Source organism: Mastacembelus armatus, chromosome 6 (assembly GCF_900324485.2).
Source record: "Mastacembelus armatus chromosome 6, fMasArm1.2, whole genome shotgun sequence".
Taxonomy (NCBI): domain Eukaryota; kingdom Metazoa; phylum Chordata; class Actinopteri; order Synbranchiformes; family Mastacembelidae; genus Mastacembelus; species Mastacembelus armatus.
Window position 1 is genome coordinate 5,588,127 of NC_046638.1, and position 576,716 is coordinate 6,164,842.

General features: G+C 39.4%; 18 protein-coding genes, 2 long non-coding RNA genes and 1 other non-coding gene across 43 annotated transcripts; 11 read left to right on the top strand and 10 right to left on the bottom strand.

Moving 5' to 3' along the window:
• Window positions 1-55,338: 55,338 nt before the first annotated feature.
• wnt7bb (wingless-type MMTV integration site family, member 7Bb) lies at window positions 55,339-82,377 on the bottom strand. 2 transcript variants are annotated; one of them, XM_026312269.1, is made up of 4 exons: window positions 81,727-82,377; window positions 75,057-75,283; window positions 59,625-59,896; window positions 55,339-56,529 (listed from the first exon to the last, which is right to left on the bottom strand). In XM_026312269.1, the coding sequence occupies exons 1-4, from the start codon at window positions 81,795-81,797 to the stop codon at window positions 56,050-56,052; spliced, it is 1,050 nt and encodes a 349-aa protein (XP_026168054.1). In that variant the 5' UTR covers window positions 81,798-82,377; the 3' UTR covers window positions 55,339-56,049. The 2 variants fall into 2 exon arrangements, with proteins under 2 accessions (XP_026168054.1, XP_026168053.1); XM_026312268.1 differs by lacking the exon at window positions 81,727-82,377 and adding an exon at window positions 79,355-79,671.
• A 21,347-nt stretch (window positions 82,378-103,724) lies between these two features.
• LOC113132707 (uncharacterized) lies at window positions 103,725-140,117 on the top strand. Of its 3 annotated transcripts, none has more exons than XR_003295929.1 (4): window positions 103,725-104,187; window positions 125,524-125,598; window positions 131,873-131,964; window positions 138,306-140,117. It is a non-coding gene; the product is annotated as an uncharacterized LOC113132707 (long non-coding RNA). The 3 variants fall into 3 exon arrangements; XR_003295930.1 differs by lacking the exon at window positions 103,725-104,187 and adding an exon at window positions 124,061-124,563; XR_003295928.1 differs by lacking the exon at window positions 103,725-104,187 and having other exon boundaries at window positions 124,061-125,598.
• Window positions 116,192-122,905, bottom strand: LOC113132705 (uncharacterized). Of its 2 annotated transcripts, XR_003295927.1 has the most exons (3): window positions 122,526-122,903; window positions 118,311-118,458; window positions 116,192-117,509 (listed from the first exon to the last, which is right to left on the bottom strand). It is a non-coding gene; the product is annotated as an uncharacterized LOC113132705 (long non-coding RNA). The 2 variants fall into 2 exon arrangements; XR_003295926.1 differs by lacking the exon at window positions 116,192-117,509 and having other exon boundaries at window positions 118,184-118,458; window positions 122,526-122,905.
• Window positions 140,118-145,767: 5,650 nt separating the features above from the next.
• On the top strand, window positions 145,768-167,826 carry pparab (peroxisome proliferator-activated receptor alpha b). Its single transcript, XM_026310960.1, has 8 exons — window positions 145,768-145,964; window positions 149,027-149,148; window positions 157,310-157,558; window positions 159,235-159,398; window positions 161,650-161,788; window positions 164,688-164,887; window positions 166,924-167,377; window positions 167,582-167,826. The coding sequence occupies exons 3-8, from the start codon at window positions 157,351-157,353 to the stop codon at window positions 167,824-167,826; spliced, it is 1,410 nt and encodes a 469-aa protein (XP_026166745.1). The 5' UTR covers window positions 145,768-145,964; window positions 149,027-149,148; window positions 157,310-157,350.
• A 3,960-nt stretch (window positions 167,827-171,786) lies between these two features.
• On the top strand, window positions 171,787-177,123 carry yars2 (tyrosyl-tRNA synthetase 2, mitochondrial). Of its 2 annotated transcripts, XR_003295959.1 has the most exons (6): window positions 171,787-172,574; window positions 173,648-173,815; window positions 174,067-174,222; window positions 174,467-174,637; window positions 175,223-176,304; window positions 176,991-177,123. XR_003295959.1 is itself a non-coding variant. In XM_026311779.1 (5 exons), exons 1-5 carry the CDS (start codon window positions 171,787-171,789, stop codon window positions 175,380-175,382), a joined length of 1,443 nt encoding a protein of 480 aa, XP_026167564.1. In that variant the 3' UTR covers window positions 175,383-176,703. The 2 variants fall into 2 exon arrangements, 1 of the variants encoding a protein (XP_026167564.1); XM_026311779.1 differs by lacking the exon at window positions 176,991-177,123 and having other exon boundaries at window positions 175,223-176,703.
• An 89-nt stretch (window positions 177,124-177,212) lies between these two features.
• On the top strand, window positions 177,213-180,915 carry cdkn1bb (cyclin dependent kinase inhibitor 1Bb). The gene is made up of 3 exons (XM_026311780.2): window positions 177,213-177,957; window positions 178,236-178,364; window positions 179,595-180,915. The coding sequence occupies exons 1-2, from the start codon at window positions 177,519-177,521 to the stop codon at window positions 178,349-178,351; spliced, it is 555 nt and encodes a 184-aa protein (XP_026167565.1). The 5' UTR covers window positions 177,213-177,518; the 3' UTR covers window positions 178,352-178,364; window positions 179,595-180,915.
• An 8,584-nt stretch (window positions 180,916-189,499) lies between these two features.
• On the bottom strand, window positions 189,500-320,230 carry kcnq1.2 (potassium voltage-gated channel, KQT-like subfamily, member 1.2). The gene is made up of 18 exons (XM_026311127.1): window positions 319,737-320,230; window positions 310,334-310,424; window positions 304,860-304,986; window positions 304,603-304,681; window positions 304,409-304,505; window positions 303,384-303,524; window positions 301,158-301,268; window positions 300,800-300,895; window positions 299,911-300,048; window positions 297,486-297,651; window positions 294,398-294,424; window positions 292,811-292,864; window positions 292,382-292,499; window positions 237,017-237,092; window positions 236,092-236,186; window positions 235,128-235,168; window positions 234,378-234,439; window positions 189,500-191,002 (listed from the first exon to the last, which is right to left on the bottom strand). Exons 1-18 carry the CDS (start codon window positions 320,228-320,230, stop codon window positions 190,856-190,858), a joined length of 2,160 nt encoding a protein of 719 aa, XP_026166912.1. The 3' UTR covers window positions 189,500-190,855.
• Window positions 320,231-324,118: 3,888 nt separating this feature from the next.
• On the top strand, window positions 324,119-330,447 carry mrps35 (mitochondrial ribosomal protein S35). Its single transcript, XM_026312256.1, has 8 exons — window positions 324,119-324,269; window positions 324,614-324,666; window positions 324,880-325,047; window positions 325,819-325,879; window positions 326,024-326,163; window positions 327,898-328,007; window positions 328,116-328,185; window positions 329,987-330,447. Exons 1-8 carry the CDS (start codon window positions 324,137-324,139, stop codon window positions 330,254-330,256), a joined length of 1,005 nt encoding a protein of 334 aa, XP_026168041.1. The 5' UTR covers window positions 324,119-324,136; the 3' UTR covers window positions 330,257-330,447.
• Window positions 330,448-330,493: 46 nt separating this feature from the next.
• mansc4 (MANSC domain containing 4) lies at window positions 330,494-332,877 on the bottom strand. The gene is made up of 3 exons (XM_026312255.2): window positions 332,571-332,877; window positions 332,341-332,475; window positions 330,494-332,073 (listed from the first exon to the last, which is right to left on the bottom strand). Exons 1-3 carry the CDS (start codon window positions 332,788-332,790, stop codon window positions 331,226-331,228), a joined length of 1,203 nt encoding a protein of 400 aa, XP_026168040.1. The 5' UTR covers window positions 332,791-332,877; the 3' UTR covers window positions 330,494-331,225.
• A 1,644-nt stretch (window positions 332,878-334,521) lies between these two features.
• tead4 (TEA domain transcription factor 4) lies at window positions 334,522-358,027 on the bottom strand. 4 transcript variants are annotated; one of them, XM_026310435.1, is made up of 11 exons: window positions 357,896-358,027; window positions 347,379-347,443; window positions 346,033-346,095; window positions 344,575-344,709; window positions 344,106-344,149; window positions 343,782-343,843; window positions 343,460-343,590; window positions 342,616-342,789; window positions 338,475-338,615; window positions 336,934-337,086; window positions 334,522-335,465 (listed from the first exon to the last, which is right to left on the bottom strand). In XM_026310435.1, the coding sequence occupies exons 4-11, from the start codon at window positions 344,674-344,676 to the stop codon at window positions 335,352-335,354; spliced, it is 921 nt and encodes a 306-aa protein (XP_026166220.1). In that variant the 5' UTR covers window positions 344,677-344,709; window positions 346,033-346,095; window positions 347,379-347,443; window positions 357,896-358,027; the 3' UTR covers window positions 334,522-335,351. The 4 variants fall into 4 exon arrangements, with proteins under 4 accessions (XP_026166220.1, XP_026166219.1, XP_026166216.1 ...); XM_026310434.1 differs by having other exon boundaries at window positions 346,024-346,095; XM_026310431.1 differs by lacking the exon at window positions 357,896-358,027 and adding an exon at window positions 357,021-357,039 and having other exon boundaries at window positions 346,024-346,095.
• An 8,895-nt stretch (window positions 358,028-366,922) lies between these two features.
• Window positions 366,923-393,517, bottom strand: si:dkey-82f1.1 (DENN domain-containing protein 2A). Of its 3 annotated transcripts, none has more exons than XM_026310429.1 (20): window positions 393,118-393,517; window positions 381,351-381,437; window positions 378,709-379,755; window positions 377,449-377,576; window positions 375,939-376,051; window positions 375,634-375,831; window positions 375,259-375,352; window positions 374,814-374,858; window positions 374,323-374,510; window positions 373,881-373,990; window positions 373,335-373,404; window positions 372,982-373,059; window positions 371,945-372,085; window positions 371,621-371,769; window positions 369,983-370,160; window positions 369,564-369,605; window positions 369,297-369,402; window positions 368,278-368,565; window positions 367,981-368,067; window positions 366,923-367,865 (listed from the first exon to the last, which is right to left on the bottom strand). In XM_026310429.1, the coding sequence occupies exons 2-20, from the start codon at window positions 381,434-381,436 to the stop codon at window positions 367,834-367,836; spliced, it is 3,180 nt and encodes a 1,059-aa protein (XP_026166214.1). In that variant the 5' UTR covers window position 381,437; window positions 393,118-393,517; the 3' UTR covers window positions 366,923-367,833. The 3 variants fall into 3 exon arrangements, with proteins under 3 accessions (XP_026166214.1, XP_026166213.1, XP_026166215.1); XM_026310428.1 differs by having other exon boundaries at window positions 374,814-374,864; XM_026310430.1 differs by lacking the exon at window positions 381,351-381,437 and having other exon boundaries at window positions 374,814-374,864.
• A 3,821-nt stretch (window positions 393,518-397,338) lies between these two features.
• On the top strand, window positions 397,339-401,847 carry adck2 (aarF domain containing kinase 2). The gene is made up of 8 exons (XM_026310401.1): window positions 397,339-398,576; window positions 398,680-398,826; window positions 399,057-399,185; window positions 399,426-399,521; window positions 399,684-399,962; window positions 400,200-400,328; window positions 400,540-400,593; window positions 401,018-401,847. Exons 1-8 carry the CDS (start codon window positions 397,716-397,718, stop codon window positions 401,156-401,158), a joined length of 1,836 nt encoding a protein of 611 aa, XP_026166186.1. The 5' UTR covers window positions 397,339-397,715; the 3' UTR covers window positions 401,159-401,847.
• A 341-nt stretch (window positions 401,848-402,188) lies between these two features.
• Window positions 402,189-458,189, bottom strand: srpk2 (SRSF protein kinase 2). 4 transcript variants are annotated; one of them, XM_026311208.1, is made up of 16 exons: window positions 458,054-458,189; window positions 457,747-457,813; window positions 420,302-420,453; window positions 418,462-418,570; window positions 417,340-417,427; window positions 416,897-416,984; window positions 416,609-416,715; window positions 415,086-415,251; window positions 413,800-413,825; window positions 412,475-412,796; window positions 410,184-411,071; window positions 409,308-409,408; window positions 408,649-408,756; window positions 408,458-408,527; window positions 406,549-406,641; window positions 402,189-404,211 (listed from the first exon to the last, which is right to left on the bottom strand). In XM_026311208.1, the coding sequence occupies exons 1-16, from the start codon at window positions 458,067-458,069 to the stop codon at window positions 404,027-404,029; spliced, it is 2,586 nt and encodes an 861-aa protein (XP_026166993.1). In that variant the 5' UTR covers window positions 458,070-458,189; the 3' UTR covers window positions 402,189-404,026. The 4 variants fall into 4 exon arrangements, with proteins under 4 accessions (XP_026166993.1, XP_026166992.1, XP_026166994.1 ...); XM_026311207.1 differs by having other exon boundaries at window positions 413,785-413,825; XM_026311209.2 differs by lacking the exons at window positions 457,747-457,813; window positions 458,054-458,189 and adding an exon at window positions 439,465-440,131 and having other exon boundaries at window positions 404,027-404,211; window positions 413,785-413,825.
• Window positions 458,190-458,983: 794 nt separating this feature from the next.
• On the bottom strand, window positions 458,984-459,057 carry trnat-agu (transfer RNA threonine (anticodon AGU)). Its single transcript has one exon. It is a non-coding gene; the product is annotated as a tRNA-Thr (tRNA).
• Window positions 459,058-459,843: 786 nt separating this feature from the next.
• pus7 (pseudouridine synthase 7) lies at window positions 459,844-466,508 on the top strand. Of its 2 annotated transcripts, none has more exons than XM_026312325.1 (17): window positions 459,844-460,056; window positions 460,249-460,350; window positions 460,829-461,128; window positions 461,224-461,308; window positions 461,612-461,728; window positions 461,814-461,958; window positions 462,805-462,916; window positions 463,013-463,090; window positions 463,223-463,351; window positions 463,578-463,703; window positions 463,805-463,866; window positions 463,958-464,118; window positions 464,520-464,646; window positions 464,757-464,858; window positions 465,130-465,259; window positions 465,550-465,641; window positions 466,021-466,508. In XM_026312325.1, the coding sequence occupies exons 3-17, from the start codon at window positions 460,839-460,841 to the stop codon at window positions 466,155-466,157; spliced, it is 1,893 nt and encodes a 630-aa protein (XP_026168110.1). In that variant the 5' UTR covers window positions 459,844-460,056; window positions 460,249-460,350; window positions 460,829-460,838; the 3' UTR covers window positions 466,158-466,508. The 2 variants fall into 2 exon arrangements, with proteins under 2 accessions (XP_026168110.1, XP_026168109.1); XM_026312324.1 differs by having other exon boundaries at window positions 459,845-460,056; window positions 460,249-460,346.
• Window positions 466,509-467,758: 1,250 nt separating this feature from the next.
• LOC113132793 (endonuclease domain-containing 1 protein-like) lies at window positions 467,759-468,758 on the bottom strand. Its single transcript, XM_026311135.1, has 2 exons — window positions 468,468-468,758; window positions 467,759-468,394 (listed from the first exon to the last, which is right to left on the bottom strand). The coding sequence occupies exons 1-2, from the start codon at window positions 468,756-468,758 to the stop codon at window positions 467,771-467,773; spliced, it is 915 nt and encodes a 304-aa protein (XP_026166920.1). The 3' UTR covers window positions 467,759-467,770.
• A 2,329-nt stretch (window positions 468,759-471,087) lies between these two features.
• aplnr2 (apelin receptor 2) lies at window positions 471,088-473,748 on the top strand. Of its 2 annotated transcripts, none has more exons than XM_026311860.1 (2): window positions 471,088-471,149; window positions 471,783-473,748. In XM_026311860.1, exon 2 carries the CDS (start codon window positions 471,924-471,926, stop codon window positions 473,379-473,381), a length of 1,458 nt encoding a protein of 485 aa, XP_026167645.1. In that variant the 5' UTR covers window positions 471,088-471,149; window positions 471,783-471,923; the 3' UTR covers window positions 473,382-473,748. The 2 variants fall into 2 exon arrangements, with proteins under 2 accessions (XP_026167645.1, XP_026167646.1); XM_026311861.1 differs by having other exon boundaries at window positions 471,097-471,149; window positions 471,786-473,748.
• A 936-nt stretch (window positions 473,749-474,684) lies between these two features.
• hdac10 (histone deacetylase 10) lies at window positions 474,685-483,240 on the top strand. Of its 3 annotated transcripts, none has more exons than XM_026311857.1 (20): window positions 474,685-475,466; window positions 476,307-476,441; window positions 476,532-476,628; window positions 477,048-477,145; window positions 477,672-477,776; window positions 477,878-477,946; window positions 478,040-478,166; window positions 478,664-478,729; window positions 478,816-478,875; window positions 479,069-479,158; window positions 479,342-479,448; window positions 479,546-479,613; window positions 479,712-479,946; window positions 480,094-480,184; window positions 480,312-480,397; window positions 481,219-481,275; window positions 481,350-481,431; window positions 481,920-482,108; window positions 482,241-482,400; window positions 482,504-483,240. In XM_026311857.1, the coding sequence occupies exons 1-20, from the start codon at window positions 475,402-475,404 to the stop codon at window positions 482,566-482,568; spliced, it is 2,052 nt and encodes a 683-aa protein (XP_026167642.1). In that variant the 5' UTR covers window positions 474,685-475,401; the 3' UTR covers window positions 482,569-483,240. The 3 variants fall into 3 exon arrangements, with proteins under 3 accessions (XP_026167642.1, XP_026167643.1, XP_026167644.1); XM_026311858.2 differs by lacking the exon at window positions 474,685-475,466 and adding an exon at window positions 475,514-476,207; XM_026311859.2 differs by lacking the exon at window positions 474,685-475,466 and adding an exon at window positions 475,514-476,207 and having other exon boundaries at window positions 476,532-476,608.
• Window positions 483,241-484,126: 886 nt separating this feature from the next.
• parvb (parvin, beta) lies at window positions 484,127-498,257 on the top strand. Of its 4 annotated transcripts, XM_026310416.2 has the most exons (14): window positions 486,826-486,945; window positions 488,386-488,454; window positions 489,993-490,082; window positions 490,537-490,607; window positions 490,702-490,804; window positions 492,438-492,578; window positions 493,453-493,568; window positions 493,792-493,850; window positions 494,023-494,042; window positions 494,166-494,227; window positions 494,327-494,395; window positions 494,602-494,703; window positions 494,788-494,860; window positions 496,789-498,257. In XM_026310416.2, exons 1-14 carry the CDS (start codon window positions 486,930-486,932, stop codon window positions 496,863-496,865), a joined length of 1,068 nt encoding a protein of 355 aa, XP_026166201.1. In that variant the 5' UTR covers window positions 486,826-486,929; the 3' UTR covers window positions 496,866-498,257. The 4 variants fall into 4 exon arrangements, with proteins under 4 accessions (XP_026166200.1, XP_026166203.1, XP_026166201.1 ...); XM_026310415.1 differs by lacking the exons at window positions 486,826-486,945; window positions 488,386-488,454 and adding an exon at window positions 484,127-484,380; XM_026310418.1 differs by lacking the exon at window positions 488,386-488,454 and having other exon boundaries at window positions 486,804-486,945.
• Window positions 498,258-498,389: 132 nt separating this feature from the next.
• parvg (parvin, gamma) lies at window positions 498,390-509,898 on the top strand. 2 transcript variants are annotated; one of them, XM_026310420.1, is made up of 13 exons: window positions 498,390-498,634; window positions 499,806-499,918; window positions 501,100-501,164; window positions 501,798-501,900; window positions 502,116-502,259; window positions 502,929-503,044; window positions 503,150-503,205; window positions 503,288-503,322; window positions 503,431-503,492; window positions 504,146-504,214; window positions 504,360-504,461; window positions 505,685-505,757; window positions 507,871-509,898. In XM_026310420.1, exons 2-13 carry the CDS (start codon window positions 499,855-499,857, stop codon window positions 507,942-507,944), a joined length of 963 nt encoding a protein of 320 aa, XP_026166205.1. In that variant the 5' UTR covers window positions 498,390-498,634; window positions 499,806-499,854; the 3' UTR covers window positions 507,945-509,898. The 2 variants fall into 2 exon arrangements, with proteins under 2 accessions (XP_026166205.1, XP_026166204.1); XM_026310419.1 differs by lacking the exon at window positions 498,390-498,634 and adding an exon at window positions 498,693-499,116.
• Window positions 509,899-512,020: 2,122 nt separating this feature from the next.
• Window positions 512,021-545,956, bottom strand: shisal1b (shisa like 1b). Of its 2 annotated transcripts, XM_026310965.1 has the most exons (5): window positions 545,681-545,956; window positions 528,655-528,870; window positions 524,876-525,089; window positions 521,310-521,612; window positions 512,021-515,220 (listed from the first exon to the last, which is right to left on the bottom strand). In XM_026310965.1, coding segments are annotated over exons 2-5 (585 nt in total). In that variant the 5' UTR covers window positions 528,722-528,870; window positions 545,681-545,956; the 3' UTR covers window positions 512,021-515,219. The 2 variants fall into 2 exon arrangements, with proteins under 2 accessions (XP_026166750.1, XP_026166749.1); XM_026310964.1 differs by lacking the exon at window positions 512,021-515,220 and having other exon boundaries at window positions 521,306-521,612.
• Window positions 545,957-576,716: the final 30,760 nt, after the last annotated feature.

Here is a 576,716-nt window from a genome sequence, read left to right on the forward strand (position 1 = left end):
TATTTTTGGAAAGTAAAATACATTTATTGGCATTGTAGTTATATATCTTAAGTTCCAGTTTGCTCCATCATATATATTATAAAACAAAGCATTTTAATGAGATTCTTTTCCCATAACAAACATACACCATGAAGTAGTTGTGTCCACTTTGAAAAACTCATCCAGTGGTGAGACTTAGCCCTTAAGGACTTTAGTTATCCACTCTGAGGATGACCATGATCTCACACCTCATCTGCAAAAAAGCTTCAGTGATTTAAGTGGCCTTCAGACCTCAAATGTTTCAGCTTTCATAGTATGTGAAAATGAGCTGGGACTTGCTATATCTGCCAGAGTGTTGTTTTGTCTGTGGCTGAATACACACACCCACCTGTCAGCCCTCAGTGGACACCTCACACCATCTCAGATGTCTCTGGGTCTCAGGGCACTGACCAGATAGGGACCAAATCAGGAGAAAGGAGATTTGCTCAGTAAAAACAGGGAGTTGTCAGTGGATTTTGGCCTTTTGTTACGTATTACGTACTATTTGTTTTGAGATGAGGTGTTAAGTATGTAATCATCAAACCCTTACTTTGCCTTTACGTTTTGACACTTGGAATCATCACTTTGAGTGGTCAAAATGACACTCAGTAGGTCATCTCTAAATCACTCAACACAACATGTAAGCTTTAACTGCTGAGTTGCTATTAGCAGAACTATATTGGCTAAAAACCTTTTGCATCAAATCCAAGAAACCTCTTGCCTTTGGACTTGCCACTACCATAACAGAAATATGTTAAGCATATTTAAAAAATGATGAAAAGGAGCCTGTTAACGCACTCAGTCTGAACCAGCCCTAGTCTGACAAGGGAAGCAAATAATAAATTAGCTGTTTTGAGACAATGCAAAATCTGTAATTGTTTTTGCCTGAACACAATGGGAAAAAAATGTCTATTTGATATAAATAATTTTTATGGATTTGCAACTGCAAAGCTCCATCTTCCAGAGCACATCTGTATGTCATTGCTCCTAAACCACTGTCTCTGCATACACAAACTTTGAAAACAGACATTCAGAGAATTAATTATCCATTTGTTCAGAGACATCATCATGGGGAAAAGGATTTAAGGCGTCAAAAGACCCATTTTTAATATAGTGACAGTCACAATGCGTTTGCCTGCTTTCCGATGAACATCAATGTATCTGTCTACTCAGAGCTGTATTTTACTCTGTGTATGACTACAGTATGTAGTGATTTAGATTTCCGGGAACCACAATGAGACAAAGGTCATCTTTGATATTAATAATGAGTAGAAGGCCCTTGAAACTGGCACACTGATATGAAGCTTTTCTCTGTGACTAAATGTATCTTAGCACTGCCAGTGATAAATAATATTTCACATGTTGTTTTTCAATAGGGTGTTTTCTGCCTATGTAACTTCAGAGATCTGGGAAAATCCATCAAAATGTTCTTTGTATTGGTTTTAGGTCATACAGACAAAGCAGGTCTGGTTAATGGTTACCTGCTACAGTATGGAAGCCTGAAGTGCAGGTCTGTGAAGGTAATCCTGTTCCATCACGGCAACACTGACTCTGCACACCATACATCTGTTGACTGAGCAGTCACCCTTGTGGACACACACATCTACTTCACAAAAGAGAACAGAAATGCTGACTTAATGGACATATGGCCTACATTGCTGGTAGACCGCTGTGATGGTGTTTTTTTCTGTTTCCTCTCATGTCGGGTTGAATTAAATATCCTTCTTCAGCCTGACCTATTAGAGTAAAGTTCCGAGAAGCCAGACTGGCTGTTACACACCATATCCTGTGAGTATGATGACGTTATACAAACTATGTATCACACAGCCTTGACTTGTTGTGTGGTAAGGATAAAGCAGATGCTACAGATAAGGTTAGGGGTAAAATGTATTTAAGCTGGAGGAGACTCTGGAAGCTATTGTGTCATTGATCTTAGAGCTCTTCAATCCATACTGAGCCGGGGGTTATTCTTTATCCCCTCACCCTCCTTCCTTTTTATCCTTTGTTGTGGTCACTGGGACAATCGGTTACAGCCCAACGGAATGGAAACCACTCAGTCAGGCTCCTGCTACAGCAAACTATTAACTAGAGGATCCAGTTACTTTGACCAGTCAGAGAGGGAAGGCATCTTTAGGAGAGATTTAGTTCCTCAGAGCACTTTAGTATAATTCCAGCCAACATTTTCATACACATTGTTCAAATCACTTACAACATTTTACCCAGTGGAATTCCTCAGAATGACTGTGACTACCAAGAAATGAGCTTTTACATGATGATTACTCCAACAATCGCTTCAACAGTCCTTGCTGTATTTTTTTCCGTGTAAATGTTGTGTTTAAATCAACTGTTCTACCAATATTTCTTTGAATTAGGGATTTTAGGTCAGAGTGGAAGTGGCTTCATTCCCAAAATTATCAAAGAAACAGCAGAACACAAACACAACAATGATGATGAAGTGGATAAACAAAATTCCCCCTGGAAACCTAATACAACTTGGTCCTGTGAATTGGTCTGTCTGTGTGTCTCGCTGAGGCAACAATGGTGATTTCTGTTTGAGTCTTGTGGGTTCCAACCCCAGACCCTGTCTCCCAATTGGAGCGACAGAAATGGAGGGTCGTGGTCGCCGTGGATGCTTTGTTTTCCATAGACCCTGCTCACTGCTGTCCCACCCGAGATGGGGCCATCTGCCTTCTCAATTAAAAGGCATGTTTGTGCTCCACATTGTTTGTGCTCACAGATGATTTTTGTAATAAAACTCAGACTTTCTGGTATTTCTTGGATTCCTGGGTGATGACATTGCTCTTTGCTTTTTTAGGCTTGTGGCTGTTTCCCGTGGAAAATGTAGCTTGCAGAAACTACTGTAGCTGTTTTTTGGTGTGTCTGTGGGATGAAATGAAGAATAGAATGAGTCTTGCTGATGTTCTCTCTGCCACAATTAAGAGCAGACTGGCTGTATGCTGGGGAACGCACAAGATGAAGAAGCAGCCTTTGCCATCTCCTCTGAGACATGACTATGGGGACAAAGTATTTTAGTGAAGAAAATGTTATAATTCTCTGGTTTATTGTATTATCATCATAGTCATAATTACATTTTTAAAAATTGTAAAAAATTTATTTATGTGTTACCTTAGGATATGATTTAATCATAATTAAATCCTCAAAAGTTTCTCACATTGTTGGAATGGTTCATTATTGTATTTGGGTGGCACAAAAAGCGTTCTTTATGCAGCTACAGCAACAAATACTTTTATGGGGGCACTGAGACACAAGGCAATGGCAATATTTAGAGTGAAGAGATGTCTTTTTGTATATTCTTCAAAGTATGATTTCCTAAATTTGAGGAAATGCTATTACGTTTTTACGTACATTGTGGATTTGGCATTGGCTTTTGGACAACACTGGACTGTCGTGGCAGCTCCATGGACCACACACAACCCTTAACCCAGAGCATGCTCTGGGCTGTGCCCACTCACCTAAACACCAAGTGTGGCAAGAGGGTGGTAACAACTGTGACCACTGGTTACCCTTTGTGTCAGTACTGTCCAACAGATGGATCAGCCAGGAAGCCTTTCACTTGTTGAGAGCAAAGGTTGAGGATGTGTTTTAAACTCATGAGAACAAATCTAACTTTAAGACTTTTGCTGACATTTGGTAGAGAGCACAGAGTATGTGTTTCAAGAGGATCATATTGTGATCTCATCAGTCTGTCAAGGTTCCCACTCGTGATTGACCACTTCAGCAAAAGTAGGTAGATTTAAGAGAACTCTTTATTTCAAAAGGAGCTCATTGCCAATCAGCCAATGGTTTTTACGGTTTATGAATGTTGGCTGTGATTTTAAACGGACTGGGTGTGTGGTATATGGTAATAGTAGAAGAGAGTGAAAGTGAGTAGGCCCAGTTTAAATACATTGTGGATTCTGAAGAGTTGTTGCATTTGGTTGTCCTTTCTTAAGTGGCCATGGCGGCTTCAACAGTTTAAAGTCAAGGATGTGCAAAAGGGCTGCTGGGTGAGGAAGCAAAAAAATTTCACGCAAGGGTCTCTCAACAAACCTCCCACAACACCACACAATGAGGAGCAGCATGGATAGATTTCTTGTTAAGGCATAGTTGCAGGTTCTAACAATATGGGTAAAGGGGTAAAGGGTCTTACTTTGTAATGATTTTAACATATGATTCCAGAGCTGTGGCTTTATGCTTTTTTTTCCCAAGACGGTCATGGGGGTAAGACCTCCGTCTTACACTTTGATGTCTCCTTTTCACCACTGTGAATGAAACATGGCACCATTTGACTCAAGGGATTAAAACCATAATGTGATTTGTCTGCATTGTTGTCCATTCTTTTCCCCACATTGCACACCCACCCATTAAAACTGAGATTGTCTAGTCTGTCTTTAGGGATGTCCTCAGCTGCCATCTATCAGCAGTCACTCACTGAAACCTATAAACACACTCAATACTTGGCAATTAACTTCTCCAAAGAAGTGCAAACCAGAATAGGGACTACTTCCAGACTGTGTTATGGTCCTTACACTATCTTCTCAAAATCTTGATGAAATCGTCTTTCAGTGGTCCAGTTTATCGCTGTTTTGACTTTAGTCAAACATAGAATTAATACTTTGAAAAGTTAAATTTAACAAAAGTGCTGACATTAGTGTGATTTCTGCACATCTGGGCCATTGAGGAAGGAAGACAACACTAAAGGTTAAAATTTTATCTGATCTTAAGTAAATAATGTATTAGTGATGACATGTTGTCATTTTTGTACATTAGATGTTTAACATTTACAACATAAGATGTACTACAGTTTTAGCACAGTTTATCCAATGATGGCCTTTTTTTCCCTCTGACATGTCATCCATATATTAGCTGTGTCAAACACACTGAAGCCAAGAAACATCTACCTCTGTTAGCTCTTTTGTCATCTTGACATCAGCTTTCATCCTTGCATGTAGTAAGTCTGTCCCTTGGTGGATCTGCAGTTACATAAACATGGAGTGTTTTGTGGAGTTTTATAATTGTGTTATCCATACTGTATGATACAATCAACGTTAAGCCAAGTCGGGTGCAGGGCCATAAATGGTAGAAAAAATAAATAAATACGTGAGCATTAAACATGAGAAGGTTGGCTCCATTGACAGGAATTTTACTTTCTGCTGCTGCTGTGAAACATGGCATACCTAATTGTACAGTGGTCACCCACTATGTCTAAATAGGGTTCAAGACCACACAGTATGATGCACTGTACTGCCCACTGTAGGAAACTCTCATAGACACAGGAAGAAAATGTCAGCTTTACTCATTTTAGGATGATCCATCTGTGTAAGGTCTCAAAATATACACCTCTCCATTTATATCTTTGTCATTGCCACACTTTTGTTTATGTATATTACCAAAGGGGCATTATGCCATTTACTTTTAAGTATAGATGTGAAACCTGTGAGTCTTATTTTTAAATCAATTAAAACCAATTAAACAAAGTATTTTCTTTAAACACCTATGACAATCGTCTTATAACAATAATCTGCATATTGACAATGCCAGTCTATTCATGGTGATGACCGAGAGCATCAAATGACAGAAGTCATAAAAATACCAAGAAACAATCTCTTTATGACTTAGACAAGTGAAAATGAGGTGAGGAAATTTACGAGGTGATAAGCAGTGTGCTTATTCTTGAGGCTATGGACCCTACTCTCCCCCTAAAATCACAAAAAAGGAAAACCAGTAGTGTCTTCAGTAGTATGTGGATTTTACTCCATCACTGGTCAGCCCAAGTTTAGATCACCCCCTCCTGTTAATGACACATTCAAATTAGCTGTGGTTAGGGTTTTCTTCAAATACACATCTAGATTCACACAAATTCTTCTCCCCACCTCACCTCTCTCTGGTCTGGCCTAAGAAAACCACATGCCGGGGTCACTGCGCTCTCCTCAAGCCAAACCAGACCCATAATTTTGCTTTTGTTTCAGATGTAGCCTCAAAGCCTGAAATATAAAGACCCAGGCCAGCCTGAGAAGGTCAGTATATAGAAGGAAAGAGTGAGGTTGAGAAAGAGAATAGAGAAGATTCAAAAGAAAGCAAGAATGAAAGACAGCAAAAATGACAGAGGGTGTAGAGAGAGAAAGAGGAACTTAAGAGTGCTGGTGAGAGCGGCATGGTTTCCAATGTGTTGAGGAAGTCTTTATTATACAGTATGTTTGCAGACAGGAAGAGCTCTGTAACGAGGAGCAGATCTTGCCAAACCACTGGCCATTACTGACCATTGCTGACCATTGCATTCAATGAGCTCCAGCTATTTTGGATCTGTGCTATCTCCCAGTTAACAGTATATTCACAATCGAGTGTAATTTCTTGATGTGGCATGAGATAAATTTACAACTTCTATGAATGCAATTTTACAATGGCCATTTATACACTCAATTGACTGTCCTTGTAAATGTTTATTTTTTTTTTTGTGCAAATCATGAATGCCACGATGTTTATAGTTCCTCTTCACCAAATGTAGGAGAACCCACTTTAAGATGGGCGAAACCAGAACTCCAGTCATGATGAAACAAGTTTTCTGCCATTTGCCACATGGTGTTAAAGTCAAAAAAGTCAAAATGCACACACCATAAGGCTTCCATTGTGACAAATGGAGAGGCGTGGAAGTTTTGTAGCATGGTGTGGGGGGGATAGACTGAAAACCCAAAACCTCCACCATCCTCCTTTAAGAAAAACAAGCCATTTTTGAGAGCCAGCTGGTACATTATATTCCCTGACCTCAGGACACTTTCTCATGTAGTCAAGTTCTGGACACACTGTTCTACCTTTAGGGTACCAGGCAGATCTTTGACACATGCCATGGCCAAACTGCAGTGTGGCTCTGGCCACAAATCCAGCAACATTTGGGCCCTGGAGCCTTGTTTCATGGGAAGCTGACACTCTGACCACAGATGGACAATAACATGGGTTTTGCTTGGCACACATTGGTGTTTTGTATATTATGTGACATATTGTTTGGCTTAGCATTACCTATTGTAAAACTATACATAATCATTCATTCCATGGGAAGATGTTGAGTAATGGTAGGAATTTCCACAACTATGTGAGCATATTACAATAGAATAATGTTAAAAGAAAATTCATGGAACTTAAATGAGTCACAGTAAACCACATAACATAGCAGCAGCATTGTAATACTGCCATCACCTACCCCTCATGGAACAGGTTTAAGTGAATCATATTATTATAATAAAAACACCCAGGGTTTGTAAAGCACCTCTTCCTAACAGGCAATGCAAAGATCATGCCATAATTATTTATTCACAATAAAACATAATAATAATAAAACTTGCTTTTTCTTCTTGAGTGATAGTTAAACTTTTATTTTAGTAGCAGTTTTTTTGGGCTATCCGACATTATGTTCCAGGAAGCAATGCATACCTCTCCATTAGACAATATAATGATGTTATCTCCTGCTTGAAAGAAATGCCGCAAACTAAAACATTTTTTCTCTGCCTTGTCCAGCCTTGTGCTGTTGGATTGAGTTCAGTGGAAATCTGCTTTGCAGAAAGATGACATCTGGAAGCCTTGATATCTACTGCTTTCATAGTAATTGTTTTTATTTTGACACCACTGGCGAGTCTAAACTTGTCATGTTTTATTAAGTCTGTTATTAAAGAATCTACAGTGTCTGTCCATGACAGACCTGCAAGATACCACCATGAGGAGTTTTGTAATCAAAACTGAGATGCATTGCAAAGGAATTCTCTCTGCTGTGACTTTTTGCAATCTACTCAAAGCCTCTGATATTGAGCATGAAACACAGACATGCTGGGATCTGGCTGATTGGACCTTGTGTTAGATTCAAGGTGAGTGAAACTGACAAACTGTACACATAGTACTGAAACATAATGTGCAGAAATTCACTACATATACACACATATATTCACGTTAAATGTAGCCCAAAGGGTAAAAATGCACTACTACCTCTATTGTGAACTGTACATTTCTAAGAGGAGGGTATGCTGTATGTAATTACATCTGACAGAATGCTTTGTGTCAAGAAACCACACAAAGGCATTATATGCTCATAGATTGGAAGGAAATGTACATTTGTCAGAATTATGATTTATTTTGCCTGTGTAATGTAAACAAGGTGGGACAGACAATTCCTTCCTTTCTGAAACCAAACATATCAGAGTGGATTCCATCCCTCTCCTGTTTCATTTTATATTTCATACAGCCCATTTGAAAAATTGTGTTATTATGGCAGTGTAAATAGACCCTTGCACTGGGCAAGACTTCAGGAATGCTGATGATGTGTAAGCTGACACTGTGCTGACCACAGGAAGCCAAAGGATCATTTATTGTACATTGGTGCCCCCTGTGATAGGTGGGTGGTGTTTATTGCCAGCCAACTGACTGCATAGGCTGTCACAGAATGGCTGGTGAAACTGTATCAGTGTTACAATGAATTTAATATAATGACTAATTTAGAATCGCACTTTTACTCATATATAGTTATAGATATAGGGATTTGCATTCGTGAGGCATTGAGCTTTGTTGCCCAAACCTTTATCTTACATTTGTGAACTGCTAACTACACATCAAAGCATTGACACACATTTACTTTTGTCTACAATACCTTGTGAATCTCAGCTGCTTTGTTATACTTTTCTTCTTGTAAAATAGAACAGTGTCCTATTGTTTTTCAATATTTTCATATCAGCAACTGACACAAAACTGCTTATTGTTTAAATTTAAACAAAATTTAGGGACAGTTGAATGCTTTGATTTGCAGTATGACATTACAAAGGTCTCTGCTGGTCCACTCAGGAGTGCAGTAAAGTTAATGTCCAGATTCTTGCAAATGTCAAGTTTAAAATTATGCAGCCATAATAAAACTGAATATTGCCAGAGACTGATAAGGTTTAAATATTACATAAAAAACAATGAAGACGATCATACACGTTTAAGCTAACACAATTTATTATTCTAACCAATGTTTTGACCACATTTGGTCCGTCTCTTTGCCTTGAGAAAGACTAGGTGTGGCTGAAGCATTGGTTATATTAATGATAATAAATTATATAGTAATAACTCAGTTATGAAGGTTTAAAAGCTTGCTGTCATCTTCATTAGTTTTTTGGCATTTCATTGATCCAATATCTATATTTTTGTGTGCATTCACCCGATAACTGTTCCTTATTGTGTAGACATTGTCAGGAAACTCTTCACATTGCCAAAAATTCATTGGTATATCTATTAATCATATTTTTTACTTTGTGTGTTTTGCTTATACAGCTGAGTCAAACCACAATGATAGAGGCCAAGTGAGTATTTAACCTGGATCATGTACATTGCTTGGTTTAACCCCCTCTACTGCTTCCTCCAGTGACCTGACCTTGGCTGCTCTCGTCAAACCCCTATTAACCTCCACCTAACACTCCAGTGGAGTCCGGCCAAAGAATATACAGTAACAACACTATATTGACTAAACTGCCTTTGTGAGTAATTCTTCCAGGTTTGTGTTTGTTAAAATATGTTGCAGATGACTTCATTCACTACACTATAGGTGCAAGTTTTACATTTCTGCAAAGTTTCTAATATGATTTCATACCCAAATGCAGATCTTCCATGTTTCCATTCTTTCCACTGTGTCCATTTTACTGTAAACTATGTCAAAAATCAGGGGTTTGTAAGAGCAGAGGCCTCAGTGCAGAGCTCTTATGGTGTACCTGAAGGACAACCACAGTGTAAATCTTCTCCCCTGAGGAAGGAGATTCAGGATGTGGCTTTGAAGGAAAACACAACTGTACGTGTGTAGAGGTGTGTGTGTATGTGTGTGTGTGTGAGAGAAAGAGTGTAAGAGAGGAGAGTTTTGCTCTCAGTATGCATGCATGCGTATGTGTTGATGTGAATGTGTCTGTGTGTATGTGTGTGTGGTCCCCTTAGTGAGGTGGAAAATTATTTTTAAGTTTGAGTTAAATATTTGCTTTTGCTTCAAGTTGCCAATTACGTTTTTAGATCTACAGCAGGACTTGACACTGGTGAGATGTGTGTGAAAAAAAAAAAATGTCAAGAGTGGATGTTAATATGTGATCCTGTGAATGAGCAAAAGCATTACACAAAAGGAGAGGAGCTCCTGGGGATGATTTATTACATGAGAGGACAACAAATTGCAAGCAATTAAAGCCATGTTTATTTTCATCACAAGAGTGTTTGAATCTTTTTCCCATCTAGGATTTTACATTGAAAAAATACACAGACACAGCTGCAGACATCACAAATGAGTAACTTGGCATCTGCGACACTATGGTAAAACCCAAACAAAAACCCAGGTTTGTTTAGTCAACCTATCCAATACTTTGTATTGTGGGTAACTCTGTTTAGCTGGCTTTTACTGCAGTACAAAGGATGCTAGAGTCATCCAGCCTTGTAAAGATGTTCTCAGAGTTAGCCTTATAGGAAATCACTTGTGATTTTGTTTACCAGCTGGCCTGTATTCACAAGTCATTAGGTCTAAATTCTGTAGATTGACAAAGCCTACAACTACGCAACAAACCACACATCATTTCCACCATAATTTCTTGATTTCCTAAGTTGTAGCGGCATGGAAGAAGCACAAATATTTTGGAATAAGAAGTAAATACAGTCAGAGACATTGAGTCCATTGAGTTGTGTTCAAAGGTAATAGCCAAATCCAGCCAGAACATGCAGTTGTGCATGTACCTGAACCAAAACAGAAAGATTTGTAGAATAAGCACTGCTCAGCATAGTACTGGATACCGGATATCTATTGTAGAGACATGACATCTGGACATCAGCCCCTTTCAGTTTGTAAAGTTGATCTTAAAAGTAACAGTGAGTTATCTCAGTGGTAGTTAAACTTTATCGGCTGAGGAAGACTGAGGTGATGTTGGGAGCTGCTAATAAGTTAGAGGAGTTGTAAAGATTTTTTGTCTGAAACATGGCTCCTGCTGGAATTCTGCTTTGTCAGTGGGCCAGAAATTCATTCATTCATTCATTCATTCATTTTCTATACCCACTTATTCCTTAACCAGGGTCACAGGGATCTACTGGAGCCTATCCCAGCTCTCTTTTGGGTGGAATGCAGGGGTACACCCTGGACAGGTCACCAGTCCATCACAGGGCCACATAGAGACACACAAAGACAAACAGCCTCACACACTCACACTCACTCCTATGGGCAATTTAGAGTCACCAATCAACCTGACATACATGTTTTTGGACTGTGGGAGGAAACCAGAGTACCTGGAGAAAACCCACACAAGCACAGGGAGAACATGCAAACTCCACACAGAAAGGCTGGGTTACGAACCCATGACCTTCTTGCTGTGAGGCAACAGTGCTTGGGCCAGAAATATTCAAAGATTTTATTACACCAAGCTTGCATTTCTCAAACATGATTTTGTTTGTTTGGTTGGAGTAGAGCTAGTCTGTACCCATCATCAGTAATCCAGTAAGAGATTTGTTAGATGGGCAAAGGGAATATTTGGCTATGCAGTGCTAACAAACTGGTAAGATTGCTGTTTGTAGTCTGAGTATCCTGACAAAAAATCCAGAAAGTTCCTTGGTAGGAATATACAGTTTTCATTTACCATGATGAAGTTTCCGCATGGAGAATAATGCCCCTCCTTCATTATTTTAGTCATGCACTTCACCACAGGCAAAATGTTTTTCAGCTTCCCTCAGCTCTCCCTAAAATCCCCACCTGCCAGAAGAGCTACCAACGTCTTCTCCACCTACCTATTGCCAAAAAAATCCTGGGCTCCTCATTCCAGCGCATCTCTCAGCACTGACTCCCTTAGTCTCCTCTACACTCTGCACCTGAGGGTGTGCAGTGCCCTGCAGGTATTTCTGCTGAAAGCTATAATAAATCATTTTCTTTTTGTGTCTCAGCTTTCTGCCTATTTTGCTAATGTGTTTTCTCTTTTCCATCCTGGTTTTGGAGTTGAAAGAGACCTACTTTAAATAGGTGCAGGAGTGTGCTAAGACGGAATCTGTGCTTGCAGCAATTCTTACTTCTTGTCATCACTCCAATGCCCCATTTCCTCAGGCTGAATAGCATGGCAGGCATAGTGCTGTAGACACATCTTGACAAGTAACAGGTAAAGGAGAGGAAAATAAGAGAAAAAGAATTGTCTTTTGTCAAAATATAGTAATTGAACATTTGATTTATAGTCCTCTGTTGACTTTTGTTGCTGTCCGCATGTGTTTTGACCATGGATTTGTATCAAATGCCAGGGACTTTGGTTATGGTAAAGTGACACTCCAGGGAAGAAAGCATTGTGTTTATTTAAGGGGGAGAATTTCACATTTTGACCAAATTGACTCTGTATAGAGAACAGCTCAACAGGCCATGTAAATATCAAAAAAGGTTTAATGAAACCATGTGGGATGACAGTTTCCAAAGTACATATTATCTATGGAGAGGTCACAGTGGGAAAGCGGCCCGTCATCCATCTGCATTGCTTTTGGTGGCCAGAAAGTCATGAGCGATCATTGGAATTTTTTGGTCAGAACTTCATGTTTGAACCCAAGTATTCCTGACAACCCCTTCCTCACTGTGTCATCCCCCATGCTCACATTGACACAGACACATGCACATGTATACACACACTTGCACACACAATCTTTTGTGAACACACACACACACAGTCTACCATCCAGCTCAGTGGCTTGGAGCTCTTGCAAAGTTCCTAAATCCACCTCCTGCATTCTGGGTCGGTGGGAGCGGACTTCCTGAAAACAATGGAATGGACTAATCTGCGGATTTGCCAGCGGATTTGATAAAGGCCCATGTTCTAAGCCAAAGTTTCCCTGACCTCTTCTTAAAACCTTCTCATCTCTCCCTGCCCATCCCTCCCACCCTTGTTCTTTAATGAATAGGGTGAGAGTGGATAACCAGTGGTGCTGTGTCTCTAATTAAACTCCTCTCTGTATTGCATTTCCCTTTACTTTTATCCCTACATGTTCTTCCCCATATAAATCCAGACAATCCTTAGATTCTCTTTTTCTTTTGGCATTTCAGAATAATCATTAGTTAAAATGAAAAGGCTCATGCTGAGGACTCCCAGTAAGAATTAAACGCAGCGATGTTGGGATGAAAAGTCAAAGGTCAATCCTCAGAGGTTAGGCAGAGGTTAATAAGGTGTTTTGTCACTTGAAGAAATGTCTAATCTTCCTGAGACACAAAAGGATGCATCTTTCCTTTGGCAAACTTAACAACTAGCCAGAAACCCCCTCCTCATTCTCCTTCTAACCTGTTCTTTCAAGTCCTCTCCTCTTTGTAATCCACCCTTTGTAGCCCATCTAAACAAAGCAAAACTTTACAAAGTTATAGGTTGTCCAGGATTAATTTACAGCAACATTTCTCTCTGCTTGTCATCTTCGGTGGAAGCGATACTACACCAGTTTGTCTGAATGGCTAGCTAGTTGATTCCTATGAAACAATTAAAATTCCAGGCTATGGGCCACATTCTGTGAGCTGTCTTGAAGCACAGCGCTCAGTCAGCCACAAACGCAACTTTGCTGACAGGAGCCCACTTGATGAGGGTATTATTTTAATGAAAAAGAGTTGTCTATTCATTATGTGCATACAGCCATCGCTGAGACACAAAGCACAGATAATGACAGGAACCAAGAGCTGGCAGGATGCCAGGTCTTCTGCAAGCGCAGCCCACTCGCCAATCTCCTGTGCCACTGACTCAACCAGACAGCTGCAGACAATAAAGTGGAAAACTGGCCTCCTTTATGGTCTTTACTGAACTCTCAAACATCACATTTACATATCTACTGTCACTCATTAAACTTGTCATTTATTTGACTATATAATACAATATTATTTCAATCCAAAACCAGGAGTAGATTTTTTTGTTTTTTATTCAGCAGCAATAGTGTGCTGGCTGTTTTCACAGTCTTTCCCAAAAATAAATGCTGCTGTGCTGAGAACAGACTAGAGCTGAAACTGCAAAATGCATTTGGCATTCTTATGCCCATGTTTCCTGTTTACCATGTTATTATTCTCTTATGTGGTGCTTACTTCCTTGTGGGTGGGCAGTAGTATCTTTGGATGCATTTTTGTGTGCATGTGTGCGAGTGTGTGTGCTTGGTTCAAAGCATCATCTTTAGGAATTAATCCTAATACTCTGTCAATGCTATTTCTAACAGCTGTGCTAAAATTCCAGGGAAATTGTTTACAGAAATCTATGAGCACAGCACATGTTTGTGAGAAACGCTGTAAATGTGTGTTTGTGAAATATGCTAGGCTACTCCTATAAGGAAACCCACAACATTAGGCCAAGGTCATGTGGTGTGTTGTGCCACTGATGGTGAAGAATGTGACATATTCAGGACAAACAGGCTTTTCCACAAACAAAAATATGGGGAAAGCCCACATTCGTTTTTTCCACTTGTTTGTGAAACAGCCACACTGTTATTGTTTTCCTGTCAATATGAATTACAGTAGTGTGAGAAGACTTTTTGGCCTTCTCTATAATTGTCCATTTCTCCATGTGAAAGAAATCCCTGGACATTATCAGACTTTGCTAAGGGAGTAGTTCGTTGTATGACTTATGACTGCTCTAACAAAAACAGGTTTTGCAGTTATAACCCTTGACTTTTTAATGCTGATTTTAAATGTAATTTTCTACATTGTAATACATTATACACTACCAGTCAAAGGTTTGGACACATGTGCTTATTTAATTCAATGAGAATGTGTGACCAAATTTTTAACTAGTAGTGCAAAATAATAAAAGGACACCTACGTGTTTCAAAAATACAATAGCTGCACTAAGTTTAAATCAGATACAATGGGTTTTTATTAAATATATATGTGACTCCACAGTTATTTCTATAATAAAAATAGTTTTGTTTCATTGAAATACTAATGCACTTATGAATATTAAAAACAATTTACATAAACCTTGAAGTGACAATTTATAATTTTATCTTGAATATATCAATAATAATAATGAGTTATCCAGTGACATTTAGTATTTGTGCTGCTAGAGTTTTAAACTTTATGAGTGATTCTTCCTTCAAGAGGAGGAAGCAGGAACAAACTGACAGGCCCACAGTGGCAAGGGAGAAGTCTAGGTCTTCGTAATAACACGGTAGCCATTCAAAGATCCTGAGGCATTGGGCTTGACTATCTCCAGGAATAAGTTTATACGTTTCCAGTCACATTTTGAGGCTAAAATCTGCATTAAACAGCTAGTTTCAATTGTACGTTTTACGCAGTGACAAAATGTTAATGATTAGTGTAGTACCACAGTTTCTTGCACAATACAATGTGGTTTCCTTTCTGAATGCTCTGGGGAAAAAAATACTATCAACTATTTGTAACACAGCAGTTGGTAAATTGTTTGTACATCCTCTACTGCATGTTTAAAGTGTAATGTCCATGCCCCTTGTAGCCAGGGACCAGATGACTGTTCTTCAGTGACATTTGGTCACTTATTTCAACGGTGGGTAACAGCTGCTGAGCTTTTGCTGTGGCTCCCAGGCTTCTTGGGCGTCCTGCGTTTTTGTATCACCCGAAGGTGTCTGATTCATTTGGCCATCATGCTCAAGTGGCCGCCCCGCGGTCGCCCTCTGTTTGGATTTCTGCTTCATGCTTAGATTAGCAGCTATCTCCACTGAGCTCTGGCTTTTCCTGGAAGCTGCCTCTGTTATTGAGTATTTGCTTATGTTTCAGTGTGAACTGGCACACTCCTCCATGTTCCAGCTATACTCTGTTCTGAATGGAATATAGATCCGTGCCAAGAGTCATTGGGTACCCCTCTAAATCTCCAACTATTGATTTACAGTTTCAACTACAGATACTACAGCCACTTAAACCTGCATCTGATCTCCTCTAACACAAATCAATTTCTAAATCGCATAATCAAGCGTAATAACATGTACTTGATAGAAACATTATCAATTCAACAGTGGGGGTAATCCTGTTGCCCAACATGCCCCACAGCAAGGAAGAAACTCAAATTCAATATCAATATAGGCTATTGTATATTATTGCATTAACTGTACAACCATACCCAGTAATAATGAGTAATGCCAGGCTCAGAGCTCTGAGCCTTGCATGAGATGAAGCAATATCAGTTGTTCTGCCAGACTCGTGTTAGTGATACCTCTCAGGCGGTTTCACCACCACACAATTCAAACATAATCAGTCCCAATAAAGTTGTCACATAGCACATCAAGATTTCTTTTTCACAGCCTGCTCACATCCCCAAAGCATCTTGTCAAAGATCAGTGACATCTCTCCTTATGATTTATACAGCTTCAACAGTATGCTCTGTTTGTAAGGTTACTCCTTCACTAATGACAATGTATATGGGTGCACCATGCTACATCAAACAAATTAGAGGAGCTGATTACACTGCCTTTTTTCAAACCTTATCTGCTATCTTGTTCTCTGAGTTTAATTTACCCTTAGTTCTGCTTTACCATCTCCCTGGCTACCTGCTTAGTGGGAATACATCGTCTCAGTAGCTAGTGCATTTCAGTCTCTCTTTGAGTGGTTAAGTAGAACTCCTGAGACGTGCCAAGTGCTGTTTCCCAGAGGTTTACAAAAGGACACTGAAGCACCTCTAACACTCTTATTGCTTTCATTGTGCCTATTTGCATTCATGATTAGTCTTGCTCTATTGGAAGTGTGTTCTCATCCCTGTGGCATGTGTCCAAGACCATTGAATCATAATGAGAAACATGTTTATTTCTGAGTAGGTTTTCACAAACAAAGTATTTGTTTTGGTGATGTGGTGCAAATATAAACATTCTTGAGCTTTTTATATTAAATATAAAGCCTTGCTTTCTTGATTGGCTATTTTTGTCTCATTAGTTCCCCTGTGGTCGCTTCGGTTTAGATTAGTGTGAGTTGCAGACTGAGCTCAATAGCTGTAAATGGAGATGCAGTTAATTATAGACAGGTGAGGGATCCAGTTGCAATATTGCGATTTTAATTTGAAAATAACAAGTACTGATAAGATTCTAAGATAATCTTCCAAACACTGACTGCGATTAAATTTGATTTATTTATTAAAACATTATATTTTTAATTACATCTTTTATCTTATGAAATAAAATGAGAACAGACAGAGAAAAATATATAAAAAAGAGGATGTGGGCGAGGCAGTTGCCATTCTCATGCATGGGAGTGTTGCTGGTTTAGATTTGGAAGCCGGGGCACAGTGCCAGGGGTTCTTTTAACCAGGGATGAGCCACTAATCTGAGTTTGTGTCTCACTGATGGAGCTTCCTGACTATTTGATTCGTCCTCAACGTTCATTTGAGGACGTTGTCATGATTAGTTAATGTTGAACCTGCTCATGGTGGGTGGGGGGCCTGTTACATGAGCTGCTGCCAAGCAGCCGCTGCACACTGGGGCATTGGAGAGGGGAAACTGATAATTTGCTGGTGATGCAATGGAGAGAGGTGTGCAACGCAGACACACCATTCTGATTCTCAAAGGCCTTATTTTTAAATTAATGTAAGTGTGAAATCTCATTTCTGTCCACACTTAAGAGGCCGGAGTATGCTGTATGAAGACGCATTGTGAGCATTTTGAAAATGAGAACCCTTGGCGTAAATCTCTACAAAGCAGACTTAATATTTGCAAAGACTTGTGTTTATTTGAACAGTCATAGAGAACTAGGTGGCTGGGGTTTGCCACATCAGTTCAAATCCGATAGTCTGTTAAGTTGTCATTGAAAAGCGTAATAAACTTTCTTCCAAGCACTTTCCTGTGCTTTTCTAAACAGCCTTGAATTCATTTATTGTCTCTTACAGCAATTCCTACTAATCTGGCACTTCAGTAGGCAAAAACAAACAGTGGAGCTGTGTTTTCAACACAGTTTGACCCAAGTCTGCTACAGAGGAAGAGCGACTACAGTAGAAGGGCTATATTTACTCTCCTGGTTCCAGCTGAGAGCTTCTTGAAAGGAACCAGCTCCTACACCACAGGAAAGGTGTCATGGTTTAGCAAGGTGTGGGCACAGCACATTCCTGGCATCGCATGCCAACCTGCGGGTGGAAGCCACCCTGCTACCAGCCCTCATGTGGCTGGTGAAGGGAGGCCACGGGATGGCGAATGAGGAGCTTTAGGGTTGGGTTCATGTTGAGGTAAACAGAAAGTGTGACTCATTCCTAGTCCAGACAAATACCACCCGAGACCACAGACAGATAAGTCTACCACACTGTCTGTCAGCTGCTGATGATATAACAGGACTCAGACCCCCACTCCACAGTACTACCCACCATCTTCTTCTCCATTCCCCTGTATTTGTCTCACTTGTCTGTACTGACAGCTTGGTATAAGACAGGTTAGACCAGGCCAGTCACCACAGCGTTCTCTATTCCTTCTTTTCTGTGCCTCTTAGTCACTTCCCAGACTAAACCAGCTGATTCCTGCTTGCCACTATGATGCTAAAAAAGTTGGATTATGTGATTGCCATCTGCCAAGCCAGACATGAGCTGTGTTCAATAAATTGTGTTCTTCTTTTCAGCATCCCAGACACTATGCTTTAATATGCATATGTGAATTCAGCCTGGTGTAATGCACTACTTTCCTTACGCTAGAATAGAGTAGAATGAGCAGCAGCACTGAGGTATGGCCTTGGTATGGGTCAGCAGCTCTCACATTACCTACATGCTTACCACTCATCAGTCAGGTAAAGGGGAGGAATGTGTTCATGGCAGTCTTGGCTCATTGCACTTCAGATATCACACCACCACCATGCCTACCAGAATAAACTCAGCAGAAAGGGAAAACATGCTGCTGTATTTCCCATGGGAGAAAATCAAGGAGGAAAAAAACTCTTTCTGTGGTTGTGGTGGTCGTGCTGACCTCATGGAAGACTTCATGTGATGATCATTGAAGGAAGAGTTCGAGCTTGTTCATTTTGTGGCACCTCATCAGCATGGGTGTATATTGATTGAAATGAGTGCATGAATGGAAGCAGTTCGTTGCCGGTTTACCACCAGTTGTTGGTGTAATGTAGTCAATGCAATCAATTTGACTAGTAAATCTCATATAATGAATAGGTGAGTTACCCTGCTAAAATGTTTTACAGTAAGCAAACAGAAAGAATGCCTCTGATATGTGACATTGCACCAGGAATGTTTTTCTATCCTCCCATATTTTACCTCAAGATATACAATTTAACAGAAGACATGTTATCAGGTTATCTTCTCATATGTATCGTACCTACTCAAAGATGGCTCTCCTGAAAAAGATTCATCACTCAAAAGTGGTGGGGTGGCAGTAGTTGGCACCATTGCCTCACAGAAAAAGGTTTTGGGTTTGAACTCTGTTTGACTTCAGGGCCTTCCTGTGTAGAATTTACATGTTCGCCCCATGTCTGTGTGGGTTTTATTCAGATACCGCTCCAACATTCTCCCACAGACCAAAGACATGCAGGTTAGGGCTACATTGAACTGGTCACTCTAAATTGCCCATAGGTAGCAATATCAGTGTGAGTGGTTGTCTGTATCTACGTCAGTCCTGTGACAGACTGGCAATCTGTCCAGGGTGTAGCCTGCTGTGCAGTCTACTGGAATAGCAGCACTTGACGAAATAATCTTAGATGAAGGTCGTCTTACATTTTTTTCATTGGACTGTTCAGCCGTTTCATATAGTCTCCATTGGCAACATTAGCAGTCTCCATCAACTGATGAAGACTGTGTAACCTGCTGTATGAAGAGGAGGTTAGTAAGTGGACCTTGAGTTTGGATAGTCTTAGTTGTAGAGGTTACCCAATTTGGGGAAAACACACATCTATGGGTCTTATGCCTCACCAGTGTGTGTGTTCATGTCTATGTGTGTTCCTTAGTACTATAAATGTTGAGGTCAAATACACACATCAACCTAAATGCACAACATGGACAACAGCTGGTGCTATGTATTTTACTGTACCAGCAGGGCACAGCTCTCAACACCAGGCAGCAGAGTCACTGAGAGGGGTCCTGGAATTGATGTGCATAATTATCACTGTCTGCTCTGTGGCTTTAAGAGGCTCACAGTATGTGTTTCTGTGTCTGTGAATATTTGTGTGTGTAAAGCATAGAATAGTATGTGTATTTGTCTTTGTGTGGTTTTTGGGAACAAAGTCACGTTCACTTGTATCTGCATCCCTCACATTTTCCCTAATTCATATTTTGGTTCAAACGTTCTTTCTGTTTGCTTTGACAATTCATCGTGGGAAACACAAACATACAGTAAACTGCCACCTCTCTGTTTGGACTTTTCATACCTACATGAGTCTTTTTGTGCTGTGAAGTATCACCTACAGGCCCTGCCTTGTGTTGCTGTAATACATGCTAAAGTTGATGTGAGCAGACTGTGAGGTGCTCTCTAAACTACTTATCCTAACACTAGGTGTCAGTGTTGTGTCTAGCGCTCATGGTGCAGACAACAGACTTTCCATTTTCACTTTATTACTAACTTTAAAATTCTCTCACTGAGCGACTCATTCAATGACAGAAACAGGATGGTTGTTATAGATGTTTAGTTTCAGACTTTGTTTTTGCAGATATTGTTAGAGGAAAAAACATGGTGATGACATGGCACGGCTATGGATGCATTAAATGTTCCTCATACAGCAAAAAAACATGCAATAAAGGGTTATATATGTGCTTGGTAAGAAAGTGTTTGAAGTTCAGTGCTGATTAATTAATCAGCATAACTTGCCTGACTCAGTACTTGTGTCTGTCTGAACTTTTATAAAACACCCTATAAAAAGTGAAAAATATCTTTAAGACAAAATTCCTCTATTAAAAGTAATTTATAGATTAATACAACTGGTTCATATTCTTTTCAGATTCCATAAAAATAGAACCATATTATGGCCTATTTGGTATTGTACTGTTACAAGAAGTCAATCATTAAGCTGGGAAGTGCACTGTTGACTGTACTATTTTTAAACAGCCTATTTAACACACAGTTTCATTGACTAGACAAAGCTAGCACTTCAGCCTCTCCTAGAGCCTCTCAGAAAAGACCTCAGTGTAATGACAAGAGGGCTGAGGTGAACACAACTTCGTCTCAAGACAGAAAGCAGAGGAAGATGAGTGTGCAGGATGTCAGCAACATACATAGATACATACATACATTTTCTGTCATCTTTGTTGTAGAATAACTGTGTATTTCTTGAAGGTTGAGCTCAGGTGAGGGTCTTTAGGATCTAATGGTCGACTCATGGTCGACTCATGTGACCCCTCTGATTCACCAACTGGCTGCAGAGTGTGTCCTCCCTGGCAGACATTTATTTGATGTGTTCCTTAATTTCCTGGGAATGGATGAAAGGGCAGCCTGGTAGATTGAAGACAGGTTATGTCTCCCCTAAGTCCCACTAAGTCCCCCACCCCTGTTAGGGGAGGGTTTTGAACATACTTGAACATATATAACTTCACTGACTCTTCTCTCAAACCACCTGTCTTCTCTGTCTAAAATATGTACATTACTGTCTTCAGATGTGGCCTTTAAATGGAGCTGCACAGTTGATTGTTGAGCTGAGGAGTCCTCCTGTGCTGGGCCATCCTTATAACTTGTGTAAGTGTTTATATACCATTCATTGTTGTAGTTAGGTATATCCTATTTTTTTTGGACTGGAGATAACAACCAGATACAATGTATTGTTACAGGAAAAAGGAAGAAGGTTGGCATTCCTAGTCCAACAAACTAAACAAGCCTTAAAAAAGAAGGCCAGGGATTTTCTGTGTTTTGGTTATTTTCCATATAATTCCATTCCAATCCTGCAAAACTAATAATATATTTTTTGTACTGACTATAAGGTCTATCAGTCTTCTCAGCTCTTTCTCTTAATAAATGCAGATAATGACATTAGCCTGAGAGAACACATCTTGCCCTGCTGCCATAAATTGATTGCCTGACTTGAGGTGGTGATTTGTTGAAATCTGCAGTAGTCACCTGTCAAAGCTTCTCTTCCTGCATTAGTGGCCCTAGACTAGTGAGGAGGATACAGAAGATAGGGTTAAATGGAGGCAGATGAGTCCCTGTGGCGACCCCTGAAGGGAGCAGCCGAAAGGAAAACAAGAAGACGACTTTATTGGAAAAGGGAATGAAGCAAGCAAATCAGGACAACAAAAAATGAACTCAAATAAACCATGTTTGTTTTCCAGACATACACAGATAAGGTAATGGCTAATCACAATCACAAGTATGTGTTCCAAATTTAAAAAGAACTTAGGGATCCATGTGGAGTTGGGTGCCTATATGGAGTTGCATGCTTTGCGCGTCATAGAGGAAATTGCAAGATTATGCCTTAGGACTGGCCAGTAGTAATTACTGAAGAAGTGGGCTATAATCTGTGGTTGTTCTGTGATGTGTGTGAGCATTACTGTGATTGTGTGGATGCCGGGATGGCATTGTTGCACATATTTTTGTACTCTTCTATAAAGGTTGTTTGTGGCCAGTCACATGTCTAGGATATGCATTTCACACCTCAGCATTAAGACAACAAATAATTTTGATTTAATTGATTTGAAAAAAGAGAGCTTTTGTTATAATGTGGCTAACTATAAAATAAAAATATGCACTGATAAAGTATATTACAATACATTTTAAGGTTTTTGAGAGACCTGAAAATGTTTGATGTTTGGTTTATTGCAAAAATAACATATTTGACTAACATCTATCATCTAACAGGGGGAAAATTAGCATCATATATTGAACTACAGGGACTAGTAATTACAAAGTTATACAAAATAAAATCACATTGTTCGTAAGTAGCCTGGGGACAATAAAACCCCAGTTTTTAAGGCTCACCTTTGATTTCACAAGATCATTGCTTTTTTACTTTCACTACCTTTCACCTTGGCATCTATTTACATTAGGATTAAAGTTTCTCTGAAATTATTAATAAAGAAAAAGTTACTTACTAGCCAATCATCATTTTTGTGTCATTTAGACATGATTAAAAGCCGTTGTTTGGAGGAGAGCACCTCCTCTACCTGCCATCAGCTTCTCATGTACTATGTGCAGCTGCTGCCTCGGCTGGCCCATTGCTGGTTCAGTTCCAGACCCTGAAGCTCTCTACCATCAACACTCAGTCAGAGCTACCGCATTAAGGTTGGTGACAAATGACCCCTGAGGTCATGGCAAATCATAACACCACGTTATAGCACTTCACAACAGCTCATGACAGCTCAAGGCAGCTCAGAACATTTCATTCCAGTCAGTGCTTTGATGAATGCCAGCGTTATTAACCACAAACAGAGGCTGTGTTGGTTGCATCTGTCAGTGTTGCAATTAGGGATTTCCCAGGTAGAGAACTAAGGCCATTGGGTCAAAACAGGGTTGAATGCTAAAAGCATATATGCATATAAAAATATAGAAAGCTAAATCTATAGAAACGGTTAGTCTGCCCAATGCATCCTATATGTATACACAACAGTATCTTTTTTTTTCATCTAGCTGCCTATTAAAGTGATTAAATTTTAAGTCATGGTTAAGATTACTACATGGTCAGGGAAACACCTACATTAGTAGCCAATGTCATTCACACTACATACATACACTACATACATCACCCATCGTTTTCTAACCAGGGCGATTTGGTTGTACTCAACCCCAGGCTAAAAATAATAGTGTGCCCTTGAGGTTGTCACTCTTAAACTATGGAAGTCTAGTTGCACCACTGCCTCACTTGAATATGCTAATGCTACTGTAACACTATCCTGTATTATAGAGCATTTTGTGACACCTGCTCTCTCTAAATAAACTCAGTGTACCTGCTGTTCACATAGCGTGATCCGTGTGTTACCCAGGTTTGGGTGTCATCTACACATTTTGCCTCTTCTCCAAGCTTTGTGGGGCTGGTGTGATTATTTGTTGTTCTTTGTTGAAACAGAATGGCTGCAGTGTTTGTGCCATGGAGTGAAAGGAAGAGGAAATGAGGGAAGCAAAAGCAGAGAGGGGAGTATTGTGTTTAAGAAACACTTGTACTTTGAAAAGACCTTCTCTCTGGCTTTAGTCTGTCCTGCATGGTGCTGATTTGTGGGCTTGTCTGTTGCTTGGATACGGATGGACACAGTGGTTCTTCATCCCTCTGAGTGGTCGAGATGTGCTGCCAGAGCCAAACACTAACACAAACACAAAATGACCTGCAATAACTGTAACATAACCTGACAGTGTGAGGAAAACACAAGCTTTAGCCGCATGCATCATGTCAAGATCAGCACAGACTGGATCGATAGCCTGATCACATAACAGTCACCAGCCAACAGACTATTGATGGGAGACCAGAATTTCATCAGTGTGATATGGCTTCAGACTCCGCCACTAGAATACTACTACTACTGCTCTCTTGCTACGCTACCTATCCGCTAACATGCAGGCTAATTACCGCATAATGACTTAATGAGAGCTGCGGGTTTGACTCAGCAGGAAACAACTGTTCTGTTTTACATCCAGTAGCATGCTTCTGCAGCATGACTCACCCTTGCTTGGCCCAGTCCTTGGCTGCATATGTGCTGGGAGACAGTGCGCAGGCCTGCCTGCCTGTCTGCTTGCCTGACTGACTGATTGACACAGAGTGGGATGTAGAGGGTGTATGGTTTAAGAGAAAAGGTGGAATTAAGGGTGAGATAAAGTGCAGTGTTGTTTTCGAGATTTGAGGGGCGAAGAAGACTTTATATTGCGAGCAGGGAATTGTAAGGTTACTTTCAAATGCATTTTAAATCTTGGAAATGTCTTTTTTTCTTCAATGTTATTCTCATCAAGTTTTACACTAACTGTTTTTTCCCCCAATAAATGCTTTGAAAATTCCATACAACATTTGAGGTAATTTGATTACATCATAAAATATTCACTGAGGTTTTACACAAAGCAGAGTAGTTTTAAATGTTTTTGTGTCGCTTCGTTTCTGTTTGGCTTCACTCAGAATCTGCCATAATACTGAAGTACATCTAAAACTGCAAAGTACAAATAGCCTTGTTTCACTGATTAATAACCTTGGTGACCACAATTTATTCATGCCATAAATAATAAAGTTTAATCAGTAAATCATGATTGCCTACCAGGCTAAGAATAAGAATCATTTTTTTATGTCTCATGAATGAACACTCTTCACAACATAAAGAAAAATCCTGCAACATATCAAAAAAACAGCCTATTGGTCCACCTCCTGGCAAAAAAAGGAACCGGTCAGGCAATGTTTAACCTCTGAGATTCTATAATCCTTCCTTAATGCCGGCCCACTCTTCCACTTAAATAGTCTGCATGTCTGAAGCTAAGCTGACAAGATGGAGGTATTGACATGAATCCAGCAATAGAGGGCTGCCGGCTCCAGTTTGTAATTCTCTCTGAGGCCATTTAACCTATGCAAATAGTAGACCACACATTACCACTGAAGAAGGACTAGAAATCAGCTGATGACCCTGCAGTCACTTTGAATGAATTACACGTACAATTAAAGTGTGAATCAAAATCATTTTCTCTATCAGATACAACAAATTATCTTATACACATGACAGTATCTCCTCTCTGTTTGATATTCTGTTAGATTTCTGCAGAAAGCAGTACACTCAGTCACTGCACCTGCAGTTTCCCACAAATAAGCTTGTACATTGCCTATAGAGAGACATGACAGTTTGTAAACTATAAGAGGAAACTATACTGTGGCAATATATATCCATGGACAGATGGTGTAAATGACTGATGGTAGCGCCAGTGTGTGTCCCAGGCAGGAATGTTATTGGAAAGGATAGCAGTCAGGCACAACCGCCTTCAGTGGATGAGAAGGAGCTCTGCAGACCTGCAGTCATGCCATATTTCTCTCTCATCACATGCACTGAGAGTCAATCACAAGAACAAATATAACCCTCTACCTACAATACACACTTAGATTTTGGATGATCATCTATGCACATGTAGTCACAAGTTTTGTGTAAATGTGGTCCTTTTCTCACTTTCTGCTCTTGTGAGTTTGTTTTGTTGAAAAGAAATGCCTTAAATAGACAAACTTAAGCAGTAACATTTTCATAAGATTTTTTGTCTAATTTTAATCAGTGAAAAGTCATTATGTTTTCATCAACTGCTTACTTGTAGTAAAAACGCAACAACCTGAGATTCCATCTGCATGTGTCCTTTATCCACTCCAATGACACAGATGCACTGCTTAAGTATAGACTGACTGTGTAGCCTATTTTTATTATATCTATTTTGTCTGATATCTGGTAAATGACATTCTGTTCCCATCTTGTCTCATCAAACATTAGTTTTAGCTCATCAGTTTCTAATCCTAGTAATTGAAAAAAAAAAGTTGTAATAGACATTTTTCATCATTCTTAATGAAATTGAGACAGATGGCTGTTATTAAATATAGAGAAAGATTTTCTGTGAGTGGTGAGATAGCACAAATTGCAAAAGATATAATGAATGAATATATTTTTTAGGTACTGAAGTTGATGAATTTATATACAGTAGTGACTCCATCAGAAAAACTTTTATTATAGCTTTAACTCCTCTCCTATGATTTGCTTTGAAGTGTTCATCTACATAGGCCTTTTAATAACCCATGACTGGAACATTAGAAAAGGGGTTACCACTGTTGCCTCACAGCAAGAAGGTTCCTGGTTCGAAACCCAGCAGGGCCCTTTCTGTGTGGAGTTTGCATGTTCTCCCCATGCTTACGTGGGTTTACTCCAGGTACTCTGATTTCCTCCCACTGTTTAAAAATGTATATGTCAAGTTGATTGGTGACTTGTCTAGGGTGTACCTTTGGCCCAAATAGAGCTGGGATAGGCTCCAGCAGATCCCTGTGACCCTAAATAGGAATAAGTAGGTGTAGATAGTGGATTGACTGGAAGATCAAGACTGACAAATGTGTTGTGCCATTGGACATTTAAGAATACAGTTAGCAGTGTGGTTGCACTAACCTACAGGTCTGGAGATTAAGAGACATTAGACTGCAAAGTGAGCCGATGCCACCAGAGTATTTCAGTTCAGCTTATCCAACTAGATCTAAATGTTTGAACTCTTGAGTTTGAGCTGGGTACAAAAGGTGTCCTTGTAATAATCTTTCAATTAGCAGACTGTATAAGCATATTGAGGTCATTTACAGAGCACTGGGCTGGACTTCTCTGTAAATGGTGGTGGTGATGGGGGGTGGGGGGGCTTGCACGCCATTTTATTTGCGTTTGCCTTTGCCTTGGCTTCTTGTGAGGCACATTTTATGATGCTGGGTTAATTCATGTCTTTGTCATGCCTGCGGTCAGGCCTGTGAGCTTAACATGCGCTCTGTATTTTACTTTGAACACATGATTAGCAAATAAGCAAATGTTGTGCACTTGGCAAACAAAAAGCAAAACTTCGCTTTCTGAGAAGGAAGATTTATTTCAGGAAAAAAAATATGGTGAATTCGAATTTCAGGAAATAAAAAAGAAAAAAAATCAAAAGACAATCTAACCACCTGCTCCTAATTTTACTGGAATATGATCAAAACATGGTTAGTTAATCAGGGCCAGATGATCTTAATGCGCAATCTGTGTTTTATTAAAAAGTAGAACATAAAATGGACTTAAATGCACTTCTTAAGAAACCAGTGAAGCCTTTCAACCATAACAACTAAACATGTTGTGAATTAATGCCCAAATGCCAAATAAAACCTCAAAACAGCCCAGCTGACCTTTGAACTTAACTATATCCACCAACTTGTTGTTGGCACACTTTTTTCTCTATTGTGCCATGTGTCTATTTGTGTGTGCACATACTCTGGTGGGTCATTTATCTTCCTGTGGTTTCTGTGAGGATATTAGAGGTCGTCAGACATGCATGGGAAAGATTTGTCGTGGCATTGTGCATTTGTTCATGGCAGCAAAGGGTTAGGCTGTTTTTATTTGAGTTTGTGAAGTTGCAGGACAGAGTTCATGGACCTGCAGCCAGCTTTTAATTGGTAAACACAATCATGTTTTCAAAAACACTTTTTATGGCTGTCACCAGGGCTGTGAGGAAGGAGAAATGGAAATATATGTATTTATTCGCACATTAGCTGTCACGGCACTCGCTATAAATGTGCCAGCAGTCGTAAAGGAACTCATAAATGACATTAAACGAGTATAAACAATTTTGATTAGTAACTCATACTTAAAATGATTTTATTTGGATTTGTGCTTTGATTGCTTGCTTTAAATCACAATGGTTGTAAAGCCTCCAGCTTATTTCCACACAGACATTGATATCCATGTGGAAATGTTGTCTACGCTTAAGAATACATATAATTTAGCTCCACTCCTGCCAGGTGTGTGACGCTTTCTTAGTGCACTTGCAGTGTTTAACTAGCTGTTGTGAGAGTGATTATGGGATCATGAGCCGGGAACTACACACACATATATACATTTATATATTCACACAATTGCTGGATGGTACATGCGCTCATATAATATGCACATACACTCTAACAGGCCTGCATGGATTAGTAGGGGTTTCTTGGCAGGAAGCCTGGTTTCTAGCACCACTTATCATTGGGATCCCATATTGAGGGGATTTTCACTTCACCTTGCAGTGTTTTTCTTGCACTAAATGCACGTTTTCATCCTGACAGCACATTTTAGGACATGAGTGATCACAGTAAAACATAAGAGTCCAAAAGGGACCACATGTTTTTCTAGATGTGGTTATAAATTGTGTTGTGTATTTCTGATGCATATGTCCAGAAAAAATCTGTTAATGGTTTTATAGCCAACAGTTGCCATGGCTGCACTGGAAGCCGAAAGTAGTGCACCCTGGGAAAAGAGTATGAGTTTGTTAAGTGTCTTCAGGATTAGGACCACACGGCTATTTTTCATTTCACCTTTGGGCCACCAAACAAGAGAGTAATGGGGAGCATTGCCTCTCTGAAGCGTCTAATCTCACTTCAGCACTTGAGGGAAAACAGCAGAGTGGGAGGATAGTGTGTGTGGGTCTGGGTATGAGTACGTGTGTGTATTTGTATGAGAGTGAGTAAGGACTAGATGATGCATGCTAACAAGTGCAGCCACAGAATATTAATCACAGAGGCCTTAGTCTCACCAGTGGCTTGGCTGAGGAGAGTCTCAGCATTCATGACATGTCCACACTTGAACAGCAATACACATAGTACTTTAAGTACTCTAACTCATTTCATTAGACACGTACTATCTACAAATCTTTTTTCCATTTTCTTAAAGGGAAATTACAGTATTTGTAAAGCTGGATGTTAGTGTACCGGTGACTTGAGCCAATACAAGTGATTAGTAAGGATCTAGTCATATTTTAAAGGGTCAGCATCAGCTAAAATAAGTCAGATCTTTATCTTGACTTTGTCTTCGCTGCCACCAGTCTCAGTAAGTTGGTTCCTGCTCCTCTATCACTATGTATCACTCAGTGGAGCAGCACAAAGAGGAAGTTATCACTTTTATTACTACTATAATGTTTTCCTTCTCTCAACCACAGTTCTTGTTTCATTAGGTAGAAAACAAACTTGTGGAAATGTGACATCTCTGAACTCCCTTTTTCACCCCTAAAATCAATAATCCAGTGTATTTTTACCATTATATAGTGTTCATTATGCAATTTTTACCAAATTCTTGTGAATAACCTGAAAGCAAATGCTAATTTTGTAGAATGAATGAATCTAATTAACTATGTGGCCTGTATGAAAATTGATTTTTACATTCCTGTATAATTTTCATATTTTTGTCTATTATGCCTGGACTTTTGGGGATTGTGTTCAAGCTGATGACAGTGTGTCTTAGGCCAGTCTTCCCACTGTTGTTGTATTGTATTGTTTAGATTTGGGAAATGTGGACTACAACAATAGTGAAGTCTACCAGGACAAAGGGCATAAGCTACATGGAAATCTTATTTGCTCCTGTAGTGAACTGTATAACATAGCAGATCCAGTTTTGGGCGCACTTCTGCAAATTTGATAGTGGATAGAACTTTGAGATAGTGACAATATATTTTTCATAAATAACTCATAATAAATAGCCTAGCTTATAATAATATCTGTAAAATCTAGTCATCATCAATAATAGTGAAACTGGACAGATGATAGCAATACCCACATTGACAAAGGCCAGGTTTTCCTCTTAACCTACATTCTTTTAGTTTACTGTAGCTAGCATTTTCATAACCAAAATCGAAGAGTACGTATGTTGTCACTTTCTTTACATACTGCATCACTTCTTATGATTTCATCAACGTTCTCATCTCATTAAGCCTCATCAGGCTGTTGCATAAAACGCTAAGGAAATGTATATGGAGTTCTAAGTTATTTAATCAAGGTTGTTGTGTCATTGTTAAAAGCCAACATGGATGTCTGTGCCGACGTCTTCAGTGTACAGTACTGAACAAACTCACCCCAAGGGAGGAAGACTTATGAGCCTCAGCTACCACTTTCCAGTGTGTTGTACATCCAGCCAGGGGGACTGAGTGGGTTACCTGGGAGAGAAAAGTGCGTAACACACAAAGACAAATACAAATACACCTGCACACGCACACACACACACACACACACACACACACACACACACACACACTCATGCAGCTATATACAAACACAAGTATTTAATGGTATTTGTGGAAAGCTGCCAAACTCAACCTTTCTCTTATCCTTCTCCTTATTCCAGCCACCAGTCCGCCTTTCTATTCCTTTTCCCTGCCTTTCTGACCAGCTCTCTCAAGCCCTCTGTCCCTATTTTTAACAGCATCTGCTCTTAAACCCCCACCACTATGTTCCTTATGAAAAACAACTCAACATACTGTAGATTTGTGATGATACACATTGTACCACACAGAGAATAGGGCCAGAGACATGGTACCATCCTACATCAACATCCCTGATGCCACAAAGCACTTAAAGAAAACCTCCACTTTATATCTTGAAATTTTTCATTTCTGATTTAAACATAGAGGTTCTGACTGAGGTTATTGCAACAGCCTTGAACAGAAAGCAATGGGTGGGCTGGTCAGGAATGCGGAGGAGTGTGTTAAAATTGATAAAAGTGTGTCTTAGGCCAGTCTGCCTACGCATTGGATGGATTTGTACTTTACGGTGCTACATTCTCTTTTTAGCAATGTGATGTTTTAAGATGCAGGAGATAACATACAGAAATGTAGTGGGTGGATGAGACTGATGTCATTGTGATATAGTACACCTTAAATGGATTGTTTCAACACACTGATAATGGCATCCAGTGGTGCATAATAGAGCTTAAAGCATTAGTATATGTGGCACAATATTACTATTGGCCCAAGGATTAGTGTCAGCACTACAGCTTTTGCTCCTTTAATGCACTAGTCAGTGCTTTAACAGAACATGACAAAGTAGATGCAGACCAGAAGCAACTGCAAAAAGTTTGACCTTGTACAATTGTTGACTGATGGTGCACAAAACAGACACATAATGCAGTGAGAAGAGGCAGTGTAATCTTAGCCCTTTTTGATATACAGATCATAGCAAACTGTGTTGAACCTTCTTAAAGGTAGCTTTTTGATTTCTGTTAAACTCAGAAAAAACGTCACCCCTTTGTTCATTTTACACAGCTGCCATGATCCTGATAATATAGGTGTAATGTTTATTGTGATGCCAAATGTCAAAACATTGCATACCAGTAACTCTGTCCTTTCACCTGTAATTACCAAGCACAGAAAGCAGTTTGTTGTGCATTGATTGTTCAGCTTTTAGAAATTACATTCTATACTTTGACATCCCTGGGTATCCATTCACAGTACTGAATGTGGAAGCTGCCCAGTACTTTGCAGATATAGATTATATATATTATTGGAGTAGTTCAGGACCAATGCCTTTTGCTGATATGTTGTTTGTTTGTTTTTTGTTGGTTGCATCATCATCACCGTCAGGTTAACTCTGACCAAAAAAAGAAAAGTTATTAGATCACAGCAGTTTTTCTTCCATCCAGCTTTGTCCTTAAAGCCCATTCAGTTTCCTGTATTTGCAACAGGCACTTCAACCCTGATTTTTTTTCTGTTTCAAAAGTAATTCATTTGATCTTTGAATATGATGTAGCTTATTCATTAAAAATAATGCCAAAAAAAGTTCAGTGCTGTAACACTACATTAGTGACTGAGAACAGCAGTGTTTCAGATGACAGATGTTTGTCGCTTGAGATATTTTTTCAAACACCCTATCTCCAACAATCAAAGACTGTATCTTGCATTGCAGTCAAGAATGTGAAGTTCTTGACATGCAGCACGTTTTTTTTTTTTTCATGGAGATCAATGGAATGCATAGCTGTGGATGACGCAGGCTAAACTAAATCAGATGTATGTGGTTTTGATCAGGAAACTGGAGGAAAGCGTCATTGAATGCTTCCTTTCCCCATTGTAATACATGGATCTTGACTTTCATAATACATTATACCCAGACGCAATGGAAAAGCCGGCTATGTAATAGATCCTTTGATGGCATTATTAAGAAAAAATGGCATTGTTGTTTCAGTGCTGCAACACATCTGTCTAATTCCCTTCTCCAGATGTTTCGTGTTTTGGGTTGCATAGAGTTTCTATATCATTCAACAATTCTGACCCTAAATAAAATAACTTTTGATCTCGACTCTTTGGTCTCACATCATGGCTATTAATGAATTTCATATTATGCCACATCACTTTATATACTTTATATATACATATGTTTATAGATGTAAATACCTTTAACTTGAAGGAAGTATTTCTTATGATTTGATTTACATATTTGAATCATTTAATTTTGATTTAGTCAAGTTTAACTTTAATGTTATTTCATTAATCAGAAATTGTGTTTATAAAACATTCTTGAATTCATATATATTTAGACAATATGCTCTTCCAGTTCTACCTTATAACCATTGTATTACAATACAGTGTAGTCATGAGGCAAAATAACATTAGTGACAGAAGCCTAGTTCAGTGAACTTCTGCTTTGAGTGCATGAATACATTTGTAATAACCAGAAAAAAAAAATAATTTTGAGCCAGAGTCAGTACAGTGTCTAATTTGATGCTTTAGTTATTTTTTTTCCTAATCAGTCAATTTAATCTTGAGTCTCCTTGGCCTTCAGTATAATATTTTATTTCTCCCACTGAAATGAGTGAACATCTGAAACTTTCCATGCTAAGGTTGATCTGCACTCAGCAGGTAAAGTGCAGGTTGGGTAAAAGAGAACAGCTGGGGAATGTGTCCTTGGTCAGGTCATGGATTTCCCAATCCGCACCAACTTCTGCCCCGCCATGCAAAAAAAAAAAAAATTCACAGAGCCCAGAGCTCCCAACAACATATAGGTTTAATCCATATAATAAAGCGGGTGGCTGAATGGGTTTTGTAGGGAGCAGAAAGGAGGTAATGCTCTGTGTTTTCTAAATGGGGAGGCAGAGGGCCTTTCAGAGGGAAAACATGCTGATTACTGTATTGTAAAATGGCTTTTGATTCCCCTTGCCTGCTTTAATCCCCAGGACACAACAGTGGTCCTGTCTCTCACCAATGGCAATTGAGCCTCTTAGGAGACTTGTATTACCGGCGAGCGGGGTTTAATTGTGAACTCGATCAGTTATTAAAGAAGCCAGGGCCCACTGAATTGGAGACTGGTGAGCTAGTTCTCCTCTGCTTTTGACCGTTGTGCCTCTTTCTTTCTAGAAAGTGGTTCGCAGTTTGTTGTTTGCAATGCATAGGCCCAGGATGAATACAGGCTCCCTACTATAGAGTTCTTTCTTTTCCCTCCTCCCTCTGCATTTTTTCTCCTCCTCTCCTACTGGCTTCCAAGGAACGCAATTAAAGTGGGGAATTTTATGGGAGGATAGAGCAGTGGTGGGGACTAGAGTGGAGGGGGAGCAGGCCAGTGAGGCTATTATCCATCCTGTAGGGTGAATGGCTGGACCCCCTCAGTAAACACAAAAGGAGTGGTCAGAGCTGAACTGGAGAACGGCCCCATCTGAAGAATGGTGGCCATCAGCAGTGGTTGGTCTGTGCTGGCTTTACATCTGAGGATGTTCACCTTGCAAAAACCAACCAATATTTCCTATTGCCCAAAAATTCTGAGCTGTTAGTTAGTTAGTTTATTGCTTATTTTGGAGAACTTAGCAAATAGCACAAAAGGAATTCAAGAAAAGTTGACGCACTGATGCACTGTTACACTAGTGTGTGCCATGTTACACGTAGAATAGACGTCTTTAATCAAGTTTCTTGGCTCCTATTCCCAGTTTTTCTTTTTTACAATTATGCAACATTTCAAACACACTTACATCAGAACACCCACCCAAAACTCAGTTTTACCTCTGCATTTCTTGCCATCCGTCTACCTAGTTCTCCATCACCAGACAATGGTGGATTGAGGACACCCTGGGCAGGTCAGACTCTGTGGGGCCTGTGAGCTGTGTGCCAGCATGGGTAAATAGAGGCTCTTTAATATCCGCCAGGGGCTGATGGGTGGGAGTGGGGTCAGAGTATGGAGCTCACTGAACTGGCAGCCATGCAGCCCATTGTTGCTGTTTGTTAACAGGTGTGTGTGTTTAAATGGGAGTCTTTCAGTGGAGCTGCTACACGAGCCCATGGGGCCCAAGTATCTCTCACCCCCTCACAGTTTTCTCATCAATGACAGCTTTTCAGTGGCCTGGAGAGGAGGAGGAGGAGGATGAGGCTGGCTGAGAGATTAAAAGTGAGAGGACAGCTTGCATTATAGTACACAGTGAGTGAGCAGGTACATTACAGACGGAAGCTGAATTTCGAATTGTATGGTACTGATGGAAAGGCATCTGTTTATATATACATAATACACACACAATCAATAGGTTGTTTATCACACTTATTTGGTGTCTTCCGATAAAAGAAAAGAGATCAAAGGTATATCAAATGCCTGTACAGAGCTGGAGTCAGGCCATGTTTAATGTAGTTTAGCATAAAGATGGTGGTAGGGGAATTGACTAGCCTGTCAACACATTAACCAGTGTGACCTCTTTTTCACACACATAAAAGGAAATGTAAAAATGGCAATCTGTGTTTTTAGGAGCAGGTGCGAGCCAGGTCACAGCCAGCCAATATGATTTGCAAGAGTGTGGTTGTTAGGTTTACAAAGACAAAATTCCAAATCAATGTGCACTAAATGAATCTACAACCTGCCCTACAGTATATGTTAAATCTGATGTATCGTGGCATTTAACAGCTGCTTATCACCTACAAAAGTTAATTAATGAATTTGGCTCTACTTCATGCATCCTATTGTTTTTAGTAGTTGCTGTTGTGAGGAGAGGGTATTTTGCAACAGGGGCCCCAGTCTAGGCTCAACCCAAAGATTTAAAAACATATGTGGTTTATCTCTATTGATAGCCAATTTTTCCACCTTAACCTAGCATAAAAAATACTCTTTAAAATTTCTTTAATTTTTTTGTTTGCAAACTTAATATGTGCATGAAAACTGGTGGGCTCTGAGCTGTCTATTCACAAAAGGTTTCATCTTTTTTTGCTGTCCTGTTGACATTTTGTGAAACCTTCACAGCTGGCTGGTCATCATATTTTCCTTCCCATGTCACCCCTGCCTGTGACACACTAGGGCCCATGAAAAAAAGGTCAAGTCTTACGCATTTTCACCCTGCATGCATCAGGAAAAATCGTTACCCTGTGGCTGTGGAGGTTTAAAAACAGAGGGCAGCAAGTCTTCCCTGCCATACTGGGCTATGTGTTGAGGATTACTGTACTGAGGCAAAGAGAAAAAGAGCGAGAGAGAGAGAAGGAATGAGAGAAGAAAAGCTGTGTGAACGATAACCTCGCCACACTGCTCCATGGAACCCTGCCCTGTTAATAGTTTCCACCATGGGCAAGTGAGGAGGAGACAGAGAAAAGGGAGGGAAAGGAGGAGGAGAGGTGGGAGAGTGGGAGCAGTAGAAGATGCTTCCTGTGTGGCTGGATGGGTGCTGGCCACACCACGGAAAAGGAAGCAGCCTTGGGCACCGTGGAAGAAGTGATGAAAGATGTATTTTCCTCCTCGTGCAAATAAAAAGTGGTTTATTGACTCGTCAACATGCGGCAGCTATATGCCTTCATTAGATACTATGATTTTAATAGTTTCTAAAAACACATGCTGTGTAAAAATGTAGATTAAACAAAGTTTTGCAGTAAAAGAAATTTAATATCAGCCCTTTTAAGCAACTAATATTTGTTTTTGTTTGTAACTGTTTGATGCTCAGATGTTTCACCAGGCTATATATAGTTACAGATTATTTTGTTTAGTCTAAAATTTGTGCTTTTGTTGCCCATTTTAAGCCCATAACTATGTTTGGTGATTATTTGTTCTCTTAAATGAATGAATGGTATAATAAATATTTTTTTATTTTTTTAATCTTGACAAGCCCATTAATCAGATCAGTATATATTCCAGTACAGTCAGTTTTCATACTATTATACTTTCTTTGGACACAATACATGTGAAACAAAGAAGTGTCCTTAAAAACCTACTGAAGTGATCCACCCTCTTTCCGTCTGTCTCTCACCACACTCTAGTGAATGATGATGCTGGTGGCTCTTGTCCTCTTGTCCAAGGTGGTGAGATATCATTTTGGAGCCCACGAGACCAAAGAAAACTTGAAGCCTGCGCCACCCAAGGCATCACAAGGGTTGGAACTGACAAGCCTCAGTGGTAGAAATGTAGGATGTAGTAAATGGCAGCTGTGCATTACACATTATACATTTTATACATTGCCCTGCTGATATGGTGGGTTGTGAAACCAGTTTGCTGTTCCCCCAGGGGAGATCCTGGCCCCAGGAAAAGTGGAGCATAGCAGTGTTTTCCTCTATAGAGGAGATCAAACATTACATCTTAAGCACTTCAACCAATGTCAATTTAGGGTGTGTCACCATCTCCAGAAATGAGCCCCCCATGCTTGAGTTAGCACGCCACAATGTTTTTTTAATGTCTTTATTGTAACTTATATAGAAGAGATCTATTTCCAGAGAATCCCCATTGACCAGAACTGTACATAATGCTGTGCTTTATTGAGATAAGTAGCTGTAGACATTTAAATTAGGATCATTTACCATGCATGATATTTAGCATATAATTTTATCACCTCTCTTTAGCATGGCTTCCAAATGCAGCAGAAGCAGAAGTTTAGATAAAGCCACAATACACAAGGCATCTGGTAGCTATGGTGAACATAGTAGATCCAGATTTTTCCCTGCTTTCTTAGTCTTCTGTGTTTTCACATTTCTCCTGTCAGTTTCCCTCCAGCCACCAAATGTCCCTGGATTTTCTCCCTCTTCATGATCACCTGATTCTGTCCTGCACACCTGCTCCTCATTCCCTCATTGCTTTCACAGTACATAGCCCATCTGTTTTACCTTTGTCCTCTACCAGATTGTCATAGTTTTTCTCTTCTTTGTGGGCTATCATGCAGCCATCTCTTATCTATTTACATGCCTATTTTCCTTGGCTGCTTTTGGTCTTCTGTTAACATTTTTAGACTTTGCTTTGTGTTTGTGCCCCTGGACTTCTATCATTGTTGGATTACTTGTCTTTTGGCTTTTACGCTTCAGATCTCTGTATGTTCCATGACTTTGCCACCTGTGTATCCCTAGCTGGTTTTTGTTTCATGGATTATAGGCACACCTGCTTGTTGTACTACTAAAATAGGTTATTCACTGCATCTGCTGGTCTGCACTCTCTGTTTTTTTCTGTACACAAAATGAAACGGTATTGCAGCACAATGTAAGTGAATGCGAATCTATTATCAAATGAAAGCATAAAATGTATAAAGTTAAACATTAATCAGCATTAGTGTCAGCCACATTTAACACAACATATTCGACCTCCACTGTATAATATCTCAGAATTCAATTTCTCAGGGAAGACAAGTTGTATTATTTTGAAATTGGTCACACATCATTTGTCAGTGAGCAGATCATTTGAAAACAATAATCTTGACAGCTATTGGTTGGATGGAGTAGCCACATGGAGGGGGGTCAGAGAGACCTTGTAGTGACCCCCACGACTGATCAGCATGTGGATGCCAAGCCTTCATATGGGGAAAATGTGTGTTACTATTGTGATGCTGAAAAACATCTCTTTGAACTTCCTTTTGCTCTGAAGTGCATGCTGAAAACAAGACGGGGGCTTCCAAAAAAGATGTGCACTTGAGGAATACCGGCAACACAGATTGACAGTTTTGGTTTGGTGTGTGTTTTTCTAGAGCATCTGTCTTCCTGCTCCAGCTCAAAGAAACAAGCTGAAGGAAGTGTTTTGCTCCTCTCCAAGGCCTTGAATGTGGGGAGGAAATCACCCGCACATTGCGTGAGAACCAATCGTTGTACTATGTTGTCTGTGACAGCACTCATCAGTGCAGCATTAATTAAGGATAAATAGAAAGCATAAACAATATACACATGACCACAAAAGCCACAACTACCTCCCATACCAATATCAAGCCTCGCCAAAGAAAGTAAATACAATAATCCTTTCAAGATTTGCTTCCTCCCAACCAGCCAGAGAGCCCCTGTATCTGAGGACTTAAGTAAAATGCATTATTCAACAGATAGGAGTGTAAGGATGTCATTCATTGGACTCAAGCAGACCAACATTAGATTGTATTTCACATGGCAGCTTGGCAGGATCTGTGTGCAGATGTGCAACTTGGCATATCATGTTATTTCTAAAATAACCTGTTTTTGAGTGCTGTGGGTCTGGGTCCATGTCTGACTTTTGCTGGAGCACCCGTTGGAACTGATTTGTATGTGTTTATGGAGGACTGTGTTTAAATGGTTCTGCCTGTGTGTATGTGCGTATATATGTGTATGTGTGGTTGAATTGGAGTAAGTGAGTGCGTGCAGATGGGGGATGGTTGAGGGGACAGCTGTAACGGAATCACTTCATAAGTGAAATACCACTCCCTGTACAATAGCCAGCCACAAACCAGAGCTGTGGTGCAAATGTTTTTCCACCATGGCATGGATCTATCCCTGCATACTGAGATTAAAAAAATGCATTTTTCACCTCCCTCAAATGAGAAACCAAAGAAGGTTATGACTGGTATACTCTGAGTTTGGAGTTTCAGCTGCACTTCATGCAAACAATTTCAAACAAGCTTGGCTGCTACTTTGAACTTTAAATGCAATCTCTGTCTTAAGTGTAGGAGTATCATAGGATTGCAGTGGCCTGAGTTAATGATCACATATGTCCTGCTGTTTCACAATTTCATTTTGGAGACAAGTTTACCAAGACAGGCTTGAGAATGCCTGTGTCAGTGAAGACAGTCTATTGAAAGGCAGATAAAGGGTGCTAAAATTAATTCGTTCTACATAGCTTCACATGTTAAGGGCTATTTTGCATCTCCTGAAGTGTTAAGATTCAATAGCCTCTCACCCTGAATTTGTAGAATAGCCTTATTGAGGCGGCTGAGGGGATGAACCACATTCCAGAGGCCTGCTGGGAGAAAACAAGATGGCCGTGTGTGACATGTGGCTTTGTTGGTGGGCGAGGGATGTCTCTCATGACCATCAGGGTGTCAGAACTGGTTACCTCTAATCACGCCTGAAAGGCGGAGAGGTCCCGGGCACAACCGCAGGGCCTCGTGATTCAAATCACAACTGCTTACAAAAACGCACCATGACCACACATTGACAGATTAACATTCCGCATGTTTAACTCATATCTCAAAAACTGTGCACGAGCACTGGCGAACTCCCTCACAAATTCCAGATCACATTGTTCGACCTTTTTCCTTCATACCATCCATGATGTGAACCTGAGGCAATAGCAGTACTGGAATGTCCGAGATGGAATTCCTCTGAATAGCCATTTGACCTGCATCACCACTTGTGTCAGCACAAGGAATGCAATCATGAACAACTGGACCATGGTGACCACTTACTAGATGACTGTTGTGACCCAGGCCTCATGACCTGCATGGCCACTGCCATACACAGGCCTATGGCCCTTATTCCACCATTAGCCATGACCTTTCTGTTGCAATGATGGAAAGAATGCTTGTGAGGTATTTTGTTTAAGTTTCAGCTACTGAATAAGTTATTGCCACGATGCAATGGGTTCTGGTGTTATGATTAAATGGTGATTGCTACTTACTCAATAAATTCCAAGTCTGCTTTCAATATAACAAAACACATTCATTTATTGCACTTATACCGTTTTGGGTAAAGTTTTTAACTATGGATGTACTGAAATGAATTTCCAATACTACTTTTGATACATGAATTAATGACAATGTTTCACTAATTCAAAATCTATATGACTCTTTGCATTTAACTCTTTAGGGAAGCCTTTGGTTACAGCCATCTGACCAAAATTGTGCAAATCTGCATTGTACAAATGAGAGACATAGACAAGAGCAGGTCATTCCTTTCATCTCCAGGTCTTGAAAGAGTTATTCATGCTTTTATCACCTCTAGACTGAACTATTACCATGCTCTATATTATTATTATTGCTAGGGCCCTAAAAAGCTCTTGGAGGAGTTGAAAACCTGCTGTGACTGAATTATTGTAACTGATATCAGTAACACTTACACTTTATTTATTGCATGGATCTGTAACATGTGGCTGAAACCCAGTCTTCTTAATAGCCTCAATATCACCACCAATACCAAAATTTGGATTGGATTATTGCATTCCCAGCTGTAACACCACAGTGCTTTTTAAAACTTCTTTTCCAAATCAGTGGCATACACATCCTTTCTTCTTTTGCTGTTTTTCTATGTTAGTAAGTCTGAGTTCATGTCAGCTTCATTGGATTCCTATATTGATCACTTTTCTCAGTGAAAAAAGTCCAAAGTTTTAATTTAACCCCTTTCAGTTAATTTTACATATTCATGCAGAAACTAATTATATTAATCTTTGAAGGCATTCTGTAGGCCACAAACGCTTTAGTGTAGTGGCACAAAGGCCGTCAAGTTACCTAGAGACTAATAAGATTATTGATACCTCAGTACAGTAAGCTGGAATCACAGGTTTTTCTGGATGCTTGGAGCTCACAAGCATGATCTGGCACCAAATTCTATCACTACAGTGACAACAATTAGAGCTATGCATTGGAGCAGGATGCACAATCTCGCCATTAGTTTTTACCATGGTAATGGAAATTATTAGGGCATCTAAGTGGGTTAAGTGTACAGAACTAGCTATGGGGCAGAGTAGAAGCTGGTTGTAGAGGGTTTGTTGGAAAGTCAGTCTTTTCTCTGTTGAGTGAACTGGGTATAAATGGGCGGAGCCTGAAGCAGGCAGTAAGGAATATGGCTGACAGTGCAGCAAACTCCAGTGAATGGTTCTGGAAGAGAAGGAAAGTGTGTCAGCGGAGCATGGATAGGTAAGGTCTGGTTGTTGGCATGTCTTGTTTCTGGGCTGTTGAGAGAGCTGTCTCCATCCAGCAGCAGTCTTATTTCTACCAATGTTTGGTGCATAGTACAGGCCTGAGGCCTGAGGCTTGAGGCCTCTTAGGCTGGTTTCGGCTTCTAGATTAGTTTGTTCTGCTGCAGAGAGGGCTGTCCAAACCAGTAACATTTATTATTATTTATTTATGTGCTGCATGAGCCAGGTCTGTGGCATACTGGTTTGCTGCTAGCATAGTCCTACTTATATTACATGAGGTAGATCTGCGGACCAATACTACTTGGTACTTGCTGCCACCAGCCTGTTTTTCTGTGTAGTTTTCTGCTGCCAAGCTGGGCTACCCAGCTGTAAGCCGCTTAGTTTCTTTGCCACCGCAAATATCTAAGGTAGGCTCAAGGCCTACTTGGCTAGTTCGGGGGTGTGGGTGCAGGCAAAGAGGGGCTGTTCTGGAATGCTGAAACACGCTGTTGAACCTTCTTGGTGTCATTGGCCCAACTCAATGAAACATCATTATTGAGAAGGTCTTGCCTGTGCTCTCACACCCACACTGAAGCGCAATTGGGCTTGTGTATTTTGAAGTAATGTATCTAATAGCATTAGTAGGTTAGCAGAAAGCAACTTAGATATAATTAGCAACCGGGTTTAGGACAGGAAAGGGTCTGAGAGTGATCTCATCATGGAGCCTTGAAGATTTATGACAGCATGTCCTGATAACCCCGTCTCTCGGGCCACATGACAGGGCAATCTAGACAGAGAGCTTCAATATGAAGGCTCACCTGTTTGTTGGCAGATTCCTTTGTGTACTTTGGTAACAGAAGATCTGTGTTGGCTAATACAGTTTGTTGATGTATGTCATTGTTTTTCTCACTGAGAACCAAACATTTACAAGAATGCCCTGGTCACATTCACCCATAAGAGCTGCCCAGTGTAACCAAAACCTGTTGGTTAAGGGTCTTGCTCCTGATCATCAAATTGTTTTTTTCATGCTGGTTTAGGGTTTGAATTGTAATCTTTGTTGTGCTGATGTTTAAAAAGCTTGATTGACACGGTGTATTGAAAGCCTATTGCAGTCTGGTTAGAAATGAAGCAGGTAAACACTTAAATCTCCTAATGCCTCCAGCAAATAACAGTGGAAGCAGCATCTGGTGGAGTACAGCACACGTGACTGTCAACACAGTGAGGCCTCCCCTCACCACTTTGCCCACACATGACTCTCCTATAGTCCCTCTGGCCCAGAACCCTAAAAGTATGTCTTATCACTTTTTCATGTGGTATATCCACGACTGTCCTTCTGGATAATCCACAAGATCTTTGTGTGGAATAGCTACATACATAGAGTTCTTTCCATAAATGTTGCATTGATGCACCTGTTTATCCAAAGCCCAGAAAATGTCAGAGCTACAGTAGCAGATGATGCCTTCTCTTCTTGGGTAAGCGCGAGTGTCAGAGAGTGTCTGAGACATCTCATTGCTTGGCCAAAATTGCATAGTGCAGTTTTGCTCTCCACACGAAAACATGCCACGTTGGTTTCATTTGATATCTGATCACAGATTATGTTTCCCACTCATAATTAGGAAATATCTCTTTCAAACATTTTGTGCCAGCAACATTATATTATGGTTAAAGAAAACCATTCCTGTAATGTTGAAACAGCAGGGCTGAAAAAAATACGTCACTTTTGAAAAATGTACTCAAGTGTTCATTCTCATTGGAGCCTTGTTTTTTTTCCTGTGAGCACCCAAATTAGTTTAACCAGCACTTGTCAACAGCCAAACCATCAAATAACTTACATGCAACATATTTTAAACCAAATGTGCGCGAGCTACCACAACAACTCTAACAAAACCAAGCTCTTCACAGGCAGGGGGTCACGAATGCATCCAAATAATGACACAACACCACCCAGAAACAGCTGTTGGGGAATGATGGGAAAGGAAAGTGGACTGACAGTGGGGATGCATATGGGGTCCTTTTCAGGAACGGGGAGGAGGAAACCTGTGAAAGGGCCTGCCACAGGGGAGAAAGGAGCCTCTCATGGCCCATTGTGCATGAATGCTTCAACCTCTAGACCTGGCTCTCTAACTGCAGCCATCACCCTCCCTCCTGACCCTTTCTCATTACCCAGACTGAGCTGCTGTCACCCAGTAGGAATGTTTGTGTTTGTTTGCATATCTCTCACTTTATTTCACCTATGTTGTGATCCATTTGACAATTCACAGACTTCAGACCTATAAATTCAACCCTATAATGATATATTGTTTTATGTCATTGCAAGGCAAGTAAGAAACCTGTCTCACATATTTAAAAATCCATTTATCCTATTGGATAATTCCTTTAATCTAATTTAGGATTTATTGTCCTATTTTTGGCAGCCATTATCTTTTTGGATAAATTCTAACCTACTTTTCTCTACTTATAATTGCAATACGTCATCTCAGGATATCTGCTGAGAACTGAACTGCTACCACTGCTTTCCTTTTGCTAAATGTAAATCTTTTTATATCAGCAGCATAAAACTCATTGGGATAATTTTTTTCAATGAAGGGTAACATGAATCAGATACCGTCATGTCGTTTATAAGTGACTTGGTGGCCTGGAATGATTGAATTAATATATGATAACACAGTAAAATACTGATATATATATATATTTTTTAAATATAGTGATATTGACAGAGACACTATTTAGTAAATATTTTTTAATGTCAGTATCTGCACCAAAATCAGTGTATCGGATCAGTGCACTCCTGTTTCTTTGCACAGTGAGTGATTATTTCTCAAATCATTTTTCAGATAACAGGATGTAGAGAAGTTATTTACTGAATGAATGACTGCAGTGCTTTATGCAACTTTTAGCAAGTCATATTGCACTGGTCATTACAGGATTCACATGCTAAATTAGTGTACAGCTTAACACTATGCTTATGTTCTTGTGCCATTATGTCAGCACCTTCTATTTAAATGCAAATTCTTTAGTTTGATAAATCTAAGTTCATCACCTTCACTTTCACGCAGACTCAGCTTGACTTTAATAATCGAGTCCTCCATGTCATGTCTTGAAGTTGCAGCTGTCCAGCCTTTCCATCTTAAGCAGCAATTGTTGAGTTTCAAGATTATTTTATTTATACATCCCACCTCTAATCTGGAAGATTTACAGTGGGTACGGAAAGTATTCAGACCCCCTTTAAATTTTTCACTCTTTGTGTCATTGCAGCCATTTGCCAAAATCAAAAAAGTTCATTTTATTTCTCATTAATGTACACTCAGCACCCCATCTTGACAGAAAAAAACAGAAATGTAGAAATTCTTGCAAATTTATTAAAAAAGAAAAACTGAAATATCACATGGTCATAAGTATTCAGACCCTTTGCAGTGACACTCATATTTAACTCACATGCTGTCCATTTCTTCTGATCCTCCTTGAGATGGTTCTGCTCCTTCATTGGAGTCCAGCTGTGTTTAATTAAACTGATTGGACTTGATTAGGAAAGGCACACACCTGTCTATATAAGACCTTACAGCTCACAGTGCATGTCAGAGCAAATGAGAATCATGAGGTCGAAGGAACTGCCCAAGGAGCTCAGAGACAGAATTGTGGCAAGGCACAGATCTGGCCAAGGTTACAAAAGAATTTCTGCAGCACTCAAGGTTCCTAAGAGCACAGTGGCCTCCATAATACTCAAATGGAAAAAGTTTGGGACGACCAGAACTCTTCCTAGACCTGGCCGTCCAGCCAAACTGAGCAATCGTGGGAGAAGAGCCTTGGTGAGAGGTAAAGAAGAACCCAAAGATCACTGTGGCTGAGCTCCAGAGATGCAGTAGGGAGATGGGAGAAAGTTCCATAAAGTCAACTATCACTGCAGCCCTCCACCAGTCGGGGCTTTATGGCAGAGGGGCCTGACGGAAGCCTCTCTTCAGTGCAAGACACATGAAAGCCTGCATAGAGTTTGCCAAAAAACACATGAAGGACTCCCAGACTATGAGAAATAAGATTCTCTGGTCTGATGAGACCAAGATTGAACTTTTGGCGTTAATTCTAAGCGGTATGTGTGGAGAAAACCAGGCACTGCTCATCACCTGCCCAATACAATCCCTACAGTGAAACATGGTGGTGGGATCATCATGTTGTGGGGGTGTTTTTCAGCTGCAGGGACAGGACGACTGGTTGCAACTGAAGGAAAGATGAATGCGGCCAAGTACAGAGATATCCCGGAAGAAAACCTCTTCCAGAGTGCTCAGGACCTCAGACTGGGCCCAAGGTTCACCTTTCAACAGGACAATGACCCTAAGCACACAGCTAAAATAACAAAGGAGTGGCTTCGGAACAACTCTGTGACCGTTCTTGACTGGCCCAGCCAGAGCCCTGACCTAAACCCAATTGAGCATCTCTGAAGAGACCTGAAAATGGCTGTCCACCAACGTTCACCATCCAACCTGACAGAACTGGAGAGGATCTGCAAGGAAGAATGGCAGAGGATCCCCAAATCCAGGTGTGAAAAACTTGTTGCATCATTCCCAAGAAGACTCATGGCTGTACTAGCTCAAAAGGGTGCTTCTACTCAATACTGAGCACAGGGTCTGAATACTTATGACCATGTGATATTTCAGTTTTTATTTTTTAATAAATTTGCAAAAATTTCTACATTTCTGTTTTTTTCTGTCAAGATGGGGTGCTGAGTGTACATTAATGAGAAATAAAATTAACTTTTTTGATTTTGGAAAATGGCTGCAATGACACAAAGAGTGAAAAATTTAAAGGGGTCTGAATACTTTCCATACCCACTGTATACTGTATTCCACCTCTGTAATTAAATAACTTCCTAATAACTCACCACATACATTTATAACATTTAATATTCCCAAATACTGTATCAGCACACAACAGGATGTCAGCTTTAAATTGAAAACATGAGGAGGTTTCTATAGTGACAGTCATCACTTATATTCCTCTCAAACCAACTAGGCTTCAAGCTGTTTATTCTTTGGCCAGATCTAAAAATCTCTCTGAGGGAACTTCAAGTAGCATATTTTAGGAAAGGCCCAAGAAGAGTTTATTTAGCTGTGAAGTTACTTAGACTGCTTATAGATGGCTTAGATGAATGCACATGTAAAAGAAAAGGGGGGGTGGGGGGGGGGGGGGGGTGGTGGCTCATTAGTCTGTCTAGGGTAACACATAAAGCCAAAGACCCCCACTCACATTCACACCTACAGGCAATTTAGAGTCACCAATTAACTTATCTCCAACCTGCATGTATTTGGTCTGTGGGAGAAAGTTGGAGTATCCAGAGACAACATACAAACTCCACACAGAAACACCCTGTGGTGAATAAGGATCCAAACCTGGAACCGTCTAGCTGTGAGGAAACAGTGCTATCCACTGTACCACAATGTTGCATGGCACCAATATCTTCTGTCAGATTTATCCAGTCGTGACATGAACAAACACATCCAGGAAGTCCAGGTCATTCACACCACTGAGTTTTATCCATGCAGTCATGGACCCTGACAACCAAAGCACATTAACCAGTAGGCTGAGGAAGGCTTTGGGGTCAACGTTCTGCCTGTGGCTGAGTGTGGCAGCACAAGTGTCTGGTCAAATCCACTGGTCAGGCACCACACCCTGCCAACAACCACTGTCTGACAGCTGCTTTTGCCTCAACAACCTGCACACGTTCAAAAGGTTCACTGAAAACCAAGGGGACAGTTGGGACATGAAAAGACATAAGTAGTATTTTATGTGTGCCCCATCACTTCAGCTCCGTGGAACAGGCAGTATTTTTTTAATGGCACGAGAGACGAGGTGTAACTGCAGGTCACAGGCCAACAAACTGGCATGAATCAAAATGGATTTTACTGCTGCTCCAAGACAGACCTAATAGCACTTCCCGGTGAGGTCTAATGCATTTATGTGTTTGTGGATTACATTTTATTGCAATTCAGCTCAATAAAACAGGGAAATGCAAGGGTAGAAGTTTTCTTTGGAAGGATTATATGCAAGTCCACATGTAGAAACCATGATGCTCAAAATTAGAAACACATTAATTTTTCCTGTGCTTTCTGCCCAAGCCCGCTAATTGATAGAACATATCCGAATACTGGAAAGGTGATCCTAAAATGAACATACCAAGCAACTATTCTTTTAAATTCTATTTCATTTCATATGGTTAATGCAAATCACAACTAAGTAATTTCAAAGTAAGGAACAGAACATTAAACAAATATTTTGTTTTGCTAATGTAAGAACATAAATTTGATTTGTGATGTTTACAAAACTCAAAGCAAATATTTGATTAATACTATAAAATGAACTGTTTTGCTCTTTAATCCTCTCATGAGATTTACAACACATATGGCACTTTATAGCTGTCTTATAATTTCCCACATACAGAAATTAATTGGTTAAAAAAACAATTAGTCATAGAATGGCTTGAAAATATAATTCATATGAACTATAAATCTATTATGAACACAAATTCTCACTTCGAACTATTTCTTAGAAACATTAAATTAAATTACATAATTTTTTTATAGGGGGCTTTTTTCCATTTACTAAAAATGTATTTTAAAGATTGCAAATCGTTATAACGAAATGTGTAATAGACAGATATGAGATGTCAAGCTTTTCATTAATGTTTTCCAAAATGAGTATGGTTGAATGAGCAACTGGATAGATTACTGGTTAAACTGCAGGTTTTCACATAAACTAGGGGCTGGATATCATCTCTCAATCTTCTTCCTGGTAACTCTGGTGAGCTATTAAAGAGCTTGGAAGAGGACTGTCAGTGCCAGAGCTTTTCTTTAAACAAAGACATGTGTTACCAAAGGGATGTCAGCTTGCCTGCTACCCAGCACTGTGTAACTTAATCCCCCCACATTCTCATCCACTGAGCGGGGGGGTTCCAGGAAGAAAGGGTTAAGTGAGTTGATCAAAGGCTCAAAGATGGACCAAGGGACTTCTCTAGATCATCAGTGTGACCTCGGTGCATCCATCAGCCATTAGCATGTCAGGACTGTGGTGAGGAAAAGCCCAGTTGGTGTGGAGGCAGGAGAGGTGGGGGCAGTGAGGAACTAAGGGTCTCTAGGAGCTGGGGTGCTGACGGGCCTGTGTGGTAGCTGGGGAGATGGTGGGGGAAACGGGACCCACAGAGATGAGAAGAAGAGGGGAAAAACTGGGAGGAGGGTTGGCAGATTAAAGCCCCAACCAGCCTTTAACTTCTCCCAAACCACATGGAGGTGGTGTCCAATGCCCTACATATTCAAAAGCATGTACACTAGCCCACTCTGAGCCAGTGACATAGATGGAGACAGAAATATACAAGCACTGGGCAACCGGTCTCTCTGATGTTGCCTTACGTGTGGTGCACTATGCTGACAGACTGAATTATCCATCAACTCCCTGAACATAAGATGGACAAGTTTTCGTTTGTTAAGCAAACTTTGTCACTGTGCTGCTCATCATTGTGCTGCTCATCATGTGCCAGAAGCTTCTGGAGTACCTGTTGGGAGCAGAAAAATTCTTTAAATGTAGTAAAAAGTTACAACAGGGCCCAGTGTTTCTTGCAGCACACTAATACTGCATTTTGAGCTGGAGCTGTGTGTGTGCTGTTCAGGTGACCTTCAATGCCCATGGAAAAGCAAAGGAAATAGGAGTATTTTCCATGTATATGACCCACATTATGGCACCTCCTCACTTCCACCACTGCTATTTCCACAGGCTAGACAGGGAAGGATGATACACTAAGACTGAATCTCACTGGCACTGGCTGTGTACTGGGGTTTGCTATTCATGGACTCATCTTCTGGAAGTGACTGTGGATGTGTCACTGCTGAGTGGAGTGGAGTAAACTTGTTTCTGGTGCAACAGCTTGTTGATTTACTTTCGCAGACTAACTAAAACTACTTAATCATTAGGCATGTCAGTGAGTTTAGAGGTGCAGTGAAGTTGCTTGAGATGAGCAATTTATTGAAAGAGTGACATTGAGAAGTTGTAGACAACATTTGTGTGTTGCTTAAGTTAACAACATTCATAATGCCATGATTTTCCAAATGGCAGCTGTGGAGTGTCAAGTTCTGTGGTCTCAGCTGTGTAGCATATTGATGTTATTTTATCAGAACAGATCTTTCAGAGTACAGCACTTGGACCCTTTCTGAGCTTCTATGGTTTGGACCAAGCTAAATCTTTACAGTTTTAAAAAGTTCATTGTATTTTCTGAAGCATTAAAATGAATTGATGAGTCATAGTTTAGAGAAAAGAAGAGCCATTAGCTGTTTGAATCCATGCTGTGTCCTTGGAAACACTGCATTTCAGTATATGTTAACATCAACAGTCCATGGGAAATGAATTTCCAAGATATAATTTTTTGTGTGATCATCCTTGTGAAAATTGCAATTTGCGTCTTCCAGAATGTTTGTCTTCTGCTTCATCTCACAGAGGGCAAGGGGTGTAGTAAGAAAAGGGTTATGAGGGTCTTGTAGTTTTTGCCTAGGTGGAGTCTGCTTTTAGAACCCCAACCTCACTTCACAAAAACAAAACAGGAGGAGAAAAATAACCTCAAGGAGAAGCCGTGGCCTAGCCAACCGCTGGACACTGAGCAGTACAAAAGTGCGTGTGGGCTGTCCTCAAACTCCCTCCGCCAAATGTCTCCACGTAGTGGCGTGTCTGTCTCACACACAGTTGCACATGCACAATCAGAAACATGACCAAACAACGAAATACTTGTTTTTTTTTTTGTTTTTTTTTGTTTTTTTTTTAATCTAATCTATGCACACTTAGAGACACAACAAATATAGCAATGCCAGGGGTTAGACCCATCCCATCTTCTCAGACTGCTGGTGCTGTCCTTACTGTAGCTGTGAGGCCTGAGGGCGTCACCGCATAAGTATTAACCTCACTCATATTTTATAAGCACCGCTTACTGCCCCAGGCCAACATAAACAGGTGTCCATGCCAAATTGAGCACCATTACTCCCCAGGCTAATGTCTTGTGTGCTTATATATAGTCAGGGCTTTTACTTCACAATCTAAATCTAAAGATTTTTTCAGTTTCTGTAGCTGACATTTTTAAAATGTTCAGTCAGAACTGAATGTAGAATAGAAGTTGCTGTATATAGGTGTGGGTGATTTACGTAAAAATTCTTCAGTTAAAACTCGGTTGCACCTTTCCTGTTTTCTTTAATTGTGCACACTATTTCCTAGTTTGGCATTCATTTCTGTTCAGTTTATTGTGCTTGGATGGTATCTTGATATGACTATAAAAATATTCTGAAAATGCCTCTGGATTCGATGCTGTTTTTGCAGAGGCGATAAAATGCAGTTCTGCAAAAACCCACAGCGCACACTAGAAAGAGAAACTCATGCTGGCACATCATTTGGATAGTACAGTTGCAGATGTATGGAGAGAGTCAGGTAGTGTTCAGAGTCTTCAGTCTGGGGTCCTGACGATCCCCACTTTGCCTTGTGGTCTATGATGTCACACAGGGCTTTGCCTTTGAATGGCCATGTGTTCCTCACCACTAATATCAAACAGATGATGAAAAACCTCCAAATGATGGTCTTTCACTAAGACAAGCAGTCAAAACAAAGTTAAAGGAACACAGAAAAACATCACTGCGAGCGATCGTAAAAAAAAAAAAAAAAAAAAAAAAAAGACTATACATTCTTAATTGGTGCAGGCTGTGTTGTGGGCAGGGTTAAACTGTATTGTGCTCTTCTGCTTTGATGGGACTTTTAACCTTTTAAACCTGCATTTTAATGATAAAAATAGTGAATTACTGCAAAGAGGTGTTTTTAGCACAGTAATAGGAGTTCTATGTTTTTTTATATCACCTTCACATTCTGGAATAACAAACCAGACTTAAAGGCCCAGCATAATTTGTCATCCATGGGACCATTAAACTTCCTTCTCCTCAACTTGGGAGGAATCTGTAATTGAAGTGCAGTGTCTGGAAGACAGCAGTGCTCTTCTCACTTGGCATATGCATAATATCAAGTATCAGCTCAGAAGACCTCTGACTCCTCGATTTTTACTTTTATCCCTTTTTTGTGAAGGATTTTTGTCACAAAACGGAATCAAAAATATTAGGAGAATAACTTTTCCATTAGTCTCATTTTTTTGTTGGTATACAGTAAAATTGTTCACTAACTAGCCCTAAAAATAAACCAAAAGTTTATAATCCATTCAAAGGAGTTTGTCTCTCTGGAGGATGGATCTGTTGAGATATTTTATTGGTTCAAATCATTTGAAGTCTTCAGAGAACAATGAAATCAATGTCCATCACTTGTGAGCACATGACTTTTTAAGCTTTCTGTCTTTCCTGTCCTCTTATCTTTGGATAATTGAAAACTGTTACTCTCATGAGTCACATCCTCTGGAATTATTTGAAGCTACACAGATTAACAAAGCACCACACACCCTAACATGTTTTGCCAGTAACTATTTACTACAGTAAATAGCAAGATCGTGTAAATTTGTATAAAGTTGATGCATGGCTTTGACACTATGTCCTTTCCTGTGATTTCAGTGACCATGTACCTTGCAAATGTCTTGTCTCCTAACTGGGCCCTGAGTTTGTAAAATGGGTGTATTTCTCCCAGTGTGAATTAGACCAGAAGCATTAGCTTGCAAAATATATTCCAATGAACTAATGATCCTGACACCCAAACAATAGCTGCTTTAGAAAAAGGCACACACAGCAGATTCTGTTTTTCTATCTCATATTTTTAATGACAAAATGTTTGTCAGAAACAAATGGATTTATTTTTCTCAATCCTGGGCATAGTATGAGGAGCTTATGTGATTCCGGTCCCCAGGGCTTCAGACAATTAACAAAACACATCTTACTTCTGCTCTGCTGCCTGCCTACAATGCTTTTCACATACAGGAGGACGAGCGGAGCGACCAGCAGATGAATGAAGTAGCATGACTCTCTTTCACAGAGCCACTTCATAGAAAGAGCTGAATAGAACCACTGACAGTGATCATGACTGAAATAGCAATTTGTAAAGTAGCAGTTTTCAAAATCTTTCACTACTTATCAAAGAAATAAGAATCTTACCTATATCATAGTCTATGCTTTTTCATTTTCTGCGTTTAGCAACAGTAACAATAAAGATACATAAAAATTGGAGGGTTTATTCCTAAAATGAGGACTATTTTACCTTATCTTTCACCATGCTTTGCAGAGTCAATAACGTGCTTAGACAGCTGATCTTATGTAGTGTGCCCACTCTTACTCCAAACCTCTCTCAATTAGCTCCTCTTTTAAAAACCACTCTTCTCACTTGCAGTTTCCGGCTACACATACACTCCCTTGTTTCATCCAGTCATCCAATCCATCTCAAAATCACCCTCACAAAAGAACTATGCCCTTGTTTGTGTGTCTGAAAACAGCAAACTGAGACACTTTCTATTCACATCATTTGCATGAACGTCCACTTCCTGTTTAGTGACGCCCAACAGCTCTGCCAACGCAGAAAGCAAATGTTATCCTGTGTCTTGAATCCTCGTTTAGTTTATCCTATGTGTCATGAATTGTATAACATCTTGCTTCATGAATACAATGCTGCTGTAATCTGCTGTTCCAACCACAACATAAAATAAACATGCAAAGTGATACAATGGGTGTCACAGGTGGCTGTGACCACCCACGGTAGGGAGCCCCAATTAATCATCCAAAAAACCCCAGCTTTTTAATCCTTAAACAAAAACCAGTTTGAACTTGATGAATAATCCTGTTTTGCAGGGTTATTTGGGATATTTTGTGGGGGTGCATTGCTTTTCATTTTTAATGGGAAAACTTTTCCATAATTATTGTTAAACTTTACTCCCCTCCTCCCCCTCCCTTCTGTGTTTCTGATCACATCTCAGCTTGACAGTCATAGAGAAGAAGCTACTTTCCATGCTGGGAGAGACAACAGACTTCTGTTCCATGCGTGCCACAATTAAGACAGAAGACCACAGCATTTCTGTACCAACATGCACCATCTACGAAAGGTCAGTCAGCACACTGCTTGATTTATATGCACTGTATTTGATTTGTGATATAAGCTATAGCTTATATAGGCTTCAAATCTGAACACATGGTGACCAGATTTAATGTGTGTGTTTTTCTTTAAAGGGAGAGAATCTATGAAAATAATAGCTTTGGATATTTACTGGAACAGTTGATATGGGCAACTGAACACTGAGCAGGAACATTCTTGTAGCAACAGGCATTGAGCAATAAAATGAAGAATGTAGACATCTAACTCCAGGCTCTAGGATAAGCTTTCTTGTGTGTTTCATAGTGCTGCTTAGAATTAATTTATAGACACATTGTTTTGTTTTTTTTTTGGTGAAAATGTATTTGCATTTTTTTCAAAGGCAACATGACTGAAATGCCTGAGGTTGATGTTTTTTTTTTTGTTTTTTAATCTATTTGGACGAAAGCATAAATGCCAGAATGAAGTTATGTGCTTTGTATGATATATTAATAAGTTACTTTAAGTAAATATGCAAACTATTTACATAGTGACTGGAAGTACCACCTCTATAATAAGTTAAAGACAAGTTCACTACATACTGAACAGCACTAGTCATGCAAAGTGCAAGACTAGGCCATACCAGTCTCAATATTTGCGAAATATGTGGTTATTATTAACGTGCAATTGTTATAATACATTCAATACTAATTATTTAATATGACAACAAAATGATCAACTGACCTAGAGTCTGTAAACCTCACATGACTTTGAAAAATATATTATGGATTAAAGTTGAAAAGATGACAACAGCATGAATATTCCAGGAAAAAAAAAACAAAAAGTGGTCACAACTTTACAGTGTGACGAAGCACTGCTCATTTTGAACCCAAAATGAAGTATTAGCCTATGGTGTATTTAGCCTCTCTCATTCAGCAGAAATCAAAGGAACCTTTGTGAAATGCACTTTTCCTGCCACCAGTTAGATGTGAAGATCAAGATCAGTCCTACTCTTATACCTATTGTATGCATACGAGGAAGCGACTAGCTTAGCTTAGCATAAATACCGGAAGCAGAATGACACCTTATAGATACTAATCAACCTAATCTTTCACTCTCTACACGTAAAAACAGCTTTTGTTTTCCTGAGAGAAGCAAATGCTGCAGCACCTAACAAAGCGATTCTAAATTGCAGTCTTGTTTTACAACCTTTCTTAACTCTCTCATCTTCTGACTTCTTGTGTTTTTGCCCTGTTGAGTGTAGTCATATCACAGCTCCTGATAAATAATTATCATTTCCAAAAACATTTAAGGATTTTTGGAAAAATATTAGTTCCTAAAGTCTAATTTTTAATAAACAACTAATAAAATAACTGAAACTACAGTAGCCCTAATGAAAAAGAAGAAAACAAGTGTGAATGATTATTTTACCTCGTTAGCCTTGAAATAATGTTTATTTCAGGCTAAACAATAATAATAATAGTCATCATCATCATCATTGGTTTTGTTCCATCTATGCGTTAATTATTAACCATCACATGGTCGTGTCTTTATGGATATCTTCAATTTAATTAACCACTATTGCAGAGCACAGTTAATATTTTAGCAATGAAATGCCAAAATGATTCAAATGAGAGTTTATTTAGTTCTCATGAGTTGTATCTGAATAGAAAATATCAGTGCACATCCAGCAACATATCAGTTTCATGGTTAATGAATCTGGGAAGGATCTCTGCAATTAAATGAGTCTTCCTGCTACTGTCTATTAACTGACATTGCAAAAGCATCCAACTAGATGTTACTGCTTGGGGAAAAAGGACTGCAAACAAACTATGCTACAGTAAAATAGAACCAATGTGTCTGTGTAATGATGTTTTGTTGTCAAAACACCAGTAGCAACCTTTTTCTTTCTGTTTTTGTCTTTAAGAAGCGATGGGGGTGTTTCAAAAATTGAGGGTCGTTTTCTAAGAGATACACATCTTCAGTCAGAGTTTCTAAAAAGTAATTTTTTTTTACACTTAGTACAAAAAAAAGACATCTCTACCCGTTAGTGCTTTGTTTTAAGATACTATAACATAAATAAACAATTTATTTTCAGTGTTCAGAACAGACACTTCCAGTGTGACTGGAAAACTAACATACTCCACCTTATTCCAGTTGGCAGCAGAGGGTTTAACAGAGTTCTCCACTCAGATTTTGGTGCACCCTAATGCATTTAGAAAATGTTCTTCATTTCTGCAAACCTCAAACATAAGCCCCAGCCAAATTAAAGAGGGTCAATCATGTCAAGATTCACTTTTGTTTCCCTATAGTGAAAATACAACAAAACCCTTAAAAGTTTTTAATCAAAGACTTGACAGATCTCTCCCAGTCATCCCTCATCAGCTGCTGTCATTTTCATCAACTCCCAGGTTACTGTCTTTCCTCTCCAGGCACGAGTCTGTTGGGAATTTAACAAAACCCAGAGTGCAAAGCACAGTTCCCACAGAGGGCCTCATTCGCCACCTCTAGTCCCAACTTCACTCTGGATATTTCAGTACATCAGCACATGTGACAGTAAAGTTCCTGGGTATTACCTACTGATATTTAGTATTTACTTTCTGAAAAGCAATTAGATAGATTCTGCTGTGCAAAACGATGCCATGAAGAGCTGATAGTGTAATTTCCATTCCTTTTATTTCAAAATCTTTCATTGGTCCAAGTCACACTTTCATCTTGCTTTGTCGGGTCTTTCGCATTCAGCTAGTTCTTGGCGCCTCACATCCTTATTTGCAGGTAAACACCTCCGTCCTCTCACTGCATGTGTTGCATTTCACGAAGCAGCACCACTGGAACTTACAATTACACTGCCACACTTTGGTGTACTGGTGTGTATTGTAGCCCCGGCCACAGCACATGAGGTCGCAGCCATCTGTGTGTGGAGATGTGCGGTTGCATAGGCGTCCCTGGGTGCCCACGCTCCCTGTGGCTGCGTCCTCCTCGCAGTAGTTGGGGGACCTCTCGATGTAGACAAGGTCTGTCTCCATAGGCTTGCGGTAGCCCTGAGTCTGCTTCACCTTGAGGTGGGTGGGCTGGCGTAGTCGGCTAGCCCTGACCACCTCCACATGCACTGCTTCATTGTACTTTTCTTTGAGTACGTAGCCAATCTCACGGAATTTGGGAAGTGTAGTCCAACAGGTCTTTGTGGTGCAGGAGCCCGAGACACCATGGCACTTGCACTCTAGCTTCATCCTTTCTTCTAGAACCTGAGGAGTGAAAAAGCAAAACAACTGTTGAGTAGACCTGCAACAATTGCAGACATGAGGAGATATCAATAGCCTGGATTGGATTAGTCTCTATGCAGGAAGAGCATAGCATTCTATTCTTTGTATTAAGATGGGGAAACACAGTTCTTGCGCTTTCTGTGTGGAGTTTGCATGTTCTTCCTGTGTCTGTGTGGGTTTTTACAAATAGGGCTCATGCATTTATGCCACAGACACTTAAATTTAGCAGAAAGACAATGTATTTATGGCTTGAGTGCAGAGGAACAGCCCTTTTATGAAGCAGACAAATCCAAGCCTAACTGAAACATTCAGTCATGGTTAACATGCTGTTACATGTACTGAAGGAGGGAAAATTGCACTTACTGATAATACCCTATCCTGTAATTTTGTGTGCCTTCCCTTAACCACATTAGTGACAGAGGAAAATAAACATGGATCTCATATAGATAGCAATCATCTTCGATAATTTAAAGCCACGTTTTAATAAATGTGTTGCACCTGCAGTACAACATAAAGGCAACTAATTGTTTACAGCTGGACAAGGCATATGAGTTTTGTTGTTTTTTTTTTAAATATGCAAAGGCAGAGACAATATTGTGATTTGTGATGAATAGAAGAAAGCAGAATGAATTTAATGTAAATATCACAATTCTAAATTCAGATGCTTTATTATAGTCCCTTTAAATGTAGTAATTTAGATTTAGTGACTCCTACATTCACAGGAAAAGAGGAAAAAGGGAGTGAAGTTTAAATGGGTCATATTAACATGTTCGTAATAGTACTGACATGACTCTTATAATCCAATTAGGAACTCCAACTTGCTTGAGAAAAGCATGTGTCTTTGTTGTATAAAATGTATGTTTAGTTAATGGGCCATTTTTCAAGTGCAACTTTTTCCCGGTGCCCTGCCTCACCAGCAGCATAAATCATCATTTCTATCAGACACTTACAAAATGTACACAAGAGTTGTTCAGAATGTCTGTCTCTGTTGTCCATTGACTCATGTGGTCACAGTTTCCTGGTTTAAAGACATCTGATTGAAAAAACATGAACTTCCCATACTTCATAAAAGCCAGGGTCATCTGTCAATCTTGCCTTGGATGTTGTTTCTGAATGAGGATTTCCAATAATGTAAAGCACAAAAACCACAAAGAATGCCTGGCATGAGAAGTCTGACAGATGCATGGAAACATTTACTTAAACTGTGTCCATCAAAGCCTGTGAACTGTCACTAATTAGTCCAGTATGACCAGATTCCTATCCAAAGATCACTTGTCAAACCCACACGATACCAGATGAAAGGGATCTCAGTGATTCACTGAAGGTTCTCTTATATTCGGTTTAGTCACAGAATCCACTTTAATTATAATTTTCTGTTTTAATGATGCTTCTTATCAGTGATAGGAAAACATCATTTCAAATGAGCCCTTTCCCCCCCACATCAGAATTTACATTTGTTTTACTTGAATTTTACACCTGATGGCAATTCCTCTTGATTTTCCTGCAGTACATCCAAATAAGAGGATGGTGGTAATGCACCAGAAGCTGTTTAAGAATGACCAAGAATGTTTATACCAGGAGTCTCCAACTTCAGTTTTCGATGTCTACTGTCCTGCTTGTTTATCCCTGCCCTAGCCACTGCTGATTACCTGGGTCAGGTGTGTTCAGCCAATCAGAAACTGCAAGGGTAGGGATAGTTGGAAAAGAAGCAGGACAGTCGACCTTGAGGACTGGAGTTGGAGACCACTGGTATATAATGTAGCCTTTAGTTACAACAATTAACAGTTGAGAATTGTGAACTAGCTAACAGCTTTGTATCCAGCCTAAGACAGATTTCAGCTTTCTCTCTGTCTCAGAATAGAGGGAATATGTACATCTTCATAGAAACCAAGTTTCCAAGCTAGACTGAGAACAGCAGCAGTGCCAACTCCAAGCCTGACAGTCCAAAATGCCAGTAGACTGGCATGCACTGCAGACACTGTCAGTCTGCTGCACTAACACCGGCATTGTCGGCCTGCTTTCACACCCTGAATAGATGCAGTCAAATGGCAGTGACATGTTTTGGTTTTGTGCAGAGAACTGCAATAATATCCTGTCCTGACTTTACACTTCATAATTCTATAAAAGGAACTGGAAAAAGGGGGTGGCAGTTCTCCATCTGGCAAACATTGAACGGGCTCCATTTTCCGAGTGGACACAAAAAGGCCAAGTTGTTAATTAGTTCCATTTGTCAACATAACATCATTTCTTCTCTTGTATTTACCTCTCACACTCTCTCTTTTTCTTTCCTCCATTACTACTCTGGGATAACTAATAGCAAATAAATATAGTGAAGTTTTTCAACACAGGAATAAAATAGTCTCTGGTAGAATTAGCTGAAGTAAAACAAGCTGCTGAAAGATTAACTGGGTGATCAATCAATCAACAACTTGATCAATCACACTTTCTTGCCACTCCTTCCTCTCTCCTTCACTGGAACACATTAACACAGATCTATGCACCCATGTATGCATGCACACATTTTTTGAGTAATAAGTCACAAAATATTATGTCTCTTTAGAGCAAGAGTATTCCATGTCATCCAGTTTCAAGTGACTTAAACGATAACTTCAATTTATTACAACATGGGTCTGATTTCCCTCATTTTGGCAATCATTTCTTGTACTTATGATAGCACTGAAATCATCAAAGTAACTGCCAAGATCTGGGAGCACAGCAACATCACTACAACAAAGTGGGGGCATGGAAGCATGAGTAGTAAAACAATCTGCTAAGTTGAATACAAACTAAAACAGCTGTCCCATATTAGCTAAACCAGTATATTTGGTGATGAAAGCAATCATGAACACACCAAAAATGTTGCTAATAATGCCTCATTGCACAAGTGAATCTATGGAAAGGTGAAAGCTAAACAAGTCAGTCTGTTATCTGTGATAACAGTGTTTGTCTTTTTAACAATGCCACCATATTCACCTGGTGAGTACAATGTGATTACTGAAAGCCTCAAATTACAAAAAAATAGATCCAAGTAGGTATTTCTTACAGGTAGAATGAGACAAAAAGAATTTAAAAGTTACCTTTCTCCCTGCCTCATTGTTATGCAAGTTCATCAGGCGTCGTGGGGTCTTTTTAATCTCCCGGGCATCAACGAAGCGGCGAGAGAACTCAATACCGTACTTGATGTCAGCCGAGCAGCCTCCCCACTTCCAGCCTTCTTCCTGATTGTAATACCCCTGTTTCTCGCGGTCACAGCCACATTGGCTCAGGTTGCCCTGGCTGCACGCTGCTGTGATGGCATGTGCCACCCCTGCTGCTGTGATGGCATAGGTGAACGCTGCTTCCCGACTACCTGAAAGAGGGAAAATAGATCTTTTTATGGAATATTAACGTATTGTATACTTATGCTGTAGAGACCTTCTAGGTATCTAACATGATAAAATTATAGTAGCACAAGGCATTAGGACCAATGTCTGACAACATTTACCATTATCCTTCCTACTCTGAGCCTTAAACCCAGATATTCCAGTCATACCATCTTAACATCATAGAGAATTTGATGTTGACAAACTCTAAAGTCCACACTCTTGCAATGATACACTACCAAATTTTCTTTCCCAGTTTCCCTCCTTAACCTTAATAGACGTGTTCCCGTTTCTGACCACAAAGTCCTGACAGAGTGCAGTGTTGGAATTCCAGAGAAGGGAGAGCTGGTCTAGGTGCTGTCCAAAGTGCTGAATTCCTCTACAGGAGCACCTTGTAGTGCTGCCCACAATGCAAACAGCTGGGGTCTGCAGGTCTCGCTGCATCACCCACACTGCACTGATGAGAAAGGAGGCACTCTGGAGTGCCAGAGGTAGATAGCTTCTAGACCGCACAAGATAAACCTAAACAGGTGACATTTTGGTAAATCTAGTTTTGTGCTTTCATTTAACAATATGACCCATCAAATTAAAGCATTAGATTATTGTAGTTAAGAAAACAAATAAATTATGTTATAAAATGCAAAATATGCTGTGAACAAACAAAAATAAGATACAATATTAGGGGCCTAAAAAGTCTATATTGTAAAGTGGAAAGGTTTTCACTGCATGATCAACAAATCAGATTTTGAGTATAGAATCATCAGATACTGTAACATCTCATTAAGATGAAAATGGATGTGTACAAATTTAGCCAAAATAAATGACAATAACCACACAATTCCATTCCTTCATCTCCCTAAATATCAGTCTCAGTCTTTCACTACACTCATAATGGGTACCGAGGGACCTGGCTTAAAAGACCACTCTTAGTCTAAAACAGACTGTGGGCCATTACAAACGTGGTCTCCCTTCAACTGGCAGTAATGTGCAAGGGGTAGAGCAGCAGAAACAAGACTAACCACAGAGTGTTTCAGGGGGCTTTAAGCATTTGGAAAGGAATGTTTTGTAAGTCTTTTGATGTATGTTGTGTAATGTACTCAGTTGCAATTATTGGAATCTCTCTAGGTAAAATGCATTTTTCTGCACTCCAGAAAGCCAATAGCTCCTCAGTGATTTATTATTTTTTCAAAGGCTTTCAGAGAAATGGCTGAGAAGCTCATCAGATTAGTTTGGCAACAAACTTGACTGTATTACTTAAGATCTTAGCAGATCCAGTGTTCTGGATGTTCTGTCACTGCATGTTGCAGTAGATTTGGGTGTGAAGAGCACAGGATTAATCAAATCTTCTGTGGTTAGAGATGTGGTGAATATTAACCAATTAAATTGCATTGGGCTATATTTTAGTTGTAACGTTATAAAAACATGTCAGATGTGATGGACTTGCAATATGTTTCCAAATGAATGGAGTTTAGACAAATATACAAATCTTTCTGAGTGCAGAATGAAGCTATAACAGATTGGAATCTGGTGAACTGTCAGATACTGTAAACATTCAATACTATCAATAAATACACTGTCAGATATCGCCTACCTACAGCTGTGTCCTAAACGGAAGAAATAGCGGAGCTGTTTACATCTACAGCAGCAAACTACAACACTAAAGTGGAAATTATATGGCAACAACAAAAATGCCTTGGCATAACATTTGTGCTTATTTGAACTATTTAATGGGTATAGACAATATTAAATAGAATCAAGGCTGCTAGTGTTAGCTGGAGTCTAGCATGGACATTACTGGCTCACAAATAGCCAAGTAGTAAAATTTACTTATGTACTGGGGTTTATATGTCTACTCATTTTATGGAGCTTTTTTTCTGATTATTATAAGTAATTTGCATTAAGTGCTTCTAAATAAACAGCTTCTATGTGGTTATTTGCAGCTGTTTTCCATTTCATGTTCTTTCTCCTGCGCCTCTTACTTTAGTCTCAAGAGAACTTTCAAGAGATGTTTTCACCAAACGCCACTGTTAATTTCCTATCCTGGCACTGGTGCTGCAGAACTAACACCATAGCCGCAGGTTTGCCCGACTGAGACTGACTCACAACCACTTGCTTCTCTGGTTAGCACCAGAGCTGAGCCCCACCAGCTTGTGGTAACATTCTACAGCCCCTCACACTCAGGCACAATATTTACAAGAGATACAGAACTGTAGCATATGTGCCTTCACTCATACTCGACTACTCGGTGACCGGCCACATAATGAAAATGCACAACACACTCGCACTACCCTCCACCCTCACACACATAGATTGTTAAAAACACATTTACACATATGCACACAAACAGAGCGTCACTGTAATGTTTAAAACAGGATAAAGGCAGTTTCCAGAGAAAGGGTGGTTCCTTGAGCCATAGATGCATGCCCATTTCTGGGGCCATTGAGTTGTTCTGCTCATGGGGAAAATGATGATGATGGGACTTGTACTGGTTGTCACCCCCTGGTGGGTCTGGCACTGCCAAGACTCTGCTTGGCTATAATGAAAGCCAATTACACAAGCCATGGAACTGTGGCGATCAAGACCCTCTTTTTTCTTTGTGCAGTGAACCAAAGGAGACACTGGAAATCAGATCTTCAAAGCTTAAAATATGCTATCCGCTTAGTATAAATGTGTACTCTCTCCTGCCCATCTACTGCAAAATCAAATCTTAATATTTGTGATGACCTCACATCAAAACATAAAACACAAAGTCAGTTATTCACTCCAAATAAATGCAGAGTTATTCTTTGTACTGCAGTAAAACATATGTTCAAATTTGAATGTATGTAAAATACTTGTATACAGAAAATGAATAAATACATTCAAAGTGAGAGAAACCTACTATGAAAAGTTTCTGATAGTGTACTGAAGCAAACGTACTGTTGATGAAATATGGAGGAGAAAATGCACCCATAACAGCAGCAGAAAGCCCTAAAGAAGCTGGCCCCAGAGTGCTGACAGCCCTCCAGGAGGAACCACCCTGGGATAGCCTCGCTAGCTGCCAGTGGAAAATTGGAGTGACCAGAAAAACCTCAATGAACTTGGAAACATCCAGGAGAGAAGAATGGGGGAATATTAAACCAGATGTCTAATGGAGTTTAGTGGCAAGTGTCTGCTGCACTATCCAAAAAAGCAGGGAGGAACACAATCAACCTTACTTCACTCAGAACAGGTACACGAGTTAATAAACAAGCATAAAATATCCTGTTATACTCTGTGTGAGAGACGAAAGCCTGAGATGTAATGATGGCTACTCACTCGCTCAGTATGCCTTAGCCTTCACATTAACTGACCACACCACTTTGGACAGTAGCCCCTGCTGTGATGCCTGTCGTGTCTTTTGACCCTCTGTTGAAACTGGGACACAAAAAGAAATTTCTGAATGTAGTGGCTCGCCACTAAAACTGCAATCTGTGTTTAGAGCCGAAGGCAGGCACACCACTAGACAAATTTCACATGACACAGCACAGAAGATTTACAACCAAAGACACTGCACAAGCAATGCTGTTATAGTATAGGCTAGCTGATGTAGTAACACTGCCACTGACCTCAACAGCTCTTGCTTTCTTTGCCATTCAGATGGCCAGGGTTGGGCTATGTTGCTGACAAGCGAGGACAGTTAAAAGATATACTCAAGAGAGTTGGACATGAGACTGGCTGTGGAGGCCACTGTTCTGTCCAAAACTAACCCAAGACAGTTTTGTTGTTGTCCTATCATTTGATAAAGTGTTGAAATCTAAACCGAAAGATTCTGTTTTAAAGAGATAACATCATTATATCTTATTATATTATATCATATATTTTAACTTTAACTTTTTCAAAACTGTTTTGCATTTCTTGTTACTACTTTGACTCACTTGTAAATTCACTTGTAAGGAGTAGCTTCTTTAGAAAATGTGGTAGTTACATGTGTAGTTTATAGCACAAAGACTGACACTGGCAAAATCACTGCCAGAATCAAATTTCTTGTTTCTGTCAGCATACCCAGCCACAAAACTTGATTTTGATTTTGACAATTAAGGTTGCACAAAACATAAGAAGCTCAGCAAAATAAGCAAAGCCATGAAGCATGAAGACATCTGCAGCATCAATTTAATTTAATTACTGCAGAGATAAGAAGGACTCAATGTAGTCAGAGGATAGAAAAAGCCAATCAGCAGATGGAAACAGCTGTAGAGAAGTAGTTTAGGCTGGAATACTGGTCGGGGTCTTGCCAAGCAACACACATGTAACGCACACAGACCGGCAGAGTCCTGCAGTGCAGTTGAATGGCCTCTCCACACAAGCCAAGCCTGTTGGTGGAGCAGTGAAGGGGAAAGCCTTTTAAAGGCCCTCTCATCCTGGACATGCACTCACACCCCGGGGACAGAGGACGATTGGATTGCATAAGAAATCACATCTCAACAACACAGCAATACACTGGGTTTTTGAAACTTCATATCCATTAAGCACAAGGACATTCTGTGATGGACAAATGGCACCACAGTGAACAAAGGGAAAAGTGTCACCTGCTGGTGGTCAGGGGTCTTTACACTTGTGAGGACAGTAGATTATAAGCAGGGCAGGAAACATGTATTTCATCTGGAGAACATGGCATTTGAAAATTCTCAAAAGTCACCTGTCTTATTGAGTCCGCTACCTGTCGGATATATTTCTTAAGTGGAAATGGAGATAACCAATATAGTTAAATTGCTGTTTCTGGAGTCTATTGCCTAAATCCTGTTGGAAGTTTTTCTACATTTTCTCCCTTTTCTCTCTGCCTTGCTGCACTTTCACTATTCAGATAAAGTGTAACCACCACAGGGAAGAAATGGCCCTGATCTTTATTTAAAAAGGTCAAAAACAAAACATTTTTCAATAACAAAACATATCACCAAAATGTGTAAAAAAAAAAAAATAAAAAAAAAAATTTATCTGATATACTTTTTTAAAACTAATTCTAAGTTCATGTATATCCCACTCCATTGTAAGAGTTATTTTTCCACACTGTACATATGTAATAAAATTATGATTCCAAAAATACTGAAAGCAAGCTGTAACCATAGTCGTCTCTGCACTGGAACTGTGTCTCTAGGGCCCCATGGAAGGGGAAGAAAGTTGGAGGAAAACCCCTAGCTTTGTATACCAATCACTGAACTGACTAATGCGCTCTCTACTACTGTTTTCCGTTCCGCTTTATGTACCGTTGCTATGAACATATGCTCCCAGCAAATTATAGACAAAGTTGTGGTCCGTGAGGTTTGCAGCCTGAGGAATTAGCAAAGCTGTGTTCCTGTACAATAAAATAATATTGTTTTACCAGAACTAGGCTCCATATTTTCAGTCTACTCATATAATAGAGCCGGGGAGGTGACACACTTTGGCATATCCGCTCACTGTAGGGTCTCAGGTTTGATTCATATAATAACGAGGGCTTTGAGCAGTAAAGCTAAAACAATTATGATGGTATTTAACGTTGCCAGTATTAAATGCTGAGAGTCTAAGTAAGCTGCCTCCCAGGCACAGAAAATTGGGCTGGCAGAAAACATTTCAAAAGCATCCTTTTTCTTTGCTGATCTCCCTGAGGTGGAGATAAAGCTTTTTGACTGAATACCCAGACTTGCTAAAACAAGCATAAATCCTTCTTCCCACCCTTTCATCCTAATAATGAGACCGAATCAGGACCTCACCTGCTCAGATCTGGAAATGTAGGCCTGTATGTGCTGTACATGGTAATCATCAAGTTCATGTGAGGACAGTGGTGAGGATTTTCCTCATATTCAGTCTCATTTGACTTTGTTTTATCTTCAATGGAAACATATTTACTGAGATATATATCAATCCCACATCATATCATTGAAGATATCATTGTCATCATCAGCACTATAATCAGTAAGTCAAATATGCCACTGATGACATGTTTCCTTTTTCATTACAAAAGAAACTTCCAGACCAAACTTTCCCATATTTGCTGATATTAATCAAATCCTCAACTAAAGTGCCAGGTCTCTTAACATCCATTCTCTTCTACCAGTGTCCCTTTGCCTCAAACCCACTAACTCTTCCCCTCTCTGAGCTCTCACCTAAGTGGGCCAATAGCAATGTGATTGTTGGCACATGTAAATGTCCAGTGCTGGCCCTGTGTGTAGAGAATACAGTGATCGGCCTGGGATTGTGTGGAACAAAGCTCACTGTGAGATTACAGTTGATCCTCTTGCATCCTGTTTCCTCCTGAGTCTAGCAGCACTGGCAGACACAGACAGACGTAGATCCCACCGATAACACAGTACTGGGACGAATGCTACACACACACACACACACACACACACACACACACACAGGGGCCCTAGGGCCAGGGCCCACAACAGCCCCAGGCCACATCAGCAGACAAACAGTAGGTGGGCAGAAGAAAATGTTTGAAAGAGGCGTAAGGAAATGAAGAAGGACCCCAGCTCCTGACACACCAAGCCAGTCTGTGAGAGAGACGGCGCTGTTGAATGAACAAGCTAAGGGCCCTGGCGAAGATAGTGGTGTAAGGTTGCGTAGGATGAGAGGCCCCAACCCTAGATAAAGACACATGTTGTGGGCAGGGGATATGAGGCCATACACTGGAGGAAAAACGAGGAAAAGATGACCTTTACCATGTCATGACGACCACAGCCTACACACTGTAAAACAACATAGTATAAAACCCCTCTGTGTGTGTGTGTGTGTGTGTGTACATGTACACACATGCATATGCTATTGCTGTGTTTTCTCTGGACTGACATGGAGGGGGGCAGAGGGGATTACGGCAACCCACATGATGATGGGCTGAAAAAGAGGCCTTTTATCCACCACCGTTCCACCATAACACAATGCACGCGTCATTTCCACACTGTTATCCACATGGTATCAAGTACTTGGCTGCATGGGAGTGAATCTGCAGTTTTGTTGGTAGTTTGTCACTTCAATGCATCTGAGATATTTTATACATTTATGACTAAAGCCACAATTTAGCATCTTTTTATGAGAACAATTGCTTTTATCTGTATGGGATAAGAAAATTGTGTGAATGATTATTTTAAAACCGTAATTTGCCTAAAGGGTGCACAACGAACCAGAAACTTAGCCCACAAAAGGAAAAACCTCGGCAGCAGTAAGATGATTAATGGTATTTGGGGAGAGTTCACCAGTGTCAAAGTATCCACTTGTGTGCTTTTGAAAAACCTTCCAGTTTGAAGAATGTGTTTTGTGCTTTATTAAGCTAGTCTTGGGTATAACACTACATTGGCAACTGCCCAAGCTAATATGTCAAAGAGGGTAAGAGTTTTTTCAAACAAGAATCTTCACTTCCAAATATGAGAAGCAAATTTTGAATTCCCATCAGCGTGGCAATGTATGTCAACACCGATATACCATATAACTGAGTTATTTGGTTTGAAGGAAAGATTATTTACCCTGCAGTTGATATTTTACTTGAAAGTCTATTTATAAGACTGCATCGCTGCATGATTTAAAAGGAGTTTATTTAAAATGTTCAGCTGGTCGAGATTAATATTTCAGCTAGCATTTCCTTTTACTTTGTCAAAATGAGGAAACAAAGCACGAATGGAACCACATGGTCATTTGAGTAGAATTTCTTGTCCGTTCATTATTAGCCTTAGGTTGGACTGTGATGTTATACTTGCATTCTGTGGGGATATGATTTCACCACAAATGACTATCAAGTGATTCCGAGAAGGGGAAGGAGCTCAGCCAATCTGCAAGTATTTTGTTGTCCTCCAACCAGGAGCTTATAGTGCAGTGCAGAGAAATGCCAGGTATTTGGGGAAAAGCAAATTAATGGCTACTTCAAGCCTTCAACAATCAAAAAATTGGGGGAACATAATTATTAATTATGAACCCAGTTTTTATTCCAAGTCATTCTTTCTAAAATTTGAGAAATCTGTGATTAATGTGACATTTGTATTATTCACAGCCTGTAATTATTGCTGTAAGCCCACTATCGTTGTTGCCATTCAATGTCAAGTTAAAGTCATCTGGGAGGCCACCAGATTTTTTTTCAGTAGTGCCTAGATTCCCTAAAAAAGAAGGCAAACCACTGTTTCAGGAAAACATGACTGACACCACTTAAGAGTGAAGATCTGACTCTCTCAATTTTTTTTTTCATAAGTTCTTGAGCTGATGTTTTGTTTTATTTTTTAATGTTCTTAAAAGCACATTTTTCCCTAAAAGTCATGAAAAACAAATTTCAGTGCATCCATTCTCTCTGACATGCAGCATCCAAACATAAACAGAGTCCAAAACCTTAAATCTTCAATGAATTCAAGTTTAAAAAAGGATATGGAATGTAAAACACTAAGCCAAAATTCTAAAACTTGTATCAACCACATCCTCTTTGCACTTACTTATCCTCCTCCACTGTTTAAACTAGGAGTACAAAAACCAACCTCAACACTGAGTTATGTCTGGCAGTATCTGTCTGAAATGACCTTTCCCCTGCACAGAGAGGGAGCTCTGCTTGAAGGAGTCCTGGATCTCCAGCTCCCGATCAAGTACATGCCTGTCCAGGAGTTCTTTCCACACAAGCGATTTTCATTGAACCTACTGACTTAAGAAGTCTTTATCTGACCAGATGCTGGTTTGGCCCTAGCAGCCTTACAGTCCTGGCAGGTGGATCACCCACTGCTTTCACTGCACTCTGAGATTCAGAGGGGGAATTGGCTGATGGTGATACTATAGAAGGATGGGGAGATACATACCTAAACACATCTTCTATTCTCTAACCTCTCTTCAGTCTAACCCTTGACATTTTACTTTAGTTGTTTTTGGTAACTATTTCATGTCTTTGTTTTTATCCTTTGTAGTGATGAGGCACCGCCTGGTGCATTAACTCAGAGCCTTTTAAAGGCAAAGGAAAGAAAGAGAAACACAACAAAATAGATTAAATGAAAATAAGGAAAAAGAGAGGTATCATGTAGGTCACAATGGAAAACAGACTTTTCTTTACATTGTTTCAAAAGTCTTGTTTCAAAATAACCCTTATACATAATAATAGATATTGACTGCACTTTTACCTCAGTCTATCAGACATAAATATATACAAGTTTTATCTCTACAGCAACAAGCTCACCTGCTCAAGTGCTGCTCCTATTCTTGTGCAATGAGCCAGAGGCAACATGATTGAACTTTTGTAATATTTCACTTCAGGCACAACAAGAAACCTCTTTCAAATGAAAAGCATGAATCAGGACGGTGACAAACTGGCTGGAAAGTCAAACAGAGTAACCAGAGCAGGCCATTTTATGACAAGGGGGCCAGTGTTGGCCTTTGATGCTGAGTGTAGCTGTTGAAAGGTGTCCATTTTCAAGCTTTAATCGCTGACATCAAGTGCATTGCAATTTGAACAGGGCTGTGAGGTGTTCATAAGTAGGTCTTTTAAGTGAAGGGCATCTCTATTACAGGTGTTTCACTAAAGGAATGTCTGATGGTACACAAGGTGAAGCTTCTTAAGGCTAAACATATTGTTAAAGAGGAAAAAAGTACAAATGGATGTAATAATATTCATTTCCACAGTCCCACCACAGCTGAGAAGTAGAATAAATAGAGAAACAAATTCAAATGAGTTCATATAGAATCATATGTGTGCTAAAGTTGAGGTAAGGGGCAAAGATCAGTCACTGGATCAAAAACACATCAACATATTATGTGAGATGTGTAACAGAAACCACATGGGGCTTTCAATGCACTTCACGCATGGATGAACGCTCTCAAATATGCATAATAAAACTGCATCAACAAATCACAGCCATGGGATCAGTTTTGACAGGAATATTTAAAATAGAATGATTCATCTAGAAACCAGGCCAAGGATTACTGCCATTCTTATCCTTAAACCTCCTCCTTTCCCTCTTTACTCACTGATGGATCTGTCTCTAATTTTATTACTACTTCTTAATAGACTGCAACAAGCCACTCAATAACACCCATTTCTTTTAGCACAGGATAATTCATTCCACATTTTTACAGACTGAAGGTACCAACTCTTGCCAACACCATAGCAGGGCATGGGGGAAGACTGCTAAATCTGCATTTGCAGAGGAAACGGAGACACACTTAAATTGCCAGTTTCAAATCTCACTGCGAGTTTATGGTGTTGCTCTCCAATTTGTCAGAGCATAATAAGCAAGCCAATTCTCTTTGCAAAACTGAGAAACAGTTGGGAGATACAACTGCAATAAAAAAAAGGGATGCTTTTATTTTTCCATCAATCTATCTACCCTCAAGTCCAGTGTTTAGCTGAGTGTCAGGCAGCACAGAAGAAGCCATTTCCTGAACTGAATACACTTTTCTGTTTACAGTAGAGGAGTGAAATACATAACAAAATCTCACTTTAACACGTGATCACCTCTTCTACATGAAGATATTTCAGACTGTGTAATGCCCAATCACACAACTTTTAATGTTTGCTCTCTTGGAAAGCCATTGTAGTAACATAAAGCTGCTCTGGAACAGAAAGACTGCCTCCATGAGCAGTCTGCACAGAGAGAATACATTAGACTTGTGGTCTGCTGATCTTTTGCTCTTGAAAAAACTGCCACCATCTCTTCCTGCCAGTCCAGAACTAAGACTGGATCACAGGCCGGGAAGAAAGATTTAGTGTTCATAATTTGGGGGATTTAAATTGAAGAATGATGATTGATGATGAGGGAACTTGTAGATTCAGAGGCATTGTCACTGTGGTCTCCCACGATATGACCTAGCCTGAGACTGCTAAACTGAACAAGCACTGTCAGATCAAACCTATACCTTTTCTACCTGCTGAAGTGAAGCCTTAAGGTGCAACAGACACAGCTGTATCCAACTGCATAATGCTGGGTTGCAGTGTAGCAAGAATAACAATAACAATAACAGTTCTGTATCTTCAAAGCCCATTTAACTACAGTATCTTTAGTTGACTTGAGATTTATTCTAATCTCTCTAAATAACCAGTTTCCTGTGTGCATGTAGGTTTTATGAGAGAAGAGTAAAATTAGAAAGCAGTTTATTAGAAATATAATTACAGTACAGTTACAATACTTGACCATTGTTCTATTTCACACAGGATTCACAGTTGAAGCAGCTAAATCCAGTCACTACACCCTCTTCTGCGACTTTAAGGCAGACACTTTGTAAGTATTCACAATTGCTTTATAGGGTGCACAGCTTGCCGGTTGATACAAGCCTGATTGACTGTGGGTCATTATGAAAAAGTCAAACAGAGTAACCACCACACTTCATCTGTCATGTCTAGTAATTAAAAATGGTGATAGTGGTTGGCCCAGCTGACATATAGATGATTTTAATAATGCAGTGAGTTTGTAAAACATGGGCAGCATATCTCTTATCCACATAGCCCAACATATCCACAGTTCTCTTTTTCAGTACTGAGCACAGACCAGAGAGAAATCTGTGTCACCAGGCAGTGAAGGGCACAGTAGTAAAACAACATCTGGACATGCTACCTGGTGTCAGTGCTGTTAAATGACTACACTCCAAAAAAAGAGAAAAAAACTAATTTTATAGTTATTGCAATAATTGGTCATGATAAAATCTTCAGGTTCAGTCAAATCAGTATTACTAGATATAGCTTCACAGGCAAATCTGCATGGGCAAAATGAGGAGAGACTAGTTTCAAATAAGTCCTCAGTTTAAAGAGATTATCAAAAACACTTATCTGAAGGTGTCTTGTCTCCTTGTCAGGGTCTTGAAATTAGTAATAGTTACACTATTACCTGTTTTGTTGCAGTGGTGTGTACTTGCAGGTTGGCATTGCAAATGAGCATAATGGGCATTTCAGGTACTTTCTTTCTTCCAAAAGAAAAGAATAAGCTCACAAATATAATTACACTAGTGATTTGTTTAATCGTCCGACTGCTCTTGATCAAATATAACAATCTGAAAAATGGCCAAATCATTAAAAAATGAACTAATAAAGAGCTTTGTGATTATTTGGGCTGACAGTCATAGACATAGACACTACAAACATATTAGTTAATATATCAGTCCTGATCAACAGATACGTCCATTCACACAACTTTAAATGGCATCATCAAACATCAAATCTCATAACTCAGTCATCAGGTAATGTTGACAGACAAGTGCAAGCTGAAAGGAAGCTCAGAAGAGAGATGTCATATGTCATGTGTCCAGAATGAGGCAATCCCTAGTGGTGACAGAATTTCTCAGTTCACTTCAGTTCAATCCAACATTTTGTGGAAGTAATTTTCCAGTCAGTGAATGAAGTTATTGTTCATCTCTGAACTTTTGCCTTAGTTTTTAACCACACTTTATCAATAACACATTTATTACGCAATGACATTTGTGTATGAATGCGTATATTTCAATGTGTCAATCTGTTCATCTATTGATAAAAAGAAATTAAAATGTAGTGAAGTTTTTCTTTTTTGTCAAAGTTAGTACTGTAGTCTTTGTGATTTTTTTAGCCTGAACCACTTTAGCACTGCTGTTACCTACATACCATAAAACCATGAACCCATATCCTGATCACAAAACCAATGTACCAGTCTCTGTTTAGAGTTTAGCAAGAGCACTACATATGCCAACTCTGCAACGATGCACAAATGATGCAACATTTTCTCTCTTTTGCCCTGTGGAGGAATAAATCTTTTCAGTTGAAGGCGAGAGCAAACTTCCAGGACTCCTGCATCCCTGTTATAAGGCAAAATCTTACTGCAACAAGTTGCTCAGTCAAGATAAGTTGAAATTTCTTACAGAACAGAGAATGAAAATATTTCACATTAATCTGCAGTTTAGCTTATTACTTACAGTATTGAAACAACAATTTCTGATGTTTATCCTTTAAAACCATAATAGGAAAAGAAATGGGAAAAAAATCTTCTTTCACATGTTACTGCTTTTATTCATTAAAAGCCCAAATTAAAAATATCTTTGTAAATATGCCATGGGAATCCTAAATGCAGTCAAGTTTCACATTGGTCTACAAGAAGACGTCATGTTTGGGATATTTTTTTGAGAAAGCCACCAAGTCCCATCATTATTGGACAATCATGGCAGGCCCAGTAGTCATCGCTCTCTGACCAAAACTGGACATCAACAAGGATGTGCTCAGCATGGGCACATAAAGCATTTATTTGTCAAAAGTTCTATGGAAACCAAACAAAACGACCAAAGGCAAGCACAAAATTCAAATGACGCCATTACAGAATGGGATGTAGATGTGCCATTGCACACCAAAAAGTTGAAGAGCCCCCAAAGGGCCTCAACCTGACTGAGCTCATTCAGTAGATACAAATTCAATACACAAACATGAGTGACCATGCTTACAAAGCTACATTAGAGAACAAGGACTGTGTGTATTAAACTTACTAAATGTAGGTTTTTATACTACAAAGTAGTTGAGGTAAACAGCGTAACACACAGATGCTTCCGATGAACCAGAACCCAATATCATTCCTAAATCTCTGGACCCTTTAAAAGAGCATAAAAGAATGACCAAAAGCAGAAAGAAAAAGGGATGCTGAGTGTTGAGGAAAACAACATGAGCTCCATTACAAAAGAAAGCGCCACATTCACAACAAAGGCAAAATGCTTTTGGAGAGGGAGCTGGAGCTAATTCAGCTACTCCTTAAGAGGAGTGATTGTTAACAGAGCCACTGGATTAAATGCACAGCCCAACCGCAACGTAATGGCAACAAAGCATCTTCTAAATGAAAGGAAATATATAAAAGTCCCTGTAAAACAAAAGCAATGCAAAAGAGGTTTGCGGAAAGCCAAGTTTCTCAAACAAAAGCATCGTAAATGTAAATGTTTGTCTGCTTTAGGGCTTTTTCTGCATGCATGTGCACACGCTCATGAACCAGCCAGGCATGGACACAACCAATTTAGCCCGATTAACAACAGATGTGTCCATCTATTTTAGTTCGACAAGCGTTCTCTGCAATAACACCATTAGTTGTCTCCTCATTTGCTATATCAGTTTTCAACCATACGTTTTCTCCATTAGGGCTGCAGCACCGTTCAGTAGCTTTTCCACTTTGGCATAGCCAGCAACAGTCGGCATGCTGCTCACCAACAGGCTCATTGAAGAATCTACATCACCAGAACCCAGTATGCTCTCGAGAAATGCAACATTGTCAATTGAAAGAACAACTAAGATGGACTTGAATCAGCAGTATATAAATTCTTCTTGAGCACTGCCGATGCAAATGATTATACAATAGAGGCTGTGTGTTGCTGGTTTGAGTTTTGATTGTGTGATGTGTGCAGTTTGGTTTTGGCTTGTGAAGAACTATATTTCACTGGGCTCGAAGGGTCGAGGGCTGGTACCACATTTTTGATACTCTTCTTGTACTGTTTCCTAAAACTGACGCGATAGGATGGCTCGAAACATACACTATGAAATTTCATGTTCCTTTAATGGGAAAGTCAGTGGTATTATCATTGTCAACTTCATTATCATGACTAAATGACTATTAGCAATTATAAACTGAAGGAAGTGTCTCCACCCTCAGACAACATCCATGCTGTAATTCCATTTTTGTAATATGTTTTGAGTTCAGTTGTTGATTATCCACTAGGATTGCTGCACACACACTAGAGCTAGCATATCCCTTAAGCAGTTTCAAAGTTGTAAATCATAATTCCATACTGTACAATAATGTGTCATATATATTGTGGTGTTGGCTTATCCCAGTGTGTTCTTGATTTTTGTTCATGTGCATATTCCTAAATATCGCTTATCACAATCTAGAGATAGATTGATTGGTTTATCTCGCCATGCCCAAAAGTATGCACAAAGCTCTACTTCACAGGCTTCATTTGTTATAATGCACTGACCCACTAAAACTCTACAGAGCAGAGGTTATTGCTAAGTAAAAGCATTAACTCAAAACCAACCTTGGAATGCACATAAACCTAGTTGGTCCTAGTTCTAACTATAAAAGTTTTGACACTAAATGAAATGTGCTAATGAAAGCAGTGAGCAGTGGCAGACAAGCACTTTGCAAAAAATATCCTAACTCACAGCTAAACCTCAAATGGTTCTCACAGGGACAGCCATACAGGAGTGCACATACACAAGCAAACACTGTGCCCTTTCCCTTTTGTGATAGGACCCAGACTGACCTACTCGCAGCTCCTGACCGAAGACTGTCCTTTCTCCCAGCGCCGAACAGTTCCACCGTCCGTATCGGAACTGGTACTGACACTCATTGATGCCCATCTGGGCACCTTCACCCACAACAATGATGGCGTCCGGGCGACTCTGGCAGATGGCCCGCTGGCGAGGTGCCAGCCCAGGAATCTTGTTGCAGATGATGTTGGCACCCAGAGCCACCACCGAGGACAGGGCCCTGCCAAAGTAAGAGAAACACACCACCACATGCACACGTGAGCATTCACACACACATCAATACACACACATGCACATAACATCATACATGCATGCATGCATGGTTCCACACAGAGACACACACAAACACAAACTCAGTTAGAACATTTGACTGTCAGACTGGCTCACTTGTGTGAGTCTCTCCAGAACAATATTCAATTCAACAAATTGATGCACATTCCATTGTGAAGTGAAAGCTGAGCTGTATGTAAGTATTGCTATTTAATGGATAAGTGATAAATTAAAAGTCTGAAAACTTAGTCCAGCATAAAACATAAAAAGACACAGGGGAACTTGCTGAAACAGCCCAGAGAGTGAAAACAAGATGCTTATTTGACTACTGACAAAACCATTCCGCATTGGTTTGGATGGTGGGAGTTTGAATAATGAGTTGGGGTTTAGTGTTAATTGTTAAGGTAACATAGTGGCATGAATAGCTGCCAGGCCCTTACACAAATGCTGTATATACACTTGCTCAGTATCATGTGAAGCAGATGCAAGGTTTAATTTTTAACCAAATGTCACAGAAAATATTATTCCTTATGATTTGCATAATTATGTGTTTGAAACTTATTCAGGGTGCTGCCTCACTGAGCCACATCCTAAGACTGGTTTGCATGGAAAATATGTAAGGTTTTCAACACTGGTTGCCTCAGTTCATAGAGTATTAATGTGCTTTATAGTAAATGACACATCTCAGTTCTCCTCCGGGAGAATTCATTACATCTGATTGCTCAATGTGATAATACCAAAACATATGTTAAAGATGGTTTTTCAACCGCTGAGAAAGCTTAAACAGATTACTGCTAAACAAAGTACTGACTTTCCCCATGGCTCTGTTTATAGCCCGCGAAACCATGTAGATACATACTTTTCAAACATGTGAGGGACAGGGAGCCATAACAGTGTGGAGGCAAATGCTGGCTTTGAAGTATGACGTCGACCTCCAAAGGCTTCACCACAAAGGGGGCAAAATAACGCAGGCAAGTTGTATGTCAGCGAAAAGCAATGGCAGTGTAAAAGGGGTGAAAAGTAAGAATGGGTGGAGTGGGTGACACTGTGAAACAGAAACAGAGACACGCTGATTTCTGTCAGTTCTAGTTCACAGTGATCTTAGTAGGACACCACTAAGAACAAAGACTGGATCACTGATTTAAAATCGTTCTCAGACAGCTATGTTCCCTTTGCACTGGTTGCTCAAGCTTCTCCACAAAGACAGAAAATCATAAATCTTAATTTCAAACAAATAAGTTCAAATTAATCCTAATTGCAGCAAGACACATATGCTACGCAACTGAAGGCTGCACACATTCTGTCGACAGTGCAATCAAGGAAGCGCACTACAATATGTATAAAAGGGAAATTGTCATTGTGAACTGTATATTGTAGATTTTGCAAAAGTTACCACAAATTCTAGCCAAATTAGGGCTTTTTCAATTATAGTAAACACATTAAAATGTTTATTTCCAAAAAAGTGACAATAATGTGTAGTTATTCATGACAACAATGACAGGTAGTCAAACCAAATAGCTGGGCTCATTAAGACAGTAATGTGCAACTAGAGAAATTCACTTTCTTTAAAAGTTGTTTTTTTTTTTTAATAATTTGAGTTGTATATATCACTGATCTATTAGTGCCGTGCCCAAAAATGAATACAAGATGATATTAATATTTTCAACTTTGACAAACAAAGCTCCCAATAACCTTCCCTTTTGCTGTTTCACATGCCATTCATCTGCTAATTCACAGAATCACAGTCTGCCATGGGCAACTCAAACCACCAGACAACACCAAACAGAGAATACCACAGCTAAGCTTTTAAATCCCTGCATCATCAAAGTGCACAAATGTGATTCTGTTTGCTTAGCGTATACTGTGTGTGTATGACAGTAGCTTGAGCACAGCTCGCCCACGGTCACACTGATACTCCACCAGAGACCATCAACATTTGTTTGCAAAATTTGTCTGCAGATGCTGTAATTGGACATGTCACATTCAAACATCCAGTTAATGAAAAACAATATGTGGTAATGTCTAAGCAACAGGTGGCATGATTTTTTTTTTTTTCACGGTTCGAGAAATCTCTTAAAGGACATATCTAAAAGTGTGAGATTTTTATAGCTCAGTCAATCATGAATTAATTGGAGCTTTGACATGTACAGCCTCACCGCATTATTTAGCCTAAAGGTGACATTTTTTATTCTTAATAATCTCACGTTATTTTTGACACCATGGCTTGATGTCTATTTTACTGTTGTGACTGAAGCTCATCCACCATTAATTCTCAGGCCGGTGCAGTGTGCAGTGCACAATACATTTTTAGCAAAACTTCAATCTGAACGAGGGTCAGCACTAAGGAGCTTACAGGTTTTTACTGACAGGATATTGTGGCCTAGAGGAGAATCTATAATCTACGTCATGGCATAGAGTATGTTCACAGCCACCTATTCCATCACATGGAACACTTTGAACCTAGCTGACACACTGTTAAGCTCCCAGGCATACGTCTTCTACCGAGGAATGCACTCACAAAAATGCCCGAGACACAACTTAACTAAGTCAAATGATAAATGCTCTTCTTTTTCCTGGAGCAGGACATTAACTGTTATGTTAGTGTTGAATCTGATTTTCCTCTTTTGCTGCTCATTTGCAAATAGATGTTTGAATTTAGCATTGAACAACTGATTTAATTAATAACAAAATCCTGTTTGCAACTGTTTTACACTATACCCACAGTTGCACACTAGTTATAGATTGTGATAATGACAAAACAGTGAAAATGTACAGATTATTGCCATTGGAACATTTAGTGTGAAATTCCTTGATACTGGAGTGTGAGATATGGCTGAAAAACTCTACATGGATGGATCATTTTGCTCATGGCTCATTTGCCACACAGCTCTGCATATTTTACAGTTTAACATGCCAAGATTTGTAGTTTTGATGGGGGGAGCGTTGCATTGTTTTATATCCATATTTAAATATTCTCCTCAAAACGTATTTTGTGGTTAATGTTCAGATGAAAACAAACTTAAATAATCAAAACAAACAATGGTATGTAGCTTTCATGTGCAAGCCATCACTATACTTAGTAGTGTAGCCCACTTTTAACTGAAAACCAAAAACCACATCTATTTCAGCATCAGGTTTGGGGTCTCCGGGCAGCAAAGGAAGGAGCAAGGGAGGGTAATTATTTTGGAAGCTTTAAGAAAGTCAGTATTCTGCTGCAAGAGTAATTCTCCTTTAATTCAAAGCCACAGCGCATTATAGTGTCAATCACGTGCACGATGCAGGGAGATATTTTAAGATGTGGGTTGAAATGATAACATCGAAATGCTGAGAATTAACCAGAAGTGAGGTAATGCACAGCGATGATCCCTCTCACGATCGGACAGGTTAACGGTGCTCGCATGCGTAAAAACTGCCCATATTGTGTTAAATTGGGGAAAGAAAGAATCTCAGCATCCAACTGTCTTGAACATCTCTGCCACTCTGTGGCCAAAACGAATCCGTGTAGCAGTTCGGCAGCTGTTTTATTTTTCTGATATGTCAAATGTTTGCAGTGCGATGTCTAAATACAAACACTGCTTATTCACAAAACATCCTCATTCGCCTGCATACGGAACATTAGCGCGTTCACGTCTTCACCTAATTAGTGTTTTCCCACGTGGATCGTTTTCCCGGCTACGTTTCCACTGATGAGGATTCTGTTGAATTCTACAAAAATATCATAGAAATAAATAAAATGCGCTGCCTAAGTTGCACTTTTGTGATGACTACTCCCCGTGCTGTTACTTCTGATGACACCATCTGAACAACTTCAACTTCACCTCTAATCTGTGGACGCGGAAAATTAAAGAAACTTGCTTCAGAACCGGCGATTAGATGAATAGGAAAAGGGGAAATATGGCCCGTTGTCCGTCAAAAAGGCTGCAGAGGAGCAAAACCAAAGCCGTGCGTCCTTGTGTTTTTGAGGATGAGAGCGCGCTCTCTTTGAAGTTAATTAAGGAGCCGTTAATTGGCTCAAACTTACAGGTAGCTGCCACTCGTCAGGATGAGGAAGATCTGCGGATAGTAGACTGACAGCAGTACACTGCGCGACGAGAAGATGATCATGATGACATTGAGCAAATGGCCACGTTCGGACTGACTGAGACGACTCGGGCAAAATGAGAAAAATCCCTTAAATCCCGGCGTTAAGTCCCTTTCGCACAAAAATCAAAAAATGGTGCTGTGCGTCTCCGTATCTTTGGTGTGGTGGCTCTACGCAGCTTCAAGCTCCCAAGGCCGTGTGTGCGCTGCGATTGGCTCTGTCATCTCTCAGCGGCGGAGGCTGTTACACAGTACTGTGGTTCCCGAGCCGGAATGATGATGGTTTCAGGGATTTTGCATGGCAGAAAAGTGCCTCTCTCCACTCTCATGAGAGTCGTGCCTGCCATTGGGCAGGGAGAGACACTGCTATCCGCCCACTTTGCCACAGCGGGACAATAGGGTGACACTGATACAATCCCCGTCCGACGTGCAGGAGGCTTCATTCATCGTCACCCCCCGCATACCTTCTCCCCACCCGCCACCCCACAACCCAGCCAAAAATAAACAAACATAGACGCTGGCTGCTCGTGCCTCACACCATCATCTCAGAGCCATGTGCACAAAATCAGCACGTTTCTGTTCAACGTTGTGTGGCTCTGAAGAAGTTATGCTCACATTAACACGAGTCTTTATTCCAAGAGATAACAGATATGACTCATATGGTATTATGTACGAGTGTAAATAATTGTCCTTATGTCTTGATATTCTAATAACATTGTTACATTATTGTTGAGGTATATACGGTAATGTCCATTGATAGCAAGTGTTTCTGTAATGTTTTCTTAAAGGCATAATTGCATGCTTGTGGTACTCCAATATGAGTTTCAGTGCCCTTATTATTTCCTGTAGTAACACTATAGGCTAATATTCCTACGGGGGTCTGTAATATTTCTGACTACTTGCCTGTCTGCTGCGCGCCGATGGTGTTTGATGGTCGTCATCCATATTCAAATATACATGTTGAGTCCAAGCAGTAAAATTCAATAATAATTTTCCACAGACGATAAGATTTCTATAGCCCAAGTAGAGATGAAGGTCTAAAAACAGCACTGCTTGTTGCTGGAGACTGGAACTGATCAGAGAAATAAAATCCTTGGGGAGGTTTTAGTCCGAGAGTTTAGTGAGTGTAGGGCTTTTATCGCCTCAGCATCGTGACTCTCACTCAACACCTGCAGGCCCCAGTCATTTTAAAAGAAGAGGGTGCAATGAAAGATTTAGACAGAGTTACAGGATGGAAGGAATGAGCTAACTGCTCAGGATTAGTAAACACGGAGATAAGTGGCTTCTCCCGTGCATGTGATATGAGAATATGTTGAAGTCAGTTACAGGTTTCACTCCACATGACTTTTTGACAGGGAGGGATAACACGTTTTTGTGTTTGGTGGAATGTCCAGTGTGAAATCAACACATAAGCATTTTAATTTGCTAAGGGAAATTTAGTGCATCACCCTTGAAAACTGTCTCACATGGTTACATTGTTGTGTTGTTGTATATCCGTTTAACTAGGCCCCTAGAGCGTGTCAGACTTCAATAGAAATATTTTATAGATAGAGTTTAAATTTCAGGGAATCTCCATCACAATTAAGAATTGTTTTTCTAATCAGCAAAAGCATTTAAAAAGATAATGCATGTGTACAATATTTACGGTCCCAACCATGCACAACGTGGTCAAAAATATCAGCAAAAACAAAAACTTCCTACGTGATTTTCTCTAATAATTATTCAAATGTGTGTCTGTCTGGGGACCCTACACCATGATTATACTTGACAGCCACAGCTATAGGGGCAGCACAGAAGGAAAGGATAGATGTCCTTCTGTGTTTATGCATCAAGGTGAGGTATTGCAAAACAGGTAAAAACTCCGTCTGGGCAATGGAATGTGGAAATACAACTCAGTCTGCCGCTATTAATGAAGGTATGCAGGGGTGAGCTGGATCTGGAGTAGAGACAGCGGCTCAAATTATCTTGTGCGACAAAAGAGCAGGAGTCTCATGAGGTGAACTTAATAGCCTTCTGACAGCGAACAGAATCGATCAGATTGTCTGCTGGCATGAGACCTGATCTACAACTTTTACGCACAACAGATTCCCGAGGCGCAGACATTTGGATATAATGATTAAATCGTTTTTGTAATACACCGGACAAATACTCCTTTACGTTTAAACGTCTGAGGTCAGAGGGCAACCATTACTTTCCTGTAACAAGTGCGCAAAAACATTGTAATTGTCTTAGAGTGCCGCAATGAATTTGATATTCAGGGTGTGCATGTGAATAATACAATAAAAGCATGAACCGCCGGTGATAAAAACTTACCCAAGTCTGAAGTATATGATGCCAAAACACAGGAACACGTAGAGACTCCGCTTTCGGAGGAGTTTGTGCATGATCGTTACCACTTTGTCCAGAGGCCATGCACTGTAACATAAAGTGGTTACACTTTCCGTTCACATTGGCAGGTTTCCTAACCCTTCCAGATGCACGTATACCGCCTGTTTTCCGCGACATCAAGCTGAAACGCCTTTGAAATATTGGACCGTGTGAAATCCATGGTCCAGCAGTACAGGTGAGATGCTGATAACGACCTGAAAGGTGGCTACGAACTCCAAAATGAAACTTGAGAGAGGGTCGGACTTGAAAGGTGAATGAGTTCTTGGAGGAAGTGCCTCCTATTCGTCCTTACTTTCACGGTAGAGCCTAATTAACAATTCCCATTTGCTGCGCCTTGCAGGTAGAAAAACCTACTACTGCTCCCTGACAACTATGTGTATGTCGCTTTGTTTACTCTTTTCTCAATGCTCGGTGTTGCTACACTTTGTAGACATCTTACACCCAGTCCATGTTACTAACTTACAGCAGCCAGGTAGCCTACTCTAATACAGGTAACAAAAGGGCTACCCGCCTCCTTCTCCTCCAGCGTGGATATGCAGTGAATGGGCCGGGCTTCCAGACTGAGTTCAACACGTGTAGTTGTTGTACAGAAAACTAAAAAGCAACGATGTGAAATTGCCTTTTATAGGCCTGTAGCTGAGGCAGGACTGGTGCTTGATGCTTGCAACATTGGCTATTGCCTCACAAGTGTGGGCTCCCCGGATGAGCTCCACCACAACAGTAAGCCCCATAAAGTCAAACAGAGGAGGAATGGCTTTCCAGCCGTATGAATAAAAATTAGTATTGCATGACTAATAATGACTAATAATAATGAACTGGCGTCATGATAAATAAGTGTCAGGGAGGTTCTGTCAGTCACTTTGATTAACAGTGCAATGCATGAACAAAACAACATAAACAAAACATCAATATCCCCATTATGCTGGCTTTACTCAGGATGATGTGAATTTTGAGCAGATGTTCACAATACAGAGTCAAGTCCTTTGGGAGCTGTTATTTGAATATGAAGACTCCCTCTGGTGGCAACTGGACACTGCTGAACTGATGTGATTAAACATACAAACAAACCTCTTCACTGTAGTAGGGCTGCTGCATGGCTGTTTAATTTGGATGAAGATCCAAAAAAAAAATGTGTGTGGCACTGTGAAATAACATTAATATGAAGTTTCAGGACATGATAATAGTTTTTTTTTTTCACCATGACAGTGCCATTAACAACAACAACAACAAAAATTAATAACAACAATAATAACAATAACAACAACAATAATAATGGACAAATAATGGTTATTATTAAATAATAATTATTATTATTAATAGTAGTAGTAGTAATAGTATAGCAGGGCCATTTGTATTGATTTTCATTTGAGTGCAAATATTCTAAATTTCATTGTGCTTGTGCAAAACTATGTGTGCAATAAAGAATTCTTCTTCCATGTTATGGAGTAGGCTTACTGTTATTTTTAGGTTTGAATCCACATGTTAAATAGTCATTTTAAATACAAGTTAACTAAATGTCATTTACTTCTGTCTGTAGTCATAATTCCACCAAATTTGTATAGTTACTGTGCAACAATTTGTAATATTGTGCACAGTGTAATAAGAATAATGTTATTCTGACAAGGCCATTCTGGTGAGAGCTTTTTACCTTAGGCCTTTTTTATTGATATGCCTTATTTATTTTTAATTTTTCTACAGCAAATCATGCTTATCCAGATACCTTTCTGCTTTGTTTGACTAGTCAAAAATTTAAGAAACCTCTGTCTCTTCTCAGCTTCTTATAGACCAAATAAACCAGCTATTCATTGTATTTCCAAGAAACTGCATGAAAAACAGTTAACGCGTTGTAATAATGATGGCATAAACTAAAATTACAGACATGAGCTCTCTGAGTAGAGAGACTGCCGGGCTGTTGTTGACCACGAGAAACAGACAAAACCACAGAGACCTTTGTTTCAAGTCATCCCTGCATTGTGGTTTCAAAGCCTTTTCCTTCAAAACATGCCCATCAAAATTCCAGATGGATTTTAGAAATAATGAAAGTCAACATGCAGGCTCCTGGTGAAATAAAAAAGACATGTATTTGATGTCTGCCCTGTAAAAGATGGTCTTGTTTGTCTTCAAATGTACATAGCTCATCGTCGAGGTCTGGGTGGGGATGGTCCTGTTTAGTTTAATTAAAATGTTCAAAGGACCAACAAGCTTTTATTAAAGCAAGATCAAGACCAGGGACAGTGTGCGTCAGCGTTGTTTGTCACCCACTATTGTCATTACAGACACATCGATGCTCGCTTGTTTTCGGCGAACACATTCCTCTGCACGCTAACACACATTATCTGTCACTCTGTGTTAACCCAACACAGTAAGCATGCATATAGGCTCACAAATCAAAGTGTAGACGCAAGCGTCGTCACACACACACACACAGGCTCTCGCACACATTGTACCACTTGGGTGGTATGTGGCAGATCTTGTGACACACTGTTTATTTAACTTCAAAAAGCTGAGGCAGGGATGAGAGCATTTGGCCCACAAGGACATATCAATCTGAGTAAGTCATACGCCACATCACTGCTTGTGCTTTATGCTGCATTTCAGGCCATTGTATTCGAAATATTTCCTCTTCTAGTCTCCGATCACTGTACTTACTGCCCTGTACTAGCCGTCAGCTCTATTACTTTAATAACTGCCAAACTTTTTCAAGATTACACCATTGTGTATCTGTTCCTTTTCATCTGTATGCATTCTTCTCAAACTGTAGAGGGGAAAATGCTGGGAAGTAAATTAAAAAAAAGAAGGGGCTCATATTTTGGCAAGCATGGAATGATATGTCGCACTGTCATTTTGAATATTATTAAGTGCTCTTGACCGACAACTAAATAAGAAAACCCACTGGTTGCCCATGTGTTTGCATGGGAGCTGGTTCAGCTGGAAACAGTGAGAGGGCTGAAATGCAGAGCATGCCAAACCATGGAGTGGCGTCTGGGGCTGGGTCCACCACATCTACACTGGGCCCCAGGCAAAAGGGGGAAATGGCTATTATGTACTCGCAAACTCCCCTTCTACATCTCCAGCAGCCATCTCCCTGTGACTCTCTGTTCTCCTTAATCTTAACACTTCCCTCAAAACCCTAAGTTCAGATTCATTTTGAGAACATGATGCAGTGAAAGGGAGCAGCCTCAGAGGAAGAGGATTGTCAGAGGTGCGCTGAAAGTGACCTTTTAGACTGGATGTTACATGTCTGCTCGTACATTTAAAATGAGTTCAAATGTTCAACCAACCTACCACTCCCCCCATCCGGACCTTTTCCTCTCTCCTGTTTAGTCACAGTTGTGCACGAGGAAAAAGGGTGTGGTCTTATTAATTCCTCACCATGCGTTCTGATATATCAGATCCTTAGTGGCTCATTTCTGAGTGTGTGTGTGGATACTCATGCAAGCAGATATGCCAGACGGTCTGCAGCCTGCTTCTTACAGGCTGATTAGTCCGGGCTGAAATGCTGCACCATGCCCTTTCGATGGAAAGCAGGTTTGCAGAGGGTTGGGCCCTCTCACTAGGGTCTAATACCACTTGGGGAACTTGTATAAAGTTTAAACCAGAACTCAAGGGAGAGTAGTGTTTTTTTCCCCAGTTAAAATCTTCAAACACTAATTTGCAATGTTGCTATTTTAACTATGCTTCACTTTTTAGCATGGCTCCTAGCCAAACTGTCATGGGTGTTTTCCTGATCAGGCCAGTGCTCCAAGACAGAACAGAGAGGCCAGATCAATTTACTGAAATCTGACAGTCTGGCACACCAGGCCAAAGCTGCAGCCTCCATTGAAGAGCACACTGAAATGACTTAGAGGAAAGAAAAGATTCCAGTTTCAAGTTGGAAAGGTCTCAGAATAAGTGAGATTAAGATTTGTTGCTACTGTGCCATGTATCTAGACCTGCCTCATGGGTATATACTGTTTGTGTGTGGTTGTAGCTGAATACTTTCACATAAGTAATGTTATAGATACATAATAATGTATGTGGTAGTTCAGCAGGAATAAATTCTGCTAAAGCAGATCATAGTGCAACAACATTTCGATGGTTTATTTTACTGGTTGTAAGTTTTCTGCTCAAACACTTTTGAAGCACAAGCTAAAGTTTGCTAGTGAACTAGAAGCAAAATAAAAGTACAAGCTGAAAATATGTTTTGTACGCTTCAATTCATGCCAATTTAACTATTTTGGAAGTTATGATTTTTTCTAAATTCTGTTTAGATGAATCTCCTATTTTCCTTCTCAAATGTCAGAAACAATTGAATGAAATACCAGAATAGCAAGATGATGATGATGATATAGCCACATGCATATTTTATAAATCCCTATGAGAAATTCATAAACAGTAGCAATGTTCCCATTTCATTCTCTGTTCTCTCTGAATAAATGCTTTGTATGCAGTTGCTTGAACTGAAATCACAGGCGCAAGACCCAGAAGGGACATGAGCATTGTGATTTAGGTATAGGCACGTGGTAGATGGCGAGTGCATTAAGGACTTGTTACTGTCCTATTTAAATTCTTGTGGATACAGTCCAGTTTGACTTAATAGAAAATAAGCAGAAAGCTGAGGACACATGCCTTAACGACAGAACAATGGATTTCATCACTCAAAAACAACAACAAATAACACTGATGCTACACAAGATTCCTAAACCGCAATCAGTTTCCTTGGTCAGAGAACTGAACCCAAGCATTTACATTCCCAATAAAATCTGACAGACATATGGCTTCAGTAGCAAAGGCCCCAAACCTTGTATGCAGTGGAGCGAATAGAAGCAGTACTCTCTGTTGCTTTCTAATAAGCCTGAGGATATAAGGAAAGGTCTGGGAACAGACAGAGCCCATGTCAGTTTGGCACTTTGGACAGGATTTCATCTGAAATATTAATATCATGAAATGTTCCCTATATGCAGAAGCAACAATTCAACTGGATAATTGCTGTTTTGTTTTTAAAAAGAACACCAGTCTGACCATGAAAAAAGGCATTATTACAGCATAAATGACATAAAACAGTGAGTCTGAGGTTTGCTTTATGACATTTTGAGTGCTCTTAGCACTCCAGCATAGCCTATAGTACTTTAAATAACCGTCTTGGATCACTGAGTCCAATGCGTTTTGGTCTCGTTGGCTGAAGCTATTAGTGAATGTTCTGGGCATATTTTGCCTCAATAGGCAGTACTATGGATGAGATAACATTGCAAAACTGAATTAGGTATTAACTTTCCTCCCCTTTTGGGTAAACTTTGAGGATACATCAAATGCATGCTTTGGCGTTAGAGTTTACATACCTGTGAAAGCTAAACAGAGAGCATTGACTTAAGGTGTGGCCCCATATTTGTATCTGACCGCAACTGTGGACGGGCGCAAGTGCATGGACATGTGCACATGCACACACACACACATGCAAACCTCATTCTGAACAGCTGGGAGTGTTTGCAGTGTGAGTGGGTCATTCGTTCTCCTCTCTGTCTCACACAATGACCCATGCACTGTCTCTGTTTGCACTGCACCTAGCTCAAACAGCATGTATTTCCGTCCCCTGGCCATTCAAGCACACTCTGAGACTCGCTTTTGTATAGACACACACAAACCATGAAGGCTTGGCCTCAGGTCACATTTGGAAAACAAGGGCCAAGTTCATTGAGAAATCATCTAGAATGCCAGAAATGCACCTGATACATTTGCCCTGTGTTTTCTCTTTCAGCAATTGATAATGTGGCATTCCAAACAGTGTTACAGAGATATTAGGTGTGCAGTCTTTCATTTCCTTAACAATGGCAGTCACGAAGACAAACCTGCTGTTGGGAAGAAGTTGGTACACTGAGTTCACAAAGCCAGTGGGAGGTTGTTGTCCTCTCTTTCACTCTCTGCTCAGTTATAGGGAGGTTAATAAAAAATGTGGATAAACAATGAAGTTCCAGTTGTCTTAAAAAAAGGCTTCTTCAAATGAACAATTTCTTATAAGTGTCTTAAATCACATCATCGATTAGACCTATGTGTACCATGAAATTATACTGAAGTCAGATCATCAAGAAGAGTATGGCCTGCTGTTTCTTGTTTTTAAATTTTCACAGAATTTTTATTATTCTGCTGATGAATTCAGCCTAAATCACTTTGGATGAATGTAATAGCTAAATGTCTAAAGTGTTTGAATGTTTTAAATCCACTCCATCTCTGCATATGCCATTCCCCTCAATCCATCTATGCTGTTTATCTTCAGCTTTGTGTTTGGCAAGTTTGAGGTTTCTATACCAACGGCCTGATATGTTTGGATATAAGAATGTGGTTTTCCTGTTTTGGCACTGTAACACTGTCTTTTCATATACCATCCAGACATCACACACTGGGTATGTAATATGTAAAGGCCATCTGTGGTGTTCACTCCTGCTCACTGATGGCTTGGCAGCCATATAGTGAGGCCTAATAATACCAGCCTGATAGACTGCGGTATAAAGAAATGGCAGAAAAATCTTTCCTTACAGTGCTGCCTTTTTCATGAGAGTTGATGTGAAATGATATTCAAGCTAGATTTGCTGTTGATATAAGGGAGCAATTAGCTTGACCAATCATCCTTCAAATTGTTTTGTGGTGCATGCCAAGATTTTGTGTTATGCAATGGTTATATCTTTCCCTGCAGGTTTAAAGCACATAAAATAGCTTGTGCATGTTGTTATTTTGTTTTACTTTTTACCAGTTGCACAATACAACTGAAGATTTCATTCACCTTTAATTAGAATGGAAATTTTGATACAGTGTTAGTTATTCTTTATTTTCATATTGTAGCAAACATATGGCCTGTCACATATAGGACTCCAAAACATTGCTGCATCTCAAAGAGGAATAAAGCCTGGTAATCTTACAATGTCAATAAAAACCCTTCAAAAAACATCACAAAATACTTGAATTTAGTTTCAAGGTTCACTTTGTCTGAGTGGTTAGCACTGTTGCCTCACAGCAAGAAGGTTCGCAACCCAGCCTTTCTGTGTGGAGTCTGCATGTTCTCCCTGTGCTTGTGTGGGTTTTCTCCAGGTACTCTGGTTTCCTCCCACAGTCCAAAAACATGTATGTCAGGTTGTTGGTGACTCTAAATTGCCCATAGGAGTGAGTGTGAGTGTGTGAGGTTGTTTGTCTTTGTGTGTCTCTATGTGGCCCTGTGATGTACTTGTGACATGTCCAGGGTGTATCCCTGCCTTCCACCCGAAAGAGAGCTGGGATAGGCTCCAGTAGATCCCTGTGAGCCTGGTTAGGAATAAGCGGGTATAGAGGATGGATGGATGGATGGATGGTTCACTTTGTAGTTTTTCAGGAGCTTTCAGTTGCATTTCACAGTCGTCCTCAGCAGCTGAAGCTTGCTCAGTTTTCTTCACAGAGCACAGAAATTTATTCAAGCGATAACAGATGATCTCTCTCACAGATCATAATCCCATGGGTTGCCCCACCATGTAACACTGTCCTAGCACTGTTGATTCAAAGAAAAAGGTTTATGGAATTCGAAGCCAGTTGTTCTTAAGGATAAAGTCACTTGAGATGATTGTATTGTGACAAATGATTTGAATTGAATTGAAAATTGAATAAGATAAATCCGATAAAACACAACTGTAATGTATTCATATTTTATCATCCCAAATCTACATAATTTTAATTTACTTCAAACACCATTAACCCACTTATAATATCTTTACTCTCAGCAGCCACTAGTTTTTTTTACCACCTTTTCATTATTTGAAAATTCCTCCCTAAGCTGTTTTCTTTGGCCACAGCCCAAAAAGCATTGCAGTGTCAAAGGTTACAACCTATAAGCATAATGCAAAATGTATGTCATGAGATCAGAATTAGCAAGTAAATGAATACTGGTACTAATATTCTGTACATAGTGAAATCCATATCCATGTGCTGTGCCTCTGAGCTGAACGTCCAGCTACAGGTGGGTTCAGAGTGTCCTGGGCTTCTCTGGCAGCCTCAGGTTGGGCCTGGCATGAAGCCGCTTGACGAACACAGGTTCTCTTTGTTGTGTCAGCCACACACTGAACCCTGCAGGGGCCTCATATACACAAAGGAATGTTTGGATGGATCCATTACACAGCCACACACACTGCTTGTTTGCCTGTTTGACTCCACAATAGTAATCTGACATCTAAACTGGGTCAGGGAGGTTCTTGTAGTATTTAGAAGCTGGACAGTGAATTACGAGGCAACTAGAGTAGAGGAAATGCTACAGAGACAGTTCAATTATTCTGAGACAGGAAGTTCGGGATCAGAATCATTTAAATTGTCAAGAACAATAAATGTCCAAGGCATCATCCTTGTGACAGCAGGATACAGACACTGACAGCTTATCAACTGATCAGTTTTTACAAATAACACACAACACAACATAACACAACACACTCTATGTGCAACACAAACCTTGCACATAGAGACCACATAGAGACTTGTATAGGCCTTTTTTTTAATAGAAATGAACTATTTATACATTATCTGAGTCCATTTTTTATTAATATCGTTTACTTCAACTTTATCTCTTTCCAAGCTCTTTTGAGGGTATGAATCCCACAGTTTGCATCACACACTCTGTTTCAACTCTCATCCTCATCCTGGCCTCCAGTTAACCCCACACTTTTCTCCCTGTGTGTTTGTGTCTGTAAAAGCACACTTTGTTGTGTCTGAGCAGTGAAGCATCCCAGTGAGCCATGGCTTTCTGTGAGAAGTAACTGCTATTTCAACTCCAGAGCACTGGGCTTCCTGCGGTTTGCCTGTCTGTCGGTCTGAGTGTCTGCCCTCAAACTTCCCCTCAGTGCGTAAAGGAAGACTATATTTCCACAGAGACAGAAGAGTGACAGTCAGTGTTGCCAAACCAAGAACTCCCTACCAGCAGGCTAAACTCCACTGGAAATGCGGACAGAGAGCATTCTGGGTTGTTTGACAGCAGAAGTCAAAGGGCATGTTTGGTTCCACTGGGCTTGGACTGTGGCTGCTCTGTGGGGTTCCTCCTTTCTTCTCTTTCTTCCTCAACTTCATATCCTCATTGGTTTCCCTCTCTGTCTGGTGTCAGGCTCTGGGTGAGGACAATACAGTGGCTGGTGGACACCGAAGACCTTCCTTAATTCATATGGAGGCCGAAGCCATTACCTCAGCTGCCTCCAACATTACAATGGTATTTTCAGTCACAGTGTAAACTCTGTTATAAACTAGAGCCACAGAGACATGAAAGGCTGTTTTTTATTTTATTGTGGTGCAACACTTTTTTTACTGCATGCATTCCCACAGAGAATGAAAAGCACATCTCATTCGTTTTGACTATCTTATAACAATTAGGCCAAGTCCCAAAGTAGAAGCTATCATCAGCCTCTGGTGAGAGTCTATTGTAAGTGTGGAATGGCAATTTATTGCTAGTATAAAAGTCATTTATATGGAGGACATGACTAAAAAATTCCCAGATCAAACTGACATATGTCAGTTAGTTCATGAATAAATAGAAATGCTTAAGTATCTGGACGGTGCACTGCTTATATGCTAATTAGGCAAAGTAGGCCCACATTTTTAGAGCAGCAATTTTTAGTCTTTGAATTCAGTTGTAACATAACCAAAGGTAAGAAACAAAATGACCAAAATGTTCTTCCTTTTCCCCCTTGCCATTCTTCTGAGTAGTTATTTTATTTTTCACAGAATTTTTGTTTTGTTTAGGTCAAATCGGCCACCTTCGCATCTCTTTGCGCCAATATTACACCAGGAGTGGTTGGTCTGTGATTGGATTAGGACTTTTCCATTGACCAGCGGTTTGCAGAGGTTATAATCTTGCACCCCAAAGACAGATTTCCCGTTAAGTCCAGGAAAGCTGTCTGACACCATTTACTGGAATCTAGTGGAATTTGTAGCAAATGCTTGCTGGCAGAGACACATATGCACAGAAAGTGGCAGATAGCAAATGTGGACAATGCAATTTCTCTTTTTCAACCAATAGTGCATAAGGGTAATAAATTTGTCTTTTCTTTATCATCATTTAGCTTGAACAGAATAATGGCTCCCAAACGTGCACAGTGCTGGCGCCGCATGCTGTCGGACAGATAAATCATTCATAACCAAACGATTAAATATATTGAGGGATATATTGGTGGTTAATGGGTGGTTGGATCCTGGCACTCCTGTATGAAATTCAGACTTGACCGCTGTCATCAGGAAGACATTCAAATGATGATGTCTTTGGGAATCACTGCCTATCTGTGTGTGGTATAATAAATTAGAGCAATATGTCACAGAACAAGCTCAGTACAGTTCAATCTACTGTTTATGTGTTTGATACATTCACTTCAAAATGTTTTGTAATGTGACCTGTACATGACTTCCCACCAGCAGAATTATGTACAGATTATTTCATCACACTATCAGACCTGGTGTCCAGTTATTGTAAGAAAAAGGCCTAGCTTAGCTGCTACTGAAAAACATTTCTGAAAACAATGTGACAACTGTGTCTTCCCAGTAGATGGAGACAGAGTATGCAAAACAAAATCCTACATAATGAGCTCGTGTCACCAAAGAAAGTCTGTATTCTGTCGCTCTCACTTGATTAAAAAAAAACACTCACAGGAAATGCATTAAGTTATATGTTTTGCAATTTTTTTTGTTGATTTAAATCCATTTGACCCTTTACAATTCACAGACAAAAAGACAGAGAAAAACAGAACAAGACCAAAACAGCATGCTACGAAGAGGGGCTGGTGATAGAGTTACACGCTGTTCATACATAAAACCTGTTTGGGATTTGGTTAAACTGAGCGAGTTCTTGACTCTGATCTTTGGACACTCAGCAGAGGGAGCTGTTTGACAAGCATTGAGGCAGCGGTGGGAATGAGGTCCTTACTTTAAGCAGCCTCAACAGTGGAGCCAACGGTTCTGGCCCACATGGAGCTGAGGTTTGACTGCCCCCCAGTCCCTCCGCCATCTTAATTGCTGCCATTTTTGCAGGAGTAACTTGTGCCTAAAAACAATCACTGATGCTTAAGGGCCAGCTGGTTATCAGGTGAACATTAGTATTTTATGTATTGTCCTACCATGACAATGTCAGTCAGTTATTTTTTTTAAGTATTGCTGCTATTTCTTCCTTCTATTTCTATATGTTGCTACTTCTGGAATTTCCCCTACTGTGGGACAAATAAAGGTTAATCTTATCTTAATCTCTGAGCGATATGAGGCATTTCACATTCTGCTGAAGTGACCACTTTATTTCTCTTTTTACCTGAATTTATTTGTCTGCAGTTTCTCTCTGCACCTTTTTATTTGGCAAAGTTCATAGTGAAACTCTCTTGCTTTTCCTCCCTGCTTCATTAATTACCATGAACTAAAGTTGAGACAGACCTACCAGCTGGCTAATGGAGGCCCAGTCTCTGCTTGCATGCCACTGCACACATGAATATAATTAATAACTTAATTAGCACTTCCTGACTACAGCCAAGACTACAGTGTATTGGATTGCCAGCTAGATTGTATGTGTGAGTGTGTAAAATTGAATGTGTAAGGCAGGGGGTGGGGGGTTCCTTTTGACTCTTGATTGCACACCCCTTTCTAGATTCAGAGAAACACATCTCCTCCAATTCCAGCCTTGTTGTGTGATTGAAACAGTGTCTGGCCCTGGCTGTACAGCAACACTACCCCTATTAAGATTCAAAAACAGTTTGATCAAACATAGACATTGTGGCCACTGTTCCAAGTCAAAGTGCATTATAGCAGTGGGTTCTGTGTTAGCATGTATCACAAAGTACTTAAACATCAAACATATTCAAATACTCTGTTTAATTGTACAATCTCTGGCCGATCTCTCCCAGAATGGATCATCAAATCTGTCTCCTCTCATTGTACATGCATTGACATTTAAAATCTGCAGCAAATAGTGGTATACACAACTTACACAAATGTACTCAATGATGTGATTATTCCCATGTGAGGAAATGTCCATGATTGCATAGCGGAAACTTTTAAAACCTTGCAGTGCTGCATGTTTTTTCAGTTCAATTTAGTTCCCTGCAGACCTACCCAGTAGAACCACATTCTGTTGGTTCACCAAACTCCTCCTTATAAGAACATTAGCTTTCAGGACTGTAATCTTTAGAGACAATAAGTGTTTAATTTCCCTGTTCAATTTTTTGGACACTATTAGTTAATGTAATTTAAGTGTGATAAATAAAACAATAAATGCTATATATTTCTTACTGTCAGCTATTCACATAAAAAAATATTCTCTCCATACTGCCTGTATGCCTGTCATGCATTTGTAAATATTCACTGTTGGACCAAATCTGCAGATTTAAATAGTCCACAGCAGCTACTATTTGACTTAACCTTTGCTGTGAACAATTACAAAAATGTAGTATATGGCAAGGCTTAAGGATTTAACCCAGCATGCTTCATAAAGGAATTTGTATGTATCACAGCTTGGGCTTTGTTTTTGTAGATTTATTTGCAGACCGAACAGAAAATTAGGGCAAAAGGTAAAATTGTTAAATATTCCTGTTGTAAAAATCCATCACAGTTTAAAGAACGTGGTTCAACCAGTCTGATTGCCTGACTGCTTGTCAGACCACTGTGTGAAATTCTAGTGAGACAGACATAGTAGTAATGGTCAGGAATATGACTCAAGTTGTGGTAAACCAGAATTATCCTTTGATATTCTTTAGTAGACAAATAAGAATCAAACTATTTTGAATTCATTTTATTTGCTGATTTTTGTTGTAATAGTTTACTCAAGGTTTCTCTGTCTGGTTTTGCTGCACGTGTTAGCAGGCATCCTAATTTACATGGCTAAAAAATATACTGCTACTAATGAGATTATCTTTCCCCAAAATGCTTCAAAGATTTTGAAAAAGATAAAAATCAAGATCCAATGACCCAGTAAATTATAGTAACAGAGAGTTCACCAAATTTCCTGCCAGTATACAATTTGCATCCAGACCAATTTTCATCTTTCAACAGAGCAGACCCCAGAGCCATAAACTGCTCGACTTTCGTGTGTAAACTCCGCTGCTCAAGCACCCTTCTAATCATACAGGTCAAATAGAAGTTTAACTGAATTATAGTCACGTGTGCCAATTTACACCAAGCTCCTTCTTTTGTTTTATGCTTTGTTTCCACGTAGTTAGAATGTTAGAATTAACTCTGCCATGTATTGAAAATGAGAAGAAGACCCAAAATACATTAACAGAGAAACTCCATGAGTTTGTCTTTTGTTTATTTGTTTGCTTTATTATACTGGTTTCCCTTTACAGTTCAGGGTTTTTTCTAATTGTGATAATTTCACTTGAGCCATCCTGGCCATTTCAAATTCATTTCCTGCCTACCCCCGCCTCTTCCAGCTCTGTCATTGGGGGATACAGCTCTCTGTTGGTAATGCGTAGGCCAGCTCACCAAGGCAAATTTGTAGTGATGCCATTGCAAAGCGACACTGGGGGCCCAGTGTGCTGATTCAGCCTGTGTCGAGAAGGAGGGGTGAAGGGAAAGAAGGAGTGACACAGGGAGAGGAAAAAAATCTGTATAGCAGCGGAAATATCTTCAGCACAGCTCTATGACAGAGGGAAGGCTTTGTCTGAACAGGCTCTACTGACCTGTGAGCGTTTTAGATCCAAAAAACAAAATAGAGATACACAAGTAGGCGGTCTGATTTCCATTTGTGATAGAGGGTTTACAGTAAAATGCACTGCAAATGTTTCTAGAAATAGTGTTCTGGTAAATGAGTTCTATTTTCCTTTTCACACATCTATGCATTTGGATAGACCTTCAGTTCTTAAAGAACCTTAACCTGGCCTGATCATTGAGTCCTTCACCACGAAGGAAGTTGTTATTCTGGCATTGGACAAGTACAGTACATGTTTGTCATCTCTGGGACATTTGTGTGCTGTAAGACATATACAGTAATCATATTGTACAGATACTGATATTGATAGCTTCATGTTGTAAGTTCTTTGAGGTCAGTTAGCGTAAGAGAAAAGTTGTACGTTGTTCTGTGATAAATCCAAACGTCTGACCATTAATTATACTAATGTCTTTCCTGTTGTTTTCTCAGCCTTTTTCACAGCACTGGCAAACAGTGAAAAATGTTGTGTTTCATTGACTTTGTAAATGAAACGTCCTCCTGTCTTTGAATTATTGCACTTTATGCCCACAGAACACATTTTGCAAGTGCGGTGCAGTCAACGGTGGATGCTAATGAAGGTTTGAAGTGTGCGGCCAGTATGATTGTTTCGTAAACAGAAAAGTAGCATTTGTCATGGCTGCATTTGACAGCTCATGACAACATGTGATGAATAACACATGGCGTGTTGAGTAAGAGAACCGCAGAAGTGCTGTGTGAAAGGCCCAACAGACAGTCTGAATCGACAAAGCTCTTCTGGGTCAGCTAGAGGAATAAAATTTCAAATGTAGACCATCAAAAAGCACTGACAGAGATCAATGCCAAGACAAACAACAGGGGCTCAGCCACATGAGCTAAACATTTAGATGCTACATTCAAAAATTAGTTGTTTACTGACACATGCAAACACACAGCACAGAGAACTATAAGTACATAATGAATGTAAAAGTGAATGCACATGAACACATATAAACATGAGCTAGAGCCACACTTTTATTCATGCTGCATGTATTTGTATAGATACAACAATATTCCTGTTATAGTATGACAACTGAATCAGCAGTCGACTGTTTTTCATTTGCGCTAGCAAGGGTGAGTGAGTCCATGGAGTCCCATGACCAAAAATAGACGGTTTATCTGAGTGAGTTATCAAGGCCTGCCCCAAATCTTGCTAAGGCATGTCTGCCAGCCTATCTAAGCCTATCACTGTTCTCTGAGGGAAAACAAACAAGACACACACACAGACCTACACAAACATTTGGCAGCATGGAAGCTCATCATTTCATACTTTTCCTCAGAAAGCTGGGCACAGGTAAATTGAGGGGAGTCCAATGCCATGTTTGTGTCACAGCATTTCTGGTCCTGTGTCAGTGTTAGGCTGCCTTTACTGCAGAACACAGCATAAGGGCCAGCCTTTGTCAACAGTAATAGGATAAAGTGCTAGACCTAAAGTGCCAGGGGAGCCCACGTGATCACTTTACCTGACATGACCCCTTCCACATGAACGTGACTACGCCCTATGGGTGTTGCTGTGGTTTTTACACCTCTTATAATAATGTAACATGACCTGCTGTGCACCTTAGACTAAACCACCAGCTGTATGCCTTGCACTGGTTATTCGTTGTTCTCTGTTTTTTAAATCATGCAGGATATTTGCCTGGAATACTGGAGTCAATTAGAGTCAAAGCAAAGAAGTTCAGGTTTAATTTAAAACTATTCATTTATGTGGATGGGAACATGGTAGTTAGTATATGTAATGCTTTGTGTTTTTGTGCGTAAAGCAGTGAGTTATAATAAAAGTTTCTAAGATGCTTTGTTGTAAGTGAAAAAGCATGAGATTGGTTCAGTTTACATAATGGCTCTATATTCATTGAAATTAAACAAAGTTGCTATTAACTAAATTGCCACCTTATGATTGAACATATTCAAAATTTATTGGGCAAAGCAGTGTCACAGTTGCTTAAGAATAGAAAAGAAGCTGCTGTGAGTGTTCTAATTACACAATGTTGAAGTGAACTGTTGGTTTGACTGGAAACCTTTCCCATATCCAGGTAGAACGGTAACTCTACTGTTAGCATATTTACAGAGTAGGTCTAATTGTCTTACAGTGGCTTCAAGAATGTCTTACTTATAGAGGTATCTCAGGAAAATCACACAAAAATTGTTTGTGTGTATGATACCGTGTGCTGTTCACAAATACATGTCAATGTTAATACCTTTAAGAACAGCATGTTATCTAAACACAAGGACTTGGGATTTACCCTTTATATTGAGGTAGTTTCCAGGTTTCGCCAACATTTTGTTGGTGACTTCCCATAGAAAATACATTGAAGAGACATTTGGTTGATGGGGCTCATTTCACCACCTCCTTATCCAAATGTTCTGACTGTCATTTGGATTAGTGGATCAAATAACCTGGAATTAGCGATCCCTTTCATATTATTTTTATGGACCAACGACCCTACATTTACAGTTTAACAGTCTCCTGGCATTAGACCATTATGAGTGACATATAGTATTAAAGCCAGTAGTTTCCAACATTAGCTCAAGTACTGTAAAAGCACTGAGAACTGGTTCAACAAAGTATTGTGTTCCTCTCCAAACACTCCTGTTCATTTAATACAAACCCAGTTTCACTTTCGCATGCAAGCCCCCAGAACTTGAGATTCCTGATGAAAGATAAATTATTAAAATGGTAATGTTTTTGGAGTTCTGGTAGTGGGGACTTATAACAAAATAGTCTCCTAGAGGTTTTGCAAGTCAGTATTTCCACAGAAAATGAAGACATTAACAAATATCGGCTAGAGCTGATGCCATAATAATTTTACCAGCTGATTACATGAGAAAATAGCACACTATGTATAGTGTGATATTTGCACATTTCACAATTTTCTGCGTCAGTTTGAATGATGTGATCCTTCTATACTCTCAAAAACAATGCATTGTTTCTTTACACAGTAAAAGCTGCTGCATTTGTGCACAAGTATTCTGTTTCTTCCAGTCACTGAACTGTACTTTAAAAATCCAAACTGAGCTTCTGAAAACATAGAGTAATTAACAGGCTTCTTCTTTTGTAATTTGAAACACACCTTTAAACTGTAAATGAAATGACTGTAAAGCATGCCTCTACCTTTACCTCAGGGTCTAAGGTCACTGCTGCAAAGTAACATGAGCCTTATTAGCATAAACTGTTACCTGCTTATGTCTTTTCCACATGCTATTTCTTTTTCTTCTTGATTAGGTTTTGCCTACATTTGCATTCAGATATGGAGCCATAAAGCAGTGTTAGGTATCAGTCCAGGTACCTTTTTCCTGCTTTTAATAAATAATGACATAAATAAATAACCTTGAATGTAACTATATGTTCAGTGTGATTTACAGTTCCAAGTAGAAGCACATAGCTATAAGTAAATGAAAGGATCAATATGAGCTATACATTAAACTCAAGCTACAGCACTTTGTCAAATATACTTTAAATGATTGAGAACAAATGGAGGGAGGAGTGTAGTTAATTATATGCCACAACATTTTCCAAAACGCTGACATTAAAATAAGTTGTGTAATGACATTAAAATTGTCATCCTACTGAAAAAAACAAACTTTTTGCCAAATATGTTTGAATGTGTTTTGGTATCTTTTTTAAAGCAAAATGCCAATATTAGTAAAAGCAAAACCTTTAATCTGAAATTATTCTCTTGAAGAATCAAATTTATAGATACCTTAAACTGGTTCTTCTAAGTGTAAGTCTTTTACAAATTTAACTCTTTATTTAGGAAAACTAAAGTGATACAGTCTCTTATTGACTATACTGATGTAGTGTTTATGAAAAAGCCGTGGGAAAGGTAGTGGCAGGTCTACCCAACACATCACCATGAATTGAAATAATTGAAGACTATGGTGGGGAGTATGCCATGCCTGTGCTAGCAGATAATCCCTCATCAGCTGCCGTCTGGAATGAGAATGAGGAGTGCATTTCATGAAGGGACTCCCCCCATGGAGCTGCGGAAACTGAGAGGCAGCACTATTTAATTACTGTCCCCACTAAACAGCACTCAGAGTTGGTGGAATACAGAGACTGGGGTGGGACAGCGGGCTGAGGTTCTGGTTGTTGTATGAGGTGGGGGGTCAGTGAGGGAATGCCTCACCCCCTAATGCTTGAAAACAGGAACAATGAGATTTTGTTTAAACTGAAGGCTCTGCAGCTTTGCCTCAGTTTCCATTGTCTCCCAGGCTCTTTCTTAAGCCCTTGTAGGTTACAAATCCAGACGCATATTGAGTCGTTCATGCATCTGTCATTGACAGGGTGAAGCCCACATAGGGACTCCTGCTGGGAATTTAATGAACATGTTTTCCTAAGGAGGTAGCTCTGAAAGTTAACAGACTAGCACGAAGAATGTGAGAAAGTTAGTGACAGCCAAGAGTTTTAAGGGCTGGTGCCAGTTTTGGTGTACAGTCTTTGATTTCATGCAGGATTTTTGTGGGTGTGTTGTCTGTGAGGTTGGTGGTCTGGGCACCAAAATATCCACTGAGAACAAAGATTATCTCCAAGTCATGCATTCCCAATGCCCAATGGTCATTGTATTGATTAATCCCTGCTTTATGCAAAAATGGAGTCACATCTTCTCAATCCAAAGCAAATGAAACCCTCCATTACAAATACAGAAAGTAGAAATGAGGTCCAAACACAACTGAGAATGATCTCTTTGTGAAAACTGGCCTTATTCAGGAGCTGGGGGTGAGAATGGAGAACGTCACCAGAGCATTCTGTTTACAAATAAGTATGGCTCAGAGGGCAAAGAGCCTCCAGACTGTCTGAGTTTAAGGAGCATTCAAGCAAAGCATCTCCTCACAGTCACAGGCAACCTCACAGCTTTACCCAGTGAACATGCTTATGGATGATGAAAAAACCTCAATGAATTTGAGGGGCAGCAATGAGAAACATAGTAATCCTTAATCTAAATATCAGGGGTTTTGCATTTACAAGCATGTTGTCTGGATGCTTGATCAAGCAGCAAAGAGGTCCATTGTATGAAGCAAAGTATAGAAACAGGACAAGGATGTGAACATTCAGGCTCTGTCACACAGTTGTCGGAGTGACTTTAAATAAAAAATATGCTTTTTAACTTGTGTTTTGCTGAAGTGGGTGGAGACCGAAAGCAGCTGCCCTGGGGAGAAAAAAAAAATCTTCCATTATTTCAAGGTCAGTATTGATTTGTTCAAGAACATGCATGTGCAGAATACAAATAAAAATATACCGCTTGCAAATATTACAATACGTGGTATTTTATAAATAAAAACAGTCATATTTATCGTAGCAACTTGACGAAAACAATGTCAAAGCACACAGTATTGCACATTTTGGTAACTTATTTCTGCAAGTACTGATAATGAGGATATGAAATAGCCAAATCTAGCAGTGCACATTCTTTGTGTACTCACAGGACTCAGAACATGGGCATGAAGTTTATCTTGTGTAAACACAAAACCATCTCATGTGTTTAGTGTCATAAACTGTGGCTTCTTTTTCTACTTATTACACTCCCTGGGGAAATATAGTTATGATGCAGAATGAAAGGGCTGCCTGATGAACAGAACACTGATATCCATTCCCACTGATGAAACAAAGTGAAATACAGCAGTACAATTGCTTGGATCCAGTGTTCAACATGTGTTGAGACTGACCAGAGGTTTCTCCCAAACGTTTAACATCAAGTCAGTAGAAATGATTTGATTTGACATGCAGAATCATAGTTGTGCCTTTGTCTTTGTGTCTGTGTTGGAGCTGCCAGACGGGTGGGTGTTGAGGGCAAAACCTTGTGGTGCCTTTGAGAGAATTTCTGTGTGGTGGATGCGTCAGTGGTCCATACATACTCTCCCCCACTGCTCTGAAGAAAAACCTTATCAGTTCACAATGTCAAGATACAGATTTCTTCGAGAAATCACTGTGCAATTATAAAAAAGATGAAAAATACGTGTCAACCTCGTTCACGTTATGTGGACACATATTTGTCTTCTTCTGGCATTTTTTCTTGTTCTGTGTATATGGATAAAGGTCCAAACACGGCAGATCTGCTGTCACACATACCATTTTTAGCATAACTACTGGAGCTGCAATGATAGATTCATCTGCAGATTATTTTCCTGGTTAATCATTTATCAGTTTGGACTAGAAAAAATATTTAAATACTGAACATACTTGCAGCTTTTACAGAACCCCCTGTATAGTCAGGGGGTTATATATCTTCAAAATTGGTTGTTTTGTTCAACCTACGATCCAAAGGATATCCAAAGGTTTTCAGTTCACTATTCCATAAGATGAAGACAAGCAGAAAATTCTTACAATTCAGAAGGTAGAACTACAGAATATTTAGCTTTTATGCTTGAAAAGTTGCTCTAATTATGAACTGATTTTTAAATGTTATCCTAATTGACTAATCAACTTGTTTGGGATTTAATATACTTAAGACCCAGAGTTTCGAACTACTAAAAACAACACTTACAAAATCCTTTTCTGCAATAAAGAATTAGAATCTCACTCTCAAACCTGCTATTTTATATTTATATTCATCAGCGTACATTGCCCCAGAATGGGAGACAAAGCTTCAAAAATAAACCAAAATTCTTTGCAGCCACAAGACATGTTGCATTTTAAGGAAGTGGTAGATACACTGCACTGTTTGTAAAAAGTTGGTTGGCTGTACTAATATGCCCTTATTCCTAATCTACAGAGAGAACAAGTTCATACCCCCTTATCTAGCATTCCAGGAAATGTAGAAAATCCTAAGAGGAAAAAAATAGATTAGGTAAACATCAAAACAATGTAATCAGTACTTAAGGAGATCAGTTAAGACACAACGGTGGATTACGACACAAAAAGTAGAAACAATTGTCCCAGTGCATTAACATCAAACTTACCAAATATTGTTAAGAGGCAGGGAAGTCTTAGAGAAACAGAAATCCCTGACATTCTATATCATTTCTTCAGTCATAAGTCCGTGATGCAAAACTCTTGCCCTGAGCTCACTCTATGAACCCACTCACCCCATTCACTAATCCCCACTCTCCTAACTGCGGTGATTTGTCACATGACAGTTCAGAGCCTAAAAGCTGTGCGTGCACAATCTGGAGAAGGCACGTCACAAACAACGGTCACACTCATGCACAGCTAATCTCATTACCCTTGTCTCTATGCAGTATGGGGTCAACAGGGTTGTGCTGCTTGTGCCACAGCAGTGCCCCTAAATCAAAATGACCATGAATTTCGGCAGGGTTTCACAGAAACATGAGTCACCTTAGTATTAGAGGTGGTTTGTATTAATAGTGGCTATCAAGGGGCCTAAGTGGATTGGCTTCAAAGTAAAACATGTTGCTGGGTAAAAGTTGTTTGTGTGCTGAGGATGAAAAGTCAGTGCAGCCTGTGTTTACTGTCTGTCAAGCCTGGTATTTTAGAGCAGTTCATGCAACAGGTGCAACATAAGATACAGTGAGAGTTATTCTGAGTGATGGCTCAAGTCCGCATTAAAACATCCCTAAGGCCATTGAGTCTGTTTGAAGGATTGCAGAGTAACATGACTGCTTAAGTGCAGTCTGCATAGAGGATGTATGGTGCTTGACTAGAAAGCTTACAGATGTAACTTTATTCCTAATACACTTTCAAACATTTGCAATACAACTGATCAGATTTGATTAAAAGGAATATATGTTCAGTAGTAATGCAAATGATTGGTTTGTTTAGTTTACCTACCTTCAAAGCACAGGATCTGACTAGTGACTAATAGTTGGTATTTGAAAGTTTTTTTTTTTAAAAAAGCATAAAATTGGTATTTATAATAAATATTCTATTTTTCTACACTTTGCATTTATAAAGGTCACATTTTGCATTGATCACAGGGCAGTGACAGAGATGTTTGACAACATGCATTTATTATGTGTTTATTTTATCGCAGTTCTAGAGGTGATTTTAAAATGCAGTTTTATTACTACTTTAACTTTTATGTTTTATGTTCCTGTAAACAAATGTACTCATGATTTTTCAGCTAAAGTGTGTGTTCACCAGCCAAGATGCCCATTTTTGAAGTGTTTCCACTGCACCTGCACACAAATACCTACAATAAACATGATTTATTTGCATTAACTCTAAAAATAAAAGTAAATGAGCTTCAAACCTGCACCTACATGTTGCACGGTAGATCAGCTGATGACTTCCGCACCAGAGCAGAAATGTGGTATTGATCAGTCCTGGACCATCTAATAATGTCTATCTTTCATGCGAATTTAGAGATGAACAGTATGACTGTTGGCATCATAATTCCATAATATAAACCTAAGAGGCAGTGCAGCAAAGACCTCAATCCTCCACAGAAACGACTTTCAAATCGTTAAAGACCAAATAAATATTTTCCCTCAAAACTCTTGTTGGCTGTGATAATAACTTGCAGTTCAGCCTTTATGCACAGAGAGTGAGTCAGATTCGCCATGAAGCCGTGCGGAGATATTGGGGACAGTCTGCGCAGCGGATGAAACAGATCAAAAGCTTTCGCTGGGATGTGTATAATCCTGTCCTCACGACAGTCGTCAGACCACCTCGTAGATTATTATCACAAGGACCAAAACAACACGCAGCAGCTGGAGCCGGAGCGAATACATTAATGTGTCGCTTTTTCTCGGTTTCCACTCAAGCTTGTTAACTGAGGACGCACAGCTGACAAACAGCAGGCACATGGTGCGTTGGTATTATGGTGAGTATACGGCAACTTTTCTTTGTCCTGCGACATTTATTTGACATGTTGTGACTTAACTGGGGACATTTTATAAGATGTTAATGTAGCTGTGAATATTTGTTTTATTGTTTTGCACAACAGGAACTATATATGTCACTGTTAATCGTTATATTATTCTGAGAATATTTGTAGTAGCTTTTGTAGCGTGTCTTCTGTGGACATCAGAGACTGTACATTGACTCTGCCCTGTGTTTGTACACAGTGCCCTTTGTTGGTGTCCTGAGCTGAGGCTGTCATGGGGAAAAAAACATAAATGTTTGGTTTAACTCAGCAGCTGAGGTTCGGTCTACTTTATGGTCAGAATAAAAACTAAACTGCAGAAGAATGAAATTCATACCGTACCGTTATTAGTCTGGTCTCTGTTTAAGCACAACTAGTGTTGTAGTCATATTACAAAAGATAATTAAAAGTGCGTCTATGCCAAGGAAACAGGAAATGGTTAGTTTCACTATTTCAGTCCATTATTTTGAAGAAGGATTTCCGGCTGTCATTAAAGATAAATTAATGTGTGCATGAGAAACCATATCTACTGTATTGTCAGCCAGTTAGTAGCTGGTATCTAGACTATAATTGCAAGTTAATAATTATATTTATTTCTGTAGCCTGAATTATTCTACATCACGTATATATTTGTTGTAGTTGTTATTGCTGTGAGTGATGCCTGTATTGGTCTAAAAGTTTTCCACCAGCAACATCAATCAAGCATAGTGACCTGTCGCTGCTGCCCTTGCTTAACCAGACTGCATGATTTTTATATTGTCTGTGGAAACAGACAACTAATTTTTCATTTTAACATCACAACATATTTCATATGAGAAAGTTTCAAGTCAGCTGAATATGAGTTGGGTATCATTTTCTTAAAATTCAAAGTCTGAGTAATACCACACATTAGAGCTCATAATAATAAGATCAAAGCTCTTGTGCTTCTTCATTGGGACATTTACTTAGAAAACGCCGCCCCCACCACCTTCCATAGTCATCAAATGTCACAGATGTAGAATCAAAGACCCTTCATCAGCTTTGCAGTTAAGTTTCAGTCTTTCTTGCTTTTCTTTATTTACAGTTGTAGAATAACAATGTCAGGAACATTTAAGAAAAACATCATGTGCAGCCACTGTCACCGAAACACTTGTATTTCTGTTATTATTTGAAAGCAGTCATTTAAGTCTAGTGTGGTTCTGTTCTGAGGGGTTGGCTGATTACTGTCGTCATCCATACGTATTTTGTGCAAATTAAATGTCTTCTGTTTTCTTCAGCAACATTAGAGGTTATATAATATGACACAGCCTGCTTATTCTCACTTTCATCCCTACCCTTGTCCAAACACTTTCAAGCCTCACTCCAGATGTGTGAGCACACATATCTTGATGTTGCTGCATTTTGTTTTCTACTTATTTAGTCCTTATAGAGTTCATCAGTTAAGTCTGTGTGTGTGTGTGTGTGTGTGTGTACGAAGATTGGGTGAATCAATAATAATTTTGTAGCAGCTATTAAAGATTTCTGTGTATAATTTGATGAGTATGCAAGGTCTCAACACTGACAGTGAAAGATAATGATAATATGATGGGAAGATAATGAGAGATACAGTGATAAAAGATAATGTTGAGTCTGACAACAATGTGACAACTTTCATGCGATACATTGCAGTGAACACATTTTCTGTGTTGCCTTAATCTTCTTATTTTTCATTGATCGTTCTTCTAATATTATATCTGCTGCATATCACTGATGTACTACAAAACAGCTGCAAATATTTACTATATTTAATATTAGATGCAACATAGTTATGAATGCATAAAAGCTCAAGGCAAACCCATACAGAAGGCTTTTATCCTTTCTATGTAACCTAATACTTAATGTTTGCTTAGTGCAAGATCTAATTGCAGTATGAGACCTAATAAGTGGATATTTACAAAGTGGAGCACAAGCTGTAGATATTATGTTATGCTGACACACAGAAGCAGGCTGCATTTTTAAAGATAATGTTTTATTTAGCAGCATTTATTGATAAGAGACTACAGCTGTAGTTACTCGTTTCAGCATTTTAATTTTTAGCATCTGCTTTTCTGAGGCAGGCTTTGTTGCTGTTTTGATGAACAAATTATAACAAATTACTTTGAACAGCTTGTACTTGTGCTGCGGCAAACTGTTGACTGTCATCTTTCCATGGGAAGAAGAAACAGGTGAACACTGTCAGGCGGCTGAGCCAGACAAGTCAATAAACCAGCCTCAGAACACTGCTGACTGCTGCAAAACTTGCCTTTAGTCTTTCCTCATTCCTCAGCTGTACTGCCATTGCTTAAATGCTTAAAATGCTGTTCATCATGTACTTATTATGGTTTAAACTGTTAGAATACAGTACGGAGTACATTACATGTAAAATGGCATTTTCCCAGCTGAACTGCTCTTATTTGGGTTTTTCTTGCACAGAATCCATGTACCGTGTGGTTTTCCCCTGTGACTGAAAATCTCTTTTTAAAGTAGTGCATGTTTGTATTTGTGTCTGTGTTTGGGGCTTTTGTGTGCATGACCTAATTCCACAGTGAGCAAAGAATCTGCAGTGATGGCTGTGTGGTCATGTGTATGTGTGTGTACATGTGTGTCTGTGTGTGGGTGAATGTGCACATGTCCTCCTCCCTCCCCCATTGCTTCCTTGTAAAGCTGTCAGAGAGCACACTAAGTTCATCTAAGGACAGGGAAATGCTTTTCTTTCCAGTGTGAATCATTCTGGAAAAATGAGCCTCTGGACTGAATTGCCCCAGCAATTTGGCATGTTTCTCCATTCTGCTTTATTGTCTATTTTGGCTGAACTTGCAGTTCTTCATTACACTGCCAAGAAAACTTCAGGTCCGATACAACAGGCAAAGCCAGTTTCTGAGTCGACCGCAGCCTGTAAGCAAATAAAATAAATCTCTGCAGAATGCTGCCACAGCTTCCTGTTTAGTTGTGAATTCCAAAGAGAAAAGAGCAAGCCATGTCTGTACTGTAAATCCAGTGTTCTCCACACCTAGAAACAGAGTGGACATTGTCACTTTATAGGCTTTGTACCTTCAAATAAAAATCTACAGAGAAAATGACACTAGCCTATTTTTATAGACATGTTTAATGTGTTTAGACTAAGACCCTTAGTCTTTTTTAAAGCCATTTTCTCAGCACAAGGTATCTGCTCTCACACTCATGCAGTTTGGAGAACAAAACTCTGCAGTGCAGTGAAAAGAAAGTGTGAGTGGGAGCGGTTTTGGGATGTAGACAAGGAAGAAAGGGAGGGGGTTGAAGGAAGGAGGGGGGTGGGAAGAGGGGTTTCGGAGGGGGGGGGGGGGTCAATTTTGCAGTCAGCCAACCCCCTTATAATTCTGCTGGTCCCCCATCAGAAGGAGCAGAGAGGGAGTTGCCTGTGTTGTACTTATGGCCAGCGGTGGGCTGTGGAAGCTGGCAGCTGGGCTCTCACTACCTATGTCCTCGAGCTCCAGCCTGAATTATGAAGGCTTGGGAATGGCAGCCAGCCTAATTACAATGAGTGATTGCCCATCCGTTGGCATTTCTCAGACGGTGATTGTCGCGTGTGTAGGATACAAGAGGAAGGAGGAGGACCATTTCTCATTGGCCTTCCCCTTTGTTTCTTTGCATGAGAACAGCCAGAGATTGAGATCTTATTGGTTGGAGAGAAAAGAGATGTTTCATGATTTGGTGAGGCAGAGCTGGTGGAAAGCCAGAGACAGGTGATGTTGCACTGATGGTACACAATCCTTATAAAAGCTGTGTCTTATAACACAAAAGACAAATGTTATATTTCCCGTCCTTCGGAAATGTTGCCTACAACCCAGTCAAAATGTTTTTGGATTATATTAAGAAGAAATACCAAACCTTCGTGGGTCTAAATATGAAAAATCTTTAACCTGTTGACTTTTTCTGTATTTTCTTCATCTATCCTCTAGCTTTGTAAAAATTAAAAATTAAAATGGAAAAAGAAGAGGCCCTTTGCATGTCAGCAGAGCACTCAGAGGTGTGATGTGTGTGTTAAGTGGGAGCTGGTTTGAGTTGGTTTACCCTGCTTTGTCCAGTGCTTTGGCTTTTGTTCCTCCAGTAATGAATTGTGGAAGCCTTGGCTTTGGCTGAAGTGTCTCATAGCAACTGAAAAGAGAGAAGGAGAGCTGGTAAATGGAGAAAAGGCCAGGGGAGATCATGTGTTTCTTTTAAAAAGTGCAAGACAGACCAGGCCATCGTTTGAGCATTTCATGAAGAGGAAGAATCACACTGGACGATTTGTCTTGTAACTAACACACTATTATTTATTATCATTATTTCTGACAACAGCATTTTGAACCCTGGGAGAACAGAGTGTTTCTGACTGTTATGTATGTTTATTATGTATATTTGTCATATTAACCATTCACCTGTCACTGTGACTCATTGTGTTCAGTACCTGGAGATGGTTAAAGATTTGAACATCCAGTAGCACTGGATCACCAGATCCAGATTTACTAAAACCTAGTACTGTACGATATGTGTGTCAGTTTTCAGGTCAATTGGTAACATTGTCCTGAACCAGTGTGTGTGTGCGTGTGTGTGTGTGTGCGTGCGAGTGAAAGTGTGTATGTGTTTACCTTCCATGCATTTGTGTGAATCCACACATGCATATGTTTGTACATTCACACCAGGCTAGTTTTTTATTAACCCGAGGCCAGTGCTAAAGCCTGTTTGCCCTGTGACCCAGACACTACCTGTCTGCTGCCATGGTTACAGGGACAGAGCAGGTTTAGAGACCTGACTTCAGGGATTACTTTCCCTTGTCTTAACAGTCAGGTCTATGCTCCAGTGGCAGTAAAATGGACCAAACTGCACCCTCACAGTTAAGGGAGCTCTGCAATGTGCCCTGGTGGCCTTTAAAACTGTCCTAAGTGCTGTGTAAAGGATTAGAGCTGTACAACGTAATTGCTTTGGTGTCAGTGACTCTCCCTTTGTGATCTGGTTCACTTGTAGTGATTAGCTCTCATAAATGAAAGAAGAGCTCAAACACATGTTGAAACAATTTTCTTTAAGAGCTAAAGATTTTGTCACCAGGCGCAATTTCAGACTTTTCCAATCCTCCTATGTTTTTTGTTTCTGTTTTCTCACTAGATCCATGAATAAAGAGAAAACAGGGCCCTGAGAAAATTATTATTACCATTTTTTTTATACCTGAACACCTGAAAATGATAATGGTTATGCAGCATAGTTTCTGAAACATACAAATTTCCTTTATGTGTCAGGGAGCCAATAATAATAATGATAATAATAATAATATTGTGTTCACCATTTATACACTCTGTACTCTATATTTCAAATGTGCTATATAATAAATAAAACCTGGTCTTGACTGCCTGACCAGATGTTGACATTTTTACTGCTGTTTTCTCATTGTTCATTGTTATTTAAGTTGCTTTTGATTTAGTGATCAAACACTCAGGTGCAATACACCACATAACTGCAAGTTTGAAGGTTGTGTAACTGGCTGCTGTGCTGAGGTTCACTATATGTAGGCCCAAATTTTCGGTGACTTAGCAGAATCACAAAGACGTTGTGATTCTGTGTCCAGTGACTTGCAGTCTTACAGGTGTCCACCAGATGCTGCAGGCAGCCTGCACTGTCCTCTGCATGTCATCCACTGGAGACGAAATATCCACTTATTTCCATGGTGTTAGGATTAAATGTAATTTAGTTGTGCATCATAGAAAATAGGTTCCATTTTGGGCTATTAAGTAGCTTTGATGATGCATCTGCTACAGAAATCGAACTGAGGGGAGTGTGATTGAAGACATGTCTTTAATTCCAGCCATTTAATTCTAGTATTCAGAGAAATGATGAAAGAAGTTCATTTGAAAACATTATATGTCAGCTACAGCACCTGTTTGGAGGTTTGTTATTACTTTAACAAACTATAGTAACACATAGTTTTGTGTGAGTGTTAAAATAATATTCAGTATTAGAATGTTGAAAGATGAGCTAGAAATACAGTACGCTTTCTTCTGTTATACTAGTATTTCATATATCTCATGTAAACCTGCAAAAGTCAAGCAAAGTCTGTATCTCATGTCAAGCAGAGTTACTTCACAGTTAACTTAGTGAACAAAGTCAGCCTCACCACGAGGCATGCTGGGAAGTTTGGCTGCTGGTGAAAGTGCCTGCCAGTGTCCAGAGAGCGGCTCTGAAAGTCTTTGCAAGGGCTGAAAATGAAGTTTGTAAGTAGAAATAAGAGGAGCAACAAAGAAGAGAGCTCTCCCAGATGTAGGCTCAGCCTTCTCTTAAAGAGATATTACCAAAACATTCCTCAGTCAGAGACAGAGAAATAGATTAGTACAGTGAAGTGCTGGTTAATTTGTTTTTGGAACCACAATTAACTTAAAATCAGAATTTGATTTTAAAAATTTGGCATGAACTGTCTCATTTTTGCAGCATCAATTACAGAAATTAGAAAACAGGAAATATGTTGTCACTTGACCCTGCAATGGACTGGTGACCTATCCAGGGTGCCTGTCACCCAGAGAGCTGGGATAGGCTCCAGCAGATCCCTGTGACCCTAAATAGGAACAAGAGGGCATAGATGATGGATAGATGGAGGGATGTTGTAGCTTTAATGTTCTAAAAAAAAACAGATGAAAGCTTAGGAAGAATGTTACGCTGTATCAGTTTGTTTAATCAGCTATATTTATTAAAAATTACAAATACTAATTTAATATAGCAGCTTAGGAGTTTTGGAAAGATTCATCTTTAGCAAGTTGGAGTTGGAGCAGTATTAATTACTGATGTAGTGTAAATTGGTTGTTAAATAATACAAATGCCTCTAAAGTAAAAACAACAATAATGTTTTATTCATTCCTCATAGCCACATTACATGGATGATGAATGACATTTGCTGCTGTGGGGATCAAACCCTTTCCCTCTTAGCCAAACAATCTTGCGAGAGGGAGCAGCTAAGCCTTTATAGTTTAGAGACCTGCCTTTTAAGATAATTTATAAAGCACACTCAGAATGTGATGGTTTTTCATTTTGAATTTATTCTAAAACACTGACTAAAAATGCTTGTTCTTTTCAGTGTTGCCCTGTTTCACATTATGAGCTCACTGTAGGGGGGGTGGTGGCAGACGTCTGCAGACGGTTTTTATACTAAAATTAAAAACATATATCATTTCTGATTTCAATTTTTATTTTTCTTTACATTTTGACGTTCAGCACAGGGCGACAGTGTAGTGGGATATGAGTGGGCATTGTCAGAAGACTGCAGAGGTGCTGGTCAGCTTTGTGCTGTGGAAGCTGCAAACGGGCAGGGGCCGGCAGCCTGGAAGGTCCTTCACAGCTCCCTGTTTGGCTCTCACACATTGTGCCTTTCAGAGCCCAGACCGTATATTCACCCTGCTCTGGGCAACTCACCGTTGTGAGGGTGAGCTCATTTGAAAAGTCTGCAGGATTTTTTGGTGCGAATAAGTCAGCACTATTTGCATTTGTTCCAGTCTCAAAGATTTTACAGGTCAGTTGCGAGAAGTGGTTATCGAACACACCGAAGAGAATTTTGCTCTTCATTGCCATCTTTATCTTTGCTTGTTCCTTCAGTTTCTGATTCTGTTTTCCCAAAATTTCTGTGTTTCAGTTTTCATTCAGTGAAGAAATTATCATATATTGTCATATCAAGATTAAGTGTAGACAGTAGTTTAATAAAAGAAATTTACAGCACTGTTTTTCCTTCAACAGGTAGAATTATTTTGTGAAAAGAATTCCTAATGCTTTACGCTAACAAGACTATTTATGTCCCATTGCCTTACTTTAGTTCCTAGACAAGCATGTCTCCACATTTCCCTCGTCCTCTTACTCTGTGTTGATTAGGGGCAGAAATACTTTGGTGGCATCTAGGGTAGCAACAGGGGATCACATAGACCAGAGAGGGATAAGTGCCAGCCTTTTATTCCTGACCTTTTTGCAGGCCGACTGCAAACAGGGTAGGCATGGGTTAGGTCAAAACCACCAAACCAAAACAGTGTTCAGACAAAAACGCCTAAGACAAACCTGTTGTGCTCACCATCAGGATTGTCTGTGTATGTGTGTTTATTTGTGGAAGAGACAGAGAGAGCATAGTTGAGATATGTCATAAAATGCACATTCAAGTCCAGGTTCAAGTTAGAGTCTGGTTCAAACATGACTAATTTGAGGCATTTTACATCATTATTTAATGGTAATAATTCAGAGATATTAAAGATAAAATCATAAAACCTTCCTAAATAAAATGTTAAATATCATGGTTAGATACCGGTTTTGTTTGTTTGAACTGAGCTTTGAAAGATCACAAACTGATCATAAGCAGACAGAAAGGACTCAAAACCAACTCAAAGTAATGACAGTATACTTTATAGTATCATGTCGTTATGCCAGATTTATATAACCAGCAGAACAGAACAACATGTGAATCCCTTTGAAATCCTCTTTGGCTGCTTCATAAATGTAACCCTTTAATTCTACCAGTCTCTGAGCTGTGACATTGCATCTATGATTCAGTTTTGTGCTGATTCTTCCCTGTTCCCTGTTTTTGTTGTTGTTTGTTTTTTCATTTTATTTATTTTTTAGATGTTCATTATTATTACCTATTTTGTTTTACCCTACAGAGAGTCTATAGTTCAATCTAGTCCTAAACAACCTCAGTTCAAAGATTCGTGAGTGTGTTTTAGTTGTTAAAATACCACATTCATCCTAATAAACTGATTGTTCATGAGGCCATCAGTGCCTGACTGGTTGGTTGGACTTTTTTCAGAAACATACCAGAAGCACCTTCCAATCAAAAGTTTAGCAGAGCAGAGTGGAGAGCTGCTTCAGAGATGCTTCTGAGACAGGCTGTAGTGCACCAGGTGGAATCACAAGTGCTGACTAGAGTAATTAGACCAAACTGCACCCTCACAGCAATTAGCAATTAGCTCTTTTAACCAAACACAAAGGGAATATTTTTGGTTAAAAGAGTTTAAAAGCATCACTTTTAAATACTTGTTGTACTTCTGATTTTCTCTGCTATGATAAAGTAACTGCACTACCCAGCATTATCCTTGGGAACATGATGTAGTCCTACATGTCTTACAAATAGAGCCGATGAACTGCAAAATCAAGCTGCTAAATTTGGCATATTGAGACTTAAGCATATAAGGACATTATACTCTATATGTATATAAATATTGCAATCATTTTGTGCATTTGACGTAGGAATACACAAAACACAAATTCATTTACAATTTTTGAGATAAGAACAAGGTGGAGATTTGTGGTGATATTTAATCCTGATCACCATATTTATCATATACTTGGCAAATTCTGCGCTTACCTTACACCTACCTGCATTTGAATGTTCTCAGCTCAGCTCATGGTAAGTGCATCAGCAGCTTCAGACTTACATGAAGCTTTAACATGACTGTTCATGTGGGGGGTATTGTCCATCTGTCCACTAGTGAGAAGGGCCATATGACTTAGTGCTCTGGCAGGATAACAATCTCTCTGGCTTGAGCGTTAAGATAAGCGTTAGAGTCCTAGTCAGTGGGAGGAGGCCACAAAGGATGTGACGTATTCTCAGCAGACGCGATATCAGTGGGAGTCACCTCGGATCTTGAGAAGAGGTGAGACCAGGATAGATCGGAGTCTTTCAATATTTAGCTGACACTCTTACCCAGAAATTCATAGCTTACAGGGGTAGGAGCGTGGGGTTCAAAGCTGCAGTGGATCACAGGCCCATCTCAAAGAATAAACCAGAAGTTGAACTTGACATTAGATGTTATTTATTCACATAGATCATTCAGCAGGTTCAGTTGGCTTCTTTTCAGCTGTCTAAAAGTTCATGAAGTTAAGGGATGCTTATGTTTGATTGTTAATCTGCTAGGATGCTATCACATGCTCCTTGTCTGTGCGACAAGGAGCATGTGATAGTTGGTGATTAAAAAGTAGGTTATGCTTTCTAACCCAGTAATCCTATTTTGTCCAATTTTACATGCTTTCCTGTACTTCTCTTAACTTTATGACACGATATGTAGCAAACCTTGTTTTCCCAAGCTGGTTAAAACAAACACTGGAGATTATTTGCAAATATTTGACCCTGGACCACTTGTTAGGCAGTAGATGGGGCTCTATATGTGATCCTTTCACACAGTTACCAATCTTTCAATCCTCTTAGCAAACCTTGGCCCTTCCCCCTTATGTGTGAACCTGGCAGGACCAGGAAGGCTTGGTTCTCTTCCTCAATGCCCCCTCCCCCCACCAGACACAGTGATGGCACTCAGTGCCAGAGACACCCCTCCCTTCCCTTCACCAACCCTCTTCTTTGCTCCCTCCCTTCCCTCTCTGCCGCAGGCAGACCCAGGCATGGGATCTCCATCTGTGCACAAAGGAGCCTCCTCTATCTGCATACGCTGCACATAAAAGGGCCTTTTGTCATGAGCTCTGCACACATGACCGTCTGCCTTTCACCCTGCTGGAAAAAAAGATCACTCTCTCCAGCAATCCAACCCCACCCCCAACACCAGACCCCGTCCTGCAACCCGCCATATTTTTGTTTGTGGAGAAAGAGAGGGGGGGGGGGGAGAGAGAGAGAGAGAGAGAGAGAGAGAGAGAGAGCGAGAGCGAGAGCAATCTAATCTGAACTTTGTCGAATAGAGACAACCATCAGACAGGGCTGCTTCCATCAGTATTTTTTTTCTTTTTTTCATTTCCCCCTTTTTTATGTCTGCATTCTCTATTTCTCTCTCCTGGTGTCCTTGTCTGCACTCACTGGGAGGCATAAATGCATTATAGCATCTGCCATACTGAAATATGAATGTGCTCTCATGTTTGCTGTCTCCCTTCCTTTCTGCAGTCTCTGACATTTAAGGGGCATTAGTGGTTGGTTCTGTGCCAGGTTATCATCCCCCCCCCCCCCCAATTACAGAAGCACAGGCTCAATCGACAGCAGTATGAGTGCTGATGCTTTTCTCTCCCTTTCATTTCAGTGCCTCCTGCCTTCTAACCCCTCAGCCCTGTGCCCCAAAGGTATTTGTAATGTGTAGAGATAATGACAAAAAATTGTCCATTCACATGAGAACCACATCACGACGAGACGAGGTAGAGTTCTCCGCTATTGTGAGACAAATGCCATGGCTGCATGCCATTTTGGCTACTAAAGATGACAGATATTGGTGTTTAGGGATATTGAGTCAGGGTGGGGACTGAGCAAAGACATGGAGGTAGACTAATACACACTGTCAAGTGCATGGGTGCTGCCACAAAAAATGCTTTCCTCAGCATTTCCTTTGAAACACACACAGTCCCGATGTCTTGCTCCCAGCCAAATGAGTGTGGATTTTGGAAAGCCCTCTAGCTCATCTTGCTGTCGCTGCACAGAGGCCTGTGGTGGAACGGAAGGATAAGATTGACTTCTCCCTCCATTACCATGTCCTCTGCATGACCCTGTGCCTCTCTAAGCTCACGTGAGAGGTCAGAGGCTGTCATATCGTGGTGTCCCATGTGCTGTCCACACACTTAGCCTGATGGTGGTGGTGATGATAATGATGCTGATGATGATGATGAAGGTGGGCAGACCAGAGTATATAGTATTCTATCAACTGAGGCCAGCATGAGGATGTTTAGATGGAATTTGTAGGGAAACTGTATTATAGATTATATTGTGAGAGTTTAGGCAAAAAGCAATGTCCGTCCCATGTCTGTCAGTTGTCTGTTTGTAGCCATAATCAAGAGAGACAGGGCAGATTGTTCCGCAGTTTTATAATAACATGAGAAATGACTATGATGATAATACTACTAACAATTTTAATAATTTTATTTAAATGAAATGCAGATCACACACCATTGAATAAATATAAAACAACTGTAAAACAGGTTCAATTCACTTCAATTCAATTTTATTTGTATAGCGCCAAATCACAATACAAATCATCTCAAGGCACTTTACAAAAACTAAAAACCCAACAAATCCCTTATGAGCAAGCACTTGGCGACAGTGGAGAGGAAAAAACTCCCTTTAACGGAAGAAAAAACCTCCTGCAGAATCGGGCAAAACAGGTGAAAAGTTATTTCTTAAAGTATTTAAATAAATTAAATTACATATTCATTCACTGTATGCAGTAGCTCACTATATCTAGTATATCATGTAGAAACTAACAATTGTGCTATAGTAGAAAAACATCTGCATTAAACACACCAACTAAAGAACACATGTGTACATGTAAAACTCAGTGCCTACACTTGCTCATCTAAAGGGCATAGACATAGAATAGTAATAGAACATGTTCCTGCATATATGAATTTAATTTGTTAACTTAAAGGCCCTAGTCAGTTATCGGAAACATTCATATTTACACTGTTGTCTCTATATGTACACAATATGACAAAATAAAAAAAATATATAGGTGTAATGTACATTTTTAGACATGTTAACTGTTGGCACTGCTCTAAAGCATACCATAACACATTTTATTTTATACTTCAAAATAATGTTTAACTGGAATTGAAAGAACTGCCAAATTTGTAGAAATAAACCAAAGGGTATTACAACCTCTGTTTACGCAGCTGTCCCATAAAGCACTGCTTTTCTCCCACATGGATAAATACCATTCTGCAAATAGCATTATGCACATTAATGACAGTATGTCAGCCCAAGTGGAATTCACCTAATCAGTGCTTTTATCCTTGTCACTTTCAAATCAACATTATTACTGTTTCCCCTTTTAAAGGGTGCCACAGTTTTTTTGTGCAGAAAGTTAGAAGTGATTATCAGATTCCTTAAATGGCATTACTGATTTGGGAATTGGATGAGTGAGAATATTTCCCACCCCACTTGTCTTTGATCAGAGCTGTTTTGTGGCTGATCTAACTTTACTGTGCTAATCAGAGGAGAAAAAGCCCTGTGAAGTGTTTCAGGGGCTGAAAGCTCAGTGGCTCTGTGTTGGAGAAGGCAGCAGTAGCTTAGAGCATGTTTATGACATGGATAAAGTATGTTTTGTTGTTTTCAGTGGAGTAAGGATGCTAGAGAGTGTGCGTAAGGAGAGAAAACAGCATGCGTAAAGTGTTTCTTGAAGCAGTATGTCTTGACTGTTGGACTTGCAGCCCTGCAGCGCAGACACAGGCACTGTGACGTGGCCCCTAAAATGCCAGGTCTGTGCACTTCTAGCTCAGTGTTAAAGAAGAAGAAAACAAATTGACCAATACTCTTTAAAGTAGGTATTAAAAGTCCTGAGAAGAAAGTTGAAAAGAGAGTTCCAGTATGCACAGGCCCAGTGCTGGGTAGTCTAGTGGACAGAAAAGAATAATTAACTTTTTTTTATTATGTGTCAGTGACGTCTGAAAATTTGTCCTTCAATTAACTTAGTGTCCTAGCTCAGATTATTCACAATACGGTGTATATAACAACAAATAGCCAATATACTTTTTTATGATACTGAAATTGAAACTGTTATGATTACCATAATAAGCATCAATATAACTCTGATTAGTATTTATGAATGATTACTATAAATAAAAATGACAAATTTCAACAATATATAATCCTGCATTATAATTCATCTAAATTTATACTTTAATGTAAAACAGTTTTGTGCATACTTCTGCTAGAACTTAGTCTGTACTGAAAATTTTGATTTTTAAAATTTGACACTGTGGTTTAAAAAGTGTACTGTGTTGTATCAGTGCTGAATTTTGGACTTGCATTAATACGGGCAGATAAAAGTATGTGGCGATTTTTACATAATAATATTTCAGGCTTTGCCAGATCAGCATTGTCAGAATCACCTATTTGTGTCAGGTGGATCCAGCTATGAAAATCCTTGTCTGTTTCATCTTGAGATGTTTAAAGTTTGATGAGCAAAATCTCTACAGGTTATATATATATATATATATATATATATATATATATCTCATGACTCCTTTATTTACTTTAATGCATTGTTTTCATGATTTTAATGCCATTAGTGTAGTTTTATGGAGATTTTTTGCATGAGCTGCCCTAGTTTGATGCTGCCATACGAAATCTGCCCTGATCCCAGACAACATGTTTGGTTGTTGAGGGGCTGCCAGAAGTAGTTGTTAGTTACATTTAGGGCGCGTCCCTCTTTGGATAGGTTGTCCACTCTGAGGTCTGATATCGAATAGGTCCATAATTTCCATCTTGTTCCCAGGAGAAGCTCTCCCTTGTTCTTTCCCTCTCAGTATCTCTTTTCCTCCTCTTCTTCTTTCAGAATCCTGTGAGAAACAGCGAGGTGAGTTAATTCCTGTTTTAAAAAGGTCTTTATGCCTATTTTTTTTTCCTGCAGTGGAATTCATGAAGTCTATGGTTCATGACCTTTTTAAAAAGTTAGTTTCTTCAGAATGTGTATTTAAAATTACCTGACAGCTCATATGATAACTTAAGATTTTTTGTGATTTTGCATTTTTGATTTTCAATGTGAAGGAAGCAGATTAAAAGTTACCTGATATGAGTTTGGTACTTGTAAAAATCGATGCCCTGCCTTATAGGTTTAGATTTGAAGAATATAGCAGGGCACATTGTAAAACATTTCAAACAAAGTTGGTTGGACTCAAGTCCAGTAAAACAAAACAAATCCAATAATAATAAATAATTTTAAATGAAATGGTGTAGAAATATCCTATATTTGATAATATGCCAACAGAAATATCAGATATTACATATTGTCCTAGAGGGGAAAAGTATTGCCTTCAAGTGTAAAATTTTTAATTATAATAACAAACAGTTAATTTGAATCCAAATCAGAATGCCTCTGACTGTAATGTAGATACTGTACATGATGGTAATAGTCAGAAGGATTTAGCCTATTTTTCATAATTGAACATATCGCTTGAACATGTCTGAAGCCTGTTTTCTTTAGTATTCATATAACAGCCGTTTTTAATAAAGCCTTTGTTTATTTCTTCCTAGGGAACAAAGAAATATTAGACTACAGTGTTTTTGGAGAAGTTCCACTTTCACACAGTTTACTTATGTTTTGGGGCTTGTTTTTATTTTTTTTCTCATGCAAAAACTAAATTAAATAAGAAATAAGAACTAAAGAAATTAAATGTGATGGTTTTTATTATTTTCAGCCCATCTATTTCAGGTATTATTAAATATGTGCAAAAACAACATCAGTCTATTTTAAAATGTAGTTTATATACATTATTATATAGATATACATTTAACCAAATTATTACAAAGTTTTCCAATTATATGAATATAAATTCATTAGATAAATTACATAAAATGTATTAATTGTGTAATATACTGATGTTCTGTTTTCAGGCATTGAAAAAATGCCTGAAAACAAAGAAAAAAATATAATTAAATTGTATATTTTAAAATAAGTGCTCATTTGAAATACCTACAAGACAACATGTGTGAAAACTTTTGAATTTTTATGTCCATTGCAGAAACATGAACTTGACCTTTGGGACAACACTCCACAATCAACATCTTGGTGCTCTTCTATTTCCATTAAATTAATATTGACATGACATTTTATTTTAGGAGAGACAGACACAAATTGTCTCATCGCAGACAGTGATTGTGAAGATGGTAAGAATAATTTATCTTTCATTATGAGCTATGGGTGTGTTGCACTAACTGGACACGTAGGATTAAGTAAATTTGTCAGAATATTTAAATTTTACCTCTGTGCTGATGCAAAAAGAAAGACTGTGTCCCTTTTTTGCCTTTCATCATATGATCATTTGAGACATTATCATCATCATCATATGATATATCTGCAACATCAACACTGCGCATGTCTAGTGTCCACCATTTTGTGATGAAACCTTTATTGCACATTCCCCCATTTTATGAACTTCAATAGAACACGTGTTTAAACTTGAAGGCCTCAAAATCAACTTCTTTAAGTCAGCCATGTTTAATTCGGAAGCTATGCTTATTGCAAATATTATTGAGATAAATTTGAAATGCACAGATGATGAATGACCTGCTAATGCAAGTCAAACGTTCTTCATTCCTGAACAGGAGTGTGGCAGTGCATCACCACTGCAAGTAATCTGCAGTGATATTAAATGTAGTATTTACTCTTATTTGTCCAGACAGTTATTTATTTCAAGCTGTGCAGCACTTCACTGTGATAGCTCTTTATTTCTTGTCTATGTTAGTGTGCGTATGTATCAAAGAGAGAGCAGAAAGTGGTGGTCACAAGCGGCTGCACGAGGTCTCTGGTGGGGTCAGAGGTCAGATTGTGTTAATAAGAAGTGATGTGCTGCCCTGGGACCTCAGTCCCATGAGGGATAACCCCCTAATCAGCATTAGTTAATGTGTTAGTAATCTTTACGTTCTTAAAGCAAACAGCAATGAAACATTCAATGGGACCGCTTGGCCTCCCATGTAACGCTTTTGACCTAGGGGTCATGGCCTTTGTTCCCTGCTCGATGGGAAGTGCCCTCAAAGGTCTTGGGTGTAATAGAGAAGTTGTTTAGACACGTGCAGGGCTTAAGCAAGACCACCTCATAGACTCTGCTCCTGTTCCCTGAGAGTATAAAGTCTTCCCTCATAGTCTAGGGATACTTGAGGGCTTAGCTTTTATCCCGTTGCATAAATGTCTATGTGTTTTTATGTCCAATATATCATGTCTAATATGTTGATGTAGTAGTGGTTGCTGACCAAGCACAGAACCAGCCTTATTTTACCCCCCTACCCCAAACCTCTTAATGCGTCCTTGATGTTTGCAAATGACTAAGTGCAAAAACTGTGTTTCTTTGTGGATCTCCTCCCCACGACAGTGTCATATTCCATATGTCCTTGTCCTGTCCCCTTATCTGAACTTAATTGAACCTGTAATGCAGAGTGTTTGCCTTGACGGACAAATGTCTAATCAGACACTGGATATGTGCTTAGTGTGTTGTACAGCTTTCTGCAAACCTCAGTACATACACATACACTACATCAGGCAAGGGCTTCATCAGTGTGAGTCTGATAATTTATTCAAGGTCCTGGTATTCAAATAATAATTTTGATATAAGAAATGATATTATTTTACAGAAGCTAAAAGTGTATGTGCTAAATGTGTATTGCAATTTAACTTAAACATTTAATCATTTTAAACATATTTTTTCATCTGTGCAATATTCTTAATATGTGGTTAGTGTGCTATTACTAAGGTGGAATACAAATGTAGAATTGATAGAAATTTCAGTAGTTAGCTCATGCTTTATTTCAAATAGGCAACAAGGTTTTTTGAGCAAAATGTTGAGCAGAGTCTATAACATGGTGCCGGCTGCAGCTTGAATGTGGTTCCAATTCTGTATCACACAGATGTAATAGCCCAGTACTGCAAAATAAAAAATAAAAAAAACACTCGCTTTTCTCAACAATTTTTTTAAGTATGTGAACCAAAGAGTAGTTATATTACTGTTTCACATTTGAGATTCTAAAAGATTTAGTATTTCTAAAAGATTTCTTACTTGACAAGTCAGTCTAAAAAAATATTATAATCAACTTATTTAGTCACTTTAAAAGTCTGCATTAGTTGCTAAAATGTAAACTGTAAAGTTAAACTCTGATAAGTAAAGAGGAACAATGTAGAAGAGCCCAGTGGTAAGTGCTGGCATGTGACCCAGAACCAAAACTGTATCCTCAAATGAACTTTATGTCACGCAAAGAGCTGTATGCACAATAAGCAATAAGTGTCTCTCAAACATCTACATTTAATGATTTCACTTCTAACCTTTTTCTGTTTTCTGATTCAAATTACTCCCAAAGAAGCTCTCTAACGTATACACCTGACAGATTTATACATTCAGCTGTAGGTCAGAGGTTTCTCAATTGTTTTAAATGCATAGCAAGATGTGACGTACATTGGCATTCCTAATAGGATGCTAGAGCTCATGCCAGTGAACCTAGGTTGTATCTCATTTAAGGAAAGAAAACAGAGAACAAATAAATTATAATCCAGCTATTTCTATAACAAGTTACTTTAAATAATGCTGACATTTTCCCCTAGATGTCTGCATATCATCTGTTTTTTACCATCTATGTGTTTATTGAAACCTGTCAAGCAAAGAAGAGTGCGGAGGGGAGAATAGTTTTTTGTGGAGCATCCAGTCTCTGAGCTGCCATGATGAGGAAGAGAGCCGGCGAGGAACAGGGTGTTGGCTGTGCTATGAAAGCAGCCCTCACAAACTGTGCAGCCTGAAGCAGTAGCAGCCATGTTAGACAAATCTGCATGAGCTTGAGCTCCCACTAATAACGCAGTGCCCTCCAAAACCAACAGAAAGTTTTCACAGAGTAAAAGTTAAAAAAAAAAAAGTTTAACCCCCACCTTTTTTGTCTCATTGTGTCTGCTAGGCATGTAGTCCCCTCTTGCCCTCTTTAATTCTCAGCAGTTTATAAAGGAGAAATGCAATCAAAATAGTTCCTCAGTAACAGATAAACTTTATATATCTCCTTCCTTCTTTTCTTTCCTTATAGAGCTCCTGTAGTTCAAGGCCGAGGGTAAAAAGTTAAAGCCACAAGCTCTGCCTTTGCAGTTTTTAGAATCAGAGCCAAAAGAGGCAGGAAGTTGTTGTACAATAGCGTTACAGTAATCTGCCACAAATGGAAAAAGCCAAATGCTGATCACCGAGTAGAGAAGGTGGCAGAACAGAGGCAGAAAGAGGGAGGGAGGGACAGAAGGGAGAGAAAGGGAGCTAGCATACGTGAGAGAGACAGACGTTACAGCAAAGAATAATCAATACGAGCTAAGATGGAGGCAACAGCCACGCTGTTTAGGTCTCTCCTTGTAGTCTCCTGTCAGACTTGCTTACTCTTTGTGTAAATCAGTTCATGGATTCATTTTGAAAACATTTCTAGGCCATCATATTTTATTTTTTATCCATTCTCCATTTTAAACGGGACAAATAAATGTCTCGGGGGGGGTTCGAGGGGGCGTTCGAGAAATTTTCTCTTAACTGTTGAATGTGCTTTACCAGGCAAGCTGCAGCTGTTTTTCCTCAAGGAAAGCAGCAAAATCTCACCCAAAAATGCTTATCAGCCGTTTTGACTTTGTGCCAAAATAGCTGCAAGGGTTCAGCTTCGGCGTTCAGCTTGCTTTGTGACAGAGCCAGGGCAAGGAGGAGGGTCGTAGCTGTGCGTTCTTTGCCACGTTATTGAAATAAACACTGTGCAGGCTTATCTTTTTTCCTGTGTAATGTGTGTGCCTGTGTGTGTGTGGGTGTGTGTGTCTGTGCGTGTGCATCTGGTCTATTCTGTGCAGTCCCGTTAGTCACTGTGGCATGCTAAAGAGTTAATGCACTCTGAGTGTGTGCTCTTTTCAGTGTGCAGCGACAAAAGCCCCACTACAATAAGAGATAAGGTTAATAATTCAACCAGCTCTCAGAAGTGTTGCATATTTCAGAGATCCTACAGCAGAGCAGTCCATTCTCAGTGATTGTGTGTCCCCTCTTTTTCCTTGCTTTTCTTTTTAGGAGTTGATTTAGTAGCTGAGGTACTGTATAGTGTATCCCATTATGGTGTGCGAGTGTGTGCACTGCGTCTGCGCACTGGTGGAGGAGTGGATTTCTGTGTCATTCTTCCACCTCCACCCCTCCCACAGTGCTTTCCACCCTCCCACTCTCCCTCTCTCTCTTTCCTTCTGTGTCTCTGTCTCCCACCCATCTTATGCTCCCTCCCTTCCTCCCTCCTTCTCTTCTGTCTTCAGTGCAAATACAGTTCCTTGCCGTGTTGGACATGTGATGAAAAAGTGACTGATTCGCGCGCTCTGCCGCACCTCCTATTTCATCATCAGTGGAGCCTTTCTCCCCTTGAATGTGCACTCGCTCTCTCCTCCTCTCCTCCTCTCTCTCTTCTTTTTCTCTCCCTGTTTCGGTTGCTCCCCTCTTTCTGCTCCAGCGACACGCAAGGGGGAGGCTTGGGTTCTGCGAGGGGAAAAAAGAAAAAAAGTCTGCTGCTATTTCTACAGTCAGGGCCTCCCCACAGCCCGCCCTTCCATAGACGGAGCTTTTTTTCACTCACTACTAGCTGGATTTTAACCCTCTGCCTCCAACTAGCTGCACACCGTCTCTGCATAACCTGGCATTAAGTTGCTTTTTAGGGGCCTTTTCTCACTTTTTGCGCACTGATTTTTGCACCACTTTGGACTTCAGTGAAATTTCGTGTGTTCTTTTGTATTTTTTTTTGTATTTTTTTTTTTTACTGTTCTGCAGCTTCATGTTTTTTCTGCAGTTGATAAGTGTCTAATAGTATTTATTTGGTTACTCATTTTTTGGATGGAAATTCATAAAGGTGGTGTTTCGCCACGTGATGGGCCTTGTTCCACCTGGAGTGCCGGGGCGCCATTTCTGATGGAGAACCTGCTTATGGTGGGCTTATGGTCTGGATGACCACCATGGATGACAAGCAGAGAACATGATCATTCTCTGATCGTGGTGCACGTCTGTGTTTTTAAGAAATAGCCTTGATCAGCATCAGCCACTGGAATGAAGTATCTTCATACTTCATTGTTACTATCAGTCTCTCCTGTTTCCTTCCCATGTCCTCTTTCTCTGTCTCTGTGTCTCTCACTCATTCTTGCTCTCTCTCTCTCTCGACTCGCTCTCCTAACGGGAATGAGTGGTGTGCTGAGCCGGAGCTCTTTCTGGGACAGGTGCCAACTGCAAACAAAAGACATTAAAAGGCACTGAGAGAAAACATGGAGAATTTGCAAAATTTTAAAATTGTTGCGACAAAATTTCAGAAGTAATCCTGCATGTTGTTTCACTAAATGGCCACTTTGTGCTATTACTGCATGTTGGTGTGAAGTATTAAAACTGATATAGTGACCAAGGCTGGTGTTAAAGCAGAGGGTTGAATAGTCTACCACTGTAATTCTAGTGAAGGCATTTCATTTGGGAAGAGCGAGGGAGTAATGTGGGAGAGCAGCATATAGACTGCTGAATTATTCATGTGCTCAGCCAAAGCTGTGACTGGACTGGTTGAGCTATTTGCATGCACCAGACATGCTGTTTGTCTGTTTGCTAACATTCCTCATTCAAAGACTTGTTAACTAGCAGACGGGCTTAGCTGAAGCCTTGCAGACAGCCTTATGGCCTCCTATTGTTTCAGGCCTCACCAGGCCTGGACTCAGTCGGTTGCAGGCGAGCTGTGCAGCCCTGAGCTCAGACTGTGGCTAGAAGGAGTGAGCCTAGAGTTGATATTGAGGCTGGAGCTCAGGCTGGAGTTCAGGCTGAAGCATGGCTGTGAAGGGAACAGTCTGAGGGGAATCACTTGGTCTTACAAGAACAACCAAACAGGAGCTTATGGTTTTCTCCTCTTCTTGACAGAGATGGGATCAAAGCGTGAGGAGCTGATAAATTTCGGATCCTAAATGGACATTTACCATTTGCTGTGAAATATTGGTGAGTAAGATTGGTTTTAATATTTGCATGCTTGCATCGTTTCAGGGAAAGTTTATCCATGAAGTTACATTTGAATGTTTAAACAGCATTCTGTACAAATAAACATTTGATGTACTTGAGGTTCTTTTGCAAAGTGGAGTGACCATTTAAACAAGTGAGTTTAAAAATCTACATACTCATATAGTTTAGGAACATTCAGCATCCACTAACACATAGAAGAGAAACAGATCTTATCCTTTGACTTTGAAAATGCTCTTCCATAACTTTACACAACCCTCCATAAAATCAAGTTGTAATTTAGTATTGCGAAATCAAAAGTCATTAATTGAACTTTAATTGCTGTCAATATAATCCTACTTTCCTACTAATCAATGATGGTCATGGTTGTGAAGGTATTTTGCATGAATAGTACGGACCGGGGTTAGTATGTACTCAATAAACCAAAGTATAATGTGTTTCATGTTTTACAAAGCTTGACTACTAAATATCCATGAGGATAATGTGAATTTCTTTAAATTAATAGCAGGTAGTATTTGCCAATTTGTATTTTTTAAGACGACAGAATACAGAATAAATACTTCCTATTTATTCCTTCACATGGGCTTTTTGCAGGGTATTTGCAGTATACACCTAATTTGAATGTTGATCACAACTGATGTTTTTGTTCAATGTATATCTATATCTTACTTCTTTGAACACGGAAATTCCTAGGACTTGTCATATTTATACATTAGGAAACAGTCTCTTCTTTTTATTAGGATGAAGAAAATATGAAATTTAACATTCTGCAATTAGACATAAAGCAACGCCACAAAATGCAGATATTGAATTTGACTTCGATAAGTTACTTTGGATAAAACACAATCCAATTTGGCTCATTGTGCACTACTTTGTTACTCAATACACTTATACGTTATACTTATTAATAATTGTTTTTAAATATCATGACTTAAAAGCAGTTGATTATGGAAGTCTTCCATCTACTGGCTCATGATGTGCTTTGGATTTCTGAGGTGTGCTGAGGTGATCAGGGTTTATATAACGGGGCTTTTTTGAAAGGCAATATAATAATACTTCAAGTTTTAAGGTTATTCTGTATATAGGCAATTGTGTTAATTCATAATAGCATATAAGTTCTGCTTAACGAGCTGTGGACACATGGTTTTGGCTGGCAGACACACTATTTTACCCCTAAGGTCTTTTTGGCAATGGATGGCAGGGATCCAGGGCAAGGTTGCATGTTGAGAAGCAGATGGCTTGATGGTGAGGGTTTGCAGCATTTTGTCTCTTTCTAGAAGTATACCTGGCCAACCCAACAGCCTGTTATGGCCCACAATGAAAATGTTCTTTCTGTTCACTGAAGCAAACTTTAGTTTTACTGCAGCAATACAGCAAATATAGCAAAGCCAGTAATGGGACACACGTACACACACACACACACACACACACACGCACACACACATACATACACACAAATGCAAAAGTACAAAAACACATATGTTCATACGTGCATTTTAATCATTTGCTTTGTGCAGATATCAGATGCTAACAATATATTATAACAATAGTGAACATTGTCTTCACAGTCATGTCTGTTTGCCCTTTTAGTGTGTGTTTGACGAACTTATGTTCAAAGTGATTAGACTCATAAACCCATACAACAGTCAAAGTGCTCTTTTAATACATTTTGCCACACTATATTATATTATAAATATATATATTTTTTTTTAATTAATTTTATAAAAAGTCATGCACATTTTCATGACTATAGTGTGAAAGTAGAACTAAAGGCTACAAAATGCCACAGCTAGAACAGCAAGTTCCCAAACTCCAGCTTGACTGTGGCTTTGAAGGTAAATAAGACATTTTTGATTTTTGATAAAAATTGTACTTTAAATTATTATTTTTCTTAAACTATATTAATTGCTGATGCTAAGTATTCTGTGTTTTTGTAAAAGTGATAAAAATGACTGACGCCTCACAACTCTTGGTGTGAATTGGAAAATGGAAAAAAACAAGCACTGTACTGGAAAGCACTGTAAACTTAAAAATATTTTAATTTTTTAATTTGTGATGTTTCATTTGTGTTTGATTTAGTCATATTTGAATTTTTATCTCAAATTACATACTCTATACAGAGAAAAAAATTAAATGTTGTTAAATAATGTTCTGACAGCTTTTGTTCAGTAAAGAATGAATTATTAATTTTTTTAATGTTGCAGTCCTTTCTGAAAATACACATACATCTTTACAAACATTTCACCTGAGATCACTGAATAGAATAACTGTATCTGTGTGTGTGTGCGCGCGCGTGTGTGTGTGTGTGTGTGTGTGCGTGCGTGTGTGTGTGTCTGTGTGTGTGCGTGTGTGTGTGTGCGTGCATGCGTGCGTGTGTGTGTGTATATGCATGCATGTATCTGTGTGTGTGTGTGTGTGTAAAGTATGCATGCATGTGCATGTGCCTGCATTTACTTTTTCCTAATATTTTTTATCATAGAAAAAAAATAGAAAATCTCTGTAAAACGTCTATTTAATGTAAAATGTCTATACAAAAATAAAGTAATATTTTCTCATGAACTGCTAACCTGAAGCATTATCACATTTCTGAGGTTAGCATACTTAATTTTAAGAAAGTTATTTCACACAACATTAACACATGGAATTAACAGATTGGAACAATTCGATCCAGAGATGTATATTATTGTTAAGATGTGCAATCCAAATAGAAATGAAAGCGGTTTTTTTCTCTCTAAATAAGTTTTTTATAAGATGTTTTCTGTTGTAGATTTGAATGGCTGTGTGTGTAGCACCACTGTATAGATGTGTGTAATGTATTTCTGCAAGATATTTATTAAGCTGAGTGTGTGGTTTCGGTCATGTGCCAGAGTATTCTTTTTAGTGCAACACACTATTTGTTAAGTGGATAAATTGCTATTTAAGATTATGTGATTTTGTTTCATTTATGAGCTTGCTGTGATATTGTGAATTCCATCCAATTTCCTCCTGGCAAATATGAAATATGAGTAGTGAATGGGGGCCAAATGAGCACTCACTGTAAATATATATTTTCTGCTATAACAATGAAGCCTAATTTATTTTGCCTGTTCAAACTGTTTCAGTGTGCTTTTTTAAGTACAATAAAACCCAACATAATGAAAGTTATATTTTATGTTGATGCTCTCTTGGGGGACTTTCAGCATTAAGGGCTTGATTGACAAAAAGAACTGCCTAGGCTGCCAGAACTAAAAATGCATTTAAATTGCCCTCTAAGAGGATTTTAATGCCTTCACCAAGTCTCTGTAATTTTATGTTTAATCAAGATGATGTACTGTACTGTAATCTGTATTGTAATCAACAGTGTAATGTTTCAGAATTAGACTTTTGGAAAATAATTAATTTTATGTTGATTGTATTTTTTTAAGTGATTCATTCTTCATTTCTCAGGCCCAGTTAAGTACCTTCTCAGTGCATTCGCTTGTAAAATGAAGGACATGGAAATTAAAATCCGACAGACATTTTGCAGGTTGAAAATATATTTACATAAAGTATAAATATGACATCTTGCTAGTCCAACCTTACAGGTCCAGTATTCTAACTTACAGACTATAAGCACTGGTGCAAAGTAAGTAACACTATGCAGCAGTTTAGCACAAGCAGGTTACTACTTGCACAAAATGTAGCTGGATTAGAATTTACTACTTTGGCAGCCTAGCATGTCTAAAGGTCACAGTGCATTCTGCAAAAAACCTGTGAGACTACTGCTTACATTTTACAGTACTTACATCAATCATAATAACATCTGCTTTAGGGTTTTATTTTGCAGCTGTGGGTAGACAGATCTGTAAAGATCTCCTTGAGGTGAATGGCGGACTAGTCTTATCGGGTCTGTGGTTGAAGCTGGTTAGGCTCCCTGTTGCTCTCCTGCACTGTGAGTGGGGTAGATGATGAACAGTTGTACAGTGGCCACTACAGGCTGTGGCGCACTCCTACAGGACCAGCAGTACTGTACAGTAGGAAGTAGGCCAGGCTGAAAAGACAGAAGAGAGGGTGCACATAATTATACATACATTTTTGGGTTGATGTTGTTTGTGCAAGTGCCAAAGATATTGAGCAAAAGCAAAAAATAATTACAGCCACATTTGCTGATGCACATATCCTGATTGTGCACACATCACACATGCACAGTCTCTAAACCTGCTTCTCCTCACTTCTCTCTCCCCATACATGGAAGCCATTAGTTCATTGACTACTGAGGATTGGGGGCCATTTTATTCTCCCTGTGTTAATAAGATGTCAGCTGGGAGTGTCACATGTAATTTATCCACAAAACCACAGCAACTCCACAGAGATGGTGAGCGTAGTCATAATGACATAATATTGGACTGGGGGAGAGTTTCAAGGGTGACAGATGATATAGATTTTCCTCCCCTCTTTTCCTGTAGACCCTCTCAAACAAGATCTGTGTAACTTTCACATGGTTGCTTTACATCATGGGCCCTTTGGCTAATGTCAAGGTTTTTTCTTAGTTTATTTACCCAAGGGTGATTGTCTTACACACTTGCTGCACAACCAGGGTCTATGTGTTGAAAACTGTGCATTGAACTTACTCAAGAGATTTTTAACAGGAAGATTTCTTTCACCCAACCAGATTAATATTTAGAATTATTGAAATAAAACCAAACGTTTTCTTTGCCTCTGACCGCTCAGTGCATTCAGTATATGCTTTAGAGACCCTTTAGTCTGCAGCATCACATGTGAGTGTCTCAGCACACATCATCAGAACAGATACTTGTTTTATGTACCTGCCAGGCAAAATGATATTCCAGATTACACTGAGCTGCGCCCACTCAACATTTCTTTTCCAGCGCTCATATATTTCTTCAGCTTTTGGCCTGTGCTGTCGCCAAGGCAGTTTAGTGAGTGAAAAACTGCAGAATCGGCAAAATTGTTCCACTTGGAGGTAAAGTTAGAAGTGTTGAAAGGCCTTGCCTGCAACTCTCAGACTATCAACATACTGCAAATCCCTTCCCTCACCTCACCCGCACTTCATCACTTTCTTACTGTTCATCAGCACTGAGCTGAATTATATTGGGTACATTTAGGGGGAAAAAAACAAATACAGCTTTCTTTGTGTTATTCATTTCAGCGCAGACAGTGAATTGTAGTGCTGTTTTCTACAGTGCTATTCAGAACTCTAGTAATGTGTGTATGTTCAAGTTTTACTTACTTGTTGTGTCTTCTTACAATACTTGCAGTCATTCATGTGGTGAAGGCTTCATGAGTCATCAATATGCATAAACACACAAACAACACACTCGTGCAGAATGCAGTGAGTGCACAGCTCTGACATGAATCTCTTTCCATGGGCTGGAGGAGTTGGATTACTCATGGGCCCATAAACATGTGCTGGCTGTAGTCCAAGGCACTGCACTGTAATTACAAATGTTAGAAACAATATATAAAAGACCCTTTCCCAGCAAGGCCATGTCCTGCACTGCAATTAGCGTCCTTGTACAGAATTATCACCCTTCAGCAGCCGCTGTCGTGCTGAGTGGTGGCTTTTAATTAGCAGTGTCCTCCTTGGTCTGCTAGAGGACAATGCTCACGTTTTTATCTCTCGCACTCTTTATTTTTCTGTGAGTTGAGATTTAATTAATAATGACTAACTACGTCTGTTGTTTGTCCCATGTTATGGTTCTTGGGTTGCACAGACTGTATTATGTATGCACATGATAACACCAGCACGTCTCCGAAGATGCCTGAGACAATACTGCACACTCCGTACATGCACTGCTGTGTAAACACAAACATACTTTGCCGAATATGCCGAAAATGTCTTATTATACTCACAAGTGCACGATTATGTGCCACCTCACCCACACACGACACTGCAGGCCTTCAGTAATACAGCATGCCAAAGTGCATGTACATCTGCAGTGAGTGGGTGCTACTGGGCAAGGCCAAGGCCACGGCAGAGCTTGTGTGTTGGTGTTGGGTGAGAGTACAGGCCAGCAGAGAGGGTGGGGTATGTTACATGTTCTACTAATGAGTTTCCTTGGTCATGCAAGACTGTGGGGCAAGCTTATTAGTAACAGGCTACAGAGAGGAGCACATACAGCTCTCTGCTGCTGCTGTTACTGGCTTTTCAACTCTGTTTCTACTTCTCTCTGTTGTCTTTTCTTCGTCTCTGTTACTACTGCTGTAAATTGTCTCTCCCTGTACAATCCCCACTCTCATGACTGTTTTCATCTCTGTCTCCCTCTCCTTCTTGTAGGCAGTAAGATGGGTTTTGACTTCAACCAAAGAGAAACAATTTGACCAACAAGTAAAATCACTGACAGACAGATTGCCGATCACAGCAGCATTGTGAGTACCGTAATGTATTGTAAGTTGAATATGTTATTTAATGATGCATTGTGAAGCTGTTGTATTGTCTTGAATTTCATTTAATGAGATGAAGTCTGTAATTAGATGCTGTGCAAGTTTCATTTTTTATATGTGTGGCATGTTACTATTTTCAGTCTCTTTTTGATAGAACATGAGCCAGCACCTGATTAAATCATAATTTTTGCTTTTATTCCATTTGAAAGGCCAAGTGGTCCCAATGGCCTTAGTGTGGTGAATTTAAAAAAAAGTCTCTAGTACACATGCACAGAAAACATTCAGAGTGTAATCTTCATTGTCTACTAGCCATGGGAAGTCTTGACACTCTCTGTGCCGGGGACCTGGATTTCTGAGAAAATGGCTTCCACTCTCTGCCTTCCAGCTCTCAGCTCCCTGCCGCCATTTTGTGTATCACTGCCAAAATAGTCAGGTAGCAGGATGAAAGGGGCAGAGTAAAGTGGTGGAGAAAAAGTGGGTGCAACTAGATGCTGGGTTCAGGATCACAGTGAGGAGTGGTAGGAACTGGAGAAAAAGGGCTGTCAATATAAATGATAGAATCCTTAATATGTCTTATCTGAGGGAGAGAATTTTTTAATTGTTGCAGACTGGCTGCATACAAACAAACAGCATCCCCTCTGGGACCTATAAGCTCATCTTCTGACCCTGGGTGGGTGCACTTAACATTTAACATTTCTTTTCCACTGGGGCAAACATGCTGGCACGGCCCACAGCTGTATAACCACTGTTCACCCTCCACCTTCCGTCTCTCATTCACACCACCAACACTCCCCAGCATCCTGGCCCCTGTCAAAATACAGCCTGTCTGCTTATCATAGCCAATGCCAGAGTGCAAGGGTGAAGTTGTACCCTGTGCGTATTTACCTGTCTCCACTCTAACCACAGTGAACTGTTAGCTGTAGCATCAAACCCTACTGCGCCTGTATCATATGGACTCAATAACCTCAGGCCGCACCCTACAACCTCCAGAAGCACTAGCTAGCTGCCCACAACTGTGGAATTCTGGCATTTGTCTGTAGGCATTTGATTACATGTGCAGATGTTATTAAAATCCTCTCATCTGACCCTAAGACCACAGATACTATATACAACAGTAGGTGTGTGACGCTGCTTTCCTCATGACCGGCCAATTGATAAACTAACTTGACAGCATCACACAAATACCAGGGTTTTAGCATTCATTATGTTATGAGATAGTGGAAGATTAGTGGAGCTGATGTTTTAGGAATTGTTCTTGTCATTTGTGGTATTTGTCATTTGACCCGCAGTTCCATAAAAATGAAATAATTTGCTTAATAGATTAGATGGAGTTTTATAACCCAGAATTAATTTGTCATTTTCTTCTAGTACATAGTACATTCACAGTTTACGTAATTAGCCTCTAAATGTAAAAATAAAAAAAATATTATCTTTATAGAAAGTGGCTAATTTTCCTGTGTTTGAAGTCATTTTCTTTTTCATTCAACTTAACGTTAAGTCATTATAGCGCCAGAATAATCAGCTTAATGTGGATACTTAGAGTATTTGAGTGTCTTTTTTCATAACTTAGCAGTTAAACTGACCAGTGTGCCAACACCTAAAGCATTTGGTGCTTTCCACTGTAGAAGACATCAATATGTGAGTGTTATAAATATTAAAAAAAAAAAAATTTTGTTGTCAGCTCGCAGTACACCAAAACAGCACAAATGTAGGCTACTGTCGATCTGAATGCTATATTTTTTATGGCCTGAAGCGTTGCTGTAAAAACTTACTGTATCAGTGTGTGTCTTTGTTGTCATGTAATTTAAACTTTAGGTGCAAAATATAGTGGATGTCCCTCCAGCAGTAAAACTTGGCCTATTTAGGTCTGTCACGGAGAAGCTCTGATTCAGGCAGTCAGTGGCTTTTTAACAGTTCAGAATGCACTCTGCTCCTAACTCCTTAATCTGGCCATGTGTTCGATATGGGACAGGGTGGCCTCCATATTGTGTTTGTGGAATGAATTATGAACGCTATTACATAAATGTGGTCTGTTTCTAGGACATATCTCTACAGCATCTACCCAGAGACCAAAGTATGAATACATTTACCCGGCATAGACTTCTTGGAAATGATACTGTGAAACTGGCCTGCCTGCATTTGTTTATGGTTATACTGTATAGAGCAGATGGCCATGCAACATGGTTACATATCACACACTGACTGCCTTGCTGGCACTGCCACACATACCAATGCAGAAATGCAGGACTATTTGAAGGGAGTTAAAATAAACAGAAATTCACTCATTATTCTTTAATTCACAGAATGAAAAGTATTAAGTATCTTTATCATTGTACATTACTGTATATACCACCTTATGTTGCACCAGTCCTGGAACTATAGGCAGTTACACTAGCATCTTGCTGCCAAATCAAGCTTTTCAGTGCTAACTGTGGTTAACTATGTTATATTTACAGCCTAAAATTTTAGCTGTAATGGCTAACCACTGTAGTGTGACTGACTACAGCTAACTGTACCCTGGGAGTAACAAGCTCTTCAAGGTTATAAACTGTACAGATTCCTGTCTGCCTACTCTGGCCCTCTGTCTATTAACTGATGTTCATATCGAGGGAGAAAGGTATTTGTCCTACCCTCTAAATATAGCCCGTGACAGATGCAGCTCAATGGGGCACTGCCCAAGCTGAAAGGGGCCCTGCAGGCAGGCCAGAGCATAGCTGGGCATGCGGCCGTGTTGGGACACCCCTAATAGACAAAGGTTCACCAGCAGCCACATGGCAATGCATGTTTCAATAGCCTCCAATAGCACATATATATATATATATATTTAGTTATATATATATATATATACATATATATATATATATATATATAGAACATACCTACTCCATAGTTGTAATAGACACCAGTCAAGCTTTCATAAATAAGCAGCTCCTACATAGACCTATGTACATAGACATATGTACATGTGCATGCAAGTGTGTGTATATTTTCTCTGTGCATGTGAATCTGTACAGTGTGTGAGAGAGATAAATGGTCTGGCCGACCCATGCTGTGTGCCCTGTCATTACAATGATTGGGGTCGTTTTTTAACTCTAAAGATGGGGCTGGGGGGGCCGCACTGGGATCTGCTAACTCTGCCTGATCCAGCTATCTTCACCTGGCATGTTTATGGCTCTGCTGGGGAAGTGAAGGGTGGAGAGCTTGTATGTGTGCATGTGTGAGGGGAGGGGAGTTAGGGCTTTTGGTTGTTTCATCTCACAGCATGACAGGCAGAAACATATTAAGCACGTAGGCATGAGTATTTTTTATACTCATACCATACATGTATATACATGTACATGTTGTTCTGCACACAAACACCACACAGACACCAAGTACATATATTAATACGTGTGGATTCATACACGTATCTCCACAAACACATGGACACATACACTCAAACATCTTCACATGGACACATAAGTTCCCTCTTTTTTCATTCTCCTAGGGCACATTCATGCACTGTTTGTGAGCTCAATATCTGCCTCATGCAGAGGTGACGAGGAGGTCAGCCTGTCTGACTTTGAGCAGAATCCCCCTGTGGCTTGCCCCAGCCATCCCCCCTGGCATGTGTAACAGGACCTGCCCATGCAACCTCTCCACTTCCCTGACTCCTGTCCTCCCTCTGCCTCCCCCTGTTTCCCCCTGGCCTTGGTATAAATAGATGGGTCATGCCTGCTGTGCTACCCTGGGGGACTGGGGGGGGGGGGGGGGGGGGGGGGGGCTCCTTGCCTTTATAAATGTTCCACCATGTTTGTCTGGATTCCTTCTGTTTGTGCCAAACACCACTTCACTAGTAGCTGAACAATGAAGAATTACATGCACACAAGCACAAGCATGTGTGACCATATCCCTTATTTGAATATGTACTGTACATGTATTAATAATAGAACTGATGCATGCATTTACTGTGAATATTTGCAAAGATCAACCATATTCATATAAGCCCTCTGATAGCAAAATTGTCTAATTTTGGTGAAATTATATGATAGAAATTCGATGACTGTTTATGGAACACACCCTTGAGCCTAAGTAGGTACTTGGTGGCAACTTTCTGTTCTTGAAATTTTGCAGTAGTTCATCTCCTCTGTCTGCCTAAGTGGTCCTGCATGTCTAGGATGGCATTGGATGTACATTGTGGCTTTATTTGTGAGCTGTTAACTGTGTATCCATGTTGGACGTTATTGACAGGAATATACCTTAAAAAAGATATCCAGATCTATTCAGATACAGTAAACATTAACAAAATATTAAATGGGCACTCGGCCACAGCCTTAAAATACAGGTCTAGAATCTAAAATCTGGACTTACTGGACTGCATACACTAATCAAATAATTTAATGATTTTATCTATGGTGTGGTGGATGAATAGAAATATACAGAAAATAATGTAATTTACAGGTGCATTGTGTAAAACTTAGGCTGATAAAAAATGACCAAATCCAAATGACCTCTGATGCTGACTGACCACAGACCACCACAGCCCCAAAGATCAGGTTACAAGGCTACAGTACTCCACTCCATCATACTTTCACTGATGAAACTAAGCTTCAGTATTGATTGATAGGCACTGTAGCACTTAGACTGAAGTGTGATGAAATTAAAGTGGCTTTTTAAACAGTATGTGCTTTCATTGTAAATGCTGTGTGAAAATGTGATGAGGTAAATGAATATCATGTTTTAGCTTAAGGATGTTTTCCATGTTTGTGTGAACGTGTGTGCACATGTGCATGCATTTAAAACTGTGCCCTTGGCTACGTGCATGTTTTTGTTTATACATCATGTGTGCATGCCTAACAGTGAGTATGTGTTAGTGACATTATGAGACGATGAGGTGTAGAAAGAAGGACTTTGCACCTTGGCACCGCTAAACAGCTAGCTAATGGAGGTGTAAGGCTAAAGCAGTGTATCAGTTACAGAGTGAAGGAGTGCTTGCTGAGCTTGCACACTTTTAAGAAGGCTGAATCTCCAGATGGACAAGTGCTTAGTAAAAGAAGTGTTTTTAGACTGTATTGCATAACTGTTTAAAGAGCCCTAAACAAGTATGCACAAGGGTACATGCCTGTGTGCGCGTGTATGTGTGCTTATGTTGCATATTGGTTCTCTGGAATACGTTTGTGTGTGTGTGTGTGTGTGTGTGTGTGTGGTGTTGTGTCCGCGTGTGTGTGTGTGTGTGTGTGAATATTTTCCTGTCACTAGATGATAGCCACTGGCTTCACTTGAAAGCAATAGCTTTCTTGGACATGAACTCTGTTGGTCAGGACCCCAGAGCCATCCACTATATTAGATTGAAGTATGTCCAGTCAGCAGACTAAGAAGGTAGTGTGCCTTGACCTTACCTTATGAAGTCTGGGCCCCACACCGTTGAGCTTTTTGCAGACCTGCACAATGAGAATAGACTGTGAGATGAATGCTGATTAGCTTTATGCAGACATTAGTTTCCTATATATATACTGAGGTAAATGTAGAAACATGAAAAATAATGTTTAAAAAGTGTTTGTTATGAATATGATAAAGTTTTCTGTAATGTTCAACTTCATTTGAAGTTTTCTGCAGAACAGTACTCTAATGCTTCCAGTCCTTGTTACTGTTGTTTTTCATTTCAACAGTATTAACTTTAAATGAAATCTATATGGAAATTAGTTTTCTGTATAGCATCCTCACTGCATGTCTCACTTCCTTCTGTCACTACCATAGGTGTATGTGCATATACTGTAACTTTCCTTCTGTCAGGTTGTCTGTCTGCAAAGTGTGTGTGTGCTCCTTGTGTATGTATGTTATGCTGTGAGGGTGTGTGTCTGTGCATACTTAAAATTCACTCATCCAGTGCTATGGTGTAAGTAAGGCAGTGCTGAATAATGCAGAGTGCCTCAGACTCACCACTGAGCAGACAGAATGGGGCCTCTCAGCTTAAGACATTCCGTTCTGTATTGTGCTGTTCTGTATTTGTGCCTGCACAGATAAAATAATATTCTGAAGAGGGTTCATGGTGGCAAAAATGACCCTGATATAAGTTTGTTTCAGTAGATTGTGACAGTTAAAGCATGCAAGATGATGTGGTTTTCTCAAGGAACACACAAGTATGGGCCATACATAATTTCAGACAATCATACTATAAATACACTTAACCACATAAACAAATTGTGAGAAAACCCAGACAATATGTCTTCATTTAGGAATCAAAAAGACTCATGTACAGTCTGTCAGCCACTGGGGTGTTTGCAATTGATCACAGAAGTCAAATCTAGTCACTGTGATGAAGTATTTCTCCATTTTCATTGTTGCAGGAATAACAGATTTCCCCCTTCGGCACTTTTCACATGGAGGCAACCTGACATGCTGCTGAAACCATGATGGAGGGAGGAGATGATAGGCCAGTGTTACCTCCCTTCACTGCGTGTTATGGACCAGGTGAGAAACATTAACAGCAACAGCAGCTGCAGCCCTTTGCTCTGCACATATGGACCAGGATTGAGCTAGCTCAAGCTTACATACTCTCAACACTGGTCACTAATGTTAACACTCTCCTCTCTGAAGCACAGAAACAGCACTAAGAAATAAGAAGAAACAGAAAACATAGACATTACATATGTTACACAATATTGTACATGTATTTCTGTGTTTTTAAATGTTACTTTCAGCACTGATCATGAGCCTACTGAAGTAGACCAAAAATATTGTCGGTTTTTTTTTAATGGACAGTATTTTATGGAGCATTGCATACTGACAGTTTTGAGCTCCAACTATTTTCTGCAAAATTGTCAAAGTGCACTTTAATTATATACTGGTTGCATTTGAATATGGAAATATACTAGCTATACACTCTGTTTGGGACATATGAACCTTGCTGGATCATTTGAATACCCACTCAGCTCGAGGCATGAACTGGTTCACCCAGTTCATGTGTTGAGCGCAGACTCCGGTCTCACTGTTGATGTGTCCCAGAGAAGAGCAGCTTGTGTATTTGTGTTTCTGTGAATCTTAAGCACTGTTTTGTACAAAGCAGGATGTGTCAAAGCGGATTACCTGCATGAACAGGGACCTGAATGGATTTTATTTTTTAAGACTGTCCTTTGGGGTGAGGTAGTAGGTTGTATAGTTTTAGGGTCATACCCTTCCTGTGAGATAACTATACAACTTACTGTCTTTCCTGAAGTGGCTGTAATGTCATCAAATGCCATTGCTGGAGCTTTTGGATCTGGATCAGCACTGGAATATGCATGTTTACCCACGGACTGCTAATAACACAACTCATTTGGTGCATTTGATGGTGATAGGTAATTTAAGATTGTACTTACTTTAATTTCATGATTTTTTTCATGTGATTTTTGTGGTTGCATTTTAAGACACTGTGGTAAATAAAACTCTCATAAGTGTTATGTTTTGTTGATTCTCTTCGTACCAATGGACAAACTCGTTCTATCACTATTGTCACATTTGTAACTTTTAATAACTTATGCTCTTGATTCATGATCTCTTGATTATCACATTATTTAAGATTTAGATAATCAAACTTTGTGACTCTTCACTTCAAACTAATAATTCTGGTTGCGTGAAATCAAAAGTCAACTTCAGCAATCAGTCATAAGATGTTTTTTATAAGAAGTGTGTTTCTTGTAAAAATCTGAACACCATATCTCACAGTGTTTCTTGACTATATTTATAATATACAGTGTTTAGATGCCACACTACCATAGTGTTTTCTAATACAAGTTTACAGCAAAGCTTGTCAACCTCTAGGACCTTTCTGATGTTCGTACGGGGTGAGGTAGTAGGTTGTGTGGTTTCAGGGTAGTGATTTTGCCCAATCAGGAGATAACTATACAACCTACTGCCTTCCCTGAAGGGCAGCAATACTTCACCATGCAGACAACAAATGGTGTCATGTGTGCAGTATCAAAAACCTCCCAGAATCAAAAAAACAAACCAGCTCAACTCTCTAGAGCCTGAGTCGTCAGGTTGTCTCTTAGATAGGAATCCACTGCCATATCCACGTATCGTAGCAGCAGAGAGCACCAGCAGGTAAAGTCTGTTCATTGTGGGATTTGTCTTTATTTGTATTTTGTGCTTCAAACATTAATAAAAAACATAGTGATTAATCAGTTTCTCATTCATGTGTTCTTTTAATCCATAAGTCGCAATTTAAATATTGAAAAATTGGCAACTCTTTGCAGTTGTCCCAATACATTGGTGTCAAATCATTTCCTAGGCAAAGTCATTCTTATTATGAAGTTTCTATACACTAATAGAGTGCAGTAGTGCTTGCTCTCAACATGTGTAACTGCCTAAACAACAAAGCACTCATCACCTACTAAATTCTGTTAGATCTTCTAATCTGTTTAACCATAAAAAAAGCATAACCAGACATCCATTGTCTGTTGAATGGTTCAGAAAATATCTAAAATATCTCTGAAAAACCATGACTGAACTGTCGCTATTAATTGCTGGAATCAGCCAGCAGCTCAGATATGTCCTAAAGCCTCAAAGCAGAGCAGAAGGAAAGAAGATCCATGGCACAATCTCATCTCTTTGGCTACAGCATGATTCATATGGCAACAGATGATGGTTACAGTATTCTATCTCTGGCCAACAGCACACATAAATACACACATGCAAATAGATGACGAGGTGACTGCCAGCCAGTATCAGGCCAACTTGGGCATCAGACATTCCTCACTGTCTGAGATTGCAGCCCTGTATCACATATCAAGGTCAGACTTGGGATTGTCATTCACAGTGAAAGCCCTCGCTCAACCCTAGTTCTTCTCTCTGGAGTCATATAACCAGCGATCAACTGTTTTTTAAAAACTGTTAATAATTACATACAAAAGCTAAAATCTCTACTGTACCCTTCCACTGTCTCAGTTTGAACATATATTTTTTCAATTAGCATGTCAGAGTTTTGCTAATATCACTAATACCAGACACGCTAAGCTAGTTACACAGTCACCAAATGTCTCTGACACAATGAGAAGTATTATCTGACAGTACATCATTAGAGTAGCACAGCACAGGGCTGTAACATTGCGGCATGGGAAACATTTACCACTGTACTGAATCCCGTGTGTGTAGACCAGTGTTTTTTGTGGGTTGCACCCAATTGTATAGCTGTCCTCTGCCAGCCACCATATTGAACTGACTTGAACCTTGGCCTTAGCGATGAAACAAAGTGAGCTGAATGCTAAGCCTGATGAGACAATGGCTCTGTGTGCATTGTGTCTCTGGAGTTGCATCTCTGAAAGCCATCCTTCATCTCCTGCCTCGCTGCTTCACGGAAAAGCAATTGGGATCCTGAAACATGTGAATCAGAATTCAGTTGTATACTGTTGCTTTATCCAAAGTTCCCAGAAATTCAAAACGAATACCACTCACAACAGGGCTTTTCTAAGCTTTAGTATGATGTCATAGGTGTATAAGTGGAATAATGTTATTGATCGACTGTAAGCGGATAGAATTGAAGGCTGTGTGTGGGCAGGTTCCTTATTTAAACCACTGAGCAATGTGCATTTGCTGAAACAAACACTAAGCTTGTATAAAAATATATTCAGTCACATTATTCTGTACCATGGTGATTATAAAATGTAATATTAAGTCTGAAATGTAAGGCAACCAAATGAAATCCATCCATCCATTATCTATAGGGGAAGGCAGGGGTCCACCCTGGACAGGTCACCAGTCCATCACAGGGTCACATAGAGTCAAACAACCTCACACACTCACACTCACGCCTATGGGCAATTTAGAGTCACCAATCAACCTGACATACATGTTTTTGGACTGTGGGAGGAAACCAGAGTACCTGGAGAAAACCCACACAAGCGTGGGGAGAACAAATGAAATCACTTGTTTATATATAAATGACATTTTTTCTACATTTATATTTAGATTGTCTAACAGTTTAATCATTTAACCTCAGTAACAGCAGTTTGCAGTCAGTATATGATCTGTTTTACATGTGGCAAAAGCATCACCTAGTGGAATCATTTTATATTTCATTTTCTTTATGATTGTGCCTTATTTGCCTAATATTGTAGTTTTGTTTTTTTCATATTATAATTTTATGGCTTGCAGTACTGCCTAATTTTAGACCTGCAGACAATGATCATTTTCATTATTATTATGACATTATTATTTTATTTTACTATAATAAAGCTATGTGTTAGCTCATTTTACTTTTTTTATAATTAACAGCCCCTCAACAATTCACAAGCTGGAGCTAATTTTGGCACCTGATTTGATTTACGCCTAGTTTAGTTTTTTGTTTAAATAAAATTTGTATAAATTTATATTAGTTTTAGTTCAAATGTAATCTTTTGATATTTGTGATTTTTTTCCCCAATCTCATATTCTCCATATTTCTTCTAATCTCTACCAAATTTGGTCTATGCCATATTTGGATGATCCTGAATTCTATGCCTACTAAGGCTTTAACTGGTTAACAAACTTTTGTGGGCATGGCATGGAGTCTATATAGTTTCACTGTCTTACCTCTAGGTGGCACTACAGTAAAACCCATCCATCCATCCATCCATTATCTATACCCGCTTATTCCTTAACCAGAGTCACAGGGATCTACTGGAGCCTATCCCAGCCCTCTTTGGGTGAAAGCCAGGGGTACACCCTGGACAGGTCACCAGTCCATCACAGGGCCACATAGAGACACACAAAGACAAACAACCTCACACACTCACACTCACTCCTATGGGCAATTTAGAGTCACCAATCAATCTGACATACATGTTTTTGGACTGTGGGAAGAAACCAGAGTACCTGGAGAAAACCCACACAAGCACAGGGAGAACATGCAAACTCCACACGGAAAGGCCGGGTTGCGAACCCACAACCTTCTTGCTGTGAGGCAACAGTGCTGCATACAGTAAAACACAACTACAACTACAACTACATTGATGATGACAACTCCCTCATTTTCACTTGTGACATGCTGAGCATACAGTATGCAGAACATGATAATATCTATTTAGCTTGATCATATGAAGTATAATGAATTAGTTATTGTTTTATTTGTTTGAATGATGGCCTGTGAGAGAGTGCATGTAACCATCAGATTCTTATAGAGTATACCTGCTAAAGAAATATTACTTGGCACACACTTGACCCTTGAGGAAGTGCTTAATATGTTGTAATATGTTATCACTGGCAAATGAACTGTTCTTTGAGTCGATAAATAAAATGGACTTGATGTGACAGAAGAATACAATATTAATTGATTAATCAAATATCTATTTTGCTTTATGCATTAAATTGAATTACAGTGTGACTGGACTGCTTTCTGACTGAAAATGTAAAATTACACTATGTTAAAAGTTTAGACTGTGCACATGTAATATCCACAATCTGAAGTTTCTCAGCAGTAGGTGGCAGCAGAGAACAACTTTCCATATGCATCCACTTTGACCAGAGGCTATTATGCATAAGTAACAGTGGATTACCCATTGTAGCATTCTTATTAATTAATTTCATTAAAGCAAAAAAAAAAAAAAAAATTATTATTTGATTCAGTTTGAAGCAACAATTTCAAAACCAACCCATGAAGTCAAGGCAGTCTTCTCCAAAGCTATAATTCTTCGGATGGGTGACCTTTCATAACTACAAATTACTTAATCAAGTTGCTGCTTCTTCATAGTCTGTTTTATTGCAGTCTTACTGAGTTCAGGGACAGACATTTTGTAAGCAAATGGGACTGTGTTCATTATATTATCTCGATGTGGAAAGCATGGTCTCCCAGCTGTTGTCCAGACAGAAAGTCTTGACCATAGCCTGTTACTGTGGACATGTGAGTCATGTTGCAATGAGCCATAACTTCTGAAACTAATGTTTCTCTATGGAGAAACAGCAATGGACATGGAGAATCTCAGTGCAATGGATACATGATGAGACATCATTTAAAGCATAGGCAGAATGTCAAATAACTGTTCTTTAAATTGTGGGACTTCTACTTCTACTTAAGTAAAGAATATTCCACCACTGTACATGTACGTGCTGAATGTGCATGGAGGTCGTGAGGTTCCACTGTGGTCCCAGGACTCAAACAGAACAGCCAGTATCTGCTTCCAGGCCTTGAGCCAAGCTGCAGAGCGACTCACACATTGCTTTGCCAGAAACGTGGGCAGCGGGTGATGGGTAGCTGGGACAGGGAATGGGATGAGGAAACAAGAGAGCAGAGAGATGCAATCTGCAGACAGAGTTGCACACTCAGCATGAATTGGAAAAACAGAACTGCTTCATTAATGGATAGCTTATTGCAACAGCTTGACTGGAAACCCTCACAACTTGGCCATGTGTCAGAACCAGCTCCCATGTCCAGTGGTTTTCAAGTGACAGGGAATGTATACAAGAAAAAATATGGTAAAGTCCTTCTATATTCAAATGTGTTTTCTGTTTAATTGAATGTTTGAGCTTCACTCTGCAGAACAATGTATGTGCAGAGTTTGACACTAAAGGCACATTTATCTGCTGAAAGGAGCACATACTCATCTTATATCTCAGTTTAAGATGTAAGCATACAAGTGTTTATCTGTCATCACCACTGGTTTGGAGGCCAGTCATAGTCTCATCAATATAGAAAGTTCCATTACACATAAACTGAATAAGGACCATGAACTTTTGGAACAAAAGCATGTGCATATTCTGTCTGCACTGCAAAGTGAGGCAGAAGAAGTAAATGTGCAGGCTAACAGAAATGTTTCTGGGAACATTTTTATCTGACTAATTATTACAATTACAGGAAAATATTTTTATGCATCTTAAGCCATGTGAGAAGTGACAAATAAATCAATTGTCAATGGTTTTCATTTGTGCAGGCAGGTTTGTGGAAACACAGGGATCAATTTACTGACTTGAAGTTTTCCCCAATAAATTTCCAGTGATTATGCCCATTCAGACTCTCTGGTGAAACTGTTCATGTGGAAGAACTGGCCCCAGAATATAGTGTATGACTTTACACATTATGTTTTTATTGATAAAAAGTTAATATATAAGTGGACTGGAGATATGCTACTGTGCCTGTACTCTCTGTATAAAGACTATTTACATTATATGTTCACACCATATAGAGAAGTTACAGCAACAGGAAAGTGCATTAAGTCAAACACCATACAGACCCACTTCCTACAAATATAAAGAGCTTCTTTCGTCCTGCATTTTACATTTATTTTGTGAACGGATCCATCAAGACACAGGTTGTAAAGTTTCTGTTCATGCAGCACATAATTGTCTGCATTAATTATTGTTCTGTTTGTAAATGATCTGTGTAATTATCAATTAGTTTATGATGAATGTCTGTTAGGGAAAGTATCCATCCATCCATTATCTATACCCGTTTATTCCTTAACCAGGGTCACGGGGATCTGCTGGAGCCTATCCCAGCTCTCTTTGGGTGGAAGGCAGGGAAAGTATCTCATATCAAATTATTCTTTTTACCTGACAGAAAACCGATATTTATTTTAATTGCTCATCCACTAACATTATCCATGACCGCTTCAAATGAAGACCAATTGTAGAATCCATTTCCTTCGCTTATTAATCGGGACTAGGATGACCGTAAGGATTTGCAGCTCAACCGCAGAGCAAGGCGCAAGGAGCCGCGACGTGAAGCAGGGTTAGGGGTCGCCCTTCTCTGCTGAAGCGTCTGCGCTCTTTCTATTCGCTGAAACCATAGGTGTGTCAGGGGGGTGTGCGTCTTTTCCCCACCAGCTGTCAGTCATGACGTCACTTCCCGCGGGTGTGAGCTCATGGTTGTGCTTTGTATGGAGGTGGTGGGGAATTTTTGACAGCGGGAGCGCTGTTGGGAAACAAACAAGGACGTGGTCAGGGTCGGGGATTATTTTTTCCCTCTTCGTTCTTCTATCGATCTTGCACCGTCCACTTCTCAACCCTGCGAGATTTCTGAAGATATGGCGGTTTCGGTTTGGGCTGTTTATTGCGAGGTAGGTGTCTTCACTTGGCCTTTTATTCAAGAAGTGCACCCTCATGTAGCAGCTGAGAGACTCTAAGGGAATTTTGCTGCAGCTACGCATGTTTTTCAGTTTTATCCAGTTTGAGAATCGGTCCAGTTTGCAGCCTGCACACGCTTCTTTAGCGACAACTGTGGCACATTAATGACATTTTCAAGAAGCGTACAACAGTTGCTATTGAATGGAGGCAGGCTAATCTGATTTCAGTTTGCACGCCTGCGCAGCCAAGTGCAGCATCTCCCTGTGATGTAAGATATTTAATAATGAGCCATGCACTCTGTACTAAACATAGTATGTCCCTACACCCTGTTACTCTAATAGCGCTTATCAAGAAGGTGCCATTTGCATTGTATCGTTGTTTGTTATGGAAGCCTCGTGTGATGCACAAGTGACAAGTGTTAAATGACAAACTGACAAATTAAACAGAAAACGTCAAAAACCTGTGCAAACAGCGTTTACATGTGGGCTGAAGCAACCAGGACAGTGTGTCTAATTCCTAAAAATACCTACACAACACCTGCATATGGTCTTGAGTGTAAATATTCTTTCTGAAGTGTAAACAGGAGCCTCATGTTCAAGGTGAAGGTTGAGAGGATTGCCTAAACCAGGATTTCTAATTTATAATGTTTTCTATTATGTGGATTATATTATTTTGGTGTCATTGGCCTTTAACAGAAATGAGTCAGGAAATACAATAGGCCTATGCATGGTGTCCAGATGACTTGTGCTTATGTTCTCATGGTCCTACAGGGCATATAATATTGCCTGGCAATCATGCATTTTTAGTATTGATCCCGACTGGTGTTCGGTGTAGCTGAAACACTTTGCTGCACTGAAGTGATGGCTGAATGGGTGAAGCAGTGCTCAATATGTAGCGCAAGTACGGTGAAGTAACGGTTGTTTTACAAACTGCCTGATGACTTAAATGTTTAGGCAAATTCAAAGCTAAAAGAAGTGTGATACCACACCACAGCTGGAGTGTCTAATTATTTATTAATACATTTCTATAGTTTATCATCAGCTGAATTTCTGAGCTTATCAAGCACTTTACTGCTACACTGCTGCATGAAGTCAGTTCACTTAGACAGAAATCCATCCTCATATACAGATGACTTCATTTGAAAAGGTTCTAAATACAGTGAGCTTGACATTGACCACCCTGCAGTGCTCGTTTCTTAATCACATTCTTTTCTGTGAAAGTGAAATTTGACCCAAATCCTGGTGTATCTGCCTCATTCCCCAAAGCAGCATAGGAATGCCACCTTTTTTCTTTTTTTTACCAGTTTCAGTTGTTTACCTTTGTCACTTGCTCATATTGTTTTAGTTTAAAATGCCTTCAGTAGGTTTATGAATGTTTAGAGGTAGATAAAGCAGTTAGCTTTTTTAGTTGACATTCAGATTGACTGTATAACACAGTTAACGGATAAGTACACTTTTAGTTATGATTCTGAAGTTTGATTTAGTGATCAAGCTCTTTGCTGACATGTTTCCCAAATGAGAGTTTGTATGTGATGTGATGGCTGATGCTCTATTCTGCATCCCTGTTTTGAATGCACTGATATACAGTTCAGTCTTGGGTCTCCTAACCTGGGCCTTGACATAACCCCACCTCTATTTGCTAAACCTTAAAGCCAGTCTCCACATTGATGTGGCATTGTGACCAAAGGTCTTTAGTCAAAACCATTCTGACAGATAATTCTGGTATGAGTAGTTAATAATTGTGACCAAACCTCAAAGTGACTGTGTTCTTTATCTGTGTTGATGAAATAAAGCAAAATCATGTTAGAAATTTTTCCCCATAGACTGAAAAGTAAAACATGTCACAGACTAAAAATATTCCAAACAATAACATCAAAATATGTATAGCAAACCCTGATCCAATTAGAAATGCAAATAAGATCTTTTTTACCTTACTGCATCTGCAGCCAGGTAGCGTCTCCAAGACACCATCCCATAACTTCTGCCTGTGCTTTATCGAACCCATGCAAACTTTACCGGACACTCAGGAAGATGTGGAGCTCAGTTAGGCTGGATTCACATAGACATTTGGCCTGTGTAAAACATGGCAGGGGTGTGTTGTGTCAGGATTTATTTCTGTATTTGTGTTTAGAGCTAATTAGGTGCCACAACACCACAGTGGTTTGTAATACTCTCAGACAGAATTTAGCAACAGTGGAAATTTATCATGGCAACACCTGTTTTACCTTTGTGATGATTTTAAGGTAAACAGCATAGCAGATAGCTTTGTTACAAAGCTATCAAGCCGATGAAATTAAGCTGAAACACGTCTAAGGTTTTCCCAAATTATTTGAGTGAATCAAGCTTCACTCCATCTGTAAAGGTATTTGCATATTTGCATATTGCATCGGAAGTTGCCGTGTTTTCTTTTTTTCTTTCTTTTTCTTTTTCTTTCAGGTTTTATCAGCTCTGCTCAGACAAGTATTTATCCTTCTTGAATTTTCCCATAGCTAGTTTAGGTAGCAGGTTTGTCTTTAGGAACATAGGACCTGTGATCAGCTTGTGCCATCTTGCATTCACCTCTTGAAGAGACAGACTTTCACGCACAGAAACAAGAAAAGAACGAGAGGTAGAAATTTCTCCTCTTTGCTCCTCAAACAGGACTTTCAGGTTTTCTTCCTATCATTTGTCCCTGTTGTGAGCCCATTAACAGACATGGTGTAAGTATGTTTAGCAACAAGAACCAAGTTCCACTGACTTGTTTTTCAAGTCTTACATCTCTGATAGTGAAAGAGCAGTGGAAAATCTTATCAGTGGGAGAGCACTCACAGCACAAGTCATGGTCTTAGACCCTAACATCCAGTATTTGAGTTGTGGACATTAACGTTAGTTGTACAAACTATAATTCCAGGAGGCTCTTCCTGGATTGTATTTTACCACGCTTGTAGCTGTAGCAACACATCTGCACTAATGCAGAATTTTAACTCCATGCTGTTTTCACTCCATTAAACATGGGCTTAATGTAGCAAGGGATGTTCTCAGAGCTTCTGGTCAATTGTAGTCTGTTTGTTTTGCAGGTTGTGTCTTCGGTCGGCCAGGTTTGACCTTCATCTGGGTCAGGTCTTCCTCCCTTTGAGCCTCCTTTATGTTAACGTTCTTCTGGGTTGAATAGGATTGGGGCCTGCCAGCCAGACTTACGGTAAGCAGCTCTGGACAGGAGATTGTCTGTGCTAATGATAGGGGAGGGATGCTGAATTTGGTTGGGGTTTGTCTGGTCACTTGAAGAAATGCTTTTCTCACCACAACCTCTTTGTATTTTCCAATGTCATGTTTCTATTCAGTTTTTTTAGTGTATCATCTCTGCCATCCCCATGTTGGAATATTTTCTCTTCCTTGTCAACTTGAAGTTGATACGCAGAGTCTGATCCTTATCCATGTGAGGCCTGAAAAAATCCTCATCACTGGTCTTATCCCCTCTCCTGTTCTAATTCTATTACTGACAGAACCTGCTCTCTTCCAGCTCTAGTATCTTTGAGACCACTATGGAATTGACATCACTTACTAGTGTGACAGACACTAAAGGTTCAGGGAGGAAGCTGAGGAGATTATTTTGGATTAATGTTTCCATTTCTGCCAAACTGAGTTAGACTGACTCTTTCTGCTTTTGAGATACTTACTGAGAAGCAAACATACAACAGTATTTGATGGTTTTCAATCAAATACTGTTATGTTTTATAGTGCGATGGCTCTTGGCCTACAAACAAGAATTTTGGATTGCAACTGTTTACTTTCTAACTGCATGTTGGAAGCCAAAAGAACATTTTGATCTTTGTTATGTGCAGTGGTCCTACAACAGTAGCAAATTTGTGTTGTTCTGTCACCAGGCCTGTGTGCTGCATGCTTCGCCACAACCATGTAGGCTGGTTTGGCAGCCAGAAGGGGGGAACTCGGGACTCCAGTGTCATGCTGTAAAATGAAATAAGATACACACAGCTGTCAGAGCAGAAATAAATGATTCCAGCTTCATGTTGTTTTCATCTCACTTTTGGTGATTTCTGCACACTGGCACTCCCCGCTCTATTGTTTTTCAGTAATGCAAAAACTCCCTTAAAACTAACATGGTTTTAGGTAAAGTAAAGGTAACACAAGAGTAGAGTGAACCCTGCCATTTCAGGAAATGCCTGTTACAACAGTGCCAGACCCATAGATATTCATTTGATCATACTAAGAAGCTGGAACCAGCAAATGTTTGTCATATTTGCTTCATAAACACCTTGAATGACCAGTCAGTTGTACTAATTGTTATCTGACCAACCACAGTGTGTTCAGAATTCTCTCAGAGTGATTGTTGTACATCAAACATAGTGCTATGTATTTAAATCCAGGGGGCTGTTTAAATCCCCCCTGTAATGTTGCAGCACATGTACTGTCCCATTTCTAAATCAAGACACAGGGTGTGAAATCTTTTATAGCAGCATTTCTCTTAAGATGCTCAATCAAAGTTCAGTGTCATTGTGTCCCTGTGCTGCCAGAGGATGAAGGTAGTGTATCCTGGCTGAGCTTCATGGCACAGAGCATCTGCTAGAGCAGGACAGACTCATTTGAACATTCCCTTCTGTTTGGAGTTATCCATGATTCCACATTATCCACATTCATCGTACTGCTCACACACAGTGTTTTTATTTCTGGACAGGAATGTGCATCAGACCACTTCTAAATACAGTGTGTTTTTGAACTATTTTGTAAGGTACACTTGCATTGTATATAATATTTATACTTGTGTGTCTCTGAATTCTAAAATTCAGAAAACTATTTACAAGCACTGCATACAATAGAAACAAAGCTATATCCAGAAATATTGCATTTCATTGTCAGCAAAAAATGCTATTTTAATGCTACAAGCTTTTTATATATTAACAATATTGTACAGTTCTGTTACCCAGCACTGGTGCTGTATATTTATTTATTAGTATGTAACCAGAGAAAAATAAGTAAACTTCAGTCTTGAACCTGATGAACCTGACTCAATGATCTCAGAAATCATAAAAGGTGTAAGTTACGGTGTCTTGTACAGGTGACTCATAAATGCACTTTATGGTGTAAGTGTTGCTTGCTGTATTGTTGCCCTAGCCCTACATCTGTCAAATGATAAATGCAGCTGGAAATGATTGCTGCAGTTTCCTCACTCTGAAATTTACAGTTTGGATCGATGGCTGAGAGGTTTTGTAATGGTGGCTTGCTTGATCCTTGTGACTGATTTGGAAATAAGTATCAAGTGGTAGCTAGGAGCCAGCATTTGGCACAAAATGGAGCTGTTGCTTAAGGACGTGGTAGTGATCTATTGGTGATTCTAGCAGGCAGAAATAGTGAGGGCCATTGCCATTGGTTCAGCTGTATGTATATCTGACACACTGGGGTAGCTACTGTAGTTGGGGATATACTGGAGGGTTAGGCACCCAACATGTACAGGGAGCAAAAGTAAGGCTGGATGTGTTTGACTTTAGGACTTCAGTTGTGTTATTTTGTCAGTTTGCTGTCCATAGTGTATCCAACCAAAGTAAGTGATGCATGCTGCTCTTTCTGTTCCTTCTGTTGGATATAATGTTTAGAGAAAGTTACTCATATGTAACACAATGAGTATATTGCTACGCAACACACACACACACATAGGTACATTTTCCATGAAGTACTGTTGTGCTATGAAGAGCTAGAGTGGAGGGTCAGGGCACCACAGACTTGGGAGGGAGCGTGATACCCTGTCACACTGCACCTCCTCAGGTGTTTTATGGTCCGATTTGATGGTCTCTTTTTAACGTCTGTGAACATTTAATTATTTTGACAGTGAAGATGCTGGAATTGCAGAGGTCAGCATCCACTGAGGTTTATGTAAGTTGCTCTTTTATTTCTCAACTCAGTGCAGCAGTGGGTGTTGAATATACTGATGGCCAAAGCAACAGCTTATCTTGAGCAACACTTGTCCTCATAAAAACCAAGACTTGTCCATTAGGAAACAGAATAATTGAGAAACCTGCAAGAGTCCTGCATAAGTGGAATGGATGACCCCAATAGTTGAAAAATATGTCCTATATTTAGTAAAATAGCTCTTACAGTGTCTTTGAGGTGTCCCAGTGGCATATTTCAATCAGCAATTCATGGACATCTGTGGAAACTCACTTCTCTCCTGATGATGATGATATATGATTAAAAGTTCTAGCACTTTAGCATTGATCTTAACTTTAAAACTGAAAGTTAAAGACTATATGTCACAGCTAACTATTTTGGAACAGTACTGCTTTTCTGAGATGAATGAAAGAAAGATTATTGTATTTTTATATGTTTTCAGAATTGCAGGAGCCATTGTTTTATTTATATCCATGCAAAATGGCAATTAATTTTGCAAACTTTTGAAAGTTGTGTAATCAATTCTGCATTATTTTTGTTCTATTGTTATTATGAGATATTGTCCTAAAATGCATCACCCACCACAATAATGTACTTTAATGTTGACAAACTATAAAACATGTTCCTGGTGAAGTGTAAGACAAAAAGAATATTCTCATAGATTTTTGTCCATCATTACTGTCTATACTGATCCTGTGAAGGGTCCCAGCTAGAGCCAATCCCAGCTGACACTGAGTGAGAGATGGGATACACCTTGAAACAGCTCACCATATGGCAACACAGAGACAATCATTAATATCCAGATTTTACAGATCTTATATAACAATTAATGTAGATCTTATATAAAAAGATGTAGAAACCAATGAATATCTGGAAGGTAGGGCTGGGTGATTAAAATGTCCTTGATAGTTTAGCATTAGGTCACAGCAAATCTGTAAATAAATAAACTATAAATGTGATCTATAGTTGGCAAGCTGAAATTTGCAAACTGGTATGGTCCACAAAGACTAAAAATAGCAGCCAAAAGATTTGCAATCTGTTGCACATTCACTGACCACAATGTGATGAGGTAAGTGGCCTGATAGCAGGATGATCAAAGAGTTGGTTATTGTATGGCTCATCTAAAGCTAAAGTCCAATGTCAGTCACTTTGCTGGTCTGTACTTTGGTCAGTCTCCATAACGATAAGGGGGTGACGGCCACCATATCAGCTCTGAGTGATAAGAGTTCACTGAGTGTTTACACTGTGGGCACGGTCCAGGCGGAGCTCATACAGTGAACTCTTCAAACAAATGCACAGGCAGAACAGCAGGCAGGACAGCCCCATCAGCCCATATTTCTGCTCTATCACCACCGTTATGTCCCCTGGGCCCTTCTTCTTACAGGTGCTAACATCACAGGTTGGGTGGATTGAACATTAACCCGTGGCCTGCTCTCTCTCTCACATACATCTATAGAAGCTGTTTTGCATTACATTACATTGATGAATTATCACATCTTATTAAAAAATGGTCCTTATCAAATAATGAACACAGAGGTTAAATAATGAAATGTGGTCATTCATTAGTCAGTGTGTTCATTTGTCATTAGATGTATTCATTTGTTATTGAAGTGATTATTCATGTGTTCATTAATTGTTAGACAATTGTGGTGTCTGACCTGTAAGGCAAACCTGTTAACAGGTGTTTGGCTTTGTTTTATTAGATATGGCTCTTTAGCAGCTGATGTTGATGATTCTTCTTTAGATGTGACAATTCATTACTATAATCTGATACAAAAAAGCTTCCATACACATGAGCACAAACACATTATCTACTCATTATCTCTTACGCATAACATAAAGAGCTGGATATTATGTTGTCAGGGATCATAGCTACATGGTTGACTTCAGGCTTTTGGATGAGGAAGGTAGAGCAGAAGTGTTTTGTTTACTCAAGTCATTATCTATTATTAACTTTAACTGTGCTTAAAAGCAATATTTGTTTTCAGTAATGTTTTTATTTTCATACCTTGACGCAACAAGTCCATACTCCTCTAGTGTCTTGGGCATCATACAATATGTTTTTTTGTGGTCAGGCTCTTTTTAATGTCCTTATACTTATTTCTGGAAAACATAAAACATTATTGGATTCCCAGAGGCAATACTTATGTTATATAGGCTGAGTGTCTACACCCCCCATCACAGCTCAGTAAACTACGTTCAGGTTGTTCTGTCTTTCCATTAGGGACAGTAGAAGGATGTCTGCCTGCCTGAGTCACATTGTGAACATTTTAATCTACCTCAATTGGAACTTACTAGATGCTTCATGGCCTGTCGGTCCAATGTAGAACTTGGAAGTGATTAGTTAGTGTAACATGGGGAGCTGCTCTGCAGAAATCCACCAGACTATGGATACATTATGATCTACTTGCATATCCAGCCCTGTGATCAGTGATACACACCTGGTAATACATATTCAACGCATATTTGTAGGAACCTATAATGGGAATTACTGATTTTAATGAGAGATGGAATTCCACTGGTTGTAGGTTGTAGCTGTGTACACATGCTATTGCCTGCTCTCCACTGCTGATTAAAGCGTGATCATAGGTGTTGGTATTGCCACAGCATCATCATGATGACCTCGTGGCTCTTGGTTACTAATCTTTTGTCAGTTTAAAGCCCCTCCTCCTATTTTGGACCCTAACCCCAACTCCAACACACACACAAACATGTATGACCTTGCCCGTCTTCCACTCAGTGTGCATCGCCTTCAGCAGGCTTGGTTGACTGAGCACGAGAGAGGTCTTCACCTATTGCACAAAGGCCTGCTGTTACCGTAGGAGCTGCAGTTTTCTTTGTCTCACTGCCTCGTTTCTCATGTCGTCTTACCGATAAAGAGCCTGTAATGTAGCTTAACTAACATTCCTCCCCACCCCCATGTCTGTCTCTGTCTTTCTGTCTCAGGCCACTGAACCTCTTCACTCTGCAGCTATGCAGGTCTGTGTTTACATTCTCATGTTGAATGCTGGTGCCAACACAAGGTTAGCTTGGTCCACCACTTATACCTGCTGGTAGGGGGGTCATGGGTTCAGCAAAGGACTTGTGTAATGTGTGTTATTTAAAGGCATGCATGCTGTGGATGTGTGTTAAATATACATAGTCCACTTTATGTTGAACCATATCTGGGCCATGCCTGCCAATAATTTGTTTCCAACTGACTTTAGGAAACTGAAGTCTGCACTGGTTTAATATCAGAACTAATCTAATCTTACCAGTAAAGAATAAATGAGTTGGGTTAATGTAGAGTTATCTGAATAGATGGCATGGATGCTAGTGAAGCTATAGCCAAGAAACTTCCCATTCAACCAGTATTATAATGAGACAGTGTAGAGTGAAGTGAGTGTATCGAACAGGACGTCCTCTAAAAGAAGACCCAAGGGTCAGGAGCTAGAGGCTGAATGCTAAAGAGGTTTGCTTTATCCTAGCGGAGCCAACACTGCTGCTATTCAGAATTACAAATCCATTGTTGGGTGAATAGCTCAGTAAAGCTGCTGGCTCACATGCCAGGCTTCTTTTCACATGGTATAGAGCTTCAAGGGCTTTACTATTAGACTCAGTCTAGTCCTCGTGGATGTGAATCCTGATAACATCTAGTTCCTTGCATTGTCATGTTTCTTCTGTGCCTCTTGACCCCATATTAAACCGGACTACTCATATAGAAATTTCTGTCTAATGTATAAGCATAAATGTGTTAACACATTTGTTTTCTGTGCCAGAGAGGCAAGGATGATTATTTTATTTCCAGCTCGGCCATGTAATTCTGAACTGACCAACAAACGAGAGATGTAAATTTACTCAGCGTTTTGCAAGTCTGTCCATTATTTGCTTGATTTAAAAAAATATCCCTGCTTGTCCATATTCATACCAAGTATTCCACTTATTTGGACACAAATCCACAATTGTTATGTTGCTGCTGTTGTTGCTGCCTCCTAGTTGAAAGGTTAAAGGCCCTCAATGGAGTGATGATTTTCTTATAACTGACACATGGAATCACAGTTTGCTTTATTTGGCTCTTGGACTAAAGGCAAAACTATATGCAAATCATTTCCGTCACTAGACCCTGTAAATAGTCACAGGAAGCACCAAAGGCAAAACTGTTTTGAGCATGTAGTTTCTAAAATAGCTCGTTACATAGTACAGGGCAAGTTTCGGTTTAACTGAAAGTAAGATGCTATCTTATAGCCATTTAGCCACATTAAGCCCACCCCATCCCCAACTCCCTTCTCCTGATGTTCTTAGCTGGGCCTGAAGATTGACCCAGTTTACATGTGGATATATGAAGCCTGATTATGCAGTGTAATGTGCATACTGTTTGTGAGTCTTAAGATAAACCAACAGGGCAGACTCAAACTTAGTGCACCTCATGTCTCCACCCACCGTGCAACTCAGCAAAATATCATGTCATCTACTGTACAAGCCAGTCTGTCATGTCTCTCCTAGCCAACCCCAGCTGTACTATCACAGTACAGCCTAAGCCAGCACACTGACCTACACTGAACCCCCCCACATGCCTCAGTGCCCCACTCTGTTTCTCTCTTAATCTTTCTGCAGGACCATGAGGTTTGTGAGGATAAAGTTACTGTATTTAGAGTGAATACCTCAGAGGAGTGAGGGGCCTGTGTTGTGTTATAAGATACTCCATGTCCTTCATTCCTCCATTGCCTGCTGACCCACTATAGCGTTGTGTATCAGTGTGAATGGCCACATGTTGCATCGCCATTACCCACTGGGCCTAAGAGTATTAGTCAGTCCTGTGTTTAATTATGTGCACTGAAAAATAAAATAATTAATTTATTATATATGTTGATGTAGATAATGTTAAATTTGAAAATTTGAGCATCTGCTCATTGTGCCCACAGGATGGTTCCTAACAGGACCTACAATCCGCTAAACTTTGTAGTTTTGGGTGAATATGAGATGGTCTGTAATTACATGCTTGCAGGAAAAACATCTGGGTAATATCTGGACCATGTTATGACAAATGTTGTCTGTCTGTCTGTCTGAAAGCATGTCGCTTAGTTACAGTCATCAAGCATAAGGATAATTCAACTTTTAAAAAGATTTTTATTTGATGTGGTATAGTTAAGGCAAACTGGTGGTTTAGGGTTTGCATTTTGACATTAAAATGTTCAAAGCAGACTTGCAAAAGTCTGATTAATCAATTAATTAATGAAAACATAATTGACTGAGTATGTAAACATACCAGTGTCATTGTGAGCATGGTATCAAGCTGATGTTAGCATTTAGTACAAAATGAGAGTAGCAAAGCTGTTTCTAAATGCAGCTTAGAAAGTGCTTGGATGTAGATGCAGAAGTGACTTTAGAAATGAATTATTGTCTTGTCTTCTGTTTGTCTGTCTATGACCTCTTTGCCACCTGATTTTTGTCTTCATCCTTCCTCTTTCCTGTGTCTCCAGTCTGATGAGTGAGAGTGCTGGTAGCCCGCTCCTCCACCACGATGGTCGACATGGAGAGCCACTACCATCCCCCTTCTCCCCTGGAGGACTCAGTGCTGAGCAGTCCCCTGTGCGGTGATGATGACTTCATGGGTGGCATTGAGGAGCTCCAGGATATCTCTCAGTCCATAGAGAACGATGCCCTTAGCTCCTTTGATGTCCCTGAATACCCATCATCCAGCAATGGCTCTGAAGGATCCACTGTGTTAGGTAAAAAAAAAAAGGTCTCACTGGCTTTAAATTGAAAAATCTCTTTAGGTCATTAATGATTAATGACCTATGGTGAGATGATAATGAGCGGTTTGCTCCCACAGTCATTTCACAGTTTCAGAGTGCTCCTACTAGCTCAATGTAATCTCCTTGTCATGTTGTTTCAGAGCAGGGATTCCTCATTTTAGACCTTAATCTCTAATTTGCTCCAACTGAATATTCAGAGAGAGCATACACTTTGGCTTCTTTAAGCTCTTGCCTCAAGGAGACATTAAAGACTGTGCTATAATTCTTTGACAGGCCTTATTTACTCACAGGCCTACTGGCCTACATTTTCGTGCCTTTTGGTCTGTTAATCTTGATCGGTCTTTAACTTACTGTGTGTCCTGAGTCATTCTCCTGCTTGTTTCTTTCTATGTTTCCTCATTGTTTTTTTTCCCTGCCATGTCTTGTTTTCTGTACTCTCGTTTTGCCTCTCTGTCCTCCACTAGCCCTTGTTCTTACCCCATATCCAATGAGGAATTCACGCATTCCTCAGCTACCATGCACCACCTCTCAGGAAACATCCGCTTTGCTCAATAAAAGTCACATGGACATCAGGGAAATTTATGCTACTGCCAAATTATGCATTAAGGGAAGAAGCCATGAGTAGTGACAAAGATAAACATTTTAATGGAAGAATGGAGGGTTTCAGTGAGGGAAATAGAAGGAAAGGACAAAAGAGAGGATGTGTGGGCCAAAAGCATCATGGAAACATTTGAGGATAGCATGGGAAAGGCATGATGGCATTAGATACCAACATGCTTTTCCTGTCCTCACTCAGTTGAAGCACGTGCACTTGTACAAAGCAGCAAATGGTGGAAATAAACATGGCTCTGAGGGAAATGGTTCTGAGGGCTGGTACTTTCTGTCACAGTGAGGTCACAGGCACAAAGGTAGCGAGGGGTTGAAATGAAGTCACAGTGGCATTTTTTTTTATCTGTTTAGAGGGTAGCAAGATAGAGATTCTGACCATCTTTTTCAGAGTACCATCAACCATGTTGTGTTGTTCTTCTCACAGTTCTTATATAAAGATGAATTTCTGCAACACAGCACAGCAGATCTGGTGCCAAATGCTACTTATCCACATTCTGGCATCTCTCAGCTAACTCATGTGGCCTTACTTAGTGTCACGGTTTACTGTTGCGCTAGTTCTTCTGTGCTATTTGTGTACCAAGCAGGTTCTACCAGCAATGTTCCCTCTACAAGGTGGAAATGGAAAACTGCTGGCAAACCCATAGTAAACCACATGACTTTTCTTCCATGGGGAAGATCAGTAATACTACTCCAACTCGGTTATGCTTGTGACAGGCAACACACCACAGATGGCATGCCAATCTCTCTACATAAACAGACATGGGACAGACCATTTTGTGGGGGCAAATAAGTACTTAAATTTTACCAGTTCTTTGCTAAAGGAAGATGAGACTTCCCAGTAGATATGCATTCATAAAGGCAGCCATGTTTGCATGTTTTATGTGACGTTAATTGCCTTAAAATAATAATCTGATTTGTTAACTGACTGAGGTGTTAGTCATACATCAACAGTAGCTGTCTATACTTAAAAACAAATGCTAGGGTGCTCAGGAGCAAGATTTTTATGGTCTTTTTCAAGGCCTTATGCTTGTGTTTTGTAGATGCCCTGACACCAGCATCCAGCCCCTCGTCAGTTGTATATGGGCCAGCAGCGGGCCAGGAGGAGTTCTTATCTTCCTCCTCATCCCTCAGTCTGGAATGTCGAGTGTGTGCTGACCGTGCCTCTGGTTACCACTATGGAGTCCATGCCTGTGAGGGTTGCAAGGTGAGACAAAGATTACATGCATAAATTATTAAGTCCATCAAGTGGTTCTGTTAATGGATTACACATTAGATCATGGATAATAATAAAGAAGTGTACAGATTAGTTTATGGCCAATTAGATGTACACTTGTTGAAGGACATTAGTATGAGGGTTGATTAGTTACTACTCTCCTTGCCTTAGTTATTATTTCTGTCAAGATGCATCATTTGTCATCCACACTCCACTACAGAGAAGCCAGGAATCACAAACAGTGTACTGAATACACATTAACTAATTTCAAGAAATCATGATTTGATATATGACACTTAGGAAAGTAGGACATACCAGGCCAGAAATCCAGAGGCAGTATATCTTGTGACCCATGATAACTCTTCTAAAAACATCAGAACAACCAAGATCAGCCTTCCCACGTGATCTCCCAATAATCTTTTGGTTAATTGTTTACCAGTCATGTTGAAGAACAACCCAAGGCTGTTTTTAAGAGGCAGCAAGGGACAAAGCTAGTGTAACTTGAGGTGTTTGCACATGTGTTTTGAATAGTCTTCATCCTTTCACTGAAGGAAAAACATAGAAGGAAAAAGCACCTAGGGAATCTTTTCTGTTATGTGACCTATGAAGGGTAAAATGGTAAGGCGGTAAAACAACAAGTTATCAAGAAAGTCAAGGTTAATGCCTACCTATAGGAAGGAGTCATTTAATGTACATGTATCACAAGTGACATATGAATCAGAAGCCTTTTTTTCATTTTCCAAGTTCAAGAACTTCAGCCATCTTTTTCCCGTATTTGTTTATGTTGCCATTGTGTCCAGTCCTCAGTATTTCATAAACTATTGTTTTACTACTACTGTTGATTTGGTATAATGGAGTGTTCATTTGATTGGTGTCTCACAAAATTGGAAAATACTGTCAACCACATCACATTTCCCAGATATTTTAAAGAATCTAAAACCTGATATCTGGGTGTATGATGGCTATGTACAGGGTGAGTTGGAATGATGGAAGAATAAAGAGGAGGTTTTTTAGATTATTGGTACAAATTGTGAAATCATCCTTGTGAAAATGTGCTTATTTCTCTACAACATTGAATATGTTTGACTAAATAAGAAACAATCAAAGAAAAAGTCAGGAAAACACAGTCTTTATTATTAACTAACCTAATATGAAACAGATTAAACAGTTAATCAACTTCATGAGGATTGCAATGACATTTGTGATTTTATTTTGCTCAATTCTAAATGTTATGCAACAGGGGTAGCAAATCCTGGTCCTCAAAAGTTTCTGCAGGGCAGGGATAGATGGAAAAGAAGCAGGGTAGGACTTATTGAGGACCAAGGTTGGTTACCCCTGCTGTACACTAATGTAGATCCCTACCTACTTCAAGCCACTGATAACAGCACAGACAAGTTATAAATCTCACATGTGAGATGACCAAAATTTAGAGAGAGAGAGAGAGAGAGAGAGAGGAAGAGATTGAGAGAGATTGATTTATATTATATTTATATTATTATATTTATATTTTTATATATATAGATTTATATATATATATATATATATATATATATATATATATGCCATGTCACAGTAATAGGAGGCTGATTCGTTACAACAGTGGACACAGCCATTCCTGGCTCAAAGCCTATTTGGCCTGAACTCCATTTCTGTGCTGGCTTTATGCCACCCTTGTGTATATATGTACTGTATATGTGCACATGTCAAATTGGGGTTAGTGGGTGAAAGCCAGAGTTACTTAACATGAACTCATGTGGTAATAATATGTCTGATGATTGCATGAACATTTATGTGTGGGTTCATATGTATTTGGGTGATGGATTTGCATATATTTGCAATTTGCTAATTATGCTATTAATTGTTTCCCCGGGGCATTTTTTAATCTTCTTGCTATCTACAACCATTCGTCTTAGTCTGTCTGTTAGTCTAGCCACACCAAGGTTCATTTTTCTTTTAAGAGGGACGACTGAAACTATGAATCTGACATTGTCACGTAGTAGTCATATGGGAATAAATAATTGCTTTTCTAAAGACTTCTTTCTTCTGTTACATTTCATGTTTTATTAGCCTGTGTTTTATCTAAAATGTTTTATTTATTGCCTGAATAATCCCTCTAGCAATGTCTCATTTACACAATTGAAAATGTTTGACAAAATATTAACTTTTAACTGTAAAAAAAAAAAAAATAGCTTCATGTCAGCAGCATTCACATTTTTCATGCTTTTTTCCTTCATTACTCCAGGGGTTTTTTCGCCGGACTATCCGTCTGAAGCTGGAGTACGACAAGTGTGAGCGTCGCTGTAAGATCCAAAAGAAGAACCGCAACAAGTGCCAATACTGCCGTTTCCAGAAGTGCCTGACAGTGGGCATGTCCCACAATGGTGAGTCCTACAAGGCATGGCAGGTCTGAGCAGTGCTTCAAGCTCAGCAGTAGACACACACACACACATACACGTATGCATGCATGGCTCTTGTTACTTAGAAACACACAGTGTAATAGAGTACCACAGTTGTGCAGAGGCCAAGTAAGACTGAACATGCACGTATGCACATGATTAGCACAAATAAGCAATCTAACACCACACATTCAAGTGTAAGTTGCTTGTTAAGGCAAGTTATTGAGGACATAACTGAGGACATAATCAGACTACTACACTAAACAACTTATGACTATTTCATGGTTTATTAAAAAACAGAAATCAGAATAACATTGTAATAGTTTAAGAAAATATTAAATCACCACTATAATATTGACAGAAATACAGTCATTAATTTATATGAATAAGATAAATAAAATAAATACATAAAAATAATATAAGAGAAATAATACAAAGATAATGTAATTTCTTTCATTCTAACAGGTGAAAATGCAAACACTATGAAAATACAACTGAGAATGCAGTTACATCTTTACTCTCCTACATTGACTATTCTCTTAATGGCTTTTTACTTTTAAATTACAGCCATAGTTTGATAACAGTGCGGGTCAAAATCTCTCAAATGAGGAAGACTCTTAATAACATGAAAATTCACTTCATTTAAATTTCTATAAGTATATTACCAATATATACTACTATATCAATACTTTGTGCGACTGTGTCACACATCAGATTTAATCTTCGGTGCTGCTTATCTTTGTTTGGGATGTAGGAATACTGAAAACGAAGTATGAGATTCTGGTGAATGTTGCTGCTGTGTGTGCTGTGTAAACATACAACATGGCATACTGACCATTGGCCAAGGTCAATGTCCTGATTGCAAAAAATGCTTTGAAAAAGATTTTGGAGGTGACGTGTGTGTTTGTTTGAGCATGCACGCACTTGCTGGTTTGTCAGTGTGTTTCGACTAAAAAAGGTCAATGGATTTACATATAGACTCTGCATGCTTTGCAAAAATTCCATACTGGTGGCAGTGACCTTGTGGATCTAAAAGACTGGACTGTCTTTACTTTGTCCCCTGGACTTACTGACATAAGCCCGCCCACTGCTGTCTTAAAGCATAGCCTATGTTTTGATGATGATAGCGCCTTAAAGCTCAGCAGAAGTAGAATTGAGCTGCACTTCCCCTTACATTGTATATGTATAAAGTGTCATGGGCTTAAATGTAACTGTAGAGAGAGAGGAAGGAGATTTGAGATGCAAGTGCAATCTGATCTTGTGGGGACTGGTCTAAGACACTACACTATCACAGCACTTTGTATTGATCACTTAACTGTTAAATCTGATGATGTCTGGATGATACAAATTATATCCTTGACATAAATTTCTCTATTTCCTTCAAACAAATTAGCTGACAAGCACCAATCAAAACATAAATGTAGAAATTATTCTTTCTCAATATGAGAAAATATGTATTTATTGCTGGGTTCAGTAATTTATAGGTTATGTAATATTTTTTGGACATTGTTTGACTTTGTTCTGAAGTGGAAAGTAAAGAGATGAGTTTTTATTTTGAAACGGACTTATGAAAGAGGTAACTTACTCTTTTTAAGTATTAAATTTGAAAGGCAGGGGTACAGCCTGGACAGGTCACCAGTCCATCACAACCTCACACACTCACACTCACTCCTATGGGTAATTTAGAGTCACCAAATCAACCTGACATACATGTTTTTGGACTGTGAGAGGAAACCGGAGTACCTGGAGAAAACCCACGCAAGCACAGGGAGAACATGCAAACTCCACACAGAACGGTCCCTGCTGGGTTTCGAACCAGAAACCCAGGACTGCTGTGAGGAAACAGTGCTAACCACCAATCCTCCGTACTGCCCATAGACACATCATTTGAGAAAATAATAGCAATAGTAAGTCTGGCTGTAGAGGATGAGGTGTTTATTGTATGGAATTTCCTCCCACAAGGAAACACTGAAACAGATGATTCGTCCCCCTCCCATCTTTGGATTGCTCCCTACATGTATCACAGACTCATCCTGTCACACCAGGTCTTAGGAAGCCTTAAACTCAGACTTACGCTCAGCTTAACATAACTCATCTCAACCTTTCATCTCAATTAGACTTGGCTGCAGCCCAGTTGCCGGAGCTTTACCAGCTTCAAATGATCTATCTACTTTGTGAGCGCTAATCTAATAGGCCCTTGTGCCGTCTGCTAGGTTGGTATCTCATCTCTGCTCAGTCCTGCCCTATATGCCTGATTTTGTTTCAGCAGTGGGTGGCTGCTTGTTGTAACACAGGGAAATCAGATCTCCTTTCATGCCTTTATAGTACGAAACATGCAGGGTGTCATTAAACCTGAATGTTGGGTTCTCTGAGGAAGGTGTGTGTGTGTGTGTGTATTTCTATGTATATGTACATGCACACAACAGCGTTTGCCCATTTGAAATGGTGAAAAGAGGTTAAAAACAGTTCACCTCTAATCTTATTAGTTAAGTGGGATCAGGGCATCTGAGAGATGCTGTCCCACAGAAAAACAATTCTCATAGTATTGAAGTTTAGCACACCATCACACAACTGATGCCCACTTTCAACACACCTGAATCAAATCAATAAGTGAAAAAAAAGTACAATTCATGCTATTTTGTTGTTAAACATCTTTTTAAATTAGTCTGTGGTCTGTTGTGGGATATATATTGTGGGTTTGTTGTGCTCAGGCTGTTTTACATTTTCCAAAACTAAGTTTATACATATTCTGCATTCTGATGCAGTTTGCAGTTTAAAAAAAATGAAAATTGCATTGTACATTATATATTTTTTATGTGACTGTATTTCACTACAAAATTCTGATCTATACTGGCCATTTCACTCTGGCATTCTGTCTTCACAGCCATCCGTTTTGGCCGGATGCCCCAGTCCGAGAAGCTAAAGCTGAAGGCAGAGATGGTGACAGGGGACAGGGAGGTGGAAGATCCTCACCTAGCTGACCAGAAGACACTGGCCAGGCAGATTTATGAGGCCTACCTCAAGAATTTCAACATGAACAAAGCCAAGGCTCGGACCATTCTCACCGGCAAGACCAGCACTACTGTATGTTAAGAGTAATGGGTTAGAGAGTGAAAGGTGTGGTGTGTGTGCATGTGGATAGGGTTCATGACTCCTCTCATTACTAGTTTCTTCATTGGCCATGGTCATGATTTCTTGCAACTTTTAATTTATTTCTTCCCCACTGGAATTTTTTCATCTCATTTGGAGCATAGTGAAAATTTGCAATCAAACTCGTGTCTCAATATGACCTGGCAGCCAGCCAGTGACAGAAATAGCTTGCTCAATCGGTAGTGCAATCCAGCACTGAGCTGGACAGGAAAAGTCTGTTTGCACAAAAAGGACATAAAGAGCCAGTGTTGGAGCCCATCACTTCTCCCAGCACCTCCATCACTCTTTTCATCACCCATCCCCAGTCTCATGAAAAAACATCCCTTCACTGCCTTCTTTCACTTTTGTAAAAAGAAAACACATAAAATAGGTGTCAACAAAAAGGGGTGGTTCAGAAACTGCAGCCAAGATTTGCTCTGAGTGGATGGATGTGCGTAGGTATGAAGTAGGTCGAGAGGGACAGGTCACATCCACGTTCAAACACAGACTCTTCCCTCTGCTGTTGGGGATCAAAGCATCCAAAAGGATGGAAATATCCATTTAGAGTTCTGATGGAGTCATTGGGATCTGCAGGTGTTGGAAAGCAGTTAGCTAAAAATACACATATTGTTTGATCAACCTTTGATTTTAAAGTTCATTCATGGTTAATTTGTTCACAGCACTATATTATATATATAAAATATAAAATGATTTATAATGTTCAAGATACTGTTACAAAAAGACAGTTGATATACACTACCAGTCAAAAGTTTACTTTACCGTTGGATTGAATGAGAAAGTGTGTCCAAACTTTTGACTGATACTGTAGAAGACAACAACTTAATAAAAACTATCAGATAGGTATTGACCCTTGTGGAGCGGATCCTCTATGAAAAACTTGTTTGGAGCCAGGTAATTCTTAACTGAGCTAGAACATTTCTGTCTGGATGGGATCATCAGTCTTGACATTTGGGTGGAATGCTGAAGCATAATTGTGTCAGTATTGGCTGTGATTTGGCTAATAATCAGTTTTATCGTCTGACTTATCTGATTTACCTTACAGATGTTCCATGATCTGCATTGTGCACAAAATCTGTCTCATGGGTTTTGGTGCAGCAGCATTTCAAGATATTCTGAAACAGAGATCAACACTATACAGCAACAAAATGTAGATGATATAATGTAACATTTGCTTGTTCAAAAATATATTTGAGTTGCTTGGTTGTGATAACTATCTGTTCATCTCATGATCAAGTGTGACGTAGGAGTATCACAAACTTAAACAGCTAGGTGAATGTCCCTCATACCTTTCCTTCTTACTCTGTCCCACATTTAGCAGAGCATTTGTGAGTCACAGTGGTGATATGATGTGCAGCAGCAGGTGTAACTGGTCATCACAGGCTGTAGCTTCTCTGCTGTGGAAAAAGTGACACAGCTAAAAACTTCTATTAGCTATGATTAGTCACTGCTAGCCAAAGCTTACATAACTGCTTATATTTACGTACCTATGTATCTCCAATGACCTTATTAGGATTCTGCATACATCTTTTTTTTTTTTTTTTTATATTAAGTATCTGAAAATTGGGTCATGGTTTCAAAAAAAAATTCCCCTCTTATTTTTACATTTGAGGTTTTCCATGGTAAGCCCTCTCAGCCCTCTCACAGTGCATTATTGCCAAGATTTATGGGGCTTATATTTCTAGAGAAGAGTGTGACATCTATAATTACCGATCTGCAGGAACAATTATGGAAATGGTGCAAATTGTCTTTTCAGTAAAGATTATATCTGAAGACCACAGTCACTATAGTTTTTTTATGTAAAGAGGTTTGCTGACTCAGCTTTTTCCATACTTGCAGTCAGGTTTGATTTATTTATCTGTGCCAAAATCTCAGTAAGCATTGAACTCATGTGTCATTTAAACTGGAAATCCATTTTAACTCTATTTCACACGTACAGCTCATAAGAGTGTTTATTTCTCAAACATTCACAGCCTTTCGTCATCCACGACATGGAGACCCTCCAGCTGGCAGAGCAGACGCTGGTGGCCAAGATGGTCAGCTCCGCAGGGGCACTGAGGGACAAGGAGGCAGAAGTTAGGATTTTCCACTGCTGCCAGTGCACTTCAGTGGAAACCGTCACAGAGCTCACAGAATTTGCAAAGTCTGTCCCTGGGTTCTCTAGCCTGGATCTCAATGATCAGGTTACTCTCTTGAAATATGGAGTGTATGAGGCCCTGTTTGCCATGCTCGCCTCCAGTATGAATAAGGACGGGCTTCTTGTAGCTTATGGCTCAGGCTTCATCACCCGGGAATTCCTCAAGAGCCTGCGGCGACCATTCAGTGATATGATGGAGCCAAAGTTTCAATTTGCCATGAAGTTTAATGCACTTGAGCTGGATGACAGTGACCTGGCTCTGTTTGTGGCCACTATCATCTGCTGTGGAGGTGAGAGTGCTGGAAAAATTACATTCTTTAAACCTAATATGTCTTATTATGATATTATCTTATGTATCTTTTCTACTCAAACAAATGGTTCATTTCACACAAATAAGATAAATGTAAAGGATTTCTGGTACTACCCTGTAATTAAATATGTTTATGGATGTGAAGTCTCACTTTATTTCTTTAATTCTCTTCCTCTGTGATTAGACCGACCAGGCCTGGTAAATGTGGGGCACATTGAGCGAATGCAGGAGAGCATTGTGCAGGTGCTACAGCTCCACCTGTTGGCCAATCACCCTGACGACACTTTCCTTTTCCCCAAGCTGCTGCAGAAACTGGCTGACCTCCGGCAGCTAGTCACAGAGCATGCACAGCTGGTGCAGGAGATCAAAAAGACAGAGGACACCTCGCTGCACCCACTCCTGCAGGAGATCTACAGAGACATGTACTGAGGATTGTAGAGGAATAATCATGAGAGACACTACCAACCATCTCCTTTTTGTCAGGGACAAAAAAGAAGAGGAGTCCTGTGTAAGCTAGGATTGAACCACTTAAAACCCCCTAATGCAACAAGAGTGAGCTTTGGCTTTTGGTCAGAATGAAAGGGTCTTTTTTTAGACCAAAGGAAAAAGCTAGTGATTTTCTTGCTTTGACACAGTGCTCTTCAGTGGACCTGTGTTGTAAAGCCAATTGATACCCTGTTTAGACACCTGTATATGCAACCTCTGACAAAACTCTTGGATAAAAACCACTTAATGCTAATTTCAAGTCTTTGACATGACCTCCATGGTTATTCCTATCCTGACTTTTTAATAACCCTTAAAATGAGGAAACACAGTGAACTTGATAGTCACCACTCCAGCAGTATGTTTTAAAGCAGATTTTTATACTGATGTCAAAGAACAAAGAGCCATAATCTTCACGGTTAACAACACCCAAATGACTGCCAAGGATGGCAGCAGCAACATTAAGACAGTAATTATGCAGTTTTCAAGCAGGCCAGCTTCTGCCAAATTGGCTATCCATAAAGGGTGGTTATGAGCTGTGCATGCTCAGGTTATGGTGATTCAGGCAGCAGCCCTCCAGCACATTTCTTCACCTCTTTATACACACACTTCTAAGCCATACCTTGTTCGTAATGATACTGGAAAGTAATCAATGTCTTTCATATATTTTCTTTTCTAAACAAGACAGCAGCAGACCTGGTGTACATTGTTATCACTTATTACACAACATGTACACAAACTTTACTGGGAATAGTATTTTTACTCAACAGAATAAGATAGCAAAATCTTCAAGTTTATAGGATTTTGTTTTTTTTTTTATTTTCCTATATACACAAACATTTTTAAAGACTGAAATGATCACAGGCACAGATTCACTGTGTACATGCACATTGCACACCTAAAACACAAACATGCCTGTGATATGGTAATCTGACTCTGTTTTATACTGGAACTCTGTCCAATGCCTTTTTCACAAACACATGCACAGATGTTTGGCACTCCATCCTGTGTCCTGGTTTTTAAGGGCTAACCCTGAAAAAAAAAAATACAATACAACCTAAATATGGTCAGATTTAAAATGGATTTGCCAGAAATGAATTAATCTGTTTCTTTATCTGAGTGAAGCCCTATTCCTGAAAAGGACATCTTATTATTTTCTCTTCTGTCAATCTCCTGTCACTCTTTCTGCCTTCTGTTTTATTTCACTGCCTGTGTTTGGTCCTCATCACACATGCAGTTGATTAAGATTCAGGGGACATATGCACATTTTTATATGGTAGCAAATGGAAAGCATCATAGGAGAAAATCATAATGGTAGGGCCTCATAGATTAAACCACTACTTTGACAAGCTTCATCATTAGAAACCTTTTGGGTGGAAAGGATTAGATTTTGATAAAAAGAAAGAAAAACACAAACATGTGGGCACCTGCACTTGATTCAAGGCATAAAACAAGGCCAGACATGTTTTACACAGCAACAAGATGAATATGTAGACTTTTTACAGAGAGAGGTATCTGGTGATGGATGAAGACTAAATACATTTTCATATGGTATCATTTAGATGTTTTTGTCTTCTATCTGTAATGGAAAATGTGCATGAGAAAAGGCCACTCCTGTCCTTTGTAGTCATACTGCAGAGAAGACCTACAGTAAGGGAAAGTTGATAAGGAAATGATGAAAACATGCATGTCTTATAGTTTGGATAATATATATGTGAAGCCTCATATGTTTATCCAACCAGAACCCATCTAAAATCATCATGAGTTTATTTAAATTCAGTCACCAGAAATGGACCTTGGGTTTATAATTACAACACACTATATAAACAATGTACTGTACATAGCTGAAATGATCACATTGACTGCTCGCCCCTTTTGTTTTTTTAATCTTAAGGTATACAAGGTAAAAATGATAATCAACGTTTTTCCTCTGTTTAGCAAATACTTTTAAATGTTTGAAATTTTACAGTAGCTGTAGTAAGTGGGTGTTCTTTTTGCTTAAATGACACGTAATTGTTTAAATTGACTTGGGTTATATTTTTATACTAAAGTATATCTGTATGATTAAAGCAGATAACTGTTTATTTGTAATAGCACAATTAAAGAGTGCAGTGTAAATAAACGGTAACAGGGCAACTGGAAATCAGAATATCTATAGATCTGAATCCCATTGAGGACATTCCTTGCTATTTTTAGATAGAGAACCATCTTATGCATTTAGTTATTTTCAGATGCACTTAATTAGTTAAATGAAGCTCTTATTATTTAAAACATGTATGCTGGAGAACAACGCATACATGAGCCATGCAAGGTTGTACTAGTTCACAACTTTGGGTAGTTGATTACAACTTGACCTCTAAATACAGTAAAAACTACATTTGTCATCTGAAAGGTCAAACCAGCTCAGCACTGATCATACAGTATTCTCAACTTATACTCTGCTCTCAGGTTGCACATTAAAAAAACACATGGAGTAATAAATATATGCACAGAATTTCATCAATATTATTGGAGATGCTCCATAGTTGCCTCTTTATGAAAAACCCACATGTATTTTTGATTCACACATCTCTGTTAGTCAAATAGAGAAACTGAGTACACTCATAATTTGCCATTGAATCACATGGTATTACAGTGAAGAATATGCTGTGAGAGAATGCAGTGTATATTGTTTTCTAATCATGTTTTCGTCATGCTTTTCATCTGTAATTTCTCTCCTCACTTGCTGCTTTGTTGAACTAATTCACCAAACATTTTTAATGCCACATGTAGATTACTGACCTTCAAGCTGCCTCCTACTTATCTTCTCACAGAGTCTCAGTCCCACGTGCAGAACTCATTTAACACAGCATGGTTTTTTTCCTCTTGCAGATTCCTGGGGGTTCCCAGGATTGCTTGGGATTTAACCACAATCAATCTGTGCCTTAGCGTGTGCCCATGCCATTAAACACTTAAGATTCAGAAAAATACTTGACTTATGCACACATCCACTTTTAGAATTGTAAACTGTTGGTGTCGTCAGCTTTTGGTGACACAATAGGGCCACGCAAACAGGAGATGAGAGCAGATTTTAAAAAAAAACATCCTCTTTAAACTGCAGTAAGATAGTGGTTAAGAAGTGCTATTGAAGATTCAGTGACAGTAACAATGAAGGATTTATTATAGAGAAAGGACTAAACACACAATGTACTACAGACAGGCCTTTGAGGAGAAGTCATGTCAATTTGTGATGTCTACTTTCTCTTAGGAATGTCTTTTTGTGTTGAATTGTCAAGGGACTTTTTAACTTGTATCAGGGAAACTTAGTCTTCCTTTGTTGAACTAGCTCAGGACACAGAAAGGTACAGTTCTTCCTTTACTCTGGATCTGTCTCACCTGAGTGTGCCGTGCTCTGCCTTACAGCACACAAATACCGTCAATTAATAACCATTAATATTATCTTTATTTTCCAAAACTGACATAAAAATGTTACCAGGGGGCAGCAGTCATAGGAATTAGATATTTGATTTTTTTTTTTTTCTTTCTGGAAATCTTGGAGTTTGTTTTTGTGGCTATAGCGTCATGCAAAAAGACAACAGACTGTGTTTGGATGTGCTGTTAATGTGTACTGTGGCTTGGTAGCAATACTGTAAATGTTTGATGAATGTATATCTAGTCATTTAAACAATGGAACAAGTTGACATTGAATGGATTTCAAAATAAAAGCTGTGTTAAAAAATATCCAGCATGTTTTCTATGAAGATTTGTATCATTGATTAGGTTTACTCTGTTTTCCTGTAACACCTTATTATTGGCTCCAGGCTCTGAGCCAAAGACCCTCTAAGTTCAGAACCACTGCACTAGAGGGCGCTGTATCCGTGACAAACCATCCGTGCCGACTTTAAGCTCCTCCTCACATTGTCCAACATGGCTGCGTCCATGGTGTGCTTGTGCCGTTTTGTATGGCGGCATGGATCGCGTATTCTGCCTCGGCGAACGGGTCTGTGCCCCTCATTCAGGTCTAGACTTCACTGTTCCTCCCCTGCGCACAACGGGCTGCTCTTGTCTCTAAATAAACGCGGTATTCTGAAGGACTCTTTCCCACAAAACGCAGCTCAGGACGAGCTCCCACGGTTGCTCCAGTCCGGTGCTCAGACTGTGTACTGCGGCTTTGACCCCACAGCCGACAGCCTCCATGTGGGCAACTTGCTCGCTGTCATCGGCCTGCTCCACTTCCGAAGCGCCGGGCACCACGTCCTCGCTATGCTCGGAGGGGCCACGGCGCAAATCGGAGACCCCAGCGGGAAGTCGAGCGAAAGGGAGCGCCTGTCCGCTGACGCCGTGGAGACAAACACCCGCAGCATCCGGGAGAGCATCCAGAGGATTTTCACCAACCACGAACTCTACTTTCACGACAGTCCCCGGCAGCTTGGGACCGTGACCGTGTTAAACAACCTGAGCTGGTACAAGGACTGGAGCGTGGTGGGGTTTCTGTCGGAAATGGGCAGGCACTTCAGGATGGGCACCATGCTGAGCCGCCACAGCGTACAGTCCAGGCTGAGGAGCGCAGACGGTATGAGCCTGACAGAGTTCACCTACCAGATGTTCCAAGCCTATGACTTCTACCATCTCAACCAAACACATGGCTGCAGGATTCAGCTGGGGGGCACCGACCAGCTGGGAAACCTGATGTCTGGCCATGAGTTGATTCACAGGTAAATGCCTGTCCTGTTTAAAAACAACACGTGTAGCGGTGATAGTGTGTAGAGAGAGCTTTGTTCCAAATGTCAGGACAGTATTTATAGTTTAGGGGACTTGGTTTTATTATAAATATGCATTGTTAGTCCCCTATGATCCTAGGAGCTATGTTGTCCAGGGCTATATGCCCCTGGCAGGATTTCCCAAGGCAAACAGGTCCTAGGTGACGGACCAGACCAGACTATGTTTTGGATGTTTTTCATTTAGCTTTAGTCACCAAGTATTAAGAATGTTTAATCTAGCTTTCATTAGTGACATTTAGTCTGATTTCTCTTCAATTTGTAATATGTGCAGCAGTGTACAAAAGGTTTAGGCACTAAAAAAATCACAATTTCTTTAATATAAAATACATAAATTGTTTTTTAATTTGCAAAATTAACTTCATACCCAATGAATGGAACAAAGCCTAACTCTACTCAGTATTTGCAGCTCTCCTCTTTGCTCTTAAACCAGCAGCAGTTCTCTGGTTTGACCTGCACACAGTTTCTCCTGGTACTTTGTAGCCCCTTAGAGAAACTGCTGTAGTTCCTCTGTAGATTCAGGCTGTCCCAGTGTTTCTGTCTCTTCATGTGACCCCAGACTGACTCCACAATGCTGAATCAGACCATCTGCTGCAGGACTCCTGGTTCTTCTTGCCTCTGAAAATAGTTGTTCATGAACTCTAGTGGGTTCATTATGGGCTTGTTGTCCTGCACAGTGGGATGCACTGGTGGTGTGTGATAAGAATCCAAAACATCAAGTGCCTAAAACTTCTGCACTGTACTGTACATATTTTAAGGCTACAACTGTCTGCATCTTTATTGTGTATAGTTACCATGGTTACAGATGTTGCAACATACACTGTCACTCTGCAGGACAGCAAGTAAGTCTGTAGTTGGGCTTAAGAGGAGAAAAACACTGGATGACATTAAAAGAGGCTTGCCTGCTCACATGGAATTTATTAAGGCTGCTTAACACAATAACTTATACAGTCACACAGCTGATGGATAGATATAATACCACTTTAAAACTAATTCTGATCTCTTTCCAGAGTTAACGGTGAGGAGGTGTACGGGCTGACAATTCCCCTGGTGACCAGCTCTGTTGGGGACAAGCTGGGGAAGACGGCAGGCAACGCAGTGTGGCTCAACAGAGACAAGACCTCTCCCTTTGAACTTTACCAGTTCTTTCTCAGGCAGCCTGATGCCAGTGTAGAAGGGTAAGTGAAGATAAAAGCTGATGTCAGCATTTCTTTAGAAAACTAAGTGAACAGGCAAAATCTGAAGTCATCTCATAAATTGGGGCTTTTGGTTTAGTTTTTATGAAATAATGACACTGTGAAATATGCCATGTGTTGATGGTAATCTGAGGTTGTGTTTGCCTCATTTTAATAAGATCATTTTATTATGCTTTGATACATAAAACCATCGAACCTTTTCACCACTGTTTATAGTGTGGTATTTCCACAAGGTACCTGAAGCTGTTTACCTTCCTGCCTCTGGCAGAGGTGGAGAATCTGATGGAACAGCAGAGGGAAGATCCAGGTAAACGCCTAGCACATAAACGTCTGGCTGCAGAGGTGACAAAACTTGTCCATGGAAAGGAGGGCCTCGAGAGTGCCAAGAGGTCAGAACAGGCTGTGTGTGTGTGTGCATGTGTGGTATTTAATGGTGCTTATAGCATCAGTTTAATTTAACATTTCTAATTGTTTTATGCATTTTTTTAAAGCAATAGGAACTTACTCAGTTGGAGAATAAATAGACCTCACATCCTTAACTCCACCGGCATCAATGTTATGTAGCTATGTCTGGTCTACTTGGAATTTACCCATTGAGAGAAGAAAAGTCATGATTCAGTTTTGTCATTGCAGATGTACCAATGCACTGTACCACTGCAGTGTGCAAGCTTTAGAGGAAATGAGTGATGAGGAACTTCAGGAGCTCTTCAGGGAGGCTCCTTTCCATGAGCTGCTGTTGGAACCGGGGACCACGGTGATAGATACCTGCCGCAGGATCAACGCCATACCAGAAGGACCCAGAGGGTAAGCACCCCCCAGTTCCACTTTCCTTCAATCCAATTGCAACAGTCATTGTAAAGAATTTATTTAAAAACTACCTTAAACATATTCACATATGTATGATTAAAAAAGGTCACACCACTCAAATCACAAAACCAGACTTTCTCACATGCTTTGTTTTGTCAAGCGATGATCAGTTTTCATAATGATTGTGTATTTAAAGGAAAGATGATCCATATAAAACTGTTAGTTGGTTTATTCCATGTCTGTGGTCAGCATTTATGAACTACAAATGAAGCTGTGAAGTCACCAACACCTCGGTACAGAGTTTAGATTTTGTTGATATAAAACTGTTTATTTTTCATATTAATTATTGTGTCCATAAGGCCTAAAATATTAAAACAACTGTGCAAAAAGGTTTTAGTCTACAGTAAAATGAACACAAAGAAGCAAATCTGCTTAAGAAGCTGGAAGCAGTGAATGTTTGCTTTTTTTGTACTGAAAGTGTAAATGTGGATGGCAATTTCATATGTTTGCATGTTTATGTGTTTTGTAGCAATGTAGGATGGATTCCTGAAACTGACTGACAGTGTAAATGTTTGCTTCCAGGTATCAGTTGGTTTCCGATGGTGCGGTCTGGATCAACCACAGTCGGACATACAAACCAGAGCAGGTACTGATCCCCAAGCTCCACATCCTGTCTAATGGACTTACCTTGCTTAGAGTGGGCAAGAAGAACTTCTACATCATCAAATGGCTCAGTCTTTGAGGCAACGTGCTTTGGCAAAGGACCATTTTACTTACTGGACTGACTGGGAAGGTAAGAGATCAGTAGGGTCTGTAAGGAGATTCTGACGGACTTGTATTTTGGAGGATACTGGGAATTTGGCATTGCTTGACCCATTACTGATTGCCTGTGGTCGTCATATAAACATGTATATGTCCAGATGTAATATTTATCAAAAGCTAAGGTATTAAAGAGCATTTCCTATAAAGGTTATTTTCTGCTTACTTTGTACGGATACATACATCTTGCAAAGTGAACACTAGGTGGCAGTATTGTTCCAGGCCCAATGTTGGTACAGCCGACAGCCACAGCTGCACTACTAACTGATGTGACCCCATATGTAGATAATTGCTCACAGTAAAATAAAATTGCATAATTTATTGCAAACAGGTTATTGGTTCTATTTTAAGCAAATCATGTTTCTTTCAATTTTTTCTGAACTGAGATCAACATCTGTTTTAACGTCACTATTTGTCTCTCTGTGGTGGGTAGTGTAAAGTGTACCAGAGGGACAGATTTTAGATAAATACAAAATCAAACAAATTTTGTGTGTAGGTGATTTTTAGGTTGCACAACTTTGATATTTCCATTAGTATAATATTCTTTTAAGATTTGCAGCTCGTTTTCGTTTGAAGAACAAAGTTTTCATTGTGGTGTAAATAACTATTTAAGAGTTTACATTCACAGACTTATCTTTAGTATTATTATTATTATTAATGTTGCTGTTATTATCATTATTATTATTATTATTTATGTTGAAATGTTCATGGTGGCCTCTTGACCGTAGTACATATGTTCTTCTCTTTTTCCTCCTCGGGGTTGGTGGAGATGAGGACAGGGTCTGGTGTGTGCTGACCTTGACTTACCCCACTCAGCTCCAGATAACTGTTGGAAATCCCATGCTGTAAAGATATATAATTCTTTAATTTGTGTCAATTCCCCCCCCCTTTTTTAACAATTATTGGATCGTTTTGACACTGGGGTTTTACCTTTTTTTGCAGAAGGCTCACACCTTGAAGCTTCAGCCTATGTATTTTCAGAAATGTCATCTTTTTAAGGTGGAATGTTTGGAAGCCATTGATTTTATACAATTTTTTAACGAATATATTTGCATAACTTACTTTTAAAACGTTAGTTTTGTTAGTTGTTAGATTTTAATTTTTGTTTACAAATATGTATTTTCTGAATTGTGTCCTTAAATTATTTTTGGTTCAGGTTTAAAAAACAAAAAACAAAAACAAAACAAAAAAACATGGCATGCAGATGTAGGAATGGTAGTGGGGGAATCTAAATTTAATAAGTAATTTCTCTCTCTACTCTGAAGGTTAGGCTTTTTTTTTTTTTTTTTTTTTTTAACAGCATCATACAAACCAGTTAATATTTAAATTTGTCAGCAACTGTCATAACTGCCCATATAATCACTTTGGTTACTGACATACAAAATGCATTTAAAATCCTGAGAAGATATTTTCTCGGTAAAAAAAAATAATATGCATTGTTTATTTTTAAAACAGTCAGACAATATTAGATACAATATTTTTTTAGGCATGCTAAAGGCTTCCATTTTCATTTTCAACAATGTTTTCGTAGCAGTCTGAAGTTTGAAGAATAACTTGGATGCAAGACAAGCATGCAGACGTGCTGGATGCTGTAGCCTGTCGCAACTAGCTGGTCCACCTTAAGAGAAGTGGGTGGGCTTAAGCGCCTCGACCAATGAGCGGCCTTCTTTGCGTTTAAATAGCTCCGAGTGTCAATCATCCAGCCCCCCCTCCCCTCCCCCAAGCCGAGCTCCACTCTCAATCCCAAGTACATCTCTCAATCGCCATATTGGGTACTGAGCAGGTTTGTCTACAGTTTCTCTCACTACAGGACCGAATTGACAGAGCGGCTTCAGTTCCTGTGCACTTTGTTTTGATGATCCGCGGAGACTCGTCGCAGCTTCCAAACACCGCGGCCGTTACCGTGTCCACCTCGACGCATGGCATAAGTCGCTTTGCGCTTGTTTTGGATCTTGCTCAGCGACGAAGAGAGACCCGTTGTTTTTGAGCGGTGTGTTTTTCTTCTGAAAACTGGACGCTCCCGGCTTTTTACATTTTTTTGCCTTTCTTTTGGGGGAAAATGTCAGATGTTCGACTTTCCAACGGGAGCCCGACGTTGGAGCGGACTGACCCGCGGGTGTCGGATCACCCGAAGCCGTCAGCCTGCAGAAACCTCTTCGGCCCGGTGGATCACGAAGAGTTAAAGGGGGATTTAAAGAGACATTTGCGGGAGATGGAAGAGGCAGCCTCCGCCAAGTGGGGCTTCGACTTCGCCAATCACACACCGATGGCGAATGGCAGGTTCCAGTGGGAATTAGTGGATTGCAGAAATATCCCGTCTTTCTACAGCGGGGAGCCGTGGAGCAAGAAGGGCGTCTGCTCCGCTGGGAATAACAATGTGGATCTAAATGGGAATCATAACTGTGTTGTGGCTCCGAGCGAAGACAGCGACAGGTCTGACGGGCAGATGGAGTGCACGGAGCAGTGCACCGGAATGAGGAAAAGAGCTGCATGTCACGGTACTAAATCTGCAACAAATACTTTATTTATTTTCACCCGACTGCATTTCTGTGTAACACGGAGCCAGGTTGTGGGCTTAACATACCGCCCGCTGCGATGGCATTTCGCTCATCAGAAAATAATCTTTAGCAGGTTTAAAATAAAAACAAAAATATGTCGAAATAAAAATCCGCAGCTCGCACATGTTGCAGTTAAATATCACACGATGTATCCATTTTATTTTTTAGCTTTTTTTTTTTTCTTCTCTTTTAACTGACGGCAAACTTTGCTTTTGCAGAGCCCCCGGCCCAAAGTAAGAGGTCACACACCAGCTCAGAGGAAGTTAGTTGTCCCAGTCTGAGCCAGCCTGCAGAACACACACCCAGAAAGACCAGTCCCAAGACGCAAACGTGAGGACGATAAAACGGTAAGGACCTAATCCGCCTTTTATGCTACTTTTTCTAATAGAAGTGAGCTTCTCCATTTGTTAAAGGTTAAAAAGTGACCTCCTTCACGCTGTCGTTTGCCAACCGTGTATTGGACAATTTTATAATTAATTTATATATATATATATATATATATATATATGCTCATTGCATAATATCAGTTCGATCAGCTGGTCACATTAATGCAGTTCAGGTAAAGTAATAAGTTAATTCTGGGTTTTGAACAAACTATGTGACCTATTTGAAGGTGCTGTCAGTTGGGCCCATTCATGTAATAATGTAGTAAATAGTGGGTGTAGGAGTGTGGTGCCTGTAGCAGGTGGAGTTTACCACAGTTTTCACTCTTATATTTGTTTCGAGGCGAAATGAGTCAGGGTGAAAAAGATGAAGAAACGTGGCTGCGCATTTACTCTGTAGGTCCAGACGCTGTCTGATTCTTCGACGTGCCCGAGTTTCCGACTAAAACTGTAAACAAGTGCTGAACAACAGTGTAGTAGTAACACGTCAGCAGCCACTGCCTTCAGCACGGAGCAGAGCAGGGACGGGAAGGGGCTGGTCTGTGTGTGTCTGTGTGTGTGTACTGCACATACACACCACACGCTGATGTTACAACACACACACACACAAACATATCTGTCTCTGCCGGTGGAGAATGTGCAGAGAGTCTGTAATGAAGTGTGCTCGTTGGAGGGGAATAGGCATGAAATCTGGATTGTCGTGGCAGGATGTGAACTGTCAAGGCTACAGCATAGGATAAACGCCAACTTATACTCTTTACTGCGTTTTTTTTTTTTTTTTTTTTTTTTTTTTTTTTTTGGTGTGATCTTTTTTAGGAAGGGTTAAATATTTTTACTGCACTGAACATGTAGGTGTCTTTGATGCAGAAGAAAGGGTTTATAATTATCTGAAAAACACACATTTTTGTTACATACATGCTGGTTGTTTGGACCAAAAGGTAACCACCTTCTAAAAAATATAAATTATTGTTAGTATAACATTCAAGACAGTGCACATGTAGCTGTATCATTAAAATAATTCCTGTAAGTGGAGAACAACACTCTTGCTGCTTTCATTTGTCAGAAAGTACTAGAGCATCACAGTGAAACTGCACAAATGATTCTGTCCATTCTCATCTGCATGTTGTTCAGAACAGTGTCAAAAATTAGTGTTAACCTTGTTTTTCTTTTTCTTCTGTCTGATTTGTCCCACAGAGCCGAAGATATATCTCCCCTTTTGCGTGGGAACACTCAGTGTTGGCTACTTTTTGTTTGTTTTTGTTTTTCTTTTCTTTTTTTTATTGGAAGAGGAACTATACAGCATCAGAAACATATCAGCTCTCCTGAAGACGGGGGAGGACGCTGTTGAAGCACTGAATAGAAACACTAAAGTTGTGGCACTCAATTAAAAGTTACTGCCTCTAAAAGCAGTCAATGTAGCAGTGTGCAATTAGGTTTGATTTCCTTTTTTGCTCCATTTTTACTACCTGTGTGTAAATAAATATATTATATTATTTCTTTCCATATGTAGCACATAAGAAAACATTATGATTTAAAAATCCTTTATGTAAAAAAGGTGTGAATTTTGATTTGACTTGAAGAATTGCAGTGTAGTTTGATACATGTTTCCAAAATGCTGTTTTGTTTTTGTTATTTTCTGAAAAGCAGTGTGACTTGGACCCTAATTGCTACATTCAAAACAAAATCATGGCTTCTTACAGTTTCTTAACAGTGTATCTTCACTTCGTCATCTTCCTAACTCAGCAGTGAAGAATGGTACAAATGTAGCTCAGCTGTTATTTTCCCCTCCTTCTGGTCATTTCTGTGTCACCAAGTGCTGGTTGTCCTATAAGATCTTTTCCCCCAGGAAATCAACACAGTAAAACATAATGTAATATTTATTTTGTGATCAGTGGAATCCTGGAAAAAAATTTAATTTTTTTTTTTTTTTTTTTACTCAAATTGTCCTGCCACATTGTAATGGTGTGTTTGATTTCCTCTGGAGTTGTGAGGTACTCGGATATTGAAGGACAAAGACCACACAAACTACACAGGTTAAGTTATCCTCTCTGACCCTTTTTCTATTGTTTCAGCCTTAATGCTTTTCAGAGAGGAGGTTGTGTGAAAAGGGTTGAATGTCCTACAATACCAAATATATGGTTGCTTCAGTATGGTTGCCAGATCTGCCTGGGCTTTTTAGTTGACTTCACACTGTATTGCATTGTGATAACGTAGATCTAATTTTTCCAATTTGTTTGTACTTCTTTTCACCAATGTTGTTAGCCTGCTGAGGATGCAAATGTGTGCATCTAAAAGCTTCCCCTTATTTGCCTAAGGTGTGGTTTATATTCAAAGAGACCAGTGTACACCTGGATGGACAGAGAGCTCTTCTTAAAAATGCAGTCACCATGCCTGTGTATTTGTGTAAATCTTTGCAATGTACCTATGTACATAATTTTGTAAAAACACTGAGAAATTATACTAACTTATTTATGTCAAGCTTTTTTTATGTAGAATAAAAATGGGTTTTTGATTACGGTTATCCAAAGTGGCATTTACTTTATTATTGTCTTTTGTAAAAGCATATTTTTGGTAGTTTTTTTTTTTTTTTTTTTTTCATATCAATAAGGTTGCAAACTGAGCCTGATAAAATATTTGATGTGCATTTTGTAATGTGTGGTTATAAAATGTGTTGCAATCAATTAAAAGAGAAAATTAAATCTGACTGCTGTTTACACTTGTGAATTCATAGCACACACAGACACACACAGCTGTATACACATTGTTTGGTTTTATCTATTTGTTGAACTAACCCTAAGAAAATAATTACAGAAAATATTGTATCAACTTTTTTTTATCACTAGTAATGGCCAAAACACACTTTGGAAGTATGTTTGCACTAACTGAGTGGAGCATCCTGGTACAAGTGACACTCCCAATATGAATCCACCAGCGTTTTTGAGCGGGCTGATGATTGACACTTTGGTTATCCAATGAAAAGGACAGTGAAGAAAGCAGGCCACTTGTTGCAGCCAGTAACGTTCAATAACATATCATGGGAATGGCTTTCATGGAAAAACATAAGTACTTTGAGCTTAAAATACGACCCTCAACTGCAAGGTAAAATACTGCAACTTAAATTATTCTTCCACTATTTTACTGGCTGCAGAATATCGGTTTTTCTACAGCTGTGTGTGTGTGTGTGTGTGTGTGTCTACTTAAAAGTAAGTGTGTTTGCACTTGTGTGATGTGTTTTAAATTCTGTTTCCATCTTAAATTTGTTCCTGCCATTAATAGGATTTTACAATATTTTTAGTAATTGAAAAATAAAAAATTAAATGTTATATGCATAGTAGTGAAATTACATTCGGCTGTTGTATTTTTTTATTTACTTTTAAAATATATTTACATTTTCAAATTAACATGTTTATTGTAGTTTATTTGTATTTTATATACATTAATATAATTTTTGATTTTGTTCTTACACTGACAAAAGCCTAAAATTATAATTTTTAAAAATGACAGAAGCACATCCTAGCAGTTGCATAATTACTTCAGTGGTGCTAGTTTTGCTCTAATGGAACCTGACATACTGTTTTAATTCTATTTAAACATAAAAAAAAATCTAGTCATTGTGATATGTCTGGTCATATGTGTACCAAACACAGTGCCCTAATCTGTGACCTGCAAAAACTTTTCTACATGTATGTCTGTCTTTATTACTGCTGTTAAACCCAAATTAAAGCTTTGACTACACAGCATCTTTCTACATCCTCTCCATCCCACCTACACATAAAGACACCTGCAGCAACTCTTTATAGCTAGGATTGGGTGGGGGCTGTGTGTGTGTAAGGGGAGGTGGAGGGGCAAGGGGCTCCAGTCCTGAAGTGTGCAGGTGGGTAACCTCAGCTAAGCCGTCCACCCCTACTCTGAGCCTGAACCATTGTCCCAGTGTGTGGGCCTTTGTGTTGAGGGCCATTGTGAGGGGCCAGGGCTGGCCACTGTTGTGTCTGGGGTCCTCTGCTCAGACAATGGGCCTGTCTACGAGCCTCCACCCTGCCTAAACAGCAGCCTGACTGACTGACTAGGTGGCTTGCTGGCTGACTGACTGACTAAATGGCTGACTGAGTGTCTGTTTGGTTGACTGATTGATTAGATGGAAGCAGAAGAGAAGGGAGTATGAATTTCAGCCAGTCTGTACTGCACAACAGTGTTAAGTCCTTTAAACAAAAAGCTTTGAGTTCTCCTTACAAATTATTGTTTATAATCATAAAAATGTACATATAACTTTGCTTTTAAATGTACTGCTTTTCATGCAATTATGACAGCTACAGTATTTATTTTTAAATTATTAATGCCTAAAACTTTTTGAGAAAAAAATAAAATTAGAATTATGATTGGTGTGTGAAAATATATATTAAATATATATATATATATATATATGTCTGACAACAAAGAACAGTCTTTCAGACATTAGCATTTCTAAACAAGTGAAATAATTTTAGACATAAATGTTGACGCTGGTGTGTGTGTGTGTGTGTGTGTGAGAGAGAGAGAGAGAGAGAACATTGCATGGCTGCAAAGGGCAAACCACTGCAATAGAAGGGCCATTTTAAATAAACAATAGTTTATGTCTACTCAGCAGCCTTTTCCTATTTCTTCAAGCAATGCAAGTTACAGTGAGTTACACTGATGTAATAAATCTACAAAAGTGTGCCTGACATTATTTTAAATAAATATATTTTCTAGTTTAACAATGGAAACTCCGAGTGGCCTTGTTAATAGATTTTTATCATCTTCTTTTCACTCTAGCATTTGACCTTCAAATAACCCCTGACAGATAAATCCTTATCAGTACATGTTATTTCTCTGGAAATGGCTCATCAGCACTGTATTTGCTAAAAACTCTTTTTTACATAATTATCTGCTTAGATCAAACTGTTTATTTACGAGCACCACACATATGACCACAAATAACATGCTTATTAAGTCATTGATAAGACTATGTCACTACGATGCAACTCCATTGCTCCTCACATAAGAAACACCTTTTCAGTTACAGCAGGAATGTCCCTGAAAGCATTCCTGTAACAGTCCAACACTCCATCACAGTCACCCAAACAAAACCACAGCGAACTCGAGGAAATTCCAGTAAGCCAGTCAGTCAGAGACATGGAAGGCATCATCGGCCTGTTCCTCTCTGCAACATTTCACGCGCCAAGAACTCACACTTCCCTGCTATATTAACAGAAACAGGTTATCTTTTCCTGTTAACCACCCCAGCACTTAATATAAAGCCACAAGTTCCTCCCCATGTTTCCTGCCCAGGCCACAACCAACGTCATCAAGCTATTCCCTTGGCACCTCAGGTTCTGAATGAAGGGAAAGCAAGTGCCCACAAACAAACACCTAACATCCCTCTTTCTCTCTCTCCCTCTCTCTTTCTGTCTCACTCCCTTTGTTTTTTTCTCCAGTGTGCCTCCAACAAGCAGTAAGCAGGCCAAATTGCAGCTGAATTACAGTAATTTTTTTTCCATTTCTCAGAGCATTTGTTTTAGCCTGCCTGGAATGCCCTAAATGGGTGGGGTTTGGAGGGTTTTTTGGACAGCTCAGTTGGATTCAGTGAGCTAAGCAAGCTGTATCAATACAGGCAAACTATTTCATTGAATAGTAGATGCACTGACATTGCTTTGGTTCCTCAAATGTTGCGGTGGATGATGTGTGGAGCGTGTGAGATGAGTGTGTATGTGAGAGAGCCTGGGGATGAGTGACAGGCGAGGGGGAGGAGAGGTTAGCGAGATGCTGCAGAGCATCGAATGACAGCTGTGCAGATGTGCATCTGTGGTGCGTTTTTTCAGGGAAGAAAGGGGGTGGTGGTAATGCTCATTAAAGCAGCGCACCTGCAGCCTATCAAAGAGCCTTTATCTTTTATCAAGGCAAATCTGCTCAAGCATGCAGTGCAAGACGTGAAAGCAAGCAGGCTTGTATTGCCCACGCTGACTTATTCTCTTTTTATCTCTCTCCCTCTGCCTCTCTCTCTCTCTCCTGACCAGTGGATGCTACCTGGCCCAGTAATCCCATCAGGAATGCTCAAGGATGAGTCTAGATGCATTTGGCTGAGAAGACGAGGCAAAGCTTCCAGCTTAAATGTGTGCAGTGCAGATAGACATGTTTTTGTTTTTGGCAAGGATTGCTTTACTGTTGATCTCACTATGATAGCCATTTTTAATAAATGTAATTCATAAATAATTAACACTTGAAGTTGAACTGTACATAGCTCTACTGCAAAAACTGCCGAACTATCTCTGCTATCCACTTACACCTAAATATAGTCGCTATATTAGGTCACAGGATATTTTAACTATATCTGAACCGCATTTTCAAACACACCAGGGGACAACTGACTTTAAATACCATGTTGCTTACAAATGAAATGAGCTATGAAAAGATTTGAAATTAAAACCACTAATTGAACATTTAAAATTTTCCTCGAAAATAGTTACGTCTAACTGCTTGTATTGTACGAAGTCCAAAATGAAAGCTATTCTATTTCCAACAATATAAAACAGAGAGAGTGCATCTGGAGGCTGGAAATAGCAAATGTTTCTGGTATTTTTGCACTGACAAATCACCTAATTTGTTTAATCAATTCTCACACTTGCTGTAAACCTCCTGTCGACTGATTAATAGTTAATCACCAAACCATTTCAGCCATAAAATAAATCAACACACAACGTGAACTCTTCTGACCTCTCAGCATCAGGCTCACTTCAACAAATAAACTGTAAGGGTGGAAGAAGTGACTGGATAAATAATTTCAGTGGCAGGGTGCATGTTGTGAGTGTAACTGTAGTAATATGTACCAATACACTGTGGTAGAGACAATGCTTCATTGAAAGTCAAATTGTGTGTGCAAATGCATTGGATTATTAAATCCTCTACATATCCCACATATGGAGTTTAACTAATTTCTATAAGCAAGTTTAGCTTTTCCTTGAAATAATTTGTGGAACAACTTGGATAATGTACAACAATCATGTGTAAGCTGGTGGACAAGCTTTTCCACACAGAGGAGTGATATGGGTGTGTTAGGATATGAGGCGAATGTGATGCAAAATATTTCCATATGATGCAACTCTTTGTATCGTTTGCAAAACTGTATGTGGCAATAATTCCAGTCAGTCAAAATATATCTTACAACACTGACCGCAGTATACATTAAATTACATCCCATCCACCGAGCCAGTCAGCTATAATGTCTAAAGCAATGACAGGGGAACGCCACTGGATAAAACGATACGGAATGGAAAATTGTCTTCAGCATTGTTTTGGATCGGTACCAGAAATGCATCAACTTTCCACTTTTCATGAGCAATAAAGCAGTCCACATTTCACAAGAATATACCCAGACTTCTTTCTGCCTTTTTTTCTTTGGCCTGCTTCTGCTGCCCTCATCAGGAGGCTCATGGGGCCTCAGCTCTGCACAGTCCTCAGTTCTGGTGTTGAAAAGATTCCTGCCATAAGAATGAGTGAACATGTTCTCCAACACGGGCCTTGATGAGAAAAGCAGACTCTTTACCATATGAAACCTAGCTCTGCTTGTGGACAGCCATGGATGTGGTCCATTGGCTTCACAATATTCAATTTTCGCTCATTGCAAATTATGGTGTTGCTGTTTTGGGGATATTGAGCTGCTTTGCTGTGCAAATTTAACTGAGAGAAGTCAGGTATAAAATCTAAAGATATTTAATTTGCTCTTACTAATTCTGTCAACTACAAAAAATGCTGTAAATAACAAATGTAAATCTCTGTCTATTGTATCTCCTCATCATTCCTGTCACTTTGTGTGTAATAATGTGTGTACGTTTTTTAAGAACTCTTTATGCTTTGTTCTCATGTTCCATTTTCACTTCTCTTTTCTCTTTAAAAATAAAAAAAAATCTAAACATAACACCAGATTGACCTTCAGAGCTTGTTCAGTATATCACTTCTGTGTTACTTTACAATAACAGCCCCCCTTTCTCTCTAACAGTAGATCCGCGGTGCAGCTGTCCACCATGCCTGACATTCTGCCTTGGCTGGCCAAACCCCAGTACACCACTGAAGTCCTTCCAGTTTCTAGCCAGGAATTCTCTCTCTGTCTGGGGGAAAAGTCCCCAATAATATGACCTATATAGACAGCCCTCACCCAGTTATTCCTTGCCTCTTCTATCGCACCTCGTACTGCCACCCTGCTCACAAAAGTGTGCCAAGACTTCTGCTTAAATCTACAGCAGCCGTAAAAACACATAACCAGCAGTAACACTTAGCATGAGTACAGTTTCTATGGCTGGCTGGACCCAGGATGTGAAACTTAGAAGCTCAGATGGATCTTTGGATCTAAACGGGGCTGGTTTATGCTGCTGTTCTTGGCTGCTGAGCTTTCCTCTGGTCATGGGGAGGGGTGGGGCAAGTTGAACCACAGACATATGGCTGAGGGAAATCTCGTAAGGCTAAAGGTTACAGGGGGTCAATCTAACCTCCTGGCCTCTGGTTGATTTATTATCCCATGGGGTGATGTCACTCTACTCGGACGAAACAGAGAAGGGGTCAAAGGGCGTACTGTATCTGTTGCTGCTGTGAAAAGCTGCACAGAAAACCAGTTTTGTGAGTTGGGGATAAGGGAAAACAGAGGGCACTGCAAACCGAGCCCAAAGTACTGTGGGGCCATTTAAGATGAGGAACTTTACCACTGCTGCATTTCCCACAAGGCAACCTTGGAAACCAAGTCAATACTTAAGTAATAAGAGGGCTTAACAGTGATTTTGCCATCTCAGAGAACCTGAATAGCTCTGTCTCATGTCTTCTTGCTCAAGCTTGACCTTGGTAGACTTACTATTTGAAAACTGCCTACACATGCCTGCCTAATCATGAAATTATGTAAAATCATTTTCCATTAGTCAATGATAATTCAACACAAGCTGAATTTAATTCAAAGTAATTCCCTTTCAGTCCCTGCATGAACCGGGATATGTTTGGTACTCGATTCTAACAGGATCACAGGTGTGTCTTTTATGACAGTTTTGAGCCAGACTAACACAATACAAATAAAGTAGAACAGTCTAGTTTATGATCAAAGACCAAAAATGGGAATGTTAAATAATCCATGGTAAAGAGAGGTGGGTGAGGACAAGGAGCTGTGGCAACTGTCCTCCAGGCAACTGCTGGCCTCAGCTATTTAGGGACAGAGTAACTGGTATCAGCTGCTCCTGACATTGTTTGTCACAATCTTGGTTGATACAGTGCAAGCAAACACACACACACGCACACACACACACAAACGTGCACACACACACACCTGTTTACTCATATCTGTTTCATATAGCGCTGCTGGGCCTCTACATGCCTGGGCCTCTCTAGACAGGTGGCCTCCAAGCACCCCCACGGTGGGCAGGCAAGGCTGCTCACCAGTCATGGCCTCACAGCTTTGCTGCATTAGACATTTTTCTAGGCCCAGGCCATAGTTGGTATGAGCCACAGACTGCTTGGTGTTCTCAATGATGTAGCCCAACACTGACTTGTATCCAAATAACATTCAGATCAGATTTAGGACACTTTCATTTACACTTAACCAAGTATGGACAACTCCATCTTGAGTAATAACTGCCAAAAACACCAGTAATAATATCCCAGTTCAGAATTCAGAAACAAATTCCAGGTCATATAAAACTATGGGTCTGCAGTCTACAAACACAAAATAAGTTCTGTTCCATTCTGAGTGGCTAAGGTGGCAGGATCAAAGACAGCATGAAGGGCAGAGTTCCTCCTCTGCTCAGACTCTGGGATTGCTAGATTTCATTGTCCAGCAGCTGTAACAGTGTGCCCCTTATATTCTCTCTTTAACTGCTTCCTCGATCCTCTTTTAGGTTGCTCTCCTGTGTACTTCTGAGATCAAACTGTCTTTTGAAGTAAGACTCTCTCTTCTTTCTGTCTAGTCCTGAGATGAAAGAGGGGCACGGGCGACACAGAGTGGCCTCTGCAGATGGAGGTAGCCATGGGGTCTCTCTTTCATTCTCTTTGCTCAATCTCTCCCTGCCAAAATTCCCCAGCAGTGATAGAAACCAGAAGAGGACAAAAGGTAGTGAAGCACTGTGGCCCTCCGGCCCATATAGTCTCTATGGCTAATTGAAAATGGCTTTGCTCTCCTGTTTGCTCTCTTCTCCAGCTAAGGAAGCTCTTCTCCAGGCTCACTTATGCCCCTGCTGTCCTCTTCCTGCCTCTCCTCCTTCTCTCTCTTTCTTCCCCATTTGTCCACTCCTCCCCTGGGATAACCCTCCATCCTTCCTCCCCTCTCTCTCACAGCACTGGACCATGCTGATCTTGGGACATCCCCAGTAGTTTTTGGCCTTTGAAGGCAAATATAATTGAGTGGTAATATGAGATGTATTCTCTTTCTCTGCATGCCTCACTCAATGGGTTATGGAATTTTGGAGTTCAAAGTAAGCGCAGTGAATGTGTTATTTTTTCTTCCTCTTCCCTCTTCAGTGGTGATTACAGTGTGAAAGAAATTTAGTGAAATGAGGAGTGGAGGAGATTTTATTTGGATGGAAACTCCAGCCCATGGCTTACCTTGACCTAGCTCAGCTCAAGATTTGAACAAACCGCTCTGAAAAACTGTAAGACAAGTTTCACCCTCCAACGAAAGCAAATTATGGAATCGATGAGCCAGTAATCAAATTCCACCTAAGCCATGATAGCAAGCCAGAGTGTAATGAAATTAACTTTTATTATTTACAGCAGTGCTACAATGCAGAGGGTGTGCAAGAATATAATTTACAATCATTTTCATCCATATGTACAACAGCAGCCTCACCCTCCCCTTCTCTATGTTTCTCATCACTCCAACAAACAGACATGTTCCAGATTGATCTTTCCATATGATAATAAATACAGTACGATAAGGCAATGTTTCTATTTACTCTTATAAAACTGTACAGGAGAACAGATAGGCGGATATGTATCAAGGTCTGTCACAAAAGTAGAGCGCCTTTAAAATATAACCACTTTTTTAAAATAGAAGAAAACTAATTTTTAACCACTGCAAAAATATGAAAATATATACTAGTACAGAGAGAAAGCATTTCCCTCTTTTCCCTTCCCTTGTTCACCCCACTTTAGTGCGCGCATCTGCCTTTTCAGGAATGCACATGCTATAATTATGGGCAGCTTTTCGTACAGTAGCTACATAGTTTTATTTTCTACTTCCTATATGTCTCAGTGTCCTGTCAGATAAACACTAAGCAAACAAAGAGCATTGTCGATTTTATTTCAAACATGAGCTCTTAGTGCTAGTCTGACACTTCCCAACCTATCATACAGAACTAGTGTGCTTGCTCCTCAGAGCTTACTGTTTAAAATCTACATATTTTTTCTACACAGTGTTTCTTTTATTACTGACTCACAGTGACTAATCTCCCTTTTCCAGGAATTCAGCACTTAATAAGCTCAGGACAGAAAAATAATCGGAGCTGTAATAGGGCAATTTTTTTTTTCAAATTGTACACAGGAGTGTGAGCTCCCTGAAGACGTTTATGGAGGATATTAAGTGGGGTTCCATAGTGCTGTAAGTAAAAAAAAGCTTGAGATCAATCTACATATGAAATTTCCTAGTGAAAGCCTCAAGAAACTGAGCCAAGATTTCCTACTGTATTCCTACAGCACGGCACCACATATTGCCATGGGAGTTTGGCTATTTTTATTAGTTCTAATGTAACTGTAAAAAAGCATGTAGGCCACCCAACCCACCCAATACACATTTCATTAGTTGCATTTCTTTTACCTCAGCCTTCCGGGCCCTAACACTGGGCAAAGTCAACAGATAATCTGCCTTCCCTCCTCGTGTTATTCGATCACTACTAACAAACATGCTCTGCAGCCTCAGTACAGCTAGGCTAGATGGATATGTGGCTATGGAAATAACAGTGTTGTGTACTGGGTGTCGATGGTGCCAAGATAATCAGAAGGTTTTGAGGAATGCCTCTGCCATGGCTAGATTCTCAGTTTTTCTCTGTCTTTGGGGAACATGAGTAGTTTGAATGCATTGTGACTTAATTACTGGGTTAGTTAGCTTTGGAATAATATTTGGAATAGAGATATGCAGCTCAGTGACAGGCCACACATAAATTAGCATCATTTGAGTAGTGCGATTATGAGGCTAATGTAGCGAAATGAATTCATGCAGCATGTCATTGCTTGAACATGCTGCAGGGGAAGACTGAGGGCTCATAATATTATTGTAAGAGAGAAAGCTACATGTAGACAACAAAAAAGACCCAACCAGGGCCAACAATCTTCAGAAGGAAAAGTCACCTGAATGGTTTGGAAGACTGACCCCTCATAATGTGCGGGCTGGTCGTGTGTTAGGTGCTAGGCTGTTTTTGTGATGTGCTGTGCCTTAAATTGTCACTATCATACCGATTGTGACTAGCTCTGCGACATCAAGGCCCCTCGTCGATGCTGGCACCCATGCGTTTCTGGATGGTCACCTTGCGGATAGAGAGCTTGGGCGTCAGCTCCAGCTTGGGCGGGAACTGCTCCATCAGGATCCGCAGGACTGAGTCCATTTTCTGATCCATCTGATGAACCTAGATTTAACACAACCACAAAAGTCAAACAGGTTAGGTCAGCTGAATACCTTTGGAATAAATACTCTGAGCATAAATGCAGCATAGACCTGTGTTATGAAACAAAAAATGAATGTGTGTTCGTGCTTTTGTTTTGTATCCATCTGCCTCTTTAATACAGCTGCCATTTGAATGACAGAGCAGCTTGCAATATAATGACATGTTGGTCTGCCAGTCGCCGTCTACCTGCTCAAGCCACTCATTACAAAAGCTGCTGAGCTATATGATCCCTCAGTGGGTGGAGACACACACACAAACGCAGGGCACTGTTGTTTACATGCTTTACCAACAGTAAATACAGGTGTGTCACTTAATAGACACATCTCTGACAGCGTGCAGCCAGCCAGACAGCCAGAACACAAATTAATGGCTCCACCTGAGTGATGAAGTAAACTGACAACAGACCGCCTGGTGAAGGCAGAGAGGACGTTGCATACATACACACCCAGACACACTCACATGGAGTACTCACTCACAACCACAAAAAAGAAGGCACTGAACCTTACTGCACACAGCTTTGCAACTTCAAAGGGATTTTCTACATCTTCACAGCCTTGGCCTTGGTTTTACCTCTGTACTTATCTAGTTATCCCTTCAGCAGTACTTACACAGCACACACACAAACCAATATCTGTCTGATGGCTCCAATGGCTTCAAGAAACCAAGGAAAATGATAAAGATGGTGCTTCGTAAATCAAAGCCTGAACAGCAAAGCACATCAAAGAGCCATAACGTCTCACACACCAGGCAGAACAGACAGATTCAGACTCCCGTCTCTACTAGGCCCTGATAGTGAACAACTCCGGCACAACTGCGGTATTTCTGGCAGGGCATAGCCAGATAGTTAACATCAATGGCATTTTCATAGGCTTAAGGGTATCACCCCTCTTTCTCCCCATCTTTTAGTGTCTGTGCCTGATGACTTGGACATTTTTATGGTAGACTGGGACATTTAGCAGCTATTATTGTTGCTGAAATATGTGCCATAATACCAAACACAAATCTAAAATATCAGTGTGGCACAGAAAAGGATGAAGTCACATCAGAGCATGCCATTTATCACAATTTAAAAACAACTGAGCATTGTCAAATGTCTGACAAAGTCCAGACAAATTAATATTTTTTTTTTTTCCAGCAAACATCCTTGTTTCAAGTTTTCCAATAAATCAAGTTTCTACAGTTTATTACTACAAACTTTATGTTGTAAAGTTGTGTACATGTACTGGTAAAGACAGCACACATAATAATAATAACACTCATCATAATAATTTCCTTGTAAATGTTAGATTCCTCTCAAATCGACTTTTCTTCTGACGTTTGCATCAGTGCTTTCCTCTCTTTCTGTTGTACCATGACCTAAATAGTTGTACTAAGTAGACGAAGCACGCGCTGGGTCCGGATGAAGCTTAGAGATTAATAGGCTATCATAAACATGTTGGGCAGTAATCTACAGACTTATCAACATTCTCGTTGGGGCTTAAAGTGGATCAGGAATTCGTCTTGCTGTGAGTCTGAAAGAAATGGCTCAGAAGACCCACAGAGAGACATTAAATAAACATAATCAGACTGGCGTGTTGCAAACACACAAGTCTTATTTATTGCCACTGACTGTGTATGTGTGTGTGTGCTTTCTGGGCATGGATGTGGGTGAGAGACACAAGAGTGAGAGGGGGAATTGTGCAAGTGTATGTGTATGAATGTGTCACTGGTGGTACATCAAGTACATCTTGCATTTAAAAAAAAGAGATGATGTTCGATTACAAATGGGGAAAAGTCAGTACGAGTGGAGCTTTCAGAGGTGATGACTCAACACCTGGTTCATTACCGATACTGCAGTTTTGTACTGTTATGCAAATATCCTGTTAAATGAGCATAACTCTCAATGTTGGTAAGGCTACTAATTCCCTTTGCTTTTAAATTTCCTCTTTCTGACATACAGTACTTTATGTTGTCATAATTTGTGAGATATTTCCTTGTGGCACATTACATAATTTTGCAGTGATTATGACAAATACTGTATTTATATTTTATAATTTGACTGTGATTTACAGGAGATTCTCTAAATCGGTATTTACTGTAGGGCTATTGTATAAAGAAGGAATTTTTGTTATTTTGTCCACCTTGTGTATTGTTTGAATGCTGGGGGTCACCACTGCTGTGTCATATAAACACAAGTGAGCCAGTGACAGGTGATGCTCCAGCTGTCCCCGAGCCTCCCTCTCACCACAGACAACACATACAGTAAGACAGTCACAAACACGCCCGACACTTCAGCAGGGGGGATTTCCCCCAAGCTCTGATAAGATCCCTTTTACTGCTGCCGCGTAAACTCGGAGAAAAAGATGTGTCTCTCCAAGTGTCAGGTGCTGTTAAGAACAGTCACTTTACTTTATTTTTTGAAGATGTATGTAGATTTTGATTTGACAGTTTGTGTGGGACATATCTTTCTTTCTACTTTTATCAAATTTTTGAGTAAACTGATCTGAATCCCTACAATTTCCTAAAGCTGTACATGACATCTTCAGATCACTTGTTTTGTCTAACCAACAATCCAAAATCCCAAGATATAAAATTGACAATATTACAAAACAGAGAAATTTGACATGCTAAAAAATAGATGATCTAAAAGCATTATAATGAGATTTGCTGTAGGAGCAGAGGGGGATATTAAATAAAAATGTAATTCACCAACCAGTCTTTATCAAGCAACATAGATACATTATCTACAGTATCCTTGATCTTTGAGCAAGTGCTGGAGACATGAAATATGGAGACAACAGCAGGGAGGACACAAAGCTCCTGTTCACACAGGAACACCCTTCCTGAACGACCTTCCTGTCCTCCCCTGACACTGTTATCTGGTAAACTACAACAACAAGAATGGAAAACGAATGAAGTATAATTAACTGAATGACAGCCCTGGGTCATGAGCCTAACTGTCAGCTTTAACAGACGGTTTATCCAACAATCGCAACTAAATGACTCATGTTATAGTTGGTGTAGTTAAATGCTGACGCTCAGAGCACTTCCAGTGGGGCAATATTAGGTATCAGGACTTAAAATAAATCCATAATAAGATGAACTAACACAGCTAGAGTCTGATTTACTATCCTGTAGGATGCTTTTTTCCTCAGACACTGAAGCTTCATATATAAAAATTACTTCAATCATGCAGATTTGAAATTGGTTTGTTGTATGAACTGGATAAACTGGATATTGATGCTAGCTACAAAAGCTGTGCAGCCAAGCATTTAAAAAGAGAAAACTGTATTTCTTATTCCACTCAAAATGATACGCAACTAGAGCATAGTGACTTAGGTTTGAATGTTTCACCTATGAACAACCAAAAATCTGTAGTAGCCTACAGTAAGGTGTTTCAGCATAGATACAGAATATATTTGACTACACACTGTCACACAGCTTGAATGTTTTCATCTTTAGAACTAAGTAAAAATGTCACACCCTGTCTGAACAGGAGGAGGGGAGGGGAGGAGAGGAGAGTTATCTGCTTTACAATGAATGTCATGTAGAACAGGGAGTCCACATAGTCCTTACAACCTGGCCTGGGTCGAAGTGCGATTCACACTGACATCTGTTGGGGAGTTTTAAAGCCTGCAGACAGGGATGTGTCCTCTGATCTTTGCCAAACTTTACCATTGCATGATTACAAATGGAGACAAAACATGCAAGAGGGATACGAGATACTGGATGATGTAGAATGAAAGAGCATGATTACTGCATGAGAGTCTTGACATGTAGTTAATGGTAATTAGGTGTTTGAAAGGAGAGTGGCTTATTCAGCAGGGAAAATAAGGCCAGTGCATATACTGCAGTACAGTGCTGGATGGATTACCCAACCAAAGCGCTTTTTTTTTTGAAAATTCAGCACAGACATGCAAGCACATAAGCAAACAAAAGCACAGGGAAAATGAGGAAAGAAGAGGGAAAATAGATAAACTACAAGGAGAACAGGGTAGAGGAGACAGAGGTGCACTGCTGCCAGAATGAAAGACTACCAGCTCCAGGAATGTCTTGGCTTCTGTGTTCGACCAGGCTGTGCTATTCAACAAAACAAGGTTCCTGTCATTGAAATGCTCTCAATCACACAAAACAATGGAGACAGAGCGGGGACAGAAAGAGAGATAAAACGAAAGGAAAATGCACAGGTCACCGTCTGTGCATGCTGTAATGAATGTGTAATGTGTTTTCCCACCACTTTGACCTCTAAATGCCTGCTGCCTGTGTAACACACAATTTTACAGCATCATTTTTTTGTACCTTATGACTGTGCCTACTCACACATCTCTAGCATGACTCACATAACATTCATTCCATTTACAAAGGAATGATTTATTATCCCACTGGGTCCCTTTGAATTACAAAGCAAGGTTTTAACATGCTGTTTTAGTTATAACAGAAAATATCGAATGTCCTTCACTTTTACATTGTGGTGTTTTTGTTGCAGTTAACTTTCTGAAGTCAATTTAAACTCTGTTAAATTATTATTAGTCAGAGAAATCATTTTTATGCCACTACTGCCATACTCAAGGGATAAAAAGCTTGCCACATTTAAAGCAATGTTGCTCATTTTTTATTTTTTAAAATGTTTAACATATATAGATACAGGTGAAGAATAGTCCACACAACCATGAGATGTTTCCTTTTATTAAGTTCAACACGTGAACCAGCCTGATCGGCACAGGAAACACTCAGATGTCTCAGTGTAACAGAAAATGCACCGAGATGTCACCGCTGCCCTCAGTCAGTACTAAACACAACCAGCAGAATCCCAAGAGGGCTGAGAATCCTAAAAGGGGACCTTCTACTGGGAAAGATGATGCCGAGTTTCACAGAAGAAACTGTGTAATCAGGATCCTGAAGTCTATCACAGATAGACACAGAGATTTGGCATTGAATTCCTTGAAGTTGAAGTCGCAGAAGTGTTTACACGCAGCTGAATGAAAAACCACAATGACACAAACAGAAAACTCCAGGGCCGTGTCTCCTTTACTGTAACAACTTGTAGAACATGTTTCTAAACACTCAACACCTTTTTTTAGTTTCGCCTTAGATTACAATTACTGATGACATTTGATCTGACGTTTTCACTGTAGTATATCACAGAAGGTTATCATGTGAGTATGTATTTTTTAGTAGTCTATAGATTGATAGTTACATTGTTTTGTATTGTGCATTTGAGCCATTAATTGTTAAACTTGCATAAGCTGTAATTCTGTTTGTAAAATCTAAAGTGCAGGGGATTTGAATGTTCATCACTGGTTAAGTGCTACTACTTTTGCCTCACATTTTCCAAGTAAACTTTGTGAAGTGATCACGTCATTGTCGTGTGGGCACCTTGGTCTCCTGCCCTTGAGTTAAAACTGCTCCATTTAAGTAATGACATTGCATTTAAACTCAGAAGTTGTAAATATTTCCCATATTTCCCATTAGTCAGCCTCTGTCTCAAAGAGATTACAGGCTTAATTTATTGTTGTGTTTGTAAATGAATCTAATAATCCAATTAGACATTTATATGTAAATACCCAGTAAAACAAGGAAATGTTTCCAGTTATGTTTCACCCCAGTTAAGCTTACAATACTAACAGCAATGGTATAGGGTCAATTCAGGTGAATTCTTCTGGCATGCCATAGATCCCCTGTGCAGCGCACCCAGACTGCCTGTCTACTTTTTGTGTTTCACCTACGCACACACACATACACACGTACACACAAAATATCCAGCATTTCTCTCTTAACACAATGGACAATACAAAAAAGAGGTGTACACACTGGCCTCACTGGTGGGCCAGTAACAAGCTAGCATTATACAGAGGTCATCATTATTAGCACAGTGACAGGGCTGCATGAATGGAGAATAGAGACCAGGGGTGATGGCAGGCAAGCAAGGGAGGGAGGGAGAGGCCAGAAAAATAAAAAAGAGAAAAAAACAGAAGAAAAGGAAAACACATTAGAAGCTAGGGCTTAACACACACACACGCACACACACACGCACACACACACACACACACACACACACAGACGGCTAGAGAAAGAGACCTATAACTACACAGGCCACAATAAACCAGCAAGTTCAGCAGGTCACTATTGTCAAAAGAATAAAGGAAGGTGCTTAGACAAAAGCTACTACGTGGAGTGATAGCACACAACCAGCTATATTTCAAGAGCATCATCAAGAACACAAAAGTGCAACTGCACAACTGTAATAACTGAACGTAAAGAGCAGCATTCTTACCCCCTGACATGGTATGCCATAGAATGACACATTTACTCTATGCAAAAAGTTGTAAGTCTGTAGTTTTTCTACACTGTACCTCTCTGATCTGCTGTGAGAGGCAGCTGGATAGGAATTTGCTAGGGATGGACATCATTTCAGCTAAACTGCACATTAGCTGGGCTCTCTCCTCACTGGAACATCAGTGCTTCCCACAGCTGATGGGACATTTCTCCACTTCACTGGCCTTTGCTTCTGATTTTCAAGAGTACATTCAAGTACATTATTAAAGTATATTTTACAAATTAAGGTCTTGTGCCAGGACACAGAATGTTAATTGATCATCCTACAGTTTCTTAATCTACCAGATTTTGCTGCATGTGAAGCTTTTGTTTTTCACAATTTAACTTGATGTTGCAAGTTCTCTATTTCTAAGTTTTGAGGTTGTGCACGGAGCGTTTAAACAAAAGGCCTGGGAAATGTGGTGTCACACTGTAGTGTCTGTAGTGTTTGCACAACACACAAACTGACCCACTTCTCACGTCATCGCTTTTTCTGTTTTCTCCTTGGCTTTGAAAGTGAAGTCACCTCATTTATAAAGCACATTTTAAAAACATCACAAGGCTGACTAAATTGCTTTAAAATGTTCAAAGAAACCTTGGAAAAATAATAAAATATATAACAACAGACCACAGTTATACAAAGTAGAAGAGAAATACAAACAGAAGAGGAGACATGTGTGCAGTGGTTCAGCGAGGCCAGAAGAGGATGGATGAGTTTATGGATGGATGGATGAAAGATGGAAAAGAGAAAGAAGAGGGGGACAGTCAAACTTCAAAAGGCTCTGGTGGCCTTCATTCAACAGTTTGTTTTTGCTGCCTTGTGAGCATGTTGACTCATCTTCTGGGCTCTTTCATATTTGAGGGGAGGGAAGGAGTGTTGTGTTCAGTTTCTGGGCCTGTACCATGATTATGAAACGTGATAGCATCTCATTAGTAGTGTGTTTGTGTCACTGTGCATTTTATATTTGCTTTCATGAAAGAGTGTGTATCTCTAGTCTTGTGCTCAGGGTTATATGTGCATATGTGTCTGAGCTTAGATGAATGTGACGGGGGCTTTTTTTTTTTTTTTTTTTTTTAGGTGTGACTAGTCATGTTTGTGTATATGTACTAATTTCAAGCTTTATGTGCACAGTACAGTAGAGTTTGTGTTTGTGCTTTAGGTGTATGATTTCTGGCTTCCTGCTGTGGCCCTGATACATGCCATGACTTCTGCAATAAATGTGTGAAAATGTCAGACACTTCTATTATTGTGATCGATTTGGAAAACTTTCCCAGAGAATTTAATGACACAGAATTTCCTCTCAGAAGCTTGTGATATTACAGAAATCGTTGTATATAGTAAAACCTTCTGTGCAAGTAAAACTGTAAGACACCATCCTCACCTCATAGTCATATTTAGTATGTTGACGGAGAACAAAAAAGATGGAGAGTGAGATTGACAGACTGCGTGAATGAATACTAAAGCAATGTGTCAGCTGGACTCAAATTCACCAACCCAACGAGCACCCAACCCGCTCCACCAGCAGCGTCGGTGCCAACTGGAAGACAGAGCTAGCACGGCTCAGATTCACCATGGGCCAGGCCACTGCCAAGGAGAATGGATTCACTTTAACGCTGGCAGATACAATATGTTCTTTGTATTTGCAAAAGCAGAAGAAAAAGATGGACAGAGCAAGTGGGAAAGAGAGAAAAAGGAAATGAGGGTACGGCTAGATAGAAGCAGTGTGGATAGATAGGTTCTAGACTGAGCTAAGTGGAAGGAGGGAGTGAAAAGAGGGAAATGGTGGTTATAGTTTAAAAAACAGGAAACCAAGGAGAGCACCTGATGCACATGATAAGTATCAAGGGTTGTGCCACGTGCCGCTACACTGCAGCCAAAGCTCTTTTCTGCAGGGGTGGTGATGGTGGTGTGCTACGCCTAATCTCTCTTCTGAGTGGGTCCACACTCAAAGCTGCTTTTGTTTCTGTAGGCTACTTTCACAAGGACGTACAATCCCTTGCGTCCACTCCTCCCCTCCTCTTCTGCTTCTCTTTTTTCCCTTTTTATTTCTCCCTTGTCGGAGTGCACGCCTTCTCTCTGAAACACTGTGGGTGTTTTATTTGATTTACTATTCATTCTGTTTAGACATGACTGTGAGCCTGTGAGAGAAAATGTGTGTGCATACAGTATGTGCATGTGTGCATCCCCATGCAACAGTGTATGTCCATGTGAGGCCCATACACATATGTACATGCGGGAAACAGTGACGGCCTTTCATGTTGTAAGAAGGTTAAAAAAAAAAAGCCAGAAATCAAAACAGCCAGTGAGCGTGTTGGGTGAGGGAGAGGCTTTGATGTCATGTTGAAGGCGCATTAGCGTTTTTCACGTTGAGAGATGTGAGGGCTGGGGAAATTTTACCACAAACAAAATAAATGTGCAGCATAAACAAGCCAGAAGAGATGAATTATGAGAAGGCTTCGGAGAAATGGAGCTGCTGTCAGCTCAGAGGACTATGGGTGCAAGACCACTTTTTGCTTTTACTCAGCCATGTATAGGAAAAAAAAACATTTTTAACATAGTCAGAAAAACAGGTACACTGAAAACATATAGTATAAATACCAAAAATTAAATGTTTATATAGACCTGGAGCAAAATTGTTTTTTGAAGAATTATATGTTTAAATTGAACAGAAAAAATAAAATATCACATATATAAAATTCTAGGTGTTATTTTGATTGATTGTGTCCTATTATTGTGCTCATTCAGTTCTCCCCAAGGATTTGCCAAAAGTCTGAATAAATGGGAAAATACAAAAACATCCCTCTATTACATGTGAATCCTATAAAACAACATGCCATCTATCCGTAAACACTTCAATGTGTTCCAGCCTATTTCCAGGAATCTCTTGCCACACACAGCTCTTCTAGTCCTCTGTCCAAACTGATAAAAGCACTCAAAATGGTTTTTACCATGTAAAATCAAGTACCCTGGGGGGTGGGGTGGGGTGGGGTGGGGTGGGCGTGGGGGGGGGGCAGGGAGGTAGGAGGGAAGGAGACAGGGTGGAGGGGTGACAGGAGAGGGCACTAAGGAATAAGCAGTTGCCTGATGAAGCATTTGTCCTCAGACAGCTGGACATGATCTGCTCTTGTCCCCAGTGTGGTAAGAACAGAACGTTGCTGCAAACACATTTGTGCTTTAGTGTATGTCCAGTAAGTGACACAAAAAATCTGTCACTTACACATAAATATAATATGGATATATACACAAACAGAGAAAAACTGTGCTTCTACACACACAGAGTTTCTAGGCCTCTCCTGTTCCAGAAACCATGTCAACACATCCACTGAAGCAAACACTAATATTTCTTCATTGTGGACTCTAATGTGGGAAGATGAATAGTCATCACATGACTCAGTCAGGACAGTTTGATTACATTCTCTTGTCTCCTAAGGGCTAATAAACAGCACAGAGACATGACACCACTCTATGTTTCATCAGCACAGCAGCAATGACCCAGCAGGACAAATCCGCGGAGTGCTGCGCCTTTGAATCACTCATAACTATCCCCTGAAACAACAAAAACACAGACACATACTGATGTGCAACTCCACAGACATGAAATGACAGTGACACAAGTAGTACCACAGCAGGTTTGTGGGGGTTTGGTGTTTAAAGGTAATCTATCTGTCATCTGGTCCACACTACTGCACATTTGTGTATATACTGTTGTACCACAGTATGTGTGTGGCTGTGAATGTGTCAGCATGTGTACGTGCACCTCAGCAAGCGATTTTTAGTTTGTATCCAGGGTGTGGCTTCACATTGGGTTCACACAGGGGAGTCTTTATAAAAGAGGAACCCCCTGCCCCCATTAGTCGTCTCACTGCCAGCTGCCACAACCACCAAATGCCGCCCAACCCTCCAAAACACACACATACACTCACACGCACCTCCCCCCTCTTGTGCCAGGCTGTGGTGGCAGCCAGCGTGGCATCGTCAGTCACCAGGGGCCATGTTACTACGGCCACTGCTGTAGGTCAACCACACTGTGGCTTTGTTCTTCTCGTCAATAGGCCAGTCACCCTGATATTATAAATGACAAGGGGCGTGCCAGCACTTTGGTTTAGGTTGAGGGCAACTATTGAAATGGATACTAATGGCATCATGGCTTAGGCAAAGAAAAGAACAACACAGATGCTACTGTTTACTGAGGAACTAAAATACTTGCAAATAGATCTGCAGACTAATAACTTTCATTATGATTACTCAAATTTGTTTTGTTTTTTTTTCAGATTATAATTTAGTCAGGATTGGAAAATACCATTCACAAGTTAACTGAGGTCTTTTTTCAATGTTCTCCAATCCAAGATGTATTGATTATCTTCAGTAAGTATATAACAGACATCCACTCACGTATTATTCTAACACGAGAGAGACTCAAAACAACACAAGAGTTGGCTGGTTACAGTGGGAGGAATCAATATAGCGTGTGTGTGTGTGGGTGTGTATCCCAGACAGAGAGAATCCCCCATACCACACACCCCTGCCAGCTGTCTGCCCTGCCCAGACAGTGGCCCCGTGCCTGGTGCCATGGTCTCGAAGGCATGCCAGCTGATCCTTGGTTGCAGAAGTCAGCCTGACCCCAACCAAGTGTCTTTCCTCTTTTAACCAGCATTAAAGCCATTATTTCTGATAGACAGGCTTATTATACTATATAACCACAGCTGGCCTTACACACACACGCACGCACGCACACACACGCACACACACACACACACACACACAAAGAGGAGGAGACAGTATAGTAAAGTGAGAGAGCAAGAAAGAGAATAGACAGCTTGTCGCCCATTTGTCTGTTTCCAAATATATCATCATTCCCTGTCCCACTGGTGGCATTTCTCCCCATCAGAGATGGAGACATGACAAGCATTGTTAGCTGGAAGCCTCACTCAGCAGATACGTTTGTTTGGCTTTTTGATGAGTTATGTTTTGATCATCTCTGCAAATGTTGGAGGGAAGCTGAGGAGGATGATTACACTGACTGGAGATGCCGAGTTGGTCAATGACAGTGGCTCGATACATGTGATTCGTCAGAGTATCTGGGTAAACAAAAAAGAGGTCTACAGGGTCTCAGGAGTGTGGAGAGCAGAACATTAAAAAATCTGAATGAAACAGTTTCCTTGTGGCATTACCAAATACAGCTGGAATGAAATCTGGACAGGCTATTTCCCATTTACTGTGGACAGTGATGTCTGGTATTATTCCAAAGCCAAATTTCATCAATGTTTGATGACCCTACATTCTTTCCTCAAGCCTAACACTGGGCCTGCCAGACACAGCAGACAAAACAAGACATGAAACTGATAAGACCAGATGAAACTATTCCACTCATTTGGCCAGTCTCTGTGGCCTGCCTAATGTCTTCTGGTCACTACCTCGGCCTTAAAGCTGCTACTGTATTGGAGAGTGTACATGGATATATTGAAACTACAATAACAGTTTTGTGTGTTCATGTGTGTATATGATTTGGTTTCACGGGATTAAAATGAGATAATGCAGTAAAACTGAGACAAAAAATAAGCAGTTTGAACCACCTTTTGTTTTAAAGTGAAACTGTAAGAGTGAGGCAGTGAATACATTTAGTTTAGCTTAATTTTTATGGGTTGTATTCCTTCCTTTTCAGAAATCTGCACCATGAAAAGTCAAGCTGCCAGTTATGGCCCAGGGAAGTGTGCTGGCCACCACATTTACCTTCTTTTTAGCCCTCACATTCCCTACATGGTAACCCTTATCTGATCGCCCTTGCACATACAGGAAGGTATTTAATCACAGACTCAACAACTACTTTCATTTTAGATTTGTGAAAATGATTGCGGGAGGGAGAGAGGGAGAGTGAGAGAGCACAGCTGCCTGGGTACAATCATCCTCACAATACCTAGTCACTGTCATTTGAGAAGACCAATTGCCTCTTGTCATCAGTTTAGGAGCGAGTAGTGGGGAAAGACACACATACTAGCCCAGCTACACACTTGCACATGCTTAAAAATAGGTGCCTAGTGAGCAGGCTGCTGCCGTGAATGGCCAATACAGTACTCATACCAGAACTTTAACACCAGCATCAACAATGCAGTCATTAATTTTGATTCATAGCACTGCCTCAAGTTGGGATTTAAATAGATTAGGAAGCATGAATAAGATAATGCAGACCTGGGTTTAGCCAGAGTCAAGCTGCGGGTGAGTCTGGGCTGTTTGCAGGAGCTACTAATGTGTACATGCTACACTTCTAAGCGTGAATTTTTGTCTGTACACACAAATACACTTAAGCAAGCGCACACACCAAGACATATGTACAGTAAAAACACAGCGACATGCCTTTTGGTCCACCTGTTTTATTCACCACACAGTGATGTGGAACACACTCTCAGCCCTCTATCCTCCAGCTGTTGCATTTGGGGCGACAGACGCACATATGTACGCAGCCCACCCTCCTCATGCCTGCTGCAAGCCAGGCTGGGTAATATTTTTAGCTTGTAGTAAACAGAGAAGCAGGCTTTCATCAAACACTACCCCCTGCCCTTCACGCTCTCGTTCTGTTTTCCTTGCTTCTCCATCTTGCACGATCTCCTCCGTCACTGTGCTTCCCCCTCAAAGGAAGCAGTCAGGACGGATAACAGCATTCATTCAGATGACTGTTGATCTAAAAGAGGGGAGGAAATGCGTTCCTGCTCAGGAAATGTCTGCAGGTAGCTCAGTCTTTTCAAGTGCAGAGCTGAATTAACTCTTTCCATTTCTAACAACCACACCACCTTGGCACACTGTGCTTATTATTTTTCAGAAAGAGTGAAAGTCAAAGAGACATGATCTGCTGTTGGCTCAGTTACTACAGGACAAGGTGGAAACATACAGCGTGTTTGCCATTAGTTACACCTCTTTCCCCCCACCTGAGTCTATTTTGGGTTCAGTAAATAAAGAAAAAAGAGGTTTGTGGGTAAATGTGAGAAAAAGAGCAAAAGGAAAATTAAACTTACACAAGTACAGTTGAGCGTTCACCATTTAGTGTGGAAAAAAAAGAAGGCTTGGCTAATTTAATGTTGTGCAATTTTCTCCCGGGTGAGCACATGTGATGCGAAAGAAAGGGAAGCCACCCAAGTTGGGCAACAGTGGCTGAATGCCACTCCTCTTACCATAGAGTGTGGTTTGTAATAAAGAGAATAGTCGTGTGTCACACAACATGCAACTGAGGTCACATTATCCTGCCACCACAGGCAAGATGATTCAGAACCAGTAATGTGAGTTCAAAATTTTTTGCAGTGATATTTGCCAGATCAGACCCATTGCTTTAGCGCAAACGTGAAATCAGTTTGTTGAGCAGTGGTCACAATTCGTCTGCACGTCAAAAGATCATTTGTTCTAGTTCAATTGTAGATAACAGTGGTTGGTCACAATTATAACCAAGGTAAGTCCACAATGACAATAAAATGCAGAAAAACATGCCTCTTTCACTGCAGTATGTTTGACAACAATTATGACTAGTGTTATGTTTTGTCAAGGAGAAGGCAAGAAATGAAAGACCCTCGCTTCCTGACTCCAAACAAGAGGAGAAAACTACAAATGAATGCAATATATGAAAACAGAGCAACTCTTTGCTGACAGGTCAAATATAGCATTCTTCCACCAAAGCTGTGTGATGCCCTGAACAACCACAATCAGTTAAATGGAACAAGAAAGGAAGCAAATGAACAAAAGCTTTTATTGTAAGTATGAGTAGGCAAGTGACATTTAGTAACTTCCAGCGATGAGTAAGCAGGGGTCCACAGGCCTGACTTCCTACCTCAAAATATACCTCATCACAGACAAAGCTAATGAGACTCACCCTTACCAAATGTGCGCGTGGGTGAATTCATGTGAATGAATACATAACTGTGTAGGTGTGTATGCAGGATCTTGACTCCTGAAACTTCTCTTTCTCTGCAACACACACACACACGCACGTGCGCACACACACACATACGGCCTTCACTGGTGACACAGCACTAACGGCAGGGAAGCTGTATTGTGAAAACACAGACCTGAATGGTTTGCTGGCTCTGAACAAGGCCAGAGGCTTTGAGCACTGATCCTGAGTAACCTCTGTGTAGCCAACATCCGGACCACTCCTACCAGCATACTACCATCAACTACATACCCCGGGAGGATGCTACAACCAATGGTGGTCAAGAATATGGACATGTAAGACTTCAGTTACTTACTATGTCAATGAATGTATGAATGACAGTTAAAAAATACTGTAAAAGAACTAAAATCAATCACAGTGTTATCTACAAAAGACAAGGCAAAGTTCTAAACCACAAGTCCATCAATACTGTATGAAAATCACCTAATATTTCTGTGTGCTTAAAATTTAAATTCCTAATCTTTAACTAAAACAAAAATTGGATTATTTGTGATATATGAAGAGTGGAGAACAAAACAGAGGACAGAGTAACTAAGTAAAAGCTTAACTACATAGGTGTTTCTTTATTTGCATTTTCAGGAATTACACTTATCCATGGACGGATGTAAGTGAAGTATTAACAGAAACATTTTCTTAAAGGCCTGAAAGACAAATACGCCACGCAAATAGTGCATGGGTAAAGACACCACTGACATGAACAAATTTATACAACTGATAACTGACAAATCAAAAATGGCAAACATTCACTGGATTCACAGCTTATGTCTGTGCTCACTGGCTGTTAGACTGTTGATCAGATAAATGGATGAAGAGATATGAAGGCCTCACCTTAGGAATGGAGAACTTGACTAAGAGTTTTTTTCACAAGACTAAATGTACAATCCATTAATTTGAAAAAGAATGAACAAATGAATTAATGAAACGTCTGTTAGTGGCAGTTTTTAATTACACCTCAATTATGTTTGGAAACTAAACATCATACAGGAAAACTGAGTTGGAAGGGACGTTTATTAAATCAAGATGCAAGCATATGAATACACTGGGAAATTATGGAAAGCCCACACTATTTTTCTTAACTGTTAAATGGCTCAGAAAATCTTCGAAGTAGTATTAGTAGGAATTAATTAGTAGATCAGTCAGTTTCTATGAAAATATAAGTGGCTGTAAATTTTTTTACAATTTTGCCCAGTGAGGTCAGACATTAAACCACAGCTTTAGCAAAAGAAACATGGTTAAGATGCAAATAAAAACACCCTCTGGAGCAATGGCTTCCTTAAGCTAATTGCTTGACCTCCAATAATTGGAAGGATGTTTATCCGGCTGCCCGTCCAGAATTATTTATAGTTTAAGAAACAAACCAGCATCGTTTGAACAAGATGAAGCTAAAAACAGCCACATTTTTTGGAAAATATAATAGAAACAATTCAAACAAATGCTGAAATGAATGAAGTGCTGGTGGGACCCCAAACACAAATAAACACCTCAGGAAGGAAGACAAAGTGAAGGCCTTTCCGGAACAAATCCTTGTCCAAACAGAAAGACAGACAAGGGTTTGTTTGTCTCAGTGGCCTCTTGACCTGGGCTTTGTGGTGGCAAACTCTAAGATTTGTTGTGGAGTTAGTCAGTTAGTTCAGCAATTAGTAGAAACCAGTAATGGAGAGATAGTTGATAACAGGCTTTAACCTTTCTACCTGTTGTGGTTACTGTAGGATCATATTTATGATTCCTCCATCCACTTCCCTCTACAATCTCCTACTTTTGCTTGCATTCCACCACTGCTTGAGCACTAACAGGAGAGTGCTTCCAGAAAATTCAGACTCAGGACTTGGGCCTAAACCAATAATCACAAGTTGTTGCACAAGGACAAGTTTGGCATGCTCACTGCAGGACTCTACCTAATTTGAGAGCACTGAACAATCTTTTTTAAAACCTGCGATAAGGAGATAACGGTTCACTTTAGGTCATTACTCAAGGGAGATATATCACATATTCATATTTACATATTTACAGGGAAAGGGTATTCAGGACAAATACTTTAAACCCTTTAAACTTTTTATAACAACAAATATTCATTTAACCCTTAACAGAACCCTGGTATGGTCAAAAGACTTGGTTGAACTATGACACAGCCAAAATGGATCGAATGGATAGAAATCACCCAAGGTTGCAACCAAACAAAGAAAAGACTGATGTTCTACTTCAGTAAAATATATAAAAGTACTTCAAACAGTACCTTCACCATTTAATATCCAATAAATAACTTCAACAAGCTACAGAGACATATAATAGTTCCACTTGTGTGTGTAAGCAAGGCTTAGGAAGTGAACTACGTTGTTGTAAACCAGCATGGTGGCAACAGGATAAAAATCAGAGCATGTATGTTGGTTCCTCATAGTGAATGCACTAACAGAGTACATGCTGTGTAAGAAAAAAAACAAAAAACAAAATACACTGGGTAGTGAGTATTGTTTATGCTGGCTCTTGTTTTACTACAGTGCAGAGCAGTGACATTCAGCTACACACCAGATTGACAATTCATTTACCTGTACACACCGATAAGTTCAATACCTTGTAACATTGCAGCTGTGTACTAGTTCTACTATTACAAGTACTTTGACTACAATTGAAATGTTCATCCAAAGTCTTCAAAATACTGTTATGAAAAATGGGATAGCACTGGGCAGCTCCTTCCCCTTTCATGCTGTCCTGTATTTTATGCCATCCGCTTGCACTGACTTATTCAAATTTCCACACATTAGATACATATTCTGAGTAAAAAAAAAAATTCAAGAATACCACAATCCAAATGGCATGCAGGTAAAGTGAGCATTGTTATAAAGGTGAAGGATTATTAGCCATTTTCAACAACTTCAGGGATGTGCTGACTTTATGTGTGTGTTAAAAGGCCCAGTACCAGATTTAGGCCTGGTCCCCTTGGACTATAAAGCAAGCTCAGTATACAGGGGAGAGGGAGGGATAATAGTAAAAGTGTTTTTTACTTCCTTTTCACCTCTGTGTATATAGCGAACTTATTTTTCTCTTCACCAAAAGGCCTATTAACAGTTTTCCTCAACTTCTGAATTCCTTACCCAACCAGTCTCTTTAGATCAGTATTCCTTTCCTGTCTGAAACCACATTATTACTTAAATTCAATGTTCAAATTAAAATTTGCTACAGTGATGTGAAGTTTAATACTGGGTTAATACAATAACAAAACTCTGTTCTGAATTTGGGAAAATGTAGTTGTACAAATCACACCCAGAATATAACTAATGCACATACACTGGAAGAAATCTCCATAATACTGAATAATTTGTTTCCATTATGAAGCTCTGCAAGTCATTTTCTTCAAAGAATTCAAAGAAGTGAAGCAGTTCCTCTCTTTCAGCAAGCCTGTCTCCAATATCAATCCACTTCAATGAAGGAAACTGGTCAAAAATTATCTAAAGATTTTCCCATCTGTTAAAAAATATAGAAGGAAAAAAAAAAACAAAAAAAAAAAAACTTCATGAGATTTTAAAAATTACCTCCAATCCCCATAACCACCCTGTCCCCCAGCTTGGGAAGAAATCAGGGAAGGTTTCTGGCTATTGAAATGCATGTAGACTGACACACAGGTGGTGTTTCATTTTCACTCTGGGGAGAGAGTGACTGGGCACTCTCTGCCCTTGCACATCTGGAGTAGGCTGAATGGAGTGATGGGAGGGGTGTACAGAGTGGCGAATGGAAAAAATGCAAAAATAAAACATGTGTGTCTGTGTTGAGGGTGGCATGATGTGTGTGTTGTTTTGATCTGTTTTTGAGGAGCTAAAAACAGCCACATTGAGATGAGATGGGTGCTTGTGTATGTGTGAATAGTGCTGATGGAAAAACCTACCGAGAATGTCTTACTTTTTTGCTCAGAAACATGTTTGTGATTCTATTATTAAGTAATCAAATGCTCACAGATACAAGTATATGCAGTCAGTTCCAACCTATTGCAATGCATTTTTGCTGTGTATTTGTTTAAGCTGTTGCATATTTTAAGTAACTGTATCTAATTCTTCAGTATATGCTCTTGTTTTGTTTTGTTGTTTTGTTAGTTTCAGCTAATGCACTATGGTTCTAAAGAAACTGAATTTTAATGGCACCACAACTTTTGCAGCACTGTTTTTATTTCAACAGCAGCTGAACTGAAAAATGGCAAAGGAAAGTGAGAGTGGTAGAAAAATAGAGTTAGTTAAGCCAACAGAGGCTAAACTGAAAAAGAGTCAAAAATACCAGAAGAAGCAAATGAAGCAAAAAAAGAGATAGCGTGCAGGGAGTGTGAAGGAGAGAGAAAGAGACAGAAATAGAGAGACAGATGTTCCAGTGCTGCTACTCTGTCCAGTGAGCAGCAGTGATGCATGCAACTGTAGCTCACAATGACGAATCATTTCCCAGATAATGTTCCAGTTAAAAACAGGCAGCAAATTTCTTTTTTCATGTGTTTCAAGCTGATTATTTGCACAAGGAGACTCCTACACTGCCCCAACTTCAAGAGGATCTATTCATTGTCATATTCACCTCATAGGAATATTGCACAAACACATTTTTAATCACTATAGAACTACCCAGGCGTATCCAGAAATCATCCTAAACCACAAAAGAGAAGAAAACAAGCAAGACTAAAACAAACAAGATCTATCTGGAGATTTGTTTTTATTGTGTGTTGAATAAACAAATAAAAGTAATTAATGCAATTGAAGAGCGAGCCAGGCCCTTTTTCCTCTGCCGGAGAGGATAAGCCTCTCTTCATCTGTGTGTATTGGAGTGTGCTTCACAGAGGACTGCTGCACACAGCTGTGCAAATTTTCCTCTCTCTGTGTGTGTGTGTTCCTTTAGGCACCAGCACCTGTACAAAATTTTACCTTCTCATTTTGGAGGCCCCTTGAAAAACCTGACACTGGGTCCGGCTCAATAGTAGCCCAACACCGCCACATCATCCAAAAGCAACAGTGGGGCCTGGGGGGCCTCCAGTGCTCCTGTGGCACGTGCCTGCCACTCCCCAATCATGACCCAAGAAGGAGTTTCTGGTTTTAGAACAGTAATGGCTGCATGCTGGCCCCTAAGCACGTCTCAGTTTTTTTGGCTCCCCTCTCACTTGCTACCCCCTGGCCCCATCAAAGGCTCTGCTGGGTAGAAAGGGGAACATGGTCGGACCTGTGGCTCATTGTTTTTCTCTCGCACTAGTAGCCTAGAGTATTATAGTGGGTGAGGCCACACGTTAAAGGTGAGATTGAAAGGGGAGAAGCAAAAGGAGTGAGAAAAGTTAGTGTAAAATTATGAGTGCTTAATTTTATGCCTAGGCAAGTGCACGTAATACATGTTTGGAAACATGTGGATTGCATTAAATTAAACATTTACAGACCTCATCTAAAAATGATTCAGGCACGTAAAGTTTGATGAATGCACTGTTCTCTGCCTAATAATCAAATTTCGGCACAGCTCATTGTTTTTCACACAAGAATCTTGTCTCTTTCCATACAAAACATAGTAGGAGGGATGAGCTCAGTGATAAGCTGATTTAATGAAACTGTTATTTGGAGGAATATTTGACCGACTGCATGGTGGGGCTACATGGGAATGTTCTATTTCAGTGTCAGCCCTATTCTGGGAATAGAAATAACTCTAGTCATAACAACGGCAAGCTCACAAGATGGCTGATAAGATGCCTATTAGATGAGCTCAGTCTGGGGAATGTGTGTGTGTTTACGTGAGCACGGGAAGAACGTAGAGAGACAAATGGGCAGAGGAGGAAAAGCTGTGGGGTATGACTGACTCTCAGAAGAAAAATAAAAAAAATGCTGTGTTAGGATGAACGTGACTGTGAGCAAAGAAAGAACAAGTGGTGATGACTTCAGTTTGGTGAAAGACGGGATGTGTAACGTGTAACTGAGAGCCCCGTTAATATTTGGTGCGAGCTTCCTATTGGAGTGGTTTCCACACTAAGGGAAAGACAGGAAGGAGTCTTGTTTGTCACAGTTTGTGTGGCTCCTTCTATCACACAAAAACATTAAAAATCAGTAAAGAGATGATAGACATTTTTAGGCATTTTGGGGATACCAGACAGATGATTATTTTGGAATTTGACTAATTTTTTGTTTATAATTTCTGTGGTTCAAATGAGGTTAAAATTTAGCTGATTCTGATATAAATAGGCTAAAAATGCCCTCCTGATGTCAAGCTGGGAATCTCTCCTTCACAAAACTGGAGGTAATTTAATCTCAAAGTGCTCTGGCATGCCGTGCCACTGACATCTTCATTACCACTGCACAACTAAATACTAATGCTAAGCCCTGCCTGAAATAGGGAAGAAATAGAGGAAGGGAAGTAAAAAAGAGAAGTGCTGTGGAAATTTATGAACAGACTCGCTTAAGGCAAACCCAAGTTTTCATATTGTCATTTTTAATGTTGCTGGTCTGATTTAATTTCACCTTTTTGCTTTACTGCTAAAACATAATATTCTAATAATTTTATGAGGCCTTTCTGAAAATGTCAACATATATTTTCAGACTCTAAGAGGCTTCAGTGACACATCCACAGGTGTGTGACATTAAAGAAACAGCAAGGAGGGAAAACTCCACCCTGGAGTTAGGTCAGTGTTTATGGCTGATGTGAAGTCACCACATCATCGTATAAATTTACATGGAGGAAATGACATGGCTTAATAGAGTGACCAGCCACCTGACATCATGCTCTATTGTCACACACTTTCACATGACAAGCCCTCCTCAGCTGAATCACCAGCACACACTTGGTGCTCGGTAGTGGCTAAGCCCTCACAGCTTACAGCAAAGAGGTGTCTGAACACTCAAAGCCACAAAAGAGCCCAGAGTGGCCTTAAGCCCCATTTACACCTGCCAACCAGAGGAATGATTTATTACAAATATATGTCAAGAAAGAGACTTGTATGTTATGTATGTCAGAAAATATAATAATTACAACAAAATTTAGAATTAATTATCCCCCTCCCAACATATCACAATAATATACTATCATGTATGGGAATATAATAATTCCAGTAAATTTCAACATCTCCAGAAACACCATTTCAGGTTGACTGTCTCTGCCATTTTACCCCTCCATCTTGCACAGTTATGATAAAGACATTACCAGCTACCATAACACAATTTGAGGAACGACACATATGTAGGAGCATTGTCTCCCTGCTACCTTGAACGCTACCCTGTGGTGAACTAGAGAAGAGTGCTGGTCATTTATAACAGGGGCTGTCTTCTGCTGCTGCATTTTCATGCCTTCAGTTCTCATTAAAGACACAAAAAGAGAACTGCAAAGGCCCCTCGGAGCCCAGGCCTTGGAAATTTCGCTACGGTAAACCACCATAATATGCACCTTGGTCCCACAAACATACTCAAGCGGGGCTCTTTGGTTGCCGTGTAATAAGTCCTGGCGTGCTAGCCTTGTAATTGGCAATAATTAAAAAGGAGGCAGAAAGAGACGAGGATCCTCCTCTCAGCTTCAGCTGCCAGGCAGCAGGAAGTAGTAAATACATGCTGTCTCTTCCTTTACTAGGTGCCACTCTGTCTTTCTCCTTGAGCCTCTTTTCTTCCTTTCTTCCTGTCATTCAGCATCTTTGTGAGGAGTATCTTTCAGATTTGAAACTGCCATGGAAAGGGAGGGGCTTGAGCGTGTAAAGTCTATCCCTCTTTATCCCTAAAACCTCCACCATCCTCACTGTACAGTGTGTGTGCGCGTGCTTTTGTCTCTTTACCATCTTTGTCTCTGTTCAGTCTGTAATTATTCAGTCTGTAGATGTTCTGCACGTTTGTTGTCGTCTGTTTTTTCCTCGAAGGTTCATCAATATCATGAAACAATACTACACCGAATCCTTCCGGCCTGTTTTCACTTAGCAGACCCATCTACATGTCAGAGGGTGCTGGGCCTACTCTTGGATAATGGTCGTACCCATATGTAACACATATAACAATGTTAAATGTTTTCTTTTGAACACTGCCAGTTTCACGTTTTGGCACATAAAACTGTTCCTATATGATTCAGAACCAAAAGGTAAAATAGTTGTCTCTGAGGACCCCAGACGGTTCAAATGAATGCTTCCTTAACAGGCTGTCAAAACATCACTGTTGAACCATGAACCCTCTTCAGACATGGATTAATTTCAGCATCTTTGTGAGGATAGATTAAACTGGTTCTAAAACAGTAGATGCAATGTTTCCATAATCACTATAGAACAATACGTTTTATGTATAATGCAATAATGATGCTCAACTTTAAGGTTTTTATTTTATTTCATTTTTAATTCATGACCATTGTATCATTCACAACGTGATCATTTCTAATTTATAAAGTCATCAGTGCTGTCTGTATGTTCCAAGCATCATGTTGGCAATCAGTCTCAACTAGCATCTGCTTCAGCACACTGCTGACAGAAGGGAGAGCACTGATGGGGCAGCGTTAAGCTTTTGTTACCTGAGCGTCACTCACAGTAACCCAAAACAAGGCAGCTGCTTGACTTAGCATCAGGCTGAAAGGAAACACTGACAAGGCAGGGATGGAGGCAAGCAGGGGCGGAGGGAAAGAGGGTAAATTCAAAGCAGAGGTGGGGGAGGAGAATAATGTCATTTGCATGGCAAATTCACATGTGATACTCAATGTGGGAAGGCTTGTGCTGAACAAATAAAGTTTTGACAGAAAAGTGTATTTTGAGTTAGGGTGGAAAAAATGCAAATCTTGCCTAGTCAATGATATAGGGTGCACTCAAAACCACAAACTAATGAGACTACACCACTTAACTGGATCAAAACAAAATCAGTGAGAAACTGATGTACAAACATCAAAAGACCCTAAATAAACCCTTTTTCACTTCAAGCATGATATTATCAGAATAGTCTGTCTCCCAACCCTTTATGAACATTTCTACCTAAACATCTGAACTCAACTTTGCAGACCTTATCATCTCCTTATTCCTTCTCTTCTCTGTTGTCTAACAGTGAAAAAATTACAAGGGGTCAGACAGGGCATAGTGGCAGCCATATTTCCTGAGGCTTTGCCTGTGGTCTTTACAGCCAAAAACACACATGGACAGACAGTGGGAGGATTCTGCCTTGACCTTTCACCCCAGCGAGGTTCCCATGGGGTCAGCAGTCGCTATGTTGCCATCTCTGCTGAGGCCAGCACCTGGATCACTGGAGCCATCCACAAGGGCAAGGGTGTGTGTGTCAGTGTATGAGCTTGGGGGAAGAGTGTCTTTGGGGAAATGAATCAGTCACTTAGTTCAGCCACCCGCCCCCTCACTTACAGAGCTCGTTTCAGCAAGACCTAAAGGTCAACTCTCACCCTTTTCTTCCATTTCTGTCCTTTTTTGCTACTTTTTGGTACCTCCCCCACCACTCTAATCAGAGGTGAACAAGGGGCTACTTCAGAGTGATATAAGAAACAAAGACTGGTGCTGGGTGTGTGGGTGTGTGTATGTGTGTGTGTGTGTGAGAGAGAGAGAGAAAGAGAAAGAGAAAAATGTGTAGATCACTTTGTCACATCAGAACATAATGTGACTTCCTGCCCTACCAGTGAGACTTAATTTAAGCAATACCACATAAAAAGGTAAATTTCAGAGTATATCACTGACAGTGAAATTTTAATTCATTTCTTTGCTTCATTCAAGTTGAAATAACAGATGATTCTTTACGCAGTATTCCATCACTTTGTTGGTGGGTGCAAAAAGACAAAAAGCACTCAGCTGTAATTGCACGTCTGAGAGAAAGCAGTAATTATTTTACATCTTATGAAGGTGTGGAGAGGAACGAGCCTGCAGCAGACAATCAAAAAGCCCACACGTACACCATCTAAGAAGAAAAACCTCTTCCAAGAGTACATAAGCACACTATAAGCCTGTTTAAAAGGCCACAGAGATAGCATATAAGAAGATGGATTATGTGGCGTTGCACAGGAGGTGGCAAATAGCTAACTTCACAAGGAATGTTTTGTCAAATTACAGCTCAGTGGAATGACTGTAAAATATTACTAAGCAGCATGATAGCCATTCTACAATCATTCTTTAATCAGGGGACATACTTCCATACTCCAAGGCTCCCCCTTTGAAAGCCTGATACAGCATATAGCCTAATGTAAAATGTAAAACTGCGTAAAATGAGCCAAATATAAGTGTCTGGGTATGTGTGTCGTTGCATGCAGTCATTTTTGCAGTTAGCTTTTCCTGTGAGTAGTGTAAATGTACGAACAGAAAACTGTGTTTGTGCATGTACTGCCCATACTGTACCCACTGAGGCTATCCCTTACCCTGTCACCCTATACAAGACCAGTATGTGCCAAAGGCAAGAAAAGGACAGTCAGATTTGTGCACTGCATGACACACATGCCCTCGTATACCCCTGAACCACCATGTTCAAAACATCCACTAATGGAAAGTTGGCATCGGCCCGAACATGCCCTCACTGGGCATATCAACACAACCTGATATACACCCTCAAATGCACAACCACAGAGACACAACCACAGGCAACAGAAACTAGATGCACACACCCACACGACACACCTACGGGCAGATAGTAGAGAGCGGATACTGTTAATTTGTGAGTGAGAGTGTTTGGTGTGGCTGACATCTGGCTGTAAGAGAAACTGTGGCTACACAGATAGCCGGGGGCCTGGGGATGTTGACAGTTTCCCCTCCTTCTGCCTGATGGCAGAGACTGATAGTGAAAAGACAATGTGGCTTTTCACCAACTGTGACTAAACAAGACAAAAAAATTCTTATATACAAAAAAACATACAAAAATGCACTCAAATGGTCTTTTCTGTCAATGTGTCCCCAGGGACTTGTGCAACATATATAAATGATGTCTTAAAAATGTGATGCTGTCCTTGAAACTTGACATCAAAATTTATCATAAACATCAACAATGGTCCATTTCCACCATGAGACAGAGAAGCCGATCTTTATGATGAGCAAGGAAATTATTTCACCGGCTGGATAGATTATATTTGCCCATAACATATATATTAAGAACAGAGTACACTTTTCACTGCATTTTCTGAAAACTGAAGGTAAAAGGACAGAAGATTAAGGGAAGAAGAAAAACTGTGTTAATAAGTAATAGCACATTTGTCACAAACAAACTGACATACATTCTCATCAAAAACTAAAATAATATGTGCAACCATCTCTATTCTTGATCTTTGTAATATCACTATTCTAGAAATATAATACATTTGCAACACAAATACAGACAAAAGAAAGAAAAACCATGAACAAAATACAGTAAATTGACTCACTAACCTACATGTTTTGCAGTACACACCCCTAGAGGGAACAGGGAGTCACATTCACACCATCACACAGCAGAGGACCAGAATTGGAGATATCATTGTGTTGCTCATTGGCGTCCAGTTTCCACCCCCTTCCACTACCTCAGAGCAGCAGGCCAGTGCAACTGGATCTGTCAACCAAGTTCATCAGATAGGTACCATGGCTGTGTCTAGCTCTGTCTACCTGTCAAAGGTGTGTGGCTGTCATCCAGCCAGTCAGGCAGCCATTGCCTGGCCACCGCCCCTGCCTTATCAGGATAATGAGCTGCATTTAGGCCCATTATGAGCTGACCCCGAGGACTTTCTCTGCTGTTAAGCAGGGGCCTTGTGCCAGTGATGGACAGGCCAGTGGGAATCTGATACAGAGTTGGGTTGTGCTGCAAGAGCAGGACTGCAAAGGATAGGAATGAGGAAACAATGCACGTAATGGCCAGCTGCCTCAGGACAGTGAAAGCATAATATGGGATGGGAAAGACAACAGTAAGTTCACATTCACTAATGGTACACAAACAAGAAACTGCAGAAAAGATTTGAAGCTTCTTCTGGCCTCTCGACTCAACTTTAAATTCCATACTGGCTGACTGGTTTTGTAGACCACAATGGTTTACTGGCACAAAAGAGTCCAAAAGCAGTGTTGAGATAGAGAAGGTGTTCAAAGTCAATATAGTGACAAGGGGGGAGCAGAAACATTTTACCTGTGAATTCATATTTTAATTAAAATTTTAAGAGAAACTTTAGATTATGAAAAATTCTCTACCATGTCTCCATCATGCTGCAATTTCATCACAATAATGACACCAAAGAGAGGGGTCTGCTGTAAAACTTGGGTCCATTGGTTTTGAGGGTCAGGAACATATTACATTACATATTGCAGTCACAAGAGAAGGACGACATACTAAGTAAGAGCCCATACAGTCTACACAACATATGGATTCAACATACAAGGTAAAAACACTACGCCAAATCTTGAGCATCTGGCCTGCATGAGTAAGGCCGACTCAGCCTTGAAACAGGGTTTGATCCCCACAACAAGAGTAATACAGTACCAAGCTCATGCACACACACACAAATGGCACAAATACCCATTCATGCACAGAAATACAGAGATGGCAAACCACACGGACATAATTTTACTTCCCGCTAGCTCTCTTGTTATCTCTCATTCTCTTGCCCTCTTTCTTTCTCAGTCAGTCAACAGGGTTATAATCTATTGATTGTGGGCTCCTAACAAGCACCTCTTTGTTTTTGCACCCAACTGAGGGAGTGGGAAAAACCTACAAAGCTTTGCCCTGAAGTGATGCACACTCATTACCATCATCACAAGGGATAATTAGTACAAGAGGGTAAAAATAATGTTGCCATCAATCAAAACAAAAACTCGGGGGAGGACGTGGTTAGTGAAAGGAAGAAGGGGAGCAAAAGTGGCGGGAAGATGAGTCAGCAGAATAAAGCCTATGGGAACTTAAGAGTCAGGCGCAGTCATCAGTGAGAGTGCTGGCAAAAAGTGTGGGAATAGCGGGCCCAGCGTGCACGCACACATGCACACATGCGCACACGTGCACAATATATATACAAAGACACGTTTACAATGGCTTACAATGACCGAATAACACAATTAAACCCACCTGTGCACATGCCCAAGTATACACGCACAGACATTTACAGTAGCCCAAAATCACTATCAAATAAAGGTACTGCCAATGCTGCAAAACACCATATTTTCCATGTTCCATGGTCTATTTAGCTTGATGTGATTCGTCCAGACATCTGTCATCAAACTTCTCCAGTTTTAATGACATTGCTTAAATTTACTGTTCAACAAACAAGGATGGGGAAAGTTCAGTGAAAATGGGCCTGAAGCTATGTTGGGTCTATTGTGACCTCATCACTAATTCAATTCAGCAGTGACATTGGATATTTCTCTATTGTGCCAAAACAATTCTGCAGAGATCCTGTACAGAGATTAATGATTTATGGGTCATCAAATAGTTAATAGCTTGCAGTGTTTGTCCGCACAACTTTATCTGCCATGACTGTAGCATTCTGGGTTAATTGCTCTACATGAGTCTGACAAAATCTCCATAGATTCAGACTCTGTCTTTGGGGTCATGATGACTTACAGCAGAAGAAATAATTCGTTCAGTATTAAAAAGTTTCTAATGCAATAAAATTAATAATGAAAGCCCTACTCTGTCACATCAGATTTATAGTTATGAACAATTCTTCCTGTTGTGGTGGCTCTCTAAATTTGTTTGAATACAATGGGGCATAGTTTAGCTTTAAATAAATGACAAAACAAACAGCAGTTTGGACTGATCGCTACTTGTTTGTTAGTCAGAAGCCTGATGACTTGAAGAGTGCACTGCATGGAGTGTTTTCCTGGCTTTGTGTGTTGGAAAGAGTAATTGTACCAGTTTAAGTGTCCTGTTTTTTATGAGCTGCATTAGTGTTTTCCATCAAGCTGCAATTAACAGGCTATTCATACACAGGGCAGTCCCTCCTCAGACTAGAGTGAATGGGCTCAGCTAGCTAGCTCTGCTTGGTGCTTTCTGGGAACGTCTAGCAGACACAGTCTATCTATTGATATGCAAAGCATATACACATTGGTATGCAAACATACATGAACTGTAGAACTATAGATGGTAGTTAAAACACAGCAGATCTCATGCAACTATGGCCTTGGACTGTTTGAGCAACCATGAGTGAGGCTCCATGCAAATATGTATGGCTTAATAATCTTTTGGTATAGTTGTTTAAAGTGGTTAAGTAAAGCAATATTTTTGTATGAGCCCCTTATGTACTGGAGTAGGAACTATTTTATTAACTGCTAGACATTTGTCTCCGTTGCACATGAAAATGAACTCACTCCTAAATTTCATCCTTAATCCAAAAACCAGTCCTAATACAAATATGCCAATGATTTAACCATATACTACAGATTCTGAGCAGTAGACACAGCCATGTACTTATAAACCACACCCTGGTACCACAAAATGCTTACATCTATGGGAAAAGCATCCCATCTGGTACATCTCAGCACTCCAGACTCTTCTCCTCTCAAAACCACAGTGGGACTAGGAATTTCAGCCATTCCTACAAGGCCCAAATGAGCTTTCCATCCTGAGGAGAATGGGTGATCACAGCACGTTGTAATTTAGACATTAACACATGTAATGACATTCGCTGACAATTTAAGGACAACTAACGTGTCTGTGAAGAAAAATATTTAAAATGAAATACCATAATTTTGTTGTTCTAGTTATTCCAAGTGTTACTGCTCTAACATTATATACATTTGTTATATATTTATCACATTTATGATTGATGTGCTTTAACAGGACTAAGTTCACTAGATACTTTATACTATCACATTTGTTTTATGTTTTCTCATTAACAGTAAGTGTGTGTTTGTGTGTGTGTGTTTTTAATGGCTCTAGAACTTATATTTGGCCACAGACAGACTGGTGGCAGCTGTTCCTTAACTGCAGGATTGTAATGTTCCATTCCTTCATACCTCCAATTATACCTTGGACCATTCCTGAATGACTCCTAATGCAAGTTTTTTTTTTTTTTTTTTTTTTTTTTTTAATATATGTTTCCTTTGAGTAGTGTTTTTTTCTAGTAATTACCTCATGACCTGCTTTCATTACACTGTTGTGTGCTCTATGGAATGAAAATGCCTGGTTAGGATGCCCTGCACCAGTCAATGAATAACAGTTGTTAAAGTACAGTAAAAGCTATACCACTATAGACACTAGATAAGATAGGGATAGCTCTTTTGCTCTGACGGACTATATTTTATGTGCCTTAGTTTTTTGTTGAGCTATTTTTTATGTATGTTCAAATACGTTATTCCCTGTTTTTCATTGGTTAGATACATACAATACAATGGTTAGATACATATAACTTGCAGCTGTATTAGCCGCTTCAGCACTGTGTTTAATATGTTACCTAAGGCACTGAAATTATAATATTTTAAACCTTCCTCCATTACAATTCCACCTTGTAGTGAGTTTTTATGCTACAATAAATACTTCTCATGACAGCAGAGAAGCAGGGCTTGGTGTTACCAACCAAGTGTTCATGTGGCTGGTAAATGTGTAGGCTGTTCAGAGTGCTGTAGGGACAGGTGATAATCTGCTTTGAGTCCAGAGCTTTTGTTTGACAACACTAATACATCACGCAAACCTCAAAGAAAGTGCTGGCAACAAAAGCTGGATGATCAAATTCTTCGTGTCACTTTAAAAAGCTGCATTTCAACACACAGTAACGATCAGCTGAACATCAACAAGAACACATGTTCTATAAGTGGATCCTATAACAGCCTTGTGCTCCCATTGGTCGCTGGTTGAGGACAATGGAAAGAATATACAGATGTTAAAAGTAGGAAGAAACCAAACTAAGTGGGTGAAGTCACTGAGGTATTCTGTGAGGTGCAATAGGTCAAAGACGCGTAACATACGGTATAAATGCAACATCTCTGGCTCGAATCTCTGCTGCATGTTTTCTGTCCTCTCTCCCCACACCTCAGACCCAAAGCAGTCAAGCCTTAATACGATGCAAGGTTAGATGCAGCTGTTTTCATTCAGACACAGATGAGGCAATAAAATATGATTAGGTAAGTCAGTTTAAGTAGTAGATCCATAGGTTTAAATACATATCAGATGCTAAAACTCAGCACAACAAATCTATACTATCAGGAAAGAATTTACTGCTCCGGAAAGTTATCATTGTGACAACCATTTCATGTTCTGACCCAGTCACTGAGAGGTAAACAGTAAAAAAAGTAATCATATAACAGTCTAATCTAGCCGGAGTGTATTTTATCAGTTAACACAAAAGACCCATGTTTAATGATAGCATTGGGCTGTGTACTGGTAAAGGCAAGAAAACTTTGTTTTCCAGCTACAGCCATCTGTACTGACACCCCTGCTGAATTAATTGTAGTAAACACTAAAAAGGGGCAGCTAGTGACAACACTCAGCTGGACAGCTGACTGTAGGCTTGCTGTGTCAGGGATTCCCATAACCATAAACCTGAAGAGCAAGCTTTTTTCTCCCACACCAGGTTTGGGACATTTGGATGGGAAAAGATGGGCAGAAGTATGGGAAAATGTTGACATAAAACTGCTAAAGCGTGGGAAAATGCTATCCTACGTTACCACACCATTCACACTCAATTTCATGGCAGTTGCTCTAAAATGTCACAAAGTGTGATCAACCCTTCTGAAACATTTAGGTCTATCATTAAAGACTACTGTCAGTATAGTGCTCATTGAAACAACATGGGGAGTGTTGTAGTAAATAAATAGTATATTGAGGCTTATACCTTCACACAGTCACTCTTATTTACATTGTTTAAGATGCTTGTAGAGATGCCTGTGGTTTTTTTATTAAAGAAGTCTACTTCCTCAAAAGCTTCTTTCAACGGACTGTTGTGATGTCAGCTGTGCCCGACTCTGTGCTGGCGTGACAGAGTGAATATGTGTCTGTCAGCTTTTCTCCTTGAGGTCTGTCACACTGCATCTTGTGCTACAGCAACCACACACATGTGATTACATGTCCCTTACATGCATGACTCAGCCACCTTTTAAAAGAGATGTAGCAGATCTGCTTGAATTGAGTTGCATGTGTTTTTACTTTAAAGCAAGCAACACTGTGAACTGGATGAGTGGATTTATGTTAAGGTGTGTGTGGTAAATCTGATGCAAAGCCACTGGTGTTTTTATATGTGTGTGTGTGAGTCTCCTCCAGTAGAGGTGACCACTAATGAGTGACTACAGCATAGTGACCCTGTGGTCTGTGGAGAGAACCAGTGTGCTGTGAAAACACATACACATATACAGGAGTGTATGACTATTCAACTTATACTGTGGGTCAGTTTATGTGTGTGTGTGTTTCTGTGCGCATGTCTCTATGTAAATGTCTATCATGATGACCACCACCCCTTCATTACCTCCATCATGGCTGGAAACAGTCAGCCACTCCGCCCCATTTCTAGGCCAGTCTCAGGCATTGCAGACCTACAGACCTAGCATTAGAGAAGCCTCGGTCACCACAGCCTGACTGGCCTCAGATTGGAACCAGCTTTCTAAACTATGGGCATTATAATCTCTGAACTTCAAATCAAAATAGCATTTTCCCCAATTTCAACCATATTTGATGTATGAGTAGACAAAATTTATTAATTTCTATGTACTGTCAACATATTGTTCAGGCTGGTTACAGTAGGAAAAAATGAGTTCAATCAACATGATCACATAATTCATATGTTTTCTGAATTCTACAAAAGCATGGGTGGGTAAAGTGCACAGTATTGCTTAGTTGTAGATATCTCTATTTTGCCATGTATGTTTTTTTTAGCCTGTTCAATGTTCAACTATCCATCCATCCATTCTCTATACTGCTTAGTCCAATTCAGGGTCACGTGTTGGGACAGTCTCAGAGAAGGTAAGTTGCACAGAGCTGCCTGTGCACACACAAACACACATATACACTGGGCAGGGGACAATGAGAGCAGGCCAGGCTGTTATTCTAGTGCATGCTGGCCGGTTTGACCGTGTAATCTCCAGGGTGGAGTCCATATTGGGTTTCCAGGCAATTCACTTTTTTGTGATTTAGCTAAAGAGAGAAAAAGCCACATTGAGAGAGAGAGGACAACAAATGTGGGCTGTTTTTCTTTCTGCACAACATATTGTGTGTGGATGACTTGTAATGCAGTGTAATACAAGTGGTGGTTAACCTCAACAGCTAAGAGAATAAAGGGAGCAGGAGGGATCAAGAAAAAGAAAGACAATTGAAAGTATGAAAACAGAAAGAAAGAATAAATAAAAGGATATGAAACAAAGGAGGAGGGAGTAGATATATAGGAAGCTCAAGGTGGAGATGGGTTGTTCTCAAGAAACGTGTGCCAAGAAAAGTTTTCTGTAAGTTTGGCTGCAGTGCATTTTGTTTACAGGGTGGGGACATAGTATAGGGAAGAAGCACTTATTGTACGCAATTTGTTACTGTGCACAGTGATATGACTTGCAACAGATACCATCTGTCATTGTTGGGGCAGGACAGATAAAGCTACAGAGAAGGTCAAGGCTGTTTTTGTCAAATACCTACACTGGAAAAGAGTGCCTTATCACACTTAAAGGAACAGTACACTCAAGATTTCAAAACATTGTATCTCTATATTTCACTGCACAAATATTACACACTACTATTTAGTTCATTTAAGTGTGCATATTCCTCAAAGAAAATGCACACTTCATTTTTAATGATTAATATTATTGTTATATTTGATACTTCTCCTGTATTCGGGAGTTCTATAATTTTACTAATGCGTAAAATCTACATAAAAACAGAATGCAATGACATGCAACAATAGAACATAAAAAACATAATAAATGTCTAAACAGAAAATGTACAATTTTAAGAAAAAAAGGTAATTTTGAAATTGGTGACAGTAACACATCTCAAAAAAGTTGGGACAGGCCCCTGTTTACCACAGTGTAGCATCCCCTCTTCTTTTAACAACATTCTCTGCAACTTCAATACCTGAATTTAAAGTGTTAATATAATCTAATATAATCACTTTTTCTCTCATACCCTTCAGTATAAAGCATCCACAAAATCTGAAAAAATAATTATAAAGAAATTATGGGTAATATGGGTAACCAATGAATAGAGAAAATCTTCAAAACTCAAAACAATTATTATTATTATTAAAATATACAAAAATTAAAAAAGTAAAATAAACAAAAAACAGAAACTTATTAACATATGACTAAAACCTCCGTTTCTTGAGCATTAAGAAGAGATTGTTTTGATATTTTGGCAGCAATCATGTCATAACGTGCTATCATTACTGCGACAGTACAGCCTGAACAGCTGATGCGACAGATGACAAACACCGAGCTGATTGACAAACTCAGTGAGGGGATTCTAAAACAGGCGCACACATACACGTGGCACCTGCATTCCCACAGTAGTCCAATTCAACAGTCACCGCCCATTCCCCTCCTCAGCACTATCAGGGGGAGACGACGGCATAACGTTAGTGGGAAGGAAACCCTCTAAGAGCCAGAGTGCTTTAAGCTCTTCCCTCCCGGTTGGGCAGCCTGAAAAGATGGGAGTAAAACAAGATTGGAGGAGTGAGTGAATTGGGGTAGCAAGGGTGCAGTCAGGAAAAAGGGAGGAGAGCGATTCAGCTGAGGCAGCAGATCTCCACAGTGGCACATTGCCAATGTCAAGGTGCTGAGTGAGCTGAGAAGGGGAGCTCCAAACACACACAGAGGCTTATTCTCAACAGACACAGACAAACATACCACTCACTTGCCCTCCTGCAAAATTCAGTAGTGAACAAGCGCACATATGCACACTCCAGACAGAGATGCATGCGATCACACACATTGCAATGCACACAATCTCTTTGCTCACAGGTGCTTTTCTCGCCCTCATCCCTCCAAAGGAAACTCTTGCAGCTTTCCTCTTCAGCTCCCTCTCAAACTGTGCACAACCCCCTGTCAGCTCAGACAAACTGACAAGACAAAACACACAGTTGCACAGGAGTCCAGAATAGGCTCCATTGTGCACTAATGACCAGCCCTGCTGAGATGACCTCTGACCTCCAGACACAGGCTGTTTAGCCAGTGGTGGACTGGTGGGAATGACCTCTTGACCGACATTGACCCGGGGATGTTCACTTCTCACAAACTGCCCGTGTGTGCACTTGATGTGTCTGCGTGTGCTAGCCTGCTGAGCTTTGGAGCCGTGTGAGCATTGGTGATGCTACAACAAAAGCTGATTGGACTTGGTTTATGAAAATTAATATGAACCAAAGAGGTGCACAGATTTTGGATATTGTGAATAATTTAAAATATGTCAAACTGAACAAAAAACAAGTCATTTGACCATCCAACTCTGGTTTCTACAGATAACGTTTAGCACAACTCCTGTGCTGGACAGTTGATGAATAGATCACATTCTAGATCACATTCCTTCTTTCCAAAATCTGGGAGAATATAAGACATAGCAGAATATCTTATCTGTTCCTTATCACACTGATGCTCCAGTCATCTCTGTTTTTTCTAAATACTCCTCCTTGTGGGTAAAGGAAGAGATATAGGCCAGTCAGCTCGCCCTTCTGTTTCGTTCTTGTCTAAGGTTCATTGCAAGCTTTTATCTACTCAGCTTATCAGACTTCAGCTCAGGCACTCCTGGCCTCCCTCTTCCTTAGGAGACATACAGTATCAATCTAGACTAATGTCTGTCTCCATCTCTTTCTGCTTGTCTGCCTGTCTCATGTGCTAAGTACCACTGGAATGAGGATAAATATCTGAAGGTTTGTTGCCTTGTTTATATGTTGAAAAACATGTCTGTGAATACTACTGAAACTGTTCTGTTGATGCAAAATATTATCATGAATTACTTTCACAAAGGTACATTCATATCCTCATATTAACCTGAAGACCATAGACAGTAAAAGTGCCATACATGCCATACAAAATAAAAGCAGAACTGAAAAAAGTACAGTGCGTTTTTTGTTCCCACATGTCATGATCATTCTGTTTATATTAAGCAAAGCTTGCACATGACTACTCTTGTGAGTACCATTCTGTCTCTATTCCAAACCTTCGATGTATTTAAAACTGTGAATGTTGGCGCTTTTGTTCCCACTTCATCCATATAAAAAGACTCCTGGAAGGAAGGTCCACAGCAAGCAAATGGGCCAAGTGTCATATGCATAAAATCAAATCTAACACAACAAAGGGCTTATCTGTTTCACTCAGTGACAATGGAAATGACCCTGTATCACTCTTTAATCGTACTTTTTGCAAATCCCCAGATCCCTGGCAAGAGCAGAGGCTCTGAACCGCTGGAAGAGCTGTCTGCATTGAATCAGGATTTTATCACTGAACTGGTAACTTCTACTTTTTTTTGCTACAGCTTTGCAGTCACAAAATGCAGTAAAACACTAAAAATGAGTTTCTGGTTAAAAGAAAGCATGAGTGAGATTTCTGGTTAAAAAAGTGAGAGTTGGCAGGTTTGTGAGTTTTGAAATGATTGTTCCACTCTGTAACATTCGAGACAGTATCAACTGCTTTTTTAAGGTGATCATTCAAAGTGTAAATATGCAGTTCCCATTCAGGATCCCATTGACTGATTCAGCCTTAAATAACAACTTCCTGATTTTATCCATTGTACCGTGCAGGACTAGGCGAGGCCTGTATCCTGTGTGGCCTACAAAGTTAATTACACACAATTGAAAGGTGTGTCACATTAATTGTTCAACAGAAAAACATAGAGCCTACAGGCACAGAAACACCCACCACTATACTCCCATAAAATCATTAGTCGTTTAGCAAGAAAAAACTCACTATGGAATACAGATAGGCTTGTTAAGTGTTTTGCAAAAAGCTGATGCCATTAAAGCAAATAGGAGATGACAGGAGACTTGGCATAGCCTGACTTGGTCCATCCAGTCTAACGCATAGATGTGCACATACACACACACACATACACCATAATTTACTATGGGTTACTACTATGGGATGCGTCTGGGCACAGAGTACCATAGGACCACTTTCTGAAGTGGCCAGTCAACTATTTACACAGTCATAAACACGCCTGCATTAGTAGCAGCTAGTTAAAATCATTCCATGAACCTAAGGTGCTAGCCTGCCATGGTACCATACCCTGATACAAATAATAATTTTTAAAAATTGATCTGTTCCTATATAGCAGTATGGCAATGTCTGTCACCACTTCGGCGCAGTCTAAAATATCTCAACTACTACTACAGGGATGTTCCATTTGTGTGCAGTATAGTAGGTAAAGGCAGTTTTATCCTACTCTGACCAAGGTTCTTTCAGCTGAAACCTAAAGCTAAAGCCTTAGGTTTATTTCCCAAGTAGATAGAAATGTATGTTGGTCCTACATTATCAAGTTACTTATTAACTAGTAGTAGCATTTTTGAATCTATTCTTTAACTAGAAGTCAGCATAAAGACTTAACAAGAGTAATCTGCTCAGTTCTGCTCGTTCTTGTTAGAACTCTGGCACCAGCGTTCTTTGGCTAGCAGACTGATTTAATAGCACTCAAAAGTAGGGTGGCATCAGGGGTATTTAGTACTGCGTGTTAGTAAGACCACAGGCCTCAGCAGAACAAAGAGCCCTGTTTCGTGAATTGTATATTGACCCCTTCATGACTTTCTTAAATAATCTCACACCTCCCCGCTGATAATGAACTGGTCCATGTAGTATATTAGTGGTCAGGTTCAACTGAAAGTAGTAGAGGCATTTGGCCAAAACAATAAAATATATGTGCAAAAAATATATCCCAGGGCCCTGCGAAACTTGGGCAATTAAAATGGAAATGTAGCATGGGTATTTACGGCCAAGAAGTAAACCCACAGCGGGTGTTATAGAGATGCAGAGAGAGAGAGAGGGGAGAGAGCTGACTAGAGACAGCGGCAGTGTACAACATGATTTAGATGCTGTGAGTGTGACTGCAGACCTATAATCCTGAAGGCACAGAACCAAACAGAGACAGAGAAAAGGCAAAGGGGCAAGTTCTGGGAATGAGAGACCATGAGCCACAGAAAAAGAGTCTGTGACAGCAGGCAAAAAACAGGGAGTGAGAGCAAAAGAGTGATAGAGAGACATAAAATCAGAGATAGAGCAAAAGAGAGACACTGTACGATAGAGAGCAAGAAGCCAGACTTGCAGGCAGACTGTCCGTCTCTGGTTTGTGGGAATGCGGTAGAAACACAGTAGTAGGCAGCGTCCCCAGCTCTTAAATTAGAGAGTGGCGCTAAGAGAAGGGAGCCAGAGCCAAAGGCCGTCTGGGAGCTGCCAGGGGCTGCATCCCCAGCACACTGCCGAGACATGATTTACTGCTGGGCTGCACTACAAAACGGCACACTGTTTCTGGTGCCCTATCTAACTCACAGCAGCACACCACTCATGCATGCTATCAAGTTCACAACACTATAAAAGATACCACATCAACGGTGGGAAGTGTCGATGTGAGAAACACCAGTTTAGCTTGGTGCAATAAGGTGGTGTCCTGAGTCAGAGGAAAGGTTACTGGATCAGGAGTACAGCTGAAAATAGCCACAAGGGGAAGCACTGGTGTGGGCATGTAGCAACACGTACCAGTAAAAAGCTGAAATACAATACTGGATGTTTGGAGGGTTATCAGAATGTTCTGCGACTGTAATTTTTCTCTATGCCTTGATGACTGCAAAGTAAACAGAGGAATAGCCCTATTCTTGGAAATTTGCCTGGATTCTCTGGTTGGACATATTGGTGGTGCAGTTTGTTACCAGAACATAATGCATTGCAGTGTAATGTCAGTCCAAACCATGGACTGCAACTGAAATGTTAGCAGGCAAAGTACTGAAAGCCTTGCAGATCCAGGGTGTGCTAGAAAATGACTATTCACCTTACTGTGGAAGGGTGACTTTGAAAAGAAAATTTCCCTTTTAGGATGAATACATTTTTCCCCCTGGTTTCATCTTGCACTGTGAACAAATTGCTGCACAAACAGATTTTTGCCAGTCTTCAACATTTATCCAGACATGCACATTCAGTGGCAATGCAAAAAAAGCCTACAGGATTTAGAAAACTAGATTTAATCAAAAAAGGGAAATAGAGGGAACTGCTAAGTTGTTGTGTGCTGCAACTATCACATGGCATGTCCAGACATGCAGATAGACTCTGTGCTTGTTCACAGCATGCAGCAGCTAGAGTATGACCAATGCAGCGAAAGATTTGAGTGTGTGGGTGCATGCACTTCCTTTGCCAAGTTTCCTCTCTTTGTTTAGACCGGACCGGTCAGTCCGGCTCCCTGCTGAGCACACTGTGGCCAATACACACATATATCAAAGCACAGCACAGCAACAGACAGGGTGCTCTGGGGGCAGTGAGGTGCTGGGAATAGGAGCAAATGGGAGTTTAGAGAGAAACAGTGTGGTGTCCATATGGGAAAACAGAAAGAGAGGGGGGAGGCAGAGAAAGATTGAGGCTGTTGGACAGCAGGAGGTAGGATGGCAGCAGACTCCTTCTTTGATGGGCAGGAAAAGCACAGACAGAAGGTCACTGACCATCACTCAATTACAAAAGAAAAGGAAGAGCTAAGGAACATTTAAAGAAGTGACAAAGAGCAACAACGACTCAGAGGAAGGGAAGAAGAAGGGGTTTGGCAAATCTAGTGTGACCACTATATACATTTAATAACTGTAAGGTTTTATAATTGACTAATTTTGAAGTATGCACAGATGATTAGAAAGTGTTTGCAGAGGAATGTTTAATTCTCCCCTAATGTATTGCTCTTAACTTGCACTGAATATCCGCACACACTGACAATTTGATACTTAAAGCAAAGCAAAAAATCCTTTTCTATAAAAACAAGTTAATTTCTTTGTGCTTTTGAGTCTTTAATTCTTTTATAAAACACGTTTGGTAGAATGCTGCCCACAATATCAACATAATGTGGTATTATGATAATACTACAAATCATAATAATAGTGGCAGTTCATTTACAGTTCATTTTATTCAATATATCCAAACATAGGAAACATAGTTGGACACAACACATGAACTGATGTAACTGGTTAATAGTATTAAGGTTTGAAATATATTTTCCTCCACTGCTTCAGTCTCAGTCATTGTGCGCCAGTTGAAGAGATGACGAAGCTGTTCCTGTTTGAGTGAGTGTGTGTGTATGCGCTGGGGGCTGAGCTGAGGCACTGGTGGACTGAGCGAGACAACAGAGTGTGTGTGCCTGTGACAGCATTTGTATATTTATGTGTGCCTGGATATTCACTTGAATGTTTGTATATGGTCTTATGTATAAATATGTATATATGTGCGTGTGGGTGTTTACCAGGCCCTCTTCTCTAAAGCCTTGCACTGGGTCTGGATCGGACCAGTCTAAACACACATACACACACACAGACACAGACACACACACACACACACACACACACACACACACAGACACACACACACACACACACACTCCTGCCCCCCTCAAAGCCATGCTTTTAGAGACGAGGGGCCCTAAATGCCTTACAGATGGACTCCTAACAAACACAACACTCTGTCCCGGCCCTCAAGTATTCCAGTATTTGGCCTTGCTGTAATTTATAGCATACTTACCTAATTGAGATGCTATTAAGGTCAGGCCATGCATTCTTGTGCTTATGCCTAGTGCTAATGCACATGATATAAGCGTGACATACATGGCACAGAATATTTGCCCAAATATAGCAGAGTGAAGTTAACCACAAAGCAAGTGTGATCCATGTGGTGTGCTTAGAGCAACACAAATGATGTGTCGAGCAGAGACATGTCTGTGCAGGTCTGGAGGGCACATTAGAGGGTGTTTTCCTCACTACATATTGCTGATGGTTTTATATCCATCAATGTAATTTCCAAATACAACTTAATACTTTTTTTGATGACTAAATTATGATGGACTACATATTGAATGTTGCTGAACCATGAGTTCTGTCTGACAGCGAAATGTTTTTTTTTATGCTATTATAAATTTAGCTCATATCTAACATATTCTTTTTTATGTATTGCCATGTCATGTGCAAATAATTTCTAATGCAAGAAGCAGCATTTAAAATACAGACATGTCTAAATTAACACAGATTTAAATTAGACTAAATTAAAACAGAGAAACCCACAATTAAATATTAAAACTGCACCATATTTTTATGCTTTTTCATATTTTAATAGATTAGCAATAAAATGAATGTACTATATTTGGAGAGTTTTTTCACAAATTCACTTCATATCTTCTATTTTAAAAACCTATTTTGAAAAAATATACTTCAAGTGCCAAAATTAATTTCAACTTGTTTATGATTGAATGGCACAGTACTTCACAATATTGTTCAATCTGAAAAAACGAAAACAAACAAAAAAAAAACAATAAAAACACATATGCTGTTTTTTTCAGGCAGACATTTAAATGCCATGTAAATAAATATCATATGAATTCTCATGCCCTGTCTGTCTATTGCTACGAGAAAAAAAATCCAGTTCCTATTAAAACTGGGGGAGTTTTACCACAAACAGTGGACTAACTTTATCCTGCATGAAGCCAGCTCCTTTCAGAAAGGCAACGCTGAAGCCCAGAGACACAGTCCACTGTTTAAGCTTGCTGTTTGGGTATTTTTCATTGAGTGTGTCTGACAGAAAGATAACACACTGTCACAGAGTGCCATCCATCTTCGTTTCCAAGTTGCTCCTGGAGAATTCAATCTTGAGAGAGTGGAGTTAGACAGAATAGTGATTAATCAACTCTATGCTCATGTGTGTCTGAGTGTATGTGTAGACCTATATGTGTCTTTGTCTTTGTGTGATAAATCACTGTCTAACCCTGTACAGGACAAACAATGACTAAGTCTCCTTCAGTCCACTGAAGATAAATTCATCTACAAGTGATGTGCTGACAATAGGTGGACAAGAAAATGATTCTTACTCACTCATCTGCAGCATAAAGCGCAGTCACAGTGGTCAATGGCTGGTGTTTTACAGGGGAAAGGGCAGCAAAAAGTGGGAATTTGTCAAAAGAAAAATGTAGCCAGAGGCTGACCAAGAGTGAGTATTGAGGAAGGCATGGGAACATGCTCTTGTGCATACACAAACCCACAGACACAAACATCAGGGCACAGAGTTGATGAATAATTCTTCAGTGCTATTGGGAAAGATCCTATTCAGAAGTTATTCGACTATGACACCAGGCTTTTGCTTTGTTTGTCATTAGGTTTACTATTGTGAGCGACATGGCAGAGGTGACGCAACTCTGGAATTACACAATGTTATGAAATACAGGCAGTGATGCGAGACAAACAAAAATGACAGCACTGGAAATTCAGTTGCAAACAACTTGCAACTTTCAACTGAACTCTATGGTACAAACTGCAAACACTGTGGTGCCATTTTTTTCTAGCTTTGGGACTATATTGCTACTGTAACACAGTATTCTAACTCATTTTGTTAGATGCCGATATCGTACTTTTATGGGAAAATTCAGATTTAAAATGCAAAAATTAAAAAAAAATTGAATTTGCCATGAAACCTCAGCAAATCAGAAGAATTAAGGTGAATTCTAGGTCAATATTATTATGCCATAATTATAAATTCACTTTTATCTGCTAGAAACATAAATACAAAGTTTACCTAGAATGGACAACAATGTCTCTGCTACTGGAGCTTGTAGGCCAATATTTGGAGGAGGTCCAGGGAATGTACCAATTAACAAGGGTTGATGGGTTCATCCACCTGCTGCCTGGGGGAAAAATGACTCTTTCTGTACCATGTAACAGGTGTGCTGTCCTGTCAGAACCATCAAAGCAAGAAATTCACACAACCAGCAAAGAGATGCAGGAAGAGGGAGGGTTCCAAGGTTTGGAAAAACAGTAATTATGAAGAAGCTCTGTGTATCTGTGTATTGCTCTTGGATCTCCTCCACTTCATTTTGAGAGAATGCTTGTTGTAGGAAAGCATGTGAGTGCAACGTTACTAAGATAAATAGCAATTGGTTCCACATTGTTCAGTAGGGAAAGCAACTTGCATCAGTTCTACTGATTTAATTACCAGTTATCCATCTTTGCCTATATGTCAAGTCAGAATGGGGAAAGACAAGTGAAAGAGGATAAAGAGAAAGCTGAAAGCAATAGGTGGAGGAGGCACTGCTGAATGCACGTTTATGTTTCCAATCAAGAGATTATGATCACAACATGTTGCCCAGAGCAAATGGGCCAGAACTCAATCATTGAGGGAGGTCTTCAGGCTTGGAGCGTACATTGGTTCAAGATCATTACTCCTCTGTCTGTAACAAAAGGGACTGAGAACAACTAATGCATGCAAACATTAGAGAATATCACAGCTGATGAGCGTACAGAGACGGGAAGGTAAATGTTAAGGCAAAGTGGGGGAAAATCCTGAGCTAGCTGACTTAAATAGAGTAGAAATGGCTGTTGTTTTATTGTAAATGAGTTGTTTTCACTTACTGTGAGATGTTACAACAACTTCACTATAAGGTCAGTATTCAATTTTAAACATCAGTTCTATAAAAACTTGTTTGAGCACACAAACGCATGTCCCAACCCTTCCAAATCCACAAAAAATAATTTCACTTTCTAGTGATGCCACCAGTCAGACAAACAGACAAGAGATGTAACCACACACTAAAACAAACAAACACATTTCAAACCCGATGATTTTCACATGGAAAGCACAGAAACAGATACACATGAAGGCAGACATATTCACACACCAGTCCAACTGGTTCAACCATGCCCAAAGGGGAGATGTCTATCTCAACATCATACTGGCATCAGGGTCGGTATCACGCCGGCATCATGCCCATGAGAGAGGACACGCCTAGTTATACCCATGGGCTTCATAACACAGCTGTTGCCTTTTGGCTATGACTCACTGCAGGACTTCTATTCAGTTAATGCTTCCACTATTCTGATATTCTGTTGCAGAAACATCCAAGAATTGTCACCAACCGACCTAGTGAGGATGAACAAATGCTGATAGGGCAGAGCATGGAGGAAGTGTATGTTTGATGTTGTTAAGAGATTGACTGAACCCAGCCACAACATTCTTATATCAAAAGATTCTACCACATATATTCATCTGATAAGAGAGACAGTTCTGCAGACACACACACAGTTATGCATTATGAACTCGAAGGTTAACCTAATCAGATCATCTCTGTTACTCGTACAGACAAAACACACATACATAGGAACAGGAGTGTGCCTACCTTATCTTCCAGCCTGATCAGTCGAGCTCCAACAGTTGGGTATTCTTTATCTTCGCCTTTTCCTGGGGAATGAAAAATGAAGAAAAAAAAAATCTAACAAACTGAATATATACACAGATATTCACTGCATTCATTGCCTTGACAGCAAGTATTGTATTACTTGAATTCTTGGTGGTGACAGTTACAAAAACACATTCAGAAAAGTGAATTTCATTACACTTAGATTAATGTATATTCATATGCACATTGAAAACATGGCATTGTAAGTAAGAGCCTCATGATTCTTTGTGAAACCATTCATTCATTTTCAAGCAGTTTCTAAAAAAAAAAAAAACCCACATAATGTTTACAAATGTTATAAATATTATTTCAGTGTAGAGTGGGCACAAGTAGAACAGGCAGGTCGGCCATCCAATGGTTTTGTTCATGTCAATGACGAAAACGCTTTTGAGGGATCACTAATCCTACCTTTAACAAATGGACAATCTAACCTGCTAAAAAAATTACTTATTATATTACACATTCTGAAATACATCCACATACGTGGTAATGCATGTATACATGCACATTCAAAAATAAAATCACATATTCACAAAGGTAACAACACAAGCATAAACATACCCACATCCAAACAGATGTGCGCACACATATCAGGGACGTCTCTGTCATATTTAGTCTGGCACAGCTTTTATATGGTTGAGTTACAAACACAGACACAGATGTAGACTGTTGTGTTTGATGTGTATTTACCTGGAAGAAACATTCCAGGCTTCCCTAGTGTGCCGTCCAGCCTGGGGGAGAGGACAGAAGAAATTAGAAGGTGCAAAACACTGACCAGATACAGAGAGATAGAGTTGATTGAATATAGCTTTACTCCAGCTCATAAACAAAACAGTAAAAGAAGACAATTTAATGTTCTGCCAAAAAGACTAAAAAGCAATGATGTCCATATGAACAGCACCGCTATACAACAACCTTCAGAAAAGATCCAGATGCTAATTTCAAAAAGGGTGACCAAATTAATGTAATTTTCTTATTGAGACGTCAAGTGTTCAAAACGTGCACTGACAGTTTGAGAGGTTTCACTCGCACATGTGGACTGTTGGCTATCAATAAACTTACTGATGCAGGCAAAGTTTTTCAATAAGCACTGAAAACATTTTCTTCTTTTCAGCAACTTAAAACTAAGGTTGGATGTTGATCACAGTAATCGTATGTCCTTAATTAGCTTTCATTTATGTCTGATATGGCCAATGCTGTGATGTCGTCTTTTTCCTACATTCTTATAGAAAATTTTTGATTTCAGTCTCTTTTGATCTTTATTAAAAAAAAAAAGATCTGTCAACAGCTGGGATTTTATAAAAAACAGCACAATTTACTAGAATTGTTACTATAAATGTCCTTGAACCTATGACTGATTCTTTGTGTCAAACAACAATCAAATCTGTCTTACGTTTATTTACACACGTGGTTTAATATTTTGAGGTCCAGGTGATACAGTTACATAGGTTCATAAATTTATTATGTAACTGACCTCCTTCATGGGAGAGTGTTGTGTTATTTGAAGTAAGAAAATCACCCTAAACAAGCAGAAACACTTACGGGGAGATTGACAAAAGGTTTTACTCTAGTCAGGACTGGACTTCATTAGAGCCCAACAAGGACCATCAAGGTGGAAACAAGTACGAGCATGAAACAAGAGCAAAGACACTACCTTCTCTGTAGCTCCTTGATGCGAACCATCATGTTGAGGTGACCCTGTGAGTACTGCTCGATCACATCTCGTACATCATAAGGCTTCCTCGCTTCCTGCAGATCAGTGAGTATACACGTAGGCAAAAACAAAAACACACACACGGACACAAAAGTCATTGTCAGCCATAGTCTCTGTTGCTCGGTCCCTGAAAATATCCCCAAGCCCCTTGAGTGTACAGAGTTCAATGCGTTTGTGTTTGGATGCGTGCATACTGACAAGTGCATGAGTTTGTTAAGGCCCTTTCACAGATCTGTTTAGTCTGACGCTGAAGGAACATAACAGTATACACTCTGCCTCTCTCCAGGTGATATCACTTGAACTATTATTTAAAATATGTAGAACACTTAAAAAAAAGTGAGAATATTGGAATCAATCAACAATAACATGTTGCAGAAAAATGATAACCAACACGTGCCACACATGATGTTTTTTAACTCAAGTATTTTATTGCAGATTTTTGCTTCATCACTATGTAAGGTCTGGTCCTGGTATGTTTGTGAGTGGGTGTATTTTGCAAGTGAGTGCATACAAACAGCATGTGTGCAATACTGCAAGTGAAGCCCTACTGTAGCCGCAGAGTCAGATTAATAGATTTCCCATGATACTATGCCTGAGATGAAGTGAGCACAAGACATGCAGGTGCAAGCTTCAATTACACATAAACAGGCACATACACACACATACATGCTGATATATACCCTTGAGGCACCCCTTCCTCTTCCTGTGTAACAGCACACACACTACCGGCACAGCTTACTTATATCACTCCTTGTCTTGCTCTGTCTCTGTCAATGTGCATGTGTTCCCTCTTTATCTCTGTCTGCCTCTTTCTTGTGCTCTTTAAAAAGATTCTCTTTCCTCCTCTGGATTTTCTTTTACTCACCTGAAATTTCCTCCTGGCCACAAAGTACTGCATTCTACGTAGAACTTTTACTGCTGATCTCTGGGCATGGGACAACCTGTAACAGAAAGGGACACTCATTTATTCTAAAAGAATAACAGTAATGGTTATGTCTACAGTTTTTTTCTTGAAGTAATATCTGAGGTTGGTTTGTTTGGCACCAAAAAATTTTTAAAAATATATATAAAAAAAACAAAAAAAACAATGACAACCTCCAGCCCTGCTGCAATCAGGGACTAATGTGGACTGTGTCCACTGTACTGTACCTTACAACCACAAAACATACTGACATATAAGCACACACACTTTGACAGCTATATGTTTATGTAAACAAAAAAATATGCATTTAATCTACGTGAATAATAAATGCTAACACAGATTAACCCCAATGCTCTATATGTGCCAGCCTCATCAGTCACAACTGTGAATCTAAAAACCAGTACAAAGTGAAACAGAAGAAAACCAGACTCAGCTTGCATTAAGAGGAGTCCCAGAACACACGTCCCTTGGCTCAAAGCAGCACATCTGTGTCAACACAAAGGAGCTAAACACTGAAACAGAAACCACTTGATACAAGCAACACACACAAACTCATACTTGCATACCATAGTGACTGCATGGCATGCACTTGTATTTGTTTTTTCAAGGCGGTAATGTGTGTGCTGTGCACTGGTGCTCATTTGGTTTATTTGTCAAAAAATGCTAAAACATGTTTGTGGATGTTTCTCGTGTGACAGCAGCATGTTTGGATGATGTGCAGTATGAGTGAAAATTGATAATGAGAAAACAAAGATGGAACTTTTGTTGAGTGACTGCATTCAAATGGTCTAAGTGATTGAAAACACAAGCAGAGTGTGCAGACACAGATGGACACAACCACACATGTATACAAAGTGCAACATATCAAGTGAAATCATGTAAGAGGGTTTTTTTTCAACCCTGTCCAGGCAGTGACCCTGTTTTTAGGTCCCTAAATTCTCAGGACCTCAGCAGTTAGAGCTGTCGCAGGAATTGTCATGTGAATTTGAGAAAGGCATAGAGAAGAGAAAGGAGGAAACTCCAAAGACAACATAGACTAACAATTAATAGTCTGATTAATGGACTCAATTTTTTTTTTTTTAAATTACATATCAATATACGAATTTTAGAAATTTAAAGTAGCCTTCTGTACGCCAAACAACTTATTGTCCACCGAGAGGAAGCATAAAACATCTTTGATTTTTCTCACCATACTCTTGCTAATATAAATCATGAATAATGATTTCTTTTTTTAAATAAATGTCTTTCAACTTTACTGCACTACTTTTTTTTTTTTGACTGAAGATAATCTTCAAAGTGTCTACAGTAAGTTTCAGAGACAGGTGATATTTCAGCCATCTGTCGGCATCAGAAACATCAAAGTTAATCTAGTAAACCACGAGAGAGTGTGTGTGTGTGTGCAGTGTATCTACCTCTTAAATTTAAAGTGATCTAGAAGATGATGGTAAAAAAGGGAATGGAAAGCAATCAGGTGCTAAAATGATTGTTGCCGACTTCTGAAGACACTTATCTGGAGCGCATGACTTGTATGTAGTGACGTGCACACAAATTCAGAATGCACTGGAAGTTTGTGAATGTGCGTGTGTGTGTGTGTGTGTGTGTGTGTGTGTGAGTAAGTGCTGTTACTTAATGTGTGGAAGAACTTATCTGTTGCTTCATTCACACTTAAATGATTCTCAAACAAAAAAAAAAAAACAAATGACTCCATTGTTATGTCACAGACTATGCTTTTGTATGCACATGATTTGAACATTTAGGTCAAGCTATGTCTGAGTCAAAGCAGACACGTCCACATGCGTACACACACTCGACACAGAAATACAAAAGCATACACACACACCACCCTCCCTCTTCCCAAACAAGGGTCTTTGTGCAGTCAACAAGTCGCTCTGAGGTCTTAATTAGGCAGAGGGGCAACAAAAGGACTTAACAGACAATGCATTGACATGGGACCATAAAACATGAACATCAAAGGCTGTCGGGCTGCTGTCTTTTTTCCTGCCCTTCATGAAAGGCCTGCCCATGCTATAGGAGGAAATGCTCACAAACAATGCCAAGCATAAAGAGCATGAGGCCCTATTTTGGAAAAAAACTATACCCGTCTCCCACCCCACCTCCTTGTTTTCATTTATCGATGAGAAGGAGGATATGTTTTTTTCTCTTCTTTTCTGTGTGACTCTGAGGTTCGAGAGTAATTGGGAAAGAAAACACATGTAGGAAACAAAAAACATGTGCGGTTTTGATCGTTGTACAACTGTACCCTGCTCCCTCCTTGCCCTCCTCTTATTTCCTGCGTTTGACACAAATGTGCACACATGTTCAGTGTGTAAGTGTGATAAAAGAATAACACCATCCCCCCTTTTCCATTAAACATTTGGCAAACAGAAATTCTCACATCGCTCTGCTCATGCTGCTCTTCACACACTTGGCAGCTCTGACTTTGCTTCTTATGCATCTTCTGAATTCCCTTCTGTCTTTTTTCGGTTTATTTCTCATTTGTGTATAAGATTTGAGGCATACTGTATCCTGTGGACTCCTTTTGAGTCAGCAAAGCTCAGACAAGTTCAGAATACTTGCCATTGTTTTGAGCTGTATGACTGTATGTTGTGTGTATTTGCTCTTCTACAGATTAAACCACAGCTTCTCTATTTTTCATTAGCTCAAGTGCAGAAGTCATAGACAAGCTGGTGTCATGAACTGGCCTTGTCCTTTCCTTGAAAAGCTGTGGCAGATTTAGCCCCCTGGCCTCCCTTGGACCCTTCTCTCTTAATAAGTTTTCGCTTTTTTCAAATTTCAAATGGTCACATTGGAGGTCTTCGAGTTGTCAGTGGCAACTCCACCTCCTCCCCTACCCCCTCGGCTTTTTCTTTGGCAGGGGACCGTCAAATATCCTGTGCTTCCATGGTGCGCTGCAATAACCTCAAAGTCAATTAGTTGAAGGCAGCCTTAGACATCAATGTGCTATGGTCAGGGGCCAGAAAGACTGCAGGCCTGTTTGTGAGTTTGTTTTGGTGTGTGTGTGAGTGTGTGTGCGCATTTGTGTGTGAGATAAGCTTTATGACTGGTGCTTTGGTCCATCAAAGAGATGTGCCCATCTTCTATTCCAAAAAAACAGACATCCCTTTATCACATCTTGGAAGGATAAGATGACTCTATTCTTTCAGGCGTGTTTGATGTAAAAATGATGGCATGCTAGAGGGTGTCATGGTAAGAATTATAAGTGTGCACTGCTGAGACAGCAGCCAAGTTTCATCATTCAGTGAGGATTTTAAAAGAAAAGACTTCAATGCAGTTCCAATGCAAGAAATGCCCCAGTGTGGCTCCACTTATAAGTGTACTCTGTGTGATGGGAAATTGAACCAGATCTTGGAGAGGTTTGCATGTAGGAGAAAGAACAAGTTTAACCCAATTATGTCTTTCTCAAAATATATTTGTGTTTAGCTGGCTAAATACCTGTTGTGTGTGCTAAATGGACGCATGCCTACATTATAGGTGTGTTTGGTAATTATGTGTGTCTACTGTGAAAGAACAATAATGTATGTAATGTATCCTTTAAATATATAAAGCATACAGTTTTGCTCCTCCATTATTCTGTCTTGTTTTGTGAGAATTTCTCGGGATGTTGCTATTTACCTTGCGACTGAACATAAGTTCTTCACGTGAACCTGAAAGACTCTCAGGCCACACAGCAGGACGCAGCTGGTTAAATAGGGCTCCTGATACAATAGTTTCCCCCAGTCCTTACGTGTCTGCTGCAGTTGTTTTCATGTCCCTCATTCCCAGATCAATAGACACTGATCAAGACACGCTGAAAACAATAGCAGCAACCAAGCCACATCAAAGTCCAGTGCCCATTAAGGGCTAATGACAAAGAGAGAACAGAGAGACCAAGCCATGTTTGATGTGTGTTGACACAAACACTACAGATTCACTAATACCATCATATCCTGTATTTCTGAAAACACAGTCAAATGAATGTAAACTGTGAAAGAAGGATGTTTGTGTATATGTGTACATGCAGGAACATATAAAGCGAATGCTGACAAATACAGGGCGGCGCCCTCAATGAGCATAACTCCTCAGGATGGTCAACATCCTGGTGACCTCAACAAAGACCCACCCATGTTAAATGTTAATGCTGTCAAATCTCCCAAACTGTCATTGTTTGAAGAGAACAGACACAGACACAGACACAGCTCATTCCCGCCACACAGAGAAAAGATTGGAGGACTGCACTTCCAACCAATAGAATAATGACTGGTCAACCCTTCTAAGACATAAGTCTAACTGCCAAGTTAACTAAAGATTTGGGCGAGGAGGTTTGTATTTAGATGGAAGATTAAAAAAAAGCAGCCATGGGTGAAATATTTTTACTAGAGCATGAAGACCTAAAAGTTATTAGTTTCCAAGGGCTCTTAAAATTGTAGAAAATAGTTTTTCTGTATACTGCCATGCACAAAAAAAGTTGTCATAATTGTAGCAAGATTTTCTTCACAGTAAGCCTAATTAGAGAGTGGGACAGAGCCCTTCTGTGGTACCAAACTTTCTCCCAGTCTAAATGTTTGGCCTAATATGTGTCTGCATGCATGTTAATGAGTGTATTAAGAGATTTCTTATCCCAATTAATATTTTAATACATGTGTTTTTAGCTTATGATGTGGTTCTTCTGTTAGCTGAAACAGTTTACATTGAACAATGGAGAGTGTATAGAGAGTTGGCCAGTGTACAGATTCTTTAGGGGCCAGTGAACTCTACTTGTCAGATCACTCTAATACCTTTCCAAATTCAGAGGGGTGGGTTCTAATCATTTTGCAATTTTCCAAAATATTCACCTTGCTCTTTTTGTTCATTCTTAACACAACTGGTTTTGTAAATGTTCACACAAACAACAGGGTGCAACACAGAGAAAAATGTGTACTGTTTTTAAACTAAAACACATATACAATACTGGCCTAGAACAACCCATACCCATTGCTTTCTCTATAGGCCCAGCACACTGGTGGTCTTTCATGGCACAATGTGACTGGCTGTCATGCATCAGTTGGTATGCGTCACTTATTTCCCAGCATTGTCACTTGTCAAAAGCAGTAATACAGCATGTTCTCCCTGGTTTAACATATTCAAGCTACTGTCACTTGCTTGCTTTCTTGATGGTCCATCCAGTGAATGCCACTGGGATGAACTAAATTCCTCCATGACTGAGCTCTTTTATTATTACATGTGGGTTATAATTACAGTAAACTGATGTTTTCCTATAGCTCTATGTGCTGCCAACATATTCTGCTTTTCCAGACTGTCAGTTATAAGCTCAACCAAATCAATGACAGTCCAGAGTCCGAATATTTAATTCAAGTATCTGGGCCTGGACTTGTTATGCATTAAAGTATCTCTGCCTGCACATACTTCTGTATTTCTGTGAACATATTACAGCTGACTAATTGGAGGTAGGATGACAAGTGGAGAGTAGCATGCTTTGCTAGGGGTCAGCATCCAATATACAGTGACATATATAGACATATATCCCAACCCTTGGAAATTCAAGAAAATCACCATACCTTAGTGATAAGTCCAATATTGTAGAGACCTGGACTGTATTTATGTGTGGGTGTAGGTATACACATACATGTTATGAACACAGGAAGGCGATTGGGTTACTCTAGTGGGGGAGGGGAGGGTGAGGTGGTGAAGAAGGATTTATAATTCATGGCCTAATAGGATTTGTTGCTGTTTAGCAGGATTAGGCATGTTAGAGAAAGAATCTATTTATTGCAGCCAGTCAGGGGGTCCCCTCGCCTGGGTAGGGTGGGAAGGTTTTGAGTGGGTGGGGGTGGGGGGTCAGCATACTAGACGCTTGGATTTTTCCCGAATCATTTTCTGAGATAACCCCTAGTACCGAGGCCTCTGAGCACCCAACTGCAATCCCTCTTTTCCAATGTTGGTCCCACTACAGGCTTTTGGATTAAGTTGCTTGTTTCTCTTTCATAGCGCTCTAATAATCCAAGCACATGAGCCCAGTGATTGGAACATGCCAGTACACATGGTGTTTCCTATCTGTGTGTTTGTATGTGCGGGGGACAATTAGCACCACCACACCCTCACGGGAGCAAGGACCTGCGGGATATGGTGGTCACAGACCAGCCCACGTTCAGCCTGACTTAACTCTGGCTATGAACCCAGCAGGAGGACAGAGAGAGAGAGAGACCAAGAAAGAGAGAGAAAGGAAGAGATCGAGGGTGACCTCTGGGCCTTCTTAGCTAGAGGGGCTACTCTTTCATAAACCAATGGGTTTAGATTATGAAACCATGGTCCTTTTCAAAAGATCATTATTTGTTCATTCATGTGTGTTTGGAGCTACAGTGGGGGGCTTTCTGACATTAAAGAATGCCATTTAATTAGGCCTTTCTACAGTGGTCAGCCTTTTTGTTCCTGCTTTCAGCTATGGGAGGCTTGGTTGGCCTCTCTAATGGTGGATGGTGCTCACTGCTTGTCTTTTTGTGTATTACAGAAAGAGAGAAAGCAGAAGAAAGATGTGGAGAGGCCATCCATCCTCCATTAATTAATGCAGCTTCTCAGTCAATACCCCAAGCAAGCATATATTCCTGTTACACTTGTTCAGTCCAGCTTATTGTGTTTAGTGATTTAGCCATTAGTGAAAGGAAAGAATGATGGCTTTGCAGGGTGAAACAGAGGAAGGGAGAGATAATAGATATGACTGAGAGGTCTGGCCAAACATAATGCTGCAAAGCTTCTTTTAGAACATGGAGAGGAAATTAGTGGGAACAGCCTGGCTAATGAAGAATCTTAGTCTGTTTGTTTTTTCGTACAGTAATAAAAGATAAGAGGCGAGCTAATAAAAACAGATAAACTGAATAATGTGGGGACCAGTAAATACACTGCTGTAGCTCCCATTCTCATTTTATTCCATACTTAAACTCGCTCAAATGATAGTTTATTCAGTGTCTGCACACCAGACGTTTTGGTCAAGAATAAAACAACATAATGGTGAAACTGGGAGTACTGAAAGAGACAAAGAGAAAGTGGAAGAGCAATAAGCAGAATGAGAATCACAGAGTGAGAAGTGGTGGAGGGAGTGGTAGTTGTAACAGTAGTAAGTCATAGTGGAGAGCAGGGATTTATGGCAGCAGATGAGGCTGAGAATGTCTTGGCAGACTTTCTTTAATAGCTTCCATTCCTGGTCCACCATGCAATTAGCACACTGCCTCTGTCTCCAGATAACTACAGCAGCAGCCCAAATATGCAAGTCGAGAGATGCACACGCAGGTGGGCAAACAGGAGGCACAGTCCTATATGTTTATGTTTATATCACCTGATTTTTGAGAATATGTTTTGAGACTTCACTTCCCAAAGACTTGAGATTTGACATTAGACTTATTTTGACTTGTCTAGAAAGTCAGCTCTGGATCTGGACTGGAATTTGTGCACTTTTTTCATTCCTTTACTATATTATTGTCACTATTGTTATAGTGGCCAAATTCACCACAGTGATTGTTGAGGAACACTTACATTTAAACATCTGACTACAGGCTAGGATAGCACCTCTCTAAGAGTGAAAGCAGTCCAGGTCAGGAAATGCGTCTTGCTTGGTGTTATAGTGGGATCAGATGACTGTACACTGAAAGTTCAAAAGCCCAGGAGGAGGTGAAAGATGATCGGAGGGCTCGGTGGGTGCAGCAAGGTCTATGATTGGTCAAATTGACCCTGCTAATGTTCTCTGGTGAGATGAGACGTGAGAAGGGAGTGTGTGAGGGTGAATTATGGGCCTTTATTACTGCTCTTAGACGGCTCTAGAAAATATACAATTTTGGTTCAAAGCACAGTTTTAAGTGTTATCTAAATGCTATGGGACAGCTGTTTCAACAACATTTGAATACTGCTTGAGGCCCAGGGGTGGCACTGCTTTCTAAAATGTTATCATACAGTAAATCCTGGCATCCTGGTTTTTTCAGCATTATAAGTCAAACTGTTTCATTTCAGTGTTGAGTGGATGTGATCTAAACAGATAATAGACTATATCACCACTTTTAACATCAGTTAAAAACATTTGACAACATCACTTGCACATGTTATTTTTCCAACAACAGCACTTTTGGCATTACTTGAATATGTGTGAATGTTTGAATATAGATCCAGCATGATTTAAAATAAATTTTAGTAATATTTATGTTATTTTTCCAAGTTCTAAAACATTGCCCAGCCAGATCCGCTGATCTTGAGACTGTGCTCCAAAAGACATGAAATCTAATTTGTGTGGGAGAACAAACAATAACCAGAACATTTGGGACAATGTTGAAAACAGGAGCAGCTGCCAAACTTCAGAACAGAGCACAGTGAACTGAGTGTCCAATTCATAATCCCAGAAGATAAGAGTAACCTCCAAATCCAAACAAAACACTGAAGAATGTATATGTATATATACATATATATATATATATATATATATATATATGTATCACACAAATATGAGACAGATACAGAGAATTGAGCAAGGACATGCACAATTTGTTGTAAGTGATGTAATACTACATACTATAACAACACTAACCAAATAAAACACAGTCCACATTACACAGGGCAATAAATATGATGAAAAATGACTTCCAACACTACTCCACACTGACAGACAGGAAAAACAGACATGCTGGCTCAAGGCCCAGAGCATTAAATGACAGACTGAAGTTCTGAGGCATTTATTTGTCATAATACTAAATTAACTAAAGATCAGCTGACATCTTTCAACAAGCTTTAGCATTGGTGTGATATACTGAACAACTGTTCAGAAATATTTACATCAAAGGGAAAAACTTGGAGACCATAAAGGGTGGGGTACCAGCTCAAATAAGAAAATGAAGAAAAAGACGTAGTGCAGGATTTATCCTGTTTTCAAAAAGTTTGGTTATGAGAGCAGGTATCTGAAACAGGGCGAGACGAACGAGACGTAAAGCCATAATTGGATGCTGGTCCCCAGCCATTTTTTCAGGGCAAATTATCAACGCATGGGTTGGATTGCTGGAACCACATTGTGAAGGTGGGAACAGTGGGAGCTTTGAGGGGCCAGCGTGACACGCTAATAGAATCATTTAACACACTGGGATAATGACAGCATGTGATGGATAGAGCAAAGGTTCTTCATCTGCTGCTGCCTCCACATTAGCCTGCTGACTCACACAGAGGTAGGTTAGTATTGCTTAAGGTGTGAGCTCTGAGGTTATGGGTGTCTGCATGTGTGTGTGCTGATACTGAGATGTGTGTATAAGCATTGGCAAATTGCACAAAACCCTGTCTATCTCTGACCATGTCAGTAAAATGATGACTGGACATCATGCTTTTGGAAAGCTCACTATACTGTGTAGTCTCAGTTTAGGACTACCTTGTGTGTCCTCCCTTCCTCCCAAAAACAAACTGTCACTCACGGCTTGCCACTGCCTGCCAAATTTCCACAACTCAAACAGGCAAAAGAAAACTGCTTTGGATAACAATTATTTCAGAAATGTAATCATTTCAGAAATGATCAGAAATTTCACCACTTCAACATTGTGGAGAAAATTGGAATAATTGATATGCAGTACAGTATCATTACTTCTGCACATTAAGCATCTACAATTTACATTGTACAAGTGAGCACATGCCCACACCTGTAGAGTGGTGAAATAGGAAAAGTTAGGCCAGCCAGCCAGACCACAGCAAAAGCCAGTAAGACCAGTGTTGTCACATGCAAAGTCATGGCAAAGGGACTGAGAAAAATGTTGAATGTTTAAAACTGATGAACATAACATGTTAATTTATTCAGGAGCCTTCCATGTTATATTTTGGAGGAACACTTATGTGAAATGTGTGCAATGTGGGAAACACTTGAAGAACTTTAATACTTCTCTGTATAACTACAGAAAATCATAAACTAATCATGTTCACAGGCAAATGCGAAAGCTCAGTAGCTAACTCAGGATGCAAGTTAGTGTGTAGGACCATGTACAGTATATGCTATAGTTGGACTCAGGCCAATCCCAGAATGAGGACATTTCATAGACATAATGCAGGAGTTGAGGTAGCCTAGAGCTGTCAATAGTGGTGCTTATCCATCGCTGCATGGTGCACACTGCTGCACTCTGGGAAACACAACCTCACATACGACACACACAAAGCTCATATGTGTATTCAGTGCTCCTCTCACAGATAAAGATACACATACTCTCACAAAGATGGCCTCAAACGCATCCACGTAGAAACAACAGAGAAAGAACGGGGTGGGGGTGAGTAGTGCAAAAAAAAAAAAAGGAAAGAGCGAGAGAAAGGGCAGTGGGAGAAAGAGTGTAAGATAATGGGAGTGAAAGAAGGGCTTTACAAACAAAAGAAAAGTCAGTTACACACAGGGAGCAAGGAGGGCAGGGAAAAAAAAAACCTTAAAAACGAAAATCAGCAAAAAAAAAAAAGAAAAAAAAAAAGAAAAAAGCTTGCCTTCAGCCTTGGAGTGGGAGGAGTGAGGGGGAAAGGCAGCAGAGGAGGAGGAGGACAGAGAGAAAGAAACAAGACATATGGAGAGAAAGAGAGCAAAAGCAGAGGAGGAGAGAGTGTCAAGGCTAGGGGTGATTAAGCCTGGGGTCTCCTCTCTGCAGAGACACGTGCGCAGACTTAATCAAGTCGACGCCAGCCAGCCACATTTCCACATTACTCCCTGGCCGCCTGCCTGACAGGTCCGAAAGAGGGGAGGAAAGAGGAGCTAAAGGAGTCCAAACGACACACACACTAACCCTCACTCTCACCTTCCCTCTCATCGTCCTCCTGCTCTTCCTCCTCCCCATCTTCACAACCCCCACGCCCCAGAGCGATGCCAGAACACATGTGAGCAGCAGTAGAGGGAGTAGATGGGTGTAACTTAGCAAGCCAAGAGCAAGCATACTACTGACTCCACTAAATGAAATGCTATTAGCTGGGAGGAACCACTACTCCTGCTGAAACTTCTACCTTTCTCCTGTTGCTGGTGCAAAGGATGTCTGCATGATACGTTGTACGTTCTAGGAAACCATCTGAATCTCCACAAGCTATTTCTGTTAAGACATATTTAAAAATGTCATGCACAATTTATACAGTTATATCACCTGAATCATTAATTCAGAAAAATCTCATCTTCATTCAAGTCCCTTGTGGTGAAATCTTCTAGCAGGTTATTACTCATTTTTGAATTGTCGTCCAAATATTTCACAATTATTTCTGAGAAGAGTTTTTAAACAGTCATATTAAACCATGCCATGAATGACTGTGTTGATGTTTCTGTTTTAGTCACAAAAAACCTGCATACAGAGAGTAGGTTCATACTGAAAGTTCCCACCCTGAACCACACTATCTCAGTTATACACCCATTTATGTTTATTTTTTATTCTTGACATCCTCTCTCTGCAAAAAATACTCTACATTTTTTCTTGCCTATCTTTGGTCTCATGTTCCTCTTTCAATTTAATGCTCTTTCTTCTCCCCTGAGTCGAGGCCAAGTGGGTCCAGGCACAAAGTGAGGTATAGCAGTGTCATTTAATAAGCAGCTTAACTCCAGCGCACACACATTTAGGAATGACTTATACAAGCATCTACATGAAAAGAAAGTGCCCAACCAAGATCATTTTAGTATGAATCTGAATTGCTTATGCTTGTATATGATTCTGCCTCTAAATTAGTGAAATACATAAAAGTGAAGTACAAGAAACATTAAACATACAATTGTCAGTGATGAAAAATACTACACATTGTTCTTCAGGTACAGTATATATTCAGCCTCTTGCAAATGCTTTTGTCTTACAAAGTTTTCCAGAGTTCTAAGTAGACACTTTGTTGCAGTAGAGCTCAGTGTCATTTCACAACAACGAGTCCTACTAACAGCATTTCCAGTAATCATTCGACCTCTAATCTCCTCGAGTGAAAGTCCCTGATAGAGATGGAAACAGAGAGCCATTTGGTTCTATGCCACTGTTTCTGGACAACTGCTGAGGTGTAATTTCAACATATCACAGAAACAAGGCCCAGCCTGTGGCAATCTAATCTGTCTTAAAATTATGCACAGGTGGTTTGGTGATAAGGTTAGGAGGTGTAGCTACACGGTGGATGGCTGAGAATGTGTGTATGTGCATGCAAACTTGTATATCCCCTGGCACCATATCAAGCAAAAAGCTCAGTCTTAAACATATGCACATGTGCATGCACTGACGCACAACAGAGCCTTCAGTGGTCTTCTCTGACCTGAGTGAGAGCTAATTAAGTGAAGGGAGATGACAATGAACAAGTGCCTCCCCATAGGCCAAGCCATCACTCAGGCCTGCTGTAATGAACACCCACCTACAGGTGCTGATCCTTCCACAACACACACACAAACACTCACACACACAGTTTCTTGAACACAAATGGGTACATATTCAATCATGCTTCCATATGTACACTACATTATATATGCACACACCCATATGTTTGCAATGGCTCCGAAAAAAGAGTTTGCATGCAGACATACTATATACTTGATAAGTAAAGCAACAACACACTTAGACATGCAAACATGGACACACACCCTGGTCCTGTTTTGCTGAGGGCTGTCACAACTGCAGCACTGACAGTTCATTAATGAAGAGTCCACCATCATAGAAAGGCATAAACTCATAATATTGATATATAATATAATATAACAATCTGTCGTGTGGTCCACTGGACATCAAGCTCCATCAAACAACAATCACACATGACTGGTACAGTTTGTAAATGTAAGTAAAAATCTTGTTGCACTAGAAAAGCAACAAAGTCTCATGAGATACTTTCTCATGAGATCCATTTACTTATGAGACTCTTAATGGCAAAATAACTTTAACTAAATAACTTTTTTTTCTGAAGTGGCAAAGTGGTGTTATTTATCATATTGCACTTCACTTGATTAAGGCTGTCAGGATGCAGTAACCAAAGGTACCTATACACTGTGATGATTCTATTTCACATTCCAATTTAGAAAAATGTTCAGAGAATAATGTTACCAAGCCAGACTTTCTTTATGGAAAAGCACAACCTAAATATATTTTCCTTGCAGATTAAGACCAGGTGTCGCCACTTTTAATAAATGATTAAACAACCTTTTTATTTCCTAGAAACTTGCCAATTTAAGTAACATGGCTATGCTTGGAGCACAATTTCTGCCTGAATTTTATGGGCTTAATTAATGGATCCTAATTGCTTCTGAAAAGAAATAAATAAGGCAGCCAGTGAAGCGCATCCCAGTGTTAATGGATTATTTCCTCTCAGAAAACAATAGCAGAATGTTCTGGTTGCTCCCAGGGGGCCAAGATTCTTGGCTTCAATATTTGTTACAGCCAAGTCTTAAATGTAGATGTAAGTCTTCCATGAATCTTCAGGAGATGCATATCTAACATATGACACTGAAAGAGACTGAAAGAGCGGAATGAACGTTCATTTGTTCTGAAACACAATATTTTCCCATGTCACAACAGTCATCCATAAAATCAGCTTTGGATAAACATTACTATAACCTGATGAGCTCATACAATCCCAATTGGCTCAATGACTATTCACCATGTAATGAGAAAGTTCTCTAGCCAAAACAAAGGCAGACTGCTCAAAAGAACATGCCCCCCCACCCTGGTCCAGTACTGTGACGAGAAGGAAATGAGTCTGGACATCAGAGTCTGAAGAGGAAGTGACTCTTTTCACCTCCTCGGTGTGGACTAGTCCACTACACCTGACGCATGACGAAAACACACATGAACATGTACAATTTTGTTTGCACCCTCTCACATAATTCCCTAAGCATCACATCAACCAGTGGTGTAATGGCAGGATGGGAGCCATGAACGCCTCAAGATTTGTCAGGGGGTGAGGAGAAGAGTCAGTGAAAGTTTTATATGGTGGGAGAGTTTGTATTTTGTGGTGGAGGCTCGTCCTGCGGTGGAATGCAAATATTTAGCTTGCCCCTGGTATAAAATGAAAATTACACAGTACGACAGGAATACCTGCGTAGCTACCCAGGTGACCGCCAGCCTGGCTCCATCCACCAAGACATAAATATAGTAATTACCGACAAGACTCATGGGGCACAGAGGGAAGTCAGTAAATGAGTCTCAGTTCATACTGGACGATGGTTCTCGACTAAAAATGAACTTGTGCTGGTACATCAGGGCTGTGAATGACATAACTAATCAAGAAGGCCATGAGAATGTTTCTCTGTGATTTTGGGTAGACGTAAATATTTGTTGCTCTGTGATAACGAGCTAGGGATTTATTTGAGTGGAAGACACAACAGCTAAGCGTCGAGTCAACAACACAAGTACGGGAAAGTAGTCTTGGGTGTACACTCATAAAAAAAAAACAACATGGGTGTGTGTGTGTGTTCAGTGAATGGAAAAAGAGTTTCAGGCCACCCCTTTGACCCTAACGTCACTGAGACATGCTCATACACCCCCGTGTCTGCTAATGCAACCTAGCTATAGCTACTGAGGGAAAAAAAGGCCTCTGGCCATGAGGACACAAACACCTCCACTGTTTACATAGTGTAGTCTGACACTGTGTACAGTGACTGCACACTGTGTGCATTGCGTGCACTGTATGAGTGAATGACAGAGAGGAAGGGAAGAAGAGGGAGAGTGCCCCCTACAGAGGACAGAAAACTAACTGCATTGACCTTGACACTGAATGAAAGACGCACAGGGAAATAAGAGAAAAAGGAAAGAACTTCTGTGTCTGATGAAATGACTAGTGGACATTATTATATGCACATAGAAACAACAGTGTATATGTGTGTACAGTTTTAATTTATTACCTAAATGCAGGGTCATTTTGTATTTACATTAAATGATGGTACAGTAAGGAACTAAGTTATTCTATATTTAAACAAATAAATAAAAGTGACTTTCACCATCTTTCATGCAAGACAAAATATGGCATTCAGTCTGTGTGTGCATCTGTGTATTTATGTTTCTCCTGTGCACGTCTTCGGTCTCAGTGAGGCTGTGTGAGTGTTTAAATGGATTTTCCAGAGGCCCACAATGCCAGTGCCATGTGTGAGAGGCTTTTTCCCTTGTATATTGGCCATGACACCCTTCCTCCCTGGCTGTACGGTATGGCAGCCAGCAGCACCTGCTGTACCATAAACACACCTGCAACACAACAAAACTATGGAAACACAGCATGGAAAAACTTCACAATAGAACACAATACAAGACAATAGAGGCAGCTACACGACAAAACACAGACTATACACACTAGGTTCTTGGCCTGCTTCCACCACATTCAGACTCTACAACATACAATACTTCTGAGTTTTTAAAAAAAAAATCGAAACGGTCTAAAAATGGAAACACAAATCTAAACCTAATTAACAGACTAGAAGTTTTTAGGGGAACATGAAAAAGAAGATGAGAATGTTCAGTTTGAAACACACCACAGCCTATAATAAACTATGTTGCAGAGAAAAGTAACTTTGTTTTCATTTGCAATGACTAAAACCAACAAATTGGCCTACAAATTATATGTATAGCCTGCATCTAGTCAACACACAGCAGTGCTCTACGGCCTCACTACTTCTGCCAGCACAAATCCTGACCTCAGAGTTTTGTTTTGTTTTGTTTTTTTAATTCAGGAAACCTTGTAAATTTTGGGCTGGTTTTTCATCTTCATAGTGGACTAATCTAATACACTACAGGTGGAATAGTGACTTTGCTTTCTCTCTGTTTCTTGTGTGAGAATTGTTTGCTATCACTCACAGTTAAGAAAGATCCAAGAACTAGATCAGCCAGAATATGGTCAGAGGTGTAGAGTGTTCAGTCACTTCGTCATACTCAGCAGTTCTCAGAACAAAGCGTCTCCCAGCATTGCACTCATATCAGCAGAGCTGGTTTAGAGCACAGTAGTATGTCTTCCAACATCCCTCTCACTGTCAAGGCTGTCACTGATCGTAACTGGCCATGGCTGTTAAGTTTTAGAGATAAGTTTTCACTGTTAAGGTCATCAAAATTAATAAACATAGACGGAGGCAAGAGCTATCAAACCATTCTAATAAGACTAACACGTCTAACATGAATACACAGGAGTCATAGCGTCAGTAATACATTACTGGATTAATAACAGCAGCTTTTGTGCTCCATCTGTGTACACACAGGCTGCACAACACTGAGTGTAGGTCATTAGTGTTTTGGCAGCACTAAGTAGCTACTCCACATACAATCACTGTAGTTATATATGTAAAATAGAGTCAAAGCAAAAAAAAAAAAAAAACACACATTGACTCACAATTAGTGAGATGAGTCTGGTGGAAAGTAACCAAGTACATTTAGTCACATACTGTAGTTATGTACAGTTCTGAGGTTTTTGTATTTTAGTTGAATATTTCAAATTTCTGCCACTTCCTACTTTGACTTTATTAGGTAAATTTTTTTTTTACTCCACTACAGTTTATTGAATAACTTTTAGTTACTAGATGTTTCCCAAAATCAGATGGATGAAACAAAATACATACATGCATATAATCAATAAACCTTTTTGATCTTCAGTGGGAATTTCACAACCTACCTAGCAGTATGTAAAGTACTTCATCATAAAAACATATAAGGTATCTAATATTAGCTAATAATGTGTCAGTGAAATATGAAATGTGCCATTGTTCATATTTAATATTTTTACTTTTATATTTTAAGTATAATTTGATATAATATTTTTGTACTTTAACTTAAGTCAAATTTAGATGCAACACTTGTAACAGAGTATTTCTACACTGTGGCATTTCTTCTTTTACTTAAGCGCATTGTTTGAGTACTTCTTCCAACACTGTCAGTGACAAACAAGCCATTACATGTCCTGTGCAGACAGCTGGATTGAAGGAGTGTATCTGTTCCATCAGACACATGACAGGGACAACTGAAAAACAAAGGTAAAATACTCAGTGGAGACTCACAATAACAGTCTAGATGGTGAAAATGTTAAGATGCTAATGTTTACTACATTCACAACCGAATATCCAGTAAAGACAAAGTACAGCTGATGGAACTGACATTAGATTTTTCAGGAATTTGTTTGTAAGTACTGGAGAAAAGTTACATTGATAACTTATGATAGATAATAATCCTTTGGCAGCAGATGAACAATGACTTCCCTAGAGCCACACTGCCAATCTTTAATGTTTGTGAAATTTAATATCCAATCAAAAATATTCACACACAGTTTGTTACAAAACAATAACATTTATCTTTTGCATAACATGTTAATAATAATAAGAAAGAAATATAAAAGAGCTGTTGGAAATAATTATCAATTCCACATGATACAGATAAGCATCAGGTTCTCTTAACGTAGCTTCTGAATATGTTCAGGTTGTGTAATTTTTTATTAGGTCTGCACACTGAGCTTGGAGGTACTTTAACACCTCAATAAGTGTGTTATCAATTATTCAATTCACATTCACACTGTGCAATATGTTGGCCACATTCTGTGCTTATTACAGAGGCCCAGTCGTGGCTATATCAACAACTGTCTACTTTTGTTAATTCTATATAGATCTTGTAGCATGTCTAAACCCAAAGACAGTGTCAACAAAGGGGATGAGTAAATGGATAAAGTGCATCACAGTGTAAAAAGCCTTGGGGGAAACCCAGCGCTGAAACGACCAACTGCGCTGCCCTCCGTCACTGCTCCATGACTAAATAGCTTATAAACCACACCCAAACTTGTGACAGCTTTGCATATGAAAACACACAAAGGCCTCGTAACAATTAAATATATATGAAGGAATGGAAGAAGCAGAAAGCAGAAAAGAGGTGAAAAGAATCCCACAGTTGCTGTGTTGGGGAAGATTTTTTTTTTTTGGTTCTTCATAGAAATTAAAGCAAAAGCAGGCTTGGTAGTAATGGTGTGAATAATTTTGAATGTTTATTTGAGTGTGTCGCACTGACAGGATAGGTGACAGGTGCTGAAAGTCAGTCCAAGTGTGGACACTGGATGATGGTTTGCAGATGATGGCTTCTTTTTCCAGAAACCCTAGCAACTGGATCGAGCCCAGCTGGCTGACTAACGACAGTAACGGGACTGTTTCTCTTGCTCTTGCAGTTTATTTCTTTCTCCCTTTTCCTCCCTCTTCCTTCCCACTCCTCCCCACCCCTGCCTCACTCTCCAACTTCTGTAGAAATGCCTAATAGGAGTCAGAGCTGGAAAATATAAAAAAAAAAAAAAAAAAAAAAAAAAAAAAAAAAAAGATGTTTGTTGCTGTTCACTTTGACTGATCTGATTAAGGATAAAATTCAAAGTCTTCAAACATCACTTGCTTTGGCAAGTGCAATATGATACAATCAAACCTTGTGTGAGTGATAAATAGGCAGATCTTGTGTTGTATGTTTCTTTCAGAGACAAATTAAAAAAAACAAAACAAAAAAAAAAAAACTATATTCCCACCCTTAAAGTACTGCTAATGTGTACCATAAGAGTTTGTGTTTCTGTATGTGTCCTTCACTTAATGCACGGATGTGTGTCACAAATAACGCATGTTGCATGTGTGTATGCCTTCCCAGACCCTTCCAGTTCCTCCAATGAGGCCAGTCAGTCAGCCAGTTAGTCATTAGGAGCTGAGTTGTCACTAGTAGACCTGAAAGTCGTTCATCACCCAACAAGCCCACAGGACAGGGACAGGGGGGAGCCAAACACCATAAGCACAGGCCCCAGGAAGTACAGGGCAAGCAGCTTGAGGTGTATGCATGATTAAGAAATGAGACACACAAAAACACAGAAACAAATGTCAACACAAATGTTTCAGCCACTAATACTACACACACTTTGCAATACTTTGCACACTTCATCATCAGCGCACACATTCGGGTTTACGGGCTCTCTCGCTTAAGTGTACTAATGTGCTGCAGGTTTCTGTTCTTTCACTGTGATCGGTATTGTACATATGACAATATTTACCATATTAAATAAAAGGGCTTTTTATAAGACCCAGGCCCTAATAAGTTGAGGTAGTCAGTGCAAAGAACAATGTTGATATCCAATATCATTACACCACACAGGGCCCTTTTTCGTGATAATTCATCACACGTGTGGCATAATTCCACTTTAAAAATAATTAAACAATGTCACGTCCATGCAAGTAAACCATAACAACCCTTAGAACCTAGGAAAAAACAAGCTGTTGTCAAAGATAGTAAGCTACATTGAAAGGAGGATATCTGCATTTTCAAACTGTTTTGAGGGGGAAAAAAAACAACATGTGTGTATTGTGTGCCCTATGAGTGAATGCCATTGGAAAGGCTCTATCTCCAGGCTCATGGTCCTTTTAACTAGAGTTTCAAAAGGTTTAACACTATCAACAAAATCTTCTGTCTGAGCTACAATTCAAGACAAAACACCTTTATTCACTTCCTTTTCATTGTGGTTGATTGTGAGGTTTTGGCAGAAACTGAACATAATATCAGTTTAAAAGTTCCCTCTGCGTGACTGGGATTGGTGGGAGCTGAGATTTGAACCAAATATCACAAGTCCCTGATTTAATCTTATAATAGTCTGCTTTAATGTCCAAATGCAAGACATATGTGGCTTTGCTTTGGTTCGCTCACTCAGGCCATGTACAATCTCCCAGGGCAAGACCCAGGAAAGGGAATTTGCATTGGAACTGAAGCGTTCATGCTAGTTTAGTTTGATGCTAATTAGCCAAGACATTATAAGCACCCTTTGGTTAGCAGATTTAGAAGCAAGGTTATAGAAGATGTGCAGTTGGAGAACTGTCTCTTGAAAATGAGATGACAAACATGGAAAGAGTCAAGGAAAACATGAGATTAAATAATTTAGAAACATTTTACCTCAATATAGTGCAACGGATATAAACAGTACGGCTTCATCCAAGTGAACTTTGGACTGTTCTAAATCAGTCTGACATTGATAAGTGCATCTCTCCAACTTTGTCTCTCCCAGTCACTAAAAACATATTTTGCACACAAACAGCTGACATGTCATCCCACACACACAGGGCTTTAGTGCTACAGCGGTGGGTGTGTTGAGACAGAGTGGAAGAGTAGGGATTGGTTTAAAGCAACAAGCCCAGAAGAGCCTCAGTTCATACATACAACAATACGGATCCTTGTCTGACACTATGGGGCTCATTACCTCTCCTACTGCCACTTTTTAGTAAAGCTATGTTATTTCTAGCCACCTTAATACCAACACAACATAATGAATATGCTTTTGTATAAATGTGTGCAACAAATGTTCATATTTTCAATAGTATTTCTTATACTACATCTGTAATTCATTGTGCACTTTCATTTGCAATTTTATGTGAAATTGGTTGGACTACATGTTGCTGGCCTACACTGTGGATAAAGTCTGTGTGTGAATTATTAATTTAATGTTGTAACTAGCCTCAAATTATATATCTCACAGTAGTGTCACATGATAACAGATTCAGTGTGTTATCATCTCTTCTCATAAAGGATTATCCAGTGATAACAAGCTACCAATGCAGCAGCAATCCCTGTGACCTTACTGCATGGGTCTGCACAGCGTGTGACCGGATGGATTCCTTTTTTGTCCCCACAACAGGAATCATGGGGACAAATGGATAGCGGTATGGGAATGAGGAGGGGAAGCAGGGATTTCAGGTCCACATCCAGTGCTTCCAGCTCAATGACTGTGGGAGAGTTATTGTAGCTACTTAGTGCAGCAGCTATCAGCTCTGGCTGGGACTGGTTGGGAGCTGTCAAGAATAACAATGGAAACACTGGTGGCAATATTGACAGTTGAGATACTTTTGAGAATGATCATAATTAAGGATTAAGGACCATTAGGTTGACTTGCATACTATATGACTAAATGGTTTGATTTGCTTTAACTCCTTCAGAAGATTTAAACTGAATCTTGAGTCCATGTATACTAAAAGATAAGGTGCTGACTGTCCAGTGATCAGACAGTCCACAACACTGAAAATCAGCCTTCATTGCAAAACTGAGATTTAAATATGCCAACAGGACTGCAGAAAAAAACAAAAACAAAAACAAAAAAAAAAAAAAAAAAAAAAAAACATGAAGGACTGACTTATACTTTTCAAGAAAACAGAAAAGAATGAATATCTTGTTCAGGAAGTCTAATTCAGCAGGGGCCAGAAAACCACAACAAAATCACACCATCAACTCTTCATGAACTGACGAGCCAAAAGCACTTTTGGGGCTAGTAAAATAAAATGTAATGAACTAAAAAAATATTAGAGGAGAAGCATTCAGGTGCAAGATCTGAGAAAACTATTAACAATGCTCATTGAGAACTTTGGAGAAAAGGTATGTCCTGGATTAAACTTTACAGGTACATACAAACAGTGGGCAGCCTATCTGTACACACTACAGCCCCTGAATTGCTGGAAGGGCATTCATAAAAGATCTGATCTCACGATGAACGGGAGAGGTTTGAATTGGCAGCGAAAATCCACTGACTGCACATCCTGCCTCTGTACATGTGTTTTGTTAGGTGCTTTTTCTGACAATAAGGTGTAAAACTTCTTTAGGTTATTGTTTAGTGCAAGTGGTTTTGTTAATGGACACATGTCTGTCTGTGCAATCAGATTTTGAAGGAGGGTTCACATAAGGTTGGCAGGGCCCTCCAATGCCACTGTGTCTGAATGGAAAACCTCAGCACAATGGGACCAGGGCAGGGACTTCAGACTGGCCATCCGCCATCACTAACAGAGCACTGAGTGGGTGTGCGAGAGAGAGAGGAAGAGAGAGAAGAAAAAATATTTTACTGTCAATCAGTGGTAGAAGACACAAATCTGTTTACCATATATAATCCTCTTTGATAAACATATGCACAGCCTCATAGCCTATGTGTATTTAGGGGGTCAGCGTACTGTGACTGTGAGCGCATGTGTGTGTTTCAGCTTATCTCCTCTCCTGTCACATATAAACGAGGCTTGCGGGCGTACTTTTAAATGCTGTAGACTGGCAGTTGAAAAAATAAAATAACCGGTACATGTGATCGTGTGATTTGATTGGTACTGAGTGACAACTGCTGGCTGAGATTCACATCATATTGTATAATGGTGGTTAATTTTTAAGAGGTACTTAAGTGCATGCAAATAACTGACACATGCATTTAATGTTTAACAATCCCTCCATCTTTATTGAAGATATTAATTGCTGGAGTTATGAAAATCTTGCCAAAATGGCAGTGATTTGCATGTCATAATGTTGTGTGTTATACAAAGAATTCCCTCTGAGCAACAGATGGTGCCAATATGGGCTGGTCACAGTATCACAATACCAACTGTGCATGAGATGGGGTACATGCTTTTTGAGCTTTAACGTCACTGGTGTATACTGTATGTATGTGTGTGGTCTGGTCATGTGTTGTCGGTGTGTGCCTATCACAAGACACCTGCAGTGAATAGGATAGTATCAGAACCCTTGTTGGGGCCCTGCTGAGTGCATGAGTGAGTATTTGCATGTGCATGCATGTATGTGTGTGTTTGTGAGTGCACTTACGCTAAGCTTAGCAGATGTTCCCTGTCTATCTGTCCATCTCATCAGATTGTGAGACAGCAAAAATGTGCTAGTCTTAACTTCTCCCCACTTGGGTTGTTATGCTCCCTGTTACTGTTACTGTAAGTCAGTTTTAGCTAAAGTAAACAGCAGGGCCCTGTCCTGCCTCAAGCATTCATAGCCCAGGGCCTGAGAGAATGAAAGAGCGTATTGCACACTTCACACTACAGCTACCTAAGTGTTGCTATACATACATATATATATATATATATATATATATATATGAAAAACAGAACATACACTCTATGGAATACCTTCTAGATGAACATTTTTAGTAAAAAGATGTATTTTTAATGTTACAGTGAAGTGAAGCACAAAAACACATATAACAAGCACTACAACAAAATAGTAAAACCAAGTAAATTACATAAAATCATTGTCTTTGGCAAGAAGGTGTGTCCTGGATTCAACCTTACAGATAAATACAAACACTATCAACTACTGCTGGGAAATGAATGGAAACACTGGCTTTCCAAAGTCACAGCATGCCAACAAAAAGCATATACTTGTGTACTGTGTTAATACCACTATGGTAGCCTAGAGGTTACAGAGCCTGGTTTTTGATAAGTAGGTCTGTGGTTTAAATCCCAAGAAAGGCATTATTTGAGTTGGAGAAAGTGAATGAGTAACACTTTCCCTCCTTTAGGCAAGGTGCTTTGCCCACAGCTGCTCCAGTGGTATAAGGCACAGTGGCAAAATGCTTAACTGCTGTGGTTGTACTGGGTAGTTTTAAGTGTGAATGTGTGTTACTGAATGAATGAGAAGAACATATGTTCCCAGTAAAAGTGCCTTGGGTAGAGCTTTAAAAATGAAAACAACACTTTATCGGGAATTAAAGACTACATCCAACTATTAAAAGAAACTTGAGAGAGTAGTGGACATACATTCCTAAGTTACAAATGGGTCCCAAACTAGTTAGAGTTGAGTTGTCTTTATTATTATAACCAGACCCTCTGTCCAAAAGACTTTGATACATTATTAATAAGGGCTGTGACTCACATGGATCACTGTCTCTGGTTCCCGGCTATTTGTGCGTACACGTATGTGTATTAGTGTGTGTAAATAGGTGTGCCTATTCTAGTTGGTACCACTCACCTCCCTGTTTTCCTCCCTTTCAAAAGATTAATCACCCAGATGTTTCCTTGTTTTGCTGTTGGCTCTTTCTCACTTTATATATCACACAGAAACATCTCTCTCCCTCTCTCTGTCTGTCTGTCTGTTTCTCTCTCTCTCTCTCTCTCTCTCTCTCTCCCTCTCTCTCGCCTTTGCTCCATCCCCCCACCCATAAGGCAATCTGTTTTTTGTTAATGGGTATGTAGTGAGTGAAGGCAGACCAGCAAGAGTAGGATTTCTTTTCCACTTGCAGTTTGATTTCAAACAGACATGTCTAATTAAATTCCACTGCATGAGAAGATTTGTCCTCTTCAAGAAGCTGAGGTGCAGAACAGAAAGACAGCTTCACTGACACTTCTATACTGAGATATAGTAAAGACTATTCTCCGGTGTCTGGGTCACAGGTGACTGGTCATTAACTTTCAGGTGAAGAAAATGGCTCTGTCGTCTTGACACTAAAGGTGAGCAGGGGTCTAAATCTCTACATGATTACAGTCTAAAACAATACAAGTCAAAATCCAGCAGCACTTATTGTGTGCAAAAATGGACTCAGTCAAAAGTAAAATGAGGTTTCAGCAGTGAGTCAAATGAAGCCAAAACCAAAACCTCATCCTAGCAGCAGTGTGTCTGTTTACTGCCAGTATTGTTTCACAACAGCAAACCTACACGTGACTCCCCTGGGGCTCTGCAAGGAAACATTGTCCCTGGGGAGCACATAGACGGAAGTCGTACCAAAAGAGTGTAATTTTGGAACACACTCAAGCTTAAGGCTCTGGCCAACTGCATGTTTCTCGCACAGTTATTTCCAATCTCATGCTCACACCTGCAAACCTTTTAACTGCACCAGTTATGAAACTGCGACAGTTATGTACAAAAGAAAAACCCTGAAACATTATGGTTTGCAGCTAAGCTACCACCACAGCTTCTTGTTGATGACTGCCTCATACTAACAACACACTGCTATACAATAGTGACATGCAGCCCCATATAATAGTTTCAACAGGCATCATGCTTACTCTTTCCAGCATTCACATTAGACTTCCCATGAGTTTGATGATACAAGGATAAGAAAGCAATTTGCACAAATTCTGCACAGATTAATTGCTGCTAACAGTATGCTCAAAACAACAAAGGCAGCATGCAGTCATAAGCGTATAGAGACTGGTGAACTTCATGAGACGTATTAGTTTCATCTGAGCTTTAAAATGTAGTTTTGCAAGAAATATGGGTTAGGGATTTAGCCTTTCAATTTCTTACAATGTAGGTGTGTCCTATGCTACACTGACCTAAACCTAATTCTATCATTTATCCTAAAATTGTATCTGAACCCTCAAACAATCCTCTGAACAATTAAAGATCCACATTTTAAAAAGCATTCATTGAGTTTTGTATGGTCCCCACACAAACACACACAGGCAGACACAGGTATAACACAATCCCGCAACTCAATCCTGACCCCTTGACACTTAGGCTGCCCTGTAACACTAGCCAAACCTATGCCAGTGTAGCACACACACACATACGAGGACACGCACATTGTGTACAGCTTCTCAACTAGTTGGTTTGCAACATATGCAGGGCTGGTGAAGTGAACAGGCTGCTTTCCTATACAGCCACTGGCCATATGGTGGCCAGGGGCTGGTCTTGGTAATTGATGGTATCTGTCGGTCTGCCCATGGAGAGGGGCCCTAGGGCCTTGAGATTGCTGACCTAAACATACAGAGATCCAGTATTGGAGGGGGTGGGTGTAGTGGGGGGATGCTAGTGTTTCAGCCCTCCTCTTCTATTCATCCATTCATCTATACAAAGAGTTAACTCCCCCATCTCCCACACTGCACACCACAATTGTGCTCAGGCTTTCTGATAAAGGCTCTTCTCTCACTCTTTTGGTCTCTCGCTCTCTGGCTTTGGCTGGTTGGCCCAGACCCCCTTTCTATGGACTAGGGTGAGGGGCTTCAAAGCCCCCTGGCCTGGGTCTGGTCTGGCTGCCCCTCACATCCTCCCCCTGCTGCACTGCTGCTGCTGAGTTAACCCTAGAATGAGCTCTTTGATTGGGGCACAGCCAGCCAGATGGCACCCACTGGATCAGGATCACTGGGTACTGGCAGATTGAGACTAGGAGAAAAATACACCACTGGCAAAGCTTCATGGGGCCAGGGTGCCACACTAGTTTAGATGCCCTGGCTAGGTTTTATTGTTGATATATATTAATATATATTCTGTGTTTATGATATGACCATATTTATGTAAATTGATAATTGTTATACATTCTAAACTGTAATCTAACCAAATTATAAAGATAAATGTAAGTGGCCCTCAGCACTTACAGGTAATTGAGAAGACTGGGTCCCTCCATAGCTGTCAGAGTTTGGAATTAACACCACACTAACACCACAAATATTAAAATACAATAACAACTATATAAACTAAACACTAACTACTCATCTGTAGCGTAACAAAGTCAACAGGAAAATGTATATATGTATATATAAACAATGGTTATATCCGTATATATACACTTTTTCTCAGGGGTCTGATGGCCCTGCTGACATGACACACCATCTCCTAATCACCAGGGGGGAAACAGAGGTACACAGGATGGGATGAGTGTTAAAGCGTGGGAGAGAGAGGAGAGAAGCTGGGCTTGTTCCCACAGGCCTCACTCACGGCTCTACGCTCACAACAAAGACCTCAGCACCAAGACATGGCACCCTAGCACACACATGCACAGACATAAATACAAATACATGAATCACATGTGGTCAAACATAATCCAACATACTTGCTGTATAATAAATCAAGATATAGATGTAATATGCAAATGAATGTATGACTTTACAAAATAAAAATAAAATAGTTTAACAGCAAAACACACACAACCTATGAATTTCTTTGCAATTTGTATAGATACCTTGGTAAAAAAAAACACAGCCATATAAATGTGTCTCAGTTGTCTCATTTAAATGCTGTTAGCGTTTTATGACTGCGAGAACATCATTATGTTTTGTGCACTTGGACATGAACTTCCAGGCGCCTGGTAATGAACTTGAACTTCAAAAGCACTGAGTGTGGATAACCAAAGGAAAAGACAGGCACATATGACACAATGTCTCAAGCCATCTAGGAAAACAAACACCAATGAATGAGGCATAGGATGAGAACCTTAAATCTACAATGCGGTAAGCTGAAAGCCAGATGACTCTCATTTTAATGTCTAAGCCGTTTGTTCCAGCACCATTGTACCAGCTAGATTACTTAATAATTTCCTCTGACTCCCTCTCTGCTCAAACTCTGAAATACTAACAAGAAGACGAGAATGGGGTTTGACACAAATATTAAAATAAAGGGACCATAGTAGAATTAGGACATCATCTTACTTTACTATGGATCTTTCAAAAACAATGGCACTCCTTTTGCACTGATGAGGGCAATAGAATAAAACAGCAGTCACCGTGAAACTGCACCATGGTGACTCAGTTTCAGTTGCCCTGAAGCATAAATATTACTAGACATCTGTAACTGATAGTTACTGGTAAAGCGGTCTGTATCATACCACCCACTACTGAGCTGCTAAGCTGCTAATTGCAGCACTACTGAGAGCAGTCTAATTTGCTGCCTATTTATGCTACACATTTTTAAAACATTGAACATTTTAATTGTGTTTAAGAAATTGCTATTCATTTGAACTTTTTCTATTTTATTTTTAAAAAGCTGTGTGTATGAACAAACAGATGTATAATACTTACTTAACTTTAAACTATGTTTGCTATGACACCAAGTAAGCAAAAAAATATATATATTACTTTGAAAACTGTGCTTGACATTAGATGCCTGTTACACAGGCTGTGGATTTTTACCACAGCCCAAAAGATTAAGGCAACAATGTGATACTATAAAACTAGAACATAAAATAAAATCAAAGCAAAGATCCCCTTTAGACAAGACGAGAATCTACAAAGAACTCGCCAGCAACAGCATGGTCTTACAAAATTCTGGACCAACTTCAAGTCTAATTCTAATTTTGCATTAATGTGATATGGAGCGACGTGCAGCGCAGACAAACAGTCTCCTGTTAGCTTTGATTACATATGGCACCACAACGCTCTTTCATTTTGTGTTACCTTCATTCTGTCATTCTTCCTTGTATTTTGTTCTGCCTGCTCCTGCCCCCTCCCATGTCTTTCTCTGTATGTTACAGGTCTGTCTGTGCTCTGGGCAAACAAAGATGACTATAGTGAATGAGTAGCTGCTTGGCTGAATAGCTGCACTTATCTTCACTATGCAGACAGAGGGATGGCAGCAGCATATGTGCTGATGACAGCCTCACATTGGACAGACTGTGGTGCCATATAATATCTCCCACTGTACACCTGTCCCCTTCTTAGAAATCTACTGTAATAATCCACAACAAACCCACAATGTTCTCTTCTTGGTCACTTTTAGGAAAGCTGAAGATGTGGACATCATAAGCTAAGTTCATCACATCTGCCACAGTGAGATCTATGGGCACTCACCTTAGAGGTGTCAATGCCACCTGCCTACATCCCCAAGAGACCCACTGCCTTTGTAGAGTCAGTGTTTGCCCTGAACTGGCCTGTTTGCTCTCAGGGATAGAGAGAGTGATAAAGGGATGGAAGGATGGAGAGAAATGAAGAGACGAGGAGGCTCTTCATTTGTGTAAGGTCTCTGCCACAATTCAGGCCTGCAGGCTTTGACAAATGGAGGCAATAAAGGGGCGAGGCCTGGCAGGGGCTCAATTAACCACTAGTGGGGCAGGAGAAGAGGGGGACATGGACCAGGACCCTCGCCTCTATAGAGAAAGAACAAGTGAACTGCAGGGAGGGGGAGGTCTGGCAATTTGTTCAGCTGTATGACTGTCTGTCAGAGCAGGATTGGCCACTCAGTCTTTTTATCTTTCTTTTGGATGTAATTGATATTTGCAGTTAAGGAGCAACTTGAACTTACAGTAGCCTAGAAAACACAGATGAAGAGACAAGCAACCAGCCTTCATATAAAAGTATGAAGATCAAGTGAAAAAGGTTTTGGCTACTAATTATTTTTCGACTTCTCTCTTTGTGCCTGCGTCTTACGATGTAATGTGAAACTCCCCATCAAAGCCAAAACAGAAATCCTCTTTACAAAATGGCCACGCCAAAAAACTCCCATTCAATCCCTATATTACTTCAGCCAAGCGTACATCAATATGGCGCTTATGCTAGTGCAAACACACCATAACTTATGCAGAGCCAAAAAGCCAACAGTGCTTATTTAGGGGACAAGTTCACAATCCCTGTAGCGCTGCTATCCATTCCCAGTGACAGTCATTTGTGTACCTTACACTCTTAGCACCAGCTAGCTACCTCCTTTCAAATTCAAATTGAAATCCAGTGGGGGACAATGGTTGGGGATTCACTGAGAGCAATTAGTAGTGGACTCCTTCAGTGTCTGGCCCAAAGACTTTTAGCCCTGTGGTTCCATCATGCAGAGGCATTGACCCCTTTCAGATGCACGAAAGGAAGAAGAGAAAGAGAGTGCTGAAAAAAAAAGAGGGCTGCCTAGCGACGCCGTAACTAAAGGAGGGGAGTAGATTGGCAGAGTCACGGCCGTATGTTGGTTTTCCTCTCCCGACTTTACACTAAGAGACAAGAGCTGGAGTGTGATGGAGGGGTGCATGGCTCTTGTGTCAACAGTGAATGCAATGAAGACAATATTATTGTCAAGCCAAGACATATTGAGTCACACTTACAGTGAACTAAAGGACAAATAAGTGAGAAACACAATCTTTAAAAACGCTCTAGACACGTACAACTTCAATTTTTTAACTTTTATTTAGTTACTTTAATTAGGTTTGAAGATTTTATGAATCTGAGGTCAGAAATTCTAAGAACAAAATAGATTATATATATGTCACGATAAAAAGCTTCAGTAAATTCTAGAAATGCTGACAGATTAAAATGTACAACTGGCAGAACAAAGGTTCTTTCATGTGGGAAATTGTTTCTCATACTGTTACTCAGCCCCACCACAGTTATCCACTTCCTGTATAAGAGCAGTCTAACCTGGTGCAATCTGCTTATCTCCACAGCTGGCTGACATATATACTGCATGCACACAAAAAAAACCACACACATGTAGAAACACACAAACACATCACAGCACACAGATTATGAGCATGTGCACACCCGAGAATTAACAGCTAGCACACGAACAGAAACCCACACACAACCACATCCAACACACAGCTGTCTTTTTCACATATAGTGTGAAGTAAGGTCAAAACAAGAGGAAGAAAGAAAGGACCAAAGAAAGAGAACAAGATAGTGAGTTGAAGTCAGAAAATGATATAAAATAGACAAGGACAGACAAGGTAGACTGTAGAGCATATAAATAAGAATAAATATACAGCACAATGAGAGCATTGAAGTAAAATGCGTGGACGCAGTGAGAAACAGAAAGACTGAAGAGGTATGAATTTTAAATCTAAAACAGCTGCAAACAGCCACCTGCTGGGTACAGTTTATCTCACTGATTCACCATCACCTGACAGCTCAGTCTGGACAGTAGCAGATCAAAGGAGTGATACAGCTCGCTGAACATCAAACAATACACTGAGCACTAACCTACCTGTTCACTAAAATGATTATTTTATGTTATGGGATTAGGACATAAACACCAAAGATTATCCATGTGCCCTCTTCAAATCCAGAAGCCCTGCAAACGTATGTGTGTGCTTGAGGGTGAAGCTGACGTGTGTGTGTCCATAAGCTCCTGCTGTGCATCCAAACAATGTGACTGTGAATGTTTTCCACCTTCTCTGACTGACAGCAGGTCCACCCTGCCCTAAGACGGATGTGGAATGTTTGTACAGTATGAGCATCGGTGCTGACCCGAGCTGAGCATGGTGTTCAATCCGTTCCAAAACCACTGGAAATGAAACAGGAGTGTTTTTGTATGTCTCTGTGTATGTATGTTTGTGTGGGAGAGAGCTGGGTGGGATGGGGCTCTTGCCTATAGAGGAATAACACATCATAATGCTGGGGTTAGGTTGAGATTTGGGTGAGTCGCATTGAAATTTTTTTTTTAAAAACGTGGTTCAAATAATGACAGTTCAAATGATGACAGTGATGAGGACGGTAAGGCCTGTGTTGGTTATGAATGAGGAATTAAATACTAAATAACTAGTTATTGATTATCTTCTGGCTACTTTGTAGCAATGGAACAAATTAAAAGCACAACATTGTGGCTGCTCAATACTCTAAGCAGCACACTAAGAGATTAATTTCATACACCGGAAAAACAAAACAATGTGCTAAAGGAAAGAAAAAACAACAAAAAAGGTACAATGAGCTTAGAGAAACTGCAAAATCAGGTTCATCATACAGATAACACCTTTTAGTCATTTGACTCATTGTTAACATAGACAAATTGCTTTGGATCAAAATCTTGACAGCATTGGACAATAGTATCTATAATCAAGCCACATCAATGGATGCAAATAGATCCAAATCAAATCAAACAGTTTTTTAGCTTCATCCGTGAAATAAAATGAGTTACAAAACAAGTTGTTAAATATAACACTAGTCTACATATCACAACGATTCCACTGAAAGTCAATCAACCCAAATATTGAGTTACAGCCTTGTGCATGTGAGCAGATGTTTGTCTACTCAGATGACAGTCACTTGATCCTGAACTCCAGTAACATCCAGTTTAACCTTCTCTACAGCTGCAGATGTGGTGGAAACCCTGTCATCCATAACTTGTCTCCCCTCTTGTTCCTCTGCTTCACTCCTTGACTCTACAGAAAACAATAAACATTGGTGCCTGAAACACTACACATCACTATGTAGCTGTTGATTTTAATTTAAACTCTGCCTGCTTTTCAGCATAGGGAGGGTTGACATGTTTTGGATATTTTTTCATAATATTCAGTCACTGATCTGTGATATTTATATGCATGTGCATTTAGGTATATGTGTGTGCAATATGTATCAGTGTTTTGCTCCCTCCTCCTGTGTGATAAGCCTAATAAAAGCACCCAGGGGTGCGTTTCTGTCTCCACAGCTTCACCGAAGCCTCTTCAGCTGCATCTCTATGCCCCTATGAGGTCAAACACAGGTCGTGGTGATAAAGGCTGAACTCCTGACACCCATCCCAAAGAATGAGACAGCTCATTGTGTAGCAACAGATAGTAGACACAATGAGCCCTAGTCTGAGCCCTGTTTTTGCCCAACGCGGTGCTTCTTTTCTTGGTCATGGTGGCGGCAGCTTCCAGGGATTCTCCTTTATGGTTGGGTGACCCCATAATCACCCAGGGGTGTCCCCCTTTATCAGATTTTTGTCCAAATTTCATATCGATGCAAATGAGACTGGAGTTCACCCTAGAAGACTTCAGCAGTTGACAGATTTTCTGAAGATCTGAGCTGTATACAGGCTACATAAAAACAGGCTGATTATGTCTCTGCTGAATGCATCAATACAGCATGGAGCGGGACTCTACTTTTCTCTCTGTGTGCACTTTTTCCAAAACAGCACTAAGCCCACTTGAGAATACTTGAGGTTTGGAAGAGTCAAATGTTGGCAGTTGATATGAGAAAATTTGAATGTCACCCAAAGACAATATTTTTCACAAAAAGAGGGAAGAGGGCAGACCATATATAATCCCAGCATTCTAGAAAACAAATTAAAACATATATGGATATCAAGTTATAGTTACTGTATTGTTTTACTTAATGATTGAAAAAAAGAAAACTTGAATTTCTACTTTTTCAGACAGTTACAATGGCCTGTATGATGGAACCACATTTCTTTGTAAGTAGCTCAAGCTCAACAAGATCATTAGTCAAATGTAATAAGTTTCATTTCTGTGATGCATTATCCAACTGTCATTAAGATACACAAGTACCTCTTTATGTTTATGAAGTGTAACATTATTTAAGAGTTATTTGTGAAGTTTGATCTGATGTTCAATAAGTCTCTTAGCATAATATGGTTAGTTTAATAAACTACATGCCTTATCCTGGACCACATTGCATTGTTTGCTTCTCCTAAGTTAAATAAATATTGGTATAACTGTTAATGGTATTTTGAACAATGACAGCTATAAGCTGTTGTAAGGTATGATGACATTTGTTTTATTTGCACAGCTTTATTTCACTGTGTTGTCAGGGAAAATGATTTTAGCTGGTTCTTGTGGACTTAAATTTCAACTGAGCCCTTAATTTTACTGGAGCTTGCAGATCTGCAGGCTTGGTTTTAGTTATATTAGCCACCAACAGAGGAATAAAGCTACCATCTCATCAAAAAGGGATTGAAATGTGTGCATGTCTCCATGTGTCACAGCTGAGCTCTTGCAACCACAGAAGGGCAAATATAGCTGAAGAAGCAGCAGGTGTGAATGTGTCTGGGGCTGTCAGATGAGCTCAAACATACACACAAACACACACCACTTGGACAGGATTTCAACTTGTTGGCTTACTCATAATCACCACTCCTTATCACTCACACCTCACACTTTATCATAAGACCTTTAGGCTTTCCCTCACCAAACCAGGTGGCCATAAGGGAAGAAAAGAAAAAAGCTCTGTCAAATACGAGCCCCCTCCAGTGCACACAACTCATCACTTTTGCCAGAGAGGAGGCCTGCCCAGCCCAGCTGTGGCTCTTGTCTTTACCATCTAATAACCATGACCTTCACGCTCTGCCTGTCAGACCTTTATTGCTGCCTGCCACAGGGAGGGGGGCAGACAGAGAGAGAGACTCAGAAAGAGAGAGAGAGAGAGAGAAAAGTAATAAAAAGGCCACAGATGGGTGTGGGACAACACAGCTGACGGACAGAAACAGAATGCTTTTCACATACCGTCACTGCTGACGATGTCTTCAGTGAGCTGAGATTGGCTGAGATGTGCCTTCAGAGAAGTTAATTTTCAGTAGATGATTTTGCAGTAGTATAGTACTCAGATGCTTGGTATTGTCAGCTCTGTAGGTCTGTGATTTTGTGTGTTTGTGTGTGCACGCACATGGAGAGGCAGTCAGCTCAAATCCTAAATCAACATACACTGGGCCTTTGCTGACAGACTAAAAATAATATCTAGGTTACAATGCCCTGCCAAGGCCCAAACACAACAAAGTCTCAGGAAGCTGTCTTTTCAGCATGTTGCCATAGTGACTGACCACATGTGCAAGTCAGATAGGGGTGAGTGGTCAAACTAGCAGTCAGACCACGTTGTCTACTTGACTATAATAGGCCTAAAATACAACCATCATTTAACAAGGCACAGATGTGTAGAAGATAGCGGGTTTGCACTCACAGGTCATACTGAGGACACCTGATGAGACCAGCATTAAAGGAATAGAGTTTTCACCAACATTAGTGAAGAGCTGTGTCCATATTTCATATTTTGCCCTTAGCCTGAAATGAATCTGGGCAGTTCCAAAACCCCTTTGTAAAATTTGAACTAATCTTAGATGGAAGATAGTTGGGTCTGTTAAGCATATGTTATACTAAACCTAAGATGATCAGGAAGTTTTCAGTGGTTCTGTTCTGAATGAGGGAGTTGTGTGAATATCTCAAACCTCACTGTTACATCGAGGAGTGAGACTGTGCAGCCCAACACGGCCAAACACAAACAACTGATATACAATATAAACGTTATCAAAAAATTAGGATTTTTCAACCCAATATTAATTAATGCAATGAAGCTATTCATTTCAAAATAATTAACTTTCTCAAAACACACACACACATTTTAAGCACATGATATCTCCAGTCAATTCTACAAACTCAAAGATTGGGGCAAAAATGACTGACTCACTACTAAGTCCCCCTGAGTAGTGTCTGTCTGCCCTGTATAGTGGATTGGTGCTAGAGGTGAAAGGAGTAGCCATAAATTTAACTGATGTTCAGTGATGCTGAGGTTGAGAATGATCCATCATGCAGAGGAGGTAAAGATCCAGAGGTAATGTCAACAAACAAACTGCCACTGGAGAACCATTCACCATTGTCATTTTTCTTTGCAGTCAAGTTAATCTTTCAGGCATTAACTCTCACAGGGCTATGGGTTTGTATTAGTCTCCCATCGTTTATCTACCCTTTTGCCAGTTTTCCTTTTACTATCACAGTAGTGATCACTAAAAGTATTGACACAGGAGGCAGTTAGTCATAATATGTGTGTATATATATATATATATATATATATATATATACAAATATGAATTGATAAATGAGAAGCGGGGTGCTGCTAAGTAAAAGCTATATATGCTCAGACATCATTTATGGGCTAAACAAATATGCTTGCACTTCATAGGTGTTTGAGAAAGGGATAACCGTGATGAGTGACAATATGCAGATGCTAATAAAAATGTATTATAAAGTCCAAGTTTACAGGTACAGTTAGAAAATTTAGTGCTTCTGCTAGATGAATGTGCTGCCTTATATTACATATAATACTATGCACTTAAAATATTAGTATGCATCACTAAATCAACAACCACATAACTTGGCACTTAAAAAGTTGCTCTATCTGAGCAATAAAGGTTAAAAAAATATATTGTGAAACTGAATGTGTGCCCATGATATAAATATTGTTCATGCACCTTATTAATCTATTCTGGCTGTATTATTGAACTTGAAAACATAGGAAAGAAATTCGAATTTCCCTCAGCGTTTCTGAGAGACTAAAGGAGGAGTCTGCATCCTTTAACTACAAGCCACATTAAACTCTATAAACTGTTATTATAATGCTGTAGAAAGATTCACTACAATGTAACTTTATTGTATGCAATAATATGTAATACTGGAAAAAACACAAAGAGATATGGAATTGTAATGTATATAATAGAAATATCTGCACTGTTGATTAATGTCTCTGTTACAGTTATACAATGAATGCACCCTACAGAGGAGAGAAAATCTGTGCAGTGAGCTAAGTGTCAATAGCTTCGACCTTGGAAACTACTCCCCTCTCCAGGTGGAGAGTTGAGCCAAGGTTGAGCTCGACTGAAACCTAACAGGTTAGAACACATGGTCTCTTTTTAATGGTTTCGTGCAGCTGCAGAGAGAACAGATTCCATTTGGCAATAGTCAAACTAGAAAAATTCCCAATGGCACATTTACATAGACTTTAGGCACAAAACAGCCGTCGACTAAGTGTTTTTCTCTGTGAGCAGCTTGACAGAAAATAAAAGAAATAGCAAGAGAAGCAAAGAAAAAAAATGAAACAACGCTGTGCAGCAGGACTTGGAGTCATATGAACTCTGGGGATAAATTCATTCAAAATAACATATTCATAAATGCTTATACAGTGCAGTTATATTGTTTGTATGAAGTCAACCCACGGTGTCATCAGACAAAGGCCACTTCACCTTCTGGAAGAACTTCTACTAAAGTTAACCTTTTTAGTGCTGGCACTTATTTCTACAGATACATAGTGTATACAGTCAATTAAGTGAGTAAGCCAACTAGTCAGGGTTGGAGGCAGTGGCTCCCCAGCACACAGCACAGCTGTGCTACTGACAGATCCATGCAGGGCAGGGTGCAGCCAGCCACTACAGGCCCTGGCACATCAAAGCTCCTGGGCCCATAGATGGCCCCCCTATAGCTCCCCAGTCGGCCACTTCAAAAGATCTTTGGGTGCATCGCAGATTCCCATCAAAGGGCCTGGACATAACGCTCACCCACGCAGGCGAGCCAGCCAGATATGATTAAAAGCACATTATTGGAGGAAGGATGGAGGACAGAGACGTTTAGCAGGGAGAGTGGATGGAAAAGAGGATGGGATATCAGGCAAAAGGGATCATTCTTTACCTTTCTCTCATATTCTCACTCTGTCTCTTCTTTTCTTTTCCAAATAATGCAGCTCTTGCCAGGTTTCATAAGACCATCAAAGCAAAAAGATGACAGAACTTGACAGGATTGTGGGCAAAACCTATTTCACATGATCTCAGTCTTTTCCAAGTGCTTACTCTGTTTCTGCCCTTCTTTCCCCTCCCTCTATATCCTCTTCGACCCTTTGAGGTCATGTCTCAGGTCATTTAATATAAGCCACTGGCTACACAGCCAATTCACACCTGAAATTGGCTGTCGGTAGCAACCAGTGGCCTTGAATGGTGGCATTGTTGTCTCTGTGGGGGGCTCAACTAGCAGCACACCAGCCAACGACCACAATGGGAGCCTTAAGGTCTGGAATAATTTGACTAAACGCATGGGATTTACGAGTGCGGATTATCACTGGTCAGCCACTCAACTAACCGAGCAACCAACCCCCCACCAATCTGACCAGTTAAAGCAGCATTGTTTCTGGGTAAAACTGCGACCACATAATCCATGCTGAGTTTACTGTTCTACTTTGGTACAGTGGCAACAATTAAACACCAGCTGGAGAACACACTTCCATGCTCACATGCAACATCCTTGAATGGTTTTCAGTCTAGCCTTTTGTGTCATAACATGGGTATTTTTGCGGTTTGAGCTGTACATGTGATGTTGTCAATATGCCTCTCCTTAGCCATCCCAGACATCCATCTCCATTTCCATTCATTCCATGCCTTGCCCCACGGCTTCAAACGACTTTCATATTGTTGTTTAAAAGTGTCTGCTGGTAAGGCTGGTGCTGCTGGGCCTTTTTTGCTGCGCATGATAGCAGTATTCCCATTATCCCGCCTCATTAGATTGGATGTCCAAAATGTCAGAAGAATATTTTATGGACTGTTGAGAAATCACTCCACAGCACAAGTCACCCAGTGTTCTGCCATGCAAGAAAGAGAGGAGATAAGGAGTTTATATTCTTAAATGTGGGGTGGAGGGAATGAAGGGCGGCAGCTTGCCTTTAGAAGAGCTTAGGGCCTAGTGTGGCGAATTAAATAGAATGCCCAGACAGAATTAGTTCCAAAGCAGACTGGGTCCCATTCTATGAAACTCAACAATTAGACGGATTAAACGTAATAACTCAGCCTGCACCGCTGCAGCTGCGTTATGGTTATCCCAGCACCCAGGGGGTTGGTCTGCATGTGCATGTGTCTATGTGTGTATGCACACTATAGGGGGATTTATGCTTACATATGAAAAGTGACAACTTGGAGAGAGAATATAATAAACTTTGGAAACAAGAAGTAAACACAGTCACAAGCATGAGGAAACTTTTCATTCCATAAATGCAGTCAGTTAACATGCTGTTGTGATTTCAGTTGTGCATTGTCATCTGGCAGAATGAACTGCATGTATGAAGGCTAAGCTTGTTAATATTCTGTTCTTGCAATCAACAAGGAGAAGATTAGTGGCAACGGTCCAAGATGTTCCAAAAAGATGATGGTGGTAGTAAGACACCCACAGACAACTTTAAGCATTCTTTTGGGACAGCTATGCAAGTACAAGGAAACGCTGTCATGTCACACAACACTGGTCCAAATGTCACACATGGTCCAGCTGAAGTCTTTGCTGTCTGAGTGGCAGGTTGACTGATTAACTTACTGACTGGCTGGTTTGCTGGCTGCATTGACTCCAACCCCCACTCCCCCATCATCCACCTGTGTGTAAAAGGCCCTTTGTCAACAAGGCCTAATTTGATCTGACGCACCCTACACATGTGGAACAGCTCAGCAGCTCCACACACTTCTAGTCATTACACTGTGTGTGTGTGTGTGTGTGTGTGTGTGTGTGTGTGCGCGCATGTGTCAGGAGGAGAAGAGACGACATAGAGAGGGAGTTAGAGATGTTTGCTGAGAAAGAGGTGAAGCAAAGCAAAGTGCAAATGTTTTGGCTCACCTCACACAAACTCTGGCCTTCACCACTTCTTCATTCTCTCACAGATCTAACACTCAACAATTGTTCTCTTGTGGTGCTATCCCCACACTAGAGACTGTATAGAAACCTTCGCTCACAATATGGACACTTAGAATGAAAACTACTCCTCCCTGAATTAAGTTAAAGGAAAATTCTGGTTTTATAACACATTTTTTATAACATTTTTATGTGTGTCATTTATTTAACTAAATAAAGCCCATGGGGTCAAAGCCAAACTCATAAATTGGTCTGAAAACTTTTGCGATATTTGCAGCTGACAATTTCTGAAATAATTTCACCATTTGTTTTTGTTGTCCCTTCACAATAAGCTTGGCTAATATTAAGTTTGTTTAAAACTGTTCTGTCTGTGTTTCTTCTTACTGACCTCACCTTTTCTGATGTTGCCATATCCTCAGATGTCAACACTGTGTAGAATATAATTTTACTGACAAAAATGAGAGCCCACAATCAGCAATAGAGACAATAGAGAATTTCCCTTTACAGTCAGTATTTCCTTGTATTACTCTGTTCAGCTTTGGTGTGCAAGCACAACAGCTGCATTTCTAAAGAAAATGTTGACATAATAATACAAGTATAAAACATGATTTCACTATTTTCCCCCATGGTTTTTTGTCAAGTTTATAACCACAACCTGGTGGGCTGCTGTCATTCGATGGTGAAAGCAGAAGAATGCCAGCCAGCTAACGTCACAAACTACGCTTTCCAAATCTGATTTTTTTTATACTGTTACGTTAAGTGGAGGGACTAGAGCATATTGATGTGGTTGCGGTCAGCTATGTTTTTCAGTTTGAAAAAGTCTCAACTTACCCAGAATTCATTGCAAATTTGCTCTACATAAAGCACCCAAAGCACCACGACACCTAGACCTTCTCCTTCATATGCATTGCAGACTATATCTTAATTTAAAAAATGAACTCTTTGCACTTGGTGTGCCCAGGCAGTGTCTGAGGACCCTCCCTGATTGTAGGTGAAACAGGAGAAATCACAGAAGCAGCAGGGGAAAGGTAATAACAGAGCTAGTCCAGATCTGATTGAGACCTGATTGACAGAAGACTTGGAGTGATCAGGACTGCTGTCAGCTGTACCACCATCAAGCAGGTTAATCTACCATAACTGTAGCAATGAGCAGGCACATGGATGGATTTCAGCAACAAGTAGTAAGAACTACAGGGGAGACAGATTCAGTTAGAGATGTGAATGCTGACTGATTACATATGACAGCTGAAGATTTGATAGATACTTCACAGAACTAAATACCATTTAAAAAGAGTGAAAAAATAATTTCTTCCACTTTCAGTACTAATATTTTTCACTCGTCACACTCAAAGTATGTTTAAGTGTTTCAAAACAAAACACAGATTTTTACTGAATCTAGAATTAGTGGTGGGCTGTTTCTTTTTCTTCCTATTTCACCTCTGTCTAAATGCCTCTGCCGCTCTCTACCTCTCACCCTCCCCACAGGTCAGCCCAGCTCTGGCCCACTCCTGTGTATTTAAAGTAATTGCTCATGACAGTTGAGGTGTCTGCATAAGGGCCTGTCATAAGCAATCCCCTGGTATGAGTAGGGGCCTTGTGCATGAACCTAATCCAGTCAGTGAAGCCAAATGGACAAATGAAGGGGGTTAAGAAGTTGTTCAACAGCAACCTGTGAAAAAGTAGGTTGTATGGGCTTTTAATCCTCTCAGTGTAATGTAAAAAGAAGGCTAAGTCATTTTTCTAGTGCTGCAAATGAATATTTCTGAATGGCTGCTCTTCATGTTTTTGCATAGGTGCTTTGTTTTTGTTTTTCTAAGGGTCCCCACATGCCCCAGAGTTCAAAGGAAAAAAAACGTAGCTGTTCTCATTTCTTTGGCATTTTGCCTTGAGTCTCTTCTGTGACAAATTTACTGCACATTTAAAAGTAACTGTGTTTGAAACATTTTTTTCTGGTTATCACTATTTTTAATCTTGATCCTTTTTGTGTCTCATAGTCAGACATGGTGCATGACAGAGAAATTCCTCTCACTTACCCCACCACTGCCCCAAGTTCTATAGCATATCTACAGGCTGACACACAGACAGAGAGACAGACAGAAACAGGGGCCAAGACAAGATGTCGACCCTCTCTGGGGCATGGCGACACTGGTCAGAGACAGCAATAAGAAGTGAAGCCCCGGCCCCTCCAGCCAGACTAGAGAGGAGACGACTTAAGGTCCTAAGTGTTTGGGAAACAGGCCCATCAATGTCAAAGCCTTTTATTGCTTTGGCTTCCTATTGCTTTCCCCTGCTTGGGGGGTTAGTATGAATCTACTCGTTGCAAAGGCAGTGGGATGGGTTCCTCTTTCATCAGTCATAACCTTGCCAATTAAGTAAGCACACATGACAAATGACCCAAGATTAAAAGAAAAAGGTCATGGGTTGTTTATAGTGGGTTGTAAATGGGGGCTTATTTTTTGTTTTTTGTGTGTGTGTGTGTGTTTTTGTGGTATTAAAAATGTATGTGTATAGAAGGTGAAATGTTTTCAACTCCTTTCCACTTCGAAAGGAACAAAATCCAATCAAAACAACTAATTAAGATGTCAGTATAATTTCTACCATTTTGACAACTCTGAATTTACATTATGGACATAATGAATTTTAATCTAGGTGGCCATGGTATGTACATATTTCTTTTGTTTGTTTTTGGTTTTTTTTGTGATCAAAAACTCCTTCCAGATTTCCTTGGAACACACCGATAGTCTTTACTGATTGTTTTATAAACAATTTTGTTGGAAACACAAAATTAATAACCTTATGGCTATTTTGTTTCAATACAAAATTGTTTGTATTTAATAACAACTGAGGACTTGATTTAAATTTCAAAGCATACAATGACCAAATGCAAATGGCTCAAAAATGATGGAAACTCATAAAGTCATATTTATCAAAAAAGGTAAAAAACAATGTCTGCTTTCTTGTCTAAACAAGGTTTTATAGAGGTACCAAGAAACAGGGCAAACACAGAGGAATGGAGGAAAAAGGGAGTTATTGGTCTTAACCCAAAACCAATAGTTTAGTTAGCATTGAATCACATTCTGCCCAAAATGTTTCAGTGTTTATATAGAAAATCTGGAGTTTCTGCACAGAAATATCACTCTCTTTCTTGCTCTTCATCTTTCCAACTATCCATCTACTCATCTGGCATTCCTTGTATTTACTGACAGACTCAGATACTCAAAAATCCATGATTACACCCACACTCAGTGTTACAAATGAAGCAGCCAGGATGGAGCAAGTAGCTGGTTTCTGCTGGCTTTGGCATTTGTCAAATATCTTGTTTTATATACTACTGATAACCCTGCTTACATCAAAACACGTACTGCACTCTACTCTCATATTTTCTCTCTAATTGTCAAAGCATGAGGAGAATCCATTACTCCCTTCCTTTTACTCACTCACATTTTCCTTGGCCTTCCCCCTCAATGCCAATCAAATGTTTGTGCACAAAAATATCTTAAAATGAAAACCTAGTGATGCAAAATTATTTCCTTCATTAGAATAAATGTGAAAAATGCAGCCCAGAGTCAGCTGAATCAAACAGCCCTAAGAGCTGACTGCTGCAAGGTTACTGGAGTACACTGCCCTGAATTTATTCTTTAAATTACAAATAAACAGTTTTTTTTCCCCTCAAGTGTTACTTTTTTTCTGACAAATGGTTTCTACAGAGCTGACTGATTGATCAGACTGAATCCAGTCCACTGTGTTGTGATTTGCAGGAAGCAAAATGTTTTCAATGAAAAGCCCATGGCAAACTTATTTACTCCAAGCCAAGGGCTAAAGTAAACAGGTTAAATGTCTGAGGGAGCAAATTATCTCCAAAATTTTTAAATTGCATTTGTCAAGTTATTCGAGTATCTACATTTAAAATGTGTAACTTGTGAGGTGTTGAGTGTGTATTCACGTGATTATTTTCCTCATGGTTGCCCAAAACTATATCTGAAACTGAGTGGTTGTTTTTATTCTGTTTCCATAGACCTTACTCCCTTCTTCAGGAAACTGTCAGTGAGTCCAATAATATTGTTTTCCTCATAGAAAGGGAGGCTGGCTATTGAGTTGGTTATCTGATAGGAGGTGTGTGTGTGTGTGTGTGTGTCTCTGTGTGTTTGTCTGCATGTGTGTGTGGGCCCTGCCTGCTTGCTGTTGAAGCTGTCCTGAACCAACAGAGCCAAAATGCCACAGGAAGAATCTGTGCTCCTGTGTACTACAATATCCTGTTTGGACTCACACTGCCCCCCACCCACACTTTTATTCCTCGTGGGGACTTTTTGCATACATTCATTTCCTAGAGACATAACCTAACCTTAACCATAACCACTACTTCCTTAACCCTAACCTTAACCTAACCAAGACCTTTTTCTAACCTTACACCAAGTCGTCACCATAAAATTCTGTGATTTACATGGTGGGTGTCAGCATCTGATCCCCACAAAGCAGGTTTTAGTTCCCACAATGGTGCACACATACACGCACGCACGCGCACACTGACGCACACGTGCGCGCGCACACACGCGCACGCACACACACACACACACACACACACACACAGTGCTTTTACTGTATTTTTGAGAACATTTATTGGCATAACACATTCCCTAGCTAGTTACCCTAAATAAAACCATCACAACTGAGTACCTAACCCTAATCTAAAACTAAACCTAACCTTAACATTAAAACCAGCTCTTCATTATCATGCAGCCCATTTTAAGGTGTGAGGACTGGCCAAAATACCCTTACAATCCTGAAATGATGGCAACAATGGTGGTATTGAAATAGAAACACAGAAAGACTGCTTTTTATAGTGTGCTATGTTCAACCAGTCTCATGATGCGCAGAGCAACACTGCTGAAAAAAAAGCTACATATTTTTTGGGTATGGTGGGCTTGAAGATAGATGATGAGATGAATCTACAGGCTGAGTCATAGCCATGACTAGTACTCACAAGTCAAAGTATAAACTGCAGTGCTTGGTCTGAGTGTTCCTCTGTGCAAGCACACAAGTACAGTAAATGTTTAAATGTCTTAAATGCATGTAAACATACCATCCCCATATACACACACTTGCAAGGTATCAATGCAGCCAACTCTCTATCCAGTTATCCATTTAATTAAATACTTCTCTATGCTTCCAGACAGTATATGTATCAGTCTCCATGCAATCATAACAAGACAGGAGTGGGCTGAGGGAACGGTCCTGTTTGCACGGAGGAGCTTTGCTTCCCGTAAGCAGCCGATAAAAATTACCAAAAAAAAAAAAAAAAAAAAAAATGGCTGGCCCAGAGGCAGATACCTCACTTCCCCACAGAGCACAGTGCATTTCCTGAAACTGACAACTGCTAGGACTTGTACTCAGGCCAGGCCAAACGTGAAAGAAAGAGAGAGAGCAGGCGGGAAAAAGAGAGGGAGAGTGTGTGACTTGACCTACAGTCAGGAAAAATTCTGTAAATACTGGAGCTTGCAAATTCAGAGGAACACACACATACACACAGTTTTTCATCAGTTCTTTGCCTTGACCAAGAGAGCTCTGTATTAAGTGCTTGCTCAGATTCTCCATCTTAAACTGTTATCAACTGTTGTGGAACAGGCACACCAGAGCTATAGTTTACAGTTAGACCAAAGCAGAACATTTGACACAAAAAAGCAGAACCCTGTTGGACTGCAAAAAGAAAAACAGAGGAAAATGTGGTTTGGTCAGTTATCGTCATGCATCTCTTCTTCTTTCTCCAGAACAGAAAAGTGGGATAGAAACATAATCCTTGTAGACAGGTTGCCCAGTGGTGATGCTGGGTGGTGGTGCTGATGGTTTTGATAAGGGGCACACCCGACAGTAGACACCAAGCTCGTAAAAACAACACAAGGACATTTCCATTTGAGCTCAACCCTGCACTTACTATTTCCTCCTTAATCTCTGGAAATTTAGCAAAGGCCAAATTAAATCTACACTTGAAAATCCAGAAAAAGAAAAGAGCTCAGTGACTGGACTGCCTGTGAGTGCAAAGAAATGGAGTGGGAGTGGTGTCGCTACAGCACAGCCTGCTGGTCAGAAAGGGGAATTTTTTTACTCTTTAAACTCAGCTCCTCTACTCTCTATTACTGCTGACGTTTGGCTTTTTTTTTACGCTGCTGTACTGTTTCATGGCTTTGAAATATCTGCATTCTGAAAAATATAAGCACAAACAAAAAACATCTGCATTTGACAACACTTAGCCACATATGAGCACTGGAGTCTTATTTCTTATAGATACAGTTTGCTCAGAACTATTAAACACACACTGCTCAAGAAATCAAAATATTAAATCTCTTAAAATAATATTATTTATTGTTACAGTGATGTTTCTTTGTTTTTTTTTAGACTTACGTTGTACTTTATTTTCTTTTTTAAAATGATCTGTTTTACCTTAAAATACAAGTAGCCCTTTTAAAATTCTCGCTAAAAATAAAACTAATTATGATCATTACTATAAGGCTGTAGGTATAATGGAGAATTTCTATTTTTTCAGAGCCAGAGTTAAGTTTTCATTTCCACAGTTAAACGTTACACATGCTGTTTTTATTAAAAATTCTTTAGGTTCAATACATGTCTTAAATATTCTTTGACTAAAAATTAGAAATTTTGATTCATTATTTCATCATATCAGACATGTTTTCTGAGCATTTTTGGTGAATGCACCAAAATTTTATTTTATTAAATGTATGGAAAATCTAGGACACTGCTGGTTATGAACAAAAAATGAAAAACCTGAAAAATAATGCATATTTAATACATATTTATTGAAATTATTAGAACTATTATAAAATACTATTTGCAAATTTGAGTTTTTGGTACATTAATATTTAGATGGTGTACTACTATTGAAAGTTTAGAAAACAAATATAGATATAAAAAAAGGAAAAAAACAATATAAAACAGAAGTATAAACAGAAGCTGTAAAAGAGCAATTAACTTAAATAAGAAAGCCATATATCTACGCTTTAGCACTTGCAGCCAGAGTTGCACTTATTACTGCAGTAGCATACAGTCACTTGAGATGTGTTAATAGCAGCATCATTAGTATCACCTATGCTAACATAATGATAGTTGGTGTTGTATTCATTTAGAAATACCAAATAACATATAATATAATATCATACAACACAGTACCATACTGAATAATATAGTATGGAATTTAAAACAAAAGTGAGGTGAGGTAATATACTATATACCACAATCTAGTGTACAATACAGCAATATGGAAAATTAATACATGATTGTAAAATCCAGGCTACAACTTTCATTTCTGAAAAACTGTCTTGTAGATCTTTTCAGTGTAAATCAAGCTGTCTGATGTTTCACTGGCTGTTCCACCCCCACACTCTGAGTTTATGTGATGCGTGTTGTAGATACAGTATTTATAGCTGACTGGCAAACACCTTTATGATCTACGTAACCATCAAAATATCTGCGTTAAGTCACAGTTCCTTATTTAATGTTGCCCTTTTTCACAAACACACGTTTGTTTTTTGGTCCTCTTTGCATTGTATTCTCTGTTTGTTTGACCCTGTTATCTCAATGCATGGTGGTATTACACCACAAACACAAGGATACTACATAACGTTAAATTATTTGTCAGTTTTGATTTTACATTATTCAATTAAGACTTCTACCCTCTCTTCATCAAACAGCCAGCAAAGGCCTTCAGCACCCAGTCATGTTTATTCAAACACAGAGAACACAGATGCATATAAATTTTCATTCAAAGCAGAAGAATCCAGAATTAAGCTGTGTTATGTCACTCTGATTTCATTGCATGACTTTGCTGACAATTCTATTTTGACAGATCACTCATGAATTACAATTACTCAACCTTTAAAAATAACTTTAAAAGATAAAAACATGACACATATTTAACATAATTGTATACATTTTTCAGTCTTAAACTGGGAGGACCCACAGCACTTTGATCTACAGAAACTCTCTGTCTTCCCTCCCAATCACTCTGCCAGGCTTTGAAGGAAAAGGATATAACACACTCATAAAATTACAGTAGTAGACTGGAAACGACTTTACAGCACATATACACATGTAGAATAAAGAGGCCAGCCTTTCAGCACTATAAGAGACTTATTTAGAAGGTTATTAGTCCCATTTACTGCCATGGTCTCAGGGGGGTCTTTCATTATAAACTGGGCTCTATATGGCTCCTATTAACTGCAGTGGAAAAAATACATTAGGGGAGAAGAAAAATGTGCGAGTGACTTTGGGCAGTAGAGGTGGCAGATGCATGGCCAAGACTACCTGTTCTCTTTCCATGATTTACAGGTTTTTTTTCTCTGCTTTAAAACTTCTGACTTCAGAGGTATTTAAGGTCTAATAACTTGCGGACTGCGTCTTCAATTCCAGTTACCATGCACATATGATACAGAGAAACAAAATGTATCTTTCACTTCTTACTAACTTTCTATATTACTCTTCTTTTTCTTTGTACTACCAAGATGTCACTTGTATGATAAACTTTCAATGCCACATCTAGTCAGAGACTCAACCACTCACTTCCTGTGGCTGGTTTTCTCTGCACAGAGCAGGCTAAATTCCAGTGTGGTTGAGCTGTGAATGTGTGGGCTAAAGCCTGTGCAAAGCCTGATGGCACTATGATAGAGGAAGGTGATTCTAGCACCCTGCTGTTTTTCACAGTGGTCAGAGTGATAAAAGTTCTGAGGTTGGGATTTCAATTGAAAACACAGTCATAATTCAGAGAAATTACATTAAACTAACCAAGAAGTTTAAATGATGTTTCTCTGAACTGTAATGCTGATAACATGGTTAGGTTAGTGTTGCTCTCATTTAATGTGTGGCTTTAACTTGAAAGTCAGTTTTAGGAGTTTTTTTGTTTGTTTTTTTTTTTTTTTTTTTTAAAAAGGAGTTTTTACAATGTTTACCAAATTAAAATTAACATTTTTAATATCACATATAAGCTTTAATGTATTTTTCAATTAATTTGTAGTCAATTTGTATAATACTGTTATTATTCTAAGATGACTATATATATTTATATATATCATTTACATTAGCACAAAGAATCAATTAATGTGGCATTGACCCAGATCTAAGACTAAACAGCCAAACACATACATAAAAATAATAATCCTTAATGCTACTCATTAACAAATACTTATTAAAATATTCAGAGCCTTTTTAAATAAAAGTTTTAAATACTTTCTATTGTCATTTTTGAGTGAACCTAGTTTATTTGCAATAGGTCCTTGAAGACCTATAGATATAAGTATGTTTGAAAAGTAAAAGGTGCTTTGTGGCAGGCCTTATATAAGCTTACACTGAAGTTATTCAACAGTGAAGGGTTTACCTTAAAAAACAGTTTCTATTTCACTTCTAAAGTTGTGCGTTACATACATATTTTAATGCAATTTTAGATGACTAAAATACCTTAAAGTCAGTGTTATATAAATAACCTACCTCTCTCCATCTAAAACAAAGGAAGGGATATTTTGGAACAATTGCACCTCCAAAGAAAACACAAGCAAACCCTCCTTATAATGTAACAGGAGGCTGTATCCTTGATGCAATGCCAGGCAGCCCATTTTAGCCGATTCAACCTCTGCTGACCTGGCCACCAGCATTAGTTTAAACACAGAGAGGGATTCATTCAGACAGGTGGGCACTTAACCAGTGTGGGAGTGCACACACTTTAAAACGTGTACAAATGGGGACACATGGAGACACACAAATACGTGGAGCATATTATAAGTTCCCCAGTGGTCAAAGCATGGGCAACAGTGTTGCAGTTCCCCTTTAATCAACTCCTCTCCTCACCAGCAGGTATACGCCCTGGCCCACACCATATATCCCAGCTTCTGTGCGAAAGAGGGGAGAAACCACAGGGCCCCACAGACGAGCTCCATCAACAGACCCTCTGTTCATTTCCAGGGCCAGAACACTGGGCTCTCTGATGGAGCTCCAGCACCTGACTGCTGATGGATGCAACATCAGAGGCTGGGTGGCGGTGGCATTGGTTGCCACACCTGAATAACCCAACACCCTCCACCCTCCACCCTCCACCCCACCCCCACCCCATTCCACATCAAATGGCATGGCTGGCCTATTTCAAAACCTGAGAGCTTGAAAGCTTAGAGAGCTGAGCAAAGAGGGCAGCCAAGAGAGTTGTGGAAGGCTACAGCATCGGCTGTACAAACAGGCCACTCAGGTGCTGCAGCAGACTAAGGTTTTCATTAATGGGAGTGAAGAACATGGGGAGAAACACACACAGAGACAGACGATGGTAGAGTGTACATGTATTTACACAGGTGCCTTGAAAAGGAGCCACAGGAAAGCATCAGTACCAAGTCAGTGATCTTCCAAAGGAGGACTAGGTTGCATTTACTTCTCAACGGGAGGAGCCATGATTAGGGTAATGGCTACTGTGAAGTCTGCTGGGCCATATACAGTAAATATAGAGTGGCATACTTTTACCTGTCAGTAAAAGATGCTTCAAACCTACATAAAACAAGGCGGCCAACACTTCCAAATTACCATTTAACCATTGCATGGCCTGGTTCCTTATACCACCGTTATTCAAAACTAACATGAATATAAAATCTTCATTCCAGACATAACATTCTTTTTGGTCTCCTCTTTTTTAATTAATATAATGTCACTGCTTCCACTGCAGTCATAAATATGATTTTGCTGTGATAAATGAAAATTAATAAGAAAACATCATCTGGAGTTTATCATCAATCTGCATAGTGCTGTGTTTGTGTGGGGAAAAATATCTCCAGGCTACAGTGACTCCCATTACTGGGTTCCTAATAATTTAATTTGGGCTAATTATGCTGCTTCATTGGTTTAATTTGTATGTTTAGCCTCAGTGTTATCAAGCTACAACCCATTAGGACAAGCATTATTAAATTAAAAGATCCAAAAGTGCATGGAAACAATTAGGTTGTGAAGGCAGCAAACAAAAACATTAATTTTGTCCTCTGTGTGTAATTAATAACAGTACTAAAGTCTAATAAAAACACATTTTTCAGTTGTTCTAAATGTGACTTTGCCCCTAAACAAAAGAAAAGAGCAGTTATGAGATTGTTTAGCTGCTCAGTGACTGCTGTGAAAACAACAATTTCCTGAGTTAATCTTCCTCTTATATTATCTGTTTTTTACTTCTTTTTTTTTTTTAAATTTGTGGTGGTACAGGCGATGGCTGATATTTGCACTCCTGTGACCACTCACACATTTCACATATAGTACATTTCTGCTCCAGACAGTTTTTTGCTAACATTTTTACTGTGCTTTTTGAATCAGACCATATTTGGGTGGCAAACTGTACATGAGTGTGGCAAGTCAAGATTTGTGAGCAGCATACAAACACAAGTAATACAAACAAAAATAAAATAACCCTCATTATTAGAGTTGGTGTAAGCTCTAACTGTGAGTTTACCATTAAAAATCAGAGGAACTGACTATGAACCCAATAGTAAAATCTGAATGAATTGCTACTGTAAAATGGCAGCGTCCCAAGCAAGCAGTTCTCCCAGTCTCCCAGTTCACCACAACACACCAGGATACTTATCTAACTAGCATGTCATGACAGGTTCACTTCAATCAACCACTGTGTGCACTCTAGGCAGATTTTATTCCCTTTTATTCCCACTCCATTTATTTCCAGCCACTGCACCCATAGCAGGCAATAATCTGGATAAATCAGTTAGAGATCATGTGGTGAAAGTACCTTTTTATTCGGTCTGGATGGTTTCTTTATGCAATACTTACTTGCTGAGTATCTGAATTTTCCAACATGCGGTAAGAGGTCATAAAGCAGACCGTTTCTCCAGTCACTGATGGTCTCTTGCAATAAAACCCTCCCAGAACCACGACCACTGAGGGGGGAGTAAACACTCTCACCCCTTAGAGCAGCATGAGGGCCTTCATTAATGCAAGATGGTCAGTGTCAAACATAACTAAACACGCTCTTTAATTATTTCATGAAAATGCCTTTTACTGCCGTAAGTGTGATATATATGCCCGGAAAAGATGGCTTGCTGATTCTCTGTTGGGCCCTGGTAGGAGATTTCACTTTAGTAGCCAATGATCTCTCTGTCTCTCTCTGTGGAGGAACAGTAAAACTGTAGTATACAGCATGTGATTTATATTAGTGTGACCTGATCCAGTCAGGGACCTGTTTTACAGGGAATATAACATTTTAGTTCTGTTTTTCTCTTGTAGCTAAATATCCCAAAAGTCAAGTTGGCACATAAAGACATTTATGGCTAAAATAGACTTCAAGCTGTAAGTGAACACATCCAGTACTCACATAACTCTCATTTAAATTTTGAACCTGCAGCTCTTTTTGGTGTTGCCCCATAACTGACTAGTCACATTTCAGTGCAAACAATGTAACACAGAAAAAAACAAAACAAAAAAAAAAAAAACAGAACATTCTTTTTAAGCAACTCAACTCAAAAGCAACTACCAGGCATGTTCTTGAATTGTTGCCACTAATCACATCATTCACTAAATGCAGACCAAGCACAATGGGAGAAATGAAAGTGTATGGTGAAATTTTGACTAAAGGTCTGTACACACTGCAGCAATCTTACCTCAATTACTGCCTCTAAGGACAAGCCAGTTATAGCTTTAATTGTACTTTACTACCAGTTTAACTGTAGCATTTATTCCGACTGTATTTTGGCCAAGTGAGAGAAATGAAACTATTTCTAATATGTCCAATTGAGTAAAGGTAGAGTGGAGGTCAGCAACCACATAAAAAGTCAGTCAGTAATTAGATTAACTACTGAATCCTTCCATGCACAGCTCTCCTGTCCAGAGAACGTGAATCATTGTTTGGCTGTTTTACTGCACCCAAACTATTTTCAGTCTTGTTTATGGTGCAGAAATTGGCTGAAAGTCAAGAAACTGGGGCACAATTTGTTCTTTTCTTTCTTAGTTCCCGTCTCTATCTTTTCATAAAGCAGCAGCCCCCAGGCAGCTTTTCTTGATGGAGGGCAGGAGGCCACCAATCTTACCCCATCCAGCTGTCTGTGTGCATATGTGTGTGTATTTCTATCTTGTGCACTTGGCCCAAGTGGGGCCCTTGCCTAGTCTGGTTTGTCATTCTAATACTTGGCAGTAAAGCCAAAAATATTAAGAGGATTTATTAGATATTTTCACATTAGATTCAGACTTGAATCTTGCATGAAACTCTATAAAATAACTTCTTCGTCAGCAAATGTTTTGAAGAACAAAACTGGGGAGAGGAGGGTAACTCTGGGGTGGGGAGGGGCTTCACAAACATTTGTCAAAGTGACAACAGTCAAGGTTTAAAAAGACTCCTGCGACAAAAACCATGAATGCATTTTAGATTTTTCCTCTTGACTAAACACCATATGTTTGAAACACCCCTCTGTGCCATCAATATCAGATTACAGTGTACAAGACAGGCATACAGAGGCCACACAGACAAAAAGTCAATTTGTTCAGAGTTCTGCACAAAAGACACGGTTGCTCAGGAGAGGGAGGCCCCTACTTGAGGAGGACAGGCTATGATGCATGTGTCTCTGCCTGCTTTCCGTCCTGCAGTGCTGCAGTGGGCTTTCATTGTTTATCTCCAGCTAGCTTGTAAGAGGGGAACTAATTAAGAGGTGCCTGCAGGTGGCCCATGCAGGCTTTTATAGGTCTGAGAGAAGACGAGGAGGAGGAGGAGGACAGAGAACCTGACCATACCCAGCAGGACGAAGGGGCAACTGTCTCAGGTCACAATATGATACAAAACATTACTGATCTGGTGCGGCTACATAGACTACATAAGCAAGGGAAAGATTTGGGGCAAATGGAGAAGCTGAGAGATGAGCTAAAGAATAAAGAATACAGGAAAAAAAAGGGAATCACAGCAAAGAGCAGAGACAGAGAGAGTGAGAGATAGGACACAATCACTGCAATCAGCTAAACAAGGCTTTCCTCTGTTTTGAGTCTAAGACGTGTGCTTGGAAACATTTACTTATTCTCAGAGGGTAAAAGTCAATCTGCTATGGGATGAATTTAAAATCAGGTGCCCTGTTTGAGTTTGTTATGATTTTAGGCAAAGGGTAACCAGCAAATTTAAGGAATTTACATCCTCAAAGAGTTCAGCTGTATACACAAACAGCATCATATCAAACCACTGCGCCACTAGGTTCTCACACATTCTGATGCATGTACACAATCAACGGAAATCAGTGTTTGTCTGAATCTTAACACAATCAAGCTTCATTTACACAGGCTGAAGTAAACAAATAATGATGTGTTTATGGTAAAAAAGGGAAGAACTATGTTGACTGTTGTGGAAGATGAAGTGTTTTTTTTTTCTTTAAGATATTTCAAAGTCCAACAAATAACCATAAGCTGGTGTTAAACAAACAGCTAAGGCAATAATAAGAATTTATCTTTGTGGATGGGAAAAAGAGTTATTGTGTGTGTTTGTGTAGGTGTGGTAGTGTGCGTACTGTATGTTTTGGGTTCACAGAAGCAAAAGACATGATTGCATGTGGACACTGCCCTGCACCACTTCCTCTTCAGAAGCCAAGGCACATCACAGTCAACTGTATTGATGTCTCACTCACATGTGAACAAACACAAACACTCATTTTGGGGGTAGTCTCACTTGAGCAATGCCAGTACTGTCACACAGGAAAAACTAAATAACAGATATAACAAAAATGTAGGAAAAATGCTTTTTGAATAAGTCATTTAAACTGAGGAGAAATCCAGACCTTATAAAACTTACATTAAGTCTAGAAAGTGCACCGATTCCTTAATATGAATTAACAGAACACTGATACAGTGAGGGTGCATGCAAGTTACCTCAGGCAGTATGGGTGGGTCTGGTAGCTGTCTGCAGTAATCCAGATAAGGATGCAAAATGACAGTGCTGTCCTTGGTGGCGTGACACCAGGGACAAAACAAACCAGATGTTATGGGAGTGCCCAGCATGGCCCAAATCTGAGCCTGGCTGTTATAGCTTAGTTATAGGCATGGTAGCCTTATAGTGGATACAAATAGACAAAGTTTATTCCTACAGCTGGAAGACCTGCTCTCACAGACCCTGGTATTAACACTCAGCAGCCTCAGGCATTAACACTAAATCTCACACCCAGATGCAGAAGTAAGCGGTCAGATACACACAAGTTGTAGACATATATAAATCTTTTTAACTTATGATTTAAAGGAACTTGACTTTGAAAAAATAACTATTCTTTTCAACAGCCAAAAAAAAAACATCTGAGAAAATGTAACCACATCACTTTTCTCAGGATCAGCACACATATCAAATTTTCAATGACTAATAGGAGCTTGGGAAGTGGTTAGTTATAGTTTCTATGCCATGTTAAAGTTGACATTTTCCATGGTGTCCCTTGGATCATGCGATAAGATCAGGGCGGATGGAGAGCGGAGAAAAGAAAAACAGAAGAATAGCAGGAGGGCCGCTACAGTACTTGCGGAATTCAAGTACGTTATGAAGGAAGCTATATGGTAACGAGAGACAGAGGTGATGGATAGAGCTGACTGCAGATTGCAGGTCCAGCAAAAGGAGACGAATGCACTTAGAATGCAGTATACAGTTAAAAACATCCATGAACAAACAACAGCCTAAAGACATTTGCACACACACACACACACACACACACACACACAAAGAGCTAGTCTCATTTCCTCTGCTTCAAAAGCACTGACAAGTTACAATAATGTAATAATGAGTGAACGCTGCTTGTTTTTGACATGCAGTTATTGCACATTTAATGTTCTGTGGTTATTGTTTACCTTTTCTGCTTATAACATTATCCCCTCTGATTCTAAGCATGTAGAAAGGAACAAATACAACACAGTATATACAACTGCATATACTGCATGTCCAAACTGCATCTTATAGCAGGCGACTGTTGATGGTGACAACCATCATGTTAATAATGAGAGGAGCAACCATATATGCAACATCAACTACACTGTATGTAACCTACAAAGTCTTTTTTAATCCAATAATCTATTGCAACCTCACACCAGTTTATGGTTTTAGTTCTATGAGGCTTGGTATTATCTGAATGCTCAGCATTTAATCACCTAATCTAATGCTGCATGACTCGGCCGCAGTGGGAAATATACTCAAGCAGTCTCCCACTACTGGGATTTAGCCAAAGGAAAGTGTTGACATGTTGTCTGTGCAAAGTCTTCCCGCTTTGCCTCTATGTGAATGCTTGTAGTAACTAAAACCCATCATTTGTGAGTACTGGCTTCTTGATACTCGTGAAAACAAAATATGAATTAGTAGAGGGAAAAAAAGGTTTCAGCAGTCATAAACAGGCTTTGCTTCTACATGACATCATAGGAAGCAAAGAATCAGAATTACATTTTCACTCACATTAATGAATCTCAGCAAGGACAGAGGACCATCAAAAAACATTTGCAATTCACACAGCAACCAACAGCAGAGATTTCTCAATCCTATGAGGGCATGTGGCGACAAGCTTTAGGTACCTTAACATGTTCTACAGCCTACCGAGAAGGATTTAATTGACATTTCCCCCAAGACTAAAGGGATAATCCCTTTTATAATTCTGTACCTGATATGGCCTTGGCCCTTGAGAGTCTCTTTAACCCTCAAGAGAGTTGAACAAAACAACTTCATTTAGAGAGCAGCTAGATGGGCTCTCTGGTCTCACAAAAGGCCTTTAGGCAATATAACATGCAGGGAAATCAGTATAATATGGATCAGAGAATGGGGGTCAGTGCAGGGTGATGGATGGGAGGGAGATGGGGATTCCAAGACAAGCAAAGGAAAATTATTTTGGGACTTACTGAGTTTTCTCATTCACCACAGGCAGTGGAATGTCCTCACTCATGTAGTCCAGCTCATCGGTCAGGCTGTTGGCACGGGAGATGTCGATGGAGGTGCTACTATCATGATTCTTCTTCACTGCAAAGCACAAAAATAAGAGGTAATATTCCAGATCAGTCTGGAAGTTAAAATTAATGCTGATGTATTAGTTTTCAATTGACTCATTTTGATTGAAAAAAATGTGATCTCTGCAATGTAGAGCGCTAAAGCGACACTATATGCTAAATATTTATACACATATTTTAGCTATGAACTATTTTATATCATAGGTGACAGAATTTTTTGTGTTGAGTAAGTGTTTGAAATTTTATTACAAATGAAAATAAGCTGAGATATATATTTGAGTAAGAGTGAGTAATATAAAAGCAGACAAAGGAACAGAAAGATACCTGGAGAGCTAGGGCAGCTCAGAGTGAAGGATGACCAAGAATGATGAGGAGGGCCTTATGCAAAAATAATTAAAACACGAGAAGAGAAAGAACAGAGAAAGAAAAATGAATAAAGGAAAATTTTTAAATATACACACTATATCAGTGGGTTTGTTCAGTGTGAAACTATTTGATTTCAAAACTCTTAATTAGCATAGATGTTTTAGAAAGGACACACAACAAACCTTCACTTAGCAGAAATTTGTAATTTTATGGTGGAATTATTTTACAGGAAAAAGTATTTAAGTTAAAAAAAAAAAAATTAAAAAAAATCAATCTACATAAGGAAACAGCATAAGTAAGAAGCATACACTGCAGTGCTCCAGTGGCACTGGCTGCAGCTTAAAACAGCAAAAAACAACATGTGATGCAGGGCCTTGACCTGCAGTCAGACTGTCAGAGTTTGACAAGTCTCTCCTCCAAACCACCAGGGCTCCATTGTGATAAAGAATGGTGAGGCAAATCTGTGTCCAAGAACAGAATGCCCATTCCAATTCAAGTAAAAGCCATTCAAACTCTAGTTTTCCATCAAGTTTGTTTAACATCATGCATCCGGAAGCAGAGACAGTGACTAAGAGAGTAACAATGAAGGAGAGAGAGAGAAAGAGAGGTGGAGGGAGAGTGAGGGGTTATCCAAAAAAAATAAAATAAAATACAGAGCCACCTTTAGTTCCAACTTCAGCTCACTGAAGGAGATGTGAACTGGCTTATCGACCATACAAACAGGATAAGGGTTTACTAACAATATGTAGTTTATCTGGCCCATCAGTGCAAACGTGTTTGGACTGAAGAGTATGAGCCAAGGGCAAAGGAAAAAAAAAAAAAAGAGAGAGGTAGAGATACAGATGGAGAGAGAGAGAGGGTGCTGCGATGAGAGACTCTTACAGGCAGTAGTTGTGGCCAGACAGATAAGTGGAGCAGTAAGCCGGACATTGCCTAAACTAAACAATGACTAGTTTATTTCTGACCATTGGAGCTCCTACAATGGCCACTTATCAACTTCACATCCCTCTCCCTTTATTTAGTGTCCTAGTCTAGGTCCTTGTGGTCCCCTGGGCTCCTGACCATTCCTAGCTAGGGCAGCCCTGTCCCTCAGCCAGAGTGTTGGCAGGGCACCCAGGAAAGAAAACAGACCAGCGCAGGACTAGTGTCTGAGTCTCTCTTACTTGGCTCTGGTTTGGTCCGGTTGGGGACAAAGGCCCAGCCAGCCAGCGAGTCTAATTAAAATACTGTCTGAGCCACATTAAAAAGACAGGCTAGCTAATGATTAACACAGAGGAGTTTTTAATAGGAGAAAAAGAAGCACTTAACTAGTATTAGTGGCTGCTGGTTAGACAGCACAGTAATCACACATGCATGTGTTTGTCCTTTTGACAAAGACTTAAGAGTCTGTTTTCTTTCCGCTTGGATATTAGTACAGTATATGTCTTAAAATACAAGATTATGCAATGGAAGGTTGACGGAGCTATCATGAGACCAGAGTGCACCCAGTCCATAGAATCACATTTAATGCACCTCAGTTATAATGGGGAAGGTAAATGGACTCACCTGTTTGTCTGAGCATTCTGGTGATTCCTGCAAAGAAAGGCACAAATATTACTGGGACTGTAACCATGTCTGGAGTATAACCAGTTAGAGCAGATATGACACAGCCTTACAACTACTCAATCGCACTGATTTCTGCTGCTCAATGGAACTGCCTTTTTGCAAAAAACACTTTTTTGTTCATTAGAATATGAGTGAGGTTAATTTGACTAGATACAGCATAAAAAGTATCCAACACAATCAGGGAAGCACAGATAACACTATTATGTCAGATTTTCTGTTAATCCAGCAGTATAGCTAATTTGCAAACTCCATAAATAATCTAACTGCATTACAAAGCAATAGATGATGCAGTTACAGTTAGTCAGCAGGAGCAACAGGATCAATGAGCTGTGGTAACAGCATTTGCTTATCTGTTTGGATTTCTTTAAAGAAATGCAGGAGTTCTTTGTTGAAGCAGCACCGGTTAAAATGAAAATAAAGCAGCAGTGCCTATGTAGACAGTTTGCATTGCAGAGGCCTGTTTTACGGCTTGTTCTAAAGCAAAGATCATACAGTCCCGTGTTGTTTCAACTCAACACATTATCATTAGCAACAGCAGGCTGCAGACATTGGCTTCTTTACATGGTTTTATACTATTCACAGTTTGTCCAACTCTTTTTTCCACTCCACAGTCTCTACCTGCCTGACCTTAGGCAAATAACAAAAACATAAAGGATGATTGGCCTGTTTTAAGCTTTTTATCTTGCTGGTTATCACATAAATGTTACAGATACTAGATCAAATATAATAACAATACATTTTATTTCAAGGCGCCTTTCAAAGTCTCAAGGTCACCTTACAGAGAGAAAAGGGAAGCATACAGCATGAAATACATAAAGTGCATTAAAACAACGATAACAGCAATACATAAACAGAGGGTCAAAATGTAACGGCAAAAGTGTAGAGTATCTAAGAAGTGGGCGATGTACAGTAAAAGTAAATTGAAACACAGAAACCCAGATGACAGAACAACAAATATGAAACAATATGAAACAGGCGGAGGGTAGTAGAACATCACGGGCTGTGTCATAGAACATCATCGGGTGTGTACCATGGCGCAAATATGATTTCTAACTTTCTGGTATCAAAAATTGATTCCCCCCACCCCTAATCTCTGACACACACACATACACACACACACACATTTTCCACTAGAGATATGTTCTCCCTCACTACATAAGATTCACCCAATTAAGTAGGAAACTAAACAGCTTTTCCCCTCATAAGTGGTTGATCTTCCAGTGATGGTCTGCCTTTATATCACTCCAGCTCCTTTTATGACTGCATGCTTTGACAGGAAAAGCTCATAAAGTGCATTTATTAACCTGGAGTCTGGGTCAATTCATTTAATGAGGTTGGCTTTTAACACAGGAAGTCAAACCACCAACCCCTTAACTAATCAGCCATTGATCATAAGCTGTTTGTATAGAACTGCATTTAAAAACATTGCTGCTTTCATTAGGTACATGGGCTGGCAACAATTAGAAAACACAAAAGTCAACTTTTATAATTACTTGGTGACTGGTCAGAAATCAGCACAATCATTCTGGCTCATTTTTATTTCAGCCTCATGGTAAGAACATACAACCTGGCATCAATATTACTAAACTGCAGGAGCGATAAGAAATTTGTATGCGTAACCTTCATAAGCACATATTTGAAAGTTTTTTTTTTACTTAAGCACAGAGCGAGTGTCTGTGGCCAGCAAAGGGGACAAGTGAAGCCGTAAAGAGCTTGTAACCATGACCTCTAATCACCACTGAGACTGAAATGGCTTCCATCTGGCCTTCTGGAGACAACTGGCTGCCATCTTGGCTCTAAGGGGATCAGGATAGAGCCGTTGTTTACTGCGTGAAAAGCCCATAACAATTCCTCCAGTAATGTGCAGTGTCTCCACTGTTTGTATTAACTGAGAGAAGTATGATAATGGCAAAACTAAGAGTCTATGCTAGTAGTCCTGTGAGGTTGTATGTAAACACAGAGATCCTTCAATCTATTCTACATGCTGTCAACATGGTTATATGCTTACAATGTTAACACATGGATGTTTGGTAGCTCCACCATGTTCACTGTGATAAAACCTCTAATTAGCAGTTTAAAAAACATACAGCTTTGGCTATATAAATTAGTTTTGCATGTCTTCAAGCATTAGACAGAAAAATTGTGCCCTCATGATGGCACTACATTAAAGCTTAAGGCATGACTAGTGTTACAATACAATTTTTCATGAGGGTGACATGACTGTCAACACTACAATCAACAGACTGATCTAATGAGAAGACTGAGTTATTATGATTTCCCATTATTTCCTGCCTTGCAGCAGCAGTCACAGTGGTTATTCTAGTTATTGCTTCTATAGAATTAAATTTCACAGAAATTCAAAATAAGGACAACAAGCACTGGCCAAAGGACAAACACAGATGACAGCTAACATGGCAAAATGTGCAATTTATCATGGGTGCATTTGCCCTTTAAATACCCTGAACACAAAAACACAAGACTTTTACTGGAATAATGGATTTCCGAGGCTGTAGCAGCAGCATGAAATCATCTCACAGCCCTCAACACACATTATTTCATCAAACAAAACTGTATTAATAGGAACAGAAAAAAAATGGTTTCATTACTGTAGTAATTCACTTTGTCAGATGTCCACCACAACATGGCCTTCATTGCCAGCTGGCCCTGTTCTGCAAAAATAGCCAACATATCCAAGGTGATTCAATAACACCTTGTTCAAAAACACCTTCATAGAACATGGCACTCTGAGGTGTCAGGTTTTGAATAAAAAATCTGTTATAAAGACGTGAAAAAGGAATTCAGTTTGATCAAGTAGTAATCAAACAAGCCTTTTATATTTCATGACCTCAGCAAGTTGATTTCTCTGGGAGTGAGTTGAAATGAGGCAAAAGATTTTATAGATGTTCACTGGGTTTCTTTGAAACACATGCACAGAACAAAAAATTAGTGAGTGAATGCAAACACTGATATAAGAATTTTTATGCATCACTATACATTACAGTAACACTAGAGCTTTCCAGTGCTTTACCTTCCACTGCCCCCCTTGGCTCTTCCAGGAAAAATGAAACATCTTTCTTCTCACTAGAGTCATCGATGTGATCGTAGGTGATCTGGGGGATTGATAAAGCCCTCTCTGAAGCCACACCCATGGAGCCATTACCTCTGGACTTTGGCCTCCTCTTTGTCCCCTTTTTCTGACAGAAGAAATATCAAACCCATTAATAAACAAAAAGTGTAGCAGGCCTATTATCAGTGATAAATTGTAATCAGAGTCATTGTGATTTACTAAGATGAACCAACTCTTCTATCCATTTTGGAACCAGCTAAAATGATTTAAAAGATTTACAGCTGTTCAGCATATACATCAAATTAATAAATATACATCTAGCATCACCTCAGACATGAAATTTCAGAATCTCATTCCAGTCAAGCATTATTATGCAATTCAACCTAGGTCCTGGCTTTATTATAGTGAGGTAATTTTGTGTAATCAATCTAGTACCTGTCATGTTGTTACAGTACATATCATTTTATTGCCTCTCCAAGGGATTTTTATGTATACATGTATACTGAGCTTTAGGTGTCCATGTTAGGTGGTAAGGATTTTGTCACTAATATTTAAAACAATTATTTGTTTCTTTTTTTTGACTGCCCCTAGTGGTCTAATACAGCCTAACATGTGTATACAAGGTCCATTCAACACATGTGTTTATGTATTTTTTTAATGTATTAGCCAATATTTATTAAAGACTGTTTTTTAACCATCCACTCTAGCGCCTGGAAATGGATTTCTTATGCCACACCACACCCATGGATGAGGGCATATGTTTTCGTTTTTAAATTATACACTTCTGACTTATTGACTTATCTGCCATGGCCAAGCCACCTCCATTATAGAAGCTTTAAAAATGGGTTGCTCTGTATTATAAACTAGTTTTACAATTAGGCTTAGCATAAATCATTTTTACCCCATTTACCACAGTTCCATGTTTTTAATAGGTTTAAGATTTTAACACTATACTTTAGCTGCTGACATAAGCATCAACTATTTAACCCCAGTTTCTCTGAGTGAGCTCATAGATGCACATTATGGAGGTCAATGAGTCACTGGGCCTAAATGGTGCCTTCAGTCCAATTCTTAGACCAACTCAACCACACCAATGTCATGGACGTGGCCTTTATAGAAACTCAATTATTCAGTGGATTAGACTTTGGCATTGACAAGTGGCCAGCAGTTCAATCCAAATACCCAAGGTTTGAATGAGTCATTATGAGAGAGAGAGAGGTGGTGGTGGTGTGTTGTAAAGCTAAAAGTGAAAAGAGAGAAAGATGGATGGGCAGGAGGAAATTGTAACATACACTGAGTTTAAGAGAGAAGATGATACAGGAACAGACTGAAAGAGAAAAACCAAGGCTTGTAGTAATGAGTAAAAGGAAAAAAAGGGTAGAGAGGAAAATTTGCAGAAAGAGAGGAGACAAAAAGAGCAGAAAAGAAAAATAATGAAATAAAGACTGTTAAACAGAGAAGAAACAGGGGAGGAATCGTGAAAGACAGAGAAAGGGGGAGAGAGGAAAATCAGAGAAAGTCACATGCTGAAACAGAAAAGAGCGGAAGCAGGCTTCATTCTCCCCAATACATGTGGGTTCAATGCTACACAAAGATTTTTTTGTTGTTGTTCTACTAGACAAAGGTTTACTCCCATGAGAAAGGCGGTGGTGACATCATCTCAACTGACTGAGTCTTTGTCCAGCAGAGACAAAGACCTCGAGTCATCCCGGCGGAGTCAAGCCTTGTGGGGTGGGGGGATGCTGTGTGTGCAAGTATTTGTGTGTTTTGTGTGCGTTGTGTATCCTTCCACATGCGTGTATGTTTGTGGGAACTTAACTTGCCCTTTTATGTGGTATTGCCAAGGCACAACATAGCTAATATTGTTGTGAAAGGTGAACTGCACAAGGAGACAATACGGTGTGGGCCTGACATATGCAAATCTTCCCTGCAGCAGCGAAGTCTGATGACTTTTTCTGACATTTTTTTTGCAGAGTTCTCAGTGTTCTGTACCTCAGGTTGAAAGAATTGTTTTAAATGTTTAATCAAAAATAAACGAAAAAATCGTCTTATGTGAGAAATACTGTAAGGGCACTGTCATTTCAAAAGGAAGTATCTAAAACAAAGACTGAACAGATAAACTCTCATTTGACTTAGGTCAGAGACTGGGTTTTTCAGAGTGGGGATCACCTTATTGACCGGATCATAGCAAAGAAACAGAAATAGTGGAAGAGAGAGAGTCAAAGAGTAGTCTGGTTGAATTTAAATGAAGGTGTGAATCTTAATTGCACCATATACCTAATATTTAAGGGGTATAGATTAGTGTAAAAAGGAAATAATTAGCCAATATTTAGAGAAAGTTAAACCAATCACAACAATATTAGCCACACAATTCTGATATAATTACCGATATGTTCAGTTTCCGGACATTAGGGCTGGTGGTGTAAGGTTCCAGTGTGGTGACAGCCTCTGGAGTTAAGACGTACATTTTCCATGTAGTAGCAGAGCCATCTGGTTTTTCTGCTGCATAGCATCTCCATAGTGTCTGAGGAGGACAAGTTAAAGCATAGATTTAGTGAACTGCTGTTTGGACTACAGAACTAACTCAGTGATGCAACACTCTCAGAAATAAATTCAGCAATATATGCAAATATCTTTAACAGTTATTGATCATTTTGGGCTTAACATTTCTATATTTATGTGCTATATAAATTTAGTTTTGATTGATGAATAAAATCCATCATTACTTTTTTTTTTATAAAAAGCTTATTCTATTCATGGTAATATTAAGCCAAAACTTGTGACCAACAATTTTGGAATGGGTATTGTCATTGTTTCACCGGTGTCCTGCAGACATTAAGGTGCCTTTGTGTCACAGGAATCTTAACTTTATGTGGTTGTGTCTCTGTGTTTTCAGGGTCACTGTCCTTGTAGTGGTTAGCTTTTGGCACAATGCAGCTTAGCTACTTGTTCCTTCTAGTGATATGACGCTTGGTGTTTCCATGGCTCAAGAGGAATTTCCAGTCAACAAATACTGTTACTTTTTCCTCTGTTCAGTTTTCAATGGTTGATGAAACTTACATTGGCAAAATATGAAAAGCTCAAGTTTTTGCACCTTTCAAAAAATAAAGAATCAGACTAAATAGATTTTGTAGCTATGTTCATGGTCCAAAACCAATTGTGGAATACAGAACATGTGTCTACTGTTAAATTATTGATGGACTGTGAAAACAAGAGATGGACTGTGATGCTATTTCCTGACAGCCAAAATTATTCCATTACATGCTAAAATGTACCTGGATGAGGGAGGCTGCAGCAGGAATCTGCCTGTTAAAGTGTTTTTGTCTCTGCTTCTGTTGAACCTTCAGAGCAAAACCTGAGCCCAGGATACCCTGATCAGGGAGAAATTGGCTGTAATGTACAGTATACTGTAAGAAAATGTATCACATCACAGATGAAACAGTTCAGGTATAGGTTAGGAATGTAGATGCAGAATATCACAAAAACGTTTTATTACATACGTAAACAAGTTCTAAAATTGATTAAGACAAATTGTGCTTCATCACAGAGAGCCTAGACTAAAATGAAAAACAGAAAAAACAGATTTCGATATTGGTTATAAATTAAATTGACTCAGATTAAAATTATATTTACAGCAGGCAGAGCGAAGAAGGAGATGGCGAAGACACTAAAACAGGAGGCAATGGCCTTGCCTATCCACGTTTGAGGAATTTTGTCCCCATAGCCGATGGTGGTGACAGTCACCTAGGGACAGAGAGTGGATGATGTTTCTCTTACTTCCTGTAAGATTTTCATAAGCAGGTTGTAGTGATGTGTGACAGCATGTGACACATGATTTCAGCAAAACTAAAGCGATACTATTTCAGGTTAAAATTGTGTCTGCAGTCAAAACTGGGCACAAGAGTCAGTGTTAGATAGAACCCGCCCGTGCAAATGTTATATTTATGTACAATTTCAATATGTAACAGTTCCCTTACATGTTAAATGTTACAGGTTCAAAAAAAAAAAAAAAAAGTAACTTTATTCTGATATTCCCTTTCATTTTTAATGAAGTGCTGATGAAATGTAAATGTCAGTCATTGCAGTGCTTTCATGCCTAAGCACAGCAGTCTATAAGGGGAGTTAGACAATGAAGAAAAAGTTTATCAGCCGTTCTCCCTTGTTCCACAACAGTCAGCGCTTGCCCAAGGCATTAGATGTTTGTACTCCTCAAAGGGAATAAGATTCCCAACTACTAATCCGCAATAAGAGTAAGAAATTGCCAGGGTGAGGGGGAGAAAACAAATACCTCTTGCATTTGCATGTACACCCAATCTGAAAGGCGAGCCAATTCTGACAAATTCAGAATGCACTTGGCTTACTGTGGGTGTCTATGGTGTATCGCCGCATGAGTCGCCACTGTGAACTAACACAAAGCGGCTGATGTAAGGTGAGATAGTTAAAGGGGCTTTGGGAGTAAAAAAGAAGTAGCGGGAAGAGTGGGTGGGTGGGTGCTGTAGGGCAGGGGGAGTGGTGGGGGATTTAATCCCTCATCCACAAATCCTATGACTAAACAATGTCTCCTGACCATCAGAGAGGAATGGTCTACTAAAAAACACCCTCTCATTTAAACTGTAGGGTGTGTGGCAAAAACCTCTTCATGTCTGAATATGTGCATGAATACAGACATAAATGTAAATCCACATGCCATATGCACTGTGTGATTATTTCAATTTCCATTGTATGTGATACCAACTGTAAAACGGCAGATTTGGAACCATCAGCTTTAATTTTCCTGATCTTCTGATCTCCTGTAGTTAAGGTTGTTAGTATCAAACAACCATCAACAAGTGGGAAGAATAAGAGAAGCAGAAAAGCAGGGGAGGCGGGTGTGAGAGAAGGGGATATGAATCATAGCTCTGGCTCGTCCTCCAGCTGTGCCCCGCACCTGTACATCCGAATGTGGAAGTCATGCAAAGAAAAGGAATACACACTGGGAGAACTAAGCAGTCTCCAATCAGTGAAATCTCATTTCGAGTGCACACACAAACGCTCACAAACCTGAACAAACCAATTGTAATCGCATATCATGACTCTCAAGTTTATATTCTGAGAAAAACAAAAAGGTGCAAATCGCCAACCGCAATTCTTTTCTTGGCTTTGTGAACAGAGCAACACAAATAACAGCTTTTCTTCAGCTTTCCATAGAGCAGTAAGGAGTACTGTGACCCCTCTAACCCTCGTTACATAAAAGGTAGTAATCCCACAATTAAAGTTTTAATTAAGGGAACTGACACTTTATATTGGTGCTCTAAAAGTTCTTTGAGCCAAAGAGCCCAGAGGTGAATGGTTTATTACCGTGTCTTTGTAGCTCGCTGATCCCCTACACAAGGCTGCCATAGGTTTCTCATTACGCTGCACTTTCAATTCAAATGTTTAATTAACTGCTCTGGAAACCTGAGCCTCCGCACAGGCATAGGCAAAACCAGCTCTACGCACGAAAAGCATCAACACACTCGCCTCTGTGTTAAGTGTTGCAGCAACACATAACACATAAGAATCAGTGAGAAGAATTAATAATTGGTGTAACTAGGGTGGTCCATCATCTCCATTTTTCCAGTTACAACTCCACTTTAGAGTGCATTGTACAGATATGTTGTTACAGCTCTTCAGTAATGAGATTTTTTTTTATATGCATGTGATGTGGCCTTTCAAATATGCAAGTTATATAATGGAATTCAAGCATCATGAAAGAATCCCACTATGTGCATTTAAAAATGTGAAAAAACACAAACATAGATAAAATGCTTATAAAATATGAGTAACGGGCTTATATTTGCCACAATAGAAGTACTTCTTTTCCTAGTTTAGCTGCCTTACCACGCCCCACCATAGGGCATCGGCATAGCTGGAAAAGCCTGTCTTGCCCTCTTCATCAACAGCATCCTTCTCCGCCAAGTAGACAAAATAGGAGGAAAAGATCAGGCCCAGGAAGCCAATATACAGGGTAGTGATCAGCTCCTGAAAAACACACCACAATTAGCCAAATATGACAGTATAAAAATGTTGGATGAAAGATTATGCACATACTATATGAAGATTACAGACATTTGTATCTGTGCATAAACCCCACGTAAAATGGGACAAATATGTATTATGAATACAGATGGGGACTTCCAACAAGTCACCAGGAGAATCTCCCAACTGCTAGAGATGGAGATTATGAGCAATGTGATGCAAGTTATTGTCTTTTACAGGGTCAGATGCTATAATGTTGAATGGGATCATCAATGGGTTAAGCATCTAAATACAAAAGTAAATGCAAAAAGTGCCAGAGAGCCCTGTTAGAAGGACCTATTATATATGTCAATTATATTAATAAAAGTAGATGCAGTGAAATGCTTGACCTCTTGACTATGTTTTTGACCAGCATTTCTAAAGCTTATTTTATTATCAAATATAAAAACTGCTAAATGAAACCCAAGCATGAAAGCAAATTGTAATGTAATGCTATTCTGAGCACACATTCTAACATGCTTAGTCTTTTCCACTCCATCGGCTTATTGACACTGCTAAAGGCAAAATATATTTCCACTAAACAGAGCAGATCATTTGATAAAGCAGTCACCTGACAACAAAGATGATGACAAACCACATTAGGCTTATGTTGGATTCATGTTAACATTTATTTTCTTGAACCTTGCACAGATGATCAGTCCTATTTTTCTTACACAGAAACACGAATGTCAGGTTTGACTAAAACCAAAGAGTTCTAGTTTAGGGATTAAGAGGAGAACACTACATCCTATGACTTCATTGTGTAATAGTGCAAAAAAAGAAGAAACAATGAAAAGGGAGAGATGGACAGCAGTCTGGCAGCATCAGCTTTAAGACTTTTAACCCACCTGTCTATGAATAAAGACTACAGATCCCAGCAGCCGCCACGTTCCTCCTTGTCGATCCACATGTAGCATGCGCAGGATTTGGAGGAAACGGATACCCCTGCAACACACACAACCACCTTATCTATCTCATTATCTTTTGATCAGGCTCCTGCTATGAGTAAATAATAACATGCAGCAGGAAATACTCAGTGTACCTGATGGCAGAGGTGGCAAACACTTGGCCATTGGACCCTACACCAAGCACAATGATTGAGGCGATGACCACTATCAAATCTGTGAGAAGGGAAAAACATGATACAGACAGACCAAAGAAAGGATAATTCAGTTACTTGCCATCAAAACATCGTTGGAACCAGTTCAGTTTCAATGAAACACTGTAGCTGTTGATTTACAACAAAAACTCATGACATCCGTTGTATTAAATGGAAACAAAGGAAAATGCCAGGTGCACCTATGATTGATATGGGCTTCCTGATAAAGCGGAGACGTCCTTTGATGCCTGCATATTTGCTGCGACAGCCAGCCGACCACAGCCGGACCACATACTCTGTGCCAAAGAACAACACCAGCACAATCTCCTGTAGAGCACAATGCAAAACACATAGCAAGGGTTAGCTTAACCTTAATACAGGATGAGAGAATTTGGAAGTAGATAAGGTATCATTTCTAAAAGCAGTGATATCACAGTGCCATGCATTAACACTAATCTAAAAGCATTAAGGCTTTTATAATCAATCACCAAGATTTATGATGTGATTACGAGTAGGTAATGACAGGTGTGTGAGATAAAGAGACACTGAGGTGGTCTAGTAGAACCAAGACCACCCAACCACAGACGAGGAAAGACGGAGGTTGATAACGTGACTGATGACAGCTCCCACTGACACACAGTCAATGGCTAAGTGATTGAAGCCAGAAGATGAAATGCCATCACACTGCCATCTAACAGATAAGAAGGCTAAATAGTCAACAGGGGTGTTTGAGAGCTTGTTTGAAATGTAACTCTTTCCACAGTACTCAAAGAATAGTTATCTACACATATCATTTAAAAAATAACAAATGAAAGTTAATTTCGAGTTCCAGTCATGAATCTATACATCTACTGAGATTAATGCTTTTAAAATCTGTTTCACTACGTGCCATTGTGCATTTTTGGCTCTGTCCGTGTGAATTCATTAAGCCTGTTTTACGGAGATCATTTTCTTGGCCACCGTGCATCCATAATATTTAGCCACCATACTGTCTGTTAAAACCTGAGGCCATGTGGGTGGCCATCTCCTTGATTGCTTGAACTGACTGCTCCCTGACCACCCTTTCTATGAAACCTAATACCATGAGCCCTGCTGCAATAACACAGCACCACAGAGCCCCAAAACAATGACCTGTCAATCACACCAGACACTATTCTGGCTGGCTAAAGTCTAATATAAGTGCAAAATGCAGAGAGTCACACATGTAGTGATACTTAGAGAAAAACAAATTTATTTGAAATACTGACCTAAGACCATAATAACAGGGCAAGTGGACAGATCCATTTTTCTGCCTCCTAATTTTTCAGTTTGCCTATATTTATTATAATTAACCATGTTTACAACTTAAGATTTTTCTCCTGATTTGTCTAGCATGTGATTCCTACACCCTTAAACTGAATTCCTCATTTTCTGTCACTTAAAGTTAAAGCCAGAAAGGCAGGAAAGAAAAGAGGCAGAACAAATGTAAGATGTGGGCAGCGATTCAGAGGTCTGGAACCAGGCTCACTGTGACATCCAACTGAGATGAACTCAACCAGCCAGCAATGAAAGTAACACACTATGTTTCATGTTCCTGTTGTATCTATATAAACACTATAATCTGTCAACAGTGCTGACTAAAAGACTGATTGTGCTGATTGGTGAGATTATATCTGCACAAATATTTAAACAGTTCATTAAATTCAGGAGTAGAGAAAGTTGGATTTATTACAAACAAACAAGGTGGGAACTTTTTTATAGTTCTAACCCTTTATAAAAAATCTCTGGTATTAGTTTATAATTAGGGATAATAAGTGGGTATAGGTTTTCTAGAAGAGAGAACATAAACTTTCATTAAAATTGCCACACAGTCTAACCAAAAAAATCCTCACCAGCATAAAACGCCTGCAGAAAGCTTAGTACTTATGACATCTGGGTAATATTTGAAAGTCAAAGTTACACATGAATTTTGGGAATTTGAAAGGATTTATCATCATAATTCCATAAAATGGGTCACCCAGATGTCAGGGTGTTTTTTGTATGTATATCAGAACTGACAACTCCGTGTTTACTGAAAACAGCTGCCTGTTCGCACAGAGATAATCTCGTTGCATGGAGCTCATTGAAAGTGCTGCTTGGGAATAACACCATCAGATGAGAGTATGATTAGATTATTCTGTGTCCCACAACAATGGAGGTGCATGTATGCCCACAAACAAAGCCATTCATTACATCTATAGTTACCTGAACTTTGCAAAGCTTTTGCATGGATGCGACACAATCCAAAACAACTATCCTTATTAATGTTGGACTCCATAAAATGTGGATGCTCCTTTTTTTTGTTGTTCCTGGTGGGTCCATTTTGTGTGGATTTGTTAAGGATATGATTTTACTGTGATGGCATGAAAACATCAGGCCACTGCTGCTAATATTCTTATTAAATATGCATTTGTATAATAACTGAAAAATCATTTAAGAGATTTAATCTCATGTTACACCATTTAGAACTGACGGGTGCATGATGGGTACAATGCTGTCATAAGGGATAATCTAAAAACCACAATTATCCTCATTAATTAAATGAAAATATTATAGCAATCTGGTGAGTAGGTTTTTCTGTAACGTCCCTAATGTGTGAGTTAGATGGACTGATGAAGAAACACTGCTTAGATTAGATGGTGCTATTTGATTCACGAAGAGGTATCAAAGGTAAAACACTGCAAATCGTTGTAGGTTATTCTGCCTCCAGCATTAATTTGAGTCGGGTCACTACAGAAACATAACTGACACCGTTACATTCACCATTTTGTCAGATTTGTGTAGAGGCAAATATTGACAGGCATGGCATATCTACACGTCAATTTATAAACACTATGACCTGTCCAATGCCGTTTCACAGCTTCAATATTGCTTCCAGTAAAAGCCTCAAAGTGAATCCACACTTTGAAATTAAATTGACTGCGTTTAAGACCATCTTAAGATCTTGATAATGGAAATTGAAAAATATAATGCATGTTAGATATATATATATATCTTAAAAGAATCAATCACAAAATTAATGGATATTTTTCAAATATCAAAATAAAATACACAGATGCAAACTCACATATTGACTATGTAATCAGAGTGATCAAAATGTTTTCTACTGAAACCAAAAACTTGACTCGCCAGTAGCTTTTAATAATAATTTGTTTGAAACTCTTAATTTCGACAATAAAAGCCAAACAAAGACAAAGGCTATTTCCTGTAGACCCCTGCAGTCTAAATCATATTATCGATATGAAAATTCACAAGAGCAGAGGGCAGTTGGTGGAAATCCAAGCTAAACTTGGATAGACCACAATAAAATCAAGAATAACTGTTTTTACTGTTAACAAAATCTTCTGCATTGATGTGTATTACACTTTTAAAATAGTGACACAATGACCAAGATCTGGGCAGAAAGTCAACAAAGAAGATAGCATGTGATTTGTGAGTGAGTGAGTGAGTGAGTGTGAGTGTGAGTGTGAGTGTGAGTGTGAGTGTGTGTGTGTGTGTGTGTGTGTGTGTGTGTGTGTGTGTGTGTGTGTGTGTGTGTGTGTGTGTGTGTATATGTGTTTCTGTGCCTCCTGTCTAGCCCTGTCAGCTTAGCAGCTGCCCTGAAGGCCAATATCCTCAAGGACTAACGTCCCCTCTGCCATCAAAAGCAAGCACCCTGTGATTCACAGATGTCAGCTAACCCTGAGCTTTCTAAATATAGTTACTACCACCAGTATACAGCACCATGTATACACTGCTCCACCCTTCACACACACACGATAAGGCATTATCTTATCTCACAACTGGTATCGAACCAAAACCCTGCATTTTACATAAACACTCAAACACATTGCCAGGTGTGCAAATAAACAGTGTAATATCTGCAGAAAATCTCCATAATTTCTGTGGAAATCTTTTTCATTTCTATTTACTTACTAAGGAGTGTTCTTCAAGTTATGAAGAAATCAAGGGGGAAAAAAAGTGGAAGGACAACGGTGGGAAGAGAGGGAGATGAAAACAGGGAGATAGAGAAAAAGAGAGAGATAATCATGGATTATTTGGTTCTTCCTGGATATAAATAAATGAATAATCATGATAGCAGGTCTTCAAAAGCCACTGGCAAAAAGTTTACAGAACACAGTGTCCATTCTGTCCTTTGATTGCCCCTGGGACTCAGGAGGGGGCAAATGTGTGTTTCTGTGGGTGTGTGCGTCCCGTCACGTCCGTGTATGTACTGTCTTTGTGTAAGTGTGTGTGTGAGTGTGCAGTAACTACATGTGTATTTTTATTCACAGTGTGCTTTCAGGAGACAGATGATGCAAGCTCTTTGTAGTGTTTCCAAACAGCAGCCATAATTTTCTCTACCTGTTGTAAGCCTGGGATTTATTGCATCACTTTGCAGCTTTAATAGCCTAATAAGCCACAAAAAGTCAATTTAGCAGCAAGTATCCACAAGTACAGCCTGTGTGGAGCCAAGTGATTCTAAACTAATGTTTTCACAACAGGCTCCTGACAATGGCTCCTGAATGTTCCCATGGTAATATTGTATGTACACATGCTACTTAATGTAAAGAGCTGGCAGGTGTTGTGTCGTGGTATTTGCAATGATAAAAAGGAATTAGTCTTTTGAGCTATGTGACATCTTGGGGGTGAGGTGTAAGATGGCGGGTAGCCTCCTTTCCAGCCAAGATCTTGTGTCTCCATCATGTGGATATAGGTGGGTACTGCAGTAAAGCTGAAACATACAGTAGTTAGGTTTGTATTGGGACAATAAGTTTTTGCTGTTTGGATTTTGTGCACCACCACAATGAATTTAAATTTTAAAAACTCAAGATGTAAGTGAACTGAGGACTTTTCAACTTTAATTCAAGCAGTTGGATAAAAGTGTGGCATTAACTGGAATTAACAGCCATTTTCACACATCCACCCCCATTTTCTAGGGCTCATGAATGATTTGACAAAGTAACATAATTACAAATATAAGGATTATTTTTAAACATGGGTGAAAATCCTTTGCCTGAAGTCTGGAACCCATGGGCACGACCAAATGCTGAGTTTTCTCAGCTCAGCCTGGTGGGATTTTACAGCTGCCTTCAGCTATTGGTTGTCTGTGGGTCTTTCTACCTTCAGTTTTGTGAATATATACACATCCATGCAATAACATGCCTCAACCATGTTTGACATGAGGTATGCTTCAGTTCAGATCAGACTTTTTTTTCTCTTTTCTCTCGTTTTTCTCTTCCCATCATTCTGATACACATTAATCTTGATTTAAACTCCAAAGAATCTTATTCCAGAACTGGATAGGCTTTTTAGGTGTTTTTTGGTAAAGTCCAATCTGACCTGTCTGTTCTTGAGCGTTACCAGTGGTTTGCACCTTGTTGTGAAGCCTGTGTATTGACCTTCATTAAGCTGTCTCTTTGACTGTTGACTTTGACAATGATATGCCTACTTCTTCAGGAGTGTTCTTGACTTGGCTAAAGTTTTTCTTCACCAGTGACAGAATTCTGCAGTCATCCACTTTAGTTGTCTTCTGTGGTCTTCTTAGGTTACCAGTTAATTCCTTCTTTTTAGGAATGCTTGGTACTTGTTTTGGCCAATACCTGTTTTTGCCTACAGCCCACATGAAGCCCACATTTTTTATGCTTGGTTTAATTGCTTGAATGAAACTACTCACCATCCAGAAGAGGGTTCCAGTAGCAAAATCTGCATATTGCTCTATAGTTGACAAAACACTGAAGATTAGACACACCAGGACCATGAGGAAGCTGTAGAGAGGGACAGAGGGTATCCAGTTAGTAATCACTACATATCACAGTTCCAGCAACAAAATGTAACCAAATACTTCATTGTGTATGTATGTGTTGGTTTATCATACTCTTTGGAGTATTAGTCTTTCTAATTACTTTCAATTATATTAAGAGGCAGTAGGTAGGTTTTTTGTAAAGTCATAACTATGACATTCACAAAAATGATTAATTCACTATTTTTTCAGTTATATAGGTAACCAAATATAGCAGGGAGGAAGAGAAATAAAATTCCATACAAAAAAAATTAGTGGATTATCAGTAAATGGATTATTTAGTTATGTATTTTATTTCTTCATTAAAATATATTAGACATTTCTTAAGAAAAATTTCTGACTGAAGTTCTTGACATTTTCATTTTTAAATTATGCATTACACACATTGTTTATTTATTGTTGCTTTTTTGGTACACTATGACCAAACTTTTAAATGAGTATCTATAACTTTCAGTTGAAACATTTAACCAGCTTAGTTAAAAACTGTATTTATTTCTTATCCTGTTGCAATGTTCATTTACTTCTTCATTCTAAATGTTTTGAGACATCATGAGGGGCTTTGCATCGTCTTTCCCTACCCTACAGGATTAAGAACAGAATCACTTGTGTTGGTTTTCACCATGCCAGAAATAATCCGTGGACCACATCTTTTAAGTGCTTTTATATGACATACACTGACATGCACCATCAGCATGATCAAAATAGCACGCAGTACTTGCTGCTGCATTATGATGCTGTGCAACGAGATGCTGGATTACACTCCATATGCTCTAAAGTGTCTGTTTATTATTATTCATATGTGCACAAAATAATACAGAAATGTATACAATCCAGTAGAACGTAAAAGCTGGCAAATGAATTCAGTGAGGTACCCAAAGTGAAGCCTATTACTACATCAGAAACACAAAATGATCCAGGTAATTTATCGAGAAGTGAAAGATCATGTTCATTTTTAGTTTGTCAAGTGGTAGGATGAGTAAATGACAAAGAGTGGTGATGGGGGGGTTAGAACTCCTAAAGGATATTTACACACATTGGCCAGATGGGACAGTGATTTTATTTTATAAGGATTACTAGTGGCCACCATACATAAACACACAAATCTCTTCCTCCCTCACTTGGATCCTGTTCAAAAAACAAATGCAAGCAAAATACAAAAGCACTGGAACATAAGTGTATTCCTACATTAAACCTCTAAACTGACTGACTCAACACATAATGCTAAAGTAGAGTCAAACAGGAACAGGCCAAACTAGGAATAACTGCTGCAGTAGATAGTTTAACAGGTCTAATTTCAGTCACCTGACAAGTGTCTCTTTTCCTCTGTTGCTTTTAATTCAGTGCTTGCTGCAGAACCCCCTTCCCCAAGTTAACATCTTTTATGTAATTTGTTTATATATCTCTGGTATTATTTACATTATAATGATCTAATGTTGATGTGTGTCTACATCCACCTCTGTGAATGTTTTAAAGTACATAACTTTTGCAAAAAGAAAAAAGTTGGCATTTTTCTACATTAATATTGGGCATTGTGTATTCACTGATCTGATGTGTGGTGACTGGCCAATCAGAACAGCCATTTTTGCAATGTTGGCTGGATCCAAAGCACTGGTGTTTTTGGAGGAAAGATAAAAGACAGTAAGGGCCGGTTAAGCCGAGGGCAGGTAGAGTCAACTCTAAACCCATTTCATTTGTGTTAAAATAAGATGATCTTATTAGGATATGCATAAATATGATGTTACAGTTACATGGGTCATGGATAAGGTCATGTAATCTGTGCGTTTACCTTCAGCACACTGGACAATATTTTTGTTTTGGAGGGATAACAAGCGCACTGCAATATCCCTTAGATTCGACATGGGGTAAAGGTGATAATTCACCAGACAGTTCATCCTGTACAGCGCTTATATGTAGTCAATTTTAACAATAAATGGATTTAAAGGAAAACTCAAAGATTAAAAACATACCATATTTAGAAAAGGAAGAGCAACATACATTTCTCAACCAAAAATGATGGCGTCTGAAAAGCCTATGGTTCATATTAGAGATGACCCAAACAGATCAGGATGATCAAGGATTTTTTTAATGGATCATACTGACTTCAAATCCCAATCCATATCTATTGCTACAGTGTCTTAACTGTAACCATTTGAGTTCTGGGCACGCTTGCAAAAACGCCTCACTGTGCTCTGATAGATGCTGATACACAAACATAATGTATACAATATCCACAATAGTGACATTTCACCTAAATCTCGTATTACACCTTTTTTGCTAGTGGTTGAATACTGCAATTTCTTAACTCTGGAACCTGCAACAAAAAAAATCATCCATCCTTACATTTCTCTCTGTCTAGAAAATTAGAAGGCAATAGACTATACATAAATAAATATATATATATATATATATATATATATATATACAGAAAACCATTAATGGCAAGTTGCAGGTGTAGATTTGATGGAAGAAATTACTGATATAAATTCCACATTTAGTCACATAAGTAATGGTGTTCACTGACTGGTCACAATCAACCATTAATCAACCATATTTAGCCAGGCCAAAACCCCTGGGATCTGATTAAAACAAAACAGCTGGGGCTTTAGCAAGTATTATTGACTGCAGATCTGGCCAGCATCATTAAAATAAGCACAGTGCAGGCCACACCAAACCCCCTCTTCAATCAACTCTGAAACTAAGGCAATACAAGCTTAGGGAACGTCACCTAAAACAGACAGCAGGGACAATTTGGTTTTAATAGTGTGGGTGACAAGAATGGGGACATATGCATACTTTGCAATTAATGCAAGCACATTAAGAAAGAGAGTATGCAAACCCACACTACAGACTGTACTGCTTGCACACATGCAAAACATACACCCTAGCAACTAAAAAACTAAACAGCAGAAAAACCTTTTCAACATTGGGCTGGCGGCCTGCTAATCACTGTGGTCCATTAAGTTTACTGTATTTGACCAGCACCTACAGCTAAACAGAGCTGAAAATGTTTTAACAAACATCTGAAGAAATTTTATATAATTAATAAATGACCTACACTGATTATCTGACGTGTCATACATTTTCTGTTGAATATCTAATGCAGGGTTCAGTAATTCCTGACCTTGTGGGTTACTGCCCTGTTTGTTCTCCAGCTATCCCTGCCCTACCCACTACTGATTATCTGGATCAGGTGTGTTCAGTCAGTTTGCCAGAAGCTGGAAGATACCAATTCACTTTGTCTTTCCCCACTCAACCCTCATCTGAGATGGCATCTTTTAGCTTTTAGCCTTTTTAGCTTTTTTGACTGAGGACTCGCTCTGAGGCATCTGAAATCAGCTGTTGTGGCTTCAGGACAAGACTTTTGTTATGTGATAAATAAGGCTAGTTCACCAAGGAGAAGAACTAACTTAGCATGCTAATATTAAACTTTTAACCTATTGACAAACATTGGCTGAGTACAGATAGTGCTACAATATGTGCCAAATGTTGGATAAGCATTGCCTCCATACAGAAGTCCAGTCTAAATCATAACTGCTGCCTTAACCTTAACCTCTCAATCTTATTCCACTGAAGAGTGGATATTAGGCTGCACCATCATAAATGTCTGTCTGGACTGTCTGAACCACCATTGTCTGGCTCTGTCCTAAACTACTTTTGACCTACTGATCTAACCTCCACACTGCTTCTTCCATTCAACAGGCCTCAGGCAAATTGTAGCTGCTTAAGGGAAGCTATATGCTACAGCTAGCTCAGGTGTCCAACCACCAGTTTGTGTAGATTCACTCCAAAATGTAACTGCACATAGAGCTGATGCCTAATGTTTTCTAGAATGGAGAGACGAAACACATTAAGTGGTATAATTTCACTTCATTTGTCTTAAGCTCCTCTATCAATATATGAATAAAGTCAAAGTATTTAGGTGAGCACCTTGTGCTTTAAGTTAAACCTGTCTAGTGAACCAGAACCTTCTCTCAGTGCTTTTAATCTGCACCCACACATTCATCATTGGCCTCTAGAGCAAAAAGGAGCAAACTGTGTAGCTAACAAATCACCAAGCATATGTAAAAAAACAAGGCCTCAGAGACCACTAGCATGCTAACACTGCTCAGGAAACAATGCTACTTACACTTCCTGGTCATCCTTTTGCTAATATAACACCATAATATAAATATAAACAACACTCTCAAACCAATGCTACTAGAAACAAATAGGTTATACTACAAGGTTATACTATTCAAAACCAGAACATGTGTTTGTTTTTAGTGCTAGGAGGGCTTATTATCATAACAGTAGATTTCCAATGTAGCAACAGCCTATCTCTACAACATCTCTTTGGAGCACCAGCCTTAAGACCTTACATTTCCTTACCTCTAGCCAAAACAATCACTTTCTTCATTTATATCCACTAAGTAGCATTAGCTGTGTTGGTTACAGCCTCCTCAAGGCCCTACATTCAAATAGAAAGGCAAAAGCCAGGACCCACTTTTTTGGCATCAACCCCACCCACTTTTTTGGCATTGACCCTACCCACTTTTTTGGGATCCACCTGCAGGAGCCAGGTTGAAATCTAATTAAGCTTTGTGCATATTGTCTGCATATTCCTTTAATACATTTGTTACATGTATGTTGGGTGACTTAACTGCCATTATGTTTACATATATCTAAACACTGAAATGTTCTGTTCTAAGGCTGCTTCTTAAAGATGACATGAAAACAAGAACTATGATATTAACAAGCACAATCTCCAAACCAAAAGCACACAAAATGCCCTGGTCATCACTGCTAGTGAGTGTGGTCAGAGACAGAGCAGCCCTCCACAACCCTCATTACTGACACCCCTCCCCAGCCCATATATGGAAGAGCTTAGGATGGATTACACCACAGCAGCCACCGGCCACAAACATGGATATTCCATCCTGGCTTAGTTATCATCTTGTACACCAAATACTTGGAAAATAAAAGTAAATCTCCTTACAGGTTTAAGAGCAAGATGAATGAAAAGAGAAATGTTTAGGAGAAGTATCACACAATAGCAAGAATATAATTCATAAAGACTGACTCCAACACACACGTCACACTCAGTATCACGCAAAGCCAAAGGGCAGTACCCTCAGCTTCCTCGATGAAGTCAGCTGTAGACTGTAAAGAACACATAGCTATGATATAAATACAGAGCAGCCCTCTTTAAAACCTGCTCCAGCAGCAAAGGGACAATCAAAGGGCAACACAATGTGCTGCAGTAACATTAATCAGGCTCAGTTTTCCTCTGAACTGGCTGAGTCTTTAAAACCGACATACTGGTAGATCAGTTAGACTTGTTAGACAGGATTAAAATAAAATGAATACTTGTAAAACTATGTAAAACATGTAAAACTAAAGCTAACTACTGTTTCTCTTTTCTGTGCTTAAAACATAACTGTATTGGAAGAAAGATAAACATACAAAATGAACCTCCAGAGTATTAGCTTTTCAATGATAACATGAACATGCATTTGTAATTTAAAAACACTTTAATAGAAAATAGAAGTGGAAATGCAATGAACTCCAAAGGGGTAAAACAAGCCTGTTATTATATATTATTTTTGTGTGCACAAAATAAATACAAAATGTATTTCTGTAGTCAAAAATAATATGATTGCATGTTCATAAACTAATGTTTATGTGCAGCTTTGGGTGGCATGACAGATGACAGACATGCTTCTGGGGGCAAACCATTAGACTGGACTGAGTAAAAATATTGCTTTTGTAAATGTTGGACCTGTCATGTTTGAGTTGAAGTATTCACCTGAAGAAGAAAAGCATTACAATGTATTTTACCATTTTGCATAACATATTACAGAGAAATTAAGTGATGCATCTAATTCATTCATTTCATTCAGTATATAATCTCTTGTAAGCAGATATTCAACAAGAGGTTTCCTTACTTTTTACATAGCTAGACGGGAAAGCCTGGAAGCTGAGGATTCACTATAACCATTTCAATAATCTGGTCAGATAAAAAAAAATACACAACAAAACCAAGTATTCTAGACAGCATTTGGTCCGCTGCATTTTCAGGAGGCGAAACAGGTGCAAGGCTTCTGCTACAGCAAACCGTTATCTCACAGCATCCTGCAAGAAACTGTGAAAGCATTAGACTTGGTGAATGAAAGGACCAAAAGGGTATTGTTGTAATCTGCTTGCAGTGTGAGAAGGGCATTTAGAAATCATGAGGTCATACATGTTTGTTCCCTTTAGTTATGTAAAAGACTCAGAGGGAGTGGCCCAAACATGAAGGGGATCATTGCCCCAGGTCGCCCATGTGCTGGTGAGTCTGCATACCATTGCATAAGACTCTTTTTGGACACATGTACACATATGCTGTCCCAGGGATTTCTAGCCACTCTGATTGACTCTGTCGCCATTAGCGTTGCAAGTGTATGTATATATGTATTTTTGTATTTTGCTTAGAGGCTGGACAGATATGACAGATATGATATAGATTTGTATGACTTATATTAACTGTTCAGTCCCTTGTTTAGTTGTATGATTAATTCATCATTAAATATGATGTTTTTGCACAGCCTTTAACGAAAAACACTGTTTACAGTTAGTTACAAAAGGCTTTATATTTTCTTTCTCTGCAGCAGCTGGAATTTTCACCATGTCACAGTCCCTGCAAAAACAAATAATAGAGTCACTGAAATATTATTTGAACAACTTAAAAATTATATATTGTTTAAATCTATAAACTGTTACAAAAAAGACATGTATTTGTACAACACACGATATTTACAGTGGAAATGTGTATTGTGCTCTTTGAGTGTTGTATTTGTTGGCAGTTGTGCAGATGTTGTTGATCCTGGCTTCAGCATAATAAAGGCAGTGATGAATAAAGCAACCACCTGTGTGTGTGTGCGTATCCTTGTGTGTGATCCTAATGTAGAGCAGGCCTATTAGAGCAGGCCTATTAGGACTGTCATGAGTGCTGCATACAGCCTCTTATGCATCCATTTTCTGGTGCCACTCTCTGAAGAGGCCAGCACAATAAATGGTCACCAGCAACAGTAATCAACCAGTAAAAGTTACTTAAAGAAGTGTCAGTGGAGATCAGTCTAAATGGTTTAATGTTTAATGAAGGAAATATTAACCCATGCCAACAATATCAGCAAAGCAGGGCACACCAAGCACACAGAGTAGAAGAAGTCTTTCCATTTAGGTTTGACTTTTAAAGAGCCTAATAATTGTTATCTCCAATTTCAAGTTAAAAAGTGGCAGGTGTGTTTGCTATTTCAAATGACTAAATATGACTCAATCATTTGAAGGAAAGAGAGTTAAAACACTGTAGTGTGGGATAAATGTGTTCAGTTATGTATGACTGGGGTGGAATGGGACCTCTCAGAGACTGAAAACAAATTGTTTCTTGAAGTTGCATAACAGCCCAAATAAAATGATCATACACAGACCTGTGTAACTGAGTGTGGATATGTTGCAAACATACCGGCAGAAAAACTGATTATGACCATATGGCACAAATGGGCAAAAATAACTCTACTTATCATTACAATATTATTTGGAAAAGGATATGCTGTTGAGTTGCTTCTATAATTAGAATGACCACTTACTACAAGAGGTTCTGAATTTCTTGATTTTAAAATGTTTAGCTTAAAGGTTCAGCAGTTTGTTCATTAACATCATCAACACATCACAGAGTGATATTTCTGAATGTCACTTGACCAAATATATTAGAGTCCTAAATACTAAAAGATGATTATTTACTGCACTATCCTTGACCCAGATCTACTTACAAGTGGACACAACATGGCACACTATATGATGGATGCCTTTTAGCCAGTTAATGATCCGGTTTAGGGTCCATGTATAACTACAGCTGCAGCAGCAGTAACTCACATGCTTTCAAAGTGCAATGGTATCAGGCAGATCAGAATGCTGTATTAGCATATTTTACTGTGCCCAACCAAAACACAACCAAAGTAAAACTAATGCAATCCACTGTGGCTGTAGGTATGAAGTACATATTAATGATAAAACACTAAACTTGCAGCATACACATGTATACACACGTAGCATACATTAACCCTTTTTTCTGAAAAAGATGTATGATTGAGCTAAATGTAAACAGGGGTCAGGGGAGGACTTTCAACTGCACATCTATTATTATCATTCATAGTTTCTAATCTGATGTAAATCCATGGGCTCAAGGCTTACTATGACATCTGGAGCTAAATTGTGGGATACTTCAGAGATCATAGATGATTCTTTAGTCATATTTTAGTGGATTTTCTTTGCCACAAAACTGATTTCTAAAAGTTTTCTTTCTATTTTGAAAGCTCTGTGCTTTCTCCTATTATTATTAAAATATCCTAAACAAGCAGACATATATTTAGATACTTGACACATTTACCAGACAAAAGTACACTATGTATTTAGGACACAATTTATAAGCTAAATGTTTTATAGAGTTTGTTTATCTAGGATATTTGAACAGAGTAAGATGAAACACGAGATGAAAATTGATGGTTTGTAACTGTATATATATACAATATAGTACATGCTAAATCCTTTGTATTAAACACTGCACCATGCTACAGTAAAACACCCCAGCTTCATTGCAGCTAAAGAATTTTTACACCAACAAAGAAGAGATTACATTCTTTAGTGGCAATTAATTAAATGATTGAGGTAGGCTGTGTTTTAACTATAGATCAGGGTGTTTCCCCTGGCAAGTCAGTGTGGCACCAGGTCAATGTTTTATGCATGAGGATGCTGATTTGTTGACAGCAAGGGAGGATGGAAAAAACCAAGTTTATGAGGACCAGAGGTGTGGTTGCCCAGATCACACTGACCTGTTTCTACTGAGCTATCTTAAAACAATAGCAGAAGATAGCCAACACACTTGCACAATCATCTCTCCTTTTGTTACTTAGACCCACTGCCTTACACCGCACTAGTTAAAATTAATGAGAGAGGAACTGGAGCTGATGAAGTGGCAACAGACAGAAACCTTATGTAAAGCCTGATCTTAGATTTAGAGTAGTTTGTGTAAGCCAGATCTAGCTCACAAATGCTTTTGCTTCTCTTTTAAATAAGCGCTGAAGACATTGTTTATTAGGTTCAGAGAGACATTTCTCCACCAGTGCTTCTAGTGATATTTATTTATTATTATTTGGCCTTTTATGGTCATGTGTGAGCATGTCTTTTCATTCAACACTTCCACCAAACTAACCTAAGTCAACTGAACTGAAATCAGTATACACAGAACCAGCCGGGTACTCACACAAGGAAGTGGTACAGGAAGCATTTCAATCCAGCAGGTCTCTCTAGGAAGTTGTAAACATCCCCCTGCATACTAGTCTTTATGTAAGGACTCTGGAAATCCTTTTGATGGTGATGCAGCCAGCTTGAACGAGGAAGAGGTGGTGGGATGGGGGTGACACCGGGCTGGCTGTGTGTGATCTGGATCGCTGGGTCCTTTGTGTCCATTGGTGGACAGCAGGGAATGCCTGATCCATTATTCACTGCTGTGGCGTCCAGTTCCAGTGAAACAGGAGAGTAGTGACTTCTGTCAAGTGCAGAAGCCTGCAGGGTAGTACTACCAGTAGTTCCCGTAGAGGCTGCAAGGTCAGCATCCATCTCCTGATCCAGGCTGAGGCTGAGGCTTGTGCTGGCATATCCATTGGGATTGCAACTTATGAAGGAACTACCCATCCTACTGCCAAAGTCACGTTGCACATGGCACGTCGTGTGGAAGGAGCGCACCCGTCTATCCATATTGGTTCCTGCAAGATGGTGCGGTTCCAAGAGGGCCAAGGGGGGACTTGAAAGTCCTGGAAGGTCCTTGAGGTTGTGACCAATGTCCACGTTGAAGAGAAAAGCCCAGCAGGATAAGACACCTAGCTAGGCATACCTAGCTTCCTGCTTCAGACAAGCGCTTTCTCTGCTGGGCTACATGTGTGTCCATTCCTGCAGTGAAAGAAGTGACATGAATCTTGGAGATAATAAGACTGAAAATACATCTTGTTCTCTAACAAAGAGATGAAGTTTTGACATTTTCAGTTGTCTCACTGTGCATGGTCCTAAAACAGAAGAAAGTAATACTTTGCAGCTACTAAAGAAATATCTGCTAATGTTACATAGCAGAAAAAAGTATTCATTAGAGCCATCACACTCAGAATACTAAAGATATTAAAGCACAGGCCTGTGAACATAGTCAAACATAACAGACACCTAATATTCTGAGAACACAATCATGTGCAAGTGAATGTGGCAGCAACAGGTCAGCAGTGACTTTCTCTGAGTGTTTTCTACCATTATACAGCATCCTGCTGCATCATCCTTGATGGATATCAAAAACTGCCTAGTTTCTATCTGGAAAGGCAAAACAAATGTACAGCATGTACTCTGCTAACATTCAGAGAAAATAATCCAGTACATTTACCAGCCAACAACAAATTTTAAACCACCACAACAACATGACCTTCCCTAACAGTTACACAAAACAGCGTAATTAACATGCACATATAAAAATTAAACTGACAAAAGCCGTGGACAGTTGCGGCCATGTGGATGATTGCTTTACAGGTTGTCTTTTGCCTTTTGCTCAATTTGTTCTTTTTACAGTCACAATCAGGTCAAACTGAAAATCAGCCACATCAAAAATACTGCACATTGATATTATGAGCCTCAGTTCACAAAACCTATATTCTTTGCCCTTCAGTATATGTAAACGTACTGATTACCTTTGAGTTCACTAAGTAAAAGCATTCAAACAGTAGCAAAAAGATGTATATTGAGAAGCAAGTGAAGTATTTTACTGTGTGCAATTATGAAAAGGAGTCAAATCAAAACTGGCCATACACACTAAATATTGTGTGTAATACACAGTTGAAAAAAGTACTGAGATTGTTTTCTTAAGTAAAAGTATAAATACCACAGTGTGAGTATGCTGTTACAAATAAACAGTAACAAATAAAAGCATGCTTAGGTAAAAGTACAAAGATACTCAATATATAATCTCACATAAATGTATTTTATATTGTTGGATCATATTTACTGATGCTGCAGGTGAAGGTGGAGCTGATGTTAACTAAAGTCTCTATATAATTTGAGTTACTTTATATACTGCTGCGTGGGTTGTGAAATTCAGTAAAGTTTAATGACTATACTGTATTTTGCTTTATATATATCTGATTCCAAAATTAACTAGTAAATAAAGTTATAAAATAAGTTAAGGAGTAAAAGTACAATAGTTTCCTCTGAAATGTAGTGCAGTCAAAGTGTGAAGTATATTTCTTATGTCTGCAAATGGAACTGAACTTGAAACTAAGTGTGGGCAGCAGGACAAATCGAGACATGCATTTTCCATCTGCCACGTCCAAGCCACTTTCCCCCCTTAGAGACTAACGATTAATTAGATCATCAAAGGTTCAGTAATACATTATTCTCTGGATAGACAGTGAACCAGATAGTATGATAGATGGCCGGATGTTGCTTAAAGGGATCGGAAAAAGGCTCATGGGACAGGAGAGGTAGGCTAATTGGAGGCAGCCACCACGTCCATATCTGTCCTCAACTATGGATGAACTGATGACAAGAGCCCCACACGCTGCTGCTGTCTCTCTGTAGATTGAGTTTCTGCCTTTAAATCTAGTCATGAGACAAACAATGAACTGTCAGACATGCATAGGCAGCCGTGGGACTCTACAGTTACAGAGTATTGTGTGACTTTCCGTTAAACTGAACTGACCCTGACGTGAAACCTATAACACAATTTCAATGACAGCAATGTAGGTTAGAATAAACGCTTTTTAAAAAAAAAATTCTCGCCCCACCTGCTGAACTTCACCTCTCAAAGCTGCGAAAAATACGCAGGTGAGTGTTTGTGCAATGAAGCTGCAGAATCAAGCAAATGTTATGTCAATATGTGCATCAATTAATGCTACACGCTGCTCTTCGTGGCTGGGACCTTAAAGAATGAACATCATATTATCAAATCTTACCTTTAACTGCAAAAACACACTTCTAGATGTAGTAATCGGCGTCAAATAATATGGTGAATTCTGAAAAACCAGGCAACAAGTTAGTTTTTCTTTTTATGAAAAAAAAAGGATCCAGTTGTAAATGAACGTAATTATAAGTTAGACATGGTCCCAACGCTAAAACACACAGGTAACACTGTAAATACGGTGAAAGCCCGTCTCCAATCGGCTGCTGCCCACAGCACTTGCCCCTTTCAAGAGCATCTTGTGCCTGCTCAAATGACGTGTTCATGGGACAAGGGAAATTTGTAATCACACGATGAGCAAAGGTTTTTCCTATAGCCTACCTTAATCTATTACTAACCAAAGAGCCGAGATGCACGATTTGGTAGCAGATAATTGACGAAGTGAATTGTTTTACACTTACATTTTGTTTTACAGGCCTATAATAGGATGATAATTTGTGATAGTGTGTTGGTGAAGTTAGCAGTTATTTTAGTCATTAATCAATCTAGTATGTTTTAAATGGGGGAGAAGTGTACTGGTTCCCATCTTTAAGAACAAGGAAGACATGCAGATGAGGTTAGACAGGAATCTCCGTGGACCATGATGTTTGCAGATGACATTTTCATCTGTAGTGAGAGCAGGGAGCAGGTGGAGGAAAATCTAGAGAGGTGGAGGTTTGCTCTGGAAAGGAGAGGAATGAAGGTTAGCCGCAGTAAAACAGAGTACATGTGTGTAAATGAGAGGTACTCAAGTAGAACAGTGAGGTTACAGGGAGTAGAGGTGAAGAAGGTGGAGTACATCAGAGGGACAGCTGATGTTAGATGTTTTGGAGAAAAAGCCAGGGAAGCCAGATTGAGATGGTTTGGACATGTTCAGAGGAGGGACAGTGAATACATTGGTAAAAGGATGCTGAGGTTAGAGCTGCCAGGAAGGAGGCCTAGAGGAAGACCAAAGAGGAGGTTCTTGGATGTAGTGAAGGAGGACATGAGGATAGTTGGTGTGGGTGACACCAACTATCCCAACTATTAACATTTTAATATTTTCATGACAGTTCTCATTTAATCTTGTCTAATATTGACAGCTATCATTTAAATAATGTTGTGTTTATTCATATTACCACACAGTCCAGCGATAACCTGCTGGGAAACCGGATTTTTGGAGCTCCTGTGAACGCAGCACAATATTCGAAAAGCAGCAGCTGGCTTGGGAGGGAGGGGAGGAGGGAGGTGTCAGCAGCTGGATACAAATAATGCACTAGTTTAAACACAAATTATTTGTTATTTCCTTCTCACGAACATGTTTTTTTCTCTGGCTCTTTATTAAAGCAGGCCAATTAGGCCCCTAGCTCGGCCTGAATGACGTGACATCATAAATCATCAGGTGCATGTCTGGACTAACCAGTGTGGTTAGTTGAAATAATTTGTTTACAGGAAATTAATTGGCAACAAATGTAATAATTAAAACATAAACTAAATATGTAATACAAAATAAAATAGGTCAGGTGTTAAAAACTAGATTTTGATGCAAAACCAGTGGTGCCAGCAAATTTTCGATTGATCTCATTATGCTTTGCCCTGTGTCTGCACCTGTGTTCACCTGTAGAGGGCACTACACACTCACTCCGCTCTAAACTAAACGGGTCTCAAACGCACATCGTTTGAACTTCGCTGGCTTCCGTAGTCAGTAGAACAACATGGCTTCACATACGAGCAAGGCATTTCTGTGCCTAGGTCAAATAAATGTTCTTGGCTACGGATTTCAGAAATCAGTGAACAGAGTCACATACGCAACGGCGTTGTCTGTCAATTCTTCTTTGAGAAATAACGGTGAGTTTCGCTGTCGCTATAAAATAGTTGACATTTATTCAGAGCCATAGCAACATGCTAAGCTAACTAACTAACGTTACTTAAGTAAGATGCTGTCATGATGTTTTAAAGACAAGAAGCATTATGGATATCAGACAATATTTTGAAAAATGAAGAACCCAATACAAATAAGATATGTAGCCAGTGTTGTGAGTTAAAAGTTCGATTAGTTAAAAGTTCGTTTAGTTAGTTAGTACCTGATTGTTTTTTCTGCTAACTGGTTTTTATGCTGTTAAGATGTCAAAGCAGTGAAAAATCAGTGTGTTTGTGAAAAACACCTGTCTAAGCTGAAATATCAATTTTAGGTCTTCCTGAAGGAAACAGCAGAGGATCCCGTGGCAGAAAAACCAGGAGAGATGTAAGTGTGCAGCTTTTAAATCGGAATGTGACAAGAAATGCATATTTCAAGAGACATGATGTTCAATAAGGAATCATGGGATGCTTTTTATGGAATAGACTCCTAATGATTATTTTTTTTTAAATTTATGAAAGTAGTCATACCTCTCCAATTACACGTCATTGAATTTCTCACAGTTAAAGTTTCTGTTGTCGTCTCCATTTGGGGAATCAGGTAGGGGCACCCAGGACAGAAAAAATGCCATTGGATCAGGACTGGACTGCAGTTTACCCAGCTGCAACACCCTTCAGAGCGAATGCAGTCCCCCTTCCTGTGAGGATGGGCTACCCTGTCAAGAGAGGCGTCCCTGCAGAGAAGAAGGGTAACTTGGAGCTGATAAAGGTCAGGCTTCATTACATACAGAAATGACTAAAGAATAAACAAGACAACAGGTAATTACATCATATAAAGGACTACAGATTCAATTAAGTTGCAGGACTGTTTTCACACAGTTCAAAAAAAGAACTTCCAGAGAGTAAGTTTGTCCACACACAGTGGACTCTAGATGGGAAGTGTCTGTCTTAACAGTATATTTACCTGCTAGTATTCATCACAACTAGCAGAGTTAATTGTAGCAGGCTGGCTCTTCTGCAGCACTGACAGAGCTCTTTTGCTCTGCTGCATGTCTCTGATGGCTCTGTCACTGTGCCCGGATTACTGAGCTTGCTCTGTCCAGACACCAGCTGCTCCATCTGGACTCAAGCCACTTGCAGATCCGCTACTTTCACCCCTCACAGCTGGAACTCTGCCGTGCAGCTGAGCTATATTCTCTCCCTCTGCCATGAACAGCTAAACAGTTGTGTATCCCTGAGTCCTTTATGGTTCATTTGTAAATCTTTCATGAATTTTTAATTAAAATTCATTAATGATGTGCTTGTATCGATAATCCAATGATGTGAACCTTGGGACATTCATTTTGAGGTATAGAATGTATATAAATGTGTTGTGTAATTACATATATAATATTCTTATCTCAAAGGATGAAGACGATAGGTTTTTGGCACCTGAATTCTAAATTTTGAAAATTTACTATAAATATTAAAATGCTGCATATTTGTATGTATTTTTTCTACATCAGCAGTTGTAAACTTAAACCTTAGTCATCTCTTTCAGATACCAAACTTTTTGCATTTGACTCCAGCAGCCATCAAGAAACACTGTAAAGCTCTGAAACGTAAGTTCTTCATTAAACTGTAAATGGAAAAGATGCTTAGTTTTTGTGTCATTTAGCAGCATTTTAATATCAGTGTATTAGTTTATTTGAAACAAATATATAGGCTTATGAGATTTATGAAATATTGTCTCCACGTGCCATCAGCATTCTGTACGGAGTGGCCCGCTGCCCTGGAGACTGATGCCAAATGTGATGAGCACTTCCCCATCAAAGTAGAAAGCAGAGACTACGTGTCTGCTGGCCTGTCTCTGCGAAACCCTCTCGCTCGTATTGTTCATCTAACAGTGAGTTTTCCTACTCCTTCTTTAATTACAGTTGCCATAAAAAGGGATCTCGGTTTTAAGTGTTTTTTGTTTATGTTTTGTGGACTTATAGAAAATCACATAAAGAACATCTTAACATGTGAAATGAGATAAGAGAATACAGGGATCACCAGATTTCTCCATCACTCATATCTAAACATTCATTGTGCAGTGTCTTCAAAGTATTAGAAACTGTCATTGGGTCTACACATATAGTGAGGGTTTCACGTTATTCCTGTCATTGAGTTTGAAAACACATTTCCAAAAACACAGAAATTTTTGGAAATGTGTTTATAATGGTTTTATTTTTTCAAAAAAGTAACAGTTTGTCATTGACATATTTGTTGATGTTTTCATATTCCTCTTAATCCTCCCCGTACTGTTAATCCACAGATATGCTATCCTCCCCCCAGTGCAGAGTATACATGTGCAGTAAAGGCAAAAAACTAAAGCAGCTCATAAAGAAAATATGTGCTTTAGGTCCTTTTGAAGAGATTTGAAAAATTTATTAAAGACAGCAGAAAACTGGTCAGTGAAAAAAGAACAATATAAAAGCCTTAGTCAATTAAATTCAGGGTCCCCACATAGATCATAAACAAAAAAAGGTCATTTTCTCAATGTAACTTTATGTTCTAGTTGTACCAAACATGATTTTTTGGTAAAGGTGGTGTTTTCCAGCAGCACAGAATGATTATAAAAGGCATGACCAAGAGAAGTATTTGTCATTTGAACTACATTTGGTGGCTGAAGTCTTTCATTTGGCTGAACTACACAAAGATTGCCATGCTTATTGAGTTTTATATTGTTTTGTACAGCTTATATTGATTTCTACATGTGAACAATGATACGATTCTGCTCTGCAAAAACTTTGTCACTTTGACCAGTAATCACTAGCCATTTGCTCCACTGACACTTTGCCTTAGATTATATCAGCAAGGTAGGAATTAGACATTAATCCCAGTGGATTAGGAAAGAAGACAGATTGGAAAGCAAATCTCACACAGTCAGTCCATTACCCATTTCACCTCCTGTTGTCAGCATATAAAATTTAGATCTTTATGGCAGAGAGATGGACAGAAGCTGCATTTAGTAAAAGGCAGATGACAGGCTACTTTGCTAAATTGCATCTAAAGGAGAGACAAAAATGAAACTCCGTGGAGAGTCTCACCATAGAAGATGTGGAAGTGGAATTGCCTCTGTAAAGTACTGTAGAAAGGGTCTAAATACTTATTGAAATGACATACTTCTGTTTTTGATTGTAATAATAAATAAAAAAAAAAAAAAACTCATTCAGAATTATTCAGTGTAAACTGGTGGGCAAAATGGCAGCCTTCTCCATTTAGAGTCAAATCTTCCAGAGGGGAGTGCAAAAAGTCGTGGGGTCCCAATACTTTTTAAAGCCATTGTTAAGTCATAGCCATGAAAAATTGTGTAACCACAGAATAATCTGTTTCCCTTCTGTAATTTCCACAAGGGGCTTAGAGGTTATTGTTGGGCACAGTATAAAGGTTATGATTTCATCTGTAAAAAGTATAGTATTTTAATCAACATGGTCGAAGTACTGTATAGGCTAAAAAACACTATTTTAGTGCGTATTTTAAATACTGGCAAGACCTTTCAGACTGAAATCACTTCTCTCCTAATCTGCAAAAGGTCATTGAAAGATTATTGCTTAAAAACCTTCAGATTTCTACTCTTTGGTCCCACTGCCCTCAGGTAAAGTTGTCCTCTTTGAATCTGGATGACCATGCACGCAAGAAAATACTCAAACTTGTTGGGGAGAGATACAACAAAGATACTGATATCCTCACCATCACAACTGACAGGTAAACACTGTTCCTTAAGGTCCACTTCACTTAATAGTAAAGTGAAGAATAAGCAACACCTGCCCTTAAATCTCATCTTGTTTGTCTTTTCCTGTCTGCCTCTACCAGCTGCCCACTGAGACAGCAAAATTACGACTATGCCATGTACCTGCTAACTATCCTTTACCACGAGTCCTGGGTGAGTTGAAAATACTTTGGTTTCTCTTCACTCACGTATGTCTTAATGGTAAATACATCTCTCAGTGATGGCATAGGGATAAATATCCCCCTTCCAACACATACAACTAGTAAGAAATATTTGTGATTAACAAAATGCCGAATACCTTTCAAAAGATTGTTTTTACACCTAAACAACTCTGCTAGGGCTTAGCTGAAGCACAGGCCCCTTTTCTCTGTTCACTCTTACTGTAAGTAGTGTAAGTCACTTAGTTATACCTAATCTTACAGCATAAGCCCCATCAAAGAGATGAGGGGAAATTATGTTTTCTTTATATGATTGGTGTTACCGCATTACAGGAAAAATATTCTACATAAAGCTGCAAAAACAAAGATTTTATTCTATCATCAAAGATGTAGATGACATATACACTTTGGGACAGTATCTTTCTTACCAGAGGAATTCCTGCCAGTCTTGCTCTATGATCTGAGAGACTAAGCCCATTAAGGAGGTATCAGACTTGAATAGGCAGAAGGATGGCAAACAGCAGCATTGTCCAGCTGACATTTCCTCACAGATGAGGGAAAAACAGACTCCCCTATCAGGTGTTGACCCTGATACTCATTCACATTAAGCCAACCATGCCTGCATTAGAGTAGTCTGCCACATATTCATTAGCCCAGGTGCTGTTCATATGACTTTGCAGTCAGCCACATACAAGAAAATCACTCTCCCTATTGTGCATCTGCTGCCTTTAATAGCTTTTCCCGTCATGGGTTTGGCACATAAAAAAAATGTCATTCTGCTGGGAAAGGTGTCCGAGCCAGGAAGCAAAACACTGTCCACTGCCTTTTTGGACAAACAGTGGAAGGTACAGTGCTTGTCCAGCAGGCTTCTGGAAGCTGTGAGCGCAGTGTAGCGTTCAAGTTGCAACACTAGCTGACAAAGAGGCCAATTGTTAGCAGACATTGAGGTGATTTTATCTTCCCACTCAGGGACACAGACCTTTCTCGCTAATTCCAGTGTGTGCTTATCCAGGCCAGTGTTGGGGCTGACTGCTCAAAGCTGCTTCCAGCATGGGGAGACATGTACCCCTAAAAGTGCTCCCTAATATTAAAAGTACACATACATATACACATATAAGTCACTTTGCTGTATAAGTTACAGGACAAGCCAGAGGAGTTTAAAAAAGTGCAACCTATAGTCCGGTAAATACGGTATACTCACTTTAATAGGTCTTGATTATATCAAGGGAAGCTACTGATCTGTTTTAAAAGCTCTTCTCACTCATGAGGCCCTGGACTTGATCCAGATAGGATGTTATGCGGATCAGATATGTATAGTGGTAATGATGGTCATTAACCTCAGACACCTGCAGAGCAGCAGAGATGAGGCTTTGTCATTGCCCTGCTTTAAGCTGCTGCACAATGGAGCATATTGTTCTTCAGGGAATGGGATGACAGCCAGACAGGCAGCGGACAGAGAACTACATATGGAGAAATCGCTGTAAGAGGAGCATCAAATAAGGGTTAGGGGTGACCACGAATCACCATATTTTCCATCTGTTGTCGAAACTGAGTTCCAAACCAAGAGGCATAGCCACGACCTTAAAAGATTAATGTAAACATAGCCCTTGATGTCCTTAGTTGCTACCCTGGGAAAAAAGAAACCTCTCCTGCAGTTACCACTTGGTGCAATATAACTGCTGTACAATATGTAAGCAAATGTGCAGTGCAACTCTAATGCTGAAGACAGCCTAGTTTTCAATCAGGTCTGGTACATTTTCCATTTGAAAGTAAAATCTGTTTTTCTCATTCTTCAGAAAACAGAAGCCTGGGAGGCTGAGAAGACTGTGGCAGACATGGAGGAGTATAGCTGGGAGAACAGCCCATCCCAAAAGAATATCCTGGATATGCTATTGCGCATGACAGTGGTCGGGGAAGGAGAAGGCAAGGAAGTGCAAGAGCAGCTGCTGGGAAGAAGAGAGGTGCAGGAATATAAGGACTCGGTCACGAGGCTCAAGAATGAAGGGGAGAGTGAGAGCACCATACTGCAGTACAAAGAGGCTGTCAAGAAAGTACTCAACCTGTAATACAGCTGATTACATATATTTACATGACCAAGATGACCAAGAGCAGAAAGGACCTGTGGTGAGGTCCACACAAGCATTTAATACATTTTGGATCCATCTACATACCAGTAACTCAAGAGATTACTGAAGATCATCATTACTCATCTAATACACATCAGAATATCACAACATCATGGGTAACAACTAATGTATTTATTTTCTAAAAAATTCATTGTCATGTCAGATGTATAAGGCTGTCTTTAATAAAAAAAAAAATAATAAAAATGCTGTTGTTGGAAGTTATTTGAAGTTTGTGTACATGACAAAATCTGTTATATAATCAAAGCTCTTTTCAGCTTCCAGCACAACTTAAGCTCCCATTGCACTCTCATCACTACCAGGTCAAGGACCAGCAGGCTTGCTGAAAGGGTGCTTTCTGCAGCATACTGTTGCAAAGTTTTTCACCCTTCTTAAAAAGTTTTGATTCATGGTCTTCAGTTTTAGGTCAGGTGAAATCCAGTACACAGAGAAGATGTGCTGGCCTGCAACAGGGTAAAACGCTGCAGGCGACAAAGCAAAAAGGCCATCTTCAGCCCGACAAAGGACAAGTTGATGAGTCAACCTTAGAATTGTAGGTTTTTTGCTTGGATGCACCCAAGTCACACTTAAAACCAGTGTAGGTAACAGGCAAATGTCCTTGAGGTTTGGCATTAACATCAGTTTAAACTGACTGAAGCACATCTAACTGGAGGTTAGTCATAAGGACATCATAATGACTTTTTGAGACGGATTGCTGTGGTCACTACCTTGGCTGAATTTGGGATTTTTTGCCAGAAGCCTCTAGTCAAATAAGTAAATATGTGAAAACATTTTACAGAAATATTACAGTGAAATTTCTAATTTAACTTAAATGTCTTTTTATCCTAGATTCTTACATTAAACACACTGCTGTTCAACAAGTACCAGTTTGAGGCCTTTTAGGCTCCTCTTTCAGGAACTGTCTCTAACCAGCACATACTTTATCAGACGCATGGAGCCTCCTTTCCCTCTCCACGATGTCCGATAGCGTCCCACCCTTTTCTTCTGACCCCTCCAACTCAAGACCAGCAGAATTGAGCAACAGCAGCTCAGCAGCACTGTGATACAGATGGACACTGCAATCAGTAATGTATGTGCGGTTACATGCCACTCAGGCTCCAGCCCCCCTGAGATGTCCTCTCCACCGCCTGCTGTGTGGTTCCTCCCCAGGCTGCCTTTAGTATCATTGTGGTGTTGATTGCTGCTCTCTGTGTTGCCAATAAAGGCTGTGGAATTTGGAAGGTCGGTGGCTAACTTAGAAAAGGCGGTGGTGTGAAGATAGGTAGAGGTGGATGTGACGGGCTGTGTAGTTGTGGAAGAAAAGGTAGGAGTCATATGGGCATTGTAATGGCCAGGGGTGGTGGAGGCTGTGGTGGATGCAGTCGCTGTTGCAATGCTGGCTGTGGGAGAAGTGGAGGAGGGGGTTGTGGTTATTGTTCGTCCATGGTTCCCAAGGACTGTTGGTGGAGCAGTTAAAGTAGAAGACAACACCGCAGTAGTTTTGGAAAATGCTGCAGGCTGACTGGTGCTCTGTGTTGTGGTGACGGTGGTGGTGGTGGTGAACACTCTGCTTACTATGATGGGGGGTTTTACTTTGGGTGCTGAAGTCAGAGGCAGGGTAGCGGGTGGAGGTGGATGAATGAACTGGCGCTTGTCAGAGGGCAGAGGCTCTGAGACATTGACTCGACTGTAGTGGTGGGGTAACACTCGCACATTGGATGTGAAGTATTTTCCAAACACTAACAGGTCAGGATCCACACCTGGGACATCATAACATCATCAGTGGGTAAATACATTATGTATGTTTTTTAAATTCAAAATAAACAGTATTTTCTTCCAATTTAATACAAATATAATCAGTAGTAGTAGTACAAAATATTCAGATTCTTAAGTGCATGTAGCAATACTACACTGAAGAAATACTGTTACACGTAAAAGACGTAGCCACAATCTTAGACAAGTATTAGTAAGTACTTAGAGTAGGTTACTAGAAGAAAAGTACTTATAAATGTACTTTCAGTACTTACCCTTTGTGATATTGTACAGAACAACGTTGCCTCTGTGAGTTAGAATACAGCTCTCCAGTGTTGGGCAGTGCAGGTGGAAGCAGTTCACGTTTTCTTGAGCGGTATCATAGTGAAATATGGCCAGATTACAGGAAACTGTGAGGAAAGAAGAAAGATCAGGACAAAGGAACAAAAATAAGAGAATAACAAGACATCGTTCAGTATTTGTGTGGACCAGAAACAGCACTCACAGTTTCTCGTAAGGCAACAGGTCCGGCTGCATTGCAGCGCAGTCTCCTCCTGATAATACTTCAGAATCTGCGCTCCTCTCCTCTGAGACTCCTCGATGTCGATAAAAATACCTGGAAAGCGTCGAATCCAGCAGTTTTTATAATAGGAGGTCGGTGAGCACTTGGACTCAGCGTGGCACACCAGACTCAAAGCCGTGAGCAAACCCCATGCGGTATTCATTGCGGGCAATATAATTCAGACCATGTTAAATTACAATCCAGACAAAGCATCAACATATCTGGGAAGCGGAACACCTGGGGATCATGTCATGCAGTGGAGCCAGTGGTCTGGTTTTACTGGTGCCAGTCCCTCACCAGGTGTGTCACTGCCACGCACCTGGAGGAGGTGGAGACCGAGACGTGGTGCGTACTGATCCATGGTGTGCACTGATGTGCGACAGACTGCATTTCAGGCAAGTGGCACCAACTGCTCGAACTAATTATGAAATTTTGCCTTAAAAACAACCATCTACGCAGCCAGAATACAGATGAGATTAATATTATTTATGATGATATAAAGTTAAAATTGCTCAGAGTTCTCTCTCTGGAAAAACAGATTGTTTTGTAATAGGTCATACATCTGAGTGGATTGTAACTGTAGCAATCTGTCTGAATTCTTATAAATGGGATTATCAGAATAAACCTTGTGCTGCTTGGATTTGCTACACCTGTTAGGCTGTTCTTTTCCCCTTTGTGAGCTTGTCTCTCCATCACAATGCTGCCTTCTCGGTTTACAGCTGGGAGTTGAAAGAAACTATTTGGATGAAGAGTTCACCGACTCTGGGAAAACATTTCTGCAGAAACAGAAATGAAGCGTAATGAGAAAACACCATATACAGTTTAATCAGCATTTCATCACACACACAAAAACTACTTATGTCATACCCACCTCGTCTATGTTGCCCAGTTTACTAAGTCATGCCTGTAAAGATATGAGTAGCTTTACAGACCGGATGAACATGGCATGTTGATGTGGGTGCAGTTACAGCCAGAACATCAGGCCGTTTAATCACTTTATTAAAGTGCCATGTTGATGTGGCTAAGAAAAGTGCAACGATATCCCCACACCACCAGATGGCAGTGCTTCCTTCCATTAAACACAGTTTCAAATAGGTAAGATATTTTTGCAGTGCAATCAATAATGTAGTTCTGTACCAACATTAACACAAAGTTTAGTTGGCTTTTTGTTATTTTTAGTTGCATCATTGTCAGTCAGACAAAACAAGAGGTCTGAAGATGTCACAGTCAGTGGTGGGGACTTGCACTGGATATTTTTCAGTTTTAATATTATGTAGTCATTTTTTTCTATCCAGGAAACAGAATAATCAAAAAAACTAATCAATACTGAAAGTAATTATGAGCTGCATATTTACTTACCCATTTGTTTCCTCACGTCCTCTTGAAACTTTATCTCCACCAAACACAATTAGTTGTAATTCTTTTCACCTGCAAGCAGCTCCTCGAGTTCCTTTGTGCATTGCATTGTGGGGAATGTATGCACATCGACAGCAAACTCAAAAATCAAACATTTAACATGCATAATGATATTCTTTGTGTATTTACTTTTTCCAATGTGGAGTACAACAAAGGCAAATGTAAAACCTGCTTACAGTTAGTATGTAGGATGGAATTTAAAGGAAGCTTCCTGCTCTGAATCGACTGCCTTAATAATAATATACATGCCATAACTAACACATTAACATGTGCCTCTTCATAACTCTCTCTATGTAACCTGTAATGTGCATTATGTAACCTGGAGATTGCCACACTTAGTTCTGAGATGTATATAGAATGTACATGTATATAGTTAGGTATAAAACCTACATATTTGATTTTATATGTCATTGAAATTACTCGTAGCAGTGAGTGACAAGAGTTTTTACAGAATTGAGAACTCAGCAACAAAGGGGAGTTATGTAAGAAAACACTTGTATTTTCATTTGACACCTCAGGCTAAGTAACAGTTACAGACAACCTCTGTAATGAGCATACAGATCCATATCTGGTTCAAGTTAGCAGTGTTATGTGCCTTTTGTTTGTAGTCAGATAATTTTCAATCAAAAACAGTAAGACAATACAAGAAATATATAACATTAACATCAAACAAGGTTTATACAATAGCTCTTAAATCATTTTAGCCTCTTACTTTCATAACTGTTTAGAGGAGATGGGTGTGGCACTGTACATCATTACTCAATTTCTAAAATAGCACAAATGATTGGCACCAAAACAGTGATATTTTATGGATGTGCAAAGGAGAGAATCTACTTTCAATTACTTTTCCCCATTGTTGTTCATACTTAAGTCACAAGGTGGCACCTTGTGGTAGCCAGACCCATTTGTAGCAAACATCCCCTGCACATGCACATGTGTAAAAGAATCAAAATCAAAATCAAACACTAGCAAAATGAGATGAAAAACACCACCAAATGATAACTCTCTCATGCAGGTCTTCTTGGCTTAGTTTGGCTCCTTTGGTATCGAGACCACAGTGTATCATGGTCCTCTTCCTTCTTTTCTTGTCACAAATACTGTTTCAGCTTCAGCAGTCCCAAATCCCCCTCTTCCTCAGCAGTAGACGGGTTCCTGGCCACTGACAAAGCCAGTGTTTCTATGGGCTTCTGACTGAGTTGTGTGGTTTCAGCTTTAAGCTCATGGAGGAAGCAGTCCATTGTTTGTTGTTCACTGAAGTGCTACACTGGGCCTAGAACAAGTACTGTAAGTTCCAACTGTTTGACTGTGTCAGTCTTTGACTAGCCTGTAAATATGATGCTGTGCGCCGTGTTCGCTAGTGGACACTTCGAAGACGTAGGCTATGCACAGCAGGGTCTCCAGTGTGTCTCTGTTAGTAACCACCTGTAGAAACACAGACAGTCCTGTTCAGTCATACCAACATAAAAACCTACTTAAACTAATTATCCAGCAAGATAAACAAATTCATGCATAAGGAATTGACAATAGCAATAAATAATTTCACACTTCACTTCCACCGAAATGGTAGTTAAAATATGATGACTATATATTATACCATACTAGGCTGATTAGTTTCTAAAACACAGCATAATGAGTGTGACAATGCAACAAGCATAAAACATGAACACAGCTTCCTTGTTCATTATGCTCAGTTGCATTGCATTGAATACAGCACTTCACTACTACAGCAGCCATATTGATCATTGTGCTCTGCCTAAAAATGTGGAATATGTGTGTGTATGTATCTGTATGTGTGTGCAAGCCTATGTCTGTGTATGTGTATCTGTTTATGAGCTGTTCATGGTTAATATGAGCTAAATCAGCCCACTGACAAACCTAATTACATGCTGCCATGTAGTCGTCAGTGTGGGCTCAATATGGTCATTGTCCCTTGGCCAGTAGGAATGCAGCCGCCAATGGAAGGGACACTAATGTGTTTGAACCCTGGTATTGAGGAGCACTCTGTTACTATGGTGATACAGTGCACCCTATTCACTTCCCCAAGTCTGATTTCTCAGGAGCACACCAACTCATTCAGAAAAGTCCAACTGACAACAATTAAAATGAAAAAAAATAATGCTTTAATTCTGCAAGAAACCTTTACTGAACATTTACTGTCCATAGGCAGTGAAGAAGTACTGTCTGTCATGGTTATCCATTAGAAATATTACAGCATCGCCATAGTTATTTAAAAACCAGAGAATTTTTCAGTTTTATAAAACAGTGGGATATGTGCAAAAAAGCACTTTGTATTTGAAGAAAGGTTTTTGCACATATATCAAACATCAACATGGCCCTGTTATCACCTCAGAATGGCATGAAATGAACTACATGAATGATGAAGGACAATCATATCCAAAATTCCTTTTTTGCCCATCCATCCATTATCTACCGCCTGTACTGGTACATCCAGGGTCACAGGGGAGCTGGAGTCAATCCTAGATGACAGTGACAGTTTAGAGTCACCAGTTAGACCAACCCCAAACTGCATGTCTTTGGACTATGGGAGGAAGTAGTCTCCAGAGTATCTGGAGAAAACCCACGCAGACACAGGGAGAACATGCAAATTTCCCAGGTTAAAATGGGATTTGGACCTGGAACTGATTTGACTATGCAAACCACCAAACCACTGTTCCACCTCTTTTTCAATCATGATAAGCTATCTATGCTGCTAAGCTTTTGTTTTACCTTCAGAGAGAGCTAGGCAACTTATTTGCCCTGCTCCCAGTCTTTATGCTAAGCTAAGCTAAATGGTTTTTCATCTGGACCTGCTTTGATAACTTGAATAGGACAAAAACAGAAACATCTTCTATACACACACATAATGTATATCCCTGTTTCCTGTGTGTACCTGTAGGATAGTGAAGTTCTCCAGTACGCTGTTCATCATGTACTTCTCTGGCAGGTGTTTAAGTTTGTGGATGAAGTTGATCATATATTCACATAATGGGGAACGGTGGATCCGAAACACATAGCGGCCATTTTCAAAACGTGCATACTCCGTCTAGAAAAACAGATTCAAAGTGTGCAATATATGAGAACATGCAGTATACAACAAAACTTACTAAACCTTAAATGTAAATCACTAAAATGTTAAATCCTGTGCATTTATTACATTTTCAGCCAATTAAAAAATTAAATAAATTAATTTTAAAAAGAGAAATGTTTGACTTATTAAACTAAAATGGAAAGGCAATATTTAAGAATCCACTGCAATAAAAATCAGCCCACCCTTCACTAATGAGTCTCCATTCCTTTTTATTTTTTTTAAATTTAAATGTCCACCTTTAGTTTTGATGACACAGTGGACGACGCAATTTACAGACAGTAGAGATTGTACTTTGAAACCTACACTTTCCATGTTCATATTTATATTATATACTATTAGACACCTCACTTTAAAATAGTTACAATTATTGTTAAAATAAATAATTTGCTGATATTCTATTTGTTGTATTCATTTTTGCTGTATGATATAAGTCATATCATAAAAATAAAATAAAGGCTAAAATGTTAAATCTGTAAAAAATACAGGAGTGACTAATACACTGAAAGTCAGTTGGATGGATTGGATATGAACATCCACGTGCTAAGATATAAAATGCGTAATGTAATATACATAAAGCAGCATATGGCATGCCAGATACGAAAATAAATGTATTTACTGTGACAACTGTAATCAAATGATGAAGTATCATCATGTGGTCTACTGAGGCACAAGGCTCTACCTCGGAATAGGGACGTGTGTGAATGTGTTTATATTGTACAATCCATCAGCAGTGGGGGTTGGAGGGTAGGGTAACTATTGTGTCTAGTTAACAGGAAGCATAACAGTTAGTCATGCCAGGGAGATTTGTGAATCACATCAGTTTCCTGACCACAGGTCAGTGGTAATTGACTGGAATCCATCTCTACAAGAAGTAGTTAATCACTCCTCTGGATGATAATAGTTTTTGACATGGCCATGACTGCTTCATGTTGAAATATAACTACTCTATCAAGCAATCAGTGATGCAAACTTGTTGAATTGCATCCACTTATACTATATATGCTGATAACTGTGGGAACTCTCAACTCTCCAGTGTTGTTTTTCACAGAATGTACACAGATATTTGTTACATATATATATATGTGTATATAACAAAGAATAAACTCAAACTCTGAATACCATTTAATGCATTTAGAGAAAATTAAGATACAATGATGATAAAATTAAAATAAACAGAGCAAAATAATTACATCAGTCACCAAAGCTTTAGTTATAATGTTCTAGCTAGTTAATTAGAAATGCTGTGTGAATTTCTATATTAATAATGTTAGATCCACTAAAAATTAAATTCATTGCTGATGTTCAGTTTTACTATTTTTAACCCCCAAGTATCTTTAAATTACCTCCACTTTCTCCACCACCTGCTTGCCAAAGGAGCAGACTTTGGTAGATGAGGTGATAATCATGTTCTCAGAGCTCTCATACTGACTGGAAACACCATAGAAGAAGCTGCTATCATCTTGCAGGTTTACACTAAGGTCCGCCTAAAAGGCAAAAACAGATAACCTGTCAGGATCAACATGAGTACACACCTGTGAGTCTGACCCAAAAGGAAACACATTAGTGACTATAGTAGCCTGGAGACACATGGATGAGGATTGCTGCTTTTCTCATTAACACATAACCCCCTTTAAGTGGAGACATGTGCTACAGTACACTGCTCCATACAGGGCATTTGCAGTCTCACACATATACACCAGCAGCTCCATATTTCAACAAAATATCGGTTTTTTCTACTCAAGAAACGTGGGTCAGTCTGACAAAGACGCATCACCAAGTGTGATGGATCAACAAAGCTCGACTGTGAATTGTTGTAAAGCCAAGAGGCATCCAAAGGCCAGTTCACTGCGGACCTAGTGTAACACTGTCAAATATGGCCTCAAGATTCACAAGATGCCCTGTACCTCTTTGTGTGTGTGTGTGTGTGCTTTATTTCACAACAGTAGCACTGAACATGTTTTCAAGCTGTGACGTATTTGCACATATTAAAAAATGTCTCTCCTTGACTTCCTATAGTATGTTGAAAATATGGAATCAGAAGTTCCATTTAAAGGCAGTCAAGCTTCAAGTTTCTTCATCCTCAGGTGGACGGAGACTCACCTATGTCTGATCCTCTGACTAGTTCAAGTTTGAATTGAAGTATAATCTAATTTTGAATCAGACTGAGGTGCTGTCTCCTCCATCAGACAGCTGGACTGTTTTACCTTTTCCCCTGTCGGGCTCTATCTCCTAATGGGCCATTGAGACAGCTCAGCCTCCTCTCATCTCTTCATCACCCCGTTCATCTTCATCCCTGGCTCATGTAATTCCTCTATTTGTCTTCATCCCTGGGGCCTAGTGACCCTCTCCAAACTGCCATTCCCTGCTTCCCTAACAGCCTGCGAGGGAATTCATCCAATTACAATCAGCAGTGTGCAATTGGCTGATTAGATCATGGTGGGCAGGCTGGCTGTGTAACAATTTAGCAGAGCCAGCTCAAATCGGATTCCCTCGGCACTTAAAAGGCGTGAGACAATCCGTTAGGACAGGGCCACAGGCGCAGAGGGGCTGAAGAGGATGGCGGGGAGAGGGGCAAAGCAGCCGGTGGCCGACAGGGGGGTTTGCTGGAAATTCAATCTAGAATGCCATAGCTTTGGAGGTAAGCCAGCCGCCTGTCACCGTCACCATGCCAACCTGCACCTCAGCACACCCCCGAGTCATGACCTGCCACGTGGCTATGTCACTGCAGCAACATCAGCTAGGCTCTTCCCATCTTTTACAATACTATAAATTAGGTTACTGTATTTACAGATATGGGGAGGATTTCATTTTGCTTATTTTCATGGCCAAGAGCATCTCTTGCTGTTTTTTCCAGTATGGGTGTTGAAATGCCCAGCTGTTTTGCAGCATTTCTGTGTTTTGTCATGGATGCCTTGAGAATTGGAGGACCCCCTTGGGATACAATAAAATGAACAGACTGAGAGGGGACAGTGTTATGAGCTTGTTTTCCTCTAGCTCGGAGTTGCATATGTCATAAGTGTTGACTCCACCAGTCTCTGACATGAATCAAGAGAGCAATATTTAACTGATGAATGAGTTGTTGATTACATGCTACCCACCAATTCTCCTGTCATCCCTATCTCGTTCATAATGTCTGTGTCCCTATTTTTATTTCTTGCTCTTCATTGCCATCTTGCTCTCTTTCTCTGTGTTATATAGCAGGGCTGCCCATCCCCTCTTTCAACCTCACCCCTGAATAAAATGCCATGGCTCATCCAGCTGCTCTTTCTAAGGTCTGGAGAAGTCAACTTTCAATACGTGTCACTCACCAATGTCTTCTATCTCCCCACAGTAAATAATGTGGCAGTCAAACATGTGAGAAGGGTAATGCCGTACATACATTGCCATCTGGTAGACTGAGATTGCCAAGCAGCACTTTGTACTTGACATTCACAGTCTGGCACTCTAAACCACAGCAGTCAAAGCTATATTATATATCTGCTTTGCAAGTCACCAACAACCTCCACCTAGTGGCTAAAATGTGATTTTTAGTATTAAACATCCATCCATCATCTATACCCACTTATTCCTTAACCAGGGTCACGGGGATCTGCTGGAGCCTATCCCAGCTCTCTTTGGGTGGAAGGAAGGGGTACACCCTGTACAGGTCATCAGTACATCACAGGGCCACATAGAGACACACAAAGACAAACAACCACACACACTCACACTCACTCCTATGGGCAATTTAGAGTCAACCTGACATACATGTTTTTGGACTGTGGGACTGTGTATCCCAAGGGGGTCCTCCAATTCTCAAGGCATCCATGACAAAACACAGAGTAAACCCACACAAGCACAGGGAGAACATGCAAACTCCACACAGAAAGGCCAGGTTGCGAACCCAGGACCTTCTTGCTGTGAGGCAACAGTGCTAACCACTCAGCCACCATACTGCCCTAGTACTAAACTGCCCTAAATTATTTCAGATATGCAATTATTTAAACCTAAAGGTGATCTTCCTGGATGTTTTTGGTACACCTTGTATGCACAACTAGGCTGTCATAGATGAATGACTTAGGTATGACTGGAACAGCCTCACCAGTCCCACAAACTGCAGATGAAAATTATAGTATACGAAGAACATGATAAGCATGATGTCTACCCCAAGACAACTTATCAAACCTTTCGAGGCTTTCATGGCACTGAGATGGTGCACACAGTCAGCCTGCATATGTTCTATGTGCTTAAAAACAAGTATTTATTAAGGTCTATTAAGGTCCCGACTTGACAGCTAGACTGTCTCTTTGACTCTAGACTGAAAAGCCAGTTTCTTTCAATTTATTGATTCTACTCTATTTTGAATCCCTGGACAATAAGAAATATGGTTGGTGATTAAGAGGTCTGGAGTTTCTGAGAAAATATCTTTCACTAACTCTACTCATTCATAAACCTGATGCCATCCATCCAAATACTGCAATGTCAGTTTGCCAAAAATAACAAATAGCAGAAAATCATGTTGAATAATTTGTGACATATTATTACTAAAGGTCAGGCCACAGATGATTTGAAGAGGCATTTATGTTTTATATGTGTAGATGAAGGTACCCTGAGGTAAAGAAGAGGGTTGGGTTTGTAACTGCATACAGTATGTGTTATGCATGATACAAATACCAAAGGTCTTGTGCTGAGGTAAAGTAAGGTGACCAGATCAGAGAAATTAACAAAGTGGATGTGTCAAATTACATAATCATACGCCCTGTTTCTCTCTCTCTCCCTCCCATTCACTTTTTTGTGCCCATTTTCATGTTTACAATAAACATTTTCCCAATTCTTTCAATGATATAACACACTACTCAGTCTGTCTGCATCTTAAGTTGACTTTGTCATTGTGCTTCACTTCATGCTTCATATTTCTCAATGTGTAATGGTAAGTTGGGTGTTTCTCTCTGCATGTGTTTTGGGAGGGCTTATCTATAAATAAGTATATTGGAGGGGGCATGAGGGTTGGACTCAGTCTAATAGCACAAAAACAGGTGCTGGAGCTCACATTTCCCCTAGTGAAAGATCAGGCCTGCCACTCTCTGTAAGGTTGCTGTCACAGATGATCTTACCCACACCACATACATGCTGTACATCAGTGTCTTCTTTTCTGACATATAAACCACAAATCCAATCATGGGAGCAATGAACTTACATTTAATCTAGGCCTAAAGACACATGTAAGGTCCTTTAACTCCATTGCTTAAGCCATATCAATACAGTTAAGACCACTAGGCCTTTAACAACTAGCAGGTGCTACAAAACATTAACAAGACCATTCACTGAACTATCATTTCACCTTCTCGCTTGCAGAGGATTATATGGTCTGATGATGTATGAAACATACTGTACCACACACATTGTCACATACATTTGTAATTTAGAATTGAAATGAGGATCTATTGATCTATTGATGTATCAGTTGAAATTAATTAAAAAGAATTCAACTAAGCGCAGCTTTACCCAGAACTTGACGAGAAAGAAAGCGTTGTGTGGCCCTTTCTCAAACAGTTCCTTCAGGCCACCTTTCTTCTCTGGGAACTTGTCATAGATCTGCCTGATGTCCACCGACTCCAGATAGGGGTCACTGTAGCTCGGGTTGGACTGGCCAATATGCACAAACAGGTGCTTGTTGAACTGGAGAGACAAAAGTGCATATCAGGAGATGAACTGAGCCAAAAATGTCAAATGCCCAGATTACTAGATTGTCATTAACACCAAGTGCACGGTTAGGCACTTCAGGACATCTGTCACACTGGGCCTGCTGTTCCATTGCATCACATTTACAGTACTATCCTGTCACCTGTCTCAAGGGTCCTACACTTTTGTCCCCACTTGCACTATTTATGATCATGTGATGCGCTGTTGTGTACATTCTTATTGTGTTAATACAGTTCATTCTGTGATCCTTGAGGAAATATTTTTACTCCATATCAATTTATTGTTTAGTACAACTTGCTCTCTGTGCATAAGACAGTAATGCTTTGGATTTATGAGAGCATTATATAAAAGATTTTCTTATTTAGCAACCAACTAATTTACCATTGAGTTATATTAATAAGAAATACACAACTGAAAAATAGTAATTTAATGTTATGACACTAACTGATTGCCACAAGCTGACATTGTGTCTTGTGTTATATTAAATTGTTCTTGCAGATAACAACTAATGTGATACAATTGTCAGTAAAGATTTCTGGTGCATAATAGCTTTGTAATAAAAAAACTTATGTGTGGAGGGTAAAAACCCTTTTGGATCATGGGTAAAACAGACTAATCTCTATTCTTGTATCTTTAATCTACTCACAGTCTCTGGGTCCTGAGGTTGCTCTAGGAAGGCAGAGAACTCCAGCATTCGCAACTTGGAGCTAGCAATACTTCTACCCTGCCAGGGGGGGGCACCAGGAGACATGGACAGGCTTGCTGCGCTTTCATAACCTGCAGATGAGAGGACACTGAGCATATAAACATTTGATTTGAGTGTGACAATTAAAATTTGAAAATGCAGTGATCCTGCTGCTCTTTCTTTGAGCTTTGTGCAAGCTCCATATAATGAGCCTAGTTGTCTCATCACTTTGCCAGAATGACAGCCGTCTGTCAACACTGCAGAGGGGAGAAAGAGCACCCACCTGTTATGGGGGCTGGGCCAGATGCTTGCATGGCGTAACTCTGCTGGGAGAAGGGCTTAATGCTGGAGAGACGAGACAGACAAGAGGTATGTTATGCACAGTCTCAGCCTCATGACCCCATATCACATACTAATTGGACTTTCTGACCTCTAAAGACACAGGGGGCAGAGTCGTATGGTGAATGTCAGACAGCTGAAGACTTTTATTTATAATTGCACTGAGATTTTTTAATTTGTAATGTCTGATATAGATCAGATGGTTAGTAAGATGTTCACATGAAAAGTTACTGCTTTATATTGCGGAGTTTAAAGAATGGCTACTCACTCTTCATGGCCACCTGGTTGACCTGGAAGTGCTCCATGCCAAAACTGGGAAAAACAAAGGAGTAGAAACTGTTATTAAGCTCCACCTTGGCAATAATTTTCACAACTGTGTGTATTATGCACTTGAAAATAAAAGCACATAACTCAGAGTTGTTAAAAATTCCACTTTAAATGTGCATCCCAAAGAAACAATTCTCTGAGGTCCAAATTATCTCTACAAACTAAAACTAAATATAAAATGTTCAGGGAAGCTTCTTCAAATCTTTAAACATCAGACAAACTGAATTACAAAGAGGATCAACAGTCGCAACATAAAAATAAACCAACATCCAGGGAAACAATAAACATGTAAGGGTATGCTAACTGGCATTAAAATCACATACATTGGGATGATCTCAAAGGTATTTCTTTTAGAAATGTGGCTACTGTCATTCATCTGATGCAGTAGGGGCCAGTGGCCAGGGACTCACCCCACCAGTAGTGGGATATGCTGGCCTAGACAGGCCCTGCAGAGCCATCTTGTTCTGGAAGGCTGTGGGTGAAATAATCTGGGCTGAGGACATGGTGGCCATACTCTGCAATGCCTTGTCTTTGGCCGCCTGGTCCTGTAGAAAGGGACAGAGAGCAAGAATGAAACAAAGAGACAGGCACAGGAGGGAGTGCGCTCATCAGACTCCATTTAAGTCAGTGCTGCACTTCACTGGTAACACAAGGAGAGCCCTAAAAGGGGAAATGAAAGTCTGAGGCCAGCTTGCATCATTGGTGAATCCCTGCCAGGCACAGAGCTGAAGAGAAGGTGATATTACATTCAAGTTTATTGCTTTGGCAGAGGCAACCTAGTGATGACAACTAGCTTCTGTTGGAGGTCATACTGACTGCATGGAAGGCAACTGAGTTATATGTTAAATAGTGGTATCAAAATTGTTAAATGCTGATGCAATTAGAGTTTAAAATACAAAAAAGTCCGAACATTGTCTATACTGTGCTACATTTTGAAGTGATAGAGCTTTTGTTTTGAATCCACTTCTTGAGTAGTTTCCATACCACAGAGGACTACAAGGACTTGGCGCCCAGCCCTCATGGGCAAGGCCACACGGTGCATTCTTTTTCCCAGAACTGGCGAACACAAGGGCATAGCTGAAATATGGGGGTACATGTGGTAGGGATCTCAGTTACACTAAAGACGTATTTAAAAAGGCCTGTGACAGGGGCCAACCCTGTGACCAATACTGGGACCTGCCAGCTAAACTCTCATGGCTACTTTCCAAAGGTGAGGAAGAGTCCTCTCTGCTGCCTACTGTGAGTGCAGGTATGTGAGTATATGTGGTTGAGATATGTAAACTGAAAAAGTACTCAGGGTGACAGGGATGTGTGAGGTTTCAACATACCAAACACGAAAACTTTATTGAGGTATTTACCAAATGTAATACCTGGAAGGAATAAGGCAGGGATTAATCTGTTTCCTGACAATTGCATTTGGTTCATCCTGTTCATAATTGTGCACAGTAAGCCTCAGGCTTCAGAAGTAAGTTCACATTTCATGGAAATGTGTCAGCATCCCATTTTAAACTAGCATCAATTAGAGGGCGCAATTAAAATAGCCAGTGCTTTGTGCCTTTGTGTTAATGGAATGTGAAAACGTCAGTCCAGGAAGTAGGAATCACAAAATACGTTTTAACAAAACATGACACTTCAATGTAAGAGGAAAGAATAAAGGGTAATAATGTTTTCATCCTCTTTCCATATGGTGCTGCTCAACTATATTAGAATTACGACAACCTCAGCTGAACATAAGCACCATGAACTAAAAGTCTGTAGGAGTCGATTTTAAATACAGTATATATATTTCTTCTTCAAAAGTTTCAATTACAATCGTCAATCTTTCAAATTTAGGTAATATAAAGAAGAAGTTGACTCACGTAGCGTACCTTCAGCTTCACCTGGATCTCTCTGGCCTTCCGTCGGGCTAGAACCTGGATGTGACTGGACACCTAAAAGGCACAGACAACAGACATCACATCAGAGTTAAGCATTGCATTAATGTGACCCATTTTCAGCTGGGTGCCAGTGCATTGTGGTCAGCACTGTTATTTCACAGTATGAACATCCAGGGTTTCAAACCTGACAGGCACTGATTCCTTTAAGCCTTTAGTTATTGATCTGGGTTTCTCTACATCATTAGGTATTCTGTATCATTGTAAATGAGCAGCCACTTCTAGAGAGAATACCTCGATTCATAGACACTTTATCTATAAATTGTGGACTGACAAATATCCAGACTGAGATTACTTTATAAATCTTTCTGCTTTATGCACATCAGCAATTCTTGACCAAAAGTCTTTCGATATCTCTTTGTTGCAAGACATGATTCAGACTGTAAATAGCAAACTACAAACATTAGACTGTTCTTTTGTAAGTCAAAGTAGCTGTAACTCACACCTCCAATCTTGTTTCAGTCACTGGACTCCAATTCTGCTAACTCTTGACTTCAATTCACTTTTGTTTACAATATTAGGCTTGTGGTTTATAAGTTTATTCAACTTCCACTGTGAATGTTTGAGTAATATATTTAACATGGACAAGAACAATTCAGTGAAAGTACCTGTACACTGAAATCTGTACAAATTATGTGGCTTATTTTAAAAGTCAAGGTAAAGGTGAAACATTATTGAACCATCACTCAACAATCAGAATTGAATTTACATTTTTAAAAATGCTTCGTTCCTACTTAACATTTTCTGTCTATCTGAACATCCTTAAGAAGCAACACCACAGTGTGAACCAGCAGCTCTCCCTTCCACCTGTCCCACTGTCCATCTTCTGATCTGTTACTGCTTCACTTCTCTCATCTGCACTTGTCTCTTTTGATTCCCACACCGACTCTGCCAGACAACTTAGTAGGGACCCTTTCTCTCCACATCCATCACTGCCCATACATCAGTTCATATCAGGTACCGTAGTGAGGATAAAGTTCCAAATCCCTTGCCCATCCCGCCTCAGTCTCTCATTTAGATCAAGATATTCCCCAACTTCTTTACCCTTCTAACAAGCACCAGGCCCATAAGGTGATGAAGAAATAACACCGACATTTGATCCTATAGCCTCTGCGCATTGGGTCCAGGGCCTAATTCAATCATCAGTCACCCAGGAAAGAAAGATGGGTCTGGGGGGGGGGGGGGGGTACCAGGGTGCTGAGGTATCACTCAGCAAGACAAGGCTTTCTTAAGGGGTTCAAAATAGTAGCTGCTTCAAATAGCATTTCCAGAGAACTCACCTGTTTCCTGGTCCGAGTCTTCCCTGTGCGAAGTTTGATGTACCGTGCAATCAACTCATTTCGTCCTGTAAAGGGCCAGAGAACATTAGTTTAGTTTAGTTTTAGGTTGTGTTTCCTTCAGATTCAGTGAAAACCATAAAACATAAATTGGAAAGGCATGAAAGAGATTAAATACACAAGGCAACAAATATTTAACCAAAATCTTTTAAAGCTTTACGTGTTTTTCTTACTCTGCTGTTAAATTACATGGAGAAAAAAATTATACGAAAAAGCAAAACCTTTATTTTGGCCATGTTTTATTTGAATTGAAAGAGGAGGCTTGATGAGGAGCATGTTTAATGTGTGAAGGAATTAAATGTTTACCAAAGCTAACTATTAACCCATCATCAGTGAGCCTGCTCTGCATGCCTGGCCAACCTGAAGGCATGAGCCAGAGGAATGAGGAAATGCATATGCACTTTATATCTCTGTCCATATATTTATACAAATGGCTGCAGGCTGCTGTCATTGAAGTCACTGTATAATTAACTTATATATATATATATATATATATATACATACATACATAAGTGTTTGCATGCATGCACATACAGATGACTGTGCAAACAAGGGTGCCCAAACCCAGAGTCAAGGCTATTAACTGGGTCAATGCCGAAAATTGTGTATGTATTCTAAGTATATACATCAGTCTGTCTGTGAGCTTGCATCAATATCAGCCTGAGCCCTCAAGTGTACACAGGAACTCATATTCTCCATAGTGAGTATGTGTGCGCTGCCACTGCTGACAGACAGGTCACATTGGCAGAGCAGGTGGAGGCTGCAGCCATGCGATCCTCAGACCGGACTCAGGACAGACACAGCCAGTGACCAAAGGGGGCCCAGTCTGGTGAGGCTGCCAGGCAGCTGGTGTGTGTGTCAATGTTTATGGAATACGCCTTTATGCCTGCAGTAAATCTTGGTCTTGTTCCCCCCACCCCCACCCAGGGTCTCCAGTTACTGTGGAGGGCAATGGTGATGTGGCTTCTTTCACCTTCTTTTCAAAAACTAAACCACTAATTTAATGGCTAAAATGGATGACACAAACTGCTAAACCACTGCCATTTGCTGGTTGAAGCTTCTTAAATGTGAGAATTTGTTGTATTCTTTTGTTTTATAGCAACATTAACTGAATATCTACGTTTTGGACTGCTGGTTGGTCAAAACAAGATAAATAAATAAGCTACACTATGCTTTGAGAGGATACTCTCAAAGACACAACTGACATTTGATAAATAAAAAAAATTAAAAGTTTCACCTAAAAATAATAAATAGGGTAATTAGAAATTAAAATAGCCATTAATAGGAGCTCTTCATTAGAAATTACATTTACAAAGAGCCAAAGAGTTTTTAATAAAAGGGAGGACAGACAAAAAAGACCAACACATTCTCATTATCAGGTAGAATGAATCACACAGCCCTTGCACTATAAAGGAGATCTCAGGCACCCACAGAGGCCACACACACACACACACACACAGAATCATGCAAAAGTGTGTTAGACTTTGCATCACCTCTTAAACAAGGTCATTTTTCCCTTGGCACCACATGTCCGTGTGAATTAACACATAGATCAGTCAGGACACACAATCTGGTACAAACCCGTCAGATTTTCCCTCACATAGTGACGCTTGGGTCAGATCCTACAACGCTCTACAGACGGGCCAATCAGATGACTCCAAATGGTGACAAGAAAAAACCTGATACCCTGCTGGCCCCCATTAGATATTTCTTCAGCCAATAAAAGTGATCAGATTTTGCAAAAACAGCTTCGTCCACGTGCTCATATGAACTGATTTTTTTTTGGTGTTGGTGTTCAAAGTGACAGCATTTCAGTCAGGTATCTCCCTCTATAAAGTGTGGATTGCAACATTTTTGAAGAGTGAAAAGAAACCTAGCAAAGGATTTGCTTAAGAAAATCAAAGTTTTGGTTTGGGTTTCCCAGTTGGACCACCCTTTGCCTTTGTATTCAGTAAAGTAATTGCTGAGATCGAGAAATACAGCAACAGAGTACAATGTAGTCAGACAGAGCATAAAACACAAGCAGTCAGATGATAATACAGTTTAGTCAGACCCTTTATTCCAAGGTCCTGGAAATACCATGTTCAAGGACTGCCTGCAGTACTATGGGGCCACTGTGTGGAACCATGATCATGATATGTTTTATATTTGCTGTTTTGTTATTATCAATGCATGTACAACTCCTTGTAAAGTAATACTGACACTGAGTGGATTATCCTGGTTAAATAAAGTAAACACTGGTGTGAACTTAAACCTTAATGATTTGATAAGTAAAAAAATGATTTCAAAGCAACATAAAAGCCCAAAAAGTGGAGCAAGTACTAAAAATCTTCACATTACACAACACAGTGATATTATCCTGGAATCAGTGAATAAATCAGTCTTGGTTTAGAGTGCAAAAGAAAAAAAAGTGGTTGATATTAGTCTTTGTAAAGTTCCAGGCGCCTGAAACACACATACTCACACATTACCCAGCTGAACTGCTTTTGTGTGAGGCTTTTGTGGACTAAACCCCTCTCTCAAATTCTGTCTACTTCAGTTTATACACACAGTTGCACACGCAGATATAGACATAAACTGACACACACTCACACACTTCAGCCTGCAGCATTTCTTCCATCTCAATCTTATTTTCCTTTCAGGGCTGTAACTCCTCAACCGTTTAGTCTTTATCGGGAGGTACACTCGCCAGCCGATTGTTTGAGGCCCTGAATGCATATTTCTTTAATTCCCCAGGGATTAAGAAAGTGTTCCACATTTCCTCGCAATCAAACTCTTGAAAAGACGAACAGAGAGCTTTGTCAAACTCCTCATAGTACCTGACCTCAAATGAACATTAAGTTGCTTGTATCGAGTTCTTCACATTACAGCAGCAAGTTCATCCAGTTTCCAGCAATTTATCTTCTGCAAGCTTCACTCAGTGTACAGTAAGATATACATTGTGTTTCCAATCCAACAGGGATTTTCAAAGTGGTAGACAAAGATGTGTGAGCGTGTCTCCACAGATGAATAAAAAGTTTGGTGAATACAGAAAAGTAGCTCCACTTTTCATTTCAGTAAGCCCACATTTCTGAAACTATGGTATGGATTTGCAAGTCTCTCCAGGGCTCAGGTTGCTGTCAAATTAACTCTAAAGTATTGTGTCAAGTATAAACATGTAAGCTCCAGGAAATTAGGGTTGTAAAGCTTCTCTTTAAAAATGCTAAACAGAATGCATATAAAACATTTATTTTGCCAGTGTTTTCTATATTTAGTTAAAATGCTTGGGAATAATGTTGTATAAAGGTGTGCTACCACAGTTAACAGAGGGGGACAAAGTTTTTTATCTATATAATGGTGTCTCTATTCAAATTGATTCAGGTACGTATGTGTTGCAAACATTAAACGACTTCATTAATAGTCTGTCAAAGGGCCTTCGCTTCATGTTCTCATATCAGATGCCCTGCCACTCCTAGAGTGAGTGCTCGGGGAAGGGCCCATCAAAAATACCACCCAACACACCCATGAGATCAGAGAGGGGACTCAGTCACACAGCAATGAGATCATGATATCCAATGGGAGTAACACAGACACAGAACTTTTGCCAGCCAAGGCTGCGTGAAAGTCAGTAGGAACATTATACCATCAAACACTAGTCCACAGTTTGATGTTGTTTATCACACTGCCTGCAGTCACGGACTTGTCTGGGGGAAATCTGATTCTGGAAAAAATTCTTAAGGGCATGACAGTGACCAAACACAGCAGAAGCAAAGTTGTGTGTTGCAGAGTTCAGGGGATCCCACTGGACTGAACTTAGCAAACAATTTCATTTGTGAGTTTATAGAGAAAATTTCTGACTGGTGCATGTTGGTTAAGTTTCCAGTCTCTGCTTCTGATTTATTTGTTACATACCATTAAATATTTATTTCCACACTGCCACGTATAGCCTGTCTGTGGCTGTCTTTCTCATTTTACACATATGTCTGAACAGAAACTGAAAGCATATTTCTCACAGACTGCCAATATAAAAGAGGCATCTGTTCACATTGCTAAGTTACAAAATATAAAATCTCTATACGTCAGTGGAACTGTTTTGGTAAGGTAACATGAGGATATATAATCGGTCACATCACAGCCAATACTTGCCTGCTTTAGGTTATATTGATGCCAAAAACTATACCATTCAAAAAGCTGAGGTCATAAGTTTAATAATATTACACATCTGTATAAAAAACAGTTGTGCAAACATAAATCAGCATCAAGTCTGTGCACATTTCTTTACATTCCGACCAAAAGGCATGTTTAGGCCAAGATTGTGCTGGTACTTAAAATGAATGGGCTTGTTTTATCACAAATTTAGTATCCTAAAGTCAATTAAAAACCTCAAAACATTTTAATCCTGGAGCTGAGGTAATACTAAGTGATCTTACAGTTTTTTTAAAATCAGTTGGCCTTCTCCTCTCCTCCACCTCAGGCCTGTTGTTAGAGGTCATGGAGAAGTGGACAGGGTTAGGGAAGGCAGCCTGCAGTTTCCCTTCCAAAATCAACCCTTGAGCCTGGTTGTAAATCTGCTGTTGCCCAATACGGCTGCAGTCATCACTGTTCTGGCCTGGTCTGATCTCTTTTTCCTTCTCAGTGTCTCTCTCACCACTCAGTGCATTCCTGAAATTCCGATATACTGACTGGTCCACACTGGGTTCTGCATCTGCTGCTTCAATGGGTAATCCATTGCGTCCATGTCCTGTATGTCTTTGCATGTGTTTAAACAACACCACCATGTAAATATCTGCCCTATTGCACAGTATTTAAAAATGATGATGACGACACATCAGCCAGCCATACGTTTTTACTCCACAGCCCATATGTGCAGAGTGTCTGCTCAGGAAAACAAAGGTCACATTTAGGCTGCAGGAATGTCTTGGCTGGGTGTGATTTCCCCTACTATAGAGCCTGATGCAGCATATTGAGCTCTGAAAAGCGCTCTATCAAGCCTCAATACCAGCAACAAGTCAACACTCAACAAGTATTACAGAGTCAGACACCAAAAAAATAAATAAATAAAACATACAACCGGCATCAGTGTGGAAAGTGTTTCTGACAAATCATTTGTGTAATGATATGAATTGTGATGTGATGGAATTGCTTTTCCCCATCAGGACAAGACATGTGGAGACATGACAATATGATAGAAGAGCCTTAAATCCTAGTAATTCTTCAAATAAATCACAAATAAAGAAGGAAATCATAGACCTAGAAATCAGCACAGTTTTAAAGTTAAGTAAACACCAGGTCCAAGAACTTTGAAACAAGAAAATAAATGGCATTGTTCTTCCCAGGGCATTATTGAGAAATTATAAGAAAGTTCTGCATAAATAGTAGATCTATAAAGTTAAGGGTTTTCTCATGTCATTCTCTTATTACCTTAGCTTCTGTCAGCTGGTCTCTGATAGTCACTCACTGGTGTCATTCATGCTTGCAAAAACCGCAGCTTCCTCTGGGTGACTCTCAGAGTCGTGCAATCATCAGTATGGTAACCAGTTGCACTGGTGTCCAAGCCAAGCTTGCACTTAATTTCTGGCAAAGTATAGTGTTTCTAGCAGAGGGGTAAATTTAACAGATGTTATGTTATATTAACACAAACTGCCATGAGTGTTTTCACAATTACCAAGATTTATGCCAAGTTAGGTTGTGTGAACCTCGACGTATGTGAATTTTATATTTAGATCAACACATCTCTAACCTGTTTGGATCCTTGTGTCTTCAAGTTTGCTCATCTGAGATGTCTCGATAATGTGATAGCTCTGTCACTCTCAGTCTCACTGCTCAAGATATCTTATGCTTATGATGTGAGGTAAAGAGGAGTCAGAAAGAGATAGAAATGGAGGGAGCAGTACCTAGATTGCAGAGGTTCATCATCAGCAGAGGGTTTCCTCAAAAACTCTCTAGAGCATTTAATCCCACGAGAGCCTGGAGGGCTGTCAGGACTAAATTGTAGGGGGTTCAGCTTTATCCTCCTGATTGTGTGAGCCCTGATCCAGGAACACTCCCCACAAAACAACATATGATAGAGACTGTGGTGTCCCTCATCAGCATTACCAAAATCCCTCAAATGTAATGCTAATAAAAAAATTTAAAAAAAATGCGGGAAATAACCAGTTAGATTAACTATACAAGGCACTGCAATTAAGGCAACTTTTCCTTCCCAAAAATCACTTGGCCACTGGGTTGTGGCTTGGAATTTTTGATGCTACATAAATTTTAGTGCTAATGCCAAAATGAAAATTTTTATTACAAAAAGAAAAGAAAAAAAGCCAAATCAACTGTTAACGCCCAGTGAAAAAAGCAATTACTCAGGGGGATCCAAGTAAAGAATAAAATCGTACATGTCTGAACTCAGGCTTTGCCCATATAAAATAGTGATACTATTAACACTGTTGATCAAGAAATATCTGATCAAAGAATAAGTTAACAACATTACAGACACTAAGAGCCACATGTCCTGTCAAAACGTGCTTTAGTAACAGTAAAGCCTTTCATATTCTGTCATAGCGCTCCGCCAGGGTGCTCATTCATTCAGTGTTAGCACTCTGACTACTGACACTTAATGAATACACACATAGTGAAGCGAAAACCAGTGTGAGGTTCAGCACAAGTCTATTATCAAAATTAAACAAATTCATGCATCCCCTTGACCTGGTAGTTTAGATGCTGACCATGTAACTGCAACACTCTTGTTTGAGTAGAGCCAGAGACTTTGCATGCTTTTCCCCTCCCCATCAAATAAAAAGACAATATGTAGGAAAAATGCATTGCACAACACTTCTCCAGCATCACAATTCACTTTTTACATTGTGGTATAGTTTTTGTTTTAAAAATGTCAATGCATCAAGGCATTAATTTGATCATTTTGCCTTAATTTGATTTAATGTACATCCACATCAGAAAAATGTCTCTCCAATTTCTCTGCCTATTAATTTCAGCCACATTGACCAGGTAAACTTATGAAAAGTAGACATGCACATCTTCCAGCAGAAGATGGTTATGAAAGATCACCACTTGAAAAACACAGGGGTCTGAACGCTTCTTCAAAGGTCAACAGGCCAAGGTCAAATCTCTCACTTTACTGCCAAAGTTTGGACCTGGGTGAGAACTCACTCTTGCTTTCCGCTGACCTTTATATCACATTTCTAATGGGGATCACTTGAGGCGAAAACATATTTGCATCGCCTGACAAAAACAAACAATAGGCTGACATGTTGCATAAGCGAAGTTCAGCGGGAGCATGATTCATTGTGTGGGTATTCTTTCTTCTGAAATGACAGAAAAACATGCCACTACGGAGGGAAGCTGTGTTGATTTTGTCCAGTTTACTAACACAAGCAATATATTTTTTCTATAGGAAGTAAGAGCAAAGACCTCATGATGTGAGAAAAGTGATTGTCTCACAGATGTTAGGAAATCTACTTTGTGGCAAACAGACAGCTGCATAAATGTGATTTACTGCTAAATAAAAACGATTAAAAAAACATCATTAAATAAAACAATTACGGTTGCAAAAGTGGCACATAAATTAATATGACAGTTATGTGGCAGCAAATAAACAGGGAAGATAATCATATTTCCAGTGCCACATTCTTCTAGGGAGAGCTGTCAGCACATTGCTTTCCACTGCACTACAAGTTTGGGACTGTTTTTCCATTATTGCAGCATGAGGCCTTCAGTCAGACCACAGGGCAAATCTCTTGCTGAGAGCCACACAAGGGAGGAAATGTTTTCCTTGGCAGATGCATGTCGAATTACCACTGGAGCGCATAACCGCCACAATATCCGTGACACCATCCCTAATAAGCAAGCTAATAGGTCTGTTGAGTAATGGATGTAATGGAGTGCTATGCCCAGCACTGTGGAAAAAAATGTCGAATGTACGCAGAATATGGGGTAAAAACATTCCATTCAATTCAGGGATTCACAATGGAGAAGGCGACCTGAACACATTCCTTGTGTTTCGCTGCTCGGAGACTCAATATCATATTGTTGAGCAAAGAATGGCATTCATTCCTCAGAGGAGAATTCAACCTAAAATTTTGAGTATGTTGCTCTTGGCCAAGAGACACACGATTATTTTGCTAGGAGTTTGTTTTGTCTATGTGTCCATATTTAGCCTGGGCAAGGAGACTAAATAACATTTCTATAACCATAAAGTCATTGCTTCACCATTTCATATGTGCCTTTAAAGATATTCTCAGCTGATATTTGATTTGGCTACCTGATTTAAGACCACCCATCAGTGCTTTAACAACATTAACAACACTAAAAGACCTTCAAAGCAGCTTTGCATTGATTGTGGTTACTTGAATAACTTGAGCTCTTGGCCATATGTGACCCCAGGAATGGTGTTAAAAGGGGAAGACTGTGGAGCTACCGGGACTGTAAGGGGAGGGCTGCTGGGGCTGCTTTGGGGCGATGGGGGCAAATCAGGCCATGCACGGGCTCAGTCTTCCCTTAGTTCTTAAGTCATAAATCTTGGCTGTGCAGCAAAGCTGTCAGGTTGAACTCAGAGAGCAGCTGGAGGTGAACTGAAAGGCAGACAGACTAACTGACAGGGCGAGAATAGGTCATTCACAAAGGATAAAGCAAGCCAGGCAGTCAGGGACAAAGATGTGAGGAAGGTAAATCACAGAAATGCAGGGAGTAGAAGATACATACTCCACCATTTTCACTCTGAAACTCACATATAAGCACATAGGGGACAGTTGTGAGAGAGTTCTGCTGGGCCCCGAGGCCACGCAAGACACCACTGCCCACCTTGGTGTTTATTTGTCCACCCCCCTCCTCCCCTCCAGGCGCTCAAAGGGTAAACGTCTATTCTGGTTTAGGGTTACAGCCGAGCTGCCTTGAACCCTTAGGCTCCCAAGCACACATGCCATTCCTGGCGGGCCAACGCACTCCCTGGCTCACATCACCTGCCCCTGACCCCCAGAGGGAGGAAGGGACACCTCAGTGCCTGGCTTGCCAATCCCCAGTCACCACCACCTTTGCCCAACCAGCCCCCAATCCCCGTGACACAGACTGAGCCACCTGCCCCTCTCTTCTCTGCCCCCATCCAACTATTATTACAGGCTTTATAAGGGTTTAAGTTCAGATCAGAGGATGGCCATGACCGCAAAAGGTGACTAAGCTAGGCTAGGCAGAGCTAACAGGTTAAAGGAGATGTCTGGCAGTGTTACAAAACAAGGTGATGACAGAGGCTGTCTGATAGCACCACTACCTCTGTGCGCCGTATTTTCCACTGGCCAGGTCCATTCTCAAACAACTAGGCAGGAGAACATACCATGGACAAGCCATCTGTTACCAAAAATCTCTCAGCAAGATGTCTCACCTTCGCTACACCTGTTTGGCAATAACATTACCAAAAGACTTACAAAGGAAAGACCTGAAGTACAATTATTTTGTTGCCCCTTTACCCCAAATAACTGATGAATTAAAGGTAATACATTTTAATAAGGGCACAACAATTAACAAGTCTGTAGCCAGATAACCCAAATAATGTGATATCTGATCAAGAAAGAATCAGTGTCAAAATGCCAGCACAAACAACATACTCACGATTGGAAGTGAGACTTATCCCTGCTCTTCTAAATCTGTTTGGGGTAAGCAATTTATAACTCATTTTGGTAACAAGATCACTGTGTGTCCTCCACTATTACAGCCAGAGGCACAATGGGGAAAATATCTGGTCAAAACAAGTCACTGAATAATAATCAGGGTGAAAATCATATATTAAGTATATATGTATATTTCTTTTCCTCCCCCTACTTTCACTGTCATGCAGACATTTTTCTGAACATGCCAGTCAATTCTTTTTATTCTCAGCTAAATATTATAGCTGAGGTGAATAGACTGAAGTCTGCATGAGAAGCATATTAGAGGTTTTGTGTATGAAGAATGAGTGATTAGAGAGTGTGCGCCTGTTTCTGACACATCATGTCATCATACTGTACATTACGGGACCAAGTGGAGCTGACAGCTGTGCAGGAAACAGGAGTGATGTGAAACATGAACACGAGGAATGGTGGTGAATGGGTGTGTGTGGTGGGGAGAGAGAGTATGTGAAAGAAATTGTCTGACCATATGAAGTACAGTTTATGGTGGGGAGTGTGCAAAACAAAACAAAAAAAACTGCATGGCATAACTTGCGTTATGTAGTTTCCAAAAACTGCATGTTGACTTGCTGTTGATTCATTTATTTGTCTACATATTGAAATATTGAAAATATTCATTTGTTCATGTTGGGTTACTGGATAAAATGTTAATTTGACATTTATGTTTTGAAAAAAATCTGAATTTCACACACTACAGAGAAAATTAACTTCCTGACTTGCTTGAATTTAAGGAGAACTATCCCCAACCTTGGTCTTGTGCTTATCATCCCAATTTGAGAAGAAAAAGGTACACAGATGACAGAGTTGGGCGTACCGTACATCTTGCCCTCATCAGAGAGGATGATCTTCCTGCGGCCACAGGGAGGATAGATGGCCAGGGCCTCCTGGAAGCTCTGCTCGATGTCGGGGCTCCACACGCCCTCTGCATCATTCTCCAGGGGTTTGTCGAGCCCGTCCCCTAGCTCCTCACTCCCACCCCTGGGGGAGGGAGCCGGCACCCACTCCGCAGACGTGGTGGGACGACAAAAAGCGGACCACAGAGCAGAGGGGTGTAGAAGCAGGGATAGAAAAAGACGAGGGTGAAGGGCAGAGAGAGGAAGCTGCAAGGAGTGGACCTGCCTGTATGAAATCCAAAGTTGATGATGCTGGGTATGGGTGAGGCAGGACAGTCCTGGGGAGAGCAAAAAATGTTAAAATTAATATGGTGCTGTGCAATGAAGACGTTTCACAGACATAATTATTAGTTATCACAGTTTCCTTTCTCACAAGTGTGAAATATCAGAATTAAATGAGCTGGAATCCGCAAATATATGACGATACTCAAACAACTTATTGATCATATAAACTGTTGATTAATTTTCTTTCTGCTGACTAAACATTCATTGACAAACATTCCTAATAATTCATTCATGTCAGTACTTATTAGGACTACGCAGGTTGCTTTAGATCAAAACTTTACCCTTAAACATTTTGACTTGCAAAATGTCAAATAGTCAGGAATGCATAAATATTGTATATGTGTATTTGAGACTGTGCACATTCAGTGGACTGTTTTGAGTCTCATCAGATTAAAGGCTTCACAATTTGCAGACCATATAATTCTACATATTAAATTAAAACATGAAAGCCACTAAAAATCAAACTAACAAGATAACGTTTGTAAGATAAATGTTATTGAGACCAGCTAAGCTATTCTGATTAGCAACCTAGCTGCTACATTAAGGCAGTCACCTGAAGGTGAATGGCAGACTGCAAGATCACATCAGCCCTGCAGCTGCTAATCCTGCCTTGGAAAAAGCACCTCAGATCATTTATTAAATTAGTGCCACCATGAAAACAAATAAAGTGCCACCTAGCTTTGAGACAACAGCAGGAGGCGCATAAAGTCAACTAATACGAAGACACATTAAAGTGGGATCACCATCCTCAGACACACATGCCAAGGAGGATCATACTAGGATATTAAAGCCAGAGGGCTTTCTGGGTTGCCCGTTTCTTAATCTGCAGTATAACTGACTGTGTTATTATTAAACTTATAGGTTCACAGCTAAGATTCAAATCAATGTGCTTGTTCATTGTTTTGGGTGAGGGAGTATTACAATAACCAGATGTCTAATAGAAAGTATTAACTTTATATTCAATTGGCTGTTTATGACAGCTTTGAGATACACATGCAACTAACAGCACGGGGATGTTTTACTTGCAAAATGCCAACAGACAAATCAATATCCTGTTTTCTACAGACACCGGTTTGTTTAGCATGGGCACACAGTGCGTATACGTGTGTCTGGAGAATCTAAAAGCAATATTGACTCCACCTCTTCCGCTCAGCGGATGTGTATGAGAAAAATGGAAACGGGCACTGATGGTAAGACATGGTGAAGAAACAGCTCACCAACTCATGAGTCAATACAAACAGACCTTTGTGTTTTTCATTGACGATTTTCCTGCCGCTATGACATGAAAACACATCCATGTCCATTTAGGGCAACAAAATGAACAGCATCAACCATTACGTCAGTTATAATCCCAAACATCAGTGAGTGTGTGTTACATGTAGAGACAGTACACAGGTCTAAATTGAAACACGACAGTAAGGTTTAACTCTCCAGTCAGTCCCCCACCCTCGCTCTTCCTTTGAGCCCCCTGATGTTTCACAGTGCTTCCTGCAAAGCGTCCGGCCAGGCCATTTCTTTCCACTCTCACACACGTGTATGCACAGATGTGCACATAAAGTCACACACTGATAAAATAAGATCAGGTCCACCCAAAAAAAAAAAAAAAAAGAAAAAACACCCTGACATACTAATACACAAACACTTGGAGAGAAGACTACACCATCACATCTTCACTGCACAGTCAAACAAAAATGCCACATATTCACTAGCTCCAGCTTTTAAAATGTGAACATTTGTTGATTATTCTGAACTGAATATGTTTGGGTTTCTAACTTGGTAGAACAACTAATCAAAAGGTTTTGTTTGGCTGTTTGTCCTAAACAAGACCAGCTCACTCTACATGTTGGAAATATGTTACAGTGAGATGATACAAAAGCTGACATTGTTTTTTCTGGCAAAAAAGTCTTTAGGCAGTCACAATATGTAAAAAAGTCAAATTAATAACTAATAACTGTAATTAATAAATAACAGCCTAACCAAAAGTAACACCTGGCCTGACCCCAGGAGAAGCGTGACATTTTTCATAAACAACTAGTTAACAGGTCTTCTCTTGTGAGGCTGTGAAGGCTTTAGTAACTGATTGCTATTACAGCTCATGGCAAAGGTTCATTAACAAAAATCTTTTAAACTCTAGAACAAGAGCATGTCAGTGCAGTTTGAACTATTCATCTTCATCTTCACCCTAAGTGAAAGAGCTTAATTACTCTAAATACATACTTCACTTAATTAAAGCACATAAAAACTCTAATTACTTAAAATCAAAAACTTAAGTTCTAATACTCATTATGATCAGCTACTGGACAGTGAGACCATGGCTTTGCTTAATTCACAAAAAACAAAGTTTTGTTACATAAATCGCAACATGTGAATCAAATTTGACATATCTATGGTTTGTGTAACTGATTTTAATCAAACTACAACTCCAGCTCAGGGTCACTGTCGGTCATTCAGGAGGCCATAAACCATTTAGTGGGCTGCTGAGAGCCTCACTCAAAGTGTCCACAAAGTTAATTAACAAAGCTATGCCTTAAAACAACCCCCCTCACTCGTACAGCCCAGTCCCTAATTCACCCCCAGAGAGGCCCCTCTTTACTGGAGCTGTTCAGCAGGATAATCCCTGAGTTGATGCTGTGGTCAGGAGGCCATGTAACCCCCGAACTGCCCCCGACCCCTTAAGACTGACAACTGGTAACAGGTAACAAAGACACCTGAACAAAGATGGACCTACATGTATACACACACCTAGTCACAGAATTCATCCAAGCAGATTGATGTGCAAGGCTGAAAAATACATCAACATACACATAAACACAGAGGTGAAACAATAAAGCTTTCCCGTCTATACACACTGTTCTGTATGCACCAAAGCACCACAAAAAAGCAATGGGTAGCTGAGCACCTTTTCACCTCCGTGCTGGACCAGTGCCAGTTAGCCCTGCTAGCCACTGTCTTTCACATCCCACTGAATTTGGTAATTTTCTGGATTTTCCTTTAGCACCAACAGCAGGTTGACATTTGTTGGTTTTAGTGTTGAAACTAACAATTATTTTCATTATCAATAATCAATCTATTAGTTTCAGGATTAATTGTTTGGTCTATAAAACATCACAGTCTTCTAGAAACCAAGGACCGTCTTATCAACAGTCCAAAACTCAGAGATTCAGTGAACTGAAATTTAAGATGAAGGAAAGGTCACAAATTCTCACATTTAAAAACATGTATAATTGAAATGTGACTGATACAATAATAAAGTTGGTAATTATTTTCTGTTGTAAGTTGACCAATTGTTGGAGCTCTGATTGGTTAATGTGAACAAATAGAAAAACATACTGTATATAAAAACTAACAAAAAAACAAACCTGAAAAAAAAAAAAATCACAAAAACTGGGTCAGAAAAACTCAAGACAAGTAGACTACCTGCTTCCACTCATGGACTGTGAGTATGTGTGTGTAGTGAAGTAGTCACAACCTCCACTAATCAGGTCAGGAATGTAAAGGCAAGAAACACAGTGTGAAAATAAATCAGCAGTATAGGATCAGGCTATGCAATAGATGCCATGAGCGAACAGGTTTGTTTCATGGGATTTTTGCTCAGACCGCATGTTCCCTGGCACTGAGTCCCACCAGGCTGCCTCCAAGCTGCCTCATACTTATTAGTTATGAAAACACTCACTGATGTAATGTATTGTCTAGCTTCTTACCCTAACCTCAACCATCATGCCTAACTCCAACCTAAATCTTATTCTAACCCTAAACAAAGTCTTAACCCTCAAGCAGACCTTTAGAGGACTGGCCAAAATGTCCTCATGTCATCACAACAATGGTATTGAACTTACCTATGTCGCCACAACCATAGAAATACATTTACACAACACTTTCCTCAAACACACATGCTAATATGAAAGCACACACAAATAGAACTATAGAACTGCAAACAACATTATTTTTATTTGCATTTATTATTTTTTGTATTAATATGCTAATTATTTTATCAATTTTTATCAAGGTCACACACATGTAACTTTACCTAGAGAGAAAAATAACCTGTAACCACATGTTCTGTACCTGCTAACAACTGTTTTCTGTTTCCCACATCAACTTCACAATATGATAATAGAACATGTCAGCGTTATGCTTACAGTTTGTTTCTGGTGCCTTCAAGAGGCCCAAAAACACTCAACTGGTATGTCAGGATTAAAATTTAAAAAAAAAAACAGGATGTTAATATACAAATGTAGCTTCTAAAAATTATATAATTTGCATTTTGTACAACTGTATATTTTATATTGTATATTTTTTACTAGTCCGTTAACAAAGGACATGCAAAGAGGACAAAGGGTCAGGACTCTTGGCCCTTTGTCCTCTCTGGATGTCATTAACTAGAGGTGGAGCCAAAGAGGACAGTGGGTCTATCAGATGGGTCCTAGATAATCCAAATAGAAAGATCCATCAGAGTGGCTGGAATCAATGGACAACACAGTCACAGACGGCGCACAGAGCTGTGGGTGCAGAACGCTGTCGGCAGAAAATACGGAGAGTGGGGGGGGGGTGCAGAAAGTCTTTGTTCTACAAGGCTCATATCTGAGGCATTATTCGTTTCTCTCATTCGAGCGGAGGAGGAATGATCACTATGTAGGATGAGGAGAACAGCAAAAAAAAGCAAAAAAAAAAAACTCCTCCGCTTTGGAGAGGACCTGTCTCAGGGCAGCACACTGTCTCTAAAACAAGGTTGAAACACACAAATTTCCCTGCTTGCTCACATGCCTTCTCATCGTTTTTTAAACCTCAGTTCTTACTTGCTCCACTCATTCACCCCCACACACACATCCAGCTCTAGGCCCAGTCCCATCCACCCACACACACACACATCAGTTACCATATACAGACGCACAAACACTACTGCAGTGCAAACAATACAACCATAGAGTTCATATTACAATATAATTCATCTGTCTCAGACAATAGTGAACCCAGAGCCTTGAAAACAAAAGGGTCAAGGTGTATAAAAAACCCAAACTCCTGTGGCTGTCACACACTTCAGCAGAGGCTTTGACAGGTGTGTTTTTTAACCCTCTGCCCCCACATGCTCACACTGTCACCCTGCTCCATTTCACCTGTTGCCCCTCTGGAAAACACACTGCTCTCAGCTGCCGTGCGGGACACCATAACACACACACACGTACACTCAGCCTGGCACACTACACATTACCTTTTGAACCCTGACCAAAAATATTCACTCATTTGCTCTCTTTTAAGCCCTGCAGAGACAACTTAGTGAAATATACACTCTGTTGGATGTTAATTTGGTACCTCAAGTCATAACTAATGCCTTCTGCAACAGATTCTCCCTTCACGAAGGTGATAATAAATACGTTTTTGTTTAAAGTGTGTGGTACAGAGGTGATACTGTCTCATTAATACAACTGTCATGCACACAGTATTAGCAAGTTGAAGCACAGTACACACACAGTGGTTATACTTATATTATAGTACTGCATATCTCCAAACAGCCCTAAGCATTTGAGCTGCAGCTACGAACACACTGTTTTGTTTTGTTTAATTGGGAGCGATATAAGTTTTGATAGCTCTTACTCCTACGGAATTTGAATGCACTTATTGCACATGGCCTTGGATGGATGTTTCTGATAAATTCATTTTTAATTGTACTAGACAATGACTGATTAGTAGTAGACACACATGCTCAGTATGAACTGCACATTTAAAACAAGTGTAATCTAATAGGCCAGCAAACCATTTACCATCAACACCTTTACTACTGTTGCTGGTGTAAACTGTGGTATTTTTATTATTTTATATTCAGTATTTTAATTTTCTGCTATTCCGCACAAACATCGCACGTGTTACTGTTTCCAGCTATATGACAGCTATAGTTAACTTTGCAGGTTCAAATTTTAAAAACAAATCAAATAATCAGCCCATTTTATATGATGTGTTAAACTACAAATCAACTACAGTTAAAATGAACTCCACCCTATTTGGCTGAACTATAGCAATACTGCCTACAGCTTTTTTTTTTATATTATTTTGCTTGTACACAGTGGTGGAAAAGAACATTACATACATTTACCTGAGTTATGTACTTAACGTACCTGCACTTGTTTAGTTTCATTTGATTTTTTTATTTTCATAAAATATTGCAATAATAGCAATTGCATAGCATCCTATTATAATATAACTGCCAGAGCCAATTTACCTCCACTAAGCTGTTACATATTAATTGAATTCTGCTGATAGTATTTTATTTGAGTGAAATTCCCCAGGTTATTTTTTTTTTTACACTGTAACACTGCTATTTTTCCTAAGGATCAGAAAACTTCTTCCACCGTCACTGTATCTAGTTTTTTTCTATCTTAATTACATGTTTGAAAGCAGAACAACAACAACAACAACAAGGTGTTTACATCGTGGTATTTTAGTTTTTTAGTACTTCCTCCACCACCGGTGAGGTCATGCGTAAAACACATGCGTTAATGATGCCAAAGACACTGAAATCACTGAGTGCTAAATGTAAAAGTAGCTGTCAGACCGCTGCTCGTTGACAGAAGAGGAAACACCAGCGCTGGATTCAGCAGGCGAGTTAAACACACTTTGAATGAGCGGAGTTTCCCGGTGTAAAACTTTACCCGGACTGGCGCTAATGTTTGACCGTATCCACAGTAGTGACGCTATTTTTTTTTTCGGGAAAACCCAAAAAGTTCCGGCTGAAGCACAGGAAGTCAAACCACACGCGCACACACACAGACACACACACACACACTCCACTACAGGAATTAAAGAAAAAAAATGTGGGAATTTGAGTGAAGAAATGTGAGATATTTGAGGAATGTCATCTCCGACAGTGAGTGAGAAAGACTGAGAGAGAAAAAGTGACTTCACATCCACAACATTCAACAGACTGAAAGTTTACGCGCAGCTCCAAGCCGAGCAGGAGTGCAGCACTGAGACAAATGCAGAAACGCTTCTGGGAGCTTACCTGGTGAAGCTGTTAGCGCGGAGACAGGCAGGCAGGTAGAGCAATATCTCTTTATTTATTTACTTTTTTAATTGAAATAAAGAGTGACTCTATTAAGATTTTTTTTGTCTTTGTTTGTTTTCTGCTCCCGCGTCTCCTTCCTGAAGCCGTTTGTTTGAAGCGAGAGGAGGGCAGGAATTTCAGGAATTAGCCGTGGTATGACATGAAGCCTGGAAAAAGCCTGAGAAAAAGACCAAGGGAGAGAAGGAGGGAGGGGAAGGAGGGAGGGAGGCAGGTCTGACCGGTCAACACGTAACGACGAAGGGGAGGAGGGCTCTGAAAAGGAAAGGGTGTTGAGGAGGAAATCTCATCAAGAATAATAATAGAGAAAAAACACAAGCCTCGGGAAACTGTCACTGCCTTTAAGAGGGAGGGACAAACGAATACATGACAATAAAATGATGAGAAATCACTCAACTTTTTGGTAATGACTTCTAATGGGCGTCTGTATTGTAAGGATGTGCGCTAAAGTGTTAAAATCACTTTAATGACTTTAAGATGAAAAGAGAAACTCAACTGTGATGAGAACTTTGTCTTTTGTGAGGGTCAAGATTTATTGGTTTCTTTTGATTTCACAAACTTCCAAACCTTCCCACTTTATTCATTTTGTTTTTAAAACCATTGTTGTATTGTTTTCATTGCTTGGTGAACCGGGGCAGTTTTCCACAATGTGGTCAAATACAATTCTTCACTGACTCTTTTTATTGATTCAAATGTGGTTGCAGTGAGTTGATATTTCATAATGACCCATGTGGTTCCACTTTAGTTTATTTATATGACATTTAGTTATATTTATATACATATAATATATTTATTTATTTATATCACTTTACCCCAGCATCTATTTAATATTAATTCACTCATGTCCTATACTGCACTATATTAAATGTTAGAATGTATTTACATTGATCTCAATATCTCTTTAACGTACATGCCTGTTGAAGCCTGTCATAGAGGGGTTTTTTTTTTGTGCTAAAAATAACTTAAATAAAATTTAGAAATTGAGCATTTTTTGAAGATGCACTTGGAATCTGTTATTTTCCAGGTCCATATGCTCACACAAGTAGACAAAAGCCATAATATTGTTGGACTTTGGCATGTTGTGCAAGTCATTAGCGGCCCAGAGGCCTAATTGTCTCAGATGATTTTGAACTTTGGACTCTGTGAGGCAACATGTGCAGCATAACATGAACTGGGTGACAGAGTCTTCTAGTGGGTATTATGGGTATTACATGGTGCTGGTTCATGGTGCCAAACATCAAGAGACATTTATTTTCCGCTCATGTGTCCTGGAATTGCACAGTGGTATACATATATGGTAGTTAATCTGAATAATAGAATGTGTGGTAGAATGGGAGACAGGGTCTTTAGCTATCGAGCTCCTCTCCTATGGAACCAGCTCCCAGCCGGGGCTCAGGAGGCCGACACCCTCTCTGCTTTTAAGATCCGGCTTAGCACTTCCTTCTCACATTTAACTCAGAACAATATGTTAAAGTAAGACTGTGCAACTTTGGGAAAAAGAAAAAACATATTCTTCCACTTACTAATGAAATGAGGCATTTCTCCAAATATTTGAATTTTCTCAACATGTGTGTCACATATGTCACAAACATTTTGCAGAATACAGAAGTGTACAATTCAATTCAAATCACTTTATTAATAAAGGTTCATGGTATTCTCAATCAGTGCTTTTTGAAACACATTGATACAGATTGGCCTAAGAGATTCTTTGAAAATAAATCTATCCACATCCCAAAGAGATTCATTCACATTGATTTTGATCGTTCCATTTTCCTCTGTCTTCCTTGTGGTGTGTGTTATTTTTCAAATAAAAGTTAATTTACTTAAAACAGTGGTGCATATACCCAACAACCCAAAGTGGTCAACAAACAATCTGGACTAGACTCTGTCACACAAAGTCAAACTACAATTACAAACTACAGGAGATTTCTTTGCACTCATTTTGAAGGAAACTTTAAAAAGATAGTCAGTTTGTCTAAAAAGAATATAAATTAACTTAAAAGCCTCCTGTTCAAGAAGAAGTTGTACTATTGCAATTATAAAAAGCTTCTATAGAAAATACTTGGAATGTATAAGAAAATATACAAAACTGGATGTTCAGTAACGCTCCTCCTTACATTTTTGTAGGCGAAGACACTGACCGAAAAAGGGAGAACACTGTTCCTAAAAACATTTACACTGTGCTGTGCTAAACAGTAACACACTGATTGTTCTCTGTCAAACATCAAAACCTTGGGAACTATGAAACCAGACATTGTTAGACAGTGTTTCATCATGTTGGAAGGGAGTTTTGGTCTAAGCTGAGCAAACCTTTCACAACACTACTGGAATGACTGGCTACAGATAAACTGTAACTTTCCCCAGATTTCTTCATGTTAACAAACAATGAGTCCTGTTCACTTCAAGGGTTTTCCTTTGTTCCTGACCTACAGACATATCTCCATCTCTATGTGCTTCATGTCCGGGGAGCGCACACTTCCTCAGGATTCTTTTTCCTACTTTCACATCCCAATTGATCCCAAACATCATTTCTTCGAAAGGAATTTCATCTTATTTCCTGAAAAAAGCAACAAATGTAAATCAAATTTAAAAGGAATTAACAGACAATATTGCAGATATTCTAGTTAATTAACTGACAGGCTGATTGATCAAAGAGGTATAGTAAATCCCACCTAGGCCTTTGAGGAATTTGTTGACTCCTCGCTGCTCACTTCCAGGCAGCGAGTCCAGATATTCTTGTGCTCTCACTTCAAACAGACCTGAAAACAAAAAAAGACATATTTCACTTCACAGCTTAACTTCATTATTCAGGCAGGTCCCATTTCTTGATCTCATAGTTAATTAAGACCAAAGTAAATAAAAACTACGTAACTGATCTTTACAGTTCATTATTTAACTTGGAAATTGCAGTCTTAGTTGAAATCTCAACTAAATCGTTATAAACTGTGCTAGAAATCATATCTCAGTACCTCTGAGGCCCTGCCTACGCAGCTCCCTCTCCTGGATGAAGCCAGTGAACATCTGGGTCTCCATGAACACCTCCAGAAAGCGTCTCAGACTCTTCGAAGTAACCGCTTTGCGAAAGGCTTCACGTTGCAAGGATGATGAGGAGGAAGAGGAGGGGCTGGGCAAGGTGGGGGACGAGACAGACTCATCATCCCTGTCTGCACCACCCATGAAGAGGGAGTAGTGACCAACCATCTCCACAAAAAAACGCACAAAGGCCTCGGACACCACTGTGCTGAGAGAGCTGGAGTCTAGGTGACGGAGACAGAGGACAAAGAACCAGAAACATGAAACATTTTTTTATGTCATTTTACTTTTCACACATTGAAAACATTTTCAAACTATGAATTGTTTCTAGCAACTTAAACTGTTTTTCAGTGTGATAGTGCATATCCAGATGAATTATGTAAAAAATGTGATACATTTCACATCTACTTTATTATTATTTTACTTTATTATATAAGCAGAAACAAACAGAATTCTGGTAATTGAGTGGTATCAAGGTTAAAAAAAATCTTTCATGGCTTAAATGTACAATGGTCTTGCACTGACCTCTATTGGTTAAACCTTTTAGGTCTGTTCTTGTGGCCATGCATTGATGGTGTGCATCTTACTGTACTGCTAATCTACTTCTTGTGACACAGCAGCAGAAGGTGCAGTTCTAATTTGTAATGAGAGTGTCATCATAAATGTCTCTCGGATGCTTGAATGTAGCTAACCAGTAATGTATAAAAGGCCTGTATAGTAATAAATCTGCTCAGGAAAACCCAGAATTCCTCTGAACAATGCTTTAATGTAATACAATACTGTGTCTCAAATGGCCTGGATATTTTTTTATTGAAATGATGAAAATGAAAAACATATCTATACCATTCCTTACCAGTGATCATTTTTGCCCTCTGGCTTTAGTATTGCTAATAAAAACATTAATGTTCTATATAAATGCATCTAAACAGAACCAACAATTAGTGTGCTGAGTCACCATTGGGCAGGTCTCCCTTCTCACAGGCCAGCTCCTTCCTCTTGTCCAGTACATGCTCAAGAGCTGCCTGCAACTTGTGAGGAAGAATGGAGTCCTCATCATCCAGCTGTGGATGCAAAAATACAGATGCAAATACATTGAACTTATTACAGAATTATCATATTCTATACACACAGAGTAAGTATATCCATCATGGAGTTAAAGGATGATAGAATGTCTATGACTATAGACAGACATTACACATTTTCTGTGTAATATGGTTCCTACCTGTCGCAGGAAGCGGCTGTTGCCAAGGTCGACAACGAGGACCTGAGAGAAGAGCAGATGGAGAGTGATGTCATTTCCTGGTGCTATTGTTCAGTGGTAGAAAATCCTGGAGTCAAGTGTATAGAAAATGCTGGGTAATCCCACATCCACTACTTAGTCCCACCCACATAAAATGCAAGGAAAAGTAGCAAGCACAGAGGAGCTGGGAAACATGTCCTTTTATGTGCAGTGTCCAATCACAAACTGATTTCCAATAAAGGGGTGTGTCAACTTCCACAAAGGATGCACTTGTGTATCCTCAGTTATAAGTTCTTCAGGCAGTCTCCTCAGAGCAGAAATAAGCAATTTAGGAAGTCCATCATCATGACTGGGACAGAGGAGTGATCAAAAATGGAATTGACATTCAGCCATTGTCTTACCTCTTCTATTGGCAGGTCCTTGAGACGAGGCAGAGAGCTGGAGAGAAGGCCAACTATAAAAGGTGTGGGAGTGCAGACAATATCCAACATGGAGGGTGGGAGCACAGGGATGTATGTATGCTGCCAGGTGAAGGGGTACAGAAGAGCCACTACTGCATGACAACACTGGGACAATGTGCTGCAGAAATAGAGAAAGACATGATGACAACTAATTTATATTTAGGATGAAACAACGTGTAGGAAAAACACTACTTTTAAGGGAAATGCTTTTAAAAATGACATTCAACATTTTACAGGAGACCCCTATAATTATAGATATGAAAAGAGTCTATGTTTGTGCTTTGATGGCTACCAAAATTCAGATTATAATTATTTCTTTGGAGAGCAGCACAAGTGCAGAGAAAAAATGTGCCTTGAGAAAAAAAATAATAATTCAAAATCTAAATATCAAAAAGGTTTTGCTGGTCTGAAATTTACTGTCAATATAACACAGGACTCTTGTGAATTATGCATGTTATAAGTGGCATTTTTCATAAATGTCTAATAATATTAGTTAGCAATAGTTATTTATAATTCCATACACATGCATTCAATTATATACTAATAAAGTAGGAAATAAGCAAACCTCCAACAAAGAAGGTAACCCCCTAATAAAGTGCAGCATTAAGTCTTTAAGAATAAGTATCTCTACCACAAGATGGCAGTAAAACACTCCACAAATAACCTCTCCTACCACTCAAATAATGATGAAAGTTAATTTCTGTTGTTCCAGCAGAACCTATTGTTAGGCTGAGTAGAATGATTAAACACATCTTTGCGTGATGTAACACTAACTATAAAGTGTTACAAACTCACACACCCTATGTGGTAAACTTAAGTCTCACAGCCTATACATCCGCTCACAGTAACATCATTCAAGAAACAAAATGATGAGTCAAAATTTCCCTTCTGTGGTAGAGAATGTGAAGTAACTGTGCAAGATCTGCTTATGAACCTTGGTGACAAAAGCCTGTAATGTCAAACGAGTACACGAGTAACAAGAAATACATACAGTGTTCAGCATTTATACTGCCTGAACACTGAGGGTGTTTTTTGAATTAAAATTCTTTACAATGACTGTTCCTGCTGAAGCCACAGATTGTACCAGGTGTACCACAAAAATTAAAACAACCCCTTTAACTCTGATCCCAGTGATAACAGCTTCAGAGTTAAAGGGTGTAAATGAACTGTATGGGTGTGCTTATGTCCTTATGCACACATGTTAGCTCTGGAGTTATGCTCTAAAGCCTCTAATAACTCCTTCTATTTGGCATCCATGACAGTTTTCCAGAGAAGTAATTGTTCCCCAGGCGACCATATAACACAACAGCATTCCTTCCTCTCGCACTTGGTTTGGATCCTCTGAATGCTTGTCAAGTCAAGGTCTCCTTGTCATACCCTTCAAGTCCTTTACTCCTGACCATCATAGCATCATGACCCTTCCTTCACTGACCTGAGCACAATGGATTAATTAAAGGGATTAACTAAAATACTAATTAATCCCAGTGACTCATTGCAAAAATTGAACGTGTTCTTTGGGCTTAGAAGCAGACTAAACCACCACGCTCTGTAACAACAGCATATGTTATTGGAGTCAACCTGAGTTTGTCAGCAGTGAAGATGACCCTGCGCTCCAGCAGCAGAGAGGCAAACACTCGCAGAAGGAGACGTAGACTTAGAGAGGAGAAGAGACATTCGAAGTCCACATGTTCCAGACGGGAATCTGATGGTCTGCACAACTCTATCACCTGCAGGACAGATAGATTGTGCGATTTTACACAATAAAAAAGACATAATAATGTGTATATTGCATGCATTCCCCTACCAACATGCAAGTAGTTATATAACTGATTAAAGTGTTTGGAGTTTGCTTCCAATAATATTGTTTTCTTTAATAACTTAATAACACCAACATCATTTTACCTCTGTCCCAGCGCCAGGTAGAAAGTTTTTGACAGTGATGGTCCTTCCTGGAGCAGGAAAGGGAGCTTCCATGATGCCTCTCATAAAAGGCTGGACCAGGGCAGGTGAGATTGCTCTCCTCTTTTCCACTTCATCCAGGATCTGGAAAAGGCAGCGAGGGAAACTCTGGATGGCACTCCATATTTCATACCATATTGACTTGTCAAAATCAGTGTAAATGTTTTTTACGTTATTATGGAATGCATTTTCTCCTTCCCTTTTCTGGTACAAGTTGTGCCATGGTTACAATCTCATCCTCTTGCAAACTGAAACTTAAAATGGCACTGTATTCAGGTGCCATAATAAAAAAAATCGAATTAATAAATCAAGACCACTGAGAGTCTTTTGGGAGACTTATATTTTGGTCAACCACACTGGCAATTATTATCACAAAAGTATTCATCTGCCCCCCGATAATGCAGTAAGGACAGCCAAACAATGTCATACTCAATTCAACAGATGGCTAACAGCTTGAATCCATTATGTGTACCCCTCTACACACATACTGTACACATCTGTATGCTATTACATTTTTCTGTAGCTGGGCTGATAGATATGAAACACATTCACAATATCATCAGCACAGACTACTTCCAATGCAGAAGCAGCTATCAGTCTATTTGCCATCTTCTATAACAGCAGATACAACATACTGTCCATATCCATGCACATGTACACTGCACAGACATATAAGTCCACAGGTCAACATGTATATAAATCTGAGGCTCATTACTGGGAACCTTTGCCACAGCAGTAACCGCATCATCTGAAGTTCACATGCGTCTCTGTACTGCAGCTGATCTACGAGGCTCTGTGAGAAAGTACAGGGGCAGAGGGCGGGTGGGGCTCTGTGGGGCACTGATGATACTGCTCTATACTCTCTCATGAGGGTCGGGCTGTATCTATGTGTCTGTGTAACACATGTGATAGTAGTAGTTTAGTTTGATGCATGACATGAATTTGTAGTATATGAACTGCGTGTTTGTGCTTAAGTCTACCTTGGAGAAGAGGTCAAAGCAGCCCAGGCGGCTAACAATGCAATAGACCTCAGGGAGCCTTCGGCCTTTACCACTGGGCTGTGAACAGCCAGAAAGAAAAAGACAGCTTCAAAACCCTGGAATGTCACAAGACTGCTCACTAAATACAAACATAAGGTAAAACAAATGGAGCAAAGCCATGTCTTTGAAGGCACATTCAAGAACACAAGCTCAATCAACAAAATTCAAGAAACATGTACATTAAAATGAAGCAGGTAAAAGGAGAAGAGAACATTTTTAATGAGGGATTATCTATATTAAAATCAAACAAGGTGAAGCTAATGACTAGAGGCAGAAGTGTTTTTTAAGCATACCAATAATCGCCGACAGTAGCCAAACCGTCTGCTTCCATCTTCACCGGTGAGGACAAATGAAAATGTCTCACTGGGAGAGAAAAAAACATATAATTCTGACATGCTGCAAACTATTTGGAGCTGTAAATATCACACAGACAAGATTGCTGTGGGAATAGAAAACTACAGTCTGGACTGGACTTTGGCAAACAAAAGCCTGACTTTGTTTTTGAAAGGAAGACCCTTAAACTTCCTAAGCTCTTCCTGACCAATAACACAGCTGACAGCTTTCTTGACAGGTGAGAATGTCAGCCAGTTCAATGACTCAGTCTGCAGGTGTGGCCCATCAACCACTGAATAAATATCTGAATTTGCCAGGTTATTAATAACGAGTCGTTGCTACAAGCCACAAAGTCATTTCCATTTGGGGCTTTCACCTACTTCACTAACACGTCATTATTAGCAAGAAAAACAGATAAACTATTATCACTCTAATAGGACATTCTTGTGTCCTGGTCACTTTTTTATGTTCTTAGTGTCATGGTGGCTGTGAAGACTGTGACTGACCTGGGGAAGTTGTCAACCGGCACCCAGTCTTTGGCATCAGGGAAACAGAACTGAGGAATGACCTTCAGCTGGTCCTCAGCCTCTCGCATGAACTTAAAGCTCCTCTCAAGCTGAATAACAAAAGATGGAATATAGGAAAATGTATATATTTAATAATGGATCATTACAGATCATCAAGCAAATAGCCTCCATATGATAACTGTAAATTGATATATATATTTTACACTGCTGAGGAGTTTTGCACCTACAAAATGAAATCATCTAATCATGTTCCCTGTGTTTTTATCCTGAAAATACTCATCAAGTGCTCATAGACCGGTGTATGTGGGTTGAATTTTTACTATTGGACCTGAAGGAAAATTTAAAAAGTTCCTGTCCAATATTTTAACAAATAATTTCAAGGGCCTCATTTTTATTCAGTAACATTTCCATCCTATTTTACCTTGAGAGGAAACTGCTGTGTGACTTCTGGCAGGTATGGTATTCCAGCCTTGGTCTTGTGAAGTGCAACGACTATGAAATACTCAAAAAGTTTCCTCTCCTGTAACTCCATCAGATCCCTTTCCAAGGTCCGGTACCGCCCCGTCTGCCTCAGCATGGACTGGACTGACACCAGCCGCTGACTGTGGGCTGACGAACAGAGAGTCAGATACCTTGCAAATGCATCTATGTCAAGTATGCACATATATACATGCAAAGTGGGTCAGCGTGAGACCGCAATGTAAGACAATCTGTAGCTCCATCTGTGTACTTTTTTTTTTTTATGTTAGCGACACAGTGGAACAATGGAAAGAAAGAATACTGATTGGAATCAACACACATCTTCCTACTGCGATAATTTTATGCAGTGAAATAGCATTAACACAAAAGCATTATGTATTTCTCCTGAGCATGTAGCTACTGGATGTATAAGCATTTATTTTCTGTTCTCACCTTTTAGTTTCTCCTCTGTGTCACTTTCTGACTCACTGTTTTCATCTGTCACTACATTAAACAGAAGAAAATCCATGTGAGGAGAACAGCAAATAACAATCACAGGAAACTCAGATCACATAGAACTTGCTCTCCTTTCATTCCTGACACTATCAAACAAAACCAACCAGTCCTCTGATACAAAATATGACACTGTCCATGAAATACAATGGACATATGTTGCCTATTTTTGCTGGTACTGCTTGGGTGCATCAGTTGGGATTGGTCTTTGATTTACTGATTTATTTAACTTGGGCTGGGCAGAGCATCTGAAACATAAAAACACAAAAGACCTAAACATGTATTGCTTGGTAGAGAACGAATATAGATATAGTTGATAGGAATAAGATAAAGGGTACCAACAAAGTAATGTCCTTTCTTCGGCCTCCTGTAATTAAATTCTTACCTCTCCCTGAGCTGGACTCAGTAGCCTGAGAAACCTTCTTCATGCGTTTCTTCCCTCTTCGAGCTTCAAAAATGCCATTGATTTTAAGCACCATCTGTAGAAGGTATAAGGTAAAAAATGCCCTTCATTATGTCATTAAGTAAATAAACATTCTCCCAGGTTACTACCAAAGTCATTTCAATATTGCTTCTGGGAGGCCTTCCTCTAAACACGCTTCTCACAGGAAACATGTATCAGAACATTTTTCCCCGCCTTGCTCATCCCCAGACAGTAGCATGAGTAGACCAGTTCTGAACCTCCCTGAGAAGTACAGTGGACCATAAATCACAGATGGAGCAGAAAAGGATTTGTGAGAGGCCTCTTAGACCAACATACCTTGGGGATTTTCCTCCGTCTGCGATTGTATGGGTCTCCAGAGAGACAGGGGGTGTCGTCAGGGCTGCTGGGTGTGGACGGAGGACTGACACGTGAGGGTGAGGAGATGCCAGTGTCCCTGCTTCCCTTGCGTAGCTCCAAGAGCTTGAAGCTTCGCCGTTCTGAGTTCTGCCTAAAAAAGCCAGGCTTGGAGGAAAGCTGATGGGGGTCGATTGAGCAAAACAGACTCATTAGAAAGTGTTTTTTTTTTTGTATAGAACTGCTTCAGTTAAATCTATTGTGTTTATATGGTGATGTACTGGCACCTGTTTTGTCATATCGGGGGCAGGAGATGAGGAGGCAGGTGAAACACATTTGCTTCCCAAACAACTTCTCTCCAGCTCTATATCTTCATAGGGGTTCTCCTTCGATGGAGGATCTTAAAAATAAAAAATTAAAAACTAAGAAATCAGTGACATCTGGATTACACAACAGCCTCACATAAACTTTCAAAACAGCAAATAAACTATTATTTCCATATCAGTTATGGTGGTTTTGCTAGATGATTGATTTCTAGTCCAGATGTGTGGAGAGCTACCCGAGGCAGCTCATATTTTACTGTGATAAGATGCTTGCATGGCTAAAACTAAATGCAATTCTAGCCATTAGTCCTCCCTCCTGCAGATAAGGAGTGAGGTAGTTTCATTTTCCAAAACCTTTGTCTCTGTCTGTATCTCTCCTCTATCAATCCATTCACCAGATGGTGCCTGTTGGAGTAGGAGGATGAAGAGGGACGTTCAGTTCCCTGCTCTTTCTCCCTCTGAGGAAAAGAAGCAATCAGTATACTGTTTTTCACATTGCTGGCTATTTAGAGCATCACACTATCCTTTACACATGTGTGTGCTTTCAGCTGTTCACATTAGTTTGCAACAGTAATAAAGGTGTGCATCTGCATACATGCGTGGGTGGCAGTTGCTTCCCAATCGGACTTAAAACACTATCAGACATGTAGATTGTGTGTTTAATGTGCTGATGAGAACCTGGTTGGCATGTGGAGACTGATGACAAGACCAGGAGGACATCACAGCCATTGATTGCTGTCTAAACTATCATTATCCCAGCTTTACTGAACTGTTTTTTGAGTAGACAGCTGCAATATGGTGAGTCTGAGTTATGTTACCCATGAGAAACTGCTGTCTGGCGAACAGTGCAATACTACTGTATGAACTATACTGAGAATTAGAAAAGGACCCAAGACCAGCTGTGGCATTACTCAAATATAATCATACCTAATTTCATTGTTGCCTGCAGGCAGCACTCATTACATACAAGTCTTGGGGATGAAAACCAAAGACACACTGAAACCAACTGTAGCCAACCTCAGCTACAGTACAACCTCAGACAACACCACTATTGTATGTTCTAAATTAAATAGGCTCTAGGTGGGGTTGGCATAACACTACAGACAATAAGACAGGAACTTAGGTCAGGTTTCTGCATATAATTTTTAATAAAAGTGAAGGAGATTGGCCTAACTAAGGAAGGAAAAAACAGAGCATAGTAAAGATAGCTTGGCCTCCACATCACCTCTGTTAATGAATCCTGTGACACACTTACAGGAAATGAAACCTAAGGGTTCATGCAGTATATGAAGGCCATAGAACATACAGCCTATTTACTGTCAAACACTGTGAAAATAGATTTTCAATAAAGGTGAAATTCTACTTAGTTGAGAAAAAATAAAGCAATAAAAAAATTATATATATATATATATATATATATATATATATATATATATATATATATATATATATTTTTTTTTTTTTTTTTTCTTACCTATTATGTCCTCGTAGACATTCTCTTCAGATAAAGTGCGTGTTAAGCCCAGTCTGGACTGAGCATACCAGTCCACCCTGCAGCTTTCTGTAGAAGACTGAAGCAGATCTTCAAATTCATAGGACTTCCTGGTAGACAGAGCAACACAAAATTTAGGATAGTTGCATGCCAAAGAAGAGGAGGGGAAGATTTTTGACTGACGTCTCTGAGTGAATGTGTGTTCAAGTTGACGTTTGCTACAGTATGTCAAACAGCATAACTGATTTTACCATTTGGTAATTTCCACATCTGAATGACCACATCTGTGTTTCATCACTGCTGAAGATTAAAGCTCAGTAGAAAAAAGTGCACCCATGGTTGCATGTGTGGCCACATTTAACTCTTTGTATTTCTGCACAGACAGGCACAAACAGAAAAACACACTCACAGATAGACAGCCTGACTAAACAAATGGCTTGCACTTGAATAAAGTGAAGCCTCCACATGTGGTGTGAAATGTTACTGATCCAAGCCAAAGAAAAAATCAGACCACTGGAGAGCATGCACAATAGATGTACTCCTATACTGCAGGGTTCACATTTTTTGGTTTCCCTACAGAGTTTTGCTTGTTTGATTGTAACCACGTGAATTCAAGCACTACTTATGAGAGTCTTGCAATTAAAATGTACACTTTACAAGAAACACATATTTTTTAGAAATTCATACTCTGTAATAATGAAAGCCTGACAGCTCATTTGTAACAGCAAAGAGCCTTGCACAATCATTTTTTCTGTCAAGGATAAAACTCCTGAAAAAGCATGGGGCCTCTTTGACATGACTCACACTATTCTGCATGTTGTTTTCGCTTTCCACTAAGGTTCTGGAAGGAGGAATGAGCTGAGCTGATATGTGCATTCCTCAGATCCAACCAATGAGTTCATTTTGTGGTATATTTACAAAAACCATGATGTCACTGGCGGTTTTGATTTACAGCAGATGTGGGAAATGTTATTACCTAAGTATATGGTCGGTGGGAACACGGGAAGGTTAGAGTGTACAGAGGGCCCTTACTTGTTACATGTTATTTCAGGAGAACACATTATAAACAATTTGTTTCTGTAAATGTAGCTTTAGGCTTGAGAAAAGACAACATGGCTTGACTGGGTGAAGCTTGATTGAACTTCAGTGGAAGTCTTTATGTCTAAACTGGGTGTCTGCTGCATAACAGATGGTCAAAACTAAATATGGATTCCATTACTGTTGCTCTTCTTAGTCTTTTACCTGTTACTGCTGTCCCGAGGTTTGGCAGCCCACGGTCTCCTGCAAACTCCAGGTGGTGGGCATGTGGGCAAAGGTGGTGGAGGAATGGAGGGCAAAGGGGGTAAGTTCCTCTTTCCCTTCCGTGAGCCAGGCCCTGAAGCTGGGGTGGTGGGTGGTGTATGGTGCTGGAAGGTTCTCTGAGGTTTAGGTACAGGGTTTATGGAAGGAGCACCTGGCTCACTGTATACATTCTCTGCATCTCCCTCCTTTCTCCTCCGTGACCCACCAGACCGAGCCACATCAAAAGTCCCAAAAATGGGCTCATTGGCCTTCTTTTCTGTTTCCTCCACCTCCTCCTTTGAAGGAGGACAAAAGTAATTCCCTGGAAATGCCAGTGAAGGTTTGTCGGGAACTTCTTTTGTTACCTTCTCCAGTTTCTTAACATGAGTTAAAACATTTTTCTTCTCTTGGGGTTGTTCTGTTGGCTTAGAAGCCCAAAACCCTCTTTCTAATATCAATTCTCTGTCTTTGTTTGTTGGGCCTTCTGAAGATTTAGTCCTTAAATCCCCTAGTTTCCCAAAATTCTCTGTCCCTGAGTCTTGTCTGTCCCAGCTGACAAACCTCTTGCTGTCTGTCCTTTGGACCTCTGAAGGTTTGGATTCCTTTTTCCTCACTGTCTCAACTTCCTTTTGTGAAGTACTCAATAGACACGTCCCTGTAGATGTTACTTGGCCAGGCTCCTTTTTACCCTCCCACTGAGAGATCTTATCACGGATGCTGGCAGTCTTGACTCCTGCTGGGCTCTTGTTGTGGTTTAGTTTGCCACACAGTCCATTCTCCATGTTGGAAGTCTGCTGGTCTGTGGGGGTGGTGGTGGCTCTCCTTTGAGCCAGCATTGTGTCGGGAAGATCTGGGCTGTCACTCAGGGTGAGCAGGGAGGAGAGCGAATGCTTGGAAGGTACAGCAGTGTCCCTACTGTCTCGGTCTCTCTGTGACCCACACACCACTTGGGGCTGGGGCACTGCAGATGGTGTAGCGTCCCCAACCTTCAAGCCACAGCACTGGAGCCTGGAAAAGATACACAGACAGGAAATGTAACAGACATGTCTTGCATTTCTTAATCCTAAACATGCTTCAAATTAACCAAAAACAAGGAAAACAGTCTGTAATCTAGACATATAGGATAATAATGTGAGCTGCACCCAAATAGATCGTTGTTTTATTGGATAAACAAAAATTCTTGTATAAAGAGCTCAGACATCTGTTTGGTACCTCAGCTTTATCTGTGAGTCACTCCAGGAAGATTACTTGGTCATGACTGTTTGAACTCTGGGTTTTGGGGTCAGAGTTTACAAGCTACACACACACAGCTATTTCTGGAGACGAGATGAAAGCATACACAGAAGAGTGAAGAGGCCGAAGTGCAGACATGGATTTTTTTTTTTCTACTCTGACCCACAAAGCTCTGTTATGGCCCAAAGCCTATTCATCAAATGATTGAATTTTCAACAAACAGAGGAAATGCAGCCGTGCTGGGTGACTTATGACGACATGGCTGGATGTAAAAACTAACAGTCATGCAATCTTGAGGAAATCTCTGGGGGAAATGACTGATTCAAGTTTCCTCCCTATCCATGTTACTACAATCAATGAAGCAAACCAATAATTCTCCTTCAAATTGCTCTGACATTATTAGTTTGGACTTTGAAACAAAAGTGTTAATTAAAGAATGAAGCAACAGAGGGGAAAAGCTTGATCAAATAAAAAGGCCAAGTAAAGGAGAACAGGACAAAATAGGCAGAGGATTGACTGAATGAGTTATAGAAAAAAAGTGGGGCAGTTGGAGAATGAAGTTCCTCCCAACTCTGAAAAAACACCTTTTGTGATGAAGGGATACAAAGAGTAATCGAGAAGCATTTATTAAAAAAATAAATAAATAAAAATCAGACAACTGAAAGCTTATCTATTACCAGTGGTCATGAATGATTGGAGGGTAGAACTGAGGGTCATTGAGGACCGACAGAGGGAAGGGCACAAGGTCACAAAAGCATCTCTGACCAGCTGAGTTAGCATATTACAAGCAGATAAGGGAAAAGGTCTGAAATGGGTGAGGGGGGAGAACAGAACTAACTTCACTTAATTCCAACTTTTGACAGTTACCCGAGGGAAAACATGGATCTATTAAGCAACAACAACTACACCAGCACGAGTAACCCTCAAAACAACAGACATTTAAATCTTCCTCAGGCCTTTATTGGAAGAACCTAAACTTTCATATCTCTTATTTCACATGAAATTGCTGAATTGCTTTTTGGCACAGGATAAGTTGTGTTTAGAATGAATGAGGAGAAGCTGTTGCTGTTGTTCCAATATACAGCCAAAGTTTTAAAATAAGAAGCAACGCTTTTATGGGATTTGTATAATATAATATACAACAACTGGAAGCAATACTAAAGGCAAGATGCCCTAATCATGGTCTCATCATTAATCACAGTTCACTAATGATACATCAGTGTTTAAAAATGCCATTATATTGATGAACTGCTGTCTTGCTCAGTGTTTCTTGCTCAAAAGGACAGTAGCATATTTGGCACTGACCAGCACTAACAAGTCAGAATCAAATTATTAGTGTAAGTTAAGCGAATCTCCTTTGCAGCACCTACCCGTTGACTGATTGGTAGATACAGTTGTCAGTGTTTGTACAGAGCAGCAGAGCTCTCCCACCGGTCATGGTGCTAGCAGCTGGCATCCTGCATAGTCACACAAAGACAGACACAGTCATTTAGCATAATATAATGGGGTGAGTGCACTGTGTGGACAGAAACTTTGTTGAAACGTGTATGAAAGGGCAAAACAGATATATTTCATCTTATAGGTGAGATTAGATATAGATTACAAGTCAAACTGTTTCAGAATATAAATTTTGTTAAAATATTCAGGTTTGTGGATATGATGCACAAAAAGAAGAGAAGTGGCATCTCTGGGTCTCCCTTAAAACCGCTGGTGGCTGGAAGCCAGAAAAAGACACTTCATAAGTTATCACTTTGCACTTGGTATAACAACTTCTTAATAGTAATTTCAGGGCAGGTACTGCACACATGTTTTGTTTTAGCACTCTGCAAACTCACCTTTTTATTCCACGATGTAACTCTGCTAATGTGTGTTTTCTAGCACTGCACATTTCTCTCTGCTCTTTATTACAGGCAAGTAGTGCCAAGGCAAGTGTGATGGGACTCGCTCAGCCAGTTTGAAATTATTACTTGATCCATGTGTCAGAGTATAATGAAACCAGATCTACTTGGAACATAGCAAGACCAATCCATATATATAACACTGAATTAGAGCTGGTGGTGCGCAGTGCTGCTGACTGAGCCTATAAATGCTGGTGGTGGAGTTGAATGCAGCAGAAGTGCCTGGTCACTGCATGGCACAGATGCAGTTAACATAAGAGAGGCAGAATGGTCGAGGCTAATTCCTGCTGGCAGATATTCACACTTTTAGTCTTTTTCACAGGAACTCATATATACTGGCTGCATACTCACACATAAAACCTCATACAAAAACACGAAACACTCCTCCATAGATCTACACATCCTGCCAAACAGTCCATGCTCCAGATCCACACATGGATGTGTGCACAAGTGTGACTTCTACCAGATGTGCTGGGATACTTTAGGGTATTCGTAGGCCGTTAAACATTTCCTGTGCACTGCATGGCCCAAACTCCATCTATCTTCCAGCCTATAAATGAGCATGAGCTACCCATGACACTTCTCACACTTGGAATGAGCCATTTTCAGCTGAATTCCACAAATTGTTGTCCCAACTGGCACTGAAAAAAAAAGCAACAATTTTGATATATTACATAAAAATTACTGCCAAATAGCTGAACTCGTTCCTACGCTAACAACATAATTGTCCCTCTGGGTCCAGTGTTTTGGAATGATTCTGGCCGTGTATGCTTTTTCTGGACACTACAGAAAGAACAATGTGTCATTTTCTAGCTTCTAGTTTTGTTTACAGCTCAACTTATAGTCATCCATTGCTTTGTCTTTATCCCCCTCCATCAGTCTGAGGCCATATCCCTCAGAGACAGGAGAAAAAAGGAAGAAGGTTTACATCAGCTATCCACTGGCCTGTAGGCCCAAATTATTTTCAGCTGTAAACTGAACACAGGTCACATGTTTGAAGGGAAGCATCAACGATTTTTTCCTTCCTCCCCCTCTTGATTCTTTTCTACTTACTAAACCTCAGCACAGAAATGAAGAACAGAAATCCTGCATGACAACGGGAGATGGGATGGGTAGGCAAGAAGAACTGTAAAGAATGTTTAAAGCCTCCTAGTTTTATTTTATTTTTTTCTGATTTGACAAAAAAGAGTTGGATATCATATGGGGGAGTGAAAAGATGAGAGGTATGAAGATACAAAGGGAGCAAATCGAAGTGTACTGTAATGTGTGTGTTGATGTGTGTTGAGGGGGAGGGGTTGTCATAACTAAAGAAGGAAAGTGGATATGGCAAAGAATAATATAAGTATACTGTTGCGCTGTAAAAACAGTGCGGGCTTTTAAGCTACACTGTTAGGAACCTACAGACCGTCAGAGAAAGTGCTGTTCAGTGAAGACTGTAGTGCCTTAAAAGGTCTTTTTTTGTTACACAGTTCTAAGTTACTGGGTTTGAACAGATCTCAAACTTCACTCACATGTGAAATGCTTCCCAGCACTTGCATTAACCTGATAGTCAGCAATGTTTTTGCATCTCATAAAGGCAGTAAATTTGACAGCACCGGCAGTTTTACAGCATTCAGTTACTGAGGAAACTCTTCGTGCGCAGCTATTGGCAACTATTGTTAACCCTGACCCCCATATCAAGATGGCCAAAATAACAATGGAGAGCTGAGGGAAGCCATCTGCTGGGGCCAATAAAAACACCATGGGAAACCATGACCCAAAAGACCTCTACCTGTCCCGCCCCCTTCAGTCTTAGCCCTGTGAGTTCTAACAAGCCGTACACACCACAGCAGAGGAAGTAGAAGTGGTATTGTTCACTAGCAGCTTGGTGAACGAGTGCTGGGTTGTGGCAGAAAGGGTGTTAGAATAGAAACGCCTCAATATTTCTGTTAAATATTCAAATATTTATATCATCCAATTTTGAAAGGCTTGTTTTTGTTACTGATCTTAACTGATCGAAACCCAAGCAAAACCACTGAAATCAAAACCAAATCAAAAATAGTATAGAAATACATTTCATGAAGGATAACCTCCAGTTCTGGCCTCAAAACCTGCACACAATCCTAAATGAGATACCACCAGTCAAGGTCAGAGGGAGGGCATCTGAGCCCAGCATCACTTACATAACAAACCCTGCAGGACATTTCAATGGACACTGGGTATCTTAACATTGTTGACGTCTCTCCCACTGTCTAGGAGATTGACCTGGCCAACCTCAACAGGATAGCTGACTTGAGAGGCTTGTCAGCTGATTTAGTTCACCTGGGCCTTTCTGCCTATAAACACTCACTTGGCTCACAGCCCACACACAACATTGACTCCAAACCCAGGACATTTGGCACCCTTAATGGCACTTAATGTACACTAAATGAGTCCCTGATTCAGACTTAGCACTTTTGCAAAGTGTGCTAGGCTTTTAAAGCTGACAGCCTCATTCAATGGCAGTGCAATGACACACACATACACCATATTCTATTATGCAAATTAAGCATTTTATTTTGCTCTAATATGCTTCCTAGTACAGTTCTTTGTCTTTGTTGAGGTCCAAATATTATCTTTGAATATAAATGTTTGGTGATATTCAGACAATGCTTTACTATCCTAGTTGAATTAGCTTTATCACACTATATGTCGATGCTGTTTGGTAGCTAGCTTTATCTGGCCCCTGAGTTATCAGTATGCTGGCTGCTGCTACAGTAAAATGGAAGCCTGCCTGCCCCTCTCCAACAGCTGCTTCTCATAAAGATTTCATCCTCCCCTCAATCCCTCCATCCCTCTGTCCAACCCTGCAGAAACAGCTATCATCATGACATCATCATCCCTCGCTTGTTCTTCCCAAAGCTGCTCTCTTTTTCTCCCTGTCATTTTAAAATACCTAAAAAGGGCAAAGTCGCTCACAACCCACACTGTGTTTTATCAGGACATGGAGTCATACAGAAAGCAACCAAAAAGTGGTAGAGCCTAAACAATTTAACATACTTGTGAGCGTGGTTTTACATAAAACTGGGACATGGAAAGAACACAATAGCTCAAAGTGGGAATTATATAGTGCAAAGGTAAAATATTATTTATTTTCTTCTTTTCTTTCTGCACTCAGGCTGAGTTGAGGACCCTAATCCCTACAAGATGTGGCTTATAACATGTGCCAAAGCCTTGTCTGCAATTAATTTAATGCACCACTGCATATTTAGTCAGTTCTTTCTGGAATGGCAAACAGAGCTGATTTTCTTCTCCACGTTCTTCATACTTTTATTTCTCTCTTCCATTCTTTCGTTTATTCCCACTTTCACTCACAAGGACAAAAATAGGATTGAGGATAAGGTAAAAGACAGGAAGAAAGGACAGTGGGGCACTGGTTTTTAATCCTCTTTAGCCCCACATTTTTTCATATTGAACTGTATCACGTCTTATACTCTACAGACCTGAAGCAGGGCTTAGTCATGTACAGCCAATTTGTTCCCAGCACTGCAGTGTTGCCAGATCTGATGTGCAATGTTTGGTTTGAGTAATAGGCGGACTTTACAATGACTGACATGCTGCCTTAACCTGGTAGGCTTTGGAAGAGTTTTGCCTGGTTCCGAGAGATGGTAGTAAAGGAAGGGACATATGGAAAGGAGAAGGGAAAGAGAGGGTCGGGCAAATAAACAATGGAATTTTATCTGGCTTGGCAGTCCCCCTATGTCATTTTTTCTCTCTCTGTTTCAAGCTCTGTGTCCTGTTCAGGGGGCCTGCTGATTTCCCAAGCTGATTTCATAGCAAGGCCTTGGACATGAGCCAAGTAGGCCAAGTATATGTGTGCTCCCGTATCCATACATGTACACTTAATGAATTTATGAATTGAAATGATCAATGTGTCAATTATGCCATGTTTACCTCTCTCTCATGTGAATCTTTTTGCCTCTCTGTTCTCATTTTATCGCACACTTTGCTCTTATGTCAGCTGCATAAATTGTAAAGACAAACAAATGTGCACATACACTGTGCATGTACAAGCCTTTCCAAAGCTGATGATAGTTCTACCCTGCTGAGCTATGTTCTCTTACCCCTACACTTCTCCCACTGTTTAAACCATTGTTAGGAGAGGATGGATGTGAGACAGCACTGAAACTGGGTTAGCCACACAACCAGACAGGAACTGAAGGTGGATACCAAAAACAATTAATTTCTGTATCTATCTTTGCTTATCAATCCACTCTAAATATAACAAGTATCCATTGTTGTATTACCATCGCCACAAATATAGCATTTCTTGTTATTGTGGTTGGAGGCTATATCTAAGACTTCTGACGCCCTTGGTGTCTACAGACTATCCTGCTGGGAGCTGGAAGAATGGGCCATAATATTACCCCAGAAATATATACACAATCTTAATTATAATTGGGGCCACAGAGAAAGCCATGGTGGATGTAATTATGGTGCACAGCACAAACAAGGGACACACCATTTAAGAGGTTTTCTTATGCATGAAATGAATAGTTAACTTGTTTGTGCTTGTAAACACAGAAAGAGATAGGAAGTGTGATGTGACTAAGGGAAGTGAGAGGCAGACCTGTGTCTCGTGAAATAAAGTCACCAGGGTTTTGTACAGTAATTTTCTTGCTTACAAATTCACCTCATACAGTAAGGATTTCAGTTCATTGTTGTTAAATGAGTCAGCTCTACCACAAGGTCAAAATGGCAGCAAGCGGAAGGAAAACTCTAGACAAATTAAAAATCTTTCTCGCTCACTTCACCTGTCAAACTTTACTTAACCATCCTGTAACAGTTTAACAGCAGGATTTTAATAGGGATGGTCTCCTTTTCTCTTTGGAGTTTGTGGCTTCCGTTTCTGACTGCAAATGGGACAATTTCCAGGCTAATAATGCACTTACAGCTTCAGTGTGGCTTTTAGAAATGACCTGGGAGGATAAATGGATTATAAATAAATTCTTCCCATCTCCAACTGCTTTCACTTATCAGCAACAAATATAAAAAACACTTATCTAGCTAGCTTAATGAAGAGAAGTATGTCTATTGAAGAAGACGATAATCTCAATGAGAAGAGAAAATGAAGTGGAGAAGGAGGATGATAAATCTGTCTGAGAGGCTCTCACTATCCCCCCATCTGGGAAAGGGTATTAGGTTTCATCTCCGTGCAGAGGTGGAGCATCCGTCCTTCAACTCCCTCCCACAACAAGTCAGGCCCTCCTCCCCACCGACAGAAAGCTCCCATCCACAGAGCTCTTGACTCATCTGCAGTCTGTTACCAATTACCTCACTGGCTGCACAGACCAGGAGTCCATGCCAGCTAATCTCAGGAACCTGCTTTAAACAACACTCACTTTGGCCTATATAACCCCATCCAAAAAGTCCACATTTGGTCCATTTGCAGCAGAAACACTACTCCACCTTCAGACATCCTTTACAGATTTGATGTTGCTGAAGGCTTCAATACAATTAAGTTCAAAACAATCCATCTATTTGTTCTGAGTAATAAATTCACTTTGAGTCTTAAAAATCTGCTAACCATTGAAACCATTTTCTTTATTCAGCTCCTTTCCTTCCAAAAAGAAATTGCTGCACACCAAGGACTCATCTGGCAGTGACAAACAAGACATTGCTGTAGATACACCTGTGGTTGGAGTACTGTGGCTGCAGCAAGCATAAATCACCCCTGACAAAGTAAGTAAGGCCACTGACAGGAATGCAATGGAGCTCTTCCTGGCAATAGGACCTGCTGTTTGGCAGGCAGCAATGAATTTCAGTGGATAAGATAATTTATAAAGAGTCACAGGTGATAGGTGATAGACACACATGCTGTCTGCAACCACAGATGTATTCTGTTTCACCATGCCATTAAACACAGGAGACACACATGGCATATCTAGCTCTGCTATTAACAACACTCAAAGGGCCTGGATTTACAGACCAATGCAGAAGTGTCATTGAATACACCATCATTCACAAGGGAAAAACAGACTTTCTACAGTGAGAAGTATTTACAGCTATCTGATATTACAATGTGGGATTTCTGACTCTAATGGTAAAACCTCTCCTCTCTAAAACAGGCTGAGACACAGTGAATGTGCAGCAGTGAGTGGACCTACAGATCTTTCAACAATAACCTGGCTTCTTCAGCACACTAACATTATTCTCTGAGACCCAGCTCAAATTTCTCTTCCAAGCCTTAGTCTCTGAGCTGAGCTCCAGTGCCAAAATTCTCTCCTATCCTTTTCTTTCCTGTTTTTGTCCCCCTTCGCATTTTAAGGCATCCACTTGAGAATTCCCATCAGAGCTCCCCTGTCCCATCCCTGCTCCTCTGCATGCCTGCACAGAAACATATTTTTAAAATTCACCCGCTGATCCCCAAGGGAGCTAAACAAGGCGAGAGCTTGGGAAAGTCTTCTTCCGGAGTGTAAACTCCAGAGTCAGAATCAGAGCTGATGTTTTTGACCTCCACACACCCTGTGACCAGCAACTGTGAGCCTGGGCCAAGACCACCGGTGGACATAACACTGGATTAAAATGGAGAGGGGTGTTTAGCACATCTGAAGCAAGCCAAACTAAACATATCTAAAGATGAACGTTTCCATCGTCATCTCCTCATGAACGCCAGGACAAATTGTGCTCAACACATGAAAAATACTGTATGCTTTTTTTTAGGCAGTTAGCAAAGTCTGAGTCAGAGCAACTGCTGGAGGTTGTGCACCAATCTGCAACATGCACCACTTTTTTTTTTAATTCTTAAATTGAAATTCCATTTTATTGTATGTTTGTCACTTTGCATTTTAATGTATAGCACTTTGTGACATCTGACCCAGTGCTTTAAAAAATCCACCATTCATGAGGTGCTAAACTTTTCAAACAACAAATGGTTCTAACAAGCTGCTAGAGTGAGATTTTCAACTAATTCACTTACACCATAATGACATAAAACAAAAAAGTAAATGAGCCCTTCCCCATCCAAACTAGATCTTAGCTGTATACATCATTCCACTGGAGACAGAGGGAAAACTAATACCTTCCCAGCTATAGAACTTAACAAGACTGTGTTTAAATATGATTTGGTATGATCAAAGCAGTGTGTGTGGAGTATCTAATCCTAAAGTTGTTACACTTGGATGAACCTCTAGACATAATTCTAATTCTCATTATAACGTGGATCCCTAAATTAACATGTACACAGCATTCTTGTCATTCTTAGTGATGACCCTGCCAAATTAACAAAGAATGCAGTAACCTTTTCCTATTTTGATTGGAATGCTAATTATAACATGGCAAACAGAACCTAAATCAACCAGCTGTACAGCCACATTAGAGTTACACTTTGAATCCAGATGGGAAGATTCTTTTCCAGACAACAGCCTTACTCACATATGAGTTATTTTTCCATGTGGGGGATGTTAAGCAAATGCTAAATGCATGTTGGCATTCAAGTATACATTACATCAGTGGATGTTCAAGTGTGTGTGGTCAAGTGTTTGTATTCATGTCCCTGTGCACCTTCTGGTCTGTGTTTCCATGTCTGTGTTTGAGTTTGTCCATGTTTTCTTGTATCTTTTATGGACAGTATATATCCAGTGGGTGTGTGACCAGATGTGTGCCACTGTTACATGCTGCCAATGGGAACAAGCTGCAAAGTCACACCAATCTGGCAACTCTGGTGTCTCTGGTGTATTCTGAGGGCCTGCATCAGCATCAGATGATCCTCTAAGTCCACATATAGCACCATGCCATCAAACTGTAGCCCACTACATATCTGCCTCTCTTTCCAGAGTGAACCCTGCTAGAGATGTAAATTCTGGACTTTAGTCCATGCAAGCAATGCACGAGGACAGGGACTGAGCCTGCTACATTCAGATAAATGACGCAGTTAGATTTGCAGCAGACATTTTCTACCAAACCATGGTCCTATGTCTTCTTCATACAATGCAGACAGAGTAAAACTGTCATAGAGCAACAGCTTGCTAGCGACAGGCTCTGAATAAAGAGTGTGTGCATGTATGTGTCTGTTGGGGTTAAAGGTGCAACTAATGAAAAATCCTTGGCCAGCTGCCAAGTACTTGAATGCCTCCAGTATCCAGTGCAATGGTATGCATTATCCATGCATGCATATATGAATGTGTGACGCTTTGACTCTCGAAAAGACAGAGTTACGGGTGTCTAAGATGGTATATATTACCATGTGTGTTTGTGTGTGAGGAGAGGGATTTGGGTGTTTTTGATCATGACTAAACCCATGGCCATCAACCAACAACACAAACACCCCCAGCTCCTCATATCTTCAAAACATGAGAAATTCTTTCACCATCACCACAGGATACATTTTTTCTGAGCAAGTCACCAGGGTAACAACAGCAATTCTGGGAGGGCAGGAGTGTGACCTGATGAGGTCCTGAAGTTGCCCTGCAGAGTGCCTGTCAAAAGCCAGTTCCTGTAAGAGGAGGGGTGGATGGGCTATAACCTCCTAAAGCCCTGCTGTCACTTTTCTAAGCAGAAAAGAATAGAGAAGACAGATGTCATTGGTTGTATACACACACACACACACACACACACACACACACACACACACACACACACACACACACACAAAGAGGCCATGCCAGGCTGAACTGATGATTAAACATCAAGTCACTGTGGAAAACAAGCAGTAATCAACTGCAGTTAAATCACACACACAAAAAAATTTTTTTAAAAATCACTGTTTAAAAACACACTAACATATAAAAACTACTGGAAATTAATAATAAAGAGACACACTCATCAACATGTCTCTAAATGCAACCAAACACTCACTTATTGTACAAGCTTTTTAGAAGTGAATGTAAACATGTCTACATGTAAAACACACTTCTAACTCTTAACTATCTTGTAAATTGAGTCCATAGTGTCAGTGTGAAGTTAAACATGTTTTCCTGGATGAAAGTGGAATCTAGTACATGACCAATTTCTTCACTTCAACATGCTTCCAAGGCAAAATATAACAAGCTGATTCAGTTGTGAGAGATGACAGACTCGTCATGATACTTTACATCTGGTTGAGTTTTCAGCAGCTTTCCTCCTTACAAAGTATGCTAAAGCACAATGATGGAACATTCTCTTAACTTCCACTGTGTGGAGTTAAGACCTCATGTCTTGCATTTAAGAGTGTGTTTATGTCACTGTGTAGGATAGAAATCATGAGTCACAGAGAATGAAAGGATAGATGGGCATTGAGTATGAACACCACAAATGAGTGTTTTAACATTTTGCCGTGGGACAGAAAATGAGTCAGTAAAACAGAGAAACATATTCAATTAGAGAAAATGCTCTGAGAGTGTGAGTCTTGAGAGTGAAATGAATCACTGAATGAAAAAGACATTGAGAATGTGAATATTCTGACTGATGAATTAAATGTCACTAATACCCACTTTTCCACCACAGTGTATTGTCTTGCATAGCAGTCAGACAGTTAGCCTCTGCCCCTGTCAGAATGTAAACAACTTCCCAAAATGTGACAGACCACTGTGCGTGATGGTAACACACACACACACACACACACACACACACACACACACAGACATACGATGGCTCCACACCAGACCCTCTTTACAAGATTACAGCCCACTTATTACAGCTTTACTGACTAGCAGACAAACAATCCCTGTTTCTTTATCTTCAACTCTATAAAGCCTCTCCACTGAGCTTGTTGGAGTGCCAGCCAGTCTCAATTCAATAAACTCTCAACCTTACCCAGTTAACTATGGACAGACAGAACAGGAGACAGAGCAGAGGAATGTTGATTTGTGCTCAGTAAAACTGCTGACCTGCAGAAATTGTTTATGCCAATATTTAAATAAAACTGAATTTAGGAAGCCAAAACAAAAAGTTGTTCCAAAACGAAAGAACCCTTCAGGTGTTATTACAATATTAAATCAAATGTTTCAAATGTTCTTGAAGTTAACTACTACCCAAAGCAGACTAAACTAAAGTGCTTGAGGAAGCTGTTGAGATGGATTATGGTGGCTGACTGATAACCATCTCTTATAGGACATTGTGGACATTCCTATTGCATTGTGGTATGACATGCAACAGAACATCCTTTTTTATTCAAGGAGAGACAGTGATAGATTTTTACACACACATGACACATGTACACAGATGCATAGATGTGTATTGAAATTAAAAGTGTCTTGTGAAGAATTTGAAGAGCAACATTATGATGAACAGGTCCCCATATTGTTTTTATAAGGAGCTTGATCAACTTGTGCAAGACCAGCTTGCATGCTTGAAGTAAGTGCATGTCAACTTCTTACACTAAGTTACATTTAAAGCACAATGTAGCCTAATATAATTCAAACCTAACTGCAGAGTTTCAACAATGCCTGGTCGTGAGTCAGCAAACTAATATTATTTCTAATCACTGGCAAACTGACTTTTTGGAGCTACCTGAAGCTGAACTTCCCTCTTCGGGGATGTTTCCACTCCTGCCTGCCTCCTCATAACAATACATGCACTGGGACCCTGCAGAAAGAGGTGCTTTTGTTCACTTTAAAGAAAGTCCATCTCACTTATCCTCCCCTCTCTTTTCTCTCTCTCTCCCCCCAACAAGCTGGTGAGGAATGTAAAGGTTTTAGTGTGCACTCTAATTGTTATCCTATTGGCCTCCACAACATCTATCTTCAATTTGTTTTCATTTACAGTAATAGGCTGAAGAAAGCTGACAATCATTCAGTGCCCATGTGTGTGCATACATGCTCATGCGTGCTCAGATTCTCAGAGAGCTAGATGAGTCTCTTGTGAGAAGCTGTAATGGCTTTGGTTTGAGACTGGCTATTTGAGCAACTCTGAAGCATATTTTACTGGAGCCAAAGTATTCCAGAATCAACTTCAATACAAATAAACACGGACAAAACCACAATCTAACATTTATCACCCATGTTGCTTTAAACAGGGATAAATAAATATTTTGTACATAGATGCTGGCAGACTCATTCAAGGTCACATGCATGTGTAGGCTGGGAAAATGGATACACAAATCCTCAAGCAATATACATTAGTTGATTTTCAGACACACAGGGCACTTTAGGTTCACTCTTGCTTGACTATCAATGATCTAAATAAATATCAAAACAATTCCCATGTGTCCACAATATTCACTACAACTTTACTGACAGCTTTTGAAAAAATAAGAGAAAACATATGAACACAATGTCACTAACAATGTCACTTTTCACTTTACCTTCCTGAGCTGGGTGAGCCCTGATGAAGGGCTCTTGGAGTAGTTTCTCATTTTGTGTAACCTGACCCCACAGAGGACAGCATCCACTTGCTTGGTTCCTTTCCTTTGGATTAGTCTTTTTTTTCCTCTCTCTCTTTCTTGGTTTGTACACCCTCTAAACCTGTCTTCTCTTCCTCTGAATAGTCTTTGCCTGTACCGCCCACATATACACACAGAGAAACATGCAGAGTATAGCTCCAAGTGTACAAAACATTTGAAAAAGGCACAAAGTCAGGGAAATCCCTCTTCCCGTCCAGCCTCCAGGCTAAAATCTTTAGAGCACTTTTTCCTCTCAGCTCTCAAACAAACACTCACTCACTCACTCAAACTCCTATCTCTCAGTGACGCTGGCTCCTTCTCTTTCCCCTTCTCAAACTTTTCCCACCCCTCCTTCCCTCTGGCTACAACCCCCTTTCCTTGTCCCTTCCTCCCCTTTTCTCCCTTCTCTCTCTCCTCCCTCTCCATTTTCCATCACTTCCCACCCACCACCACCCCCCACCCCCTGTTGAACTGATCTGCAGCTGGCCGGGCGATTGGAGCCCTAGTTGCCTGGGAAACCAAGTGTCCTGCTCAAAAAAAGAAGCGGAATGGAGCAGGAAGGGGCAAAGCTGAGCACAACTGAACACATAAATAAAAGCCTCCTCTGGGAGCCAATTAAAGAAGCCTGAGGGCTGCTCTTCCTATCTCAATGAAGGGACAAGATGTTCATCTACTTTATCTCTTCTGGATATTGTTTACTGATTCACATGTGCCACTGAACAACAAAAACAAACTACTACTACAAGTAGTGCAAAGGTATAAGTGGTGCTCACTGAATGCTGTGTCTGGTGAGACTGAGTGTTCCCAGAAAGAAAGTGGTTTGGCAATGTTTGGGTTGATTACCACTGACCTCTTCTCAGTGAGAGAATAGAAACTGGGGAGTTGAGCTTACATTCAGGCCCAGGGCTGTTGTATAACTCAATGGTCCTGTGGAAAGAGCAGAAAGTGAGAAAGTGAGACAGCAGGAAACAAGGCTGGGCATGCATCATACTGATGTCAGTGTGATTAATAATTAACCTGTTCAACCACAGGGTCTTTGGTGTGTTCAGCACTATGAACATATTCTGTGCAAACAATGTTCAAAGCCGGAAATCTGCCTGACAGTATGTCAGTTTTTGGGTATCAAATGACAGACATCTAGAACTTAAATAATATCAAGTAATATTACATGTAAAATAATAAAATCTAATATAATTACAATTGCCATTAAAATACTACAAAGCGACCTATGTGTGAATTATATTCTGTTTCAGAAAGGATGTTTAAGCTCTATGGTAGTTTTTAAGCCCTATAGTTTAGGCATGCATCATGCATTGTTCAAGCTATATAAAGTATTTGTTAATGGCAGGTTGCATTAGATTTTACCGATTCTAAAGATGTTCATGATTGTGTTGCTATTATGAAATGGACAACAGTTGATGTTCACTTGGAACCTCTATAGTATGATATGCAGATGCACAAATACTGTACATATGATTAGGTGTCCAGGTATCCGTATGACTAAGTGTCTCTAATGTATATAAAAATATGTGAACAGAATTGAGGTGCATTCCTACTGTTGTTTCACTGAGCAGCCTTCATAAAGTACCTCACAACATCACCACTATCCTGCTGACCTCTGAGCCCAAACCCTGACTTCCCTTGTGAAATGCAAGAGAGATCTAAAAGCCCGGCTTTTCCATCAATAGCAGTGAGGGGAAAAGGGTAGGAGGTGGAGGCTAGTAACATCTGTTTGGTGTTTATCCCACCTTATTGTGTTGCTGACTCTTCTGTGAGGCCAACAGATGGGATCCTGGGAGCCCACTGTCCAGGGGACACACACCGTGACTGGGAACATGGCTAGGACAAATTCTCAGTCCTTGATGATGCATGTTAGGCTGTTCGCAAGTCCTCGGGTTTAAGCAGAGGAAATGACAGTGAAATCAAACCCAGGGTGTATTTTGTTCCCTGCCTTCTTCTTTCCATTATGGCTCAGAAACAAATTTGGCCAGCCTTACCAAAAGTGAAGAAAAATCATAAAGCAGCTTTTAAGTAATCTCTCAGGAACATTGTTCAGGAAAACACAGAGTATCCTAACAGGAAGCATGTTTTAATGCTACTTCCATTAATTCCCAGACCATGTACTGTAAACTCTTCTTTAACTTATATAAAAGTTCCTGGACTTTTACACTTGACATATGCCCCATATTTCTTTGTTGATGTTTTACTGTACTTGTTAGAGCTCAAAGCATTCCTAATTAATCAGTTTAGTCAATTAGATGGAAAAATAAAAAATCCCAAACATTGCTCAAGTTACAGACATAGCAAAAAAAAACTTAAGCTTTAGTTTGTGAGCAGTCTTCATTTGTATTTAATATAATTAAAGAAAACTTGATTCCATGTAAATGAGCCAGATAACAGCTTCTAGAGCTACACAATGTGTTAATTCATTAGTGGATTGATAGAAAAATGTTTTTAAAAAAATCAATTACTTTAATAATTCAATAATTGTTTTAGTCATTTTTAAAAGAGAAAGATACTAAAGTATTTGTAGCTTCTAACTTCTCAAATATAAGAAATGGGTGCTTTTCTTTGACACACACCTGAGTTGCTAACTGCAGCCCTACCACCTCGAATGTGAATATTTGTTAGTAAATAAATACATAAATAAATAAACTGAACAGTGAACTGCTTATTTAGGAAAATAAAAATGTGTAAAACAGTTGTGTTTGAACAAAACATTGTGGTAGGAGGCGAGGGGGGAACGAGCACCCAACATAATGCGTGAAATGTCTCCACCTGTGGGCCTTAACGTCTCTAAACAGTGTGCATGTATTCAGATCTACAGTAACCTCATGCAGTATGGCAGGAAAACAGTATTATCATGGTACAGGTTTGATATTTAATAATTAGAAAATGTTTGCACGTACCCTGAAGAAAATGACTCCGCGTGCTCCGTCAGTTGGCGACGTTAAATTAAGGAAGTGGTTCTCAAACAGCCCCTCAGCCTCCCTTTGGAGAAAGAAATCCCCCTCCCTGCCCCCAAGCTCCAACAAAATTGCAACAATAGGTCAAATCTAACTTTTATTGAAAGAAACATCAAAATTATAATCAGTATTTTCACTTTTCAGTCAATAATTTGTTGTGCAAATTAGAAATAATTTAAATTTTTGCCTCAACAATGTAAAATAAAAACTCGATTGCTTCCTAAGTCATTTACAAATACAAATATACAAATATGAAAAGTGGAATTATCTTGTTATAATCATAACAATAAAGTTACATATTTTCAAAAATAAAACTAAAGATAAAATAAAGATGAATATTCTAAAAGTATCAGTGGCTGCGATGAGCCCCTTATACATTGCACATATTTTTAGAACAATAAAGTGCAAACTGTACAAAACAAGAACAGGTAATGCAAATATGGAAATAAAGGTTCAAGTCACTGTGTGACTGTGTGGGTATTAGTGGCTGCAGTGAGCCTGTTGTTTATTGCACAAAACCCCAGTGGTTTACCGACGTGACCGGGGTGTAAGGTGTCTATGTGTCTCTTCAAAATATTAGTTTTCACACTGTCCGCTGCCAGACGTGTCGTCATATTTCCTCGTCTTGGATTGTGTGTGTGGTAGCGACTCATCCATCACATTGGCCGTCCTTGTGTTGTTAGTTTGTTTTTCTTTTCACCCCAGTGAGATATTTGTCGCTTGTCCAAACCTACACGTGTCTAGTCAGTTGAGGCCGATGAGAAATCACCATGGCGTTGGATTTGTTGTTGTACGTCCCTAAAATGAGTTCGGGTTGCTCCGACAACAAAACAATATTTCCGCCTGCTACATGTTGAAAGGAAAAAAACACCCAAGCGCGATTTCGTGCCCCCCTAGGGCCCGCACCCCACAGTTGAATTAAACCATTGAATTAAGCTAACGTTATCTTGAAAAAGTCAGTTGCTCCTATATTTTTGTACAGAAACTCCAACAAATGACTGATATATACATGGATAAGCTGAAACAACGTACGCAGTAACGGCCATCACTAGCGTCATTAGTATTAATCAATAAACAACTTTAAACGTTTGTAGTTTCTCTGGTCTTGTTTGTTTTTTTGTTTTTGGATGTGCGACTTTAATACGAAACCACGTGATTTGGTCATCGTGACGTCACACCCGGAGGTAAAGAAGGCTATCAATGAATGTTTTTTATCATGGAGCTATAGATTTCATGAATGTTCTGTTTTCAATTTATGATATTGTTGGCTTGTAAAGAAAACGTTATTCCCGTATAAAGGAAACTGCCGTGGCCGTGAGTTAAAGTAGTGGAATTAGCGTTAAAATATGACTGATATTGTTATAGCTGGTTTACTATAGCTTTAATCCATGTTAAGGGGGAATCCAAGCCATAAACTGTGGATGTTTACATGGACAACACTGAGTCTGGCGTCATCCTTCACTAATGACTCTGTAAGAACAAAACAGGCACACGTGAACCACGTGAACCAGTTCACCTCCTGGACTAAGCTAACAGTCGTTTACCCTGGTGACTATGTTGGGTTTTGGAGCAAGAACACTTCTCAGCCTGAGGTTCACCTTCCAGAGAGCAGGCTCATTTGCCAGAGTCAGATTTCCCTGGAACTCCAGGACCTACTTTGTAAGAAGAGAGAACATTTTAAAACAGATACCCAAGGTCACACTGCTGTGTTGGGGTGCAGTCAGTATATCATGCTCTGTAGCAAGATGCCAGGAAACAGTCCTTACATCGCAGACCACTGACAAAAAGTCTCTGGCCAGAGTCCAGGTGCACAAAGTTGTATTTCTTCTCCGCTTGAGCGTGCGTGCATTGGTACTACTCTTCAAATTTGGCCCCCTTCTTCTCCTCTACCCTTTGGCTCTGGTGTCTACCCGTTGGGCCTGTCACTGGCTGGATGCTCTGCTTTGGATGACTGAGACCTCGGGACCTACTTTCATCAAGCTGGGGCAGTGGGCCAGCACCAGACGGGACATCTTCTCTCCGGAGTTCTGTGAGCGCTTCTCCAGGCTCCATGTCAAGGTTCGACCTCACTCCTGGGCCCACACCAAGCAGTGTCTCCGTAGGGCCTTTGGGGAAAGCTGGAAGAGGGTTTTATTGTTTGACAGCAAAGAGCCGGTGGGTTCAGGATGTGTGGCCCAGGTTTACAGAGGCTGGGCCAGGGTGGACCAAGTGGAGGACCCATCCTTCCAGTCGCTGATAGATGAGATGGAGAAAGAAGACCTACTAGAAGCCTGGGAAATCCCTGGTTTTAGAGGAGTAGCTAGCTCCCTGTGGCAGCTGTGGAAGGGGAGTAAGGAAGAGGAGGGCTATGAGGAGAGGAGTCAGCAAGAGGAAAGCAGCACAGAGAAGGAGCGACTGATACCTGTGGCTATCAAGGTCAGTCTGACAATAGCAAGATATCCTGTTTCATCATAGAACATGCAGTACATTTGTTCACACATTGCAGCAAATGTGTATTTATTGTTTCTATTGCTTTAAGGTCATCCACCCAGGCGTCAGGAGGCAGGTGGAGATAGACTTGTTGTTGATGAAAGCAGGCAGTTGGCTCCTGCACTGTCTGCCTGGACTTAAGTGGCTCAGTCTATATGAGATCGTAGAGGAGTTTGAGAATCTCATGACCAAACAGGTGGGAATATTTACACCCAAATGTTTTCAAACGTTTGTGCTCATTTTACTATTAACTAACACATATTGATTATCCTTTTGTGATCAGTAATGACAACTCTAAATATATTTGCAAATCACAATGTAGCAATTACAGCATGTTACATTTGCATTTTGAAAATAAAAAACCTCATAAAAGAGGGGTGGAAGAGTCTAAATAATTTCACTGATCTAACTGAGCTTTTATTTCAGATTGATCTCCGTTTTGAGGCCAGGAACATTGAGCATTTCCGGAATAATTTCCGTGACGTGGAATATGTCAAGTTCCCAACTCCATTACGACCCTTTGTCACCAGGACCATTCTAGTTGAAACTTTTGAAGTGAGTACAGAAGTATTTAAAATTTACTGAAGACACTGACTGAATGACTGACTGACAGTTTACACTCCAAACAATAGAAGCAATTCACATTAATATCAAATCATTACTTCTATAACTATTGAACTATTAAACCTATTTAATAAGCTATGTGTCTATATTTAGTTTTGTCTGATTTAATTTTGTTTTATTCTCTTTAAATGAGGCCAATATTCTTCAATTCATATTTAACTCTTTTTTTAGGAGAGTGAGCCCATTTCTAACTTTCTGAGCTCTGAGATTTCTCAAGATGTCAAGCAGAGAATAGCCAAGATGGGTGTAGACACCCTGCTGAAAATGGTAAGATACATAATGCATTGGCTATCATTGATATTAATCATAACCATTACCACTATATCATACCTTTCTTTATTTGTTTATGAGACTGTTCTACATCTGTGGAAGTAACTGGAATTGTTCAAACATTGCCCGGTTCTCTCCATGTATCCATCTGCATGCCAGATTTTTGTGGACAACTTTGTCCACGGGGACCTTCATCCTGGGAACATCCTGGTCCAGTGTCAGGACCCTCTTCCTGGTTCCAGTGCCAGTACTGGTATCACAGGGGAGCCCCAGGGAAAGACCACCCTCACTGACTTGTGGGACACAGTGGTGGTTAGTGTCAGGCCAGACCCATGTCCTTTCCAGTTGGTGCTGCTGGACGCTGGAATCGTAGCCCAGCTCAGTGACCACGACCTTGCCAACTTAAAGGCAGTCTTCACAGCTGTGGTTCTGCGACAGGTAAAGACAGAAAGAGCACATACAGTAAATTGTGCTGTAGACAATACAAAGATTTTCCTTCTTATCGAAGACTGTTAATGATATTTAAATAATTATTTTCACACAAAATCAGCCTTACTCTCATTTCCGTGGAAAGAAACAAATCATATATATGGAATGAAATCTGTGGGTCAAAGAAACGGTCTGGCTTGGACTAACTGTGCCTTCCTTTGAAATTTCTTTCATAACTTTCATCAGGGTGAGCGAGTGGCAGAGTTGATTTTGCATCATGCTCGAGCTAATGAGTGCCAAGATGTGCCACATTTTAAGAAGGAGATGGCCCAGCTTGTGGACCATGCCGTCAGTAACACACTCTCTCTAGGAAAGGTAGTAATGCAGAGTTATTTTATAAACTACCGGTATAACACTGACACATTTCTCTTCTCCAGTAGCCAACTGCCAAATAATGATCTCTCCATTTTAAGTATTTGTCAACACATCATATTGACTTGTAAAGTGGTCATTGATTTTAGGTAATAACAGTCGCTGAATACTATTGATGTGCTTTTGTTTACTGGGATTTTGCTGTTTTTTTTAGATCCAAGTGGCTGACTTACTCTCCAGAGTCTTTGGTCTACTCATCAAACACAAGGTAGAAATACCAGCAGATTATCTTCATTATGGCCATCACACACTTTGGTTCTGCATGGTCTAAAAGTTCATAACAACTGCAATAGTTCTGACTGAGCTGATGGTCCTAATATGTTTTTCTCAAGTAAAAGCAGTTTCTGTGCAGTCAGCTACCCAGTCCCACGTTTTGCTTGTTACTATAAGCAACACTATTTGTCATAGAATCTAGTAAGTAATTACATGTGAAGATCCTCTAGGTCTCCTCTAGAAGGAGATCCTCTAGAAGGCCTCTAGGTTGTTTAATGGACGCCACATTTCTGTATCGGAGATGTTGTACCGGTACAAGCTGCCTGTCTTGTATAGTTATAACTACCAGCAGACTAAAGCAATGTGAAGAGCCATGATGCTTACTGTTTACTAATGTTATTACTGATTGTTTTTTGTAGGTGAAGTTGGAGAGTAATTTTGCCTCTGTTGTGTTTGCCATCATGGTGCTAGAGGGGCTGGGCAGGTCACTTGATCCAAACTTGGACATCCTGGATTTGGCCAAACCCCTTCTGCTAAAGAACTCTGCCTCACTGCTCTGACCCACAAATACACATAGGCAGCAGAAGCACAACAGATCAGACAAGCACTTTGAAGTGGACATACATTTAGACTAATTCCTGTTTTTCACAGTACATCCATAGATACACTTGCATGTGTACACTATGATGGTACACATGCATACAAGATTCCACTGTGGCTCACAGTCTCATTACTACATGCTGTAAATACCTCACTGAGTTCTACACTGGTGGGTATTTCCACCTTAATTACTGTTACTCTTCAATTTTATCATCTATTGACTGGCCAAAGTATGAACATTTTAGCCACATATCAATCTAAAAACACATCTAACATGGTTAGATCAATAAAAACGTACGCTTTGAGGTACTACTTGTTGTTTGAGTGCTAATGGTGCTAATGGCTGAGTCAGAAACATTGACTGAAAATCCCAAGTGGATACTCGATGGCATATTTTTACTTTTTGATGACTAATATTGATCTCAGGATGTCCTTTATCACTCTTTTATTATATCTTAGATAATGTTGTCCAGTGGACTGTATATGTTTTAGTGTGAATCACCATGTACTGTAACATTTGTTCTATATATTGACAATGTGAAGACTTACGATACGTTAAATGTACTCACAACTGACCAATTACATTAAGGTAGTGCAAACACATACATCAGATATGTATGTCAATAAAAGGGAATCTATGCTAATTGATCTTTTCTTTCCTTTGTTGCCTTTAATGACCATTTCTGGGTTTTCTAAACCTTTTAGTGATTCAACTTCAAAGCTGAGAATTCACTCCATCAAGGGCACAGGATCCAATAACTTATAATTTTATTAAATCTGTCAATGAAAAACACAGACAAGAAATGCGATTCTGTCATCAGGAAGAACAGTCAGCATGGCTGAAAGTGAGATCAGGAGGTTGTGGTGCAAAAAAAAAAACATACGCATACCCTTTATTGCAAAACTGTTGATTTTTTTTTTTTTCTTCATCACCATCAAGAGTTGAGACAGAGCAGCACTGTTCAAGTAAGGAGGGAGGGGAGAGGTGACAACTGTGTAAAAAATATTTTAATAATTATAATTAATAATAATGACAAGAAATAAAACATTTCTAATAGACAAACACAATCACCTCAGTATAAGACAAGATTCTGTCACTGTCACAACAACCAGAGAAAAGTTGTTTTCTTTTTTTTTTAATGAATTAAATAGTTTTTAAAAATATCTCACCATTTACTTATACTCATCTTTTTTCATTTATTGCGAAAAATAGGCAACTGGACTAATTGTGATGCGAGCTTTTGTTTGTGTCTGTGTTCGTGTGTGACAAAGAGATATAGTGGAGAGATACAGTGGAACGTTTTGGACCATTGGCACGAGAGCAGCAGCAGTGTGTGGCGATGCAATACTCTCATTCAGCCACTGAGTGGCACAGTTAAGTCTGAACATTACTCCAGGGCCAGAGCTATGGTGGCCCATCTCTCCCACTGTTTCAAAGGAAGTCGTGTTCTGCCAACACCAGCCTCTGGTTTTTGGAATGATGCTTGTGTGTTGAAACTTTGTCCAAGGTCGCTTATCGGCATTGCCAGATCTCAGTTCTATGTACAAAGATTTCAAATCCCTGAAGGACATCTACAAAGACAAGTGCAACCTCCTTTGACCATCCCCTTTCTGGAGAAGCTCAGGGAACAAAATGTCCCTCTACTGGGGAAAAAGAGGGGAATAGTACCAATCATTTCACGTAAACGTGCCACAGCAGGACTCAACAGAACTGTTCGTCTGGAATAATTTAGGAATGTCAAAAGCTGAAGGAGAAGGGCTTGTAACATACAGACCTTCCTCAGAGGGGGCACCAAAAAATCCCAATGCAATTCTTTCTAACTGAATGTCCAAGAGATGTGATGAAACAGGAAAAAGAAAGTGAAATGCACAAAGGAAGTAATTCATCCATGGTCCATTGGTCATATTCGTTCATGCTGATCCATCAGTCTCTCCATGCATTTTAAAAATAGTCTTTAATGACCTAGCTGTCCTCCTCCATATTAAACTGACATTGTTTGCAAAGTTTTTTCCTTTTTTTGTTTTTGTTTTTTTCTTGCTCATCCTGCACTTTTTCCGTCTCTGTCACAATGGAAGCAGTCCGTGTGGTGGTGCCCCCTGGAGGACAGGCTGCCCTCCAGTTCTCAGTGATGCCCCCCTAGCTGGAGCATGCAGCTCATTTAGGAGGGAAGGAAATGGGGGACCAAACAGGTAGACAGAGGACTGGATTCTTGAAGGAAATCAGGGTGTAAACTTTTAGTCCAATGTGGGTTCCACATTCAGGCTGAGGGAGAGAAGGCAGGGCTATGTAGGCAGATCTTGAGCGCAGGCACATACGTTCGTTCTCACATACAATAACGCACACACACGTCTGTCTTTGAGGCCCTTGCTGTGTAAAGGTCATGACAGATGATGCAGAGCTCCAGCCTTTGGGGCTTCTTATTGACTTTTCTTTCACATCATTGAAAAGATCAGCCACTGTATCCAAACAAATTAAACTGAGAATTTGGAGGTGACAGGCAGATAGATACAAGGGACTGGCTGACATCTTGACGGCAGAAGTGAAGAAGAAACCACATCTTATTCAGGCAGAGTCTGACTTCTCCCGTTTACGGTGAGAACAGCATCCATCCTCTAATGATCCAATTCTATTTATGAGATGTTCAGGATGACACAGCTACTATGTCACGTTATCTCCATAAGTTTGTTTTTACATTCCTTTTGGGAAAACATGGCGGGAGCTGTGTAGGAGGTAAGCCTAGTCTGATAAGCATGTAAGGGTGCATGTCTGGGAAATAAGTCTTTGTTGGGGGAACAAGGGGAGGAGGATGTCTGATCAGAGTTTGTGGCTACGAGTTGAGCCAGGGGTGGTTCAGGCATTCACCGGCTGAAGCCCTCTTCTCAGGCACCATCTCCAGCATGGGCAGAAGGAAATCAGTGAAGTGGCCAGCGTCTTCATGCAACCAGCCGTACTTCTCCACCAGCACATCAAACAGGGACCACGGCTTCAGCTTAGTGATGTGCCGCAGCTCACCTGCAGGGGGCAATAGGGAGCAGAGTCAATGAGGGCAACAAAGGGTGTGGGGAGAAAATAGTGGGGAAGTTTAAAGGGCTGATTCACACAAAGTACAAGAAGCATATTTTCTTACTCAAAGGATAGCGTACTGATGTGGACTTTTCTTGTCAACAAATCCCCAAGAAAAGACCAAAATCAGTAATGAACTGACCCTACAATGAAGCTCCATTATACAAATACTTGTAAAAACACATCAGTTAGCCAAACTGTTGCACAGGCGACATCTTATTTCATTACAATAACTGGGTACAGTCATTTATTTTGAGAACATTCCACATAGACTCGTTGCTGCTGTAATTATTAACAATAGCACAAACAATAGAAGCTGGAGTGATCATCGGTTGCACAAAAATAATTTAGGTTTCAGTTAAACAAAAGACAACGTATTTGTGAGATTTTTTTTTTTTTTTTTTACATATTTTTAAACTTACATACTGCTGGTTTTCAGTGTTTCGTGGCATTTGTTGGCAGTAAGAAAAAATATAAAATAACAGCTTTATACATTAAATCTAAATCAACAGTGATGATTAGAATTGAAACTTTTCTTCCCACAGTACTGTAAAAACTACATAAAATTACAAATCACAGGAGCAACATGATTTTCTCAAAACACAAAAGTGACTGTGGTAAAACTTGTGCTTATTAAAAACAAAACCATTCACTTTCACTTTGTTAGAGCAGGTTCCAACCAATCACTACAGGAGCTGATTTCCCTGATTAGTTCATGTCTTTATGCTGTGCTAATCAGTGGGGTGCTGTACCCATGGAGTGAAACCCTGCAGTCTTGGTTGAAAACCACTGAAGCACAGACAGAAAGATGCAGAAGGGGCAAGGTAATGGAAATAGAGAAGGAGAAGAAGGTGTTCATTATTAAAGAGAGGGCAAAAATGATTTGCTGTGAGCATTGACAGAGAAGAAAAAAGTATGAGAGAAAGATTAATGATTGGACCAAGACTGAAAATCCAGTTTAAACCATGGCTGCAATGGTCACCTTTCCTTTCTATGCAATAATTTTAGAGGGAAATTTGGGGGTAATTAAAGACTTTTCAAGGCTTCTCTTGTACTGCAAAGTAACATCATTGAAATGTAATTTCTGACAGCAACATAAAGTTTTATGGCTGTTTTTTCTTCATCAACAGAAACTACTGCCTGTTTCTAATCTTTCAGTTTGCATTTTTATGAAAGTCAAACCAGTGTATCTACTTTCCCCTGAGGTCAATAAAAATCAGTATATGGAGGAAACAAGGCAACAAGTCCACTTGATTGCATTGCACAGCTGCAGGCAACATGGCAGACAGGAGAAGCCCAGAGAGACAGAGCAAGAAAGTCAAAGCAGATTAACAGAGCGCCAAGAGATAAAAGGAACATTGAGACATCAAGTGCAAGCTCCGACCTCAGATAGAGACAACATCAAAGCCAGAATATTCAGGTCTCATGACACATTATGAAGAATACATGAGCAGAAAGGGAAGGAGATCGAGAGAAAGAAAAAAGAGAATAAACAAGAAAGTATAAGGGTTATCAGCTGTATCAAATATCAAATATTTACCGTATACACTTACCAGGCTCAAAGATGAGAACCAGTGAGGTGTATCACAGGATGAAGCCTTACTGTTCAGTTCCTGAACTAGAACTATGACTTCCCTGTCACTGTTACTTCTGCCAGTGTTATTGTCAGAATAGATCAACAGAATAAATCTTCTCTTTTGAAGTGTTTTCCTTTGCTCACCAAAAAATTAACAACATTCAATCTGAGGCTTCTAGTTCTACTACAAGTGGGTTTGTTCAAGTCTATATTAAGATAACACATTACAACTAATTATTTCTACTGTATTAAATTAAAGTGAACATTCTGCTGTATTTCAGTGCTAGATGATTAAAACAATTACAACAATGTTGATTTAGTAGGAATGGCCAATTCATTTGAAAGCAACATTACAATATTTTTCAGATGCTTATCCCAGTATGTAACAACATACAATTACATTTATCAAAGTAGTGAACTGGCTTATGCATAAAATCTCCAGCTATATGAGTTTAGGTCAGTGTTTTCTGAAATACCTTTTTATGACAATACAGAAATACCACCCAGCCCTATAACTTACAATTTATAATTGACTTTTGCTGTGACTGACAACTTCAAACTATCTGAACCTGCCCTTTGCAGAATACTGCTTGCAAATTTTATTGCACACTAACCGTGACTATTATGAAGATGCCCATATACTACAGCTGTTCCAACAGGGGTAGGACCTGTGTCACACCTAACCAACCACTAACCACAGTGTCGTTTACCTTTCTTGGAGAAAAACTCGCGGCTGTACTTCCCGGCAGCGACCACTTTGCGTGGGACCTTCCCAAGGAGCTCCATGATCAGAGCGATGTGGTCTGCCCACCACCACATATATCACAGAGGGAACAAGCACTGTTCAGCATTACAGCATGCACACACACATCAACACGACAGGCTGTACAGGACTGAAACACACTGCTGCCTCAGGGTCCTGCATGGACACAGACTATGGATTAGTGCAACATCTCCTAGTGTGAGGATTTTATAAAATTGTTCTCACTGTTTTCAGCCACAATTTAATTTTATTCATTAGTTTTTTTTAACCAAACTGAAATCATCAAATATTAATGGTGTCCCAACTGTCTATTAAGTGTCCATTTTTGCCCATTTTAGACATTTGTGTGTCTTAGTCCCACCAGCTCTCTGGCAGAGCTACCTCGTCTGTTGAAGAACTCCCGGGAATATTTTCCAGAGAGTGCAAAGTGCCTCGGAATACAGCCCAGCAGCTCTATGATGTGGGCTATGTGGTCTAGGGAGGAAAGAGGGAGGTGGGATGGCAGGACAAGAAGAGGAAAGAAAAAGAAGGATGCCAGAAAAGAGAGGCACACAAAGAAAAGACAGGGAAAGAAAGATAAAGACAAGGAAAAGGAGAATAAATTTAAAGAGGAGAGATTAAATTAAAGTGTAAGGAAAATGTAAAACAAAGGTGGATTGTGGGTAGGAAACAGGGAGGGGATGTGATAGAGGAAGATGGTAGAGAAAAGAGGGGAAAGAAAAAACGAGAGTCACAGACAGTAAAGGAGAAAACCTTGGTTAGTGAGCTGTGCCTCCACAGAAAATGTGATGAAATGTCCACCCTTGGCCTGGATGGCAGAAAATCCAGTGAATCAGGATGTCATGTCAAAACTGATACTGGGTTAGTGTCTGTGCTAAACATGCTAAATGAGTTAATTGTTTGTTACATACAATGAGTGAGAAATATTAACACAATGAGCTGACTGACATTTAAGATCTGTTGCACTGATGTGATTCAGGACTGAGGTGAAGATGAGGGATTGGAAATGTGTTGTATTTTGACAGAATTAGGGTTAATGGAGTTCACATACAAATACGGTGATTATAATGCTTTAGCAATAGGAGCAGAATATAGATACACATATACTCTCAGGATAATGGCTAATGCTTCTCTTAAACTTAAGTTACTAATATTATTTTTACAGTACAGTTTTTGGAAATTGATCGGTTTTGGACCATAAAGAGTTATCTGTGTATCTATAACATTTAAACAGTTCAGGTTTAGGGTGAACATGAGTGGAGGCAAAGCAGCAGAATTAAAGGACAGGATTTACAGTTGACAGTGGATAGTGGGATTCTGGGGAGAGGACTGGCTAGTTTTATCTATCAATCGTCTCACTTTTTGACACTTGCAAGTCAACGAATACATGGTTAAAAATATGTGACATTCTAAACACTTCATTTAATTTGCAAAATGACATACTGGTCTCTAAACATGATGCAGCAAAAAACTACTTGCTCAAAATAATAATTATTATGTTTTTCATTTTTCTCAATTCCCCATTAGCTTCCACAAAATGGTGAATCATATTATTGGTACCAACAAAGAAAAATTTAAAAACTTATCAATTTTTACAATAAAATACATTCAATCTATTAAGAATTTAAATTTTATTTATAAAAGATTTAAGACAGTTTGCTTTTGCATTTGTATTATTGTGTTATACTATAATATATTGTAAGTTAAAGCCTAGAATAAAGATCAGCCTATAGTGCTGAGATACAATATTCATCCACAAATACCCAGTGGAAAACTTTCCAGTTACAAGGTTCTTTAGTTTCTATATTTGGAAACTTAATTTTGTGTGTATATGTCATTAAGATTAAAATACTCACCCTCATCACGAGAGTAGTCCTCTCCAGAGTGGGGCTCAAACAGGTAATCTCCAGTAGCCAGTTCAAATGCCTGTAACAGAAAGCCAAGTATTCAAGTCTCTGCTGAAAATGTGTTTCAAAATGATTTGTATATATAAATATGTAATGTACTAATGACTACTAATGTATATACAGCATGTATGTGTCCTCACCATGCAGGCAGTGCTCCAGATGTCTGCCGGAGTGCTGTAACCAGCTCCTATCAGGACTTCAATGGAACGATACTGTCTCGTCTGGATGTCCTCTGTAAAGTGCTTGTGCTGTGGAAAGCAGAGGGGAGCTCACATTAAGTTTGGATATTTGTTTCTGTACAAATATACAAGTAAAGGTCAAGAAACCAAATTCCCTGTGTCTAATAATGTTTTGTCTAGTTAAATCCCATTTATCATCAGCCTTTGAAAATGTAAGCTAGTGCAAAATGATGCTACATTGTGTTGTTACTCTCTGCTTTTCTTCTCTTCCCCATCCTCTTTCTTACTTTCCCCTTAAAATATCTGGAAACTGTGAGAGCCACAGCAACCAAACCTTCCATGTATCTCATTTTCAATCTCAACTTCATCTTCTAGAACCTCTGACACAAAACATAGCTTTATTCAGATGAAGAGATTTATACAAAGTATGCAAAACCAAGACCTACAAAGTACTACAACCATTTTCCCAACTGGATTTAGTGAAGTTTCAATGTTTATGAAAAAACGACTACATTGAACCAGTGACATACTGATACTTCATGTACTTGTCTTTATAAAGTGAATGGAGAATTGTAAAAATACGTGTATTTTAAATCATCCATATTATATTTGTGTCTTACCACCCAGCAGGCATTTCCAAGATCTGCAATTTTGACTCGAATAGACTCTGCGTTGCGCGGGTCTAATGGGTTGATCAGGAGATCTGCAGCTCTGGCCCTGACTGGGAAGCAGCAAAGTAGGAGAGGACAAGAGGCACACAAGTAGATATAAGACAAACAGACACACTCCAAAGTATTAACAGACTTCAGCTTCTTCAACAAGGAATCCAAACAAGAGAAATCCAGTCTTGTCTACAGGTATGACAACATAAATTTAGAGTGTTAGCTAAAATATTAACTGAGTTGGCAAAACTACTTAAACTTAATGTACAACTCCCCGACAATGTCGTGTTTGCACTATCTTTGTTAAAAATCTTCTTAGGCTTTGGAGATATAATCCTTGAAGTGACCCCAGAGTTAGAAAGTTCAAGTCCAAGGTAATGATAATAAAATGAACTCTGTAGGAGGATGATTAATGGCAGTCGTAAGTCAGTAATAACACATCGGACACTAAAACATAATAATGAGCAACTAGATTATCTTAAAAGCCAGCTCTAATGTGTAAAATCATAAAATCTAACTGAACAGTAATGACTTGTTGCCTTAAACAAGGTCCAAATGAATTTTTTTAAAAATAAGACTATACATATAATCCATGTTAAATAATTCAAACTTTATTAAAATATATGAAATTTTAATATTATTTTAGTTAGTCTCATTTCTATATAAAATAAAAATAAAAGTGAAATCAAGTGTTATATAGGAAAATTCCATTACTGAATAAAAAAAAAAAAAAAAGTGATTTGTAAAAATAAAAATGTAGCAGCTAAAACAACTGCAAATAAAAGCAAATACATTAAACACTGAAGTAGCAGATGCTAATTGATCAGGTCTAACCTTTGGGTGTGTCACCCGTGCTCGAGGACGACACAGTGCGACTGCGGTCGGCGGTGGGACTGTTGGGTGATGGTTCTGCTCCGATGTCGGCCGTCCCAACAGAAATGGGGTCTCCTGGCTCGGGATCCAGGGGCAAGTCAGGGAAGAGGGGCATCATGCTCAGATGGCGCTCACTGGAGCCGTTGATCAGCCCCGGTTCGCCCAGCTCGCCATTATACATCTCATAACCAGAGCTCAGAGAGTTGTCTCTGTCCGTGTAGCTGAGCTCGGACTCCACCAGGGGGCAGAGGAGAGGCTCGGGGGTGGGTGAGGGGGGTGGAGGAGTGCCAGGGTTTGGTTTCAGTCCTTCAGATCCCAACAAAACATGACCGTTGGTTTTAGCTGAATTGGTTTTGTTTGTGTGGGGTTTGATGGGAGAGGTGCTGTCTGTGAGAAGATCAGCAGTTGTGTCATCATCGTCATCTTCCTCCTCATCCTCCTCCTCGTCCTCCTCATCATCCCCCTCCTGCTCCTTTGGTTCCTCTTCTTCCACCACTTCCTCTTCCTCTTTTTTGCTCTCACTCTTTGGCTCCTCAGGCTCATTCTCTTCTCTTCCAGTCTCTTTCTCCTCCTCATTATCTTCATCCTCCACCTCTTCCTCCTCCTCCTCCTCCTCTACCTTCTTCTTCACCTCCACTTCCTCATTCTCATCCTCTGCCCCTTTCAATTCCCCCTCCTCTTCCACTACCTCTGCTTGTGTTGGATTGCCATTACCTTCCTCTGACGTGGGGGGAATAGGGGCATCTTTTTCAGCAATAGGCGTGGGCTCTTCGTCTTCCTCTACCTCCTGATCAGGGTCATCATCAGTGATGTGTAGTGCCTCGCTCTGCTCCTGTGGAGATGATGCGCCTAAGATGGACAGAGGAGAGGACAAAGACTTAAGGAAGAAAGTGGGTGGGAAGGAGATACAGTATATGCACATTCAAAGACACTGTAGGCAGATAGGAAAAGAGAGGAGAATAAAGACTGAAGAGGAGAGAGAATGAAAGAGACAGAAGGTGGAGGAGGAAAACAGAAACAGTGATGTTTTTCTTTTTGTGTGTGAATCAGTCGAGCCCCAATATTTCATGGGTCTAGTGTGGGCTGAGTTGTTGGAGCTGATCCACCTTCTTTTCATTCACAGACAGACTGCACAAACCTGCACACACATCTTGATACACGAAGCCACTGCTGTGGTTTAGAAATGTCAAGTTTCAGAGCACAGTATAAATTTACAGATTAACCAAAATATATTGTTCACTTTTCCTTCACTATGTATTTTACAACCAACATCCTATGAGGAAGTGATCAGATCGAGCCAGTGTATAAGATTTGTACTGTACATCACAGTGTAACTAAACTAAACTAAACACATGGCTGAGCATAGAATATAGTATATGAAATAAAATTAACAAGCTAGTGATAATGAATGCAAAGCCGAATACACACAAATTCCTACATAGTCAAAGTCAGTCAAGCCAAAGATGAACCAGGATGGGCTTTCTGTAATGACTGAACTGAAGCTCTCTACACAAAGTTTATTAACCTTACCCTGATAATTAAACTAAAGTGCCAATTTGTCGCACTTAAAATGAGTCAAAGTGGCAAACAGGCTTAGACTAGTTCTGCTTCTAAAACCAGAGTGTGACAAGGTAATGTAGGAAAAAATCAAATAAATAAATAAAACAAATGTGACAGGAAATATCAAAACATCAGTTTGTTCTGACTGAATACTGACTACACAAATATTAAACAAATCCACATGCCTTAATTAAAAATTTTGTTTAAACAGTTTGTTTAAACATGCCGAATATGCCAAGTTCCCTCTTGGTGAATATGTATAAAGTAGTGGCCTGAAATTTTAGAAGACATTTTGCAGCACAACCATATTGAATTACATTTGATCTGAGTCATTTTAATGATCCTTTGGGGGGGTGGGAACCCATAAAGTGCCAAGATAAATTTGAGAGGTCATCAAATAACTGAAGTAATAGTAAAACAGTCATACAAAGTTGTATTTTATTTCTTTCCTTGTGGATTAGTGCATCATTTTTCAAGCTGAGGCTGAATTATCATTTTATTTGCACTTCATTATGTATTTGAATTCAGGAAAATTATGTATATCTGAGTTTTACTTCTTCAGGCTTCATGGTAATGCCATGACGTTAAATCTGGGGGCAGTATTGTAAGCGGTCCTAACCCTCAGTGGTTGGAAAAATGCCTAACTAGTCTGAACCACATCACTGCACCTGAGGAAAGCTCACATCACTCACCAGTATGATTAGTCAACCTGATGGGCTTCTCCCTCTCTCCCCCGTCCTCCTCTTCATCTTCCCCGTCCTCCTCCTCGTCATCATCCTCATCACTGTCTCCCAGAGCCATGCTGGGGCCCAGTGATGCTGGTGGTGGCTGCAGTGGTGATGGCAGGTTCTGCTCGATCACTCCTTTCTCTCCCCCTTCTCTGGCTCTCTCCTCCCTCCTCTCGGCCTCTCTCTCCAGGGCTTCGATCTCCAGCATCCGCCTCTCCAGCAGCTCTGCCTGTCGCTTCTGTTTCTTCTTCAGCTTCTTCTTTTTGTTCTTGGAGATTTTCCCAACCTAGGAGGAAAAAAGATAGAAGAGCAGGAGAGAGAGAGAGAGTCACAGGGGAGGCAAAAAACAAGCATAAATACGAGGCATTTAAGGAAAGCAATTTTAAATTGTGTCATACGTAAATGGTGGATTATGATTTATATGTAATATCCACTAACACGTCCTCTGTATGTAGATAATACATATTATTACATTTAGCGTTTCCTGCTATTCAATGAAAACCATGTAACAAAATTTGGTGAGTTTGAATTTTTAAGGTAAATTGAAGGATGAAGTGTTAGTCTTAGAAACTTGAGCTGTGGGGCTATTTGGTCGTGTTGCAAACTACTGTCAATCAAATTTGATCAAACCACAGCCACACAGTCCTGATGGCACAGATTAGCTGGGATGGAAATGATAAACTCTTGATAAACATAACAAGGGACTCTATGTTTGATCATAAATATTTAATGTTGAAAAGCACTACTTTCAATTTGAAACAAAGTTTTCTAGGGTTTAAAGTTAAAATAAACCATGAGAAAGCTGCCAGATAATATGAAAATGCACTGTCACAAAATTTCTTCTCTCTCCTTAATTTATAAAAACCTGACTTTTGGAAATCCATGTTTTCATAGGACAACAGTTTATGTTGATTTTCATTAAATTTCTCTAATGTTACTGCATGTAATACACCAGTACTCATTTGTACTAATTAGTACTAATTCCTGCAATTCAATTTATTGAAGATTCATTAAACAAAGTGAGCATCTATCCTGCCTACAGTGATTGGAAAACTGACAAAAACAATTCAAAAAAATACTAATAAGACCAAAAGCCATGGTTTCAATTCTTTTTAATAGTGCAGTGCACTCAGTACCTAACCTGTCTCTAGTAGTTGTGACAATCAAATCGAATAATATGAAATGCCCTACATTTTCACATTTGTGTTTCTATGTTTGTGTGGTGTTTGTGTTTGTGTGTGTGTGTGTGTGCATTCGTCTCATTTCATACTCACATCTGTTGTACTCACCGGTTTGAGCTGGGGGGCTGTGCTAACTGACAGACAGAAAGAAAAACAACACCAATCAGAGGCTTCAAAGTTTCACTAACATCAATCCGTCACACAACTGAGGTCAAACAAGGTTCAACATTCTGCTCCTCTGGAAATAAATCAATAGGGTATTGTGCGTTATATATGCGCTCCTATGCTCTAAGCTCTCTACAGACTTGATACATACAGAATCTGTAGGTGAGGTGAAAAAAAATAGCAAAGAAATAAAGAGAACAATCTTTCACACTCCCACTGCCTTATTCATTTGTCCTAGATCCATAATACTAATGTTTTATTCTTCTTAAGCCGGAGAATGCAGCATATTTTCTAATTTAAAAATATCACCAACTTTCCTTTTTAACATATAGAGTCTCTTCCGCATGACCACAGATGAAGCTATGTGAATATACATTCATTTTAAAATTGACCAACTGATTTTAGTGCCATCTACTCGAGCCTGCCAAGTTATAACTTCAGCAAATAAAGTAATGCAAACTGCATTTTTTGTTCACTGAAAATATTATTAAATATACATTTAGAACACAATCTAATATGTTTACATTTTGTTCTATGTAGCTTCAGTTTTCTCTGATATTTATTCTGAACCTAAACAATAAAACGCCATTTATTTTCTCTCTTTCACAGACACATTTGGTTACAGAGCTCTTCTCTTTTAACAGTTGATGGTTTTCTGCCTGACTTTAATTGCTTAGAAATGTAAGCAGTATAATTGCTAACCCTAAGGCCCCAAAAGACTCCAATGGCTGATGCAAGCAACTGACAGCTTATGTGGGGAATTCTCCGAGGGGACAGGGTCCGTGTTGAGTTTGTCAAGACTGTATTTTAAGAACCTGACTTTTTTTTTTTTGAACTTGCCAACAGGAGATAAAAAAGCAAAAAATATCTGTACATACAAAACGCAGGCAGCCAAGGAGGCACAAAAGTCCTCTCTGTGAATTCAAGCATATCATTCAGCATGTTAGTCATTCAGTGCTAATGTGAAGCATCTCCCCTGCTTTGTTGGATTAGACCCTTTTGCACTCCTGACCCTCATCCATAAATTGCAAAATAAAGAAAAAGTTCAAAACTCTGTCCAGTCTTTATGCTACGGCAAGTGAACTGGCAACCTTATGTTTACTGTATAAGCAAGAGAATCAAATCAATTCTTCTATCTAATGTTCAGCAAGAAGAAATAAGCCTACTTTCCTGAAGTTTAAGGTTTAATCCTATGTGATATATTAAAATAAGTGTTTGTGTGTCCTTACCTGCTGATCCGGATGGTGGGGGTGCTCCAGCTTTCTGCCATTCCGTTGCTTCCATGGCCATGCGCCTCACAAATGCATCGTCTACACACATCAGGATGTTCTCGGGCTTTATGTCTGTGTGGATGATTTTACATTTTGTGTGGAGGTAGTCCAGACCCTGCAAGACCTACAAACACATTTGTGCAAACAAACACACATTTTTTTAACTGAAGAACATTCTGATACTTCTTTAGCCGTGTACTACTCAAAAAAAGCAGACACAACCTCTTTCCCCATTCAAATTGCTCCCTCTGTCTCTCTTCCTTTCATTCCTTCTCTTTTTCTCAGAGCCAAATTAGCCATTGATCTAATGCTTGTCATTCTCTGGGGACAGAGAGAAGAAGCTGTTGATGTTTTTGTTGCACAGTTTCTTTCATTTGCTTCTGTCCAGCGGCTCTGAGATTGAAGCAAATAACGGTCTCATAAAATTTCTGCTTGGCTTTAGACATACAAGAGGCTGGCAGCGGTTGAACAACTTCACATGCTCATCAGGTGGCTGAGTGGAAAATGCCTGAAAGTCTGGTATCTTAGAAAGACAGTGATGCTGCTGAAGTATGAAGTTCACAATACCCTGTATTGTATTAGATAAGCTAAGCACTGGGTGCACTGTACTATGCTCTCCTCTCAAGTCTGTTCCTTACTCTTATAGACACAGTCTTTCACAAACCATCTCTAAGAAGCAACGTTTGAATGTTGAAGCAATGACAATGGCACACTGCCAATCTGTAGATCACGGTGGATGCTGAGGACCATTCAAGCTATTATTGTGTTTTATTTGAAATATGTATGTTTGTATTTGTGTGTGCCCTGCTGCATATACACTCAGCCTATTAGTTACACTGAGCTAAAATGAATGGAGTCCAATACAACAGTCTAGCAATAAATCCTCCTGTCATGAAGGCAATAATGTTGTTTTTGTTGGTGTTGATTCAACTATGCACTCACTTTAGAAGATGTGTGGAGTTTGTGGTGCTATTGAACTGTATTACACTATACAGAGAGGTTTTTCATGTTCACACCATTTATATCAATCAGACTAGACTAAAAATCGAGTGCCATGTACAAATCAAAGCTGAATTTTTTTATAGAAAGGAGTATGGATTTGTTATTATACATTTATCACTCAGCATGATACCCAAATTTGTTTTTTTATTGTTTCTGTCCATAATGAACTCCTAATGTTTCTATAGTTACTGTACAATAATCTAGTTGTAAACGTTAAGGTGTTGCTAAAAAAGCAAAGGCAACTTCATGGATAAATGTGGGGTAAGTCGAGTCAATAGCAAAATATTTTCCCAAATAGGGATTTATTTCCATTCATGAGGCTGCAATAAATCTGTCACCTTGTTTGTACCATATTGCACTGGCACTCTGTGTGACAATAACTCTATGTATTTAAAATTTGCAGAAAATAGTCACATGTCTGTAGTATTGTCAATAAATTGATGTGGTTTGTGTATGTGTGTGCTTATGTGTGTCCTTACCTGTCTGATAATGCTCTTAACACATGGCAGCGGCAGACCTTGGTAGTTGGATTTAATAATCCACTTCAGCAGGTGGTGACCCAGCACCTCAAACACCATACACACATCTGGGGCAAAGAGTCAAGCTTTCATGTTGTCATATTGCTGTCTCTCACACACTCACGCACACACACGCGCACGCACACACACACACACACACACACACACACACACACACACACACCCACACGCACACACACCCACGCACACGCACAAACACGCACACACACACTCTGCTGATCAGGATACGTATGCCGTTGACTCCAGAGATCTTGAAGTCATCTATCAGCTGAACCACCATGTCCTTGTTGGGGTCGTTCGGGTCGCTCTCTCTTACCTGGAGGACAAGAGGACAAGGACTTGAAGCAAAGAGCAAAGACGGGGATGGATTTATTCTAACCTGACTGCCCACTGCTCCATGCAAAATAAATGATCAATGTAGCTTTAGTGTAAAGGGTAAAGACAAAGAAAGCAAAGGAGGGTGGACAGTAGGAAGGAAAGGATATAAGCAGAAAAGAAAAAAAGGAGAAGGATCGAAATGGAAGGAAAGAAATAACTACAAAAGGAAAGAGGAAGGAAAGAAGAAAATCACAAAGGAAATACTGAAAAATGAAACAAATAAAAAATGAAAAAGTAAGATAAAAAGAATAAGACTCTTAAACACCAAAATGCAAAATGAATCAGATTCTCACACATCGCAGTAGTTTGATCTCATCCAGGGCCGTCTCTGTGTAATGCTGGGCACTTTTCACCACCTTCATTGCCACAAAGTTCTTCACTCTATAATTACACAGACACAATTCACTTTTATAGTTACCCACAAAGCATTAGGTTATCAAAATCAGTAGGGTTAATTAAAATGTCCAGGTAAGAGATGTGAAAATAGCAGCTGCACCAATACTGGCTTGCAATCTTTGCTCGGGCTGTTGTTGCTCATTCACACTGCCCACACTAACACTGCAAATGCAAATGTATGAGCTATGTGGCATTTTATTCCAAAGAAGATTTACATTATATCATTTACACAACTGACACACCTCTTTATCCTTGTATAATCCAAATATACATGTTTTGTAATGAACAAAAGTCACAAATCAAGCAAAAAAGTGGAACATTACTTTGATTCCAGCTAAATATGAGAACTAAGCAGCTTGCCTTGAAAAAAGAAAACAGGTTTCTGAACAATTATCATTATTATATTGTGAATTAGGCTTCATGCATGCGCATTAGTGTGTATGAGGTAACAAAACATACACCTTGATACTGACACACTGAATATATCCACTGTGACTATCTGTAGAGTGTGTCTAGAGTAATTCAATTCCAACTCACTAGTTTATTACCACCATTAGTGTAATTAACACCAGTGACAGGAGTGAATGAGTTTGTGTGTGTGTGCGCGTGTGTGTGTGCGCGTGTGTATGTGCAAGTCACTGAAAGGTGACACTCAGTTGATGATACCCTCATCCATCCACCCTGGTTGCCACGTGAACGCAGAAACAACATTATAGTGCAAATGAATGTCTTCGGTGTAAGGCGGTGTTGGTTGCAGCTGTCTTCATGGTGATGTGCCAGATCTTGTCAACAGGTGCATGTGCAGTGTGTGTGTGTATGTGTGTGTGTGTCTGATGTTGTGTGCACTTATGAGGGCAAAGTGAAGTGACGAACTGAAAGACGCCCTCTGTGAGCCCTTGAGTGCTTTATCTGGGTCATGATGTGCTTGCGGTGAATGTCTGTATGCATGAGAGCAACATGAAGCAGAATTTAAAAGCCTGTACTGTAATACAACATGTATGTGTTTGTGTGTGACTCACTGTATATCCCAGCATAGCCATACAGTGGAAAAGTGGCCCCATCCCAACTTCCTGATCACATGGTACCTCCCGTTGAACAAATCTCCGATCTTCACCGGATGATACCCTCCTGAGAGAGAGAAAAGATGAATGTTACAGGTGACTACCAGTTAACCAGGCAATGACATGAAATCCATTAGTAAATAAGAAGTGGAGAGAGGGAGGAAGGTCAAACAGACAGAAAATTAGAAGTGTTTTATAACAAAAAAGGACAGTACAGCACAAACATTTCTAGCAGCATCTAGTGATGCTATGATAGGGACCAATTGTCTTTTAAATTCGTGACTGCCCTAGAAACATTTTTGAAGAGAATTCTGGGAAATTGTAACATTTGTCTAAAACAGTTGTGAACACTGGTGGTCCTGTAATGCCAGAATTTCCCCTTAGGAGTTAAAAAAATACTCTATCTAGAATGAGTTGAACAGAAGGAAAACACTGTTACTGATTTAAAAGAAAACGTTCAGTGAAACAAGTACATTAAAAAAAAACCCTACCTTCATGAAACTCCTGTTTTTGATAAACCTCTTTTAAAGATGTCTTTATGATCTTTGGAGGATGCCGTCTGCTAACTACATTACTTTACACTGACAGGTGTTTCTTTTTTTACTCTACGCTCATCATATAAATAATCAGGGAGGGCAAATTAATAAAAACAACAAACACTTCTCAATATGACATAACAGCCTGCCTTTTAGCAGAAACCTGTCGTCTAATTAAATGGATTCAACAATAGTAACCATTTTATTTTGTCTTTGTATCATTTTGAGGGCTGCGCACAAAAAACATCATTAAATACTAAAGGCCATAGTGTAAGTTCACACCATGACACTTATACATACAATTTATAGTGCGCCAATGGGAATGTACAATGTGTGTTTCTTCCTCATACACTTAGTCAATATTGCCACTATTCTTCCCACTGAACTACACAGGTCCATTATATGTAATGCTTCAACCTTAAGCTGAATGTGTTTACCAAAAAGAGGCATCAAAACCCCCTTTGCTGTGGCTACAGTGACTACTGTACCATCTGGCAGAGTGAGAACTCTAGCTTGCCAGGGTTACATTTCCTGTAGGTGTGTTTTATTGAACACAAACTTGAAGAATTGTGTACTTTCAAGTACAATAGGTGGGTGGGCCAAGAAATACAAACACAAAACTACAAGGATTGCTACTACTACTGGTACTATTATTCATAATAATTATACTATACTATGAATTAGATGCACTTCTCCTGGTAGGGTTAAAAACTGTATTTAAAAGGTTTGTAAAATTTTCTGAAATTTATGATGAGAATCACTTTCTTTGATAGAAAGCCAATGAGACAGAAATCTAAGGTTTTCCTCCAAAAACTGATAAAATCCATCTGAAACAAATGTTAGATCACACAGATAGATGCATACAGCAAAATGTTGTACAGTGTTTGCAGAAGAGCTGTTGCATCATGAAACAGCTGTGCAATTACAATGTACTGTTAGACAGTGTAATCTTCGGCATTGTGAGCCAGTGCAGGAAACTAGACTGCTGCTTCTTTCTGGGAACAACCAAGTAACCTTTGAAACACTGGTGTCACAGCTGCCGTGCATCTCGCACTGATGGCTAAAAGGAGTGTTCTGTTAATCCCGTCAGCACCGCGGAAGACGTGAGAGCAGAAACACATTTACACAGAGGCAAAATGAGGACATATTGTGAGACAGCACAGCCATTGTTGAGCTCCTGACGATGAATGTAGACAGTGGAGGTAATGGGCTGGGACAGACTGAAGACAGTATATGAGCATCTGTTTGTGTGTAGCTCTGACCTTTGCAGTAGTCTGCAGGATCCTCTTGCTCCTCATCGTCAGAGCCCAGGATCTCCTCCTCTGGCTCCGGGGGACCTGCTGGCTCAGGGGGAGGCGGAGGGGGTGGCGGGGGAGGAGGGGCGCTCACCGGGGCTTTCTGCTGGGTCTCAGGCCTGTAAATACAACAGTGAGATCAAAGTTAAGTAACTTTTCACTGGAAAATTCGCCTCAGAGCAACTTTGACATATTTTAGTATTTCCAGCTGTGACAGTAAGTGCAACTATAGACTGGGTTTTGACAGCAGATGATTAATATCAAAATTATGTGTAGCATTTTTATACACACAGATGTAGAAGAAGAAAAGCTCAGGAAATAACACACTCTACGTCTGTGTTTGGAACAAATAAAGGATCGACTATAGCTGCCATGAACATGAACAGCTGGTGTTGCTGAACAAATAAAGAATAGCGCTTCTATTTAAGAAACAGAATAAACACAGACATTCTCAGAAGAGCAATATAATGTGAAATCAATATGAAGAGAATAGAATAATAGAAGAAGATTATTTCTACAGACCAATAAAGCCCAACTAACTGCTATTTAATCAAGAAGTTTCTGCCAGTATAAATATATGTATTCATTTGAAGTCGCAGGGGTAACCAACTACGGTCCTCAAGGACCACTGTCCTCCTTGTTTTCCAAAGATCCCTGCCCTTCCAGTTTCTGATTGGCTGAACACACCTGATCCAGGTAATGAGAAGTGGGTAGGGATAGTTGGGAAACAGGACCGGAGTTGGCTACCTCTGGTATAGAATGACAGAAAGATGAATACATTTAGACTTGATGAGCCTTTCAGGGTTTGTCTCTGTGGTCAGTCCTTGCAGCCTTGTTCTGCTTTCTTTGCCTTGTCTAAAATGGAACTGAGCCCATGAGAGGGAACACACGAAATAGGCTGCCTCTTCCTCCAGACCTGGGTACATTTTGAGGATTTAGCTCACACTCTTTTCCAGGGCGACTTACAATGACTGATCAGGTCAGGCTGAGGATTTAGTGTTTTTCTTTTGGATGCTACCACAGCACACATACCTATTTTGAAGACATTGGGTACAATTTGATGTCTATCTATCTATCTATCTATCTAGAACAGTGATTTCCAATCTGGGGTCACAACATAAATAACTAATTTTGTCAGATTTCCCTTTAATCTTTGCTTTTTCACTGTTTTCCACTAAATTACTGAATATATTTAACTCAGAGCTAGGCTGATTTTACAATTCAAATTCTGTTCACAGTACTTTTTGACATATCTCACTTACATCATATAAGTTGTAAATTACCTAGAATAACCAGACCAGTCTAGAGGTTCAAAGGTACTCTAGGTGCCACTAGCATAACTGTCAGCATCTGAGTTGCATTACAGCTAAAATAGACACCTGGTTTAAAAACAAGCTGCTGATTTTTTTTTAACCATTTTTAAAAAAAACAATCACGAGTGTGACATAGTTACAGAAGTAGAAAGAAGTAGTGGCGTACTCTTTAGAGTTTCATAAAAAAAGCCTAAACTGTTTTGTTGATGACTTTATCATAGGACAGATACAACTTGTGACATAAATACTGCTTTGTTTTAAAGAAGTACAAGCAAAAAGAAGCAGGAATTCCCTGCTTTAGAGTAGTAAATCATTCTCCACCTACAATAATAACTGCAGTACCCACAGTATAGATGTAGTAATGTCATCCAGCAAATTAGCACACATTTATTATGACAGATGAGCTTTCCTTGCACATCTGGAGTCTGTGAACTCAGAGCTCTGTAAAACAACATGTGATGTGTGTAGAAGGGAGAACATAGCTCATTCATCAGTGCCGGGAAAATGCTGATATGTTGAGTCAATCTAATATTTCCCTGTCTTGGCCTAATCCAATCCAATGAAGTCTCTGTAAGACTAAATGAGACAATTGCCCATGAAAGCAGAGCCCAACAGAGTTTGGTAAACTCTTTTCATTCAGTGTCATCTCACAGTACCGGCAACGTGATCAATTGCTAAATTAAACCAGAAACAATATAAACAAACACACACACACAAAGCCAGCACTCGTGAGCTGTTATAAAATTGCGGTCACAGGCGCAGATACAGCCTCCTGGTGCGTTGCCATGGCAACAGCAGAGCAAATGGGGGAGGGTCTGGGGGTCCAGGACACAAAGCGTTAACATGGTGGCAAGGCCAACACACACACACACACACACACACACACACACACACACACACACACACACACACACACACACACACACACACACACACAGAGACAGACATACAACAGCAATAGTGCTTCAATGTAGCAGCAAAGGACAGAAGACTATTTGGCACTAACATTTCATTGGTATTTTACAACACACACACAGACAGCAGAGGGCTGTGTCCTTGCAGTAAGATGCCGCTTCTTTACCAAAGCAGTCACGTAGGGTGTCATACATCACGTCTATAGGCTTGGTGCTTTTATATGGCTCATCTTGCAAATGGCTGTACGAACACTTAGACCCCCATAACTTTCTGGACCTGAGCCGAGCAGCAAAAACATTAAGGCAGCAAAGACGCCACAGCCTGAAAGACAGGCAGAGGAGAGACGGTGATAGAACAAAGAGGAATCGAGCGAACAGACAGAAAACAGAAAGAAAGAGGTAATGATAAAGAGAAACACAGCAGAGGAAGAGTCAAAATCAGAGAAGTGGGCAAAAAAATTAAAAAGGAAGCCTGATATAGTGACAAGCATATTAAAACTGACAGCTAAAACGAGAGGCATAAACAGAAGGAGGTAGACAGACAGAAGGACAAAAAAAAAAAAAAGCAGGAAGAGACAGGGTGATACAGAGAGACAGGCAGTAGACATACAGAAAAATAAAGAGTTCAGTGGACAGACAGAAAAAAAGAGATGGATAAGCAGCCAAACATGAGCAGAGAAAGGGAAAATAGAGAGGCGGAAAGGAGGAAATAGAACCGCAAGCTGACAAGCAGTGAGACCAGTCAGAACAAAACTGAGACACAAGCAGAGAAAACCAGGCAGCAGACATAGAGAAACAGAAGGAGGAGAAAGAGGTCACCTCAAAGAGAGACACAGACCGAAAAAATAAAAGAATCGACAACAGTCAAGGAGGAAAACATGCAAAGAGTGCCCATGCACAATATTCCACGAGACTGTTACACTGTACACAGACTGCATGTGGGAAGATGTTTTATCAACACAGATCGATCCACACTGAAGCACACTGCACACCACTCCACCTTAAATTACACTAAAAAACAGGTGGAGGCGGAGAAAGCACTAGTGCTGAGCTAGTGAAAAACAACAGCATAAACAAACAGGAAGCTGACAACAAGCTCGCCAAAACATAACAGTGAACTACACCCATTCAAACATACAGTAGTGTCGCATTTGTGTAAAAAAGGTTCATTTGTTTTCATAGTGCTGTGTTCCTTATTTTGTTCCTAGAGTATGAGAGATGTTACAACTCCAATTCCAAAAAATTTGCGACGCTATGTAAAATCTACATAAAGACAGACAATGTAAAATTGCAAAGACTTTAAATATATCATCATCTACAGTATATAATATCATCAAAAGATTCAGAGAATCTGGGGAAATCTCTCTGCACAAGGGCAAGGCCAAAAATCAATGCTGGATGCCCCTGGTCTTCAGGCCCTCAGACAGCACTGCATTAAATTACACATTTGCTATGATGTCTTTGTGCATGTGCGTGTGATCACCATGCCTCAGGGCTAATAGTGACATGCAAATATGGATGATCAGCAATGTCCAGTGTTTAATGTATAAGAATGTATTTCGTATAAAACCAGCTGAGAGTGTTTGCTTTTGTGAGCATATGTAGTATTGCACACTGAAAATTTAACATTAAATACATATTTTAATAGACATTTCTCTTATGCACATTATGTACTGGCAAAACACTGTTTTGAAACTAGCGGTGCTGTTACAGTACATGTGAAAGTCCTTCAGCTAACAGCTTTATACTGTGGTAGTGGAGAACTGCAGAACTGCAGAATGTTCCTTCCATCCCTCAACATCTTGCTAAATGTGTGGACATGCCCAGACTCTTTCTTACATCTGAACCCAACCATAAGATCGCACAGATCTGAACACACACAATGCCTTCCACTCAGTCCTTCCACTCTCACACCCTGCAATGGCATCTGTGGCCCCTATGTTAAACTTTAAAGAGAACATTCTCTGGGGTGGCTTATTTGAAAACTTGCACACATAAGAACCACTAAGGACATTTTTTTCTCCTACATACAATATGATCAGTTCGACTTTGCTGTGTCCTTAAACCTACAGTATTTGAACAGTTTGTCTGGTTGCTTATAAGCTTGGGGGCAAAGTCCAGGCTCCATCATTCACACCTGAAAACCACTTCTGTCATGCAATTACCAGGAGCTCATCATCACAGCAGTGGGGGTGCTATGTTGTGCTGAGGAAAGCAGAGAATACTGAACAAAAAGACATGTAAAATGAGTTCATTTAACAAAATCCACAGGGAGCAGAACCCTGGATCGTAAAGCAGTTCTTCCTATCGGTAAATTCCAGCTCATCACATGCTGTGTGATCATGTCTAAACAGCTTTCTTTCTGAAAAATGCTGCCTTGACAGGTCAGCAGTGGAAATGTCAACAACATAGAAGTAAAGAAAACAACATCATCCAGTGTCAACAACATACCTGGCCCTGTAAAAATGGACGAACAAGAAGTAGAAGAAATGTAATATTCCTCAATATTATAATTATGAATGCAGAAAAAGGCTTTAGTCTTTCAGTATTTTTGGACTTCTGCACCCTGTTCTTAGAACTTAAATACATACACTGTAAACCTTATCACAAATTGTTTCATTAATAAAACTATATTGCTAAAACAGATGGAAGCTGTAGTTTTTAATCAAACGTGAACATGCTTAATAGACATAATAAACAGTTAATAAACAGTTACAGCACCTTTGTTTGAGACTAGGTTCAGCCATTAATTGGTTGTCTTTTGTGGGTACAGCAGCAGGACAGTGCCTGCGTTCATTCCAATGTCTATACAACTAGTGGCCTCTACAAAAGCAGTGTCAAAAGTATAATGGCATTAATATGTACATCTATGTAAATGATACTAAGACATAATCAGACTACTCTGGTGGAAACAGACCATATTGCAAAACTTTAGTTACTGTGCTTCAGACGTCATTTCTGTAGATCCCATCTCAGTTTTCTAGTCTGCTGAGGTGCTGGTTTAAGCTCCTTCATCTGTCCATGTGACTGCATGTTTAGGCATCTTGCCTACACAGAATTTCTTGAGCTTTTCACGGACAGATTAACTTCTTCGAGGATTTTAGTCCATGCACATTTCTCTTGAATTTTTTTTTACTTTTTTTGTTTTTGTTGCAGCATGCGTGGTGAGTCCACTGTGGTATTCCTTCTTAATCTGAGTACGTCTGCCACCACTGTAAAAATGTGATTATAAGAAGTATGTAACTTTCTTGAGTATATTCCTCCTTGTGAATAAATTACTGGAATACCTATTTTTACTCAGTAACTCAATGCATATTTTCCCTGCAATCAAACTTAAAATCAATTGCATTTTCTTTTCCAATTCTTATGGAAAAGGTTTGATTGAATGGGCCTACTATCACAGACCTTCACCCACATGCCTTCACAGACCTCCTGCTGATACTGACAAAGGAAGTCACAGAGCGTTGCTACAGAAACGTATCCTGACAAGCGAGACGCCTTATAGGACAGTTGACCACTCTCGAGTTTAAATCTAATGACTCATCCTTAGACATGCCTCATTATCACCAAGGTAACAGGTATTCCTTAGCAACAAGAGCATCATCCTCCACTCTCAATGTTAAGGCGTGGGATTGAGACTGCGGGTGTCCTTCAGCTTTACTTATTCATTCCAACAGTGGTGCCTCTGCTTCTGATTGTTTCATCTTTAATCTCTCTGTCTCTGCACCTTGGCCTGTATCGGCAGGACAGCTGACTCATTCTCGCCTCTCCTCCGGAGTATCTGTCTGTGCGGAGAACTGAGATCTCACCGCTATTTTCAGGATGCAGCCTGACGTCACTTGCTGCACTGCCCCCACATAACCTCTAGTTGCACATTACAGCTCTGCGGGATCCTGTTTCATGCCACCAGACCTCGATTCAACACTAGATTCCCATACAGTGTACAGTATGAATGTGCATTATGACGACTGCCATAATCGTGAAATTCTTTTTTTACCTCACAGGGATTTTCTCTGGCTAACTTGGAGTTGGTTTTATTTCCATTGTGCAGGCCACCACTTTTTTTTTCTTCTTTGGTATGATAACTTCACAAAAGTTTGTCCTTACATCAGTGCATTGCTTTGTGTTAAAGTTACACTATCTTTCTATGGACAAATTATCATCGGTTCTTGCCATGTTCAATGTTAATGTTATAATATTAAAAGTATTTGAATATTAGTTTCTTGTCAAGAAGTGAGGAAAACAGCCACTAACCAATAAGGAAGTCGTGAATCATCCACTTCATACATTACTTAAAGGAATTATTTGTATTTTGGCTGCAAAGCGTGATTTATTTTTCATGTATGTCTTAATGTTTTATTTTCTACTAATATGTTGAGGTGTGTATGTACTGTTTGCATGTAACTGTTCTTCCTTCAGCTGCTGTAACAACTGAACCTCCGTCACAGGGAAAAATAACCAAAGCACTCCAGCTACTGTGGCTGTGAGGAAATACAAAATGCATACAATGCAACTTAATGAATCTATGCATTTTACAGAAATCAATGTGTGTGTCATTAACAGCCCCATATCTTGTCCCGATGTTGTTGGACAAGACCCTGAACTGCTGGCCCTTCTCTCACTGTACTGTATGTCACTCTGGTTAAATGCATCAGCTAAATGGCCATAACTTGAAATGTAAGCCATAATTTGATTCCAACAATTACAGCGGGTTTACGATGTTTTCTGTGGTTCTCCATGTGCCAAACTATAAATAAATACAGAAAAATATAAATAGTCTCACTCTTCATTTGTTGCAGGGTTCAGGCCACACTAATCTATAGAGACTGAATTGACTACCACTGCAATCCCCACAGGCAGACAATATTTACCAGACCACATGCTATGCTGCATTGACTGAACTCTACAATAGATATATAATGGATAGCGCACCAATATACACGCAAGCACAAATGCACTCAGTAAAAACTATTAAGCAAAATTTCTACAAAATCTCTATAGCCTACCCTGCAGAAATGTAGTGATGTTAGTGTACTGAAATACACTTGCCACAGTCAGACAAATCTGTGACTAAGTGGAAAATCCTGATAAAACCAGTTGACTTGGATTAAAATTTGCATTGGAAACACGAGTACTGCTTTACATGGCTGATGGGGGGGCACATGTGTACACACACGTGCACACAAACACAATCCCTAAAGGCAATGGATGTCAAGTGACAAAGCTGCAGACCTAACAAAAGCACAATTCTATCTACATATTCATCCTCAAATACATAAAGTGCATTCATATGTCTGAAAATCAGATTCATTTTAGATGTCTACGTTTTTCTGTGCATCCACGTGTGCGTCGTGGCCATTAGTCTGAGGTTTATGGCCTACTCCACTCAGTACAGGTACATCTACCATACATAAAGCTGGTGGGTGTTTGCTGTTCATTTCACTGTGCTATACGCTTTACAATCTGCACTCCTTTTTCTGTAGAGCACTCATTCACTGTATTCTGTATTTATACACTTCAATGACATCGGACGGCCACAAAGCTTGGTACTGTGTAAGTTTCATCCTCCCACATTCGTTGCAGCAAGTGCATGTTGACAAACATGTGCATGTATGTAATACGCTAACAGAAACATACGGCAGGCACAACAACAAATGTACAGTTAAATGCCATCAATTCTCTCCTTTTACTTATCACGCGATATAAGCATATTCGCCACCTGCATCTACATAGATGAGTAATTAGTCAAGTAATTAGTCAAGGTGCAATTGGTAGTCAAGCAGTCAATCATCAGAAAAATTAAGTGGTACACATCGTGATCAAGTAAATAATTATTTTAGTTATTTCTAAAGCAACGTTAATTTCCCCTCAGCTTGAGGATTTTGTGCTTTTTTTGTAAACTAAGACATATTTTGTTTTTTAACTTATTAATTACCTGAGGAAACAATTTGCAGATTCCATAGTCATTGGTCACTGTTAAAAATATTTTAAATCATAGTGTGCAATTCTTAATTTATTTGATAACAACAGTCTCACTGCAAGGTCCATTTAGTAGCTGTTCTGGGGATTCTGACTGTATCAAACAATCTGTCTCAGCAGATGTAGTTTACCCAGAGGCAACATCTTAAGACAAGAGCTTAAGGCGGTCTAAAAATTGCTCAACTTTAAACAACTATTACAAAAGCTAGGCAAACATAATCTATCAAGGACATTGTGATACGACTGTAGGCTCCAGAACAGCCCACAGTCCCTGTGGTGAGATTATTTTGTCATCTGCTATTTCCAAGGTCAAGCTGTCTAAATTTTCCATTATGTTTTTTTTTTACATTGCAGTTTCTAGGTAAATCATGTCTATGAAACGTTGCAAAGCAAGAAGCCAGATGATGTTAAAAAAACTTTCACACCTCAAGAAAATACCTAGACCTTTCTCAGTGCACTCATTTTGATGCCAATGCAACACTGCACAGGTGCAATAAAGAATATTGATGAAGATGTACCGGCATGACTTAAACAAATTGACTATAAACATATATGGAATGTTAATATTATTAATTACAGCTTTTCATACTGAGAAGTCAAAATGTCTCCCTGATTCTCATATACAAAGTCCTGGGATTATAATGTGAAGAACATGATAATAATAAATCATAATAATACATTTTATACAGTTTGAGAATTAGCATATTATTTTTTATTCTCCTGAGATCTGTAAATGCTATGTACTTTCCTATTAGAGTGATAAACAAGATATTCTAAAAGTTCAAATGTCTGCTGTGAAAAAGGAAAACTTGAGTACTATGTCAAAGCCAATTTCCAGTTGCACTGTCACCCTGTTTTTCATAATCAATGGCTAATTAAGAAGACTAATATAATGAACCTACTGCAGTCTGCTCACTGGTCCCATGGGACCTCAGGGATACCAAAAGCCCGATCTTGAGCTATGTAATAATAATTCTCCTGAAAAGTAACATAGCCTTATGAGTTTTCAGAGGCAGGCTCTAAATAATTTATATATATATATGATTAGATGTGTCTTTTAATCTGTTTCAATGATAGAAATATTATATCTTTATGAGAATCACATATTAACATAACCCAAAAAGGATGTGTCAGAAATGATTACACCTCCTTTGGCACAACATATCTGGGCCTAGGATTGCACAGAGAAACATGACTGGACTGGAGTTAACTACAATCCTGTAGTGGGTGTGGTTTCCTCTAAAGAAAAATGAGTGGGGCATATGTTGAAAAAAATATATTTCTAAGCAAGGTTATTAATATTGTTTTAAGATGTTTATCCAATGCTGGGAAATAATTCCAGAAATGATTTTAATATGCTACAGAACTTACATGAAAGTCATTTATTCAATACTGCCAATGATCTTTTGTTTGTTAATGGTTCCAACTCTAAAAAAATTATCAGAAGAAAAAAAAATAGTGCCATTGCTCTTGACATTATTTAATCCTACCAGTTGAAGATGAATGATCTGTTTTCTCTGGATTTAGTCCCTTTCAGCATATTAGTCTTCATCTACAGTTTGTATTGGAAAGACTATTTAGCATTTTTTGTCTTCATGATAGAAAATGGAAATGCTAAAACAAAATCACTCCAGCCCTGGAGACAGTGTGTAGATAACAATCATTTACTGCTACAAGTCCTGTCTTCATTTGCCACCTTCTCTTGTTCACTGCTTCCTCCACTACATGAGTCTTCCAGAGGAGCAAACTCAAAGTCTACATTATAAAATTAAATATTAAGACAAAACGCATCATAGTACTGAAGTTTAGTTTTACCAGATGAGAAGTCACACTATACCTCAAACCCTTCTCATTAGCTTTGTAAATCCAGCACTCCTTCAACAATTTAATCTGTTTATGTAAATCTTTTCTCCGCTACCTGTTTCGGAGGGCCCTGTGGCGCAGGCGGAGCACACACAAAGCCAAACCCCATTTCTTCTTAGTGGCCAGGTACGAACTTAGCTCCATAGAGAAGGAATCAGTGCAGTACGCATGAAAACACAGTAACTCCCATTCTCTACCTGCTGATTCTCAGATATGGCAACGGCGAGGCAAGACAAACCCATCCTCCAATTACAGTAGATGTCAAATGGGACTGTGACACCCACTTGCTAAGGATCCTCTAAGGGCCCATACAGGGACAATACACACACACACACACACACACACACACACACACACACACACACACACACACACACACACACACACACACACACACACACACACACACACACACACACACACAGCTATCCATTTTATACACAGAAGAGCACAGACACACATGCAACTTGTCACAAACAGATCAGAAATGCAACACCCACACCACATTAGCACCTCTCCATCCGCATGAACACTAAAACAATCTTGCTGCCTAAAATACACCCTGAATATTCTGAAAAACATCCAATGTCAAATAAACTGTTCCCAAAATCTTATATAGGCCTACTATATCAGCTAGGCTACAGAAGATCCCCATGAACATAAATAGGAATAAGCAGGTATAGATAATAGATGGATGGATGGATGGATGGATGGATGGATGGATGAGCTCATTAGCATATCAGCATGCATAAGGGTAAAAGCTTTACTTATTATAATTTCCACCTGGAAACTGAGATGAGGTGGGAAAGTCCTATGAGATGCCAGAAGATAAAAACAAGCTAGAATGTGAAATTCCTTATTAGTTATGGCTACAATAAGGTAGTTCAAGAAGGCAGGAGAACAGAGCTAAAAATTGATTAGTAGAGAAAGTTTATCTGCAACTCTTTTGATAATCAGTAACCAGTGTTTGAGCCTGGTACAGTTTATTTTTCTACATATGACGTGCTTTTATGGTTCCTAATTCCAATGATGCTATAACATTGTAAAGTATTGTATTTCTCATTATCAGCATTGAACAATAATTTTCATTATTGATGAATCTCATGACTATTTTCATGATTAATCAATTAATTGTTTAGTCTTAGTTTGTAAAATATTGGGAAAATTGTGAAAGTATCAGTATCGTTCATGAGAAGCCAAAGTTTACATATTGGAATTGATTGTTTCGTTTTTATCTTCATTTTAATAGCTTCTGTGGTTTTAGTTTACATGAGTTTATTAGATCTTTTTCTCTTTTAGAAGCCAGAGTATTTCTAAAATATTATGTGGCCTATGCCTCCTATCTAGATTCTCTCCAGAAAACAGGGGACACTATTCATAACACACACACAGACACACACACACACACACACACACACACACCAGTATTGCCACTCCTAGACCTGCAAGTGTGTGATAGTGCCAACAGGAAAACACACACCACTGTAGCATTAGTGGCCTTTACCACCAGTTTACACCTGTGAAACTAGAGGCCTGGGTGTGCTGAGTGTGCTGAATGTACTGAGCTGGCATGGTTGAAGACTTTCACTAGTCCAGTGCTCAGTGAACCCCACCCACTCAGGCCTGATGTGGAGTAAAAAAATTCACCCATGGCCATGGTTCAGGAAGAGCAACAACAGTTAGACAGCATTCCCGGACACAATACATGAATACTGTTCTAAGTTATGCAGCAGACAAGTGACTCAGTCCTACAGGGCATAACACATAGATGAGGGTTTTTGCGCATGAGCATGTACACGTTTGTGCATTTGTGTGTTTGTTTGTATGTTTGTTTCTGTGTGACTGTAGCAGGAGACAAAAAAAATGTACCTTCAAATGCAAACATATAATCTTTTCACACACATTCATATGCAAAGCCGCACAAACACATGCCCCCCCCAAACACACACACACACACACACACACACACACACACACACACACACACACAAATACAAACAGGACATTATCATTCCACTGCTTCAATGCTGCAGTACAGATTAGTCCCCCAGTGACCTATCATAAGCCAATATACTGCACAAATCTGCAAAGAGCCATCTATCTTCACCCTCCATCTTCCTCACTTTCCCTTCTTCTGCTTTTTATCATTGTCTATCTTAGGCTTGCAGATGTCTCTATCAGTTCTCTCATGAGGTTTCTGCTGTCCTTTCCTGTTCTTTGCTCTCTATTTCTAAAGTATATCTCTATCTTGTTCTCACTCTTTCTCTCTTTAATGGAGCCTGGCTTTATCGTCTCTTTTCTGGCTCCTCTGAAGGATCATCTCTTTGCCTGCTGTTGTATTTCTGCCTCTCTCCTTAAAAAATGTCAGATTTTTCACATTTCCCCCTTTTCCTTACTTTCTCCTTTTACCTGTTTCTGCTAAATATAACTTAGTGCTTTAAGAGTAAATTCAACTGCAGAAAGGCTAATATGGTGATAGCAGATATCTGTAAAGTAATGAGAGAGAAAGGCACAGGCTGCATTCTAACTATTCACAATGCAACTGTTATAGCTTACAGGCAAACAAAAAAAACAGGAAAATTAAAGCAACAAGCTCCTGTTGCATAATGGGAATTCAAGCTATTATTAGCATGGTTAGAATTGCTTATAAAAACAATTAGTACCTCTGGGAACACAGCTGACAGAAAACAATTTACTGTCAATGAAAAATGCAAATTTTAGAATACAGAAAAGTGCAAAAGTGTGTAGCAAAGACTCATAACGTAAATGAATTGGTTTAACGTGGATTATAATGAAGTTCCAAATTACAGTTTCAGTATTGCACAAATGATGCTAGCTGTTCATATTTTCAAATCAAGATTCACTTGATAACACGGGTACAATGACTTCACAGCAACCGTCATAACAAACATGACTAATGCAGCTACTTAATGCTGCATGAGATTTGGCTCCCACAAAGAAAATAAAAACCTCCCGAGTGGAACCCACACCAGATGACAGAGAGGGATATGCAGGTAAGAAATAGATGCAGATAAAAGGAGAGAATAAGGACAAAAAGGGAGGGAGATTGTGAAGAGTTTAAAAGACAGATAAGAGAGAGATAAGAGAGGGAGTAAACAATCTAAAATGACCGGAGCAGCACAGGAAAGACTGGAATGTTGACTGGGACGTTGAATATATAAACACAGAGTCAACAGGGACAGTGAGTAGTGGACACAAACAGAAGTAAAATGATAAGCTTTCACGTTGCTTGTCATGTGGATCCAGTGGCAAAATTCTAGTCTTTTTTTTTGTACAAAGAAACATAATTTTAGTGGCAATTTGCTCAAAGCATTTGCCAAAAACAGATGATTATTTTCAGAGTGGAATGCAGTAGTGCTGGGAAAGGGAAGAATTGCTGTTACATTACGAGTCAAGACAAAAAAATGTGCAAATGTTTGTGCTTTTGAAGCTTGTCTACCATTTTGGTCCAGACAGAACGCAACAACTGCTCGAAGGATTGACATAAAAATGGGTTTAGACACCCAGGGTCCCAAGAGAATGAATCCTAATGACTTTGGTGACTCCCTCCATTTTCTGTAGCAAGAAAATCTTGTGAAATAATACAGCATCAACTGGATGGACTGGCTTATAAAGTTGCATATATATTAATGGTTGCTTGATGAGGAATTCTAATGACTTTGGTGATCACATGAACACTCCTTGAAGATATCGCCTTGGCGATCGCCTTCGACACAGTACTTGTGAGGTGTCTTGTTCCTTGTTGCTGGACGTTTGACTCAGTGATTCCTATTACTGATTAAGCCCATGAGCAGAGTGGAAATTCCCACCATTACTATGTGGAAACAAAGAATAAACAAGAATATTGTGCTATGCAGTCATTTTAAACTTGTCTGCAAGGCATGAAAATTTAAGACCAGTTCGACTACACATATACCCACAGACAGTTTTATTTACCATTGCTATATCACTGAAAGCCCATGGAGGAAGAGGAGGGATGAAAACATGTATGAGGATCTCTCTCTCTCCATCTGTCCCAGATGGTGCCTTGAGCCCAAATAAAAGTAAAAAGAGGTACCAGGGTAAAAATGAAAGCCAATCTGTTTCTTCTAGACATAAGAGGTGGGCTGGTGGCAAGATGAGGATAATGAAGGTCAAAAAGCCAAACAGGCAAGGCAGTTAGTTAGCTAGCTCCCCATCATGCTTCATTAGCTATTGTCATGTCATGGCATCATCAAGGATGCTTATTATGTGTTTGTTTGCCCTGTGCATCTGTGGTGATGTTGGCTGGATCAGCAAAGATGTTAGAGGCCGTGTAGGCCTACGAAGCAAAATATACTGTGAATGTGATGGCTGGTTGATGTGATGTTGTCTTCTGCATTGGCCTGGATTACTGGCCAACAGGCCACATTCAAACACACACACCTCTGCTGCTCTCTGTCCTGTACCTTTCTCCTATCTTTTTCTTTTAATTTTGTTCAACCTTTTTCAGTGTTCTGGTGCCTTTTCTGGAGGCCTTCAATGCTAAAGGATGTAGCTAACTGCTTAAATTTCATTATCGATTAACTTAACTGACCTGTCCAGGGTGTACCCCTGCCTTCCACCCGAGAGAGAGCTGGGATAGGCTCCAGCAGATCCCCGTGACCCTGAACCAGGAAAAAGCGGGTATAGAAGATGGATGGATGGATGGATGGATTAACTTAACTCTATATACACCCTGCCCACCACTAGAAAGCATGATGCTGCAGATTGCTCCATGTTCGAAAATAATCCTGTCCCTCCCCTGAGTTACTGCTCAGCTTTTGCACAAAGTAACCACCACCATTGATTTACAGTAATTGCACCCTTTAAAAATAACAACAGTCCAAAAGTCAAAGACATTCAGAAAATACAAATGAAGCAACAAATATTCACATTTGAGAAGCCAAAACCAAAAAAATGTCAACATTTCAAGACATCTGCAAAAGTCACCTTGGACTACTGTGATGAATGTTCAGTGTTCCATCCTTAACATTTCATGGACCACACCAATCAGGAAAATAACTGGAAGACTGGCAGGGAATAATATACTTGTCAGTTGCAGAGATTTGGTTTAATTTCTCTGAGCAGCTATTCATACTTATGGGGGCAGGAATGCGGCGGCATAGGTTTATCTTCATGTATCCAGTAGCCCGGTTTTCAACGGGTGTCAAGTAGATGAAAGAGGAGATGAGATGGAAATTTTTAGGTAAGCTGATAATGACTGTGTGCATGTGCATCAGTGTCTGCATTGCTCATTCTAACCTCCCGTTTCTATAATCAGTCCATCTTCTGGTTTTTGTATATAATGATACCTTTTACCAATTATCTCTATCTCAGTTTCTTTACCTGTCTATTATTTTCCCTTTCACTTGTCTTATTTCTTCTCCTCTTTTTTTATCATTGTCTTTCTTTGCCCCTTCTGCCTCTTCCGTTTCTCTGTCCATGAAGATTGACAGCTCCAGCAAAAGTCATGCATCAACCAATCACACTTGACATGGTACAGATACACACTCACACCCACAGAACCACGAGCACAGGCATACAGGAATGCCCAAATCAGGTATATGGATTATGTGCTAATTTAAGACATTAAACTCACCTGTCATCTTTTGCTGAAGATACGCATTTATCTTAATCTCAAGTACTGAAGATTGATGTGGCGTTTTCAGCAGCTCATCTAAACACATACATACATTTATTTAAATACACAGAGGCATCGCCTCACAGACTGAGTGTAGAGGTGAAGGCAGAGAGATTTATCTCTCAGTACTCTTGCCTCTTAACAGCTACAACCCAGTTTTATAACGAAGCCAGTAAACTCCTGACCTCTATGTGTTTATTTAAATTTTCTTTAATCCCTAAAGAAAGTCTCTTCAAAAGGGCATAAGCTCTCCACCCAACAGCATTGGTGATGACCTAAACTGATGTGCCGTCACCACACAGAGAGGGGCTTTAAGCTTAGGGGACCAAGGATGTCAAAACACTTACATGTCCACGTGCACACACTCCTTGTCCTCCATCCATCTCCATCTCCTCCGTGCCTCAAGTGCCAAGTTACACAACAAGGATCGTCTTTCCTAATGCAAGTGCTCCAAGAGAAATTTGTCACATTGCCACCTCTTGCTCTTTTCAGGCCTGAGTCTTTCATCCATTTGGTTTAACACACGCACGCACAGACTTAAATTTTCCAATCCACTGTGCCTTATCAGCACACAACCCAAAAGCAACACTCAAGAGCTGTGTGTGTGTTTGCACGGTGCCCCAGGCCCAGATGGACTTTGAAGTCCAATCCAAATTAAAATGCGAACCATTAATAAAACAAAAAAACATACCCATCTGTCAAATCAGTTAATGATGCTTTATGTACAACAAATAATGACAATTATAGACAATATAATAATTATCTGCATTAAGGATGCAACACAGACTTTTTAGAGTATATTACTAAATAATTCATTTTACATTAACTGGTTTGTCTGTGAGCTGCTTCTGTCCAACCAACAGACCAAAAATCAGATTCCATTTACAGCTGAGAAAAGCAGCAAGTCCTTACATGTATTGAACTGAATCATTTTACTGTGTATTGATCTATGTATGTTCCAGCTCTATTTTGCGTACTACTACTGATACACTACCATAGATTTATACTGTCATCCAATAAATTTCAATAGGTTTGATCAATATATACCTTTCCATATGACTCTCTTTCCTGAACTATCAAGTAAATAACTGAGTGTAAACATGCTCCTCGTTGTTATTAAGGCAAGAAATGCTGTGTCTGGTATTTGCATGTATCCAGTCTAAAAGGCCACCCAGATGTCCACATCACACTCACAAAGCTGCAGATTCCTCTCTGATCCTCGGCCCAGCTTGTGGCCTTCAGTTTTGATCTCAGGGGTATTAGCAGCTACTTTACTCTTGAGGTTCATATTTCAAAACATTATTAGGTATTTAAAAATAAACTGATAGATTCTGAGATAAAATATAATGACTGGTTATAATAGCAGATTTGCTGAGCTGCTCCCACACCGGTCAAACTGAGATGATTAACTATTCTGGTCTATTGTTGCTGGTGTCATCTGAGCTGTTGCAGCGGTTACAGCATGCAGTAGTGTTTCTATGAGTCTAGATCTTTGTTGTTACCTGCCAAGCAACATGGGACTGCTGCATTAATCTTAATTACAGTCAGACGGCTGTGACCCACACAATAGAGGAAGAGAAAAACTTCACAAATCCACAAACCTCGACACACCAATGGTACCTGACAATAATCTACATTTACTGTGCCCGTTTATGTTTCTGAGATCAAGAATCCTATTTTCCTTGTTTCTAGATGCAATACATACTTTATGAGCATCAGTTTTCATCCATATTTGCACTCACTTGCTTGTCTAAAAGTGTATTCCGTACATAGGCCTATTTCTCCATATTAACTTGACTTCTTGTTCATCTGCAACTGCCAATAATAACACTGATCTCCTCTGTGCCCAAATGTCCATGTGCTAATGCCTGATATTGTTAGTGCCCATTTACTTCTGCCTATTTATGCCCACTGTGCTGCGTGTTTGAGTGTGCCAGTCTGGGGCCTGGCACTAGGTTGTGTAGATGACAGCAGCTTTGCACGATTGTACTTGGCACAGCATCAGTGGATACCTGAGTCATCCAGTCTGCCTGCTCCTCACCGCCCCAGCACCCGTCAAAACAAGCTCCTTCCGCTTTTGCACATTGAAAGAGGAATGTGGGCTTGGTCCGAAAGATGTGAATGGATCTGGGGTCTTATGCATGCAGCATGAAATTTGGAATGGACACATACGGTACCTTTTATGGATTCCCTATATATACACTGCTTTAAAACAGAGATAGAAACTACAAATGGGCCTCTGTCCTCACATGTTTCTCCAACTTTTTCCTGTTTTTCAATAACAAATAAACAAACTGTCCGTTCTTAATTAATTAAATTACAACTGCAGAGTGTCACAGAACTTAAAGCACCACAACAACAAAGATTCTCGAAATCCGGATATTCTAAGCAACCCTGTAAGACATAAAATACTCTATTCACTTTGATCTTAAAGCCTGCATGGGAGGGTCTGATTATGTAAAAATAGGCATTAAAGATGGCATTCATCTTTACTGAATAACATGGACTGGATGAGTTTAAAATGGCTTCTGAACTGAACCATGGCTGGCCTTGATACACGTGTTCGTCATGTATTGTACTCTGTCAAGACAATTTGAAAATGATGCCAGTGTATTTGTGTGTGATTTCAAGCAGCTACAATCCATCTGATTAATAATTCTGAAAATTGGATGTTTCACAAAATGTAAATCCATAATGCACTGAAGTCTTACAGCGGGTCAAAATATGTGCCTGTATGTTTTGTGCAGAAGTTGTGTATAGCGATCAGGGGTGCCATTGTTCAGTAATGCTATGCGCTGAGGTGCGTCATGTAGTGAGCTGCTGTCTTGCATTGCTGCTAAGAGGCACTGCTGCTGCTGCTTCTGGCTGGTACTAATGTTGATGTGTGTTGACACTCTTGCTGTATAAGCTCTGTACACCACTGTCATAAAGAGTCAGTGCATGTGTGCATGTGAATGTGGTCTTTTTATTGTTGTTACAGGAGATGTTTTCGCCTCAGATGGCAGCAGCAGTGTGTATCTGTGTAGAAGTGTGTGAAAGAGATCATGTTTTAAAGATGGTGTTTAAGAATATGTACTGTATATGCTGTCATGTGTATGTATTTAAGAATGTTCTGTTTTAGTAGCCAACTTAAGGTTTACAGCACCATGCAACAATAAACTGCTGCGATCTTTTCCTTGTCTCAGCAGACTGCTGTGACCCAGACAATAGAAGAAACCAGCGAAGGATACACAGAGAGAAACAGAAAGAGACACAAAAAACATGGAGGTGCTGAGGAGGCTGGTGGTCAGAGACATTTGGTGGTTAGAGAAGACAAAATATCAGACAGACAGAAGGACATGCACAGAGACATATGAGAATGAAATGACAAGGAGTGAGGGAAGGAGGAAGAGGTGTTACCTTTCGGGGGACGAGGATTTCTCCGAGTTCACGGACATGAGCGGTGCCTGTTAGCCGCTCGCTGGCCGAGGGACCACAGGAGACGGCGAAATAGAACAGAAAGCTGCTTTCTCTCTCTCTCTCTCTTTTTAACTCTTCTTTCCCTATCTCGTTCTGCTGTGTCTTTGAGTAAAGGAGAGGAGAGGGTTAGTGCCTCCCCTCCTCTTCCTTCTCCTTGTCCCTTTTCCTCCTCCTCTTCCTCCTCTCCCTGTGTCTCTCTTGTCCTCCTGCTCAGAGGAGAAGAAAGGATAAAAAAGAGCAGCAACTGTGCAGTGCTCAATCTGGCTGAGTGTGCATGTGTGTCTGTGTGTGAGTGTGTGTGTGTGTGTGTGTAAGATAGCAAGAGCAGCAATGTCAGTCAAGCGCCCCTCCTCATGCCCCAGCCTCCTTCCTCCCTCCCTTTCCTTCCTTCCTTCCTTCTCCTCCTTCACCTTGTCTCTCTTTTACTTTCCCTGCTGTCACTGAAGCACCTTTTAGACTTCCTCTTTCCTTTGTCTCCTTCCTCACTGAAGTCACTAGTTGAACTCGGTGATGAAATGAAAACAGTGCGTCTGTCTCTGTCTATGTATCTCCCTTCCTTCTCTCTCTGTCTAGCTGGATCTATCAGGCCTTCTGCAGCTCTGCACAACAACAGAGCCCAGAGCGAACAGGAGCATTCCACTTTCTTTGCAGGCAGGGGGGTGTTGGCTTGTCACAGCAACAGGAAAATTAAAGCCTTTCTCCTTGAAGCGCACTTTCCTCCCCCTTTTTTCCCCCTTTGAATTAGTCCTGCCTTCTCTCTCTCTCTCTTTCTCTTTCTCTTTCTCTCTCTCTCTCTTGCTCTCTCGCCCAACTGCTTTATTACGACATCCTGTATCTCGGGGCAACGCTGCACAGATCTGCCTTGCTCTCCCCTTCTCTTCTTGTCACTCTCTGGCCTCCTTCCTCCTCCTCTCTAAACCCCACATTTCTACCTCTGTCTTTTTCAGATGCCCCTGCTCATGTATGTGCGTCTTATCCTTTTCTGCCTCCATCTCCATCCATCTCTATTCTCTTGCCATCTCTCTGGGCAGATGGGTCTGCTTCTACATGAGTGAACAGCTCACAGAGAAGTAGCCAGAGGGTGTGCCATAATGGGGGGTGGGTGTGGGGGGTTGTGTATCTCTCAATCTGACCTCAATATTGACGGGGGATGGGGGGGCTGATGTATGAGTACGCATGGCTATGTAAGTGAGCACGTGTGTGACAATGCTCTGCGGGGGCTGAAAGGGGAATCCTGAGGTTAATGTAACTGACTAATCATCCTAGGAACATACAGTAGAAAAAGGTGCAGTACAAATGGTTTACAGTAGGTGCAGATTATTCTCTAAAATACCTGCGATGCACAAGGCTGTTTCATAATGAAAGAGTTAAACGGCAGGCACATGGGTTAATAGACGCAGGTTCATTTGTGTGATGTCTACTATCATAACATAGAATTTGTCTACCAGTAGAAGTTTCAGTTTCTAGAGAGGTAACTATTTAATATCTCTGTGTGTTTCTTATTGTTGCAGGGTATGCCAGGGATTTTAATAAGCATGGCTGCTTTATGGCAAGATTGGATTTGCTGGATTTTTCAGAGTGAAGAGATATTTTTTGTCACTTATTCCGCAATCAGGTCAGAATTTGAATCTGTCCACTACTTAGTGGTTTAACTTGCACACCAAAACTAAGCTAACATCAGCATTATCACATACTGAAGTCTCATTTTTTATATAATTTATTTCTTAACTGAAATTCCAAAAAAAATATTACAATTACAATACTTATTACAAGTCACCTAAAAACATACATATAATACAGGGGTGTGAAAAAGTGTTGGCCCCCTTCCTCATTTCTTTGCATGTTTGTCACACTTTAATGTTTCAGATCATCAAACAAATTTAAATATTAGTCAAAGATAACACAAGTAAACATATCATGTAGTTTTTAAATGAAGGTTTTTATTATTAAGGGAAAACAAAATCCAAAACTACATGTCCTGTGTGAAAAAGTGTTTGCCCCCCCTGTTAAAACATAACTTAACAGTGGTTTATCACACCTGAGTTAAATTCCTTTAGCCACACCCAGGCCTGATTACTACCACACCTGTTCGCAATCAAGAAATCACTTAAATAGGACCTGCCTGACAAAGTGAAGTAGACCAAAGGATCCTCAAAAGCTAGACATCATGTTGAGATCCAAAGAAATTTAAAAACAAATGAGAAAGAAAGTAATTGAGATCTGTCAGTCTGGAAAAGGTTATAAAGCCATTTCTAAAGCTTTGGGACTACAGCGAACCACAGTGAGAGCCATTATCTACATTAGGTAAATTCTTTTTAACAAATAGACTCAGAGGACGAACTTTGGTAAGATTATATAGAAGTTTTACTTGCAAGGAGTAACAGTCACATAGCACCTTAGTACAGCATGAGAGTCACTGGCTGCTTGCAGCCCAACACACCAGTTTTCATGGTAACACAAAAGGGAGGTGATTTCCCACAGGAAGACATCTGGGCCCTTATCAAATAGTCAAGGTTAGTGCAAACTTCTCACTGAGAGCGAAAATTATATTTCAACAATACACAATAGGTCCTATTCAGAAGTGTTTCAGTTATACTAAAGTAAGATGGATTAGGTCACTTGAGGGTAAACATTTTAATTTCTCTAACAATCTACAAATGGAGAAAACATGGAACAGTGGAGAACCTTCCCAGGAGTGGTCGGCCGACCAAAATTACCCCGAGAGTGCAGCGACGACACGTCACAAAAGACCCTACAGAAACATCCAAAGAACTGCGGGCCTCACTTGCCTCAGTTAAGGTCACTGTTCATGACTACACCATAAGAAAGAGACTTGGCAAAAATGGTCTGCATGGCAGAGTTCCAAGACAAAAACCGCTGCTGAGCAAAAAGAACATAAAGGCTCGTCTCAGTTTTGCCAGAAAACATCTTGATGATCCCCAAGACTTTTGGGAAAATACTCTGTGGACTGATGAGACAAAAGTTGAACTTTTTGGAAGGTTCCATTACATCTGGCGTACAAGTAACATAGCATTTCAGAAAAAGAACATCATACCAACAGTAAAATATGGTGGTGGTAGTGTGATGGTCTGGGGCTGTTTTGCCAAAATTCCTCCACAGCGCTGTAACAGACTCATTGCAAGTTATTGCAAACGCTTGATTGCAGTTGTTGCTGCTAAGGGTGCCCCAACCAGTTATTAGGTTTAGGGGGCAAACATTTTTTCACACAGGACCATGTAGTTTTGGATTTTGTTTTCCCTTAATAATAAAAACCATTTAAAAACTGCATGATGTGTTTACTTGTGTTATGTTTGACTAATATTTAAATTTGTTTGATATGAAACAAAGTGTGACAAACATGCAAAAAAATAATAAATCAGGTAGGGGGCCAACACTTTTTCACACCACTGTAGATAATTTTGTTCACATCAAAAGAGTCAGAAAAATATCTGCAACATGCAACATTCCTGTAACCTAGCTATCACCCAACCCTAAAACAAGACCTGTGATTTTGAACAAACTACTGCATGTCCTTCATAAATAAAATGTCAGTCCAATTTGTGTTAATAGCACTAACAACGCAGCTATTTCTGAAAACTATAAGGAGCATGAGAAACAGAGACAAAAAGAAAACAGGAATACAGTGATCGCCTTTCTCTCGGATCTCCACACAGTTCCACTTTCCCACATAAAAGGACTACATTAGGCACACATGTCTCTGAGCCAAACTATTGTCCTCATTCTCAGTGGATGTGGGCCAGTGGGGGGTAAAGTACACACTGGCACTCAGCTCATCCAGACAGCGGGAAGAATATTGAGCTAATATGGGAGGGTACACCGTATTCATTTATTTTCTACACCCAGATTTTTGAGGTCAGACGGGGTACGGGAAGGGACTGCAGCATATCACAAAATAAACAGCAAAGAAAAATCATCAGTTCATCAGTAAGACAAACACATCTACAGCCACTGAACAGACAATGAGCATTCTGCTGGGAAAATGAATCCCCTGAAAAATGTGCACATGAACAAATCTGACACACCTTAGCACATAAAGAGAATGATGGAGTGACAGAATGAGCTGTGGCAGGCTGTAATTAACGGCCAAACTGTTCACCTCAAGTGAAGAGCTAAATTCTTGCTTTTTGTACAAAGATGTACTACAGATTATGGTAGTCCTTAAAGTGGTGAAAAATAAGTGGCTTGTTGTCATACTTCAAGTAAACTATTGTCTTCAATATTCAGGTGTCATCAATTAGTAAGTGCATTTAAATGGAGAAAGGCATTCATTGCTATTAGTTTGTGTGCTACATGAAGGTTGTCTGAGGAGATAGGAATCCATCTCCAAGAAACCAGATGTTCCTATAAGCCCTTTGCCAATATTATTGAGAAGTTTAAGGTCCATGGGACTGTAGTCAGTACACTCAGGCACGGCCACAAGGTGTAAATTGACCTCAGACTGAACAGATACCTCAAACGGTGGTAAAAGAAACAAGGGAAAGTATGAAAAAATTAAAAGCTGACATCCAAGATCAAGCAAGTAAGGGGGGTGAGAGATGATGACTCTCATGAGCAGATATATTTTGGGAGCCGGTATTGAGGCTGCCGGGAGCTATCTTTAAGCGGCCTACTTCTCGTCTGGTGGATGCTGGCGAGAGAGAAGGGGTTTATGAAGGCAAACACACACACACAACATGTCTACATCTATCTGTGTGTGAGGACACTTACTGACAATGCATTCTGTAGTCCCTTACCATAAATCAAACATTAACCTTAAAAGAAAGATTTAACCCTGCCTAAATGTCCTCACTTTCATGGCATACAACTGACGTTGGTCCTTAGAATATATACAAAGGACAATACTGCAGATTACTCCTGGTGATAAAATACACACAAGCAAGGACAGACAGAAGTCACAGCATAGCACAAACATAGAGACAAATGGACACATATGTACACCATACAATACATGGTGTGTGTCTGTAAGATGTTGCTACTTTGCTGCGGCAGTGTGAAGCCCACAGTCAGAGTCCAAGAAAGTACTGCCCCCAAGTGGAAACACGCACATGCACACATGGTCATATGCATAGAAACTGGATTGTCTTATAGGATGTTGTCTATGAGAGTGTGAGCTTATCTAGAGCAGTCAGTGTCCAGAGTGGCTGACATACCAATAGCCTCAGGTCTGCCTTTGAGCAGCCCAGCTTCTCTGCCACAAACTACCATATGGAGCATACTCAGCATACAAGAAGCAAAAATAAGAAATAATAAGGGTTACAATGCAATGTCTCAATGCATAATGTACATTTCCTGCTCTTAAAATGCATAGCCAGCAGGAAAATTAAATAGTTACAAAGATCTAAACATTACCTAAACTGGTACAAGCCATTTCTATTTTTGGTTTTAGCAGCAAATGTGTTTTCCTCCACACCTGCAGAACTGATCATGACAGGACTGAAAAATGTGTAAGTGCTATCACAGGGAACTGTTTGGGACTGCACTTCTCATCTTAAAGAGGCATTCACCCAATTTCACATTTCAAAGCCAATTGCTAGTCAGCCTATGAAAACAGCTCTGTGGCTCTGATCATTCAGCATAAGATGGTTATCTTAGTTGATGCTGTACTCATGTCATATGGGTCTGATGATGGGAAACCTGTAACTTGAAGGTAAAAGTGCACTTGACTTGTAAACGACAGCCGCTGAACTCAAGTTCTGCAGAATGATTGTAGAGTTGGTCATAGGAGGATTGCAAATATTTAAAGTGATAATGTAGCACTATGTCACTACATAGATTTGTGCTATAATTACCTTTAATTAACATGAATTGTCCATGTTTGTATTATGACTTGGATATTGATGGGAATGCCAAGTCAAAAACTGTATGTATGGTAACTCCGTTATGATGTAGCATTAGTATTTTTCATTATGGAAAGTGTAGCACCCAATGTTTTTGGATCTGGATCTACAAGGGAATATTCCTCAATCTCTGCTTTGACCATTAATTTTTTAATGCCTTCAGGTCCAATGTACTTTTTACAATTATATGACTATATACAGTTAATCTAGTAATAGAGAGTACAACTTAGCTTGTGAAAACAATAGATAACATGTCTACCTCATCTCAGTTCTGCAAACTGAAAAGAAGTGCAATCAGTATTAAACCAGTAAAATAGAGTTTTCAGGGTTAACATTGGTTTCCTTGGAAATAGCAGAGAAATACATTTTTAAACTATTATCTTTAGGTCATCTGATTTTGTGGAAAACTCATTTTAGGGGAAAACAACTGGCTCCCACAACCAGCTTATTTATACAATTGCTCAGTGTCCCAGTAAGCCATGAAAGTGACCTACCATGCACAAAAACCAATGCCCTGGAGCTGACGCACCTCAATTGAGTAGCCATTAATAATGTTATTAATTAGACCACTGCTTACCATGCTATTACCATTCAAAAAGGTCTTTTACCAAACAACTCTGACTAGTCACAGTCTAGTGAATCTTGCTCATGGCCTTGCCATTCAACCATTACAGTCTCTTCCTCTTACTCATGTCCCATCACTCTACATTCTTCCGCTTAAGTGGAAAAAGGCACAACCCTTCCCACCACACAGACACAGCCCAGTTACTGGTTAGTGTTGAGTGCTCGTAATTCATTCAGACACACACAGGTAAGCAGCTTGCACTTTCTGTGCCTCATTACCCTGGGGAACACACTCTACAGCAGTATGTTTGCTGCTTTGTGCTTTGCAAGTTAAAGCAAGTGTGTGCATGTGTAGAAAGTGGATGAGGAGAGTAGAGCAGTAGACAAAGCAGGAGAAAATATTCAGTTTACCCCAAGCTCATACTAAAAACCAGTGAGATTATAACACAGCAGTAGCTCCACCTGGTCCTCTGTGAATGTGAATACGAGCTTATTAGCTAAGTGGTGTGTCTTTAATTAAATGACTAACCTCCGTCTGCACTCTGACCTCAGCTGCCAGGCAGACATGTTTAAATGATTTCTGTCACACAGGAGGTGGGGTAACTTAGCACCTACCCACAAGATGGCTGACTTCACATTTATTACTGTCCATTCACCTCTCAAATGAGGATGGGACAGGACCAACAATCAACTGTGATAAATGTGTTTGTATGATCAATTTACTGATGCACACCTTTAAAAGTAATTCATCTGATTTAACACTATTTTCACAAACTTGTCAACATTTAATCATGTCGAAAAACACTTTTATAGACATTGTGGTCCAACTTGAGACACTAAAGTGGTATGATGAGATCTTGGATCCAACACCAATAAATGTGTCTTTCTAAAACCTGAAACAGTCTTTTGTGTTGTGACTTCTTCCTGTCTCAAATGTCCTCCAAGTTCATTTGAATTTAGGGGCTCTTTACAACAACCTGTATCTCATTAGCTGTTGCTATATGTAAAACCATTCAGTGTGGCCCTGACTTTATGAAGTAATATGCATATGAAAAATAACTACATGATACTGCAGTGAACAAGGACAGTTCATTAGCTCCACATGAGTTTATGTCTTTACTCTAGAGCAAGTAAATATAAAATTACCAACTAGCAAACTAGTTTTATTTATTTGAGTTTTGTGTATTTCATTCTGTGACTCCTAAACTATTTAAAAAATTAATAATAACATAGCTTCAGTTTGGCAATTCAAAGATCATATTTCAGTAAAACCTCTGAAGAAGTATTGGGACAAGCAACTATCACTTTCAGGGTTTTGCTGTAATTGATCCTTTAACCTTTGTCCTTCTGGTTACAGAGAGATTTACTTAACCACCACACATTAAATCGTTTGGTTCTCAACCAGTTACCTGTAAAAATAGTTAACATTTAAAAGCAACAAAAAGAATGTAACAAGTGAAATGTAGTAGCAGGATTTGCATTAACCGTATAACACACAGAGACTATGAAAACTATTGATTTCAACATGTAAACACGCTAAAGCATTCATTCAGTCATTTCCAGCATGACATAAACATGAATGGGATGAGCAGTACCTACAAAGAATCCTTTCACCAACAACCAAAAACTGGAACATGTCCACCCTCTATTGGACACAACAAGAATTACACTCAGAGACAACTTGCGCACAATGTATTCTTCACTTCATTCAAAATGGGATACAGGGCACTCGAGATAAGTTAAAAACAACACTTTGGGAGGCCAAACTAGGATAAACATAAAAATACTGAAGTGTTATTTGCCCACTGTCAGACAGCATGGAGAGCACAGAAAACAGTCCTGACCACAAGCTGAGGGGGCGACAACAATGAGTGCCCTGTGTTTCCAGCTACAACATACTGTGATAACAGCCCTGCTGCAGCGGAGAGAGGGGGCAGGCCTGTGGCTGTCAACTCAAAGAATGTGATAATTTGCTTAGCAGTACTATTGCTGTAATGGGACTGAAATAGTCTAAAACTGGTGGTTAACTGTCTCTCTGAGACTAATCTGAGATTACAGCCTTGAAGTTCAAGCTAAATGGGTAAAACAGAAGTCACACCAAAAAGGCAGCCAAACAAGAAATGCAGGCTGGAAAAATATGCCTCATATCTGGAAAAACATGCTACAGTGTTCCAATGTAACATTAAAGACTAACTATGAAACAAAAACCCACTTTTTAATAAGCCAGAACATCTTTAAGACAGATGTGAATAGCACTGATTTAACATTAGATATGTGAAAATGGCTTATGAGACTTCCTGTTGTCAGCCATGTTCCAATGGCAGCCTGGAAGCTCTGTGCTATCATGCTGACAATTAGCATGTATGGAACTGTCTTAGCATCTTAGTAGAACATGTGGTAATTTGCATTTAAAAATCCAATATACCTGAGGCTGATAAAAATGTCATGTCACACAAAAGTACAGAACAACTTCATAATGAAACTGTAACTGAAGCTATATCAGATCATCCTGGGGGGAACATGAATGTCTGCACTGAATTTTATAGATATTTAATTTGGTGGTTGGCAAACTCACCAACATTGCCATCTGTACAGTCTTGCTGCTAGTGAGTCCAAAAATCAAGATGAACGTAAAGCTGTAACAAAGCATATTTAACAAAATACTAAGCTTTACAGTGTTAAACTGATCTGAATGGAAAATATCCCTAACATGGAAGCTAATGGAGCACTAATGCAGAAAACACATCATGTTTAACTGCATAATAATGCTCGCAAAACTGAATAAATCCAACAAGACAGCAGCACTCCAGGTAATGCTATTTTTAACCTTTTATCCTGACATTTAGACCATATCCTATCATAAATATAATTTAAGGTAAGACCATATCGCATTTTGCAAACAAAAGCCACAAAGAGGTCTGAGCCAAACTGAGGAATGCGGATGTTACCATAAATTTTGTATTCACTGTCTGGTTTATTTACCCTAACCCACCGTTTTACTCATGACTGCAGCACATTGCTAGAGGTCATAAATTCAGAGGCTTCTAAAGCTAGCAATTTCCAACCAGGTTTTTGAGACAGACCTAATGAGGAGACCAGATTGTTCAGTGTAGTCAATTACTCAGTGTTTACAATGGCAGCAGCAGCCTTGATAGAAAGGAGCTGATGCACAGACCGAAGGACCCACATATACACGGGGAATATGTACACACACTCTCCAGAGATTTGGGTTGTGTGCTACAGAGATACGGAGACAAACAAATACAGCATACTGCAAACATGAGGAGCAGTGATCACATTTGATGCATGTAATTCAATACCAGTGGAATGAGTATTGCTTCTGTCCTTTTGTACCTGTGTCTGCATCCATCATTTTATCAGTGTGGGGGTAAAAGGGGTATGCGTAAATGTATAAAACCAATCAATTAAAACACACTGACATCATGAGCAGTATCTTTGTATCTCATCATTATAGGCTTTCTACAGTTTCTTTTAAGTTGAATCTATCTACATTTTCCATGGGGCTTTGGGTTTTATTTTTAACACCTTTAAAAGGGGACAGTTACTTTAAATCAATGCTGAGAGGTCACTTAATGCAAAAGCTATTAACCCAACAGCAAGACGTCATTGAAAGAACTGGATTGTTTTTAAAAACTGTGCTTTCCAGAGGTACACAAAGAGGTGAAAGCAGAGAGAAGCTGATAAAATAAACGTTATCACACTTAACAGTCACATTTTAATTAGAACCATATGAGCTAGCAGCAGTGAGGGATCTGCAGACCTTGTTGCTCTAAGCTTCAAATCTCATGCTATATAAAAGTTCTAATTTATTGGAGCTGCTGGGGTAATATGCGGGGGGGGCAGATTTGCAAACACAAGGCTGAAAAACGTCCCACCAGTCGTTAGATGTTCTTCTGTCTGCATGTTTGTCTCATGTGTGATTACTTTAAGAAGAAATGTTTATCATAAGGGGATTTATAGTACTTGACTTTACATTGAGATATTCAGTGAAACTTGTTGACATTGTTCTTCTGTTTATTTTGCAAGCATAAATGCAGCCAGATTTAAAAACTGAGAATATTTACAGTAAAATTATAATTTAAGACAGAAAATGTTGAAACAAATGAAAACCTGACAAAAACAACCATCAAAATTCCTCCTTCCCAATTGACCAGAAGGTGGCAGTGTAGAGGGACTGTGCAGACGCCAACTGTGATAAGCTCCTGCCCTCACAGAATTACATGCCCTATTAATGGCCTGAAAATGCAGAACTGGCCCACACTGTAAGTTTTACATGAGAGGGACAAATCCTTGTTTCTTGTCCTCACTGAGCAAATCCCATCTGGACTCCAAAGATGGGATCTCCTTATTCAGTGTTATTGACTCAGTAGAATTGCTGGCATCTTATGCTTTCCTGGCTAATGCTTTGGGAAAGCAGGAGGAAAATAAGCTCAATCTCTCCTGGTCAGACAATAATACTGTTTGAAAGGGAGAACCAAATCCAGTGGAAAAATCCACCATGTGAGCCCCAAAATGTAGCCACTAGAATAGATTTACAGAGCAGTTCAAGTAATGGCAGCAGATTATGGTACTGGCAGGGTTGATAAGTGTTCAAAGTCAGAAGTGAAACTAAGAACCACTCACCTTTAACTTACTGACCAGAGACAACCTGGTGGCTCAGGTAACCAGCACACCACACTAACTAATGGGTGTTCAATTAGCCAGTCAGCCAGGATTAATACTGGCACTGTGGCCACCAGGGAGAATATCATTCCCACTCAGACACCCACTCAGACTAAGCAGCTAATATCATATTACAATTCCACATATAACAATGAGTGATTTGAGAAGGGGCATAGCCAATCTCAGTATGAGTCTATATTCATAAATCTCACTTCCATTTCTATTTGGGATATTTATCATAAGATAAGATTTTTTATTAATTGACAAACAGATTGAAAACATCTCTATTCAACAAGACGTGTATGTTAAGAATTTATATACATCATAATACAATGACACTGTACATAAATGTCTGTCCTTCTGGTGAAAGCTCCGCTAATGAGTGCTTTTATTATTTACAATGGATCAAATCACTATGTATAATCTGAAGCCAACTCTGTTCTCTTTGACTCCAAAAGGCATCTTAACATTTATAGGGTAATTGTTTTGGTTTTATGGCCCACAAATGTTTGGTTCAAAATTGGTTCACATTGTATATTGCATATTTACCATCTAAGCAGCCAGACATGGCATCGTGTTACAGTGGTTAGCACTGTTGCCTCACAGCAGAAAAGTTCCTGATGTGAATCCTATTCAAAACTGGGATCTTCTGCATGGGATTTGCATGTTCTCCTTGTTTCTGGGTGGATTTTTTCAATCCAATGAAGTTTGGGGTGAGGCTAATTGGTGACTCTAAATGTGAGTGTGAGTGTCTGTCTGTGTGTGTCAGCCCTATGATGGACTGGAAATCTGTCCAGGGTGTACCCTGTCTCTCACTAATGTCTGCTCCACCAACCCCATGATCCTACATGGAATATGTGGTAGATAAAGAATGGATGGAGAACCAGATATTTCCCTCAGGAGATGAGTACCAAAAATCTTTGTTCATGAGTTTAAATATGATTATTAACAAGTTAGCTGTGTCACATTTAAAAATAAGCCAATGTGGCTTGCTATATTGCCCCAAATGACCAAAAAAAAAAACATAAATCAAAAAGAGCAGTCTATATTTGGATGTTAACTATTGAAGTCTGAAGCATAGTATTTGACATGCACATAAACCTTGAGTGAGTAATTCACTCTGCTGTCACTGTAAAATCTAGCACTGCAGGCTGACGTAAAATTACTTTCACAACAGAATCCAGACATGAGAGACGGTGGGAGTGAATGGCTCCTCCATCGCTTTAACGAGGAGCTCAAAAAACACAAACATGACTCTTTGTTTTGCTATTGTTTAAGGAAATTGTATAGATTGTTGTTATTCAGGTCTGACTTGTAATGACACATTTCAAAGGATGTGACTCCAAGTCTGTATGAATATCATAACAAAACCAAACTAATCCCTTACAGCCTGTATGGGTCATATATGTGTGTGGACATTTTGAGCTCTCCAGTCTGCTTTCAGCTGCTCACCATTCAGCAGCCTATGTGCTTTCCCCCATGTGTCCAACACAGCAGTTTTTGCAAACCCTCATTTCCTCCCTTCAGCTGCCCCGTGGCATCCTCTAATTCCCTCCCTGCACTTTCCTTGCTCACTCTCTCCATCCAGTTGGCCAGACACATGCTCATACATGCAAACTCTCCTTTTCACCCTGTCTGTCCTCATCCTCCTCCCTTCCTCTTAGTCGCTCTCTTTATCTTTTGCTCCACCTCTCTAGCTTTTAGAGATCAAGAATAAATGAACCCCCCCCTCCTGCCTTCCTCATTTCAACAGTATACAATATATTTCATACTAGTCAACACACCAAATCCACAGATAGCTGGACTCCTCCGTTCTCCTGGGAATCAATTCAATATCTTACTAGGGGAGTAATTACTTACCATGCAGTAATCAATACAGAATCATTCATCACAACAAGAGGCTGACCATACATATGACCAAAAATCAAATATTAATTTGTACCTGGCAAACAAAATCACAGTGTGTCTTAAACAAAATGTCAAAGTTTTGGAAAGCGCTTCCAGTTTTCACGCTAAATTAACCAGCTCTGGCTCCACCTCATATTTAATCAGACGACATAAATAATATCTGTCTTCTCATCAAAAGCTTTCCAAAATTATGAACAACAGTTCACACATTCAGAATATGTATTTTGTACAGCAAACAAAACTAAACAATTTAACTTTAAATGGATTTCAATGTGGATATTAAAAAAAGCCCCAAAAAATTCAAGGGAATATAGAGAATCTATGAAGGGGCTAAGATGGAGTCTCTAGATGTTATATAGCACTGTAAATGTTAATCATGTATAGCAAGTGAAGGCTATTTTTGAAAATCCTATGTATTCTGTAGGCTATGTTAACAAACCAAAACGTAATACTTCTGTGGGATGTTTTTACCTGCTCTAGCTTTGAATTCATATAAATTCATTAAAGTAAATATGTCAAAATTACTATTTCAATCTTCACACAGTCCAGCTTCAGCTTGTTGACTGATTGCAGTGAATAAACTCTTGTCTCTGCACAGTGCTCCAGCTGGCTGCCTGCTCTCATCATCAGTTAAAGACTAGCTGGGTAAAAGCTGCAAAGAAAATCAATGCAGTTTACAGTGCGATGTGTGGGAACATTAGTCAGGTTAGAGTCAGCTCATTCCATGCAGTAAGGTCCACAGCACTATAACAGGCACTACAAGCTGACAGATATATATCCTGAGAAGAAAATTAGCATTTAGACTCACTGGGGCTCTGTCTGGATAAGTTATGACTAATGAATGCTATTATGCTGGCATCGCTTTATATCCCTTTCACCCCAGCATATTTTGGTATGCTGATGCAGAGCCATTTAATCAAGGAGACGATTCACACCAAATCCTCAGCCTCGGAAATTCACAAGGAACTTTAATCTTCTGATATGAAAAACAGGTACATTGTGTATTCAACACAGATCAGACATTTGACCTGCTTGAATCCTGGGGTGACTTACACCAGTTCAAAGTTCATTAAGAGGGCTGCTGGTCAGTACACATGTAGTAACACCCTTCAATCACATCTATCTGTACGATGACCTGCCATTTTGAAAAGGCCCTGGTAGAAAACTTAAGTCTTGGGATATTATCACAAAAAGTCACTGTCACCATGCCTTCAAACTACTGCGTCATTGTTGTGCCTGTAAACGCTGACTATAACTCGATTTGCTATTATTGCTACTGGTCTAGTGGAGTTGAATAACCAGTGTTTCTATGGCAACATGCACAACAAAGGGCACAGTGGTCCATTTATTCTAGCTGATAGCCCAAACTCAATAAAGTGAGAAATGAAAAAGTGAGAGAAATAAATGTGAAGGTGTGAAAGCTATGACCCAGCACCAAATGAATTTTCTCAGAGAAAAGAGTACAATTGTATGTCCAAGAGTTTCTCCCATTTTACTTTTAGCTGTATAAAAGACTTTTGTATGTGTGTGTGTGTGTGAAGTTCTTCAAACTGTTGTATGTTGTAAAAATTGTAAGACCTTTCAAACAAATTTAAAATATTGGGATAATAATAACTCTGTTTCTATATTACCTCAAACCTGTTTTGTCATTTCTTCATTGCAGCTTATTGTACTTATTGATCAGCATGTGATGTTGATATAAACTAAACCACAAAGTAGGTTAGCTATGCATAATACATAAAGGAAATAGCTTAAATTATACAATGATTAATTTATTATTTTATTAACATAAAAAACCGTCATTGGCTATTTTGAAAACTAATTTATTAAAAATAATTTTCATGCAAAAATACCCACAATTACCAACTCCAGCCTTTAACTGTGAGGATTTACTATTGGGATTCTTGTTGATAGTAAATTCAATAGGTTTGTTCTGATTGCCCTTAGACTGAAACCATGTGAGTAAGAAAAGGTTTACTGAAGAGTCAATGGCAGTAATTTTTCTATGCCTCAAATCCAATCCAGTGTCTCTTTCTCACACACACAGACTGACTCACCCATACACAGCAGAACAATAGGCAAATCAACAAGACAGACCAAAAGAACAACAAATCTGTGATGAAATAAAGAAATAAGATCAGGTTACTATCTGCAGGCGATTAGGACAAAAGCAAAAGTTGAATGAAGAAAAGAGATGATGTATCAAAGTGAACTTGGTGTGAACTTTTCTTTTGTGCCACAACTAAGTCCAAACTATCCCCTACTACACCACCTACAGATCCAGCACATCTACACTTTCAGACTCACACATACAGAGTACTGTGTTATTTTAAGACACAAATCCAAAGTACAACTATGCTTACATATCACGAGTAGTGTCTTTGAATGCTGTTTGCTTTACCACAGCTAGGTACATGGTGTGTGTTCAACATATTGAACAGTTAAAGCCAAACTAACAAACACACTCCTCTCCAAATTACTGTACTAAATACTATTGTATATAAGACAATAATGAAGACAGAAAAAAACAGTATGTATACATCTTGTGTGTTGTTGAATAAAAGTCACTACACATCCTTGGTACACCTGTAAACCTTGGTACATGGACTGTACTGGTCAATAAGATGTGGTGAGTATAACCTAATAGTATAATATATATGTGTATTGCTGCACCAGATGGTGAAGGGTATCGTGTATCTTCACTTGTCTGATTAGCACTGGCTTTGGTGGTTTCATGTAAGCCCCAAAATTACTCTGCCAAACTTCAGCCTAAGGGAAGAAATGACCTATGTGGATGTGCTATATAATACTAACATGAAGGCAATAATGGATATGCATGTATTCACAATCATCAATATCACACAAAATCTCCTATGTATTTCTTGTATGGGCATCATGATCTGTTCTTGCAAGGTTTAGTTAAATCTTCCCGTACGCATGTTGGCCAGACTGAGTGAGGTCGTATCAAATGTCACACACTCAGACACTGTTCCACAGATAGGCACGGTTTTTTTATGTGTATGCATGTAATCAAGTGTTTGTTTGCCTGAATGAATTACTTCAAACATGGGAACATGTATCAGCTTAAATCAGCTGACCTAACCTGACCACAGTCTATACAGTGCTATTCACCTGAGTACATAAGGTTCTGAATTTGAAGGTTTCTTTGTAGTGGAAATGTGTGTGAGTCCATGTCTCTGTGTGTTGTGGTTTCTGAACACAAAGCCCGTCTCAGCCGTGTGAAGCCCTTAAGCACAGGCCAGGCATGACTCTGGATCAAAGTTGATCACAGCCTTTTAAACTGAGCTCTGCAATTGAAAGTGAGAATGACTGAAAAAGCAGTCAGCCATCAACGAGAGCGAGATGGCTTGTATGTGTGTGCTTGAGAGTTTGTGTGTGACTCTGCTTGCCCTCATGCCACCAACGTGACATGACTTGGATAAGCATCACAAAACAAGGGTGAATGAATGGATGGCTAGATGAGCATCTGAACCAGAGACTCCATCACTGTGAGAAACCAACCATGATTCCTCTGCATAATATATTCAAAAGTCGCATCTTGATATATATAAATATATACAGACCAGGGTCCACATTTACAAATAAAAAGAATCAGCCCTTCTCTAAAATACTTTCAACAAAAACTGAACATTGTAATCATCATGAAGAGGAGATTTACTGTAGAACTCTTGTATGGTAGGGAGCTGAGTCAAAGGATGACGACAGGCCACTTGGAATTTGCCAAATTGAATTTAAAGGATTCAGAAAGTACGCGGGAAAAGATTATCTGGTCTGATGAGAGAAAAATAAAACTTCTTGGTCAGTAGACCACGCACTGCTCATCACCTGCGTTTTCCCAGTGAAGCACATCAGACGCAGTGACAGGGGGACTGGTCAGCAATGAGGGTAAAATAACCATAGCCAAATACAGAGATGTGCTTAAAGAAAACCTATCCCAGATTTCACCTTTAACCATGAAAGATGAATAAAGCCAAGAAAATGTGGGACTGGCTCCATGCAGGACAAGTCAGACTCTTTGAATGGCTCAGCCAAAGCCCAGACCTAATCGCCACAGGTCATATGTGGAGAGACCTGAGAATGGCAGGTCACAGACTTTTCCATTCAATCAGATGAAGCTTGAAAGGATGTGAGGTGTGCAAACCTTGTAGAGACACAGCCAAGACTTAAAGCTGCATCAACATAGTAAAATGGGTCTGAATACTTCCTGAAGCCACTGTATAGCCCAGAACACAGTGGGCAGAAGGCAAACGCCACATGCAAAACAGGACACCACGGGTCTCCCACTGGAGTCATTTTTTTAAAACACAAGATAGTTGCTTCTGGGAGAATGGTTTCTTTTTATAAGCCATGAATTTATGAGTTTACACCTTCTTGGTATATTACAATGTGCAGGTGATTGGAAATTCCAGTACATTCCAGCAACTGACACCTAGCAGCACCCTGGAGTGGTCGCAGCATTGGTATCACCTAATTGATGCCTTCTTCGGCTGCTGGTGACGTCGCTCCAATAGCATGATGCCATGAAGTAAGCCCCCACTCTCTGCACTCCAATTCGCATGCACTTTACAGAGCCACTGCGCTGCTCACACGCCAGCCTGAACCCATTCACGCTGAGGAGATCACGCTGAACTAGCCCTGCATCTTTCCTGAGACTAGTACAACTAAGGCACAGACACACACACACACACACACACAATCATTACTGTGACAGACTCAGGAAAAGTTACATAATCCAACAGCATGTGAGAAATTGTCAAGGTGTTTTTTTTTATTCCTCATCCATCGCGTGTTTCTGTCACTACCGCAAAGGGGGAAAGCGAATGAGTTGCCAAACCTTATTTTGATATTTTTGCAACACCCAGTCCAAAATAGGTAAACTCACAAAGCTATGGAGCTGAGAGGCTGTAAATGCTGCTGGAAACTATTGTCTGTGGATAATCGTGCGGAGCTGTGTGGACCTCAACCCAGTCTAAGTGCCCCAACGTAAACGCAACTTCCCATACTCCACAGTAGCCCGTCTGTGAGGCGAAAAACACGCCTAATGTGTGCGCATCTATAGGCGCCCACCGACGCACCGGGAGCAGCGCCCGGTGTCACACGGAGCGGGACGCGCTGTCAACAAACCAGACCCCGGCAAACAAACACTACACATCCACTATCACTCTCACCGCGTCGTGCAGCGCCTTACCTCCGATGGTGACCCGTTTTGTCTTTCTTCCCCTTCGGCCTCCTTTTTCTGGCCTGGATGGCCATCACTGCCGGGGCGAGGTTGCGTTTATCCACGGGCATGACCGACGTCCGAGTCCGGGGAAGGGTGTAGCAGGAACGGGGAGAGAGAACAAACACATCATCAATTCTCTGAAGCTTGGCTGGCATTTAGCGTCGTTTAGCACGTCTTGGTAGGCTTTCTACGGACGTAACTTCCGCCACATTTCATTTAAATTACAACCAGAAGTGGGGTTGCATAGCCGAGGTGGAGGCTGAGGGATACGTACCTTTCCTGGAGCTCATGGTTCCTCCTCTTCCCCTCAGCAGGAGCGGGCAGCTCGGCGACAGCAGCCGGAATCTCCCCTGTCTCTCCCTCTCTCTCTCTGACTTACTCACTCACTCACACGCGCACATACACACACACATACACACGCTAACATCTCTGCCTTTGGATGACACGCGCTCCCTCTGTTGTTCGAACCGGGAGTCGCGTGCAATCGTGCGTGGACCTGCGCCACTTTGCACAAAACACATTTCTGTTTTAGGGACTCTAAACTGTTATTGTTGACCCATCAGTGGTGTTGTAAACTAAACATACACAAATTTGTAAATATATCTACTGTGTCAGCCAAGGATGTTGCTTCTACGCTATCTGTAGTGGTAGTGGTGTGCTTTTTGTATTGCTGTCTGCAGCCCAGTTTCTGCTTTAGGCTATTTCATTAAGATTCGCTGGATGGTTGACTTATATTTTGATGTCAGCTATATTTTAATAGTTATATCTGTTTTCATGTGTAATATGTTAAAGTGCTCAAGAGCTCCGTTACTCTTGGGTACTAAAGAAACAGCATCTAAGGTCATAAATATGGGAAATTATTATTCCAGTCCTCACTGCTCTTTGTACAAGGATGTTTATAGTCCCCCAAACAGAAAAGTGAAAATAAGTCTTACTTCAAATATATATATATATATACACACACACACACACACACACACACACACACACACACACACACACACACACACACACATACATATACATATACATTTTTAAAAATAGGAACACCCACTGAGTAGCCCCAGAGACTCAAAATACAATGCACACTAGTAAAGCTAGTGTGCCAGTTTTCTTTACCACGTAGGCGTGCAGATAATGTATATTTGTATATGTCCTCAGGCCACCGAATAATACCCCAGTAGGTGAGTCCTTTAGAGTGAAAAGGCACCGCTGGGATTCGAACCCAGGATCTCCTGTTTACTAGACAGGCGCTTTAACCAACTAAGCCACGGCGCCCCTGATTAGTCGAAAATTATTACTCTTTATTACCCACGTGATATAATAAGCCAATACATTACAGTTTACAGCCACAATTAGAAATTTTCACCACCGAAGAACAATAGCCTATATCAATAAAACCATGACCTCCGTCTGAAATTATGTGTCAAATTCTGGTTTTAGGACCTTTATTTTTTTTAATTAAGCTCAGTCAATTAATTAATGTTGTGCTCTATCAATTTCTTTTCTTACTGTGTGTGAAATCATTTCACACAGAAAACCTCAGGCAAGCTAGTACTGCAAAGCTGCAACTAACAATTATTTTATTTATTAGTACGAAAGTGGATTTTTTTAAATAATTGATTGAATGTTCAAATGCCTATTGATATATAAAATTGATAGGAAACTAAGGTTTATGTACTCAAATAATCCCAACCACCACCATTTGATACACCACAACTATGATTTCTTGCTTAAAAACTGCTTAAATGATCAACCAAAATAAAAATCTTACAAATTAATGACAGCAGACTAATAAATAAACTAATCATTTCATATGTTGGTTGTTTTCTGTGTTCCTAAAGAAATAATGTATCTGTCACTTATAATAGAAGTGGGGTCCAACAACAGATTTTCTTTTTTTTTTTTTTTTTTTTTGCCCCGGTCCCTGGGGGAGATTAATCCGCCTGTGGTTGCTACAACAACTTTCTACTGAAGAAGGGGCGCGCATGCGTGAAGACCAAACTTTACAGACATTTATTGACGTGGTGGTAATGTACCATTACGCTGCCAAGGACCATAAAACGCCAGGAAAGAAGAAGAAGAGAGGACAGTTTACTTTCTTAAAATTGTGATTGTCTTTTACGGGACAGAGGACTCTAGCTTGCTGCGTGTCTGAGCTCTTTAACCAGACGTTTGCAGTGGGAGGGTTTTAACATAGCTACCGTAGATCTGTTTCCGGCGGACACACGCACACGTGTGGGAAAAGCTGCTCTTCTGAGTGTCATCAAACGCTAGGTAAGTGTAAAACGTGTTTTTGGTGACAACAATGATGTTTTTCGCTTTGTTTACTACGGCGGTTTAGCTTAGCTTCGCGGCTAGCGCACGTTAACGCTAGCCAGCGATGTTGGCTAGCTAAATGATGACATTGCGAATGCGCTAGCGGCTTTGCTAACTCTTGATATTGATATTGATCAATGTGTCTTTTAGGGCTTGCATCACTCTCGGGTCCGTTACGAAGTTTCTGCAGGTGTCTGGCAGCTGGGAGACTGAACGTGTTTCCTTTTGCTGCCATATCTCCACAAACAGTAGGTCAGACACATTAGCAGCAGTACCTTAAGTGTTTTTAGGCCATTAAGTCCAGAACAGCTGGCTCATACAAGAAGATGCCCCACTGATTTACTTATGTATGTACTAATATGGACAAAAATAAACTGCCATGTAAAGATTAATACAGTCACATTTCTGAGTTAGGCCGTGTAAAGTAGTTGTGTTTAATGTAGTTACACAAGTAACTTAATGCGGTTTCTGTTTTTTAAAGGTCATGTCCCTAGTTTTTAGTGCATGTTTTCTCAAAATCAGATGATTTACAGTAAGGGTATTGACTGACTGAAAGGCAAAAATATGTATTATAAATTAATAACATTGATGCCATTACCAAGGTTAGTTTCTGAGAAGATTTTATACAATTTTTGAATTCAGAGTAGATTTATTTCCCAGGACAAATACATTTAATGTGAAAAATTGGTGGTACATCTCTTATGACATGATTTTTGTGATCCTGCGCCAGGTTGACTCTGATGGCTGAACCAGAGCCTGTGCCAGTCTCTGTACAAGTCGGAGAAAAGAGAGGCTGCCCGGAGGATGAAGAGGAAGACACACCATCAAAGAAACCAAGAGTTGAGTGTGATCACGGGAATGGACGTCCACCTCAGCAAGATGAAGAGGAGCAAGAAGGGGAAGCAAGTGATGAAGAGGAGGATGGTGAGACCTTTGCTGATATGATGAAGCATGGCCTCACTGAGTTGGATGTGGGCATCCTGAAGTATGTCAGTGACCATGAGGGCTTCTCAGGAATCCTCAAGGAAAGGTTAGTCTTTGAGTCACTAAAGAATTTTCATAACTTACCTCAAAATAGTGCTGTTTGAATCAGCTATCAGATTATTTCTTTTGGTTTCTTCTCAGATATTCTGATTTTGTGGTGCATGAAATAAACAAGCAAGGAAAAATAGTGCATTTAGATGACCTCTCTATCCCTACAGAGGCTGAGGTAAGACACAATCACAAGTGTTTATTTTTACTTTTAGGTAACACTAACATGGCTAGTTCTATAAATTAACTGCATTTAGAATATGGTGTCCTGTCTTGTTGAAATGAGTGAGAGATTAAACATTTTAAAAACTTATTAGCAGGTTTCAGATGTAATATACATTTGTTGATTTTTTTTTTTTTTTTTTTTTAATTTATTTAAATATAATATAGTGTGCAAAACTGATTTTAAAGGTGACTATTTTCTGACCCTGGGTCAGGTCAGAAAACACTTTCTTAGAGTTTTGTTTTGATTTTATGTTAGGAACCACCAGAGGCTCAGCAGCAGCCAGATGAGTCTGATGTACTGACAGAAGAGCAGAAAAAGCAGCTTGGGGAGCTACAGCTTTTCAAGAATAAAGAGGGCAATGTCGCCATTGAAGTGAGTTTAAAGTTACTGCACCACTTTGTCATCACTTAAACAATGATGAGAGTAATATCCTTACTCCTTACTTTAACATTTGTAGGTGATAGATGATACAAAAGAGAAACGGACACTGGTCCACAAAGCCATCAAAACTCAGTTTCCTGGTCTGGAGACCAAGACAGAAGAGAAAGACGGCTGCAAGTTCATTGTGGCGTATCACGCTGCTGGGAAGAAAGCTTTAGCAGGTGTGTTAACTGTCTGAGCAATATTTTTAACCAATAAAAACATGTAATTATCAATAGAAGACATTATTGCATGTACTTGTTAGGGCTATAGATTCTGCTTTTTGTGCTGCAATGCATGTGGGTACAACTGAGCAGAAAAATAAGATGCATGCATGTGTGCATATGCATGATCAATACACTTGCATGATTCTACTTAGAGCTATACTCGAGTATATAACATTTTGTGATTAAAAAGTGACCTTTTTTATTCTGAGCAAGATTATAATCATGTGGACTAAACATTATAAAAGACAATAAGAAAAGCAGAGACCCAGCATCATGGCCTTGATATAAAAACACTCATGTTGCATAAACCACACTCCACACTCAGGCCCATGCATGAGATCTCACCCCTGACACCACCATCCTTAAGAATCTCTTTCTTAGTAACTTTATTCTATCCTCCTTTTGCTTTTCTCTGGTGGATAGAGGTCAAAACAACTGCAGGTAAGTACCTGTTCTCAACACAGCACAAAGGAAGTGGTAAAAGTTCACTTCAAGGTGATCGTACTACTGCTGCTACGAAACTACTGCTTTTTAGTAGTGCAATTACATTTTAAATCTATTTCCATTCTTTCTTGCAATGCAAAGATTGAATGTGTGAGTCAAAATTAGCTTGATTTTAAAAAGTTAAATCCAAACCTTTTCGTACAAGGTTTTCTTTACAGGTAGCCATGTAGGCGTACAAAATTTGGAAATCTGTAACTGGAATCTTTGAAGTGGTTTGTATATTTTGTATATGAATTATTTAGTTTAACATTTCTTATTCCATGTTTCAGTCCAACCCTTTTTCTGTGTCCATAAAAGCTCCAAGGAAACACTTTTGGCCCAAAAACCGTGGCAGTTTCTGCCACTTTGTCCTGTACAAGGAGAACAAGGACACCATGGACGCCATCAATGTGCTTTCCAAGTTCCTCAGGTCAGAATTTTTCATTAGCTTTGTAAAAAGCTGTTATCATTTAATAATAAAACATATAGTGTACAGTCACATGTATAATGATACACCTGATTGTAGGCTCAGACCCAACATGTTTTCCTACATGGGAACCAAGGACAAGAGGGCCATCACTGTGCAGGAGATTGCTGTGCATAAGTAAAAAATTCACTGAGTTGGTTTTCAAATTTTCGATGGAATATTGTAGATAAGTGGTGCTGAACATGTTTCTGTTGTCTTTGGAGTTTGAGCACTGATTCAGTAATTAAACTGTTTCCTCTGCCCACTCAGGATCACAGCAGAGCGGTTGGCTCACCTCAACAAGTGCCTCATGAACCTCAAGCTGGGAAACTTTTGCTACAAAAAACATCCTCTAAAGCTTGGGGAGCTGCAGGGAAATCACTTCACTGTGGTCATCAGGTCAGCAGATGTGAACAGATGTTTCATATGACATTTAATTTTATTCTTTTTCTTTTTTTTAACTAAATGTTGATTAGCTGTAAACTCAAGGCAGTATCAGAACAGTGTATAGGTGTTCTTGGGAAACACTGTCTTCTGAAAGTGCTGCAGGCACGCTGTGTCTAAAGTGAACTTTACTGTTACAGGACTTCTTATTGTTTTATTTGTTGATATATTTATGTATCAGAAACATCTCAGGAACGGATGAGCAAGTCCATCAGGCCATGACGTCCCTCAGGCAGACAGGCTTCATCAACTACTATGGCATGCAGCGTTTTGGCACCACAGCTGTGCCTACACACCAGGTTGGCAGGTAAAGGTACAATATGGAGAAACTGGAACAATTTGTGACAGGATAGTATAAATTATGACAGGAATTGTAAAATGCAAATGTCTTCTTTTTGTTTTGTGCAGAGCCATCTTGAAAAATGACTGGAATGAAGTGGTGGATTTGATTCTGAAACCACGCCCTGGAGGTAAATTACTGTGTTGAAACTTGTTTCTTCCACCCGTGAAGTGATTTAACAGTATTTCATATTTTATCTCCATCTTTATTGCTTTCTACAGCAGAGAAAGAATTTCTGGTCCGCTGCAGAGAGGAGTGGGCAAAGACTCAGGACCCAGAGGCAGCACTGAAAAAGCTGCCCAACAAGCGCTGTGTTGAGGGGCAGCTGCTGCGAGGCCTGTCCATGTACGGCAAGAAGAACATTGTCACTGCCTTTGGACTGGTTGGTTTTTAATTAATAATCTTACTAAGAAAAACGAGTAAGAAAGACAAGAACATAAGAAACAATGTTCTTTTCCTCTGCAAGCCAGTCTTTCTGCTCAGTGACCAAAAGTATGATTATTGTACTGAGCAGATTCAGGCATGAGCTGGTTCCAGTTCCACTTGATGAGTGATATCACTTGAGGGAGTTTATTAGACTACACAGCTCAGATGGAGCCACAGAAGACCTCTACAAGTTGTTCCACTTAGGCATCAGCCTATTACTCCCAAACACTCTTTGATTAAAAGCAGAATATAACTTGCAAAAGGCCTGTCTATTTACTAAACCCTCAGAGGATTATTGTATGGTTTATTTGCATCCAGCGAAACAAGTTTCTAATCACTCACGGCTTCTTTTTCCAGATTCCTCGTAACAACCGTCTGATGTACATCCACAGTTACCAGAGCATGGTGTGGAACACCATGGTGAGCCGCAGAATCGAAGCCTTTGGCCTGAAGGCTGTGGAGGGGGACCTGGTGCTCAAAGGAAGTTAGTAGTTCTCCTTTTCTTTTACAACATTTTAAGAAACATACTTATTTTGCCTTCTTTTCATATACATTGTTTCTGCCTACTGACATTGTTTTTATGTATTTATGAAGCCACAGCACACGTACTGTCTGCAGAGGATGCTGAGAGTCACTCCATTCATGACATTGTAATGCCGCTGCCTGGGTTTGATGTCATCTACCCTACTCACCATGGTAAGTGGTGGCTCATGTTACACAAAAGGATGACTGTGAAAAAAAAAAAGTGTGGTTTTTAACACTAATGTATGTGAAAACAGTCACATCTGTTTCTCTTAGGTAGACAAGGGGCTTTTTAAATGACAGTGTGAACAGATATCTATTAAAATCGAAGTAAAATTAATACACTAACAGAGTCTAATTGAAATGTCTGAATGAACAAGAGAAATGGCTTTATCAGAGAATGTCACTGTTGCATTATTAGTAATTCATGTGTGTTTTCTGTCAGTGGGTAAAGGTTACAGAGAGCTGCTCTCTGCAGATGGGCTGGACATCGACAACATGAGACACAAAGTGAAGGATTACTCTCTGGCTGGAGCCTACAGACGCATCATCATCAGGCCCAGTGATGTCAGCTGGTGAGCAGACCTTTTAACACAATTTTTAATGATGATGCATGAAATCCTAGAACAGTATATTTCCCTTTTTTACCTGCAATTTTACTAGGACATTTATAGTCTTAGCACCAATCAATATTTAACTCATTATTGTTATATTTGTTGATATATTTGTGTGTCAGAAACACCTCAGGAACAGATTCATTTGATTTTGTTTGTGTGGTACTGTTATTTCAGTGCTGTAATTGAGCATTTCACAGCTGGTGGTCTGTGACCTGGAGTGTTGTGGTGTTTTTGTTTATCATGTGCAGGAAGGTGATTCAGTATGATGACCCCAGGATCTCTCTGGTGCATACTGATTTTGAGAAACTGGAGAACAAACCTGCCCCTGTCTTCAACAATGGTAGGTTCATTTTTGACCTGCTAATACACTGGAGTTAAAAATAATCTTGGTGCATTTTATGTGCTCATTACAGGTAGTTGAGGAAATGCAAAAAAAGTGATTCAAAAAAGGTCACCCAAATTTTGTTTTTTGTTTAGTCTTGTTTAAATATAAGTGTTAATAGCATTACCCTGGTAACAATCCAAACCCCAAAGACATTAATTTTATAGTCATAGTAGATTAATAAAACCAGAAATTTGAGAAGCTAAAACCAGATTTTCTATTGATTATAGTTTTTTTTTCTGCTCTTTAATTTAACAGTTCATAAGATAATTGCCATAGTTGTTGTTTGATAATTTACTTCTGTACATAGTCTAACATGTTTTTTTTTAACCAACAGAAGGGAAGCATCGTGCTCTGCGGATGGAGTTTTCTCTGCCTCCTTCAACGTATGCTACTATGGCAATCCGAGAGGTGCTCAAGTTGGACACAAGCATCAAGAAGCAGACGCAGCTGAACACCACCTGGTTCAACTAAGACCTAATCAAACTGGCATAAACTGGACTGCTGCTACAGGCTGTCTACTGTGGCTGCCTACTGTTGTGAGTGTGCATTAGCATGTGTTTGTGTCAGAGCGCTTGGTTTCTGTGTGAACCCAATTCTTATTTCTTTGAAGTACAAAGAGCTACAGTTATTATTCAGTTATTCCTCTTTTTTAAAGATGTTTTTACTTGCTCTTAAACTTTTCTGTGCTGTAATGATTCAGCATATTTTCATCATTTCTGCTCTCACAGTAATCCATGGTGTACATGGTGCTTAGCATTCAGCACTCCCAGTATGAGTGTCGAATCTTGGAGAGAAAATAAAAATGTTTAAAGTCTGAGTTTACACTGTATAGTCTTTCTTTGGCTGTCAATTATAAAGCCACAATCATTGTTAATGTGGTTTCCTCCTGTTATGCCCATTTTGGACATTGTTTTATGTAGCAATAATGCTATTATTGTGTTTCTATATAGAAAGACAGGAGTGTACCTCCCATACAGAAAGGTTTTTCACTACTAATATGGCAAACACTGTCTCCCTCTAATGGCCATCTGAACAAGGTGTCCTTCTAGTGAAGGATCTGAATGTATTTTGGGCTCAGCCTGCTACTGATCCAAACAGGCACTGTGCAGCTGACCATCTGGCACTGTGGCATATGCCAGCTGGCAGGATACAGCCACCCTCTTAACCTATGTGTGGTTACTAATCATATCATTCACCCTGGGGCTATGTCTGCCCTTCTAGGTTTGGATCATTCCTCTGTTTTTATGTTTTAATGTTATTAGTAGCAGCTACTGTATGACATACTGCCTGCCTGCAGGTTATAATGAACACTATCACAAGAAGTATTATTGGGAGAAAGATTTTCAGTTTTATGTTTAAATCTCAAATTTAATTTAGTTCATATTTCATGGCACAGCTTGTCACCCAAGTGTAAACAAAAGGTCTACTGCAAAAAGATCACAAAACTCTGAACCCAAGTTTGTTACTGTTTTCTCTTCTGATCAGCTGGGTGATCCATATTCATGTTTTTGTATAGAGCACTGTTCCATTCTATGCATGAATATCCTTGTCTGTTATCAGATCAAAAACTCCAACAATCGGAATGTCTATATTGGCCATGTCATTGTGGATAAGTGTGTATCAGGTTTAGAAAGAAATGCACAGCAGCTCTACAGTTGAGTGCATATGTGAAAATGTAGAACTGTTGGTCTGATCTGTCTGTGTTGGACAAAAGGCCTACAGAGACAGGTGCATTTCCCAGCCATAAAGAGGATAAGTTGAGAGAGATAAAATGAAGGTCAATGAAGAGTATAACAATGTAGTCTATGGGTTTACCATGTTGAGTTTATGCACAACAAAAGCTTGTTATTGCACTTTTGCAAACATGATTAAAATAATACTACTGGAAACATGTTTTCAAATGAACTTGATTAACAGCAGAAGTTAAACATTTCATTCTTTACTTTTTAGTCTTTTGGAGCTTTAAAACATCAGTTATGTATGTGAAAATTAAAATGTATACCAAATTTAATGATTCCTTCTTGATCCACAGCAAAGTATTGTGTGGTATTGACATTGCTGTAAATATTAAGCTATACTGAAAATCATGGCACATTTTCTTTTCCAGGCAGATGTGAGGCACTGTTAGCACTATTAGGATGCCCACAGTTGCCATAGAACACCTGGAAAAGGCTGCTGGCATAAGATCCCCTCTTTAGAAATTCCTCCAGCTGCTGCACTGTCATCTCTTTAACATTGTTATTCTCCCTGTCATTGAGCCCATACGCTGCAAATGCAGGAAACTTTGAGCGCTCTGAATATGGTGCATTGTGGTCAAAATCAACACAACAGTAGGCTGACCAGAGGTAGGAGGGGATGCCCAGTCGATTGATGTTATAGCGTCGAATTGTTTGCCCCGAGGTGGTGGCCCCGGTGACCATGTAGGCTGTGCCACGGCAGTAGTTGTTTAGTCGCCTGCGGATAGTGTGCTCATGGTTTTTCCAGGGACCAATGTTGAACTCTCGGACCTGGGGAACCACATTTGTCAGGGTATAAGTGGCTGCTTTGTCCTCAGGGTAGTCCTGGTGCTCATCAGGATTTAGCTGACCGCGTTCAAAGATCACAGTGTTTGAGTAGTCATCAAGGACAGCCTGAACATCTTCAAAATTAGTAAGAGCATTTTCAGAAGGGAACTGCTGCATCTCTCGGTAGCCAGACACTGTGGACAGCTGTCGGGATAAACATTATCATTATGAAAAATAATGTTCATGCAGTAAAGTCCCCTTAAATACCCATCCCTACCTGTGGTTCATACATCCAAGGAACATCAGCCTTCTTTGAGCCATCCGAGCGCTTGAAGGTGTATGCAGAATAAACAGGGATGTGACTGAAGGTGTCGTACAGTGTCACAAACCGTGGTTTTCCTTGATAATACTGGCAAATCTTTTTAAAAGGCTTTTCCTCAAGTCCTCGAGGTTCTGTGCCCATGTACAGGAACTGTTTACACTCGGGTGAGAAATTTTCCTGCACCTCAGCTTTTGTGAACACGATAAGTAGACAGGTGACCACTTCAGTTGCCCTGAGGAGAAACATGTTGAAACGTAGTATGTCTCCACAGTGCAATGCAGTACCTTTGGAGGAGTTAAATTTGCCTCTGCTGTGGCTCCTTATCAGGCATATAATGCAAATTCTTCTTTTTTCTCCCTTTCACAGGTAGCAGACTATTCCCATAAACTCTTAACACTAGAGTCAGGCATACAGCACAGCAAAACAGAGATATTAATTTAATAGTACTGCACACCCACACAGCTGTTTGGAGTAAAATATTTTTCACAGCAAATATTTTGGCTTGTTTCAGGATATTTCATTGAGTTGATCTCAGAACAGGCTGATGATATAGTAGATGTGTGTTTGGAAACCCTGGATCCCACATTAGGAAAGCTTCAGCTAATGAGTTCTTATATATATATATATGGGGGAGATGATATGACACGCAGTTTTGAAGACCACCACTGATATGATCACTTTAACCCTGTGGAGTCTGTTTGTCACTGAATACACTGAACATGTATTATTTACAGCAAAACAAATGTATTTATATATCATGTAGAAACAAGCTGAGAACATTAGTTGATAGCCTTATAAAATGCTTTACACGTTCATTTTCTGTCCAGTCATGACGTGCAGCTGTGTTGGTCAAACACTGCAGGGGATCAAACCCCCACCCCCCCGTTGTTTCTCGCTGTGATGCTCAGTCTACATGTTTCTCCTTTAATGACTCTTATGTTTACTCTCCTCCCTTTCCTGGTTAAGTAAACGTACGTGTGTGTGTGTGTGTGTGTGTGTGTGTGTGTGTGTATTCAACAGAGTGCATTTTAGTGAGAAAAATACTGGAATGTTTGGAAATGTGTTTCCATAGCTACAGGCTAATGGTGGTGTGACCTCTGCCCCTGTGGAAACAAGCACTTCCTGTTTACTATTGGAGTATCTATTTCACTGTAACCTAAACTGATTTACACATCTATCTATTCATCCTTCCAATATTTAGTCTTAGATACAACAATTCCTGCTGCTGAAAGACAATAAGGAAGAACTCAGGAGAACAAAAGCTATAAAGTGAAGTCAGGGAGACGTACATTGCATGGAGATGTTTTATTCTTAAGCTATTATTCTTAAATTATTCTCATTTACTAATACTTTCTCTTATCTAATGTAGCAACATAATATTTTGTATAATGATATACATGTTCAGTGTTTGGTTTGAAACTGCCTTGAATAATTGGAATGTGTAGATTTTTTTTTAACTAAATCGATTTTAATTTGGATGACCATCTGGACAAGGTCAACACATCATAGTCTGTTTTTTTTTTTTTTCTTTTTTAAAAATCAATTGCTTTGTATAAATATCAAAACAATTACGTTGCTCCAGTAACTTAAATGGTACCTTTAGCCCCTTTGCATTTTGCAGTATCACATATGGTTTAAATGTGTGAAAATGTTACTAAGTAAAGAAAAAGATTTTACCCTAACACAACTGGACGTATTATTCTGTCAATGGTGTTAGATGTATTTAGACATTTTATTACAATATATTGCTACTAAGTAATGGTAACATTAGTACTACTGTAATTTAAACAGACTGTTACAAATCCTGCATTCCAAAACTTACTTTAGTAATAGGGATACATGTTACCAGTGAAATGTACTTCGAAATGTACTTAACAAATAACTCATGGCTACAGCTTTCAGGTAAATGTAGTACAATAATCACCATGACATACTGTATATAGGAGTGCAAGTATAAGAAAATTGCAGGAAATAGCATAGACAACACAATAGTATACAACAAGAGTTTTTAGTGTGCTTCCTTAAGGCTGGGGTTAACAGGTATACAAAGATTTACAGGTCCTTTAAATGCATTCAGGAAATTTGCCTCATATACATTCTGACTACAAATGTGTGTGCTGTTGGCTATTTGTCTTCTTTGTGGTTGTTACATTTGAAGAGTGTATACACTGTGTGTTTAAACATGTCAGACATGAAGAACACATCTGTGTGCATTTGGATCTGTTGGTGTCTGTTCAGAAAGAATATGAGCAGCCCAGAGAATCAGGGGCATTTGTTTGTGTGTCTCGGGTTTGTGTGTGTTTTGGGGGCAGTTATTGTGTCTTTGGGTGGTGTGTGTGTCTTCGGTAAAGGGGAGTGTTTGCAGGTCTCGTAACTTTGTGCTGGGGTGGTCTGGTTTGAAAACAAGAGAAAGAAGGTTTCTGGTTTTGTGCATATGCATGTATGTGTAGAGTGCACTGCAATATAAGGAGAGGACCCACCTTCTTCAGCTGACACAGTCCAAATGTAGAGACTGAAGGAGAGACGGGAGGAGAAGTTCCTGAGAGAAGACAGAGGCTGATGTTTACTCCACAATGACTGTCACACATTACTGGCATCTCATAAAAGATTTCATCCAAATAGATGAAGTAGCCTGAGGTAAGTGTCATCACAATTCCTCTTATTCATACTTATATGCAAAACACCAGCAGTGGAAAGCACTGTACTTAAATATAAGTAAGAGTTACTAATTACTTTACAGAAAAGCTTATATGATACTTTTTACATCAAGCTACCTAGTGTATACAATAAGAACAGAAGTGATTGATTGGCTGAAATAACTGGAAAATATGCATTTTTTCATGCGAAAATCTAAAAAATTTTGTGGTTACAACTTTTGCAATGTTGAAACTTTCTGCACTGAATACTTTGACTTTGAAGATGTTAGCATTTTCCCTGCCACTACAAAAATACAGTTCCATCAAGTCTTTAAGTCAAACCAGGAAAACTAAACTTTTCTGAAAGAAATGTCTGTATCCCTGTTGTTGAAATATTGCACCTGAAACACTGACATTGTGAGTGAAGTTGAAATCCAAATAGTGATAGAAACTGAATTTGACATTAAAATCAAAATGATATTATGACAGTTTGGTGTTTCTTGTCCAGAATTCCAAGGCTACATTCCTGACCTGTGTGTAGCATAACTTTCACTTGGTTTTAAAAGTTGTGGATGTACAGTATTTTTTTTCTATTAAAATGTATAAATCTCACAGCATTTCACTTTGTTTTCAGAAGTTCTGAGACAAGACTGAAAGAGAAGTGAAAGAGAAGAGGGGGCATCAAATCCGTGACTGGAACGGTATCCAAAATCTTGGCAGAAACAATTGTACGAGTGCAGGAAAAATCATTCATGGCAAATCATTTTATTTAGAAATGAAAGACATGGATGGACAGACGTCAGACACAGACTTCCTTGCCTCTCCCCCTCCTTCTCCCCCTCCCCTCTTCCACTGTGACTACACTGACTGGTCTCCTTCCTTTGCCATCATCCCGTCTGTCTACCTGCTGGCCTTTCTGGTCGGTTGTCTTGGCAACGGGCTGGTGCTCTGGGTCTACCTGGACCGAGCTGAGGGGAGAAGAATGAGAACTGGGAGCGTGAAACAAACTGGATTTGGAAAGTTTTGTTGCACCAGCATTTTTAGAACCAATCAGCAAAACATTAACTGTGAGTCTTTTCCTCAGAAACACAAAAAAACCAGTGGATATTCCTCGAGACAAAGCTGCAGACCCTCCTCTCAATCCTCAATGTCCTATCCTCCCTCCATCCCCCGTCCCTCTCGCTCACTGACAGACTCCCTAATAGCCAGCTTAGCATTGGCTGATCTTTGCTTCCTTGTGACTCTCCCTTTGTGGGCGGTCTACACAGCCATGGGCTACCACTGGCCTTTTGGGCAACCCCTCTGCCAAATCAGCAGCTTTCTCACTGCTCTTAACATGTATGCCAGCGTGTTCAGTCTGAGCATGCTCAGTGTGGAGAGGTACTGGGTTTTGACTGGACGCCGCCACTCTAGCCACAATGCCCCACAGAGCTGCCCCAGCAAGGCTTTCTGGATACTTGGGGGAATGTGGGTGCTGGCGGGGGTCCTAGCACTTCCGGGTTTGCTGCTGCGCTCTGTTCAGGAGGTGGAACCAGATTCTGAAGCCAGTGATGATTGGCAGCTAGACCCTGGACTTGACTCTGGATCAGTCTTCCTCTCCTGCCAGATGGACTACTCCATGCTGATAGGGACAGAGCTGGAGGAGACAGAAAGAGAGAGGGCTGAGATGTGGTGGGCAGCTGCCTTAAGTCTTAAATCAACTATAATTGGTTTCCTGCTTCCACTTGTCATCTTACTGGTCTGCTACTGCTCATTGGCCCAGCTCCTCAGCAGACACTTTGGACAGGGCCCTCATCCTGACCGCAAGCGCCAACGCAGACTCCTCAGGGTCATTGTCACTTTAGTGATGGCATTCTTCTTGTGCTGGCTGCCTCTACATGTAAATAAGACGGTGTCCATGCTGCTGGAGTTTGGTTTTGTTCCATACTCCTGCTCTTTAGATCAGATTTTACTCACTGCTCACCCTTATGTCACCTGTTTAGCTTACATCAACTCCTGCCTTAATCCTCTCCTGTACGCTGCCTGTGATCCATCATTTAGGAAGCGATGCAGAGGGGCTCTTCTCTTGTTGTGCAGGATGAGAAGAAGAGGAGAGGATGAAAAGAAGGATGAAGCAGAGGAAGAGAAAGACGACAGGGGCCTAGCTTTTCCCACAGGAACTCAGGAGGACACAGCAGATAGAACAGAGGAGGAGATGGTGGGGGAAGTGGGAGGCATGGTGACTGAATCATGAGCTGCCACAGGAACAATAGCTCAACATCAAAATAACATTTTAAAATAATAACTTTAACCCACATAAATCTAATCGACATCAAGTCATTTTGTTTGATGACGGTTAATTACCATCTTCTACAGTTGACTGACTCCAAAATAAGACTGAAAAAACTGTGTCAAATGTCAAATATTTTCAAAATAAACATCTTTACCAAATAGAGGCATCCATGATGTCAAAGACATAATGTTCTTCTCCCAGTCCACACATTTCCCACAGGAAAGATGCCACCACTCCCCAGAGATGGTGGAGCCTGGAGATGGTCATATGATCTGTTTATTACTCTTGCTTGTAGTGTACCCTGATTTGTTTATTGATTTGTATTGCATTTTTTTATTAAAATAAGATCACTATAAACCAATGCTTGCTTTTTAAAAAAATGTTTTTAATGTTCTATACTGCAAAAAAGGAGGTATATGGACAGTTAAAAAAACTGAAACTCCGCCATGAGCTATGTGCAATAGAGCCAGATAGAGGTGTAGTAGTAGATACATTCTTGCAAGTGATACACATATAGAGTAACAGACCACCTGTGGCTTTTTTACTGCAGAGCTGCTGGAAATACTGTTGGCCCTGCAGTGGTAGAGGAGAAAGAAACACACAGCCCAATCTGAGAAGTGCAGAGTTACATTCGGGTAACTGGAGTAAGACACTCAACATGCCTATTGATTAAGAAATGTTACGTTCTGTTTAGCAAAACTGAAGCTAAGATCTTCAATAAGACCTATGCATAAACAGGAATAGCACGAGCACTGAGATACCAATAAAACATGGAGGACATTTTTATAGTAAACAAAGATCTGTTGGTGCAGGGAAGATGAATTTCATCAGAGAATAGTTCATACATTACTCAACCATACATTAGACAAAACAGTCTAGCACCCTAGTGGAAAATGCAAACATTGTAATAAACCTGAAACATGTATTATTGCATTGTGCAGAAAACAATAGGACTAAGGAAGGTACAACACCTTTGTTTCTGCATCCAGTTCATTGACAGGTTTCATCAGGCAGAATATATGGAGACATTATTTAGTATAAAATTTAAAAATAAAGTAGTGGGAGTTTTTTCTGCTCAATTTCCTGGTCCACACTCCAGTCCAGTAGGTAGCAGTAGTGCAACTAAGTTGTTTTGCCAATCACCAATAAACATCAAGGAAGAAGACGAACACAAAGATGAAGGGAAAAAAGAAGAAGAAGAGGAGGAGGAGGAGGAGGAGAAAGAGAAAGAAGAAGAGGAAGAGGAGGAGGAGGAGGAGAAAGAGAAAGAAGAAGAGGAAGAGGAGGAGGAGGAGGAGAAAGAGAAAGAAGAAGAGGAAGAGGAGGAAGAAGAAGAAGATGATATCTGCAGAAGTTTTGTCAGACGAGCTGGAGATTTCCAGTCATCCGACTTGTTGCGCACTTTATATTAGAGATGGCCAAACGAAGCTTTTCTAAAGCAGTGAGGCTCGAAGCCTCTTATAACACTATGTTTACTAGTCACACCTGCTGGCAAAAGTAATGAAGTGCAGTCTGGTGATAATCAAGTCGCTTCCATACAGTGCCAATATTACTGATATGCTGATATGCTGCTGCTCGTTGTGCTTATGCTGAATTCATTGAAGATTCTTGCATGTTTTTATATTTTTGGTAGATAGATAGAAAAAACAATCTTGGTGTGTTTTAAGTAGGTATTATATAATTGTGATAATAGAAGTATGGAACAACAGCAAAGAAAGTATATTACTTTCCCTGTTGTCAGGATAAAATATAATATAATATATTTGTACATCCACAAACTGTCCACAGTTACGTGGTTCTGGAGGAAAAAAGAAACGAGGCCTCGCGTGGCACTGATCACGTGGCTCAGATAAATCCTCTCTGGCAGCGGAAGCTGCGGTTATTGCTCTACACACGTTTCGGCTCCCGGTGTCACGTTAAACGTCACGGCACGGCACTGCTCGTATGTGCTGTTATACACATATAACAGCACAGAGAAAGGATGGCAGCGGGCACAGCGCTGATTTATGATGAGGAGATGACCAAGTACAAACTGCTCTGGGTTGAGTAAGTAACGTTAGTTAACGGGGTTTTTACCGACCCTCATTTCTTCCCGTTATATTCACAAACTGACGTTGAGCGAAGTTACTGTCGGTCTAACAAGATGAAGCCCAACGTTACGAGCTACCTGACGTGATCATATTAGGCTATAGGGCATGAACATGTTTCCATTTAGCACGATTAGTAAACAGTTCCTTCTAATTTGTAATGGATGAATGAGTGTTGTCTAAAAACACTGCAGGAAGTGGGCTTAGTACAGTTTGTTGTTGTTAGACCGGTCTCTCCTGGCTCAGTCTGGCTGTTCTGGCCAGTAGAAATAACTTGCACTAGTAAAGGAGGTCAAAATCAGCATTAGATTTTAGTGCCATACTGTTAGTAATACAATAAAACACAAAAACAGCTTAGTAGGTGTTATAAAGGTGTTACAAAGGTGTTAAACATGACTTATAAGAAAATTAATTAGACCATAAAGTGACTTTTGATATGGCTGACAGTATGAGTTTTTGTGTTAAGGAGCCTTGAAGTGTTTTTGAACAGTTCCCAGCCAGTGTTTGTTTTTGCTAGTTAATGTTACTTTAAGAGCTCCAGACATTTGAAACTTTTCTGTTTAATTTGGCAAAGACAGTGATGTGTGCTCCTCATGTGGATTTGCAGTTTCACTGCTGACTGAGCTCACAAAAAGGGTTTTGTGCGATGGTCACATATTAACTCTGAAACTGCTTTTCAGCATGGATTATAAAAGGAAATGTACTTTAAGTCTTTTTTATTTGGATGATATATATACTTCTTTTCACGCAAAATATAACACATTATTCAAACTTGAACTCCATGTTCATCTTTCTCCAGCCCAGCATGTAAGATTGAAGCACCCGAGCGTCTCACGGTGAGTCATGAAGCTCTGGTCAGGAGTGGTCTGGCTGATCGTTGTGTCTCCATACCTGTCCGCGAGGCCACAGATGAAGACATTCTGCTGGTTCACAGGTCAGTCCTGATTTTTAATAATTTCTTCCACCTGGTTCAGTTAATTCTTCTAACTGTGGTCACTCAGCTACACCTTGCTCCTCCTAACAGTGAGGAATACCTGGAGGCAGTGAAGAAGACCCCTTACATGACTCTAGAGGACCTGAAGGAGTTCACCCTGCATTATGGTGACGTCTACTTCCACCCTGTTAGTCCTATTCTTAAGTGACTTTGTTTTGCAGCTGCAGTTCATCTGTATCTCATATTTGTGGTGGTTAGAGGGACAATTTTCTCAGGTTGTGGTGATGAAAGAAGGTGTTTTTCACTCGTATTTTGTCCTAGAATGTGTCTAATATATATAATAAATAGAATGTTGGGAATGTGTCCACGGCCATAATGCCACAATATAAACAATAGCACGCACGCACGCACACACACACACACAAACCCCCAAAAATAAATTACTTTATTACTTTTCTACATACAAGTTAATTACTTTATCAATTACTATTAATTAATATAATTTGAACAATATTAAATTTAATAACTTTAAATTAGAATAACTTCTGTAACAATTGAATTTCCCCATGGGGATTAATAAAGTGCTTCTTCTTCTTCTTCTTCTAGAACATTTATCACTGTGCCAAGCTGGCTGCAGGAGCCACACTACAACTAGTGGACAGCGTTATGATGGCGAAAGTGAGGAATGGCATGGCTCTGGTCAGGTGAGCCTGTCAACCAATGAGAGACCGAAGTCCTGATTTGTACCCGATGGTGTGCTAAGTGTGTATTCAAATACTTTATATGAGGAAGAAAATATTTATTTGAAAAGCAAATGAATTGAGTTTTTTATCTCTATAATAAACGGTGTGTGTACAATGGTCTAGAGATATTAGTCAGATGGGAATCTATTAATGAAGAAATACACAAAAATATTTGAGTCAGTTTTTTAAGAAAATTGCTAGGGAAACAAAAAATTAACTAGAAAAAAAAGTAAAAGTGGTCAGAAAGTAACTGACCAACATAACAGGCTAAAAGGGTTGTCTACTACTGAATTTTAATATTGGTGAACTAATAATATAAACCTCTATACAAATAAAATCGTGCTTAACAAATTACTAGATATCACTTTTTTTTTTAACTTCACATATTCTGCATTTGGTAACGTCATTAAGAAGCTATAAGATGTTACTTTGTTACTGACAAAGTGACAAAACAGCTGATAGATAAACTTACATTTCTCTGTCATAGACCACCAGGACACCACAGTATGCGCAGTGCGGCAAATGGTTTCTGTGTGTTCAACAATGTGGCCATAGCAGCTCAATATGCCAAGCAAAAGTATGGACTTAAGAGGTAATATGACTTTTATGTTTCTTTACTTTATTCCAGCAAAACACACTGTAATGTTCTGTTTCCATGTGTTTAATTATGTCTTTATGGGTTTTTTTTTCCAGAGTGTTGATAGTTGACTGGGATGTTCACCATGGTCAAGGGGTGCAGTATTGTTTTGAAGATGATCCAAGGTGAGTGTTTGCTAATGGAAGGATGCTGGATTTTATGTTGCTGTTGTCCACAGACATAAAAAAACTTTAACATCATTAACATTTTGTCACCAGCGTGCTCTACTTCTCATGGCACCGCTATGAGCACCAGAAGTTCTGGCCTAATCTTAGAGAGTCCGACTTTGACAGTGTTGGCAAAGAGAAAGGAGCTGGATTTACTATAAATGTGCCATGGAACGACGTAAGTATCCACAAATACTGTTCAGTTAAAATTATAAATGATTTGCTAAAAATGTTTAAAAATGTTTGTTTGAATTTTAGAATGTAGTGGAAAGAAAGTAAATATTTAATAGAGTTTGTGGTTTGAAGCAGACTTAAAAAAATAAAAGAAAAAAATGGCACAAAGTTCATTTCAATAAATTACATATAAAGCTACAACTAACAATATGTTTTCCATTCATGATGATTATTCATTAATCAATGAATAATTTTGTGTGAAGAATTGTCAAATTATCGTACGTTAACAGAGCTCAGAAGTGTTTGATGTGCTTTCTTAGCGTGAGCAAGAGGTAAAGTGCTATCTTTATACTGGCTCAAAATAAAATACAGTGATTAAAATCAGCACTGGTTCACTGCTGTTGATCAGCTAAATGTTATCAGCTAGTCTGTTTAGCTCTGGTAGTTGTGTACACAAGGTTGTGTGTGTGAATATGTTAATTAATGAGGTCTCTTGTTCAGGTGAGAATGCAGAACAGCGACTATCTTTCAGTTTTCTGTCACGTCCTTCTGCCTGTTGCATATGAGGTGAGACTGAAAGTTTGCATTTTGTCTAATAGATCATGTGATGTGTTAACTGAATGTTTTTTTTTGTTTGGTTTTTTTGGGCACAGTTTTCCCCAGACTTGGTGTTGGTGAGTGCGGGCTTTGACTCAGCCATTGGCGACCCAGAGGTACTGAATGTAAAGTAGCATAATGAAGCCTTAAATTTATCTGCAGTATCATTGCAGAACTACATTTTTGTAGTATCATCTGCATGCACTGTTGCAGCATTTCTTGACGTCTGCGTAGTATAAGACTCCCATGCTTTTACCATATGTTCCACTGTGACTTTATATGGACTTGAGCGGCTGCCTCTGATTTCAGGGTGAAATGTGTGCCACTCCAGACATATTTGCCCACCTCACTCACCTCCTAATGAACCTTGCAGGAGGCAAAGTGTGTGCTGTGCTTGAGGTCTGTTTGTTGTTTACACACACACACACACACACACACACACACACACACACACACACACATTCTTATAACAATCAAGATGAACATATCAAAATAGGCCACTCATTTCATTTTGGGAAATTAGTACAAAGTGCTAGTGACCTGTGGATCTTTTTAAAGGTTACATTTTGTGACTGTTTTCAGGGAGGGTACAATTTGACATCTCTTGCACAGTCAGTGTGTCAGACAGTTCAAACACTGCTTGGTGAACCTGCGCCACGACCTGCCAACCTTGAGGGTCCCTGCAAAAGGTCTGTCTCACCATCTATCACATTATATATAGTTAGGTGTCAAACAGTACCATGTGTGTTTATGTCTGACTGTAGTGCATTTATTTTTCTCTTTCAGTGCACTGGAGTCCCTTCACTGTGTACGTTCAGCTCATAGACAATACTGGTCTTGCCTCAAACACGCAGGTATAACATTCTGATGATTCTGTTTTTATTGTTTTAACCTCCCTTTTAGTTCTGTAGTCACTACTTCAGAAAGAAAGTTTTATTACTCTTTTCTCCAGCTGATCTACCTGCCTGTGATATAAGCACCAAGCGCATTAAGTTAGCAGAAGAAGAAGAAAATATGGATAAGCAAGAAGAAAAGAAAAGCACAGAGGAAAATGTGTGGTCACAGCCTCCAAAACGAATCAGTCCCCTTATCCGTACTGCTGTACTGCTCCCTGATGATGTGCCTTGCCCGGATGGATGTCAACATTTCAGTTCATCACAGGATCCTGACCCACACAACAAACAGAGGTATGGAACTGTGGTTGGAAATGCTTCATTTTATTTACCAGTATCCACACTAATCAAGTTTATTTCTTATTTATTCAGGAAGAGGTTTTGCCTAAATCAAAACTGTCTTCTACATTAATCAAAAATGTGTTTTTTCCCCTCGATAAGGGAGAATTTCCTCAAAAATGGAGATGACAGTGATGCTCTCACAACAGTCTCCAGTCTTATTGGCCTTGTAAAGAAAATGGAGAAGAATGAGGTACAGTCAAAATCTGTTTTGTCAGGGATCTTGTTTGTGCTGTGACGTGAGCTGCTCTACATTTTTGTATTGCTAATCTGCTAACAGCTGCAGGCTGATGTCACTATGTCTAATTACTGCTTCTCAGATCTGCAGTGGCTTGGCACTGGTCCATGACGTGTCCATGGCGATGATGTGTGTTGTCCAGCATGCTGCAGCTGCTCTCAGTAACCGGTATAGCAATGTGGAACCAAACCTTGTGTACTAACTGTATGTCTTAGTATGACTAGTGTGCTGTGATGCAAGTCCTGGTGTGCTGAGGGCGTTTGTGACAATCACATGTCATTTTTATGAAGTTTTAGAATCATCTCTCCTTTTCAGTTTAATATGTTGTGACTTGTCTGGTTTAAATGGGTGTGGGTGTGATTTGAAGTTTCAGATTAATTCTTTTAATTGTTTTGTTAAAGGTTTCATGATTAATATTGCCTACAACACAAAAAGTTTAAAAAGCACTGACCTAGACTATGTTGCTGAAATATTTTTGCAGAAAAATCCTTAAAGGAATAGTTGAAACATTTTGGGAAATGTGGTTATTCACTTTCTTGCCAGTAATTAGATGATAAGATTGATACCACTCGTTTAACTTTAGAGTAAATATGAAGCTACAGTCAGATGGTTAGCTTAGCTTATCAAAAACACTGGAAATGGGGAAAGAACCAGTCTGGCTCTGTCCAGTGGTAAAATCTGCCTGTAAAGCTCCTACAAATGTTCAGCTGTTCTATTAAATGTTAAGCTGTATATGTTTAGGTTTTCTTGGATTTTTAGGCTTATTTGTTTTTCTTATTTGTGCTGTCGCTAAATTAGATGATTTCTATGCATCTATGTTTTTTTCTTTTTATGAGCAATTTAACGTCACTGAAGATAGTAACTATAAAAAATCCTGTGGTGTCCAGGGTGTACCCCTGCTTTTCACATGAATTTTACATGTTTATTAAAGGGTTTGTTATTGTAAAGAGCACAGTATAATTTAATACCCCTTCTTCTCTTTATTGCAGGGTTTTAGTTGTGTGTCTCGGAGACGGGAGGGTACCAAGTCCTGGCACAGATGATGGGTGAGGATCATCTTTAAATGAATTTTAAAAGAAATTTATTTGCTCTAAGATAATACAAATGTTTCCATCTTTAGGAAAACACTTGTGATGCAAATAAGCAACAAGAAGTCTGATGAACAGAAATGCAAATATCACATTCCTGTGTGTCTGAAACAGGTAATTCATGTACTTGTTAAATCCTGTCACAGCATGAGGTCTTAAATATTGTAGAAAATAAATATATTTTAAGTTTATGTCCACTACAATACAATTGATGCATTTGATGAACAATATTCTTGAATACTGCAGTAGTTATTTACTGCAGTTGTGGCCTAATGGATAGGGAGTTGGACTTGCAACTCAAAAAAGTTGTGGGTTCGAATCTCAGGTCCAGCAGGAATTGTCGGTGGGCAGACAGCACCCTGTCCACCCTCAATACCATGACTGAGGTGAGCAAGGCACCGGACCCCCAACTGCTCCCCGGGTGCCGCAGCGCTGGCTGCCCACTGCTCCGGGTGTGTGTGCACGGTGTGTTTGTGTGTTCACTCACTGTGTGTGTGCTTTAGGTGGTCATAGAATTTCCCCATTGTGGGATTAGTAAGGGAATTAAGTTAAGTTTAATGAATTAATATATCAATACATCAAGTGTGTTTGTCCTCCCACAGGGCTGTGGGGACATGTCAGGGTTCATGCATGCTGTGTTGGGCCTCCTCCTGCCTCTGGGTTATGAGTATGACCCCAGCCTGGTTCTGTTGGTTCAAATGCCAGACAGTGGGCTTAGTGACAGTGTGTGGCAGCATCTAATAGGTTTGTTGCAAGGCCTAGCCCAAGGGCACACACTGGTACTCATGCAGGTAAGAAGGCTGTGACAAGTTTCAGGAAATCCATCTCATTTTTTGATAATGTGGAAGTACAAGTGTTTATTTTTGGTTCATTTTTGAGGCACCATGTTTTACATTAGTGCTCAGTCATTATTTTCATTTCAGGAGGTTGAGGGGGCATGCGTCAGGCCCACCGCCTCCTCTCTGCTTGGAGAAGCTGCGCCCTCTCTGGGGCAACTTCATGCTCCTCTACCAGAAGATGTGGAGGCCATCGAGAGCCTGAGACACAAACTAAAGGCTGACTGGAAACTACTGCAGACTACAGGTGAATTTGCATAAGTGGCCTCACAAACATTACATATGATATCTACAAAGCTGTTAAAATGATTTGTACAATATTAATTTGAATTTTTGTTTTCTGAAAATAGCACCAGAAACTGAAGACTGTGATGAGCACAGAAGCCGGCCCTGGCCTGTCAGTCAGGTGTTTTGATACATTTCTTGTCAGGTTTTAATGTGTAGCCTGAACTTCTATCATACACACTGTGCCCTAACATCCCCTGGAATTAGACTCCCACACATTAACACACTCAACACAGAGTTGTTTGTCTTTTATGATACTGTAAACATTTTTTTATATCAGGAATGTTTGGGTCAGCTGAACTAATACCATGACTCAGATTCTAGTGTGCGAATATACTTTATCTTAAATTTATTAACAACAAACTGTTGACTAAATAGTAAAAAAATGTTAGTGATTGAAATACTAGAGCTGCACATTTACTAGATACTAGATCCAGCAAGTATATGCTTCAGCCTTAATGCAAAAAAGGTAAAGATGAAACTGTGAAAAAATCATGAAGGATTAAGCAGATGCATCAGAATCTTTCATCACTACACACAAACACACTTGACAGATGTGCATCAGATCAGTGGAGATACACTAATATTTAACATTTTCTATTTAATTTTTAATTTTTTTATCTTTGAATTTTTTTTTTTTGGTATCTAATTCACATTGAATTGATTAAACTTGTATTACAGGTCGTATTAAATAGTTTGATTTGATTTTGCTTTGTGCTTTTCAACCACATGTAAATGATCTTAGATTCTTAAGAAGCTTAGTAGGAAGATTTGAGATTAAATTTCCTCCACGAGATGGTTACCCATATGCACAGTGAAATCTGTATATTGGTAATAATTGCCTTTTACATTTCATCACCTAGCCCAGAGGTTTGTACATTGAGGAATGACATTTTATTTTGTTTTTGTGGCAAATTATCAGCATAGTTCTCAGTCTTTATTAAGTCTTAGTTAACAGTACATAAATAAAACACTATGTTTACTTAACGGAAGTAGAATAAACTTTAGGTTAAGATCTTTTACTGAAGTGAAAGTGTCCAAACTACAGCAAAACACCAAAAATACTCCATTGTAAGTAAATGCCCCGAATTCAGAAGATCATTTAATCAGAAGTACATAAGTATTATGAGAACAATGTACTCATGATGCAGTTATAAATACAGTATATCAGAATTGTAAATACTATAATTTTAAAGGTAAAACTCTTGAATATTTTCTAAAGCAGGGCCTCTAATGGCTTCATAAAAGAATGAAGAAATATTCAGAATGATTAATATTAAATATCTTTAATGCTACTAGTATTTGTTAATACTGCAGTTTGATACCTGTTTCAATTGCAAAAGTATAAAAATAATATAAATGAATGAACACAAGCAGCGATAAGAATAGCTAGAACCAAGTGGCTGAATTATTATTTGCATGGTCATGTTAAAATGAATGAGTAAATTAAATTATTAGATTTTCCATTAGAAATATGTGAATTTCACACAAGGTCAAAACATTTTTTCCGCTAAATTGTTTAGAAAAACATAAATTGTTGCCATACAGTATGTACCATTGTACATCCCATTCCTTGTCCTGCCTATGGATGGCGCTGTGAGGTAAAGCAGATGAAGCTTTTACACGCACATGCGAGTCATTGGTGCGTAATGATGCGCAGCTGGCGCTTCTCTCTCCAGCGTGTTGGGTTTGTTGTCGGCCTGTGGGTTTGTCCGTTTTCGCTGTGATTGGATCGCATACCGGTCCCTGAATGCATCATAGGGAGGAGTGACATTATTCACGGCCCAGACAGAGGACAGAGGCTACAGGCTGCCCAGATAATGAAAGATGTCTTTGACTCGCAACACGTCTGCGACCTCGCACTCCGCCAAAATGAAAAAGGACGAATCTTTCCTCGGGAGATTAGGAGGAACCCTGGCGCGGAAGAAAAAGGCTAAAGAAGGTCAGTGGTTTAGAGGATTGTTTGTTTGTTATCAGAGATAGTTTAACATTAAAACGGCCTACATTTGTTTCCTCTGATGTTTCTGTCCATGGTGCTGCAATCACATGATCACCTGTTAAAACATTCCCTCTATGGCAGTGGCAGCTTCGTACATGACATTTAAACAGATTTAAAACGCTTCCCTGATAGGAATTTATAGTCTTGTCCTTCTTTGGTCTAATATTATCTAAACTGACAGTTTGTGTCAGTTGTAGGACCTCACAATGTATAAGTGGTTCATTTTTGAGCTCTGGTATTGTTCAGTATTGTTCTGCGACTCTGTGAAATACTTCTAGAGGAGTGAAAGACGAGACAAAGCTAAAGGACAATTCCACGGGCATTTGCCATGAAGTAATCAACATAAATAGACCTTATGGTCTCAGTGGTGACAGGAATGTAAGGTTATGAAGATAAAGGTGTGAGAGGATTACGTGCTTACTGTATTTTGGACACCAAATAACTTATTGTCACAGTTTTCCCAGTTTACCAAACTATTGTCTGCCCCCCACCCCCCCACAGGCCAGTCAGTGGGACAGCTGAAGGTTTTAACACCTCAGTGTGTGTGTGTGTGTGTGTGTGTGTGTGTGTGTGTGTATGTGTTTGTGCGTGTGCACACGCTCTCAGGCATGTGTTTATAGTCTCTATTAAAGGAGGGACCTTGGCAGGAGAAGAGAAATTTTAATTGTTTAATTCCATAGTTTACCTCCAAAGGTCAGGGGGTGTTATCTCGTTGTTAATCAGGATCACTTCAAAATCATTAAAATGTTGGTTCTTGTGTAGCTGGAGAGACAGTCTCTCTGTGCAGCCAAACACAGGAGAGGAAAAACTCCCACGAAGATGCCAAACATGGCAGGTTGGGAAATGTGTGTACAATGATGCACATCTAACACATCTAAAATATCTTCTGTCAGGACCTGACATGTTGACTGAGAGGAGTTTATTTTAGTGCAGTCTAAAGGAGGATTTTCCAAAAATGCTAGCCTGAATTTTTTGGGAAAATGATCCATTGTATATCTTCAGTGACGATGATATGGATTATACATTAGAGCAATTTATTGATTAATCAAAAACTAAATCAATACATTAGTTGATAATGAAGATATTTGTTAGTTGTTGTCCTTACCTAATATTGGCCTATGGAGTGGAATAAGATGATTTTGATCAAATGAAGACAGAAATGTGAGGAGGTTCAAAGAGAAACTCCCCAGGCAGCAACTTAATTATCTGATAACTGAAGGGTGGAGCTGTAGTATAATGAGCAAGTTAGAATAATTGTCTTCCTGCTTTAACTCTTAATACTCACCAGAATTTACTTCAAGCTAGATCTGCTATTTATAAAGGTAACTTACAGAATACAAGTAGAGAATAAATGTTAACCAGTGTTTTCCCAAAGTTTCCCGAAATGTGAGCTTGAAGGCATGAACACTATGACGAAATCCATCTATGTCAATTTAACACAGCAAACAATCCAGAATTAAACATAATAATAATAATAAGATGAATTAGCAATGAAAAGATTAGTTAACATTAATATAATGCTTCATAACATTAATATATCAATCTTATTAACCTCACATGACCCCGTGTAAGGACGGAATATGGGGCCTGAGTGCTAAGGGTGAGAGAGTTTAAGCCAGATGTTAGTGCGGGTAAGGCTTTATTGAATGACACCAAAATAAAATCTGAGTTGTTCCCTCAACCTACTGTTAGAGACCCCTGTAGTCTTCATTTTTGCTTTAAGTCAGTGCTTTAGCTGCTAAATTCTGCATAGCCACAGTGCCAGTGTTGGCGAGCTGTGATGCTTTTTAATGCAGCTTGTGTAAGAGCAGTGCCGCTGTGTGGTCAAACTGGATTAATGCTCAGATGATACACAGGTTATTGTAAAGGCAGAAGAGTGTTGTGATGCTAGAAATAGAAATCAATATGACAAAACAAAGGGCTGGCAGCTCTAATGTTGCCAAGCTGCTGCTGCTGTTGTAGTGTCTGTTAGTTTTGGGTGTGGTGGTGCTCCGTGTTTTTTCCAGGGAACAGCCGACACAGATGAGTTGCTTCACTTCTGCTGACTTATGTTCTTAAATTATTGTTAGCTTGTTAGCAACGACATACATGTTTTGGTACAGCAATAAACACATAAACCACATAAACCCCTTTTCCCTTAACTGTATCAAAAATGATAGAAAATGTTGCGTAAGTATTGAAAAACATATAAAAGAGAATTTATCTGGGCTACTTTTTTTTTTTTTTTTTTTTTTTAAAAGATACTGTTATGTGCCTGGTTTTGCATTTCCTGATAAACTGAAAGGAAGTCTGCATTTCACTGACAAGGCACAAATCCCTTTGTCAGCAACAGGCAGTGCAGTAATAATAATAGTTTGGTCAGAGCAAAAAAACATTTAGCTACATAAGGACTCAGGATGAGTGTCAGGGCACATCCTTACTCTATTAACCTGATGTGAAGAGTATTTACAGCCTAAAAATACGAATAATAATTTAAAAACACAGTACGACAAATGGACACTGATAAAAGTAAGTCATCTTGACTTTACCTATTCATTTTATATTTGTAGCTTATATCTATATTTATAACTAAGAGAGAAATTCAGAAGATTATGCAATAATTAATGTATATATGCATACATCAAAGTATGACACAAACCAATATTAAAAAGTACAATTTCACATTATTTTTTTACTGTTGCTCTGTATCTTTTGCTCTTTGGTATGCAACACTGGGGATTTTCAAATATATCCTGATGTGAAAGCAGAATAAATTAAGTGGAACAGCTCAGGAAAAGGAACACAGGTGGACAGACAGATTCTCATGCAATAGATTCTATATGCACAGAGTAGAGAGAGGTTGCAGTGGTAGATTTACAAGTAAAGTAAGTAAACATTGAGTTTATGACAACAAATAAATATTAGGCTTAATGAATTCAGTCTGCTGAAGGCTCCATGTGGAACATACTCACTCATGTTACTCACTGGTTCCTGTGTTGTTGTAAATAACTAGAGCTATATTTAAGGTCTTACCCCTCTATACTGCAGCATTATTTATATCTTTTGCTGTGCCACGGTGAACCACCTCCCCCCTCAGTAGCGGTGGAACCAAATGAGATGAGGTCGATTTCAATCTGCTTTATGCTGTTGTTTATGATGATTATAATTCATAGATTTTTCCCTCTAAAGCCAAAGAAATGTGTGTGTATGTTGTTACTGTTGTCTCGAGTAGTCGCCATGTTCTCTTACATATCACTTTGCAGTGCCCCTGAAGAGCTTTTTACATGAGTCTGTGTAATGGAGGCTGCATAAGTTAAATCTTCTTGACAGCAAGCTTTGTTTTTTTTTTTTTTTTTTTTATAGAATTAGTAATTCGGTTAGCAGGAATACAGCCGCTGTCTGCTTGATCATCGGCTGCAGCAAAACATATTAAAGGCCAGATGCACAGTGCGAGGGCTGAGTTATTCTCTGAAACAAGAGTATTTCTCATACAGCTGTATTATTACTACACTACACCTAATTTAAATGGTCATACTGTTAAAACAACAAAATATTTTTGAACATGCTCCTGAGGGTTAAATCAAAATGCTTCATTCATAATACATGTTGTACAGTATATTAGTCGATATCTAGTTGATACTGTACCTGTCATAGGTCAGTGAAGTCTGTCATATATCCACTGTTTACTAGCCCAGAGGTTATTAGGTTATTAGTGAAGTACAGTAGGTTTGACTTGGTCACTTATGTCCAGTGTGAGGACTCCTTTCTGTTACACACACACACACACACACAAACACACACACACACAGCCCTCGGTGTCTCCGGTAACTGGATCGCTGTGGTGGGGTGGAGGGTTGTGACAGAAATAAACACGTGATGATGCCCCTGCCACTGCTCAGCACCACTGCCTGCATTTCACACACACAACATATGCGCACTTCATTTTCTACCTTCGCTCGCTGCCATTAGGGGGAATCCGGACCTTTAATAGTAGCGATATGGCGGGGCTGCTGTGTGGGACAAAGAAGAAGAAACAAGGTAATCTGGTTTCTGCTTTTAATGTTTGGCTTTGAGGAACTTGACAGTGGAAATGGGGAAACAGGACTTGTTACCTTTGAGTTGTGTGGGTAATGATGTGTTGTGTTGGTTGTTGTGAGAGATCAACAAAATGTAAGTATGAAATTGTAATTAAACTGAGTATGTGCACATATATGTACGTTTTATGAGGATTGGTCTTATATTTCTGAACTAGAGAGTCAACTACATGTTTTGTTTTTTTTTCTCATTTATCTTTCTGGATGAATGTGCTGCAGTGAGTGAGTTGTATTGTACAGTGTTAGTACTGTTTATTTGCCTGTGTGAAGTGCCAACAGTTCTGTCCGGCCCAGTATCAAGCAGCAGCAATGCAGTCAGATGGAACCAGAAGGAAAAAGCAGCTCAGTTATGATGAAATGCTACAAGCCTGCTTTCTAATTACTAAGCAAATTGCCGATCTGTAGTTAGATTCAGCTCATATGAGAATGCAGAATCAGATAGGAAACCTGTGGGAACTCTTCTTCCTGAGGTAATTCTTCATTTCCTTTGGAAACACTTTGAAGTTGTGGTTTTGGTCAGTTTGTACACTAAACACCCTGCTCTGGTCTTTTTGTCATTATTTTCTTAATTAGAACATTTTATTTCACACACTTTTAATGAGAAAAAGCTAAAGTGCACCCTTTTACTGTTCACATTTTTCTTTTTCAGCTTGGTCCACCTCAGAGGCTTTTGAAATAGCAAGCAAGTCAGTGAAATGATAGATTTGAGGCAGTTGATTGTGCTCCAGCCTGTTGCAGACCTCACAAATTGAAAAAGCAGGATGATAAAAGCAACATGGCCATTAAGAGAAGAAAGCCTTTAAATCCCTAGAGTGTCTCTCTAGTCAGAAGGAAAGCATTTTCAGCAGAAATTGATTTTGTTTCAAAGCTAGACTCAAAGTGTGTGTGTGTGTGTGTGTTTTAATGTACTTTCTGTGTGTCATGCCACCTTTTAATTAACTTTAATATCCCCAGTTTAAAACTAAATTGTAATTATAACCATGAGTATTTTGTCTATTTACAATGGAAAATGAATAAACAAATACTGGAAAGTGCCAATATCCATGAGGAAAAATGACTTGATTTTTTTTAAATACGCTGTTGATGGACACTCCTGCCTTATAAGGCAGTTTATTGTTGAAAGCAAGGTGACACAGTTTCCGAGAGAAAAATTGAGGATGTGACAGAAGCAGCTCAAATTTTCTAGAAAGATACTTCTTTTATGTTGTTTGCAAAGTTTTTGCAACAAACACAATCAGTTCATCCGTCACACACGATTCTGCGTGAAATGTTTTAAAAAGTGTTTAAATTCAGTCAGTACTTTATACAATACTTAATTCAAGCTTGGATTCTGAAGCCAAAGCAAGTTGACATTTTGAGTCTATTGATTCTTTAAAAGCTCTAAATCATCACTTGATTGAATCTTCATTTATTTGTGTTTATTGACAGGACTGGGCCTTGGGCCTTATGTTTTTTTTACATGGGTTGTCTTTGTATTTCTAGTGAGTGATCTCCATGAGGAGGGGAAGAATGCCATCAATGCTCCCATGCTTCCTACAGGGACTGGCATCCATCCAGAGGACACGTTGCTGGGTATATGCACACATAAAAACATATGCGCATGTAAAAAACAGCTTATTTGGAACTCACACTGTGCTAAAATGCTATTGTTGCCTGAATGTCTAAAAACCTTGTCTTCATGTATGACTAGAGGTTGTAGATTTATATATTCAGAGCTGTTTTGCAGCTAGTTGACAGGTTACTAAGGTCAGTGAATAGGAATATGAATATAACACATGTTGACTAATGGGGACTTTGACAATGGAGCAGCAGGAAATGAAAGTGGGTGTAGTCTTTCTTGTCTTCAGTCACATGTGAATCACTGTTGAAATGGGGGTGATATGAACATTGTGCCTTTGTTTTTGTGGTTATATATTTGTGTTTATGTGAGACAAAAGAATATGGCTGTATGCAACATTGGAGATAAACATATAAGAAATGCCCTCATGTGTTCACTGACTTACTTTATTTCTTCCACATTCACCAGAGGAAAATGCCGAGAGGATCATGTTAGACCCAACGTCACGGGAAAATCTTAAATTTAAAGATCTTCTGAAGGTAGCTTGGCAATATCCCTCTAGCATAACCAGAGCAGCAAAAATATGAAATTGGTAAAAGGAAAAAGTTTAATTATATTTTGATGTGTGTCCAGGTCCTGATCGACTGGATCAACAGTGAGTTGGAAGAGGACAGGATCATAGTCAAAGACCTGGAGGAGGATTGTTATGATGGGCAAGTGCTCCAAAAGCTGTTTGGTGAGAATCTGACCTCTTCAGCAGCTCTCACAGCATCGAATTGCCATGTACACATATAAAAATTGATAGTACTATTAGTTAAAGAAAGTTTTGAATTCCTTCTATCAGTCAACATTAAGATTATTTTAAATCTAGTGTTTTGGTTACAGACCCTCATCAGATATCGAGCTCAGAATATGAAACAGCACATTAATGCAAGACACTGTAGCAACCAATGGGAAAAAATCACCAATGTCTGAGACAGTTGTGCCATCAATAATTTATGGTGCAGTCTAAAGTGGTTGGTGGAGCTCGTGGCTCTAATATAAAGATGTTGTTTCGTAAGTGAGTTTGGTGCCTGACAAAGATCTGTGACAGAAATATTGCATTTTCAGTAAAGCTGACTGTTTCTTTTTCCTGCTAATTTGTCTACCAGCTGTGCATTAGACAGTCCTTGAACTGGAGTATTATTAGTATATTGGCAGTGGGCTGTTGTATCTTGAATTAGTAGTAAAACACTTTGATAATGACAACTGGTGCAAGCAGTTTAAACCAACATTTCTTTCAAAATGTTAACATTAACAGTGTTGCTGTTGTGTGTATTGGGTGCTTCCCCCTTGTGTTTGTTATTCGTTATAGCAGGCTGAAAAATGACGTTCAGATTCCTCCTTAGTAACACGTACTAATGAATTACAAATGTGCTCCTCTTCCATTTCTTACATAAAGCATAGATTTTCTTGTATGTAGCTTTTTAATTCAGCATCATGATTTACTCTGTGTTTTTTGTATAATCAAAGGGAGAAATCTTGTGCTCAAACTGTGACTGGTTTTATCTTTGCTGCCACTTATTGCCCCCATTGTAGACACCAGCTAATTATTCCAGCCTGACAAAAATTTTCATCGCATATCAAAAACACATAAGAATAAAATAATAAAGCGTGAGTTAATGCAAAATAGGAGAGATGACTACATATGCTGTTAAAGTGTCAAGAACAGCACTTAAAACACATAGCAGGAAACATTTTGAAAATTAAGGTGTGATCTTTTTCTTTCTGTTAAAGCCCACTTTATTGTTCACACTCCTTTATCACTTTTGCACCTTATGTAATCACACTCTTTTATTGCATCAGTGCCCATTTTGGATTTCTTTTTTTATCAGTGTTGCTGGTACCTTGTTTTATAATATTTGAACCCACGCACTTGAGATGAGTCTTCTAAATCCTTTTTTTTCTTAGTTTCCCTTAGAGCAAAAAAAAAAAAAGTCATCCTCTCCAAGTCATCTTTGTTGTCGGCAGCCACCACATTTGCACATTTTCAAGATCACCGTGTCCTTGTTTTCCAGAGAACATAATCCACACTGACACAGGCATACAAACATTTCATTGCACACTTTTTTGATTTCAAGTACTTTTTCTAACTTTTGGAAATAAAAGTAAGTTTTCATTGAATTTCTTGACTTTAAAATTCGGTGTATGAGTTCTTCTGATTTACACCCACACACTAAGCCCCTAATTCAGAGTGCTCTTTGAAGCACAGACTTTGCTCGCTTATACTGTACCACTGCTCGATTCTCTAAGTAAGTTTTTCCTGATTCTCTCCCTTATATGGGTTGTGGTTTCCTGTGTGTTTAATCTGACATTCCTGCTGTTGACAGAAAAGTTGTCGGGCAGGAAGCTGAATGTGGCCGAGGTCACCCAGTCGGAGATTGGCCAGAAGCAGAAGCTCCAGACGGTTTTGGAAGCCGTTAACGACCTGCTGAGGCCTCATGGCTGGAGCATCGAGTGGAGTGTAGACTGTGAGTTTTACATCCATTTCAGTGACTTGCTGTTTGGATATATCAGTGTGGTACTTCCAGAAAGTGGGACAAAAAAGGTCAAAACTGAAGAGGCCAGAATATTGTGAGTTTAAACTCCTAGTGTACAAATACTGAATTCTGCATTTCCCATAATGCATCTCCTCCGTTTCCTAAACATCAGCTTCATTTAAACACCATACTTCCAGTTTGTAACAGGCTCTCTCGGATTCACAGCCGACACATCTGTTTTAAGAGCTGCCAAGTATTGTTCTAGAAGTGTTTTTCCCCTTCCTGTATTCTCATTTGTATCTCCCAACACGGAAACTCCTTGATGATGATGATGATGTTGTTATGGCATGGCAGGTGGGGCCAAATACCCATGAGTCCCAGGTGTTGTTGCTGTGCAAAGGAAACCAGTAAGAAGCATGAATTGGATCATCATGTAATTGAAAATGCTTCAGTTAACGAAGTCTGGCTCCACAGGTGCTGAATTCTGTCAAAACTGCCACAGAATTTAAAGGGAACTAATTCAAGCAGTAGATTGTGCTTTTAGTTTTCACTGTACACTGTAATCTTTAACTCTCTCTTGTCATTAGTGATTCATGACAGACATTCAGGCTCAGTGACCATTGACAGATAAATTACTTTTTTAAATTTGCATTACAAATGGTGGTTGTTTAATTCTGTGCAGAGTTTGGAGAAACTCTGAGGATTTCCCTCTGGAGCTAAAGCCAGAGCTGCATTAATTCATGCTTCATTAATTGTTCACTTGCAACTTTTTCCCTCTTTTGTCTCAGAAAAAACACCAACTATTGACTTTCGTCTTTAGAAAATGGCTCATATCATTATGTCCTTTTTTTGGTATCTCTTGCAGCTATCCATTCAAAGAACCTGGTGGCTATTGTCTATCTGCTGGTTGCTCTGGCTATGCACTTCCAGGCTCCCATCAGACTGCCTGAGCACGTGTCTGTACAGGTGGTGGTGGTGAAGGTAAAGAGTTATCATGCTCACATAAAGTGGTCATTGATTATCCTTATATGCATTAATATATCTTCAAAATGGAAACTTAATTAGATTAACACGCTGCATACAATTTCTGTCATCTTTCATTATTCGTCATCAACCCTATCTGTATAATTAAGTAGCATAGTGTAGCATGTGTAATATAGAGTAGTGAATGTAGTTTTTTGTTATGTTGATTTTGTTTGAGCAGAAACGAGAGGGAATCCTGCAGACCGCTGTCGTAACCAAGGAGCTGACTAGCACCACAGAGTAAGAGCTGATAGTTTCCTTATTAAAAGTTGTCCCTTTTGATTCAGTTATTTAACGTTAATCATATTTCACTGTTGTATAAAGTATTTGGTGGCTACAAAATTCTACACACTGAAGGGACAAATGAATAGTTTTTGAAAATCTTTTTATTTTTGCTGCTGCTCTTTTTCAGAATGATGATGGGACGATTTGGTAAGTCCAAGTCACAGATCTGTTTCATGTTACAGTATTGTGGAAATGTTTCTTTACTTTTTTGTTTGTTTATTTGCTAAAAGGAAGTATTCATATGCAATGAAATCATTCTTCTTTAAACAGAGAGGGATGCATTTGACACATTGCTGGATCATGCACCTGATAAGCTCAACGTGGTAAAAACGGTAAAAAAAGACCTGTTTTGCCTGGTAATAGAGTAATCACGTGTTTCAAATTCTATTTTAAACAATTATGTGATAATATTCTCTCTGTTCTCTTGCCAGTCTCTCATCACCTTTGTAAACAAACACCTGAACAAACTGAACCTGGAGGTTACTGAGCTGGAATCTCAGGTATGAGATTTAGTAGTTTTCTATGGATTCATATTATCATCCTAATTAGTAGTATATGTGTTATGCAACATATAATCTCATCGTTGCTCTGTTTGCACGCACTACTTGGAATTCAATTTTCAGATAGATATAATCCAATCTGATCTGCTTATGCAGTTTTAGCTATATATCTGAATGCATTCTGCTATCTGTGTATGTGTGTCCAGTTTGCTGATGGAGTTTATCTGATTTTGCTGATGGGGCTGCTGGAAGACTACTTTGTCCCTCTGTACAACTTCTTCCTCACACCTGAGAGCTTTGAACAGAAGGTGATTTTGCCTTCAGAATGTGAAATTTGCAGATCAAATTGGAATATTTGAAGCATATGAAGTTTCCATTTTGCTTCCCTTTAGGTCCACAATGTGGCATTTGCCTTTGAGTTAATGCAGGATGGAGGCCTGAGGAAACCCAAAGCCAGACCAGAAGGTATTTTATAGACAATGCATTGCATTATTATGAGATTAGAAAAAAGACAGAAAACATGAATTTTCTGAAGTAGGTTTTGTGGAGGCTGGCTGATATTATGAGTCTGTTGTACACAACAGCGAAACACTTCCTGTAAAAAGCCATTGAATAACTGATGTCAAAGAGCAGCAGTCATGTTAAAGATTGTCCAGTAGATGGAAACCTTGCCTTACCTTTAAATTCTAACACTGGACACAGTATTGAGTTCATTTATCCTTGAGCTGCACTTTATTGTCCAGTTTGAATGAACAATCATGTTCTTTTTTAGGGTAAAACAATCAAAACAAGACCTATTATCTTTATGTAGTTATGATGAAGTTTTCACTTTTTAGGATTTTTATGCATCTTAGAGTTGCACTCTTGTGTTCTCATACCCCCTGCAAAACATATTCATGATCACATACATATATGATCTAAGTATGATCTAATACAACTGAGTTGACTTTTGTCTTGACTTGAGTTGTTTAGTCATGTCCATATTTTATATGACATTGAAAGAGCAACACACTTTTTAATGTATTTGCAACAAAAATATTAACATTCTGTACATTCAGTGTCATTGAAGGTGAGAATGATCAGTACCCACTCAAATATCTCCACACGCAGCTGAACTCTTCAGTGAATTACTCTGATGTGCTTCCATAATTATTAGAGCCACTTTATATTACAACTGACCTCTCTGTGTATTTGTCATCTAAGATGTCCACATTTTATTCAAGTTTGCATTTTGTTCGGTATTTTGTTGTCACACATTTAGTATCCGATATTCTATATCACATTTTAATCACATGTACTGAATTATACATACCTATTAAATAGCTCTTTTGTTTTAAATTGACTTATTATTGTTTTATATTGATAGTAATTAATCTGATATCTAATATAATTAATAAGTCATATTCCTAAACTATTTCTGCATATCTATCTTTATTCCTTTATTTCTATGTACAGCCTAGGGAAATGGCAACCAAACATTTCACTGCACAATGCACTGTTTAATTATGTAACAAATGAATATTTATATGTTGAACTAATATAATCTAAAGTAGATTCTATGTAAAATTGGTTTCACTCTGAATGTAATAATACAAATGCTTTTTTCCTGACTAAGCCAAAATGGAACACCCTTTTTTTTTTTTCTCCAAAACTACTTGCAATAACTAATTGCATTTTTTTCAGCAATTGAAATCATTACAGCTATTATCCTCATAGCTGCATAGCTTTACCTCTATTACAGTACACAGTATGTGTTCCCAATTAGTACACGGTTTGCTCAGGTTTGTGCACATCTGCAGCTTAGCTGTAATTACAAAATAAAAGTAGAAAACCTAAAGCCATTAATGGTATCAACACTGTCACCCCAGCTAACAGGGAAATGCAGGTGATAAGCAGCTTAAGCAATGCTAGTTTAAACTGTGATGCAATGACAGGGCTGTAACAAATGGTGTCTCTCTGGAATATTAAAAACATATTTCATAGTTGTGCTGACTAATTACAAAAACAAATAAGCACTTAGGTAGAACGGCATGGTTCTGGGACAGAACAGAAACAAATTTTCTGTCTTTGTATCTCCCCTTATGAAGTAATACATCATACACTGATCATTTGCAAATTCATGCGAGCTATTTTGAGCTGTATTTTGTTTCCAAAATTACAAATAACATTTAGATGGGAAGTACTCCCCCAGCAAACATTGAAGGGGCTTCTTTGCATTGTAAATATAATTTTATGGTTACACAGACCATTTATTTTGTGCCTCAGTGTTCCAGTAATCCATTTTTGTCCATGTTAAAAGCCTAAATGCAGTGTTCTTCCTGAAATCTGTCAAAGAAGTTCCAGTTTGGCAAATTCTAATGATCTCTGCTTTGTCTCAACGTTTTGTTTTACAGATGTTGTCAACCTGAACCTCAAGTCCACCCTCAGAGTCCTCTACAACCTGTTCACCAACTACAAAAACTCTGAGTGATCAGTTTCACTAATAATATTGCTTTGAACACTGCCCTGTGCCTACAATGATGTTATGCATTACCAGTCTGGACACTGTAGGAGACCCGCTAGGACTGAAAGTCATTGTGTGGTACTTAAAAAGACCCAGGGGAAGCCTGAAAAGGCTCTGAATGCTAGTATTTAATCTTCCCCAAATGTCAGTATTTATTCCTTTCTTGAATGTTAACTGCAACCCAGGAAACTCTGCAATCTTTCTGCTTCATTTGAATACACAAGCAAAAAAATGGGAGGGCAGAATGTTAACTGATTACCCTCCACCACAGATTATTTTAGAAAGTTCAAAATAATGTTAGAATATCTACAATGGTTTATATAAATGTTAAGAATAAGAAGAACATTTTTCTGCTAATAGTTTAATATTACTAAGCAGTATATATGATATTATATGTATATGTTATTAACGGTACATCTGCCAATGAACTTAACTTTAAAGCCTAAATGACATTAGAAGTTGCCTGTGTCAAGTAATGGACGCATTGTGAGCCAGTGGGTTCACAAAATATGTTTTCAGCTTTCTTGTTTGTTTAATTGCTTAGTTTAGAAAAAAAGTGATTTCGATTGTTTATGATCGACATATCATAGAGAAATTACATTAATTTATAATTTACGCCTGCTAGCTTTCAGTTGATAATCCTAATTCAGAGTGCAGCCACTGCCATTTGGTTTTAACGCTGTTACTTAACAGCACCAATTTCTGTTCACAGAAATTAGTCGTGTATGGTTTAGAATATTTGTATGCTGATTTGGCCAAGTTACTGTGTTTTGCCGCGGCGGTGTTGTTTACCATTGCTGCATTCTTTATGCGTTAAAGTTGAGATATTTAGCTGTCACTTCCTGTTTAAATGAATAGTTTGACACTTTGGGTAATATGCCTGTTCAGTAAAGTGTATTTCACAACATGGCATTACTTTAAGAAACTTGAATATTTTATTACACAGTACTGTACATGAAAATGCAGCTAGCTAGGCTTATGTTAAAATCATTTTTCTCAACAGCAGAAGGAGCTGTGAGCAGTTCTTACATATGCACACTCTATTTCAAGCCATAAAGCTGATGCTGTTTCCTGCCTTAAGTGCAGCATGCCTTTATCATCCCAGGAGACCCCCAGTCAGAACACCTTCGTATTGACTGGCCTTTCAGATGAGTCCCCGAGGAGGCCTGGCCTTCTCACTGCTCTCCTAAAGCCAGCAGTGCCACCTGGAAACCTGATGAGATGTACAGTGTGTGCATTTTAGAGTCAGGCTGTATTATTGAGAGTTGATGAGTTAATCTTGACCGTGCTCACGCTGGATGGCTAACCCCTGTGCATTTTTTTATCTTGACTATCAAGAAATAAATGCTTGGAATCAAACTGAATGAGAATTTCATTTTATCTTTTACTTGTGTGATAGGTTAGATTTACTTTGGCTTTTGAGCGAGATTGGCTTTGGAACAGCCAATTCCTGCCATTTGGATTTATCTAAAGAAATTATGGGTTTATTTTAGGCCTTTATTTTCTTGTCGTATTTCTTTGTTGCTATGGTAACCTTCTACATCCCCCAAATTGCCCCTTCGTCTGGCTGATGGGTGGTCCTTTTCTTCAATAAGGCCGATGCACATACAGAGCATGTTGTTTTGTTGTCTCTATCTCTTTCTCTCTTATTTTTGGCATGTCTGTTGAATGGAAAATAGATAAGGCTGCAGACCAGATGACAGCAAATTGATCCGGCTGGTCACAGATGGAGATGTGTGAGTTGAGCTTGAGTGGTTCAGGCCTCTGAGTCTCACATTTCTTTCTGCCCTCCTGGAGTGTGGTTTTCCAAACAATACATTTGTACACAAGAGTCCTCCCTGTTCTCTCCCCCTTTGGCACATACTTATTATTAAGTCTCAAACACGGTCCGTGACACAGAACATAAACGCCCTGATCAGAAAGTGCTCTGCTGCAAGCCAGTATGAAAAAGAGGAAATGCTGCCTTCTTCTCTGCCACATCCTCTCATTGGTGCTTATCTTCCCTTTCGACCCGGTGACATGTGATTTTCTTTTAAAGCAGCAGTTTGAAATTGAGTGCAGTAAGGCCATTTGCATTGATAGAATTCACAAGAGCCTCCTTTCAGATTGAGCGCAGCCCTCCACTTCTGATATTGCTGTTTTGACAGTTTGTGGAGTTAAGGAACTTAATTTAACTGAAGTTACCCAATTCTGACAAGTTGCTCTCAGGGTGCTGAAGGTAAGTTTATTCAAAAAGATTTTTGTTTATGACCTTGTTTGAAACTCACTGTCAACCTCAGGAAAAGGAAGCCACACACACATGAAACACGAAGAAAGAAAAGTTGCTCACTGAAACATTTCACTTCTCCAGATCCAGGAAACAACAGTTTAACACGCTCCAGGTCACGTCTGTTTACTTGATGTGTTTGCTGTGCTTTGTCTCAGACCATATGATTGAAAATGTTCAGAGGAGAGGTGCAGCCTTGCAAATCTTTGGATCTATAGTACTTGGTGTGTTGAGTGCTGAGCATGCCAACAAAAGAGATAGGAAGTAAGAAAGCAAAACATCTTCCTTCCTCAGTTGAACAACCATTTCAGTTATAGTCTGTGCGCCTCTGTGTTTTTAGATGCGTCTAACACCCTCAGACATTACCAAAACCCGTTCAAAGCACTCTTTGTACTCAAAAAGCAGAAATTTGTAGTGCAGTCAGTGTAGTCAGTATCTTTCACTTGCTGGTCAGTGACTGCAGTAACTCGCCTGCAGCTCTTCAAAGCTGAGCAATATTGTCATGAAAACTTACAGAGCCCTTGTTGAGTGAGAGACTTTCTGCCAAATATGTTGATGGGAAAACTCTTTATTCTTTCTGTTGTGGTGTATATTTAAACACTTTGTCTCGGTGTGTTAAAGCACAATTGACTCTTCTGCAGGTGTTTTGACAGGCTAGCAGAAGTGAATACACTGCATTGAGGAAGAGTGATGGAGGCTAGTGTCTTTGAATATCACAAAGAGGAAGACACTGTGGACATTCAGTCTTTCCAAGGTATGTGTGATCATTTAGTGATCTGGTGATTATCTTGTCATAATCTTCATTTAGTGATTCTTGATTTGGGTAGCACATGTACAGTAATCTAACATGTTTCAGCTTTTTTACTTAAATCTTATACAGTATGCTTGATATCAAAGTGAGCCATTTTGTAAACCATGTACCTGTCACATTTGTGCTCACGTATTTAGTCTACCCAAACTGATACAAATAGGACAGACTAAATATTAGAAACACCTTTCACTTCAACGCACTACATTTTAAAAGCAACATGAATTGAATCAAAGTCTCCAAAATAATATCAAAGTTATTACAACTACATTTATAAATGTATGACTTATAGCAGGAGTGCTTTTTTAAACATTAGTTTTAGTGTGGTAGATGTACTTGGTGAATTGGAGACTATTATTAAACAGATAAACTAGTGTAGAAATCCTTTTGCAGACCAGACCAGAACTGACTGAGCTGTGAAAGTCCTTAAAATGAAAATGAAGACTGCTTCGTAAATGTCTTTTTTTGGCTGGTTTTTAAAATCTGACATTATCATAATGAGGTGATATGGTGGTGACATTTCAAGTCAGTCTGTACTCAAGGGGAAGCTGTTAACGCAAGACATGGACTCCTTTCAGCTCGGTTTTTGGTCTCCACCATGTCCTCCAGAAAATATCTGGTTCTTTAGATGCTAAATCCTACTAAGTTTACCAGCTGCTTTCTATTGTTGTGCCACTTGGTGAGTTTTTGTGCTGAACATAGCTGATCCCGAAACAACTCTGTGGAGAGTGTTGTGATTGGACAATCAAAGCAAATCATTAATCTAAGAGACTATTAAACACTGTGCTGCAGAATTGTGTGATATTTCTCTATGAATTTATCCCTGTGAGTGATGCCCTTCACATAGTCACTTGAGCTGCAATTAATATAAAAATGTTTTTAGAGCATAATTTGCACACCAAAATATTAGAAGATTGTAATTTTCACATTTTATAGCGAAATGAAAACCAGTGGCTGCTTAGAAAAATATGTGATGTCATGCTAGGAATGCAGTTGAACATGCTGAGTGTAATGTAGCTCCAGTGTCATTAAGGGTCTTGTATTCGGCAATAACAAAATCAATAAAACATTAAAAGCTGTGTTAAAAAATGCTAACTGACAGATGCAGTTTGTTTATATTTAAACAGGAGATAAGCAGAAACTTATACAGCCAACATTTTTAAATGACCCCAGATTTGAAAAGCTAAAGCAGGTAAGTGATTCATTTCTGCCATCTACATATAGACTTTTGTCTGAATTTCTGTCTTCCATTCATCATTTACAGTAACATCAAAGTCCAGCCTAGAAGGACCAAAGATACTACATCCCCCATGTGCCTTTAGTAGGTTGAAGTTAAATGCTACATGCTACATTGCAGAGCCTGCACATATGTGTGCAGTGAAGCGCATGAATAATATCTGATACAGGGAGAGAGGTGGAAGGATCAGTGAAAATTTAATGAGCATAATATTCTGAGGTGATGTGAGCTAGATCAGAGAGGAGCGAGGAGCTGACAGAGTCTGCTGGATCAGACTTTAAAACACATTTTGATTGGATAAGATGAGATCTCAAGTTCTTTATGCAAGTGGCAATGAATGAATAAATGACTAAACAAGCCTAGCATTTCTAATATGGAGAACTGGGAGAAAAAAACAAGTTAAATATATATATATATATTTTAAAATTACATCAATTTCCATCTACTTCAAGACCATATTATCTCTGAAAAATGATTACAAGAATTTTAAAAATCAAGGTCTCACACTGTTTTTCATCTACCACATTGAAACAGAAAAATGTATGAAAGCAAATGTTGCTGACTGTGTGATGAATTATGTCGTGGTAGACACTGGTTGATTGGATCAATAAAACATTGAAACCGGAGCACATAGTGGTTCAGAGTCTGGAGGAGGATCTGTACGATGGACTGGTGCTTCATCACCTGATGTGTGAGTTAATACCCATTAGTATGATTGCACTGTCATCCCTGATATTTCATTTGTCATTACCATGCTTCTATTTAATCATTACTGAAATTAGAAAATGACAACTAACAAATGTTTTCCTTTCAGGTTCTCCTAAAAGGTGTCAACTTTAATACCCAGAACAGAGTTCATGCCAGTAAGACTTTAACCTCAAAGTAATTATTCCCTGATTTCTCCAGCCAGGTTGGCCGGTGTGAACTTGTCTGTGGAGGAGATGGCACTGAGCAGCACTGCTCAGATCCGCAAGCTGAACATGATCCTGGAGGAGTTGGACAAGAGACTGGGTCTGCAGGACAGCAGCCAGATCAAGTGGAACGTCAAACGTGAGTCATGGAGCTGACTGGGCTTCAACAATGAAGCAACAAGGGAACAAATGTTCTGTCCTGGCATCACATTACAACAGGATTTGGTGCTAGCTCAAGGGTGCCATGTTAGCTTGCAACGGCTGTGAGGGATTGCTGAGATAAAATTTTCTGACATTATGGGAGTTCTATTTTAGTTACCTGTCAGTAGATTGTTTGCTCATCCTGGTTTATGGGATCAAAGATGATAAGATGAATGAGTAGGGGCCAATGAACATTTAATTGTGAAATTCAAGTGATCAGGGTCTTCAGTCACTTATCTAAAGTCAAAACGTCAACAATCCTCTAGTTTATAGTTTTCACCTTGTCAAATAAATCAGAAAATTTATGCTACAAGTGTTGGTGAAGCTTAAACTTCAGATTCTGTTAGTAACAATGAAGAATATTATCAATGTATTATTATCATGTCTGTGTTTGTACAATGTAAATACATGCATGATACATGTATAAAACACTCAAGGACTAAATAAAGTCGTCAGTAGTAATTAAATAACACTGTCAGCTGTTCCTTTGTTTATAAGATGTATTGGTTTCTTTGCTACTTTCCTTGGTGGTGATGAATTCTGTCATATCGTGCAAGTTGATTTTTTTTTTTTGTGTGTGTTTTGTTCTCCACTCTTTGTCTGTCAGTCATCCACAACAAAGACCTTCTGGCCACTATTCATCTGCTTGTTGCCATGGTGAGATGTTTCCAGCCTGAACTGGATTTGCCACCGAATGTGAAGATTGAAGTTTTGGCTTTGGAAGTGAGTTTCAGCACTACCTTCAGTATTTTTACAGCTCCGCATTGTTCCCGAACACACGTTTGTGGAACTGCTGCTCAATTTTGGTTCATTCTCATTTACATCTAGGTCACCAGAAGTGGAATCAAATCAGAGGTTCTGATTGAGGTTCTGACAGAGGATAGGTGAGTAAATATCTTTTCTGTGTTATTCTGCGAATGTGAGAAAAACATGGGTTCACCTTTTTTTTTTTCTTTTTTCCAACAGTGACACAGACTCAGACTCCCTCAGCAATACTGAAAGTGAGTATGAGCAGTTGGAGGTCAAACCAGTGTGACATCTTGGATGTAATCCAAACACTACAGAGCCTGTGATGACTTAACACACTTTTCTGCTGTCTTGTCACCCAGAGGACGATCCCATTCAGCAACTTCTTAAGCTCGAGGCTCACAAGGTCAACATGGTGAAGAAGGTATAACCAGGAGAGGAGAAGTGTGGTGGTAGTCCAAGGTGTTAAAACTTTTTATCTCCACTGGCAAAGAGAGATTTTTATTCATCAAAATGCAAGAAAATAGGGAAATATTTCTTACATCTTTAACGTTCTTGTTTTGTGTGCCTAGCACAGATGGTGGTCCAGACTAAAACATCTCAACAACTATTGGATGTATTATTTGTATTGATTTGTATTAATCCTATACTTTATGACCAAAAAATCTGCAAAACATCCCATCAGCCTTTGCTGTATTTTTTTTAGTGCTGATAACCAAAAATAAGCTTTAAGCTATTATTTTAAAATGCTGGATATGGAACATGATAAACCTGCTAAACATCAGCATGTTAGCATTTAGCTCAGACCACCAAAGCACCACATGCTAGAGAACTGCTTAGCCTCATACAACCGCCACAGAGGATGTAGATTCCTGTTTCTTGAGATGTGACTTATTGATTACACTTTTGCTGACAAATTTGCTTCAAAACTAAATTGAAAGCAGAATCAAAGAGTGATCTGATGCTTTTTCCTGCTGAACACAACAAACTAAAGCATTTTCCAGGTTTTGATGAAGAACAGAACATGATTGATGCTTTAAGATATAAACTAAATCACCTTATGTTTCAACCTTTCAGGCCATCTTACACTTTGTCAACCAGACTTTGTCAACCTTGGGGGTGCAGGTGGTTGATATGGACAAACAGGTAAAAATAGAAACACACTGAACATTGTTTCAGAGAACTTAGAGGTTTTCTTGTAGAAAAGAAGATTAATTGATTCGTCTCCCAGAGATTAGCTCATCCTCCTTGGATTGGATGGTCTCCAACATCCTGTGTGTTTTCTGTCTAGTTTTCTGATGGTGTGATTCTCCTGCTGCTGATTGGACAGTTGGAAGGCTTCTTCATCCCGCTTTGTGACTTCAACCTGACCCCCGTCAATCAAGCTGAGATGGTATAGTGTGGGTTCTCTATAGATTCACAACACACCAATAAGGAAAGTCTTTCCTCAACCAGATGATTAGATAATACTAGACAGAGGTACATATAATCAGAACACTTCATTTCTATGTAACTGTGGCTGTTCAAAGATGATGGGAGCTTCATTTGTGATAGATTTATTTATTCAAAATCAACAAGTCAAGATATTTATTGTTTGCCTGGCATTTGGTAAAAGTGTAGATATACCAACTGCAGTATTCAAAAAAAAAAAAAAAAAAAAAAAAATATCTAAGGCCATAATATGCTTTTTTCCACTTTTCTACTTTGAGATAATGTAATTTCCCAAAAGTGTAAAGTGAATAATGAACTACAGGACTGGAATCTGTTCAAAAATCAAGTCTATTACAATATATGATATGATAAAATTAATATTTTACAATTCTCATAATCAAAGTAGATGCATAATTACCACTGTCATGGCTCATTTTAGAATTATATCTGTGATCTCATTTTACTTGAAGCAATAGTATGAGTGTATGAAAAAATTATGACTTTTTTTTAACATAGATATGAGTTCATGAATTACTTATTGCGTAAAGACACTGTGACATGCCATAAGACTTTTTTGATACCTTAAGAAATTAAAATCTACTAATGATAAACACATAGTATACAGCATAATTATAACCAGTGATACATTATAGTGGATTCTTACCTGTTTTAGAACCAAATATATTAAATCTGACTATAATAATACCATGGACACCAAACAGAAATGTAAAGTAGAGATGAAGATTTGAGTTATCTTTAAATTAAACATACCAACATAAAGTGCCAAGATGGTTCCAGCTGTTAAATGTTCTTCTAAAACTCATGGCAACTACATGTTAGTACATTCAGTTAAAAATCCACTTTCAGCAAGCCAGGCTTTGTGCAACGGTCATAATTTTATTATCAACAATAATGTATATATTTAAACTGCAAAAATATAATATGTAATGTATAAGTATAATAAATAGTTAGCTATAACTTTAGGAGCTAAAAGATAGAGTATAACCACACAGATTAATAAAAGGTTTGTATTTGTAAATACTGTATATGGATTGAGTGGGAATTCCAAAAGTGAATGTTTACGTCTTAATTAGATTTCACAACATAATTTTATATTCAATTAATCAGAAGAAAAAATGTGTGCTAATTCTGTGTTTGATGTTTTTTTGTTTCTTGCACCTGTAGCTTCAGAATGTGACCTTAGCCTTGGACCTCTTGAATGATATGGACCTGCACATGTCCAGTGTTAGCCCACAAGGTGAGGAAATACGCATGATACACACTGTCTTGTTGACAACGTGGTTTCCTCAAACTTAAACGCCAGGCACAGATTATGCAAAAGCAAAAAACATAAGGCCTGTAAGTGAAATAGTTGTAACCAAAAAACAGTAGAGATGCTAGAAGGAAATGTCAAACTAATTCCAATGATATTATCTATCAGGAGCATTTACTAGGATGACAGGGAAATGCCAAATTCTATTTGTATGTGAGGCAATAGGGGGAATTACTCCAGTAGTTGGAGTTCATCTCCACTGTATGGGTTTGACAGCGCTGAATATAAATGAGTGCAACTCGTGCCTCAATGAGTATCACTGTGGATGATTGGCTCAGTCCAAGGTCATCATCATTCATTTAGGGAGAAATGGTGACGGAGACGGTCTCAAGGGGATGATGTCACTCTGGTGCCTGCTGATATAGGGATTTAACTTCACTACTATGGCTATAGCTAAAGTGTGTCTGTGTGTGTGTGTGTGTGTGTGTGTGTGTGTGTCTGGAGGAAGATAGGTTATCTGTATTCATGAGCACTGCTGCTGTATAATACAGAGTTATCACAGAGATTCCAGAAATATTCTGATTGTATCTGTGCACCATTATCAGATTTCCAACCATAAAATCACAAGTGCATGATTTGTGGCATTATGAGTCTGAGCATTCATCCAAAACATCATGCAACAGTAACAGCATTGAATTATTTCTTAGATTATAGAAGTTATTATTTTCTACTTTGCATTTTACGTACAGTATGTAATGTCTTCAGACATACTACTGTCAGCTTAATAAGGTTAGCATAGGTTCACTTTAGGCAGGGCCCATCCTCAAATTGTCAAATTGATTTATTTATGGTGCACATTTAAAAACAGTAAGTGTTTACCAATGTGCCTTACAGAAAATTTTAACATGAAGCTAAATTATAAACATGGACATACACTGTTAAATACCTGTTCCACACAAAATTAAAACAATCATGTAGTCATCTTTATCAGTGCAGGGACTTAAACACGGTGGTAAATACATATGTCTAAAGATGGGCAAGACTCTGAGAAGTGATTAAAAAAAAAAAAAAAGGCCTGATCAACTTGAATTTGACTAGGAATCTGATAATGGGAAGAGTAACTGATCCAATTATCTGCAGTCTGGGCACAGAGTATGGACAGAGGAGGTTAGAGATGTAAGATGGTAGTCTTTGCAGTGCTTCTGGACATCGACCGTGAGCCAGGCTAGATCTCAGAGTTTTTGAGTTTTTTTTTTTTTTTTTTTGGCTGAATGGAAGCAAATCTCCACAACAAAATATTCTGTATAAAAGAAGAGTTACAGAAGGCTGTTAAACCAGGACATAAATGCAGCTGGTTTTGGAGTGAAAGGTGTAATGTTTGGATGTCCATTTTTGGTCATGTCCAGTAAATCACTCCATGAAGAGAAGACTGAAATTGAATGATGGACTTAGTGAGTTTCTGACTTGTCTAAGTGTGTGAATCAGTCAACAGCAAATGGATCTAATTCACTTCGCTGTAGGTCTGTTATTGACAAGATGCTCTGTAATCCTTCTTCGGCTGAACCTTCCCTTCACAATCACTAAAATCCCACAATAAATCCTGCCAGCCATATAGCCTGTAATTGTAAAATAAATCCTCAACTGTTAATGTAAGGACCAGCACAATTAATCTAAGCCAGGAGGAAGGGGCTAATTTAATTATTTTGTAGTGTCTTTTTAATTACGATCATAATTGCTTTGATAGAAAGAAGAATTTCAGCACTAAGGGTCTAAAAGGGAGCATGCTGTGTGCATTAATTAGGTTCGCCAGTGGTGGAGTCGATCTTTATGTCACAGTTATTCAGTTAGTGCATCTTACAACAGAGAGCAATTTTGCTGGGATCTCATCTCACCAAGGACATATTGATTCAATTTCCTTTTGAAGTATGTTTTGTCTTCCTGATCTATGACCTGTAAGAACAGGCTGTGAGAGTAGTTACATAGTTATTAGCTAATGCTGGTAAAAGCATTCTCATATTCTCACTGCTTCAGTGGCTTAGTGGATGGTCATGGGGCACTATAAATATGCACTAATTGTTTCCTGTGGGTTATGTGACAGATATTGTCTCTCAGGACATCACTGCCACCTTGAAGGTCCTGTACGCCCTGTTCAAGAAGCATAAAGAAAAATGAGAGAGGACATTCACATGAAGAGGAGCCTAGCAACCAGAAATGCAAACAGAACTGAGTACTGCAAATCTAATTATTTAATGGGTGAAGTTGACTCTTTTTCAATATTTTGTTGGTGCTCTAAAGCTAATTTGTGTAAGGACTTTAAGTAGCTTAAACCACTCATGCATAATAAACATAGCTGTGTCTAGGATTTAAGACAAAAATATGAAGTGGAATCTGTCAAATCAAGCATATTCAGATAATGAATACACAATTCCCCATTGAAAAGCTACTACAGAAACACCAAGTTTGTTGTTCCATCCACTCTTATTTAAGGTTGAAACATTGCTCTGGTCCATAAAAGGCAGATCATTTGGTCAGGAACCCAAGCATGTTAGTGATTAGATGACCAAGTAGTCACTGTGTCACCTGCCCTGAGTACCATCTATTTTGTGAGGACAGGAAAATGGACAAGGAGGACAAAGTGGCCAACTGCTCCAAGTGTCCAGAAAGCCTCAGGTTTATTGTCTGTCACTTGCTTTTGCACCATTTTTATGTTTTAAACTCATTTTGTAATCTGTCAAAATATATGTTGATTCGAGTGTTAGTGTTGCTCAGTGTGTCCTGGTATTTTACTATTTTTCTCCCACTGTATTTCCTTTTTAATCTGACACTTCTGGAACATGCTGTCTTTTATTTATACTATTCATTTATACTATAGCACACCCCCGTTCTTGCCGGCCACATCTCAGTAAAGAAGGTAATTTTCTTTGTCTGCTTTATCTGTGGTGTGTGTTCCTGCTGACAGTTTGTGACCTCAAGTGTGTAGTGTGTGAATGTAATTGTCATTTTAAGAAAAATTGTGATATGCATGTTTTTTTGCCATTGAACTGCTCAGAATTTACTCTCATACAAGTGTAGAAGCTGAGAATGAGAGGCAGACAATTGATGTGGTTCAAAGCATATTCAACTATAACCTGAGAAATCCACTTAATTATTCTCTGTGTTGCAAAGAAGTGTTTTGGAAATCATTATTGACTCAAATTTATTTTTGTTAAATAATATCAATCTACCACCGTCTAGTCTTGTGGATTTAGTTTATGTATTGGCAAACAGTGTTTTTGTCCTGAGTGACGATCAACACTAATAACTACTTTTACACTTTCTGATTCAAATATGTTTCTTGAAATTCAGACAAACTACTTCATGCCAAGTTGATGGGAAACGCATCTTAATTCACATTTTATTTCTCTTGACATTTCAAAAAGTTTGCATAGAATTTACTGGGCAGTCAGACGACAACAATAGAAAGAGAGACAAAAAGACAATGAGAAGGTTTTTTTTTTTATATCAGCAACCGTCAACGTAACAGTATCATGGGAATCGAGAGATTTAACACCAGTCTTTAAATCAAGAAAATGATTATACAGGTAAAAGAACAACATAAAAATGTATTATTAAAAATAATAATTACAGAAAAAGGATAGATTAAGACAACTTGAGGGTTGCGACCCCAAGTCTAAAGGGTTGTACGATGATTAACAGAATAGAATTTTAGAGCTATGAAGTCATTACTTCTAATCTAATGTGGTGACTGCCTGCAACTAAGGGTATTATTCAAGTATCAGACATCTACTACATTAGACTATTGCATACTTTCCTTGTTCATAATGAGTCTTGCATCATTATTAAAGAATAACAAGCATTTTATATGTGTTGCTTTGCTCAAGAATCAGAGCTGGAGGCAGAGGAAGAGGTGTGTGTGAGAACTGCAGTGAGGGAAATCTCTGTGATGTGTAATTTCAATGAATACATGCACTCCTGTGGCTTTGTAAGTGTGCTTGCAAATAAATTATGCATGTGCTGCAAAAAATGGTAATTTATCATCAGGCGTGATGCATTTCATTAGATTTTAGAAGATGCAACAAAAGTTTAAATTAATTTGTATCTAGAAAATAAAGAATGTTCAAAGTTAGTTTGATTTCTATGTAGCTTTAAATATATCGGAGATATATCATTATTCAATTTTATAGCCAATCTCTTAAGAAAAAACACTACTACCATTAAAATAGAAGAACATTGGTGACATTTGAATTATGTAAAAAAAAAAAAAAAAAAAACAGAGCCTATTATTTTCTCCCAAGAGTGAGCTTGTTATTTTGCTGAAAATAAATTATACTGAATATCCACATTCCCTCATTGGTGCGGTGACCTAGGAGGATATAATGAAGAGTGATTTAAACTAAGTTCTGTTTACCTTAATGTTTTATGCTACAAACTACTGATCCTCACAAGGGAATCATGTCCTCTGTCGTATGTGACACACCCTCAGTGTTTACAGTGAGCTGGGGCTTTGGCAGCTGGAACCAAACATTGGTGTCTTTTCAAGTGGGATGTCATTAATGACAGACTCTCATGAATATAGGAGAGATTATAAAAGCCACATGGAGAAAAGAATCAGTAGTGAGAGTCAAACCCAATACCTTCTTTTGCTAAGTCATAGCCAACGTGATGATGGAATGATCGAGATGGTCAACCTTTACAGATTTTTAAAGGTTTCTCAACCCTTGTAAGTTGTACTGGAGTCAGAAGATAATGGCATTCTGGGAAATATTAAGGCTTAACCACCTGCAAGATGCAGTATTGAACATCTGAACAAACTGTACAGTAGGAAACCCAAAATGAAAACAGACAATCGATCCCAACAACATACTGATGCAAAGCAGGAGCTGTTGTAGCAATCATCTCAACCTAACATGTATGTTTTTAGACTGTACGAGGAAACCGGAGTACCTGGAGTAAACCCACACTAGCTCAGGGAGAACATGCAGACTCTACACAGAGAGGTCCCTGACTGGTTGCAAACCTGGGCCCTTCTTGCTGTGAGGCGACAGTGCTAACCACTAATCCACCATGCTGCCCTGATTGTTGCTTTTTATTGTAAAATTGTTCAGGCTCTTAATGATACTAAATTGTACTTCTGTGTTATACCTTCCTATACTGCTTATCCAGTTTCTTTGATTCTTTGCAGTGATTCTCAGGCACTCACTTTAGCTAGTTTAAATGAATGGTAACATTAATATCTACCTCAGATGGATCTTAATGTGGTGTCAGTTCCACAGAAGATCCAGCATGACCAGACAGGGCATCGGAGAAACCAGGCCTAATGGGATTTTAATAGATAAATGTTGGCAGGATGTATCTCAGGCTTCATGATAACAGCAGGATGTGGAAATCCAGACAATGGTTTTTAAATGGTGATGGATGGCATAAATTTGGTTTCATTAGATGGGTAGAGTGTTACTGGAATACAGGAAGTAGGAGGACATAGGAGTGATTGGTGAAAAGGTGGCAAAATAAAGAGGAGCAGTTTGATGAGCAGGACCTGGGCAGGATGATCCACAGAGGTGGATGTGGATTGGGTTAAAGTTGAAGTCAGAACTCATTATGTCAAAAGGACCTGGACAACATGGTAACAAACTTCCCAGTTGCCAGAGGATGCATGTGAGCAGACATCACATTTGAAGCAAGGTGTTGAGGTTTGACACATCCTGCAACTGTCTTTCGCCCTAGTTTTTCACCCCCATGTTTTTGCTTTAGTGATGTTTTTGTGTTGGCCAGCTTTGGATGTGGCTCTGTCAGCTCCAAAAGGTCATTTCTTTGAGGCTGGGTTAATCATCTCATAGTGTATTGATTAACTAAAAAAAAAATACACAGTTAATTCAGAGGCTTATGAAGACGTCAGACTGACAAAATGGAAGATACGATTTTCATTGAAATTAAAAACACTACTCAGTACATCAATAACACAAAGATGTATATGCATTTGTAATCTCCAATCAATTTGTATCACAGTTCTGATGCACAGAGACAGACAAACACTCAGACTCGCATTCATACCTGTGGACAGCTTAGAGTCACGTCACGTCATGTCAAAGGAAAAACAATCTTAATATCACTTTTTTGGGAAGTATTGCAATTTAATGAGCAATAACGGAAGTTCACTGGAGGAAAAAATCTGACCCTACAATTATCGGTTACCTTGTGGACTTCACTGACAACCTTTGAGGATTCAAAAAGCACTTGACACCAAGAGATTTAAACACACTGGAAAAGATAAAACTTTATTTCTCCCTGTCGTGACAATACAAAGTCAACAAGTGCAATAACAATCCAACTGAAAACAGTACTTGACATTCTATCTAGTAGTAAATACATAGACAGAACGTGGTGCACATTATCATCACTACCACACCCAAAAAGTGAGGTATCGACCATTACAAAGCTTCTGTGTACAGGTGGGTGTTCAACTGTAAGGCAACTGTTACCATGACAACCTGGAGAGACTGAAACAGATGTGTGCTCCCTTCTTCCTGTCATTTGTTTTGTTTTTTTTTGTTTTTTTTTTTTGTTTTGTTTTTCTTTTTTGGTTATTAAGGAAGAAGGTTGAGCTGATACAATTTACAGTACCACGTCACATCAGGCCAGAGTCAAGACTGTTTTCAACAAAACGGAAAACATCACAAAACCAAGTTTTAACATTTTAAGAAATGGGGGAAGGATTGCTCGTACAGTGTCTCTTGAGGGAATCACTTTTTACCCTGCTACTGCTTATCAGAGGCATAATTATGCTAATAGCCCTGGATGTGGCTGTTACTTTATTAATTATAATAACAGACCTCTCACACAGCAGAGAACCCTGAAAGGCGACATCTTCTCTACCATATCAGATTTTTGCCACTTATCCAGTTTTTGGGACTAATGAAATCCCTTTTGTCCTTCTGCACTTGTTAAAAACTTCTTTTCCCTGTTTGCTGCTGCTGGGAATAGGGAGGCAGCTAAAGTGAGAGTGCAAGAGTAAAATTTTGCACAACTGCTGATCTCTGGGGCCAATTATTTCACTTGAACACATCCAGTTTCTCTGCTGCTGAAAGTGATTGCATGAGCCTGCTGGGGTGCTCACGCAATTAAACTTTAGCCATTGAAATTGGAATTAGCTTGCTCTAACAACTCAGCAAATCTGAATATTATTGCTGATAACTGAGGATGACACTAGTGGGTCCCGTTTACAGCACTTGAACAGAGTTCTGTTAGGGTCCACTTAAACTTTGTTTAACAGAGCGGATATATGATGGCCAGACCCATCTCATGACTGGCTTATTTCTGTCTGCACATTTTTGTGTTGAGTCAGAGGGCTTACAGCCAGCTTTGAATGATTAATGCTTTATAATATTAGATGTCAGTGAGGACATGGCAATGTATGCATGAATCAGAAATTCTGTGCAGGTCCAGGCCCAACAGCTGCCAGGTGATTAGTTGCAGATGATTGGGGTAGACACCTTTCTTCCCTCTCTTACTGTACCTACCTTGTGACCACCTGGTGTTCACACTCCTATACAGTCTGATATCTACAGCATTTTTTTTGGTGATAATTACAGATTCATCCCAGCAGTTGAATTGGATTTGTGCATTTTTTTGCATTTATTTCCACTTGTTTGCATTTGAAGATTTGCTGCGTTTGTCTGACATTATAGTTCATTGAATATTTTCAGATTTGGACAGTTGATAATAGACCAAATGACAATTGAGAAAATAACTTGTGGGGCTCTATAGGATTTTATATTCATTATTTATCTATTTTGCATTTTTCTTCCTAATTCCAAATTCATTCTTTTGTTATATAATTATACATAGATTGAAAATCCTTTGGTTTTGGACCTTTGGTTTAATGAAACAAACAATTTTACCTCGTCTTTGGACTGTTATAAATTATAATGGGCTGTGGTTTTCTGATATTTTAGAGATCAAATGGTTCACTGATTAATTGGAAAAATAATTGGCAGTTGAATCAAGAATAAAAGTAATCATTATTTGCAGCATTGTAGCAAAAACTTTTTACATTTCTCCTTACAAATCTGCCAAAAATCGTTGGAAATCTTTATTGATACGTCTTGTTTATTCAGACATACTGTGTCCATTTCATAGACTTCACCTTCTTTTTAAATGTGAACCAAGTGGAAAACGATACGCCTCAGTGGTTACTCAGTGCTCATTTGGCTGGCCCCTCTGACTTTTACATACTTTGTCATCTTCTGATTACGCTACTCTATGTTATTGCTGACAGTGAATGCAGGGTCTAATGGATTTTTTACAATTTATATTATGGCTAATCACTTATAATTGTTGTTACCAGTGTGGGATGCAGAGTGCTCCATATGTAGGAACTTAATGGATATTCATTCGCATCATATTGCTAATGGAGCTGTTTTTCAGGCAGCTCTGGTAATGAGGGCAAACATGCCATTGGATGAGGTTACAGAGGAAATTGTCGCACGCTAACATTTAATGTAATCATCTCAAATGGGCTTATAGGCTCATAGCTGAGGGTTAAGGTTATATTTAACTTAGCTTAAAGCTCTTCGCTGCTGTGAAGGCATCCCTGATCCTCACCAATGTTTTGGGTAAAATAATGCAAGAGTCAAGATCATCATCACAGTCACTAAATCAGAGAGAAGTCTCAATGACCTAATGTCAAACCTTTAAATCTACAGCAGTTTAATTGTATGGCATTGTGTCTTTTTCAGACACATTACAATATAGAGAAATCACTTGTTTTGCAGAAAGGAGATTTAACACATTTCTTTGAAGGTATTGTTTTCAGCATGGCTGCAGAGACATTTTGTGTCTGGTTTCAGTAAAAAATAAAAACATTCTACTCTAAGTGAGATGCTCAGCATCAACCTAAGCTGGTACATGTTCTGAATGTTAACCACTCATGTTTTTCTCTGACTAGTTCACATAAATAAGTCACCAAATAGCTAACCCACAACTGTGTCTAACTGCTACTGAACACAAACTGACACAGCAGTGTAATAATAAACATTTTATATCCAGAAAGCTGAGCTTTTTTTTTAAAAACAGGCAAGCCTCCTTGCTTGCAAGTGCAGTTTATTGAGTACAGTTCAGCCAGACAATGGCAGAGAACTACGAAATACCTATAGGCAGTTGAATTTGTCCATCAGTCCTCTGCTATGGCAGCAGCAGTACGGTCCTCTGTGTCTCCTTACAGCCTTTATGCAGGTTGGATTCTGAATGCCATATCGCCCTGCTTTTCATTCCATGGGTGTTTTGTGCTCATTGGAAAGAGGCAGTAGTCACCTCTAACTACTACAGTATGGCTAGCCCAGTGGTGTTTGTGTTTGTAATCCAGAGAGGGGTGTCTGTGAATTGTCTCCTCTGTACCATGTAAGGGAACGAGGTGCTGCTACTCTTCAGTCTGTCCATTTGCAGCATCATTCTGGCCAAAAAAAAAAGGAAATAAATTGAGCATCATCAAGGTTCATTCATTCATTCAGATACATGGAGCAACATGTCTGCCTCTGTGAAAGGAGACCCGCTCCCTATGTAGATTTAAAAGGCTCATTTTAAGGTTAAGGATTATATTTTCTGGTGATTACACACTAATGACAACATATTTATGAATGCTATATTCCATTTCAGCTAAGAGATCTTTTGTGAGATGGAAGTAAAACACAAAGATGAGTAATAAACCTATTTGATCTTCCATATTATAGCAAACTAGCAGACGAGGCATTGCATTAACTTGGAAGAAGTCTTAGAGTCAAAATGAGTCATTTTGAATTTTGAAGTGTTGATTTAATATAAAAAATGTGGTTGAAAACTTTGGTAACAAAGGCAATTCAAGAATAAACATGTTAGGGTTGCACGTACGTGGATGTTTGAAGGATCCCATGCTAATTAGTCACAATGACTATAGTGAAGAAATGGAGGTTATATTATTGTTTCATTATCTCTAATAGGTGTTTTATGTCCAAAGTGCATGTGTTTGTGTCATTAAATTCTGTTAAGTTGGCACAGAACTTATTTGGAAAAGATCTCTTGTCTATTGACCAACTTTTAGCTGCATGGTTGAATTGTGTCAGAGCATGATGTGTGTGCTGTACTCTTCATCATCCACATGAATCTTTATATAACAACATGTTAGTTTCAAGATCAGCTCAAGGCCTGAAAACACAAATACTAATAAAATGGGGCAGCTTTGTTTTTCAAAAAGAGATTAGATTTACTGGAATATTTTACACCTCTGTAATTCTTGTAAAGACTTAAAGTCTACCCCACCTCTATGAATCACATCTACCGCAACCATTTCTGCTGCCCAAAATAATATAACTACATTGTTAATGGGAAAATAAAAGTTCCCATCTCCTCACCATATTCGTTTTCCTTGAATTCTTGTTTTGATCAGTGCAGTGATGCTTTTGCATTAATGTTTGTTCTCATTAACACAGGATGTTTTTAGGACTTGAAAGTTGTTCTATAAGTAAATGTGTGGCAGCAGATCTAATAAAAGATCACAAACACAGCCCAACAATAAAAAATAAATAAATAAATCTGTAACCCCTTTTGCTCCTGGCATTGCCAAAAGTCATTCTACAACTTGCAGAGAGCAAAACCTATCCTGCTCTTTGCCTTCAGCCTGCAGCAGAACTCCTGCGCCTGGCTGCCTTTGTAAGCGTCTATGAATTTAATTAACTCACACCACATGGAGAGTGTTGCTTTAATTGGACAAGGTCTTGGCATGCCACTCTGTGGACAGACAGGCCAGGAATAATTTTATGACGTGCAATTCTATTATTACAAAAGAAAGCCAGCCAGTGATTTCAAAGATGGATATCCAGCAGACAGAGCTAGGTTTTGATCTTTGACAAAAATAAATTAATAACAGAAAGACAAGATGTAGTTTCAGCTTCCTGAGTAATGCAGAATGTCATTTCTTTGGCATACAGACCGGCAGGTGCTGCCATTACGGATGGTTGTCTCTGACCACACTGACGCAACAGACAGACTGAGCAAGTGACAGAGACGGCATTTACTAGACTGAGTGATAACACTGAGTCAATAAGGCCTGACTGTAAGAGGCAGTGTTACGGTTGCTGATGAGTCAGGTATACGCTGAATGCCACCTCACACAGACCACTCCATCTATAGCTAAGCTCAGCTGTCCCAGTGAGCTACCAGCCTTAAGTGTGTGGGTGGTCACTGGCATGAGGTGCTACTGCAGCCTTGTGCCAAGCAATTTATGAATTGCCAAAGGACTCTGTGACGTGTTCTGGTTGATATGCAGTGGTGTCATTTGATGTTGCCCAACATCTTATTTCTCCTACTTTTATCTATGACACTTCTGGCTTGAACTCAGCACACATTAAACCAACACTCAGTCATGTATTTTTAAATCTGCCACCAAAAACGAAAAAGGAACAGAGTTTTTTGTCCAGATTTCACAGCTTTTTATGCACAGTAAGTCTTGATCAGTGCTGACTAAAGACAAACTCAAGTCATTCAAAATATGCAGTCAAGCCAGGCTGAAATGACAGCAACAGATCAAATGATGGGGAGATGGGGAGTGTCTACACAAGGAATGTCAAGTTAGTGATCATATAAAAGATTCTTACTGCCAGCTCCTTTGAGTTTTCCTCCTGACTTCAAGATATTCAGAAGATGCTGCTGTTTCCCAGTAGTACTAATTGCAAGGGGAGAACTAATGGGCAAAGTGTTTAGGGCAAACTGAGATTCTAGCCAAGCTTTTAATGCCCTAATAGCCGCAAGTGGACAACCCATGAGCACTTCAATGCTGCTGGGTACTTCATGGTTATAGAGCAGGAGCTTCCAGGAACAGCTGAGTTTATTACTGTTTAAGAGAGCACTGGGAAGATTTGAGATGCCAAAAGGTTTGTCTGTGGCAGTGTGTATCTTAGTGCAGGGATTCCCAGTAGTTTTTGTCCAACATGCCATCACAGCCCTGTCAGATGAGTTCAAATGCCGATTCATTGGCACCATCTATCGCGTTAATTTGTATGCATTTTAAACTGATGAATAAACGAATATTCAGACTTATTTGCTTTCTTACTGAGAGGTAGAGTAGATGAGATCAGTACCACTCTCATTGTAAATATATAACTTGTGCTAGCAGCTAGTTAGCTTAGCTTAAAGACTGGAAACAGGGAACTGGCTAGCAATGTCAAATTAACATGTTAATTATATAAAAGTGTATACCTTTTTACCTGCAACACATAATCATCCTGGACTTAATGATCTCTATGCTTAATTTATTTTTTCTTTTTTTTTCCAGAAGATTCAATTTTTCATTTGTATTCCCACTTAAAGTGACAGGTGGGCATCTTTGACCATTCATAAATTACTGTTTTGATAAATCTGCTCATTTAATAATGCAAAAGTGTGGTGTCCAGGCTTTACAACAGACTACTTTGGTTAGAGATGTGTTGATGTGTGTGATATGCAATTGTTGCTGGTAGTTCATTGGTTATTCTGACAATAAATGTGGTAAAGATTACTCTCACATCTGTTATTCTGTTTTTGGATGCTTATGCTCTACACACATAGGTATAATGTTTTTACCAAAGTATTGTATTTATTTTTCCCAGTTAGAACTGAGCTACTTCAATAGTTGCTTTGGTTCCATTCATGATGAATGGCTTTCATTGGATAACTTCTCCTGGGAAGAAAGGTTTTTGGTAACCTTGGATAGGGTTAGTAGTTGAATATCTAATTGTTTACATTTTTCATTATAGGCTTATTTGAAAAGTACTACAGTATTTGCTAGTTATAAAGCCATTAACCAAGGATTTATTTTCTTTTTGCGTGATAGTTATGCAAAACAGCTAGAAACTGAAAGCACTACTCAACTGTGTAAAACAGTTGAGCAAGAGTATTAAAATTACCTACACTACTTACCCATTGTGTAATTATTATGCATATTTAAAAACAAACAACACCATGTTTAATACCCTCTTTGATAAAACATCAAATTTGTAAATGTCTTTTTTTGTCTTTGGCCCAACTTTCAGTTACCAAAGAACCTAAATGAAAGATTGGATAAGGGATTTGTTGGCTGTAGAGCTTAACAAATTGGAGTATTTCTCCAAGTTGGAACTGGATCTAAAATGGAACCAGCTATTGGAGGTCATCCCTAACATACAATACATACAATACATACCATACGTACCATACATACCATACATACCATACATACCAGCTAGCTCACCTAGTAATCTGGTGGAAATTTGTGCTTGTGGAAAAATGATTTGATACTTTGACTTGCTGAAAGATTGCGCTACTAGACTGGTAACCATTTGTGATGTATTCCTGAGTTGCTGTGCGATTGGTTTTTTTTTAGCTACTGCTGCCCCAGTTGTGGGACTTGACCCCATCTCTGTTTATTTACATTTGGCCAACAGATGTTCAACTAGGAGGTCCCAGTTTTCTGAGCCATTACCCTCCATCTTCTCTGGGGATAAAGATCTACCCCTGCAGATAAACCATAGGCCATCGGATGATGCATTGTGTGGGCAGCATTAACTACAACTGTGCTATAATACAATAAAGTCCATTATGGTTACTTAACACTTTTAAGAAAAATGTAAGTATTATCTGGATTGTGAGAACTGCTTCAATGTGTGAAATCACAAATAAGTTCTAATTTTCCCACTATAAAGTACTTGTGATTGTATACAGCTCCCAGCATCTGTCATGATTATCCAATAATATGTTTAGCTCTTTGTAAGTATCCTGTTTATTAAAAAGCAGTTGCATTTTATAGAAAACTTTATAGAAGCAGTTCCCATTACACATTAACATCACCAAAGACTTAGCATGTTGTTTTCTAGGTCTACTTTTTCAGTGAACATTTTGCTGAACTTTAAAACAACTTTGTATAGACCTCTTCTATTTTAAAGCTGGAGAGTTGCCAGTACAGGTCAACCTTGTGAGTCTAGAACTGATGAGTGCTGTCATACTGAACTGACTTCATGTCTAATGAGGAGGCTCCATGGATATGTCCAGTCTTAGTTAACTACATTTGCACCAGCAGTGCAGCCCCAGGATCCCTCTGCAGCATCCCAGCTCCTCTATCTCTGACTCCCACAGTCTACACTGCTTCTTAAAGCCATTTGTCAAACCTCTGCACACATTAAATTATCATGACCCGAGAGAGATGTCTACTGCTAGGAAGAGACTCTGAATCCCAGTCAAACAGATATGGTGTACAATGTCTGAGACTGAGAACTGAATGAAATTTGACTGCCCAAAAAAGTAGGTTTGTTCAAATTGCATGTCATCTCATCTCATGTTGTACCATGGTCACACACAGCCTAACACACCTTGAGATTCCTGCGACTGAAACCACAGCAGATGGTGTTTTGCTACAGAAAGTCCATGAAGTTTTCTAATGTGACTCAGAATCGAATAATTCAGGATAAATATGTGTAAGAGGCCCCTGGCGGCAAGTGAAGCTTTCACATTGTTCTTTTCTCTTCATTAGCAATGACTGCTCCCTAATGAGCTGGTCAGACTTAAAACTAAGAATATTTCTTGTATAAAAAGAGGTTAATGTTCAGATGTAGTGCAACTGTTTTGAGATGAATGACAAATACAGATGAGATGCATTTCAAAATATTATCCATTAGTAATTGGAAGAGCTATCAACAATTGATCAAGTCTGTATTCTTAATAGTCAAAAGGAAACAACATATTAGATTATTTCCTGGTTAGTTGCTAGGATTTTAAAAGGAACATGCCTAGCATTACTCTAATGGAGTGGTGGCATTTTGATTTTTCAGACTCTTATTTGAGGGCTAAGACTTTGTTTTACGTTTAAGGTCTGGTGTCTTTAGGGTCAGGGTCTGGGTATGCATTATGTCAATGACTGTCCACACAAAGACAGAAGTACAGGTATGTATGTATATATGTGTGTCTGTGTGCACACTACATACTCAGTAAGTGAAACAGTGTTAATTGTGTTCATCTCTTAAAGGGGCCACTGAATTTGTTTCTGCGTATGTTTCATACATTGCTTATCCAAACAACAGTAACAGCCTCTGAACTGTAATATGTTTATCAGAGTTGAATAACACATATTATGCAATAATAACTATAAGGTTGCATAATACATCTAGCTATATGTAAATTTCAGTTTTTGTGCTCTAAATGACATTCAACACACATTAACATGTTTGGTATTTTTGGTTGGAAAAAGGTAATACGTGATATAAACACTACATGTAGCAGGTTTTGTGTAGTGGTCAAAAGTACATTAATTTAAAGGTACCAGTTACTCTGCAGATACAAATGAATTGTAAAAATATAATATAAAACAGCTAACTAACTGTGGTTAACTTATTATTTAACTTATGACTATTGTTTGCTATAAATATCAGTGTTCATGCTGCAAACTTCACCAGGGGGAGGTTTCCATGAAGACAGCAAGAAGTCAGCTGATTCCTGCAGCTTTACAGCAGACGTTTTCCAAACTGCAGGTTGGCAGTCGTCATGTTACAGACAGTGACTCACCATGCGGTGGATGTGTTGTAGGGGAGGAGTGTGGGGCTGTGGCTTTCCCCTCGCAGGCTGTGTCGGGGCTGGTAGTGGCTGGGTACCATGGGCTGGGCCTGAGCTGGGGTTTCGCTCTCCTCTGGCATGGACTTGTGCCACTGACTCCGAGCCTTCTTCAGCCATCTTCCTCCGAGGCCCCATTTCTCCAAATAGACTCGGCACAGCTCATAGTTTATGGCTGAGTAGTAGAGGAAGTCAAGGGCCAGCAGTATCATGACAAAGAAGCCATAGATCCACACACCAACCAAGGCTGTATAATTACTGGAGGAGATGGAATGATGGAGTGTTAGCAGCCTATAATGTGGGAAAGACAATGATAAACACTTCACATGCTCAGAGTTATCATCCAGCTACCCTTAAGCTGGGTCCTTAATTCCCATGTGGTAAGAAGAAGATGTTCATCATATCCTCACTCAATAAAACTATAAATATATTTAAAAAATGCCCATCTGTTCATTTTCCAAAAGAATTTCATTAGCACACAAGACCGTTTAATCCATCTAACTGGATCTAGTTTTGCTGCTGGTATTCACCTCTTAAATTTTTCCATGTATTAAATCATCCAGCTCAATTTGAGTCCTCCCTTAAGTACAAGGTAAATGAGCAGCAATATATTCCAGAGCAGCTTGAAAAGCAGCATTTATAAATATTAATTAATAAATAATCCTTGAATTTGATGTCTGTTTATATGACAGAGCTCTCGCTCTGAGAGCAAGCAATGTATTTGGATGGAAATTCATCTTTCTTCATTCAGTAATGAATCAGTAACCTGATTCATTTAATCAGGTGCATCCACTATCTGTCTGAAAACGATGTATCCTTGGGTATATTTATCTAAATGCTTTTGAAATGAACATCTGATCTGCTTTACTTTTGCTCACCTCTGTCTGCGACATTTACTGTAATTTATTGTGAATGTCTCCTAAGGTGATCTGAGGGTGCAACAGGCTTTACATGTGGGACTTTATTTGAGTCAGTCTAAGGGTAAGCAAACAATCTGTGCACAGTCCTTGGAGGGCTTGATCATGTTCATAAAACTGAAACAAATGTTATTCAGTATTTTATTTTCTTAGAGAAGGAAAGTAGATGCAATTGATTATCTGTCAAAAGCTTGTAGCTTAAAAAAGTATTCTCAGATGACTCTTGCATTCCAAATCTATTTCCCTTCTGCACCAGCCCAGCTACTCTCTAACTATATGCTACGATGCATTAACCTGTGAAACCGCACAGGACACATGCCCTTGGCTTAATGCAGTAAATCTCAGATTGTAATGCAATTTTCACCTCACAGTGTTAGTAAGGAGCAGAATTATGGCCAGTTAACTCAATTGGCCAGTGGTAAATATCAACCCGCAGTCCTATCGCCCACTGAGCCAGGATGAAAGAGTGCCCCAACAGCCCATCTGACACTAAAATGAAATATCATGACCGGCTGCAGGGCAATGTGAACTGTCTAGACAGAGGCATGCTGAGAGGGCATTAGTAAAGAGAGCTGTGGTTTTGTCACTGAGAGCTTCCACAGAACATTCTCCTGTGTTCTTTATTCAGTTTAAACCAATGATAGATGTCTTCAAGTTTATGTTCTCTGTAAAAATATATGATCCTTTCTTTGCATATGCAGCATAGTTTATTAGTAGTAATACTAGAAGGGCACGCTATAATTTATAGTGTGAATTTCTATGATATAGTCAAGGACCACTGCAGTGAGACTTGATATAATAGCAAACACTTAACACCTGCCTTAGTGTGCTATCATGTGGAAGAGTCCTACTCACAACATAACAACTGCTTTCTGCATCTGCTCTTCTCTGCAATGGTTTTCCATATCTCTGTAGGTGTAGATCAATGTCAACCAACCCTCTGAGCAAGAGCCAAATGGTGTCAATGAGTGCATTACTGTCAGGGCACGAATAGTTTGTGAGTGTACAGACTGAAACTGGCTGCTTTGATCTGATCTGAGGAAATGTCACATCTTAGAAATAATTTGTTCCATCATAGCTGCTCACATGTAATTTAATTCTACATTCAGAACATGCTTTTTTTTTTTTTTACTTGTTCCCTTTGCTGAGGTTGTTTTCCCTTTATATTTGGTATCTGAAAAGCTACACATTTAGTGTAATTTAATGGAAAGTTCCATAGTGACCTAGAAGAAATTAATAGCTTTTGGTGTGAATAGCACTACACCAGCACTTAACATTTTTGACATTTTACTCAGGGCTGCAACGAATTCTCGAGGAACACGGACCGTAATCACTGTCGCACAACGCATTTCGTTATGAAAAGTTGGCGCTCCGGTAAAAACCGGCCGTAAAAGGCAGAAAATGTCCAAAGTTTGATTGGTTTCATTTCAAACTTAAATAAGATGACAACACGGTGCAATGCGTGTGTTGTAAAGTAGAACTGGCGAACAACAACAACACTTCGTCACTGCTTCAACATCTGAACAGAAAACATCCGGTTGTGAATCAGACAGAGCCGACACAAGGTAAAGTCATTTTAAGGTAACATGTCGTTTCTGTCACGTATTACACAATAGTATTATTGTTTCAAAATGCAAAAGTCTGTTTTATCCAGCTACTCGAGTAATCCCTCAAATATTCGGTAGAATACTCTACACCAAAAATAATCAGTAGCTTCAGTCCTATTCCTTTCTGACTTATTTCTGCATTGATTAACTGAATAGTCGTTCAACAGACAAATAATTTGCAACTATTTTATGATTGATTACTTGTTTTTCAAACAAAAATTATGAAAAATGCCTTTGTGTCAATTCTCCAGTTCATCACACTAAAATGTCAGGATTGTCTGCTTTTCTCTGACCAGTTGGCAGGTCAATCACTTAAGTGATTAAGTGAATCACTTAAGTGCATAAAGGAAATACAGCAAGTAGCTGTATTTTTTAAGCAAATGTTGATATTAATTTGATATTAATAAAAGTTCTATTAAAGTACTTAGAATGAGATCATGAGCTAAAAATACATAAAGGGAACATCTCTACTTACTGGATCCTGTGTTTTTCCAACAAACGTGTAACATTTATATAAAACAGAGGCTCTGGTGAAGGGCCCGTTTCCTGGTAGTCTAATTTAGTAATCCTGCCATGGATTTATTTGCTCTCCAAAATCAACATAACTGACTGTCGCTCATTGTGTGTACTTTGATTTAGATCCTGATTTAGATTGAAAACTTTACAGCAGTTTTCATTATTGAAATAATTTAGTGGAATATGTAGCCTTGGCAGAGTTACAAACATCTTTTCTAGGATTTCTGGGTCTGAAATAACAGAGGGATCATAAAACATAACTTCATTTTGCTAGTGCAATATATTTATTAAACTCACCACGATAGAACTGGCACCCCTGGAGTGGGGAGGTTTTTCTATTTATGTATTTTGTATTTATTAATGTTTTCAATAGTTTTACAAAACTCAACTGAAGTTAAAATAAACAAATAAAAAAAAAGACGACAATACTTGACAGGGCAGTCAGTGTAATGAAGGTAAATGGCAGTGAATTGTTACTCACTTATGTGCGTATCCATCCGAGGTGGTGGTAAGGTTTATCTGCATGACCATCTGGAACTCAGTCTCGTTGCAGCAGTATTTGAAGGCGGTGTTGTTGTGGTGGCAGCAGAACATGTAGGTTTTGTTGTCTGAGAGGCGTGGGCAGTGAAAGCCGAAGTGGTAACGCCCCTTGTGGTCTGAGTAGGGTTCACACACCCGGTAATGAGCTGAGAGGGCTGCAGGGTTCAGGAAGACAAGGCCAAGAAGAAAAAAAATCAAAATCAAATCAGAAATGGTCAGGAACAATGTATTGTGGAAAATCAAGATATTAAGACAAACACTTGTAACCTTTTAGTCTTTGTTTATTTACCAACTCTGAAAAATAACAACCCCATATTAGAGCCACTGATGGCGAGGGTCTGTTGAAATAACACTGTTCAACCTGTAGCAGCCAAATTACAAAAACAAAGTATGAATGTTTCTTTGTTGTTGTCTGTGGAAGCATCAGAAAATGCATCAATAAAGCGAATGTGTGTAATTATAACAATAGTGTAGGACAAGAAAGCAAACAGTGTCACAACAGAAATAATCAGGAGACATTATGCATACAGACCCTGATGGCAAAAGCTCAGTCACCTTTGTTGTTGAAGGAACACAGCAACCCAAGTGAGTGCTACTAATTTATCAGGTCTATGCAGACATCAGAGTTACAGTGCAATGTAAATACCAAGTATGCTTAGGTATTTGTTTATTCTTCAAATGGGTTATAGAATGTAATTTCAGAATTGCATTACAAATTCCTACATGGTGGTTTTGGATAAAGCCAGGAAAGAAGCAACAAGGAATGAAATATTTTTTCCTCCACATTACCAGATGAAAACTGAACTCAAATGAAAGATGCTGGACTGTTCATCACCCTAAAATTTACTACTGCTGCTTTTTGGAAGCTGGAAACACATGGGATGACAGAATCCCAAATGCAAAGATATGTGGAACGAATACTTCTCTGGCTTGTTTGTCTTCATCTGTAACTGTGCTTTCAAGTCCCTGCAGCTTTGAGAGAAGAAAAACAATATTGTTTTTGTTATGGAATCTGGCAACGAATAAGGTTTTGCTTGGAAATGAAATCACAGGAATTTATTTCAGCAGCAGCCGAGACTCCATCTGGTAATAATAAATTGCTGATCTGTCGGAGAAATGAACCAGATATAAGAAATGTCAGTTTATGGGGGCTAATGAGAGTTAACACACATCACAGTGGACCAGGACATACTCATACTGCAAAAGCCTTGCTTAGTTTAAAAGTTTCTTCTGTCGTATCCTGGCCAAGTTCAGGCAATAACAGAGAGGAACAACATCGAACTATCAAACACATCACACAAAAAATATGGTACAAAACTGAATAGAAATTTGTGTACATTATGCCAGTAGTGACTAATTTAGTCAAGATTTTATAATTGCAAGTTCTTGAAGGTAATGGTGCAGGTGTGGAAATGCACATGCCTCTTTTTGCTAAGGAAGATAAATGTGAATGTTAACAGAACTGTAGAGATATATTTTACTCATGCATTCAATACTTACTATAACTGTATAATGCCAGCATTGTTTCTAAATTACCTTAAACATTTTGTGGCTATGATTTACTGCAATATCTTGCTACTTACTGGCTGACATAATATGGCAATATATAATATTTTAGTGATTTTGGCCATGCTGATGAGATCACTTTGAAACTGTGTCATAGGTGCTACTTGGTGAATCTATTCTGAACCTTATTGAATTCATTTTTCTTAATCATTCAATGTGTATGTTAAATGATGGCACTTTAAGTAAAATACACTTTTTTATTGTATCTGATTTGTCTTTGATTGGGGATTTTCTTTCAATAATGGAGCCATAAATCTGGCAGTGTTATCAGTAAAATGATTTTACCCTTGATTTAGCCCAAGGTCCACTTACTGCAGGTTGATAAAAGTCTTTCAGTAATCTCCGACAGGGACACATCAGCATTTGAAAGGCAAGAGCTCTTTCAGGGAATAATGAGCTTGGCGTGGACACCATGCCTCATCTCAACAGTAATATTTTAGCAGAAGAGGGCAGAAAATAAAAGATGGCTTATAAAAAAAATTCTTCATTTGACCTTTGCATCTACTGTACACATTAGTGAATCAGTGAAATGATTCAGTAGGTTATATTTGTAGTCCTTAAATTGGTTCACAAAAAGTAGAGGTCAAAGGTAGGTACCGTTTGACCTGGCAACAAAGAAACCAATGCTCTTGGCGTCTGAAGTGGGCCATAAAATCCTGTAATGATGCGCGACTTGCAAGACTTGTCTCATGAGAGTTCAGGGGAAGTCTCTGGCTTCTCAAGTGAACACCAGCTGGTTCTTGAGGTGGTACAGCTGTAAACACACCCATCTGCTAAATTTCATTAACACCTCTTGAAATTTAGGATACAGTTAACAGCTTGGCTCGAGCTGCACAGTTTGTTTATAACCTGTGGTCTGAAAACCACTATGTCTCTCTCTCTTTCTCTGTGTAACAAGTACAAGCAGCATCTGAACACCAGTCAGTGCTCACACATCTTTACACATATTTATTTATTTGTGGTTGCAATCACACCTACAATTTGTTGATTTTCTTCTGAAGCACAGAGGAAGAGTTGGCTTTGTTGCATTTGTGTTTCAAGAGATGCTACAGTAGCTATCATCGTCGTCTTTATCGAAGTATGATGACATTTGTGTACCATGTTGGTGTCATGAATACATAAAAAACCCATCTATGTCCTTTATTCAGTTTGTTATAGAAGCAGGAGGAAAATGAGTTACTTTTCATGAAATCATCTTACCGGTGGATCAACAACAATTTTGGCACTTCATCATTTATTAAGCAAAAATGCCAAATATGTGCTGGTTCTAGCCTTTTAAATGTGATGGTTTGTTGTTTTTCTCTTTGGTAGTGAATTGTAAATTTGAATTGTTGGATAGAAAAAAACAGTTTAAACATCTCACATGACACAAATCTTAATGTCCATTTTTACTATTACTGCAAATAATTAGTTTTCTGGCTGAGTCCAAAGATGATTTCATACCTTGTATGTGGAGGAGGTAAATGAAAAGAGACTGAGGGTGTCTAGGGTTTGAATGCACACTTGTGTTGTGAACGGGGAACTTTCACGTTAACGGAAAATGAAGTTGCTCTTTAACAAGGTGGTCATTACCATCATTCACACTCTCACTCTCCTGATTATTAAAGAGTTTGCTGCTTTTCAGCTGTTTTCTCGCCTTTAATTCTCCAACCACCTTTTGTCCTATTTCGTCATTTTCAAACTTGAGTTGGTATCCTTTGCATAATGTATGCTCCCCGTTTCAGAACTATGTATTGGCTGGGTTTTTATTTTTGTACCTTTTGTTGTTATAACATGCTCTTTTCAGTTTTACATTGCAACGCCTTATTTAGAGAGCACCTGCAGGTTCAGAGCTTTTCCTGCCTACTGCACTTTTAAGTTCTGTTAAGTGTGTCTATCTTAACTTCTGGCTATCAGATGTTAATGTCTATCTCTTTCCAGCCATAAAATTGTGTCTTATTTTCTGCGTATTTGTTCATGGCGCTAGTGGTTCACTCAGTAAATGAACGAAACACACAATTTGAGGCATCCTAAATTTGTAGATCTGGCACCTAGAGTATCACGCCTAATATGAGCACAGCCTGAGTATCCTGGTGCTCCTGTAATGGGAAAAAATATGAACTTTTGAGACAGACAGGCAGAGTCACTGATAAGAACACGCTAAAATTTACACACCTGCAGTGGACAGTAGGAGGAAAATGACTGTCAGGACATTGAAGGACTGCCGGTTGGTGATAGACATCTTCTCGTCCTCATGTGGGAAAGGAGGGAGGGTGCAGGTTGGAGGGAAGGAGATGGGGAGGTGGGGTTGCTTGGTTTTAGCTGGATGTGTGCATCCTCTGCCTGCTGATATCTCCTCTCACATGGCTGCTGCTGCTGGGAGTCAGCACTCTTGATGGAAACAAGACAAGCAGGAAGAGAAAAAAATTGTTAGGTTGTTTATTGTTAAGTTATTTCATTTAGATTTCTGAAAGTTCCACTCTACTGTGTGGACAGCTTGTCTGGCACCTATGATGCCTTCTGAAATTTATCTTTAGGTTTACGCGATGTTGAATTAGGCATTCATTGAAATTGGCAATCTGGCAACACAGAGGCTAAAGGTTGAGCTGTTTCTATTAAACAATTAAATGATTTCTTGCCCTCTCATTTTTCTTTGATAGTAAAAATATCTTTGAATTTGATACTGTTAGAAAGACATGAGTAGCAATTCAAAAAGGTAATCTTTGGTTTCAGGAAATGAGCAAATGTATATGCATTATATGTTTAATCTAAAACTGCACTTGTTTTAGCTTTTGCAGCTTCTTCTAAGTGAACATACTGCTTACAGTTGCATGATATCAGCACACCAAAACATTAAATACTATTTTGTTTTTAACTGAAGAAAAATGCTACAACTGCACTATAAATATTGTGTTCCTGCAGAAAATGTTGTTTTTACTCAGTATTTAATGAATTGCACAGAAGGTGCTTTTTTAGTAAAGTTAGTTTTGAGTCCAGAACTGCACAGTGCACATGGTGCATCATGGGACTTCGTAAATTCCTCCTCTACAAGAGCATCAATGTACAGTTAGCATTTGAAGCTGTGTCACAGTTACTCGTCTGCTGATGGTAAGTGAGATTAATGATGTGGCAGCACATATTGCTTAGCCATGCTAGTTCCTAGACGTTTACTTCTTTAACATTACCAGAGAATAGTACACGAACAGTCTGTGTCCCTGCATTACTTAAAGGTAATGTTTATGGTAATTTATTGCATACTATGTCAATAAACCATTTGCATTTGGCAGTGGTTCCACAAAGTTAATGTGAGAAGCACAGTGTGGTGGAATGAGACTTTGGAACTGTTATCAGTGGTTGTTTATCAAGCACGATGTTAAAATGCTTCAGAAAATATTTTCACATCAAAACCATAACATTTCCACCACCCATATTTCTAACATATCTTGAGCTACACAACCAGTATTGGCCTTAGAAATTTACCCTAAAGCCATGAAGGACTGGGGTGTTGTGTATGTGCAAAGAAACAAATAGCAGTATGTAAGGTCCTAAGTTATTCAAAAGCTGACAGAAAAATAGAAACTGCATGTAAAGAGTAAGAACTGGGTTGTTATAATGAGGAGGCGATGATAAAGATAAAATTTTGGTATAAGAGATCAGCAACAAAAAAATGTGTATCATTTAATTCAATTCTCAAGTATAAAATGTCAGGCTTGAACTGTTGGTCTGACAAAACAAGACATATGCTAACGGCGTTACTTTCTGCTTTAGGACTCTGATGTGAGTTTTTCATTTTTTCGGGTATTTTATAGATCAAACAATTAATCAAGAAAGTAAACTGATCAATAATCTTTGCATAATAAAATATAATGTGAAATAATCAGCTCACTAACAGCTGACATTATCCACTGACAAAAGAAGTGAAAATATTCTCTCCTTACTGATTCTACTATAGAGGTGATTGGACAGTATGATGACCCACTGTGAGAGTAGATATCAGTTTTCACTGCAGTTCACAGATTATACTGGTCCTTCACAATGCAAAAAAAACTTCTTTTTTTCTTGTGGTTATTAAGCTGCATCATGTGAACAGAGCTGAGTCTTGCATCTTTTGGGTATTACATATATTTTGATCACAGACCTGAGACCTACAACACAATGACACTGTACCTGCCAAAATTAGACTGAATGTATTTTGAAGCCTGTCTCTAGGAACCCAGTGGACATGTGAAGATCTCATTTGTTTTATCTGGTTGAGACACAGACCGTAGCTGATTATAAATATGTTGCCATGTGAATGCAGTCAAGCATCAGTTCTGGGAGTAAACATATGTATTTGAAGTTGTGCAAACACCTTGGAGAATCACATTCTCATTGGTCAGCTGCTGTGTTAGTTGCTCTATGTGTTTCAGTTCCGATGTGTTTCCATGTTTCTAATGCTGTCTAGACAGCTAGTGCTAATGGTTTCAGCCCAATATACAAAGCCATTTTTATGGAGTGTATGGACAGAATGTGTATGTGGAGTACAGCAGGCTGAGTCTTTTAAAGCAATTTAGATCAGACAGGCTGTTCCCTCTTCAGAAAGCCAGGCAGCTGAGGTCCCAGGAGGCTTGTTAGAGTGGCGTTTTATATATTTTTTTCCACTCTTTTTACTTCTGGTGAGAGCTCCAGTACACTACCAAATGACAAGTTCTGCAGTACTATGAGGGATTCCCATCCTCCTTAAATCCCAACAAATGGCCCTTCTTTTGTTTCTGCAGGTCTGGTCTTTTACACAGGTTTTAAATATGTTATTTCTTTGTTTCCCAGTATTTTCACATGAAGTCACATCAGTGTCACATTACTCTCTGTGCTCTAGAGGCTGTAAAAGGGCAGGGTCCGCTTTATCACAGCGCTTGGCTTGTTTGAGAAGTGAATGCAAAGGTTTTGTGTAATGAGCCTGATGGTAGGGAAGCAGAGCATGTACTGTAAATACACAGACGTGCATGCAGACAGGCACACACAGCAGAGTACACAGTGCCTGTGAGACTGACAATAGAACATACTGCCTTGGTTGAACAGGCATACAACACAGATGGAGGGTCTTGCTACTTGCTGTTTATGCCTGAGATCAAAGTACAATATACTTAAAGACCATGACAACAGAGTGTTACCACTGAGTAAATGTAAAGACTAATGAGAGGAAGTATCTAAACAGTTAACAGACTCCTGGGCTAAGTAAACCACACAGAGCTTGTTTATTTGTCCACGTTAATCACTGTTGCCTGAGAGAAGAGGAAATATTAAGTGTCCAATTACTGCAGCAAACCCCTAAGAATCTAACAGCACCCTTTTCATCAAAATGCAGCAGGAGACCTAAATCTGTCAGAGGTTTGATGCGGGAAAAGAGCAGCGGACAATTTTGAGCTATTTGGAGATAACAAATAGTGAAACGCTGCGCCTGTCTCATGAACATTCTTGTCCAAGTCTTATTTTTGTTCAGACATTAACTTCTAAAGTTTGTGATGAGTTAGTATGCTTTCGAAAAATCATTATTTAATTTTTGCCTTGTCTTTAATCTGACAAGCTTTCAAGTTTGTAAAGGCATGAACCTGGCCTTACATCTCTGCCTTTCTCCAGTTTGACTTTACTTTTCACAAAAAAAGTCCATTTGAGTATCACATAATCTTTTTCTCAGATGGATGACGGTTGGTTATTTATGCACCCTCTGGGCCTCGTTGTTTGTATTTTCCTCGGAGCCCACAGACTCCTGTTGCTATCCTGGCCCTTAATTCATGTTAATGTGCATTATCACAAAGTCTCATTTCTGAGCATCCGAACTGAAGTACAGTTTAGAGATGAGATTCCCACTTCACATGAGGGATGAGTGCACATTAGCTGAGTGACTGCATCTCATATCTGGGTCTGCTGATAGGTTTGCATCCAAATACTGATCAGTGCACTGCTGCAACAAGCCTTGTGCTTAATTGAGGCTTCCTTTGAATGTCATAATAAATCAGGCCTCATTCACTTTTGATGGAATACAGCCCCACTCAGAAGCCCTACAGTGCTCCATTAGGATATACAGTGGGTACGGAAAGTATTCAGACCCCTTTAAATTTTTCACTCTTTGTGTCATTGCAGCCATTTGCCAAAATCAAAAAAGTTCATTTTATTTCTCATTAATGTACACTCAGCACCCCATCTTGACAGAAAAAAACAGAAATGTAGAAATTTTTGCACATTTATTAAAAAAGAAAAACTGAAATATCACATGGTCATAAGTATTCAGACCCTTTGCAGTGACACTCATATTTAACTCACATGCTGTCCATTTCTTCTGATCCTCCTTGAGATGGTTCTGCTCCTTCATTGGAGTCCAGCTATGTTTAATTAAACTGATTGGACTTGATTAGGAAAGGCACACACCTGTCTATATAAGACCTTACAGCTCACAGTGCATGTCAGAGCAAATGAGAATCATGAGGTCGAAGGAACTGCCCAAGGAGCTCAGAGACAGAATTGTGGCAAGGCACAGATCTGGCCAAGGTTACAAAAGAATTTCTGCAGCACTCAAGGTTCCTAAGAGCACAGTGGCCTCCATAATACTCAAATGGAAAAAGTTTGGGACGACCAGAACTCTTCCTAGACCTGGCCGTCCAGCCAAACTGAGCAATCGTGGGAGAAGAGCCTTGGTGAGAGGTAGAGAAGAACCCAAAGATCACTGTGGCTGAGCTCCAGAGATGCAGTAGGGAGATGGGAGAAAGTTCCACAAAGTCAACTATCACTGCAGCCCTCCACCAGTCGGGGCTTTATGGCAGAGTGGCCCGACGGAAGCCTCTCCTCAGTGCAAGACACATGAAAGCCTGCATAGAGTTTGCCAAAAAACACATGAAGGACTCCCAGACTATGAGAAATAAGATTCTCTGGTCTGATGAGACCAAGATTGAACTTTTTGGCGTTAATTCTAAGCGGTATGTGTGGAGAAAACCAGGCACTGCTCATCACCTGCCCAATACAATCCCTACAGTGAAACATGGTGGTGGGATCATCATGTTGTGGGGGTGTTTTTCAGCTGCAGGGACAGGACGACTGGTTGCAACTGAAGGAAAGATGATTGCGGCCAAGTACAGAGATATCCTGGAAGAAAACCTCTTCCAGAGTGCTCAGGACCTCAGACTGGGCCGAAGGTTCACCTTTCAACAGGACAATGACCCTAAGCACACAGCTAAAATAACAAAGGAGTGGCTTCGGAACAACTCTGTGACCGTTCTTGACTGGCCCAGCCAGAGCCCTGACCTAAACCCAATTGAGCATCTGTGGAGAGACCTGAAAATGGCTGTCCACCAACGTTCACCATCCAACCTGACAGAACTGGAGAGGATCTGCAAGGAAGAATGGCAGAGGATCCCCAAATCCAGGTGTGAAAAACTTGTTCCATCATTCCCAAGAAGACTCATGGCTGTACTAGCTCAAAAGGGTGCTTCTACTCAATACTGAGCACAGGGTCTGAATACTTATGACCATGTGATATTTCAGTTTTTCTTTTTTAATAAATTTGCAAAAATTTCTACATTTCTGGTTTTTTCTGTCAAGATGGGGTGCTGAGTGTACATTAATGAGAAATAAGATGAACTTTTATGATTTTGGCAAATGGCTGCAATGACACAAAGTGTGAAAAATTTAAAGGGGTCTGAATACTTTCCGTACCCACTGTAGGCCCGTTTTGGGAGACACTATAGTAGTACAGTATATGTCATTGGTTGAGTTGTGGATACCAAGACAAAGTTTCTGTCAAAGCCCAACTGAGATGACAGTTTTTTATATCTTGTGTGTCCTATTTTATTCTTAACCAAAAAAAAAGAAAAAAAAAGAAAAGAAAACCACTTACCAACACTTTCTGCTCATGACTTGAAGCTACAACTTTGTTTACTTAGGTTCTCATTCTCTTGCTGCCAGCTGCTGTCAATCAAACACCAATGTGCCGTTCCAGCCAGCTGAGGTTAAAAGGAGCTTTTCTTATATTTCCCCCAAAGAAGGGAGATTCCTAAAAGACAGTGGACCTGCGAGCCACACCCTCACTGCAAATACAAAATGTTGCTTTCAATTGCTATTCACCTGCTTCCTTTCAATATTTTCAGTTTCTCAACATTTTCTGCTATTATGCCTTGGTGAGTAAATGCTGGATGTATTGGAGGAGAACTGAGCGATGTGTTTTGATCAGCTTTGAAACCCAGACTGTGTGCGCTCTCAAAACAAAAGAACATTTATCAGTTTGTACCGTTCCTGTGGTGAATATGCAGTCTGTGAACACTATTATGGACTTTCAGTGCCAGCTATGACCTCAGGCCCAAATTTAATGCAGGGTTGCTTGATGCTGATTTAAATTTGATTTGAATTTGTTGTATTTAATACTGACAAGCTGTAAGAAGGTACCATAATATTTTTTTTGAATGTTTTTAAATGTATCTCTTAGCATATCTTGAAATACCTTAAGACAAGCAAAACATAAATACACAAAACATTACACTGTTAAAGTAACTATAAGCGAAAGTTAAATGAATCACTGAAGTAACATATCACTACTTGTACAAAAATTGTGGACTAATATTTAGTACAAAACAAAGGAGGCACAGCTGAGGGAGCTTCTCTTTCTGAACTGATGAAGCAGTGTTTATTCATTTGTGCTGTATCACTGTGAGCTCAAAGCTGCAGGACTGAACATAAATTTGATTGATTAACAGAGGATTTATATGATCAATCACCTGAATAAATATTCCAGATCAAATATTCTGAATAAAGCTCAGAGGCAACAGCAACGTGTTTTGGTCTGGCAGCTTGATGTCGTCTGGGAAACCTTTACGTCACAGAAAATATGCGGAAGAATCTAACATCTAATAATTAACAACGTGTAGTGCAGTGTAGTGCACAGGAAATGAATAGAGTTTTCTAAAAAAAAAAAAAAAAAAGCCAAAGGAAAAATAACACAGCAGGGTTGCTATAGAGCTTGTTGTGGAGAGTTTGGCAAATACGGCACCATAATAGGCTCAGCTGTTGTGCACTGCAGCCACCGTGCAGCATGGGTGGCCTGTTTCTGTTTGTGACTTAGTAATGCTTTGTTAGCTTAACACAAGCACAAGATGAGAGATAGCTGTAATCAAACTTACATCTGCTGCAGGCCTGTTGTGTCCTACCTGCTGAGAGCTGTCATGTTGATGGAAACCATTCTGTCTCCTTCCTCTCTTTGTCTCACACCCTTAATTCATCACCAATTGGGATCCCAAAGACAGATTGGAAAATAATAGAGCTCTGTGTCTTAAAGCACCCCCACCTCGGAGCTAACCAGTATAATTAGTTTGTTTTGTCATATACAGCTTTCTTAAGGCTTAGTTGATATGGCAGCACAGTATCACCATAGTTTCCTGCAGGGTTGGTACACCAAGTCAAATATATGACTTTTAAATACCACACAGAATGCAAAATAATGCTTCAAAAACTAAACTAACCTAATTAAAACCAACCCAGCTCAGTTAAATATGTGAACTTTGCATTCTGGAAAATTTTTCAGGCAACAAATCAGTGGTTTTTAAGACTTTCCAAGACCTGCAGATGTCATGATCACATCCCTAGAGACAGTCTGCTGTAGGCAGACTTCTGCAGAGGAATATACACTGTAACTTATACGGGGAAGTGACTTAGTTGTGTATATTTACAGTCAATTTGTCCAGTAGTCACTAGCATTAGAATGCACTCTTGACTTAACTTGAGTTTTAACCACATATAGAAACAGTGAAGTGGGTAATGTTAACACATTAAAACACTCCAGAGATTTGTATCATACAGCAGCTGATAGGAGAAGGTCTATTCTTGGCCAAATGAGAATTTAACATTGCAATCTTTTCATCAGTAATTTTTGCTTGGCAATAAATATATGCATGCAGCAATGGAGAGACAGCTAATGAGACAGCTACTGGAGTCTAATAAGTTGAATTCATTATACAATCAAGGTCTCAAAGTCATCTGGGGGATGAACATTTTTGGAACCCCATCTAATGTAATGCAGATCTTGTTTCCAAGTGATGCTGTGTGAATGAGTTCATAGAACAGGATCCATGCACGATCTGAATGTACATGCTATACTGAAGCTTATGAATCTGTTGCTAGAGCCCTTGTTAAATAACAGGAAAGTGTAGAGTGTTTAATTTCTCTGTCTTTTAACTAACACGGAAACTATTAGCTCATTTTTTGAGTAGTTGACTGCAAATTAGGCAACAATTTTGATGATTGCTTAATTGTTTAATCTGTATTTACAATTTTCTAAGCACCTCTGCTCCATTTTGAAATGGAAGTTGTGACTGAAAGGTAATCCTTGGCCTTGGAAACAGTACGTTCAAAGTTCTTTTAGTAGCTGCTCTGGAATTTCTGTTTTCTGGATGTATGCCTTTTGGATTGCTGCACAGACTAAAAAGAAGATTGTGAGATTTCTCCTTATATTCTGTTATTCTAGGTACTACATAATGAGGTGATTAATTAACAATATAAATACAGAAATGATTTGTTGCAGCCCTGCTTTTTATTTCAGTTTGCTGTCCTTGACCAACTTCTTTATATTAAAGAGGGTTTCTTTGATGAAGCAACTCACTGGACTGGGTGTTGTTGAGTTTGACTGTGAAATGTCACAGAGATACAGTAGCTGCTGCAGTTAAGTCACTTTTAAGGCCACAAAAAGCCTCCCAGGAATTGTTCCAAAGCAGCTCCCAACACATTCAAGGTTTGAGCTGCCTGCAGGCTACACAGAGACCTCATCTGTCAACACATCAGTGCTTTGGCGCTCAAATTCAGTTTTCTTTGGTGGTGGGACTGTGAGTCATGCAGAATAACTGGACTTGTTTTGGCTCCAGGCTTTGGGAGACATATCCCATGGACTTTTTGGTGTCTGTGATGCAGACAGACACGACAGTATCTCCCAGACACAAGCCACCGTTGTTTGTTTGAATTTGCTTTACACCCCACAATGGGCTCTCACCATAGTTTCTCTTGGAAATGTTCCCTGTCATCATCCGCCTGACCCTGGATTTAAAATAACTTCAACCCGCAGACAAATACTCTTGTGGGAATTTCAAAAATGAAGAAAGAGAAAATCATGACATGGGATGATAATGTATGACAAAATGCCAGCTTAAACAGAGCAGTTTGATCCTATTTGCTCTGTCCCAAACAACCTGGGTTTTACCCAGACCTCTGTTGTAATAAGGCACCAAACACTGCACCAAAAAAAACAAAAAAAGAAAAATTATGGTTCTGTGTGGTCCAACAGCTCATATAATGTTATTGAATACTAATAAACCAACAGTAAACATTCCTGAAATAGAAAAGGTATTAATCTGAGTAGGCATAAAGATTGTTAGATGCAGAATTTGCAATAAGAAATCATTCTGCTTGTAGGCCAACTCCTGTATTGACATACAAAATGAATGCTATATAGTACTATAGCACTGGGAAAAAAATGACTGTATCCCAAAGGTGTAACCCATTACATGTCAGTGAAAGATCCTGTGGTACGTTGCCCATGTCAACCTACGGTCCCTGAAAATAACAACAGAAACTCCTAATCCATGGTAACTTTCATGAGTGTTAGATCCAAAAGTAGCACACTAAACATAGTGAGTTTATCCTGAGATAACCCCCATGAACAAAGTCTGCCTTAAGAGGCTTAACACTCAGACCACACCCTGTTCAAAATAGCAATGACAGATACACTGTGGACACCTGGAGAGCTCTCATAACTGTGAGGAGCCAAAGGACCTCAAGGGCAGTGGTCACAGACAACCTCATACTGTATGTACAGCCAAAAATACCTCAGAAGAGAATGGATAATATTCCACAGTTCCACATCCAAATGCTAATGGTGTTTTGGCAGCCAGTTTACATAGCCTGTGAGAAAGGCCTTAACATGCAAGAAACCAGATTTTGAGGGAATGAGGAGAGTGTTACATTGATCATTATTGGAAGTGTTGCTTGATTGGCCATCGTCGTGGGACTACACCTCAATAATGAGGTTGTTTTGAACGATGAAGAGTGAAGTCACCTCAGTTTGCAGTTTGACAAACCATATGTTCTGTGAAAAAGTTCCTGCTATGTCCTTAAATTCTCCTTGAATTGAATGTTGCTCTAAGCTCTAAAATGCTCTGAAGTCTACTAAAAAGGTTCTATTGAGCTGATTTCAGTAAATGTTGAATGATTTTTTTTTGTATCAAAATGAACATTAGCAGTGTTAGTTGCTGTTATTGCCTAATATGTGGACATGATTATTGTGTCTATACAAATCATTATCCATTATTGGAAATATGGATTATAATGAACCATTATATTACATTCTGAATAAAAAAAAAAAAGTTAATTGAGCCTACAATGACTCATGGATTACAGTGAAGATTATATGACACATTATCTCCATCAGCACAGTGAATACATACATTGATGGGACAAAATGTCATGAGTGTCCCTGCCTAAAATTGCATTGTACTTTTTTGTGCCAAAACCAAAAAATAAAAGGTTTATAATTTATTTGTATTATTTACAAAGAAACTAAAAGAAAAATAACAAAATCGATTGATTAATAAAATGGCAGAAAATTCAATGTGATATCTTCAAACATTATTTAGCCAATAAACTGTCCAAAATCATTAAAATCATAATAATATCAAGGAATAAAAAATCAGATAATGTTCACATCTGAGAGTCTAAAGCTAGAGAATTGTTGACATAATATATGTCAACTAATCATCAATGGATCAACTAATCATGTCAGCTCTAGGAAATATGACTAAAATTAGTGTCATTAGTTAATAATGACAAAATAATCACAACTCAAAGGCCTTTTTCCAATTTTTTAAACTGTATCTCACAATCTTCTACAGCAGATGGAGTAGGCTCAAGTGTCAGCAATGAAATTTCAGGTTGAGGTTTTTTATTTCAGGACTTTTAAAATCAACTACTGTGACAAGGTTGAAAATTCAGAAAGCTTATCAGGGGGGCTTAAGTGTAGATTACTTTATTAAACGATAATATTGTTATTAAGCTGTTTATTTAAAAAACAAAAAAAGCTATTATTAAAGCACATGTCATTAAATATTCATCCAGTAAATAACCGACCAGCACAAAATTCTAATAAAGATCAATTTTGAGAGAAATTGCAGAAATAGTGTGCCCAGCTGTTCCTTCAGTTCCTCAACTTCTTGTTGACACTCAAGATGCATTTAAGCTCTTTCTTTGACATGTTTCTTTTATCTGGTGATAAAAGCTTTTTCTCCCCCTTACAAGGCTGAGCCGCAGTGACAGGCTCTACTGCACCCATGGCTGTGTAATCAACAGCCAGTGTCTGACATAGATGTTTAACCCTTTGTCCACTCTCTGCACGTCTCAGCTGTCAGTCACATCTGCTCTGTCCCTACAATACCTCAGTAACGAACGTCAGCCACACGTATGCTTTTATATGGACGTTGTTAGGAACAGCTAATTTCAGTTGGTCTGCTTTGAGTACAGCAGCATAAGAGCTCTCTACTCTCTACTCTTTCTCCAGTCAGTTTTTGTAATTCCTGTTGTGATGTTACAAAATGATACAAATTTTTTCCTGTGTAAGCTGCGTTTCATATGTGTTCCTCTTTCTGCTGCTCATTTACAAGAGAAATCGGTTTCAAAAGCATTTTCTCTGAGAAAACATGCTTATATATGACAACACAAATGGCCTGAAAAGGCAAGGACCCACTGTTGATAACATATAGATAACTCTGCATATTGACAGCTGCCATGTCTGGGGTACAGTGACTTTAAACCATAAAATGTGAAATGAAAGTAAGTGTTGTTCAAAAGGTTATGCTCTGGTCAGATTACAGGAGGTTTGAGTTCATTTGTTTTACATAGTATCTCATTAGGCCATATTTCCTGTGTTGTGTAAGAAAATATTTCCACATGTTGACAAAGTGCTTGCTGGTCATGGATCAGATGTTCATACATCAAATATTATTAACTTATAAAATTGGAGAAAGATTTAAATGTCATTATTGAGTCTTTTGTTTTACAAAGAAAGGAAAGGAAAAGAAAATATCCCTGAGCTTTTAGCATGAAATCAGCATTTGATCATGTGTTAATAAATTGAGTACAATGAAATAAGTAAAAAGATACAGCTTATTATTTATAGATGGAAATGAGCATCAAGCATCATTCCTAATATGCATAATAGGTGTATTCTAGTAAATGTTTTTCCAACCTCTGATTTCTCCCGGTGTGAATTTAGTCCAGCCTCTCTCGTGGACCATCATTCACATATTAACTGTTTCAGCTAGGTCAATACTACAAAAGCGTTAAAGTCTAGATCAGTTTTCTGGATCTGTGTAATTTTTCTTTCCTTTTGTTTTGGCCAGAGACTCACACACATGCACAGAGAAAACAATGCATTAATATTCAGAACAGCCACTTGGTGAACCTGTGTTTGAATTTCAACAGCTTGTTTGTTATTTGTTTATTCCTTCTGCGTCTCATTTCAGTAGCTGCACAAAAAGAGGAAATGCTCCAGACGCCAATAGAAAACCCCCACTACTCAAAAAAATACAGCATTCAAACTCAAACCAGTGCAGATACACGACACATTGACATATAGATATAACAAAAACATTTAATTTGTTGTTTTACCAGTTGAGAGCAAAATGTTCAGCCGTGTTTGTGTTTTAACTTGTGTGCTGTTGAGAACAGAAGTGTTACAACAATGCCCAAAGGGGTCAGGATGCAAAGAGTTACCCCAGTCAGCAAGCTGCTGATATTAGCATTGCCAGTGTAATGGGATAAAGTGCGAGCTGGCTTTCTGCCTGTGGCATGTAATGGTTACAGCACTGAAGTACAACAGGGGCTACATGGAGGGAGCATGAGCAGTTACAGCTGATGAGTTGAGCTGTGGTGTGTTTTTGTGTTTATGTAATTCACAAGCCTCCACTAAATTATCATCTATTTGGTGGAATATGAGGGGGAAGCCGGCATCAAAGAAAACGTCAGGGCTTCATCAACAACCTGTTTCTCAGTCTCCCTCTTCCACTTTCTTACTCCCTCGCTTATGCACACATAAACTTATAGACATGGACACAAACACGTTCTCACCTACAAGGCTATAAACACACACACACACACACATACTGTACACATACACTCTCTTCCTCACGAACACACATGTATGTGGAAATTAATGTAAATTGAAGCACACACACACAAAGTCAAGCCCATGGCAGGGGAACTTGGTGTGAACCCTGTGGAGAGAGATGTCACAGTGACAGACCAGATAAACCAAATGAATGCCGAGTTTTCCGCACCACCTATCGGAAAACAAGACACTTCTGCGCGCACTGGGTGACTACATGCTGCTGTTTATTTTGGGCTGAAGAATGTAATCATTTGGCTGCCACTGTGTTAATAATCCGTTATATTCTCAGTTGGAAACTGTTCAATATGATTTTTCAGGAGAGTGTATTGGAGATGAGGGGTCAGACGGTAGCCTTTGTCCTTTCACATTGGCCTTTGAATGTAGGAGCTTTTGGCATAAAGATTTGTTCAATCTACAGTGTTTTCAAGCTGTACATGAAGTAGGCCGTCTGAAGTTAGTTGTGCTTGGTCAACAGTCCCAAGTGTAAGTCATACACATTTTTTTGTTCATATCTAACTATCATATCATAGCACTAACTTGCAGTGCAAGAATGCTGGCCTTATACTTGTATTGTTATGAGGCAGGCAAAATCCCTGTAGTAGAACATAAGCTTCAAGCCAAAGTTATTGCAATATGACATGAATCTATTGCTATATATTGCTACCTCTTGCTATACTTACATGAATCTTAAAATTAAGCCTACAGTAACTGTTTTTTGGCAACTTGATGGCAGCAGAAATATGTGAATGCAGTTAGACAACATGCATATTTACCCATGCAACAATTACACAGGGACTTTCATTCATTTGGATTCATGTCCAAAATTCTTTCTCTTTTAGTTCTGTTTTTTTGTCTCTGACAACTCTTGAGAAAATATAGTCTCTAGCTGATAAATGTTCCACTGTATTCAGCAGCTTTTCACTCACTGTCTGTCTGCTGTTTGGGCTTAGCAGGTAATATAAAGTGGGCTTTCAGAGTGGGTTTGCTGACAACTGGTGTCTCCTACAGCTCAAATGTCATTAGAGCAGTGAAAGTGGATCAAAACAGCCAGTAAAGTTGCAATCTAATAAATTGTAACTCATTGTAACACTGCAAACCCAACGGGAGGTGCAGATTCACATGATTATTGGTTTAAAAGGAGAGAGCGCTGTAAAATTGTAAGTGTAATTAATATAACAAGAATATTGAACTTTTGTCCGATAGTCTTAAAATGAGTGACACGTTATTGTTTTTATATGCGTAAAGGTGCAGTAGGGTTTGCAGCTGCATTTTGATGAGAAATGCTTTACACCAACAAACCTGAGGTCAGAACAGCAGTAAAAGTACAAACAAGCTTATTAAAAGGTTAGAGGGAGGGAAGCCCATCAGACTCAGCATGTTCAAACAAACTCGGTGTGAAAATATTAGAATATTAGTTGGTTTGTTTCTTTCAAACGCGGTTATCCTGTCTGCCCCATCAACCTATTAAGGGTTACGGCAGAAGTGACACATGTAACCAGAGCCATTCACGTACAGCCAGTCTCTTCCAACTTGCATGGGGCTTTTGCAAATTCAGGATATATGTGTCTGTTTTAGATTTCAGTGGGTGGAAGGTAGAAAAAATGTTTATATAAGTGTTATTACTAAGTTAAAAATAATAGTGTGCTATGGAATATTTACCCATGTGATGATAAAGAACTAGTAAATTGCTACCTTCCTTAAAACAGTCTATCAGTATATTAGTCTTTTACATTAATGAGATTTGGTAGAAACAGATAGAGCAAGACTCGCAAAATGTCCAATTTCCGGTCAGAAATTGTATTCTATTTCTATGTGATAACAGAGGACACACTTCAATCTTGCCATGACCAAAAATAGGCTGTGAAAACAGTTTTACTTGTACTTACTCCTAAATAACCTAGTCTGTCTGCACTCTGATGCGTCTAGATATAAGGCTGGATTAGGTGTGCGAGGATGATAGTTGAACAGAAAATGCTGCTCTGTAGTTTCTTTATTTTTTTTTTTGCCTCATGCGGGCCGAGATAAGAACCACCATCCGTGAGATGATGATAACCACAGTTGTATTAATTTCAGCTCAGTGCCCGTGACTTTTAAGTTTGAGATTCAGGCACCAAAAACTCTTCCTCTGCCAAAAAGATCTGCATCTGTTGCCGCCAGATACGCTGCAGCTTCAACGGCAGTTTGATCATCTGTTCTGAATTTGAAATGCTCCTCACTCAAATTTTCACCTTGGGGGTTTCTGCCAAGACACTGGTCACGACGCCTCTCCGTGCTCCGCCTCTCCTGGTGTGAGAGTATTTGGGTGTGCAGGCTGTAGTTTAGCTGAATGTACTATTCAGTCTTTGTGCACACTCATGTGTTTGTCCATATGCTTGGAAAGAATGTGAGTGAATATACTGTTTGTGAGTTAATGTGTTCACCAAGCAGACATAAACACCCTCTCAATGTCAGCAACGACTCCTCCTCGTCAGGGAGCCTCTGATGGAGTCACTATAACTGTGTGAGGCAGCACTGTGGCTGTCTGTGTGCCTGACACGAGGTGACATAGGAAACAGTCCTCTGCTGGTGGCTGATAGTCACAACCAACTGTCCTGACTTTGCTTAAGTTTGGTCCCCCTGTGGCGGATTGGTGACAAAACACACTGAGGGCCAGCACTGCACTATACTGATGCTAAGTGACTTTATTTAAAAGATAATTCTTCACTTTAGAACTTTCGGTATAAACACATCCTGCTGAATGTAGAGCAACACTTCACACTCACTGAAATGAATGAACACACAGTCCAAAATAATTGCCCTACCATCTGCCCACCTTCCAGAACACAGTATTCTCTGTTTTCTGTTTTTTTCTTTAAAACACCCTAGCCATTAGTGAATCTTAAAAAAAAAAAAAAAACTTTGTTGATCAGTTTGCTGCGTCAGAGGCCTTTGTCTTCAGGAGGCAGAGGACAGCCTTGGCATCTCCTGGCACACATATCTTGTCTGTGCTGAAAAATGGCTGAGAAGTGACAAATACTGAGCAGAATAGTTCTTTACTAGTTCAAGGAGAATTTTCTGATTCCTATACTGTAAAAAAAAATATGGCCTGAACAAAGACAGATTCCTTAGAGAGCTTGTTTATTGTGTAAATTACACAGTTATCCAGTTATTACAGGTATTGGACAATGGTTCATCTAGGACTCACAATATTTGTAAGGGAGCCAATTGTGCATGTTTTTTTCTTCACATTCTCTTGGTGTTTAGCTAAATTTAAGTGTAGGTAATTTCTTCTACATGTAATGAAATGTGCGAGATCAACAAGAGACTCATCTTTAACACACCAGAGAGACTTTGAACCATCCATGTGCACACGTGAATTCACAAATACACTCAAACAACGTTCACTGCCATGCAAAACCATAAAAGCTCCCAACTGCTGTTCCTGGGCCAGTTTTCGCACAGACACACAGTCGAGAACAGGATTTTTCACAGAGGAACAGGCTTTTGTGTGAATGAACAAAGGGAATCTCCTTCCTCCTCTGCTCCCCTCTGCCTAAATCCTATCATGTGCCACCATGCCTCTCCCACATGCCTGTTTCCAAGTTACCGGCAGCGTCGGCTGCCAATCCTGCTTAATTGCCTGCTGTGTAAAGTGACGGCTGAGGAGCGGCAATGAGAGCGAGCTGTCCTCGCCTTTTCCTGCAGCTCACTCTCTGATACCTTGCCAAAGGAGAGGCTCCACCTGAGAACCATAGTGTATACCTTCGGTAAATTACACAGTAGTGTTGATCAGGAGTAAAACTTCAGTAATCAACCTGCAGACTTACTGTATGAGAAATAAATCTCTGTAAAATGTAACTAGGGGACTTTTAATTTTGAATAACTGTTCTCCCCATGAGGACATCTAAATTAAACCTTACTATGCACTAAGGGATGGAAAGCATATGAATATGAAACGCTTTGAATAGGAAATGTCTTAGCACAGGACAAACCAGAGGGGAAAACCATAGCAGCAGACAGTGTTTGTTTTACCAATAATCAGCTTTTCTCACTAACCTTGCTCGAGCCTGAAGAAAAAGAAAAGATCTTCTCTCTTACTCCCTCTTGCAGAATTTACCACCCTGTTGCTCCTTGTTCTTTCCTCCTTTTGTTGCGTCTTCACAAATAGATCCTCCTCATCCCCGGGACCGGGGCTGGAATTAACAGCTCTTGAGGGAAGCCAGGCGGAAGTGAAAGAAAACACACAAGAGAAGAAAAGAAACACACTCTTCTTGCCCCTAAGTCGTCCTTGGCAGTGTATCCCCATCCGTCAGAGCACAGCGACTGTGTGTGTGTGTGAGATAGGGAGAGAGTGAGTGAGAGAGAGGGGGAGAGAGAGAGAGAGCGATGAAACGATACTAAGTGGGCGAGTGAGAAAGTGAGAGGGGGTGGGAGAGAGAGATTGTCTGTATAGAGGGTGATCCTCTATACTGTATGAGCGTCTGTTTATCTGTCTGTCTGTCTCATCTGCATACATTGAATCCCGGCAGAAGCCATGAGTTTTTACAGTAACGCTTTTCTGTTGAGGGAAAAGACTTCCTGCTCAACTTCCCCCATAAGTGAAATCATCATGGATTTTATGCTTTTGTTTAATGCTTTCTCTCTTGCATTCTATCTCCCTCTTGCATACACACACAGTCTCACTCTCTATTCCTGTCTGTAAATTTATTAGCGCTCTATTGAGAGTTAATCTAATCTCCTCTCTGGCAGCACTGCCTGTCCAGAGGTTATTCCACCAACAAGAATTGTGCTTTTGTTTAATTTTGGATAGGCGCTGTACAAATATACAAACAAACAAACAGGAGCGGTCATCTGTATATCCAGTAGATACTGCTGCAATTTGCATGTATAAAGAATACAAATGCAAAATTAACCGATACAAACATGCAGCAAGAATTTCTTAGCTTGGACACTCAGTGGTTAAACAAATGAAAAGTGCAGCGATGGCCATCTAATACTTGAGTTTATCAACATTATGTTGATTGACAGTGGCTCAGAAATAAAATCATCCAAAATGCTGTTAAAACTAACATATATTGTGTGAAACTTTGGCTGTATGTCACTCAGCGTTCAACAATAAACGAGACAGCTGTTGGTTTTGTAACAGTTACAGGTGTGAACAAAGTGTCTCTTGAGTATGGTACATACAAGGGTCAGTATTCACATGATGTGGTGGATCAATCAGGTCACACACAGTGAAAGGTCATTCAGGAGCCAACCTGACAGTTTCCTCAATTATGCTGATTAAGTGTCCAAATTGCAGGACCCTTGGAGATACACATAGTACAGGCTAAGTGGAACCTTCAGTCACAACACAGTTGAAGTGATAGAGAATCTCTCAGTAGTGGGGAAATGAAGGATATGAGCATATGGCCTTGTCATCTTGACACTGCATGTTCGCCCACTGACCGAGTGAGCAAGAAGTGCTCCCATGGAGCACAGTGGGTATTGTGCTGTCTCAGCTGGTGAGTTATGCTCTTGGACACATGGCCACATGTAGCAGAAGGAAGGAGCATGGTAGCAGCCATTTTCTGTCAAAAGGAGAGTGGATTGACAGGGATACCTCAGGCAGGTAATGTTGGGATTGGGCTTTATGTTGCTCAGTCAGAAGAAAATATGCATAGGAGAGACATAATGCATCCTCTGAATGTGCACTGTATTTATTTTGCCACATGCCACACAAACAAATAAGTGAAATAGCCTACCTAAATCAAGTTTTTAAAGTCATATTGCATTTGCCCTGCATGGGCATCACAAGCCATAAACATGAAACCATCACAAAGACATAAAAAATTGTCTGTCACAATCTGTCACAGAAAAGAGCTGTGATGGAATTATTGCTGGGATTATAGAACGCTCACACGTAGTCCCAGACAGTAAATATTACACGTTTACCTTACAAATAATAAATATTGAGAAGCTTGAATTGTATTTTGGAAATGAGGTCATGATGAATGAATGTGAAGCAGGGAAACTGGATTATTCACTGGCAGCACATAGTCACAAGATAATGCATCCGATGACTGTATATCAGACGATCATCTCTTTCACGCTGTAAGTAGATCAGTTATTTTTTGTAGTGTCTGAGGAAAGATGCGAGTCTCACCTCTTGGCATGGCCTGTAGACTGGAGGGTGCCCAGGTTTATTCTGGGATCATGCTAAGGTGTAGGGTTGCATTCCTGACAAAACCCTTGCTTGAATTGCCTTCAATGCAGATGAGCTTATTAATGACACAAATGGCTGTCAGCATCTAGCTGTCCATCACCTCGATCATACCTGTACTTTTCTTCAGATGGAACTAAAGTGATCGACTCCAGTTCCCTTTTCTTTCCTGGTAACTGTTTCTCACTTCTCAGAGAAATCGGATGATAGGAGTTATTTGTCTAGCTTGGCCTTTGCTCCTTTTTAGCCAAGCTCCAGGAGGTTTCTTTGAATCTCTTTAGAAGTCTCCGTAAATGTAGAGGATCAGCTTACACGGTCCACCGTTAAACCTGCAGGGTATTTGATACAGATGTGACTTTCAATCTTCAAAAAAATGAGATTTCAGCTTAGCTTTATAATATATGGTCCAAGTGCAAGGAAATGACTTTTCGAAAAGGCATGTCTGTATTTTTTCATTTTCTTCTTTAAAATCTTTTCGCCCTCTTCCAGCCTCTGGAACCATATTACGTTCTATTGTAGAAAATTTGTAGTGGTGGTTTTAAAATGAATTTAGGTTCTTATGCAAAATGTAGCTCAGCTATAAATTAGTGTCTTGCAGCAGACGCTGTGTAGTCCCATGGCAATAAAGTGAGTGAATGTTGTTGTCAGGCTTTTCTCAGAGGCCCTGCTCAGGCTCATGAGATAGAGGTCAGAGGAGGCATGGGGAATTGTGCAAATCCCTGCAAGTCAGTGCATGTCCTCTGGTCTGAAGACTGACTCTACTAATAGATATGTACTTCATGCTGCTCTCTAATGACTCAACCAGTCATTAAGTGACACATTTAGACATTTTTTGTCGCGTTTTTTGCTTTTGTTTTGGGTTAATTCAAAAAGAAAACCTAAATAAATATAAGTGAATGTTTAATTTCCCACGAGTGCTTACTTGTTACAGTCCATTGTGGTTCTTTAAATGTAAGATCGAAAATGTCATTGAGACACAATTGTTACAAAACATATGAGACACAACATCAGCTCTGTGTTAACCAGTCAACCTGCTGCTGGCTGCCTGTGTACTTTCCCTCCTTGAGGGAACTGTGTCCTCCTAATTGCCTCAAAAGTAGTGTTGCTTGTTGCAGAGCTGTAAACTCCATCTTGAAAGCAATGGGGTGTCACTTAACATAAGCAATTACAAGATTCAATCATAAACTGCTCAGCCATCTGAAAAATATTAGGGTACTCATTTTTTCCTCCTCCAAAAACAAACAAACCCAGTGAATACACTAATATGCTGCTGAACAGATGATCGCTTTTATGGCCCACTGTTATTCTGAGCTGATCAGTGGCATTTCTCAACACCACCAGCCTCTGGATGGAATTACACACTAAGGTTATATGCATATTTACACACAGAGCAATCCATTTTCATAACATCAAATGGCATTGTTAGATCAAGGTACTGGATAGATTATATGAGATTTTGTTGTAGTCAGGAGTAAGTCCTACATGTCAGTTTTTCCTACTTTTAGGTTTTTTGTCTTAGTGAAGGCCGTCCAACAGGTTTTGAGCCATACCTCTATTGTGTTTTGTTTTCTGGGAATCAGTCTTACATCGAATCAATGTCATCTCCTGCTGCATGTGAAGTGACAAATCTGTCTTGGCATCGCACCGAAATAGCTTTGTTCTCTGAGTAACTCTGTCCAAACACTGAACATTTGCAACTATCATGTATCCAAGACTCAGGTCTGGTATGGTATAACTTTTTCTATTCTACTGTCATCATAAAACTTCATTTATACATTTGGGCTGTCAAAACATGAAACAACAAAAACTACTATATATCTTCTGTCTGTGTTTGCATTGTTGTTCCAACTAGAGTGTCATTTAGAAATAAGATGTTTGCCCACTAGAGATAAAGATACTTAAACCGTTAGGAGAGTAAGCAATTAGTTCATTTAAAGAATATTAATCCTCATTTTTGTTATAATCATTTGTCTGTTATCAACGAAAATACCAAATGTTCACTGAGACCAGGATTTGCTATTTTCCCCAGTTTCATATTATAGATGAATTATCTTTTGGGTTTGGGATTGTTGGTTGGACAAAATAAGCTGAAGTTAAATGTAAAACTAATTGACAGATTAATTAATGATATATATATATGTAAAACTAATTGACAGATTAATTAATGATAATGATATATATATATATATATATATATATGTTTTTTTTAAACAATGATTTAGAAAAAAAGAAAAATGCCTTATCTAATGTAAACAACTTAAACAATGTCCTCAAAAGTAACTGCTTTTATTGCCAAAGTAATATATCAATAGACAGCTCCTAAATCACAATGTGCAAGCAGCTGGTTACAGGGAGTTGGTATCCACTTGTTTTTAAATGGTAGATAAAACATTTGCTCTTGAAATCCTTTTTTGTACATGTTCAGAGAAGATGAAGAGGCCAAGTGAAATGTCAGAAGGCACAGAACAGCCCCATAAAATATTTACCAGCTGTCAATAGTGTAGCTCTTTTTTCATCCCTAAACAACAAAGAGTACTGTCACTTCTCATGTCACTTGACTCTGAAGCCTCAATGAGAAGAGCACCCACTGCCAAATCAATGGTCCATGTAAATTTTGGATGAAATTTTGGGGAAAAGCTTTTCAGACTACGGTACCCACTTTGCTCTGAATGTAAAAACCCACTTTTGAATTTAAAAAAAAAACATTTCTGCCAGTCAGGATATTGTTGTTGCTATCATAAAGCACTGGAATTACCTGTGAGGTAGGTTATGTATTATTACAACAATCCTCCTGAGGGATTAACTTGTTTTGTCTTTTAAACTTTAATAGCTTTTCACCTCAAGAACAACTGTGTCGTTCACTGATTGATGCCTGTGCTGCTGATTGGACCCAGGATAATTAGTGAGAAAACAATGCAGGGATTCTCTGCACCTAGATCAATTCCACTCTACACCAGGCTCACTGGCAGTGAGGAGTTTTTGTCCTTGTCTGCATTAATGCTAAAATAAAATAGCTCTTCAAGACAGCAGGCTATAAAGATATTGGTGAGCAGTGAGGATGTAAATTAGCAGCTTTTAAGGATCTTATGACATGTTTTAATTTGGCTTATGGCAGGAACAGAGAATCAAAGTTTGAAAACAAACAGGAGATAAATGGAAAGAACTAGCTGCATTCAACATAGAAATTATGTGTTCAAGTTTGGTGCCTCTTATGCTGATTTCAACTTTATGCCACTCATAAAATTAAAGAAATAAAAAAAAAAACCTTCATTAGCACCATGAATGGGTGCTCTTAAAAGTAAAGATTAATTAAGAAGAGAAATTTGGTGTTGCTTTAATTGAAGTTAGATGTTATGATTTCAATCAATGTTTAATTATTTATCCTTTTAAGGCTTCTGTTATAGTTCAAGAAAGGAAACAAACTAAAACTCATTCAGTTGCCATTTTTTACACCGAGTAGTACTTGAAGAACTTTCTGTTTCACCTCTAATAATCCTTTTATAGCTCAGGCTTCTGTACCATGCCAACCCTTCTGATTGCTTCAGCAATGTGTTGCTGCAAATTAAAACCAGAAAGTGAAGCGTGGGAGAGACCATCCAAGACAATAAGCTGAAGTACAACTCATTCTGGCATTAATGTAAAAAATGTTTAACAGCAACATTAAGCTGCAAGTTTCTGTTGCAAGAGGCTTTTTTTTATGTCCATCCAAGTCAAATCTAATACACCTGGAAGTCTGGCTTCTCGCGACTCAGATGGTGATTCATAGCTTTCTGACTTGTTGACCCAGTGTGCTCTGAGAAAAAGGATAGGTCTAACATTTGATGAAATTACCCCTTTAATAAAGGATTGATCACGGTGAGGCTTTCTGGAGCAGATTCAGGCAGTGCACTGTAAAATTTAACAGTGATTGGTAGGAATGATGCTCATTTATGTCTTTTTATATCTATGTACTTTTTTAATTTAGAGTAGAGAACATTTTTCTTCACTTCTAAGAAATCTAGTTTTTCCTCAGTTAATAATTGCTTCTGAAGAAATAAATGGGTTTCAAGAAGTCTCATAAATACCACAATGGGATGATATATTCACAGAAACATTTGTGAGGGAGTAGATGGAATTCGTTTACAGTTTCAGGGAAAAAAAACAGGTCAGTGACATTAAAAACAATATAATTGATTTTCCTACTATCTCAGGTTTTTATTTGAAAAATCCAATATGAATTCTGAAATCATCTTTGCATTTGTGCCTTTTCTCAGTAATTGTGTTACATCTGCATTAAATCTTACATGTATGCAGAAGTTACTTGTTTTAAGTGATTTGTAATGTGGCTCCTATGTGCACAAGAAAAGGCTATTTTAAATTAAAAAGTAACATGGAGCCATATGAGTCATTATAAGTCACAACAGCCCTATAAACTGTGTGGTAACTAGTCAGGCTACGTTCTATTTTATAAATATGAAGTACTGCACGTTTAAAATTTAGCCAATAATGTGCACTCAGCACAACTTTATAAATCAATAATAAATTTAGGTTCCCAATATTCTGAGATGTGTAGTGTGCAACAGTGGGAGGCTTAAGGTAATTTCATTATTTTTGAGTTTTACAGGTATTTGATCAAAAACCAAAGTGAAATTTTGACCTGTTGATGGCAGTAGATAAAAAGATAAGGGAATACCAAAGTGATTATGAGTTATCACATGAGAGAACAATTTTTGTGAAAATCCATCCAGAAGTAATTTAAGATATTTCTCTCAAAGCACACGTTAACTTGGTGCTGGAGGAAAAGTCAGAGGATCACCAAAGCCTGTAGGATTTATCCTCTGGGGAAGATACGTTTCTGCATAAACTCTTATGTTATTCAGTCTGGGTCTAACTGATGAATGGATTAACCACCATTGCCTTCCATATATTCTGATAACATGACTAAAATGGCTACAACTCATACACATTTTTCTAAAGTTGCAACTTACTTAAATAAACCTGACAACTACTGTATATAAAAGTGAACATTTATCAAAATATTCTGGTAGTATTTGTTCCAGCACTGGTAATTCTACACTGTCATCTGCATTTGTGATTGTGGGAATACTGAGTCCCATTATGAATCTTCCTATGACTTTTCCATAATGTGTTACAGCCGATTGTGTCTGATTCGGAGAGGAGCAGTTGAGATGTTAGGTATTCATTTCTTTGACACAAACATTAACATCCACTGAGGCTTTAAGACTAGTTCTCCAGGCCTTGTACAGAAAGGGCACAAAAAGGCTGTCAGCACAGAACAGGGCTATTTATATTATGTTTACATTTGAGGCTTTTAGAGACATACTTATCCAAGGAGCTTTAAATGAGTCAGTTTTAGCAGCTCAGGGACACAGTCACAGGGTAATCAGTTGCTGTGGGGACTGAATCTCCCAAACTTCTTCTGTAACTACAACACTGCCAAGACAATGCTTTCTTGGGCAGATTTATGGATTAAAGTAACTTGTAAAACACACACTGGGTGCAGCCTCCTCACACCGTGATCCCTTACCTCTGTCTGAAGACTCAAAGTGGATCATGTTTTGAATTTAAAATAAGAAAGAGCTTGCCTTGTTTTCTGTGAAACCGTGAGCATCTCATTTGGTTTTTATTTCATTTTGTTTCAATTTTTTTTTTTTTTTTTATAAATAATGCAACAGTCACTCAAAATGTTCTATTGATTGTTCACAAAACCTCAACACCTGAACAGCAAATTATACCCTTTGGACATCAGACTATCAAATGATATTTCTAACTCTTTACTAAACAATAAATACCCACAAGAATGTAAAAAATAAAGTTATCAGCTTTAACATATCAAGGCCGAAACAACCAGTTTTAAAATATAAAGATAAAGTCTGCAAGCAACAGATGTCATTTCATTTCCATTGTTTCAAACATTAACAATATCAATCAATTTCAAATTGTAAACCATTCATCCTTATTACCTTTGTATGGACGTACATGTGGTTCTTTAAAGTAATATAAGTACCATGAATATAAGGAAGCAGATAAAAAGGATGCATCTGTGCCAAAGTTCTTGTTTCTGAAATTGTTCCTGATTAAAGAAAAAATAATGATCAACACTTTAATTTTTAATCAGCACAAGAGCCATTTCATGTGACTGTAAAAAATGGATAAACACATTCAAGAGGCCTCTTGTGTGTGTGTTTGACCGTGTATCTGTGTGTGAGTGCATCCTAATGCACAAAATCAGGTGACCTGGGGGATTTGAGTGGAGATCTTTGGTGCACACTCATCATGACTGATGAGCTCAACTGTGACCTCAGTGTGTGCGAAGACACTGAAAGAGCCTCCAGCTTTATAGAGGCTGCACTGAAGCTCAATGCACCAATTTCCTTAAAGATATTAAACAATTAAAATGATCCAACAAATATGAAATCCAGATCTTATTCCCCAGGTTCTAGTTAGGTAAACTATAGTCATGTTTGTTCTGGTTGTTCAAGACATTCTGCCGTATTTATAATAAGCAAAAATGTAAAGTTGTCTCTGAACAAATACTCTTTGCTCTGATTTATTTAGAGTGAGTAGAAAAAAAGCTGTACACTAAAATTGGCAAAATTAAGAAATCTCAAAACAGCTTTTATAGCACCTGATTAAAAGCTGCAGATCTAAGATCAGTGAATGTGCCAGGTTACTTTTAGCAATATGCAGCTCCACTGATATCCAGTCCTTTTGTATAAATGCACATTAGACTGCAGGGACTGGAGATGAAAGCAACTCATTAGCCTAAGTCTATACATAATCAGTGAGTGACTATAAGTGACTGAACTATTGATTCAATAGACCTTCCTTTACTTTATTGATATACAGTATTTCAAGGTGGCATAAAAGGTGGATTGAATGAGCAGGTGTAAACATGGGGTGCTTTGTGAAATCATTATTTTTTTGTCCTATTAAATAATATGTTTTAGTGCAACTTAGTCTTATTAAATGATGTGGTGATTGGTCATATCGAAACTATTACACAACAGCTGCAGAACGTACTATTTTCAGGGTGACAGAAACAGGAAATCCTCAAACATCATGTGGGTCACAGTTTAACCACTCTTCTAATTTACTACACCAGGTAGATTAAACTATGAATTACCATAGCAACAGTACTTCTGCTTCATACTACATTAGCATTTTATTTCCACTGGGGACACTGCCAAACTAAATATGAAAAAAAAACTGATGAAAATGTAAAGCTAAAAAAAAAACCAAAAGAAAACACAATGTAAAAATAAGTTCCTATTAAAACTCCAGCATTTAAAATAATACTCATGTATCATCAACAAAACACACCAGAGGTATCAAGAAATATCATATCATATCATAGAAATAAAGTTGTACCCAAGAACTGTTTTATTTTTTACTACTGCCAGGTATATGGTATTAGAATTCATGCAGTACAACCAATATAAGTATAAAGCAGCAAAACTTGGCAATACCTATTTGAAGTACTTCAGCTGGAAAGGGTAACGGTAACACACTAAGTGGAGGTTGTAGTATTTACTTGAACCTTTTGCCAGATTTATAGTATTTTTTAAAGTATTATGGGTTATATAAATCTGTTTATTTTTGCTTTACCCAAAATGTGCTGTAAAAAACTGTCATTTGGAAACTTGATCTTAAGTTTACCAAAAAAACTTCTGTACTGAAGCGTCCTGGAGGAACACATTATACTCCTACCAGTACAATATCTTTGACTCCCACAGGAGAATAAAAACAAGGGACTTTCTTCTCTTGGGATCAATATGTTATCATAAAGCATTAAATACTATTCGTCCTCCCAGCTCATTCCTGGATTACTTCAAAATGGTGTCCTGGGTAGCTGGCCCAATATCGTGCAGTAAAAAGAAGCAGGCTCCCCTCATACATAAGCCTTTGTTACTCTATCCAGCACTTGGATTTGGCTTCACAAGGCAATGCTGTCAAATCTTCCAAGAATGAATCATCAACTAAACGATTATTTGTCAACCCAACAATATAAATTATTAGCTCCCAGGAAAGAACTCCGAGTACAGGAAAAAGAATTAAGCTTTGATGAAATGACATGATGATAAGTCTGCATACTGAAAGAGAGTTACTGGAACAACTAGATATGCAATAAATAAACACTTTGTACTTTGAACAGATCTTATTTGGAAAGTTTTTGTTTAAAGCTTGCTGTCTTGAGCGGTCATTTCAGGAATCCTGTGGTCAGTGTTTCTTGTACTAAGTTATGTCTTCATCCCCTATTTTATTGCTTTTAGGAATTCACCCTAAATTAAGGCCTGCATCTCCCTGGTCCCCAATGAGGAACACAGATGGTTGAGACCTTTATTAGCAGTATAGATCTAACCCTAGCGGACCTGCAACATGTCATTTATTGAGAAATGTCACGAACTGAGACCTGATGATATAGGTCCTGTGCAAAATCTCTGCAAAGATCAGTTATCTTTGTTCTCTCTCGTGCTGTGACAATATTTGAGTTATCAACATTTATGTGAACAAGGTAGAGTTCACGGATCCTGAACCTCTGTACTGAATCACCTGTGAGTTTCCACTAAAGAGTTGAGCGGTGGATAAACAAGTAATCATAAATGATTAATGCTTTGTAACCGCTGTAACGTGATGTGGAGAAATATTACACCTAGTTGACATCAGCACTTATCTCCTGATTCAGTTTGGATTCACAGAACCCAGAATTAATTTATTTCAATTTGGTTCAGTTCTTGATGGTAAAACTATGAACCAAAGATTTTCAATCATAGGAAATGCTAAATGTCTAAACCATAACATATTTGTATATATTTTTAGGCCTACTTGTACAAGCCAGTAAAAAAATAATAATAATAAAATCTGCATAATTTACATAGGCACTAACATGATTATTTTAGAAATTCAATCAAAAATGAAGCAATTTATAACTAAAAATAACAAAATCCAAAGGAGTGTATTAAATTACAGTAAGGAAGTGAGTGAAACTTGAGTGAATGGGCTGTCAGTTGAAGATTCAACTACCCTGTGTACAGACATCCACTTTAATGATCACCGAGAACAGGCAGGACAGAAACTGAAAGTCTGCTCACTAATTCATCTGCACTGTTTGTGCTGACAAGACATCAGCCTGATATCTGCAGACAGCTGCTAGCTGGCATTAGTTCCCTTCAGGGACAGACTGAATAAAGCACAGTCCCCACACTGTTCACTTGACTTCCATAGCCTCACATCTTGTAGCCAGAGATACTTTTTCCTCAATGCACACAAACAGATCTCAGTTTTTTTTTTCCTCTCCATCCCTCTTTTAAATGTGACTGTGCAATAAGGTCAGCTAAACCACCTTGAGTCGTGACACCCTGTGAACTGCAGCCAGTCCTCATAGACTGTAACAGTTTACACCCATTTATGAGACTGTTTTGACTCAAGGGAACTCATATAACCAGTGTAATCTGTGTAAAGTTTTGACTTCAATAAGGCACGAACTCAGAGATCAATCCTGGGTTTTTAAAAAGAGATAAAATTAATCAAAAAATCTGTTTTGTGTCTTTGTCCATCCCCTTTTACCACTACAAGGCTTCCACCAAATAAGACAAAACTATTTTTTTGTTTGTTCAGATTTGAAACACTAAATTGCATGAATCACATCTAAAAGGTAAAATGTGAAAGATTTAGCAACATCTAGTGGTGACATTGCAGAATACGACCTTATGAGCACCAAACCACCACTCCTTTCACACCCCAAGGCACGAAGGAGGGTATGTGGCAGTGAGGTGTGGTGTCAAAATGCTATTCCCTGTCCTTAGCTAGTGTTTGATTTGTCCATTCTGGGCTACTGTAGAAACGTCAGTGCAACATGGCTTCTGCTGTGAAGGTGGACCTGCTCCCAATGTAGATTTAATAGGCTTATTTTCTGATGATTACACACAAATGACAACATATTTCTTAATACTATATATTCTGTTTCTGCTAATAGATCCCTCTAAATATTACATATTGGACCTTTATAATGATCTTAGTACTGATTATTGACTTTTTCATTTTATGTTTAGAGTAATATGTAGTGTTTTAGTGTATCTGAAATCTGAAGAATAGTACATTTCTAATCATAACAATGTATTCACACTCTGCCGACCAAATGGTGACACTGTTTTTTGAGATCGCCTCAAGGAAAGGCAAGATTAGCTTTGATCGTACACACACATGCGGGAAGAGACATATTGTGCCTTGTCTTTCATCTGTTCTCACTGTTTGATTCCATCTGTCAATTCTTCAGACTTAATGCACCTCAGGGTCTGTGTTTTGTCTTCGTGTGTGTGTGTCTCTTTGAGACTGGTGGGAGGATGAAGAGAAAGACAGAATTCCCTGCCCTCTCCAAGGCCTTGTAAAAAGCATATAAGGTGATTTCAATTTGATTTGTCAGGAATCACAAAACATTAACTCAACATGACACACGACAGACCCTGCACACAGGCTCTGACCAAGCACTGGGAAACCTTCTGCATTCAGAGCAGTATTCATACAGTAGCTCCCTTTGCCTCGACTGAGGTAAATAAAGGCTCTTGCCATCATTTAACAATTAAATAGTAATTTAAGTCATTCTAATTTTATAGCATCTGACTCGTTTGAGACATAAGTGATGTTTCAACGGGTTGTTTATAGTAAATTATGATTATTCTTTACTGTGCTCATCTGTCCTCATGCTATCTGCTTGCATTGTTGGGATGGGAAAATGGGAGTAATAACAAAAATATCCGATATTTCATCTTACCAGTGTTTATGCATCATTCCTAAGTAGTCAGCTTTAACCCTCTAGTCATAGCACAAATAGGCTTATCACAATTTTTACGCTGCTCGTCTTTACGGTTTAAACAATATGACATGAACGCAACATTAATCCTGGTGTTGCAGTGTGCTCTCCTTTACCACAGATATGCTCTACACTGCAAGCATTGCCCTCAATGGCTAAGGGAGAATTTGCCTGACCAAGTAAAATTACTTGGGTTCACTGGTGTGATTATGAGGTCAGAAACAGCAGTTGGTAAAAAATATGGTTTCATTAAAACACTAACAAATTGATTCTCTCTCCACCTTTTTTCTTACTAGGGAAGCAAACTTTACAAAACATTTCAGTCACTTCTCATTTTAATCAACACTAGCATTGGATCTGACTTAGTATATTGAAGGACTTACATTGGTATTGGGACCTTTATAGTTTTAACAATTAATAAAGAAAATAACTAGCAGATTAGTTTATATTTTCATGAAACAGTTGCAGTCTTAGTTACAAAATTATGTAAAACTGCTCTGTGCAAAACTACACAGGTTTGTAGGTAATTGTGGGCATGTACTTCTTCATTTTATTTTTAAGCTCACATTGTACAACAAATACTTATCAATAAATTGTTAGAGAAGTCAACAACAGCCCCCAAATGGGTAAACACACAGCTGTATACACATGCACAGATGCAGCTGAATTGTGGAAGAAGAAAAAAAAACGTGTGCAGTTTGACTGCTCACTGAGGGCTGATTGCAGATGAGTACAGACAGCATGAAGATAAAAACAAAAAGCTGCCTTCAGCTTCACAGAACACAGCCAACTGGACATAAATTAAGTAATACATACAAGTAATTTCATTTGAAAGAGTTTTACTTGCTCAACATCCTTCTTTTGTTGCAGTAAATTGTTCAGCCTTAAATGCACCATTAAGCTTGTTAAGGTGGGCGTTCACTGCTGCCATATGGTGCACAAACCTACACCAGTGTAATTTTCTTCACACTGTCTCTATTATCATTTAATCATTTTCTGAGAAATTTAGTGCATTCAGTGAACCATGCTAAAAATAATCCACACAATTTTGAATTGATAAATGCATGAATGATATCAGCCAATCAGCCAAATGGCAGCTGCCAGGTGGATACATTTCTCGTAGAAGGCGCTGTCCCATGGAGCAAAAAGTGTGATTTGTTTTAGAGGTTTGGTTAAAAAAAGGAAAAGAGAAAAAAAGATTGAAATGTATGAGAGAAATAAAAGTTTTGGTATGCCTGTATTTTATTTGTGTACTTGTAGTGACTTATAGTGTCTAAGAATTTCAAGTATGTTACTTATTTGGCATGTTTTTTTTTAATTATTATTTGGTTTCCCTGTTTATTTTATGAGCTTGAGTAAGCAATTCCACTTCTTCAATTAGAAACCTTATTATAGCAGAGGGGTCTGCATGTCTCCATGACCTTGGAAGCTTTGTTATTGGGGCCAATGGCTTCTGGTGGCATCTCTCATGTCAAATTGGAGACAGGCAAGTGACCAATATAGAAACTATTCAAAATCACCAATGACGTGGCCCAATGAGGACAGATGTGGGATGGCAGAGCCCCCTACCGCAGCCAGGCCTGAAGGATGTGGCCTGGCATGGACTTTTGTTTCTTGGTTAGAGTCAGCCTAAAGATGCAACATGGGGCAGCTTTGTTGGGGCCTGCACAGAGAGAATGTCAAAAGCCTGAGGTAGTGCTGGCTCTGCAACAAAACTCTACCCATGACCATGAACTTCCTTTTCTATGAGAATTGACATATTCAGTAAGACCCATATTCAGAGACCCTACCTGTAAATCATATCCCATTAACAAAAACAAAACTGAAAGTCACTTTAAAGCACTTATAATCTATTTTTTTATTTCTCACAGGAAAGTGTTTTTACATGTTATCTGAAAAAGGCTGCTTGTAGTGATGAACTGACGGAGCATTATCACTGTATGAATTCTATAGCATTTTATCAAATCCCAAACCAGTCTCAAATCCACTGGAGAAATCTGAATCCTTTCAAGTGCCTAATGAGAGTTCAATAAATATAACTTTCATAATGTCAGCCAGGTATAAATTTTGCTGTACAGCCTGTAATTTAATCAACACTAATAGAAGATATGAAATGCTGATTGACTGTTTGTTCTGTCACATTGAAATAACAGCTATAACATACATTTACACCTGGCTCCCATTCAGAACTAAGAGTTAATGAGCTCAAAATATAGATTTGATATGTGTAAGAAGTTTAAAGCATTCAGTGTGCTTGATTATTTTCCTAGGGAAAGGTTTCCGCTCTGAACTACAAAAGCATGGTTCACAGGTGGCTACAGTGTGATTATGTATTAATGTGTCCTTTCACTCACAGTGTTTGACAGATCGCAGCTTGGAGAAGGCACATTCATCACTAGAAAAAAAGTTTTAGTGGAGCTGTTAATGAATGAACATCTATTAGGTACAGCTGCTGTAATTTGCTTCTGGTGACAATGGTTCATTTTAACCAGCGAAAGCAACAGTCATCACTAGCAGTAAGTGAAAAGCCTGCTTATGTTCTCTGCATGTTTTCAGCACTTTGGTAGTGAAAATTAATGATCACATATAAAATATGTGAGAGTTGAAGTTTAAACTGATATTTTGCCAACTGGGACTGGATGCAAAATGGAACTGTCTATTGCATCCCAACCCTAATTATCACCAAACCCCCACAGGTGTATAGATGCTATATAGCATCTTTCAGCTCATTGTTTTGGTTTTCTCAGCCTCAACTTTACAGTTTTGTTTCAGTCTTATCACTCTCATAAAATAGTTTTAAAACCCACTGATTAATACCTGACCAGCACCCAACAGTCACACAAGGTTAGCAGCAAACTGTGAACATAGTGAAGCATTTAGCAGCTAAAAAGCCAAGAGAGCATAACAGAGCTACTGGCTGCAAACCGACTCCAGAGTAATGCTAATGATCCTCTGTATCTGCTGGATGGACTATGTATAATATGTCAGCCTTGTGGTCACAGCTTGCTTCTACTAGCCCCAGCTGACCTAAAAAAAAAATTCTGTTTTTGCACACTGAATATACAGAAATGGCAGATTAAATAATGTTCTTGGGATTTAGTGGGTTTCATGCTTGTCTTTTTGCACTGGCTGACAAATCAGTTCTACAGTGAGTATGCCTCTGATAGCATCATCAACATCCATCAAATATTTAGACTGAACATTTCCTTCATGTTACACTGAATGTGTGCCAGGCTGATGAAGCAGAACTTCATCAGTAGACATTTAGCATATGACAAAACATTGATGTGACACACATTTCAGCTGCATTCACTCTGCATATTTCAAACTAATGGTTCTCATAATGGTGTCATAATTATAAGCACCGTGTCCATCTCCCTCTGTGCTTTGTTACTGCTCCTTTATTACTGAATTTCATTTTCGGACAACCTCAGTTAAACCCTCATTTGTAATAACTGACACATAGTGGTTTGTGAATAACGTCACTTTGCACATGGACAGGAGGAGAGGGGAGAACAAATAAAGCCAACATATCTGATGTCCCTTGTGTGTACGCATGTTTACTTCTTCAAGCAGCGTGTTATAATGTTAGATTATTACCTAACACACCACAACCAGAATTTAATTAGCAGTATTGGTGAGGACAGTTTTCTTTGATGTTAGTGGAAAGAAGCACAGGAGTTCTCACCAGCAAAGCCTAGTTGCCATGGCAGGGCTGACGCAGAAAAGGACCATCCACACTAGCTCCACACATACACAGTTGTTGGCTATTTTAAGCTCTACAAGACCGTAATTTGAGTGTGCCATTTTTGACTACTGTAACTCAGGGTGCAGATGGGAAAAAGGCAAGAGGGATTAGAGGCTTGCAGAGGCTGAGGTTGGAGGTTGGGTGAGAGACTAGCAGGTGAGCGTATTATGGGAACACAGCCCAAAGTGCCAGCAGGCAGGTTCAGGGGAGCCACTTATTATCCAGCCCACCTTTTGCCTTCTAACACTCTTTCATCTGCTTTCAGGTCATAGAGAAAGCCCATATGTAGACAGACATCCACTTGAATTGCCTGTTGAATAGCACTGTAATTTCAGAAGCATTTTCACAGCATGAGGGAAAGTTTTGTTCCTGTCATACTTCTGTAGACAAGAAGAGAAGAGCTTAAATTGTTAGGTTTCTTTTGCAGTCACAGATTCTCAATAAAAACTGCTCTTAACCTCTGTCTGTATTTTCATGTTGCTGTGGACACTGTGGGACCTTGTGCCTGTGTGTGACACAAATAAATAAAGGCTTTAGTGACTCATCCACGTGTACGTTGTGCCTATACTGACAGGAGAGTAGCAGCGCTGGACAAATGCCACTTTGGATTCCTTGTGAGAAGAGTGGGTGGAAGTCAGAGCTATTCTAGGAGCTGGATGGGTTTGCTTTTCGGGCATGAATTAGTCTGGAAATAGAAGCATGTCACAGAGATTATTACCAGGAAGAATCAGAGAGGAGGCAGACACCTGTGCCGTGCTGTTTATAATGGAAGATCTCAGGCAGCTGTCATGCACATCTGGGTAAAGTCACAAAAGCTTACATATGGCTTGATCTGAAGCCAGTGGGCATAATTTGCATAGTATTCTTATAAAGTATGAATAATATGAAGTGCTTACAATGCAAATTATTGAAATATTAAGAAATTTTAAGCTGCGAGTAGAGTAGATGGAGAATCTTATAGCTGTTAATACAGTGGTGCAAGAAAAAGTCTGACTTTTTTTTTCAGCTAAACTAAAAGTACCATTGCCAAAATGTGAAAATACAGATTTTGCATTAAAATCCTACTTAGATAAACATACAAAATGTTCTAAAAGTATCAACATTAAAAGTATTTCTGCTATAAAAAAAAAAGGAAGTACTATAACCGCATATACAGTGTAACCTCTTGTGATTTTCTGACAATCGATTAATTGTAAATATAACTGGCTAGTTTGTCAGGCCCGTTCCAAAAAGTCACGAGATTTTAACGTGTCCAGGATAAGATTTTGCAGAATTTAAACTAATATGACCATGACTATTGATTGTTTTCCGTAAAAGGACAAATCAGTAGTTTTCTGTTAAAAAGCTGTTCAGTATTGTCCCCCTTTTCCCTCTTCTCTACTGCAGTAGTGATACATGGAGTTTATTCAGAATGGCAAGCTTTGAAGAAGCTAACATCTACCTGTTTAAATCTCACTGTGAAGCACAGACACATGTATATCTGTAATCCATGTGTGATCAATAACAGCTTAGTATTACATGGGTTTTCACTGCAGGTAGCTTGAAGTTTTTGTTGTCGATATGGATACAATGTGTTTACGGTATATACTGTAGTGACACTGTAGTCAGCTTATTACCTCTGATGACATGACTCCACAGTAGCTTAAAAAATTTCTCCCCTTAAATCTTCTGGGTACGTATTTACAATCGAATTAGTTTTTAAAGATTTCTAACCAGCCTTTATCATTGGAAGGAACAAATACTCTGGCCACTACTGCTGGACTTCTCAATATTATATTTTCTAATAGTTAAAAGCGATCCTTGCTATGTTTTTTTTTAATTACTAATAGCTCTGCTCCAGGAGAGCTTAGCAACTAATCAACATCTTAATAGCAGACAGCCTGGCTCAGCTTTCACAGTCAGTCAGAGCAGTATTCACATTTGGTATGGACACACTGCTGCTCTTGGTGCTACTACTTCCATCCATCAGCATGATCCCATTACTCCTACACCCTCTGCATATTTCTCAGATTTTCTGCTACATTTCTAAGGAGAAATACAAGAGCAGACACCTACTGTAGTACGATGCACTGTCACTCAGGTTTCACAGATCAGTTGTAAATGCGGCTGTCCTGACCGACCACAAGCATTTATTATTGCATATTAAAAACAAAATGATGCAACGTTACAAGATTGAAACTTAGAAAAATGTTATTTACTGGTTGAAGTGGAATAGTACAAGTTGATAAAGTAACACAGAGTGATCTGGCACATCACTGGGGATCAGGGCTGAGAAGTGGTCGTGGAAATGTAAGAACTGGTGGATGGCCGACAAAAGGCAGTTCAGGAAAGCTCCACATAATTGCAGGGGCTTGAGGAAGTGGGAACATGAGTGATAGGGACAGAGGGTAAGGCTGTTGACAAGACTGTGGCCGGAATCACAACATCCATGTTTTAGCAATAAGGAAGTAATTTTGTACCAAACGGTTTTTTGGCTTGTATTTACTGTAGCCTGCAACAGCCACTGCAAACCACAACAAAACCATAAATGGAAAAAAAGGGGAACAGGTCAACTGAGGACAATTATTTGTAGACATGCTGATACTATGTGCCCCAGTTTCATTCAAATATTTTAACAACATTTCATGTAATAAGGGTTTTTCTGTGTAAAGGTCATTTTAACCAATCTAAAAAAATCATCATCATAGAAGAAGAAAAGAAAGGAGAGAAAAAAAGAAAGGAAGGTTTTAATGGGAGTTCAAAAGCAACAGGAAATATGAACCAGCTGTACAAGCCCTTATTTCTTGGTTATAAAAACATTTTTGTATATTTTTATTTCCAATAACTGGGCAGTGTGCCTTGTGGCTGTTTTCGGGCACAGACTTTAGACTCTGCTGGCGTACAAACACTGAGGCAATTAGTCAATACTTAAACATAGTTGTACCACTCTGAGACGCATCTGTTTCGGGGGTCACACGTATTTAACAGCTGCTGGACATTCCAGAAAAAAATCAGCTTGAAGTCTCCAAACACTAGTGGCAGTTGCTGGCATTGTAGGAAAATGGCTCTTTGTACAGGCACCAAAGATTATTTCCATTGTTTCCCTGATATCTCTGAGAGTCCTTATGATAAAAACTGCTCTGTGTCTTATTTCTCTCTGACAGAACCCAAGCATGTTTCCATGGTAACGACACTGCCGTTAGCAGCTGTCTAAAGTGAGATAACATGGCAGTAGCAGGCAGAGTTGAGAGGAGTTGCTATAAATTCCCATTGTGATCGCATAGATTTAGTAAAAGCTGTCGCGTCTGTGATGATGTGTTTACAATGGCTCACAGCACCTGGGCGTCATTCGGTGCAACCAGCTCATCGCTGATTTTATCTGTTTTACTAGAAACGATTTCTGGGCTAAGTCCAGTGTAATTTTGTTATAACAGTGTATCTAAAAAGTTAGAAGTTCTGAATTCAGTTTCCTTAAAAAAGGCCTCAGATGGTATTAAAAAGTCTTAAATTTCATTTTACAGAATAGCTAAATATTTTGTCTTTCCTGCTAGCTAGTTGTTTTAGTTGTTTTACCCTGCTTTGTCAGTTCTTCAGTCCATATCTCAAATGTATTTGCTCCTTTATATGAGCAAGAAAGGAAATTTTGTCAATTTTGTAGCTGAAATCAAAAGATGTTTCTTATTTTTGCTATTTTTGCTAGTATTATTATTATTATTTGACTTTTTGCTGAATAATTTCCTTTTACCTATTTTTTTCCCTATGTATTTATTGGGGGACCATGCGGGGGGAAAAAAACCTTAATCTCATGCAATGAAGGGATATGCACTGAACCAGATTTATGTCATAGCTCATATCCATGTGCATTAACCCAGGCAGGTAAACACAGAACAAAATAGGTCAACAAATACAAATAAATACAAATCCTACAACACGCTATATGCCAGATAAAAATACACATTCAATACTGTAATGTTCATTCAACAACATCCTTTGGCGCCATCCCATTGCATAGGCAGACTTCCCCAGCATTTTTTATTGTGTAATGTAGAAGGGAAAAAACACAACAGACATACATAAATACTGTGTCCATGTCAAATAGTGTTGACAGATCTAGTTTGTATTAACTAATAAAATTATAAATAAATAAATTATAAAGTGACGAATTCTTGCAGCTCTAAAAAGATTTAATTATTTTAATTGTTTAATCCATTTATCCATTTTTACCCTAGTTCAGGGTCTAATTAAGTCAGTTACATCCCTTTAATCTTGTATACTGCTTAAAAGCACTAAAATGTGATGTAATAATCAATAATGATAATCCATATCATCTTTACAACTTTTCCATAATACTTTTATACTTTGGCTAGTATGGTGGTTAAAAAGGTATTAAAATATATTTATTGTAGTATCATAAAAATCTCGACTTTAACTTCAACACAAAAAAATTCTGTATAAGGCACATTTTAGTTTGTGGGATACATTCTCTTTTATTGGTGCAGTTTTGTGTGCATTTACATAAACCATTCAAACTTCAATTCATTAAGGTACTTAAAATGCATTACCAGTCCTTAGAATAATTGTTCCCACTAGTTTCTGATGTATTTAACACCCTCCCTGACAAATGACTGCATTGTGCCAGTGCATGCCCTATGGCATCAATGCATCAGTTAGGCCACCATCTGGCAGCTTGTGCAATATTTGTCATGCTGCGCTCTGAAAGTACTCCCATAAAAATGGCACCATTGGTAATGTAGAAACAGCTTGTCTGAGACATACAAGCCTTATTTACAGGCCTGTCCCTAAAGGCAAAAACTGGCTGGCAGGCTCTGTTGAAAATCATAATTTTGTAAGAAACAGTAAAGGTGGCACAAGTTTCTGTACATAATTTCAGTGTAGATCTTTGGTGATGTGCAGGTGTACACCATACAGAAAAAAATACATATGCATATATGCAGAAGAATACCATATAATTATGCAAAAAGGCCAGTAGGACTGAAAAATGTACGTGGCTCTGCTGTAACCCACCCAGTGTCTAATAAGTTACCATGACAACCAGAGAATAGAGAGGATTGTCCTTGTTGAGCTTGAGCTGCCTTTTGTTGTCCTGAGGTCTGCCATAATCACCTCTTGACAATGACAGTCTTTATGGAATAATATATTCCCCATGAAAATGTATTCTTAATCAAACCAAGAAGTTGTATGAAAAACATCTGTGCCAAGATCAATCTAAAAACCTCCATGCTGACTAAGAAGCCGCCCTGCTTTTGAAAAACTGCTGCAGCATCATAAAGCTAGCTAGTTCTTAGATAAAATTGCTTTTTTTCTGACTCTATTTTCAAAAACACAATAAATGTGGACACATCCTTGCCAATATAACTTCAACAGCAATCTATTATATTTCCAAACAATTTTCAGACATTGTTTAGGTATGGTTCTTCTGAGGATATATGTGTGTTTTGCAACAAACCTAATATGAAAATATATCACATTCTCTTCATGTTTAAACCTGATTGTCTAAAAAAAAAAAGGAAAACATAATGATTTTTTGGTTGCTATCTGCTGCAACAGTGTGGAACCACTCACTGAACCACTCATAGCATTCTTGTAATCAACACTTGTGCACCTGTTGAAGAGGATTAGCGTTTGAGCCCACTTTCATCTATAATCCGCCTTTAATATGCACTTCATGTAATAATGAGCTGCTTGACTTCTCTCATAGCACTGCTTGAATCTGATTCAAAGCCACCCCATGGCTTGTAGAACTTCTTCTCTGGTTCGGCAACTAAACTTTGTTCTGCTATTTTGTATATAACCCCCCAGCTCTACCTAACATCCCTTCCATCTCCTCTCTGTCTTTCACCGCCCGCCAAGGGAGCACTTATCTCACGTGGCGAATCTGCGACTCATTTTCTGGCTCTTTGATCTGAGTAGGCTCCGACTGACTGAGGGGGTACAGGGCATGGTTTACTACATGAATGCTCTACAGCAAAAGACAAATAAAATGGGCCATAGTAACTTCCTGTTTGTTACCAAATCACTAGAGCAGGAAGCTTTATACTCAATAGAGGTTATTTAATGTAGAAGAACATATAGAGAGAGACACTGGATTATTGTAAAGCATGGTCTTGGTGATTTAATGGTCCTTTGTTTCTTACTCCTTTTTAGCCTGGAAGATCCCTGAGTCTTTGATGTGTGAGCACACCCACCAAAAAATGGCCCATATCTGCAGTGGAGTTAAGTGCTTCTGGACAGATTAACCACTTCAGTGATCCTAGTCACTCCTTAATATGGCTGCAACAAATAGTTATTTTCATTATGATTTCAATGGACCAAAAGCTACAGATAATTATTTTATAATTATGAAAGACTAAAGTAAAAACAACAGGGGTCAGTACAAAAGCAAGCCAATGAATTTGTGTCAGTTTTGCATAATGACCTGCATCAATTATGTGGACTTCACTGTTCATTGTTTGAGTCTAAGAACTCTCTTGGCAATCTTCTGTTTTGTAGTTTGAAGGTAGCTACTTCATCACATAACCACAGTACAAGGCTGTGAAAACCTGCACTCAAACAGACCAACGTGCCAGTTTAATCAACCATATCGATTCATTATAAGATCAGATTTAAATTAGTCATGCTGCTCATTTTCTCATTTATGGCCCCTGTCAATTCACTTACACAACCAGAACAACTATGTTAAACATTCAGTACTCGCCTTTTATGTAGCTACATGAGATCATTAATTTCTAAGTCTCTTGCTCATACTGATGTACCATACTCAGGTATAACTGGAAGGCTGAGATATGTTTTCATTTTCTCTCTGTCTTAGTGAACCCCAAGGCTTCCATTTTTGTCTTATGGTATTCTTTGTTTAATTATGAACTGCTGATTAAATTTCTGCTCATCTTGTGTTGTCTGCATCACAGTACTGAAACATTATTGTGTGTGCACATGCACACGCACACGCACACACACTCACACACACACACACACACACAAGAATTTAGAAGCTGACATTTTCATATTGAGGTCTAGCTCCAGCAAGGAGATGAAGGATTGTGGGCACAGGAAAGCAGGGAAATTTATCAAGGAGAGCTTGTGATAAATGACTGACAAATATTGTGACATAAATGTTAAAGGTCACACGTGACACCAGGCACACAGTGCACCTTTCCAGCTAGAAGAGTTGGCCATGTCATTATCTCCTTTTCTAAAGGAGGGACCAGCAGGGCAACAGCCAGCTAAATGTCACATCTGCCCTGCCAATGCATGCCGACGGAGGGAACTGACAGCCCTGCGGTGCCACAGGCAGGCATTTCTTTGCCAGTCCATTGTAAAGTATCCATTTCAGGACTGGCACACAATAGCTACTGTTATGTTGTCACCCAAGTTCCTCGCCTCCAGCAGACAATGGGCACACAACCATTGCTAAGATGAAAGCGTATGTCCTAGTGTGTTTGGAAAGATAGTGGAGTGTATCCTGGACCTTTTCTTAGACAATCAAGAAGCTCCTTCTCTGCTTTGTCTCTTTCTTTTAAAATAATAGAACTTTGTTTGGAGTCATGTGCAAGGACACTCTCTCGATTACTTTGTTATTTCTTGGGCTGCAATTAAACTTACTATAAACCAGCTTGGAAGGCTGAGAAACATGCAAGGTACTACTTTATTCTGAATGACAGATGCCATGCTGTTTGTGTGAGCTGAAACCTGCAACTACGCAGCAGTACAGATTGTAAAACACTTATTGTGTTACTCATTTGCTTTGTAGCAAATTGAAGAGAGATCACTATTGATGTCTAAAGCGTGTTTGTTGCATGGCAAATGTTTTTTTCATACATATTTGTATTTACATAATTGGCATTCACCACATCTATTTCTTCTGAATCAGAAGGAGACAACTTGAAAGCCATAGGGGAGGATAGAAGAAGGAAAAAAATGTGACAGTTATTGAGAGATTATGCGTCATCATTGACATTTTCAGAACATTTTTATCGAGCTGTATTCATTATCTGGTGAATTACTGCCTTTTTAGCACCTAATCAGCCCGCCGCAGATTAGCTTCAGCTCATGTAAAATTTATTTCATGCTTCAGCTTGGAAGCAGGGAAAAACCACTCAGACCAGCAAATGGACCACAGGCATGTAAATAAATGGCACCTGGGATAGTTTGAATGTTATGACGGAGTGTCATTAAAATTATCAGCCAATTATTTTGAAATTTTTTAGCATTTATCATTTCATTTTATTTTGATACATTTCAAAAATATACAAAAACAAAACAGTAAAAAACATTTCACAGGAACTCAAAGTACTGCACTCCTTCAGACTATTTGGTATTCTTTCTGATTCATGTTACCAAGACAAGTTGCTCTGTGACTGACCTTTAACTGATGAGAGAATTAAGTTATCCACCAGGCCTATTTATATGGACAGCACATTATTAATATGTTAATACATCCCCTGTTAATGCTTATCTGCTTCACATTTAGGGAAGGAATAGTTTGACCTTTGGTGACAACCTCACAATAAAGTCAAGCTGGCGTAATTTAAGAAAGTTGTTTAATGTCGATTGCCCCTTGTGCCAGAAGAGAACCAAAAGCAGTACACTAATGGGAGTAACCAACAGTACTGCAAAAATCAACTTGTAGTATGTATATTTGTATTTTATTTTTATTTTACTTAAAATGTGTAAGTAATTGGACATTCTGAATGACCAAACCAATATATCAAGTTGAGACAAAGAGCCAAACATATGACCATCTTAACTTCTGAATGCTTTGTTAATTAGCTGATAATTTCAACTGTTCTATGTAAAAACACTAATTACTTGCTGACCTCTGCTTCTCAAATAATTTGCTTCTTTTCTCTATGTTGCATCTTTGTAAATTGAAATTCAGAAATGTGACCTTGAGCTCTGGGGAATTTTACTATACATGATAGTGTTTTAGGGCAAAAACATATGCAAATTATGTAATTTTGCATAAAATCTGTTGTCCTTGATGTATTGACAGGCATTATATTATTGTGCTTTATGGAGCTATTTATTATCTAATACATGAAGGCAGGCAAGATGCATAGCGTAGATCTACTGGCAAGACTTAATTATATTTGATTTTTTCCTGAGTGACTGCATATTCATGACACCCATCAATTATCTGCAGAGTGTGTGTCAGGGAACAACGAAGGTGACTCTTGGCCCAGGCTTCATAGATGTTCTGTGATGTCAGAGGATGTGGTGAAAGTTACTCAATGCAGTGTTTGATATTACAGAAACAAATGATGGGATAGATTGCTACTGTGAGAATACAACTTTTAAACTCTCCATGACCCCATGTTGTAGAGACACACTCTGCTGTGCTCTGATTGTATTATTTGGTGATTTATATTCATACCTTATTATCAGTGGCATCTAATATTAATCTTATAACCAGGGTTGTCTCATATGCAGGCTGGTAAATTTGATTTGTTCTTCTCCTTAATCTGGAGTCGAGTATCACATTAGTATTATATGAGTTGGCGAAGACCTGTCCAGGGTGTACCCCTGCCTGAGGATAGGGGTAGGCTCCAGCAGATCTCTGTGACCCTAAATAGGAATAAACAGGTATAGATAAAGAATGAATGGCTGGATGGTGAAAAATGTGAGGATAAACATTCGTAATCCAAAGGGGGTAATTCTTTGAAATACTCTGTAGACCTTAATACATGGACATCTGTTATTCTATGGCTTGCAAACCTATATGTTATTTATGCAGGGCTTAAGTGGCCTTTTATACAAAGAAATTCACAGCAATAATGAAAGTTAACTCCGAGTTTGCAGAGTATCAGCCAGACTCAGGTTTTAATCATCTGATGAACATGTCAGAATGAAATGAATAGAGACTGATTTCTTTTTAAATTATGGAGCCTGAAACTTAAGTGTTAGCTTTGTGATGTAGACAGCAGGACAGAAGGCCTGTCCTCCTGCTAAAAGTCAATATCTGTAAATGATGAAATTGCTCAAAGGTCAACTTCCACACTGAGTACACTCATTCCAGGAGGCAAGTTATGACTCATGCTTAGGGAGTTCAATTCAGTTGACTGAATTCAGGTAGCTATAGTAATGACTGAGGAAGAATTCATTGAATGTTACCACTACTTGACATAGGCTGTGCAGCGTATGAACCAGAAACTTTTAATGATCCCATAACCACGTTATCTTAACTTTTCTTAAGACTCCTTGGTGAAACAGATATAAAGCAGCAGATCTTAAACTGTTCTCACATTTCTGGAAAGTGAAATTATTGAAATACTAGTTTTTATAAGAACGTTCCTTAGAATACAATACTGAACTGATGCACCTTTCATGCCAGCCATGACATGATAAAAAGGGCAGTTCAGGGCACTGAGAGTTTTTGGTGTCAAAGCACATAATTATTGGCATTTATGTTTGGATAGAACAACAAAGAGAGATAGGATCACTGTGCCAAACTAATAGATTGTCTCAGCATTTGGCAAGATGGCTGGCAACTGGGACTCCTTCTCTTCTTACTTTTAATGATCTCCCTCGTGTGTTTTGGCAGATATGGAGTTTGAACACTGTTCCAATGATTAAGGCCATTTCATTGCAATGCACTGTTAAATGTGCATAGTGGTGTTAGGATTGGACCAAATACACCCTGGGGAAACACAAGTTCTCAGGCTTTTTAATTTACTATACATTGACCTTGGGGGACCCTATGTAATGCATGGCCTTATTGACCTCTGCCAGCAACTAATGGGACCTGCGTCAACGTCATCACAACTTAGTTCCTCCCACACAAGTCTCCAGCAGAGCATACCTCCCATCTCAGTGCCTGTAATTAACATATGTCAGACTCTCAGAGACAAGTTAAATCCCTGCTTAAACACATAGCTCTGATTTTTCAAATGAAGAAACTATATTTCTTTATTTTCTTTATCTTTCTGTGTTAAAAAAGTGTTTTTAGTAGGCTATTCATATCTAAAATGTGGTGTGGGGTATAGGAGTATATGAATAGTTCAGCAAGCTTTTATTCCAAAAAGCTTTGACCATAACTTGACACCTGAAAATGTTATTGTTGAGTTGTTGGTATTGTTTTGTTATATTTTATTAGCTGCCCTTTAAAGTCATTTTAAAATGTATATTTTTATTTAAAGATACAATTGATAATTGTGTCATTTATGTTGCAATTATTTATTCTGAATTAAGCTGCTTTATCACAAATGAAACTTTTTCTACAGAATGAGATATAATAATGCAGATGCTTCCTGCTGAGGTCCTCTCAATTACCATTCAGTCACATGAATGAACAAGAACATTTCTCACACAGATTTAATTTCCTTACTGTGATTCCTGGGTGACAAAAGAATTAGTGCAGCTGTGACACAGATGTGCAGCAACATTTCTGCTTCTTGTCTCTTGTGACAGGACAGTGATGGAGCATGGAAAGATACAGTGCCACTCCATAGGTTAAGCTCTGTCATTCACACGTCAGCATCATTAACTAGCCAGCCATGAAAAACCATTTCTGCATGAAGAAATGAATATATCAGCTTTGCTAACAAGAGATTATGTATGTTTAGACATACATTGTCCTTCCTTACTGATTCTTGCTGTGTTTGCTAGTGTCCCTGTCATGGTCAGTTGTATAAGGCAGTACCTGCAGCCCATTCAGGTTGCCCAGGTAGTCCAGTTACTCCAAGATGGCAGCACATCCATACATGGCATCTCAAGAAGTTTTGCTGTTTCTCCCAGCACAGTCTCAAGAGTATGGAAGCGATACCAGGAGACTGGCCGTTACATCAGGAGAGCTGGACAGGGCAGTAAAAGGGCGACAACCCAGCAGCAGGACTGGTGTCTGATCCACTGTGCAAGGAGGAACAGTATGAGTACTATAGGAGCCATACAGAATGACCTCCAGCAGGCATGGGCATGATTCTGACCAAACTGTCAGAAACAGGCTCCATGAGGGTGGCATGAGGGCCTGATGCTCTCTGGTACAACTTGTGCCCACCGTGCAGCTTGATTTGCATTCAAAAGCACGAGAATTGGCAGGTCTGCCATTGGTGTTCCGTTCTCTTCACAGATGAGAGCGGGTTCACATTGAGCACATGTGACAGGCATGAAAAACTCTGCCTGTAACAACATCAAGCATGACCAGTTTGGTAGTGGATCACTGATGGTCTGGGGAGGTATATCTTTGTAAGGCTGCACAGACCTTCATGTCATAGCCAGCGGTACCCTTAATGTTGTGAGGTACTAGGTTGAAATCCTCAAAGTGATTTTCAGATGTTACGCTGGTGTAGTGGGCCATTGACCAGCCCTCATGTTCCCCCAACCTAAATCCAATTGAGCACCTATGGCAGTGGTTCCCTAACATTTTCTGCAGGGCCCTCCTTTTTAGATAAGACACACACACACACACACACACACACTGACACATACACATTTTTTGCTTCCAAACTACACATGGTGCCTCGTCACATTTTCTTTCTTTGCTTTGGGATCTGCTCAAGCCTCATGCCCACCCTGTTTGCCGATTTGCAGATTCTTCTAATAATTTTAGTTCTATTAAAATTTTGTTAATTTTTGATGGTAATTGGTCTTGTGAGTAAAAATGATAGGACAGCCAGCGTTACAAAAATGAGACCCATGTTATGATGAAGACTGAAATTTTCATTTAATTGCCTAATGCAGGTCCAACATTTGAATGTTGTTGTGTACTTGCATCACTTAAACATCAGCTGTTTATTTGGTTTGTATTTGGTGTTTTGTTAATACACTGATTATTTCATATATACTACAACATGAAGCTGCTATAATGAGTTAAAATGTTTGCTTTAGAGCTCACACGGTTAGAGCTGTGCTTTACATTCCCTAAAAGAGAAACACTTTGTCAGGGCTAATTGTGATCGTCTTCATTTACATTTTAAAATCCACTTAGAAAAATTAATCTTTTGCTTCACAGAGCAAAGCTTTGGTCTTAAGGGAATCTGACAATTTCAATCATGGCCATCAATCTAAGCCTTGTTGTTAAAACTGATTCAAAACATTCTCAGTTTGAATGTAAAGGCCAGTTTGTGATGTGGCTGAAAAACGCATGAGCCATTAACTCTCTCGTTGAGTACTGGTGGTGTTGTCCACAGGATGTTCTTAGAAAACTGGCTGTTCAGTTAATTTCCCAAATGGCTTTAACAGCAGACGTGGAGCGGAACACCCCAGTCACAGAGGCTGCCGTTTTAAATGGTATTTGTTGTCCTCCTCAAGACCCATTTAAGTTGTCAGCTCAAGAGCCTCTGTTGAACTCACAAAGGGGGATGGTGATGAAGAGAGACAGAAAGCAAAGGAGTGCAAAAAAAAAAAAAAAAGCCTCAGAACAGATACTGGCTAGTGTTTATGTCCTTTGAATGTGTATTGCAGGGAAGAACTAACGTTGGAAGGAGCTGAGATCATCACCTTTACTTTAAATAAAGGGTCATTTTAACCATCAATAATTATCCTCATAGGTTACATAAGTCTAGAAGACCTGTTTTTGTCCTAAAATGCTGCTTGATTTTTGTTCACTACTTACTTGAGGCTATTGATGAAACCATCAGTTTGTTTTCATTGATAATAGGAAAGAAAAATACAATATATACAGCATGCTTTAACGTGTTTAAGCACATTGTTTTGGCTTTTGCAGTAAGCACCATTGCTGATTTGGTTCATACACTCTTCCAACTACAGCAGGCAGCTGATTTCTGCTAAAAGGTAGTGGACATAGTGGTGAATTTTGCAACAAAAGAAACTTCAGAAGTTGGCAGGGTCTGCTATGTTGCCGGATTTACAATGAGCTCAAGTAATGACCAACAGCATTACTTTGTTTTAAGTCCTTGTGTGTATCAGCTGCCACTCCACACTCAGAAGGGAGTAATGAGTCTGTCAAATGCCTTTGATGGACAAACAGGCTTTTGAGAGGGACAAGACACCACTCTCCTGCAGCTAATTATCTTGAGTGAGCTACCAGGACAATGATAAACTTAGTGCCAAAGCATTTCATTCTCTACTGCATGCTTATCATTTGCTGTCACAGATAACATACCACTATGAGACCACTATAGCGTTGAGTTACTGCATTGTTCTTGGTTACAAACACTAACATTTAAGTTAGAAGATTCCAGTTGACATTTTGCTACAAATAATCCCTTTCTATAATATGAGGACTAGATTGAACCTTAAACATTTTTCAATTAGGAGAGCTAAGTCCTGTTTTATGTATCTACTTGCTAAAGATTTCAGCCATAATTCTAATTCTAATCAAATACCTGTAGTTATCCTAATCACATATATGTGTTTCAAAAAGCAGGAATGTCTTCAC

Bases quoted from the DNA above. Each gene is read 5' to 3' on its own strand.
- wnt7bb (XM_026312268.1), bottom strand. From the start codon at position 79,437: ATGATCATCTTCTCGTCGCGCAGTGTACTGCTGTCAGTCTACTATCCG. The intron at 59,897-75,056 runs GTCAGTCTGGGT...TCCCTCTTTCAG, and splicing joins CGGTCAGGAGCTGCGAGTAG to GTAGTCGGGAAGCAGCGTTC. The intron at 56,530-59,624 runs GTAACTTTTAAA...TTCACTCCTCAG, and splicing joins ACAATGAGGCAGGGAGAAAG to GTTCTAGAAGAAAGGATGAA.
- pparab (XM_026310960.1), top strand. From the start codon at position 157,351: ATGGTCGACATGGAGAGCCACTACCATCCCCCTTCTCCCCTGGAGGAC. The intron at 159,399-161,649 runs GTGAGACAAAGA...TCATTACTCCAG, and splicing joins ATGCCTGTGAGGGTTGCAAG to GGGTTTTTTCGCCGGACTAT. The intron at 161,789-164,687 runs GTGAGTCCTACA...CTGTCTTCACAG, and splicing joins AGTGGGCATGTCCCACAATG to CCATCCGTTTTGGCCGGATG.
- yars2 (XM_026311779.1), top strand. From the start codon at position 171,787: ATGGCTGCGTCCATGGTGTGCTTGTGCCGTTTTGTATGGCGGCATGGA. The intron at 174,223-174,466 runs GTCAGAACAGGC...TTGTCATTGCAG, and splicing joins GGCCTCGAGAGTGCCAAGAG to ATGTACCAATGCACTGTACC. The intron at 174,638-175,222 runs GTAAGCACCCCC...GTTTGCTTCCAG, and splicing joins ATACCAGAAGGACCCAGAGG to GTATCAGTTGGTTTCCGATG.
- cdkn1bb (XM_026311780.2), top strand. From the start codon at position 177,519: ATGTCAGATGTTCGACTTTCCAACGGGAGCCCGACGTTGGAGCGGACT. The intron at 177,958-178,235 runs GTACTAAATCTG...TTGCTTTTGCAG, and splicing joins GAAAAGAGCTGCATGTCACG to AGCCCCCGGCCCAAAGTAAG.
- kcnq1.2 (XM_026311127.1), bottom strand. From the start codon at position 320,230: ATGGATAGACGGGTGCGCTCCTTCCACACGACGTGCCATGTGCAACGT. The intron at 292,500-292,810 runs GTATCTTTCTGT...TGTGCTTTGCAG, and splicing joins GAGCTGCCCTAGCTCTCCAG to TGAAGAAGAATCATGATAGT. The intron at 237,093-292,381 runs GTAAGTCCCAAA...TTTCTGTTACAG, and splicing joins GTGGTGAATGAGAAAACTCA to GTTGTCCCATGCCCAGAGAT.
- mrps35 (XM_026312256.1), top strand. From the start codon at position 324,137: ATGGCTTCACATACGAGCAAGGCATTTCTGTGCCTAGGTCAAATAAAT. The intron at 324,667-324,879 runs GTAAGTGTGCAG...TTGGGGAATCAG, and splicing joins GCAGAAAAACCAGGAGAGAT to GTAGGGGCACCCAGGACAGA. The intron at 328,186-329,986 runs GTGAGTTGAAAA...CTCATTCTTCAG, and splicing joins TCCTTTACCACGAGTCCTGG to AAAACAGAAGCCTGGGAGGC.
- mansc4 (XM_026312255.2), bottom strand. From the start codon at position 332,790: ATGAATACCGCATGGGGTTTGCTCACGGCTTTGAGTCTGGTGTGCCAC. The intron at 332,476-332,570 runs GTGAGTGCTGTT...CTTTCCTCACAG, and splicing joins CTGTTGCCTTACGAGAAACT to TTTCCTGTAATCTGGCCATA. The intron at 332,074-332,340 runs GTAAGTACTGAA...ATGATGTCCCAG, and splicing joins TCTGTACAATATCACAAAGG to GTGTGGATCCTGACCTGTTA.
- tead4 (XM_026310435.1), bottom strand. From the start codon at position 344,676: ATGGCCACCATGTCCTCAGCCCAGATTATTTCACCCACAGCCTTCCAG. The intron at 343,844-344,105 runs GTGAGTAGCCAT...TCGTCTCTCCAG, and splicing joins CAACCAGGTGGCCATGAAGA to CATTAAGCCCTTCTCCCAGC. The intron at 338,616-342,615 runs GTAAAGCTGCGC...TTTGCCTTTTAG, and splicing joins TCTTTCTCGTCAAGTTCTGG to GCGGACCTTAGTGTAAACCT.
- si:dkey-82f1.1 (XM_026310428.1), bottom strand. From the start codon at position 381,436: ATGCCAGCTGCTAGCACCATGACCGGTGGGAGAGCTCTGCTGCTCTGT. The intron at 373,991-374,322 runs GTAAAATAGGAT...TTTGTTATTCAG, and splicing joins CACAGCAGTTTCCTCTCAAG to CTTGAGAGGAGCTTTAAGTT. The intron at 368,068-368,277 runs GTACTGAGATAT...TTTTGTTTTCAG, and splicing joins GCGTAGGCAGGGCCTCAGAG to GTCTGTTTGAAGTGAGAGCA.
- adck2 (XM_026310401.1), top strand. From the start codon at position 397,716: ATGTTGGGTTTTGGAGCAAGAACACTTCTCAGCCTGAGGTTCACCTTC. The intron at 399,522-399,683 runs GTAAGATACATA...TCTGCATGCCAG, and splicing joins TAGACACCCTGCTGAAAATG to ATTTTTGTGGACAACTTTGT. The intron at 399,963-400,199 runs GTAAAGACAGAA...AACTTTCATCAG, and splicing joins CAGCTGTGGTTCTGCGACAG to GGTGAGCGAGTGGCAGAGTT.
- srpk2 (XM_026311207.1), bottom strand. The intron at 413,826-415,085 runs GTAAGGACACAC...TCTGTCTGTCAG, and splicing joins CCCACCATCCGGATCAGCAG to TTAGCACAGCCCCCCAGCTC. The intron at 406,642-408,457 runs GTGAGTATTTTA...GGTGGTGGGCAG, and splicing joins GGACTACTCTCGTGATGAGG to ACCACATCGCTCTGATCATG.
- pus7 (XM_026312325.1), top strand. From the start codon at position 460,839: ATGGCTGAACCAGAGCCTGTGCCAGTCTCTGTACAAGTCGGAGAAAAG. The intron at 461,129-461,223 runs GTTAGTCTTTGA...GTTTCTTCTCAG, and splicing joins TCAGGAATCCTCAAGGAAAG to ATATTCTGATTTTGTGGTGC. The intron at 465,260-465,549 runs GTGAGCAGACCT...TATCATGTGCAG, and splicing joins AGGCCCAGTGATGTCAGCTG to GAAGGTGATTCAGTATGATG.
- LOC113132793 (XM_026311135.1), bottom strand. From the start codon at position 468,758: ATGTTTCTCCTCAGGGCAACTGAAGTGGTCACCTGTCTACTTATCGTG. The intron at 468,395-468,467 runs GTAGGGATGGGT...TTATCCCGACAG, and splicing joins CTTGGATGTATGAACCACAG to CTGTCCACAGTGTCTGGCTA.
- aplnr2 (XM_026311860.1), top strand. From the start codon at position 471,924: ATGAAAGACATGGATGGACAGACGTCAGACACAGACTTCCTTGCCTCT.
- hdac10 (XM_026311857.1), top strand. From the start codon at position 475,402: ATGGCAGCGGGCACAGCGCTGATTTATGATGAGGAGATGACCAAGTAC. The intron at 476,442-476,531 runs GTCAGTCCTGAT...TCCTCCTAACAG, and splicing joins GACATTCTGCTGGTTCACAG to TGAGGAATACCTGGAGGCAG. The intron at 477,947-478,039 runs GTGAGTGTTTGC...TTTTGTCACCAG, and splicing joins TGTTTTGAAGATGATCCAAG to CGTGCTCTACTTCTCATGGC.
- parvb (XM_026310415.1), top strand. From the start codon at position 484,266: ATGTCTTTGACTCGCAACACGTCTGCGACCTCGCACTCCGCCAAAATG. The intron at 484,381-489,992 runs GTCAGTGGTTTA...TTGTATTTCTAG, and splicing joins GAAGAAAAAGGCTAAAGAAG to TGAGTGATCTCCATGAGGAG. The intron at 494,861-496,788 runs GTATTTTATAGA...TTTGTTTTACAG, and splicing joins ACCCAAAGCCAGACCAGAAG to ATGTTGTCAACCTGAACCTC.
- parvg (XM_026310420.1), top strand. From the start codon at position 499,855: ATGGAGGCTAGTGTCTTTGAATATCACAAAGAGGAAGACACTGTGGAC. The intron at 503,045-503,149 runs GTGAGTTTCAGC...ATTTACATCTAG, and splicing joins TTGAAGTTTTGGCTTTGGAA to GTCACCAGAAGTGGAATCAA. The intron at 503,206-503,287 runs GTGAGTAAATAT...TTTTTCCAACAG, and splicing joins GAGGTTCTGACAGAGGATAG to TGACACAGACTCAGACTCCC.
- shisal1b (XM_026310964.1), bottom strand. From the start codon at position 528,721: ATGTCTATCACCAACCGGCAGTCCTTCAATGTCCTGACAGTCATTTTC. The intron at 525,090-528,654 runs GTGTGTAAATTT...TGAACCCTGCAG, and splicing joins CCTCCTACTGTCCACTGCAG to CCCTCTCAGCTCATTACCGG. The intron at 521,613-524,875 runs GTGAGTAACAAT...CATCTCCTCCAG, and splicing joins TCGGATGGATACGCACATAA to TAATTATACAGCCTTGGTTG.